This window comes from Penicillium manginii (genome assembly GCF_028828005.1).
Source record: "Penicillium manginii strain IBT 31320 chromosome Unknown utg000006l:1.0-4164085.0:1.0-4166146.0, whole genome shotgun sequence".
Taxonomy (NCBI): Eukaryota; Fungi; Ascomycota; class Eurotiomycetes; order Eurotiales; family Aspergillaceae; genus Penicillium; species Penicillium manginii.
This window is the reverse complement of record NW_026643107.1, coordinates 1-449,723: the sequence shown is the minus strand read 5'-3', so window position 1 is coordinate 449,723 and position 449,723 is coordinate 1. Positions and strand designations below refer to the sequence as shown.

The 449,723-nt window shown below is 48.5% G+C and overlaps 174 protein-coding genes across 174 annotated transcripts; 90 read left to right on the top strand and 84 right to left on the bottom strand.

Annotated features, from left to right (window-relative positions):
• Positions 1-406: 406 nt before the first annotated feature.
• On the bottom strand, positions 407-2,054 carry N7533_008577 (putative UV excision repair protein (RadW); the record flags this gene model as incomplete). Its single annotated transcript, XM_057105227.1, has 7 exons — positions 407-523; positions 578-1,054; positions 1,138-1,488; positions 1,558-1,637; positions 1,744-1,819; positions 1,929-1,976; positions 2,037-2,054. The coding sequence occupies 7 exons, from the start codon at positions 2,052-2,054 to the stop codon at positions 407-409; spliced, it is 1,167 nt and encodes a 388-aa protein (XP_056956676.1).
• A 1,538-nt stretch (positions 2,055-3,592) lies between these two features.
• On the top strand, positions 3,593-4,885 carry N7533_008576 (uncharacterized protein; the record flags this gene model as incomplete). The annotated part of the gene is made up of 1 exon (XM_057105226.1): positions 3,593-4,885. One exon carries the CDS (start codon positions 3,593-3,595, stop codon positions 4,883-4,885), a length of 1,293 nt encoding a protein of 430 aa, XP_056956675.1.
• Positions 4,886-6,447: 1,562 nt separating this feature from the next.
• On the top strand, positions 6,448-8,991 carry N7533_008575 (uncharacterized protein; the record flags this gene model as incomplete). Its single annotated transcript, XM_057105225.1, has 7 exons — positions 6,448-6,478; positions 6,538-6,638; positions 6,680-7,545; positions 7,648-8,104; positions 8,166-8,270; positions 8,334-8,777; positions 8,890-8,991. 7 exons carry the CDS (start codon positions 6,448-6,450, stop codon positions 8,989-8,991), a joined length of 2,106 nt encoding a protein of 701 aa, XP_056956674.1.
• Positions 8,992-10,153: 1,162 nt separating this feature from the next.
• N7533_008574 (translation initiation factor 6) lies at positions 10,154-11,356 on the top strand (the record flags this gene model as incomplete). Its single annotated transcript, XM_057105224.1, has 4 exons — positions 10,154-10,188; positions 10,321-10,392; positions 10,649-10,924; positions 10,999-11,356. 4 exons carry the CDS (start codon positions 10,154-10,156, stop codon positions 11,354-11,356), a joined length of 741 nt encoding a protein of 246 aa, XP_056956673.1.
• An 826-nt stretch (positions 11,357-12,182) lies between these two features.
• On the bottom strand, positions 12,183-12,743 carry N7533_008573 (Zinc finger C2H2; the record flags this gene model as incomplete). The annotated part of the gene is made up of 2 exons (XM_057105223.1): positions 12,183-12,408; positions 12,484-12,743. The coding sequence occupies 2 exons, from the start codon at positions 12,741-12,743 to the stop codon at positions 12,183-12,185; spliced, it is 486 nt and encodes a 161-aa protein (XP_056956672.1).
• Positions 12,744-14,074: 1,331 nt separating this feature from the next.
• N7533_008572 (uncharacterized protein) lies at positions 14,075-14,698 on the bottom strand (the record flags this gene model as incomplete). The annotated part of the gene is made up of 2 exons (XM_057105222.1): positions 14,075-14,294; positions 14,367-14,698. 2 exons carry the CDS (start codon positions 14,696-14,698, stop codon positions 14,075-14,077), a joined length of 552 nt encoding a protein of 183 aa, XP_056956671.1.
• Positions 14,699-16,145: 1,447 nt separating this feature from the next.
• On the bottom strand, positions 16,146-16,736 carry N7533_008571 (uncharacterized protein; the record flags this gene model as incomplete). Its single annotated transcript, XM_057105221.1, has 2 exons — positions 16,146-16,356; positions 16,420-16,736. 2 exons carry the CDS (start codon positions 16,734-16,736, stop codon positions 16,146-16,148), a joined length of 528 nt encoding a protein of 175 aa, XP_056956670.1.
• Positions 16,737-17,841: 1,105 nt separating this feature from the next.
• N7533_008570 (uncharacterized protein) lies at positions 17,842-20,257 on the top strand (the record flags this gene model as incomplete). The annotated part of the gene is made up of 5 exons (XM_057105220.1): positions 17,842-17,966; positions 18,028-18,248; positions 18,310-18,432; positions 18,485-20,142; positions 20,192-20,257. The coding sequence occupies 5 exons, from the start codon at positions 17,842-17,844 to the stop codon at positions 20,255-20,257; spliced, it is 2,193 nt and encodes a 730-aa protein (XP_056956669.1).
• Positions 20,258-20,994: 737 nt separating this feature from the next.
• On the top strand, positions 20,995-22,734 carry N7533_008569 (ankyrin; the record flags this gene model as incomplete). Its single annotated transcript, XM_057105219.1, has 1 exon — positions 20,995-22,734. One exon carries the CDS (start codon positions 20,995-20,997, stop codon positions 22,732-22,734), a length of 1,740 nt encoding a protein of 579 aa, XP_056956668.1.
• Positions 22,735-24,662: 1,928 nt separating this feature from the next.
• N7533_008568 (uncharacterized protein) lies at positions 24,663-26,274 on the bottom strand (the record flags this gene model as incomplete). The annotated part of the gene is made up of 5 exons (XM_057105218.1): positions 24,663-25,581; positions 25,644-25,783; positions 25,841-26,057; positions 26,130-26,184; positions 26,241-26,274. 5 exons carry the CDS (start codon positions 26,272-26,274, stop codon positions 24,663-24,665), a joined length of 1,365 nt encoding a protein of 454 aa, XP_056956667.1.
• A 1,781-nt stretch (positions 26,275-28,055) lies between these two features.
• N7533_008567 (flavin-containing monooxygenase) lies at positions 28,056-29,963 on the top strand (the record flags this gene model as incomplete). Its single annotated transcript, XM_057105217.1, has 2 exons — positions 28,056-29,768; positions 29,826-29,963. 2 exons carry the CDS (start codon positions 28,056-28,058, stop codon positions 29,961-29,963), a joined length of 1,851 nt encoding a protein of 616 aa, XP_056956666.1.
• A 1,187-nt stretch (positions 29,964-31,150) lies between these two features.
• On the bottom strand, positions 31,151-34,293 carry set2 (SET and WW domain protein; the record flags this gene model as incomplete). The annotated part of the gene is made up of 4 exons (XM_057105216.1): positions 31,151-31,837; positions 31,910-31,990; positions 32,045-33,663; positions 33,813-34,293. 4 exons carry the CDS (start codon positions 34,291-34,293, stop codon positions 31,151-31,153), a joined length of 2,868 nt encoding a protein of 955 aa, XP_056956665.1.
• A 2,177-nt stretch (positions 34,294-36,470) lies between these two features.
• N7533_008565 (uncharacterized protein) lies at positions 36,471-36,674 on the bottom strand (the record flags this gene model as incomplete). The annotated part of the gene is made up of 1 exon (XM_057105215.1): positions 36,471-36,674. One exon carries the CDS (start codon positions 36,672-36,674, stop codon positions 36,471-36,473), a length of 204 nt encoding a protein of 67 aa, XP_056956664.1.
• Positions 36,675-36,847: 173 nt separating this feature from the next.
• On the top strand, positions 36,848-37,810 carry N7533_008564 (putative AT DNA binding protein; the record flags this gene model as incomplete). Its single annotated transcript, XM_057105214.1, has 1 exon — positions 36,848-37,810. The coding sequence occupies one exon, from the start codon at positions 36,848-36,850 to the stop codon at positions 37,808-37,810; it is 963 nt and encodes a 320-aa protein (XP_056956663.1).
• Positions 37,811-39,750: 1,940 nt separating this feature from the next.
• Positions 39,751-40,020, bottom strand: N7533_008563 (uncharacterized protein; the record flags this gene model as incomplete). Its single annotated transcript, XM_057105213.1, has 1 exon — positions 39,751-40,020. The coding sequence occupies one exon, from the start codon at positions 40,018-40,020 to the stop codon at positions 39,751-39,753; it is 270 nt and encodes an 89-aa protein (XP_056956662.1).
• Positions 40,021-40,986: 966 nt separating this feature from the next.
• Positions 40,987-43,726, bottom strand: N7533_008562 (serine/threonine-protein kinase; the record flags this gene model as incomplete). The annotated part of the gene is made up of 6 exons (XM_057105212.1): positions 40,987-42,180; positions 42,234-42,371; positions 42,427-43,221; positions 43,290-43,439; positions 43,490-43,559; positions 43,635-43,726. 6 exons carry the CDS (start codon positions 43,724-43,726, stop codon positions 40,987-40,989), a joined length of 2,439 nt encoding a protein of 812 aa, XP_056956661.1.
• Positions 43,727-44,117: 391 nt separating this feature from the next.
• Positions 44,118-44,870, top strand: N7533_008561 (TRAPP subunit BET5; the record flags this gene model as incomplete). The annotated part of the gene is made up of 5 exons (XM_057105211.1): positions 44,118-44,154; positions 44,207-44,405; positions 44,465-44,610; positions 44,699-44,787; positions 44,853-44,870. The coding sequence occupies 5 exons, from the start codon at positions 44,118-44,120 to the stop codon at positions 44,868-44,870; spliced, it is 489 nt and encodes a 162-aa protein (XP_056956660.1).
• A 5,634-nt stretch (positions 44,871-50,504) lies between these two features.
• On the top strand, positions 50,505-52,196 carry N7533_008560 (serine/threonine protein kinase SAT4; the record flags this gene model as incomplete). Its single annotated transcript, XM_057105210.1, has 2 exons — positions 50,505-52,001; positions 52,065-52,196. 2 exons carry the CDS (start codon positions 50,505-50,507, stop codon positions 52,194-52,196), a joined length of 1,629 nt encoding a protein of 542 aa, XP_056956659.1.
• Positions 52,197-55,055: 2,859 nt separating this feature from the next.
• On the top strand, positions 55,056-56,297 carry N7533_008559 (amphiphysin-like protein RVS161; the record flags this gene model as incomplete). The annotated part of the gene is made up of 6 exons (XM_057105209.1): positions 55,056-55,068; positions 55,216-55,266; positions 55,384-55,429; positions 55,506-55,579; positions 55,634-55,781; positions 55,844-56,297. 6 exons carry the CDS (start codon positions 55,056-55,058, stop codon positions 56,295-56,297), a joined length of 786 nt encoding a protein of 261 aa, XP_056956658.1.
• Positions 56,298-56,721: 424 nt separating this feature from the next.
• Positions 56,722-57,393, bottom strand: N7533_008558 (aminoacyl-tRNA hydrolase; the record flags this gene model as incomplete). The annotated part of the gene is made up of 1 exon (XM_057105208.1): positions 56,722-57,393. One exon carries the CDS (start codon positions 57,391-57,393, stop codon positions 56,722-56,724), a length of 672 nt encoding a protein of 223 aa, XP_056956657.1.
• A 1,466-nt stretch (positions 57,394-58,859) lies between these two features.
• On the top strand, positions 58,860-60,233 carry N7533_008557 (class I SAM-dependent methyltransferase; the record flags this gene model as incomplete). Its single annotated transcript, XM_057105207.1, has 3 exons — positions 58,860-58,939; positions 59,053-59,440; positions 59,493-60,233. 3 exons carry the CDS (start codon positions 58,860-58,862, stop codon positions 60,231-60,233), a joined length of 1,209 nt encoding a protein of 402 aa, XP_056956656.1.
• A 569-nt stretch (positions 60,234-60,802) lies between these two features.
• N7533_008556 (rRNA-binding ribosome biosynthesis protein RPF1) lies at positions 60,803-62,083 on the bottom strand (the record flags this gene model as incomplete). The annotated part of the gene is made up of 1 exon (XM_057105206.1): positions 60,803-62,083. The coding sequence occupies one exon, from the start codon at positions 62,081-62,083 to the stop codon at positions 60,803-60,805; it is 1,281 nt and encodes a 426-aa protein (XP_056956655.1).
• A 422-nt stretch (positions 62,084-62,505) lies between these two features.
• N7533_008555 (glycine--tRNA ligase) lies at positions 62,506-63,303 on the top strand (the record flags this gene model as incomplete). Its single annotated transcript, XM_057105205.1, has 1 exon — positions 62,506-63,303. One exon carries the CDS (start codon positions 62,506-62,508, stop codon positions 63,301-63,303), a length of 798 nt encoding a protein of 265 aa, XP_056956654.1.
• Positions 63,304-63,310: 7 nt separating this feature from the next.
• N7533_008554 (uncharacterized protein) lies at positions 63,311-66,994 on the top strand (the record flags this gene model as incomplete). Its single annotated transcript, XM_057105204.1, has 4 exons — positions 63,311-64,093; positions 64,156-64,535; positions 64,827-64,959; positions 65,039-66,994. 4 exons carry the CDS (start codon positions 63,311-63,313, stop codon positions 66,992-66,994), a joined length of 3,252 nt encoding a protein of 1,083 aa, XP_056956653.1.
• A 1,901-nt stretch (positions 66,995-68,895) lies between these two features.
• Positions 68,896-71,400, bottom strand: N7533_008553 (uncharacterized protein; the record flags this gene model as incomplete). The annotated part of the gene is made up of 1 exon (XM_057105203.1): positions 68,896-71,400. The coding sequence occupies one exon, from the start codon at positions 71,398-71,400 to the stop codon at positions 68,896-68,898; it is 2,505 nt and encodes an 834-aa protein (XP_056956652.1).
• A 405-nt stretch (positions 71,401-71,805) lies between these two features.
• N7533_008552 (uncharacterized protein) lies at positions 71,806-72,202 on the top strand (the record flags this gene model as incomplete). The annotated part of the gene is made up of 2 exons (XM_057105202.1): positions 71,806-71,943; positions 71,990-72,202. The coding sequence occupies 2 exons, from the start codon at positions 71,806-71,808 to the stop codon at positions 72,200-72,202; spliced, it is 351 nt and encodes a 116-aa protein (XP_056956651.1).
• Positions 72,203-72,313: 111 nt separating this feature from the next.
• N7533_008551 (chitin synthase I) lies at positions 72,314-73,076 on the top strand (the record flags this gene model as incomplete). The annotated part of the gene is made up of 2 exons (XM_057105201.1): positions 72,314-72,485; positions 72,568-73,076. 2 exons carry the CDS (start codon positions 72,314-72,316, stop codon positions 73,074-73,076), a joined length of 681 nt encoding a protein of 226 aa, XP_056956650.1.
• A 2,703-nt stretch (positions 73,077-75,779) lies between these two features.
• N7533_008550 (serine/threonine protein kinase CLA4) lies at positions 75,780-78,195 on the bottom strand (the record flags this gene model as incomplete). The annotated part of the gene is made up of 2 exons (XM_057105200.1): positions 75,780-77,089; positions 77,136-78,195. The coding sequence occupies 2 exons, from the start codon at positions 78,193-78,195 to the stop codon at positions 75,780-75,782; spliced, it is 2,370 nt and encodes a 789-aa protein (XP_056956649.1).
• A 790-nt stretch (positions 78,196-78,985) lies between these two features.
• Positions 78,986-80,421, bottom strand: N7533_008549 (NADH kinase POS5; the record flags this gene model as incomplete). Its single annotated transcript, XM_057105199.1, has 3 exons — positions 78,986-80,051; positions 80,116-80,227; positions 80,301-80,421. 3 exons carry the CDS (start codon positions 80,419-80,421, stop codon positions 78,986-78,988), a joined length of 1,299 nt encoding a protein of 432 aa, XP_056956648.1.
• A 568-nt stretch (positions 80,422-80,989) lies between these two features.
• N7533_008548 (lysophospholipid acyltransferase family protein) lies at positions 80,990-82,327 on the top strand (the record flags this gene model as incomplete). Its single annotated transcript, XM_057105198.1, has 2 exons — positions 80,990-81,858; positions 81,934-82,327. 2 exons carry the CDS (start codon positions 80,990-80,992, stop codon positions 82,325-82,327), a joined length of 1,263 nt encoding a protein of 420 aa, XP_056956647.1.
• Positions 82,328-82,839: 512 nt separating this feature from the next.
• N7533_008547 (putative RNA polymerase II transcription elongation factor (Ctr9)) lies at positions 82,840-86,557 on the top strand (the record flags this gene model as incomplete). Its single annotated transcript, XM_057105197.1, has 3 exons — positions 82,840-83,355; positions 83,429-83,695; positions 83,768-86,557. 3 exons carry the CDS (start codon positions 82,840-82,842, stop codon positions 86,555-86,557), a joined length of 3,573 nt encoding a protein of 1,190 aa, XP_056956646.1.
• Positions 86,558-90,450: 3,893 nt separating this feature from the next.
• N7533_008546 (uncharacterized protein) lies at positions 90,451-91,218 on the top strand (the record flags this gene model as incomplete). The annotated part of the gene is made up of 1 exon (XM_057105196.1): positions 90,451-91,218. One exon carries the CDS (start codon positions 90,451-90,453, stop codon positions 91,216-91,218), a length of 768 nt encoding a protein of 255 aa, XP_056956645.1.
• Positions 91,219-95,961: 4,743 nt separating this feature from the next.
• On the top strand, positions 95,962-98,448 carry N7533_008545 (uncharacterized protein; the record flags this gene model as incomplete). The annotated part of the gene is made up of 3 exons (XM_057105195.1): positions 95,962-96,436; positions 96,594-96,835; positions 96,865-98,448. The coding sequence occupies 3 exons, from the start codon at positions 95,962-95,964 to the stop codon at positions 98,446-98,448; spliced, it is 2,301 nt and encodes a 766-aa protein (XP_056956644.1).
• A 721-nt stretch (positions 98,449-99,169) lies between these two features.
• On the bottom strand, positions 99,170-100,504 carry N7533_008544 (uncharacterized protein; the record flags this gene model as incomplete). Its single annotated transcript, XM_057105194.1, has 1 exon — positions 99,170-100,504. The coding sequence occupies one exon, from the start codon at positions 100,502-100,504 to the stop codon at positions 99,170-99,172; it is 1,335 nt and encodes a 444-aa protein (XP_056956643.1).
• Positions 100,505-101,657: 1,153 nt separating this feature from the next.
• Positions 101,658-102,080, top strand: N7533_008543 (uncharacterized protein; the record flags this gene model as incomplete). Its single annotated transcript, XM_057105193.1, has 1 exon — positions 101,658-102,080. The coding sequence occupies one exon, from the start codon at positions 101,658-101,660 to the stop codon at positions 102,078-102,080; it is 423 nt and encodes a 140-aa protein (XP_056956642.1).
• Positions 102,081-102,245: 165 nt separating this feature from the next.
• Positions 102,246-102,986, bottom strand: N7533_008542 (MARVEL domain-containing protein; the record flags this gene model as incomplete). Its single annotated transcript, XM_057105192.1, has 1 exon — positions 102,246-102,986. The coding sequence occupies one exon, from the start codon at positions 102,984-102,986 to the stop codon at positions 102,246-102,248; it is 741 nt and encodes a 246-aa protein (XP_056956641.1).
• Positions 102,987-103,413: 427 nt separating this feature from the next.
• Positions 103,414-103,629, bottom strand: N7533_008541 (uncharacterized protein; the record flags this gene model as incomplete). Its single annotated transcript, XM_057105191.1, has 1 exon — positions 103,414-103,629. The coding sequence occupies one exon, from the start codon at positions 103,627-103,629 to the stop codon at positions 103,414-103,416; it is 216 nt and encodes a 71-aa protein (XP_056956640.1).
• Positions 103,630-104,075: 446 nt separating this feature from the next.
• N7533_008540 (flavin-containing monooxygenase) lies at positions 104,076-105,844 on the bottom strand (the record flags this gene model as incomplete). Its single annotated transcript, XM_057105190.1, has 3 exons — positions 104,076-105,083; positions 105,138-105,538; positions 105,592-105,844. The coding sequence occupies 3 exons, from the start codon at positions 105,842-105,844 to the stop codon at positions 104,076-104,078; spliced, it is 1,662 nt and encodes a 553-aa protein (XP_056956639.1).
• A 799-nt stretch (positions 105,845-106,643) lies between these two features.
• N7533_008539 (epoxide hydrolase family protein) lies at positions 106,644-108,011 on the top strand (the record flags this gene model as incomplete). The annotated part of the gene is made up of 3 exons (XM_057105189.1): positions 106,644-106,880; positions 106,945-107,805; positions 107,862-108,011. Coding segments are annotated over 3 exons (1,248 nt in total), but the record flags the coding sequence as incomplete, so codon positions are not given.
• A 3,291-nt stretch (positions 108,012-111,302) lies between these two features.
• On the bottom strand, positions 111,303-111,907 carry N7533_008538 (uncharacterized protein; the record flags this gene model as incomplete). The annotated part of the gene is given in 2 exon segments (XM_057105188.1): positions 111,303-111,506; positions 111,521-111,907. 2 exon segments carry the CDS (start codon positions 111,905-111,907, stop codon positions 111,303-111,305), a joined length of 591 nt encoding a protein of 196 aa, XP_056956637.1.
• A 379-nt stretch (positions 111,908-112,286) lies between these two features.
• On the bottom strand, positions 112,287-114,114 carry N7533_008537 (uncharacterized protein; the record flags this gene model as incomplete). Its single annotated transcript, XM_057105187.1, has 6 exons — positions 112,287-112,559; positions 112,629-112,961; positions 113,024-113,287; positions 113,374-113,629; positions 113,695-113,913; positions 113,981-114,114. The coding sequence occupies 6 exons, from the start codon at positions 114,112-114,114 to the stop codon at positions 112,287-112,289; spliced, it is 1,479 nt and encodes a 492-aa protein (XP_056956636.1).
• Positions 114,115-114,837: 723 nt separating this feature from the next.
• Positions 114,838-116,750, bottom strand: N7533_008536 (MID1 family protein; the record flags this gene model as incomplete). The annotated part of the gene is made up of 3 exons (XM_057105186.1): positions 114,838-115,505; positions 115,567-116,124; positions 116,180-116,750. The coding sequence occupies 3 exons, from the start codon at positions 116,748-116,750 to the stop codon at positions 114,838-114,840; spliced, it is 1,797 nt and encodes a 598-aa protein (XP_056956635.1).
• Positions 116,751-120,084: 3,334 nt separating this feature from the next.
• Positions 120,085-121,764, bottom strand: N7533_008535 (uncharacterized protein; the record flags this gene model as incomplete). Its single annotated transcript, XM_057105185.1, has 3 exons — positions 120,085-121,062; positions 121,197-121,621; positions 121,674-121,764. 3 exons carry the CDS (start codon positions 121,762-121,764, stop codon positions 120,085-120,087), a joined length of 1,494 nt encoding a protein of 497 aa, XP_056956634.1.
• A 1,443-nt stretch (positions 121,765-123,207) lies between these two features.
• Positions 123,208-125,021, bottom strand: N7533_008534 (uncharacterized protein; the record flags this gene model as incomplete). The annotated part of the gene is made up of 2 exons (XM_057105184.1): positions 123,208-123,552; positions 123,657-125,021. The coding sequence occupies 2 exons, from the start codon at positions 125,019-125,021 to the stop codon at positions 123,208-123,210; spliced, it is 1,710 nt and encodes a 569-aa protein (XP_056956633.1).
• Positions 125,022-129,484: 4,463 nt separating this feature from the next.
• N7533_008533 (hAT family dimerization domain-containing protein) lies at positions 129,485-129,907 on the top strand (the record flags this gene model as incomplete). The annotated part of the gene is made up of 1 exon (XM_057105183.1): positions 129,485-129,907. The coding sequence occupies one exon, from the start codon at positions 129,485-129,487 to the stop codon at positions 129,905-129,907; it is 423 nt and encodes a 140-aa protein (XP_056956632.1).
• A 3,173-nt stretch (positions 129,908-133,080) lies between these two features.
• Positions 133,081-133,755, top strand: N7533_008532 (glutathione S-transferase family protein; the record flags this gene model as incomplete). Its single annotated transcript, XM_057105182.1, has 1 exon — positions 133,081-133,755. One exon carries the CDS (start codon positions 133,081-133,083, stop codon positions 133,753-133,755), a length of 675 nt encoding a protein of 224 aa, XP_056956631.1.
• An 866-nt stretch (positions 133,756-134,621) lies between these two features.
• Positions 134,622-136,606, bottom strand: N7533_008531 (magnesium transporter CorA family protein; the record flags this gene model as incomplete). The annotated part of the gene is made up of 2 exons (XM_057105181.1): positions 134,622-136,463; positions 136,550-136,606. The coding sequence occupies 2 exons, from the start codon at positions 136,604-136,606 to the stop codon at positions 134,622-134,624; spliced, it is 1,899 nt and encodes a 632-aa protein (XP_056956630.1).
• A 1,423-nt stretch (positions 136,607-138,029) lies between these two features.
• Positions 138,030-139,297, top strand: N7533_008530 (homoserine kinase; the record flags this gene model as incomplete). The annotated part of the gene is given in 4 exon segments (XM_057105180.1): positions 138,030-138,450; positions 138,585-138,762; positions 138,773-138,884; positions 138,953-139,297. The coding sequence occupies 4 exon segments, from the start codon at positions 138,030-138,032 to the stop codon at positions 139,295-139,297; spliced, it is 1,056 nt and encodes a 351-aa protein (XP_056956629.1).
• Positions 139,298-140,058: 761 nt separating this feature from the next.
• Positions 140,059-140,533, top strand: N7533_008529 (signal peptidase complex subunit 1; the record flags this gene model as incomplete). Its single annotated transcript, XM_057105179.1, has 3 exons — positions 140,059-140,106; positions 140,201-140,260; positions 140,330-140,533. 3 exons carry the CDS (start codon positions 140,059-140,061, stop codon positions 140,531-140,533), a joined length of 312 nt encoding a protein of 103 aa, XP_056956628.1.
• A 499-nt stretch (positions 140,534-141,032) lies between these two features.
• Positions 141,033-141,596, bottom strand: N7533_008528 (SCF ubiquitin ligase complex subunit HRT1; the record flags this gene model as incomplete). Its single annotated transcript, XM_057105178.1, has 4 exons — positions 141,033-141,131; positions 141,185-141,255; positions 141,346-141,424; positions 141,495-141,596. The coding sequence occupies 4 exons, from the start codon at positions 141,594-141,596 to the stop codon at positions 141,033-141,035; spliced, it is 351 nt and encodes a 116-aa protein (XP_056956627.1).
• A 646-nt stretch (positions 141,597-142,242) lies between these two features.
• On the top strand, positions 142,243-143,683 carry N7533_008527 (uncharacterized protein; the record flags this gene model as incomplete). Its single annotated transcript, XM_057105177.1, has 2 exons — positions 142,243-143,020; positions 143,088-143,683. The coding sequence occupies 2 exons, from the start codon at positions 142,243-142,245 to the stop codon at positions 143,681-143,683; spliced, it is 1,374 nt and encodes a 457-aa protein (XP_056956626.1).
• A 2,613-nt stretch (positions 143,684-146,296) lies between these two features.
• Positions 146,297-147,993, top strand: N7533_008526 (SMI1/KNR4 family protein; the record flags this gene model as incomplete). Its single annotated transcript, XM_057105176.1, has 2 exons — positions 146,297-146,307; positions 146,412-147,993. 2 exons carry the CDS (start codon positions 146,297-146,299, stop codon positions 147,991-147,993), a joined length of 1,593 nt encoding a protein of 530 aa, XP_056956625.1.
• A 4,530-nt stretch (positions 147,994-152,523) lies between these two features.
• Positions 152,524-153,204, bottom strand: N7533_008525 (thioredoxin domain-containing protein; the record flags this gene model as incomplete). Its single annotated transcript, XM_057105175.1, has 1 exon — positions 152,524-153,204. One exon carries the CDS (start codon positions 153,202-153,204, stop codon positions 152,524-152,526), a length of 681 nt encoding a protein of 226 aa, XP_056956624.1.
• A 614-nt stretch (positions 153,205-153,818) lies between these two features.
• Positions 153,819-155,133, top strand: gmtA (GDP-mannose transporter; the record flags this gene model as incomplete). The annotated part of the gene is made up of 4 exons (XM_057105174.1): positions 153,819-154,061; positions 154,117-154,204; positions 154,267-154,638; positions 154,691-155,133. The coding sequence occupies 4 exons, from the start codon at positions 153,819-153,821 to the stop codon at positions 155,131-155,133; spliced, it is 1,146 nt and encodes a 381-aa protein (XP_056956623.1).
• Positions 155,134-156,397: 1,264 nt separating this feature from the next.
• On the top strand, positions 156,398-156,658 carry N7533_008523 (uncharacterized protein; the record flags this gene model as incomplete). Its single annotated transcript, XM_057105173.1, has 1 exon — positions 156,398-156,658. The coding sequence occupies one exon, from the start codon at positions 156,398-156,400 to the stop codon at positions 156,656-156,658; it is 261 nt and encodes an 86-aa protein (XP_056956622.1).
• A 231-nt stretch (positions 156,659-156,889) lies between these two features.
• On the top strand, positions 156,890-157,987 carry N7533_008522 (25S rRNA (uracil2634-N3)-methyltransferase; the record flags this gene model as incomplete). Its single annotated transcript, XM_057105172.1, has 1 exon — positions 156,890-157,987. One exon carries the CDS (start codon positions 156,890-156,892, stop codon positions 157,985-157,987), a length of 1,098 nt encoding a protein of 365 aa, XP_056956621.1.
• Positions 157,988-158,174: 187 nt separating this feature from the next.
• On the bottom strand, positions 158,175-159,616 carry N7533_008521 (FYV10 family protein; the record flags this gene model as incomplete). The annotated part of the gene is made up of 4 exons (XM_057105171.1): positions 158,175-158,606; positions 158,658-158,852; positions 158,913-159,452; positions 159,518-159,616. Coding segments are annotated over 4 exons (1,266 nt in total), but the record flags the coding sequence as incomplete, so codon positions are not given.
• A 908-nt stretch (positions 159,617-160,524) lies between these two features.
• Positions 160,525-162,203, top strand: N7533_008520 (uncharacterized protein; the record flags this gene model as incomplete). Its single annotated transcript, XM_057105170.1, has 3 exons — positions 160,525-160,633; positions 161,795-162,124; positions 162,181-162,203. Coding segments are annotated over 3 exons (462 nt in total), but the record flags the coding sequence as incomplete, so codon positions are not given.
• A 2,853-nt stretch (positions 162,204-165,056) lies between these two features.
• Positions 165,057-166,506, top strand: N7533_008519 (uncharacterized protein; the record flags this gene model as incomplete). Its single annotated transcript, XM_057105169.1, has 3 exons — positions 165,057-165,317; positions 165,370-165,587; positions 165,639-166,506. 3 exons carry the CDS (start codon positions 165,057-165,059, stop codon positions 166,504-166,506), a joined length of 1,347 nt encoding a protein of 448 aa, XP_056956618.1.
• A 2,909-nt stretch (positions 166,507-169,415) lies between these two features.
• On the bottom strand, positions 169,416-171,285 carry N7533_008518 (uncharacterized protein; the record flags this gene model as incomplete). The annotated part of the gene is made up of 3 exons (XM_057105168.1): positions 169,416-170,316; positions 170,381-170,738; positions 170,790-171,285. The coding sequence occupies 3 exons, from the start codon at positions 171,283-171,285 to the stop codon at positions 169,416-169,418; spliced, it is 1,755 nt and encodes a 584-aa protein (XP_056956617.1).
• A 377-nt stretch (positions 171,286-171,662) lies between these two features.
• N7533_008517 (uncharacterized protein) lies at positions 171,663-172,738 on the bottom strand (the record flags this gene model as incomplete). The annotated part of the gene is made up of 2 exons (XM_057105167.1): positions 171,663-171,986; positions 172,160-172,738. The coding sequence occupies 2 exons, from the start codon at positions 172,736-172,738 to the stop codon at positions 171,663-171,665; spliced, it is 903 nt and encodes a 300-aa protein (XP_056956616.1).
• Positions 172,739-172,796: 58 nt separating this feature from the next.
• Positions 172,797-173,099, bottom strand: N7533_008516 (uncharacterized protein; the record flags this gene model as incomplete). Its single annotated transcript, XM_057105166.1, has 1 exon — positions 172,797-173,099. The coding sequence occupies one exon, from the start codon at positions 173,097-173,099 to the stop codon at positions 172,797-172,799; it is 303 nt and encodes a 100-aa protein (XP_056956615.1).
• Positions 173,100-175,690: 2,591 nt separating this feature from the next.
• On the bottom strand, positions 175,691-175,969 carry N7533_008515 (uncharacterized protein; the record flags this gene model as incomplete). Its single annotated transcript, XM_057105165.1, has 1 exon — positions 175,691-175,969. The coding sequence occupies one exon, from the start codon at positions 175,967-175,969 to the stop codon at positions 175,691-175,693; it is 279 nt and encodes a 92-aa protein (XP_056956614.1).
• A 1,553-nt stretch (positions 175,970-177,522) lies between these two features.
• On the bottom strand, positions 177,523-179,068 carry N7533_008514 (cytochrome P450; the record flags this gene model as incomplete). Its single annotated transcript, XM_057105164.1, has 3 exons — positions 177,523-178,271; positions 178,583-178,835; positions 178,916-179,068. The coding sequence occupies 3 exons, from the start codon at positions 179,066-179,068 to the stop codon at positions 177,523-177,525; spliced, it is 1,155 nt and encodes a 384-aa protein (XP_056956613.1).
• A 4,629-nt stretch (positions 179,069-183,697) lies between these two features.
• N7533_008513 (3'-5' exonuclease) lies at positions 183,698-184,429 on the bottom strand (the record flags this gene model as incomplete). Its single annotated transcript, XM_057105163.1, has 1 exon — positions 183,698-184,429. The coding sequence occupies one exon, from the start codon at positions 184,427-184,429 to the stop codon at positions 183,698-183,700; it is 732 nt and encodes a 243-aa protein (XP_056956612.1).
• Positions 184,430-188,015: 3,586 nt separating this feature from the next.
• N7533_008512 (uncharacterized protein) lies at positions 188,016-189,461 on the bottom strand (the record flags this gene model as incomplete). The annotated part of the gene is made up of 4 exons (XM_057105162.1): positions 188,016-188,774; positions 188,867-188,968; positions 189,039-189,221; positions 189,285-189,461. The coding sequence occupies 4 exons, from the start codon at positions 189,459-189,461 to the stop codon at positions 188,016-188,018; spliced, it is 1,221 nt and encodes a 406-aa protein (XP_056956611.1).
• A 280-nt stretch (positions 189,462-189,741) lies between these two features.
• N7533_008511 (uncharacterized protein) lies at positions 189,742-193,306 on the top strand (the record flags this gene model as incomplete). The annotated part of the gene is made up of 8 exons (XM_057105161.1): positions 189,742-189,815; positions 189,866-190,561; positions 190,862-191,120; positions 191,181-191,287; positions 191,336-191,575; positions 191,637-192,062; positions 192,117-193,091; position 193,306. Coding segments are annotated over 8 exons (2,778 nt in total).
• Positions 193,307-193,330: 24 nt separating this feature from the next.
• Positions 193,331-195,369, top strand: N7533_008510 (uncharacterized protein; the record flags this gene model as incomplete). The annotated part of the gene is made up of 2 exons (XM_057105160.1): positions 193,331-193,674; positions 193,791-195,369. The coding sequence occupies 2 exons, from the start codon at positions 193,331-193,333 to the stop codon at positions 195,367-195,369; spliced, it is 1,923 nt and encodes a 640-aa protein (XP_056956609.1).
• A 1,025-nt stretch (positions 195,370-196,394) lies between these two features.
• On the bottom strand, positions 196,395-197,798 carry N7533_008509 (uncharacterized protein; the record flags this gene model as incomplete). The annotated part of the gene is made up of 1 exon (XM_057105159.1): positions 196,395-197,798. The coding sequence occupies one exon, from the start codon at positions 197,796-197,798 to the stop codon at positions 196,395-196,397; it is 1,404 nt and encodes a 467-aa protein (XP_056956608.1).
• A 752-nt stretch (positions 197,799-198,550) lies between these two features.
• Positions 198,551-199,469, top strand: N7533_008508 (uncharacterized protein; the record flags this gene model as incomplete). The annotated part of the gene is given in 4 exon segments (XM_057105158.1): positions 198,551-198,590; positions 198,601-198,755; positions 198,829-198,990; positions 199,080-199,469. The coding sequence occupies 4 exon segments, from the start codon at positions 198,551-198,553 to the stop codon at positions 199,467-199,469; spliced, it is 747 nt and encodes a 248-aa protein (XP_056956607.1).
• An 8-nt stretch (positions 199,470-199,477) lies between these two features.
• N7533_008507 (uncharacterized protein) lies at positions 199,478-203,008 on the top strand (the record flags this gene model as incomplete). The annotated part of the gene is made up of 5 exons (XM_057105157.1): positions 199,478-199,970; positions 201,705-201,886; positions 201,943-202,047; positions 202,105-202,481; positions 202,531-203,008. 5 exons carry the CDS (start codon positions 199,478-199,480, stop codon positions 203,006-203,008), a joined length of 1,635 nt encoding a protein of 544 aa, XP_056956606.1.
• Positions 203,009-203,188: 180 nt separating this feature from the next.
• On the bottom strand, positions 203,189-206,291 carry N7533_008506 (glycoside hydrolase family 115 protein; the record flags this gene model as incomplete). Its single annotated transcript, XM_057105156.1, has 4 exons — positions 203,189-204,817; positions 204,882-204,947; positions 205,018-205,780; positions 205,852-206,291. The coding sequence occupies 4 exons, from the start codon at positions 206,289-206,291 to the stop codon at positions 203,189-203,191; spliced, it is 2,898 nt and encodes a 965-aa protein (XP_056956605.1).
• A 546-nt stretch (positions 206,292-206,837) lies between these two features.
• Positions 206,838-208,589, top strand: N7533_008505 (uncharacterized protein; the record flags this gene model as incomplete). The annotated part of the gene is made up of 5 exons (XM_057105155.1): positions 206,838-207,137; positions 207,193-207,246; positions 207,295-207,871; positions 207,923-208,134; positions 208,194-208,589. The coding sequence occupies 5 exons, from the start codon at positions 206,838-206,840 to the stop codon at positions 208,587-208,589; spliced, it is 1,539 nt and encodes a 512-aa protein (XP_056956604.1).
• A 1,782-nt stretch (positions 208,590-210,371) lies between these two features.
• N7533_008504 (uncharacterized protein) lies at positions 210,372-210,908 on the bottom strand (the record flags this gene model as incomplete). The annotated part of the gene is made up of 2 exons (XM_057105154.1): positions 210,372-210,612; positions 210,700-210,908. 2 exons carry the CDS (start codon positions 210,906-210,908, stop codon positions 210,372-210,374), a joined length of 450 nt encoding a protein of 149 aa, XP_056956603.1.
• An 873-nt stretch (positions 210,909-211,781) lies between these two features.
• On the bottom strand, positions 211,782-212,492 carry N7533_008503 (GNAT family N-acetyltransferase; the record flags this gene model as incomplete). Its single annotated transcript, XM_057105153.1, has 1 exon — positions 211,782-212,492. The coding sequence occupies one exon, from the start codon at positions 212,490-212,492 to the stop codon at positions 211,782-211,784; it is 711 nt and encodes a 236-aa protein (XP_056956602.1).
• A 307-nt stretch (positions 212,493-212,799) lies between these two features.
• Positions 212,800-214,971, bottom strand: N7533_008502 (GMC family oxidoreductase; the record flags this gene model as incomplete). Its single annotated transcript, XM_057105152.1, has 3 exons — positions 212,800-214,339; positions 214,407-214,811; positions 214,916-214,971. 3 exons carry the CDS (start codon positions 214,969-214,971, stop codon positions 212,800-212,802), a joined length of 2,001 nt encoding a protein of 666 aa, XP_056956601.1.
• Positions 214,972-216,285: 1,314 nt separating this feature from the next.
• N7533_008501 (putative integral membrane protein) lies at positions 216,286-217,964 on the bottom strand (the record flags this gene model as incomplete). Its single annotated transcript, XM_057105151.1, has 8 exons — positions 216,286-216,590; positions 216,646-216,713; positions 216,769-217,151; positions 217,216-217,283; positions 217,340-217,376; positions 217,436-217,620; positions 217,669-217,804; positions 217,863-217,964. Coding segments are annotated over 8 exons (1,284 nt in total), but the record flags the coding sequence as incomplete, so codon positions are not given.
• Positions 217,965-219,393: 1,429 nt separating this feature from the next.
• On the top strand, positions 219,394-221,064 carry N7533_008500 (peroxidase family protein; the record flags this gene model as incomplete). Its single annotated transcript, XM_057105150.1, has 7 exons — positions 219,394-219,592; positions 219,647-219,765; positions 219,821-219,851; positions 219,908-220,057; positions 220,116-220,436; positions 220,501-220,675; positions 220,734-221,064. 7 exons carry the CDS (start codon positions 219,394-219,396, stop codon positions 221,062-221,064), a joined length of 1,326 nt encoding a protein of 441 aa, XP_056956599.1.
• A 534-nt stretch (positions 221,065-221,598) lies between these two features.
• N7533_008499 (Amidase) lies at positions 221,599-223,305 on the bottom strand (the record flags this gene model as incomplete). The annotated part of the gene is made up of 3 exons (XM_057105149.1): positions 221,599-222,054; positions 222,105-223,102; positions 223,137-223,305. The coding sequence occupies 3 exons, from the start codon at positions 223,303-223,305 to the stop codon at positions 221,599-221,601; spliced, it is 1,623 nt and encodes a 540-aa protein (XP_056956598.1).
• A 2,456-nt stretch (positions 223,306-225,761) lies between these two features.
• N7533_008498 (uncharacterized protein) lies at positions 225,762-226,380 on the top strand (the record flags this gene model as incomplete). Its single annotated transcript, XM_057105148.1, has 3 exons — positions 225,762-225,822; positions 225,886-226,247; positions 226,300-226,380. The coding sequence occupies 3 exons, from the start codon at positions 225,762-225,764 to the stop codon at positions 226,378-226,380; spliced, it is 504 nt and encodes a 167-aa protein (XP_056956597.1).
• A 268-nt stretch (positions 226,381-226,648) lies between these two features.
• On the bottom strand, positions 226,649-227,227 carry N7533_008497 (cupin domain-containing protein; the record flags this gene model as incomplete). Its single annotated transcript, XM_057105147.1, has 1 exon — positions 226,649-227,227. The coding sequence occupies one exon, from the start codon at positions 227,225-227,227 to the stop codon at positions 226,649-226,651; it is 579 nt and encodes a 192-aa protein (XP_056956596.1).
• Positions 227,228-227,801: 574 nt separating this feature from the next.
• On the bottom strand, positions 227,802-229,571 carry N7533_008496 (CocE/NonD family hydrolase; the record flags this gene model as incomplete). The annotated part of the gene is made up of 1 exon (XM_057105146.1): positions 227,802-229,571. One exon carries the CDS (start codon positions 229,569-229,571, stop codon positions 227,802-227,804), a length of 1,770 nt encoding a protein of 589 aa, XP_056956595.1.
• A 364-nt stretch (positions 229,572-229,935) lies between these two features.
• N7533_008495 (putative salicylate hydroxylase) lies at positions 229,936-232,267 on the top strand (the record flags this gene model as incomplete). Its single annotated transcript, XM_057105145.1, has 5 exons — positions 229,936-230,043; positions 230,128-230,253; positions 230,308-230,382; positions 230,437-231,274; positions 231,324-232,267. 5 exons carry the CDS (start codon positions 229,936-229,938, stop codon positions 232,265-232,267), a joined length of 2,091 nt encoding a protein of 696 aa, XP_056956594.1.
• A 1,262-nt stretch (positions 232,268-233,529) lies between these two features.
• On the top strand, positions 233,530-235,430 carry ddiA (putative DNA damage-inducible v-SNARE binding protein Ddi1; the record flags this gene model as incomplete). Its single annotated transcript, XM_057105144.1, has 3 exons — positions 233,530-233,561; positions 233,894-234,528; positions 234,706-235,430. The coding sequence occupies 3 exons, from the start codon at positions 233,530-233,532 to the stop codon at positions 235,428-235,430; spliced, it is 1,392 nt and encodes a 463-aa protein (XP_056956593.1).
• Positions 235,431-235,867: 437 nt separating this feature from the next.
• Positions 235,868-236,545, bottom strand: N7533_008493 (EXPERA domain-containing protein; the record flags this gene model as incomplete). The annotated part of the gene is made up of 3 exons (XM_057105143.1): positions 235,868-235,968; positions 236,025-236,177; positions 236,287-236,545. 3 exons carry the CDS (start codon positions 236,543-236,545, stop codon positions 235,868-235,870), a joined length of 513 nt encoding a protein of 170 aa, XP_056956592.1.
• A 1,293-nt stretch (positions 236,546-237,838) lies between these two features.
• On the top strand, positions 237,839-239,610 carry N7533_008492 (TauD/TfdA dioxygenase family protein; the record flags this gene model as incomplete). The annotated part of the gene is made up of 4 exons (XM_057105142.1): positions 237,839-237,934; positions 238,383-238,985; positions 239,038-239,425; positions 239,495-239,610. The coding sequence occupies 4 exons, from the start codon at positions 237,839-237,841 to the stop codon at positions 239,608-239,610; spliced, it is 1,203 nt and encodes a 400-aa protein (XP_056956591.1).
• A 994-nt stretch (positions 239,611-240,604) lies between these two features.
• On the bottom strand, positions 240,605-244,972 carry N7533_008491 (putative non-repetitive nucleoporin; the record flags this gene model as incomplete). The annotated part of the gene is made up of 4 exons (XM_057105141.1): positions 240,605-241,243; positions 241,342-242,111; positions 242,165-244,618; positions 244,690-244,972. The coding sequence occupies 4 exons, from the start codon at positions 244,970-244,972 to the stop codon at positions 240,605-240,607; spliced, it is 4,146 nt and encodes a 1,381-aa protein (XP_056956590.1).
• Positions 244,973-245,277: 305 nt separating this feature from the next.
• Positions 245,278-245,917, top strand: N7533_008490 (uncharacterized protein; the record flags this gene model as incomplete). The annotated part of the gene is made up of 2 exons (XM_057105140.1): positions 245,278-245,429; positions 245,515-245,917. The coding sequence occupies 2 exons, from the start codon at positions 245,278-245,280 to the stop codon at positions 245,915-245,917; spliced, it is 555 nt and encodes a 184-aa protein (XP_056956589.1).
• Positions 245,918-246,090: 173 nt separating this feature from the next.
• Positions 246,091-246,933, bottom strand: N7533_008489 (uncharacterized protein; the record flags this gene model as incomplete). Its single annotated transcript, XM_057105139.1, has 4 exons — positions 246,091-246,378; positions 246,434-246,612; positions 246,663-246,777; positions 246,829-246,933. The coding sequence occupies 4 exons, from the start codon at positions 246,931-246,933 to the stop codon at positions 246,091-246,093; spliced, it is 687 nt and encodes a 228-aa protein (XP_056956588.1).
• Positions 246,934-247,180: 247 nt separating this feature from the next.
• N7533_008488 (5-formyltetrahydrofolate cyclo-ligase) lies at positions 247,181-248,028 on the top strand (the record flags this gene model as incomplete). The annotated part of the gene is made up of 3 exons (XM_057105138.1): positions 247,181-247,268; positions 247,336-247,764; positions 247,913-248,028. 3 exons carry the CDS (start codon positions 247,181-247,183, stop codon positions 248,026-248,028), a joined length of 633 nt encoding a protein of 210 aa, XP_056956587.1.
• Positions 248,029-248,072: 44 nt separating this feature from the next.
• Positions 248,073-248,514, bottom strand: N7533_008487 (small nuclear ribonucleoprotein E; the record flags this gene model as incomplete). The annotated part of the gene is made up of 3 exons (XM_057105137.1): positions 248,073-248,122; positions 248,221-248,311; positions 248,392-248,514. The coding sequence occupies 3 exons, from the start codon at positions 248,512-248,514 to the stop codon at positions 248,073-248,075; spliced, it is 264 nt and encodes an 87-aa protein (XP_056956586.1).
• A 365-nt stretch (positions 248,515-248,879) lies between these two features.
• Positions 248,880-252,066, top strand: N7533_008486 (mRNA transport regulator MTR10; the record flags this gene model as incomplete). The annotated part of the gene is made up of 5 exons (XM_057105136.1): positions 248,880-249,005; positions 249,079-249,171; positions 249,267-251,337; positions 251,395-251,925; positions 251,978-252,066. 5 exons carry the CDS (start codon positions 248,880-248,882, stop codon positions 252,064-252,066), a joined length of 2,910 nt encoding a protein of 969 aa, XP_056956585.1.
• A 794-nt stretch (positions 252,067-252,860) lies between these two features.
• Positions 252,861-253,910, bottom strand: N7533_008485 (sterol desaturase family protein; the record flags this gene model as incomplete). The annotated part of the gene is made up of 1 exon (XM_057105135.1): positions 252,861-253,910. One exon carries the CDS (start codon positions 253,908-253,910, stop codon positions 252,861-252,863), a length of 1,050 nt encoding a protein of 349 aa, XP_056956584.1.
• A 622-nt stretch (positions 253,911-254,532) lies between these two features.
• Positions 254,533-256,474, bottom strand: N7533_008484 (uncharacterized protein; the record flags this gene model as incomplete). Its single annotated transcript, XM_057105134.1, has 5 exons — positions 254,533-255,388; positions 255,466-255,862; positions 255,923-256,052; positions 256,121-256,338; positions 256,405-256,474. 5 exons carry the CDS (start codon positions 256,472-256,474, stop codon positions 254,533-254,535), a joined length of 1,671 nt encoding a protein of 556 aa, XP_056956583.1.
• Positions 256,475-257,887: 1,413 nt separating this feature from the next.
• Positions 257,888-261,426, top strand: N7533_008483 (putative C2H2 finger domain protein; the record flags this gene model as incomplete). Its single annotated transcript, XM_057105133.1, has 5 exons — positions 257,888-258,056; positions 258,318-260,255; positions 260,620-260,949; positions 261,083-261,223; positions 261,308-261,426. The coding sequence occupies 5 exons, from the start codon at positions 257,888-257,890 to the stop codon at positions 261,424-261,426; spliced, it is 2,697 nt and encodes an 898-aa protein (XP_056956582.1).
• Positions 261,427-261,807: 381 nt separating this feature from the next.
• Positions 261,808-262,323, bottom strand: N7533_008482 (uncharacterized protein; the record flags this gene model as incomplete). The annotated part of the gene is made up of 1 exon (XM_057105132.1): positions 261,808-262,323. The coding sequence occupies one exon, from the start codon at positions 262,321-262,323 to the stop codon at positions 261,808-261,810; it is 516 nt and encodes a 171-aa protein (XP_056956581.1).
• A 2,290-nt stretch (positions 262,324-264,613) lies between these two features.
• On the top strand, positions 264,614-265,930 carry N7533_008481 (uncharacterized protein; the record flags this gene model as incomplete). Its single annotated transcript, XM_057105131.1, has 5 exons — positions 264,614-264,778; positions 264,843-264,879; positions 264,939-265,009; positions 265,062-265,438; positions 265,501-265,930. 5 exons carry the CDS (start codon positions 264,614-264,616, stop codon positions 265,928-265,930), a joined length of 1,080 nt encoding a protein of 359 aa, XP_056956580.1.
• Positions 265,931-266,586: 656 nt separating this feature from the next.
• On the top strand, positions 266,587-269,046 carry N7533_008480 (uncharacterized protein; the record flags this gene model as incomplete). Its single annotated transcript, XM_057105130.1, has 7 exons — positions 266,587-266,644; positions 266,760-267,027; positions 267,078-267,402; positions 267,447-267,607; positions 267,656-267,871; positions 268,056-268,624; positions 268,682-269,046. The coding sequence occupies 7 exons, from the start codon at positions 266,587-266,589 to the stop codon at positions 269,044-269,046; spliced, it is 1,962 nt and encodes a 653-aa protein (XP_056956579.1).
• A 402-nt stretch (positions 269,047-269,448) lies between these two features.
• Positions 269,449-270,624, bottom strand: N7533_008479 (nuclear transport factor 2 family protein; the record flags this gene model as incomplete). Its single annotated transcript, XM_057105129.1, has 1 exon — positions 269,449-270,624. The coding sequence occupies one exon, from the start codon at positions 270,622-270,624 to the stop codon at positions 269,449-269,451; it is 1,176 nt and encodes a 391-aa protein (XP_056956578.1).
• A 650-nt stretch (positions 270,625-271,274) lies between these two features.
• On the bottom strand, positions 271,275-273,578 carry N7533_008478 (High-affinity methionine permease; the record flags this gene model as incomplete). The annotated part of the gene is made up of 9 exons (XM_057105128.1): positions 271,275-271,581; positions 271,647-271,899; positions 271,973-272,284; positions 272,347-272,440; positions 272,500-272,762; positions 272,815-272,910; positions 272,972-273,143; positions 273,205-273,272; positions 273,326-273,578. The coding sequence occupies 9 exons, from the start codon at positions 273,576-273,578 to the stop codon at positions 271,275-271,277; spliced, it is 1,818 nt and encodes a 605-aa protein (XP_056956577.1).
• Positions 273,579-274,963: 1,385 nt separating this feature from the next.
• Positions 274,964-276,902, bottom strand: N7533_008477 (allantoate permease family MFS transporter; the record flags this gene model as incomplete). The annotated part of the gene is made up of 7 exons (XM_057105127.1): positions 274,964-275,015; positions 275,089-275,269; positions 275,326-275,674; positions 275,760-276,179; positions 276,245-276,450; positions 276,509-276,604; positions 276,659-276,902. The coding sequence occupies 7 exons, from the start codon at positions 276,900-276,902 to the stop codon at positions 274,964-274,966; spliced, it is 1,548 nt and encodes a 515-aa protein (XP_056956576.1).
• Positions 276,903-278,220: 1,318 nt separating this feature from the next.
• N7533_008476 (uncharacterized protein) lies at positions 278,221-280,162 on the bottom strand (the record flags this gene model as incomplete). The annotated part of the gene is made up of 7 exons (XM_057105126.1): positions 278,221-278,463; positions 278,510-278,809; positions 278,858-279,499; positions 279,551-279,650; positions 279,700-279,765; positions 279,817-279,936; positions 279,993-280,162. The coding sequence occupies 7 exons, from the start codon at positions 280,160-280,162 to the stop codon at positions 278,221-278,223; spliced, it is 1,641 nt and encodes a 546-aa protein (XP_056956575.1).
• A 394-nt stretch (positions 280,163-280,556) lies between these two features.
• Positions 280,557-282,631, top strand: N7533_008475 (uncharacterized protein; the record flags this gene model as incomplete). Its single annotated transcript, XM_057105125.1, has 8 exons — positions 280,557-280,808; positions 280,867-280,911; positions 280,973-281,260; positions 281,315-281,708; positions 281,772-281,883; positions 281,941-282,249; positions 282,305-282,456; positions 282,504-282,631. 8 exons carry the CDS (start codon positions 280,557-280,559, stop codon positions 282,629-282,631), a joined length of 1,680 nt encoding a protein of 559 aa, XP_056956574.1.
• Positions 282,632-284,353: 1,722 nt separating this feature from the next.
• N7533_008474 (M3 family metallopeptidase) lies at positions 284,354-286,855 on the bottom strand (the record flags this gene model as incomplete). Its single annotated transcript, XM_057105124.1, has 3 exons — positions 284,354-284,546; positions 284,602-285,263; positions 285,299-286,855. The coding sequence occupies 3 exons, from the start codon at positions 286,853-286,855 to the stop codon at positions 284,354-284,356; spliced, it is 2,412 nt and encodes an 803-aa protein (XP_056956573.1).
• A 272-nt stretch (positions 286,856-287,127) lies between these two features.
• On the bottom strand, positions 287,128-288,562 carry N7533_008473 (stearoyl-CoA 9-desaturase sdeA; the record flags this gene model as incomplete). The annotated part of the gene is made up of 2 exons (XM_057105123.1): positions 287,128-288,257; positions 288,325-288,562. 2 exons carry the CDS (start codon positions 288,560-288,562, stop codon positions 287,128-287,130), a joined length of 1,368 nt encoding a protein of 455 aa, XP_056956572.1.
• A 1,993-nt stretch (positions 288,563-290,555) lies between these two features.
• Positions 290,556-291,962, top strand: N7533_008472 (uncharacterized protein; the record flags this gene model as incomplete). Its single annotated transcript, XM_057105122.1, has 1 exon — positions 290,556-291,962. The coding sequence occupies one exon, from the start codon at positions 290,556-290,558 to the stop codon at positions 291,960-291,962; it is 1,407 nt and encodes a 468-aa protein (XP_056956571.1).
• A 960-nt stretch (positions 291,963-292,922) lies between these two features.
• On the top strand, positions 292,923-293,480 carry N7533_008471 (uncharacterized protein; the record flags this gene model as incomplete). Its single annotated transcript, XM_057105121.1, has 1 exon — positions 292,923-293,480. One exon carries the CDS (start codon positions 292,923-292,925, stop codon positions 293,478-293,480), a length of 558 nt encoding a protein of 185 aa, XP_056956570.1.
• Positions 293,481-293,520: 40 nt separating this feature from the next.
• On the bottom strand, positions 293,521-294,725 carry N7533_008470 (uncharacterized protein; the record flags this gene model as incomplete). The annotated part of the gene is made up of 4 exons (XM_057105120.1): positions 293,521-293,562; positions 293,964-294,033; positions 294,087-294,601; positions 294,696-294,725. 4 exons carry the CDS (start codon positions 294,723-294,725, stop codon positions 293,521-293,523), a joined length of 657 nt encoding a protein of 218 aa, XP_056956569.1.
• An 804-nt stretch (positions 294,726-295,529) lies between these two features.
• N7533_008469 (uncharacterized protein) lies at positions 295,530-296,680 on the bottom strand (the record flags this gene model as incomplete). The annotated part of the gene is made up of 4 exons (XM_057105119.1): positions 295,530-295,552; positions 295,605-295,889; positions 295,955-296,493; positions 296,556-296,680. 4 exons carry the CDS (start codon positions 296,678-296,680, stop codon positions 295,530-295,532), a joined length of 972 nt encoding a protein of 323 aa, XP_056956568.1.
• A 1,404-nt stretch (positions 296,681-298,084) lies between these two features.
• Positions 298,085-299,455, bottom strand: N7533_008468 (Gfo/Idh/MocA family protein; the record flags this gene model as incomplete). The annotated part of the gene is made up of 3 exons (XM_057105118.1): positions 298,085-298,632; positions 298,681-299,211; positions 299,398-299,455. 3 exons carry the CDS (start codon positions 299,453-299,455, stop codon positions 298,085-298,087), a joined length of 1,137 nt encoding a protein of 378 aa, XP_056956567.1.
• A 458-nt stretch (positions 299,456-299,913) lies between these two features.
• On the top strand, positions 299,914-301,077 carry N7533_008467 (uncharacterized protein; the record flags this gene model as incomplete). The annotated part of the gene is made up of 1 exon (XM_057105117.1): positions 299,914-301,077. One exon carries the CDS (start codon positions 299,914-299,916, stop codon positions 301,075-301,077), a length of 1,164 nt encoding a protein of 387 aa, XP_056956566.1.
• Positions 301,078-301,658: 581 nt separating this feature from the next.
• On the top strand, positions 301,659-302,018 carry N7533_008466 (uncharacterized protein; the record flags this gene model as incomplete). The annotated part of the gene is made up of 1 exon (XM_057105116.1): positions 301,659-302,018. One exon carries the CDS (start codon positions 301,659-301,661, stop codon positions 302,016-302,018), a length of 360 nt encoding a protein of 119 aa, XP_056956565.1.
• Positions 302,019-302,183: 165 nt separating this feature from the next.
• On the top strand, positions 302,184-302,420 carry N7533_008465 (uncharacterized protein; the record flags this gene model as incomplete). The annotated part of the gene is made up of 1 exon (XM_057105115.1): positions 302,184-302,420. One exon carries the CDS (start codon positions 302,184-302,186, stop codon positions 302,418-302,420), a length of 237 nt encoding a protein of 78 aa, XP_056956564.1.
• A 356-nt stretch (positions 302,421-302,776) lies between these two features.
• N7533_008464 (uncharacterized protein) lies at positions 302,777-304,591 on the bottom strand (the record flags this gene model as incomplete). The annotated part of the gene is made up of 8 exons (XM_057105114.1): positions 302,777-302,900; positions 302,962-303,423; positions 303,481-303,676; positions 303,801-303,848; positions 303,900-304,017; positions 304,075-304,203; positions 304,249-304,288; positions 304,362-304,591. 8 exons carry the CDS (start codon positions 304,589-304,591, stop codon positions 302,777-302,779), a joined length of 1,347 nt encoding a protein of 448 aa, XP_056956563.1.
• A 449-nt stretch (positions 304,592-305,040) lies between these two features.
• On the top strand, positions 305,041-306,906 carry N7533_008463 (alkyl/aryl-sulfatase; the record flags this gene model as incomplete). Its single annotated transcript, XM_057105113.1, has 1 exon — positions 305,041-306,906. One exon carries the CDS (start codon positions 305,041-305,043, stop codon positions 306,904-306,906), a length of 1,866 nt encoding a protein of 621 aa, XP_056956562.1.
• A 1,735-nt stretch (positions 306,907-308,641) lies between these two features.
• Positions 308,642-309,006, top strand: N7533_008462 (fungal specific transcription factor domain-containing protein; the record flags this gene model as incomplete). Its single annotated transcript, XM_057105112.1, has 2 exons — positions 308,642-308,719; positions 308,767-309,006. The coding sequence occupies 2 exons, from the start codon at positions 308,642-308,644 to the stop codon at positions 309,004-309,006; spliced, it is 318 nt and encodes a 105-aa protein (XP_056956561.1).
• Positions 309,007-310,473: 1,467 nt separating this feature from the next.
• On the top strand, positions 310,474-311,751 carry N7533_008461 (uncharacterized protein; the record flags this gene model as incomplete). The annotated part of the gene is made up of 1 exon (XM_057105111.1): positions 310,474-311,751. The coding sequence occupies one exon, from the start codon at positions 310,474-310,476 to the stop codon at positions 311,749-311,751; it is 1,278 nt and encodes a 425-aa protein (XP_056956560.1).
• Positions 311,752-313,594: 1,843 nt separating this feature from the next.
• Positions 313,595-315,704, top strand: N7533_008460 (uncharacterized protein; the record flags this gene model as incomplete). Its single annotated transcript, XM_057105110.1, has 7 exons — positions 313,595-313,782; positions 313,863-314,072; positions 314,134-314,404; positions 314,461-314,546; positions 314,607-314,828; positions 314,930-315,105; positions 315,205-315,704. The coding sequence occupies 7 exons, from the start codon at positions 313,595-313,597 to the stop codon at positions 315,702-315,704; spliced, it is 1,653 nt and encodes a 550-aa protein (XP_056956559.1).
• Positions 315,705-317,514: 1,810 nt separating this feature from the next.
• On the top strand, positions 317,515-319,452 carry N7533_008459 (nucleobase:cation symporter-2 family protein; the record flags this gene model as incomplete). The annotated part of the gene is made up of 4 exons (XM_057105109.1): positions 317,515-317,606; positions 317,681-317,847; positions 317,921-318,100; positions 318,161-319,452. 4 exons carry the CDS (start codon positions 317,515-317,517, stop codon positions 319,450-319,452), a joined length of 1,731 nt encoding a protein of 576 aa, XP_056956558.1.
• A 144-nt stretch (positions 319,453-319,596) lies between these two features.
• On the bottom strand, positions 319,597-320,128 carry N7533_008458 (uncharacterized protein; the record flags this gene model as incomplete). Its single annotated transcript, XM_057105108.1, has 2 exons — positions 319,597-319,950; positions 320,033-320,128. The coding sequence occupies 2 exons, from the start codon at positions 320,126-320,128 to the stop codon at positions 319,597-319,599; spliced, it is 450 nt and encodes a 149-aa protein (XP_056956557.1).
• Positions 320,129-320,856: 728 nt separating this feature from the next.
• N7533_008457 (protein kinase) lies at positions 320,857-322,421 on the bottom strand (the record flags this gene model as incomplete). Its single annotated transcript, XM_057105107.1, has 5 exons — positions 320,857-321,038; positions 321,095-321,335; positions 321,395-321,723; positions 321,790-322,121; positions 322,174-322,421. The coding sequence occupies 5 exons, from the start codon at positions 322,419-322,421 to the stop codon at positions 320,857-320,859; spliced, it is 1,332 nt and encodes a 443-aa protein (XP_056956556.1).
• Positions 322,422-322,970: 549 nt separating this feature from the next.
• On the bottom strand, positions 322,971-324,409 carry N7533_008456 (pyridoxal phosphate-dependent transferase; the record flags this gene model as incomplete). Its single annotated transcript, XM_057105106.1, has 3 exons — positions 322,971-323,035; positions 323,117-323,222; positions 323,300-324,409. The coding sequence occupies 3 exons, from the start codon at positions 324,407-324,409 to the stop codon at positions 322,971-322,973; spliced, it is 1,281 nt and encodes a 426-aa protein (XP_056956555.1).
• Positions 324,410-326,258: 1,849 nt separating this feature from the next.
• On the bottom strand, positions 326,259-327,344 carry N7533_008455 (uncharacterized protein; the record flags this gene model as incomplete). Its single annotated transcript, XM_057105105.1, has 4 exons — positions 326,259-326,336; positions 326,395-326,502; positions 326,837-327,118; positions 327,177-327,344. 4 exons carry the CDS (start codon positions 327,342-327,344, stop codon positions 326,259-326,261), a joined length of 636 nt encoding a protein of 211 aa, XP_056956554.1.
• A 489-nt stretch (positions 327,345-327,833) lies between these two features.
• N7533_008454 (MOSC domain protein) lies at positions 327,834-329,097 on the bottom strand (the record flags this gene model as incomplete). Its single annotated transcript, XM_057105104.1, has 2 exons — positions 327,834-328,504; positions 328,527-329,097. 2 exons carry the CDS (start codon positions 329,095-329,097, stop codon positions 327,834-327,836), a joined length of 1,242 nt encoding a protein of 413 aa, XP_056956553.1.
• A 142-nt stretch (positions 329,098-329,239) lies between these two features.
• On the top strand, positions 329,240-330,737 carry N7533_008453 (uncharacterized protein; the record flags this gene model as incomplete). Its single annotated transcript, XM_057105103.1, has 5 exons — positions 329,240-329,314; positions 329,504-329,652; positions 329,747-329,796; positions 329,998-330,428; positions 330,483-330,737. 5 exons carry the CDS (start codon positions 329,240-329,242, stop codon positions 330,735-330,737), a joined length of 960 nt encoding a protein of 319 aa, XP_056956552.1.
• A 32-nt stretch (positions 330,738-330,769) lies between these two features.
• N7533_008452 (uncharacterized protein) lies at positions 330,770-331,768 on the bottom strand (the record flags this gene model as incomplete). The annotated part of the gene is made up of 1 exon (XM_057105102.1): positions 330,770-331,768. One exon carries the CDS (start codon positions 331,766-331,768, stop codon positions 330,770-330,772), a length of 999 nt encoding a protein of 332 aa, XP_056956551.1.
• Positions 331,769-332,618: 850 nt separating this feature from the next.
• pre8 (proteasome core particle subunit alpha 2) lies at positions 332,619-333,727 on the bottom strand (the record flags this gene model as incomplete). The annotated part of the gene is made up of 5 exons (XM_057105101.1): positions 332,619-332,737; positions 332,803-333,354; positions 333,444-333,494; positions 333,596-333,615; positions 333,684-333,727. The coding sequence occupies 5 exons, from the start codon at positions 333,725-333,727 to the stop codon at positions 332,619-332,621; spliced, it is 786 nt and encodes a 261-aa protein (XP_056956550.1).
• A 623-nt stretch (positions 333,728-334,350) lies between these two features.
• Positions 334,351-335,427, top strand: N7533_008450 (E3 ubiquitin-protein ligase MARCH; the record flags this gene model as incomplete). The annotated part of the gene is made up of 2 exons (XM_057105100.1): positions 334,351-335,100; positions 335,158-335,427. The coding sequence occupies 2 exons, from the start codon at positions 334,351-334,353 to the stop codon at positions 335,425-335,427; spliced, it is 1,020 nt and encodes a 339-aa protein (XP_056956549.1).
• Positions 335,428-335,983: 556 nt separating this feature from the next.
• N7533_008449 (uncharacterized protein) lies at positions 335,984-336,715 on the top strand (the record flags this gene model as incomplete). The annotated part of the gene is made up of 1 exon (XM_057105099.1): positions 335,984-336,715. One exon carries the CDS (start codon positions 335,984-335,986, stop codon positions 336,713-336,715), a length of 732 nt encoding a protein of 243 aa, XP_056956548.1.
• A 744-nt stretch (positions 336,716-337,459) lies between these two features.
• On the bottom strand, positions 337,460-338,278 carry N7533_008448 (ATP binding/alanine-tRNA ligase; the record flags this gene model as incomplete). The annotated part of the gene is made up of 1 exon (XM_057105098.1): positions 337,460-338,278. One exon carries the CDS (start codon positions 338,276-338,278, stop codon positions 337,460-337,462), a length of 819 nt encoding a protein of 272 aa, XP_056956547.1.
• A 725-nt stretch (positions 338,279-339,003) lies between these two features.
• Positions 339,004-339,824, bottom strand: N7533_008447 (oxidoreductase; the record flags this gene model as incomplete). The annotated part of the gene is made up of 4 exons (XM_057105097.1): positions 339,004-339,051; positions 339,104-339,311; positions 339,340-339,454; positions 339,509-339,824. 4 exons carry the CDS (start codon positions 339,822-339,824, stop codon positions 339,004-339,006), a joined length of 687 nt encoding a protein of 228 aa, XP_056956546.1.
• A 3,418-nt stretch (positions 339,825-343,242) lies between these two features.
• N7533_008446 (uncharacterized protein) lies at positions 343,243-343,842 on the top strand (the record flags this gene model as incomplete). The annotated part of the gene is made up of 3 exons (XM_057105096.1): positions 343,243-343,431; positions 343,515-343,599; positions 343,661-343,842. The coding sequence occupies 3 exons, from the start codon at positions 343,243-343,245 to the stop codon at positions 343,840-343,842; spliced, it is 456 nt and encodes a 151-aa protein (XP_056956545.1).
• A 612-nt stretch (positions 343,843-344,454) lies between these two features.
• On the top strand, positions 344,455-345,867 carry N7533_008445 (uncharacterized protein; the record flags this gene model as incomplete). Its single annotated transcript, XM_057105095.1, has 3 exons — positions 344,455-344,931; positions 344,990-345,166; positions 345,241-345,867. The coding sequence occupies 3 exons, from the start codon at positions 344,455-344,457 to the stop codon at positions 345,865-345,867; spliced, it is 1,281 nt and encodes a 426-aa protein (XP_056956544.1).
• A 139-nt stretch (positions 345,868-346,006) lies between these two features.
• On the bottom strand, positions 346,007-348,074 carry N7533_008444 (sugar porter family MFS transporter; the record flags this gene model as incomplete). Its single annotated transcript, XM_057105094.1, has 4 exons — positions 346,007-346,672; positions 346,743-346,790; positions 346,839-347,596; positions 347,669-348,074. The coding sequence occupies 4 exons, from the start codon at positions 348,072-348,074 to the stop codon at positions 346,007-346,009; spliced, it is 1,878 nt and encodes a 625-aa protein (XP_056956543.1).
• Positions 348,075-351,164: 3,090 nt separating this feature from the next.
• N7533_008443 (uncharacterized protein) lies at positions 351,165-351,493 on the top strand (the record flags this gene model as incomplete). The annotated part of the gene is made up of 2 exons (XM_057105093.1): positions 351,165-351,377; positions 351,437-351,493. The coding sequence occupies 2 exons, from the start codon at positions 351,165-351,167 to the stop codon at positions 351,491-351,493; spliced, it is 270 nt and encodes an 89-aa protein (XP_056956542.1).
• Positions 351,494-354,452: 2,959 nt separating this feature from the next.
• On the top strand, positions 354,453-355,052 carry N7533_008442 (uncharacterized protein; the record flags this gene model as incomplete). Its single annotated transcript, XM_057105092.1, has 1 exon — positions 354,453-355,052. One exon carries the CDS (start codon positions 354,453-354,455, stop codon positions 355,050-355,052), a length of 600 nt encoding a protein of 199 aa, XP_056956541.1.
• A 200-nt stretch (positions 355,053-355,252) lies between these two features.
• Positions 355,253-356,230, top strand: N7533_008441 (uncharacterized protein; the record flags this gene model as incomplete). The annotated part of the gene is made up of 1 exon (XM_057105091.1): positions 355,253-356,230. One exon carries the CDS (start codon positions 355,253-355,255, stop codon positions 356,228-356,230), a length of 978 nt encoding a protein of 325 aa, XP_056956540.1.
• A 976-nt stretch (positions 356,231-357,206) lies between these two features.
• N7533_008440 (MDR family MFS transporter) lies at positions 357,207-358,921 on the top strand (the record flags this gene model as incomplete). Its single annotated transcript, XM_057105090.1, is given in 3 exon segments — positions 357,207-357,530; positions 357,589-358,021; positions 358,032-358,921. 3 exon segments carry the CDS (start codon positions 357,207-357,209, stop codon positions 358,919-358,921), a joined length of 1,647 nt encoding a protein of 548 aa, XP_056956539.1.
• A 330-nt stretch (positions 358,922-359,251) lies between these two features.
• Positions 359,252-359,674, bottom strand: N7533_008439 (uncharacterized protein; the record flags this gene model as incomplete). Its single annotated transcript, XM_057105089.1, has 1 exon — positions 359,252-359,674. The coding sequence occupies one exon, from the start codon at positions 359,672-359,674 to the stop codon at positions 359,252-359,254; it is 423 nt and encodes a 140-aa protein (XP_056956538.1).
• Positions 359,675-361,472: 1,798 nt separating this feature from the next.
• N7533_008438 (alpha/beta hydrolase family protein) lies at positions 361,473-363,020 on the bottom strand (the record flags this gene model as incomplete). Its single annotated transcript, XM_057105088.1, has 7 exons — positions 361,473-361,551; positions 361,609-361,682; positions 361,744-361,876; positions 361,928-362,530; positions 362,584-362,714; positions 362,786-362,860; positions 362,919-363,020. The coding sequence occupies 7 exons, from the start codon at positions 363,018-363,020 to the stop codon at positions 361,473-361,475; spliced, it is 1,197 nt and encodes a 398-aa protein (XP_056956537.1).
• Positions 363,021-363,724: 704 nt separating this feature from the next.
• Positions 363,725-364,961, top strand: N7533_008437 (NmrA/HSCARG family protein; the record flags this gene model as incomplete). The annotated part of the gene is made up of 5 exons (XM_057105087.1): positions 363,725-363,898; positions 363,962-364,099; positions 364,177-364,228; positions 364,311-364,822; positions 364,890-364,961. The coding sequence occupies 5 exons, from the start codon at positions 363,725-363,727 to the stop codon at positions 364,959-364,961; spliced, it is 948 nt and encodes a 315-aa protein (XP_056956536.1).
• Positions 364,962-365,853: 892 nt separating this feature from the next.
• On the top strand, positions 365,854-366,669 carry N7533_008436 (uncharacterized protein; the record flags this gene model as incomplete). The annotated part of the gene is made up of 1 exon (XM_057105086.1): positions 365,854-366,669. The coding sequence occupies one exon, from the start codon at positions 365,854-365,856 to the stop codon at positions 366,667-366,669; it is 816 nt and encodes a 271-aa protein (XP_056956535.1).
• A 448-nt stretch (positions 366,670-367,117) lies between these two features.
• Positions 367,118-368,184, top strand: N7533_008435 (amidohydrolase family protein; the record flags this gene model as incomplete). Its single annotated transcript, XM_057105085.1, has 2 exons — positions 367,118-367,419; positions 367,470-368,184. 2 exons carry the CDS (start codon positions 367,118-367,120, stop codon positions 368,182-368,184), a joined length of 1,017 nt encoding a protein of 338 aa, XP_056956534.1.
• A 595-nt stretch (positions 368,185-368,779) lies between these two features.
• Positions 368,780-369,850, top strand: N7533_008434 (Kelch repeat-containing protein; the record flags this gene model as incomplete). The annotated part of the gene is made up of 1 exon (XM_057105084.1): positions 368,780-369,850. One exon carries the CDS (start codon positions 368,780-368,782, stop codon positions 369,848-369,850), a length of 1,071 nt encoding a protein of 356 aa, XP_056956533.1.
• A 451-nt stretch (positions 369,851-370,301) lies between these two features.
• Positions 370,302-371,057, bottom strand: N7533_008433 (uncharacterized protein; the record flags this gene model as incomplete). Its single annotated transcript, XM_057105083.1, has 1 exon — positions 370,302-371,057. One exon carries the CDS (start codon positions 371,055-371,057, stop codon positions 370,302-370,304), a length of 756 nt encoding a protein of 251 aa, XP_056956532.1.
• A 1,174-nt stretch (positions 371,058-372,231) lies between these two features.
• Positions 372,232-373,368, top strand: N7533_008432 (uncharacterized protein; the record flags this gene model as incomplete). The annotated part of the gene is made up of 1 exon (XM_057105082.1): positions 372,232-373,368. One exon carries the CDS (start codon positions 372,232-372,234, stop codon positions 373,366-373,368), a length of 1,137 nt encoding a protein of 378 aa, XP_056956531.1.
• A 36-nt stretch (positions 373,369-373,404) lies between these two features.
• N7533_008431 (uncharacterized protein) lies at positions 373,405-375,545 on the top strand (the record flags this gene model as incomplete). The annotated part of the gene is made up of 2 exons (XM_057105081.1): positions 373,405-373,443; positions 373,509-375,545. 2 exons carry the CDS (start codon positions 373,405-373,407, stop codon positions 375,543-375,545), a joined length of 2,076 nt encoding a protein of 691 aa, XP_056956530.1.
• Positions 375,546-378,988: 3,443 nt separating this feature from the next.
• On the top strand, positions 378,989-379,330 carry N7533_008430 (uncharacterized protein; the record flags this gene model as incomplete). The annotated part of the gene is made up of 1 exon (XM_057105080.1): positions 378,989-379,330. One exon carries the CDS (start codon positions 378,989-378,991, stop codon positions 379,328-379,330), a length of 342 nt encoding a protein of 113 aa, XP_056956529.1.
• Positions 379,331-381,570: 2,240 nt separating this feature from the next.
• N7533_008429 (uncharacterized protein) lies at positions 381,571-382,707 on the top strand (the record flags this gene model as incomplete). Its single annotated transcript, XM_057105079.1, has 4 exons — positions 381,571-381,607; positions 381,682-381,934; positions 382,032-382,454; positions 382,515-382,707. The coding sequence occupies 4 exons, from the start codon at positions 381,571-381,573 to the stop codon at positions 382,705-382,707; spliced, it is 906 nt and encodes a 301-aa protein (XP_056956528.1).
• Positions 382,708-383,447: 740 nt separating this feature from the next.
• Positions 383,448-384,998, top strand: N7533_008428 (bifunctional nucleoside/nucleotide kinase/histidine phosphatase family protein; the record flags this gene model as incomplete). The annotated part of the gene is given in 4 exon segments (XM_057105078.1): positions 383,448-383,592; positions 383,677-384,269; positions 384,347-384,457; positions 384,477-384,998. The coding sequence occupies 4 exon segments, from the start codon at positions 383,448-383,450 to the stop codon at positions 384,996-384,998; spliced, it is 1,371 nt and encodes a 456-aa protein (XP_056956527.1).
• Positions 384,999-385,175: 177 nt separating this feature from the next.
• N7533_008427 (uncharacterized protein) lies at positions 385,176-388,491 on the top strand (the record flags this gene model as incomplete). Its single annotated transcript, XM_057105077.1, has 6 exons — positions 385,176-385,183; positions 385,310-386,228; positions 386,272-387,331; positions 387,375-387,855; positions 387,922-388,356; positions 388,437-388,491. The coding sequence occupies 6 exons, from the start codon at positions 385,176-385,178 to the stop codon at positions 388,489-388,491; spliced, it is 2,958 nt and encodes a 985-aa protein (XP_056956526.1).
• Positions 388,492-388,574: 83 nt separating this feature from the next.
• On the bottom strand, positions 388,575-388,850 carry N7533_008426 (EKC/KEOPS complex subunit Gon7; the record flags this gene model as incomplete). The annotated part of the gene is made up of 1 exon (XM_057105076.1): positions 388,575-388,850. One exon carries the CDS (start codon positions 388,848-388,850, stop codon positions 388,575-388,577), a length of 276 nt encoding a protein of 91 aa, XP_056956525.1.
• Positions 388,851-389,125: 275 nt separating this feature from the next.
• Positions 389,126-389,848, top strand: N7533_008425 (uncharacterized protein; the record flags this gene model as incomplete). Its single annotated transcript, XM_057105075.1, has 1 exon — positions 389,126-389,848. One exon carries the CDS (start codon positions 389,126-389,128, stop codon positions 389,846-389,848), a length of 723 nt encoding a protein of 240 aa, XP_056956524.1.
• A 121-nt stretch (positions 389,849-389,969) lies between these two features.
• N7533_008424 (HbrB domain-containing protein) lies at positions 389,970-391,691 on the top strand (the record flags this gene model as incomplete). Its single annotated transcript, XM_057105074.1, has 1 exon — positions 389,970-391,691. One exon carries the CDS (start codon positions 389,970-389,972, stop codon positions 391,689-391,691), a length of 1,722 nt encoding a protein of 573 aa, XP_056956523.1.
• Positions 391,692-393,002: 1,311 nt separating this feature from the next.
• N7533_008423 (uncharacterized protein) lies at positions 393,003-393,662 on the top strand (the record flags this gene model as incomplete). Its single annotated transcript, XM_057105073.1, has 1 exon — positions 393,003-393,662. The coding sequence occupies one exon, from the start codon at positions 393,003-393,005 to the stop codon at positions 393,660-393,662; it is 660 nt and encodes a 219-aa protein (XP_056956522.1).
• Positions 393,663-395,496: 1,834 nt separating this feature from the next.
• Positions 395,497-395,788, top strand: N7533_008422 (uncharacterized protein; the record flags this gene model as incomplete). Its single annotated transcript, XM_057105072.1, is given in 2 exon segments — positions 395,497-395,592; positions 395,612-395,788. The coding sequence occupies 2 exon segments, from the start codon at positions 395,497-395,499 to the stop codon at positions 395,786-395,788; spliced, it is 273 nt and encodes a 90-aa protein (XP_056956521.1).
• A 1,521-nt stretch (positions 395,789-397,309) lies between these two features.
• Positions 397,310-399,853, top strand: N7533_008421 (uncharacterized protein; the record flags this gene model as incomplete). Its single annotated transcript, XM_057105071.1, has 1 exon — positions 397,310-399,853. The coding sequence occupies one exon, from the start codon at positions 397,310-397,312 to the stop codon at positions 399,851-399,853; it is 2,544 nt and encodes an 847-aa protein (XP_056956520.1).
• A 399-nt stretch (positions 399,854-400,252) lies between these two features.
• On the bottom strand, positions 400,253-400,759 carry N7533_008420 (uncharacterized protein; the record flags this gene model as incomplete). The annotated part of the gene is made up of 1 exon (XM_057105070.1): positions 400,253-400,759. The coding sequence occupies one exon, from the start codon at positions 400,757-400,759 to the stop codon at positions 400,253-400,255; it is 507 nt and encodes a 168-aa protein (XP_056956519.1).
• A 1,789-nt stretch (positions 400,760-402,548) lies between these two features.
• N7533_008419 (alternative oxidase) lies at positions 402,549-403,528 on the bottom strand (the record flags this gene model as incomplete). Its single annotated transcript, XM_057105069.1, has 2 exons — positions 402,549-403,029; positions 403,080-403,528. Coding segments are annotated over 2 exons (930 nt in total), but the record flags the coding sequence as incomplete, so codon positions are not given.
• A 1,339-nt stretch (positions 403,529-404,867) lies between these two features.
• Positions 404,868-405,790, bottom strand: N7533_008418 (uncharacterized protein; the record flags this gene model as incomplete). The annotated part of the gene is made up of 2 exons (XM_057105068.1): positions 404,868-405,437; positions 405,509-405,790. The coding sequence occupies 2 exons, from the start codon at positions 405,788-405,790 to the stop codon at positions 404,868-404,870; spliced, it is 852 nt and encodes a 283-aa protein (XP_056956517.1).
• Positions 405,791-409,360: 3,570 nt separating this feature from the next.
• Positions 409,361-410,896, top strand: N7533_008417 (sugar porter family MFS transporter; the record flags this gene model as incomplete). The annotated part of the gene is made up of 2 exons (XM_057105067.1): positions 409,361-410,218; positions 410,282-410,896. 2 exons carry the CDS (start codon positions 409,361-409,363, stop codon positions 410,894-410,896), a joined length of 1,473 nt encoding a protein of 490 aa, XP_056956516.1.
• Positions 410,897-411,311: 415 nt separating this feature from the next.
• N7533_008416 (uncharacterized protein) lies at positions 411,312-411,554 on the bottom strand (the record flags this gene model as incomplete). The annotated part of the gene is made up of 1 exon (XM_057105066.1): positions 411,312-411,554. The coding sequence occupies one exon, from the start codon at positions 411,552-411,554 to the stop codon at positions 411,312-411,314; it is 243 nt and encodes an 80-aa protein (XP_056956515.1).
• Positions 411,555-412,488: 934 nt separating this feature from the next.
• Positions 412,489-414,145, top strand: N7533_008415 (Zn(II)2Cys6 transcription factor domain-containing protein; the record flags this gene model as incomplete). The annotated part of the gene is made up of 4 exons (XM_057105065.1): positions 412,489-412,545; positions 412,606-413,100; positions 413,166-413,300; positions 413,390-414,145. 4 exons carry the CDS (start codon positions 412,489-412,491, stop codon positions 414,143-414,145), a joined length of 1,443 nt encoding a protein of 480 aa, XP_056956514.1.
• Positions 414,146-414,384: 239 nt separating this feature from the next.
• Positions 414,385-416,199, bottom strand: N7533_008414 (MDR family MFS transporter; the record flags this gene model as incomplete). Its single annotated transcript, XM_057105064.1, has 4 exons — positions 414,385-415,035; positions 415,088-415,520; positions 415,576-415,955; positions 416,017-416,199. The coding sequence occupies 4 exons, from the start codon at positions 416,197-416,199 to the stop codon at positions 414,385-414,387; spliced, it is 1,647 nt and encodes a 548-aa protein (XP_056956513.1).
• Positions 416,200-420,987: 4,788 nt separating this feature from the next.
• On the top strand, positions 420,988-422,722 carry N7533_008413 (uncharacterized protein; the record flags this gene model as incomplete). The annotated part of the gene is made up of 2 exons (XM_057105063.1): positions 420,988-422,363; positions 422,416-422,722. 2 exons carry the CDS (start codon positions 420,988-420,990, stop codon positions 422,720-422,722), a joined length of 1,683 nt encoding a protein of 560 aa, XP_056956512.1.
• Positions 422,723-423,329: 607 nt separating this feature from the next.
• On the bottom strand, positions 423,330-425,149 carry N7533_008412 (sugar porter family MFS transporter; the record flags this gene model as incomplete). Its single annotated transcript, XM_057105062.1, has 6 exons — positions 423,330-423,713; positions 423,770-424,060; positions 424,110-424,823; positions 424,885-424,960; positions 425,014-425,065; positions 425,125-425,149. 6 exons carry the CDS (start codon positions 425,147-425,149, stop codon positions 423,330-423,332), a joined length of 1,542 nt encoding a protein of 513 aa, XP_056956511.1.
• A 3,414-nt stretch (positions 425,150-428,563) lies between these two features.
• N7533_008411 (beta-glucosidase) lies at positions 428,564-431,218 on the top strand (the record flags this gene model as incomplete). The annotated part of the gene is made up of 6 exons (XM_057105061.1): positions 428,564-428,684; positions 428,729-428,934; positions 428,993-429,045; positions 429,101-429,323; positions 429,393-429,859; positions 429,925-431,218. The coding sequence occupies 6 exons, from the start codon at positions 428,564-428,566 to the stop codon at positions 431,216-431,218; spliced, it is 2,364 nt and encodes a 787-aa protein (XP_056956510.1).
• A 450-nt stretch (positions 431,219-431,668) lies between these two features.
• N7533_008410 (uncharacterized protein) lies at positions 431,669-433,879 on the bottom strand (the record flags this gene model as incomplete). Its single annotated transcript, XM_057105060.1, has 3 exons — positions 431,669-433,016; positions 433,074-433,447; positions 433,514-433,879. The coding sequence occupies 3 exons, from the start codon at positions 433,877-433,879 to the stop codon at positions 431,669-431,671; spliced, it is 2,088 nt and encodes a 695-aa protein (XP_056956509.1).
• Positions 433,880-435,031: 1,152 nt separating this feature from the next.
• Positions 435,032-436,674, bottom strand: N7533_008409 (uncharacterized protein; the record flags this gene model as incomplete). The annotated part of the gene is made up of 4 exons (XM_057105059.1): positions 435,032-435,379; positions 435,457-435,822; positions 435,881-436,282; positions 436,453-436,674. 4 exons carry the CDS (start codon positions 436,672-436,674, stop codon positions 435,032-435,034), a joined length of 1,338 nt encoding a protein of 445 aa, XP_056956508.1.
• Positions 436,675-437,430: 756 nt separating this feature from the next.
• Positions 437,431-439,157, top strand: N7533_008408 (glycoside hydrolase family 43 protein; the record flags this gene model as incomplete). The annotated part of the gene is made up of 5 exons (XM_057105058.1): positions 437,431-437,832; positions 437,894-438,350; positions 438,402-438,575; positions 438,626-438,836; positions 438,866-439,157. The coding sequence occupies 5 exons, from the start codon at positions 437,431-437,433 to the stop codon at positions 439,155-439,157; spliced, it is 1,536 nt and encodes a 511-aa protein (XP_056956507.1).
• A 2,038-nt stretch (positions 439,158-441,195) lies between these two features.
• N7533_008407 (uncharacterized protein) lies at positions 441,196-441,426 on the top strand (the record flags this gene model as incomplete). The annotated part of the gene is made up of 1 exon (XM_057105057.1): positions 441,196-441,426. The coding sequence occupies one exon, from the start codon at positions 441,196-441,198 to the stop codon at positions 441,424-441,426; it is 231 nt and encodes a 76-aa protein (XP_056956506.1).
• Positions 441,427-442,164: 738 nt separating this feature from the next.
• N7533_008406 (uncharacterized protein) lies at positions 442,165-442,786 on the top strand (the record flags this gene model as incomplete). Its single annotated transcript, XM_057105056.1, has 2 exons — positions 442,165-442,294; positions 442,362-442,786. The coding sequence occupies 2 exons, from the start codon at positions 442,165-442,167 to the stop codon at positions 442,784-442,786; spliced, it is 555 nt and encodes a 184-aa protein (XP_056956505.1).
• Positions 442,787-443,167: 381 nt separating this feature from the next.
• On the bottom strand, positions 443,168-443,723 carry N7533_008405 (uncharacterized protein; the record flags this gene model as incomplete). The annotated part of the gene is made up of 2 exons (XM_057105055.1): positions 443,168-443,471; positions 443,563-443,723. The coding sequence occupies 2 exons, from the start codon at positions 443,721-443,723 to the stop codon at positions 443,168-443,170; spliced, it is 465 nt and encodes a 154-aa protein (XP_056956504.1).
• A 1,452-nt stretch (positions 443,724-445,175) lies between these two features.
• Positions 445,176-445,652, bottom strand: N7533_008404 (uncharacterized protein; the record flags this gene model as incomplete). Its single annotated transcript, XM_057105054.1, has 1 exon — positions 445,176-445,652. The coding sequence occupies one exon, from the start codon at positions 445,650-445,652 to the stop codon at positions 445,176-445,178; it is 477 nt and encodes a 158-aa protein (XP_056956503.1).
• Between the last annotated feature and the right edge of the window lie 4,071 nt (positions 445,653-449,723).

Here is a 449,723-nt window from a genome sequence, read left to right as displayed (position 1 = left end):
GATCTGTTTCCTCGCTGGTCTAGTCCAGATCGGATCAGATCAGATCAGACCAGGCCAGACCAGACCAGGCGAGATCCAAGTCCAAGGCTAGCTAGCAACTGGAGTCGGGCCTTCGATCCTCGGGCGAACCGAATAGAATAGAGGGGGATGAAGGGAAGGGAACAGAGAAAGGAAATGAGATTGGGTAGAATAGGAGAGGTTAGGGTAGGGTAGGGTAGGAGGGAGGAGCGGAGCTCTGCGAAATATGGAAAATCAACAGGCATGCTTGGTATTCATCAGAACGTAAAAAGAGCAAAGGAAATGAGACGAGAGGTTGGAGGGAGAATCACGGGGTTCGGTTCAGTTCGTGTTGGTGCGTTGTGGTGCGGGCGGAACGATACGATGCGACTCGATTTCGCTGGCTCGCTTATTCTTCCTCCTCGTCGGGTTGGTCGAAGAGGAAGTTCGCCGCCAGCTCTTCGTTCTTGTCGCAGGCGAAGTAAGCCTGGATGACGGAGTCGCGGGGGAAACCGAGACGGCAGAGCTGGAGGGGCGGTTAGTATGTGGCAATGAAGCGTGTGCTTTTTCCTTGACTTACCCTCTCAATGGCATCCCTCTCCTCCTCCGTAACGGAGATGGCTTGTGTACCCGGTGGCAGGGCCGCATCCTCCTCATCGCCCTCCTCACTCAATAGCTGGAGAAACTGTTCAGAGTTCTGACCGATGATCTGGGCAATCTGGGGGTTTCCGGCCGCAACCTGCTGCAGGATGGGCTCGAGCATGTGTGGCTGCTGCTGCACGAGTTGGCGCAGTTGCTGGAAATGGGGGTTTTGGCGGAGGAAATCCAGGTTCGCAAGGGACTCGCCGCCAGCTTGGCCTCCGGACCGAGCACCACCACGACCAGTGCCATCGCCAGCCTGAGCCGCAGCCTCGAACATGTTGAAACCTTCGTCGCCACCCAGAGCGGCAGCGGCAGCAGCGTCTTCGGCAGAGGGGGTGGGGGCTGAAGCAGCGCTCTCCTCTTGTTGCTCTTGTTGCCGCTGTTGTTGTTCCTGTTGGACTTCCTGGGGGATGCCCTAGAAAGAGAAGATTCTCATATTAGTGATTGGCGGGGAAAAAAGGGCAGGGAATGGTGCGGCAGCTGATTCGCAAGACTCACGTTCAAAAGATAATCGACAGCACGGTCAGGGTTGAAGAATGCGGCCCGCATGGCCCGATCGATATCACTTCTAGCAAATCCCATTGCCTCCATCTGAGTGACGGCACCCTCGGCCGCAGAACCCATCGTCAACGCAGAGGGGTCGTTGAAGGTGGGGCCACTCTGGGCACCAGCACCAGCACCGGCACCAGCACCAGCCGGCGAAGGGGTCGCGGGAACAGCAGGAGTCGAGCTAACAGGCGCAGAAGCAGCGGGGGCGGGTGCAGCAGGGGTCGCAATAGGAGCTCTGGGAGCCGGAGTGGCGGGGGCCTGGGCAGAGGCAGAGGCGGAGGAGGCAGCGGGTTTGGGACCCTGTAGACAAAGACGGATTAGACTTGGAAGGAGAGAGGCGAAGCTTGGGATAGCTGGGAATCATCATACCTTGGAAGGCAAGCACACTAGGAAGTCCTTCTCTTGGATGCTGTACGATTCGACGGTCTTGTCATCCTGGAGGATCTTGCCTGCAGGGTTGTTAGTTCCGGACTCATCAGCAGCTCTGGGTTGAAAAAGCTTTGCATCGATAGCCTGCCACCTTGTAAGGTGATGAACCACCGTGACACGACATACCTGAGTAGATAACCTTCATCCGCTCGGCTTCATATTCGCCTTTTTCTTGGGCGATCTTCTGTTTGACTTCGCGGACCTGGGAAAGATGGGTCAGCACCGAGCTGGGGTGGGCTTTGAGGATACAGCTCGAGACTGCACGGGCGCAGCAGGCGAATCTCGATAAAGAAAGATATGGAATGGCATACGGTCTCAGAGGGCTCGACCTCGATCACGAACTTCTCCTGCTTCAGGTCCTGTATGGAGGGGCAAGGTCAGCATGAGCAGATTAGATGGAGGCAGAAAGAAAGACGAACCTTGAAGGTGAGCTTCATCTTGTCGGGAACTGGAGGGATGATGGAGGGGAAGGGGGAGAGTAAGAGAGGAAATATAGAAAAGAGGGCAGTTCCCGAAAAGTCAAGGTCAAGAGGGGCGCTGAAGAGTGACGACGATGGAGAAGCAACCGAGATGCCTCAGGCGAGTAACTCACCGCCTGGAGATGCCTGGCCACGTTACTACAAAGTCATTGACAGCTATATCAGAACATATTTCCATGTATACATCAAGACATTCCATAATTCATATTTATGTTAATCATGTTATTTTCTGTGATATGCACGTTGTCTTATGTTGACTTCTGCAGGTGCTGTGGATTCTGAGCCTCCCAAAGTCTTACTCCCATTCACACCCTCTCCTACCTCCATGAGGCGATCGTGCATATAAACCCTTACCAGATCACCCAGAACAAACAGGACCTGATTGGTTAGTCCAAGCCACACAGGGTACTTCCTTGATCCTGGCAGATACTCCGTATTCGGTCTGTGGATCCACGCAGGTCCTCAACAGAGTACCCCGGAAGTGCACATACTGCTCCGTACTCCGTGTACTCGGTACTATCCACCAGGACTACCTGCATGAACCGCCGGGCCCGAGGAAAAGAAATAATCGAAGCCAACAATCTAATTGACAAATATAAGTGGATCCGAGACTCTCACTCCTCTGCAAGTGATATCTCTAGCGAGTACGGAGTACTTCGTAGATCCAGGTAGATCCACCACACCTCCGGGATAGTTGATATTCACGCTATCCATTTTTTTGAATTGATACGCTAGGGTCACAGAGTGTGGAAATTGAAGCTGGATTAAAAAAGTCTCAGCTGAGCCCTGCTACATACCTGTTCCTGTCCTGAACCTACACTGACAGATCCTGTTCCTGCGGCACTGCAGAATCGACATATCACATCCGCATCGGATCGATCGCCATGCGATCCCGAAAACCAGGAAGGCCAGATCAGTGGCTCGCTCAGTCCTCACAATGATCTGTCACTTAAATAGTTCCATGACTAGCGGTCTGATGGACAGCACTATGAGAGCCGGCGCTGGCCTGGGCTCGTCTTGCCCGGTGCCGCAGTAGTCCTCACCCAGCCCACCGCTGGAAGTAGCAATTGATTGATCCATGAATCTCATGCGCATCGTTCGATGCAACCAATCTAACTTGCCAATTTCTACCCACAGGTCTTCGGCTCCGCGGATACTTCTTCCAGCCGTCCCGTCCCTCCGCACTCTAACCAGCATGCCGGGTGGATGGATCACTTTGATCTCTCAGGTAAATTCGACATGTTGCCTGACCTGCATGCTCCGATATGCTTTGCGAGCCACGCCCCGATCCGTTACACGCGAGAATACTATTTTAAATATGAAGCATCCCCCGTGTCCTCTTGCGTGGACTCGACAGCGCCCTGGACACTTTCCTTGACCTGGGGGTTGCATCAGATTGGATCAGATCAAGCCATTCTTTACTTTTGATCTGATCATTCTTTCATTTATCCTCTTCTATATCGTGACTTTGACCACATTCTTTTCGGTAGCCCACAATGTCTGCAATTCTGCAATATACCTTGGCAGGGGCATCTCTCCTCGCTGCCATGATTGTCACCATCCTCAATGGTCTCGCCTATGCAGCCTTGCAATCAGCACCTCACGCCCCAGCCGCAGGGCTGGCACCAGTCACCCTGGGAGTTCTCACCTGCGCGGCATTAATCGGGCTGAACGTTATCTTACACAAAGATGTCCGAAGTGGCCAACAATGGCCAAAGTGGAAACAATATGTCTTCTACTTCACCGGTGCATACCTCCTCATCGCCGCGGCGTCCATCACCGGAACAATGGCCAAAGATGAGTTGCGATCAACAGCAAATCAACAAGGGCTCTTTATCGCCCGCTCAGTCTTCTGGTCCTTTTCAGTCTTTACGCAGGGTATATACTACGGCTATCTGATTGTAGCCCTACTCCAAAAGAACAAAACAACGTCCACATGGCCACATCCATACTCCCAAGACATGAAGCTGGAGACATTTCCAGATAGTCCAGCGACCCTCACACCACCGAGCCGAATCTGTGACCCAGAAGAATTCAAATTCGACACTCGCCGCTCCTCACTACGAAAGTATCCACGCCGTTCGCACCGGTTCTCGGGAGGAACCCTCTGCCTACAGAAGTCGTTGACCAACACAACTACCACGACCGTGGACACAAATACAAATACAACAACCACCAACGCAAAAGAAGTTCGCCCAAACTCCTTCGAAACAACCTCCTCCCTCTCAACAATAACCCCGCAACCAACCTCAACCTCACCCCCAACCCCAACCCAAGACACCCACCCCTTCCTCCCCACAATCCGCAGCATGCCCAGTCTCCGCCGCGAACAACACATCCACGCATCCCTGAACAGCCTCGTCCGACCCGCCCCTCCCCCAATCTCCCCAGTCTCCCCAACTTGGAGTAGGACATCATCATCACCATACCTCCACCCAGACTCACCCCAGACACCCACCTTCCCCGGCGAGTCCAACATCCACCCCCTCTTCCGCAGCAACAGTCCCTCGCCCTCACCCACGCCGGGACCCGGAACATCAGTCAAGGCATCCCCATCCGCAGGCCAGACGATAACCAAGCAGACATTAACGCGGATGCGCTCTGCACGGTCTCTACGTGACCGGGGTCCGTCTCCTTTGCCCTCGCCGACGGCGTCGTCGTATTCTTTGGCGTCGAGTGCGGGTTTGTCGCCGGAGGAGGAGAGGGAGGAGAGGGTTTTGGCTTTTATGGGCGGGAGTCGGCGGTGGAGGGATGAATTGAACTTGAATGAATCGCCTGATGAGAAATAGTAATTGTGTTGATACTTGTGGGATTTGTATGGATTTGTTTATTTAATCGCTGATGGACTTGTATAAATGGGATGATGGGTAAATTGGTGTCTGTGTTTTGGTTTTGGTTTTGGTTTTAGCGAGTGTTATGGCAGGAATGATTATGATTGAATTGCATTAATTGTCTTTATTTTCTGACTACCAGTACCTAACTACCCAAGTGCTTTTATTGTAAGGGTTGAGGGGATCTAGTAATACTACTAGTATACTTGCCAATGTTGTACATACCTCGACTTACGTCCATACTGTATTGTACATACCCTGGTATTATAATAGTCGAGTGATTATGGTTTGCCTCGCTGTAATTTGTATGATCTGGCAATTGAAGTAGATGAATCGGATAATTTAATTTTAATTTTGAGTATTTAATATTAAATATTCATTGTTAAAATTAAATTATCCTATTCATCTTCAAGATTCCAGCTGTTCTGTTCTGTAATCTCTCTATACTCCCGGCTCCACCTTGGCAGAATCACAGCCGCGCGCCAGGTGTCCTGATCCGCGTTTGAGAAATCTCGGTAATAGCTTGACAAGGTATTATGTCGAGGATTTGATTAATATCTACTCTTTACCTAGAGTACCTAGAGTACCCAGAGTAATAATAATACTGTTACAATAGTCCTAGTATCACTGTACCTATCCTCTGTGTTAAAATTAACAAAACGGACCGGCCGAGCCGCGCGGAAAAACGGCAATCCCTTCCTACTCTTTCACTTTCATCTTTTACTCTAACGCCCTCTACTCTGTTCTGCTCTGCTCTACTCTACCTACTCTACTCTACTCCTACCCACTTCTTCCTACCTAATCATCTCCACTCTCCCCTCTTCTTCCTCTTTACCCTATAATTCCCCATGTTCAGTCCCCCAATCTCTCTCCAGTAGATCCTTCTGCCCCTGGTAAGTCGCGTTCTTCTCTCTTCTCCGCACCCTGCCCTATTCCACTCTACTCTACTCTACTCTACTCTACTTGTACTCTTGGATTTGATCCTGTACTCTTTCTCTGCGAGTCTTCAAGTTTTCATCTGTGCCCTCGTCTTTATCGTTTTGCTTTGTATTTCTACTCACCCAATCTGCCTGCCTCTTTTTTTATCCCCATCCCATCCCATCCCAATCCCATTTCTCTGCTACTTCCATTCCATTGCTTTTCCCCATTATTTCATCTTTCGTCATCTCATCGCATCGTTTATCCTTCAATCTCATCATTGCCCTTCTACCTCATCCTCATCATCGCATTCTCTTCCCCTTCCACTGCTTCTGCTTCTGCTTCTTCTTCATCTCCTTCTCCTTCTCCTTCGCCTATTTTACTCTTCATTTCCCATCTCATCCCACCCGCATCCGTTTTCATCCGTCCCCCTTGACTGCGTGGCAACCAGCCCTCCCTTCAATGCTCTACTTGGTGTTTTGACTTCAAAAGTCTGACGCTACTCCGCTACTCCCTGCTCCACTCCGCCATTCCTGCTTCCGCCCTTACTGACTCCACCAGGGACAATGGTGGGAAGAAGAAAAAATCGTGTCACCGCGCGCATGGTCGCTCCCACCCCGACCCGAGGTCGCGGTATGTATAATCAATTCTCTCTCTACTCGCAATTTCCCGCAATACTAAACAATCCCCAGGTGGTCGCGGTAGTCGCGGTGGCCGCGCTAGAGGAGGCCGATGGGCAAATCACTGGGCCACGAGAACTGCCCCAGCACGCGCAGCGCGCGCTTCGTCGCCAGTAAATGACATTGACGATGAACATAATCTTGACGGCGATAGCGATTCGGAAGAAGTTCCTCGCTCGCGCATCATTACGCTAAGGCTTTCCCCCCCCATCTCTTACGTGCTGCCATACCTGGGCAGGCTGGCCAGGATCATCTCGATACCGCGCAGAGTAGTACTACTATCACTACCGCGCAGCAAAATCCAGAGACGCCCCTGCGGCGGCGCTCAAAACGCGCCCTCGCTGTTCCCGAGTCTTCGCGGACAACGAGGCAATCAGCGCGCCAATCTGTTCCAGGCCGACAATCGTCTCGCCTGAAGCCCGGTGATGCCGGGCTCGAAACGCCTAGTAAGGGCGAATCGGAAGAGGTCAGCGAGCAGGATGATGATTTTGCCGACGACGCCTCGATGCAAAAAGAGGAGGAGGAGGATGAGGACTTTAAACCGCAGCAGCGTCTTAAATTGCAGGTTTCTCAGAGTGCGGAACTGCTCGATCCCGTATCTGCTGCTTCTGCTTCTGCGTCTACCCCTACCCGGCGAACCTCGCCAATCGAGCGCGAAACCCGCCTCGCGACAAAACTCCAAGATAACGAGACTCTGCGTCCCGAGTCTGCGTCAGCGTACTCGGCCTCCGCTCCGACGGCGCCGTTCTCGCAAGATGCTGAAAGCGATAGTCCCAAGCAATCGCAGTCGCAGTCGCAGCCGTTATCGCGCGGAATGTCCTCGCCCCGACCTTCGCGCAAGCGCAAGTCCACCGACAAGGATGAAAGCGCTGACATCGACCGCGCTGTCTCGGAGCCAGCGTCCAAGAAACCTAAAATGGAAGATGAGGAGGAGATGCCACCCGCTCCACTGGCAAATGGGACCGAACTCGGCTCGCAGATTGTCACATCGCCCGACGAAGCGGCAGATCCGGATTCAGCGTCTGCCCCAGCGCCCACGCGTGGGGGGCGCGGGGGTCGGGGTCGTGGAAGTCGCGGTGGGTATCGTGGTCGAGGTCGGGGGCGTGGACGTGGACGCGGTAGCCGCGGCGGCGCAATAGGGCCTATTCGTTCGACGGCTGTTGTCCGGGCTCGTGGTCGGGGACGCGGTCGTGCGCGCGCATCTGCAGCTGCGAAGGGTCGCGGCGGGAAGCGTATCGAAGACGAGATTTGGGATAGTGATAGTCGGCGACGATCGCCGAGTCCGATTCCACAGACGAAACCGATTAAGGATCGGCAGGAGGAACTGGCGCTCCTCTTTAAGAAAGTGGGACAGGCGCAGCAGGTTGCTCTTAGTGTTTTGGCCGATCATTCGATGGCGAAGATTGCTAGGGAGAAGGGGGCTCATATGGAGTGTCCAGAGTTTGGGCTGGTGCAGCGCGAATTGGCGGAGTATGAGCGCAAGGCTTTGACGCGGTTTCGCGATGATTATGATTTGAAGGTTGAGGCGGAGAATAAGGTTTATGCGGGCGAGATTCATCTCATTGAGACGAGGGCGAATGTGGGTTTTTTTCTTGTGCTTTTGGAGGAGAGGATGGATTGTATGCTGACTGCTATTACAGGAACAACTTGAGAATATCCAGGATGAAATGTTCCATGCTGCTAGGGGCAAATATATGGAATTGGTCTTGGGTCGTCGAGCCGCAGAGGACGATGAACATACAGAGGTAAAGAATCGACATCAGCTACCCATCAAATTTATCTACTCAGCAGAATCTAACTCATTACAGACTGACGGATCTGACCCCGACGCCGAGGAACCGCAGTATCTCTTCCGGATTGGAAAAGCCGGCACCCGCGAAGTCGAGCGAGGCTTCTTCGCCGAAGCCGTCCGTGAACCAGATGGTGCAGCCGCCTACGACCGCGGCCGCCGAACATGGGACGACTTTGTGCAAAAAGTCCGACTAGGCGAAGACTTGAACCCGCAGATGCAAGCGCTCGACTCGATCATGGACCCTGCAGTCCAAGACCATGTCACGCGAACACTAACAAACCTCCTCCAAGCGGCGCAAGTCGTCGCAGACGGAGGTCTCGACGGCGCTATTGACTGGCCAACTCCAAAGGCCCTGTCCATGCTAGCGGACACCGCGCTCGCAGAGCCAATGCAAACACACCTGCCCCGAATGGATCCAACCATGTCGCCAGCTAGCAGACATCTTATTCCAACATCTGGCGTCCCTCCACCGACGCTGGGTCATGGCCATGGTCACAGTCATGGGCCTGGGCCTGGGCAAGGGCAAGGCCCTCCCCACGGCCACCCCCATGCTCATGCCCACGGACCAACAGATCCGCGCTCCTTCATCCTCCCCCGTCCAACACCGACACAACAACCGCGCCGCATCCTCCCCGCCCGAGGCCAATTGGGTCTACCAGATCCATTCTCAATGAATGGCCCACCTCAACTCCCGCCCCCGCCTGGCTCTAATTTCCAACGCTTACCCCCGCTCCCGAATTACTTCCCCGGTCCGCCAGGATCAGGACATTCGGGACCGGGACCTGCGCCGGGACCTGCGCCTGGACCGGGTGGACCAGGACCAGGACAGGGACAAGGACCGGGGCCGGGACAGGGACCAGGGCCAGGGCCTGGGATGTATTTCCCATCTCCTCATCATTCTCCGCATGGGGGACCACCACCCCAGCCTCCACGCAGGTACTAATCGAAGCCGAGCCAAAACGAAAAAAGAAAAAAAGAAAGAAAGAAGCAAAACAAAAAGTGTATCATCATAATCATCATCACCTCCGTATGCCATGCCCCCGTCTCCCCTACAGCTTAGACGTGGGTGGCAGTGGCAGCGGCAGCGGATGTATCAACATCAACATCAACGATTCGAATCCGTGTACTTTATCTGTCTTTGAGCGTGGCGTTGACTTACTTCCTTTTTTTTCCTCCTATTCCCCGAGGATCCTTGATTCTGTTTTTCTGATTGTGATTGTGATTGTGGTTTACATGACCCCCTTATTTTATTTCTTGGACTTATTTCTTTTGTTTGATCGAATCAAATTCAAATTCTACTTTAAATTCTACTATCTCTGCCTGTTCCATGGGATAGCCCCTTCCTTTCCTTTCTCACAGTCAAGTCACAGCCAGTCATACCCATGTCTAAGCATACAGTACATAAACTAATCACTGACTCGCCTGCGCCACCGCAATCACTCATTACCTGCAGTAATTAGTCCGTATACGGGCAGTATGAATCACCGTCAAGATGAGACAGGATGACTCAACAGCATAAGTACCGGTACATAAAATACCACCAAGACACTATACATTAGTAAGTACCGATACATACCAATACCAACAGCGCGCCCCCCACCAAGCGGACCCGCCAAGAAAATGCGATTGCAGCTTTGCACTTTTTCTCCTCTGGGTTTCCCTTCATAACGGAGCTTGTATCTCACTTTACATTTGCTCACCTCCTACACTTCCCTCGAGAAAAGCAGTTTGTTCAAGTTTTTCTTTCGCATTTTCGCTTCGACCTTTCTGTGCTTTTTACACAGCGCCATTATTCTCTCTCCGAACACCCCCGCAGATCCTTCACTACCACCCCTCATGGCTGTCCGCGCTCAATTTGAGAACTCCAACGAGTAAGATTGCCCGGGAGGAAATCTGGACGGTCAGGATAGTCACGATAGTTCAGCACTGGGACTAGACTGGACTTGACTGGACTTGGTTCGCAATTCTCATGGTTGAGATCTCGCTAACTTTCTTCTCCGCAGGGTCGGCGTTTTCGCCCGTCTGACCAACTCCTACGCTATCGTCGCTGTCGGTGCTTCGGAGAACTTCTACAGGTGCGTTATGTCTGAGGCGGTATTGCGGGCTGGAGGAATGGATAGGCTGGGCGGACTGGGCTGGGCGAACTGAATTGCCTCAACTGGATTGAACCAGCACCATCAATGGGCCGACATCCCAAATGATGCACACAGCCCAAGTCATGGCAGACCAACCCAACCCGCCCACTCCATTCAATCCACAAGCCTAGCAGCAAAGAAACAGCCCGCCAACCCAACCAACCCCACGCCTAAACAAAACTAACAACCCACCCAGTGTCTTCGAGTCCGAACTCCAGGACGTAATCCCCATCTGCCACGCCACCATCGCCGGAACCCGCATCGTCGGCCGTCTAACCGTCGGCAACAAGAACGGCCTCCTAGTCCCCACAACCACAACGGACCAGGAACTCCAGCACCTCCGCAACACGCTCCCGGACGCCGTAAAAATCCAACGCATAGAAGAGCGCCTCTCCGCTCTCGGAAATGTCATCTGCTGCAATGACCACGTCGCCATCGTCCACCCTGACCTGGAGCGCGAGACTGAAGAGATGTAAGCCTGGCTGCCTCGGCCCCTGCCCCCGAGTGATGTGTTTTGTTTCGTTTTCTAATATAGTGTTTTCTCAGCATCGCCGACGTCCTAGGCGTAGAAGTCTTCCGCCAAACAGTCGCCGACAACGTCCTCACAGGCTCATACATGGCCCTCTCCAACCAAGGCGGCATCGTGCACCCCAAGACCTCGATTCGGGACCAGGACGAGCTGTCCAGTCTGTTGCAGGTGCCCCTTGTGGCGGGTAGTGTGAACCGGGGCTCCCCGGTCGTGGGCGCGGGAATGGTTGTTAATGACTGGCTCGCTGTTACGGGATTGGATACCACTGCTACAGAGTTGAGTGTTATTGAGTCTGTTTTCCGTCTTGGTGAGATGGCACCTGGTGGTGCGGGTGCGGGTCCTAATAAGGAGAGTATCGTTGAGAGCTTTTACTAAGGGCTGGGATTTTGTGAGCTCTTTCTTCGTGCCGCTCTTTTTTTTTGAAAGGGGTGTGCTGGGGAGAGCAGGATGAGATTCGGGCTCGGGTTTCAGGCGATAAAATGGGGTCTGTGGTTTTTTTTTTGGTTATGTTCTCTGTCTAGTTTTTTCACGATGGTGTGCATTTCTTGTTGTGGTTAGAGGAACGTTGTCCTGTCGCAATTATGATTTATGACCGTGATCTGATGATTGTGCTCTGCTGTGCTTGTGTTTGTGCTTTGGTTTTGGTAATCCATACTGTAGACGTAGATGTAGTGATGCGATGAAATAGGAGTGCGGTTCATGATGCAGGTACGCTGGAGATGCAGATGTACTACCCATACCTAGGTACCCTGTGACACTAGATCTGGTTGTGATGCCCAGGCCCATGGTGCTGGGCTGTTGGAGCAGTGGTTCGGTAGTCTGCTAGTATACTTAGCCAAAGTTTATTCTGGTAGGGCTCTGTTTGCTATGTGGGTGGGCCGACCTACATAGATTCAAGTTCATGACTAGATCTATACTGAAACCGGAATGACAGTCATCTCTGCTTATGATTGCCGTTTGTCTCGGTACAAGGCGCGAAGAATTCCATTACCAACTAAGTGTTCAAAGACATTCAACTGAACTAGCTAACCCTCACTCACACTGACTCTAGGATTCTGATAGTGCCATAAATATGAAACCATTCATCTCCTAAGGCCATCTCCTAAGGCTCCTTTTATCTGTTCGTATGCCATATATGCATATTCACATTGTTCGTGATTCAAAGACTCGGAGGAGCGTAACACCCAAAGAACTGGAAATATTACCGCGTTTTTTGACTCTTCTGCCGATGAAAATCAGCTCGGAGATGTTGATCCAGGTTATCTTTCCGATTAAAGGACATGTTGCAGGAATGGCACTTGAACGAACGTGGATCAAGATGCTGGGTATCGACATGGCGTTTCAAAGTTGCCCTATTGGAGAACGGCCCGGGGCGTTTGCAGTTTGACCATTTGCATAGCAACGGAGAATCAGAGGATATTCTTCTTCTTTTCAGATAGTATGCATTAGTACAGGACGAACAAATAGTATCCTTGGCGTGGACTTGTGCTACTTGTACTTACCTGTCCTTGTTCTCACTTTGAACTTTGCTGTCACTATGATGGTTGTATATTTGGTGGGTGTCTCGATTGATTTCTTCAGTGAATTTGTGCAAGTTTGGAGGTATGTTGATTTCAAGTTGGTCCCAAGACGTAGTTGTATCAGATCGAAACCTTTGGAGGAGAAAGTCAAATGTCGGGTCAGAGGTGAAGGGCTCCCGGCCCGCGAAGGAAAAGTCCAACGCAGTGAGGTATTCAGATGTATTGTCTGTGATTCGAGCCATTGTATTGCTTGCTTCCTCGGAGTATTCTTGATTTTGTTCCTCGGAACTCGATGAGTTCGTGCTGTAAAAATGCCAAGACATGCTACTCCAGGTAGTACTACTAGTACTTGTACTACTAGTATGGAGCCTCGGGACAAATGGAAATAATAATAGTCAAAGGAGGATGTATTGTGATGAGAGCGAGAGAGAAAAAATGAGGTGAATTGTTAGAATGTAAAGACGGAAAAGACGAACAATTTATCTAAAAAGCCCACTGCCCAACTCCTTCATTCGACCCTTCATGTTCGATTGGGGTTGCTAGTTGGTACTTTGGTTCTTGCTTCAACCCTCAACCCTCGGGCCATCTTCACGGGCCTAGACCCCCACCGCCGAATTTCGCATAGAAAAATCTTACCCCCGGGTCAGACCGCGTGACGCTACTATAGCGCTCCTAAGTATAGCCAAATTTTCGGCTTGCCTTCTCTGGAACTCCTAACCTTCCACTTCTCTACTCCTTACACTCTTTCCCTTCTCCGCCAATCATGTTGCATTTCATCTACCCCAAGTCCACCCGACCCGATTGCCACGTCTAAGGAAACGTTGGTTACACCTGCATATTTACGAGGTGTCTACTCTCTGGAAGTTCGCGGGTCTCTTCTTGACCAGTGGCTTTGAATCGCATGGGGCAAACATTAATTGTTGTGATGATCCCGGCTACTGGGTAAACTATGACGTCGTCGTGTGCATGGCCAATCATTTGCATATAAAAAATGTGTATGCTACATTACTAAGACTGTTGTTCTAAATCTAGTTAGTAGTTCTTCTAGGAAGAAATGAGCCGATCCTGTCAGACGGCTGAAGAAACAGCGCCTGGTTGGCTCAAAGTGAGATTTGCTGGATGGCCAGGAGTCCCACCTCCCCAGGCCCGATCGGCTAGTCGGTACTAGGTTTATTTGCTTATCGAAAGGTAAACTTAAACACCAGAAAGCCAAATCCAGGTACCAACAGGTATTTGAAAATGAATTATTGGCAGTAGGCGGCTGTATTGTACGAAATGGCATCTAAATACTGCTCTGGAGGTTCTGATACACTTGACCAACTGAATAAGCCTTGGATCATGTGCCTCAGAGTAGATGCTCCACCCTCTATCGATCTCACATGCTCGCTTTACCCAAAATCCATGCATACATGTTCCCATTATCGACATCCAAAAAGAGCATAACACAACTCAAAGAATCACTATACTTATCCCAGTACGCCACATTTTCGTTTTATCCAGTATCCATACATGCATACTCCCGCTGCTAACACCAAAAGAAGAGATAACAAGAGTCAAGGAATTTCTGTACTGCTCAGCTCTTTTTCTTGTCTTCATGAACGCCAGATCGCAGATGCTGGCTCAAATTATCCTTTCGGTTGAAGGTCTCAGCACACTTGTCGCACTCCCACAAACCTGGAGTAACATGCAGAGTTTTGTAATGGCGTTTCAAAGTTGCCTTGCAGGAGAATTCTTCGCGACGCTTGCAGTTTGGCCATGGGCATAGGAAGGGTGGCTTGGAGGGTATCATTTCGCTTTGTAGACAAATACACGTTAGTATGCGATTGGCTATACTTTCTTTTCGAGTAAGGGAGTATGCTGTTTACCTATCGTTGCTCATATGGTTGCTGCTGCAATTGCTTGATTGAATGTTGTTTGGATTGTTTTCTCCACTGGCTGGTTGAAAGTTCAGGGTTGGAGGTGCGTTACCCAGGTTTGAAGATGTAGTAGGTGGACAGTATCGAGAAAGAAAGTCGAGTAGGTGATCGGCAGTGAAAGGCTCCAGGTCCTCGAATAATGGTTCAGATTCTACATATTCCGATATATTGTCGGTGTTTGGGGCAATTCTACCGCTTGCTTCAAGTTCCTCGCCCGGTTCTTGATTCTGTCCTTGCCAGTGGGTAGTTGAAGGGTTCGTGTTGTAGGAATGCCAAGACATGATGGTACTTTGATGTTAAGATCGACAGCAATATGAAATGATATTCTGTAATTGGAGAAAAGAAGAAACTCGAAGGGGATTGTAAGTATTTAAAGCAGCAAATAAGTTTACATCTCATTTATTTGGCGTAGGGTTCAACTTTTGCACCTGGGACCGATCGGCCTTGGGGACTGATGGCTTCGCGCAGCCACACGTGACCCACATAATAGGAAGGTGCGGTCGCGGCCGGCGCCCGCGCGACACTAGTGTCGGAAGCCAAGCTATCGCCATCCTATCACCTATGGTCTGCGTCCCTTTTACCATCCTTTTTCCCATGCACTTTACCAAGCATTTTACCATCCATTTTCCCATCTAATTTACCCCCTTTTTTCCAACCTTGAACCTCTCCGCTCAGTACCTACCCTTCTACCCTTCTGCGAATAGTGTGCATTTCACCCGTACCCACCACCGCTATGGCAGACTCTGTAGGAATTGTAAGTCATTTATGCACCTTTACCACGCGTTTACCTGGAAAAACGCGGGAACTAAGGTTCTTGCCCAATGGCCACATTAAAAAACCTTGAATATATATATCAATATTTAAGGCGGAGTAATACCAGGCAAAAACTGTATGATCGTGCACATGGCCAATCATCGATATCCAATCTTTGGTGTGGTGCATTAGCGTTGTTCTAATTCTGCTCTGCAGCCCTCGAGGGTTCGACCAAGCAGGTGCCAGGACTCTGCCAGTGAGTTGAATATGTCGCAATAGATTATTATAATTGTTGTTCTATATAGAATGGTACCTGTATAATGCCTTCAAATTGTATAGCTCTAGGTGCCATGGAATGGTATTTGGTAATTTATTCCTGTAAGAACTGTAAGAACTGTAAGAACTGTAAGAACTGTAAGAACTGTGAAAACTGTAAGAACTGTGAAAACTGTAAGAACTGTGAAAACTGTAAGAACTGTGAAAACTGTAAGAACTGTGAAAACTGTAAGAACTGTGAAAACTGTAAGAACTGTGAAAACTGGAAATTTGGGAAATCTGTGCTATACCTAGGTATGTACTGGTGACATGTATTTTGTTCGATAGCTTCGCTTTCATAATCTTTATTATTACACGTACCTGTCACTGCCACCAATTTCCAGGGCTATATCATTTTCATTTTCATTCTCATGCATCTCCTCCATCAGGTACCCTCAACAAAAAAATGACTCTAGTTTGTGACCAAGCAACTTAATTCGAGGCAAGGGGAGTTCAAAATCCAAAATGAATGAATGAAAATGAATGAATGAAAATGAAACGATAGGAAAATGAAATGAAAACCATCATGCACCTATTTGACCCCAAATACGAGTCCCTTATTCCTATCGCGCGCTATGTACCCGCTATGCCAACCGCTAAAATCCCTCGGAGTCTTTGAGCATGATAAAGGGAACTCCCACACAAGGGACATGAATTCTCTCAGGTTTTCTTTCCATGAGTATTGGAGCGCAAGTGCTGATCTAGATTGTCCTTCCGATTGAAGTACATGGTACATCCATCGTGAGGGCATTTAAAGGAACGTGGAGCGACATGCTGGGTGTGGATATGTCGTTTGAGGCTTTTTATGAGGGAGAAAGGGCCGGGTCGAGTGCAACCTGGCCAAATGCACAGCAACGGATGGGTAGCTGTGCTGTAGTGAGCCATGATCAGTATCTAATCTGTCAAATCTTAGAAATCAGAATGTGGTATATACCTAATCTCACTCAAGCCGCCATGATTGTTGTCGGGGCGCTGAACATATTCCGTTTGGTTTCCTTGACTGGGGCATTGAAAGCCCGAGGCTACATTTCCCAGTGTTGATGAGGTAGAAAGAGTATTCAACCCAGTATGATACTGAGAAATAGGGTTGAGTTCTTGGCTGGGGGGAAAGAATGGTAGATCTCGGAAAAGATCACCCAGTTCGTCGGATTCTGGAGCACTGCTGAGATTGAGGTTCATTGGAATTTCCTCGGTCCCAGATAAATCGTGAAACTGCTCCTTGAGACCAAAATCCGTATTGTGCCAGTCCATAGTATGGATCCTGACTTGAAGTGTAGCAATAGGTAGAGATAATCTGGCAATGGTATATAGAGAGAACCTTAGGTAGGGAGAACTCTGAGAAATAATTCGCAAAATATTTGAGTCCATGAGAAATACTACTTATAATCTACAGAGGGGGCCAGGGTGAACTTTTCAACTCACTAAATCGTGCACCTGAACTGACAAAATAGGCAAGACAAGCAGGCTGTTCAAACTCCCCATATTCGGCAGGGATCTGCAGTAAATAAGTAATAAACGGGGAGAGCAATTCCATGTTTACTGCACGCAACGATTCTACGAGTATTTCTGCCCCACATTAAAAATTTGGAAACATGATAGGCTTTCGCCGCTTGTCTAGACCTGCAAAAAATGACATGGACCAATAAGCGGAAAGGAAAACATACTTGCGTTCTCCTTTCCGCGAGTCCGGAGTATAGATCACAGGAACGTGTTCGATGGCGTATTTAGCCCCACAGAAAACCGCCATGAACCAATAGTAGAATTACCCTCCCACCTTTCTCTGCAGGGATCTCCGAGGGCTGGGGTGTTCGGATCCACCGAAAAATGTTAACGACCAATCACGTAGACACATTTAGCTCGTTAAGCCCTGGAGTGTCCCGGTCTTTTCGGGGGCAGTTTCATCCAAATATTGATTCGTATGACGGAGAAGTATGTCGTCTAGATTCAAACCCATGATTTCTTTTCGGTGCCTGCATCATTTTCAATCATCTGAGGTATCCACCTGGGCATACTAGTAATGTTGGGGCATACCTTTCCATTCTCTGTTATTTTTTTCGCCAAGCACGCCCCGCAGACATCCCTGTGATAATTTAGAGCTGCTATTGGGAGACGGCACTTGGGCGACACCCAGGCTCCAGGGCTCCGACAAACAGACTCAGCCGCGATCACACCGACAGATCATGTAGGTGCAGACAAGGCTCATTTAATTCTCGGTTGCCCCATCCTTTTCACCCTTTCCATCAACTTGAATATTTCCCATTTCCATAATTTATATGGTCCCTTCTCACCCTCATTTCCATCCACAGTGCTTTTTCAAAATTGGCCCTTCACTCTCGGCATTATTTTGTCATCAACCATGAAGAACTTGAATGAGAGCTGGGAGGCCTACAAGCCAGAAATTACACGTTTGTATATGGCAGAAGGAAAATCCAAAAAGAAGGTCATGCAAATCATGGAATCAACCCATGGATTCGTTGCGTCGTACGTCACATTGATCTTCAATATGTTCTGGATGGCATCATGATTCTAATTTGGGATTCAGAAATTGGCAATACGGAGCTCAATTCGAGAAGTGGCGATTCAAGAAATATCACGGCGGAAGAAGGGCCTGGATCTATATACGAGAAAGGTGCAAAAAAGCACGAATTGAAAAGAAACCCCATCCCAATGTATCCATCAATGGGGTTTTCAAGTCGCCCAGAAGCGTTCAAATTGGCATCCGCCGGCATGCGTACGAGTCAACGATCCAGAGCCTCCATTCAGGTACTGTAACTTCAATTTTTGTGATCCGTAAAATAATTATGACTACTAAATTTATGAGTAGCATCTCTACCATCGACACCAGAAGGAGTCGTTGTATGCTCTCCAGAACCCGCTTGTTGGCCGGGACTACAGTGGCCCTCCGACCTTCCTTGGTTCACATTTTCACGTCAACTCTCGATTCTTGGTAAGAATTCTCGTTTAATTGATTTTTTGACCTAACTGATGATGAACGCAAGATGTCAAATTTGACCCGCCAACTTCCACTACCGAAGAGAGCTTGAAGTTCAAATATCTTGGCTGTGGATATGATATATCTCACCGGACATTAATTCCTCTAACTCCAAGTCCTGCTAATTTAAGTCAAGGACCCGACTCTCTCACGTTTGAAGGCTATACCTCTCGAGTAGTTGAGACACTGAGATGTTTCATGCCAGAAGAGCATGAAGGACAGCACGAAGCCACGGCACAGTCTCTACAAACCGATTCTTCTTTCTTTGAACTTTCTATTTCTCTCTACATGTTCTCAAACGACATTCCACTCATAAATTATTCCAAAAAAAGCCTTCCCACCCCATCTGACAACAGACGGAATGAGTTCATGGTTATTCGCAATATTTTGCGAAAAGCCAAACTCGACGACGCAGAGAATATGAAAAGTCTTCTCGCTTCTCAAGACTTGACAACCGAAGTTATTGCTCATAAAATCTTCAGAGCTTCGGTAGAGATGCGGGACAACGAAATGATGCGCATCATGTTAGAAGCTGGAATGTGGCCAGACGCACCACTTCTCATTGACAAATTTCATGGCACCGCCCTGCAACATATATCTGGAATGCTTCCTCGCGAGGTTGCATGTGGTCTGGCTAGAATACTACTCTCACATGGGGCATCTACCGACCCCAAGAATGCTGGAGAGCCTCCTCTTGCGAGAGCTATCGACTCTGACAATACCGCGTTATTTAATCTGCTGGTCGCCCATGGAGCAAAACCCTCCCCACAGGCTCTCCGTATGGCGGTCAGCCGCAAAAGTTGGGTGAAAATCATTATCCCTTATTTTCAGATGCTTTATGACGCCGGTGTAGACCTTAAAAGCACCACTGTCGATGGAAAAACACTTCTTGGCATCGCAAAAGACGATGTACTCACCAAATGGCTTGTCGATCACGGCTGTGATGTGAATGCCCCACAAATTTGCGAGCTACAAAACGACTCTTATGAGTGGGTCAATCATATTACCAGTCCACTCGGAATTGCTGCGGCGGATGGAAAATTGGCAGTTATGCGCGTCTTGCTGGAAGCTGGTGCCAATATAAATTCACCTCCTGGGGCGAATGTTTCTGTTTCTCCGTTGTTCCTGGCGGTGTATAGCAGCGAAATAAACTCGGTCCGGTTTCTTATCCAGGCTGGGGCAAACATCGAATCCGCTGATCAATTCAAGATGCTTCATGAAGCCACGCGAAAGACACTGATAGAACGAGCATGGCATAGACAAGACCTTTGTCTGGCACTCCTACGCTCAGGTGCATATGCCAGTTCCAACGAGAAAATGAATATACTTCATTTTCCCATGATAATGGCTGTTAGAGCTCGTGATTCAACTCTGGCGCGTGACTTGCTCTCTCTTGGTGCACCGATCAACCCTTTTGACAGAAGATCTTCAATTACAGCTATTGCCTTGGCAATAATGAATGGAGATATTGAGATGATCTCATTGTTAAAAGATTCAGGTGCCTCAATCGGTGGACTAGAGATACCTTCAGTACATGATGTCCGGACGGCTGAATACCTGGAATCCGTAGGCTGGCTTCCTGAAATCTTGTCATGGAATAGGGCTCAAATTCTGGCCTCCGCTATAGGACGATATGATGAGACTCTCGTCTCTTTCCTTCTTCAAGTTGGCAAAGATCGTTTTACTTCTGTGATGACCGCTGCTGATTTAACAGAAAGGGAATCTCCTCCTTTGGAATCTGGTTCTCTTGGGCTTGATTCTTCTGTATCTCATCCTTTAAAATCTGGCTCTCTTGGGTCCGATTCCGCTAGATTTCAATCTTCTGAATCTGACTCTCTCGAGTCTGCAATACAAAATAACGATATTACACTAGCAAGATTCCTGATTTCCCAGGGCACCCATGTCAATGAGTCGGACATAAGTATGATCGTCTTGAAAGCCGGGCGTGGAAATGATGAATCCGGCTTTTTGGATCTGCTGAGAATGGCACCACGTTGTCATACTGTCATACCCACGGCTTTCGGTATGGCTATACTGTTCGATAATTGCTCGGTTGTTGATCGTCTTTTGGAATTCCAGTTTTCTCCAAAGGGGCGGCCAATAGTACTCTTCGATTCGAATGAAAGGCGGATAATAACCTCCAGAGCTGAAAATTTTGTCTCAATGTACGGAAGGATTTCACAGTGGAGAGAGACCAACCGTTCTTTTGGGGGTAGTGTGAAGCTGTTAAATCTCGATTCAGTGCTTGAAATAGCGACCCTGATTGGCAATCGGGCCATTTTACAGACTTTGCTACACTTGGATGTATGGACATCCCAAGAGAAGGGCCTTGCATTGTTGGAAGTACGCTACTCGAATCCTATCGACCACGGGAAAATTACGATTTTTGAGGATATGGTAAGGTCTGGAGCAGATATCAATCAGACAATCAAGAGCTGTAGATGCACGACCTATAAAAAAAGCACTTTTCCATGTACAAGGCCATTATTTTACAGAGAGCCCTTGTATTTTCATTGCATGGGAAAGTGTCCGTCTCTCAATGCTCTCGTGATAGCGATGGATCGTGGCTCTATCGAGTTCTCCAGACGCCTCATCGATATGGGGTGTGATGTCAATGCAAAACTTGGCGAGGGAGTATCGCCGCTTCTATTTTCGACCTTTCATCCCAACTCGGACCTTACAAAGCTCCTTTTACGGAGTGGTGCGGTCGAGGCACCATCGGGGAATGACTCTGCCCTATTACGTGCGGTCATCAAACATGACAAGGAGCTCGTGAACCTCTTTTTGAATCCTGAAATTTTCAGCAAAATGGCTCACTTCTACACTGGAAGACGTGGCGAACGAGTACTTCTTGGAGCAATAAAATCAAATGACTTTGAGCTTGTGGATCTGCTCCTCAAGGCAGAAATCGGTCTCCGCCTTTGGCCAAAGCCAGCACTACCTTCTCTGCCCGACGACGCTCTTTCCATTGCAACCAATGGAGGTAACTATCAAATAATCTCTGCTCTTCTTAGGATAGCGGATGCAGATGTCAAAAGACGATCATATCTGTATGGAAGAGCCTTGCCCGTCGCCATCCGAAAGAAGAACTGTTTCCTCACAGAAGCCCTCATTGAGAAAGGTGCAGATGTCAATGTTGGATCCGTATTTCATGAGAGGGCCTTGACTCTTGCCGTTTACCAAAAAGACTGTCCACTGGTAAAGATATTGGTTGAAAAGGGAGCGGAGGTCAATCTGCAATCAAACTTTCATGAGACGGTCCTGCATCGTGCTGTTCTTGATGAAAACTCCCCCATTGTAGAGTTGTTGATCAAAAACGGCGCAGACGTCAACATAAGATCGGATTTCTGTGATACAGCCTTTCATATTGCTATCAACAGACGAAATTATTCGGTTGCAAAGTTGTTAATTGCAGGTGGGGCCAATACCAACATGCGATCCGACTTTGGTGGGACGGTCTTGCAGATGGCCGTGAAGGAGAAAGACCATCGTCTCGTTAGGTTCTTGATTGAAAATGGAACAGATGTCAATTTACAATCTGTCAACGGCAGGACGGCGCTGCAGGAAGCGGCCGCCCGGAAGGACTATGTTCTCGTAGGACTCTTGATTGAAAATGGCGCGGATGTTGATCTTCAATCGGATCGTGATGGAACACTCCTGCAGTTTGCCTTTAAGCAACAGGACTATCGCCTTGCAAATATCCTGATCAAAGACGGTGCGTATCTTCATGATCCTCCGAGCCCAGTATTTGGAAACTCGGCTTTACAAATGGCTTCTGAACAAGGGCAAACTGACTTGGTGAGCCTCCTTCTTGAGAAAGGGGCTGATCCCAACCAGAGCCCCTTATATGACTCAGGGGCAACAGCATTGCAATTTGCCGCAATTATGGGAGTTCCTGAAATTGTGCGCAAGCTTATTGAGGCTGGAGCCGCAGTTGATGCGCCGGGCTCTATTCTCTACGGAAGAACGGCAATTGAAGGTGCAGCGGAGTGGGGTCAAATCAACATATTATATTTTCTTGTCAAGAAGGGATCATCTCCTACTGGCTCAAACCGAAGGCAATATCTCAGAGCTGTGAAGCTGGCTGAGACCCAGGGACATTATCCCGTAGCGAGATTCTTGAGAGACTGGATCAGGTGGACGGACTTTGATGAACTCAACTATGCAATGGAGGTTTTTGATGACGAGGAAGCAAGTCTTATCAAGTCTGAGGAGGAGCAAGACTTTGAATACTATGAGGACCTCATGTGGAGCTAGCTTTAGTGTTGGGACAAATCAAATGCCGAGAAGTCGCTGAATATCATCTTGCTTTTCACCAAGGGAAAATTTGCCAAAAGCTTTGAACGGATTCGACCTATTTTCCGGTGTATGTGATCTAGCGAGAAATTTTATCACTTATGATTGATTAAATTTCTTCATAAGGAACTAGATAATAATCTCGACTGCCATATTTTTGAGCTTCAACAGGCCATTTCAACGGGGCTTTGATGTAATGTCCACAATCAGGCCTCTGATACTTTCATATGCCGTACGGGGGCTCAAAGTTCACTCGATCAAGTAGATTCATGCTTGCGTGGGCCTTATAAGCCACTGTTGGGCGCCGTTATAAGAATAGTTGAATCCAGCAAACTCATCGGATTGCCTTCCAAGGTTCCTTTTAGAATATAGAGCTAGCAAAAAAGGACATTGAGATGATGTCACTTACATTTTGATCTTCAAGCTTCCCTCCTCGCCCGCGGGTCTTCCATGTTGACGTGAGTATTGTTGAATCAGGGTAGCGCGCTCGTGTCGTGTCTTAAATACTTGGGCAAGTCTGGCTTGTACATTTTCCAGAGACTGTCGACTTTCTATATCACCGAAAAATGCACCCAGTACCTCCTGAAACTTATAGATTTGTTAACTCAGCATAATATGTGGAGCGTGATATTTTAATCACATACCGCGTCTTACACGGCTTGGCTCGCGCCTTGTCATTGAGTAGGCAGCATAGCATGTGCAGCATCATGATCGCCCACCAAAATAGCTCGACCGTTGAACCATGTTTCCAGAGGATCTAGATCACGAAGCTACCACAGACCCATAGATGTAATTTTTCTAAGCAGAGTTAGCGGTGTACATTCGAAGCGTGAGGTGGCCGTTCGATTATCCGGTCTCCGGTTTCTGTGTGGGGGATGTGGATTCTAACCCCGACCTCTAAGGGTTTCGAAAAACAATGTCAAGTTGGCCATGTGAATCGACACGTTTGCAGAAACGACGATAGCATCTGATTCCAGTATTATTAAATCAACGAATCAAGCTTGGTGACATGTCTCAGTGAAATCAAGCACCACGTCAACAATGAACGTCAAAATAAAAGAGACACACTCTGACCTTTTTGGCCCAAGACGGAGCCAAATATGGTGACTGGCGCGATGGGTTCTTCAAAAACGGCTATACAATCATCAAAGGAGTCATTACCCTGGAAAAAGCGGAGTATTATCGGCAAGCGCACTTCAAGTGGCTGAAGTCATTTGGCCTTGGTTTTGATAAGAATGACGAATCTACTTCATACAACGACCATCTACCAGCTGCGTTCAAGGGTGGCATGTATCTAGTCTACTCCGCTGCTCATGAAAAATTCATGTGGGAAGGTCGACTGTACGCACACTTGCTTCCTCCCTGCTTCCTTGGCTTAATCACTGACACCTCTTATGGAACCGGCTATCCAGAAGATATTCGCTGATATATGGGACACGAGCGAGCTACTGGCCTCATTTGATGATTTTAATATGACACCTCCCCGTCTCCGAGGCACGGAGTGGAAGCCCTGGCCACACTGTAACCAGCACCCTCTCCGCCGCGGAGCCTGATTTGAGTGCTCTGATTTGCTCTCTGAGCATGGAATGGTTACTAAGTTATTAGGCTAGAGACCTGTAACTAGGCAAGGATATCGGATAGTAGAGATCAGATTATTGATGGAAATTCGGACTAGGCACGGGTACGCTTCAGGTCAGGTTGAAATACACTCGGACTGGCCATTACTGCGTGCTTATGACTAGTTATTTCCCTTTCAACGAGGACATACCTAGACTTTTGTTACGCCCTGATTTGCACCGGGTATATCGAAATACTGGGAGAGGAAGATCGCGCATCGGCGAAAGCGATCGAGCTATCTCTGCTTGATCTTGATTTGACAGCGCTGTAAATTATGAAATCACTTCGGCCCATATATTCGCCGCATGTTCCTCTCCATTCTGTAGTGATGCAGCTGGCCAGGCTGTTTTCGCTAGGACAGATTTCACGTTTTTCCAAGTAGTGATTTTGGTGACCAAGCTCCAAGCTCTAGCGCGGTTGCAAAACCACTCGTGGAGCCACTTCAGATCTACTGTACACGAGCCTGTCACACAGTGTCTGGCAGGATGTGTGCCGATGGCTATTTGATTGTGCTGGATTCCAGTCAGAGCCAAAACCCCTGTAAAAACCTTCAAGAACCAGAGAGACTGGTACAGAAGTCCATGATCTCCGCTCAGATGGTCGTTAGTTTGGTCGATGTCTTGCTTCATCAAGGAAAGAATGTGAGAAAGAAGCCGGCACTCGATTGGTTCACCCCCGTTGGTTATATTGAGTACGCTGTGCATATATAGTTGCACTGTTGCAGCGATGCCACTCCACGAGGATCGAAGAGGAGGTTGCGATGGTTGTCCTTTGCCTGGAGAGCCTTCGGTCCCTTTGTCTTTGGTAAAAGACGATATATGAGAAGTAACCAGTACCAGCATAAGCTTTGTAGGGCCGCCATTGTTCCAAATTCGGTCAAGGTTCTCGGCTGTGGGATTAGTGCGAAATTGATCTACAGCCTCTGTAATGACTTTGAGACTGTCAATTATAGGCAAAGCATCAATCATGTTGGGCAAAGAAATAACCCGGGGGATGCTAAAGAAGTGTGGGAAGAGGCGCATAGCTTTCAATCTGGTATCAAGGCCTCTGTGCTCCATCCCATGCCATAACTTCATTAGTTTCAAGGCCTCGGACGATGACCTGCTGTTGTCGTATTTGATGCCTTGCGCCGCGCGAAGAAGTATAAAGCCTTCAAGGCGGCTCCGCAAGGCGAAAACAAAAGAAGATGTCCTGCATAGTTGGACATTGGCATATTAGTAGAAAATAATATTTCAGCTTGTCCGAATACTCACAGAAGAAGGTAGCGGTTGGTAAGCTCCACTTCAACATCGTTGAGGTTGCCCCAAGCGTCGAGGGAATGTTCACGAGAATCCAAAATTGACATAATACCGTTAAGGTGAGTCTCTGCAGTGCGAAGGTTGCCAAAACAAGCCTATCAAACGAAAGCTTAGAATTTATATTTCAATGTGATGATAAAATCACTCCTCACCTCAGCCAGACATATCGTCAAGATTTGTCTAACATAAACAAATGGTTGGGAGTTGGAAGCTTCAAGCCACGTGTTGATGGAGCGAATGCTCTCGATCTTGTGGAAAAGAAAGGTGGAATCATAAGCTTGTAAGTTCCCGGCGTTCCAGCAATAATGTATGCCAGCAATCAGTACGGTGCTTCGAAGGGCGTATTCATCCAGATTTGCCAGAGCAATGCTTGATATTTCATTTAGTATGTGTCAACTGCAGCGGATTTAATCTTGCTCAAATAGGAGAATCAAAACGTACCAGTCATCCTTTGGATCTGTCGAAGCCACGGCAAAGGCTGCTCCACTTTGATAATCTACAGTGGATCGGGTCAGTAATGTGCAATGCCTAGAACCCCGGGCATGAACAAACAGTAGTGATATAGCTCTTGTGATTTGAATGGCATTTTTATTGGGAGCGTGTCGAAAGGGTCCATGGCCGTGCTTGCCATCAACCCTAAATCAATAATAGGAGAAGCATTTGTCAATTCCCAGGGAGCTTGCTGGCCCGGTGGGGTCGCATTTCTTTGCAACACCCTTCGATCCCGAAGTGGGATGTTGAAGGGTGCATATTTACATGATCGTTGAGTACTGAGACATTTTTGGCTGCCGAAATGACCGTTAGCAAAGCACCGCTATGGCCCATCAAGCCACTCCAGTGGTCTTTGGCCGTTCCCTCCCCTAATTCCCTGCCTGCTGACTTCAACTAATCGTTCCAACATTTATCAAATAAGTCCACATACCAAGATGGGCGTTTTTCGTCACACCGGATATGGCGTTGCCTGCACGTCAGACATCCTGTCCTGCTTCGAGTATTCATTCCGTGCTGCATTCTTGGTTTGTGAATAACTCGTTATGTTTAGGTGGTGTGGTGCCTGCAGATCACCTAGCCTTGTCAGCGATGACACGTGACGAAGTAACCAATCAACTAGACGTCGCCAAAATGGCGGGTTGGCAAAACCCGCCAAGAGATGAGATATATGTAATATATACCCAATTACATCAGGTTATATGGTGTTGTTATTTGTATTTCAACGACAATATTGTAATATACAGGGTAATGTGTTCTCCGGGGGTTCGCGGATATCCGCTGGGTACCCAAAAAGCAATATGGCAAGGTCTACCAATTAGATTAACTAGCGAACCGTGATGGAATCATGTGATTACAGTAATGGATCACAAGCTTTCTCTTTTCCACCTTTTCATCCCGATGAATATCAGTGAATTTCTAATAGCGAGCGTGTGTTGATACGGCCAAGGCCGTTCTGTGTCGATTATTGCCCAATTCGGACGACATCGAATCCTAGATTGGCCCTCATATCACTATCAATACCTGACCTGTGGTATTTTGGCCCCCAACCGCGGACTCCCAGCTCACAAAATATTTCCGAATACTGTCCCGACTAAGAAATATCCTGGAATTGATGAGTCCCTACCAGATCAATCATTTTTCACAATGATGACTCATACTTTTTTTCATCGGACATATTTCCCGACAGTCGGAAATTTGTCTATATCCAAACTCGCTACAATGTTTTGCGAAGCGGCAAGTGGGTAGTGGGGGGCAGATATGGGTTGTAGGGGTCACGAAAACCATTCAATTTTTTGGCTATTATAAATCAAATTGGAGCAACAGTATCTCCTGGCTTCACGCCAGCTCTCATTGCCAGATTGTCTATAATGGAGGGTGAGTGAATAACACGAAGCAATTTAATTTAGAGCGACCTGAATTGTTTTTGAAGTTGTGCGGTGGTTTATAGATGCTTTGTTGATGCAATTCTTGCCTAGCATGGTATATTTTTCGAAGCTAAACTACAGTATCTGACCAGCTACCTACCTGTTCACTAACTGTTGTGCCTAAATGAACGTGATATTGTACATTTCGTGGCCAGGGAAGTTGCGGGGACTATCTGTCATTTGACCAGGTGGAGCGAGTTTCTGACAGGACAAGAGAAATCGATTGGTTGGCTGATTAATGAGGTGGGGCTAACCAGCACGCGAGCCTTTCCTTTCTGGGACGAATACTCGAGCTCGGCGATCAGACAGCCAAATTTCGACTTACGGATGAGCTATAAAGGCCATCTCACCTACTAACATTGTGACTGATCAGACATTTCCTTCCTGCATTTTCCCACGGCCATTTCAATTCCATACTTCTTTTGTTTCCGTGTAATAACCGCATCCCACCATGAGTGAAGAATTCCCGCCACTAGCGGCTCTTCCAAGCCTCACTTTGCACCCATCTGTGAAGCCAGAACATCTCAATGCGGCCAAAATTGTGGATGATTGGCTTTTGTCTTTCATGAAAAGTCTAAAAGACAGCTGTGTGGGCGACATGCTTGAACATTTTCTCGAAGAGGAGTCGTGGTGGAGAGATTTCGTTTCTCTCACATGGGATATCGCGTGTCATAATGGATCTGTAGCCATATGCAAATATCTTAGCACCTCCACATCTGGGTTCACAGAGGCTAAAGCAGAACAGCTAGGCGCACTGCAGCCACACTTGGAAAATTTAGGAGGACTGAGGTTCATTCAATCCGGGTTTACTTTCAAGACCAATTTTGGCACCGGGAGAGGTGTTCTTAGGCTGGCCAATGTTGGGGTAGACCAGTGGAAGGCATGGACGGTATTCACAGTGCTTGAGAATTTGAATGAGGAGGAATACCTTGAGCTACGAAAGACAAAGGAGTCGGAAATAAAGCGCAGTGTTTCCGACGATGATCTGCAAGTCTTGGTAGTTGGAGCAGGTGCGAACGCAAAAAAATTCATTAGTCGACGCAAACAGTTAACCCCGCTACTAGGTCAATCTGGACTTGCAATTGCAGCGCATTTGCAAGAGCTAGGCATCAAGTATCTTGTCGTGGACAAAGCGTCTAAACCTGGTGACTCCTGGCGAGCAAGATATGAATCGATCAAATTGCACACGCCTATATATTCGGATCACTACCCATTCATGAAGTACCCGACCAACTGGCCCCGCTACCTTGACCAGGAACATATTGCAAAATGGATGGAGCACTACGGACATGTGATGGCTCTCAATATCAGGCATGATACCCTCGCGAGGAAGATCGAGTACAATGAATCGATGCAACGGTGGTCAATTGAGTTACAGAGCAAGGATGGCACGAAGACTATCATTCCTAAGCACGTTGTGCTAGCCACCGGGCTATTGAGCGATTTCCCTGTTCGCCCCACGTTCTCTGGTGAAGATATATTTAACGGCAAGGTCTATCACACAGTGGCACATAAATCGGCAGCTTTGGTACCGGAATTACGAAGCAAGAAAATCGCAATCATCGGATCTGGGACCAGTGCGCATGATGTAGCCCAGGACTTCGTCAACCATGGGGCTGAGACTGTAACAATGGTGCAACGTGGCCCCATTTATGTGGTATCTCTTGGTTCGCTGGAAGATATGCAGCTTCGGCTGTGGAACACTCCAGGATTAAGCACTGAGGATGCTGATCTTTTGGGTAACTCCCTGCCAACGGCTGTTGTTCGTACTCTGAGTGTGGGAGCGTCCCAAATGATGTCGGCAAATGACGAAGTCATGTTAGATGGGCTGGAAAAGGCTGGACTGGCATTGAAAAGGGGAAATGAAGGAGATAGTCTGGTCGATTATCAGCTCATCAAGGCAGGTCATTTCTATATTGACCAAGGTGCATGTCAAATGATCATCGACGGTCGGATCCAGGTACGGAGATGTGAACAAGGCGTCCAGGAGTATTACTCAGACGGGATCATTCTCGGTGACGGTACCAAGATCGAGTCCGACATTGTCGTTTTAGCAACGGGTTTCGAACGTAATATCAAGCAGGTTGAGGCGCTCATGGGGAATGAGGTGATGGATAAGGTCGGAGATCTCTGCGGTTTGGATGACAGCCAAGAAAGAATCGGTGTAAGTTTTCATCACGTTTAGTCTCTTCGGGCCGCAGATCGCTAACATCATCAATAGGTGTGGAGACCGACCGGTATGCCGGGTTTCTGGTTCATGACCGGTAGCTTTATGTGGTCGAGGCAGTTTGCTCCAATCCTCGCTCTGCAGATTGCTGCCGTAGAGCGAGGGCTGCAAAATTATCACACCTCGCTATAGAATAGGTAAATGTTGCTCAAATCGTTGAGCTTTAGGCAATAAATAAAGACCCTAAGTCCAATTCTGAATATTTGTATTCCTTGAACACGATCACTTTAAAGGCTCAGCCTAACTTCCTTCCTTCGCTTGATTACACCCAATCAATCCATTGATACGCAATAACCTTGACAGAACATTCTTCGTAAAATACATTGAACAGGTTGTGCTAATATGTCAACTGGGGTCTGCATCTATCTAAAGGCGAAAACGAAAAATAATATAAAAATTAGCCAGAGACAAGACTTCAACTAATATCAACGACGTTGAGAACACATGTATTTACAATCAAACGAAAATCAAACTAGATAGCAAAATCATTCAACAAAGCCCCAGGATTCTCAACCAAGCGTGAAATTGAATCGCATAGGACCCGCATAACCTTATTCGCATGACTTGAACTCCGAAAAGTGTTCGGTGCTCCGAGGAAAGTCTCAATATTAGCCATTATTTTACCCAAGCCTTGTGCGTCTGTGGAAATTCATGGCTCTATAGGAAATCCGCTACCTAGGTATTCCGCAATAAGCGAAGTAAAACAGCCGGAGCCCCAGCCCCAAAGGGAATCATCCTAAGAAATAAGCAAGCATACCTGAAACAAAAATCGGAAAAATCCAATTCTTAGAAAAAAAGGAAAGAAAAGAAAGGATCCAACTCCGTATTGACTATGATCGGGGTATTGCCAAATACATCCTGAAACTGAACTGCAAAAAAAAGGGGATGATGGTGATAAAAACACAACAAAGAATCGAATATCGCCTCGCCTGGCCCTCGAGGCGTCTCCGTCCCACCGGCCTACCCTCACGCATGACCACTATTCTTTTTTTACAAAAACATTCAACCACGAAAATCAAGAGAAAATTGCACTCGACACTTAAGACCCGCTGCATGCCGACTCCGCTTGAATCCCCCTCTCCCGCGATGCATTGCAAGCCATGGCATAGCATAACGGAGTCAACCAGTCCTCTCCTCAGCTATCCTTTTCGATTCAAGAAAACCCCTCATTTACTCAATTCGACAATAGGGTAAGGAGAGAGGGAAAAGAGATAGAAGAAGAAATAAGCCCCAAATTGAAAGAGAAAAAAGAAAACGAAAAGGGAAATATTGATCCCACATAAAAAATAATAATAGAGAAATTATTGGCAAAGCAAGTGCTATACCCGCTGCACCCCAACACCATTCTGTTGTTGCTGAACGCCCTCCATCTCGGTGGGATATTCGTCCGGAGAATTCGAATGCTCGTCCTTTGGCGGCGGGGGCGGAGGTGGAGGCGGAGCAGATTCATCATCACCTTCATCGTCATCAAGTTTCGGCGTCTCATCACCAAGGTCGACATCGCCGTCGGCATCGGCATCAGGGGGCGGAGGAGGTGGTGGCGGAGGTGTGGATTTCTGTCGTTTGGAGGGAGAAGCTGAGCCGGCATCTCCAGCAGAACCATTTACCAGGTTCTCGGCATCGATTTCCTCGGGACGTTTACGCTTCAATGAGGCTGAGGCTGAGGTGTCGTCGTCCATTGGTGAAGTCGATGTGGTAGCATCACCACCTGCTTCGTCGTCGGAGAGTTTTGTGGTGTCCTCGTCTGCGTCTGCGGGGGTGGAATCTGCTTCTGCTTCAGTGTGTCGGATGGGGAATGTTGTTGTTTTTGTTGTGGCTGGTGTGCTGGTGGCACTGGAGGCGCGAGATTTGTGCTTTCTTTCCATGCGCTCTTTGTGCTTTTTGTAGGCTTTGTCGAAGTAATCTTTGCAGAAGCTTTTGACTTTTTGTTGGTGTTTATCAGTGATTTTTGTGGGATCCGTGACGCGGTTGGCTTTATAGTCGCTATTCACGAGTTTGGTGGCCGTCTAGAATCATGGTTAGCGGGTTATACGGGGCGCCAGGATTGGGGTCATTGGGAGATTGGTGGAAGAGCGTACCTCTTTGGCAAAGCGCTTGAGATCGTCCTTTGGGATCTTATTTTTGTATTTATCGACGAATGGCTTGATGTGGGGGAATAGCTAGGAAAGTCAGTTAGCCAAGGTCCGGGATTTTGGTTGGGATATTGGACATACAGTGTTCTCGTAGAGCTTTTTCTGCTTCTCTATAGGAAGCTTCCTCCATCCTTTATCCTCCCGCTTCTTCTCTTGATGATCAGATGCCGGTTGCGGGGTGCCTGGGGTATCACTCTTGTGCTCGGAGGTTGGGGTCTTTTCTTGCGAATTGACAATGCCGTCAATGATGCTTTGCAAAGCCAAATTCTTCTTCTGTGCCGTTGGTGCCGCAGGAGTCGCAGGGGCCGTCGGCTTCTGCCATGTAGTTTTTCCGTCGGCAGTGTAGTAGTAGAAGCGACCTGACTCGTTCTCTGCCTGGAACCATCCATCTGGAAGCTGACGATCCGGGACCTGGCGCCGACGATTGGGTCGAGGCCGCTGATTCTGTTGATGCTGAATTCTCTCTCGCCGTGGTTGAGTTGGGCGTTGTCGGGCCTCGTATGAAGGCGAAGGGGATCGTGTGACAGAACGTTGACGCTGCTCGCGGCCAGATTCCCGGCGCTCGAATTGATTGACTGCTTTCTTGGCTTGCTCATCCCGCTTCATACGCGGAATGCGGTATCCCACCTTCAAGTCTGCCCAGTCGGCCAACAAGACGATGGCTTTCTGTGCGACACGTTCGTCGCCGCAGGTGGTGAGAGGCTGTATATTCGTTTCGATCTTGGAGTCGATGATCTTGTTGCGGGTCATTCGCGGGAACTTGTCAAGAATGTCCAAGATCTGCAGCACGACATTATAGTCCTCTTTCCATTGCGCGAGCTGGGAGTTCAGAATCTGGTAACCGTGCATCTTAACCACCCTGTTGGACACCCTCTCATCCTCACAACGCTGGATACGGCCCAAAAGCTTAACAGCAATCCATTTCTCCTGGCATTGCATGAGGGCAGCCATGACCTTGGTGACGCCATCCTCCTGAAGAGACTTGGGCTGTACGCTGTCCACATATTCCTCGTCGTTCTCCTCCGTCTTCTTCTTCTTGGGCCTCCGGGCAACCACGGTATCCCAAGCGTCCTCTTCATCGATACCAAGAGCTTCGATTGTCGCATTCGAGAGCTTGGTGGCTTGCTCAGTCTGGGTACGACCACCGATAAATCCTGTACAGTTCGGCTCTGCACAGTAGCAAGGTTGGGGATCGGCACCGTAACGATCGACGTTGTAGTTGAAGACTAACTCCTCGCCTGCTTCCACAGCTCGCTCGGCGAAAATTCCCATACGTAATTTCTCGCCCACCACCCACTTATCGACATAGCAGTTGGGGTTACAAGAATGGTTGCAGAATCGACCGAGGTTACCACGTTTTGTCGCGTCCACGAATTCGCCCTTGTTGAGGGACATGAAGTAGAAATGCTTGATGCCCTCCTCGTCATATTGTCTCATGCGGCGGCGGAATTGGGCCTCGCCTACGACTTCGCCGACATACTCGAATATCAGCTGGTGTGGTTCGAGGTTTGACTCGGCGCGTAACCCGAAGCCCTTCTTCTCTGTCTTGATGACCGAGACCTGCGAGTATTGTTTTTTCTGGAATCGTTGATTGCGGCAGTCGGGGCCGCAACCACAGTCGCCCACGCATTCGATTTTGGTTGCTCGGTTGATGCAGTCGGAGTCTTCGCCACAGGCTTGATTCTGGCCGTGTTTCGCATCTGAGGGGAAAGTAATCAGTATGACGATCAACATAATCTAGAAAATGGAACCAGGAGGTCCAACGGAGATCCGAGTCACGTCCAACTCGGCAGCAATGTTCAAAGTACGTCGGATTCCTCTCACTAGCAGACGCAGGGATCAAACTTACCCCACTCCTCAGAGCAGTCACACTCCATTGCATGTTCCGTGTAGCCCATGTATTTATTCGCGTACCAACAGGCCTCGATCTGCTCGAAAGTCGCGAGAGCATCTTGAGTGCTATCAGGGAGGTGGTCGAAGAGCTGCGGTGGACGCGAAACGACCTTTTGCGAGGAGCTACGCGACAGCTTGGGAGGCTGACCGGGCTCCTGTTTGAGGAGGATGTCGCCGCCGACCGTCTCCTCGTCGGAGGGACTGGCCTTCATGTTGTGGTGTGCTTCTGTGTTTGATTGATCGGAGGTTGCGGAGGTGACGGCAGCAGGAGAGGCTGAAGCTGAAGCAGAAATAGAGACCTTCGTGTCGCCAGACTCAGATTTGACATTCGTCGCATCTGGGGCGGAATTGGCGTTGTCATTCGCGGAGGGCGTGGATATTGCCATCGCGTCGGGGGAGATGGACTTGCCATTTCTCAGGCCATTGGGGGAGTCCATGGTCAGTGTCTGGTCATGAGATTCGGACCCTTGGGCAGTCGTCACGACCTAGACGCGAAGTGATGGGAGATAGGGAGATTAATTTGGTCCATCGAGGATATCTCGCGCTCACCGCCTGCGGCGAGCGGAGATACACGATGAGCAGGGAGTCGAGGTTAGGAAAGCTACCTCGGTTATATTTGAGAAATGATCTGCTGGAAATAGTTTACTGCGGTTTGCACTATCTTCAGCGCCACTGGTCCTGTAGATATGCTGTTGTAGATGTTATAGAGTGTTGATGTCGCGAGATCTTCTAGTTGAGTCAGCGAGATCGGAGTGTCACGTGCAAGTATACAAACGTGCACAAACAGAAGCAGCATAACAGTTATCAGTCAGGTACGGAATATTGATATTGATATTGGTCTTGACATGTATATTGGCATTGATATTCGCAATTGATCATTAGCTAGTCGTTACCAAGCCTACAGTATACATTAGTATACAACTTAATGTTGTTTGTATAAGTATAGCACAGACACTATCTTACTGATACCTCGGCCTCGGAGTAAACACCCAATCATTTTGTGAAGCAATGTGCAAAGCATAATGACAAGACAGCGAATCAGCGGCAGACGCCAACTTTTGCTCATCGCCAATCGATCTGATGTGCAGTACAATGATTTGCAGTGACCGTGTTAGCGTGGCGTATTTATTGATATTTTCCAGACAACTTGATTACTTAGTACCCCACTGTTCTACTTTAGCATAAATTCTTCATCAACTAGTATCTCATTCATGGATGGAATAATTTGCTATCTCCGGGCCGTAGTTGGCAAGATGGATATCAGCGAATAGTGTACACTGACTTGTAAGCCTGCACAGCCCGGGTTGAAGGGACTAGCAAGTACCACTAACATGTACATCATGTACATCATGCATGTATCCTTTTGACTTTGAGTGTAATTAAATATTAACCTTGGAAACCTTCTAGTTGGAAGCCCCGACGGTCAATCCTTTGTCCCAGCCAACTATTTACCCAGCTACCTGGTACTATTACCTATGTGTTGAAACTACCACACTTACACTTCTTCCTTACCGCTAACGTATCGCGCGTACTAGTAACCTTAGTACACTCGACAATGAGAAAAAAAAAGTACCCAGAAGACTCGTGTTTCACCCCGGCGGGGCAAACCATTAGTGGGTCAGTTTAAACCGCGATTTGAGAATTGGGTCCAACCATTCCTACCGTTGGGCTCCGCTTTTCACGCTGGCATCCTGCTGCAGACAGCATTGCAGTAGTGTCCTGTTTGCCCCTCTAGGTTTGGAGCTTTTGTTCTGGAAGATGAAACCCTTCTGCTTGCCCCCCTTTTCTCTTCTAAAGTATCCTAGCCACTCCTTTTCCTGCAGCTGCCCTGTCCTGTGCGATTCCGAACCAATCCTTTCCTCGGCGGACTCTTTGCCTGCGTTCTTTTCTGTTCTTGTCGACTTTTCTGTGGCTGTCGTTTCTTCTTCACTTTCGTCCCTCGCTTGGTTCCGTTCTGATCTGCTCTGATCTGCTTCTTCTCTGCTTTCTGTTCTGCTTTCCTCAACTGAGCAGTGCATTCTATTGTGTTTCATTTCTCTTCTTCACTCTCGTTCGCTCATTTTTTTCTTAGCCTCCTATCACTCTTGTCAGTCGCGTGGAAATGACTTAATTCCCACCGTTTATTGTTGTTTTTTTTCCTTTATTTTTTGTTCTATTTTCATTCCTGTTTGATTTCTTCCAAGGGTTTCCTTTTTATGTCCTGATTTTTCCCTCGCTTTTCGCATTTGCGCATTGGCTTTCTTCTTCATCGATCTCTCGATTCAACTCGTACCGGAGGCAGTTTGTTTTTCGTTCCCATGATTGGATATGTCGAATCAACCCGAGAGGCCCTGGTCGGAGGACGAGAAGGTATTTTAGTCCAGAACACCCTCCTAGACGGACTCTATACCTATTAGTAGGTATTCCGAATCTTCCGAATCTTGTAGCTAATACTTCTTTCCAGTATGCTCTACTCTCCGAGATTCTCAAGAAAGCCGGTATCCCATCCAGTTATCTCGTCCGCATTATCAATGAGTATCGCATCGAACCCAATTGGAATGATATCCCTCTCCCACACGGTATCAAGAACCCTTGGAACTACTAGTATACTAGTACCAATCATTCAAATTCAACTTTACTTACTTGAACCAGGACGCTCACTCAATTCCTGCAAAATGGCCCTTTTCCATATGACCCAGCCGCATGCGCCCGGAGGTCCAGGTCCAGGAACAGGAACAGGAACAGGAACAGGACGAAGTTCAGGCTCGGGCCCAGCGTTGAATCCATCACCGACACTGGCATCAACATCAACGTCGGCCTCAGTATCAGCATCAACCATTGGTTCAGCTTCAGTACCACCACCAGCCCCAACACCGCCAATGACCACCACAACACCTCGCCCACCTCAACAAGCTTTACCCTCACAGCATCCACCATCCCTCCATGACCCCCGCAAACGCCCTCTCGACTCTCATCCGCACCATTCTCATTCTCACTCACACTCTCACTCCCATGTCCATCCGAAACCCCCGCAGCCAGCCCCCCCGCTTAATCCAACCCAAACCACCTGCTAGCAACGCTTCCTACAGCAGCGAAAGTCCCGCCCCGCTCTCCCCGCGCTGGTCAGCCATCGGACCAGGCGGCGAGCCCCCGCGCAAACGCGGCCGCCCCAGCAAAGCCGAAACTGAACGCCGTCGCGCCGCCGCTCAAGCCCGCGGCGAAACGTATCCTCCCCCGCGTCGCCCAATCAGTCGCGCCAGACCTGTCGACGTCCATTTCAGCATCCCCCCTTCACCAACAAGTCCCGGAGCCTCAACTTTCTCTCCAGCTCCTGGTCCCGTGCCTGGGCCATCGGCCGCTGTCTCTGTTGCCATGGGTGGATATGGCCACACGCCATCATCCGCCCCACCACCAGGCCTAATGCCTGCCTCTGTACCGTACGATATGCAAGTATCGCGCGCAATGCCGGGAGTTGGTGCTGGTGCTGGTGTTGGTGTTGGTTCTGGCATTGGTGGTGGTGTGGGGATTGGAGGCTCTTTATCCAGTCCCGTCCCCATCCATGGTTCAGTCACATCTTCAGGTTCCGGCCCGCACAACCCGCGGCCCAATCGCGCAATGAGTTTACGCGAGTTACCCCGACCATTAGAGATGACTCCGACTCACACTGCATTACCCTCGCCTCATGCTTTGCAGCTTGGACCACCAGACTCGTTTCGGCCACGGTTGAATAGTGCCGGGGAGAGGATGTTTGGGCCTGGACATGCTTTATCGAGTCCTGGGCCCGGGTCTATTTCGGGGGGTCCTTCGGATCGCTTTTCGCCGGATAGGCGCGGGTCAGGCGCGAGTGTTAGTACGCCTGTTGCTGGATTAAGGGATCGTGAGATGGGCTCTGTGTCTGGTCCTGGTGCGGGTGCTGGTGCTGGTGCGGGCTATTCGGATTTGAGGAATAGTTCGACGCCTGGTGAGCCGCGGTAGTGGTGAGATAGGGGGTGGTATCCATTCAACTGGTGGCGATCTTTATGGTGATGGTGGTGTTCGTCGAGATGAGAGAATTTTTACGACTCATGAACTAGACCGCTTCGCTTGATATTCGTCTTCGTCTGCGCTTTCATCTTTGTCCGGACCAATTGGTTCATGTTCATGTTCATGCGCTAACGCCAAAACAACAACGACATATACAGTCCGGCTTTTATTTACTTCGTTCAGCATGCAACACGCACGCGCAACGCTTTGACTCGACTCGTTTGCTCTGATTTTAGTGACCTCACGTCTGTTTGCCTTTCAATGATTGCTCTGCTCTACTCTGATTTGTTATGCTTTACTTTGCGCTGCAATACTCTTTTTTCTTGATGATGGCTACGACTAAGAAATGAATGCACGTCTGCATCTATCTACATCAGCTCGGTTCTGCCGGCCTGTTCTGTGAATGTTTCTTATCGTTCATTAATTCTTGACTTCGACTTCCGAATTGTCCCTCGCCTTTTATTTTCAGTCATTTTCAGCTGAGCTCCTCGCCTCGCCTCGCCTCTGTCTCCCTCTTTCAAATATTTTTTTGAGAATTCTTACCGATTTGGACCTCCGTCCCACTCTTCACCCAGCGTGACGCGATACGACACGCACTCATGAAACCGGCCCTTAGCATTTCCAATTACCGTCCACGCGGCCCACGACTGAACTGAACCGATCTGATCTGATCCGAACTGAACTGCACTTCTGGTTTCCTGTACATTTAATAAACCTTTTCCTTCCTTTGATTCTTCGATCCTTCATATTTCTTCTTTCCACCCTTCCAACCTTGCCAATGGCAAAGAAATGGTTCGGCAACGCTTCATGACTTGACTTGATTTTATTTTATCTACTTTTTGCTTATCTGCTTTTCAAATCCTCTGCCTGTTTTTTTCTTCTTATTCTTGGGTTCACTTCTTTCCAACTTACCAGCTATTCACTCAACTCCGGACTCTGCCTCGAATATCCCCAGTTTATTCACCTCGGCCAGTCCACACGAGTCACGACTACATCCCACCGCGGGAAAATCCTGGTGCTGGCATTTGCCTTTTTTTACTCTTCCTCTCGTTATTGCTATGATATGTACGATTAGGATATATATTTAATGTACAGAGTTTACAACGCTATCACACATGGCAGAGTAGTACTACACGGCGTATTGTTAAAGAGTAGTTATATCTACTAGGTAAGTAATTCATGGGTGGTATACTCTGCAGCCATACTCGCCGGGATAACTTCGGGAGTTTGATGAATCAGTGGCAATTACCGATAGATCGACAGGAGCCTCTCGTACGGCATTTCCATTCATGCCGTCTGCGGGTACTATCAGGATCATTCAAGGTTCGAGATTCTCGGAGATCCCCCCCGGAACCTCTCCGAATACCCAAATACAGCAACTAACTATATCACCGCAAACCTTTGTCTCCACTATACTGAGTTCCTTCGAGCGCGGGGAATGGTCACAGAGTGAAACTAGGGTATCTCAACCCCAATGTTAATATACATCAGGTAACTAGTCATACCGATCAATTACTACCGGTACTTCGAACTCTTTCATGACTCGTATCCCCAGCCGCGGACCCGCGCGCGATTATTGAAGCTCAAACATAAGCAAGACAGGCTCAAACGCTGGTAAGACTTGGATATAAGGTTAGGGCAATTAGCCTGAAACCGGGATTTTGCTCGTATGGCCCCTGGTCTATTAATATCTTATCGGACCAACTTTTTTAAGTGTTTGGCGAGTAAGCAGTATTTAGCAAAAGTACCCTCTATCTCCAGGTGTTTGAAATACTAGTATGCACTACTGTAGTAGTAACATTAAGAATGTCCGTAACTACTAGTAGTAACAAGTAGGCCCAGTTCAGCCTACTAGGTAGCCCTATCACAACCCATCATAAGTAACAACAGAGCTATTCTCCCAGTCCAACATTCTTGGCTGTCTGATCATACATCCGTTTGCACGTCACTCTGAAGAAGACAAATGATGCTGAGACTTTTGCTTGGGTCTTTTCTTCGATGAGGTCTGTCCGGGTCGTGGGTATATCAGATTGCTTCCGCAAGACAGGATTGACTCGGAATTCTTTCGAAGGGAGGAGTGCCAGAAGCAGGGTGAACTTTGCAAACAGGTTGCGAATTATATTCTGCTTCAAGCTGCAAGTCTTCTGCTCTTTTGTGAACATGGTACGGATCAGTCAGGGCAAGCGACTGAATTTCTCTCAATCTATCCACCCTCTCTTTCTTGTTCCTCCCATTGTTATTATGCTTTGTGAAAACCATGGAGTCTTCTGTGCGCTTTCCCTCGCTCGGGGAGTGGTGGCCCCATGGAAGAACAGTCCGGCTACGAAGACCACCGGGTCGTCATGTAACTAGTAGGTACATTCACTCTTACTTCTTTTCTTCTATCGAAGGATTTGATGTGATACTATGTCTGCCATTCTGTAAGATATGCTTTTTCCCTATCCTTGCCATCACGTTGAACATTCGCTCAAAGCCCCGGGGCCCTCGAGGGGAGGATTTTGCGAAAAACCAGGAGGGATCTATTCAGGCCCCGATTCCACCATTCAATACCACATACTTCAAGTCCAAACAAGCTAATGAATCATAATATCGCCAATCATATAAATCCCCAAATCCGAAGCCTTGACGACCTTTCTACGAGGAAACCTTAATCCAAAGCGGAGAAAAGCTTGGCATTGCATTCCTTGGTTCGGCGGGACCTGGCTGAAAAACGGATATTGTTTAGTATCCAATAGGATGGTCGCTGTAGATTCGCCAGTTAGGCTAGTATACCCTAGACTCGAATGAGCCCCCTGGAGGTGGTGCCTTAGGCAGTTTGTCAGTGTAGTCGTTCGCAGGAACTTTCGGTATCGGGTACAGTAAATAAAATTTGATATGGACAGTGAAATGAAAAGCTAAATGTAAGACGAGGTGAGGTATAACAAGGAAAAGGAAACTCAAAAGAGAATTAATATGGGAAAGTAGGACACGACGTGATGCGATGCGATGCGCTGCAATGCACAAATGGATGCATAGTAACTACATACCATCCTCTCACCTCCCTCCGCTCCCCTCCATTCCACTCCACCCCTCGCCTCGTTTGCATCCGGGGTATGTACTATGGATGCCGAAATCTCAGCCCAACTAAATCATTCCCCGGATTTATCCCGTACCCTATTAAGAAGCCGCCTCAAGTGGGCCGTGGAGTCAGTCACCGGCACATCTGTGTGTGTACCCGTTGCCTCGAGGGCGGAGGGTTCGGGCTCAGGTATAGAGGCAGACGAATACGGATGCGAGCCCCGTCTTTCCTGCCGCTGGGCTTGGACCTGGGCCTGATCTTGATTGTGCTGTGAAGCCTGCTTCTGCTCTTCACGCGTCGTTTGTTCTTTCTGCTGCTGAATCTGATTGCGAAGCATACTCACCGCAGCACCGAATGCCGTCGATGGCCCGCGCATCGGCGAGCTGAACCTCTGCCCGACTTGTATGTTCAGGGTTTTGTCTTTCACAAACTTCATCACTTCGTCTTTACCTTCCACGCGGCGTGTGAGGTAGACTTTCGGGCCGGGGATTGCATCTTCATCTTCACCGGTGCCTGCGCCAGCGCCAGCGCTGAGTGCGGTGGTTTCTGATCGGATACGCTCTAGTTCTTTGCTGTATGCAGTTTCGTAGATGTCGAAGTCTGCTGCGCCGGGTGATTCGCTGACAACTACGGGTTCGTCGCCGGGTAGGTCGATGTCTTCTGCGCTGTCCGGCTCTGCGAATATCGGGACTGGATCGCTGCCGGTGAGCTTTTCTTCCTGCGATGTCCCGGTGTATGTTGACGGTCCAATGGATAGATATGACCAGTTTTCTTCCAATGGGTCTCGAGCGTGTCCTCTTGTTCCCTCCATGCTGCGCTTTGTGGTGGCTGAGCTGGCTCTGGAGAGAGGAAGTTTTGGAGACTGGGATCGTTCATCGGCTCTACCTGTTGATCGACCGCTGCGTATAGAGCCGGACTCTCGACGCTCTGGTTCGAACACCCCGCTGGGCAGCCGGCTACTCGCAGGACTGTGCTCTGGTAGGGAAGACATACTAGCTGAGTCGCTGGCCCCGGGCCTGGGGCCGGAGTGATCTCGGCGCAAGGCAGACATGGGAGATCTACCTAAGAACCTTCGCAAGCCTGTGTTCAAAGCATGGCTGCCATGACCCTGACCGAGTCCAACTTCTGGGAAATCTTCACTCTCGTCCATTTCCATAGGTGGGGCAACGAACTGGGCATCGCCACCGAGAATACTTTGCATGGCCGGCCCTGCTCCTCCCTTTGCTGGGTCGACAAGCCGCTTGAAATTCTTGACTGCTTTCATCTGCTTGAATTAGGGTTTGTTTGAAAGGGTTTTTGGGGTTCACTCGCACTCACGACTGTCATAAGGCGACCAAAGTTTCCTGTGATAGCCATGTTCATTTCCTCTTCTGTTGGGGGTTCAATCATTTGGGCGGTGTTCTCCTCCTTTGAGAGAAGAGGATTGGTGCCATTCAAGGTGACCCAGGGATGTGTCTATATTCAAAGACTCATAAGCATTTGCAATTACGCCAATCCTGGGGCTACTCACCCGTAAGTCCCTCATTCTGATGCGTTTCGCCGGATCTTTTTCCAAGAGTCGGGCCATCAAATCCTTGAACTGATCATCTTGTTCATCCTCACATACCACCTCGTCACTGCGAATACTCTCATACAGTTCGAAAATACTCTGCTGCTCAAACGGCAAGCGCCCATACCGAAGACAGTACAGAGTTACTCCCATGGACCAGATATCCGCTGCCTTGCCCGAGACATCGCCATGCTTTACAACACACAGCTCTGGTGGAAGAAAAGCGGGCGATCCGGCAGACTTAGCCGTGAACATGTCGGACTCCTTAGCGAACATTTCCGACACGCCGAAATCGACGACCTTGAGTACATCATCGCTAGTGACCAAGCAATTATCGGGTTTGATATCGCGATGCACAATTCCCTGCGCATGAAGATACTCAATACCCAGCATTAAGTCACGAAACCAACAGCGGCAATGCTCATCGTCGTATGGGTCAGCTCGCTCTTCCAACCCCACTTTCATAACGACGCCCTTCTTACACATTTCCATGACCATGTATAACGAGTCCTCGGTCGGATCATCCAGTACCTCGATCAGCGATACCAAGTTATTGTGATTCAATTTCTTCATGATGGCAATCTCTTCTTTGATCAGGTAGAGCGGGTTCTTCGCGTTCTCATTATCATCCTCGGACGGATGGCGATGAAGCGGCGAGTTGAATCCCGTGCCCGGACGACGTGGTCCTCGAGGCCGTCGCAGAAGATGCGATTGTGCGCGTTTCCGCAGTCGGGACTTTGAAAATTCTTTCACGGCCTGGTGATAGTCATTAGTTTTTGAACTATTCGAGCCATATTCCGTTTCCTCGGGGAGTGATCTCGCACATATTCATTGCCAAATTGGTCCGCGGCGAGGTGGACAGCTCCAAAAGACCCTCGGCCAATCTCTTGTCTGATTATATACTGGTTGATTCGATGCTCCGCGGTACCATCGTCCTGACTGGTGGTATATTCGGAGCGGGCGTCCAGTGTTTCCTAGCCGTATGGTCAGTCGGGATTCATGACGAACGGCAGAGGAATGCTACCTTCACCGGACGCCGTGCTCGGGGATTCCGTTGTCGGTGTCGCTGAGGGTTGTCGAAGGAGCCAAACGAACTGAAGGGTTAGGATAGTATGTGTCAGCCATGTCCATATCCAATGGCTTAAGCCATATAGAAGACTTGATCTTACGCGACAGCGGGCCGCGAAAGGCCAGTACTCTCTAAAGAGTCGATCGAGTTGTTTTTTGAAACATCGGAAGGATTTTCGACTGAGTCTTCCATTGGATAAGAGGGAAAGACCCTTTGGAATAGGAACGTTGGACGGTGTGGGGTAGAGGGGAGGGGGGGAAAGAAAGAGGAGGAGCGGGGGAGATCACGCAGCGCAGTTGGGGCCGTCAGCCTTACGAGAAAAAAAAATAGCTTCTTTTTCCCCTGCACGGACGATCCAATCTGCGCGATGTCAGTCGCAGTTAGTTTCACGATTCACGACTTGGCCTAGGCAGCCTGATTCTGGATTTCCTTTTTGGGTCAACGTTTATCGTTATCGTCTTCACCGCCTTAATTGCTTTCACCGCCTGCCTCCACTCCAAGGTAGACTGGACTGGACTGCCATTGCTCCTGAAATCAACATCGGGTTTCCCCAAGCCTCTCACTTACCACCCCCACCACCATAATGCCTGTTTATTCCTTCTATATCTTTGACCGTCATGGTATGTCTATCCCGTATTCTCTTATCTCACCGTCCCCACTAACCCCATCTAGCGGAGTGCATCTACAAACGCCGCTGGCTTCCTCGCCCAACCTCTATCGTGGGGAAGTCCTCACGCGCCACGGACGCCCAAGCGGGCCCGACAGGACTAGGCCAGACCGTCAATGCGAGCGACGATGATGCGAAATTAGTATTTGGCACAGTCTTCTCCTTGAGAAATATGGTGCGCAATTTGGGGGGTGAAGAGGACAAGTACGACTCGATAGTCAGCCGGCCAAATATACCTTGACATGAACTGACCTCGATTCTAGCTTCGTGTCCTACTCCACCAGCCAGTATAAGCTTCACTACTACGAGACACCGACAAACATCAAATTCGTAATGTTGACCGACCTGAAGAGTCCCAGCATGCGCATCGCCCTGCAACAGATCTATATCAACTTATTTGTGGAATACGGTATGTCCACGGTCGCATATCATAGTTTGCCTTTGCCTTTGCTCTGGCTTTGGCACTTCCATTCTTTTCTAACATCATCACCGTATAGTCGTGAAAAACCCGCTCTCCCCGATCGAACATCCGGGCGGCGTGGGCGTCAACAACGAGCTCTTCGAAGAGTCATTGGAACAGTTCGTGGTATGCTTTTTTCTCTAGTGCTGGCTCGCCCCTTTTTGTTGACTTGTTTTCTGATGTGGCAGCAGACTCGCGTTCTTGCGTGATACAACAAAGTAATGAAGCAACCGAGCAAACCATGTCCACACATCACTCAGCATTACAAATGCCCAAGCCCTTCCTACACAACACCCAGCCAGAAGACCCACCATAACTAGCCAGATCGAACCGACTAGTACACCGCAACCCCGACCGGTGGCGCCGGGGTATATGTACTTCAGCGCCTCCGGCCCTAGGATCCTCGATACCGCCTTTTCAGCCGGCTGCCACTCACCGGTGCCGGCGTCCCACGTGGCGTGAATGTTGGTTTGAGCAGGGTCGCTTCGGTAAGCTGCCGAGAACCAATTCGGCAGTCTGCAGATTTTGCATCAATAGCACCGTCAACATACAAGCAAGGGCCAGGCTTGGCAATATGCTTTTCAGCGGGCGAAGTCGGATCAGGGTGGTGACGGAATTGGTGCAGTTCATAGGTGGCTACCCTATACTTGATACTGCGGAGAGATCCCAGCGTTCTGGCTAGCAGTGGGTTCTTAACAGCGGCCCGCCGGGTAGTCAGCGGCATGCAGCGGTTATCCCGAGGTCACGCCGATCTGTTACCCCGTGCTCGTGGGCAGTTATGATATCCGACATTGTCGAATAGAACAGATGCAGGATACCTGTATCTGATACTAGCTAGTAAAGCTCCAATTGCAAATTCGGGTATCATATACATGTCCATGTACCTACTCCCAACCACTAATTCCAAGGTTACACTGGCTGTGATTTGACTCGACTCAACTCGACTCAACTCAACTCAACTCCCTTGCCTCGTAATGAACCTGCATCAGCCAATCCATACCGATCGCACGTTATACGCACAACCTGCAGAATGACCAATCACACCTGCAAGGCCAAACATGAATCTACAGATAAGGCGGGTTCGTGCAGCAGGGCTGAGCTCGGGGAGATGTTTGCTTTTTTGGCCGCACATAAGATCTACGCACCAGTCTTCAATTGCTATAAAAGGTTCACGGTCGAGATGGAATGAGTAGCAGGATCTATCTATGCCCGTCCATCGGCTCCAAATACGATATAATCCTGAAGCTTAAATTGAGACGGTCAGCAGTTGGGGCTGTCCACCTGCCCCATTAGGCATATGTCCCTTTAGTCAGTCTACCTAGTTGAGTATGTACTCCGCACATGGTATGGTATGAATCCAGACTGCGGACTGCCCTAAGCAAGGGTTCTTCACATTGCAAACTCTGATTTTTAATCCGAAATAGAAGTTCTCCTTGGTCGGCGGGTATCATTTCAAATCTTCACTTGCCTCTCAGCCCTAAACATCAGCATCAGCACCGTACCGCACCGCATCGCACCGCATCAGCATCGCATCAGCCTCAGCCTCAATCTCAGCCTCGCAGTCACGAATTAAATACTACGCAATACATTGAAAAAAACGTAGCCTTGTACGGCAGAATTGTAAACTTGAAGACCTAACATACACCATACATACAATACAGTCTCCAAAACAACCCACTTACCAACTCGAGCGGATGAATATTGAATGGCCCTAACAAATCCCGCACATCCAATATCTCCCAGGGAGCTATTAGTATAACATAACAGCAATGCCAGCAGGAGTCTCCGCAAAAGCAAACATCACACACCACAGTGTCGAAGAAAATCATCTGGCCGTGGAATACTAGTATCTATGGCTCTAACAAATCCCGCACACCAGGTCGCCATTATAACAACTTGCCCAGGTGAACATCCAGCCTTGGAAAGATCCCCAGCAAAAGCAAAACATCTGCACATCTGACGTGTCGGTCGAAAGCAAAGCAAAGAAACAAAACCTGAACAAAACTCACGGCGCCTTCGCCTTCGCCAAGTTCAAGGTAAACTTCCAAGGTTGACTCCGATCCGATCCGCCACTCCACTCCACCGTGGATTCCCAAGCAAAGCTGTGATTGATGAAGTGCCAGGCACCCGGGTCCGAGCTTCTGCACGCCGAGCTCAGCTCTTGGCAGAGCCACAGCTTATCTCGTGGTGGCTCCATCCCATCTGTGCGACCTGGTTGCACTGTATGTACCTCTGGTATATGTACCTTCAAGTTCATTAGGGCTTGGTGTGCCGCTTGAGACCGCACCTACCTAGATGGGTACTGTATACAGGGTAGATGGGTGACAGTATTCCCGGGAACGATACTCCGTAAAGATCTAATCGCGAAGATCCAACCCACACCGGACACATTACTCCGTTAGTATGTACAGAAGTGCAGTTAGCTTCAGCTCGGACCAGCTACATTCAACCCAACCTCGTCTCGTGCATCCCACGCCACAGCACACAACCCCATCCAATTCTACAGTACAGTACGGAGTACAGTAACCCTCATGCCAAACGGCGGTCAACTCGTACCAGCCCGCCCAGGAAGCTTTTACTGATCTGCCGCCTGCGCGTGTCACCCGCGCTTGTGGGGCAGAGAAGGGAGGGGTAATTGCATTTGCATATGATTCCAAGAGCTTGAGGAAATGCTGGACCACCAACCATAATCATTGGATGCGTGCAGAAAACGCAACGAAGAGAGAGCTGGGTAATGGTTTGTCCGCATGAATTGGACGACATGTGGCCCTGCACTGGGTTCATTCAAGTTTCGATTTTGCGGAGTCCCGTTGTGCTTGGTGATTGGTTCGATGAAAATGCCTCGTAGTGAGGGAGGGCCGTCCATACAGAACACTCCAGGGCTAGGGTAGCCGTAGCCCGTAGCCCGTAGCCCGTAGCCCGTACCCCGGGAGCCGGTGGGATATTCGTTCCGAGGAGCAACGGTTTTTGCAGTTTGGTTTTTGTACATGTCGTATCGTATTATTTCGGTTTCCATTTCGATTTCGATTTTCATTTCTGAGAGACTGCTTTTGCTTTTGCTTGCTTGTTCTTTGCTATTTACCGTCCATGCTACAATCCTCCGACGAACTTCCGCCTAAAATTTACAGTATTAGTAATTTTTTTAACTAACTAGTTGCTAGGAAGAAACAGTACACATGTCTCCGATGCCAAACCGAGGTCAACATCGACCTGAACCCAAACCAAACCAAACCAGATACAGCCATCGTTAGCCACACACGGCACCATCACACTAGGGGCTGTGCTCGTCCCAAAGAGCAGTGGCAGAGCAGATTAAACTTCTCGCTACAATGCCGATATTCGCAATTGTAAGCACAGTCGCAATCCGGGGTAGGTCGCTTTTGGCATGGCATGGCCGGAGCAGAGCGGGATGGGATGGGATGTGTGCGATGAGACCCGGGATGTGGACGAGTATGGTTCAAATTTTCAACAGTACTGCGGCCGGATTCAACTTGGACTCAAGATACCATACCAGACCTGCTGGGACAAGCTGGACTTTCTTTCTCCGTCAAGATTACTGTAATCAGTAGTAGGCAACCCAACTCGATACTTTCGACGAGATGAGATGGATTACCACGAGCTCATACATGGCCCCACCGAGTATACCCGTAGTGTGTGCATTAGCCCGTGTCTACCTTCGCATCTACCCCAGTACAGTAGTCCGTAGCCCGTAGTCCGCAATCCACAGTCCGGTCCTAGTCCTTTACTAGTAGTTTAGCATACCAAGAAAGACGGTGAGCTGTGCCGAATCATAGAGGATGGGAAATAGTTGTGGAGGGGAAGTTGGACTCCCCGCTGCCCGCTCGTGACGAACTGATAGGCCGTAGTTTAATCGCTCAGGCTTGATCATGATCTACTGTAGAGGTCTGAGTCTGAGTCTGAGTCTCTTGTATTCTCCCTTCTGTCCGACTCTCTTCTGTGCTGGCCAGAGATAGGACGTCATATCAGCAGCTAGCGGATGACCCCATCGCACAAAGACCCCACGCCGGACCGGACTCCACGACCATCCAAATGGGGTGATGTGCATGATTGTCTTGACTCCTCGATCGGCCGGCAGTGGTGAGAGGGAGTAGGCACTCGGGGGGGGGGGAGGAGTGGGAGTGCCAGTGGGAGTGGGAGATGAGCATTTCCGGGACGTCGAGGCGATACGAGGGAGAGCAAGGCGTAGGTTCAAGTCCAAACTCACGGAACCGCAAGCAAATACGTAGGATAGAATAGACAGAATATAACAATTCATATGCTAATAGTAATATCCTGAAGAAAATCTTCATATTACTATTGTACTACTGCACAGAGTAACTACATTTTACACTGTGGAGCGGAGAGTTCCGCGATTTCTTACTCGTACCTAGTGGGGGGGGCATCGAGGGGCATGGAACAGTATGCCAGTGGATGTACATGTGTCCCTCGGATAGGCCTCCCCAACTCATTTCCTTTACTGAACAAAGTAATGAGGCACGGTTGAGCGGGGCCCGCGGCCACGCACTGTCCCACGGGGAGGGCCATCGGGAGATGCCAGGACTGGTACCAGGACCAGATGGGATACCCCTCAGGCGCCACACGAGACCAGCGCGTCGGCTCTCGGTCTGCGGGGCACGAATCAGGAGGGAAGTGAGCACAGCCTCGAGGGTGGCGGAAGTATATGTACAATACTGCCAGTGTGAGAGTACCGTGACCTAGGTAAGTGTAGTGTAGTGGGAATGTTGAAATGGTGAGAGTCGACGTCAGAGAGAAAGACCGGCTACGTGTCCCTGGACGTCATTGATCGTCCCTGTAATTTGGGGGGAGAGAATTGCTTGTTGCACGGAAGAGGGAAGATCCAGCGCCGGTTTAGTGGGCAGTGGGCAGTTTAGTCAGTCTCTTTCAGTTCCAGTTCCAGTTCCAGTTCCAGGGCTCCAATAAATCACTCACTCCACTGGTATTATACATGTATTGTGGCATGATCAGATAGTTTGATAGAATAGTATATATAAAGCATTTAGATAATACTATTAGTATACCTAGCTATAATTGAATTAGGGTTCTATATGTAATGTCAGCATAGAGAATGCCCTGGAAACACTACGTAGTACTCCGTGCAAATGTCAATGTAACTAAATGCAAAGGGTAGGTATTTAATACCGTACTGTAATACCTCCGTATGGCACCTTACAAATACGCACATTTTTGCAGAGTGGTAGACCAAATCTCGTCAGAGTATACTAACTAGTGCCAGTATCTTCTCTGATGGCAGCCTTAATAATACATCCGTAATTATTCCCGTCAGTGTAGCGTAAGCCCCCCCCGACTACCTAGTAGGTATTCGCTGTGGTATTTGTCCCCTCGATATCGCCAATTTTACCCTCACTTTTTCTCTTCTTTTTCTCTCTCCCTTATTTATATTGTCCATTCCCCATTCCGGCGCGCTCCGTCCACTTGCTCCTTCTCTGATTCTTTCTGTTATTTTTTTGAGCACTCTTCTACACCTGGGCACCTAGTACCTAGGTTACTACCTCATCTTCATCTTCTCTAGCCTTTCGTCAGCGAGTCGTCTTTGCTGCCTCAGGCCATCCATCCACCACCTTTTTTTTTTCCGCGCCACCTTTTCTCCTCCCAATTCTCAATCCTCCTCAACATATACGTGTGAACTCTTTACAATACCGTAGCTATTCAGCTTCGTGTGAGCTCTTTGCTCCTCCCCCATTTTTACGGGGGCGACGTGTGATCTTTTTCTCTTCTTCTTTGCTCTGCTCTGCTCTGCACGGCGCACTGCACTGCAGTCTCTCTTCCCCCCCACACCACCACATCTCTCCAATCTACCGCACATGACTCCGCTTTCGCCCTCACCTGCTCCGTCCGCACTCTCCTCCGCCGCAAACTCTCAACATTCGCATGACCGGGATGGAGACCCTTCGGTAACACGCGCCTTTGCGGGCATGAACCTGTCCGCGCCGAACGGGGAGCTTCTCCCTGGAACGGCCTCCCCAGTTCCCCAACGACCAAAGGTCGCCAATATGGCCACCCGCATTTCCCGAATGTTCATTCCTGGAAAGCAAACCCTCAACAAAGAACACGATATCAACCGTGACCTATCCGACAGTAGCTTGGAGAGCGTCCAAGCCAATGCCCAGAATATGCACCCCAACCTCACCAACGGCAAAGACAAGCCCTCCTCCACCAAAGAGAAATCTACTTCAAAGCCCTCCTCAAGGGCAAACTCCAGACCCCCTTCCCGAACTCCCTCACGCCAAGCTTCATTAAAAAATGAGCCGATCGATGGACCCAAGAAGAAGCCCGGCAGCAACAAAGAATCTAAAGATGGCGTCCCCCCGCACAAGCGCTTCGAGGTTCTTCCCGAAGGCACTGGCACCCACTCCCATAATCTCCGCAGCGCCAGACGACAGGAGAAACTGACCGACCTCCTCCGAGACATGCTAGGCGGCAGCAGGAAAAAGGGCGATGACCACCAGGTCGACGAGACCCAGCTCTCTCTCATGTCAACCTGGATCGACCAGTTCAAGAACGAGCGTGACAAGCTCGCTCTCGACAAAAAGGGTGGTCCCAACGCCACCGCATCCCTCGTCGACAAATACGGCAAGTGCCAGGAGATTGTCGGCCGCGGCGCCTTCGGCATAGTCCGAATCTCGCACAAAGTCGACCCCGCAGACTCCAAATGCGAACAACTCTACGCCGTTAAAGAATTCCGCCGCCGGCCGCAAGAAACCGCAAAAAAGTACCAGAAGCGCCTAACCTCCGAGTTCTGCATCTCCTCCTCCCTCCGCCACCCGAACGTCATCCACACCCTTGACCTCCTCCAAGACGCCAAGGGCGACTACTGCGAAGTAATGGAATACTGCGCCGGCGGCGATCTCTATACCCTCGTCCTCGCGGCCGGCAAACTCGAAGTCGCCGAGGCAGACTGCTTCTTCAAACAGCTCATGCGCGGCGTGGAGTACATGCATGAGATGGGCGTTGCGCACCGCGACCTGAAGCCCGAGAACCTCCTCCTGACGACACACGGCGCGCTGAAGATCACCGACTTTGGCAACGGCGAGTGTTTCCGCATGGCGTGGGAGAAAGAAGCGCACATGACGGCGGGTCTGTGTGGGTCGGCCCCTTACATTGCGCCGGAGGAATATACGGAGAAGGAATTCGATCCTCGGGCTGTGGATCTCTGGGCTACCGGCGTGATCTACATGGCTATGCGGACGGGGCGGCATCTGTGGCGCGTCGCGCGTAAGGACGAGGATGAGTTTTATCAGCGGTATCTGCAGGGGCGCAAGCATGAGGATGGTTATGCGCCTATTGAGACGTTGCATCGGGTAAGTTGTGGTCCACTATCACTATGGCCATCATCGACAAAGACTAAATTAACTGTTTGCCAGGCCCGCTGTCGCAATGTGATATACTCGATCTTGGATCCCAACGCCTCCCGCCGAATCAATGCCTCGCAGGTCCTCAAGTCTGAGTGGGTGCGACAGATCAAATTGTGCAAGGCTGGCGAGGAGGGATTATGATAAAAGCTGTAACGCGGGCGTGGTTGTGAATTGCCGAATGGGTCTAAAGTGAAAGTGAAAGTGTCAGTATTGGTGTCGATGTTACCCCCATCACCCATCACGCCTATGTCAACTGTATCTTACGGCTTCGGTCTGTCTCTTTCTATTCGGTTTATATTCCACTCCTCTCCACTCCACCCCCAGCAACACGGCATTGGATTTGGCGGGAGGGTCATTTTGTATTGAATCAAATTCTCTCCCTTATACACAATCGGGCGGCTTTACCCTGTTCTAGACACCGTTCAGGAGGCGCACTTGTTTTTTTCCCCAGCTCAGCTCTGCTCAGCTCAGTTCCGATCTCCCATTCCATTTTTCCATCTATTCTCTGGTCTTTCTGAGTTTCAACGATCTCTTACTATTCCTTGAATGCAAGCGAGGTCCTTTGCTGCTCTTTGGTTTGGCTTTTTCCATCTTGTGGTTTTCTTTTTGTCCGGCGCCATTGTCATATCATATCATATCATATCCTTTTTTTTGCCGTCACTAGCTTTCGACGTCAATCTCATGTGTCACGTCAATGCAACGAAGAGTCATGCCTTGCCTTTGCCGCCGTGCTATACATTCTCTTCCTGCTCTGCTCCGCTCCGCTCTGCTATCCGCTCTCTACTGGACGCATTTGCATTAAGGGTTCCCAAGCATTCGCATTCCCCGCCCTACTTTGTCCTACCCTACCTGACCTTAACTTCCTTTCTCCAGCCTACCATTCCGATCCTCCATTCATCACACCCACCCTACTCACGACCACAACGATAATGACAACGACACGAGACCACTGAATAATGGCGGCTACGGCTTTCCTTTCCTTTGTACCATATGCGGGATCATGAGCTGGGCGTAGGAGGACGCTTACTTTTCGTTGCCCCGCGCTACTACACTCACTTCCTTCTATCCCCGGTATCATGTACATAGTTCTACGAATAACGAATCAATCTGCCTTGGAATCAATATATTCAACTCGTAACGGTCATCACAGAAGTTTCTACCGTACTGTGTCCTATCGAATTGATTTCAAATCCACTGGATAAAGTTGATGACATCAGCCGCCACTGCCCGCCGATGTCATAGTCTTGGTGCTCTGCTTGAGCAGCCGCCTCTGCTTACATTTGACTTTGGCTGCAGGGTGATGTTATGGCGATCGACTGGGGCGTTTTTGGGTTTGAGGTCTGGTTTGTGGCTGGATGGGGCTGAAGTGTTCGTTTACTCGTAGCTTTGTTTGGGTTCGTCCTGATGACGAGATGATGGTGGACTGTGCGTGCTAGAGGTCACCAGGGCTGGGCAAAGGGTAGCTTTGGAGCTTGGTTACGGAGTGAATACGTAGATGGAATAGAGGTGGGGGTCAGTTTTGAGTAAGTTGAAATAAAACTTGATGTTGACTTTGTGCTGTTCCAAGTTCTACTAGTCTATTGTATGGGGGATACGGATATACCGTGATGGAGAAGGGCCCCGAAATTTGTCGGTTCAAGTTAGTACTCCGTGACTATTAGTCCACTGTGGCTAATTTCTCCACAGTGAACTTAGTAGGGGAGAGACGGAGACCTTCCTTATGGGTATACTGTACGGAGTACCTAGTATCTGCAGTGTTTACTGCTTGCAAGGGATATCATGATGATCTACTACTGTATACATCCCATACCCGCATCTGCATATTCATCTGCATCTATATCTACATCTACTACTAGTAGTATAGTATGCCCATACCTCAACAGCCACACCTACGGTAACTTCAACGGAATATTAAAACTTGAACCATCCCCCTCCTTTCCGTACAAAGTATTCCATTCCCGCAACACCGGCATGAACTAAAGGCCTTGGCACATACCGTCAAACAGATCATTAGGCACCTGCATTCCACACCATCCCACTCCAGCCTTGGAGGAAGCCCTTACCAACACGATCTGATTGGACATACGCGACATTCTACTGGACACACATGGCCTGCCCTATGCCCTATCGCTACCTGCCCCCATTTCCTGGGCCCAATTTTTAGTAAAGGGTTTGCAGTATGAAGGGCTTCCGAGCCGGGCGGAACGGTTCTGCTAAGTTCCGATCCCGGTTCGACCGGCCGAGCCTGCTTGAGTCTAGTGTGGTCTACTCTGTACTCCGCGCTTCGCCCTCTCTAGGGCAATGCAGTGTAGTTTAGTTCGTGCAGTGCAGTGCAGTGCAGGGTGAACCAGCCCCAGCCCCAGCCCAGTCTAGTCCAGTCCAGTCCATGCCAGAAGTGAATCCACCAGCCACAATTCGGATGCCTAGCAGCGGAGCCAAGTAGGGTAATTACAGCAGTACGAGTAGGAAGTGCAAAAATGTCGAGTTAAATGGAAATCTACTAGATTTGCAAAATGTAACGCCGATGACCTGCCTGAATTGAATTGAATTACCAGTACTGCTGGTACAGAGTATGCAGAGTACAGAGTAGCGTACTAGTTAGTATACAGTATGTATACATAACTACTCTGTACTCTGTACATGTAACTTATGTCTGAAATTTCAGACTCTCCCCATCATGATTCAATAAAACCTCGCCCTCACACTCCAAGTCCAATCATTCAACGTAAAATGTAATTTCTCCCAGAGTCGTGACTCCATAAAATGTCCTCGATGCAATGCAACACCAGTGACGTAGCCGCATCCGGAAAGTGGCTGAGTCATCGCACCGCCACAGTCGGGCGTTAAGGCTGACTTGGCGGGAGAAAGTGGCTACTGCCTTGCTTTGCTTTGCTGCCCTGCTCTGTTCTACTCTACTGCTGTCCTTGCGCGTACACAACCACACCCAGATCAAATCGGATTGAACCATCTCCACGAGATCGAACTTTGAAACCCGCCAGAATGTCGTGGGCTGGTGCGTCCTTTCCCCGTCCCCGATCCGATTTCCTTTCCGCCTTTTGCTGCCCATTGCGGATCAGTCCGACCGACCGAGTAGTGTCGAGTTGATATGCGGCGCGCGCGATGCCATGCCGTGCAATATAATGCTGATACACGCTTCTAGGCTTTAAGAAAAATGTCGGCCGCGCTACGACGCAGGTTATGATGAAGACTGGTGAGTTCCGGAATGCTAGCTACCCCGCAACTCCGGGTGGCTTGATGGGCTGAGTTGCCTCGTGCTGGGAAATTCCATTTCCTCCATGTTAATCTAACCTAATCTTCTGCCGGGCAGGTCATGTTGAAAAGACGAGTGATCGCGATTATGAAATTGAAGAACGGTATGCTTGCTGCGGCGCCGATAATTGCGGAAACCGAGACCGAACCCGAAGCAGGACAGGGCTGATTGAGACGCAGACGATACCGGACTATGGAGGCCGCGGCCAATCGACTACAGAAAGAAGCAAAGGGGTACCTGGATTCGCTACGAGGTAGGTATCAGCAGTGCAGAGTTGTGTGGACAAGCCAGTTGACGAGGATTACAGCGATGACGGCGTCACAAATGCGCATTGCGGAGACGATTGATGCCTTTTACGGCGACGCGGGCACTAAGGATGGCGTTAGCCGGAGCTATAAGCAAGCAGTCGAGGACCTGGACGCGGAAACGATCAAGGCCTTAGACGGTCCATACCGGTAGGATTCACTGCTCGCACATCCAAAGCAAAGCAAAGCACACAGCTCACTAACACCGTCAGGGCAACCGTCCTGGACCCCATCTCCCGCTTCTGCGCCTACTTCCCAGACGTAAACGAGTGCATCAAGAAGCGCAACCACAAACTCCTCGACTACGATGCCATGCGCGCAAAAGTCAAGCGCCTCGTCGAGAAACCCGACAAGGACGCAACGAAATTGCCGCGCACGGAGCGCGAGGCCGAAATCGCAAAGCAAGCATACGAACAACTCAACGAGCAACTCTTTAACGAACTGCCGCAGCTTATCGACCTGCGCGTGCCATATCTGGATCCTAGCTTCGAGGCGCTGGTCAAGATTCAGCTGCGCTTTTGCGCGGAGGCGTATTCGCGGATGGCGCAGGTTCAGCAGTATCTTGATGCGGAGACGAGGGATCAGTATGCGCGTGGTGATTTGGATAATCGGGTTGAGGAGGTGTTGCAGGAGATTCGCGATTTGAGTATTGCCGGGACGGTCTAGAGGGGAGCGGTTTAATTTATGCTGGCTAGCATGGCCTGGTCTGGCATTGGCTGGGCTTCTTTTTTCCTCTTTCATTCTTCCATTTCATTATTTCTAATTGTTCGCGATGCTTTGCTTTTCTGCATTCATGAAGACTACATGACTTTTTTTCCCTTGGTTCATATTCATCGCTTGTACGCGGTTGGTTCTTTCTCTCTGTCATGCTCAAAAGGAGTTCTTCATTCAGATGGGGTATCAATCAATCACAAGCCTATCGTACAGCAAAAACTTGACCCATCACCCGCTCACTGGACGGGTGTTCTCAAGTCTGACCCTATATGCCAAATACCTATACAATCTATACCCAGCCCTACCCAACGCTACCTTGGAATTAAAGCAATAGCACAATATCATCCCCAGCTTAACCAGGACCATGATCACAAAATCACCCCTCAAAACCAACCTCCTCCTCCAAAACACCCACAACATGACCCGCCGCCCTCTTCACAGCCTCCATCTCCCGCGCATCCATCTCCGTCAAAACATAATCAGCAACAGCATTCTTCCCCCGACTCTCCGGCCTCCCAATCCCAACACCAACCCTAAGAATCGACAAATCCCGCCTCACACCTTTCCCCTTGGCGCCCCCATTCGCAGGATATAACCCCTTCCCCCTCAAACTCTCACAAACACTAATCAACCCCCGATGACCCCTCAAACTCGACGCTTCTGGTCCGCCGCGCTTCACGCGTACTTTGCCGAGTGGTTGTTCGAGTTCGTCGTGTAGAATGACTAGTGTAGCGGGCGTGCCAGCGCTCGCAGCAGTAGGTGTAGCAGGTGTATTTCCCAACGGCAACGCAACCCCAGACGAAGAAATCCACCCCGAGCCCTGGCCGTCGAGTTTCTCAAACCACCTCTGTAACTGGCGGATGAGTTTTGGGCCGGACTCGTTCATGAATGAGGGGCTGTACCAGGTTGTGTATGTGGTTGGGGGCAGGGCGGCGGGGAGGAGGGGTGTTAGGGCGTCGAGGAGGATGTGGCCTGCGCTGTGGCGGGTTGAGCGGTAGGGTTTTTGGTTGCCGATTGAGGCTATGAAGAGGGCGCGGCGGGGGGTCATGGTTGTGGTTGTGGTTGTGTGTGGTTGTGGCTCTGGGTGCAGAGATTGCGTTTGCGCTGGGTGTGGTGGGTGGGTTTCTGGTGTGGTTGTCATTAATTGGTGGTGTGTTTGATTGGAGGTGGTGTAGTGTTTGTCAAGTTGGAGAATGTGAGTAGTGTGGATGGGATTGAGGTTGTTGCGCAATGTGGAGTGAATTTCAAATTCTTATGTTAATGCAGATTGAATGCAAGGATAGTCGGAGTCGGAGTTTGGATCAGGAACGGGAGATCGCCTCGTGACGGCCACTCGGAGGTGTGGATTATCATTTCCTCTTTGGGATTTGGACCCAGTGTGTCGGGTCGGGTTAGTCATCTTGAGTCAGGAGTTAACAGAAGATTAGGGGATGTACTATAGTGTATAGTGGATAGTATGTAAGGCATGTTTATTTGAGATTGGGATAATCTAAGTATAGTATAGTATATAGTATGTATAGCATATAGTATATATAGCCTACGGAGTACTCCGACTAGCATGGCATGACAGCCCGAGTGGGTAGATCCCGATAATGTAATGCATCGAACAAAGTACGTATGGACCCGGGCTGCTGGATGCCAGTGCGCTGTACGAGCTGACTGGTATCTATGTACCTGGGTTACATGCCAGTATACAGGCATACATTTTAGCCGACTTTAGGAATAATTTCTGGTGCAGTATACTATTAAAGGATCATCAATATCTCTGATTCTAGTTTACACTCATACCTACCCTAAGGTAACACTCTAATTCTATAATTATGCCCGTATACTAATGTATACTACCGTGGTATACTCCTGTATAGTACTCCTGTATATAACTGTGCCCAGGTGTATACTTACTCCACCGTCCCAAGCTCTCGGACCCTCCTTGTCAAACCCCCTGCTCCACCCCGGCTCTCCCGTTCTGCCGGGTTCAACTTATATTATCGATTTCTATTATCCTGATTGTCGGGTTTTCTTGCTTTTTCAAGTTCACTTTGCCTCTCACAGATTTGCCTCTGCTGTTTCCTATTATATCCTAGGTTATGTGTCTCCAGGTTTTGCTACCTAGTTATCTATGTACTTTATCAGACCTGTTCTTCTTCCTCTCCCCCTCGGGTTCCACTCTTTTCCCGTCAAAAACTTTGCTTGCGCTCGGTTGCTTCATCTCACCCGAGCTGATCGGCTCCTTTTTCTCCTCATTTCTCCTCAATTGACCCGCAGCTCTCCCTTACCCACTCTAAATCCTGCCTTTTCAAAAGCCAAAAAAGCCCTAGACCCGCGTATCCAGGTCTAGTCTACCTACCCTCCAGGGCTCCCATTTACATCTATTCCTCTCCATGTACTAAATTAACGAAGTACAATCCATCCCCTCTTCCAACTCAACCTCAGACATTCAAGTTTTCTTGATTCCGAGTCCAGTCCCTGCGACTACAACCGCGACTGCCACTCCTCCCCACACATCGTCATGTCATGGAAGACACATATATCCAGCCAGCGGACCCCCGCTCTAGCTCCGAGCCAGAGGAAAGCTCCGACAGCGAAGCTTCAATGTGAGCAAAAGACCCATCACCCTCGAATAGATATCAAAGTATTATTTCCCTATGGAAATAACTTGAAAATACCAGAACCCCCACTAACTTAAACCTTGTAACACCACTTCCAGAAAATCCACCCGCTCCTACATCCTCTCCCCAATCCACGAAAACGGCCGCCGCTACTGCGACACAACCTACTTCATGCCCAACGACGAAACAGAACTCACAAGGCTTAACATCCTCCACCAAATCTACTTAATCCTCCTAGACGGCCACCTAACAACAGCCCCCTTCCGCACCAATGCGCTCTCCGCCCCGCGAATCCTGGACATCGGCACCGGGCCCGGCGACTGGGCCATCGAAATGAGCGCCGAGTTCCCAAACGCCGAAATCATTGCGTCGGATATTGGCGTCTTTGACTCGGGGCTTGGCCAGCTTTCATTGCCGAATGTCGAGTTTCAGCTTGCGGATGCGCAGGATGAGTGGACTTATCATGAGCCATTTGATCTTGTGCATGTACGCGGGTTGAGTGGGGCTTTTCGCGATTGGGGGGAGGGTTTATGCGCAGGCTTTTGCGCATTTGAAGCCTGGGGGGTTTATTGAGGTTGCGGATGCGGATCCGGCGGGGGATACTATTTGTTTGAGGGGGCAGGGTGATGAGGCGGGTCGAGGTCAAGATCTAGAGGATGAACTTGAAGATGAAGATGGCTCGGATGAGGATCCAGAGCCTGAAGAGTCAGAGTCCGAGTCCGAGTCGGAAACGCACTGCCAGCCAAATTCAAGTGACGGTCACGGTCCAACCTCGACTCCGTCCAATCTCCAAAGATATGCCGCTGCACTTCGCGCCGCTGCTAATGAAGCTGGGTATCCCAGGGACCTGGAACATCTCCGCACAACGGCCCTCGCTGCGGCGGGTTTCGTCGATATCCGCGTTATAGAAAGGAGTATTCCGATTGGACTGTGGCCAAGTGACATGCACGAAAAGACGCTGGGCAAAATGACGCTGATCGCGCTGTTGGAGGGTTTGGAAGCGTATGCTTTGAGGCCGCTGACGGCGTCGGGGAAATGGAGTCTGGACGAGGCGCGGGCGCTTTGTGAATCGGTGAAAGAGGAGGTTCTTGACGCGGAGGGGTTGAGGGTTAGGGTGAGAGTTGTGACGGGGAGGAAGCCTGTTTCGTTTGCGCAGAAGAGGAAGGATGTTCTTGCCAGGGCGAGGGATCGGGCGAAGTTTTTTAGGGAGAAGGGGATGGTGCCGGGCGATGGGGAAGGTGTTGATTGGGGGTTTGAGGAGAAGGATGGTAATGGGTGATGTGATGGACGATATTCAAGTTGGAAGAGACTTGAAGAGACATGGTTGGTGTTTTTGGTTGCTTTTTTCTTCTTCTTGTCTTGTATTATATGCATGCAGCTGGATTGGCCTGGTTGTTGAGCGTTTTGAAAAGCTGATATCCCATTTCTTTTATTGAATGCATTGCACATTTTCATATTCTGAAGGTCATACTAGGGCTAGGTTCCTCTGTAGGAAGGTTCAAGGCTACTGTCTTCAGGTATAGCTTTTTTATAGTAGTAAGTTGAACTCAGATTGAGAATTTGAAGATATTCTATACGGCCAGCCAGATGATTGCAAGGTTAACCACCTGGGCAAACAATTGAAGCTGATCACTGGACAGCAAGGATACCTCGAGTTTCCAGTCCTAAGTATAGTTAAACCTATGAATACGCCTACCAGAGGCAATGCTGAAACCTTCCAAAGGTTCAAGTTGAGTAGACATGGTCTATATTCATCAATAGGTAAGTACTAGTAATATGTGATCCGATAATACATGTGACAGCTTTTAAGACTCCCAACCCCATGCAAGCAAAATGAAAAGAGAAAAACTAAAGCTGGAACTTGGTCCTCGACTTCTCCATTCCTCCCTTCCACTCCCACTCCTGTCCACTCGCCCGCTGAATCCCCTTATCAACACGGCGCAACTTCAACGTAAAGCGAGGGCCCAGCTCTTGCAAACCTGTGCGAATACCTTCCGCACCCTCCATCTCCTTGCCATTCGCATCAACAACCGCCTTCTCCGTATCCCGCTTCTCACGGAAGACGTAACGATGCCGACGAACAAAGATGTAATCGCGCTGGTTGTGCAGCGTAACGACCTGTCGTCCCTCAAACTCCGGCTGCGGCGGGAACAGCTTCTTGAATAGATGTGCCGTGAGCATACCCAGCGGTGTACGGAAGTTGTTCAAGATCAGCTCGGGCCAGTGCTCGGTCGCCCGTCCGTGTCCCGGTAGCCTCTTGCCCTCGATCCAGTTGCTGATGGTGAAGTGGAAAGTTGGGCCAACGGGGAGGTGCACCATAGTCAAGCCGCTGGGCTTCTTCTGGTCCTCGTTGAGCACGAGCAGGGTGGTAAAGTTGCGGTTCGAGGCGAACTTGGAGATCTCGCGGATGGAAAACTTATGCGCGTGTCGGTGCGCTGCGCGGCGGATGTACACACTGTTCGGGAACAGGTCTGTCAAGATATCGGCCTGGTCGTGCAGTGTTGAGTGCAGGCCAGTTGTAATGAGCACCTTGGGCGGCTTGTCCGACTCTGGGGAGAAGAGCGAGGGGAACTTTTCAGCCAGGGCTTCGGGCGCCAGGCTCAGGTTTGTACTGCGGGTTGATTGTGAAGGGCTGGTGGCTCGCTCGGTGGCTGTAGGGAGGGAGGAGTTTTTGCGTCCACGGCCGGAATATTCGTCGTCTTTTCCCTCGTCCTCTTCGTCGCTGGACTCCATCATACTGTCAATTGACTCGTTATCGGATTCCGGTTCGTCGCTGTCGTCCTCGCCTTCTTCCAAGGGTCGGTTGAGCTCATCGTCTTCTTCTTTCTTGGCTCTCTTGATACGCTCGACGTCGACACTCCAGCCGAGTCCAGTTTCCTCGGTATCATTGTCGGGCTCGTCCCAGACACGCTTTCGGTCGAGGGTCAGAGGGATATTGCGACGCAGACGTTCTTCCTTCAACTTGGGGTTCTTGGCTTCATCCTTCTTGAATCCGTATCGGCGCTTGAGACCTTGCTCGGTCTTCTCTCTCTTCCGCTTGATGTGAAGGAATTTGCGACGCATTTTGTTGGCGGGCTTTTGATCATTTGTAGCCCCTGGTGGGGGTCTTCCCAAGCCTTTGACACCCATGATGGCTGTAATTTATTGCAGAATATCAACCGCAAAGTAACTTGAAGTGCAACTGCGCCGTCTGAGCTTGCGGCGAGAAATAAAAAAATGGCGGAGGAAGGTTAATCCGGGTCGCAAGGCCAGTGTTGATCACCCGTGCGTTTTCAAGGGGAAATCTCAAGTTTGAAAAGGCGGAAGAACTATTTAAAAGCCTAAAACCAATCGGTCCACGCTCGTTTCATCTCTTGTATTAACCATTGACCCCTAGCTGCGTGCGGGTTTGTCGTGGTGTTGCGCCGGGGCTGATGAGTCAATTCCTACCACGAATTCTCCCCCGCTCTCGTTCCCTTCTCACTCCCCCACTACCTTCCTACTTCTCCTTCAGGCAATTCACCTGCTCTTCCGCCCTTCAGAAGAAAGCGAAAGCCCACCGGAACCCCAAGATGGCCACCGTCAGCACCAAGACCGGCCAGGAGGTCGACCGCCTCACTCTCGACTCCATGCTCCGTCGCCGCATGTTCTACACCCCCTCCTTCGAAATTTATGGTGGTGTCTCCGGTCTCTATGACTATGGCCCTCCCGGAACTGCCCTGATCGCCAACATGACCGATGCCTGGCGCAAGCACTTCGTGCTCGAGGAGGATATGCTCGAGGTCGACTGCACCATGCTCACACCGCATGAGATCCTCAAGACCAGTGGTCATGTCGACAAGTTCGCCGATTGGATGTGCAAGGACCCCAAGACTGGCGAGATCTTCCGTGCCGATCACTTGGTGGAGGAGGTGCTGGAGAACCGCCTGAAGGGTGACAAGGAGGCCCGTGGCCAGAAGGTCGAGGTCGACGCTGAGAAGGAGGCCAAGAAGAAGAAGAAGTCCAAGGCCGCCCAGGCTGTCAAGCTGGACGATGCTCTCGTCAAGGAGTACGAGGAGACTCTGGCTAAGATTGACAACTTCGATGGTCCCGATCTGGAAGAAATTATCAAGAAGTACAACATCCGCAACCCCGCTACCGATGGCGAGGTCCAACCCCCCGTCGCCTTCAACCTCATGTTCCAGACTTCTATCGGTCCCAGCAGCAACATGCCCGGTTACCTTCGTCCTGAGACTGCCCAGGGTCAGTTCCTGAACTTCCAGAAGCTGCTCGAATACAACCAGCAGGCCATGCCCTTCGCCTCTGCCTCCATTGGAAAGTCCTTCCGTAACGAGATCTCCCCCCCGTGCTGGTCTGTTGCGTGTGCGTGAGTTCCTCATGGCTGAGATTGAGCACTACGTCGACCCTGAGGGTGGCAAGAAGCACCCCCGCTTCGTTGAGGTCAAGGATGTTGAGATGTCCCTGCTGGACCGCAACGTCCAGCTGTCTGGTAGCACCCAGACCACCAAGATGACCATCGGCCAGGCAGTCGAGACTGGCCTCGTCGACAACGAGACTCTGGGTTACTTCCTGGCCCGTATCCAGCTTTTCCTGACCAAGATTGGTGTTGACCTGACCAAGCTGCGTTTCCGTCAGCACATGGCCAACGAGATGGCTCACTACGCCGCTGACTGCTGGGATGCCGAGCTGCAGACCAGCTACGGCTGGATTGAGTGTGTCGGCTGTGCTGACCGCAGCGCCTACGATTTGACCGTGCACAAGAACAAGACCGGCGCCCCTCTTGTGGTGCGCGAGACTCGTCCCGAGCCTCTCCGCATCGAGGAGTGGCAGATTGACCTCGAGAAGAAGAAGTTCGGTCCCCGCTTCAAGAAGGACGCCAAGACCGTCGAGAATGCCGTCGAGGCTCTGACTCAGGAGCTGCGCGAGAAGCTTTCTCTGGATCTGGAGCAGCAGGGCAAGATCGAGATCGATGTCGAGGGCGTTGGCTCCGGCAAGGTTGAGCTCGACAAGGAGTTGATCAAGATTGAGAAGCGTACCCGCGTCGAGAACATCCGCGAGTACACTCCCAACGTTATCGAGCCCTCTTTCGGTATTGGCCGTATCATGTACAGCATGATCGAGCACGTCTACTGGTCCCGTGCTGGTGACGAGGCCCGTGGTGTATGTTTTCCTCCTTTCTTGTCTTCATTTGCTTCGTTCGTGTGATTCTAACTATATACCAGGTCCTTTCTTTCCCTCCTGCTATCGCCCCCACTAAGGTTCTGCTGGTCCCTCTCTCGACCAACCCTGCCTTCAAGCCTCTGACACAGAGCCTGACCACCAAGCTGCGCCGTCTCGGTGTCTCTACCCGTGTGGATGACTCGTCCGCCAGTATTGGTAAGCGTTACGCTCGTAACGATGAGTTGGGCACTCCCTTCGGTATCACCGTCGACTTCCAGTCCGTCAAGGACAACACCTTCACCCTCCGCGACCGTGACTCCACCAAGCAGGTCCGTGCCAGCGAGGACGACATCCTCCAGGCTATCAAGTCTCTCACTGATGGCGAGGAGTCCTGGGAGGACATTGCCAAGCGTCTTCCTGAGTTCACTGGCCAGGAGGTTGAGTAGATTTGTGAGTAGCATGGTGAAGGAGAGCAGTGGTCTTAGTCTTGTTGTGCATCTCAGACTATCTGTAACTCTCTATCCAAAATAAAATATACACCCTTTCTTTTCTGTTCAACATCTTCCATAAACCCATAAACTCCTTCCTTCTCAGTTGCCCCGTAGTTCTATCATAGTTAAGTGCGGCCCGCAGTTTACCTCCGCGGCCTCACCCAATCCGGCTACGCCAAGAATCCGGGGCAACTCCCATCCGCCTCGGTTTCAAACTGTCCTCTTCCTCTCGCGAGATACAGTCTAACCAACATGGCGCCCAACGTCTACGCCGCGAAAATCACACTCTCGTGTCCGCTCTTCGCAGCCGATTTCGACCCGCGCGACAATGGCCGTCTGTTTGTCGGCGGCGGGGGCGGCGAAGGCCGCAGCGGCGTCGGGAACAAGATCGTAAGTGGCGCGTTCTAGCTGAGCCTTGGCTATTCATTATTCTGACTCCATATCGTCGATATAGTCCCTTCTTGACACGTCGCGTCGAGATGAGATCACCGAGGTTGTCGAACTGAATCTGTCGCGCGATGAAGACTCCGTGACGTCGTTGGCCGCGGCGCCGCAGAACGACGATGACGACGATTCTCTTATTGCTCTGGCTGGTATCAACAGCTCCCTCGCAGAGCAGAAGAAGAATAACAATCAGCATATGCGTTCCTTCCGGTTCAAGGCACCGCGGAAGGTACAGACAGACCAGGCCGTGACCAGCGCGGGCGCGAGCGGCCAGCAAACAACCGAGGATAACAAGGAGGAAGAAGAGAAGAAAAAGGTGGAAATTATTCCTGGGTCATCGGAAGCCGTTTCTCGTGCTTCTATCTTCCGTACCAAGGGGCCCGGCTCAGATGATACATACCAGCGCATCATGAGACTGTCGCCGTGGAAGAGGCCCGCGGGCGAGGACACTGACAAGAAGAGCAAGGATACCCGTGTAGGAGCTATCGCAACGGGAATGGCCTCATCTGGCGAGATTGTCTTCTTCCGCGCGACTGGTTCTCCCAGCGAGTCCGATGTGATTGGCCGTATTCGCCTCGGCTCCAACGAGGAAGCTGAGGATGTGGATTTCGCAGACCTCGAGCTTGACCCAGAGCAGAAGGATGCCGTTGGGAAGTATCGTATGGCGTACACCAATGGAGTGGATGTGATGCTTGGAGAGATCTCATCATCTACCCGCTCCAACGCTGCCCCCGATGTCCGCAGTATCTACACAATTCCTCTTCCCAGCAGCGGTGCCAAAGCCATGCGGCCCAAGATCCGCGCGTTGCGCTTCATCTCAACAAACACAATCCTGCTCCTTCAAAACGCCCCCGACCGCGGCGGAAGTGAACTCGTCCTCATAAGCGTTCCTGCGGACAAGAACCACACCTCAGCTATCATCCGTCGGCGCAAACTCCCCCGAAGCGTGAAGATCGGACTGGGCCTCGACGTCTGCCCGCTCGGCACAAACCCAGTCGGCCAACAACAGACCATCGTCGCAGCCAGCGGCAGCGACAACTCAATCAACATCTGGACTCTAGAAAACGGACCCATGAAAGGATGGTCCCGATTCAGACCCTACACAACCCTCACCGAAGTCCACCCCTTCTCAATGACGAAACTCGTCTTCTCAACCTTCACCCCACCGGCGCACCCCATAACGCCAGAAGTCCTCCCCCAAAGAGTCAAACTCGCCTCAATAAGTATGGGCAACACAGTCGTCGTTCACACCCTACCCCTCTCCCCATTCCCCCCATCCTCCAGAACAGCCCGCTACGTCCTCGTTCTCCCCGGCCCCGCCGAATTCTGGGAACTTATGTACTTCACAACAATGTGTATGATCTCCTTCCTCGCAATCATGACCGCACTATACGCCTACGCCGAAATCCGCGGCGGCGTCCCGCCTTTCCTAGGCTCAACGGACTGGCTACCAGTATCCTGGCAAAACTCCATCGCAAACGAATACATCCTCCCACCACTCGAGCAGCGCTCCTTCTTGGACAACTTCTTCATTTCCGATTCGCCGGCGTTGGAAAACGCGGTCCCGCAAGCGCAAATCACCCCCGAAGAAGAATCCCAACTCGAGCACGAACTCTCAAGTCTAAAAGATATTCTTGACCGAGTTCACTCATCTGGCGCCGCACCTGCCGATATTGAATCCATTGACTCGCACGAAGTCTCCGTCATTGTCCGCTGTACCGAGCACAACGATGTGGAGACGAGTGTTCTCGTTGAAACGGCTTCGTCCACGCATGCGGAGAAGGTTTCTGAGATGGAGAAGTTGCGCGCTTGGAAGGAGTTGAGTGAGGCTGACCGCGATCTTTGGAAGAAGAAACTTACGGATGCGGGGAGGTGGACGGTTCATCAGGGGGAGAGTGTGCTTAAGGGTGTTTTGTTTGGGGAGATTTGTGGTAGTCTTGGACGGGCTGTTAGGGATAGTTTATAGTAGATTGGATTGGATTTGGGAGAGGTCTGGAGGTTGGTTTGATGTTTCTTTTATTTTTCTATATATGATTATGTATTTATTGATTTATTGAGGGTATACTATTGTGGATGTAGCGAATAAATAAATGAATAAGAATTTGGATGGGTTTAATAGTGCTCGAATGTTGTGCTTTTCTGGCTGCCTAATATCTAGAAGAATCGCAAGTATGTGCTCACACGGCTAAATTTGAACTTCCGACCGCAATCCTACCGGTGCTACTATCGAATAACTAAGCACCACCGTGACATACAATGAATGCATTGAAGAAAAATTGCAGAATATTAGGAGCACAATAAATTTAATAACTACTGAAATAAGAACCTAGAGAGGCCCATCGGGAGCCTTGGAGGTTACAAAGTACTCCGATACTCCGATACTCCGAACATGCTGTTTAAAGTAGCCAAATACTCCGCCAATAATTTTTTTTTCTGGCTATACTTGCAGCGGGATGAAAACTACTGCTTTTAATAATAAGGAAAACCGCTTCTATTTCCCTGAAGTAATTGATTTTTTGGGTGGGAGTTTGCCCCTGGTCTGTGTTGAACCCAGACCCTAAACCTTTTTCTTGGCAGCGCTTTCGCATAAGTCTATATGTAATGTGTTATTGTCTGGTAATAAAACATTCAGATCAGAATTAATCTCATACTATGACCAAGAAAGAAGAATAAACGCGGCTTGATGTTGGGATATTGTAAAAAAAAAAAAACGAGTTTTTTACACCTCTGAAGGTCCCGAAGGGTCCCAGACGGACAAACCTGACCATCCAGACGCATAAAAAAAGATGGAACGTTCGCGATATGACGCAAAAAGATTGTTTGGAGTTTTGCACACTCCGCGGGGGGGGTCGAACCCCCAACCTTCCGATACTCTTCGTGTGTAAAAGTCGGACGCTCTAGCCAATTGAGCTAGCGGAGTTACTTTCCACTCGACCATACGGTCTTGGTTGAAATAATTAGCGTTCAGAATGGACCCATATAGCCGCAGACTTAGTGCCGTTCCCGCTTTTTCTCAGTTCAACCAATCAGAACCCGCTTAGATTATCTCCGCCTGCGGGGTCGCTGGTTTTCTGCCATCCCGCCACCCCATCAAAATTCCTTGCCCTAAGTTACTACTAGCAGCTTACATTCCATCTTTAGTTCAAGTTTCTGTCGTATATCTCGATTTTTTATTACCTGGGGGAATATGGTGATATGGATGAGAGAGAGAGAAAAGCTATCTAGACATTGCAGGCACGCACCCTCAACATCATCTACTCTATTATTATATGCCATTTTCATGACGTGCTCTCATGCGCCTGAAATTTGACAGTCTGCTTCTATGTACAGCGGAAGCGCCCGAGTTGGCACATATCTAAGTCTCTTTCTTAAATATATCAATCTATAGCTTTATCAAGTTTTGCTTTTTATCGACATCCTGGCCTAGTGCGTCTATGTATATGCTCCAGACTTAGAGGCTCTAGGTGTAGAAATATTTTGAGGCCATGCAAGACAACTTCAAACTGGAACCCTAGTATAGAGCCTTCAATTTGTTATTGCGAAGCATCCATCGGGTCCGAGCTATACTTTCATTTATGCACCCCCCCTCCCCTTTTTGGGAGGGGGCTTTTGGCGTGTCGGTATTGTATCACATATTCGGGCTCGATAAAGATAGAATCTCATATAGGGTAGGCTACCTAGGTACGCAATGGTGGAGATCTATACTACAGATATCTAGATAAGTACAAATGCGAATGCGAATATCTCGAAAAAGTGTCAATAATTTATTCGTGATGAACCCTACATATTCCAAGTTGCGTTGTAAATTCTTCCAAGGTTTATTGTTCATGTATAACCACCCAGCAAGCTAGGAGGCTTATATTATGTTTATTGATCCTCTGGCTGGCCTGCCATAATACAAATAGGATAGCCATTAGTTAAGAATTCACCAGTTAAGAATCCACCAGCCTTGTTAGAAACCCGCTGAAGCCGGGACAACACACACGTGATGCAACAGTCCCTCTGAATAATGCGGAGACACTGTTCTGGTTTCTCCGCCGGTTGCCACTGCAAGGCGAGCCATTGCCCTAGGGTATTTCCACTCACTTGCTGGTAAGAAATACAAATTTGCTCATCGAAGAAACTTTCGCTCCGTGACTCCACATCATCCACCAGGAGGCCTTCATATAAATCCTTCACTAGATGCGCTGATGTACCGGTTAGGATTTCCTCACTGTAGTATCCATGTTCGCAGGGGGTTGTGACAAGAAAATCAGGCAGGAAGGAAGCAGCTAAACTACCGTTTCCAACAAGGCAGATACCCGGGCTTGGAAACACTTCCAAGCGAACAAAAATTGTGTCACTACGGGTTGCGAGAAGGCACCGAGAGTGAATCTTGGGATATGCATTCCGAGGGCCCAACGTCGGCCTAGTGAGTTTGTGACCGCTCTTTAGCACCAAATTATGACCCAGAGTATCAATTTGATCAGTTCTGATTTTAGAGAATTGCTGACTTTCGTACGAAATCCCCCCCCGGCGGAAGCCCAGGAATGCGCCGTTCATATTGGTTGGACAGACTGGCAACGCGGCGTTACGAATAATAATGATCCCGTCAATGTCCAGCCCGATCCAGTCCTCGGACCAGAGGTGCTGTTCAATGTTCTTTATTGGCGTCCCGTCGCAACAGAGCGAGATGGCTTCCGCAATGTGGCCCTCAAACTTTGTTACCATTGACCGCTCAGGGATTTCTTTGTATGAGAAAGCACGGACAGACATTGTCCGTAGGCTTTGGTCCCAATCTGTGAAGGCCAGCCTTGATGCAAAATGGACCGCTGTCTGAATGGTCTGAGTCAGCTCTGCAAGGTTTAGTGAGCTACCTCGTAAGTCCTCCTGCAGCGTGTCACTGGTTGGGTCATCGAGGTAATATCGCAGACGCTTAGTCTCCGCATCGCTTTCGAATTGAATTCCTCCGTATTCAATATACTGCCCCCGCCGGCTTTTGAAAGTTCTTCTCCCTCTGTCTCGCTTCTTCCGGAATCGACGAGCGAATGATTTAAAGCCCCCTCCGAGGAATCCGCTATCATGATCTGAGTCCTCACCATACGACTGCTCACTGTCATCCTCCTCTCCCTCCAAATACTCTTCCTCTGTAGGTTTCGGGTCGCTATCATGGCCCGTGCAGTGAAGACGGGCTGCTACTTGGGACTTTTGAAAGTGATAACCCTCATCAGGGGGCCGAAACCCCAGAATCTTAAGGATACGAAATCCCCGGGCCTGGATCTTTTGAAGGACTGATATCGTGTATGACTGCAAACCCACACTCCGGCCGAAACGAGATCTGTAGCGAGTCGAGTCCGTATAAGGATGATCAAATGAGGCACTCAGATCGGCAAGGGTATTGAGGAGATCTATTGCAGCAAATGTAGATAGGCGTGTAAATGTATCGGGCCTTGACATCCTCAAGTCCGGATGGTGAATATTGAAAAAGTCGACAATCGAACAATCCACTCTCCATCCGGAGGAGTTGTCGATAGCCCGACGGTCCAGGGAGATCAAATCTAGGACTTCCCCCTCCAAATACAGTCCGCCATTCTGCTCCGTTGAAGAGACATCAAAAATGATCTGAGCTGCATCATAGTTGCTCGTTATAGGTACTGAGCGTTCGTCGGCATCCAGCGCACATGTCGGAAGTCCCAGAATGTAAGATGTATAGGCCGCGATCCATGCAGCCCCGCGTATGCCTTTGAATATTATGACCTGTCTAGCTCCAGATGTACTAAGCTTGTGAATTAACTGCACGATTCGGGGGATATCGTGAGAGGTCGGGATAGCATCGTATGGAACTATGCTATCGGTTGGTGGCGCGTGTTGTTTGTGTTGTTTCTTCAGCAACGACGAGAAGAAGTAGTGATAATTTATCACCTTCTCTCCCATTCCGGCTTTACAGGCCAGTGGTACAAGGCTGCGTCGGATATTTTGTAGCTGGGTAAGACCTGGAGTGTTATCCAAGGACACCTTGGCTGCCTCAAATAGAGAAAGGAGCACCGTAACGCAGCTCTTTTCATCCATAAAAGGGGCTACAGCGGACAGCAGGGCAACGACATTTTCTCCCGCCCGGGTTTTGAGCATCTGATCGGCCAGGAAGTTGATTGACGTGCCGATTTCGATCATCTTGTAAAGCCATATTCGCTCTGTCCGCTGATACTCTCGGGTCTTATTCAGCTTAGACCGGAAATCTGGACACGCTGGAGTATACTCAGCAATCATCAGCATGCACCCGATAGTATGGGGGTCGACGCCAGCTAGGGCCAGCTGCTTCAATCCATAAGCTCCAACGTTGAGAACGAGCTGCGATAAACCCGGGATATCGATCTGCCATTGTGGTTGAGCCATGATGAACTTGCCGAATCAAGCTAGGTATACTTGCACCAGCGAGTGATCAAGAGTCATCAAGTTTTCGTAACCTAACGAGATGTTGCGGTCGCAGGGTTTGGAGGTTTCAGACGACAGAGGATATGGGGACTCATCGCAACTTCCCGCGAAGATAAAACAATATGACCAATATAAATGGATTGTCTAGCGCTTCGTGAGCCTCAGCTGGGGCGGGGGTGGCTTAGGCCAAGAAGATACCTAGGTACCAGTAACGAGCTTGACACAGCCTCCCAGTTCCTTCTTCAATCAATGTGGCCCCTTTATGAGCTCTGAAATGATCACAGAACGGAAGATCATAATTCCTGATATCTGTTAAAGCTTGGTTTGGTGCGTGGTTCCGGGAGGTCTTCCTCATCACGCTCCGAGATGGATTCTTGCGGCCAAGACCCCAAAGATCCCAAAGATCCCAAAGGCGAAGACCGCGCGACAGGTGCTGAAACCAATCTTGTTGAGGCCGGTGTTTACCTATACATGGGGTATATCTGGATCTCCCACCCATTCTCCGTGCAGTTTGAACCCCGGAACTCTAACAAACACTTTTTCGTTCCAGAGCGACTGTCCGGACGTCCAACCAAACCTGAACGTGCCACGATGCACGATTTTCCCTGATTCAGACGGCCGACGAAAAAGCATCGGGCTGTCAGGGGAAACATCGCGCGAAGCCGACGGATTCAAATGTGGACCTTTACGTGGGGGAGGGAATATGGTCGAGAATGAGATGATCGAAATGGAGACGGTCGCCGTGCCCAAGAAGTCCCGCTAATATGAAGTGCCCTTGTTCAAAGGAAACCTGGTCCTCACTCGTCGTATCCCTCAGTCTCTTATTCAGGCTTTTGTCTCTTGCAAAAGACATGAAGATCCAGAATTTGCCACAATGAGATATTCCGCATTCACCTCTTCCCCTAGAATTGCACAGCAGGAGCAATTCACTCTACGCCAAATGTTGTATTCCAAACCTCGTCCCACTGAGATTGTTATTGTTGTTCCTGTCTCATCTTCTCAAGAGGATGAATATCTTGCTGAAACTCTGAAACCGTTGTTTAAATGTATAAATTACATGTCGCAAGAGTCGGGACGATTCTTGGAAGGGTAAAGGATGGAAGAAAATCGTTATTTGCATCCTCATAGACGGACGTGTCAACATATCCAAGAGCAGACAGGTTCTATCTTTGCTCGGTATCTTCCAAAACGGGCTGATGGTTGGAAAGTTCCAGGGAAAGGATGTCCACGCTCATATTTTCGAGTACACAACGCAGGTATGCCTGGATCCTCTTGTTGATCCGGCTTCATCTGCAGGTTCACTCGAGACTCCGGTTCAGATGCTCTTCTGCATCAAGGAGAAAAATGAAGGACGTGAGGAGTCGCATCGGTGGCTTTCCCAGGCTATATTTCCCGCCTTACAGCCCCAAATGTTCATGTTCATTCTCCCTGGCCTGCATCCTCGCAGAGATGCCATTTATCGCATGTTGCGGGAAATCGACTCACATCAAAGCTGTGGGGAGGCGATCGGACAAATCACCCCTAACGGGTCGTCGTTAGACTGGTTGCGATATCCTTTGGCTGCTGTGAGTGCTCTAGAGCAGAGATTAATCTACACATTTGACAAGCCCATTGAATCCGGCCTTGGTCAGCGGTAGCTCTTCCGACAACATTTTCGGCCTTTCGACACTTATCTCCACAACAGATGAAAGACTGTAGCAAAGGGTCTAGCTTCTGTGATGACAACATACCAGTGGATGATCCATATACAATACGTTCAATGCCACGCGATGACACTGTATGCTACTTGTCAGAGAACCGACAATGGGCCATGAAGTTTCTGGCTCAGTATCAACTCGGATGGTCTTTGGTCTATGTGCCGAAGGTCAAGGCTGATATCCCTCTACGGATGATAAATGATCGTTCAAGCCCGACGCTGGATATCCACATACCAACCTCGATATCTGAGTACAGTGAAGCGCAACGGCGATCTTTCCAAAACAAAGTAACTTTCTTTCGGCACTGCGTTTCCCATTTCCGCCAATTGAAATCCGTCAAGTATCAATACTTTCGAAAGCTCGGCTTGGTAATTTTGCATATACACTATTCATTTGAGTTTTTAATCAGCTGGTTTGCGATAGTAAGGGCCTTAACGAGTTTTGGATTTCTCTGGGGCTTTCAGATCAGATCTGCTGACATATAGTATTGACTAGGGCAACGTGTTTCTGTTATTTGATGACTTGGGGCACCCTAAAAATGCCTTTGCAGAATCAGATATCGCTTATCTCCTCGCAGCTCAGCATGACTTTAATCTTTCGATTATCCCGCGTTAGAAGTATCGTCGTACATCGTTTGCACTAGGTATTTCTTTGATAATTGGGGATTTATTTACAACGGGTACGTGCTAGAGAGCAAAGTAATGATATTGCTTTGTTTACAACGTCTTCTAGTCATTTTTGGGAATCTTCCATCACTTTACCTGCCTGAGGGATTCTTGCTGGTCCAACTGTCGGGGTTTTCTCCGCGATTGGGATCTGAAAACTCACACTACGGAACTGAGAGCTCGCGCCTGGAATCTGAACTTCGCGCATAGGTGAAGGTTTTGCTGAAAATACTGTCGTGGTGTATCGGGCCGGGCTCGGTTTTCTGTTCTTCTTTGATTTCGTGTCCACTTTGATGCTGGCTTTTCGCCCTTAAGGCTGAATTTTTTGAGTGAAGGTCCTCAACAAGGTATTCATCATCTATTCTATTGTGAAGACTCGATACTCTTCAACTCTTTCTTCCATTATTATCTTCTTGGTAATTAGTATATATGTCTTCTTTCAGTAGGTGCAAGCGTTTTATGCAAGGATTTTTAACCTCAATATTTGCTGTCATCGAGAGGACTGCCACGACCACGACCACGATCACGATCACGAACAAACTGTGGATAACATAGCCCAATTATGAAGCGCCTGACCCCCGGCCTTGGAGTTACTCGGAGTTACTGGCTGCCTAGCTAGGTAGCAGAGGCATATATTCTGAATATGTCTGAGAGGGTCAGGCACATGGCATACAATAACTATCTATTGTCCTGGTAGGCAGAAGAACCATGGCCATATGACTACCAGTACCTAGAGAATCATATGCCCAAGTCTAATTGACAGACAAAAAAAACTTCTCAATTGAACTAACGCTTTTGGTGCAAAGCATGAATACATAGTGTCAAATCGCCAGGCCGTAAGAATAGAAAACAAAGCAATAGAAGAGAAGACAGCCAGAACATCGTAATAAAGGACAAAAAGAGAAATAGGAACATAAACAAAGGACGAGGAGCCTCAGTTCTAGTCATGATCAACTGTTCTTCGGTTCAAGTTGGTTCACACCACTTCTTGATAGGCTTGATATTCCCCTTCAAGTTTGTGAGGGTCAAGTCAGGTCCACATCGAGCCTCTTCACTTTTGGCTTTTGGCTCGAGGGAGCGCAAATCTACCTCCAGCATCGCCGTCGGTCTCTTGGGATAAAGGGATACAGAAGAAATGACAACCTTGGAAGTCGACGGAGACTCAGACCAGCCAGGTAAACTGAATACTTGCATCCAGTGCCAATGCATATTCCGAACCAAACTTCCAACAGCCCTGGAGGGTGCTAGTTGCTGGCTTCCAAGGTTTGCGCCGGATTAAAGACACCACAAACAAAATGATAAAAATAAATAAAGAGAAAAGACTCTTAATGAAGAACCGTGACCCCGAGATCACGCTCTGTGGAAAGAGCAAGAAAAATAACACCTCCCCGAGGGCAATTTGACTCAGGCCCGGAACTCGATTAATTTTGGAAGTCACTGAGAATTGACTTGACACATTCAGTTCTCGATTCATTTCGGTATGTATTGAATTTTGATTTTGATTTTGATTCGGGATAGGTAAGTAGGACTTGAAATTCATGTTCATGCTCATGATTATGGACCATAGCCCTATGCAGGATTGGCGTTCGTGAAAAAAGGGGGTGTTTTGCGGAAAAGTAGCGTTAAACAGAAGAGAGAAGAATGAAAAGGAAAAGGAAAAAGAAAAACAAAGCATAAGGCAAAAAAGGCAAGAAGACAAGACAAGGCAGGCAGGCATGGCAAAGCGAAGAATTTCTACCGGCGTTTAATAAAATCCCATATGTTCGTCGTTTTGCGGCCGGAATGTTCAGCTCCAAGTTTTTGAATGGATGGCAGAGGCGATGACGATGGCGAAAGAGGCTAAGTTCGAGTTAAGGACGGGACAGGACAGGACGGAATATGTGGGTTGGGTATGGTGTGGTATTTGGCAGAGTAGAGCAGAGCAGACCGAAGCGGAAGAATGTTACGATCGCTTGGCTGATATCGGACGAATGATTAATTACTGGCCATTGGCCTTCTTCCATCTAAGGAGTTCGGCTAGACTGGCGAGGCTGCAGCCAGTCTGCAAGAATTCGTGGGCGAGGAGTTCGTCCGCAGTAGCACGGCTGCGGACGTCGACGCAGAGACAGACGCTGAGGAAAGCCTTGAGCTCCTTGCTAAGTTTCTCAGGCTTCTTCAGACGGGGGGTGCCGTTTGTTGCGATTAGGTAGAGAGCCTTCAGGGGCTCTTCGTTCAGGTAAGGCGGCTCGGACTCGATCATCTCAATGGCCATGATACCCAGAGACCAACAGTCAACCTTGGGGCCGTACTCCTTTTGCTTGACGACCTCTGGTGCCATCCAGTATGGTGTGCCGACCATTGTGGCGCGCTTGCTCTTGGACTCGGTGAGTTTGGCACAGAAACCGAAATCGGTGATCTTGACGTGGCCGACTCGGTCGAGGAGCACGTTGTCACTCTTGATATCTCGGTGGATGATGTTCTGGCTGTGCAGGTGGGCCAGCCCCTTGCAAGTCTCAGAGCAGATGGTGGCGATTTGGTTCTCGGAAATCACTTGGTTGTTGTCGATCACATCTGTCAACGCTCCACCCTCCATAAATTCCATCACCACCCACAGCTCGTTGCTCGATTCTTGCAGGAAGGAATCCAGGAAGTTGACAATGTTGGGGTGTTGGCTGTCCTTCATGACGATAATCTCGTTGACGATCAGCTCCTTTCGGGGCTGGCTGCGGAGATCCATCTGCTTGATAGCAACCTGGCAGCGTGCGCCATACTGTCTGTACAGCTCATGAGCCACAGGCGATGGGGCATGTTCCTTGACCCGCGCCACGTAGACTGATCCGGAGGCACCCTGACCAATCTTGCGCTGCTTGCTGTACGATTCGTTGGGGTTGTCCTTGGATACAACAGCTCTCAATCGATCCATCACTTCATTCTCTGACATCGCCGACATACGCACTTCCTTTTGTCGCGGCTCAGGCTTCTTAGTAAGTGCAGCCTCCGCCTGACGAACTCCATCAGGAACGGCTTGTTTGTTAGTGGTCTGCTTGTTGGCAATGTTCAGTGGCTTCACGGCCTGAACTGGAGCGGGAAGACGAGTAGGAGGGGGACCCTGAGCTTGCTGGCCCTTGCTACCACCATTCTGAGGACGGGCAGCCTGAGAGCGAGGATCATTGGCGGGATAGCGGTTAGGCGAGCCTTGATCTTCGCTGCGGGAGCCACCGGGCGTACGGGGAGCGCCTTGTCCATAGGGGCTCTGTGATGGAGGAGCGGGGGCGGGTCGCTGTGCGGTGAGTTGGCGAGGGTCTTGTCCTGGCGCCCGGGCACCAGCACCAGGGGCCTGGGGGGGCAGGACGACTGGGTTGGTAGCGGCTGTTCATCGGGGTAGGTTCTCCACCATAGCCTCCAAGCTCTTGCTTGGCCATTGGAGTTCGTGACTGGGGCAGGGAGGCGTTGTATGCTTCGTCGTCCTTGCGGCGTTGTTCCTCCTCCACCCGGCGACGTTCCTGGTCTGCCATCTCTTTCATACGCTCCAATTGTTGCTGCTGCTCCATGGCACGATCCCCACCCTGTGATTGTCCAGGAGAAGATGTGTTTGAACGCATGGAGCTATCCATTGAAGCCTTAGATTGTCCGCTGTCGAGACGTTGCAGAGGGCCTGGTGGCGGAGGTCGAGGAGGAGCAATGGAACTTCCTACGTTGTTGCTGCCGAGGGGCTTGGGCTGCGAACCAGCTGGTCCATTCATACCACCATAGTACTGAGGATTCTGCTCGCGCATCTTGATATCGGAGTAGAACTCCAAGACCTCGATGACCGCTTGGGGGTTCTTCTTGTAGTCTTCCTTGGTAATGGCCGAGGCCGTGAGCAGTTTCTCCCACTCTGGCGGTAATCCTACGAAAGCGCCGGTTTGCGGATCAAAGCCGACATGGACGCGGTGGCTGAAGTTGGTTGGGTTACTGACACCACCCATACCGGGGCAGCGCTCGTAGATTTTGTCGATCCACTCATAGATCTCGTCATCGGATCTCACCTCACAGGTGATCGTCTTCGTCGCCACATCTCGGGTAATCATTGCGGTCTTGGAGTTCGCATCCTTCGGGTTGGCCAGGCGAGTGATTTCAAAGGCCATCTTGGTATCTTCGGAACGGGAAACAGCGGTCACGGTGGTCAAGGGGAAGTTGGTGACAATCTTTCCGGACTCATTTTTCATAAATTCGATGCGAGATTCGCGTAGGATCAAGTAACGCTGGTTCCAGGTGGCTAAGAACTTGTCCTCCTTACACCGCACGAATCCTTCTTTGACGATTGCGACCCCGCCCTGGCCACCGGTCTGGCTCCGGCTCAGAGATGGGGTGCTGGTGTTGGGGAACAGCGAGAGGTTGCCGGCGCCGGGGGTGATGGGCGAATTGAGGGACATTTGGTTGAAGGAGGTGGCCACATTGTTATTGGCATTATTGGTGGGGAGAGTCAATTTTGGGCGATCGTTAGGGGGGGCGGGGAGCCGGCCCCGGATTCATGAACTGCTCCGGCGAGTACATGGGCCTAGACAGGGTGAATATGAGGACATTCTGAAGGGAATTTGAGATAAGTGCTCACTTTCCATTCTGATAGGAAGCCATTCTGGCGAGGGATATGGTCGTAAAGACAAGAAGCGAAGGGTGCGCCGAGACCTCCTGAGGCCCCTCAAGGCTAGACTGAACTGGGTCCGGTCAGTGTTTCGTTCAGGGAAAGCATGTGGGGGTCAAAGAGCACAGAGGAGAGATCAATAATCATACCTAGATATCAAGAGCAGACCTCGCACTGCGAGGATAGCTCAGAAAAAAAAAGCAACGCGATTCGGGGGGGGGGGATGGATGAAAGGATAACAAAGATAGTGGGGGGAAGGGAAAGGGAAAGGGGTGGTCAAGCAAAAGAACGGACTCCCGCCAAGGCGTTCCGGGGGTCGAGCCAGGAACTGGGAACTTTAGCAATTTACAGAAAACACTGTGGGGCTGTAGTCTAGATTAATTAGGTTGGTACTTAGGTAGCATTATGGATTATTCTATTGATTGTGGTTGCGTTCACTATTGTGTTGATTGTTTGGTTATTGTTGTCACTATTGTACAGGTCATATCTGAATACCCAGGTAGGCACTGGCATGATATGAGATATGATAGATACACTGCGTATACTGCTGTTCACAGCTGCACACCGTTGGCTGTTGACTGTCACTCCCCAAATGGATAATTAAACTTCAACAGCCCATTCAGCCCACCAACCCATCCCTCGTGCGCCTCACCCCCCATACTTCTCCGCATTACACTCGGCACGCCACCCTGCCATTCGTTCTTCCCATGCCGCATCTCCTCATTCCACACTCGCACCTCCATACCAACCGCCATCCCTTGTCCAAGATTCACACCGTCAAGACTAACTTCCAACTCACGCCCGCGGTTCTTCTCGCTCAGCCGCAGCGTAATAGGCGTACTCAACGGTAATACCAGGGGTCGGAAACTGAGACTGCGCGCACAGATCGGAGTCAGGAGGATCGAGGGTACCAAGGGATGCACAATACTACCCCCGCTGCTGAGACTGTATGCTGTACTTCCGGTCGGGGTCGAAATGATGATTCCATCCACCACCGCCTCTGTTAAGAATCGCCCGCCGACAAAGATGTCCACGACCGCTAGATGAGGTTCTTTGCCGCGGTGAATGAGTAGCTCGTTCATCACGTACACCCCTTCGCCTTGGTCGGACTTGCCCCGGATCGGGGTCGTTTCTTCGCCGTCGCCGGTGAATAGTCCGACTTTGAGCCGGTTGCGCATTAGGATGGGTGCGCCGCGGGTACAGCCCATTGATTTGCCTCGGACGGAGGACCAGCCTGTTGGGCCCATTACTGATGAGGCGGGCGCGTTTGCTGTGGTGGCTGTGGTCGCGGGAGGTTGGGGCTCTTCGAGAACGGGCGTGCGGTCTCCTGCCCCAGCGCCGGACATGTAGACTTCGCGGAAGGCTCTTTTAAATTCGGAGAATTTCCATTCGCTTAGGAAGCCTAGGGTGCCCATGCTGAATGAGAGGACTGGGGGTACGTTTGAGCATGTAGCGAAGAGTGATGATGCGTGTAGGATGGTGCCATCTCCGCCGAGTGTGACAGTCAGGTCGACCTTGTCATGGAACGCAGTGGGTGTCTCGTCAAGCGAGGCTGAATAAACGGGATATGAAAGGGTTGAGTGGACTTCTTCGGCGGTTCTTGACTCGAGGACGACGGAGACGGAGGGATATGTTGAGGTGATGTGACTAGGAGAGAGGGGGTCAGCACTGAGGCACCGAGGACCAACAAGGCTGTAGAGAGAGGATGTACTTGGCAAATTCGACCAGTGAGTCAGTCACGGCTGGCGCGCAGTTCTTGCGGACCAGCAGAATGTTTCGTGGAGCTGCTGGCCATTGGAGAGAAAGCAGTTCGCCCTGGGATTCTGGCAGGAGTCAGCCTTGTCTTTGTGCACTAGCACCAGCACCAGCACCAGCATCCATACCAACGTGGCGTACCTTGGTATTTGGGAATCAGCCGCTGTGAAAGAGAGGCAACATCGCGAATCTCGTGACGTGTTGCGGAGGAGGAGAAAGTTCGTAGGAACGACTGGCCGGGGATGCGACGGAGACACTGCATGATGTTGAGAGGAGATGACCTCAGTCATGTGTCGTAGACTATCACATCCATAAGCCTTGTCGATAGTGACGGGTGTGAGCACGAAATTGTTGAGGCTGTATGGAGGATGGAGTACGGAGTTGTAAATAAAAGAGGAGCCCCACTGATCTCTCAACTCTGACGTTATCCTAGTTAATTAACTAATTAGGGTAGACTGCTTAACTAGGAGTATTGAGTTTGAATGGTTCACGAGACCCCGCGTTCTTTGTTTCTCTAACTTTACTCTGACTCAGTCCTCTTCCTCCTTCTATCATTACTATCATTACTCCTCCTCCTCCATCCGAGTAGCTGTGACGTGAAGCTCTTCAGAGCTCTTCCAACTGGGCAGCCGAGGCCGCACTGTCGATCCTCCCATCCGCCACATCCCGCGCACCTTGACTTCTCATTCCACCAGTACTGGACCTGCTGGTGCTGGTGATTCCTAATAGTTACACTCACTCTCCCTCGGGGAAGACCACCCTCCAGCTTCCAACAGCTTGAATCCCCCTCCAAACCTGCCCGGGGCCCCTCCCCTCCCCCCCAGTCCACCATGGATCCCGAGGTTCGCCAACGCAAGCCCACCGCCACATCACCCACCTCACAAGACATCGCCGAACTCCAAAAACACTCAACCAAACCTGCCACCGACCCAGGCCTTAAACATGGCATCTCCATGCAAATCATCCGCTCCCTCCTGTTGGCAGCCTGGTTCGAATGCTGCATCTTCGCCATTTTCGCAACCCAACTCATCGGCTCCCCGCTCTACCTCCTCAACAAAGACTACTACTACACCTACATGGCCTACACAAAGCAATGTTTCGGTCTAGCAATCACAGCCCTAACACAATGGGCCGCACCAACTCTCTTCCGCGTCAGCGGCGACGCAAGCGTAAGAGGCCAACTCCATCTCACAGACGACGGCCTCCTCCGCACGCAATTCCCAGAACGACTGGTCATGATCGCCAACCACCAGGTCTACACCGACTGGATTTATCTGTGGTGGTTTGCCTATACTAACTCCATGCATGGCCGTCTATTCATTATTCTCAAGGAGAGTCTCAAGTATATCCCTGTCGTGGGTCAGGGCATGATGTTCTACGGCTTCATCTTCATGGCCAGAAAATGGGTCTCTGATAAACCGCGACTGCAGTATCGATTGGAGAAATTGAAGTCCAGACATCAGGGCTCGCAGTCTGGACAGCCCAAGTTTGATCCGATGTGGTTGCTTATTTTTCCCGAGGGGACGAATCTTTCGAATAATACTAAGCGCAAGAGTGACGAGTTTGGCGCCAAGTCGGGTTATCCTTCTTTTAGGCATCAGATTTTGCCGAGGTCGACGGGGTTATTCTTTTGTTTGCAGCAGTTGCGTGGGACGGTGGATTGGGTTTATGATAGTACTATTGCTTATGAGGGGCCGCCGTATGTTGATTCCTTCCTGGTTGTGTTTCTATTGGGAAATTGGCTGAGTTCGGTTTACTGATGCGTTCTCTACAGAAAGGGCAGCTACCCTGATAAATACTTCACCCTTCGCTCAACGTATCTCCAAGGAAGACCGCCAACCTCGGTGAATGTGCACTGGCGACGATTCGCCGTGGCAGATATCCCCCTCGAAGATCAGAAGGAGTTCGACGCCTGGCTTCGAGACAGATGGGCTGAGAAGGACGAGTTGATGGATCAGTATTTCGAGACTGGGAGATTCCCATCTGAGCTGGCTGGTACGATTGAAGCTAAGAATCCCACCGCTGAGCAGAAAGTGGCTCTCGAGGCGGGATTTGTGGAATCTCATGTTCGCTTGCACCACTGGGTCGAACTTGGGTTGATCTTTATGGTGCTGGTTGGTGCAGCGTTGCTTTGCCGCGTTGCTCTTGGGTTAGTGGGGATAGTGTGACTTTGTTGAGTTGAGTGACTGGGTGGACCATTGGTTATTGATTATTGAGCGTTGATGTTAGTTCTGGTTTCGGACGGAGGGATGGATGGATGGATGGGATGAGATATGACGACAAGACCTAGAGATACTTCTTCCATTAGATATGGCATGTCATGAATACAAATATAAATATTCGACAGAGTATTGTATTCGACAGAGAGATGTGATTCTACAAGTGATGCTTCAAGCGATGCTTTATACTGCCGTGGCGCAGGTGGCTCACCGCACCGCCACATCCCAATTCTCTCCAAATCGAACACCGCGACCTCCGCCTCCCCGAGTCACTGCCGCGTCTTTTTCGACCTTGGGCTTTATCGACGCCTCACTTATCCGGCGCAAGCTCATCACTATCACAGACTTTGATGGGTCTAGCTCGATCATGAGTTGAAGCTGTCAACGATTCCTCATCAAGTCGCATCCCGACCTCGCTTTACCTCCTCTCTTTATCTCTTCCCCCAGGTGCAGTCGCAATAATGGCGCCTCTCGAAAACGGCCATGCCAATGGCTTAAACGGCGATTCTCTACCATCTACAAGCTCCCTACCTAACCTACGTTTCTCCGATATCCCCGATGCCATCGATATTCCCGCCTCCAGTTTCGACAGCGAAGTCGAAGTCAGTCTCCTCGACCTCCCCGAAGACCCAACCGAGCTCTGCACCCTCTTGGAAAATGAACGGGCGGCCAAGAACTTCTGGGTCATCATCGCATTGGCCTACGCCAAGCGAAAGCAGATCGACCATGCCATCGATATCCTGAACAAGGGTCTGGCCTCCGTCGCCCACGGAGCTACCAAAGAGAAACTCGGCCTTCTGGGCTGGATCTGCTGGTTGCTCATGCTGAAGAGTCGCCAGGCTCCTCGCGTCGCGCCAGAGGGAGAGCTCTACTCAGAAGCCAAGACCAAGGACCACTACCTGCAGCTGGCGACGTCCACTCTGAACGAGGCATCGCGTTTGAATCCCGCGTACCCGCCTCTTTTCCTGGCCCGTGGCGTCTTGTGTCTACTTCGTGCCTCTCTGTACCCCCCCGCGTGCTGTTCGACCCGGTGCCATCGACACGTCGGAGCGGGTGGAAGCCCTCCGGCAAGCGCTGAAATGCTTCGACGAGTCCTCCAAGGCCTTTGGCGGTCGTAACATTATGGCTATTCTGGGCCGTGCCCGCGCACTCTACATGCTGGGAAGATACGCAGAGGCTCTCGAGGGCTATCAAAAGGTCCTGATGAAGGTGCCTAACCTGACCGATCCTGATCCCCGCATCGGTCTGGGATGCTGTCTCTGGCAGCTCGGCTTCAAGGACCAAGCGAAGGTAGCATGGGAGAGATCACTGGCCTTGGTAAGTTAGAACCGCTAGAATTTGTCTACTCATTCCTTTGAAAACATCGACTAACCACGCATCACGCTATAGAACCCCAAGTCCAAAGTCGCGAACATCCTCCTCGCAGTATACTACCTTTACGACAGCTCCCGCCGCTCTACTACCGATCCGATGTTCGGCTCCTTGTACAAAATGGCCATGACCCAATACACACAGAAAGCCTTCAAGCTGGATAAAGAATACCCCATGACCTGCGCCTCGTTCGGAAGCTACTTCCTTCTCCGCAAACAGTATCCGACCGTCGAGACACTCGCCCGCAAGGCGATTGAAAAAACGGATGTCATGCCCATTGCTAGTGATGGGTGGTATCTGCTTGGTCGAAAGGCACACTACGAGGGCGATGGTGCACGCGCTACAGAGTACTACAACAAATCCGACCAGGCTCGTGGTGGTGGTGAAAAGGGCTTCTTGCCTGCCAAATTCGGTGCTGTGCAAATGTCCGTCTCGAACAAGGACTTTGATGGTGCCAAGTTCCGCCTGGAGAAGATTGTCCAGCAATCAAAGAACGCCGAGGCGATGATTCTGCTCGCGGCGCTGCATGCTGAAGATGTCTTCGCTTCACAAAAGGCCGGTCTCAAGGATGATAAGTCGAATGAGACGAAGCGTGCTATCCATCTGCTGGAGTCTGTGCGTTCCATGTGGAAGGACGAAAAGCAAAAGCTGACTCCAGATGAATCTGTCCTGGTCTATCTGGCTCGTCTCTACGAGACCATTTCCCCGGAAAAGTGCATGCAGTGCTTGACCCAATTAGAGGAGCTGCAAATTTCCGGTATTCCTGAGAGTTCTCGGCCTGATATTGACGATCCGGAGGATCTGAAGGCTGCTCTTCGCGAGAGCCTTCCTCCCCAGCTGCTCAACAATATGGGATGCTTCCTCTACCAGAACGAGAAGATTGCCCTGGCGCGTGGCATGTTCCAATCCGCGCTCAACGCTTGCGTACACTCGCAGGAGAGAAAGGATGGTTCCGATAACGATGCCCTCGTCACAACTATCAGCTACAATCTTGGTCGCACATACGAGGCAGCAGACATGTGGGATGAAGCCAAGAAGGTCTACGACGGACTCCTCGAACGACACAGCGACTACACCGAAGCTAGTGCACGCTTGACCTATATCGCCCTCCGCCAGAGCCCAACGGAAGAAGGCCCCAAGAAGATGTCCAAGCTCTACGAAACCGATTCCTCGAACCTGGAAGTCCGATCCCTCTTCGGCTGGTATCTCAGCAAGTCCAAAAAGCGCGTGTCCAACCTGGCCGAGGACTCCGAACAGCGCCATCACAAGCACACACTCCAATACTACGACAAGCACGACCGCTACGCCCTCACCGGAATGGGCAACGTGCATCTCCACGCCGCGCGTGATATGCGCCGCGACACCGAAGCCGACAAAGAAAAGCGCCGCAAGGTCTACCAACGCGCCGTCGAGTTCTTCGACAAAGCCCTACAGTTAGATCCCAAGAACGCATACGCCGCCCAAGGAATCGCCATCGCCCTAGTCGACGATAAGAAGAACTACAGCACCGCCGTAACATTCTTCTCCAAGATCCGCGACACACTCAAAGACCCGAGCGTCTACCTAAACCTAGGCCACGTCTACGCCGAACTGCGCCAATACACGCGCTCAATCGAGCACTACGAAGCAGCCCTCGCGAAAGACCGTGCCCGCGACGTGCAGATCCTCGCCTGCCTAGGCCGCGTCTGGTGGCTAAAAGGCAAGCAAGAAATGAACCTAATCGCCATGAAGACAGCGCTAGACTACGCCCTGCGCGCCCGCGACGTCTCGCCCGACCAGCTCCACCTCCAATTCAACGTCGCATTTGTGCAAAACCAAATCGCCTCCCTGGCCTACAGCCTGCAACCGACGCAAAAGACGCTCCAAGATGTCCTCGAAGCCGCGGACGGCTTGAAAGAAGCCATCGAGACCTTTGAGAAACTTTCCAAGGAAAAGAACCCGCCTTACCCGGCGCAGGCCCTCGAGCAGCGCGCTAACATGGGCCGCACGATTAGCAAGCAGCTTGATCGTGCGATGCAGAGCCAGAAGGAGTATGAGGAGAAGAATGCGGCGAAATTGCAGCAGGCGCGTGAGGCGCGCGAGGCGGCGCAAGCTAAGCGTGAAGAAGAATTGCGCAAGGCCCAGGAAATTGAGATCGAGCGGAAGAGGAAGATTGCTGAGGAGCGGGCGCAGATGGTTGAGGAGACGCAGCGGAGTGCGGCTCGGCGGGCGGAGGCCGATCGTGCGCGTGAAGAGGCGGAACTTACGGATGGCAGTCAGGGGGAGAGAGTTAAGAGGAAGAAGAAGACTACGTCTAAGCGGAAGAAGAAGGGCGGCGATGACTTTATTGCTGATGATGAGGAGGGTCTTGGTGGGGAGGGAGATTTGGAGCGCAGTGGTGGTGAGGGCGAGGGGGATAGTGAGGGTGAGGCTGCGCCTAAGAAACGGCGTCGTTTGGAAAGGAGGTCTGGTGGGAAGGTTGCTAGCAAGGCTTCTAGCAAGTATAAGAGTGATGAGCGGATTGTTGATTCTGATGATGAGGAGGAGGAAGGGGAGGAGGCTGCGCCGGGTACGCCTGGTGATGATGAGAAGGAAGATCTTTTTGGCGATGAGCAAATACAGGAAGATGTCGCTCCTCGTCGTCGGGGGAAGGCGCGTCATATCGCTGATGATGATGACGAGGATGAGGACGAGGGAGAAGGTCAGGCCGATGTTGAAGCTGAAGCTGAAGCCCCGGCTAAAGTGAACGAGGACAATGATGACGATGACCTCTTCGGGGATGAGGAGAAGACGCAGACTCAGACTCAGGATACGGAGATGCAGGACTGAGTTGAGTCGAGTCTGATTTGCCATATTACCTCTCTTTTTCTTGTTCGTTCGGCGTCTGGGACATAGGCTTAGATTTTGCAATTGCGGCAGCAGATTGTTTTGCAAAACAAAATTAGGATTTCCAAGGTTCGTTTTGAATCCTTTTGTGTAATTAGCCTTCTATAGTCATCAATTAGGTATCGTCCTGTTTATCTGGATATACGAAATGTTTGCTCAATCAATTCCAAGTTGAAGTTGTGCTAATAGTTCTTGGTCTGCGACATGAGACTAGAACTCATGATATGCTTGGCATTAAGGTACTCCGTAATAATTTACTCCAGGGCTGCCTATTCAATTTCGATCTCATCTTTGTACACCTGGGCAGCAAATAGCAGGCTAACATGTAACCATGCCCTCTGCTTCTCCGATCGATCATCTGCCCCGGCCAACTCCAATTGAACCCTGCTAGTCAAGATCACGTTCAGATCCACTGGCATTAAACCCTCGATCTGACAAAAGTACCCCGACCTCCCCGAAACAACCGCCCCCAAAAACGGCCGGCACGAAAAAAAAATAAAAATTTAATAGCCCCTGGCAGCCTTCTAGCCTAGCCCGTGCCTAAGCTATACTATCCAAGTTGGTCGGACCCCTACTCACAATACTAATCCGCCACGGGGTTTATGGACAATGTAGATGGTACACTATCCTCATCCGTAACAGATACCTCTCATCTCATCTCTTGGTAGCGAAAGCCATAACTAATATACTAGTACTAGTGTAAGCGCGAGATATGGTCATTTAGTATACCCTAAACCTGCAACACTCCACGTTCCAGTATCGAGAGATCTGTCGCATCGAGGCTGACTCAAACCCTGGATCATCATGTTAATCTAGACAAGAAGGGCGATATCGCCGAGGTATTTTTCTAAAATTAACCGTTGCCCTAACACCTGCGCATCCACCTGCCGAGGACCTGACATGCCATGGCATGAGCTAACAACTTAGTAACTATATTACTAGTTAGTCTGTTGGCCCCAGTAACGAGATCAGACCTCTCTCTTCGACTCCGACTCCGACTCCGTAGCTGGTAGGGTCTAGAATCAATTCATCAATCTAATTAATTTCCGAACCTGCACCACGCACAATGCCACAGTGACCACTACTATGTACCTCGTTCTCGCTCCGCCTTACCTCGCACCAGACAATGAAGCTAAAAAGAGGGACCAAAAAGAAAAATCTCCGACGCATATGAGCCCGTTTTTTTCTCTTTCTTTTCGCTTTTCGCTTATTCTCCTATAGGCTATGTTCCTCCCATCCATCTCATCTCATCTCCACTTTAATTTGAACCGCAGGGCCAGGCGAGGCATGCGCCCCCGCCCCCTCCCTTGTCTAAGTAAATAAGCAGGCGAGGGGTAAAAATTTCCATCGAGCAGGAAAAAGTACGTAGTCCCTGGCCGAATGATTCTGGGCTGAATACGGAGTACGCGTATCGTATCTGCGTCTGTCTCGGCGTCTACCCTCCCCGATCGGCCCTAGCAATGCACGATCCGTCCCGAGCTGAGCTGACCTTACCTGGGGGCCTTGCATCTGCACGAACGGAGAACATGCAGCGACGTGCAGCTAGGAGGGGCTGTATTTGTGGTAATTGGGGTAATTTAATGTACTGCTGGTTGAGTAGTGGGGTGGATGTGTATTGCCTTTGTCTGAGATGGTAGGTGGTCACACTACAGCGTGAGAATTCTTTTATGTGATTTTGGTCGGTGTTGCTGACGCTATGATGATTGGCGGACTTGAATTTTAGATGTTATGTACTTATGTAGTTGAATTGGCTAGGTATGGGGTGTATCTGTAGGAGAAATTGACGACTAACTTGAATTGTAGCAACGTGAAGAAAATAGTGGTTGATGATCTTGGGAGAGTCTGTTTGCTTTTCTCTATCCCATTGTAGCAATTGATAGCATATACCTTCCCTACTAGTGTATCTGTGCGAGGGAATTGGGGTTCTTATTGATTTTCTAACCTTGGTATACAAGAGATCTGTAAAGAGATCGGAGCGCATGGCTAATTCCAATTCCGATTCTTTATGCGGCGTATTTATACGTCATTATATTCTGGTGCCAATGAAAACTTGCGGATTCTTGTACATAGTAGTAGTACTAGTATATCTGAAAACATAATTTTTTGTCGGGTATGGAAGGATAATCATCATACTGGTAGATATATGCAGCTTGAACATATCTTACCTGGGTAGCTTACCTCATAAAACTAGCAACTACTAGTATTAGTAGCTTTCCATTTAACATCAATCCATGTTCCGCCAAAATCCAACAATGAATTCAGAATTGAATTTACAAACCGCTCCTAATTCCTGCTGTATTGTGTAGTATTCATTTCTATCTTCTTTGTCCCTTTCTGTTCTTGCTGCATGTCCTGTCCAAGAATGTGATCCGAATGTCTCACGCATACAACCCACCACCACCATCACCACCAAACCCAAAGCAAGGAAAACCAAACATAGAAAAGAAAGTTACCACAACATATGCTGAAATTATTTGCGTTCCAGTTTTCTTGTACATATGCGAAAATTCTTATGCTTGTTCCTGTTGCTTGTTCCAACCTAGAGCCACAAGTGAGGAGGGTGGGTTCGCCGCACACGGAAGTCGTCCAAAGATCGGCACTCCAACGACCCAACCCCGGCAAGACAACAGGGCCTTCGGTGAAGAAGCACTTGATCCTAGGACTTGATGACATGGCCCTGTAGCAGTAAAGAAAAAGGGACCAGAGTATGAAAAAAAAGTCAAGCTTTTGGATTTGTCCCAAGGTGGAGAGATCTACATCGAACAAGCTTCTTCCGTCCGAACCGCTCAAGACTCTCTATACACTCGTGGGGCGATTATCGCGAAATCTCGCAGGATGTAACCTTATGGATTTTTCAAGGAGCTGGCGGATCGCTTTCAACTCTATTTGAGTTAAGAGGGCTGGCGCTCACTTGGCATGAGGCTTGGTGGCGTTTAATTGAGGATATCAGAATGGGTTCAATTGTATACTAGTAGTACTTCGGACTTTGGATATCGAAATGAGAATATGATAGAAATTGACTACTTTAGCCTCATAATCCAATGACCTACCTGGCTAGTACTGAATAGACCTTGACCTGCACATCACTCTCCCACCCCCGCCGATCGGAACATATTTAGCCAACGTCCCATTGACATATCGAGCCAGCACCGAAGACTTGAAGGGAAACCTTCAAGTTGGAATAAAAGTGATGATATCACCGACCTACGTCGTCAACTACGACCTGATCCCCTGTCCTGAGTTAGTACAGATCGTCAACAAACCCACTCACGCTCCCATGGACCCTCGCTACTCTACTCTATAAATTCCCGAACCGTTAATCCATCAGACCGGGTCAGGGTAGTTCTCCACATCAATCTAAGCCTTTCCACGCCCATTTGCTCTAATTGGGTATCCATGCGGCTCTAACCTTAACTTAAGATGTCATCGACCTGGAATCCGTGGCTGCTTTGCTCGGTGCCGGGGTGTCCCTCGTACATGCGTGACTGGGCGCAGGGCTGGAGGAAATGGGATGAAACGTCATGGTGGAAATGACTAGGTGGCTGATGGGTCGACAACTGCTTGTCAGGTACTTAAAGGTCTGACACGGACTCTGGAGCACTTCCTTCCTTTTTCTCGTTGCTCTTTTTCAATCCTGGTTGAACCATTGCTCCTACTGTAAGTGATAATTGCAACATTGGCTTGGATGCTGTGAGATCCGGTGCATGTAGTGAATACACCTCTGTCTCTGATCTCAGTCATTCATCCCCTCTCACCAAAGCAGAAGTAGACGAAAGACAATGTTGAAAAGAATACGGGCTAATACTCACCAGTCTCGATTCTCATCTACCCTCACGATGCGTTACACATACACATTTCCCGCCCTTTTCGCGGCAGCAGTCATCGCCGCCCCTCTCGAGAACGCGAAGCGCAGCGACGAGAGCCTGATTGGCACCAATGGATATGGATATGAATACTACGAGGACGGCCATCTGGTTGACCTCGGTGATGTCGGTCTCTTGAAGCGCGATGATGAGAGCCTGATCGGTGGCGCTAGTATTGGCGGTATCTTGAAGCGTTCAGAGGAAGACCCCATTGATGACTATGGTGATTACGCCGAAGATGTTGCTGGTTACGAGGACGACGTGCTCGGTCTCTTGAAGCGCGATGACGAGATTCTGGGTGGTCTTCTCGGCGGTGGAAGTAGCAGTGGGGGTGGGAGTCTTCTATTGAAGCGCGATGATGAGAGTCTGATTGGTAGTGATGGTGATCACTACTACTATGATGATGGACACCTGGTTGATGTCGGTGATGTCGGTCTGCTGAAACGCAATGATGAAGTGCTCATTGGTAACGATGGATATCACGATGATGGAGACCTTGCTGGCCTTGGCGATGTCGGACTCCTCGATGATTCTGAGGATCTTGATCGGGCCGGTGATGCTGGTGTCAAGAACAAGCGTGAGGAGGAGCTTCTTTCAACTGATCTGATTGGCTTTGCCAACATCTTGAAGGCTCGCTCTGAGGACCTCGGTATTGATGAGACAAATGTCATTACTGGTGCTGGTGTGGCAGATGACGCTCAGATCGCGACGCCTATCCTTGCTGTTGCCAATCCTCTGTAAGATTGTGCATGCTAAAAGTTGATTGCCCATGTACATCTCTGGGAGATTATTCGGGGAGCTTGTGCATGATTTCAACTTCCGGATAACTACTACTATTCTACCTGAATATGTATGTTCAAGAAATGCAGTGCGACACCGGGCGATTTGAAACTTGAAGGGAAATGTTCTTATTCAAGTTTCTCCATTTCCTTTCCCCCTTTGTTTTCTTATGGCTGGCGTTTGGGAGGACTTAATTAGTACTTAATGTAATACGTTAATCTTAATTGATAGGGGTTTCCCCTATATCTGTTAGACCTATCTATATGCCCAAGTTTGACATCTTACAAACCAATTAAACACTAGACTGTATTCGAATAATACCACACATGCGAGTTCTCACGAGAGAGCACGAGGGTACAGAGTACTGCATACAACAAAGAAACTTTGAAATAGATTAATCGTTCACGAGAGAGATGGGATAAACATGTGCAATCTCCTTTGTATGCTCCTTATACCCCGTACATACTAAATCCCACATGACCGATTCCGACCCAACCATCGATGCAGATCTCCCACCAGACTGGGTATGGGGAGCAGACTAGTCGCTAATGGCAATGGGACCATTGTCGCTCCAGCTCCAGCGATTTTCAACTAGCGGCCACGATGGCGGCCACGGCGGGACTCGACCAGTCCTATTTTAGTGGGTAGCCCGTTGCCCGTTGATTACCCGTCATTATTGCCCTTCGTCCTGTGAATTGCTTTTTTTTTCTCTCTTTTTCATTCTCTTATTCGGGGCGGCGTGCCCTTTCTCCCTTTCACTGATGCCTAACACCCACAAGTGGATGTCCAGGTCGGTTAAAAAAAGAAAGGTGGGAAAAAAAGGACGCGCAGCTTGCGCTCCCTTATTAGCCCTAAGCTTTTGACACAGGCTACGCGCGGAAAGGGGAATACGCATAGCTGTCAGTGGGTAATTTAGTCTAGTCCAGTCCCAGTCTCAGTTCCCAGTCCCATTTCGAGTCCCACTGGGGCCAACGGTTCTAGGGTTGCACTCGTCACGCTGACAGTGCCATTGACGTTGACTGACCGAGACTAAGACTGACACCGAGCCTAAGACAACCTCGGGAGGCGTTACCGCGTACAGTAATCCGTAAGTGGAAAGCAAGCAAGGCAAGTAAGCAAAAACAATGACGCCAGAGGATGAGCACGAAAGAAGCGCCAAAAACAAACCATAATATCCGTAGGGATCAAAGCTCTGGGGCTCAGCAGATTACGCTGTGCGATCGATGGGGTACCACCTGGGCATTGTGTGTGTCTGGGCCGGTGTTCGTGAGGCCGATCGCAACCAGATGTGTGCAAAAGGAATTGGGAGTGGTTCGGTTCGGTTCGATGGTTCGAGCGGGTTTGGTAAATTAATTGAACCAGTGTGTGCGCGGGCCCGGGGGGGGGGGAAGGGAGCGAGAAGGAGAGCTCTCTCTCTTCTGTTGCTCCGCGTTGTAATTGGGAATTGGAGACACGGTTGCAATCTCCTGGTTCGATTAGACTTGATCCAACTCAAGCTGATTCAATTCAATTGGATTCCATTCGGCTTGGATGGAGCTTCGATTGGAGTGAGAAGCTGCGTTGGCTTGGCGAACGGGGCGCTGCCAGAACCAAAACTACAACCAACATCTCTTCCTAGGTTATGTTTGGTAGGCTAGGATCCCTAGACTAGATGTTCGTACTCCGTGCAGGGGGCGGCACGGAACAGAACAAGCTATTGAAGGAACATGGATTCATGCGTATTGCTCCCGCATGGGCCGTTTCGGTTCGCGTCAGGGGTTGCATGGGATGGGATGCTGCCCCTGATTATCAGGTACCGCGATAAGTTGATGCGCTGGGGACTGCCCCTTGGGACCCGAGGGGAAAGGGGCGGTTGAGATAGGTATTTCCCCCTCCCTGATAATCGAGGTCGTGGTCGTGGCCGTGGTTGTGGCTGTGAGCAACGGGAACTCTTGCATAGGATGCGGAATCCGTCCGGGGCGGCCCATGGTGCTTCAAGCGGCTTGCTGGCTGCAATTGACTTGGCCCCCATGGGGGAGGTTGGTTATTCCCGATGAAAGATTGGAGGGGCAATTTTCCCGAATCCTTCAGCTAAGTGGTTGCATCATCACAAGGAAGCTGCAGAATATTGAGTTATACGGAGTGCGTAGTATGTATACGGACGGGCCTGGGGCTGGAGACTGGAGATTTCACAGGTGAGGCTGTGGTCTCTGGCCTCTCAGGGCAACTCAACTCACACGGCCTGCAGTTTCCACGGCCTGCACCTACGGCATGTGGACAAGACACGGCCGAGCATTTCTGGACCAGCCATGACGATGTGTAGTGGAGTTGTTACGGAGTTTCTCAAAAAAAGTTCAGGTCTTTTGCGATCCAGAACTGCGATCGGCCAGAGTCCACTCTGGTTCACGCTTGTGGACTGGAGGATAGATCGTCAGGAGTCCGCATTTTGAAGATTACGGTGGATATCGGAGTGATACCAAACGGGTGCGGGATTCATGATGGGGTCCCTCCGGGCTCCGGAGGGGTGGTTGGGTTGGGCAGAGATGTGGCATGGAAATGGATGATGATCCCTCGTGTGTGTATGTGCTGTGAACCATGGTGTTTGTGCTATGTATTTTTTTCCCTTGCCCTTTTCCCTCGTGCTGATCGGTGATAGAGTTTCCGATGAGACGCTGGCGTCTTCCGGCATGCATTGAGTTTGAAGATTCTCCGTTTCTTTTTCTTTTTTCTTTCCATTGGGGTTCTTCGCCCTTGTTTTTGAAACTTAGCTGCAACTTACAGGCGGATCCACCGCGGCTTTTCTGCTTCCTGCAGCAGGTCTTGCCTTGGATGGCCCGGCTGGTCCTACATTTGCACCGCTGTTTGGTGCTGTGGTGCTGCTGCGCCAGTGTTCTCGGGTGTCTGCCGGAAGGCTCCTCCCCACTGTATCTTACTGATCATATACCGAAGCTAGCAAGTAAAATCCATGGCTCCCCAATTCCCCCAAGCCCTCCGGGAGGGGCGTCAAGTGAGGGGTCAAGCCCTAAACTCAAGGACGCACGATAGAGACGGGAGAGATTGGCCCGGGGACCATGGAACAGGAACCCAAGCAGCAGGGGTAAAAAAAAAAAACACCAACCAAACCCAACAGAATCCCTAAAAAAAAATATGGGTAACTATTAACCCCTGTTCCCTGCGAGCGAGAGCGAGAATCGTTCACGCAAACCTCCGTTGCGGTGGATTCCGGTGGATGATTCCGGATGGAACAACCGGAAGAAACTGGCGCAGGATGGTCCGTACTGGGGGAGCACCAGGAAGACACGGCCGACTCCGTGTGAATTGAATCGAATCAGAAGGTTGGAGTTTTGATGTGCTTAAGATTTAGTGTTAGTGTTCGGGTCCAAAAAAAAGCGTCAAATTTGGCATGAGATAGTACAGTACGGAATAGTGCCAGAGCCTAGTAAAAGCCCGTCAGATCAAAATTAATTGCCTAGGCTCTATCAGATAAATTTAGGAAGTGCCGAGCACATGTCCCATCGGATGGCTTAGTCTAACAGTCGCCTAGTCGATTAATTACAGTGCGATCAGCTCCACACGATCGCAAAGCCCTACGCACCATTCCCAGAGAGGGGGGGAGGGGGGTAGAATTGATTAATACCGACGAAAACCGTTGGAAGCCCGAGGCTGCGCTAGTGACGCGGGGAAATTCTCAAAATCGCGTGCCTCAGGAATTTTCCATCCTCGGGCGAATCGGGGAGATGCGAGGCGTGAGACTTGCACCTGCACCTACACCTGCGGGGACATGCGCATTCCATCCCTCGGAAGTATGTGAGGGCGATGCTGCGGTGTGACTGTAGATGTACAATCAGAAGCAAAGACAAGCAGAAGCAAAGGGAGAATCAAATAAGATAAAATAATGCGATGCAATAAACCTTGGAGATAACTATAATAATGCCATGTCGTGAACCATGAACCATAAAGGGTAATGGATACTAGTACGGAGGGATTAAGAGATAAAAAATAGATTACATTATAGAATAAAATTGAGAATATCCATACCTAGGTACTCCGTACTTAAGGTAGGTAAAGTAAAGTAAAATAAAATAAAATAAAATAAAATAGATCCAGTTATGATACAATACGGACATGCTGATACCTTCCTGGAACAGTTAGGTCGGCTCCATCACGTTCAGAGCGCACTAGGACAATCCTTGGTTTCGGCTCCGTGTTGCTGGGACGAGAAGAGGACAGAGTAGAATAAGTGGATAGGTATTACTGGTAGACATAGACATAGGATAGGATAGATGCATAGAATTGATCCATGGTATAGACCTGTAGATATTGAAGCAAACTCAACACAGGACAGTAGCAAATAGCAAATAAGATAGCAAATAAAATAGCAAATAAATCAAAATAAATAAATAGGATACTCTTAAAACTGAACCGAATCCCCAAAATAACCATATGTACGTATCTGTGCAACACCCCTGAGTCCACCGGTATAATACACGACCCACACTGCATCTGCCATACAACATCAATACGATACACTCCACCACTGGCAGTACTTACAGTATCCTCTTCCATTCTACTCCGTACTCTTCTTCTAAATATGTCCTCATTCTCTAACATCTAACCTCCAACCTCCAACCTCTAACCCTCGTTTCGCGCTTATTCCTCCTACCATGAAACACCCCCAATCGCTATAGTTACTAGCCTCATTATTTGGGGCGTTTTCGCTTCAAAATGTTTCCCCAGGCCTCCCCGGCTTGGGACGACGAAGGTCACAGTGATCCTCCGTCCACTCGCTCCTCCAACGATCCTCCTGAGCATATGGCTCACATTCGTTCTCGTTCTACGGCCCACGCTCATTCTCCGAAGCGTTTATCAGTCTTCAGTGGCCGCTCCAGAAGCAACACAACTACCTCTACTTCCTCGCGTCTTTCCCCCGGTTCCTCTATGACTTCAGTCGATAGCTCAGTGCCCTCTCAGGACGAACGCACTTCTTCCTCTTTGGGCATGCGCGAGAAGCCAGACCGCTCTTCTCGATCATTTCTCGCTCGCGGGAGCCGCATTCTTCGCCGTCAAGGTAGCAAGATCAATATCGTCGCCACGCTGGACGAGGAAGACGAGATGGATAAGTCCTCCCGAGCAGATGGAACTGGCAATGGAAATGCCAATGGTGGTATGTTTGGACGTCGTGCCAGACATCAGGAGAACCGTAAGTTTTATTTCTTCCAAGTTGAATATCCTCGTGGCCCCCTGGGTGTTGAGGGTGGTCCGTGAACCCGTGACCTCGTGGGCGGGAAGCATCTTGCATTGTTGTGATGCAAACACCAACGCAACCTTAGCAACCAACTTGCTAACTTCACTCTTAGAGGACCGCCTGAAAAGCATCATTTCCGACCCCTTCGATTTCCATCATCTCACCCATACTAGCCCCGCACAATTCCAATCCATCGACCAGACCCGCGAAAATGATCTTGTCACCGAGTTCTCCGTCATTCGCGCCTCTCAGCGACCTGAGGCCGTCTTGAAAGGCATTCGCGCCGACGACATTCACTTCCAAAATTTCTCCGCTGATGATCTGCCATTGCGGGCTCTTGGTACCGCGACCACCGTGGATGAGTCTATACCGAGCCCCCCCAGGTTCGCCCGTCGCCGGGGGGTTCGAGCCCCAAGGGTCATACTCGACAGGGATCTCGTGCCCATGAGAACTTCTCGCGACCTGTGTCGAGATATCCTCGTTCTTGCCCCACCACCCCACCACCTCCAATGGCCCCCGAGGTTCCCCTCGAAGGGGAGCCTGCGCCTCGTGCCATTGACGAGATCCTCGGACTTTCGTCGCAAAAGACGTACCCTGAATATATTGAATCAAGCTCGGCGACACAGCGCCGCTTCAGCGCCGATCCAGCCGAGACCATGACAATGCGAACCGGGACCTCCTCTATGAGCAGCCATAGCCACTATGATTTGGAAGATGTGCCAGAAGAGGAGGAAGCCACTCGCATGTGGGACAGCCCCCCAGCGAGTATTGGATATGGTCGCTCTCGTTCGACCTCTCAAGTTAGCCCGGGCACTATCGTGGAGCCCTCTGGTGTCCCCGTTCCCAAGGGACCTCCCAATGGCCTGTCAATCTTTGTGGCCGAGCAGCTCTCGAGGAAATTCTCCGAAGCGTTGGGCTCACCAACCCTGCCACAAAACATGCCTAATGCCTCGCCCAAGGAAGAAGCCGAATTTGACGCAACACCTCCGTCAGTTCACAGTGTGCGTCAGTTTTCTGTCGAAGACGAGCTATATGATTCATGGGATGCAGACATCGACTACTGCTACGAGCATGCGGCCGAGTCCACCTCCAACTTTGACTGGTCGCGCACTTCTCTGGATGAGCAGCGGCCCCAAATCGGAATTGCCTGCAGTGACGAGAGTTGGGGTCTTTCTGCGCCCAAGCAGCGACACCTGCAGCCCAGTCCACTGAGCACCTCCACCCTCCCCACACCAGACCTGGACCCCAGTCCAGCTCGGTCGACAGCAGCCCACTCGGCAGCCACGCCATCTACAACCGACTACGAACGGGATTTTGTGGTGCGCAGCGCGGGGGACTACTTCCAACCTGTCAGTTCGTCGATCCTGCCATCTGCACTGGGCAAGCAGATCAACCAGGAGACACTGTACGAGGAGTACCTGACCACTGATGCCGAGTCCGACCGGCATTACCCCTTCGTTGCGCAGGGCATGATGTCCGAGAACAACCCGGTCTCCCCTCGTAGCAGCTTTTCCCCCATCAGCAAGTGCAACTCGCAAGAAAGCTTGATGCTCTCACGCGCCGCTTCCATCGCCCGGAAACACCGCTCCTCTGTCTCAACGGCGAGCGTCCCCGAGCTGATCTACAGCCTCTCCAACAGCCGTGAGCTCATGCCAACAGACCGTCTGACAGCTGCCGAGGCCCTGGCTGCAGGCTCAATCAGCCGCCCGCCTTCTTCCTCTCAGCACCGCCAGACCAAGAGTCTTGAGACATCCTTCATGTTCCAGCGCTGTGGTAGCAGCACCAGCCTGGTCAGTGCAGACTCAGCAACCGCCCCTTCTACTCTCATCCATGACCGTGCCAAGTCCGTCTCCGAAGTAGACTCGCGTCACAAGGCCGAACCGCCTCTTCCTCCTCTCCCGCCCATGAACCCTAACCGGAAAAAGTCCCGGAACCCTTCTTACTCTCTCTTCCCCACCGCTGCATAAGCGTCGCTTTCTCTTTCTCTCCCTCTCACTCTCACTCTCACTCTCTATACCACCATGACCCACACTCATCCTCACATCCTTTTAACATCTGGTTTTGATATAAACCGCCATCTCCTTGTCTGCAATACCTCTCTCGCTGTCTCCATTTCCTCGCTTGTTTCGTTCCAAGGAAGACGAAATATGTTTTGCATATAGGATCTTCTGGTGTCTTTCGCTCGGATAGAATTTCTTTGTCTCTTTTCTTGTTGTCTCACCGTGTCAACCGTTTTGTCATTTTTTATATGAGTCACGACCTGTTTCTTTTACCCCATCTCTCTGTTTTCACTGTGTCCAGATGTTTATCATTGTCTTTTATGTTTTCTTTTTGGTTATTTGGATTGGATCGGATTGGATCGGATCGGCCTCTTTTGACATGTTCAATCGTTTTTCATGCATTTCTCAGCGATTGGGTTGGTGTCTGGAGGGAACTTTGGAAAATGAAAAAGTATAGGTTTGGATCCTCGCTTGGATTGAATGGGTTCCGGGCGGTCGCGTGGGTTTTCCTAAGGGTTTGTCTGGTTAGACTGGGTTGAATCGTTAGGAATCATTCGCAATATACTTTATTTTTCTTGACTCTGGTCCCGTTTCTACATGGGCATGTTCTATATCTTCTGCTCTGCGTTTTGTTCTACATTCTATAATTTCTCAAGTATGCGATCATCTATCATGCCCTGGCGACGCACTAAACTTGAATCTTCTTAATATCATCCTCCAACCAATTCCTCCACCCCTGATCGGCCAGAATAGACCTCACCCTTGCTTCAAGCCACTTCGTATTGCCCCAAAACCCCCAAGACGCCTGGAACCGGCACCAATCCACCAAGGCAGTCTCCCAATGCCTCACAAGCAAGTCCCAATCATAAAATCCTTCGCCTTTACCCCGCAACAATGACGCACGATATCGCTCTAGCAGGATCTTCTCACCGGCACACATATCCAAGGAATCAGGTAGATCTCGATAGTCCCCGGACCGCGACTCTCCACCCAAAAGCATGTCCACCGGCACAGAACAAGTAAACAACTTCGCCAGATCGCAAACCCCAAGCCCAAGACCCACATACTGGAAATCAAAAAAGGCCACATCGTCCCCGGACTCCGACGTGAAAAGATTCTCAGACTTCACGTCGCCGTGGATAAGCGACTCCATTGCCCGGCCCCGCGGAGCCAGACACAAGGCTGCCAATTCGGCCGTTGATGACGGACCTGACGATGCGAATGGACTGCAGAACGCCGCCGACCATTCGGAAGAATCGTCTTCGACCAGCGAGTCGTATTCCTTCCGCCTTGTCGCGAGATATGTGTATCCACCATTGAGCCATACATTGGCATGGCTTTGACTTGCGCCTTCAAGTTCAAGTTTCTCAGCCCCACGGCGAGAATACTCCTCCAACGGCGGAAGAATATACTGTCCCTCCCGCACAGAAACCAGTCCCAACCCCCAAGACCGCGCATGAAAAGAAGCCAACCACGCCAACGAGCCGAAGACCTGAGCAGAAGACAGAACACCCCTCTTCTCCCCGGAAACGGGATACATAGCCCGCAAATCAGCCATGAGAATCGCCATACAGCCACTCAGTTGGTCCGAGTCATCATCGGGATCATCCGAGTCGGACCCAGACGTCGAGGCAAGACACTTCGCAACGCCCAACCCGTCCAGTCTAGGAACAATATGCCCGTAAAAGAACTGCTCAACCTCGTAGCTAAACATTTTGCGCAGGTGGCCTTCGTCGGGCCTTCCTCTTCCTGCTGCCGAACTTGACCCTTTCGGCGCAGAGATCAGTTTGAGAATTAATTGGAACGAGTCTCCTGCTTTGGCGCTTGATTTGGAATTTGCTTTTGAGTGGCATAGTGAGTGTAAATGCGTTGCTGCTGCGTCACTGTTCGCTCGCGCGGTCACACTGCATATCTGACCGTAGCCGGCCCAGAGTCGTTGGATTGTTTTGCAGGAGATCAGGGTGCTGTCGTGTTGGGATAGAAGGATGCTGGCGACCCGCGCTGGGTCGTGGGGGATTGTCATTATAATGTAATGGTGGTGGGGTTCAAGTTCTTTTTGGGGGAAGACTTTTAATGCGATGTCATGTGGTTTGGTGGAGAGAATCCACTGTATTATTGTGTCCCTTTATCTGCCTTTTTAATTTTTGTCCTGCGGTGTCGAGAGCCACGCGAGGATTGGATTGGAGATATTGGATGAGGGATGTTGAGTGGGACTGTTCTGATAGGTTGGAATGCTTCATCCGATATAGTCACGTGATATGGGTTTAAGAGAAGTTTAAGGAACTGGGGATTTCCGTGTGGATCCATGGATGTGGGTGTGAAGAGAAATGAGATCCATTATGCCATATTAATTCTAATTTTTCATTCAGTTGCTTAGGCATGTAGTACTATGAGGACTCGGAGATTATGAAATGCCTTGTACTATACTAGTACCTGGGTATTGCTCCGAGTCCCGCATCTATTCCGAGAAAGTTTAATCGATCTAGCCAAAAACCTTGGGGAATATGCTTTTTTCAAAAAGTTCTTTGCGAACCAAGTGCGAAACTCTATCTATGTAGAGATAACGATATACTTTGCACCAGCTTCGGGGAAATTCTTCTGGGGCGGAAAAAGATAAAGTGGAACTCGGGGAGAACAGGAACGCCACCCGATCTCTTAACCGGCCCGACATCAATTTCAACATGGATCGAATATTTCGCATCTACGTTCTCCATATAATCATTTCAACTGGTATAATAGTGTCTAAAACACGATAAAAAACAACTGAAGGGATTTCGACACTTTGGCGATCCCGTACGAGTTATACCGGCTCATAGAATGCCGTCCTATTGCCCGGTGATAATCCAGTCAAGGTAATCAATTATTTGAACCTTCTTCGACCAAGCAAGCTTGAACCATAATGAGTGGTGATCAATATCCCGTTACGGGACAGGAACTGTCACCTACAAAGATGGCAGTCCAATCATCTGCCGGAGGAAAGGTCCCTGTCGAGAAAGACGCAGTCTCTCGAAATGAATCAAATGCCAGAGAAGAACCCAATGCTTCCCAAACATCCGCTTCGTCTTCCGGTACTTCTTTGCTCGCTACATTATGGTCCCCTTTCAGTTCATTATTGAAGGGTACGCCAGACCAGAATGAGAATCAAATGCCCGCTACCGACCAGAAACCAGATCAAAATGGGCAAATCTCGGAAAATCAAAGTCCAGAGGTACCACTTGTTGATACTTCCGAAGGGAATACGATGGCGAAAAAGGCAGCCAAAACCGGTAACAAAGATGCGAAAAAAGCAATTCGGGCTGCAACTCCCCCCGGAGGAAAAGACAGCTCCACTGGAGGCATACTACGCGCCAAATGAAGTGCCACTGTTCAAGAAACTTCAAAAGAAGCGACTATCAGGAACCCGCACGAAACAACTCCTCCGTGCCGCGTCGCGCGCTCATGACGATCCTCCACCCCCGCCGGAGCTGGGAACTTGCTGCGGAAGCTCCTGCGACCCGTGCGTGAATGATATATGGAAGGAAGAGAGGGACGTCTGGAGAGAAAGGTGGGGCGATAGAGCAGTGGAGGGAGATGGAAAGAGGAAAGAATTAGAGTGGTAACTCATTCCATTCTTTTAGACTCGGTCTATGTGCCTGTATTTGTCATGGCGAGGAAAGTCTTAAAAAGACGTTGTACATATTACCTTGCAGATAGAAATAGAGACATTATATTGAATCATGATGGTGAACGAACATAATATGAGACCCAAAAGATCATATTCCCCCTTAGGTCTTCACTGAATCCCCCTTTGCTCTCGAATCTGGCAAATCCGCGAACAATTTCGAGTTTTTCATATCATCTGGACTCTTAGAAATCTCCCTCAAAGCCTTCTTCTCATCCCGTGCAGTCGAGTCCTCCGGGCCGTGAATCTTGCTATCCACACCTGTTTTCTCCGAAACAACAATTCCCGTTTCAATCTCTTCCTCGCGCAGTCTTTGCAAAGCTTGTTCCTGTTCCTGCTCATTCTTATCCGTTCGCCGCGTGACCTTACGCGTACGAATGCACCACGCAACACCAAGAACAGTCGTCAAAAGCCACAAAAGCATATTGATGAAACCAATCCACACTGCCGCCCGCATCCGAGTAACCGATTGAGTAACCTGAACGTACGGCTGCTGGATATCCGAATCATGGCGCATGTAAATATTTCCAAATACACCCACTTGCGCCATCCAAAGAATGAACAACACAGTATCCCAGGTTACCCATGCCACATGGACAATAGTCACAAAGCAATGCACGGCGCAGGTTATGGCAGAAAAGACCACGACAAGCTCAGCGTATATCCACTCAGTTTGGCCATGTTGATTGGTTTTGCTTGCGTGTGCTAGATCCACGCCGTATAGAGCGGCGATAACGATGGCGAAGACGAATTGGAGGGTGCGTAGGGTAGCGCGGGTGAATACACCAAAGGGGCCTTTTCGGTGCCAGTATTGTTCGATTGCTTGGTATTTTCTTTTCGCCATGATTTCGGCGTGGAGTGGTAGGTGGAAGGATGGGTACGGAGCAGAGTGGGAAAATGTCTACTCATTGAAGCTTGGGTTTAAGCTTATATTTAAGTGCTAGTGGCCGGTAGTGAAATATTTAAAGATAGAAATTTATTCCAGGAATAGAAACAATACCGGAGTTTGCCCGTTGGAGATCCATGATTCTTGCTACGAGTACGATGAAATTTCCTAAAAGGGAAATCTTGCGCGTATTCGTACCCGAGGTATGAATGGATGGCCAATGAGCATGCGGCAACGCTTAAAATCGAATGAATCTAAGCACACAAGAGTGCGAGAAACAATGGCTCAAAAATTGAGACGTAGCTCGTGTATTGTTTATCCATGGATGTACATAGTTAACTTCCAGCTTCGATCAGTCATTTCAGGGCAAGATCGCCCACATCAGTCATTCTTTCCCACTCTTTTCATGAAATTCCATCGCATTCGTTTTGTTGCCCCACCTGTTCAAGAAGAATGATACATAATCTTCATCGGCACCCATACGCCAGCATATACCGTATGGGTGTTCGTCCGGGAACATGAAATAAGGAGGCGGGGCTGCTCCATAGTATTGGGCGACCAGCTCTGCAACTTTCTCCTTGGAGCCTGTCGATTTTTCCATTTTGGTTGTCGCTGGGTGTGATTTAGTTTGTGTCTTATGACCGAGGGCAAACAGACATCTGATGATATAGCAGTCAGCTTGCTGTTTTGATAGTGACTGAAGTTTCCTGGTTGGCTATCTCTTTTGAGTTCTTGTATTTCTAGAAAGGATATACTTCAAGCTTGAAGACTCAAAAGCAGGTCCTTGGAGATAGTTTCCAAGGTTTGAGATCAATTTAGATATGCTGTACTACTACTATATTACGTGATGCACTAGTCGTACTTGATATATAGTATCTGTTGATATTAAAGTTGTTTAATTTCATGCCCACCTGGGCAGGTAATTGAGCTGCACTGCCCAGGTGGTAAAATCCAATTCTGTACTACTTAATCTATCCATTGTTTGACTGATGTAGTAGCCATGATCCTTTAAAATATGACATCTCGAGGCAGAGTTCCAAGGTTTTATCAGAAAAAACTCCCCATCTGTCTAGAAAAACCATCTAAAGCCCAGGACCACGTATCGTGGACGAACTTACTTCCATCCTGCGCACCGATAGATATGTACCCCGTAGCCACAACAGCAACAAGACAACCTAGTACGAGATATCTTTTCACAGATCTCTTCTCACTTTTGCGTAGTCTGAAGTCAGACCATCGAGGGAAAATAGTGCGAAGCCAATATTTGTACATTGGATCAGGGTAGATGAAAGTATTCTTCTTGCTCACCGGGTTCATCCACCAGCTTTGACAACCACTGTTAAAGACCAGATGTTGCAGCTTTTCATGAACCCAAGAGAGGTCGCGCTTCTGTGCTTCGTGTTTGACCATAATTGAGTCAGTGTTGCCTTTGAGCACGGGGCGCAACAGACGGCACGAGTAGTTGATTTGACACTCGGAGTGGAATATCACAGAGTGTTGTCCACTCGCGGCGTTAGGCCCATAGAGAATGAAAAAGTTGGGAAAGTCAGATACGACAGTTCCTTTATAGGCTTCAGCTCCCCCTGCTGCGTCCCACACATCATGAATATCCTTTCCATCAACACCTTTGATTTTCATGGGGAACAACCACTTCTGCGTTTGGAATCCAGTGGCGTAGATAATCGCATCTGCGGGGAGCTTTTCTCCTCTATTTGTCTCCACATAGCCTGGGCCAATTTTGACAATTGCATCCTTAGTGAGCTGCATTTGTGGAGAGTGCAGGCATTTCAGATAGGTGGCAGTGTTGACTCGACGCTTGCAGCCGGGTTCGTAATCTGGCTTGAGGATTTCCCGGTACCTAGCTGGGGCCTCCTCTTCGATGTAAGAATAGGTAGCCTCCCTAATCTTTTGTCGCATAGCTGCACCATTGCTGTCCATGTAGAACGAGAAGAAAATGCTTTCAAGCTGCCAGGCCAAGACAAAACGGTAGAGGCGCGCGGCTAGCGGTACATACTTCAATGTGAGCTTGAACGCTTCTGAGTATGTAGGATTTCCCTGCAGCATATTGTTAGAATAATGATGGTGACCAACATTTAGAATATAACTTACCCGCTTTGTCCACCAGTGAGAGCTCCGAGCATGCTGGGTAACCCTTCCCTTGGGTCCAACTGATTTTACAAGCTCGGGAACAAACTGTGTAGCTGACGCGCCATTTCCCACGACGGTGATTCTCTTCCCACTGGGCTTGAAATTGCCATCCCACTCAGCGCTGTGGAATGTCTCCCCTTGGAAAGAATCGGCGCCTTCAATCGAAGGAACCGATGGGCGATCAAGGGTCCCGATTGCACTAACGACAACAGGAGCCGTGCGTTTGAAGGTCTCACCAGAGTTGGTGTCTTGAAAAGTGACGACCCACAGAGAGCGTGTATCGTCCCATGTCATATCAATACACATGGCATTGAAGCGACAATGCGGTAGAATGTTGAATTTTTCTGCAACAGAAAAGAAATCTGAATCCTCATTAGCGATACAATTCATCTTCGGTGATGGGTAATGTCCTCACAAGCGTGGAGCTCATCTCTACCCGGGTACATGGTAGTCCAGTCATGCTTCAACGCAAAACTATACGAGTAGAAGTGACTCGGGATATCACACGCACAAGCAGGATAGCGATTGTGCCACCAAGTCCCTCCGATATTGTCCGATTTTTCATAGATAGTGAAGTTATTGTGTCCAAGGAGACGTTTCAACTGAACTGCCATTCCAAGACCAGAAACGCCCCCTCCGATGATGATAACTTCTTTCGATCGATCCATAATAGCGACTTGAATATCCCTAGAGTTCAAGAATAATTCCAATGACTGGTCGAATCACCTGTATGCTCTCACTGGTTTCAAATTTGTGCGCGGGATGAACGAGGTATTTAAGTCCATATTGTTCTTCATACGTATGAAGTGAATGCAGTACAGTGCGGTTAAAACTTCCACTTATTTTCTTCTATTTGCTATTTGCCTCATTACCCCCGATTCCTGAGTGTGGTATCACTAGATGAAGTGTCATCTCTACTGATAAACTATAACCTTTCGGTTCACATTCTAGCTGAGTGAACTGAGGTGCAATCTGAAAGTGGCAAAACTGGGACCCACATCGTCAATTAAGATACGGCGCTTGCGCTTGCACTTGCACCCCAGCAGACTCGGTTGCCCCGCTTGTAATTTTGAAATCAATCGAATTGATTTCTGGCGTACCAAAGGAGGCAGGGCCTGGGACAATCATGGGGTGCGATGTAGGATCCACACTGTGACCCGTCGGATATGCACGTATTTGTTGCTCAAAACCTGACGTCGAAGAATATATTCAGACTACCCGGCTTCTTCAAGACCTAAAATACAACTACGCAAGCGCAACCGCCGTTCCAAAAGCCACATTTGGATCCTCATAAACGAGGCAGGTATGGGTGAAGAATGACGGTAAATTTGATTCAAAAGAGCCGGACGACCAGGTCAAAGTCAGAGAATAAACGAATCTTCTTTTAGTATTTTGAAAGTCTTTGACATCAGATTCCCCAGCTTTTTTGAAGTGTGCGAATCTTCGGACTTTTCTTTACTGTCCAATATGTCACCCAAATCACCTATCACACTGGCCCAATTGAAATTCAACGTCCCCGTGCCCTATAAGCTGCACGTAGACCGAGAGCTGCTTGATATCACCAAGCAGAAACTGGCGTTGTCGCGTTACCCCGAAGAGCAATCTGACTTTGGCGAAAACAACTGGGCTCAAGGGGCTAAGGTGTCCCGCGTGAAACAGCTTGCGGAGCACTGGTACAACAACTATGACTGGGAAAAACATGAGGTAAGAAGTGACCCCCACGGTAGTTATATGAAGTCCTTTCCGAGGCTAAAGCGTGATTCACTAGAACATGCTCAATGATGCATTTAATCACTTTATTGTGAAACTTGATGTTCCTGGATATGGCTCTTTAGTGCTCCACTATACTCATACGCAGGCATCCAATTCGAAGGCAGTCCCTCTCCTATTCTCGCATGGGTGGCCAGGGTCATTTGTGGAGGCAATCCGGATTGTTGAACCTTTGACCAACCCAGAAAATGCCGAAAGCCAGGCATTTCATGTTGTCGCCCCTTCGATCCCTGGGTTTGGTTTCTCCCCGGCGCCTATGAAGTCCGGTGTCGGACCGAATGTGGTCGCTCGCGCCTACAAGATCTTGATGACAGAAGTTTTAGGCTATCCAAAGTTTGTGACCCAAGGAGGGGATTTTGGATCATTCATTACTCGCTCTATTGCTATCCAGTATCCAGAGGTAGTCGCAGCTCAACATTTGAATATGTTCCCTGTACCTCCACCTACCATTTTCTCAGCCCCAGTCGCATATTTGCGCTGGTGTTTTTCTGCGTTCACATATTCGACTTTCGAGCATAAGGCCCTCAAGGTGCGAAGAAATTTTGAACATGACCAGAGCGGTTACCTGGAACAGCAGAAGACGAGGCCACAGACTCTTGGCTTTGCTTTGGGTGATTCGCCGGTCGGTTTGCTCGCCTGGTTCGTGGAGAAGATCCATGACTGGGCCGACGTGCATGATGCGTTTAGTGACGATGATATGATCACATTGGTCATGATGCACTGGATTCAGGGAGCGACCCCCGCTCTACGATTTTATAGAGAGGCATTTGGCCGCGACATGCGCGAAGCTGAAAAGACGTTCGAGTCATATGTCTCTGCTCCAACAGGCGTTAGCATGTATGCGAAAGAGCAGCTCCATGTGAGAAAACACCCACATGTCGTTTTTTCTGGACAATATTTTAACTATTTTTGCAGTGTCCACGCGATTGGGCTGATCAGGTCGCTAACATTCAGTTTTGGCGTGAATATGAGAGCGGTGGTCACTTCTCATCTTTGGAGCGTCCAGATGCTTTCGTCAAAGATGTTCGTGATTTCTTTTCATCCGACGCTGTTCTTAAATCATTGGGTCGGTCATAAACCCGGAATTGCTGAGTCAATACTCAGAGAAAAAGAAACGTGATTATTTCAGCGATGTGACAAGTATTAAAGATCTTGGGTAGAAGTTCCTCGGAGCAGACACTCAATTGGCCCATTAGAGAGGACTTTCCATCTGAAAGAGTTAACTTCGCATGAGAAACTTGGTATAAGTTAAACTTGACAGAAGCTCAGGACCGTCGGAGCGGAAATGCGTGCGAGTGACTATAGACCAGCAACTTGAACGAAGGCTATATTGGTTCCCTAGGGCATTCATCCCTAAAAATATTTTATCTAATCAATTGATTCTTATAGCAATTAAATTGTTAGAAACCTCACACTGCGAGTCAAAAAAAGTATCTCCAACAAAATCTCGCGGTTGATAGTTACGATGCGGGGGGGGGGGGGCACTGACTAATCAAGAAGCGCTTCCACTTTCCTAATTCGTACAGCGGGTTCCCCATCCGTAATCCCTCTTCTTTCATTAAAGCGTACCCTTGATCGTCCGCAAAGTCACTTCTGACCGTTAGCGTAATAGCATTGTTCGAAAATGTTGTACTTTCGCGGTAATGGCGATATTGTGGAAGCAAACAGTTGCTCTGTTCGAACGAGAACTAGATCCGGATGGTGAGGCATATCCCCGCGAATTCATGACCAAGATGGGACCAGGATATTGACATATCTTCATAGTCTTCAGTGCCGTGGCCGCCGCAGAAAGTGTAAGCATTGATTGACTCAAATGTTACTGACCGTGGAGAGCGAGGCTGATGCATACTAGGCGATGGGAGGCACCCGCGGTGCCGTGGCTGTGAAGCCCGGAACCTGACCTGTCTCTGGGGTCTCAAGGCCTCGTTTCACCCGTCGCGAAACACTAGTTTGTCACGCCGCGAAGCCAGTGTATTAAATGGTGTTGAAGAAGGTCGAAGGCGAAGATCAAGTCGGAGCAGGAATCATCGATTCATAGATGAGACGAAAGAGATTGTCAATGAATATCGAACAGCTAGGCGTTCGTCAGAGGGCCTTGAGTTTACAGATGGAGAGGAACAGGAAAACTCATCTCCTCATTTATACAACTCACCCCAGCCAGTGAATTCAGGAGATATAGGTATCGCGGATGTTTTCACCCAGTATAATCAACGGGCTTCCGAGATCCCAGCAGGCCCTCGGAGAACAGACAATATTTCTTCTACTCCCGAGCCGCGGCATTTTAACATAGTCTCTACGTTCGCAGAATCAGTGGAAAACAATTATGGCCATTCGTTTCCAATTTCACGAGGAAGCTCAAACTATGAGACTCCACAGCCAACGCCGCAACTTCCAGTCACCTCAAGGGAAAAAATACGACTTATTTCCGCCTATCTGCGAGACACCGGTACATGGTGTGAGACAACAGATTCTCAAATGCATTTCACCGTGAAAAGCGTCCATAAAATGATGAAATCACCGCCATTTGCCGCTGCTGCCATATCGCTCGCCTCGCGCCAATTGGATTATCTCCAGGGGCAGCACCGGCCCGTGACACTGGAATTGTATCAGTTTACCATTCAGTCTCTTCTTTGTCACAATCCTGCAGAAGCCGACGCGTGTATTTTGGCTACTTGCACCCTACTTTCCGTTTACGAGATGATGGCATCACCAGTGGAGGAGTGGAGACGGCACTTAAGAGGCTGTGCAGGTTTTCTTCGCAATAAAAGGTGGAATGGATCAAGTGATGGTATTGTGAAGGCGAGCTTTTGGGCTTTTGCTCGAATTGGTGAGTGCAACTCTGTGCTTTTCTAACACTGTTTAACAATTGTATCATTCTAGACATATGGGCTGCATTCAATAGTGGCAAAGCTACGTTGATTCCGACCGAGTCCTGGGTAGATGATGATTGTATCCATTCAGTGTATGCAAAGGGAGACTTGGATGACTATTGTAATCTCGCGATATTGATATTCGCTAAAATTGTGAATCTTCTTTCCACTACTCGGGGACTCAAGGGAAGAGCAAGAGCCACTTCATTGAAGTCTTCTCTTTGCTCCCTTTGGGAAGAAATGCAGGATTGGCGCCTACAACGACCAAGAGAAGCCTATCCGCTACTGAGAGACACTGAGCCTTCGAAACCTTTCCCAGAAGTGTTGTACTCGAGATCTTCCCCCAGTGAGTCTTGATTTCATCCATGGCTATTCGTATCTGACCTTCTAGACTGTGGGAACACATTTTATCACGCTGGCTGTATGCTGCTTCTGCAGGACAGTCTCGTGAAACAGGGGTCGAAATTTGAATATGCCTCAGCTCGGGGGGAAGATATTGTAAGTTGAATCTAAATGTTCCTGGACTTTTTCTGACCTAACGACCCTCAGGGGGACGCAATTTGGCATGCCCGCGAATTAATGGGGATTTCTATTTCAAATCAGAGCCAGTGAGTTGAAACCACTTAGTATGTATGTTTTGAATTTTCAAGGACACTGGTTAATTTCGAGATCGACCATAAAGTGCCAATTGGGTAAACCAACTTCAACCGTTATTCATCGCCGGAACACTATTCGGAACCTCAGAACTGGTTGTTCAGGATTTTGAAACGTCTGTATCTCTAGTCGGTGAGCTCGACAGTCTAGAAAGCCCTGATTCAGATAAATTTTGCGCTGAAAAGATCATACTATTGAAGCATCTCGCCAAGATTGAGCGCGAGACAGGCTGGAAAACATCTGATCGGGCTGCTGAGCTGAGATCACTTTGGGGCTTTGCATAATCCAAATTATTAAGTCATTCAGTTTAGGTAGTCCGGAGTTTTCAAGCGCCAACCCCCAAGGACAGTGAATGAAGCTAGGGATATAATCGGACAGCTGGCAATGTACTTGGAAAAATAGACTGCCTTGTTTCAATTTCATGATTGAAGCACTGCCTAGTAGTATATAGAGCATCATGATGTTATCTACCATCCAGAACCTGGGTATGCCATCGACTCCTGTCCTAGAATCATTCCTGTTTCTTAGGTCCCAGCGAATTCCAACAAAATCAGCAAATTCCGGCGGGTCACAATGCGTATTCATGCCTTGATACCTATTAGGTAGTAGTTTGTGGGGGACACGCATCTTCAAGTAATCCGACTGAAAAAGATGAAGCAAATATCATAGGAGGGACTGCCTCTGGTTCTCAAGTTGCATTCTTCGTGACTGAGTTCCTTTTGAGGAACAGCCCGCGCAATTGAAAAAAAAAAAATCGTCTGGACCGAGAGACCAAGTCCCAATCTATTCACCCGTCGATTGTTGCTCGGCTTTTGAGATATTGCCGCATGTTTCATGGTAGGGATAGAATTTCACATATGGCGTTTGTGGAAAACACCATGCATTCATTATCAGCATAATAGAGCGTATACTGACCACGAATTGAAAGAGCCATATTATCTAGCTTCGTCGCGTTTAGAGAAGACATAAATGCGGCATGCACCTTATCTTCATATGACCTTTGCCATTCAATGGCCATTTCCTTTGCCGCTTGCTCCTTTTGAAAGACACTTTTCGATCTTCACGCAATTCATTAAGTTCGTAGAAAACCCTAGTTTGTGATCCAGCATCATCCTTCTTGACAATTAATTCATGTCCATAATGAGGGTCCGGTTTCTCCTCGTCGTCATACTCAAGAAGATAGGTCCTCGTCGAATTCTCCAATATCAAGATCGAGAGAATCGATTCCATCATGTTCCACCCACCATTCGTGACATAAGCGGTGAAACCAGTCCGGAAAGGGGCCTCTTCATCCCATTCGGGTTCTTCTTTTGTGCGCTTTCCTCGATTCATATTTCGATGGCGTGATTCACCGTCGCCCGGCGTTCGTGTAAGTGAGTTGTCGACCGAGAGGGCGGCCGAAAATTTATTCCAGTGACGCTTCCTGCCCTTAGGCATTCTCATGGCTTTTTTTGTTGCGTGCTCAAGTATTTGGAGAGTCAAGATATTAAAAAGACACCGCGTCGAACGATCACCTAGTTTGATTAGGCAATCTGTATTTTCGTCGACATGATCCGAAATGGAATAACCTTCTGTCTTTGTATGCATGGACTTTCGGAGTAGTTCATTACTACGAAGAAATTCAACTTTCAAAGGATGCAAATTTTTACTCCGTAGGTTTAATCAGGCAATGCAATAGTAAGATGCTAGCTTACGATTTCCGAACTTGGATCACTTGAGCTATTGGAAGAATGGGGATATTGTTAAATTATGTGATTCGATGGATGGATCACTCCAATTTGAGGCCAAATTTCCAAGACTACCTATATACTATGCATTAGTAGACATAGCGAAAATGCAAGAGTTCCTTGTCAGTCTTGTCCAAAAGAGCCGCATTCAGGTCCTCGATAGAATCTCCAATATTCCCTTGGTCCAAGCGATCCCGGCGCCTATTTTCCCAAATAAGATAGAAACGCAGAGCGATGGGAATACAAAAGGTGATTCCAAAGCATATCAGCATGGCGAGAAACCCCGATGGGTATGAAGGTGCTTCGTGATCGAAGAATAGATGCGGGCCGATGATATTTCCAGCGCAGTATCCGATGAAGATCTAGTAGTGTATTAGTTTTCCTGCCTCAGATCTTCCGATAAAATTTAAACTAAAAGAGGTTGTGCTTACCATCGCATTCACAGTCGTCTTCTTGGTGAAACCGCCAATATTACCCGTTGACATGGCTAGTGTTAAGGGAAAGTTCACAGAATAGGCATTCGCGAGACAGTAGCCGAAAAACCGAGCCCAGACGTTATTTGGGGATATTTGTCGAGCCATTGCGGCTCCGATTATTGAGAGGCCCGCATTCCACACCATCCACCATGTTCGGCTATTCTCGAACCAAGAACATCCTGCAGTGGAGAGGTAAACGAGAAGACCTTGGAACACATATGTTATAATCTGAACGAGTAATGTGTTCAGGGTACTGAAGCCGAAGCCTTCGATGATGATAGAGCCGAACTATTAATTGCATTGTTAGTTACCTTAATCGGCCCGCGTGAATACCGATTGTGACGCCTTACATTAGACACTCCGCCGTTGGGAATGGAGCATGTCAGTTGAATGAACACAAGTGCCCAGCATTTCAAGTCGAGCAGAGCCTCTATAAACTGTTGCATCTTGAACTCGTTGCTTTTTATGCCGGTCATGTTCTCTTGGACTCTGCGGATAGCCTTGTATCTGTCTTCCTCGCTGAGAAAGCGTGCATTTGTTGGCGTATCCGGAAGCCAATAGAAAAGAACAAAAGACCAGACAATTGTGATTGCCCCAAAGATGAGAAAGACAGCCTAGGATAATCATTCAGAGGGATTCCAATTTTGGAGAATCAAGTGAAAGTTCAAAGGTCGGTGTAAATAGAACTCTGCCTTCTTACCTTCCATGGAGCAATGCTTTCTACATGCCCGATGCCATATGCCAAGAGGCCACCAAATATTCCCGCAATTGTAATCCCCTGAAACCAAATGCCATGACGGAATGGCTGTTCGTCCCTCTTATACCACATAGAAACGACAATTCCCAGACCAGGTGCAATTGCAGCTTCAGTCGCACCTAAGAAGAATCGAACGGCGATGAGACCTTTGTCGTTGAATGCCGTTGCCATAAGCATCAGCACAACACCCCAGACAATACTAAAAGAGATAATCAGCACGCTGTTACACAACCCTGGAGAATGGATCGATTGGTTTCAACTTACATGGACGTGGAAATCATCTTGCCAACAGGGAAGTGAACCAACAGGAGAGCCGCAACGTATGATGCAGCCAAATAGCCAAAATAGTAAATGCTGCTCGCCCAAGAATAGTCTTCACCCTGAAGATTCAGATCATCCTGCAAGCCTAAAATAGCTGTGAAACTCATAGCGGATTTGTCTAGGAACTGGAACATGTAAGATACAGCCATGATTGGCATAAGACTGGATCTGTTGTCAGTAGTTGCGAGACAATACACTCATCCATGGATGGTACTTTGATACTACATACTAAAGATCGATACGACGTAAAAGTCGCTTATCTTCCTCCGGCGTAAGAGGGATACCAACATCGCGCTGGGCGGGATCCTTGATGGGCTCATCCTCGGTTTGTCCTTGGAGTTCAATAGCGTGTTTATCAACCATGGCGAGGAGATTTGTGGGGTCGGTGAACCCTGAGATGTTTGAATGGCGGTATAAGCACCGAACTTAGTTTCAACAAAAGATTTTGAAAAACCGTGGAAGGAATCGTATCCGGCACAAGGCTTGAACGCAAGACGCAATTTTATCGCAGAAGCTCCGACTAAAGACTCAAAAATAAATGCGTGAGATTCGCCTTTATACCCTTTCCCCGCAACCAAGCTTCGAACAAGACACGAGGGTAGCGTTACATGCCAAGCACCTAGCCTACAATGCACATCCTATGAGACGCTGGACGCCTTGTCAAAACAAACCGCCAAGCCCTTAGCAATGCAATTTCTTGCAAGGATAATGACAAAGATAAGGTGGTCCTTGGCGCGGTAAGGGCTCGGAGAAGATAAGAGTCACGCTGAAGATTTCCCATTTGCTATGTGAGGAGTTGATATGAATAGTATGCAGTGAAGAAAGAAAGAAGTATGACGTTCGAGTACTATTTGTCTTTTATGTAGATCTCAATAAAAATCGGTCATAAATTGGCAGGCAATTCCTCGCCAGCAACTCGACCAAAGCGGGCCGCTGTTAATCAAAATGCCCGCCGAAAAAAGGATTCAAAACGCCCCGGATGATCATCGAGATCTCCGAACCAGGCATGCATGTAGTCCGCACACCCAAACCGATCGCAATCGAGAGGGGGGGTTGTAAGTCTGTACAAGTATGCGCTTTAAACTTTCAGAGGGCCCACCAGATTCCCCACATTGCGGAAAGCAGATAGACGCTACCCCAAACTCCAGCCCTTGAGGCTACACTCAGGTAGTACGCAGCGCCCAGGTAACTGCAAGTAACCAGACCTCTTGAATCGCGATAACCATAGGACTCATTCATATATTTCCCCTCCGGACACGCGAACCCAAGAGCCGCGGGACAATTCCGCACGAGATCATGGCAGATGTCCTGGCACGGTAGAACCTCTTTGTAAGGCCCCGGCTTGATCTTCTCGTCGATCAATGCGTTGCGCGAATTATTCGTTGACACCGACTTCCGATAAGGGCTATCGGCTGGTAATGAAGTACCATTGATGAAGGCCTGTCCGGCATTGCGAACCTTGAGGTAGGAAGCGTCATTGCTGAAATCCTCGCACCGTGGGATGGTGACGCTGCAAAGCCATTGTTTATATGACTTGGCACATTTATCGCAATCCGTGGCCATGGAGAACATTGATTCTTGGGAGGTGTTGCATTGAATCTGCTGGAGAGACTTTTGGAAATTTCCCCAGTATTTGTAGGCGTAATCATCGTAGATGTCTCTCAAGGCACTGACGTTCATGCTTGGACGGGACGGGACGGCGTATGCGACTTCGTCACAGAAGCTGAGGTTGAATAAGACCGCACAGTTGTCATCTAGGGAGGTTAGGATAGCACGAGGAAAGACAGAGTCGCGGATATTGTGTGATATACGAACCTATCTTGGTCGTGAAATTCATAGCGGCGTAAACTTGACCTCCACCGCCGACGACGCCTGTGCCCGATTTGGTACCATTGCCATCCATTGCTAGGATTCCGTTATAGATAGAGTTAGAAGACAGGCCGTCGAGATAGAACTGTTCCTTGGGAAAGTTTCCAAGGCCTCGGCTTGTCATGCCAACCTCGGTCGAGTTGCTGATGCGGCCGACTTGCGACAGATCGTTCAATGCACAGTATGATCTTTCCAATCCGACAAGTGCAGTATTGTCAGTTTTGTGAGCGAACAGAATGAATGGCGGCTTGATGTTCATCCACTGTTGATAATTCGTACTGCTTTTGTTGGACTCCGTTAGATTGTTCGTTACCAGAAGTGCGGTAGACTGGTCGGCATCGACGAAGAGTAGATTATTGTCCACTTGAACAGAATGAAATAATTCATCAACCGAGGCTGCAAGCTGATAGGAGTACTTTCCAGACCATTGCGATGAGTTAGATGCTGATACCGCGAGGTAGATGTCGCTTTCTGTGTATAGAGTTGTGTTGAGATAACCCCCGACTGCGGCGATGGGATCGTTCGAGTTATTTTTTTCCCGGACCCGGCTCTGTCAGACTGTCTGAAAGTGAATACCAGAGCTGCAGCTGGGGGAATGATCCAGGGTCGCTTGTCCCATTTGAATCGGGTTTGCCGCATGTCGTGAGAGACAGGAAAATAGGATTTGTGTCACGTTTCCGAAGCTCTTGATGCGCCGGGATAGAAGATTCCTCGTAGCCCCGAGAATTGATAAAAGCGGGCAGTCCTTTTCCCTTGTATGATGATTGCAAATTGACCACCTCCTTGGTAATGTAATAGTACTGAACCTCTCCAACCGATATCTCGACATTTTGGAGTTCATTGTTGCCGAGAGCTTTGGCATTGGTCGGATATTTGCGTCTAAACAAGTCCAACTCGCCATCCTCCGCGGCATTATCACGGACCTCAAGTCCGCTGAAAGAACCCAATGCGACCGGGAAGCCAGTTCCGTCGTCGATGGCTTGTTCGCCTAGGCTGGGCTGGCTCGCCACTTCGGGGCCATGGCTGCGACTTTCCGCAGCATTGGCGAGAGATACACCGTCAAATGCAAGGAGGAAGACGGCGATCGTTGCAGTCAAACAGTACTGCAATAGTGTGGATTGGGGTCGCATGGAAGATCGGTATGGGGGGCGGTCGCGACGAGGATCATGGATATTGGGTCGGAGATGGTCGAAATCGAGGATCAAGGACGGGCAGCGGTATTACACACCAGCTGGAGACCTTTTCCTGGGAGCAGAATCATCGACGGCATGTAGTCGGCCAGAGAGTTATTTGAGGGGAGGTTGTGGAAGGTGAGAGATGAAAGGTGGCTATCGCGGGAAATTCGGCCTTATCAATTGTTGCTGCCTTACTGCCTTGGCGGGACGCGTTGGCTGGTCCCGAAGTAGTAAGTATAAGTATAGTAAGTAATACTTCATATCACTGGTTGATAGTTGACTTGAGCGTAGGAAGATTACTTCTGTACTCTTTGGCTAGGAAATCTGAGCTCCTAACAGCATACCCAATCAAATCAATCACCTTGTTATGAATAACCATACAACTCGAGAGTCATTGGAGGAAAGTGTAGATTCGAAACTAAAAATTAGGTCGTTCCTAGATGAAGTCTACAAAAATCTTCTGCTCAGAAATAGGAGGGCCGACTTGAATTTGACAAAAAGTCTTTGAGATATTACTAGTACTAGTGCAAAATGGGAAATTCTAGCCTGTAGTCTGCGCAAATAAGAGGCACACAAACACCATCTCTCAAAGGATTCTTGTCTCGACATTGGATTTGACGGCTTTGGCACGTACGAACTGTAGGCATGTACCCCATCGCTCAGGTGGAAAGATCCAGCCACTTCGCCAGACTCGATATCAACGATTGAGGCACCACAAATGACATCGAATATAGGCTTACTCTCGTTACCGAAAACACGATACATGATTCCGGTGTTCCCTATGTGAAATGGATTTCGGGTGACAAATCGGGCCGTGGGCGCATTGTACGACATATCTCCTTCGTCAAACTGAACAATCAATCCCGAGGTCATTCCATCCACTTCGCTCCACGACCTGGCGGATACTTGGAAGCCTTCTAGGAGATGGATTGTGGGAGCGGCTTGGAAGTAGCAGGAGTTGGTAAAACTGGCCGAGGCGTTGAAAATCTCTGTTTGGTATTTTCGAAGCCGGTCCGGGAGCTGGGGACCTTCTTGTTGACAGCCTTACTCTCTTCAGTGCTGACTCGGTGTGGAGGCGGTGGAACTAAGAGGGTTGAGGCAAAGGTCGCAGAAAATCTGATAACAAGGAGATCAGGATCTTAAATTCCTGCCTGGCAAGCAAAAGTTTGAAAATCGTGGAAACCCCAAGACTCAAGAGCTACTCGAATCTCTGCTTGAGGAGCGACAATCTTGATCCCTAGACTGGCCCTGATATCGAAATAGAGAGTTCATACTCTAAGTTCCAGCTATTGGTCACTGTTGCGGCAAAACTTGCATACCCTGAGTAGATGAAAGTTCGGAGTGTATCTTTTCCAGAACTTCGTCGTGACCCAAAAATAAGACACTCTAACTGGAACTCTTGAAGAAACAGGGCGGGTGTCAAGAAAGCTGTGATAATCCAGCCGAACAAGCATCTTCCAAGTTCATTATCCAACTTGAAGTCTCTGACGTAGTCATCCATGACCCCAGCTATATAACCGATTGACGCATCCGACCAACATCTCCAAGTTGAAGCAGACGGTGAAGTTGAATCTAAACTTCCTGCACATCTCCTTGTAACAGCGGGTCCAAACGAAGCCAGACTGTTCGGGGCTGGGCTGACGTCGAAATGGGTACGCCGCCCGCCAAATCAGCTGCTTGTGTATCCCGAAGCGTTCGATGCGCTCATTCGACCACTGGACGTCCAGCATTCACGTTAATACATGCGTATGAAGCCGTGAGAAGCTTCCGTTGAGCAACTGCGGCGAAAACTTCGAAGCGGCGTTCAAGTACTTCGTACCATCTGGTCAATGGGGCTTCTTGATTTCAGTGTCATCGCTGATGTGAACATCACGCTTCTCATAGTCGATACTGGTAGCTTCGGTTTCGAAAATTGAAGTATGAGCGGATCGACTTAGTAGAGTGCGATGCCAGGACACGAGCTCCAGTTTTTCCATCCATATGCTTTGACATCGTTTTCACAGGGAGAGCTCGTATCGCAACTTGAAAAGGCCGGTTTCAGTGCCGACAGAGCTCAACGCACAGTCGATGGATCGATCTACTAATGCAACAGAAGTGTTGAGTCGAACGCTGGCAAGCGATAGGAAAGACGTTGAGTTGTCACGGCAGCGACATACTGTCGGGTAGGAGCGTCCTATGTTTACATCACATGTTAAACAACAATAAAGCTCCCGGTTTGTATTAGTATGATTCGATCAGAGTCGCTATTTATTTAAACTGCGTCTCCAACATATCATGGAGCAGCTCGTTGTATATAACATCTGGGCACGGGTAGAAGTAGTAGAGTGGAAGCGAGGGCAGGCAGGTCACGTACTAGTACTAGTATACTGGTGGCATTTAAATATTTCGGCCCGGGCGCCAGGAAACTGACCCGAAAGACTGCTCTGGACCTAAGAACCAGTCTCTGATTCCTGCCTGTCAAGCTTGAAGGTTTAAGTATCTTTTGAATTTGATATGTACCAATGATAACGGCAGCTGCTACTAAAGGAGATGGAAGAATTCTCAAAGATGTGTGGATTCTGAGACAAAGGAGGGAGGCTGATGTAGGCGATCTTGACAAACCTGAGGCATCAACGGCTCCTGCCGGCCTCAACAACAAAACTGGAAGATGATGTGTAATCTAAATGTGGCCGCCATAAACCTCATCCTTGCTTAAGTATTTCACTTTTCCATCTATCCCAAACCCAGCAAGCTTAGGTTCTTCGGTTTCTCTCCCATGTAAACGTCCCCCCTATATCCATTTCGGCCCAGGATGGGCTATCCAGCTCCCCGAATCTCACCTTCAATTTTTTCAACTCAGAGGACCAATTATCCTCGCTACCCAAGCAACAGGATCTTGCTACCCTATCAACTTCTTCACACCCTCTCGTTGTTGTAAGAACTTGCAAAAATCCTCCATCTGCTGCTACCACTCCATTCCGATTCAATGCCCACGCGCCTAGTAATAATACACCCAGTGCAGATACTAGCATTGTCGTGTATGGGAGTATGAGATTGAGCGGCCGTGAGAGCGTGTACACATTCACTGTCGTTGTGCGGTTTTGGTCTACCTTCGTGTACCAGCGCTTGTAAAATGGAATGGCGGATATAGTAATGTTTGCAAGTATATTGTTCAGAGCGGTGGCGTTGATTGTCAAGATTGGGTCCGTTGACGGGCAAGTATCGTATAATTCTCCGTAGGAGACAGCTTTGGAAGTGGAAGAGAAATATCGTCCAATGGTGAAAAGGGTCTCCTGGGTAGTATCATCTATCATGTGACACCATTATGGTTAGTACAATTATGCATCGATAGAAGAGGAGTGTGGTAAACTCTACTGAGGTAACTGATATAATCGTCTCCGGAGCTGCACGCATCGAAGTACTGGTAGTCTTGGCTAGTGTTATTGAGGCGAAATTCGTGGTCTTCGGCATAAACAATAGCATTCAATGTCTCTTTGAGCTTGCCGGCCATTGCAAATATGATGGTGGCTAGGTTGGCATCTTCCCAAAATGTTAAGGCCGTTGAGTTCAATTCCCCCGGGTTATAGTAATATCCCAAGTCCCCAGGGCGTGTCGTATGCTCACCGGCGACTGAGACTAGCGAGCGAACCGACTTGGGGTTTGTTGATACAGAAATATGTCGAATGTTGTCACGATACATTATCTGAACTGTATAGTCAATCTTTGATTGTATACAATCCAGGCAGGTCTCAATGACATCAACCTTATATCGCCGGTCTGATAATTCGGATCCATTATCACTAGTATAGGTACGAAGCACTTGAATGGCTGGACTACTTCTCGGTCTAGCAGTCGTAAAATAGTGATGCGATTGTGATCGGGAATTGAAATCCTTGATAAGCCCAGTCATCGAAGAGCTGTTGTATAGCATAAAGTTGACTGCGCCCGGAATGGATCCGGAAGGCTCAGTTCGATCCTGCTGAATTCTCCTGAAAGCATCTCGGCTTTCGCACTGGAGGTAAGGGCCAGTAAATCTCATTGTATAGGTGCAATTCAGCCCACATGGTGATGGCATATCCCATACCGCACCAGAGTTAAGAATGCGACTGGTGAGGTATTTGATATCAGCCGGCATCTCAGGCGTTATCTCCGGGCTTTTTCCAAAGCAGACACTTGTGCCAAGTATGCTGGTACCAAACCTGGTATATTTATCGTTTGCCGTTTCGTTATTACCAAAGGGTGTCATTCCGTAACAGACATTTATCATACTTTCGTTGCCGGGTGTATACTGAATAGATATTGGCGCAATTCTGTGCGTATCAATTGCGGCATAGGATTGATTTCCAAACTTCAACTTTCATGTTAGATATCAATCATACTTTGTGACTTATGTATGTTAAGATTCAGCTCTGGGGCACATACGTCAGTCGCATTGAATGTAGGAACGACTACATCCTTTAATATCTCTTCATGAAGCGACGAAATCACAGTGAGAGACCCAGGCGGAAAGCTCATAGCGATAGGAATTGACCACAATATTATTGTAGTCAGAGCCAGTGGCCACGAATTCCAAATACCACATGCACTGAAAAAGGATAGAGGGTTTGACCGCATAGTAAACAGAGCTTCAATTTTGGATAATTCCAGCGTGTTCAAACGGAGGATTCGCCAGAGATACTGTGTAAAGGAAGCATTCAAGCTTGCTCGCAGAGATAGTCCGAAAATACTGACTAGTATCATCGACCCGGTTGTCACATAGGACTGTCGGAAAATTGCGGATGGGCCTTCGGTAGGCTTGCCGTTCAGATAGTAGAATAGGCTTCCGTGGATGGCGGCAATGGTGAATGCTGTACTATATTAAAGATGTGCCCATGGAAATAATTCCTGCTAAAGATATACCTAGCAAGTATGAAGTGACCATATAAGTCGGTGTCTGCCAGCCGATAGCCCATCGACATGGCGAGACTTTGTCGGGGATCGCACTGGTCATTCTTTCTGTATATCACAGTAAAATAGTCACCAATATTACTAGTAGTATTTTGCGTTGCGGAATATCTTGCTGGGGACCACTGAGGTTATTTTGTTGTCAAATCGCTGCTGCGGCTGAATTATATGAAATCTCTGCTTGTGGTACCTAGGTAGTAGACCCCTTGTGGCAGTCTCAGTGGTCTAATTAGAGCCACGTTCAAGGTCTTGGGGACTTTGGCTATTAAACCCAAAAAATTGCCTTCGGTTATTTTGAATTTTTCATGAAATTGAACATGTACAATAGATCGTAATGCAAGGCCAATGTATCATATATCACTCCCCTGTGATGCGTGCCTAAATAAAATATTAGCTTATGCCCAGGTTGGCATGGCACATTTATTAGCACTTTTTGGAGAAGGCGTCCATTGAATTAGGCAGTGCAACAGGACTCGGACCTCGGGAGGGAATACTGACCAATTAGACCTCGGGAGGATATTTATTATATTACATTCAAAATCATGGACTAGGCCAAACTGAAGTATTCAGTGTAACTCTAGTGCCTAATCTCATCTCACTTCAAGTTCAGCCATTGAGTAAGCACCAGGGATGGTATTAGTTAAGAAAAACGTATTGACCAGAAGGGACCCAGGATACGACTTTCAGAAAAAAAAACATTACTATGTCGACTCATCGGTAATACTAGAGCTCGGCATAAGATAATCCCCACGACAAGCAATGTTATACCTTGGTATATGTGACGATTTGAGAAGTTTGAGACTCGCAAATATGATAGGCTATCATTGTCCCAATTCCCTAGGGGGAAAAAGAAATATTCAAATAGCCCTCCTTTTTGGTCAATCATTTGGTATGGCGCTGCAGTTCTGATGGGGAGAAGACCGAACTCGGTCATTTTCTAACAAGGAAAGGACTCGAAGGAGAGAGAGAGAAAATCAGCCTACCAGTTAGTTTCATGACATGGAATCGGTCATCATGGGGAAATGTAGCATTGTATGGAAAATGATATCAGTTTGCTCAATTTAGAATACCTCAGGAAAACTATTTAACAAAAGATTACGATGACAAAGCATGTTAATCAGCAATGCCAGGTAATTGGATGGTGAAATCGAATAGTAAGGTTACGCTCAGTCGCGATAGAACACAAGTATGTGTATTTCTCATGGAAGCCGATTTCGAATCCCTGTTTAAGCGTGAGAACGAGCAACTAATACTACTGAGCAAACGGCGAAACTGTAGCAGCATCCTAGGATGCCTGAGGCGGCGCATACCAGCCTCAACAGGTCATGATACGGATGGCATGAGACAGCGTCCTGTTCTCGTCGATATTTATCCTTTGGATATTAATTTCGGTGCTACCTTCTAATATTGCCATCGGTAACTAAGCGAGCGAATATCCGGCAGATAATACTCAAATCGAAGGGACTGACTGTATTCGACATATCGAAACCTACATATTACCAACCTTGGAATCCATGGGCTGTATACAACGTGAAGACCAGGAATAAAGTTCACTATCGCCATCCAAAAGACCAATATCCGCACCTGGCCAGAGCAGCACCCCAAGTTCATCTTTTAACCTCTGTGCCATTTCAGTTGAGAGCCACATGTATGTCTCCACCATTCCCGCACTCGCTAGCCCGCCTCCATATGTACCTGGAGTTTCTTCGAATTCATTTGCACCGGGATATTGCCCATACCCGAGTTCCATGTCATAGTAGCTGACAGTGTGACCGGTGACAGAATCTCTAGGCTCCAGATCAGTCTGTAAGCCTGGTGCAATGCGATCAAAGTCCTTGAAGTCGTGAAAGTCCGGGGGGGGTTATATCGTGCTCCTTTATGATTTCCTCAAGGTATTGGAGGTAGAATGGATTTTCACTTCGCCTGGCAGCCACATACAATGATTTGGTGTAGGGGGGGCTTCAAACTCCGGAACATTCCTTCGTAATCACACATTATAAACGTGATCGCAATTTGGTGTCCCATAGATGGACACTTTCGAACCAGATCACCTAAAGTTGTCGCAGAGGGCTTCACGGGCAGCCATATAACCCACGGGAGGCAGTCCGAGTCATCGTCGATACCAGAGATATCATTGTTCATTATCATGCGGGCATTAATCGCAGTGCGAATCTCTCTGCACTCCCGTTTATTGCCTTGGCTGAGCAGTTTACCTGGGAGAATAGCCCGTCCAGGGTTTGTTTCTAGCTGATAGGCCCACCATCTGGCGAAGGTTGTACTGTGATAAATGCCACGAAGAATACAATTGTATTCAATTTTGGTTCTTAGCCTGCGTGGGTGCATTAGTCGACTGTATCGATCCACATTACCCTCCCACGCAGCCATCTGTGTCTGGAGACGCTTTTCGAGAACTGGGAGATCAGGCGGAAGAGGCATCCACAATTGATCGGACTGGCCTGGGCCCAGTTTCGCGTAGTCCTCGCTAATATCCTCCAAGCTGATATCTTGTAAGCCGATAAATCCATCTTCCTCGATGTCAATATCATCAGCAGTCGTTTCTGGTAAATTTTTACCAGGGTCAACTCGCTGCCCCTTCAGGCCTACCAAAGCCCATTGGGGCTTCACTCGCTGCCCCAAAGCCCATCGGGGCTTCATATCTCCATTCAGAAACGCAGGTGTTCGTGGGGTTTCAAGATGAACGGTTCGAGAGAAATCTTCCATGACAACATATCGTTGGGGGGCGGACATGATAATTTTGTAGATTGCGGCATCTTTGTCAGCTTCGCGGGATTCTTCCGCAATAGAAACATCAGGCAAAAGGTCCAGTTCTTTGTAAAGATCTGTATAGCATGCTACAGCACACGCTCGGCCTACTTGATACCGCAAAGACGGATACTGACGGGCAACTTCGCGATATGTTTCTTCTGATGCAAGCTCGGGATACCATATACAGTACGGCTGGGTGGCAGGATTTTGCATGTCAGGGATTATATCACTCATTATCAGGCGAGCATTGCGGGCGCGGGAAAATCGATGGGCCTGATCATCGTCGCCGGAGCATAGCTCAATAATTGCCGGGCTTGTTGCAAATTGAAGTGAATCACGAATTCCACGAATGACTGCTCTGCGATGCCAAAAGGAGCTTAGATCGACGGGGATATCCTCCCCCTTTATCGCCCAAGCACATTGATCGGGATCGCATGCAGGTATAGGTTTGCCGGAAGAGTCAAATGCCTGCCTTTTCGGTAAAACGATATTGTATTGGCTCATAAGGCTGGGACCGGAATGTTCGGTAGCCGCCATTAGGAAATAGTATGGGCAGTGGTGCCAGGAGGGGTGCTGGTGCTGCGTGCAGTGACAAGTGGGGGAAATGAAGTTCAGTGTTGAGGGAAAGGAAGGGGGGGAAGTCAACTTTTATTCTATTTTTTCTTCTCATTTGAAGTTTCCACTCAGCCTTGACATTCATTTGCCCCTCCTAGGCTGGTGCAGTGGTGCCCCACCACATGCGACGGGAACCTTTGGAACTTACAAGCTCATACACAGACTGGGCTGTATATGTATTATGAACCCGTGGACAAGCTAAGTACGTCGCACTGATTCTTATTCGAAACTATTACTAGCAATACCATTCCAAACCCCGAATCCTTTCGAAATTTTTTCAAAATTAAATTCTCCCAAAACAATTTTTTTTTTTTAAAAAAAAAATGGCTACTCTCGATAGATGCCCCTGACTCCAAACAGAAATCGCGGTTTCCAGAGAGTGAGATTCCATGCTGGCCATCACTACAGATTTTGGATAATATTTAATGAAATGTTCACAATAGCTTCAAAATTATACTCATCTGCACCTCTTGGGTCTTAATAACTCAGGTATCATAAGGAAGGGACTAAAAGGGCAGTTGAATAATCTGCTACTATAGCCACTCTTAAGTCTTAGACAATCTGATTCCCTAGTATATACCATTGTAATAGTGATCAAGGTACTAGATAAATATAAGGGAGATAATGATAACTGGCTTATACTCTACCTTCTGCTATAACAAATACTTTATATATACGAGTGTTTCTAACTATTGGACCTAAACTGCTAGTTTTTCTAGGCTTCTTCAAGATCATAATTTAAGACTATAAGGACATTATTCTGTATAAAACCCTAGAGGAGATGATTAAGTATAATGTATCACTATTCCTATATTAGCGGCTATCAGAAATAAGGAGTGACTTCTCTCTTTCTGATAACTGGTTGTAACAGCAAGAGCCTGCGATCACGTGCTATTCAAATATTTCAAAAGGACCATCAATATTGAAGCTCTTGCTTTGATATTCGTAGGTACCACTATATATAATAAGGTAGGTATGAATAAGCTTCTTTGTAATGGCCTATCCTGTTACGCTGGTCTAGGGAGAAAGAATTAGAGGAACTAGCAGGATTGTCTATTTCACTATTTATTTTTACTGCCACTCTCTGTTGTATATTCAAGGACACTAATTAGGACCTAATTTTAACGGGGAAAACCTCAGATCATGTTGAGATAGGTTAGATCCGATATGAATTAGTAGTATTGATCACAGAGCATACTATTCTGATTTCCCTACTTTGTAAGAGATAGGAATCAGGCTTGAAGGGGATATGAAATCTTTGTGATATAGAATTCTTAAGGTTCTTTGAGATTTAGTTTTGATTCGATACTGATTTGATATCGAATATACCGTCTACTTTTGCCGTGCCATTCTTGCCTTGCATAGTCGACATCTTAACTGATATAATCTACCTAGATAGTTCTCCTGGATTAGGTATATATTAACAGAATAAAGAATACTCCTAGAAGTACTAAATCTTGATTGGTTCAACTGTTCATCGAAATAAAATTAATCAGGTATATTCTATTTGCAAAAAGAAAAATCACCAGTCAGTGGCAACGCTAATTCTTATACAGCGGTCAAGCTAGTGTATTATGTTTTAACAAGGTCACTTACTCAGGCCACCTAAGTTGGAAAAGCTTAGTAAGTAACCTTAGGTCAGGCTCAGTGAGTGACCAGTCAGTTTGATTACATAATGATCACTCATCAGCTCTCAGGCCGGTCAGGGGCGTGCTCAATTCTACTCAGTGAGTAAGGCGGAAGGGAAAGCCAAGAGTTGCCATACATTATCCTAGAGCTGTTAACGATACGATATCGGCACTGTTTTCCCATATCGTCAATCGGCATCGTCAACTTCGAAGTCTGCCGATATCGTATCGGCAATCGCGATCGACAGTTTAAGAAATTGTCGATACGATATCGGCAAATTATATTATCGTCGGCGATATATCGCCACCGGTAATTGGACAATAAGAGAATATTTCCTGGTCCTAGATATAGAAGACTTTGCTATAAAGAGAATGTTAGCTTAGATACTCGTTAATTAGGGCAATTCGCTCCCGTTATGTAGTCCTACGTCGTGTTGTTGCCGTGCTATGTGGCTGGATATTTATATATTTTACGTTGCTCTGCCGTCATATCAACTAACTCTGTATCTGCAAAGTATATATCTAATCCTTTGTAAGTTGCTTCCATTCCTCTGCGCATACATATACATATATATATCTATGTTATAGGCTTCTCCGTCCCAGCATACCATCATATTACCTGTTCTATTCTATGGCTACGCTTTGCTTCTTCCATTATGCTATATGGCAGATTATCCAGAGGTCATAAGGGTTCAATCCTATTTTATGGTTCACCTCTATTTAGACGCGACGCGTCTGAAAGACTGGGACGCGTACCCCGACCTCTTCTTGGTTGACAGTGACCTGCTCTTCCAGACACTAACCAGCTCTATACATGACTCTTCAACCCTGGTTCTACTGAACCACTGGGCCCATATCAACAGCGAGCTGCGATCAGCAAGTCGTATTCATCCGCACTGCGCCAGTGGGCTGGTGTATCCAACACAAAATGCGTACGCGGCAGAAACGCCTCAACTACCGAGTTCTGAATGATGAGAGCGATGAAGAGTCTTTGCCTGAGGATCAAATTGACCAATCAAGCGAATCAAGCGAGCCACCGAGCAATCTCCCACGTACTCTCCCAACCTGTTAAAAAGATGTGGCAATCCTCTCCAACATACCAGATTGTGAGCTCCTACCTTCTGAGTCTGTGTCACAAGTGCTAGTATCGCAAGAGAGCCCAACAGATGCTGGTACTTCAATCACAAGCCACATATCCTCTTAATGGTGCAAACGACCAGCGCCGGCTACAGAGTGGATCTGGGGGTACTTCGAGACTACAGCTGTTGATTGTCCATAGGTTATCAAGAGGACCAACAAAAGACGGCTGGTCGACCGAAAGATTTGCTGTATCCATGTAGATAAAAAAACGGGAATACGCTGTGACTGGCATACGTCGGATTCCTAAAGGCAAAACACAACCAGCAATATGAAGATGTACTTGGCAAAGCATGGCATTTATTGCCCGACCTCCACTATACCGCCAGGGAAGAAAGGACCTGACATTCGGATTTTTATGGGTGGTAAACAGAGTCTTACTCATCAAGAGGTCTTGGAAATGAATGCCATTCGCTGGATTGTGACTGATATAAAAGCCTTCACTACTGTTGAGTCTCCAGAGTTTTAGCAGATGTTCCGAGATATTCCTGGGATTGAGCCTCCATTCACTTCTCGCCACACCTTGCGGGATTGAATCATGCAAGAGTTTGTCATATAGTGTACCAACCTGAAAAGTGAGCTGGCTTTGACTTGCAAAACCATTGCCTTATTACTGGACATCTGGACAAGCCAGAATAATCTTCCTATTTTAGGGATAATTGGTTATTGGCTGACTGGTGAATTTGAGTACTGCGAGAGATTACTCGAGTTCACTGAGCTCTAAGGTATTTATAGTGGCGAAAATCTGGCGATTGCAGTGGAAAATATGCTTATTGAGTTGAGTCTCGAGGATAAGCTTATTTCTATTACAGGCGACAACGCCAGTAATAATGAGTCTATGGCATCTGAGTTATACTTCTCTCTTTCTGACCGACCTAGGGTGGAAGACACTATGCCAGCACCACTCGATCGAGGTCTTGACAGCTATATCCGCTGCCTGGCTCATGTCCTCAATCTGATTGTGAAAGATATACTCCGTAAATTGGGGTCGGGGACGATGGAACAAGCGTAAGTTGCCTGTGACTGTTTGCGGACTAGTAATTTGATTACAGATCACTCAGCAATAGGGAGATTACGAGTCCTCGCTCTTTGGATTAACAGAAGTCCTCAGTGCCGACAGAAATGGAAGGAGATTTGTAGACTCAATAATCTTCCCGACAAATTTGTTGTATACGATGTTATGACACGATGGAACTCGACATTTCGCATGATCGATGATGGCTTAAAGTCAAGACAATAAGTCAACAAGTTCCTGAGCCTTCAGGAGGAGCTCCTACCTTTCACTCTCCAAGATTGGTCACGGCTGGAACAGATCTACAAAGTACTCCACAAGTTTAATGAGCTTACTTTGTTCATTTCGAAACGCAATCCACAAATCAGCCTTGCAGTTCCGATCTACTATGAGCTACACGAATTGCTTGATGACGTGACGGAGGGCAATGGTGACTTCACAACACTGGATTGAGATATCATAGCTGCAGTGAAAGAAGGAATGAAGAAATACAAAAAGTACTATTCTATTATGGATGACTGTGATACCTATTACACTGCCTTGTCTTGGATCCCCGAGTCAAAGGTGAAATGGTCTTACGGGAACTTTAAGATAGCAATGCCGGGACAATGATTCTGGAGACGATCCGCACCAATCTATATCAGGTCTACACAGCTAGTAAACCGGAGTATGATGCCGCTGTATCAAGATTGTCTTCCTTGCAGCATAGTGATGTGGAGTCTAGAATGCTGAAGAAGTTGCAGGCACGAGACCCACCGCTCTCAGATATTGATAAGTACTTTGACACCCCTCTGATCAGCGTCGCAGATACTACTGGCCAGAACTGGCTCTGCAATTGGTGGAAGATGCACAAGGGCGAGTATCCGCGGATGGCAGCAGCAGCCAGGGACTATCTAGCGATTCCAGCCTCTGAAGTTGCTGTTGAGAGAGTGTTTAGTATAGCGAGGGATGTGCTAGGCATCCGGAGATATTCTTTGAAAGGGGATACCATTAGAATGCTGATGTTGATTCGCGATGGGTATAAGTGGTAGCGGCCAGGGGTGGAGGTTGGTTAAATTAATATTCCGGTTCTGCATTCATAAACTGTCAAATAAAATTGCGTTCGCTCTTTAGATGATTCTAAAAGAGAATTGTGCCGATGCCGATACGATATCACGATATCGTGAGTGGCGATATCGTCAAGTTTGAAGCCTACCGATATCGTACCGGCAATCGGCATCGGCAAATTCAAAAGCAGCCGATATCGTATCGCCTGTCGATATCGTATCGTCAATATCGGTATATCGGCAATATCGTCAACAGCCCTACATTATCCGGTTTATGCAAAAGGAGGCCTTGCAGATTCATTATTTGTATTTATACTGATTAGTGAGTCATGTTTGGTATCCTGGTGACGTTAGATGAGGCTGAACCCGCCAACCCAAGCCCCTGGGAACTAGCCGCAGCCGTCATAGCGCGTCAGGCAACCCAATCTCCAGAATTTACCGAGTATCCATGCTCCGTTGGGATTTGCAGGCAACTGCAGACTAGCAGCAGGGCAAGATCCGATGAAGGCAATTTCATTCAGATGCCTTGCTCAACGAGATCTTTGTTTCAGGATACACCGCCAAATCTGGACCATATAAAAAGCTTCCAAGATAAACCTGGGCAGTCAAGCCTCAAAATTCAATTTTTGTTTTTGTTTCATTTAGAGATGCTATCAGTTTTACTGGAAATACCTTGTGAGATCCTTATTCTCATTATCGAATACGTTCTACAAGACCAACTGCTTCCGCCACTCAAGCCATGTGAGACCAACCGAGTCGTATTCCAAGATATGCGCAGTCACGCATGGCAAGGCGGCTCTGGAAAGATATACCATGAACAGCATTATACACACGGGCTTTCAGGTCGTCTACCCCTGCTTTTGACGAATCGTCATCTTTCCACTATTACAAAGTGGGTCTGGGAGCGGCTTGATAGGGACCACGTCCTAGACATTGCTCTTCGCGATGATTCAGACCTTTTCCCGACCTGGTTATGCATTCCAGCGTCAATGAAACGGATCAATGTGCTAAAAGTAGACATTCGTCTATTTGGCCATATCATTTCTCCGGAAGGCGCAAGGAGACAAACCATGCGCGATAAATCAGTGGGATTTCATTGGAGGTTTTACAGACTTCTAGAAAGGTTCCTGCGTTATGGTCCTGTTTGTGATCTAGGAGCCCCTGAAGTGCAATCTGACAACACAACCTTTTCATCTATTTCCTTTCCGAAAACTTATCTGAAAGCGACTTTCGAGGATCGCGATATCACTGTACAAACACTCCTCATTGATGTTACGTCTGCGGCCACAGAATTTCAATTTCCACCAGACGACCCTGACAATACATGGAATTTGAGATGGTTTCATCAACATAAGGGCGAGATTTATGATGGACTGGATGGTTACGCGACACGGCCTGAGTGGGTGGCGGGAAAGCTTGCCAGGGAGCTTTCCCAAATTCTTCAAATGACCAACCAGGAAGCTCAGCATGGACAGATTATATATGAACGCGTTAGAAGGATTCATATTCTTGTCAATGGTGGAGTGAGGTGGGAGTTCGATCTTTCAAAGAAGCTTCGCGAGATGCACTTTGAGAACCCTGGCGAAACATTTGGGAATCTAGAAACGCGGGACAGGATTGGATTTTTAAGGGGATGGAAAGAGGATACAATCCAACGATGGCAGAGCTTGGGATTCTCGGATTAGTGAAAGCAAGGACCAATATGGTCGAGAATAGTTTCAGGTGTGACCAGCGGCCATCCGTCCACAAATTCCATCGGTGCCGGAGGCCAAAGGGCCCCCCCGGGCTTCAGGCGCCACTGCGACGCCTAAGCATAGGTACACCACGGTCCCAACCTTGGGAGGGTAAAACTTCTAAACCCCTGCGCGAATAAACACACACACTCGGCATAGAGACAGCGAAGGATGCCAATGCATGAGAACCATACTCTATAATAAGCCCTATCCCCTTCCCGGTACTGGGCTTGTACCTAGCGAAACCTTCCCCCGCCGTGGTCATACCCCCCCAATTGGCCAGCAAATAACGGGCATTTGATGCTACTTGGTTCGAAGGAGCGGCATCGTGTAAAAGCTTGAAGATAGAATTGTTGTAATAGTCGGCTGTAGTGCACAAAACCATGGAATCGATACGATTGGCCACGGTTGCGGCCGCGGTAGGTGAGTTTTTAAGCGATAGCTTATGAGAAGAAGATAGAGGGGAGGGATGGTGAGGGAAGAAGGTCGAAGAGAGGGAAGAATGGTGAGGTGAGTCCGGACAGACTTAATTAAACACAATCACACCCGTAAATTTGTGAATGTATTGTGCGTAGGCTGAACGGAAGATGGAGAGTGTGTAGAGAGTTGTATTGGGTGAGCTATATAATAGAGGGATCAGAACAATTACTAGGCTGAATGTATGCTAGTAGCAGAATACCAGAGATTAGGCTAGAAATAGTTAGTACATATCAGGTAACTTCTCACAAAATATGTGGGAAGATACATAGCAATTACACAGATTTCCCGCCCCTAAGCTGCATGTTTCAAATTAGGCCTTCGCCGCTTCTGACAACATGTATGATGAAGTGAAGAATTGTAGTATAATACGCGCGACTGAAACTAGACTAGTGGACTTAATTTTATACATATCAACTAGTAGACGCTCTTATAAATCATCAAGCTCTAAAAAGCTAGGAAAGCAAAATTGTTCAATCTACTGGTATGACGTCCCCGCTCCTTGTTGATTATGAATATCACGACTGGGTAGGTTTGTCGCTAGTTCCACATTGATGACCAAGAAGTAAATGATTCGCTAAGCTCCATAAAGGTTATTCCCCATCATAAGCAATTTTTGTTTGCATCATATTTTGTGCTGTTTGTGTTGAACCGAGGACCAATCATCGTGCCTTGGCGAGCCCCAGGCTGGCTAACTGCGTAATCCGTTGTTTGTCTCGATAACTATCAAAGTCCTATTTAGCACTAATGAAAAGCTCAAGAGAATCAACGGTGTAAATTACCAAGCGTTCGGTCTTCTCGGATCCCGAACTGAATAATTCCTATTAACAGGTTTCTAGGTTCCTTACATTGGAGTATACTGAAATATTTAAGCAAGCAAAGCCTCGATGCTTTTCTGTTTTCCAGTATCAAACACCCTCTACCGAAATCAATTATAATTCACTCGCCATGTCTCTCAAACCTCTCAATCTCTGGACCCTCCAGGGCCACGCCGGCACGCCAAACCCCTGGAAAGTCCTCATGGTCCTGGAAGAACTCAAACTCCCCTACGAAACCAAGTTAGTCAATCTCACCGACCTAAAGAAAGAACCCTACGAGTCCATCAACCCAAATGGCCGCGTTCCCGCCCTCGAAGACCCAAACACCGGAATAACCATCTGGGAATCCGGCGCCATCCTAGAATATCTAGTGGACACATACGACAAACAACACACCATCAGCTTCACCGCCGGCTCAAAGGAGTACTACGAAAGCAAGCAGTGGCTTCACTACCAGGTTTCCGGCCAGGGACCGTATTTCGGGCAGGCTGCCTGGTTTACGGTCTACCATCCTGAAAAGGTACCCAGTGCGGTTGAGCGCTATGTTAATGAGATCCGTCGTGTTGCGGGCGTGCTTGATCGGTCGCTTCATAGTGGGTACCTTGTTGGTAGCAGGTATAGCTATGTTGATGCTGCTTTCTTGCCGTGGTTTGAGGTTGCGAAGCTTTTTTGGGAGGAGGAGATGGATCTGGAGAAAGACTTTCCGCGTGTTAAGGCGTGGCTGGGGCGTGTTAAGGCTCGGCCGGCTATTGCTAGGACTATTGATGATTACTTGAAGGCAAAGGCTGATGCGGAGGAGAAATGACCTTCCAACTTTCAAGGTTGAATTTGAACCTTCAAGTTGGTGTTCGGGATGGAGAGCCAATTGAAGAGTATGAGTAGTCGCTCTATTTTAGTGGCATGATGTAGGTGAAATTATCGACAGAATGTTTTGGTTCATATTTGCCACTCTAAATTTATACGTTTTTTTCCCCCTCTGTACGACATAGGATTTGCACGATGGAGCGGCAGAAGCAGACGCGGATATTATTACTGTGTCTAGTTCTGCTGCTACTAGTACCTTGAGCTAAAGATTAGCTTTGTCTCTTTTCTTCAGTTCATGATGCCATAAACCCTGACTACTCTTCATCAAAGGCAGTTTGGCCGAGTGGTCTAAGGCGATTGACTAGAAATCAATTCTCTTCGGAGGCGGCGGTTCAAATCCGCCAGCTGTCGCATAATTTGAATTTTTGCTCTGATTCATATCAATTGATATTATTTTTGACGAAGAAAGGTGGAGAGAGAAAAAAGTAAGGGTCACAGTATCATGATCGTACGATGGTATTGATAGTTGAAGTCGTTGATTTCCCAAAAAGAAATTTCATGGATAAGATTGTATTTAAGTAGGTATGCGAATGCTGCGCTACATTAAGCTTAACACAATAGCAACTCTCAAAATGCCTAACCCAACTACACTAGCAAGATACTCTCGATCATAACTAGCCCAAAACAGCAAAGAAAATAAGAATTCACAGACGAATCGAAAGCCGAAAAGGCGACGTGGTAAGGGAGCCAGCAGCGCAACAACGACCAGCGCAAGCGCTAGCCAGCAGAAAACAAAACAAAGAAACAAGAAGGGAAAGTAACAGCTACAGCAGCAGACTGCGCTTCTCTGCAAGAGCTGGGCACCAATCAAACCAGCTTCTGCCACCTCGCCAAAGCAATACTAACAACAACAATGGCTCCCATTACACCCAGGATACCAAAGAACCATTCCAAGCCCTTGTGGTTCTGGCCGGGGACTTCGATGTTCATACCAAAGAGACCGCAGATCAAATTCATCGGGACCAGAATCGTCGCGATGAGAGTGACTTTGCTGAGAACCTTGTTGACATGGTTACCAAGGACCAGGTTCGTGACGTTAAGCTGGGCGAGGTAGTTCGTATGCGAACGACTGAGCATCTTCTCAAAATGAGACAGGTTGGACATCATGGTAACAACGTGATCCTGAATATCACCCAAGTACAGCCCGATATCACCCCGCGGCGTGACGGAATACTGTTCATTACAGCGTTTCGAGAATCCCCGGATAACATCCGCCTTGCCGCCGAGCAGACGCATGAGCGACATGACCTTCTTGCGCAAGCCACCGATGCGCGGGAGGAACGATTCGAAGTCGTCGACTCGCGCGATAAAGACGTGGTCTTCAATTGCTTCAGATTCAAGCTCCACGTCGCGGATAACGGGGCCGAAACTATCGACGATGTCGTCGATCATGGCGTAGCAGATCCAGTCGCTCGATAGCGAGACGTAGTCACGGAGTTTGCCAATACGCTTGCGCACGTTCGAGGCGTGCGGGTTGTCGACGAAGGAGAATGTTAATACCCCGTCGCGGAAAACGACCATGTAGTAGTTGACCGGCTCCATGAATTCCTCGCTCGTCTTGTCCATTTGATAAAAGGTGCGGAAACAGACGAAGTAGTACTGCTTGAAGAGTTCGACCTTCTCGCGGGCTTCCTGGGTCAAAATATCCTCGGTCGTCAAAGGGTGAATTGAGAAAGCGCGAGAGATGGCTCCAAGCTCGTCCTCCGTCGGGTTGACTACGTCGAGCCACCACACACCTCCGTCGGGACCGAGCTGAAACAGGTCACGGAATGTGTCTCCTGGGAAAACCAAATCTCCCAGCTCGGCCGCGTGCACGGTAGTTTGGGACTCGGAGGAGAAGAATCCGAAGCGGGTGGGCTCGTTGATATTGGGGAGCGTTTCCACTAGCTCCTGCTCATCTAGCACGGTGCTGATGCGCTTTAGCGCATTTTCGTCAACCTCGCAGGTGTCGGATGAATCGGTCGAGTCCGACTTCTTGAATTCCTCCACGCTGGCTCCCTTGGCACCTTGACGGAGATCGTAGAAGATCCGAGGCTTCTTGCTCTGCGAACTCAAGCTGTGCTTGCGGCGGTTGCCAGCAGCTTTGCTTTTTTGGTTCAAAGCTACAAACTCCTCGAGTTCTTCGTAGTCGATCACCGGGATACGGCCGGGTTCTTCGTATGTGTGCACGGCGACATCTTCGTTCGAATCGAGCGGCACATCGCCAAGTTGAGGTCGAATGGCACTGGCGTTGCTGAACGTAGGACGCCGGGGGTGGGTACCACCTGAGACGGTCCGCTGCAGCATGGCCTCCAGGTCAGGCGGGCCATGGCTGTCCAAGGTGTTTGCACGTTCCCGACGGCGCGGATCGGCAAAGGCCTCAACCGAGTTTGGCGGGGACGAAGACCGGGCGGACGGGGATGAAGATCGGGAAACGTTGGCGATATCCTTCTGAGTGCAGCTGATACGGCGAGGGGTGTGGAAATTGGCATTGGGGTCTACCGAGAAACGGCGGCCCATGCCCGCCATTTCATTGACGGTTCGCTCGTCGTCGACGATGGCTTGTTCGAAGTCTCGGAAGACGGGACCTGCGTGGGGGTCTTGCGGTTGAAGGAAATCGGATCGGCCGGGGGTCATGGTCTCTCCCTTTGGGCCGAGGTTGGCGGTATCCTGCCGAGTCAACGGTTCCTCCATCGGAGCATCGATTCGGGGGGGGTGTCCATTTGGTGATGGCGGTGGTCATCAAGCTCCGGTACCGGGGTGCTGTACCGGGTGAGGCACAGCTCCTTTTCGGAACGAGGAGTGTCAGACATTTTGAATAGGGGGGAGATTGAAATGGATCAAGCCGATTGTTGGAAAGTACCAGACTAGCTGGAAGCGGTCTTTTTTTTGCGTTATTTGTTTGGAGTAGTTGTTCCGCGGGAAATTGTTGGTGTACCTTGAGGTACAATAGATGATATGGTCAAATGCTTACTGGCAGCAGCACGACATCTGCAGACGCAAGCCGGCAAAAGAGGGACGATCTAAGGTCGACGGCCCTCCATCCACGAGTCAGACCCTTCACGAGGGTCTGAAGTTACCGACACACGTCTGGCTGCCACGGTTTTGTAAGTGGGAGTAGGCACAATTAGGGGGGGGGGTCTGGTGTCGCCCCCGCAGAAGACCCGGAACTTGGGGCCTGCAAGAGGGTTGGGGAGAGAGGACTGAGTGTAGCGAAGTCCCGCCAACTTGAATGAGATGAGACGGAGGGGAGCGCGTTTGCTCCAGGGCTGCTGAGTTCGAGCGAGGCGAGCTAGTCGCGGAGAGAAAAGGACCGCAGAATCTTCACGGAAGAGACTGGGAGGGAATTCTCAAGAAAGTTGAGAGGGATAGTCTTTGAAAAGAGAATAACCACGGAGAAAATCGTGGGTTTGAGTGTGTATGTGTGTAAAAAGAAAAAAAGGAAGGGAGAGAAGAGAGGAGAGGAAAAGTGGTGGGTTATCACGACGACAGGTTGTGGCGAGGTTGGAAAATGGACTAGCGGGTGATGCTTGCGGGTCCCGCACATTTCCACTTTAATTCAAGGAGGACACCCTTGGGCTATTACGGAGTAAAGGTATGGGAGTTATTAATACAGAGATAATGAAAAGATAGAGATAACTATAGACTAAGTAATACTATAAAACACGATACAATAATGCTATGCCATATCGCAGTACTTGAGAATACCCTCCTCTATACTCCAGGGCTGTCAATCAAGTCTAAAAAGTCTGCACGATGGGACGGCGTTCACCGGTCAAAGTTAGCTTACCCTCAGGCATCATCCATGAGGCATTTATTACCAAGTCGCATCGGCACATTAAGAACCACAATGCTAGTGCGATTCCAATGCGCTATCTCTGATTTGTCCTTACCCAACTTCAAGGGCAAAGTCATCTGCCATGACCATGACTAGTATGACATCTGCCCTAAGGCTAAGGGTGACATGCATGTGCAGACCGATCTCAGTCAAACTCAAAATAAAAATCAGAATTAGTATTAATTAGTATTAATAGGGAATACTGTACTATAAATCCCATCCAATCACTCTACCCAATCACCACCTCCACTATCTTCCCCGGTGTCGGACGGTAATTTTCCTGGACGCCAAGATCTCCGAGATCCTCCCGCATCGAGTCATCAGTCATCCATCCCACTTCCATTCTCCCCAGTACTCCGGACTTCCTGTTGGACTGCTCTCCTCCAGTCCAATCCACCATGTCATCCTTTGCCATTCGAGTCCCTTGCTCCTCGGCCAACATTGGCCCCGGATTTGATGTCATTGGCCTGGCCCTCTCCCTCCACCTCGAACTGCGCGTCACAATCGATGACTCCAAGTCCTCCTCCGAGCTGCCATTGAACTGCGCCATTACCTACGAGGACCAAAGCGGCAGCACCGAGTCCATCTCTCTCGATCCTGAAGTCAACCTCATCACCCGTGTCGCCCTTTATGTTCTGCGATGCCACAATCAGCGCGCCTTCCCCATCGAGACCAAGGTTCACATCGTCAACCCCATCCCACTGAGTCGAGGTCTGGGATCATCGGGTACCGCTGTTGTCGCTGGTGTCATGCTGGGCAATGAGGTCGGCAAACTGGGTTTAAGCAAGGATCGTTTGCTAGACTATTGCTTGATGATTGGTACGTGAAGCTATTTCCCTGCCCTGCCCTTCTGCCCCTCCATGGGTCCCGCCATAAAATTGCTTGAATATACCCACCCATACTCATACCCGCCCAATTACCCCCGTCTTGCATCAAACTAACGCATTCTGTAGAACGACACCCCGATAACGTGGCTGCCTCGTTGTTCGGAGGTTTTGTGGGTACCTATCTGAACGAGCTGAAGCCCGAGGATGTTGCCCGGAAAGAGATCCCTCTTAGTGAGGTCTTGCCCTCTCCCGCCGGTGGCATTGACACTGGAATGAAGCCCCCCCGAGCCCCCTCTTGGAATCGGTCACTACAGAAAGTTCGACTGGGCCCCAGAAATCAAGGCCATTGCCATTATCCCAGACTTCGTCGTGCCCACCGCCGATGCCCGTAACGTTCTTCCTCAGCAATACAGCCGAGCCGATGTGGTATGTCGATTCCTTAAAGCAGCAACTCCTCCACGCCGTGTATGATACACTTACTCACTCTATCCCAGGTCTTCAACCTCCAACGCGCGGCCCTCCTCCCCGCCGCCCTGGGAACCTCCCCACCAGACCCTGAGATGATCTTCCTCGCCATGCAGGATAAGGTCCACCAGCCCTACCGCAAAGGCTTGATCCCCGGTCTGACCGAGATTCTCCAATCAATGACGCCTGCCACCCAGCCCGGTCTTCTGGGTATCTGTCTTTCCGGCGCTGGACCAACCATCCTCGCCCTTGCGACGGATCGCTTCACCGAGATCGCTGACCGCATCATCGCACGGTTCGCTACGAACAACATTACCTGCCAATGGAAGCTGCTTGAGCCCGCGCAGGAAGGAACTACCGTGACCCCGGTCTAAGTCTGCATTTGCATTTTCCTTTTCTTTGTCTCTGCACTGCACTGCACTGCTCTGCAATACAGCTGCGTCATTCTCGCCCCTCCTTTTCCCACCACTACCTTCCAACATCCGGGCACCGTGGCCTGGCCGCATGACGCGCGCGAAGTCTGAAGCACACCAATCGCTTCCTCCAGACCTAGTTTCAGGATGGACTGGCATAGAAACTGGATCCGGTTTCGTTCCGGCTCTCTTTGTTCTTGCGGAAGAGGCCCGTGTCTCGTCTCGGCGTCGGCTTTTTTCTTCACCGCTGCTTTTCACTGCAGCATGCATGCAGCTGAGACACGGGAGGTATTTGTTCACGGGAAGTTGAAACGAACTTGGGCTGGAGCAGTGCTCCTTTTGGGAAGCACTTGGCATTGCATTGACCGGTGACCGTTGGTAGTTACGGGGAGTATAAAATAGTCAACTTAGAATATAGATGAATCATGAGCCATTACGTATCCACCTACTTCAATCTTTAAAAAACAATCTCTAGAATATACTTGAATATCAGTGAATCCCCACCGTCTTCCTATCGTAACCCAATGACCAAAATTCGTGGTAGCCCGTACAATTATCCATACTAGTTGCCCAGCCATGGAAGTGAAAGCTGAGGCCGAGGCGGAAGAGACAGGCAAATGACAACATCACGATAAGCTCTCCGCCCTCCACTTCCGCCCTCCGCTAGAGGCCCAGCCCGAACCCGCGATCAACAATCCAATCCACCTCACAAACCCAACACCATGGACGAAATCCTCGCCCCTCTACAAGATGCCTTTGAAGGCCAGATCGTGCGTCTCTTCACTCCTCTGCTCCGCGCGCACGGCCAGCTTGTCCAGCTCGCGCCAGCGCATCCCATCCCATCGCATTATCTAACTACAACAGGACTTCCACGGCCAACGCCTAGCAGAGATCCTCAGCACAGCACTGCTAATCATTTTCGGCGTACGTTTTGTCCCACAGCTTCCTCGGTATACCCACGCCATACTTACTAACTGACTGATTACTTCACAGGCTATCAGCTTCGTCGTCGGATACATCTACAAGGACATCCACCTGACGCTCTGGATTGGGCTGGGCGGAACGGTTTTCACGGGGTTGGCTGTTATACCCGCTTGGCCTTGGTTTAATCGGAATCCGGAGAAGTGGTTGGCTTCATCTGGGGCTGGGAATTCGGGTGGGCCAAGGGTCTTGGTTGATGGGGTTAAGGTTCATTGAGGAGGGAAGGGATGTTTTGTTTTCGAGGTATTGGAAGGAGGGAGATCCATGCTCTGCTCTGCTTCTAGGAAGGGAGGAAGGGAGCTTTGTACTTGTTTGGGAGGATAACTATAGTGTTATTTTCCCTGGACTACGCTGCATCGCGGCTTTTTTAAGAATTCAAGTTCTCTATCGGCTTTCCATTGTTTCTTTGAATTTCTTCGTAACTGGACTGAGTGAAGTGAATGGAATGGAATGGAATGAAATGAAATGGGGACCCTTGTCAAGTCCCTGAACGCCAGTAAGTCATATCCTTGTCGTGAGGACCGGGTGTAGCGATTGCACGCACGGTTGTGCATGGCTGGTCATCACCGTAAAGTAGGTAGGTGGGTGGGTGAGAAGCAAATGGGCAGCAGTCTGATAGCTAGTAGATGAGCTGACCCTCGATTGGGCTGGGCTATGCTCAACTCCACTCAAATGTAGGCTCCTTGTTTGAAAGTATTCCGTGGCGTCCAGCGCTTTACCGTCCGTATTTCTGGAACTCCCAGTCCCGGTTATCCAGTGGGCAGACTTGGCGGGTCTTGAGCCATCTCGAGATGCAGTGGAAGTGGAATGCGTGCTGGGATGGAGTGGTTAGAGGACTATCGAGTGAAGACGGGAGCTCTGACTCACGTTACAGATACCCCAGGCCACGGTGCACTCTTCTGTTGTTGATGAGCCTTGGTTGGCTTGGCATTCGATACCTGTGTTGTGTTAGTCGTGGGTTGGCAGCTCAGGCTCAAGCTCAAGCTCAAGCTGGAGCTAGAGCTAGAGATGAGAGCGGGGGCACGTACACAAATCCATGATGTGGTTTCGGCAGATGGCGCAGTTGTCGACGACGATGTCCCAGGCCCAAAGGGCGACGGCGTTCCACTGATGATGTTAGTATTTGTATTTGCATTTGCATCCGCATCACCGCTCCTGCTCATCGTGGGGAGCTCACCTTCTTAACCTCGAACTTCTTCTTATCGCTGTCAGAGACCTTGGCGACGGCCTTGCCCTTGGAGGAGCTCGCAGCAGAATCTTTCATCTCCACGTCCGCCATGGTGTTGGGTATGTGGGGAGGTGTATCGGGTTGGGGGTGATGTTCGGAGGAGATTGAAGTTGAATGGAAGAGAGTTTAAGATTAGGTAGAGGACGTAGAGGACCCTGGTGACAAAGGGTGAGATTGAGAATGGAACAAGAGGTGATACTTGGCAACCTTGGTGGGTAAAGGTGTAATGATTGTGCTTTGAGGCTCCTCAGATCAACCTTAGGAACTGATAATGACAAGATCCCCCGCCTGTGCTGGTGGCGGCCTTTTCTTAGTCATTCTCCCCGCCAAAGGGCGCTTCCGTCATTTTCCTATGACTCTCTTCTCTCCTCTTCTCCTCCCCTTCCTCCTACGCACTTCACTTCACTTCAACCCTTTACTCTCCCCCTTCATGTCTCGCTTTTGTTAATTCTCGCCCTTTAGAAGGCATTCTCTTTGTGCGCGTTCATTTCGCAGTTCTCCACTTCGCGCATACCCGTTTCTCGCCGTTTCCGGTGTTAGAATCTCTAATATTGTCGACAGCTGCTGAGCAGTGAATCTTGGACTGGTTTCCTCGATTTCTTGATCCTTGACTTGTCGCTTGAGCCCTGAATTTCTCTCTCTTTCTTTTTTTTCCTTCTGTTCTATCGGCTGCCTATTTTTTAAGCCACCCGTCGCCATGTCGACCCAATCACCTCACCCTCCTACGCCCAAGGGCCCTCGCAACGGCAATCCCAATCACCACAATAACAACGCCAACGCCAATAACAACCGAAGATCTTCTAAGAAAAACACAAACACAAATTCTACTCCCCACGTTCAGAAGGTTGCCATGCTCAGCACTCCACCCTCATCGCCCCCACGGAATATCAGCCCAGGTGTCGCGACCGATTCGTCCGCCAACATGCACTCCAAGAAGAAGCAGCCGCCGCGCTCAGTGAAGAAACTGCCCAACGGCAATCGCGCTTCACCTGCGCCCAATGGTGGGAATGGTCATCAGCGCCAAGTATCTCAGCCAAGCAATACCCCCGCTAAGGATGCCGCCTACGCTGGTCCAACTTTTCATGCATCCCCCGCCCCGTCGGCTCTACCGATGCCGAGCTTCTTTTCCAAGTCCTATCCCGAATCCGATCTCCCGACTACCCTTGAGACCGATAGTGAAGAGAACGAGCCAGTCTCGGAGACTACTCCGTCGAAACCTCGCGCTGCTCGCCCCCAACCGCAACAGCAACCGCAACCCCAGACTCAGTCCCAGCCTGCGGCCCAGCACATACCTTCACCCATTGATTTCCTCTTCGAAGCCGCCAAACGAGCACGCAACCCTGACTCAAACCCACTGGCCAGTCCTGAGGCGGCAGCCGCTCGCTTACGTTCCCCGCAGACGGACTCCAAGGCCCTCCATGGCAACAACAACACCGGTGGCGGCATGTTCGCCTTTGAGATGGGGTCTCCCGAGCGTTCGAAAATCGGCCCATCATTCGCCCCGTCTTACCAAGACCGAATGAATGCTCTGCGCGCATCCAGTTCCCCTCTCTCATACACAGTCCCAGCCCGCATTGAACACCATGGAAGATCAACGCCGGCTGAAGACTGAGGAACTGAAACACCTGCTGCTCAACCCGCGACCACAGAAGCCACCATCGTCGCTGTCTCCTCCGCATGAAAGACAAAGTCCCGGGCCTAGACCCCACACCAGCGCCAATGTTCCTCATTACGCAACACCTATGCGAACCACCTCCGGCCCACCCTCCACCATGTCTCATGGTCCCTCGCAGCCTCCACCCATGCCAGGCAACTATGCGTACGGACAGCATCTGAACAACTCGCAGCCGAACTTCCGCAACACGAACTCGCCGCTGCGCCGTGAGCTCCCGCATAACTCGGCTGGCTCCTCGCCAGCTCCGTATGCGCATTATTACAATGCGCCGGCCCCGCAGCATGCAAGCTACGTCTCTCCTCAGCCGCAGTACACGAATGCCGCATTCCCCATGCCTACGCATTCGCCTTCGCCTACCAAGTCCCTGGAGACGAAGCAGATCGAGGATGATCTGCGCCGCGTGTTGAAGATCGGTGGGCCTGGGATACCGTCCGGTGGGATGCAGAGTTCTTTTGCGGCTTAATTCGATCGATTCGTTCAATTCAAAGGGGTATGCGTTTCTTTTTCTCTCCGGGGGCTAGGTCGCAATGGAACTCAACGTCCAACTCCGTCTCTGCATGCTCTTTGCATGGCAGCTTCTGCTTGTGTTATCTACTCTACTATCTACCGTTCTCTATTTGTTTTTGATCTCCTTATTACGTGATTGTCTCCCCTCTCTCCTTTCGCTCTCGCTTTCTATTTCCCTGCCCCGTCTTCCCTCTTCCCGTTACCTACGGGACCCGACTTCTTCTCCACCTCCTTCACCACATCTTAACCATACAATGATCAACTTCTCCCGCGGCCCGCCCGCTTTCTTTCCATGTCTCAATATCCTTCACGATCGTCTTGCGTTTTCAGCTGGTCTCGAGCACTCCCGGACTGGGTCCGGGTTCTAGTTCTGTGACTTACTTACCTCTATCACGATCCCCTACTTCTTCTCCCTACCACCCTCTTTCTCTTCTCTCTCTCATGAATTGAAGCACCCGTCTGTTTCAAGTTGTCGTTACGTTCTTACGAGGGTCCTTGATTTGGTGTTTGCGATACCGGGAGCATTTCACTTCGGTTCGGTACATTGATGCGGTCTCCATCACGCGCTCTGCTGGTTTCAGGCCGTTCTTTTTGCATCGTTGGAGTCGGTATGGTTCGCGGATTCGATTCGTTCGGTTCTTTCTCGTTTCGGCTTGCATTGGACTGGACTGGACTGCACTGGATTTGATTCGATTCTTTCCTCGTACCTGGGTTGTTGGTTCGGTTCGTTCGTTTCGGTTCAGTGATGGTTGTGGCCGTGGCTCTTTACGTCATCTGTCTACTCTCGCTGGTTTTCTTTGTTGCGTTACGTTTTGTTTCTTTTGGTAGAGTGAGCTGGTCACTTGTCCAATCATTTTGCAATTTATGTTTTCTTTTCTCCTCTGTTCCTCTTCGGTTGGATTGTGTTGGGAGATGATGCTATGCTTCGTTTTCTTTATACGATTGACTGGGGTGGGATTCTCTCTCTTTCCCACTTGGGTTTTACCCGCAATACACTCCTTGAATCTCGACGATGACTATAGTAGCAGCAGCAGCAGTAGTAGTAATAGCACCTGCCTAAATCTGGGTAGTACAAGTATTTTGCCCTGGTAACACGCATTGCCCTGAACCCTGAGACCCATGGATGCCGTTAGAACCTAAAACTAACTACTAGATTTATTTTTGTCGCTCTATCAAAACTCTACATTGATTCAATTAATCCACAATTTGAGGGAGTTCCATGACGGTGAAGTACTTGTATCACTACTACTAGTAGTGTTCGTTACTACCAGCTTCGCAGAGACACTAGGGAGTACTCCGTACATACCTTATAGCCGTGTCAACTTGAAGTGCAAGCGAGCAGCCACGTTCACATTCAAACTTTGTTTACTAGTAAAATTGGAACTGGGTCGAGAACTCCGTACACTAGACGCTAGCCACTCAACGGTGGCCGCGAATGAAATGCAAGTTTGATGGAGCCGAGCGGTCGTGCCGATCTTAATTACGATAGGGTCCAGGGTTCACAGTACGGAGTACAGAGTAGATTTGTGGTCTTTGTACTCCGTAGTCAAATAGTTAACTACTGTAGTCATGTAAGACAACATATACTTAACTGCCACCTGGGGAGTGTGTGTACATCACTGTACCTGTACACACTGTGTGTAACTTCCAGTACAGCAGTACGTGGACAGTACTCCGTACCACCACCACACCCCTTAATCTGGTCGCAACGCCACTTGCATTCCCCACTTTTTCACGCCGGGCCCTCTGCTAATTTTATCTTTAATCGGAGAGAAATGAATGGAAACTGGGAAGTCGGAACTTGGTGGATTCAAGTTGCTGGCTCTGCACTTGGTTCTTTCTCCTGGAGTTCTCGAAATCGAGTCAAGCTTTCTGGTCTGTTTCGCTTTTGATATCCCCTTGGTGAATTTCCCTGGGTAATACGTTATAGTATTATCATTGTCTCCTTTGCTCTGCTCGACTGCCGTCCCCGGAGATCCTCGTCGATCTTGTCTCGGTCTTGATGAAGTTTAATTCGGCAGAGGAGGATGTACGCCACGGGCTGGTGGCTGAAGTCAAGGCCGAGTTGACCAGTCTTAGCCAGTGTTTGAACGGAGTATCGAGTGGCTTGTTGTTCTATAGGTGTACATTAGAAAAGGTAAAAATGATGGCTGCATTGGGCTGTTGTGTAAACAGGTACCATGCGATGCGTCGAGTCTTTTCCCCGTTTCCCTCCCCCCCTTCCACGATTCCAGAATGAATTAGTATTCCATAGGGTACTTTCGTAACCCATGTAATCGATGTAGACAGCTGGCTATGGCTATACCAGGTATGCACACCGTCATGATCTGCATGCCCATGCTGGATGCGGCCAGGGGGTTGCGGAACCTGCAATCAACCAAATCACGGGGAAGTTCTATCGCTCCGAAAAATATGCTCGGGCTCCTTCCTTCTACTCCTCCACTTCACACTTCACTCTATCACTCTCTCACTCTGAACTACTTACTACGAGAGTATTCTTGCCCGACTTCTCTCTTTATCTTCGCCCTGTCATGCTCCTGGCTCTTGTCTAATCCTTTCTCCCGACACCATGGCGAATGCGTACGTCTCCCTGTCCCTGTTCCCCCTCCGGCCACCACTCCCTTCAATATACACGATTTACTCGTTTCCTGTCTTTCTTCATACCTTGCTAACTATATCTTCAGTTTCGGTGATGCATGGCGCTCTTTTTGGCATACCATGACCTCCTATGACCGTCATGCCTCCCACGATTCCCCCTACCGCACCGGCCGACACGTCCCCCTCAGTCAAAGTCGCCATGACCCTCTCACATCCATTGCTACCAGCGCGATCGAGTCTCGGGCCGACCTATCTAACCCTTACGATGATGAAGCCTCCAAGGGAATGACAACCGTCATGGCCAACGAATTAGACGGTTCCCCGACCGACGTCGGCTCCCCGGGCCGCCCTTACTCGCCCGGCATGAGATCGTTCACATCGCAACAACGGAGATCAAACGACCAGGATGGTCCCGGCGAGATTCAAATGCAGAGCTTCCATGACGGCGCGCCTCCACCTCCTCCCGTCGCTCACTCGTGGAGGAAGATCGAGCGCTGGCTCGAACACAACTATGAGGAATTGTTGGATCAGCTTGGCGAGGGATGCACCCAGAACGACATTAACGAATTAGAACACGAGCTCGACTGCTCTCTACCTTTGGAAGTGCGCGAGTCTCTCATGATCCACGATGGTCAAGAGCGCCCCGGTCTGCCGACGGGTCTTCTTTTCAGCTGCATGCTCCTGGATTGCGAGGAGATCGTACAAGAGCGCACCAACTGGAAGACCGTCAACGAGGAATATCTCAGCTCAGCCCAGGTCAACAACGCCCCCATCTCCAGCTCCGCCGCCGGCCCCTCTTCCTCCGCCGCCCAGCCACCCACAGCCTGGCGAAACGACCTCCTCGACCGCCAAGACTCACAACCCCCAGGCGCCGTGCAAAAGGCCTACGCCCACCCAGCCTGGATTCCCCTGGCCCGCGATTGGGGCGGCAACCACCTCGCCATCGATCTGGCGCCCGGCCCCGCCGGTAAATGGGGCCAGGTCATCATCTTCGGCCGCGACTACGACTGCAAATACGTGGTCGCGCGGTCCTGGGCGGCCTTCCTGGCCGTTTTCGCCGACGACCTCTGCAGCGGGAAGACCCTGGTCGACGAGGAGACCAACGAGCTGAAATTGAAGGAATTCAAGTCCCAAAACGTCGAACCCCCATACCTGGAGATTTTGCGCTGGAGGACCGACCAGAAGTACGGCCGTCGCCAACAACGCCGTCGTGGGCCCGGCCTCGGCACGAATGCGTCTGGAAAGAGCGCCAGTTCCAAGGATTCGCCGTACGGTAGCCCGACACGCGCTGAAGAGCGCGGCCGCTCACCGCACCGTTTCCCGAACCGTGGCCCGGCGCAAAGTCCTAAGACTCCGTTCGGTGTGTCGAGCCCGTTGGCCCGTGTTACGGAGACGGAGGAGTCTTCTAGCCCTGTCACCACCGCCGGCCCGACCATCTCAGAGGATCCCAAGGAAAATGGCAAAGAGAAGCAGACACAGCAGCAAACAGAGGATTTGATGGAGGTTGCTACGCCGCAGATTTCCAATAAGGAGAATGAGGGGTTCCCCGGCAAGGCCGAGTCGAGCGCGAAGTCGGAGGGCGAGAAGATCGAAAAGGAGGGCGGGGATGAGGCTGGTTCGGCTGTTGATTCGGAGGTCCTGGGGGAAATGAAGAATGTGGCTATTTAAGAAAGAAAAGAATCGATGTTCTCTTCTCGCTGCATTTCTTCTCTTCCCCTCTCCCCTCCTTGGATATCAGCCTTGTTTCTCTGCCTCTCCCTCCTCCTCTTCCCTAACCCCCCTAACCTTTTCATATCCACCCGGCTAGGACACTAAGGCGGCAATGACGATTTGGATCTATGTGACACTCTTCTTTCTGTTTCTCCCTGCTTTGCCCTCTTCTGTTCCCTTGTATAGAATTTTGTCCCCCTTGCCCTTTTTGACTCGTCCAATTTCCGCGTCTTGTCCTCTTTTGGCCTCTTGTCCTGGTTTTGTGGCATTTGTTGTAACTCTAGGAGCTCTGAATTGTTTTACTTCCTCCTCTTTTCTGCTTCCTTTTTTTTTGTGCTGGCTCGCTTACGGTCTGGTCTTTGTTAAGGTCTTCTTTGTTCACTTGCCCCATTGTCTGCCTGTAATTCTATGATGATGCAGTTTTAGTTCAGGTCTTCATGTTCTTATTGGAGATGAAATTCATTCTGGTTTGATGTTTATGGGTTTTACTCTGGGTCTGTTGTGTTTGTATCTTTTCTTTTATCTGGTATTGCAAGGTTCCGGGGTTTGGTGTTGGAATCGGTTGTGGTTTGTTTGGGCTGTAGGATTGTCTGAGGACTTCGTTGGGGGTAAACTTTGTATTGGTTCTGGTAGACTGTACTTTGCGGTCTTGACAGACTTGATATTCTAAGGTTGTACTGGTTAGGGTGTTACTGCTAAGACTCTTGGAACTCTACCTTTGCCACGATGCTAGATGTTCGACTGTTTGTCGGTTGCTAGTGCTCGGCTCTATCCTCTGCTGCAGTGGGTTTCAATGTATGATTCAACTTATTCTAGTACAGTAAACTGCCATCACTTGGCAGGGCTGCAACATGAAGAGCAACCTTGGAAGTCGGTTGGAATAAGCACTGGCATATTTCAAAGATGACTGCCCCTGTGCTATTAACCATTGTACTACTACGCCCGAACAATGTGTTCAGCAGTATCTCGAACGAAAGAATAATATTCGTTTTGTATCTTTACTAGTATCCAATTGCTTCCAAGTTTGATACTGATATGTAGAAATCTCTCAGTACTACGTGTATACCTAGGTATATTATTGACGATCGGGATGCGGCAAATCTTCGAGACACACTTGCCGACCTGTCCGTTCGTACCTTCCATTTTTATAGTTGTTATTCAAGACGGTGCTCTTGCCTGCCATGCTCATTCCAAAGAGAAATCTGCTCCAAAATTCCTGCTTCTTTTACAATTTCCCCTGGTCATCAACGCCGTATCCACGCTGGCCTTCTTTGGCGGGATGCATCGAGATACGGAGGCAAGCCACGCGAGGAGCATGCCGTTTATGGGCACCCGGGCTGGGAAGCGAACCATGTCTGCCCTTCAGGAAAGCTGTTGGAATGAAAACAATTTCGGCTCGACAGATCACCAAAGTTAACTCAGGTAATCATTCTGCATCCACTCACTCTGTTCCAAATGGGCGTTTTCCCTTCAAGGTGTATGCTCATACGGGATATAGAACTCGTCTTACCGATTCGTGGCGAACGATAAGCCTGCTAGGGCTATCTCGAGACCCGGAGATTGCAATTACGAGGCTGCCTCAAACACCAGAGGAAAGAAAGAAAGCACATGTGCGGATCAAGTCAAGAAACGCCTCTGCTCGGGACATAGGTTCAAATCATCACCCTGTCAAAGACAAATCCGAGCCCCGCCGCTGTACCGACAGATAGATCGCCCAGATGCTGGGAGCTGAACGTGAGCTGAAGCATTCAATCAAATGTTGGTTGATATTCTAACCTGGTTTCCTCTTAGCCGGCAGATATGCGAATACTGTGAAGCTGAATCCAAAGTATCATAAAGCCAGATTGCATTGGGACGAAAGGTCCTTTTTCCGATGGATCTGCCGCCGACTAGTTTACGGGCAGGAATCTGCCGGCATACGCCAGCATCGGTGAGATCTTGTCTGGCTCAATATCTGGTTCAAGATCCGGTCCCAGATCAAGTTCAAGTACTTTGTCCTCCAAGTTTCAAAATGGAGAGCGTCATGATCACCATGATCACCACCTTCACCACTCCACCCTCACCGCTACAGGACTCAATGCTTTCTGTAGGCAGCGGATTGGGAGTTTGCTGGATGGGATGGGGTTTGCTAGAGTTTTCTTTGTCTGGATGACATTACTGCACTTCAGGACACTGCCACTTATGAAGAACTGGTTCTCATTCGCATTCGCTCATGCAATAACTTTTGATTGAATCCCCCATACTTCTGAAGGTCCCAGAACTGGAGCAACCTTTGAATGGCAGTGAGTCTCAACCACCAAAATTCAAGTGGATTCGAACCTTTGCAGTAGCCGGAAACGATTATATAATTAATTGGGGCTTCTTGGTACCGGTCCTAGGATAAGTCAACCACTGTACCCGAACAGATCTCAAAGACTTATATTATTCCGTGATCATGCGGAAAATCAGGTTCGACCCCAGTCACACGCTCAACAACATGTCCAACGGCATGATTCTACGAGACTGGATACATACCATATTAAGGGGTTTCCGGTTTGCTATCAAGTTCTGAGTTCACAAATCACCAACTTGAACATTCAATTTAAAAGTCAACATGGTCATACTCTTCAAGATCCGCAGATCGCCTGAGCACAAGTCGTGTTGATAAGGTCTTGAGAAAATCTGAAGAACTGGATGTTTGGGCTTTCAATGGAAGTACAAATATAGAAGAGCTGCTGACAAGCCGCTTATCATCACTTAATCTCAACATCAGGGAGTGATCCGGTTCTGACTCCAAGGTTCCAAGGCACCGGCAAAACGCACTCTGAAGGAACAAGCAAATTCCTCGGAAATTATCTGACCAGCAATCTAGCTTGGACTCCGGAGTTCAAGCTACCGGGAAAGCACGTTGAGCCCAAGGAGCGCCTCATTTCGAACGCTCGCCTCATTTCTGCGCTTGCCTGTCGCTACAGTCATCCTGTTTCTGCGCTCGCCTTTATACTTGTCTCTATACTCGCCTCTGCGCTAGTCTCTGGCATTTCACGGGATAAACATGCTAGTATCAGTCACGGATTATCCGCTTAGAGGAACTGCACCAATCGTTTGGCAGTGTTTAGCATCAAGTCCGAGCTGCAAAGATATCTGCAGTTGCCATTTGATCGCCGGACACCTTCTCTCAACCGACAAAACCCCTTATTCAACGACCGTATCAGATAGAAACTGCACACCCCTGGGTACCAAGAAATCCAAGATGGAGCACGATCAGCAGGGCTGATTCACTCTGCAAAGGCTATGCTCAGAATCACAATCACTAAACTCACCAAGTTATGGCCATATTGGGGATCTACAGTCAGAAATGATGGAACCGATCTGCCATATGAACACCAGATGTCGGGGACAGTTGGGTGCTAGTCACCTGACTGACTACTAAATTATAGTAGTCCCTTAGATAGTCTCGAATAGGATCATCATCATCTTCTCACCGTCAGTCTCCCTCCGTACACCTCTATCCGTCGGGTTCCCGACACCAAACTGAAGTATAGCGGAATCTCCAATACTATGTGGCCCCACCGAGAAGTTACTAGTTACGAAACGAGGATGATTATATTGATCTTGCCAAATAACAGGTACTGATCCCTGTGAATTTTCTATTGGAACAATTCGTGGAAGGAGCAGTCGACCGCGGAAATCTTCTACCAGGAATGCGCATAATCCAAGTCAATGAGTATATGCCTTCCAAGTCATCACCATCAGCTCCGCATTCTAAGATTACTCCAACAACTAGTTTCGAGGCTAGAGGTCAACAGGAAGTGTTACAGGGACAATCCGACCAGGAGAATATACCACCAGAATCATTAACATCATCAGCATGATCACCATCGCCCGAAGATTCCCAACTTAGTTCTGAGGCTGGTCCAGAGAATACAAGTTCATCAGAAGAGCCACAGAGACAACCAAATCGGATTATACCGCAGAACCGTGTACCAAGTACCCCAGATGTTATTTATTCGAAGGATCGACGTCGCCAAGAGCGAAGTAGTCAGAAGGTTATCACTCACATAAAGACTTACGAGTGGATGTTGCATGGTTACTGGAATGGGATGGTATGCCTTCCAAGGTTGAGGGCGTGATAAGGACGTGGTAGTGGCTCTTTTAGATTTTAAAAGGGCCAATGTACCCACTTATTGCTTCTGATTTCACGCATGCATGTACTTAGGTACTAGTATCTACTACCTAGGTAGTGGTTTCTTCTATTTTCATCTCATCATAAAACGTACACCGTCCACGGGTGGTAGTATCATTCCATGCACCCACCTGCCAGTGGGCACTTGTAGAAAACGAATCCTCACCAGCCAGCCCTATCCTCTGACATCGGCTCTGTATACCCTTGTCTATTTGCCCGTTGTAATACCCTCTCACGAGCCTTTTTGATCGCTGGCCCATCATATCCCATGGTATATTATTTTCATGTACATATTAGGCAGATCCACCGCCCATTCGAATAGTCCTTTATTCCCAATCATCGTCATCATCGCCCCCACGAATCCTCCCACTGCGAATAGTCTTGTTCTTCTTAACTCTCGGCCCCCTCCTAACCTCCTCATCATCACTCCCACTCTCCTCATCCTCATCATTATCATCATCCGAGAACTTCGCCTGAAGAAGAACATCCTTGCCCAACAAGCGTTTCTCAAGAACCTTCACGCTAAAGCTTTCCCCAGCATCATTCCCCGAAGCCCCAAGGCCCTCAAACCCAACAACGCGCGTAACACCAACCCCATCCTTAAACCCAATCACACAAGGCAAGACGCGAATGCCCAATTTCTCCGTCAAGAACGGCGTGCTCCGCACATCCACCCGCGCGAACGAAACCTCGTAGTGTCGCGCCGCAAGCTCTGATAACCGCGCATCCATCACCATGCACCGGGCAAAGTCGTCGTGGGCAAAGTGCACGATACACCGCGTGCTGCGCGTTGTGAAGTCCAGCACGGCTTGGTCGCCGGAGATGGAGGGGTAGTTGGTTGTGGTGTTGGCGGTTGCGGCGTTCTTGGCGTCGCGGTTTGTCTTTTTGGAGGCGTATTCGGCGTTTAGTTGTTGGATGCGGTGGTCGCGGTAGCCTGTGTCTTCTTCGTTCTCGAGCGCGGCGAAGAGGGCTTCGTCGTCGGATTCGGTTGTTGCGTGGGCGGACATTTTGGGTGTGTTTGTGCCCTTGGGGGGGAGTTTGTGAGGAGTTATGGGTATATGTTGGATTCGATTACTCAATTGGAGTCATTGAGGGTAGGACTCTCGGGGTTGAGTTGTGGTGTGGGTGTGGTTGTGGTTGTGTTGGTGGGCTGAATACGGTTCTGCGGTGCGGCGTATAGTCGGGTTCGGATCACCGTTTATCAGGGGGTGATCTCCCGTTTGGATAATTTATTCGGCAATTGTGGTGGATACAAATGAACAATTGGATATTTACGGGTCTATTCGACACTTGGGATTCTTTTTAACCTATCTGCCCACTAGTTATACCTAATACTGAGCAGTTATACTTGATACTCGTGGATAAATTAAAATTAGAATGTAATTATAGGGCTGACTCAGCCCCCTATCTGCTGACATAATCTCCAAAAGTTCCTCTCGCGGCGTTTCTCTTGCGCGTCGTGTACTTTGAATACTTCGAATACTTCCACCCTGTCCAGTTTGTTCCACTTTTCCGTCGTTCGCTTCGTCTGCGTTCGTTGTCTCTTCTCGACTCTAGAACTTCGGTCTTCGACTTCTCCTCCCTCCCTTCCCGTTTACTTCGCCCACCCGGACCCTCCGCCATGGCTGACGATAAGAAGACCGACAACTACACTATCGAGATGGACAAACTCGACAAGGGCAACAAGGAGTTTGAGGCGGCGCCGTCGCCTCTGCCCCGTGTTACCCCTCCCAGCCCGGTTGCGGGCCACCCTGCCCTGCCTGTCCTGGCTTACTGTGGTGCCTCCATTCTGATGACCGTCATGAACAAGTATGTTTTGTCGGGTCTGGACTTCAACCTCAACTTCCTTCTGCTCATGGTTCAGGTATGTTTGTTGTGGAAGAAAAACCGCCGCGACTGCCCAATACTAATATATCCAGTCCCTTGTCTGCATTACTGCCATCCAAACTTGCAAGTCCATGGGTCTCATCACCTATCGTGACTTCAACACCGATGAGGCGAAGAAGTGTAAGTCACCTCTGATTGATCAAGGGTTGTCGCTTGGATCTAACGTATAATCTTCTTTTCAGGGTTCCCCATCACTCTTCTTTTGATCGGCATGATCTACACCGGCTCCAAGGCCCTCCAGTTCCTCTCCATCCCCGTCTACACCATCTTTAAGAACCTGACCATCATCCTGATCGCTTACGGCGAGGTCCTCTGGTTCGGTGGCTCGGTTACTGCCATGACTCTCTTCTCCTTCGGCCTCATGGTGTTCAGCTCCCTCATTGCCGCCTGGGCTGATATCAAGCACGCCGTGGAGAGCAGCGGCGACACCTCCAGCGCGGTCTCCACCCTTAATGCCGGTTATCTCTGGATGCTGATCAACTGCCTTTGCACCTCGTCGTATGTCCTGGGCATGCGCAAGCGCATCAAGCTTACCAACTTCAAGGACTTTGACAGTATGTCTCCTTCCAATTTTTTTTTCGCCCCCAACCCACTAACCCACCTCAGCCATGTTCTACAACAACCTGCTCTCTATCCCCGTTCTGCTGGTCGCCACCCTCCTCCTCGAAGACTGGTCTTCTGCCAACCTGGCCCGCAACTTCCCCGAGGCCAACCGTAACGGTATCATGATCGCCATGATCCTGTCCGGTGCCTCTACCGTCTTCATCTCCTACGCCTCTGCCTGGTGCGTGCGTGTCACCTCGTCCACCACCTACTCCATGGTCGGCGCTCTGAACAAGCTTCCCATTGCTCTGTCTGGCCTTATCTTCTTCGACGCCCCATGCACTTTCCCCAGTGTCTCTGCCATCTGCGTCGGCTTTGTCTCCGGAATCGTCTATGCCGTGGCCAAGATCAAGCAGAACGCCAAGCCCAAGATCGGCATCCTCCCCACCTCCAACCCTTTGGTCAGCGCCAGCAGCCAGAGCATGCGCGACTCTCTGCGCTCTTAAAATAAACCACCATGATCTTATTATTTTTAAAAAAAGGGGGAGAAGAACGCCAACTCAACCAACCTCTCCCCCCAATTCCTCATCCTTTCCTGGTTTCACCAATTGGCGAGGCAAGGCAAGGAATTTTCACAACCCCCCTTCATCTGTCATGATGCGACCCGGGGGAGCATTTATTGCATTTGTATGACTCACGTTTCATTGCAGCCCGTCGATGCACTCTGCAACTCGATACTGTATCCTTTTTCTGTTTTGTCTCTTTCTCTCTCCGGTGTTGGTGGCTTCTACTTTCTTGTCTTCCTTCATCTAGGGAAAGGGCTTTCCATCTTGGTTTGCAGTATGATATAGTAATTTTTCCGTTTCTTTTCTCTTTCGTCTGCCCCTTTTCCCTCACTTCATGCGGGCATAGCCTGGTTTTCCCCCTCTCATGTTCGATGTATATAGGTCTGCTTGGAGTAAAGCAATAGAGTGTGCTTTCGAGATATGTTTTTGCTGTCTTTTATTCATAGGTATCTAATATAGGGTTTGTTGTTTCGAGTTTTTCCTGATATTAGGATCACACTCATCCTGTGGAGAGCTCTTCGGGTAGTAAATGGCAGTTAAATTGAAACTTGAAACTTGAACAAGTACTAGTATCATGGACGCCTGGGAACTATTACTCTCTAGTACTCAGGCTCTCAACTTCATGGCCCTTTCTTGCTCTAAGAACCTTACTAGTACGCTTGCTACTACTAGTAGTCCAAATAGAATGGTAATTTCTCTTACCAAGCATTCTTTTAGCATTCTCTTCCCTGTCTTGTTCTCGTTGTCTTTTCAATCAAAGATAATATTGCTCTAGATCTATTTGACTTTGAGTATAAGTCAAATTTTGCTGATCGCCGTTTTGGGAATTGATTGGACCGGATTCGTCCCGTCGGGGCTTGACAATGGAAGTATTCGCAGTAATGCCATTTAACAGTAGATTCCCTATTCTTTCTAAGTATTCTCTGAATAGATTCCGAAGTAAAATGACATCAATTCGAAAATAAAACCTACATATTAATTCGGTAGTCTTACTACGCTGTTTATCTACAGTAGTTACTAAGGTAGCAACTACAGATACGCAGTCCCGTCCGGAACTTTGATTGGCCGACATGATTTTCAACCTCAACCTCAACTTTCACAATACTCCAAGGTTCAAGGCTAACACCCACCCACGTCCCAATCTATACATCGAATACGCTATATCGCATATAAAACTACACCCAATACCAAGAAACACATCGCCATGCCCCGCAAGAAGCAAAAGGGTCCCCCTCCCCGCGCCAATCGTCCCGGCGGTCCTAAACAGGACCAGGGCGCTGGTCAAGGAAAAGGGAAAACTGCGCCCGCCTCTGCTCAGCAGAAGGGTGGAAAACAGAATCCGGCCCAAGGCTCTGGGGCCGGAAATGGAAGTGGACCGCAGAAGTTGCAGGTTTTGCAGCAGAATCAGAGGCCTATTGTGCCGTTTTTACGGGGGGGATCGGATTTTGTTGATTGGAGAGGGTGAGTGGTTGCTTCTTTTTCTTTTCTGGGGGACTTTGCGGGTTGCTGTTTTTTTTTTTTTTGCTTTACGCAATTGGGGTTTTATTTGTATTTGGCTGGTTTGGGGTATATCTCCATGTTTCATACCGCATACACGAGTAAACGCGATGATTGATCCAATTTTTGGAAGTGCATGCTGTTAGAAATGGCATCGGCATTGGCAGACAGAGATACAATTGGATGAAATAAGGAAACCATGCTAATTTCAATCACAGGTGATTTTTCTTTTGCCCGATCTCTGGCAAAGCAATACAAATGCCGCAAACTCTGCGCCACATGCTACGATGACAAGGAAACACTCTACAACAAATACCCGCAAGTGGATTCGCACATTCAAGAAATCCTCTCTGCAAAATCCAGCTCCACTGAAACGGACAAGGAGAAGCAAGAAAGCGCCGAAGACTCAACGCAACAATCTTTCTCAAAATCCGGTCCCAAGATCCTCTTCTCCATAGACGCACGCAAACTCGGCGCCCAAGGCGGCGGAGGCAAAGAACTCACAAAAGGCTTCTCCCGCCGCGAACCCAAAACACCCGCCTGGAAACTCCACCAACAGCAGCACCAGCAGCAACAAAAGCAAGAGCAGCAGGAAGCCGCCCGACAAGATGCTCAGAACGGCGGTCAGGCGTATGCCGCCAGGATGAAAATGCAACCGACTACGCCGAAACCGACGACGACGAGCGGGCCTTGGGATGTGATTTGTTTCAATTTCCCGCATGTGGGTGGTCTCTCGACGGATGTTAATCGGCAAGTTAGAGCCAACCAGGAACTTCTCGTTTCGTTTTTCAAGGCGTGTGTTCCTCTTCTCTCCGCAGCGCCGGAACAGGCTGGCTCGGATGATGAGTGGGAGTCTGGTGATGAGGATGAGGAGGAGTTTTCTGATGACGAGGACGCTGGACAGGGCGAGGCTGTCGTTGCGGACATCCAAACTACCGGTAAAACAACCCGGACTGGACCGGGTCAGATTCTCGTCTCGCTTTTTGAAGCGGAGCCGTATACGCTTTGGAATATTAAGGATTTGGCGCGGCATGCGGGGTTGCAGGTTGTTACTAGTTTCCGATTTCCTTGGTCCTCGTATGAGGGGTACTCGCATGCGCGGACTTTGGGGGAGGTTGAAGGGAAGGATGGGCAGCGGGCTGGATGGCGTGGGGAAGATCGTAATGCGAGGATGTATGTTTTTGAGGTGAAGAAAGAGGGTGATAAGGGCGAGAAGAAGATTCCGAAGAAGAAGGTGGAGACTACTAAAGGTGGAAAGACGAAGAGAGTGAGAGATGACTCGAGTGATAGCGAGTAATTGGGCTTGAAACCCAGCGCTGGAGTGGCGAAGTCCAAGGTTCATCAAGGCTCTACATATTTATCAGAAATGGTTTCGAAGGAAACAGCTAGATACTAAGAATAAGTTGTATTGATATTGAAATGTTCGGATCCTGCCCGAATGAGATTCATTGAGTTCAAGTTTGCGTTCATTATACTCCCTTCCTTCACAGTATATACACCTTCTTCATATCACTTTCCGGGAAAACTTCGCCCGTTGTCGGATCCTTCACCATCCCTTCTTCGACAGAGCCTACTTGCCTGCTTATATCCAGCAAACGAGACTTACTGTACACCCGGCCGTTGGGCAGCACAACCGAGTCGCCTTCAACGTAACTTTTGGAATGATGCGCGTAGGGCATCTTACGTGCCAAGTCGTTCAGTTCTGTTGAGCATATCGGGCAGACGGAGGTCGCTGTGGATGCTGAGTTGCAGCTCGATGTGGTGTAGGCCGAGTGGCAAAGTGGTGTCTTCAGCGCAGACAGTCCAGCCGACAAAGCAATATGTAACAATGGCTGCGATGGCAAGGAAAGCAGCTCATGGTGAGTCTTTATGAAGAGGTCCGACAAGTACTTCCAACGGTCTTTTGAAAACAGGGTCTGCTAAACGTTAAATCTTATGCACTCGGTTCCTCGGGTCAGATAACTGACCTTATACGGCTCCGATCGGGTATCCGGGGTGATCACAAGCATTCCTGCTGCCCGCATGATTTCTTTATTCTGTGTCTCTTGATTTGTGACCAAATATCTCTTCGCATGAGCAATGGCCTCGATTTTCTTTGTTTGATCGCGTGATCGGACGAGCTCGATGTACTGCTGCAAGCGCAGTTCAAATTCCAAATTATGCTGAATCAAACAAATTAGTATAGCCGCCCAATATCCTTGAGTATCGGCGGGTTCCCTTACCTGGCTTTTCTTCAACGCGGCTTTATTCTCACCGCACCACTGGAGCGCCTCTTTCGTCTCTCCTTGGCGAAGACACTCGACAATCCGCTGACACTGCGTAAAAACACCCAAATCGACGAGTTCTTCAATATCCCGCTCTTGCGCTAGCTGCTTCGCACTTTCTGAATATCCCGACCGTAGCATATGATCCACTAGTAACCGATCCAGTCGCACCCGAGACCACTGATCATATTTCACATCCGCCAAGCTCGGAATCTTATGCAGGGCCTCTAAATGCTGGATACGTTTCCGTGACTGGTTGTGGATTTTCTTCTCTTCCTCCTGTAAGCTCTGCATTTTGCGTTTCAGGCCCTGCATGCGGGCGAGCATCGCATCGAGAGCGGCTAGCGTCTGGTCCGGGGTTTGGGTGTTGGATAGGGAGGCGTTGGCCGCTTCTTTAAGGGCTGGGATGACATATTCCTTCTCTCGTTCGACGGATCTTTGAACGGACTTGAAGTTTCGTCGTGCTAGGTCATTGGGGAGGCGGAGGAGTGGTTGGTCCTGTTCAAGCAGTAGTTAGCTTCCGGTTCCGGTTTCGGCGCTCTTTGAGATACGCTGCTACCCACTAAGATGATATGACTCTCGGGGTTGAGCTTGATAGAAGTGAGCTCTGCTGCCATGCTGGTTCTGAGCGAGGCTGTCTTGGCTGTATCTGCCTTTGGTGTTCTGTTCTTGAGGTGAGGAGAAGATGCGGTGATGACGGAGGGGAATGCGGAGAGTGGAGACCGGAACACGGTGCACGGGCACGGAGGTCACGAGATCGTCATGCAATCAGCAGCCAGTGAGGTGGTGGAAATGCAGAATACTTAAAAAATAACGACTGTTTACTAGCAAACATTTTAGAAGTGGGATTAAGATCTGGGATTTTAGTTCCTCGGTTTTCTTTCGGTGGCTTAGTAATAGCCTGAGTAGTATAGACCTTCTAAAATTGTCAAATAATCATTTTCTTTAGTGAGTAGTACCTACTAGGTAGAGCTCTCTAATTCCATAAATATTTAGGCAAGGACCGTGACGACATGCAGGTGCTAAAACACTACGGGACAACTTATAGTACTAGTACAGTCGCAGCTTGGAGGAGTACGACTAGTAGTACTCATGATTAGGGCTTTATATGGTCTGCCTGTCTATCAGGTGAACACTCAATTCAAGTTAGTGTACGGAGTACCTTTGTCTATTACGCACCTGGGCACTTATTCCAATCATTGCCATGCTTTACATGAATCTGCTATGTTGAGTTTCTGGTACATACGACCATAGGGTGTGGAGAACAGGGCTTCCCGTCCGCTCAGCCGTACTTAAGCCACACGCCGGCAGGTTAGTAGTATGGTGGGTGACCACATGCGAATCCCTGCTGTTGTATGTTTATGATTTTGCTTATTTTTTATGGTCTAGCTCTTATATCCTGCCTGCACCACAGAATTTCTACTAAATCTCTTAGTATAGCAACTTATAACGTAATTCCCGGTTGACCTACGCACCCGGTTGACCTGCGCACCCCACCAGAAATCACATCCTTCTACCAACCCTTCGAATTCAACCACCTACCATACCACCAATTCGAACTAAATCTAGCCATAAATTGGCCAATCAAGAGGGTAAGATCTTATTAGCCCTTTCCGATTTAAAAGAAGGCCAAATTCAATCTCTTCGCACAGCGGCTAAGTTATATAAGATACCAGAGAGTACACTACATACCCGCGCGTCTAGTACACAATCTCACGTTGACCAGCGCCCAAACCACCATAAGCTTACCCAATTTAAAAAGGATTCGCTTACTGAATAGATAATCTCTATGGATACACATAGGGCAGCTCCTAGGCCCTCTACAGTACGAGATATAGCTAATATCCTACTAGCTACGCATAGTAACCAACCACTAACTACCGTTGGTAAGAATTAGTCATCAACCTTCATCAAACGCCGCCCTAAGCTTCATACACGCTTCTCACAAAGATACGATTACCAAAAAGCTCTAAACAAAGATCCAAAATCGCTTCAGGAGTGGTTTGCAACCGTACAACATACAATCAATAAGAAGAGTATACAGCCAGAGGATATCTACAATTTCAATAAGACTGACTTTACAATAGGCCTAATCTCTACACAGAAGGTAGTTACTAGAGCAGAATACTATAGACAAAGATCTATCCTACAACCAGGGAATCGTAAATAGATTACTACAATTAAGACTATATATACAGATAGCTATTCACTTCCGCCATATATTATCTTTCAGACTAAGGTCTATATAACTAGTTAGTTTGATAATCTACCTAAAGATTGGCAATTTAAGATCTCTACCAACAGTTAGACTACCAATAAGATTAGTCTACATTAGTTACAGAAGATCTTTATACCATACACTAATACCCGCGTACATAGTAGATACCGTCTATTGATTCTTGATGGTTATAGTAGCTACCTTACACCCCAATTCAACAGAATCTGTACAGAAAACGATATTATACCACTCTATATACCTGCACACTCATCACATCTTTTACAACCTCTAGATATTAGCTATTTTACGGTACTAAAGCGTACATATAGTCACTTTATAAGCGATCTTGCCTATATAGGATATAACCATATCGACAAACTTAATTTCCTAGCGGATTACCAACACACACAATTAGAAGCCTTTATACCGAGTACTATTTAAAACAGCTTCATCACTACTAGTATAAATCCAATTGACCCAGAGAAGGTCCTTTTAAGGCTGAATATCTCTCTACAAACACCTACACCACCAAACAGCAGACCAAGCAGCAGATCTAGCCAATTTACACCAAAAACACCTAGAACCGTCACTCAGCTATTCAAACAAACTTCTCTATTAAAAGACCTACTAGACCGGCAATCACATACCCCTCCAAGCCCAACTAAGACAGTAGTAGACCAGTTAATTAAGGGTAGTTATCTATCCTTACATAGCACTGCACTACTCACGCAAGAGAACGCCAATCTACACACAGCGAACGAGAAGAAGCGCCAAAAACGCAACCGGTCGCATAGGCAGATACCCCATAAGGGTGGTCTATCGGTCGAAGAAGGTCTACTACTAGTAGAACAGCTAGTTCAGGAGGAAAAAGCTAATAGGGTAGTATTACATACACTAGGCGAATTGCCTATTCAGACAGATCCCCCACGAACTAGGGCACCTCCTAGGTATAGTAAGTGTAGGGAAATTGGTCACAGGATTAATATATATAAAAATCGCTTTATCTAGTTAAATTAATACGTGTTGGTTGAGATAATTGATTTTGAAATTCTACACTGGGGTGGGGTACGCAGGTCAACCGGGTGCGCAGGTCAACCGGGAATTACGTTAGTCAGAACGCCATTATACATAACTTGAATGAAGTCCGAGCAGATGACCACTGTCCAAGGGCAACAACTAGCAAGAATTCCGGTCCAAGAAGACCAGTAAAGAAGAGATTCATCTTGCCAACACCTCGCTTAAATGCAATACCCGATCTTGGAGGAATATTAGGATAAAAGAAGACCAGCAGCAAAGAATGATAGTCAAAATGCAGTTTGAGAGGATAGCCAATGTCCCTCGCCTGTCGGGCTCGTCGACCCAGCCAACATTGTTCGCTGTACTTGTTGACATTGTTCAGAGGCATATAAAATCTGGAGCGTTTACAGTGGCGTTCTAAAGGTTTAAAACACCCTGTGCGACCGCCTTCCACTATATTAGTACATCGCCCCCTATTCTACTACGCGACATGCGTTGTATATAGCATATTATACACATTCCACGCGTTATATTGAGCTATTTGGGCCTTTAGAATGCCACCGATTCGTCAAAATGCTCTGCAATTGGTGCAAAACTAATATGATACACCGTCACAGCATCCAAATATGACACAACGCTCACGCCGGTGTCAATTAGCACCACATGAAGTTCGACTTGTTGAATTAAAAGCTATTGGATGGTCATATACTGAGATCCATGAACGCTATCCTTATATTTCTACTGGAACAATCAGAACTACAGTTGCTTGGGCAGAAAAATGAGGCCTAACTCAGGCTATATTACCTTATTCTAGTACACTAAAAAAGTTGGATAAAATAGATCGATTGAGGATACTTTACTTGAAGTAATATTAGAGAACCTACGAATTAAGTATAATACTCTACTAGCTTTAATTAACTTTAAATACGGTCGAGTGACTATTTGGTAACTTCTCCAAGGTAAAAATAAACGGAAATAGCTTCAACTTTAATAACCTGAGTTAACTGACTAATAGGCTTACCAGAGACTAGCTTAGGTATATTTAGTCTAAAATTATAACTCTTAAAAATAGAAAAGGATATATTGATCAAATAAAATAACTAACAAAAAAGGAAAGGAGGACAGCAAGAGTGGACTTTTACACTACAAAATCACCAGATTACAGAATAAGATATTCAATAGGTCCCATATTATAAAAGTATTGAGTAAATACTTTAGGCTATCTTTTCGGGGACAGGTTATTGATCCGGACTTATTCCACTCTTTAGAGATCCAAATTCTCCTAATAGAGGAGTGAGCTAATTTATTATCTTGAAATTATATCAGCGTATACTTCTAACTTTGCTAAGTGGAGTTAAAGGTGCTATGTTTCAATAAGACAATACTTCAGTTTATACTAAATTTATTGTTCGTGATTGGATTACTGATTAGGACTATAAGATTATGAAATAGCCTTCATATTCGCTAGATCTAAGTCTGATTGAGAATTTATGGTCGTTACTAAAGAGAAAGATATATGAATTACACCCTGAGATTAGGGGTATACCAAACAATAACGATACTCTACAGTTTATTATTAGGGTAGCACAGATAGCGTGATCTATGATTGACATAGCGATACTAGAAAATTTAGCTATTACTATGCCACACCGTGTATAGCAAGTTATTGAAAACAATGGCTGGTATACTAGTTATTAGCAATTGTCAATACATGAGGTTTTTATTTTGTGCCGGTCGCGAGGTTTTAGTGCGGCAGAAAAAGCGGCAGAAAAATCGGGAGTGTTTCAAACTTTTGGAACGCCACTGTAGCCATCAGACACAGGAAGATGGATGTGCCTATTTAAGATAATTCGAGCTAGGCAGCCACTGTATTCAAATTCTGAGGCTGGTTCCCCGCTAGAGAGCGTGAATCTGGCCCAGCCTATCACAGCCCATCCCGTAGCGCCGATCTATTTTCGGTCGGTGACTGAGAGAAATGTGGCATTCTATTCTTAGGAACCCATACTTACTCTCCGGCGGTTTGGAGATTTTGTTCTTGCTAAATATTACTAATATAAACTTCGAGCTAGTACGGAGTACCTTGACGGGAGCGGCCCGCAGCTTTAAAGTGTCAAAGTGTTATTAGCTACGTCGGGTAAGAAACAATAATTCATCTTGATGGAAGTAGCAATACCCTGGTGGTAAAACCATGGCCTTTAAAAAAAAGCCTACACACGATTATTGAGGGGTTGTAACCGCTGACCATTGGCGCAAAGGGCATTTTGACTTTGACACATAAAATACTATCCTCCTTGATCTGGAGGCACTGGAGAAATTCTCCTGTACCGGAGCGCAGCTGATGTATGGCCAAGTGTGAGAAGGGTGGGTGCCGGGCAATTATCACACTGCATGGGCGCCTCGGCATAGGGCGCGAGCTGGGTACCCGCTTCATCCTGCAACCAAACATAGAGCTCCTTCGGGAAAACCCAGCCCCAGGGCTAGCTTGCAAGGTGAACTGGGTAAGCTTGATTGGGGAGGTTCTGGTCCGCGTGAAAACTCCTAGTCTCTTGGCATCTGCACATAGCCACCCAAGCTAGGGACTGAACTTGTCGAAGCAGGTAGTGTCTATGCAGGGGTGATGTCGCGGGCACAGGGCAGACTCAACAATTACTGAATCTAGGTCAATCTGGTACTTATTTCTAGGCTCCTGCATATCTGTTAGTCCTAGGGGCGTGTAATCAAACCACTGGCAGAGTGCCAAAATGATATTTCGAGCTTCTTGCATCGGAGACTAGCTTAAAACGACGCTAGCGCTACATCAACTTAATCGCTATTATATTAGGTTTCCCCTAACTCTTGCCAACATCTATTTCAATGATATGTCAATGATGAACATCACTCGCACGAATACCCGTGACTGGGTTTCTGAGCCCGACGGAAGAGGAACATGGGGCATTCTATCTACTTGCGTTCTCACAATCATTCTCTGTTGCTGGACGTCCGTATCCCCGAATCTGCCCGCCCAGCCCGACGGTGCGTTCAGGAGATGGAGATACAAGTTCGATCTTGCTTTTATTACGCTGTTAGGATCCGAATTTTTATTGATGCTAGCTCTGGGCCAATGGTCATCTGCACGCCGTTCAGTTCATGTTGGTGATAATTTACCCTCCAGTCGGTTTGATGTCGAAGCTAATAACTCAGGATTTCCACGAGGCTGGATATAAGGGCTGGACTATTACGCACGCATTCTTTGCCGATATGGGAGGCTTTCAGATTGAACCACCAGATATAGACCTCTTACCGTCGTTCCCTTTAGACGCTAAGCAGCTCTATATCCTCGTTAAGGAGGGATATATTGAATATCCACGTTTGGAAGAGGATGAAATCAAAGATAAGAGTAAAACAGATGGAGTGGCCAAGTAATTTATCCGAATTGCACTTTTCTTTATCTATCATACTGACCTAGGAAGATTGATTACAGTAGCCCAAGCACTCTGGTTCTCTTTGAACTGTATTACTCGTTTCGCTCAAGGACTTGTTGTTACCACCCTTGAGATTACTACTCTCTCCTTTATCCTGGTTTTTCTTGTGACATCCTACTGCTGGTATCACAAGCCTATGGATGTCAACATACCGATCATTTTGAAGCCTAAGAAATCTGTGGCTATAATTCGGAGCAATTTTAATCAAAATTATGAATCAAAGTGGTATGAAACACCGCTCGAGTTCCTCTCGCGGGATGAATGGTTTTATTCTCGATTTTGGAGATATTACATTCAAATCCTACACTATATGCATATACCGTTATTTACTCTACCTGAGCGACAACCATACGATCGCATTCCAAGTTTTTCTATCCCAAGAGTGAATATTCAGGCGGAGATAATCTGTGCTCCAACAATCCTTCTATTCAGCTCTATATTCCTCTTTGCGTGGAATTCTGAGTTCCCTTCCGCGACAGAGAAATTACTTTGGCGTCTCGCTAGTGTGTATACCCTAACCTATGGGTTGCTTGGAGGCCTTCTTTCGCTATATCTCCATAAGAAAATTTTTCAGCCGGGGTTAACAAAAGCAATGCCACAGGCCAATGTGAAGCGGAAACTAGGGACTGAAAACAAATGGACCAGCCGTTTTGCTGAGAGGTTTAGGAATATTGACCCTAATCAAGATCCCAACTTGGAAATCCCCCTTCGAGCTTTGGTTCCAGTCACTATTTTTTGTGCCTTTTATTGTGTGGGTCGAGGTATAATCTTAACTGAAGACTTGATTGGACTAAGATTCTTGCCGGAGAGCGCTTATCAAACTGTCTCATGGTCAAAATATGTACCGCATTGGTAATTAGTCGCGGTTGGAATTTTTGTGAATAAGTGCTTAACAAGGACGAGGCGGTGAAAAGCCGGATATGTATAGATGCGCAGATGCTTATTTAGTGTTTTACCTAGAGCCCCTGACGACATGATATCCTCCATATTGTAATTGGTTCCCTCTTTCTTTTTTCCTTCATCCTGTTTGCCTAAGTCCTCTCAAGACAAAAGTTGTGCTTCTAACCTAGAGAACGGAGACTTGATAGACTACATATTGTTTTCGTTCCTTGGGACCCTTGAATCCTCTCCCTACTGCCATTCTACTCGCTCAAGGCGTTTGCTGACTGCTAGTGCGCATGTAAGCCGACACAAATTCCAGAGCTTCGACTAGGAGCAGTATTCATGAAAAAGCTTTGTTAAACGTTTAATATCTCTTGGCCTATGAATTCCAAAGCTTGAGGGGCACTGTTTTTTGGCATGATCATCCTATACAGCCAGAATTACGGCGTGAGACTAAATTGGAAAAGCAGGGCAAAAGACTAGCGATATAAAACGAGAGGGGGATCAGCCCCGACCTTTGTTTCCCAATCAATATTCAATTCCTTCCAGTCTCATCCCTTCTAAGCCGTCTTAATCTTTTATCCTCTACTTTTCGGATCCCGATCTACCCCAGATCCATCAATATGCTCCTACTAATGATAACCGAAAGTATCTGTGCTGTGGAAGCTATAATTAACTATGCGTTATATGATGATCTCTTCTTGTGAAGGGCCTGGAGGCTGCCGGTGCTACTATGGCCAGCTAGACAATAAGCGACTTGCGCTTACAGGGGACGCTACCCTAGGGCTTATTCTTTATGAGATTGTACTAGTATATGAAGACGAAGCCTCCGTTTGTGATACCCCGTAATGTTTATATTTCCGTTCTGTATTTAGGTAATAACCAGAAGATCTGTATAAATATATGAGTATGCCTATTTGCAAATCGGCCCAAGTGTTGGCATGCCCAAATCCGGGGCATACTTTTGAGATCAGGTGATTTGCATATATTCATAAATGTTAAGCAAAACCTTGGCCATATTGCTATTGCATTGAAGTATGCGGTGGGGTGGGGGGAAGGGGGGCATGGAGTAATATTAAAGGAGTGTTGCGTTAGTGTTAGAACTAAAGGAGCGGTGTGCTAGGTAATTTGATATTCTGGAGACGTTTCCTATCTTACTATCTTGCTATGCTAGAACATTAAGGTTGTGAGGAGCTCAGGTACTCACAGAGGTCAGGATACGGCGTAGCGCAGCAAGCAAAGGAAGTAGTAGCGTTCGACGAAAGTAATAGCTCGAGGAAAATAAGAAGGAAGCTAAGATGGAAGGCTAGATATACAGGTGTAGGTGTGGATGCCTAGAGTGGTGCCGTAGGCATGAGGCACCCACGAATGGTAAAAATACCAGTCCGTTGCAAAGGTAGAGTTGATATATCAGGAAAATTCAGAATACTAAGCATTTTATGATTGTTAATAATATTCCAAAGGCCAACTTGCTTATCATTATTATTGATGTTTGGAGTATTAACTCATTTAGCATTAGTGATATCTCCTGTTCTACTGCCTTATGATGGCCCTTTTCTACATGTTCAAAGCTGGAACCTTGACTATAGATTTATTATTTAGTCTCTATGATTATCATAAAACCTATGGATACTACTTATAAGTAAACTTATCGGAATCTTTAATTAGCCAAGTAGCTGCTAGCTCTGTAAATATCATGACGGGCGATTAGGCAAGAAGGTTGGATGTACGGAACGGGCTAGATCCTGCTTCGACTAGAGATATTGAAAAGCTGATGCGCGAAGAAAATTGAAGGAATCAAGGTATCTCCCTAAGGCCATTATCCTTTGCAAAGCTCACATGGCTATCTAGCGTATTTCCAATGAGGGGGCAGGGTATCGCATTACGGTATTCTGTCCTTTGATGATATGATTCCTCTTTTAGCCGTGATCGGGTAATAAGCCCTACATTCCCCGTTCTTATAATAGAGACTAGAAAAGAAATACCTAAGTATGAATTACTTGTAGTAGCTAGATAAATATAATTATAGGCCAATCAAGAGAAGAAAATCTATCTATTTTATCTGCTTGGGTATACTTTAGCGTCTTGCTATTTATATACCCTACTAAAATATTCGAATGCGGCTTTCAGATGCCAAATTGAGCTCTTTAGGCGATGGGCTGAAGGGCGCCTAATAGGGTGGCGAGCCGCCTAGAAAATAATCGTGGGCGCTTGGTTACCACTGACATACAATATCTTTTGTATGTTTTGTTTTTGTTTTAATATTTTTGCTTAAACTTTTTTTTATTATTTGTTGAGCTACGCTTATCGCTTCATTCTTCAGTCTATTCAGCCCTTAACCTGACACTGAACGGATGAAATTGTCGCTTGGCTGAACCTGCCGCGTTCTTTATCATCACATACCATCCCTATCACATTGCCTCGTTCCTGGGATAGGATAATGTAGCTTACGACCCTCTGAAATTCTCAATCAGAATATGCTACCGGCGTATCTTCTTCAAAAAGGGCCTCAATATACGTGAATGTCGTGGATGTCGTGAAGCAGTACTATTCGAGCTTATATCGCCCCAAGAGAAAATGAGAAAAACGGTGGCTATGTGTCTGGTTTAGCCTGCAATTAATAAAGACCTCCAGGGCTCTTGAACTCTAATCTTAGGGGGCCGCAAAGCTTAAATAATTCAATTCGCTCACTCTCTGGTCAGGGAAGTACCGATTTTAGCTATGACAGCTTTTTGATAATTTATTACAAGTTAAAAACACGCTATGATCTAAGAGGACGAATATGGTAATCAAGATTAGATCATTATAATATTCATGACCTACAAGGGAGAAAATGAAATGAAAATGCCAACGTTTGTTCATTTAGTCGATATTGACCATCACTCATTCCTGTTCAAAAGCCTGGGCAGCCTGGAGGTTATCCGAATTCTCGTTGCCATAATCGAGAAGCGCCTTGAGTGTCATGGGAAATCCACTGATCGCGGCTCTGTAGGGCTCGTGAAAGTCCACGTCAATTCGAACAGGGCCATCTATGCTCTCCTTGGATGCATGGATGAGGACGCTAGGTTTGAAGGGGGTTGTTTTTCCTTCTGGCCATAATTTGGACAATGGTAGTAACTGCTCATCGTTCACGTAGAAGCCCCTTGTCATCTTGATAAGGGCTTTGAATCCCGGGTTGTCAGGAGGTAATCGGCAGCATATCCATCCCCGAATGACGACTGATCCCTGTTCATCTTCCATGTATATCATTTTGAAGAAAAACAGGCTCGCCCGCAACCGAACTGCGAGACACTGCAGTGTGTCATTTGGTGCCTGACCTAGAATCGGTTCAAAAATTGAAGATGAAGATTTCGACTCGCTGTAGAATTCGTGACCCGCCGCAACCTGTTGCATCTCGTGGATTTTCCCAATGTCGTCCAATTTTGGCTGCTCAGAAAGCTTCACATTCAACCTTGTAGCTCGGCCTAATAATCTATCGTCGGCCGTCTTCCCGAATGTGTTCCACGCTGCTTGGCCGTCCATCGTGCTGAAAAGAGTCCTTACGAGATTGACAAGGGACTCTGGAACAAGGTGCCAAGAATTTGGTTGTTTAGCAGGTCCATCTGCTTTCCCGCATCCGACAGACAGAAGTAAATCGAAGTTGATATTCTTGCCCCAGATGGTTTTGGACTCACTCACAGCATCCTGAATCGGGTTATTCGCCTTTAACCCACCATCCCAATAGACGTCATCCGACTGCAAAGCTCCTTCGAAATACATTGGTGCGGCCGAAGTACAACGGGCCCTGGATTTGTTAATTGCCTGATTTGATGTACTTTGGTGAAGGGGGCCAGTGAATGAAGACTTACGCTCTCCAGTCATCCATACGCGAATCGACATAATGTCCAGTGCCTCCAGGGTGATAGTTGGCGATAAGCTTGAGATCAACACCGACGGTTGTGGTAACAGCGACTCGACAGGGGTGCCGTAGCCCATAAAGCTGAGTAGACTCGCAACCGGGGCCTGGTGCGAATACGCTGCGAAGAGCGGATTCAAGTTGCTCGGTGTGATATATGGAGCCTCGAAACCACCTAGCTACCCAGCTAACGCCACGAGCCTTCGTCCAGGTCTTGTGGCAAAACCCATTTCGGACAAATAGATAGAAGCGACGCCTGCATTCCTTCACTTCAAGACTCTCGACACCAAGACCAAGAGCGATGATGCCACCTGTGCTGCATGAGTATTATTTAGGTGCGGATAGACACAGATACTACGTACCGGCACTAGTACCAATTATGAAGTCAAAAAGTTGGCTTAGAGGAATCCCCAAGCCTACTTGGCTCTCGAGTCGAAGGAGAGTGGTAATTTCAACAATTCCACGGACACCACCACCATCTAAGGATAGTACTCGCACCCCAGCCAGATCGGGTTTGATTTGAGCTTTGTATGGCCACTTGTCGTTGGTCGCTTGGCAGATGATGCAGCTATGATGAACAAACCAGCCAGGATAGCGCTTGTCCATAGGAGTGTCGTCAAAGTCCTGGACACAGTACTCACAGATGACATGGTCACACGGGAGCCGGTACTCTGGCCGCCCGAAGAAGCAACCATAGCAGACATTTGTCTGTCTGATATCTTGCATAATAGAGCCGTCAATGATACGCGGGAAGCCATTCAGCAACCGAAGCTCCTCTAAGTGTCCCCGATGGATTTCAGCTGCATAACTGCGCCATTGGCTTCGGCTTGACGGCGCCTTAGAGTGGATATCTGACATTACTTGATGAACCGCGGCCTCAACAGTAGCAAGGAAGCTCTTTGAATCAAAACCGGGACTCATGAACAATCCTTCTTTGAGCAATCCGCCAGATTTGCTTTGATGGCCCTGTGCGTGACCAATTTGAGTGTTTACGCACCTTTGGCCACTCTCTGGGTCAACAAAGGCACATTGGACGTTCTGCTGGAGAAAATGGGAAACGGCTCTGCTGCAAAGAGACTGGATATCCTTATTGAATACGACAGAGGGGAGTAACACCGCGTCTAGTAGTAAATTTAGTTTAAAGAAGGGCCCTCTCGCTCATAAATCATTATACGAAAAAGAGTGACAAAAGAGGAGGAAGGAAGGCAGATAAAACAAAAGCAAAGGGAGATGAACTAACTCTTCTTCTCCTCCTTAATTGTTTGTCTTAGTAGATTCGAGGCCAAAACTTTCCCAGCGGCTTGGAACTTTTCCGCTATATGACCTTCCAGGCAGTAGCTAAGAGCCTCTGAAAAGTGCTCTTCTGTGGATTCAGGGATAGATACTTGTTGCCTACACTGGCCGAAATCGAATGGGTCGGTGTTGCCGGATGCTAGATGAGTGAAGGCGTAATGGCCAATCAAGGATAGCTGTCGGGTGTCGAACCTGGTCCAGGAATCGGCTCTCATTGACTGTACACGTTGTGAATCCTTACGAATTCGGTGCGCAAGCTTCTTGGTCTGCCTTATTACAGAGTCAGTTGTTCCTGACTTGTATCCTTCGAGCGGCACATAATGCACGTAGACACTCGAGAAGCTTCGGCTAAAGAGCTTTTTCATCGTCTTCTGCTCGTACTATTTACGTGGCACTGGATTTAGCTATATAAATATGAAGGAACAGGTAGAATACTCACCTTGTTTGCTAGATTTCGCAAGTAGTTGTTTTCACTAATTTCCTTCTCGATAGCGGAGAAAAAGTCCTCTGTGGCAGCGTCGGGATGCCCAGAGAGCCATTCTTCATTTTCCAATGTCGGTCCATTTAAGATAATGATTAGGGCCGGAAGTGCATGTTGGTTGATGGTGTTTTGTGCGCCAATCATGGACCACTCAAGCAGTCGGAGGGCAGAGTCCGCCCAGGTTTTATGATTTCTTGTAACGTAGCAAACGACATCGCTGAAGATGTACAGGAACCGAGGATAGAGACTCTGGACAGCAGTACGACGATCCATGTATTTACCGTCCTTCGCAGCAACAGGATATCTTTTCCCCTGTCTTGCCCACTCTTTCTGATGTTGGGCCGCGAGCGGCTCGGTCCCCATCATCCCCTCGCAGTCCGCGTAGAAGGTTGGTGCCTCAGTCCCGAAAGTAGTAGGGTCAAAGTAGAGGTTGACCTCCCCGGTTGTTGAGAAGATGGCAGAGTTTCCATTCACAGCTCCAGGCACTGGTGCTTCGAGGGGGCGGAATTTTTCAGCTTCTTTGGAGCCATGGATCATGGACCGGACTACGGTGCATGACAACAGGATAGTGAGTTAGTGTGGGTCCATATAAAGACTATCGATGGTCGCAGGGCAGTGGCATACTCAGTGTGGATTTTCCTGCACCAGTCTCTCCAACAAAGGATGTGATGCTAGGAAACTGGCGTTTTGGACTGCTCTCACGGTAATGGAGAGATATTGTCATGAGCTCCTGAAGACGTTTGGTTTCGACGATTGATGTGAGACGGTCTCTCTGTCGGTTGGTCTCTACACAGAGACCAAACCATTTGGTGGCTTCGTCGTCCTTAAATTGAGTTTGGGGTGTGCTGGTCAGATGAGCAAGCTTCCCGGAGATCCAGTTCCAGGCGTCCTCTGCCATTCGGTTGCTTCTTTTATGCGTCCTTTTTCTATTGAGGTGCCCCTGGAAGCATTCCTCGCAATATTCATTACCGCAGGAGCAAAGGACAGTCCATGGCATCGCTTCACACTTTTCGCATAGTTCGATTGAACTGGCCATCGTAAAAACGTATCAATATAAACTTTATCTATCTGAGAGAAGATGTCGGTAGTTCAGGGAACATTCAGCTTTCAAGAATTTCATGCAATAGGGAAACACATAGGGTCTTATACTCATCAATAGTTACTCGGTGGCGTTCATGTAGAGATAAAATACCTAGGTATATTGTCCCGGAATAAGTTCCAAGGATGAAAGTGCCTGCCCCGGGTGGGTAAAAGTGAGAAAGGGACCCGTCTAGTAGCGCCCGGGCGAGGAGGGGGCTGATCAGCCTTTGGCGGTTTTGCGGCTCATTGGATGACGCTTTGCCTTTTATAGAACAGAAAATGGTACAAGCGTGAGATAAAGATGCCCATCATCTGCATTCTCCGCTCCACCTAAGCGTCCCCACTAGCTGATGACTCTCAGTGGAAATAGGACAACACGAGCCTTTGGCAAGCCCTGGCAGATAGCCCGATTGGATGTTATATGCAAGGCCTTCGGGGCTCCCGAGCAGCCTTATTCGCCAGAGACGGCTAATCCCGAAGTCTGTACCCACCGGCACTTTCTGAACCTGTCCTGGGCAACACAAGGGGTCATCGCCCCTTTTCTCAACTAGCGCTCCAGCTAGTCCACATCTATCTAGTAGGTTATTCGTGCAAAAATATGGCGTGCTTTAGTCCGTCTACATGTCACCTGGGCATGGGGATAATATATCCCTTGGTGGCTCTATTCAATAACCGAATCGCTGCAAAATAAAAATAGATTTAACCACTAAACCTAAAGCGAATCCGTTCTCGATCTATTGGGTGAGGCTTTCAAGTTTATGAGCCCCCTCCCGTAAACATTGGAAACCAGACTGGGGACATGTACGAAAAATGAATCCGCTCACAGTCTGTTGGCGAGATTTACGATCAACTTCCGGCGAAGGGTCAGTGTAAAAGATCGTTTATACCTACTACTACCACCACCAGTGTAGCCGAGGCTTCGAGACTGCAAGATCAGGAGATAATCATCCTATTAGGAGAGTCCAAATCGCCCTTTCGACCGGCTCATGATAATGCCCAGGAGTCTTCGCGAGTTTACCACCCTTTTGCTTTTGTCGACTGGGGATCTGGGTGAGAATAGCCCTGAGTCATGATAGGGTCGCATTGACCTGCCCAAATAAATTGAATCCCATGATTATTGAATCGAAGCATTCCGCCCAGAGGCTTCTCGTATCTGCACATAGCCACCTTTCCTGTGCGTGGCATTACAGGTGCCAAAAGATTATCTCGCTGCTACGGAGGGGCCATTTAGCACCAACTAATTTATGCCTCACAGCTGATTCCCTGAGAAGTTTAGTGGGCCCGTCAAATCGAGGTAGATGAGACGATTAATCTCATATTGTATGGCATATTCAAGTTTACAGCGCTAAAGCTGTACCAATTTAACATCTAGATTTTCGACAAGAACCCCCACCTTGGACCTTTCGACATTGTAGGAATTCGAAATGATGGAATACCGCATAGTATTAGACGGAAGTTCAAGATACAGGGGCTGGATGGGATGAGAGATGGTGATCGATAGATGCTATGGAAGCCATCTGCTAACTACATGCTGTGGTGACGGAATGGCTAAGCCTGGTATAGGTCCTAAAAGCCAGATACCTCAGGTTCCAGCAGGAAGTGATAAAGCTGTAGAAAGGAAGAAGAGAAAGAAGCTCTCAGACTAAGGCCATGCATCAAATGGGGACCTGGTCTACGTGACCCAGTCATGCCACGTTCGTTACATTATCCCCTCCTCCGAAAGCCTGATCCACAGGCTTTAATTATGAGATTGATGAATTCTTGATGTAGCCATAACCTACTTCCTGCTCTGGACAGCTTACTTTGTAGCTGAATTGTTATCATTGTCATCTTCTTTAAATTTCTTGTCCTCGGGTGTCCTTAGCTAGATTGATAGTTATATTGGAGGACCTGGCTTTTCGGAATACCGGTTATAGATTGCTGAGTCTTTTCAGATGTTTTCTTATAATCGCATGTCGAACACTAATTTGAGTCTTTACTAGTTTACGCTCTAAGATATTGTAGCCTCCTCTAATGTAGTCATTTAATCTCGTATCTGCGTTATAGTACCTTGTCAATCCTTTCCTGTCAGAATTTACAAAGACGACTTTTGTAGGTCAGTTTCGGCCTCTCAGGTAAAAGGGCTAAAGAGGCTCCTAATAGCTAGTAGGGGACAAGCCGCCGAAGACAAAATCGTGGGCACTAGGTGACCATCAACAGACAATATCTGTTGTATGTTTTTTCTCTTTTATTTTTGCTGGTTTCTTTGGTTAAGATCATCTGTTCCGGCTCTTGTTTATCTCAATATGTTGATTTGGGCTTAATTGGGCTTGGATGGGATCACCAGCCCCATGCCGAATCCTCAACGACTTAAGGACGGTCTAGAATAGACTATATTTGGCTCTCGGGCACGTAGTGTGTGTGCGTGTGTTAATGCTTTTTCGAAGAACGACTGAAAGTGAACATTCGCTTCAGCTGTTGGTCTGCCGCTGCCAGGGTTCGTGGAGGTGGGTCAGCAGGCACCAGTAACTTCTCATCATTCTTGAGATATGTGCTAACATCTAGTATCCGAGTGGTACTAGTGATAAGCAGTTTGACAAGCCTCTTGACGAATTTCTTCATTTTGTCGCAAAGATTCTGTGTTTCGTAGTAATTGAACCCGTCGATGATGATGAAAATTGGCTGACGCCGGGCCAAAGCTTTCACCATCTTTGAAACTATTGAGAAGAGGAAATCTTCAGTCATAATTGACCCAAAAATTTTAAAGGCCTGCACGTCATCTGAACTGAGACATTCGAATGTCCCTACTTTCCACTGCATGGCGAGTTGATATACTAGTGTTTTGATTATTGCCGAGGCGCCCGGCTCTTTGTTCTCGAATAAATTATCAGTCGTTTGCAATCCACAAAAGTGATGTATGACGATGATACTCTTCAGGCTTTGCAAGCTTTGGATCAGCAGAGCGCAGAAAAACGAAAGTGGGCTTATTCGCTGGACAGCGCAATTGCCGTTTATTACGAGCGCGCGTGATCTTCGTGATTTGAACCTTTCGTACACTTTGGGATCAGACATTGCCCACGTGGCCCGGTGCTGGTCCTCATCTGCCATAGAAAATCCGGCTTGTAGGACTTGCTGGAGAAGATGGGAGGGTCCCTCACCCGAGGACGTCAAAAGCGATGGTGTATCCCCCCCCCAAGTATTTTAGGATTTCCTTCGTGGTGATACATGGTCGCGGGTCTAGCGATTGGACGATCAAGGGCTGTTAGTTTCTGTAGCCAAGTTTCTCGGAACCCTGTGGTTATGCAAACTCAGCGGTCGTTTCGAAGTTGCCGCACACGGACCCTTACGCACATTTTGTATTCATATATTGAAACGCAAAGAACTGTTTAAGCTCCTTTTGAATTCATACATCATGGCCAGTGATCCTTTGACCCCATCTGCCACCTGCGCTAATCTTTTTTGATTGCACAATTGAATCGTCCGCTCCATATTTTCCGATGCCTTCCTCAAATTGTCAAGCTCAGCCCGTAGCGGCATATATGAGCTCTGGAGGAAGAGTGGCTTGAGAAACTCGACTGAGAGATTTGTCAGTAAGGAAATCCATTGTATCTCCATAAAGGACGCCCTGCATGACCGGTCTTTCGTCCAGAATTCAATTATACTTTCCATTGTAGTCAACACTTTGACGTCAAGCTGACATGTGGCCACCTGCAGAATCGACTCTAAGCTGTAGAGTTCTGCATACTGAGTGACACCGTCAATCCTTTTTAGATCGATGGATCACGGTTCCCGCTTGCGCTCAAGAGGTAGCTAGGCTGTCCACTTACTTCCAAGGTTACCACTGCTCGAAGCACCCGCGTCACCCTGTTCCCCGCTCGAGGCCAAACACAGAATGCCCAGGTGTTGTCCGACCTCGGGACAATGAATCTCGAAAAAAGTGTTTATGCTCATTAAGCCTCTATAACCAGCTTCCACGGTTTTTTTTTTCACTTCGCACCATTATTGCGTAGCAGTTCTCTGTGTACTTCGCATCGAGTAGCAGCACGGGATCTAATATTTGACGAAAAGCATTAACAGTTGGAAATTGCCAAGAAAGATAAAACCATTGTTCACTTAAGGTTAATGGATGGAAAGTTTGTGATATCCCGAGAGCAGGAAGTGTTCCTGCATAATATATACTAGGAGACTTTATGTCTGGCAAGGGCCTTTTTGGCCCGAGGCTATACGCAAACAGTAGTAACAATGTGGTCAACGAAAATAAACTATGTACGACGGGATAGCTTCACTTCGATCCCAGTCTGTCGCACGAAGAAGCTATTGTGGGTCGACCATTCCTTAGTCGGATCGACAAAACTTATATCATAGCGAGAAATAAGGGTTGCAAGAACCTTATACACCTCCACAAGACCCAGGTGCTTGCCGATACAAATACGGCTCCCGCCTCCGAATGCTAGATCAGTATTGTTCATTAGTCGAAGGCGTTCCTGGAATTCGTCTTCAGTCTCCCGTTTCTCGTCGCGAAGCCATCGCTCAGGACGGAATGTCTCAGCATCCTCCCCAAATACTGACTCATTCCGCCCGACAACGTAGGGATTCATTCCAACTACGCAATTGGCCGGAACATGACGTCCATCGGGGAGGTTAAGACCTCCATTTGGTACGTATCGTTCAAGAATCATGGCAACGCCCGGATGGCATCTCAAAGCCTCGCGGACAACAGCATTCAAGTATGGGAACGTCCTAGAATCCTTGTAGGACGTCGTTGAGGATGAATTAGAATCGTGGACGGGAATTTCTGACCTGAGCCGCTGCCAAACACTTGGTTGTTTTAATGAGTAGTATAATGCCGCATTGAGGGTGATGGCCGTGGTGTCCGCTCCAGCAATCATAATGACCATTAACCAAGAAATGATCAGCGTATCATCCACAACGTCTGGGAAATTTTCCTTTGCCTCGATGAATTTATCTAAGAAGTCCGGCTTCTCTGAGTCATGGTATGAGGCATCGGCGCCTGCAGACGGTCAACCAAATGTTGGACCGAGATATTGGTTATGGTGCCGAAAGAAGGCGGCCCAAGCTTATAAATTGGGTTCTTGTCCAGTAGATGATCCAGTATTGGCATCTGTCCGACTAAGGTGAAATAATCCATAGCAATATTGGCCGTGCCCAGTGTGCCATCAAAGTCGTAGCCTTTTTCTAGGTATCCGATGGGTTGACTAAACGTAGCTTGGCCAACAACGTCCCAGGTATCTATACCCGGTGAGTTTCAATAAATCATGGCATTGGTCAAGTTGTAGAATTAGATAGCGTGAATAGACTTACAGTAAGTTATCCATTCTCCTAGGTCGCATATTTGAGTAGAGTTAGGCCCATCCACAAATTTCTCGTCTAAGCGTTGACAAAAATACTGAATAATGTTGTCGATATGGGGCTCGAGGGTGAGAATCCCATTCAGAGAAAAGTACTTAGAGACGGGTCTTTTCTGCGCTGAATGTACCTCTGGCTTGCATTCGCTGAATAGATTGTAGATGATCTTGCCGTTATTCACAGCACTGCTACCGTGGTAAAACTCCGTCTAGAAAATAGAGCATTAGCTCTATCCCGTAAATGAGTTTTGAGAAGAGTTCTTCCATCGAAGTACTAGAATATATCTACCTTGACATAGTTCTCTTTAGTGTTGTAGATGGTCTTTATCAACTCAGGGATATCAAGATCCAAGATGTTGGGCGCTATTCGCACCACAGGGCCATACTTTTGATGCAACTTTTGAATCACCAAATGATAATTTCCTCGCCGGACATGGAACATTCGCCACAAATTAGTCCATCCTTGAGAGATAAATTTGTCAGATATAACGACTTTAATATATATTTTTGAGGTAGGTACCTAGGTACAAGTAACATACCAGCAAGAAATGGGCCAGGAAACTGGCGCAGGGGAGAAATTAGGTACGATCCAAATAACCACAGGGGCAGAATCGCCGCAAAAATATATGCAGCCCCTGTGGTATGGCTTATTGTGCTAGGCTCTAGCATTATTGCCCATGTAATTTCACGGAAGTTATTTTTCAAGGTTGCTGAATTAATCAAAGTTGAATTGCCAGTATGAAAATTGCTGATTTATGGAAATAATGTGAGTAATTCCAGAATATCAGTAGATGCGATTTCAAGTTGATAGCTTCAAGTTCGAAAACTACTAGGCGAAGACACGGGACGTCAAACTTTATATACCGTCCTTTTACAAGCGGGGCTGCAAGTGAGAACCTTGGAATGCCTGGGAGGAAAATTGCATGTCGCTTACGGCGCTGTCGATCTGGACCCAAATTTCACCTCGTATGCATCTCAAGTTACACAAGCTATCAAAGCTCGAGATATGGCTCGCCCTTCTGCATGGCTTAGCCCTGGAGATTTGTCACGGACCCCCGTATTTCGGTGGCAACGGTTATCCGGGCCAATGAGAAGGGGTGTAAACAGAGTGTAAGCGAGGCGGATGGGGAAGAACAATTTGGTTCCCCTGCGAGGGCGTCCACCAGATGACACCTGACATGTCGACTCATAGCTCTCGATTATAAAATATTCTCGTGCCGATCACGACCAATGTCACACAAAGCCAAGCCCAATGAGGTCATTAAGGTTCTCGCAGAGCGGTTCCCCCCCAACATAGGTTTACTGCAGTGAACCTTACAGCTCCTTTTACGAGTCCTCACAGTCCAGCGTGCGTGATTATGTAGTAGCCTCTGTCTCGCGTGCAGGTGAACATGCAACTAGCAGTGTGATGACGCTTGAACTCGTACTAGAACTGCGCAGTCTGTACCGGGAGAACTTGTTAGTTGCTAGTGGGCAATGATCCCTACAATTTGCAAATACGTATACATAGTCCGAATTGGGATCGGTGCTCAAATTGCTAAGAAAATGGAACGTAGAATGTAAAACCAAGAAGATAGTGAAATTGGAGGCCCAAGTAGAAGTATTGGCTCCGAGTCCGAGGCCCTCCGCTGTAAGCTGCTAAGGCCCGGCCCGGGCGCCCGGTCTGGCCGCGTTTCCCCACTTCTACCTCAGCTTCCCCGCCACAAATAGTTGAATCGGACCCATAAAAATTGGCTGTAGTTGATAGTCTGAGTAAACAAGACTGAAAAAGATCTTCGGAAGCATGAACTTGAGGGATCACAATTCGGCGCTACGAGTGGGGGTTAATTGAGGATCAATTACCGCAGCTCACTGGCCAAAAGTTCGAACAACACTAACATCCCTGGGATTCGAGCAAATTGATGGGCGGCGGAGACCAGTATATATAAAAAAGCCCTGTAGGACAGCAAGGAAATTTTTCCACATGGGCATGGCTTCCGGGTCAGCAGGACTAGGAATCGTAGCTCAACACTCCCTCAACACGATATGTTGTCAGTATTGATTAGTGGGAAGCCTGGGGCTGGGAAGTCTACCATTATGAATTTCGCATACTTGGATATGAAAATTTGATCTCGCAAAACCCGAAACGAGGTTATTATGAGAGATTTTATCGATAATAGAGCTACTAGTCAGTACATAAGATTATTCTAAGCTATATCTAGTACATACGACCATAGGGTGTGGAGAACAGGGCTTCCCGTCCGCTCAGCCGTACTTAAGCCACACGCCGGCAGGTTAGTAGTATGGTGGGTGACCACATGCGAATCCCTGCTGTTGTATGTTTTTGTTCCACAATGTTTTGATTGATCTACTGGGAGAGTGCCCTTGCCGCTTCAGCGCTTCACCTGAACAGATGACGCGGCCCCTTGCCTAAGCCTGCTTGCTGTCTTGAAGAAGCAATGATACTTTGAGCACAAGTGATTGAGAGCGAAGGAGATCAATTTGGGCTAAAGCACCCGCGAACGCTTTTGAGCATGAGAATCTTTGTATCCGAAATGCAAAGCATATTTCTGCCTGGAGAAGTAATGTTGCCAATAGACAAAGTATTCGAAAGATAGAAGATTATCCTTGGACTAGATAGACTATATGGAAATAACTTACACTCTAACTCTAATGGTTGACTTTCTTTAAAGAAATGATGAACTAGAAACTGCTGCATCTCTAGCGGAAAGCTTAATAAGTGTTCTTGATCGGATTCTTACTTTGCCCTTGTATGTTTAGATATGCTTGGATCTATACATCTTACATAAATTTAAGAAGAGAAGGTAAAAAGTTTTATGACGAAATTACTTGGAAGAAAGATGAAACTTTACGGGGAGGAGTATGTTGAAGTGTTTGACATCTAATTTGGTTTGGTATTGTTGTACAGAGAGTAAGGCTAACTTTGTGAGGCTAATACTCTCTATTGGTATATCTACTATGTTTACTAATAAACTCTAAGTATTAAATACCTAGATATGCTTTAGTTCCTTTAGAGTTTTGTAGATCTCTATTAAGTATGTAATGATCTAGTTAGTTCTAAGATATCATTGTTAATACTGCCTTGAATCTCTAGTTTAAGAGAAGTATTTATTAGTAGGGAGGATCCTTAGATACTTCAAAACTTATCGGAACTGTTAATAGAATATTGTTTATAGAAAAATCTGGTTGGTGCTGCTGTTTTATAACAGAAAATTCTTGAGATCTGTTTTCGGAAATCTAGGAATAGATTTAATGAGCTGCCACGGACGTATTGGTCCTTACCTAGGAAAGGCTTGGCTGTGATGAGGATGCTGAATTCTTGGAACAACTTTTTGATAATATTGATTTGGACGACGTATCCCCTGAGAAAATTGTAACTGTACTAGATTCTTTGGAAACTTTGGCAGGCATTTTGGAGAGGTCATCCTTAGTTGCGCAAGCACCAGGGGGAGGAGATTCATCCTGAAAATAAGTTTCATGTATTCTAATCTCCAAAATCTATTCTATATTCCGTACATTTTGTTCTTGGGTCGGGATATAGGAAATAACTAAATATGTGGCTCGAAACAATTGCAAGGGTCGTTCGCCGAGCGGATGCAAATTGATATATGTTTGAGCATCAGTGATTTTCCTGTCTCTCGGGATCCTATGATATCGTATAGACAGGAATTCTCAGGTGTCTCTTTCTAATCTAAGCCCTACATAGATAATAGTGGACTATGATCTCCCTATAAAAACCTTGAAAGTTCTGCGGATGGACCCATCTGTGGACATTCAGATGATTCGTTCGCCATCAGTCTCTTAGTAAAGTGAAATGATTTCATGGCCAATTCCTTCTCAAGCCTGACATGAATCCCATACTATCTAAGTTCTATTCAATTCCCTTGCCTGACTATAGGTTCCAATACAACAACTTCGAAAATAATTATATTTATCTATTCCTCTATAACGACATAAGATAATTTCTATTTTTTCCTACTTGAGTAAAGAATTTAGAGTACAATAGTTAGTATAGAAAGATAGGATATCATATCCTACGGAATAAAAAGGTCTTCGAAGGGAGTAGTAACTTAATAGAATGAGTATTGAGACATATATAGAGTCTGGGTAGATTGGATTTTTCGCAGTACTAACCATACCTTGTGAAGAATCTCCTTAAAAAGTGCTAGAGAATATCTTTCCTTTAAAGTTACATGTCTATAGCTTGCTTCTGCCAGATAGATTGTGATTTCTTCTCAATCAAAGCCAAGATACTATATTTCATCACTCTAGTATATTTTGACGCCGCAGCGAATTTTGTTCTGTCGGATTCTTGAATACGAATTCCGGATGCGAGTTTTGGCTCTTCGGGTAAAGGTTTGAACGGGGGCTGAAAATAGTGGACAAGCCACCTGGAATAAAATCGCGGGCACTAGGTAACCTCCAACATACAGTATCTGTGATATTGATATGTTCTTATTTTTGCTTCTTCAGTTTCGGTTGAATTAAGTGAGCGCATTTGTCGCACTACTTCACTACTCTCAGCCCAAGGCCCTGGATCCTACCGAAGCGCTGACGTGTTCCATCGTGTAAAATTTCCCTCCCAACTTCCCACCCCACTTCACGCCCATGTCCAAGTCTCAAATTTTCTTTGTACTTTTCCCAGTAGCCTGAACTGATTCTGATCGAATCTGACCACGTCAAAAGAAATCACTGTGGCTGCTGCAACTATCTCGCCTGGTCTTGGTCATCTTGTATTCAAGCACGTAGTGAAAATTATGACCAATTGAGTGACTTGAAGTGTCAATTTCCTTTTCGTATTTAACGATGGGCCGCCATATACGGCACAGGTCTTCACACTTGCGAAAGATCAAGTTCATGAGAGCGAAGTGAAGCCTATAGTTTTTAATTTCATGAAAAATACCTAAGTTGAAAAAGAATACAGTATTTGGTACGAAGATCGGATAACGAGTTCGAGTTATAGGAATAAACGATGCTAATAGAAGCAACCAAGAAAAAAGAATCGAAAACTATTCAGTAGCGAGGGCAACAGGGCTTGTATAATTCATCAATTCAATAAATCTTTCCCAAATCAATCGGACCAAGGATCATATTCCTCCGGCCATCCAAGATCTTCTGCAAGATCAGACCATAAAAAATTATCGGAATAATCGTCATATTTAGCACCATATTCCCAAGCTCGAGTAGACTGGGAGGCAGGCAATTTGCTTTTGGATTTCCCCTTGTGATGCCTTTGTAGGCGTTTTCTGAGCTTACACTCTTCCTCCCGACGTCGAGCATTTTCTGCCCACAATTTCAGTTCCTCTGGATTTCTGATACACCAGATGGCGATATCTCGTGCTGCATACGTGTCTTCTAAAGCAATATGCCCACAATTGCTGTTCTGTATATCCAAGCTCAAGAAATCCTTCGCAAGACTCTTCAAGCTCCACATACGAGGTAACGGCTTGGTGGAGATAATGGAAGGGAAGACAGTCTCGGCAGTCAAGATTGCAGTGTCAACAATCTTCGCATGACATATACCTAGGACTTCGAGATCATAGTTGAGAGACTGACCTACTAATATAGTCGAGTCGTCCATAAACTCCCATAATTTATTGCGCGCTTCTCGCCAGCTTTTAAACGCTGCACCAGAGTAGATGGCACTGGTCATGATATCTTCCGTTATTCCACTGAACTTTGACCTCCAGTCAACCACTTTCTCTGATGGTACAACGTAGCGACTTATAAGCACTTTTCCCGTTAAAAAGTCAACAGCACTGAGAAAAGCGAGTGCTTGGAGGCCATTTCTCACTCCGACCATCTCACAGTCAATAGCGATGGCCTGACAGAACCCCGTTGCTTGTCGATCTACATGAGGTGTCCCTCGAAATTCATGGGTCTGAATGGAGCCCTTGGATGGTAGTTGTTTATTTCTTATGGAACCAGGTCCGAAAACGTATTTTTCGGTCCGAAGACGATCCCATGAATGGCACTTGGAACGCAGATATCTCAAAATGAGACTTTGCTCCAAAGGGTCTAGAACGGCTGGGTGACTAGGGAATCCAATTCCCACGTCTGGCAAAGAATCTGTTGCATCTAATGTAAGCCTTGAATCAGCCGGTGGTTATGTTTTAGGCCAAGTACCTAGGGCTGGGCTTCCTTCGAAAGCCATTGGTGGTACAGAATCCAGGAAACTGGATGAACCATGATCATCGGAAATCTCTATTATATGTCCAAAAGGTTTTACCACTTCCTCAGGAGATTTTGTTTGGACATATCTCGAGGGTAAATTGGATGGGGATATCGGTTGAGCGTTGTTTGGTGTGTTTGTTGAAGCGCACTTAGAATTTTGATAATGCTGTATAACACCCAGCTCGTCTTTGAAGACTCTTTGACATATGGGACATTTTAAAGGGTGAAATTTAATTATGAAGTGATTTTTGACCTCAATCAAACTGCGAAAGTTCTTTCTCTTGCATCCAGGACAGGAAAAACGAGCTGAAGCTGCCATATTCAAAACCGAGAATTTGAGCCGAATTCCAAGTTTGATATGACTGACATCCAGACAAAAGTCTCCAGCTGAATGAAATTTAGGATCCATCACTCTTCTTATCTTTCTTTCCAATACTTTGGCTGGTACCCAAGGCGTACACGTAGTCCTTGGCATGCATCACGCCGCGGGAGGGTATTGGTAGGTACAAGGATTTCAAAGCCACACGCGTGCGATACGCCGCCTCACTTTCAGCTTTGCAGTCTACTCTGCGGAGAGACAAACTTGATCTTTGGCACGGGTGAGCGCTCGAAAATTAGATTTCTGGTCAGTAAAAACGATGTGGTTGTCTAGATGAACGCGCTAGATGGCCCTTGTCTAGGTACATAGACGTAGTGAGTTAGCCCTTGGCATGACCAGCCGACAATGGATCTGAGCCTAGACATCACCTGCGCCAATGTATTCTACGCAATCCTGCGGGCTTTCACAGGCTATCGTGCGTGTCAATGAACTGTGCAATTAATAGATACTGCCCTACTCCGTATATTCATCTGCATTCAAGCTGTTACTGAAGAAGCAGCTTGGTACACGCTAGTAGGAGCGGACCGGGCCGTGTGACCCAATCCTGCTTTTGTTTCGGTGTTAGTGCTTACGCGACCCAGCCTCCTTTTTTCCGTCGTTCATAATTGGTGAGAAAGTGTGCGTGTGTTTAACTATAAGCAATCTTCTGCCTGCAATGGAACTCTCAGAATTGACAAATGAGAGGATCTCTATCAATTCACCCTATTATTATGTATATTCGTTTGCTGAATCTTTCACGGCGGATATTCTAAAAGCTCGTGTGTTACGGACCTTGTGACGTAAGGGACCGCAACCCAGATGGTCCACCCCGGAAGCCAGGACCAGGAATATGTAGGTAAAGGTATTATAAGCAGCCTCTTCCCCATAGGGCCCCACTTTAAGGTCGGAACACCAAGGCTAGTAGGAACAACGTGTAATAGAGGTCATGTTGAGAGGAATAAAGTACATTTAATGCGCGATACTAAGTGTGAGGAAGAGAGGAAACAGGAAGATGAGGCTCTAAGAATACGCCGCGAGAGCTGCGCTATGCACGAATAGGCAACAGAGTCTGGTCCGGATCATTATATAACATAGGAACTGGCTTCTTTAATCAACATCTATACTATGCTATAATTACAATAAACAATAAATCTGGCAAGAGAGAACGTGACTACAGCTGGTAGGTGGGTACCACGATTGATGAGTAAATCATGCCAAGCTCTTTCTACTATCTTACTCTCTACCACCGATACCATTAAGGAGGAATGCACATATCAGAGATTATCTATTTGCGCACATCTATTCAGTTATTCACAGTCTTTCAATCTAAGTTACTGCAGGATGAACTTCGGGTTGTTCTTTATTCAGTTTTATCTTTCAAGACAAAGAGAGATTAAGCAATTCTGATAGGATAGCAGCTTAAGCTTAAGTTAGATTGAACACAAGCTAGCAAGTTGTATACAGAAATAAGACACAGTAACTGTCACTGGTCTTTTTAGCAAACTGATATTTATTCAACTCCAGCCCTAGCTAATCGCTTTTCTAGACTTTCGAGTACCTTTGATCAGTGTAGTTGTAATTATGACAAAGTTTGGCCTAAAAATAGTCCACTTTTTCCTCCTATGTGTGGTGGTCTCACATATGTAGCCTTAGGCCTCGGGCCGTTGGCAGGGATCCATGAAACTCAGACCTCTTTTTACGCAAAGCTTCTCTCTTTCCTTATCCATGTGTAGTATTCTTTCATAATGCCCCTATGTTTGTTGGTTTATCTTTGTAATGTACCTAGGCTGTTGCACTGAGTAAGAGATCAATGGCAGCAGTCTTGTATATATAGACTACTTAAGGATAGTAAAAACCATTCGTTTTATTTCTCAGCTTCATCTTAGCACCTCGGTCAAATAATTCCCTGCTAAAGTTCACCAATCCGACTTTGACAAGTAAGTTTCGGCTCTTCGGGTGAACAGCCGTTAGGGTGGCGAGCCGCTCAGGACAAAATCGTAGGCGCCAGGTGACTACCGCCATTCAATATCTGTTTTTATGTTTTTGCCTTTCGTTTCTTTTTGGTTTGCGACTTTGCTTTCCAAACATGCGGTCCGGTAGGCCCATTTTAGACTACGCAATAAATTCCGTCGTTTCGGAAGGAGAGTACTAGTACTCGCATCATGATAATCTTGCTCCTAGGGACGCCCTGTCTAGAACCTTGGACTTATCAATAGGTGCAGAAGAAACCTCCATGATCGTCCTGGAAGTTGTATATGATCACAGTCTAATTATTGATCCTTGAATACTTTGGAATATTGCATATATGGTTTTCCAATCTCGAATACTGTCTTTCTATCGCTGTTGATCCATTCACCAATGTGAAACACAATAGTACACTGCAGATTCAAACTCCAAGATTTGAGCTATGTTGTATAGAAGAAGTCTGTGAATGAGAGTTCAGCAAATGGCACGTCAGCAATATAAGTCAACGATAGTGGATTACCCGGATGTTTGTCCCCTAGCTCTTCTAGACCTTTTCGTCGCTGAGAGCAGGCATGCTCCGAGTACTGTTCGACAGCCTTTGTTTTATTGATGGTAGTGAAATACCATCGGAGACCCAATGAAAGTGCCAGCAAAACACAGGATAGCCCTAAGGCTGACGCATTTCCTTTCCTGTCTGTTTACAGGAAGAGGTTTAGGTCCGATCATTGCGGTATAGCAAAGCTTAACTTACAATATGGCGGGTCGCTGTAGGCCTGTGTTCCGCAGATGGCGAAAATTTGGGAGAATATGTTAGTGAATGCCAACGAAGACCCCCTGTTCAATCTCGAATTAGCAGTGACTTTCAAGGTTCGCAATGCTGCTAGATTCGAGTTCACCTTCGCGTATAGCCGATAAAGCTCATGGCCGCCCAGGAAAGCTGGAGAACCACACTTGGGTACACTGAGAAAGCGACGAGACAGGTTGCGCCAAATCTAGCTTTCTCATTCTCTAGTCCGAGGAGTAATGAATAGCCCACGATCGCTCCGCAAGTTGATGCTGCCATTGTTAGACCTCGAGCGTTTGTTCGGTCAGCTACCTTGGCCCAGAATAATACTCCAACACAAGCACAGGCGTATACTATGACCGAAAATAGCTGAGTATTGATTGAACTGTATCCGAAACCCTGTAAAACTGTGAGAAATCGATGCAGCCTTAGTAGGAAATCGGAGCACCGCACCTGGATAATTGCCGGAAGAAAGTTGGAAATCGAACCGACGCAGAAATGACCACAGCAAGCAATGCCAAGAAGGAGCCAGAAATGTATACTGAGTAGTACCAATGGAATCTTCCTTATTTCGAGCTTCGCCTCCGAGGTGTTATGGGCGCGACGACTTCGACGTACAACCAATGCCTTTTCCTCTGCTGTAAAGCCGAATTGTAGGGTCTCGGGGCTGTCGGGAAGTAGAAATAAAACACAGAATGCCGCTACACAAGGCATAGCTCCTTCAATTAGAAATATCCAGCGCCAAGCTCTCCAGCCATGAAGGCCATCCATATCCTTGTCGATACCGTAGGCGATCAAGCCGTTGAAAGCACCTGCCAACGTGCTCATAGAGTAGAAGATAGCTCCACGTGTGGCAAGCTCGCTATACTGATACCAGAAAGACAGGTCTAAGCCGGAGATATTCCAAAGTTAGTGGGCTGGTTATAATGAGGTTAAGATATGGGTAACAAACAAAATACTCCTCCTTGGACGAATGCCTCAGCTGCTCCGATCATAAAGCGCAAGGCAAGGAGCTCGCCTTTGTTGTGGATGGCAACTGTCGACGCCGTAATTGCACCCCACTGTTTTTTTTTTTTAAAAAAAAAAATTAGCCAATATAGTCGTGGTACGAGAAAAGACTTAAATTCTTACGGTGATCATGGCTCCTGCAAACTGCCTCGCCGACCCAATCTGTTTGAGCAACAGCGTGCCTGGTAGCTGGAAAACAATGTAGGCTACCAATAGAATAGTTGCCGCATTTGAATAATCCCGAGGAGAGAGTTTCAACTCATCTGAGAGTCCTGCCACTTTCGCGTTGGCGAGGTCTGATCTTCCCTGCAATTAGCGACAGGTCAGCATTCCATGGTGTATAAAATCATGGCATGTTAAGAGGCGTACCATTTGCGCAAAGAAATAAACAATCGATATTAGTGGTAGAATAAAAAGGTTCAGCTTTAATTTCACTCGAGAAAGTATTTTCGGGGATAAGTCATCATCGGAGTGTAGCTCTTCGTGGGAAAAGGCAACTTGGATCTCGTCAGCATGTTTGGAGGCGTCGGTGCTATTTGATGGCATCTTGGGATGAATCTCCAGGGCTTTTTTCTCCCTCGTGGCGATATTCAAGTTCAGGTTGGTCTTTCGGTGATATAAGTATCATTTTGTGTCGGTATTTCTATATTTATAAGAAGCGACAGACTCAGAGGACTCGATGCGCCCCTTGTGGATGCCTGCTAACTCAAGTCTGGGGTAGAGGCCCACAATGGCAAGCGAAATTCGGCGAAGGAAGCGAAGAATCGTCAAAGTATGACCTTGCCCTGGCAGATCGACGTTGGCTTAAAGATTCGCTCTGTTGCCAATGCTAACGCATGGGCCGAATTTCGGCAAGCGAAGCGAATCTCGCTTCACCACCAAAGTACATATTCCGCCAGAGTTTTGACAATAATGGTGGCACAGCCTCCGAACTGAAACATTCAATGCAGCCTGAGCGCTCATGCTAAAATGGAAAGACCTTTGACGACGAGCAATGTTCCGAAGAAATTTCTCAAAGCCTGTTTGATGGTGGGCCATGTTCCACTGAAGGCCTTGGCCTGCGATCCACGCGTTTCCTACGCGCTCTACATACCTCCGACCCGATACGATGCCGATCCCAACCCGACCAAGCTCCCCTTGCTCGTCTGGGTTCATGGCACAGGCAGAAAATGGAACACACTCTACGAAGATGGAATGGTTTCTTTTGCCGATCGCATGCCATGTGCGATTCTCGCCCCGTTGTTTCCTGCCGGTTTGGATGGTCCAAATGATTTGGATTCCTACAAAATGTTGCACTCATCCTCGCTTCAATCAGATCAGGCCCTACTGGAGATACTTGACGAGGTTTCAGTTCGCTGGCCAGGGATCCATACAGACAATTTTTTTCTTCACGGTTTCTCTGGGGGTGGCCAATTCGCTCACAGGTTTCTTTACCTCTATCCGGAACGCCTAGCTGCTGTCAGTGTTGGAGCGCCGGGCAGGGTTACCGCGTTGAATTTTTCGAAAAATTGGCCGGAGGGTATAGCAGATACGAATATTTTGTTTGGTCGGGAAGTGGTTCCTGGCAACATCCGCAAGGTCCCGATTCAATTGGTCGTTGGCTCGGAGGACAATAAGGTGCACGGGGGCGAAGCATTCTGGACTTGGTTAGAGAAATTCGAAAATAAGAAGGAAGAAAAAAAGTTAGAGAGTACAGGTCTATCTCACATGGAAATCGGGCGATTGCAGACTTTGGAAGAGCTTCATAGATCATGGAAAACCGTTGGAATAGACAGCCAGCTGAATATAGTTCCAGGCGTTGCACACGATGCAGGTCGGATTCGCCCTGCTATGTTACGTTTCATGGAGCCATTGATCCGAACTGACATTGAGAAATGAATAAATATACTGGGTAATATGCCACAGGATATACCATATAAGGATCTCGGATAGACCAATGTAAAAAGTGTAGCCTTGGAGAAAATCGCGGTTGTCATCACCATCGCCGCCAGTGCCAAGACCCCCACAACGACGTCGTTTGCTGGTCAGCATTCCTATCTCATCAACACCCATTCACCCGCTACACACCGACCCACAGCTATCATCTGCAGCTCCAACCAAAGTGCCACGCGTGTAGCAATGAGCGAAGCCACTCGAGGTCAAGGTCGACGGAAGGCCCCCATTAAGCGTACCTCGATGGCGTGTACGGCGTGTCGTCAAGTCAAGGTGCGCGATCCATGGCCCCACGCTGGTTGGATACGACAGGTTAACATTCTCTACCCCTAGCTGAGGTGCAATGCCATGGATTGCTTTCCAGCGCCCTGTACTCGATGTACGAAGCAGAAAATAAATTGCAAATTTGACCCGAAGTTCAAACGCGAGCCTGTTCGCGGGTAGGAATCGCCAATCCTACTTTGTCTACATCTCGCTGATTATCCTAGGTCACTGCAGAAGATTGCGAGAGAAAACGAAAGGCTGCGAAGCTTGGTGAATGAAGCAGAAATATCACCTTCCCATTCACCTACAGAGGCAGCCTTGAAGGCAGTTTGTACCGATAATGGAGCTTCAACTTTTCAACAGGAAGCCTCGCCCATCGACAAAACGAAGTCCAAGTTACCCACCCCCAGGGAAATCGAAGGTGTTCGCCTCGATGCAATTACAATTTTGGCACTCTTTGAGCAGTAAGTTTCGGCTCATTAGTTACTAAGTGTCGAGAATATGGAACATTAACGCTCTCATAAGCTTCGCCGCTCACTACCTGCATCATCTGCCGATTCTCGATCTCACGAAATCAATTGACTTAATATGGAGTGAGAACTTACTTCTATTTTGGACAATTGTCATAACATCAGCCAGCAAGCACCCCCAGCACTCGAGCTACTTTGGGCCTCTCCAAGTACCATTCAAAAATCTTCTCTCGGAATATCTAGTCAGCTCTATTCGCTGCATATACACAGTCCAGGCTTTGTTGATTCTATCTCTTTGGCCTTTCCCGGTTGCCAAGCAGCAGGACGACCCGAGCTGGGAGTACATTGGCTTGGCCATTGCAGCAAATTTGAAACTGACGTCCGTTGATTCCCAGACGAACTGGCCCGGATCAAATCCATTATTGATTGATGAGAGTGAGCGACAGCAGACTTGGCTGGGCTGTTTTGCAGTCAGCACCGAGTAAACTTACCATATTTAATCCATGTTTGTTTAGTACATGCTGATGATCCTCAGAATTTCTGCAGCTCTTGCTTTGCCGCCTCCCATGGGAATGGTATCCCAGAGTATGCCCAAAATTAGACATGCAGTCCGATCTAGCTTGTCCAGTGATTTCTCAGCTCTTCTAGATATCCAGGACTATGCGACTAGGGAAGCGGCACTCCTTAACAACCCGTCCGCGACCCAGGCCCAGAGGTCTTTCATCGAGCTGCTGGAAAGGGATTTGGCTGCAATAGAAGCTCGCATGCCAGACAAACCCCACCCGAAAATTCGGATCGGATGTCTTGCTGCTCGTCTTCGTTTATATGCTCTGCCCTTACTATCTCAACTATCATCGGACGGTCAAAAGCGAAAAGCCATCGGCATGTCAAAGGCTTTCTGGTATATGGGATTTCACTCGGCAATCGAAATCACGAACATTTTCGGCCACTCCGAGTATACGATTGTAGACATGTCCAGAAGCTCTACCGAACAGAGAGTCGATGAATTCTTTCCAAAGTATTACTTCCAAATTTTGATCATGGCCGGCATGTATTTGATCAATATTCTGGCCTTTGACAACGAAATGTCTGCTGAAGACAAGAATTTGGCACGGAATCACATCAAGAAGGTCTATGAAACACTTACGAGCTGGTCACGAGAACCCAGAGACGAAGCGGCACGCGTCGCGAGAGTGATTGACCTGCTCTCTCGCCACGTGCAAACATCCGATTTGTCTTCCGAGCTACAGCCAACCGCCCATTTAACGCCCCCAGCTAGTACGATAACCAGTGGAATGTGGATGGCGGGTCAATTACGGAGCAAGTTCTTCTCTTCCTGGTTGCAACCTACTGAGCCGACTCCCGTCTGGGCAAACGAGTCATCCGAGTTTCCGACTGGCCTTGAACCAGAAATGTTTGAGGATGATTTACTAGAATGGAATACCTGGCTGGCAAACCTGGATAGCATTCTCGCAAACCCCTCAGCAATGGCAGATTTTGGAGCAGATTAGTTGCTCCGAGGGCGAAGTCGGATGCTGGAGCGAACTTCGCTTACCGGGCCGAAGCTTCGGCTATATTTGAGCCAGCAGCCCTCCAGGGCTTCTTTATAAGAATGTATCATGTGTACGAGGGAAAATGCTGATCATTATCGAAGCATTACGTTATCGGTTATTTCTATCTTGAATTTACTAACGCACCTGGGCATTCGACATTCGCGACCGCAGGGCCTTGAATTTTGACAAGCTGGCAATGCCCCAGCCACTATGCCACATTGTTACACCGATCGGTATGCTGGGTTATGGCTTCAGCACCCCAGATCTGGAGAAGGGTCTTGAGATAGCTTCACAATCTGGTTCACCGACCGCAATCATTCTTGATTCTGGGTCGACTGATTCAGGTCCCGCAAAGTTGGCCTTGGGGTCAATGACATGTCCTCGTTCCGCCTACGAGCGAGACTTGCGGCAGTTGATTTGCGCTGTTAGGAAATACCGTGTTCCGCTGCTTATCGGCTCTGCTGGTGGAGATGGGAGTGATGCGCATGTCAAGGAATTTCTTGATATTATTCGGGAAACTATGCAGGCACCCGATCGAGGGTGAGCTCCTTTCTCTTCCCTGGAGGGGAATTTCCACTTCACGCTTTTGCTTAACCAAGCTAACTTTTCAATTTCTCAAGCGATTCCAGATCTCTGAAAATACTCGCAATCTATAGCGCAGCCCGTCATGAACTCTTACTAGAAAAACTGGCGACCGGGAAGATCACTGGATGCGGGCCATGTGTCCCCGAATTGACCGAAAAAGACATCAAGCAGTCGCCCTGCATGGTCGGACAGATCGGCCCCGAGCCCTTCGTGCAAGCCATGAACGCCAATCCTGATTTTGATATCCTCATCGCGGGAAGGGCATACGACCCAAGCCCCTACGTCGCATTCTGCGCCTTCAATGCACTCCGCCGGACAACTGGCGATTTATCTAGCTTGATACCAACAGTACTTGGTGGGTTTACCCATATGGGGAAAATAATGGAGTGTGGAGGAGCATGCGCTACTCCTAAAAGTGCAAGCTCAATGTCCACTGTGTACGATGATGGGTCTTTTGACATTCGACCGTTGGCCGCGGAGTCGCGATGCACGCCGACCAGTGTGGCAGCGCATGCTCTGTATGAGAAGTCTCGACCTGATATATTGCATGGACCTGGGGGATATCTTGATCTAACCACTGCCACATACACATCGCTCTCTGATGATATCAGTGTGAGAGCATACGGTTCCAAGTTTGTCTCGTCCAGAAGCCGAGGCCTGCCCTATACAATCAAATTCGAAGCTGCCAGGGTAACCGGTTACAGAAGCATTTTCATGGGGTCTTTTTGCGATCCCATTCTTATCAGACAGCTGCCGTCTTTACTTGACCGTGCAAAGGCCTACATTAAACAGAAGCATGTACATTCCCAAGGAAGTTGGGAACTTGACTTCCACGTGTATGGCTATGACCTTGACAGGAAAGAAAGAACTTCAACAGGAGATGTATTCATTGTTGGAGAGGCACTTGCGGAAACACAAGATCTAGCAACTAGCCTTACATCATCCGCCCGTGTGGCATGCGTCCATGCTCCTTACGAAGAGCAGAAGGCAAACAGCGGAAATTTTGGCATGGGAATAGGTGGCAAGCTGGAAGTCGAGATGGGGGCTTGCGCCGAGTTTTCAATATACCACTTAGTGGAGATGGAAGATGGGGAAGAAGAGGTGACAGAGATCAGTCTGCTTTCCACTGGTGGGCGAGATGAGGGTAATAGATTGAAGAGCTTCACGCGTTGGGAAGCACTCCTTTTAGGGACTGGTCCCCGTATCGATCGCCAAGATGTCCATTACTCAACTAATGCCGGCGGTTGTGCCGCAAAGCGTGACCATCCTTCGACTCATTTTCCAAAATTCGAGCCTCCTATACAGATAGCAGGCACCTTCACTTTGGGGAAAATCGCCAAAGTTATTCGCTCGAAGAATGCCGGACCATTTGAGATCACTCTAGACGTTATGTTTGATGATGTTACAGTCTATGAACAAATCAAAGAGTCTGGGAGCCTCACGCCAGCGAGGATCGCAGAGATCTATGAAATCTCTATTGATAGTATTGTGTGGTGTGGCTTTTTTGATCAAGCGCTTGCTTTCAAAGCAACCATCCCCAGGTGCAGAAACGGGAAGCCGAATGCTTCAGGAGGGTTCATGGAGAATGATGTCCATGGGTCTCAGAAATATCTGCCTTTGTTTAATTTGGCAATTACATTGCGCAGCTGAGCCTAAGCTAATTTATTATTATGTGTACGTTGATTCTAACTTGAATTCTTTTTACTTGATTCTCGACCCTTTAGGCAGTGAATTAGACCCATGCACTCAGCCAATAACTATCTCTAGCACCTAGCACGAAGTCTCCCGAGGTCGTAATGATCCACTTTAGACGGAATACCTAAGTTTTAGAATCCATGATTGCCCGAACAACGCGAATGCCCTCGGCCTGGCAGCCCTGGAGGTGTAATGCTGGGTAATATCATGATGGGCTTCGGAGGGGCCACAACCAAGTTCAGGTTTGTAAATACAGCGCTGCACCTGGGTTACAGCCAAGGCCCTGGGGCCTGAATAGCCTTGTACCATACTGAGTCATGGTGACGATCACTCCAATCAAAACGGCGTTCAAATATCTGCGCTTCTAACTTATAATGCGCAGAAATATTATACAAAAAAAAGGGAATTGATTCTTGGCTTCATACCAAAAAAACTATTCTACATAACTCTACTCTAAGCAATTTCTAGTACATACGACCATAGGGTGTGGAGAACAGGGCTTCCCGTCCGCTCAGCCGTACTTAAGCCACACGCCGGCAGGTTAGTAGTATGGTGGGTGACCACATGCGAATCCCTGCTGTTGTATGTTTTTGATTTTGCTTTTTTTTCTTTCTTATCATTCTTATAATATGTCCAGATCCGAAGATAAGCCTGCCAAAGGGGTTAAGGACACTAAATACAAGGAAGAAGACAATTGTCCTGGAATGCCTGGTCTGAATGCCCAATCACCAATGGATGGCCCCTGAGGCGGGAGGTCAGCCCCACTTCTCCGCCCCTCTCCTACGTACTCCTGAATATGTAGCTCCATACTCATTCTCTGAACTTGACTTTTAGAATATCTTTGACTTTCCACGTTGAAGCATTAATTTGGCGTAGAGTATCCAGCTTCGGACCTTCATCACTATAAACCACTGCATATTGTGTAAAAGTGCTTGCAAATAGTCCCGAAGAGAATAACATGATCTTGGAAACTAGAGATTTTAGCGTGCGACACCGAATCTCTTGAGAAGGGGATCATTCAGCAGCCGATCTAAACAACTCTCTTCAACGCCGACTAAAATCTCTATGCCACCATCTGGTAGGACGGGGAAGACAACTTGGAGCCCATTGATGCAGCCAACATGGGGTGTCCTGATGGCGTCGATCGTTCCCAGCAGTGGTCCCCAGGTCAAGTCATATATTTTGAAATTGATCCAAGAGGTCAAAATGCAATTATTCCCAGGGACGTCCAAGAACGCAGTAGGAACCAGCCTGTCAACATCCTCAACCTTCTCCACAAGGCTCACAATATCATCGCTAAATTGATCATCAGCCCGAAGAATAGCTTTGCGGATCTGTACCGCAAGATCGGCAAGATTTGTAGAGCTAAGCATTTCACGAATAGGTGCCGATACTGCGATATACTCTAGAAAGCATCCCAGTGTATCTGGATGTATTGGTGGGCTTGTTCGCAGCCGTCCGTCAATCGCAATATTGAAAAGAGAGACAGGGTCTCCTTCCAAAGATTCCAATGGGGACTGTGCTGCCATCACTGTACGCCAGAGTAGCGCAGAGAGAGCATCATTGGTAGATATCCATTTTTGGCCCGATGGCTTAGTAGCATTACTTGGAGAAGCCTCTGCCTTGAGGGATATCAGAGATTCCCGGGAGAAGTAGAAAACCTGCCCCCGATGATTGGGCGACACCATTTTAGGTGGCGCTCCGGGTGGCGTAAAGGGCAGGAGAGTCCACTCTGGGTGATCTTCAATTTTTCCCTCGTTCTGACCCGAAGATTTCATCACTGATTCGCGGTCTTTGCAGATAGCATCCGGAAGCTCCACTGGTTGAGAAATCTCAAGTCCCTGAGCACGACGACATTCCTCGGCCCAAACCTTAGTCCATATATGAAAAGATGTTCCATCGCCTGCCATGTGCAAGATGGACCACGAAAGTATCAAGCCTCCCTGAATGAAGTTGGCTTGAACCAAGGATATGGGGAGTCTTTCTCCAGGCGAGGGCCACACCGATCTCGAACAAAACGTATCGGCATCGAACGAGGCGACGGGGAAAGACTGCGACTTCAATTCTCCATACGTAGGTTGATAAGACTTGCGTAAATCCTTAACAGCTATACGCGTGTCACTGCCTTTCTCCATCAGGTGGAATTTCATTACCCCCTTTTGCTTTGTATCGGTATCGGGAATGGCTTCGCAAGCAACTTCTGGTATCCTCCGGGAAAGGGCATCGTAGCCAACCTGGAGAACTCGAGCAACTCCATCAAGGTCGTAGTTGGCTTCTAGTTGGAAAGGGAAAATATAGCGAAGGTAGCCTTTGGGACCAATCCTCTCCAGCTGAGTCAACTGAAAGACTTCTCGTGTATCGGGAATAATTTTGATAGATCCCATCATTTGAAATTGTTTGCTGCGAAGAAGTGGTCAGAGAGTATGGAGTAGAATAGAAGATAAATTGACTGAGTTCCCCGCTCCAGTTCCCAGGGGGGGACTTGTCAACTATTATCCTGTTTTCGGAGTGACAGGCCCACGTTGGCACCTTTCTAGTCTCGGGATTTGGTTGAGGATACATAAATGTGATAACAAATTCTCGGCAATACATTTTGTACCTCTGTTCCAATTATTTATGCAGCAGATTCTGGCTATAATAGGATCATTCTCCGTTTATTTCAAAGGAATTGTTGCATTGTTTTCCGGCAGGAGGCGAAGGATGCACTAACTAGGTTTTCAAGAAGATCGTTCCTTGAACTTGTGCTAGTTTTCAGCCACGAAAGTCACTTAACGGCCACTAGAAGTCCACCGTTGTGTCAGTGAGCTCCTAGCGGCTTGGCGTGCTTTAGCTTCCTTCCTTCGCTGTGGGGCCACTAGGATCTTCATCCTTCTCGCCCATTGAAAGCCGATTGTTTTCAACATACATGATCCTTCACAGCAGTCAGTAGTCGGCGTATTACATAGTGCACTTAGGCTGCGAGTGAGGACACCCGCTTACCCCCTGATCTGGCGGCTGTCAAAAAAAACTGTAATTAAGACCGGCCGGGATTCCGGCTGGCGCTTCTATTTTAAACAAGATTTAACGGCAAATTTCTCTGCTACAAGTTTCAAATTCATCGTATACTTTTCTTTGTTGCGGGCAAGCTCCCATTATAATGGCAGTCGACCCTGCGATTCTTGCTGTCTTCGGGGCCGGTCCCCGCAGGCGTGGACCTTGCTGAAAGTCATGTTTCTGTGAATAATGGAGCTGTCATTGCAATGCTCTGTTTATCTACGGTCGCTGTTATTCTACGATTTGTAGCTCGAGTAACCCTTCGGAATGCGCTCATGGCTGATGACTGGGCAATCATAATAGCATTGGTGGGTTCCGACGTTATGTCTTCAACTTGAACTTTATCAAATATATTTGCTAACTAGGAGCTGCTTTCAAAAGGCTTGCATAGGTGCCACGACGGGTATCAGTGTTGCAGGTGAGAGTGCAATTACCTACAATATGGTTGCTCATTTACTAAAATGTTGGGGTCTAGGGAGTGGTACCGGTTCGGGACGACATATCTGGGCTGTCAGCTTGGATGAATTGATGGAATTATACAAAGTAAGTTTCAAGTTGCTGATATGACATCCACAAAAAATGTATCTTGGACTGAAGAGCTTGAACTTGAACTTAATTTTCATCTAATTCAGCTTCTTTTCTCGTATACCTTCCTCTATGCATCCTCGTGCACTTGGACCAGAATATCGATTCTCTTCTTCTACAAACGCGTCTTTTCGCCTCTGGAGATGTACTTGAAAGTGGCATTAGCGATTGCTGGATTTCTCACAATCTCATATCCGATCGTCATCTGGGTCACTATGAGCACGGCCTGTAAGCCCGCGTCTCATTTCTGGACACAGTTCAGCGGCACGGAGGGGAAGTGTATCGAAGTGAACAAGTTTTTCCTTGCCCTGGGGATTATAAATATGATGAATGATATTATCATCTTGGTAATTCCATTTCCTCGAATAATTCGACTGCAGATGAGTGTAAGGAAAAAGATTGCAATTTGTGCAATTATGGCTGTCGGGATCTTGTGAGTGATACTATGTCTCTTTCTCTACCAATTAATCGAGAATGGTTAAAAGATTTTGAGCTAATAAATTTTCAAAGCGCTTGCGTCGCTAGTATAGTGCGGATTTACTATCTCCATGTGTTCACAAACGCTATTGATGTCACTTGGCTTATGGGCCCTGTGTTCATATGGTCTACTATCGAGCCATCGGTTGCAATGGTTTGTGCTTGTCTTCCACATCTTGCTCCGCTTGCTCGCCTTGCTCGACAAACAATCTTTACCAGCCTTCATTCGCAAAAATCAAAGACTGGGGACTCAGGTCGACCCCACCACACTTTCGACAGATCAGGCCAAGAGCCTCAAAGAAAGCTCATCTTTGGAAGTGCCGGAGCAAAATTCGACTATGGACTGGCCCAGATGAAGAAAGATGCAAATGACGATGAGATCGGGCTCACAAATTACGTGACCACCAACCCTAACCATACCAAGAACTCCTCTGTTGAATCCGTGTCCGATTACTATCATCGTGACCATACAATCAGAGTACAATCAAGCTTTGCTCAGGCAGCAACTTCAAGACCGCATTCCTGAAGAAGCCATTTGTCAGATCACTACCTGAAAAAAGCCGCTCTCATTTTATCAACTTTTCAAGTTCCTTACATTTCTTGAACACACAGTGAATTTTCCTGTAAAAATCTTAGATCATATTGGATACTACGCCTAGTAACGAGATAGTAACCTGAGTTATGCAAGGACTCGGAGTCGTCGGTGCTACGCTGAAAATTCGAAGATACGAGGTCTTTTCAACCTTGGAAGCTCTTTTCCCCAAGATTAATCTATACGCATGCAAATATACTACTATTATATAAAAGTGGGTGTGCATACTCCAGGGCCATGCACGGTGCTGAATTAGATATATAGGTACCTAGGTAGGATATTTCCAAGCGATGACTTCGGGGAACATTGAGTCAGCCCTAGAGAGTACTATACATGTGACTTTATCCAACAGGGTTTGCTTAAGGCTTTGACATCTTTGATGTCCTAGGCATCCATCTCCACAAACCAGAGTCAATCAGTCTCAACACACTAAAGATTTGCATGGATATCTCACGGGCGTAAATGAAAGTACAAAGTGAAGTGAAAAGACTAGTTAGTATCTCTCATAATTTGAAAGGCAGTTTGTAGCGAGGCTATGCAAGCCTGCGTCGGGTTTAAGGGTCTGCTCCATCAGTGGGTCGTCCCGCCAAGGATATATGTGGATTTTCGATGTTGCAGTACTTAATCCGTGTGCAGAAACAACGGCGATCACCTACCCAGGTACGTGACACCGAAATATTTCATTTATTTAGTTGATGTAATCGGTTCGTGGGGTGATCCATGTGGGTCCATATGCCTGTCTGTCCGAACTTCTAGTGAGTAGCACTTTGGCTCGCGCGGCGAAACGAATTCGCAAGGTGAAGAATATCGAATGAAAGCCACATGTGAGCAATGAAGCAAATACTGAAACATTCGGCAATTATCGAAGTCTTGTCCTTTAATTTCATTTTATCGATTGCTCGTTGTTCTTTTCTTACTTCCTTTTTCAAATCATATTAAAAACCCGATAATTCATGATGTAATTCTTCTTAATATCCATTATCCATTTCCAGCCTAGCTAAACATGATATTTCTTCACAAGTAAGACAAGGAAATTATTTGCTACGTGACATAATCCACTGCAGATCGCAAAAACAAAGCTAACCTTACTAGGAATGTGGCCGGTCCCCCGAAATCCACCAGGACCCGCCTGGCGGAAATCTGACAGAAGAAACAAGGACCTCGAACAGGGACAGCCTAAATTTGAGATATAATCATGATGTCCGATAGCTTACGTTGCTGAATCCTTCTCGATGGCACCCCCTCATCGTCTCGACTTCAAGACCCCGTGCTGCCAACATGGCCAATGAAAAGTGGCCAATCTATTTTTTTCGCCCCGGCCCCCAATTTTCCAGCAACACGGCTGCGACAATTTCGCCCCATAATGTGAATTGCATGCAGAAAATGGGGCTGCAGGATTACTTTCTGATGAAAACAGTATAGGAATGTGATTATTTCGGCCGCCCCGGGACCTAGAACTGGGGCAGACTTACCGTGTCGCTTGCAACATCTTTCAGCCTTGAGCCATATATTATCATTGGCCCCAGTCCAGGATTTCCGTGATGACACCGCACAGATGGTCAGTGAGAACACAGACCTGGCATGAAAGATCTAACCGTTGAAGATGTACTGGGTCCACCGCCGGTCGGCATGGACCTAGCTGAGAACCGAGCTGCTAAGGATAATGCAGTTGTTATCACTCTATGTGTTGTCGCGGTGATCAGTGTAGCTTTGAGATTCATTGTCAGATTAAGAGGACCCAGGCCTCGACCTGAGTTGGATGACTGGCTGATTGCGATTGCTATTGTTGGTCCTTTTTCTCCCAAACATGGACTGATATAGTAACTGACTTGTCTAAACAGATTCCTTTGATGGCTCTTCTCGCTGCATCAGTTTTGGCATCAAGATGGGGAATGGGAAAACACATCTGGGCGGCAAGTATTCAAAGAATAGTGGAAATGAAGAGGGTAGGTTTCTATCCTCAACCACTTCGATTTGTTTGTATGCTAATTCGTTTCGGGTAGCTATTATTTGCTTGGATATTCGTGTACATTTTCGAATTATTCATTATCAAAACTTCGATCTTAATGTTTTACCGACGCATCTTTGGAATGAACTGGATGATTTGGACATGTCTTATACTTTCGATGCTCTGGGTTCTTGGAAGTATGATTGCACTTCTCGCCTGCCCAGACCCGATTCCCTATTTTTGGGACGAGACCCTTGATCCCACAGCTGGAAGGTTTCGATACAACTTTCATAATTACTATATCGGGAATGCAGCAGGGAATGTTGCCAGCGATGTTCTAATCCTTCTCGTGCCCTTCCCGATAGTCTGGCGGTTAAAGATGCGAGTCACTCAAAAGATTATGGTATCCAGTGTGCTCCTACTCGGTATCTTGTAAGTCCCAACTCAAATTTTGTCGCGAGGTCATTGCTAATATTCACAGTGTCTGTGCGGCTAGTGCGGTGCGCCTGCATTTTGTCATGTATCTCAACTCACCGGATCTAACATGGGCCATGAGCGATGTTTATGTCTGGTCTGATGTCGAGCCTTGTCTTGGTATAATCTGTGCCAGTCTTCCGGCCGTGCAGCCGCTCGTTCGATCCGTGATGAAAATGGAAAAGTTTCTTTTCTTGCGCCAAAAGCTGCATATCGGAAAGCCACCATCTCATAGCCGAATGGGTAGTAGCCACAGGCTCCAAAAGCGAAGCAGCTGTAGCAGCAATACAAGCAGCCACTTAACGCATGTGGATAGCTTGGATGGAAAAGGGGAGCTGGTTATGCGACCGGAGAATGATGAGACGAGATTGACAACTGTCATCACCCATATCGAATCCGAGCCCCGACAAAGGGCGAACCTGGATGAACTCTTAGGTCCGGGTTTCATTCGAGTTCAACATGAAGTTGAGATTAGCGTGGCATAGTATAGGAGCTGAAATTATAGATAGGCTATCTCAATGCAGTTGTTCGTTCATCTATGTCAAGAATCTTAATCAAACATGGTCTTAGGCATTGAAAATATCCTCCGCCTGGTTTCCACGATCTGGCACTTAATATGCTTATTTATGGGTGTGTTTCGCTTTCTTGAGCCATTGGTGTTGTATCTAAATAGCGAAACTAGGCGGTGGTCCAAGATAACTTTCCCGAACTCCCCCAAGATCCAGCACGACTTTCTCTAATAGAAGGTTCGGGTGATTCAATCGCAAGCGCAGGATGTGGCTCCCACTCTCCAGATTTTGAACATCATGGTTCCTTCGCCAGACACAATCCATGACAGAGTCAAGCCAACCCTCGGCCGGCAATTTATTCGGTACCGGGAAGTCCGGAAGAAGAAAATGTGATTTAGTTTGTTGATTGTCGATGCCAATATCGTAAGACATTCGGCGAGCCGGGTCGATCTCAAGGGTCATGTTGAAATAAAGAGTAAGGGTGGCTTTCGTGGAACGCGAGAAGATAAAAATTGGATACTCGAGAAAGGGAATGTTGTCATCGATTGAAGCTGAATTGCCAATTGTGACAGCTCCTTCATTCCCTCGACCGAGCTCTGGGTGGTGTTGGTATGGATCCTTGATTCCCGAGCTCGAAGCAGGAATTGAGATGCAGCCATCTGATTCAACAAAGCCGTGGAAATATTCTGGCACCAGCCAACCATGAATTGGAATGTGAACATGTTCAAAATCTCCTTCTTTTGATGACACGCTGATCAAGACCTCATCATCGAATTCGGTTGGTACTTGCTCCCAATCAATCGTAATCGAGATGCGGTAGTCGTCACCGTCGGGGTTGAGGACTCCATCAATTTGCGAAAGATGAACCCAGGTGTACGGCACTGAGCAGCTCCAGTGAATAGTTTGCGTGCCTCGAGTGAATATGTCGAACCACCCTTTTGTGGGTCCATATCGGCTCATCGGGGGAAGAGTAAGACCCGGAACTAGATCGCGCCGACTAGGATGCGTGCGTTCGCTCTCTTCGTTAATTCGTCCAGGCCGAATGCCTTCATGTCCCTCCACGGCTACTCCCATCTGACCGACAATGATGTTGCTGTTTTGACCACGCTGTACGTATGCTAAACCGAAAATAGCATCGCGAGATGGAGCGTGCCAGGTATCACCATAGCCCATATGCGCTTGGCACATCATATGATTCCACTTTCCATCTAGAAGAGAGTGAAATTCCTGGGATAGAATGAAATCTGCATCAAAAAGGTCCAATGCTTGTCGCAGAAGTTTATTGGCTGTGTTGCGTCGCTGGCGGGCGTGGAGCTGGTTACGGGCTTGGACGACACGCAGCTGGGTGAAGATAGAGCTGGCTTTGACAGGATGAACCACAAGTTCCCAAATTGCCGCCTTATGCTCTTCCGAAACTATTTTATAAAGACTTTCTGAGGCTGACTCTAGCTCTTGCCACCGTGCCGAAATGTCGCCAGCTTCATTATAGTGAAGCAGAGAAAACGTTTCTGGGCCGATGTGCTCGTGTTTGCGGAGGCGGACAAGACGATCGTACTCATGCCAAATAGGGACAATAGATTTGCTCAAATCCTCACTGAAGCAATCCGTAGCAAAATTCTCTAGGAATTGAGGAATTTTGTCGCGACGCACGGAGTTGATATTCCACGCCATCGACATTGCGAATGTCAATGGCACTTCGATCGGCTTTATGTCGCCGACGTTGAACACCCATATTTTCCGTGCATTGCGCTCGTGAGCCTCGTTCAATTGATGATAGATTTTTCCCTGTTATAATACATTGTCAGAAAATCCGCGTGTGGTTTCCATAACTGTCTTCAGTTAAAGGTACCAGTGAGTTTGAGTTGATCCACTTGTAGCTTCGAGGCGCTCCGACATATTCGAAATGATAATATATCTGTTTTATAGGTTAGAAAGGCCCACAAGTTCTGATAACCTTGGAATTGAGATAAATCAGTAAGACTCACTCCTGCACCTCCAGCTCTTGACTTCTCAGATCCAGAAGGCAGACGTCGAAGGGTTCCAAAGTTGTCGTCCGCAAACAAAAGTGTCACATCATCGGGGACCTTAAATTCACCTGCTTGATATAAGTCCTGAACTTCCTTGTATAGAGCGAGAACCTGAGGAACGGCGTCCTCTCTCCCGTGCACCTTCTTAAATAGTGACCGTTGTTGTTCGAGCACATCTCGGAGAACAGCACCGGGATCTTTTGTAACCATGCCCTTGTCGTATTCCCCTCTAATTCCCATTGTGAAGTATGATTCAAGACCTTTTGCGCGTGTAACCCCTTTGCGAAAGAATTCGATTATTTCTTCTCTGTGGGTTGTCCAATTCCACGTGCCATCCGAGCGACCCTCTTCGAACCACTCTGTCGTAGCTCGCTGCATTGGTTCGTGATGGGAGGTCGAGATACAGATGCCATATTCGTCCGCAAGGCGTTGGTTCTCCGGATCGTCGAGAAAGAAGACTGCTCCCGGGTTTGGATACCCAGGCCACATAGCGGGCCACATGAAGTTTGCCTTAAGCCGAAGCAGCAACTCGTAGACAGTCTTGTAAAAATTCGAATTGTACCCGCCGAACTTCTCCAAAACCCATCCGGTAAGTGCTGGAGCCTCGTCATTGATAAATATGCCACGGTATTGAATGCTTGGCTCGCCTTGGGTGGTGTGGATGGGAAGGGCAAAGATATCGGGGTGGAAATTTGGGGGAACATCTGCCCACCAATACCATCTTCATCGATATTCACAATCAGCAATTTTCCGTAGAATTCAAAAATAAAATATTGAATGTTCGCAACTCACGGAGAAACTCCGATCTGACTTGACAGTGTGTATGCGCCGAAAATGGCACCTCGCTTGTCGCTTCCAGCAATTACCAGCGACCTTTCACAACCAGGAAAGGGGCTCTCGACGACTGCGGTGATGAAAGACTCCCATTTTCCACGAATAGAACTGGTATTCAGCTTTCCAGAGTTCTCAAGCTCTTTCAACATCCAACACGAATCAATCGATCCAACAATAATGGCACTTGACCCCGTGAGCTCAAGAATTTCGGCCTGACCATCGTCCACGACTTGGAAGGGATTGGGATCGCCCTTGGTGACTCGGCCAAAGTCTTCAGCAAGATTCCGAGCTGCATGGTGGACTCCCTTGAAATCGTTGGAGTCGATGAGGATCGTCGCTCCAACAAGCCCGACGAGCTCTGGTGAGCTATCAAAAGTGACCAACGGTTCCTTAAACATGATCTGATGTCAACACGCGACAAGCACCGGTTAGTGACGATGGCAGAGGATTGTGCCTATTCACCAGGACCCCGCGTATCCCCGCGTAGACATCATTATTCCGAGCGGCCGACTTGCTAACCATCATCCTGCAGCTTACAGGAACTAGACGTGGGATGATGCGTCTCTCGGTCCTTGCTCGCCCGAGCAGACCCCGTAGTGGATCCCAGCCCCGGGACCATACGGCCATCTCCTTTGCCGGTCCATCAATCAGCGGTCCTCTAGCTTTGCCGATTTCGCCCAATAGCCTTGATCTCCCTGCTTACTTGCTCGCTTAACCAACCAAACAGCCTCAACCCACCAAAGCCATACCCGCTACGTACGATGGGCGTGGGGGCAGAACCCCATGAGGGATGGGTTGATGAAGCCCCGAGCAGCGGAGATTGCCGAGCCATCCCCGCATTCCGAGACGCCCAAGCTGCATATTTGCCGGTGGAGATATAGGGGCTTCTGGCTCTCCCCTTTGGCGAGATCTTTTCGAGAAGATATTCAATTCATCTTTCTACCATGCCGGACAAAACAGAAAACCAAGAAATCGAAAATGCTGTCGGCGTCGGCATCCTCGATGAAGCCCCCGACAAGAATCTCACCAACTACAACTTGGTCGATAGGGAGGTTGCCAAGTACGCCACCGATGGAGCTATCGAGATCGATGAAGCCACAAATAAGCGCCTGAAGAAAATGATCGATAAGCGCATTTTGGTGGTGATGATGATTACATACCTGATCCAGACACTCGACAAGGGCGCACTGGCCTTTTCGTCAATAATGGGAATCAAAGAGGATGCACATTTGCAGGGGAATCAAGTTCGTCCATCGGGTTATATCCAGTAATTGCGACTGAATTTCTGACAGCCAGTAGTATCAATGGTTGACAACAATCGTCTACCTGGTGATTCTTTGCGTCGAGTTTCCGGTATGACTGCCACAATCGAAACGAAAGCTGGATACTTATCGGAAATAGGAAAACTGGATCATCCAGCGGGTACCAATTGCCAAATGGCTGTCCTTGAACATTTTGTTATGGGGTATATGTATCGCGCTGATCTCAGCCATGCGGAGCTTTACTGGCCTAATCATCTTGCGTGCTTTCATGGGTGCTTTTGAAGCGGCATGCCAACCAACATTTGTGATTTTAAGTTCAACATGGTACAAGCGCGAAGAGCAAGGAAGCGTCATCAATCTCTGGTTAGTCAATTATCCTAGTGCCGACGAGAAGGAGACAATCGCTGATAATTCTAGGTTCATGATGAACGGTATCCAGAACATCGTTGGTGGTCTTTTAGCCTTTGCATTTTCCTTCGTCCCATCGAACTCGCCGGTGAAGTCATGGGAAGCTCTTTTCATGACTTATGGTATTATCACTGTTTTATGGGCAGCCTTTGTGTTCTTTTGGATGCCCGATTCCCCCATGCGCGCGAAGTGCTGGTCGGAAGAGGATAAGCAACTGATGGTTGAGAGGGTACGACAAAACCAGACCGGTCTGCAGAACCGTATATTCCGAAAGGAACAGGTCTGGGATGCACTGACAGATCCCCAGCGTATGCAATATAACATTACTCTCTTGAGCGAACTCTGCTAACTGTGTTTAGTCTACGCTTTCGCTGTCATTCAAATAGTCAGTGCCCTTCCTAGTGGGGGAATTGGGGCCTACGTCAATATAATTATCAACTCATTCGGATACAGTACTTGGGAGAGCCAGCTTCTGACTATGGTCGTCGGTGCTGTTCTCGCAATTGCCATGATGACATCGGCATATCTTGATCGCCGCTTTGGAAACACAATCATCATCATGATATCCTCCGTGATCCCGTCAATTATCGGCGTATCCATTCTGATTGGGGTTCCCTTTTCCCCGATAAGCGAGTCGGCATGCTCATCGCTTATTGGCTATTCTACTCATTTTTTGCCGTGTCCTCCCTTTCTCTGGCCCTTCTTTCTCGAAATGTGGCCGGACAAACCAAGAAGTCTATCGTCATTGCTTCTAACTTTGTCTGCTGGGCCGCGGGAAACTCAATTGGACCACAGGTCTTCCGAGACAAAGATGCACCGCGGTATTATCTTGCGTTCTCGGTTCTCCTTGGATGCTTTGGGGTAATGATCATTACTCTATGCCTCTTGCGATTGTGGTACTCGATTCAAAACCGGAAGCGGGATGCGAAGATTGCCTCCGGGGAGGTGCTTCCCGATGTTAGCTTCGCACATGGATTTGAGGATATCACGGATCGAGAAAACCCACATTTCAGATATTCTTACTAAATGCCAAAGCTGCATGTAGTTTTGGTCAATTTTAACGGAAGCGAAATTTTAAATAGAACGGATTGAAACAGGCCACTGAAAGACAATTATTAAATAAACGGTTACTAGTTTACCTCGATTCAGAAAGTGAGAAGATTGACCATTTTTCTGCATCTCTATAATACCTTTCACGGTTATACGCTTTTGTAATGAGTTTTAATTATGTACTGGCTAAACTCCAAGGTCTTCTAGATACTTCAATTTTTGAGGTACCGCCCGCGTGCGATCGACTGGCAGGAATGGGAGAAGCATCGAGTCTATATCGCCTGTGTGACGAATGACGGGAAAATTTGTTGAACAAAACTTCTAACCAATAACTACCGAGGGTTTCTATCACCAATTTTATGCTATTCTCAAGGGTTTTTTTTTCGAAAGTTTGTCTACAAACGGGTTATTTTCAAGGTTTGAGTATTTTATTTGCCGATCTCGGGTGTGACATCTGGGATATCTCAATAATCAATTCGAGTTCAACTGGATGCTATGGGGATTTTTTATGGAGTGACGAAGGCTAAGTATCCGAAGAAGAATGTTATTGAGGCTCAATCAGAGCAGCTGGCTCCGTGGTAGCCACTTGGCATAGTACATTCATGCTGATTTTGCTTACACTTTCAAAGTCAGCGTAGGACAAACTTATTTCCTCATTCAAGAAGAAATCTCACAAGATGCGGTGGCAGACATCGTTGAACTTCCCAATGCCCACTTCTACTAGTAAAAGAATAGCAGGCCTGCGTTCGAGTCAAGCAATTCTGAAAAAGACGAAGTACCCAGTCAGAACTATCACATTTTCCCACGATCAACATTTGGAAGTGTTTGCAATAGCGGATTTTGTCATACTCCGTGATATATCTTTTCACTTCCTGGACTTTGATCACGCTCGACATTCGGTTCTATTGGAGAAGCATTCATAGCAACCAAGAAGAGATTAAGTGCGATCCAGGCAGTGAATTTCATTTTGAAACACTCCCTGTAGCAGGATTCTCAGTACAGAGAAGAATTCAGAAGGTGATAGTCCCACGCTATCCAGGTAGATGCTAGCTGGATATTTATAATTCTGTCTATGTGGCTTCGAAAACAAGTGGACAAGATGGCGAGGGACACGTTGGGATAATGACGGAGTTGCAATGAAATACCCCGCCACCGGGAGTTTAAAGACCGCCGTCGTACTGTTTACACAAGCCCAAATCAAATGGAAGCTTTGATCACTCATCTCCACCCAGTGAGCGGGAAAATTTAGCTCTTCATCATACTGCGAGAATGGGCAACAGTGGGTCCTAGTATCACAAATCCTTTCCGTGAGATGAATTGAAGCTAGGCATCGGTGCCTGCAGAGTTAACTGCATGAGGCTGCGAAAAATGCGCGGTCAGTTTCCTGCCTGTGACGGACCTACGCCGAGGAACTAACTTCCAGGTAGAAGAATACACCGATAGAACAGTGTCTTTTTATTGGACGAAACCTTATGGCATTCTTCGTTAAGACCGAAAATGACTACATTGGGGATAAACAGTTCAAATATCAGGAAAGAAAAGGCTAATTCGAATTATAAATTGTCGCATTGTCTATAGTACAAATTGATAGATTTTATTGTTGAAAATGGCGTAATTGCATTATTCCTACCTTCTTCATCGGTGAGAACAGTAGTATAAACAATATCATATGTATGGCTTCTCCTTTCTAGAAAAATAACAAATCTCACAAAATAATTAGGAACACACCATATCGTGAAATTTCAAGAAAACAAAAGTTTAAGCAAGAACGATAGGAAGTTCATAGGTTCCGTCATACTTGCAAAGCTTCGAAGGATACTCAGCCCCGGTGTTGTGGCACTTCCACTTGTCACCGTTGATCTCGCCAAGAGCGAAGGCTTTGGAATTGACAATTGAAACGTTCAACTTGATGTCTTCAATGTCCGTAAGAGACGGGAAGTTGACTTGGTAGTCGGTGTTGGAGCAGTTGAATTTGTAAGCACCAGACATGCCGCCAGACCTGCGGATAAATCAGTCTCAGAGTTTATCTTGAACAACCGTTCATGAGGCCCATATCATTCAACAGGCATTAGTAGCGTCAACATACCAGGCAGAAGAGCAAGACGTGTCGATGTTGTTATTCGGGTCATTCAACTTGAAATTGACGATGCGATATGCCGGTAGTGCTTGGTCGTAAAGGCCCGCATTCAGTTCAGTGAGCTGGAAGGGCTTCAGGTCGCGCTCGACATTGGCTGGAGCAGCAATAGCGGTACCAGCGATAGCAAGGAAGGTGATGGCTGTGCTTGAAGTCTTCATCTTGATTTTTGGGGAGTGTTTTCAAAGAGAATATCACAGAGTTTCATATAATTGATTATGCAGATGTGCAATGCAATTGTCTTTGTGAGGCTGATGGGTTGAAGTATTTAGCGAGGTATTCCTGCCTCTTTTATACTCAAAAAAACATCTCTATTTTCGCACCAAGCTCTCAGTTATTTGGCAGTGGCTTGCCTAGAAGGATCATGCGGAGAAGACTAACTCATCAGGCGCTCCATGGAACTGAAACAGAGAAGCCAGTTGTGTCCAAGGAAAGGCAGTCCACCAAGAGGGACTTGAAAAGCTTGGCCGGTCGCCTTATGTGATCGCCGGATAGAGCTGAAAGTTGAATCAGAAATCATTGGTTGGTATTTTAGGTACTACCTCAGAGCGCCGATTCATTTCGTTTTCTTTCCGAATCCAAGTTCCGCGTCCATGATAATGGAGCAGTTTAGGAGGCGCTCCACATGTCTCTCAGGCGTCCAGTCGTACACTGCCCGGCCCTCATTCTTAAGTCTTCCCACCGGTAGCCTGAATAGCGATCGTCGATTATATTTTTTCCTTGAATTTGCTTGCAGGTCTTAAGAAAGAAGTATTCAGATACCGGGGCAATTCATCAGCGTTATCCGCGTGTTTATACTAACATCAAAGATTCAATCAACTCTGACCCCTCCCCCAAGGACCACCTAGGCAATCGAGGGAGGAAATACGGTTTACCACCCTTAGCCTTTGCGTTCGAGTCTCTGCATCCATTTCAAGTTGGTCGCTACGTACTTGGGAGCTCACGTGTCGCGGTAGATGTGACCATGGGCTTAATTCTTGAGGGCTTTTGGATCTCGGTGGTGTTCGATTTGAATTGGCTTTGGCAAACCGGAATTATTGTACAATTAACTCCCATTCAATCTCACTTGGCTCCTTCCAATAGTCCGTCCCACTATTTACAAAGCCAAGTTTTTCCAGCAGTCTGGCACTGCGCTTGTTATCTCGCTCTGTTTCGGCAATGAATCTTTTCACGCCTCTCCTTTCAACAGACCAGCGCATGACGGCTTCGGCGGCCTCCTTTGCCATTCCTTTGCCCCAGAATTTGGGCGAAACACCATATCTGATTTCCACCATTTCCTGCCATGGTGGAAGGGCAGGATCCCCCGCCTCTCGGGGCGGAAGGGACGTGGTCGACGCGTCGCGAATACCGGCGTAGCCAACCCATTCAATACCGGCAAAATGTTCCAAATTTGAGCCGGCTAAAGCGTCGAAGTTCTCTCCTTCAATAATGTAACTTTGGCTTGGGGCTTGATCGGATTGAACTGGCCCACGCAGGCCCACCGCAAAGTCGCCGATTGCATATCTCCGCCATGACCGACCGATGTCGCGCGTCTCGATTACGTCGCGCGTTTCATCATCGGTCCAATTTCTTACGGGAAAGTGACTCCCAAAACCCATTTCACAGAAGCTTGCATCTGCGTGTAGCTCAGCGTAAAGTTGGCGGTAAGGCTTTACTGACACGGCGATCGGCGTGGGTACAATGATCAATCTGGGCGTTGTAATGGCGAAGGGCTGAATAACCTCATTTGAGTTTGTCGAAGCCATTTTTAGTGACGATACTGGATTCATTTCCTTGCGATTGGTAGCTGGACAGTACTAGGAAAAAGAGATGAATCATTGGGAGACTCGGACATTATGAGGTCGAGGTTGATTCTAAAATTTCCGGCGGGGTCCGTAAGCGGATTAGTGCCAATCTTCCCATGGCGAATTCTTGAGTGACGTTGGATTGAATCTCTCTAGTTTTGTGCACCCTTTTTGTGATTGAGAATGGAAGTATAATTTTTCAAAGATTATGAGGAGAAGAAAATATTATATGACAAGAAATGGAGGAAAATAAACCCAAAGTGCAAGCCTACGCAGCATCAGCGATGATCACCTCGGCCGCTTTTTCACTGATCATGTAAATTGGGAGAGCAATATAGTAACCTGGGATTTTGGGAAAGACGGAGGCATCGACGACCCGCAGGCCATCAACTCCTCGAACACGGAAATCCGCATCAAGCACGGCTTGGGGGTCCCCATCTTCACCAATAGCAGCAGTGCAGCAGGCATGGTGTCCCCAGGCCTCCTGCCGGATGAAATCCTTCATATCAGCCTCGGAGGTGACATTGGCACCGGGCCAGACTTCATCAAAGCTCCCATCGAGAGGGATCAAGTCATCGAAAATTGTGCGGGAAAACTGCATGGCCTCATAGACTGCCTGGACGTCCTTTTCATCGGCGTCATTGGCGGTTACGCCAGAATCAAACGAATTGAAATTGATGATAGGCATGTCGCGAGGATCAGTCGATCTTAGCTCGACCGTACCAGCATTATTGCGGCTCCGGGCCTTCAAGGTAATCCAGGTCCAATGTTGAGCGTCTTTGAGACCTTCGTAAGAGTAGTTTGGATAATAGCCGGGGAAGTTCACAGGAGCTCCTGATATCAAAAGATCAGGTTCATCATCAGCAACAGACGATTTGCGGATAATTGCGATCGCGATTCCGTTGGTGGTATATGTGCCTTTGAATAGAGGATCGTTCTCCCACTGTTCCAGACAAGGGTCCGGCATGGTATACATGAAGGTGCACTTGGAGGTAAGAACGAAATCCGTCGGCGACTTTCCAACAACACCAGTCTCGTACCTATCCTGCATGTTGGAGCCAACGCCTGGAAGGTCGACAAGTGTCTTGATACCGAATTTCGATAGTTCGTCCCGAGGACCAATACCACTCAGCTTCAACAACTGTGGGGTGTTGAAAGAGCCTGCGGATAGAATGACTTCGCGCTTGGCATCAACGCTACCAGGCTTACCTTCGGAGCCAGTCGGAGAAGCGCGAGGGTCTGCACGGTAAAGACTCTGTCCAAGGAGATAATCAACTCCGACAGCTCGCGGCTTGGCACCATCAGTATCAAATCGGACGTTGGTCACCAGTGTGTTTAATTGAATGTCAAGATGATACTTGCGAGAGCCATCATCATTCACAGCGTTGACAGTTGTCATCAAAAACTCCCGTGGACCTGTTCGCTTGTACTCGGGAACGTCAACGGCCAAAGGAACTTGATAAGGACCTTCGTCATAATCCCGGGTAGGGGAAGGGTTGTTCAGGTCGCGAAGGAGGACACCCGCAAGACCGGTGACTGTGGTGATCAGCTTGCCCAGCAAAGACTGGCCCGCAGCGGTCGCGCCGGCAAGAATAAGAGAAAGAAGTTTCTGATCTTCAATCACAAGTCGCAAGTCAGTGAGACTTGTTGTGAGCCATCCATCAAATCCGTGTCCCACCAGACTGCTAGGGAGATATCGATTACGCTCAAGCCTGGTGAAATATTGTCGCATATTTGATGCAGACCAAGAATCGTTGCCAGTGAGACTTGCCAGTTGCTCCCAGTCATTCTCGTACGGATAAATTGTTCTAGCATAATATGAATAAGCATGAATTCCTTCGTAGGTCCAGGTACAATATTTGTTTCCAGACTCACATCATTGCATTATGAGCAGAGCAGCCACCCAAAGTGCCAGCTCGAGGGTACAAGATTCCCAAGGGGTCTGATCCGCTTGGAGGATTAGGACCGACATGAAGTTCCCCAGAAGGAGTTCGGTAAGTCATCTTGGAATCTTCCTCCTGGCGTGTCAGATTTGAATAGTGATTGACAAAGTAATCCCACTTCATGGGTTCGTATTCTGTTGACTGGAGCTGCAAAGCAGGCACCATTTGCCTGGTAGCGTTTCCTTGATCATCTCCTGCATCCAGAAGAAGGACCTTGTACCCAGCAATGGCTAATCTTGCTGCAAGGGGACCGCCACCAGGGCCGGATCCAACAACAACATAGTCATATTCAGAAGAGGCTCCGTTAGATGCTGTTTGGTTTGTTGATCGTCTCTCGCTGCCATGAGATCGGTGGCTCGGTCTATGAGTACTATTTGTGTGTATTAGCCTTGCTGTCTGATATAGTCACAATTTGATTGAGGTTCTCATCACAGTACATACGAAGCCTTGACAGCTGACAGGGCTGATAATAGTCCTAGGACCAAGGAGAGACGCATGGCCGGCAACAAACACAGAAAGAAAGAAAAGGGCAAAGAGTAGGACAAAAATGAAATGAATTAAAGAGTGAATTGCAATGAGAAACTTGGAACAAAACGAATGTGACAGGGGATTTAGGTTTATATGACTATATTTGAAAGCCCTGACACATCTCCTTGTAAACCTCCTATGGGGGTTTCAACGGCTTTCCCACATGCTTTCGACCTTTGCAGTATTGATCGACATTCAAATTATGCTTGACATGATCTCTTCAATACCTAATGATCCAAGGGAAAGGATAACTCCGTAAAAAACTGCAGAACAGTCCTAGTGTCCCTTTAACCGAGCAACTGGGCGCAAGGTCCCGGTTCTATCGCACTGACCTATGGAGCAGTTTTTCAAGTGTCGGCAGAGTAGACGACAAGCTACGGAACATAGGCGACAAAGCCCGGGGCTGTCATGTCAGTAGCCGTTTAAGGGGCTCCAATTTGAATAGAAATTGCTTTTGTCATGAGTATGCCGTGATGATTTGACTACGCTAAGGCCATTCGACAACCGTTTGACGCTGATCACACTGCTTCTGGCGCCACTAAATTAACAGTGGGCCCAACGCATTCATATTATACACATACTTTCCACGCTGTTGATCAAGCTCCTTTTAAGGACGTCGTTGAAAGACCAGGTCCGCTGATTTAGGTATAGCTAGTAGCTCTTAGTGCAATGGAGACCCTTATGCTTTGGAAGGATTTTCTGAGTTGAGACAGGTGGGTACGAATAGTGGGGTATTTGGCCGGTTGTTTACCACGTTCATCCCCGGCCAAGAGGCTCCTGCCATGCAAAGGGGTGGATACCTAAGCCACAGGCTGAGACGGGACGCGGGTTCCGGTGCTTTCAGACGCCTTGGGTCTTACTATATCCAGTCGGGAAAAGGAAAGTACCATTCCCACCCAAGGGGCGCGAGTGCGACTCATCCCTTTCGCCTGGCCCCTCCCTTTTCAGCAAAGCAAGGACTGAATTTCAGGCTGTTGATTTTTTTTTGTGAGATTGAGGAAATTGTAATTTTGAATAATTCATAGTATTTTGGTATTGATGATATAACATGGCTCCAGAGAGTCCTTTTGTGAGCTGTTTGAGAAAAGAAATAGTATATCAATATGTGCCGGTGAAATGAGCGTCGCTTCTGCCCAGGTGACTGGAATAACGGACTTGAGAACCTTGGAATAAACGATTCAAAAAAAAGAAAGTAGAAGGGAATATAAATGGGTGGAATACTAGCAATAACGATGCTCACTTTCATCCAAGAAAATAGAATATGTTCACCAATGACCTCGGGATCAGGAATGACGATCATGGTGTAAATTGGCTTGGCTGGAACTTTCCATATCATCAAGTGGATAGAAGTTTCGAGAGTCACTTTTGCTCTGGACCTGAAAGCTGTTCTGAACATGAATTGAATTTTCGAATCGAGAGCCAGTTCCCCGTGAATGAGAATTCATGCCGTATGACTTTGCCTGTTCCGTATCTCCGAAGAGCTTCGGTGAAACACGCCGCAATAAAGAGCGAATGGCGGGCAGACAGGCGCAAATGACACCAACATCGCATTCAATTGTGCTCCAATACCCGATGGCCACATAATCCCCTAGTATTTCATCAATATCTTTCTGTAAACTCATAATTTATACTCTGGTACTCACATGTTAGGTTCTCGGTCGAAGCAAAATGAATGAGAGAGTTCAAACGAAGAATACTGACGAGCGTAACACTGAGAATGAGAGTTAGCATTTGCACGATTATATGATGGGCTGAATGAAACTTACAAGATACCAAGACTGAACATGCACATGACATAGGCCTTCTTTCTCAGGGAAAGATTCAAGCCCCAGAGTTGCCGCAGCGGCAAAACCATAACGATCACGTCGAAAATCATGTTGATTGCCGCCGCCGCCCAGCCTTGCGCATTGATGTGGTTGCACTTATAATCACCTTCGCCATCCCAATGGAGCCACGCACCGGGCAATGGGCTGCACTGGAATACTGAAATCAAAACGAATGCAATCATGTAACAGACATTAAGTCCGATCACGACATAGGTCACATTCCGGAATTGCCGTTCAGGAAAAATGCGCAGATAAAAGCAGCAAATCGAAATCTTGGTCATGGGCAATATACTGAGATAGATCAACTCATCCCAGAAATAAAGCTGGAGTACTTGGTCAGAACCTCTGAGGAAGTGAGCATATTATAATAGAGCCTGAAGAACTTACATAAAGAATGTGGGTGATATTTTCGAAAGGGAGTGTCCACATATCCCTCCCGAGCCCAGTGTCTGCCACTTGAAAAGAGTCAGCAAATGAATTAATGCAGCAAGTCAAGAAACAGAAATCTTACAGACAGCCGAAAGTGCTGATAGTGGGATGACGAGCGCCTGGGGATTGTTAGCCAAGATGACGCATAAATATGGACAGGAGTGGAGATCCACCACACCATTGTTAAAGCCATAGTCCAGTCATCCCAGCCAAAAGTACCACCGCAACATCGCAAACGTGCTATCATGCGAAGTATAAAAGCAACGAGAGCGATTATGCCACCTGCAACTCCAGCATATGAAACAACTTTCGTTCGATCTCGTATGGGGGCGTCGCATGCCATCGTAGTGACATTTTTGGTAGCTGAGATAATATCAGCATCCTTGTCTCAACATCCAGGAATTGACTTACTCAATGATTGCCGAATAGTGCAACTAGCGACGACACAACTCTCTAAAGCAGCTGTGTATGTAGCGTCTGTGCATAGACATTTCTGATCCGTAGGTGCACATGAGGCTTCAGACAAAGAAGATTTCATGCAGAGCAGCTTTTGAATGTCAGTTCTACCAACAGGGCCAAATATCGCGAGGGGGAACTTTTCCTACCGCACATGGTGGTAGAATGGCCGTCAATTGCGCTGCACTGGATGCGCTGGCTGCGCTGGCGATCACAGTGGTGGGCAGAATAGCCGCAGCCAGGAGAATACCACCTAGAAAACGCATGTTAAGGATTAGGAGATAATATTCATTTGTGAAACAAGGCTGATGCGGAGAGTACGGCTTTGAGAAGAACACTGAGGAAAGGAAGACTAGTCTTGCCTCCTGTCACCCCTTAGTCAGGACAGGGGTTCTACTGTGAAAACACTTATTCAGAGTCTTTACTAGTTCAAAATCATGGCAAAATAGCCTGCAGCGATTTTCAACTGGAGATTAGTTCTCCGTTCATGCAGGCTAGGCGTGTTCGAGCCAGCTGCGCGGGATTCCTTGCTGGTGTATCTCTGTCGATCATTTCAAATTGCAGCAGAAAAAAAATGGACTCACAACCTACAGTTTAGAGTCTAGAGGTTCAAGTGACCGCACAGACAGCCTCGCCGATGTTGACAAGTTACTAGGGTAATTTTCCGTTCGATGGTTGGTTCATGAATCAATTAAGATCTGCATCTATCACGGATCCTCTTCGTTCTGGTCCCTGTCCTGTTTCATGTGCCTGGAGTTTACGGACATGTGCCGCTCTCAAATTGCAGAAGAGGGAAAAAATAAACCTAGACGCGGCTCCACGAGTAAGCCAAAAGTTTAATGAGCCGCGATCTGCACTCGGGATTTTTGACACTGCGCTCCACTTTGAAAAAGGTACTTGCCGGGAATACGAGACCCCTTTGTCAATCTCAACAAGCGCCACCAAGCTGGAACAAATCCAATGACTATCAAGTACCGAGCCGTTGGGGCTCGAACCTTGAATCTCCGCTTATTTCTCCACAGATTGGGATTCCAGATATCTTCCTTCCTCTCCGAGGCATGATCGCTTTCACAATGGCTCTTCTGCCTTTTCCTCTGCAAAAATCAAAAAGGGAGGATGATCAGCGCTGCCATGCCGTTTAAGTGCCCGCAAGGGTAGTCCCGGGGTTCCCCGGCCGGTCCTAGCTGTCAAAATAATGGCCTCGTTGTCCAATTTACTAGCAGGAAAGACAATTCACCCTCCACGACCTCGGGATGAATATAGATACTATATATTTCATCGCAACTTCCACGAGACCCTTGTAAGACCATCCCCAGGGGAGAATTCCTTAGTGCGATATGTCATATTTCTCTGCCCAAAGAAGCAATTGGTTGCCGGCGTTAAGTGGGGCAGCTATTTACCCGAGATGTCTGTGACGCCTGCCAGTGTAAATTATCTATTTACATATGGGTGATGGGGTTTATGCATAATTTCGCCATGTTAGCATGTGGAAGAACATGTTCTTGAAGTCCATTCAGGGGTTAGCAATTAATCATCCACTGTTTAATTTACAGCCGGGAAAATCGTGATTTTGTATCTAAGCGGCTGTTCCGCATTTTTTGAACGATCCCCTATTGCAACCTTTTCGCTGTCATCTTTACTTGCTTGCATTGAGTAATTGACCAGCCAAATATATTCATTATGCGAATTTTCACTCTAGGGCAGTTGCTCTGGCAATCATCGCTCATTACTGCTGTGGTCGGATTTCCTGACCTTCATGGTGCTTCCTCCGGCCACCAAGGGCTGCATAAAAAGTGTCCATTCGCAGAAATCCCACAAGGTGCTGCAGCTAAACATAACAAGAGATTTTTGTTTGATTCTATGAAGTCGCCTATTGATAGTAAGTGTCAGGGAAACCGGCAGCATGATCATAAATTTAACTCTATGAAATTAGTCACTGGTGATCACGAGTTTCAGCCGCCTAACTTCGAGAACGGTGACCAGCGCGGACCTTGTCCGGGACTAAATGCGCTTGCAAACCATGCCTACATTCCTAGAAGTGGAGTAGTCTCAGTAAGTTTGATCCTTCCATTGTGACTAGGATCATCTTTTGCTAAGTGCATCGAAGTTCGGAAATGTGATTGCAGCAATCAATGAAGGTAAATGACAAGCGCTACCGATGTTCGTTTAGGTCAAACTGACATCAAATTTACAGTGTACGGTATGGGTGTTGATCTGGCTACTATTCTCGCGATCATGGGCACCGTTTGGACTGGAGACCCACTGTCGCTGGACCCTAGCTTTTCAATTGGCGGTCGCGACACTGGGGTCAACAATTTGCTAAACAATCTTGGCGGCCTTCTCGGTATGTGTTACTTGAAATGGAACCGCTTGACAATGAAGCTCATCAAAAATGTCTCTAGGTGATCCTCAAGGTCTAATCGGCTCACACAACTTTATCGAAGCCGACTCCTCTAATACACGAGACGATCTTTACGTCACCGGCAACAGCCATACACTAAATATGGACAAGTTCATGACCTGGTACAACATGTCTACGGATGGTACCTTTGACATGGATCTAATGGCAGAGCGCGCAAAGAACCGCTTCCATGAAAGTATTGAGACAAACCCCAACTTTTACTATGGACCCGTTACGGGACTCATTGCACGGAACGCTGGTTATCTTTTCTCTGCGCGCATGTTCCGCAATCATTCCCGTGAAAATCCGCAGGGAGTTCTGAGTAAGTGCATTCTTTCCAGTGTTGATCTTTGGGTGTCTTCGAAAGCTTCCTAACTCTGTACTAGCCAAGAGCCATGTCCGCAACTTCTATGCGATCTATGGCGATGAAGGCAATCTTACATACCGTGAAGGGTGGGAGCGGATTCCCGAGAATTGGTACAAAACGCCTGTAGATTATGGTCTGGTTCAACTTAACCTGGATACAATTGCATGGATTGCCAAATATCCCGAGCTTGGAAGGTAAGACTCCCACTGAAGTCTTTTTGTCCAGGCTAAAACTAAATTTGGTATTTTATAGTATTGGCGGAAACCTTGGCAAGATTAACAGCTTTGCTGGTGTTGATCCGGCAGATTTGACTGGGGGTGTTTTCAACCTGGCTAATCTCTTAGAGGGCAACAACCTACTGTGCTTCGTTTTTGAAGTGCTGAAGTTTGCTAGTCCAAATGCACTGTCTGGACTGTACAAGACGCTAGCAGAACCATTGGAGTGGGTCACCAATGTTGTTGCTGAACCCTTGCTCAACATGACATGCCCAGCATTCGAGGACCTTCAGATGGGCGGCAAACCAATTTGGGAGGCGCTGAAAGATGATTTCCCGGGTGCGATGAAAGGCGATGGCGCTTTCTAAGTGCATTTTTCATTCCACATGGTGTTCGGGTATCTTTACTTGCGAATACGATCCTCGAAACCTTTCCTTTGCAACCTCTTATGTTTTTATAAGTCATGTTCCCTTGCAAGAAATAACATAATACTAGTATACAATGATAGTGCCTGCCCCCACTCATCGCCTTAGACATCCAGGCACCAAGGCCGCCATGCCATGTCCCGATAGCTTCACTGCCTTCTCTCTTCACATGCCAACTCCTTTCAATCCCGTTCATCCATTAATATCAATATCAAGCATATATGACTACGAAGAGCGATCCCTGGAAGGCTGAAACTTATGTATAGGCCATTTTGCCTCCCCACAAATATAGACTATAGAGCGCCAGTCAAACCGTCTAAGGGTTTATGGTCGACAATGTGAAATTGGCGCTAGTTAATGAACGTTAAGTTGTCAATGCTTCTAGCCCCCAGATGAGATAAGAGGTCTTCAAGTATGTAGATACGGATTTTATGCTTGACATGGCCATCTTAGACCTAGGCAAGTCACCCTCCAAGTTCAAGGTCCTCTCATTTCCATCTCAATCTTCGACATCACTAAATCATCCTTGACAGATTGCTCCCATGCGTATGCAACTTGCAAGATCCTCAATTCATCGTGCCACTTGCCCACAATCTGCATGCTAGTCGGCAATTTCACACTCGGATTCTCCTGGGCAGGAACAAATCCAATCGGAATTGCAAGTGCCGGATGCCCTGTAGCATTGAAGGCACATGTGTTGTTTATCATTCCTTGTGCCGCTTCGGGTTGGACAATTGGTGTTGCATCCACGCTGGGCAGTCGGCTTGCGCATGATAGAGTGGTGGGCATCACAATTACATCGACAGAAGAGAATGTCTCGTCGTACTTGTCTTTCAGCTTGCGCAATATGTTGACAGCCTTTGGGTAGACGGTTGAGTGGTGCTTCCAGGCAAACTCGCCACTGAGAAGACCCTCTTTGCACATCACGCTCATCTGGGTAAGAGTTAGAGATAATTATGATCAAATTTTGATGCCAAACCTACTTTGCTCACGGCTTCAGATGTATAGGGAAGGCCTTTCTTTTCGAAAAGATCCGTTAACATCACCTGTCGTCGACCCGTTGCCTGGCCCATCATTCCCATATGATTCCCCATCTTGCTGAGTACGCTGTACAAGCTTTGCGCATGCGAGTGTAGAGGAATGCTAATATCCTGCACTTGAGCTCCGAACTTTTCAAATGAATTAACGGCATCCCTGAACTTCGTCAAAACATCCGGATTTATCTCAGTCGGCATGCCTTCTCTCAGCACCCCAATTCGAACGCCTTGGAGAGAAAAATCACCCTGTTTGAGCACATCCGAATAAGGGGGCACGTCTCTTTGAAGTGGAATTCCAGGCCCTGATCGATCATCCATACCATCTGCCCCAGCAATAGCTTCTAGCAGGCACGCAGTGTCCAGAAGCGAATTCGCGATCGGCCCAACATAATCCAAACTAGCATCATTGCTCGCGATACCAGTATACGGCACGAGCCCCATCGTCGGCTTAAACCCATACAATCCCGTCAAAGCCGCCGGAATCCGTATACTACCCCCTTGATCACATCCGATCCCCATATCTGCCCCGCCGCTCGCCACAATAGCGGCCGTGCCTGAACTGCTGCCACCGACCGAATACCCCCGCGCGTATGGATTGTGCACTGGGCCTGTCGCAGCGGTTGCACTGACTGCCCCGCGCGACAAATTCTCGCACACGGCTTTGCCAGTGATGACCCCGCCAGCGTCGATGATGCGTGATACGACAGTCGCGTCTGTATGTGGGACCCAGTCGCGAAATGTGTCTGTGCCGAGCAAACATGGTACGCCGGCAACGCAGATATTATCTTTTAAACAGACTGTTTTGCCTTTTAAGATGTTCAAAGTTGGGGAATCGGACGAAAGCTCGAATCGCCAGGCCCATGCTCCAAGGGTGTTGTCTTCGGGTTTGGGGAAGCGGATATTTCGTCTGGGATGCTTGGTCGTGTCAGGTTCAGGCTGGTAGTCTGGTTGGTTCTCTTGTTAGTCAAATGTGAACACTGGCAGTCGAGAATGCGGGGGAGATCTCGGCCTTGCCTTCCATTGCTTCAATAGCTTGTATTGTCTTCTCTGTGCGTAACAGAAACGTCTCATAATCTGCTATCTCATCCTCGGGAATATCCATGGACAGTTTATTTGCTAGCGAGAGCATTTCCGCCTGGGTTGCCATAATTGGAGTCGAATTGTGGCTACTCTGAGTAGATTTTAATTTTCCTAGAACTTTTCTTGATCGATTTTGGTGCGTCGTTGCTTCATTTATACAGACCCCTCGGACAGATTCGGCACCGGCCGATGGCTCATTTAGGATATCAGAACTGCTGTTGATTAATTAGTACTGTATACCCCGCACTAGCCTCCAGATTCGCCGTGGCAAAAGACCCTCCGAGTTGGTTCAAATGCTGACTTGCCGATGACCCCAAGAACAACTTTGGGGTACTTAAAGCGGGGCCTGCAGGAATGATCCAATCGCCAAGCCCACTCGTGAAGATTACTGGTGGAGGAAGCATAGTGACAGAGTTCAAATTAAATCGCAGAAAGAATAATAAAGATACTGAATTGGATAGTAGAAAATAAATTGAACAAGGTGAAACCACCAAAGCAAGAAGTGAGGCTATCTAGACAACATACTAGTAGGTAGAAATGACAAACTTGGAATAGAGAATTTAAAACGACACAGTTGTATGCAGAAAATATAAATTTGGAGTAATACAAGCATACTCTGGCAAACTAAATCCCTAAAAGAAAATTCCAAGAGAGAACAACTTCTACCTTGGTGAAAGCTCACCCCCTTTGTCCGCACATACACCCAAGTATAATAGCCCAAAGTCCCAACGACCCCGATGAGCGACATGAGTGTAAGTGAAACACCAGTAATAATACCCTGCTCAAAGTAGCCAATCTTGAAACCAGCTTTTTGGTTCGTCGAAGGAAGCGGGGAGATAGCCTGGCGCCAGAGAGCATCTGATTTGAGCGTGGCATTGTTTTCCAGGATCGTTTGGGTGGTGTATGCGCTTGCGGGGGCGTTTATTAGTTGTGGGCGGGGTTTTTGGAAGGATGTCGGAGAATAACGTGTTTGAGGGCTGTAGGATGTGCCCCGAGGGAGGGCAGGACCGACTTAAGTTTATTGTTAGTATCATATATATTCTGAGCTATGAAGGGAGAGTAGTGAGTAGGATGTTAGGCGTACTTAGCATGTGGCTGGGAACGTGGTTGACCCAAGAAATATCAGCATCGATAAATTGTGTCAGATATTTGGCTGAAGCTGGGGCTGCGAAGGCATAGGTTGCTGCGAGTGTTTCAGATCTAATTTTACGTTAGTATCTATTTCTTTTGCTTTCTCTCAAGCTTGAAACGTACGCGTTGATGTCGATGGCATCATCGAGACTCGTCACAGGGTGTACCAGCAAAACTTTTTCATCAACCTTCTTCTTGAGCAATGGGGATTTCCTGGTCGGTCAGCTTTTTGAATCTTCATATAGCTGTGTTGCAGTGTCGTTTCTTACCGATTTTGAACCTCAACCACGCCCCAGTTGCTTCCAGATACAAGAATACGTGCACTGCGCTCTTTGTGAATGGAGTCTAGGAGCGCTGATCGTCGCGGTGATGATTGCTGCTGTCTAGTCTCGCCGTTTTCACCTGCAAGATAGCGAGAGGCATGCTGAATAACAGCTTCGACGAATGGCTTCATCGCGAACTCATTTACGAGAACCACATCCGGAGCGTAGGGCGAACGTCCACCAAATGCAAACCGCGCAGCCACCAGTGCTTGAGCAGCTTCATTGATTTTGGCAGTGCGGTCAACAACAGCCACCGTTCTGGACGATGCGGGCGAAAGAAGCCCACTGGGAGCATCGGATGGGATTTGAGAAACAAGCAAGGCTTTCTTCATGAATGACGAGTCTGGTCTCTGTGAGACAATTGTAAAGGTATCGTGGTCCAGCGCATCTGGGAGGATCTTTCGCAACAGGCCAGGGAGGGTCATTGTAGTTTGGGGTAGCTTTGAAAGTCAGTATTAGTCCTTGTTTTTTGAGACCATTCAGATTCAATCAACTTACCTCCAGAACGATACAATTTCCAGCTGCCAGCGCGGTTGTCAGAGCAGAAATCACCGAATAGAAAAGCGTATGCGTCGTCGGGGTGATGTACACAATGCCCACCCCGCGTGAAGCATCAGGGCTATCCTTTCCATTCTTGATGCGATATTCAGCTTCAAGATCCTTGGTCAGACTGAGTGATACGTAATGCGCCCGAAGCTCTTGCAAGGCCAGTACGACCTCTGCGCGCACCTCCTGGCGCGTATTACCCGAGTCTGAGACGAATGGCATCTTGGATCTCGGCGATATTCTCAACCAACTTAGATTGTAGACGGTGAAATTGTGATTGGCGATACCGGGTATTTTCAGCGCGGCCATCGATGTTGGCAGCGACGATGCGCGGAAGGTCCATCTTGATGATAATGATGGAGAGGGCTAGAAAAGCAAAGAGGCACAAAAAATATTTAGAAATTAGAGCAAAAAAATGAAAATCAATAGAGAGAGAAACAGATAAAGAAGATACAATTTACCCCGGTACTTTTAGCTCCGCCCGCAGTCGTCGCCTCGGAGCTCCATCCAACTTGCATTCGGGATGTGGGGGAGAAAGGGGGCGCGTGGGGGATTACGCCGCTATAATCAGCTTGAGATGATCGGTCAGCGGAGGTAATACTTTCCGTTGCGCGACGCATAATAATTTTGAACCGGATCTTCTCTAGGGGACCCCTACTTCCCTCAAATCCATCCATTCTCGCAATACCCTACGCTTCGAGTCTACTCATTGTCCATCATGTCGAGAACCACCACCGCCACCACAACCATAACCTCCGCCAACACGCTGGCCGTCTTGGCCGATTATGAAGTGCACCATAGCGGATCTCAACAGCCTCCTCAACAAGCTGAGCAAACTGAGCCAGTAAATTCTTCTCAACCGGCCGACTGGCCAACAGATCACCGTCGCGTGCCAGCATATCGTCCTGTGCAACAGAATCTGAGCTACGTCGAGCGTCCAGCGGGGAACGGTCACCCTGCGGAATATGCTTTCATTCAAATCATGCTACACGGTGTCTGGTTAAATGCGGTAAGTAGTGATCTTTTACAAAGTCAAAGATTTACATACTGATCGGGAGTAGTCCGTCGCGCGACTCTGGCGCTTCACTGGGGGGAAAATCAATGATAAAATCTTCCATTACGATGTGGGCGGGGAGTGGTAGATATAGTCAATGTGGTTATAGCATCAAGTTCAATTTCCAGGGCTTTCATTCAAGTTTTTGTGGTTATATGCGAATTTGGACTAATTTCTTGTCTCTTATGGTTCTTCTTTTCTTTCCAACCTATTCGCATTTATTCAGAATATCATTGCATTTTATTCATTCAAGTTTATGAGAAACACATTTCTAAATTGTAAAGCCCTCTATGAGAAAATTACCTTGTAAGAAGTACTAAGCAACAACCACTCAAAGACAACCCACTCTCATAGACTTAAGTGCTAGCCCGAACACCAATACCATCAACAACCTCCCCAAGATCCAACCCACCAATCTTCATCGGCTGAGCCGGCGAAAGAACATACAACATCCTTCCCCACTGTGGAACCTTCTCCCCATCAACAACAAGATCAGGCGTAACATTTCTCCAAGCATGATTCGTGCCCCGCTGCACCGCAACATCCCCGCGCTTAAGCAATCTCGTCTCGCCAGAGTCCAGAACAAGCTCGACCTCACCCTCCAAAACGACTCCATAGTCCAGCGACACGGTGCGGTGCATCGGGCTCAGGGCTCCGGGCGGCATGTCAACGATTCGACACACGTTGCCGGTTGAGATGGTTATTCCGGGTGGACTGGTTAGGTAGGCGTTGTACTCGGCTAGATCAGTGTTGTTGGATAGTTGGGCCGGGAAGTGCGAGGATGTGTAGGCTAGACTGAAGTCTGCGCCGTCGGCGACGGATTGTACGGGCATTTCTTCGGAGAGGTCGTCTGTGAAGATTGCTTTGCCGGAATCATCGTGGGTTGTGATGAAGCGGCTAAGTGGGCGGAGGTTTTTGGGGGTTGGAGATGCCATTGTGGGTGGATTTTGCCCTGGTAGATGGTTCAGGTTTTGCAATTGGATGTTGAAATTGACAATAGGGGCCAGTGATGGTATCAAGAGTAGTGACAACTTTGGTGATAGAGGGTTTTCATCCCTCCTGGTACATCTATATCCTTGACCCCTCATCTCGGGACCACTTTCGACCACATCGGGTTCTATGGAGTCGTAGATTCGGAGTTAGGAAGCTCGGGGCTTCAGGTCTCGGGTTTATCATGCAGGGTCGCATGACACGACCGAATTTTGTGGGGTAGAGCCGAGTGGACGAGGGTGATGTTCACTAGTACGTGTTTGCTCTCGACCAGCTGTAGGGATAGGGATACGAGTACGAGTCAAGGTTGGTAGTACAGTATGCCAAGCGCAAACTTTGAACTTGAACAAAGCTTGAGCTTAAATGATTAACAAACTTCAAGTTCAAACACAGCTACATACCTATCCAGGAAGAACTCCTCAATCAAGGTACGAGTAGAAAAAAAAAAATCTAGAACGTAAAATTTCAATTTCATCGAATCTATGAACTCATATCTATAACTAACATCCACCCTCCTCCCTAAGGAATAATAGGCAGAGTAACATAATTCTCCCCCAGTCCAAAATGAATATGATTCTGGCCCGCAAATCTCTCCACAGACCGATCAACCGGCGAATTATGCAAAAAGATCCCAGACCCCTGCGTATCACCCGACGAAACCTCCAGAACAATCTTCCCACCCTCCTCAACAACAACATTCGTAGGCCAGACCTCCACATCAACGGGATAAACCTCACCGGGCAGAACAGGCAACACGTCCGTAGAACAGTAATCGCGATGCGGGAGGTATTCCCGGTTACGCGCGTGCTTCTCATTCACCTTTCGCATACTAACACGCAACCAGCCCTTGCAAAGAGGAACAGGATCACCGGCCGTACCCGTGTAAAAGACCTCCTTACCAGCCGGCGAGATGTGACGCAGCGTAACGAAGAGATCTAGATCCTGGGGCGTGGCGGAGCCAGCATTCGGACTCATAGATACATTCAGGTGTGTAACGATGTGGCCCGTGATTTCAGTTTCCTTTTCAAAGGGGGCAGTTGTGAACTGGACGACGGAGGGATTCTCGATCGTGCCCAGCGCCGCGTATGAGATCTTGGTGCTCTTTTTCTCGGCCGGGGCGTGCGTGCTCAGCTCGCGGGACGAAGTGAGGTGAAACTTCGTATACTGGGTTCGAGCAATGGGCCACTCGTGCTCGATGCGGCGCGGGAATGTCTTCTCTGCGACGGCGTTGTTGAAGCCTACGTCGCCTTTACGGAGGAGTATGTCGACTTTTGGCGCTTTGCCTGTTGACCAGCCGGCGCGGTCGTCGTTCTTGAGGAAGGCGTCCAGGAAACTGCGCTGGATCTCGACTTCTTCGGAGTAGTAGAAGGGTAGGTCGTGGCGGCCGGCGATGAAGCGGAGGTATTTTAGCTCGGAGCCTGCTTGGGTCCAGCCCTCGACGTTGCCGCGGAGGTGGAGGAGGATGCCGCCCCAGTTCGCGACTGATAGGAGGGGTACTTTGATGTCGGACATGCTATATTCCTTGGATGCGTAGTATAGATCGTCGCGGAACTTGTTCTCTGCGTTGTCGATTGTCTGGTCTTGGCGATTTGCAATGAGCTCTTCCTCGGAGAGGTCGCCTTCGATTGTATCAGGGCCCCAGTTTCGCGCTGCTCGGCCGGGGAGACCGTACTGGTTGCTCACGACCTGGCGATCCCACCAGAACTTGATGAAGGAGTTGGCCAGGATTCCGCCGTGGCGGCATCGATCGCGGTAATAGTCTGACATGCCTTCCCAAGGAATGATGCAAGAGAGACCCTTTGGTTGACGAGCTGCAACACGCCATTGACTACCGGCGTAGTAACTGATTCCCAGAAGACCGACCTTTCCAGAAGACCAGGGCTGCTCAGCGGCCCATTCGACCACGTCGAAGAAGGCTTCGCTTGTGCCTCGGGACATGGTGTCGAGCTTGCCCATCGACTGCCCGGTACCGCGTTCATCGGCACGGACGACTGCATAGCCCTGGCTGGTCCAGTACTTTGGGTCCGGTGTTTCCCAGGATGAATGCTCAGAGCGTTGCTCGGGGTTGACCTCGCTGTAGCTCTGAGGGTGGAAGTCCTTGTAAGGAATATCCTTTCCATAAGGTCCGTATGTTACCAAGACCGGGACCTTTTCTGAACCCTTGGGGCGGTAGACATTGACACGGACAATGCCCGACTCGTCTTTCAGAGAAATGGAGACATTTTGCTCGTAGATGTATGGGAAGGACGATTCGTCGCGGGTGGTGATGTCTTTGATTTCGTTCGGCATGATGGTGTGTGTACCTATTGAACTTGAAAACGACTGACAAAATAGGCGAACGGAAAATCTAATTGAGAAAAATAGCCTGTCTCATATACGCAAAAAAAAGATGGAGCTACTAGGAGTAGTACGTACCTGCTCGCCCCCGCTCGGGGACGTATTGGACTCCCCGCGCATGTGGAGCCGAAATGGTATCCGAAGCATCACCGGACATTCAAGCGACCGCGAACCCGAGGGATGAAGAGGGGGAGATGGGGCACGCGGCAAGAACGGAAGAATTGAAGAGAAAATGGAACAAGGGCTCATACATAAATAAATAAATCTCTCTTCCGGTGTGGGCAAGCGACAAATTCCACCCATCTAGCAGATCGAAATGGCCGGACGAAACGAAAACCCAGGACTGCGTGTGCTGATTGTCGGTGCTGGCATCGGCGGTTTGACAGCTGCAGTTGCCCTACGACAGCAAGGACATCATGTTGAGGTTTGTTCTTCCAAGTCTCTTACAGAGCGTTGCCAGTGGTGCAATAAGTGTATCTAGCTACGGGATACTGATTGCATATCTCAGATCTTTGAGCGCTCCCGCTTTGCGAATGAAGTTGGTGCTGCGATTCACATATGCCCAAATGCCAATGGCGTTCTCAAGCGACTGGGAATTCATGCGGAAAAGTTTGGTGGAGTAGAGACCGAGCTGGTAAGTCAAGTTAAATCCTTGCTGGAGAAAAGGGACTCCGCGCTGACTATGTAGCTTCGCGAATATACTCCATCTGGCGAGGCGGTCCACATCACAAATGTGAAGGAGCAAGCGGGCTTCTGGAGACACGTAAGTCAATTCCTTCCAAGGTTATTCATCCAGAGCTAAACGAATAATGTACAGAGCTGGCTCCTGGTTCATCGCGCACAATTCCACGACGGCCTCAAAGCAGCAGCACAAGCCCCCGGGCCCGAAAATCCAGCTATCCTACACACCGCAAGCAAAGTCGTCGACGTTGACCCGCACAAGGCGACCGTGACCCTTGAGAATGGCGACGTGCACACGGGAGACGTGGTCATCGGTGCAGATGGTGTACACTCTCTCACACGAACCAAGCTCCCACAGGCAAAAGGCATCAAGCCGGCGAGCTCGGGTAAGAATGCTTTCCGCTTCTTGATGGCACGTCAGCAGGCTCTAGATGACCCCGAGACAAACGTCATCGCAAGAGACATGGGCGCGGTTGACATGTGGGATGGAGCGGATCGACGGGTAGTCATTTATCCATGTGCAAACAACGAGATGCTCAACTTCGTCTGTATTCACCCAGAATCCCTGACGACGATTGAGGCCGGCGGTGATGAGTACAATCAGCAGATTAGCAAGAACGCTCTTCTGGAGGTATACAAGGATTTCAGCCCTCAGGTTCTCCGGTTACTGGAGAAGGCGGATCCAGCTACGCTGAAGTTGTGGCCACTGCTGGATATGCCCACTATACCTGAGTGGGTGGAGGGTCGATTGGCCGGGCTGGGCGATGCGGTTCACCCTTTCCTACCATATCGCGCATCGGGCGGTGCAATGGCCATTGAAGATGCGGTCTCGCTCAGTGTGATGTTGCCTCGTGGTATCGCGGCCGCCGATGTACCCGAGAGACTGAAGATCTATGAGAAGGCTCGCCACAGCCGTGTGACTACCATCCAAGAAATGACGCGCCAATCAGTCAATATTCTGCCGGCCAATAAAAGTGAGTATTCCATCAGTTCCTATATGAATGACCTTTGCTGACTCAATAGCCATCATGATGGTCGGCTACATCTACGGGCATGACGAATTCGACCACTCCGCTCAGGTCTTGCGCAAGTATCTCTGGTCCAAGAACCCACACATGTACTGGCGCCAGCCGATCGTCTTTGGCCCCATGCCTGGCCCCCGACAGGACTGGTACGGGAATGACCGCGCGATCCAGTCCTTGCAGTCAACCTTCCAGACGGCCTCGATCAAATTCAAGACCAGTCGCACACTTCTGCAGAATCTCTTCCCGAATGACCGCTACAGCTTCATTTCACCCAGCACAGTTGCCCGAGCCAGTTTCTCGCAGACCACACTGAACGGCATGGACTGGTTGGGCGGTGGTGGATACCGACACATCGGACTGTATATCCATGGTGTGCAGTATAAGAAGGAGAATGGCGAGGTGCTCAAGGGAACGTATATGCCTATTTTATTCGAGAGTCTGGCGGACCCCATCGTCTCGGGTCGTGAGGAGCTCGGTATGCCGAAGCTATACACAGCGATTGATATACATGAGCGGAATAGTTCTTACCGTCTGCAAACCAGCTGGCAAGGTGCAGTGTGGGGCCACTTCGAGCTGGAGGACCTAGAAGATCAGGATCTGGGTGCAGACAAAGGTACAATTGGAGGGGAAGACGATGACGGAATCTTGGTATATAGGTATATGCCCAAGGTTGGCCGGGATACCAAGGGTGAGGCAGCAGAGGAGTATCCCGTCTTTGTCCCGCATGCGCAGGAGTCCAAGGTCGTGCCATCCAAGGTCACACGGGTGCGCCGGAGTAAGAGTGCCAAGGTGAACATCAACGAGCTGAATTGGGATGCCCTACCCACGCTGCACCATGTTGTATCTCGACTTGCGGAGATTCCTATCGATGAAGTGATCGAAGCGAAGATTACCGAGGGGTTCGGGGTGCCGGATGTGTCAAGCGCACAGCGCATTGAGTAGTTCTGTTGTAGGCAGTGCGGAATTCGCTATGATAGAACATGTATTTCACTTATTCTGAATGGGACGATGCCTTGGCCTGAGTGTTAGTATTAGAGTTCAATAAGACCATCCCTTCATGTAGGATGGTGTCTCAAAATGCTTGGTTCTCGTCCTTTTGCAGACTGTCACTCTTGGCATGGCCGTTTCTTGCGGCGTGCCTCCTCAATAGGGGCAACTAGTGCTCAACGGCAACGAGGACATGGCTAAATTAGGTGAACTGCAGCGAACCCATGTTGGCATTTCAGCAGGTGGATGCTTTCGGAGTCTTCGCCAGCAAAGCAGTTAAATCAGCGGAGCGTTTAGATCCGAGCTACGCGTGGGCTGAGCATGAATGTGCGCATGAGACAGCAGGGATGCGGTGATTTAGGGACTCGACTCGCGCATGTGAACTACATTCTCCAATACCGCATGAGTCTCCAGTAGGAGCCTCTGTCAGAGTGCAGGAACAGATTTGTTTGTCTGGAAGATTTAGCCGCATCCCCCACCGGTACTCGGCGATGGGCCGATGATCGAGGGGTATCTCAGCCACGCAGCCACGCCGCCACGCAGTCATCCCGCCACGGGAGACCGTTGTGAGGCTGTCGACGCATCTCGTCGATCCGTGCGGGAAAGGCCGTAGACGAGTTGATCCACACGGTCAGCATTGGACGATGAATGGGCCACTCAAAGGAGGAGAGTGGAGGATTAGGCCAGTGCGGGGTGTAGTTGCCATTTATCAGTGGTCGCCCCTCCTGATACATAGTCCTCGTGGATCATCTCGTGGTGTGGAGATATTGCGAGTGGGAGTGAGTAGGAGTGAGTGCAAGCGAGTACAGATCAAGTGGGTATCAAGTGGACTGTTAGTATTTAAGGAACCAGTTGAAGTGAGTAATTGGGGCCAGTTCGGCATTTCAGTGAATCGCCAGCTCGATTCACAGTGGAGAATTGGTTTGTTTGGAGTATGAATGCTGATCATTGAGTGTACAAATGCTAGAGGGAATCATCTTGTTGGACAGTGGATGTTGGCGGGCAGACGTTGCGCTAGTACGATAAGCCGGCGAACTTTGGTGAAACCGGAGGACCCACGGCTGCCTTGGAGCTGCAGGTGAGTCTAGAACTGGTAATCTCGGGATGGTAGTGTAGGGTGGTGGTGGGTGGAGGTGGCGGGTGGTGGAGAAGAGGAGAGGAGAGGAGAGGAGAGGAGAGAAGTTGGCAGGAGAGAAGGAAAGAGGGAGAGGAAGTTGATGACTGTGATGACTGTTGAGAGAGAGGAGATGTAAGGAAGGAGCAACCCCGACGCACCTTCGCACCTTCGCACCTTCGCTTTTCGCACCTTCCTCTTTCTTCTTCCATCACCTTCACTCTTTCACTTCTCATCACTTTCGCTTTCTTCTTAAGCATCTCCTCTCTCTTCTTTCTTCCTCGCATTTATACTTACCCTGACATCTACTTTCTCTGAAATTCCCTCCCCTCCATCTCTTCCCCTCCATTCCACCCTCCCCGCACCGAGAGGGATTCCATTCACCATGTGCGTCCCCGAGCCTCATGAGCTCCCAGCGCTCAGCTCCCAGCTCCCATCCCCTTCCACAGCTCGCTAACCTCTCCTAGGCGGATCACCGTAAGTGTTATCCGCCCTGAGCAGGCCGACTCCGACATCATTACCCTCGAAGTCGGTGGTGACATGTCCATCGAGCTCCTCAAAGCCATCGTCGAAAGCGAAACCGCCGTCCCCCCCGAAGCTCAACAACTCGTCTATAACAACCAGCTCCTGCAGAGCCCCTCGCAAACCCTTGACCAGATCGGCATCGGCGAAGGTGATATGCTCGGCGTCCACGTCACCCTCCGCGGCGCAGGTCCCAGTGCGGGCCGCCCTCCTCAGCCTGCCACAGCTCCCTCTGCCGGTCCAAGTTCCTCCATGGCCCCGCGCCAGGCACCACCGCGACCCGGCATGCCTGATCCGGAGACAATCCGCCTCCATATTCTTGGTGACCCGCGCGTACGTGAGGCAGTTCGGAGACAAAACCCAGACCTCGCCGCCGCGGCAGATAACGCGGCGCGTTTCCGGGAGGTCCTTCTGTCACAGCAGCAAAGTGAGGCTCGGCAAGAAGCGGAGAAGGAGGCGAGGATTGCAATGTTGAACTCAGATCCGTTCAATCCGGAGAATCAGCGAGAGATTGAGGAAATCATCCGCCAGAACGCGGTGACAGAGAACTTGCATAATGCCATGGAGCACCACCCAGAGTGTATGTGATCCGGTCTCTATCTCACCCTCACTCTCAAACCACCCATCCCCTCCCCCCCCACTCTTATTGCGTTATCTAAATCTGCCCTACGTCTTACGGGATCTCCCGGGATCGACAAGGATCCAAGATTATGCCATGCCCTGCCACGCAATGCAAGAGCTAACAAAACAACTGCAGCCTTCGGCCGTGTCACCATGCTCTACATCCCCGTCGAAGTCAACGGCCACCGTCTCAACGCATTTGTCGACTCCGGTGCCCAGGTCACAATCATGTCCCCCGAGTGCGCGGTCGCTTGCAACATCATGCGCCTCGTCGACCGCCGCTACGGCGGTATCGCCAAGGGCGTAGGAACCGCCCCGATCCTGGGTCGAGTGCACTCGGCTCAGATCAAGATCGGCGAGATGTTCCTGCCATGCTCCTTCACCGTGATGGAGGGTAAGCAGATCGACCTGCTCCTCGGATTGGACATGTTGCGCCGCCACCAAGCCTGTATCGACCTCCAACGTGGCGCCCTTATCATCCAAGACCAGGCCGTCCCGTTCCTCGGCGAGGGCGATATCCCCAAGCACCTCACAGAGGAATTCGAAGACGAACCGACGGTCAAGGGCGCCGATGGTGCAGAAGTCGGCGCTCGCACGGGTGCGGTGACGCATCAGGCGGGTCGTGAGGGTGGAGGCGCTTCTGCGTCTGCTTCTGCTTCTGCGTCTGCGTCGACGCCTGCACCTGCAGCTGCGTCATCATCTGCTCCTGCGCCACGGATCAATATCCGGCCTGCGGCGTCACGCTGGCCGGCAGACTCGATTGCAAAGATTACCGAGTTGGGATTCACGCGGGAGGAAGCTATGCGTGCGCTGGACGCCGCAAATGGGGACCTGGATGGCGCCATTGGATTCTTGATTTGATTTGATTTGAACTGATGTGATGCAGCGCAGTGCAGTGCAGCATGGCGTTCGGATCAGATCTAATCCTTATCTCTAGTCTTTATCAAGGTATCCCTTAGGTGTCCTATAGGATGGGATGGGATAGGATGGTCCTAGTATATTGCCCCCGGGTTATATACCAGGCCAGAATGATGGGCTGAGCTGAGCTGGGCTCGGCTCGGCTGGACTCGGCATTTCTTTCATTGGCGTTGGTGGATGAATTGTGATTTAGCGGGATTTCGTGGCCATTGCACGTAACGTGTACGATAGGTGTCTATCTGAACCGATTCACATTGCTTACAGGACCTGATCAGGTGTGGGCGTGGCTGTTTGCCGCCTTTTGTAATTGAGAAATACATGGTGGTACATTTTAGTTTTAGATTATGCGACACCGGCGTGCTCAGGTGGGGTGTGGTCTATCACTCCTGCTTAACCTGGGTCCGGGTCTGGGTCTGGGCCTGGTTCGCAGGCATGAGTTTCGCCCGCAACCTCAGAATGGAATCAATAGCCATATACGCGCCTATAGTAGTCAGCATACACCATCCAATGAAACTGCAATGAGCTTGTTCGACATACCCAATGCAACATACGGCCCATAAAGCGCCGTGATATTCTGCTTCTCCGCCACACTCCGATCCTCCCACGCCCAAACCTCAACCAAACAAGTCAGCGACGTGATGAAGGCCTGGATGCCGAAGACGAGCAGGTGCACCGGGATGAGGGGGTGTTCTATCGAAACAAAATTGGTTAGCTGGTTGGATAAGGTAGCAGCAAGCTGTTGTTCGCAGCGCAGCGCAGCCAAGCTGTATGTATGTATCACATAGATAGGTAGACTCACCCTTTAGCAACCCCCACACCGCCCATAAACTAGCCGGCACGTGGTAAAGCACCTCCATCCAGATAAATGTGGTGAACCATGGTGGGGCGGGGGAGTCGAAGAATTTGTCGCGGTAGGTGTTGACGTAGAATTCGCGGAGGGTGGTTGAGAGGGGTGAGATGGCCCAGGAGGGTTGGAGGGGGGCTGTGTCGATTAGATAGATTATCGGGATGTGGGTTGTGAAGAAGAGGAGGTATGCTATGTCTGTTTTGCGGAGCATTGTGGTGGTGTGGTGGGTGGTGTGGCTTGGTTGGAATGGGAGGGGAGGGGAGTGAGGAGGAGGAGGGAAGCTCTGAGGGTGAAGGAGTGGGGAGCGGTCAGGTGGGCGGGGCGGCGATCGGGGTATGTTTGCTTTTTCGAATCGATAGCTTATTTTAGTGGATCGATAGTCCTGGTCCTGGTCCTGGTCCTGGTACCTGTATACAATACTCTATACAGATTACGGGGGACTCTGTTAATTGTGAGATATCAAAGTTCACTTTAGTACACAGTTAACTACTGATAGGGTACTAGAGTGCTGTATAGGCTGTATTCTACGGGTTACCCAAAATGGGGAACCAGCGGAGAACGGGCCGGACCTTGGCTAGAACCACGGTTGCTTCTATCAGAGTATACGGAGACGGAGTATACGGAGTATACCCTATGGAGTACTCCGTACTACAGAATATGGATACACGAGGTACTCTGTATCCAGTATCCTGGATCTCATACTCCGTCCTGCAACCACTGCACAGTGAGTACCTTGTGAACAGAGTAGTCTTCCACCCCTTCAACTTCACCCCCACCTACACATTCACCTTCACCTTCACCTCCTACACCTCCACCACGGAATACCCAATTACATCATACGACGCACTCCTATCGGCTCCTCTGCAACCGAGTTCGTACAACGCAGCATCGAGGATCAGGGCAGACCGCATCTTTGACGTCGGTCCAATGATGATCTCTCCACAAGCAAGTATTGGCATGGGATGGCATTGGCATTTTAGGAACAAACCTGCCGGGTTGGACCTGGCTGACTCGCTGTATCCACTTAATCCACTTTAGGAGAGACCGTTTCTTCCATTTCTGTTCCATCTTTTTTTTGACATTTTCCCACCACTCTGGCTAGGAACCCAAGGGTTAGGCTAGGAACTAGGAACTCGGTCCGATTCGTTGGCCCACTCTTCGATCACGGCAGATAATGCAATTGCCATTCCACCTGCCTGATACCTGCATGCTTCTTCCCAGTTCATTCGGACTGATGCGCCCAATTCCGCTCTGCAATAGAGCGGTGTGTGTGTCGCCAATGTGGCAATCCACTATCGAGCCTATCGAGTGTATCCAGATATCCAGATATCCAGGTATCTAGGTATCCAAGGGGGTGGAGGGGTAACCCCTCTTGCCCCTGAAATTGGGCAAATTTGGGCAAATTTGGGATGCACACTCCGTACTCCGTCCTCGGTAGTGGTCAATTGGGTGGAAATTAGCGCATCGGAAAGGATTGGATCATGTATCCATATTATGTATCCATATGATGTCTCCATCCTCCGTATTCCGCACTCCCGTACTTGTACTAGTAAACGATGATGCAGCTCTCTCCCCACCAGAGAACGGAACACACCGGGATGTCAGTGGTGTTAATCATGAATCGCCTTGATCTCATTTTCAGAGCACGTTTTTTTTTTCCTTTCTTTTTGATTTGATTTTCTTGGAGGGGCCCCGCTGACCGCTCCTCTTGCAACAAACGGCCCCTAGTGGTCCGAATGTCTCCAATGCTCCACCCCTGTCCAGAAGGTATCTACCTAGGTACACACCTTCTCTCGGGCGACCACTCGGAGATGAAAGGGCATAAGCTAGTGTTTGAAGGATGCAGCTAGAACCTTGCGAGCTTCGATATCGGGCCCTGTCCTTACGCTATCTGACGCGATCTCCATGAGTTTGTCCGGTTACTCAGGACTCTATATAAGACGAACTGCTGTCGGATCAGATAACTGTTGGTCTCCATTTTATTTTTGCTTTTTCTACTCCACTGCCTAGGCACAGCTTGCATTCAGGTTACATTACTCTTTGTACAGCTGCAACATAGCCAAAGCATCATAAAATGCCCTCCTCGGCCCCCCTCATCCGTGCCAACAAAACAAACGCACACAAACCCGAAATCCCAATCAGCTACGACATCAACATCCCCTACGTTGACGTCGAAAAAACAATCCAAGATCAAAACCCCATACCCTCAATACCTCCCAACCTGGGACCCAATCTGGTTCGACCCCCTCCCACCATTCGAATACAACGACCCAGCCCTCCGCGCCTGCAAACACAAACCAAACCTCCTCCCCCCATCCAACCCCTCCATAAAGATAACCCACATCCAACCCAACATCGGCACAACAATCGAAGGCCTCCAACTAAACACCCTCACCGACGCCGCCAAAGATGAACTCGCCCTCCTCATCTCCGAGCGCAAAGTCCTCGCCTTCCCCGACCAAAACCTCATAGACGACGGCCCCGACGCCCAAGAGTCCTTCATGCGCTACTTCGGCAAACCAAATTACCAGCCCGTCTCAGGCTCAATTCGAAACCACCCAGCCTTCCACGTCATCCACCGCGACGGCAACCGCGACGAAATCGCCCGCTTCCTCGAAGCCCGCACCACAACAACCCTCTGGCACCAGGACGTCAGCTACGAGATCCAGCCCCCCCGGCTACGTCATGCTGGGTCTACTGCAGGGCCCCGAGGTCGGCGGCGACACCGTCTTCAGCGCGACGGATATGGCGTATAAGCGACTTAGTCCGACGCTGAGGTCGTTCCTGGATACGCTGAAGGCAGTCCATTCGTCGGCGAAAATGATTCATCATACCCGGTTGACGGGCGGGCTGGTGCGCAAGGATCCGGTTGATAGTGTGCACCCGCTTGTGCGTGTTCACCCTGTTACGGGTGAGAAGTGTTTATTCCTGAATCAGGAATTTATCACGAAGATTCCGGGGCTGAAGGAGCCCGAGACGAAGTGGATGTTGGACTTTTTGATGAATCATATTATCACGGGCCATGATTTTCAGGCTAGGGTTAGGTGGCAGCCGAGGACTATTGTTATGTTTGATAATCGGTCGACGACTCGTGAGTGGCACTCCTTTTCTTCTGTTCTATTGTGGTTCTGGTGTCAATTGCTAACTGCTGCTCTGCTAGACTCGGCTATTGTGGATTATCTGGATGATGAGTATGGTGCCAAGGCGAGGCATATCTTCCGCCTTGCTGCGTTGGGCGAGAAGCCGATTCCCGTTTATGATGAGTTTGACGAGTAGTGGAAAAGTTCTTCGCTGTTCTGGTCTGCGTTGTTTCTAGATGGGGTTTTTTGGGGGTCTTTAGATTGCGTGCTGTTGTTTCGGTTATACTTAATTTTATCTCTCTCTTCGTCCTGAGTACCTGGGCTTCTCTCACCGTACACACACGGCCATATTGGTAAATTATGGATCATCGAATGGCTGGATACTACTAGTACGCACCACACTGTGGACACAACTATCCACTCCATTTTTATCAGATGGCCCACTTGGCCACGCTGCATTTCTGAAATCCTTGGCTTGGCAGTAGGTGGATGCCGCTGATGCACGCGGACTCGGATATTGATTCGCGTTGATTTCCTTTTCTCAGCAATGATCGGCCTGAGAGCTCGGCCTGGAACTTGAATATGCAAGACCTTCCGGGAGAAGAGTTGGATAGGATCTATTTTCCGTACCACTAGTATACACCTGCCGAGGTGCCTAATCTGCGCCTAGCACGGATGGCACTAGTACTACGGTACTCTATTCCGTAGCTACAGCACACTGAAGTGAACTCGAAACCGATGGATATACACTCTCATATTACCATGAAAATCTTTTTGTAGCCGTAAAAAGCCAGCGAATTGAAGAAAAAAAGGGGGTGAATCGCAATGCCTATTACCGTCCAACAACGCCCGGTCCGGGGCACTAGAATACAAAACATGCGCAGGACCACCAACAACCAAACCATACATAAAAAGAAGGGGACTATCGTCAAAATTCCATTTCCTACACCCCGTCCAGCCCAGCCAGCCCAGTCTAGGGCCATCACTCGTGACGTGACGAGACAAGACGAGGCGAGACAAGACAAACCCACCGCATCACAGCACATCGGCTAGCTTCGCTTCTCATCACCACGATCACTTTCCGCAACCAACCCCTGCAGCACTAGCGTGGGGGCCAGACAAAGCGAAGAGAAAGTACTCTGCATTGGGGTGAACCCGACTAGACCAGTCTGGGTCTAATCGAATCTGCCCTAAGCCAGAATATGCGAAATGTCCACGCGCAACTTCTCGCTCCAGTCGCGGACCTCGGCAGTATTGTGCGCACCCTGCTGCACGAGCAACAAAGTCTCCGACACGCGCTCGGCCGCGGCCTCGGATCCGAATACCATCCCACCCAGCTGCGCGCTATCGTTGAACCACCCTTGCAACAAGTACACCAGGTCGGCCGCGATGTAGCGGCGATTAGCGCCTTGGAAGGGCGCTTCTTCTGTATAGTACATTGCTTCGAGAACGGCGTAGAGGGACTCAAATGCGACGCCCAGGTCGAGGAATAGGTCGATGACCCAGTGGCTGGTCGGACCATAGGAGGATTTGGTGGAGGTTGTGGTGCCGCGTTGGTGTTCGAGGGAGTAGCGTTCTAGAATTGGGAGGAGTTCGCGGACTGGGAAGACCGTTTCGGACATTCGGAGGCGGGAGCCTAGACTGCGGATTTTTTCGATTATGGCTTCGTAGGGCTGTGGTGAGCCGGCTTGTAGGGTGTTTGCGTGCAGGTCTTGGATTAGGTGTTGCCAGGTGGCTTTGATGTCGGCTGCGTTGCGGTGGTCTGCTAGATAGAAGATCTGCAGGCAGATGTCATAGTAGCTGGCGGAGTCGGCGTATTGGTTGAAGAGCTGGATTTAATGGGGCGGACGGTTAGTGACTGAACTGCCGAAGGAAAGATACAGACGAGCGAGTGGTCTGGACTCGTGCTGGTGGGGTTGTTACTTACCGTACTAATATCCATCACCGGGCCGTCCACGTCCTGTAGGACTTCCGCCTTACGATCGCCCGCAATCCGGGTGTCATCCTTTAGTCTTTGCAAAAGATCGTCTTGAATGTTGGCCACGTCGATCAGGTTGCCGATCTCCTGCAGCAGACGCTGTCGAGACTGGCGACCGACATCGGGGGTAAAGGTTGATGCATTCGCTCGGGCGCGGCCGAGATACTCAATCCGCTTGCTCAGAGGCAAATTAAACGCACTCTGAGCTAATTGGAATTGAACCTTGGCGGCCTCGAAGAACCGTTGTGACTGGGCGTAGTAGCGCCACAACAGATCGGCATGGGCGATGTCGTCGGTAGATTTGCGCTCGAGATATGTCACCACGAACGCAGACTGAGTCTGCAGCAAGCGGTCGCTCCAGCCCTGTTCTAAATACCAGTCGTACAAGCTGGTCAGGAAGACTTCGTCTTGAGAGCCGGAAATCACGCCATAAGCCTCGTTCTTCCGTTTGGCGATCTGGGTTAGTTGGCCGTCGATGAAGCCGGGATCGTTGGCGGTAAGCGTGTCGACGGCTACCATCACCTTCGACACGAGGTCGTAACATTGCTTGCGGAAGTAGAAGTGTTCCCTGCGAGGGTCCTGTGGGGATGTGAGCGGGTGTACACCGAAGGTTCTCGGGGGCATAGGCACCTGTGCGGGACGGCCGTCCATGATCCAAGAGAGCGCGAGATTGGCTTTATCGGAGACGCCGGCGACGTTGAGACATAGTTGGATTGCACCTGTTTGGGTTAGCGTTAGCATGAGCACAGCAACGATCTTGGATCAAACCTACCAGCAAAGAATTCATTATTGATATAGATATCCACGGCCGAGACCAAGTAATCCATGGGGAGGTTTTCGGCCACCTCTAGGAAAAGCTTGAGACTCTCATTCAAGAGGTTTCGGCCCAAGTCCGAGTTAGCTCCAGCCTCCGACGCGCGCTTGAGCAGCTCTTGCGCCTTGAAAATCACCACGTCCTCGGTGCTGCAGAAGCTGCCACAGCGGCGTCGAAGCGCGTCCGCAATGGTCTCAACATTGGAACCCTTGGCAATGTTGCGGTTCACAATACCCTTGACCAGCTCCTTGGCGATCTCGTGGCCCTTGCCGGTGCTGAACAGCTCCTCGAAGGTGAGTTTCAGGAATCGATCCTTCGACTCGGCGGGAAGCGTGGCAACGATCTCTTCAACACGCTCATCAAAAAGAACCTGGACAAAGGAAAGGCCTTCGATAGTGTGTGAGACCAGCTGCACAAGCGAGTGAACGGCACGATGCTCGGCCTGCAGTTCAATCACCGCGGCCTTGGACTCCGCCCGAGCAAGTGCGTCAGGACCGCTCAGACCCTCAATGAAGCTGCGGTTGACCTTGAAGAATTCCTGCAGCGATGATAGGCTTTGCTGGACTGTCTGAAGCTTGGCATTTGGCACAGAGGCGGAAACTGTGATAGCGCCGTTGGAGGCTTTGCCAACCTTGGCAATCTCCTTCTTCCATATCGACCGGAGGAGACGCGAGATGTAGAGAGCAATACCCTGGTGGCGGGGCGAAGGTGTCACGTCGTCGATGGTAAGAGCTGTGTTGTCGCTGATATCCTGGTTTGGTGTGGGCTTGCCACCGAATCCGACAAAGATCTTGCGAGCGAATTCCAGCACGTCTGGATCACTGATCGTTGTCAGACGCTGATCGGATGAAATCTCCATTCCCTGTCCACATGCCACTGCCAGAGCTGTCGCGAGAGTCTCGGCTCGACCAAATCCGAGGCTAAATTGCTTCAGAACCTCGTCCAGGCCATCATGGCTGAGACTGCCGCTCCGTGCCAGCGAGGCAAAGATATCCACTGGTCGTCGTCGGCGGATGACAAAGATTCCGGTATTAGTTAAGATTGCAACTTCGGCAGCGGGATAGTCGAACTGAACGGCCATCTCGTTACCGAATCCGCCGGCTGTGGCTGGAAGAGGCGCCGAGCAGAGTCCTATATCCTCAGCTCTGCCACCGAGGCTCATCCAGATAGCCGACTCGGGTGCTTGGGCTGCAGTCGAGCTTTCATGAGGGCGGGCGAGTCTGCCAGAATCAGGCGTGGAGATAAACAAGGTGTCCTCCTTTTGCGTGGCATCCTTGCAGGTGAAACAGAAGAAGTAGCCCGGGGGGAATCTAGTCGCCATGCGAGTAGGTGTGAGGGATTGAATTGCTCCACGGGTAGCGGGAGTCTGGATTCGGTTGCCGTTGGCATCTCTTGAAATCGTGGTTATATCCACTGGCGGAGTCTTAATATGCTGCGCCTGCATGCTGGTCGGAGCATTGGTTCCAGTCGGCTCATTCCAAGAGTACGCACTAGTGGCACTGAGGAAGATGCGGTAACCAGTAGCCGTAGTCGCAACCAAGTGGTATCGAGATGCCTCCGCAGCAGGAACAGGGCTGATAGCGACGATCTTCACCTTGGGGTTCAGAGTCTCGTGGGATGCGATTGTGTGTCCGATGTTGGCGTAAATATCCACTGCCTTCTTGGTGATAGCAAGCTTCAGGGTACCATCGGCTTTCATGTGAAGCACACGAATAGTCGATTCCGAAGAGAGTGTGTACAGCAATTTCCGACCTTCGTCCACGACCATCTGCTCCATGTGCTCGTGGGAAACGATGTGCGCTAGGTTGGATAAGCTTGCCGAGGGGGCGAAAGCTGATAATCGGGATAGCGTGCGGTTGACCTTTGCGCAGCGGCTCTGGAACCAGCGTTCCTCTTGCTGATAGGTGAGTTCGTACACGTGGTTGTCAGAGGTTCCTCCAAAGAAAATACGGCCATCCGAGTCAGACGAGGTGATCACATTGACATCCATGCCGCGAATGGAAACCGACATCTTCGTCTCGAAGAGGGACACTGTGGATGCTCCGCTTGGTGTCTTCTCACAGCTCATGCCCAGCAAAATCATCTCGGCGGTCGTCGACACCACCAGCAGGTGAGTAACTCCCGGCAAGAAAACACCTGGGCGCGGTTTAACCAGCTTGACCGCATTGATGCTGTTCGGTTGCTCCTCAAATCCGACCAAGGAAGGGTTCGGGTGTGTGAAATCCCAAAGGTAAAGCGCGTGGTCGATAGCCACCCACGCGTGGTTGATCTCGGCGAACAACCCCATGCTTGTCGAGACCTGGGCGCGATTGTATTGATCGAAGATCATATCGGGGATGTTGTATGTTTTTACTTTCTGGAAGGGGGCCCATGATGGGGTGCCGGGGATATCATAATCGGATGAGAATCCCTCTGTTCAAGTTAGCTGGGATAGATCGGAAAGCATAGCGGTGGAAAGAGGGCAGAGCAAAGGTCTGACTTACGCGACAGATAGCTGTCCAAGTCCGGATACCGAGCTTCTTGGGCCAATGTGTTGTTGATCGTATGCGCCCCGCGCTCTTCAACGGTCAAGGCCCGGTTTGATATCTGGGTGACCGCCGGAGCCATCCTGGGCAATGGGGTCTGGGTCTGTGCAGGGACCGGTCGAGATGGCGGAGCTGGTGTTACATTTTGAGGAGGAGCTGGAGTCTGAAGGAAAGCTCCAGGAAGGGGCCTCTGGGGTGTCCCCGGAGGGAGGAGGTTCGATCGAAGGTTCGGATACGACATGATACAGCTAGGGAGCTGAGCAGGGAGGAGGGAGAGCTCCCCGATAGAAGGAAAAAAATAGGAAGCTTCCTTTATGAAAGAAACCGAGCTCCCTCAGGTGTAGATGGTGTGGAAGTCGTGGGTGGGGAGAAGGGAGGATGATTGCGGCGGAGGAGGGAATTGAGGCAGTCTTTTGCGAAAAGCGCGAATCAACAATTGAAGGTGCACGGACCACGAGGGATCTTCCGCCTTCACATTCAATTCACTTCAATTAACTTTACATTTACACCTTCACTTTAATTTATATTCACCCACACTCTGAAACAATGTCTCTTCAATTTGCCCGTCTATCTGCGCGACCTCTGCGCTCCATGCGCTTTGTGCGCTGGAACTCCACCGCCAGCCCTGCCACGCCGCCACTGATGGTTACTCTACGAACGGATCTGAAGACTGCCATGAGAGCCAAGGATACTTCCAGGTGAGACTTTCTGCTATCTGTGTTGTGAGAGAGGAAAGCAGGAAGAGAAACAGAACTTCTTACTGACCATCACCACCTTTTCCAGACTCAATGTCCTCCGTGCCGTCATCTCCGAATACAACAACAGTCAAAAGACCTCTTCCCCCATCTCAACAGACATCCAATTACTCTCGCTCCTCCAAAAACGCGCGACCGCTTCCAAAGAAGCTGCTCAAGAATTCCTCGCTGCCGAGAGACTCGATCTCAAGGAGAAGGAGGACGCGCAGGTAGCCGTTCTGGAGGAGTATGCTAGTCAGGTTGAGACCTTGTCCGCGGAGGAAATGCAAGCCATTGTGACCAAGGAGATTGCTACCATCAAGGAATCTGGAGCCAAGTTGAACAAGGGATTGATCCTGAAGGCCCTCTTTGCCCCCAGTGGACCTCTGGACGGCAAGCCTGTCAACCGCAATGAAGTTGCCAAGCTGGTCAACGAGGCGATTTCCGCCTAGGTTTCCCTTGGATTGGGTGGATTGCGATGTACAATAGTGTTACCATAAAGTGTTACAATAGTCTTATCATTAAATAGATATCCCCTCTCAATACTACTTATGTGGTTGATTTAATCAGAGAAATGCAATTAAGGCTGGATAGGATATTATGGATATTCCAGTTAGATAGACACTCAAGAAAAGAAGAAAGCGGCACCACCGAGCGACGTCGCCAGCACGCCAAACCACCACCAATGATTCGGATTAATCAATTCTTCCTTGATCACGAGGTGAAGGTCGGGACTGGACAGATCTCGCTTCTTATTCTTGCCAGATGCTGTCGGCATGGGGTTGAGGGTGTTGGTAGGTAGCATCTTTGGGGGACGGTATGCCAGGAACATAGGATGCATGATAGTCCCACTGGACTGAGTCAGGTCGAGTCGGGGGACTTTATGGTAGGCATCGACGGAAACGGAGAAGGACTGTGTCTTGTGTTAGAATCATTCTATTTATTGGAGTGGTGCCAGTGGTGATTACCTTGATATGTTCAGTGTTGTTGTATCGAGTATAGCTGGCGGTGTTTTTTAAGCAGGGCTCGGAGAGTAACTGTCGACCATCGCTGGCAATCGGATGAAGTATCATGGAACCATCGGCTGAAACAGAGTAGCTTCCATGTTGGAATTGCATGATTCCCGAGGGACAGGATGGGTCGGTGGCTAGGAGTGTTAGCAGGCACCTTAAGCTATCAAGTATGAAGTATACTCACGATTCGCAATAGCGCGGTAGAAAGCCTGTTCATAGTGACCTTTGCCGTCAAAAGAGTACGAGATGCCGGTCAAGTTGGGCTCCAGAAATTTGTCGTTAATGGGATCGTAGAAACCCTAGATTTGTCAGAGGTGTTTGTGTGATTGTTGTTGTTGTTCAAGTCATACCGGTCCAGTTAAGACTTGCTTCGATTTGGTTGTCCACGTCCCCACCAAATCTTCCGCATTCAACGCCGCCACCGTACACACTAGAAGCGCCCACAGGAAAATCATTGTCGTTATTTTACTACCTTTGGTTCACGAAGAAGAGAAGAAACACATTTCACTGAGAGTATCCATCCCTTCTTCACGGGATCAACAAGGGACTCCAGGCATGCCAGTCCCAGTCACCCTACCTTAGTCCCACTCTTATCAATTATCAGGAATCTACCCTAAACCACCTTGGGCCAAACCCTGGAGTAATCCTCACCCCTCCCTTCCCTTTCCCGCGGCAATTGAATCATATCATATCTCTTGAGGCATGGCTCTCCAAACAGCAAAGAGGGATCTGCGTAAGCGGATGCGCGGGGTCTTTGATAATCTCTCTTCCGCTTCCATTATTCAGCAATGTAAGTCTTTTTACTCAGAGGCACGGATAAGTTGAGGTGATGTTGCTTGACTCACACTCCGACACAGCTGTCTCGGCCACAACCAAGTTTCTATCCCTGGCCGAGTACCAAAATGCAAAGAGTATAGCCGTTTATCTGTCCATGCCAGCCGGTGAGCTGTCGACCCGCAATATCGTTCAAGATGCGTTACAAAACGGAAAGAACGTATACATCCCATACATCCACAAAGTCGACCAGCTGTCGATCATGGATATGCTAGCTCTGAACTCCATGGCCGAGTTTGAATCCCTCCAGCCCGACAAATGGGGCATCCCTTCACTACAGGCTACGCAAATCCCCGGACGCCGCAATTGTTTCGAGGCCACCGGGTTAGATCTCATTGTCATGCCGGGCATGGCCTTTGATCAAGGATTTCGTCGATTGGGTCATGGGAAAGGGTATTATGATCATTTTCTAACACGGTATTCTAAATGGAGCAACAAGATGCCGTTCCTCGGTAAGAGACCCCTCCAAGAGACCCCTCCAACAACTCAAGGCCATGATGGGGGAGAAAAAAAATAAGAAGCCCCCGAATTTTTGTGTCCCCGCGAAGAAAAGTGAAGCTTAAATAAAACTTGAAATACTGAAAACTGAAACTCCGCTAGTTGCCCTGTCTCTCCAGGAGCAGTTGCTCGCCGAGGAAATTCCCGTCGTGGATCATGACTGGTTGATCGATGCGGTCGTGGTGGGTGATGGGCGGTATCTGGACCGCAGGTCGTAATCAGGCAAGTGGTACGGATAAAGGAAGTGAGGTGATGGACGGCATCAAACGGCCTGGATCAGCGACACATTGTCACCCTTGAGCAGGATTTGACCTGGAAATTGAAAATATTAGCATGACTAAAATAATTACTGCAGTAGCAGTAGCAGTAGCAGTTAAAGCTGCATTGCGGAATGAGCATGGTGTGCATACCAAGCGGCCTCCGCTTCTCCTCCTCTGTCTTTGTAGCCTGGCGCACCTCGACCGCGTCGTCGATGACGAGGTTCATAAACTCATCAAAACCCTAGATAACGCGCATTAGTCACAAAGCTCAATGCGGGTACTTGAAAGCTCCTTCTTATCACCAGGTCCAGGTGCACATACCCGAATCTTGCCCTCAATGCGGAAGGCCAACTGCTCATACAGCCAGATTGAAACTGTATTGCGCTTCTGCAGCAAGCTGAAAATAAAGTGGATAGGCGCCAAAAGCGTCTTGCGGGGAGGCATGATTGCGAGTGAAGGGAGGAATGAATCAGTCGCAGTTAAGTCGCGCGTGGGCAAGTCCGACTTGAGAGCGCCCGTAAAACTCAGGGCACGTGATATCTCAGATGATGTGGTATCTGATTGGCTGTGTCATCTGACCGCCCTAGAGTATTCATGCCTGACTTATCGGGCACTCAGGCACTAAGGTTACACATCACGGGCTATCACCAACCATCCCACCTTCCCTTCCCTCTTTGCGAATTAATTCTCCTTTGACCACCCTTCCACCTTTCCCTTCTTTTCTTTTTTTTTCAGGTCTGGGCTTACAATTATCACCGTCTGATACACGCCCGCGCCCTTTTTTCCTCCTCCCCCCCCTTCCCTCCATCATGGCCGACAAGGAAAGTGGGCAGGCATTTGCCCCGGTCCTAGCGGCCGTCGCGACCATGCAAGGGAATGTGGCTAGGTCCGAGAAGACCCAAGCCCACGAATTCCTTGAGAAGTTCCAGAAATCTGTATGCTCAATCTCAAACCAATCATCTAGCCACCATATTTGCCCCTCTCAATGCTAATCTTCACGCGTCACAGATCGAGGCCTGGCAAACAACCCACTCCCTATTACAGTCCCCCGATGTCCCCGTCGAAGCTAAATTGTTCGCCGCAACAACATTGAAAGGAAAGGTGAGGCAACCAAACAGAAGAAAGCAGCCGGGGAGAGAAAATATGATACTGCTGATAAGGTTACCAGCTATGCGCGGGGCTAACTTAGAAGCTAGATCGTTTTTGACCTTGACCAACTTCCCCCCGATGCCGTCGTCGCCCTCCGAGATTCCGTGCTCAACCTCCTGGTGGCTTTTGCTTCCGGTCCACGCCCAATTCAGACTCAGCTATGCGTATGTTTGGCAAGCTTGGCGATCCAGATGCTCGCATGGAAGGATGTCCTGGCCACTGTGGGCTCAGCTTTGGGCAGCAGTGCGGGGGACTGTGTGTTGGAGTTTCTGAAGATCCTGCCGGAAGAAGTGACCGAGGGCCGCAAGATCAATCTCAGCGAGGATGATCTCATTCAGAGAACTAAGGAATTGCTAGAGGACAATGCCGAACAGGTTATGCAGTTGTTGATCGGATACTCACAGTCCTCGCCAACGGCCGCCACGAACCCGCGCCTGCTCGATTGCATCACTTCATGGTTGCGCGAAATCCCCGCTTCCCAGGTTGTCGAGTCACCGCTCATGGATGTCATTTTGAAAGCATTGGACAATGACGTGTCTTTCGATGCTGGCGTCGACTGCATGTGCACTCTCTACCGTGATACCCGCGATGTCAACGAATCACTTCCCATAATCCAGGCCCTGTACCCCCGCCTCATGGCCCTGCGACCGAAGATTGCTGAGACCGCTGAGGCGGAGGATCTCGAGGCGTTCAAGGGTATCACGAGAATGTTTTCCGAGGCTGGTGAGGCTTGGGCGGTTCTCATTGCGCGTCTTCCTGGTGAGTTCCGTGGCTTGGTCGAGGCAGTTTTGGAGTGCGCTGCGCGTGATTGGGAGCGCGATGCGATTTCTTTGACCTTTATCTTTTGGTATGAGTTGAAGCAGTACATCACGCTTGATCGTTATCCTGAGGCTAGAGTCAGCCTGCAAGATATCTTTTCCCAATTGGTGGACATCATGGTGAAGCATTTGGAGTTCCCCCAACCGGAGGATGATGAGACCGATCTGTTTGGAGGTGATCGTGAGCAAGAAGAAAAGTTCCGTCAATTCCGTCATCAAATGGGCGATGTTCTGAAGGACTGCTGCGCCGTCGTCGGCGTGCCCGACTGCCTGGGCAAGATCTACCAGCTCATTCAACAATGGGTGGCCAATTATGCCTCGCAGGCTAGCGACAACCACGTTCCTCATTGGCAGGCGCTCGAGGCACCACTCTTCGGCCTGCGGGCTATGGGCCGTATGGTAGACCCCGAGGAAAACACTGTGTTGGGCCAGCTGGTTCCATTGATCGTGCAGATTCCCAACCAGGAGAAGATCCGGTTCCAGGCCATCATGGCCCTTGCTCGTTACACCGAGTGGACAGCGCTGCACCCCGAGACCCTCGAGGCTCAACTCAACTACGTTATCTCTGGGTTCAACCACAGTTCCGCAGAGGTTATCCAGGCCTCAGCACTGGCATTCAAGTTCCTGGGCACGGATTGTCAAAAGCTCCTTGGCGGCCACATCAACCAGCTCCACACATTCTTCGAGTCGGTGCTGGATAAGCTCAAGCCTACAAGCCAGGAAGAGGTTACCGAGGGTGTCGCAGCCGTTGTGTCCGTACAGCCCAAGGAGAAGATCTACGAGTCGTTCAAGATGTTCTGTGACCCAATTATGGCTCGCATCATGAACCTTGCCAACAACGCTCAGGATGAAGAAGGCCAACGTGCAGTTGCGGATCATTTGCAGCTGATCACCATCTTTGTGCAGGTGGTGACGCCAATCTGTGCCCCCGGTGAGGAGAACCCTGCCGTGAAGTACTGCGGCGAAATCCTCCCCATCATGACTACGATCGTTATGAACTTCACCTCCTCTACCCCGATTTTGGAACGTGTTTGCCGATGCTGGCGCTACATGGTCATCTCTTACCGCACCGCCATGACTCCGCTACTGCCTACTCTCGCTCAAAGTATCGCCAGTGGCTTTGAGGCGTCTCGCGAGGGATGCTTCTTGTGGGCCACCGATGCCGTGGTGCGCGAATTCTCTGATGGTGCCGAGTTTGTCGACCAAGCAACCAGCAATGCTGTCTACCAGTTCTACGAGCAGCAAGCAGTGGCATTCCTCCGAATTATGAACGACCTGCCACCAGATAATCTCCCTGACGGTAGGCACTCGCCCCTTGTCTCTTCCTGATAAACATTTTCTGACCTAACCCTGCTAGTTATTGAGGATTTCTTCCGACTGTCCTCCGACGCCGTCCGCTACTACCCCAAAATGTACATTGGCTCAAACCTTGCCGTCCCCACCTTCTCCGCAGCTCTCAGTGCTCTCACTCTCCAGCAGACGGAGCCTCTTATCGCCACACTTCACTATTACCGAGACCTCTTCGGCTTCGCCTTTGAGAAGCCAATGGTTTCTGGATTCACCAGCCCCGAGGGCGAACCCTACCAAACTCCACCAGAGGTTATGGAAGCCGTCAAAAATCTTCTTATCTCCCACGGCGAGTTGCTCTCCCAGCGAATTCTGACAGGCATGATGTTCACATTCCCTGGCGACTGCTTCCCCGATGCATCGGGCATCATGATGACCATGTTCCAATTGCTGCCCCATGAGACAGGTGCCTGGTTACAGTCTACCTTGCAGATGCTACCAGCCGGTTCCATGAAGGGAGGTGAGGCCGAGCGTTTGCTTAAGAGTATCGCCGATAAGGTTCAATCTGGCGAGACCCGCAAGATCCGCGTTCTCCTTCAGGGTAAGTTTCTTTCTTTGTCATTTAGGATTTCCATTCGACTAACATCCTTTAGACTTCACCAACTCTTACCGCCGCCGCAACGTTGCACCCCGTGACGGACTGGGCCGTCTAGAGGCGACCCGCTTCCGATTCAGCGGATGAGGATAACCCCTCTGTATATTTCTTCTTCTCTTCTTCCCTTCTCCTCCTTTGTGTTTCAGGGTGTCGTCTCATGTCGTCTCGCCTCGTCTCGTCTCGCCTGAAGACACAACCAAAAAAGGAACCCACCCCCTTCCTCCGAGCATTTGCACATCGGTGTTATGTTATTCCCATTTTCCTCTTTCTCTAACGCGCCATGTTCATATGATGGCAACGACTTCCGGTGGTCTAGTGATGATGATTTATGACCCGACGCCGATGCGCAGTGCCAAGCCGGCTATTGGCTGCCAGGTGAAATCGAATTGGATTGGATCGGGTTGGACTGGTCTGGACTGGTCTGGTCTGGTCTGGTCTGATCGGGTTTCATCATGATGGGACTAGTCTGGTCTGGTATGGCTCGGCGCGACTGCCCAGGTGCGGGATTCCTCGAGAATCGAATCCCAATTATCGTCTAGTTACGCACTACGCACCGTGATGATAGAGAATATCTTGACGTGAATCGTCAATGTTTATGTTTATGTGGACTTGCAATTTGTCTCTGTAGTGGTACTTAGTACGAAATCTAAGAGCCCTGGAGTGTAGCTTGTAGTTTAGGGATGTGACTGGATGTTTGTCGAGCTGTGCTGGCCACCGCACTAATGCATACTCGGACCGCTGGTAGTACATTCAATCTTCGATATCAAAACCACGCTTTAAATCATTCAAGCATCAATACCGGCAATCTAGTCTACCTAGTTACACAACCGAGCAATTATAACCTTACTATACTATATACAACCCCCTCCACCCAATCCAACTCAAAAAATGGGCATAGTAACCTTCTTCCCATAATCAACATTCCCCTCCAGACTCTCAATCCTCTCCCCACACGTCCCAAAAACCCGATCCCAAATCCTCGTCTGCTTCCCATAATTCATACTCCTCCTCCACCCATTCCGATGATGCAAATCATGATCCTCAATAACAAGATCCATCCCAAACCACCTCATAACTTCCGCCAACGGATTCGGAACAGTAGCATGAATCCTCAACCCACTATGCCCCGCAACCTCCGCAAAGAGAACATACAACTGACAAACATGCCACTCATAAAACCCCATCGGAAACCCGCCAAGCTTCATCGTACCCCACGCCAGCAGCGGAATCCCCGCAATATCAAAAAACTCCTGCACCGAGTCGGCGTATATCGTCAACAGCGGGTTCGGATGCTTGGTCAAATGGTGCGTGCGGTGGTATTTCCACAACGGCGAGACATCGTGCATCAGTCTGTGATAAATGTAGAACCAAAAGTCCACCGCGATACTGTACAGTGCTATTTCAAAGAAGACCCGCGTAGGATGTTGGAGCAGGCTGTAGAGCGGTTCTTCTGTGGTCGTATATGTGAGCCATGTCGTCAGCACGGGTCTCACAAACCCCGCCAGAAATACCGATAGAAGCGTTTTGCCGACGCCGACGTCGGGCACGCCGTCGCGGTCGTGCTTGTCGCCGTCTAGGTAGCCGTATTGATGACCCAATTCGCGCATGGAGCGCAGTTGGCGGAAGGCGAAGAAGCGCGAGGCTTGGTAGTAGAATATAAACGCTATTATGGGGTGGAAGGGGGTCGAGGTGAAGTGGAGCCAGATCTGGTGGAGGGCTAGGGGGATGCTGGCGTGGAGGAGGATCCAGCGGTGGGATTGCCAGTCTGGGAGATGGGGGAGTTTGTCGGTTTTGGCGTGGATGGGGATTGGGCGGGTGAGGTCTGAGTGGAAGACGTTGGCGTGGTTGAGGATTTTGTGCGGGATGCCCCATTGGCTTTTGTCTGTTCGCCAGGTTGATTTCATTGAGTCTTTTGGGTTGCGGTTGCTCATGGTGGTGAAAGTGGTGGGTTGTTACCCAATTTCCCTTAGAGCCCGAAGTATAGATTGTAGATGGACAATGGGAGGCGAAGGTACTAGCCCGTGGGGTAGAGCCTGAAGTAGAGGGGTCATCTTTTATAATAAATCTACTAATAATACTTTGCCTGTTGGAAGATGAAAATTGGGGATTCGGCACGTTGGCGTGGGGCGGGGAGACCTCGGTTCATGTGTGTAGGAGTGGCTCGTTTTTGAGGTTCTTGAGGCTCATGGTCGACAGGGCTGGCAGTCCTCCTATTGGTTAATCGCAGAGGTTACTGTTTATGAATTAGACTGAGATCTCAATTTGGGTGTGATCTACACCGTACATGCCGAACTCTGCGGATCGCTGGGGATGCAGGTAACCTTAAGCCTGGCGCAGTAGATCTGATATCAGTAATCAGAATAATTAGGATACTGTAAGTGGCCTATATTTTTTAGAATGGAATTTTGGAATAGTACTTGCCCAGGTGTGCTAGGTAATATGGTGGGAATTTCTCGGTTTTGTATAGGTGGTATTATGTATGCTTGGTTGGTTTATGAAGTGTGATTTTGATATCGAAGGTTCCAAGGTTGAATATCATACCGGTCTGTGATCTCAAGTTCGGCCGGATTCATCACCGTGGTCCGGTTTTCGTAAGTGTTCATCGACTTGAGGTCCCTCTACCTCTGGCCGAAAAGGCCCCGACAGTCCAGCACGGAGATCTCTAGGTTCCCCTCTATCAGACACCGAAGATGAGGATGGCTCCACATTGCTCGGTCTTCTCTGCCCTCCATTTTCCTCTTGGCTAGTAGACGTATCGTCTAGTTCGTGAGTATGTCGTGATGGCCCCGGCACTGGTAGTTCATGTGTATGGGTTCCAGGACCTGCGTATAACTCGCCATAATTGTCGTTGGGAGTGGGCAATTCTCGTATAGGTTCCGTTGCGGGGACTTCTAATATACCTCCAGAGCTAGACAATTCCGCTACCTCGGGATGCCCGCCTCTATCTGCCTGTTTCCCTTTCTCGGCTTTGCTTTTTCGCCGAGGACGGTAGAGGAACCAGAAGCCTGCCACTGAAATCAAAATCAAGACCACTGTGACGCCGACGGCGATGCCGGCAATTGCACCGGCTGATAGCCCCGAGCTGCTCGAACTTGAATAAGCGGTGGGGCCAGAGATGTTGTTCAAATTTGATGTTGTGGTCGATGTGGCTGTGGCCGAGGCTCGTTTTACTGTAGCAATGTCAAGACCGGCAATTGTTGGCAATGAAGCACTGGGGTCAAGTGTCCAATAGGAGGTGCTCGATGAAGGACAAGCTGTTCTTGAGAAGGTCATAGGAGTGGTTGTATTGATGGTACACGAGGCCCACTCCGTACTCAGTGACGAATAATCGCTCAAGATTGACGGGGTTTGCGCGGCAGCAGAATTAGTCCCGGTGGAAGTGTAATTGACCAGACCATAATCATTACCACTAAAGGATCATCAAGTTAATCTCAATACCACGCGTGGAGAGCAAAATGGAATAGTTATCTAGGAGGCCAAGCATACCTTTCATGCCATTCATAGACAACCGCGCCACTCCAGTAAGCAGACATTTTAGACCCGAAAATAACTGGCTGGTCCGAAAATTTGCGCGAATTGATATTGCATCCCGTTTCCGAAATAAACACGGGAACTCCCAGATCTCCAAATTCTGAATTTAATTTGGAATATCCGGACTCTATGAACGAAGAATCTCCACACCATGAGTAGAGATTATGCCCATAGAAGTCGATTGCTTCACTGCTATTCCCGCAGGCCAGGTAAGAAGCTACTGCCTCGCGTATCATGGCAAGATCGTTGCCAAAATACCCAATTGGAATAGTGCGATAGCCTCGTGCGGCAGTATACGCTTTCATATCGCGGGCTGCTGCTTTTAGAGATGGGGCTATGCTAGTCTCGTTGTCTATTGCAGGAAGTCAGTTAGGCCGGGAATCGAGTGCACGAGGATAACTTTTGATCATACCATTGGTAGAACTGCCATAACTGATAGACTCTAATCCGATAAGAAGACCTAGGAGGTTGCTGTATTCGGCCATGGCGTCCACAACACCGGCGGAGCGCGTGTATTGTGTCATATTCCACCCCTCATTGGACTTTAACGAGACCCAGTATCAGTTTCAGGTTCTGTATATCATGTATGGGTTTTTCAAACAAATCGCACCTGATCTATGAGGTTAGGCATGGCCGCGATCACATAAATTCCATTATCCTCGAAGCTTTGCATGCAAGCATCGTGATTCTTTGAAGGGTCGATATAATATGCGGTAATGGTGTTTGCGCCCAGCTCTTTTATCAGAGGCGCGTCGATTGCGCACTGATCGCCTTCGGTTAATGGATCAGATTGGCTTCTCTCGAATGCAGCGCCAGCATATGTAACTCCTATGATATTTGAGACGGATTAGTTTTCGGTCAAATCGCGTCTTTTGGTTCACGAGAACCTCTCACCTTTTATTTGCCATCGGTCTCCAGACTTGAGAAACCCACTACCAGAGGTTTTGATCACTGGTAGACCCATAGCTCGGATGGGTACAGAGCTATTGTGCTCTGTGTCGTCACGTCAACATATGAGGAGAGAAGTTGGAGGGGATGTGAAACCCCCCGCAAGGGAAAAGGGGCCACTCGAGAAACAGACTGCTTTACTTTCCCTCGCAGTAGCTCGCTCCACTTCAATACCACTCCGTACGAGTGTGCTCATTTTGGCCCCCAGATGGTGGTGGGTCTTGGCGCTATCTTAGGGAGGTGGAGTGCCGGTCAGTGTTTGAGAGTTGAAGTGATTTGGGCTTTGACGGGACGGACGACCCGCTGAAGAACAAAATAATCTGTCATTGGTTGATTTTTATCCATAAATTACGGTGGTTGGCCCGCACAATGCCAACTAAATAATTGTAAAGCTTGAGTGACCTTTTTCGCTAGATATCCGCATCTTCACAGCTGAACCTGGGACTCAATTCCTCATGCTAACGAGAGTTTTGATCAATTGTCAGCATAATAGAGACACTCATATCTATGAATTAGACTGAGATCTCAATCTGGAGTGATCTACTCTGTACATACTGAACTGGGCGGATCGTTGAGGATGCAGGTAACCTTAAGCCTGCAGTAGATCAGATATTAGCAATTGCCTACCCAGGTAGGTATCTAGGTACTAGGGGATCTTTAATAGTAATTCCAAGGTTATTAAGTAATTAACTAGTACTGTCTGTAGATACTTGTACGTATTCCTCTTCCTCTAGTTCTAGATCTAGTAAAGATCGACGTTGCAGCCCTAGTTCGCCTGAATTCTCAGGTGTCCATCACCACACCTCAACTTGAAGTTGAGACCCTATAGATTTTAGTGTTTATGGAGCATGAATACGGAGATAGATCAAATATAAGTCATCAAGCAGGTACTACTAGTAGTACTAAACTCGTTAAATTTGAAGCTGGCCATCCCTCCAGAGCTCCAGGTCTCCAGTGTACTATTGGCAGAGACCCCGAGGTCTCTTCCAAGGTTATATATACCTAGCCTAGAACCCGCCCTGCTATTACCACCAGGTCTAACCTCAGGCCAACCGTGACGTGTTCAAGCAATTTGAAATTGAATTACATGGCTTGAACCACCTGCTCCTTTAACTGGAATTTAGCAACCTTAGAGGCACAGGAAGTACTGCTACATAAAATGGGGAAATAAAATAATACCGTGACCTAGTATAACAGTGGTGACTGTCACTGGATATCCCCAGACTCAACCCCACCTGCGCGTCTCCGCACTCCCCGGAGAACTTTGTTCGCGCTCACACCTTACTACCTCACCTCAGCACCTCCCTCTCTCACCCCAACTTGCTACCACCTGGGCACTAGTGGTAGTGACAGCCCTAGCGACTATATCCAAGAATCCACCGCGACCTCTCCCCATTACCCCCGTCAGGTGGTCGGGCTATGGCACCCAATGGTGACGTCCGTTAACCTTGACCTCATGGAGGACGATCAACTTGAACCCTCCAAGCGGCGCCGTCGCAGCCGTCGCGCCCCTTCAGATCGCAAGTTCGAATGCACTCATGAAGGTTGCGGCAAGAGTTACTCCCGCGCCGAACATCTGTATCGGCATCAGCTCAACCGTATGTCGCAAACCTCCGTCTCTCCCCTCTTCACTGCCAGTGCTGACCACCCCAGACACACCCAAGCAGATCTTCCGCTGCGATTTTCCCAACTGCTACCGCTCTTTCGTTCGACAAGATCTCTGCGTTCGTCATCGCGAGCGTCACACCACTCGCGGCTCCCAACTGCAAAAGCGCGACTCCTTCGCCGATAGCCATGATGAGCCCTCCAAAGGCCTCATCCCGACCTCCTCCCCTCGTCGCCCTCAATGACGCCCGCAGATTACCCTTTCATGACCGAGCCACCCACCACAAATTCCAAATCCCCACCAACATCTACCTCCTACCCGCTCTCCACTGGCATCGATACGGCCGGCATCCCGGTCTCGGATTACACAGATTTCGCCGGTGTCATCAACCAGTCAGACACGATGCTCGAGTTCGAGTCCATGTCAAACTCATACCCGATCTTCGGCGGCGAGACATACAACCGCTCGCCTTTCGCCATGGCAGATGATTTCGCAGCGTGGCTATTCAGTGAACCAATGGCCCCATTAGGCTACGGCATGATGCCCTTCGTTCAAAACCAGCACCAAAACCAATTCTACATCAACGAACCCAACTACAATAATTTCTGCACCGTCATTCCACAGCACCCGATGAGCGTGACCTCCATCTTAGACTCCAACTCCTTACCCGCTATCATCTCCGAAGAAAAGCGTCAGGAACTACTCCACCTCATGGCAACCCGCTTCAACGAAGCCGCCTACTCCGCCGACACAAAGCGCAAAGACGCCCTAATGGACGGCGATCTCAACAGCGACCGCCACGTCCTCAGCCTCCGAATGATGCAAGCCTACATCGGCTCATACTGGTACCATTTCCACGCCCAAATGCCAATCCTGCACCAACCGACCTTCGCTGCAGACCGCACTCCAAACCTCCTCTTACTAGTCATCATGGCCATCGGCGCCGCATCTCTAGACAAAAACCACGGCCAAGCCACGACCGAAACGGCCGCCGAACTGGCCAGTTTCATCGCGTGGCATTTACGCTGGGAAATCTTCATGGACGCGGATTTCCGCCCGCCAGCGCGACTGTGGGTCTTCCAGGCCCTTCTTTTACTGGAAGTTTTTGAAAAGACGTTTTCTACGCGCGCCCTTCATGAACGCGCGCATATTCATCACGATACGACGCTTACGCTTATGCGGCGGGGTAGTTCGCTGATTGGGCGGGCCTCGTTTGATTCGCCGGATACGAAGGAGGAGGATGAGTCTTGGGCTCATTGGATTAAAGCGGAGGCTACGCGGCGTGTGGCTTTTGCTGCGTTCGTGCTCGACTCTACCCATGCGACTATGTTCGGGCACTCGGCTAAAATGGTTGCGCATGAGTTGAGGCTTCCGCTTCCGTGTGACGAGGCGCTCTGGGCGGCAACTAGTGCTGCGGAAGTCGCGAGGGTTCAGTCGAGCTTACAGTCTCACGGCGTCAGGCCGGTTATGTTTCTTGACGGTCTGAAGAGGACGTTGAATGGGCAGGCTGTGCGGACGAACTCGTTCGGGAGGATTATTCTTATGGCTGGGCTTTTGAGCGTGAGCTGGCATTTGAATCAGAGGGATTTGCAGGTTAGTTCGCTGGGCGTTGGGCAGACGCTTGGTGGTCGGGATAAATGGCGGACGTCCCTTCTTCGAGCCTTTGATAATTGGCGTCGGGATTTTGACGAGGCGCTTGGTCCGGCGACGTCGACTGAGTCTGAGACGAGGGATGTATTGCATGGGTTGGCGCATATGGCTTCGCATGTGGATATTGTTGATCTTCAGATCTTTGCTGGCGCGGGTCGATTGATGGGGAGATCTATTACGGCGCGCGATTATAGCACTGCGCGTGAGAAGACGGAGCGTTGGGCTACCAAGGCTTCGGCTCGTGATGCCACTTTCTACGCGTTGAAGTTCTTGCATGCTTGTTTTTCGTCGAATCCGGATCCTGCGCTGCGGTCTGGGGAATATGTTGCCCGCGATGATTATTTACTTAATCGGCCTTGGGTGATGTATTTTGCTGCGCTGGTGGTGTGGACGTATGGGTTTGCGTTGGACGGGCCGTTACGTCCACCGCCGGTGCTGGTCACTCCTGGTGATTGTCGGGCTGATATGCAGACTTTCTTGGCGAGGGTTGGTGCTGTTCGCGAACCGAATGATCTTGAGGGGATGGAAGGGAGGAATCGGTGTTTGGGATTGTTGATGGTGTTGCGGGATTCGTTTGTGAGGCCGCGGTGGGAATTGCTAGGGGAGGCGGCGGCGCTGCTGGACAGCTGCATTGTGAAATTGAGGTCTTAGGGAAGAGTGTATGGAGTATATAATTAAATCACTACCCTCAGGTACTATGTATACCCATACCTATGCCTATACCTATGACGGGGTCTCGACAGTGTGGACACTTTGTATACGCTAGTTGTTGCCCGCGCAACGGGCGATCGTCTCCCTCTCACCCACATCACTCTCATCTTCATTCACCTTCCCCCATTCCAATCGACCATCTAGTCTCATCGTCCGGAATTAACCGTTACATCCTTTCATCACATCATGGTGAGTTGTTGACGCATTGCCCCTTCGGCCGACTTCCCCGCCCCCAACCAACTTTACCAAACTTCATCCCTGGATTGGTCCCTTCGCCCTTGATCCCCTCACTCACAACACACTGTTCTGCATTCAACTCTCCTCCTCACCACACCACACATACACAAACACAATGGCTAACAGAAACGAGGCCTCCACAAACTACAAAGAGGCTTTCTCCCTCTTCGACCGCCGCGGAACCGGCCAAGTCGCCAAGGACCTGCTCGGCGACCTCCTGCGCGCCTGCGGCCAGAATCCCACCAAGGCTGAGATTGGCGATTTGGAAGAGTCTATCGGAGGTGACTGTACGTTCTGCTTTGCTCTACCAACACCGCGGCTGGCTGTAGCTGGCTGTAGCTAGCTACCCCTGACTGCCTGCCGATGCCACGCCACGCCACAACAAGACGAGAATCATTACTGACGTTTTATTTCTTCCAGTCGACTTTGACTCCTTCCTAAAGGTCCTCAACCGCCCCGGCGGCTTCCGTGACCCCGGCGAGCCTGAGGAATACTGCGAGGGTTTCAAGGTGTTTGACAAGGAGTTGACCGGCGAAATTGGCCAGGGACAGTTGAAATACAGTGAGTTCCACACGTCTGCCGCGGAATGAAGCGAATCGAATCAGTCAAACAGGAAGAAGCATTCTAACAACCTCCCCTCTTCAGTCCTGACAAACCTCGGCGAACCCCTCACCGAAGCCGAATTCGAGGAACTGGCCAAGGCCACGAATATGGGCGAGAAGGTCCAGTATGAGGATCTCGTCAAGACCATTCTGGCCAACTAGGTTACCCTAGTTAGCTAGCTTGATGCCGGTTTTCTCTGATCCTCGATACCCTGACTTTACCTTGCGCTGCCCTGCGCCGTGTCGCGTTGCGCAGCGGCTCTTCTCTTCTCTGTGCCTACGCTTTTACCCACACATTGTTCCCTTTTATTTCCCTTTCACGAGTTACGCATGGATATGGATTGTGATTGTTTTCTTTCTGGCGTCGCGGTCTTTTGATCTGCCCTTGTCTTGTCTTATCTTATCCTGTATTGATAAATGTGATGCGCGAGGCAATAAGATCGGTTTATATCTAGATCCAGCCCCGATGGTCGGGTCCGAGTCTCTGGTCTCTCTATAGGGTAATGGGTATATTGTATTCAATCCTGCTCCCACGAATCTAATCTACTCCCCCCAAACCCTCCACTCCATCTCCCCAACCCCCGCACTCTTCTCCCCCATCTCATCCGTCTCAACAACAGACCCAGGCAGAAGATACACAGCCGGCGGCCTCTCTTCCTCCGCGTCTTCCTCCTCCGCGTCCCCTTCTGCTTTGGGTTTAGCTTTGCTATCCGCGCCCCAGTGCACTTTATCAAGATAATAGCCCACAACAACACGGCACCGTCCGCAGCGGAGGAGAATGCGCTTTTCGATCCCGTCTTCGCGGCGTATTAGCGTTGCGCGGCGGTCCGGCACTGTTGTTGAGAGGAGCACGGTTGTGTGTTTTGTTGAGGAGTCTGAGGGCTCGGATTGGGTCTTTGGTTCTAGGGGTAGGATTATGGCTTTGTCTTTTGATTCGCCGGTTCGGCGGGGGAGGGACGGTAGGTTGCGGGTTGTTGCTAGTAAGAGGTGGTTGCAGAAGCGGCAGTGTTGGGTGAGGATTTTGTAGCGCGGGTTGGACTCGGTGGTTGAGGTGGACATTGTGGGTGGGATGTGATGAAAGGTATGCTTGTTTCGAGCTTGAGGGGGGTTCGGCGTCGAGCTTTTGGTGCTGTTGGAGCTTGTGGAGGTTGAGGTGAGGTTGAGCTTTGCGCTTTGCGCTTGGGTGTGGCGGTGCGCTGCGGAGGTACAGTGATCTGGATGAATTGCTCTGAGCTTGTGGATTTCGGGTTCCTTCCAAGGTTTGCGTACGATATTGCTCAGAGGGATGAAAAGGCCCTGTTGGAATGGGTGAATGGGATTGGGGTGGAGGTGAGTTTCAGTGGTGAGCAGTTCAATTGAGAGACGAGAGCGGTGACAGTATACAAATTCAAACATGCGATATAATCTCAACGTAGAACTTGAATTTGCAGAGTACACTGCCATCAATTGACAATCTAGTTACTACTAGTACTTCCAATCCTTATGAGAATTTCTATAATAGCGAGGCTTTTACTGATTTTCCATGGACATCTGCTGTATTTCATTTTCTGAGCTTTAAGTTGTCGTATAGGATTTGGCACGAATACTTTCTGTGATTTATTGTAAAATCCCGGAGATTCAACATTAAAATGATGGTACTACCTGGTAATTAGATACGATTAAGGTACTAATAGGTCCTGAAGTCCTTGAAAAATGGCTCGTGATCGATTCGAAGTCACATTGAGGACTCAAGTGAGTAGGAAGGCTGAAGAGACATTCTGTGCCTAGACACTTAGCCCCAGTGCCAATCCCTCCGCTTATTTAAAGTGCCTGAAGCTGCGATGCCTCCATGTAAAATTGCAGCAGTACCGCAGAGTATTGCTGGTCGAATTGTTGCCGCGGAGTAGGCTCATAATTGCGTCCACCCCCGCTGAGAAAGTCCAAATGTCCTGCCGGCATATTATTTCTGGAAGGACTCCTGATCGTCGGTAGGGATTATTGAGAGATAAACCGACTAACCCATTCGAGTTAACGGTCGCGAGCCTGTGTTCCTGTTGAAGAATTTTGTCATCGACCTGCCTCCTTTGTTCAAGTTTGCTCGTAGGCGTCTGAGCTGTTCGACGGGAGAGGTCTCAATTATAAGGAAAATACAAATGCAAGCAAAATTTAAATCGTGCTTCGTAGCGCTTCTGCCAAGTGTTTTTGTCTCGCTCTTCGATACTCCGTATTAAGTATCCATTTACGCTGGATACGAGGCCCATTTTTGGGTGTTGCAATGACACCTCGATCGATGCTTTGACACCAGGCTAGACCCATATATTTCAAGTTGATAGTAATGGCAACGCATTGTTCCAAGTCTAGGATATGCAGAATATTCTACGGAGCCTTGATGAGTGTATTCCAAGGTTTCTTTTGGTTTATGGTTCAGAGTCCTGGAGTATTGCGACCGCGGTTCTGTATATCGTTAACGCCCACTTTCAAGCCTTTTGATGATTTCCCAGCTAGCCTGCAGCGGAAGGATTGCCCCTGCATCGTGCTTATTTTACGAAGGCCACGCTAAGACCGCACCCAGGCGCATCCGGCTAGATAGGCGTCAGACCAACGAAGGGGTGCGTTCCGCGACTCAATTTTGAGATCATCTAACCGAATCACCGAGACCCACCATCAATGGCCTGTGTTATGTAAAATAGGCGCCTCCAGATTGAAGACGTTCATTTTGACGACGGTGATCGGAGACTAGTCTTGAAAGCCATTGACCTCTCAATAATGAGATTGATGCTTGTGTTTTTGCCGTATTCAATACGATGGTTTGCTCGGGATATCAAAGGAGTGGCCTGGCAATCGGCGGTTCATCGCGCTCGTGGTTGGAACTTTAATCAGGTCAGCAAATGTGAAAGTTCATGGCGGTATTCTCTAGACGACAATACTGGTTAGACCCTTAAGTTAAGGCAGGTCTCGGCACGAGACAATGGGCTATGTAAGCTTATCCTGATCTGCATCTTAGCGTTGTGGCGAAGAACAATGCCTTGGCTTGCCCAGCGGGGGTAGTTAATAAAATTACGAATAGTCTTTTAGGGTCTCTTATTGGAGAGGTTTTAGCATCTGTCCATATATTTTCATGCCTATAGGTCTGATCTAATGGTGCTAGAAGAATACTAGATTGCCCCACGTTATGGGGTGTATAGTTTCAAAACATGTGCACAAATCCTGAACTAAACCCAATAACCTCCTCTTCAATCAGAAGCCGCGAGTTTGGTAGCGAGCTGGCTAGTTCAAGTCAAGATTCCTATATATCAAGGGGACCTAGAAGTCTGCATGAAGTCAGCGTGAATTCGCAGGAGATAGGAGAGCCTCGACAACTTCCGTCATCATGGGTATCACGTACAACATCAGCCCCTCGGACATCCAAGGGCCAGTCATTGCAGCCACGGTCTTCGGTATTGTGGCGACTTTGACGACTGTTCTTCGTTTATATGCTATGAGCCTTAAGGGTATACGACTTGGGCTCTCCGAATACATTTTGTTGGTTGGAACGGTATTATTTGGCCCCAATGATGAAAAACAAATCCAATGTGAATATCGAATGACAATTTTGGCAGCTATTGATGTATGGCGCATTATCAACCATATGGATTAGTATGTTAAATGCCTACAAGAAATCACTCGAGCCACAGAGCAAGCTAACAAATCTGCAGTGACTGTTCACGGAGGCATGGGCCGGCACGTGGGAGAAGTTGACCCGTCTTCTATTATAATAACAATGAAGGTCAGTGGTTGCATATTGAAAGATGTTTGAGTCGTTACTGAAAAGTCTGCAGACTTTATTATCTTTAGAAGTGACATACGGCACTTGTTTGGGTCTCGTCAAGACATCAATCGCCCTCTTTTTTGTCCGCATCTTCGGCGCCAAGCGCAGCTTCAACATCAGTGTGGTCGTCGTCTTGTTCTTCGTTTGGGTCTGGGTAATCAGCATCGTCTTGGAAGCCTTCCTCCTCTGTCGACCATTTGCATACAATTGGGATAAATCAGTCGGAGGCTCATGTGGTAACCGAAATGCAGCATTTATTGTTGCAGGTGTCATGAACGTTGTCACGGACTTCATGGTCATGGCTCTCCCACTACCACACGTGTGGACTCTGAAAATGAACTGGCAAAAGAAGATGGGTCTTACCTCTGTGTTCTGTGTCGGCGCTGTGTATGTCTTACCCCTATGCACGCTCTCAATATTGCCGAGAGCATACTAACCCTATATTTCAGCATCTCCGCTATCAGTATCCTGAGACTGATATCCCTCGCGAAACTTGACTTTGACGACCCAACACACTCGCTACTCTATGTTGTCTTGTGGTCGATCCTCGAGCCCCAACTAGCAATCATATGCGCGAACATGCCCTTCCTCAAGACGATTGTGGCGGCGTGGGCCCCAGGACTTGGGTCATCCATTGATCGCAAGTACGGCGCTTCATCAAACAAGACGTTTGAGAACCTTGGAACAAATGGAGAGAGCAGCCACCGCATGGATAATCTTGAAGCGACGCATACGTACAAAGTTGGGCATGATGGTGATTCCTCTACAGGACCTACTTTGTACGCGGACTCGGTCAGCTCCGATGAGCAGCGTTTGGCTAGTAATCCCAGCCCTTATGGGATTAGTGTTACTAAGAATTTTGATGTGCGTTACGACTAGGTGAGAGAGGATGGAAATGAAAAGTGGGGATGCGGTTGGTCAGTATTGATGTCTTCACTGAGGTTGCTAAGTTTGTCTTGCCCTGCTTTGTACTAGTATAATCTTTAATTCAATACCCCATGATAATTCTTGATTTAAATGAACAGGTAGCTAATTTTGAAGAACACAATTAACAATTTGAATTATCGGCATTGGTACTAGTGGTAAATTGAGATAACGGCGAGCTAACTTGAAAAACTTGATGATACTTAGAACATGCACGATGTTTAATCCGAACTACCTAATAGTAGGTAATCAATTGTTTTTCTTTCGAGGTTGGTAAAGTTTGAAGTCGAAAATGCAAGAGTGAATGAGAAGGGAGGCACCATATAAACAGCGGGAATTCCAGGTAAAAATTTGTTATCTCGGAACGGCGCATGGGAGTTCCGAGTAGGGCGTACCTAAGGCTCTTTGGGCGAGGCGTGTGCCCCACTCGCCGATAAGCTCCCCCGCAAGAGCCCCCCCAACTTGGAGACCCTCATCCCCGGAACACGCCGTCAGTTCGCTTCCCCGCACAGACGCCACACGTTGCATCGCTTCGGCCATGAGATGTAAGATTTTTCCTAGCTTGCTCATCATTCTGCTAGGCTAGCCACTGATGTCTTCACAAACCACTAATGGGAGCTTCTTGCCAGCCGGTAGGACCGGCCATGCTTGTGTGCAATGCCGACAGAGGTGCGTGTCCTGAATACAGGAACAACTTGTTCATTCACTCATATGTCCAAAAGGAAGCAAAAATGTGGAGGCTTCACCTATGGAATTAAGTGTCGACCATGCACTACTCGCAAAGTTAAATGCAGCTTCGATGAAGAGGTCAAGGATCCACGACACTACCCATATCTCCGTCTACGATCGTCTAAATCACCCCCTATTCGACGAGAGAGGACCTTTGCAGAGAATGAGCCCGAAGACGTTGGGTTGATGGGCCAGATATCGTCACCCTTAAGCCCCTTACAGGGTGAACCGATATCCATATCATTACCGGCGGGCCTTGCCAGAGAGCCGACTTCCTCAAACGATGACGGGCTGCCGCAGCAAGTGGAAATGCTGAAATCACGGTAAGCGGTCCATGGAGAGAGCTTGAATCCTGTGCTAACCGCTATTATAGGCTTGCAGATCTAGAGAAACGTTTTACTAACACTCAACACGACCGTTCTGACAGCATAAACACCCCGCGGTCTCTGGCTGCCGCCTCCCTTCAAAGACCTTCTGAGCTTTCTGAGTCACATGGGAATTATCGGTCGTCTCCTACAAATTATATCAACGTGGGATCCTTCTCCAATTCTGATAGCCACAGCTTGTGTAGCCCACAAGCTCCTGCTATCACCGATGGACCCTTGAAAACACTCAATAACTTCCAAGAGGATGAAACGGTCGAGGTCGAGTCGCATGACCCTATTACGAGATCGATTATAACGGAAGGGGAGGCATATGTAATTTTGAGACTGCAAGTATACCAAATATGCTGATTGCAAAGGAAGAGGCTTACCCTGACAGCTATTTTTCGAGCTGTCATCCGAATGCGCCATTCCTCGATATTGGCTTCGATTCGGATGTTGAAAGACTTCGTTCCGACAGTACGCTGCTCTTCCTTGCTATACTATCTATCGGCGCACGTTTCTGGAGTGCCTCGTCCAAGTATTGAATCTTACGCAACGGATATAAGCTTTGGCTAATACAATTCAGGACCATGTGCTGGCTACACCCTCGATATGCCGACACCGTTCGTCTTCTTGATGCGGAGCTGATGCGAGTCACATTGCGACCCAGACCGGACGACCAGAAGTTAGAAACCGTTCAAGCACTTCTTCTCTGCGCACACTGGATGCCATTTGATGTCTATGATACGGGAAGACGATACAGATCTAGATTTTCCGAAATGGGTGCATGGCAATGTCTGGGGTTAGCAATTAGATGGGCCACATCCTTGGCACTGGAAAGAAGCTGCTATTTGAGCTTCCAGCAACCACAGACAGCGACTCGACTCGACGTCCGGCGCTTTCGAACAATGCTGTATCTTGTTGAAAGTGATCATTAGTGAGCAGTCTGCCAGATGAATTTTTCAATTTGGCTAATTTTTCAACAGCCTCGCACTATCTGCCCGACGGCCATCTTACCTTAATCCTACTCCACTGAAAGAAGTACTGGAGAATTTCCTACATGCCGATTTTGTTCAGGCTACAGACATTCGGCTGGCATCTCTTTTCAAAGTGGCCTGTGGTGCCCACTCCACCGGGTGCCGACCATCAACTATCGAGAGCGTGGAGGCGTTTGACAAAGACGTGCAATTGATTGAGCAACAATTCCTGTTGAATCTAGGAAACAGGTCAATAGATACCCTGAGCCAACATTTTCCATTCACCTCACTACGATGGTATCGGCTCTCATACGTTTGCGCATTCCTCGACGCTACCGATATAACTCAACGAACAGGGGAAGCCTTGACTTGGGCAATTGAGTGGGCTAGCCAGATTCTTTTCCACCTATCAAGACCGCGCTATACGAGGGTCGATAACGAACTGCCGGATAATATTCAATTGGAGCCTGATCCAAGTGTCGTTGACGTGATGTCTTTTGCGATTGATCATTACTTCGTTGTTATTGCCTATGCCTCATTTGTGCTGGTGAATAGCTGGCTGAGTAACTTGATGGACTGTAAGTAGTTCCCATGATGTGAGTGGAGATGGGCGAGTGACTGATACATCTACGCAGTCAATCTCCGACCACATGTTACCAGATCAGATGGGGCCTTAAGTGAAACGGCCTCAACGTCTCTGCTCTACCGTCTTGTTGACGTCGCAGCTCGTACCCTCGAAGCAGCCAGTCCCCCCGAAGGCCATCTTGCCCGCCGATATGTCCCCCTGCTACACGGAATGGCGGGAATAATCTCTTCTAGCGAAACACAGATACATAATCCCAATTGCGAGAGTGTGAGCATGGGTACCGGCAGTCTGGATCTATCGGAGCCACTGCAAAGTAATTTGGGGGGAGACTTATGGGAAATGTGGCAACAAGCGGGGCTAGAACCTATTATCTGGCCGGGGCCCCTGGATGGGGTTTACGACGCACGAGCATGACAATGTAATAATAGTTTGAACCTTATGTACAGCATATCAGCGGTGCCAGCCGCCAGATTCTTCCATAATTGGGCATAGATATCAGTGCGGGGACTATGGAATGCGGGGAGAGCGGTCATATCCCATTCCGATATCGCCGGGTCGCATCGGGGAAGCCGACGGGCTATCACTAGAGTTCATGGGGTGTTTTGGCCCATTTCCTAGAGACACAGAAGGTGAAGAGTATGATTCAGCGAGACAAAGATAACAAGCTTGGCCAAATTCTCATATTACGTCATAATCAAAATGAGAGAAGGTTAATGGATTTCAGGCCTATCTATACACAACTGGCATCTATATGGAGGACAACAACCCACCACTATAAGAAATTTGGTACACGTGGACACATTTGCTGGCAAGCCCCTACTTTCTACCAGCTTCAACCAACTCGCCAAGCTTGAGCTGCGTGAGCAATGAGAGCTCATCATAAACGTTCCACTCATCCACAATCTTTCCGTTGCGATAATGGTAATGTGTCATGCCCATGACTTGCAAACGCTGTCCAGCAGGCTTTCCGAGCTCACTCAGAATGCCGAATCCCAAATGATGACCCTCCATTATCCACCGGACGGCAACCTTTACTCCGCCCTCTTCGCACGGGGTGGATAAGATATGCTGGGGCATATAGGCAGCATCGGGAATAGAGCCAACAAGACCGAGATGCTGGTGCAAGACGGCCGCAGGACCGTATAGCTCACTCATCTTGGGACCGTGATACTGTGCGTTCGGAGCATAAACCTTCTCAATACGCCCGAACATGCGGCAATTGAAGACATCATGCAACCACTCCAAAGTCTCCTTTTCAATCTCGTTGTTGGCGATCGAGGTGTCGCATTTCGTCTCCGGAGGCTGTTGTCCAAGGATACGACGGTTCTCGCCAATATCGATGTTCTCGAGACCCTTGTCGAAAAGGGCCTTGGCAGCTTCGTATGCGAAGGTGTGCGGGTCTAGTCCGAGCTGCTTGATGATTGCCATATTATCGGCAACAACCCACTCGCGGTAGATTTTGTTGCGGTAAATCATGCAATCGGCAATAGTGCGCGAGACAAAAGTCTTGCCTGTTGCGGGGCCGAAGTGCCCATATTGAGTGTGTCGACCGGCTCCGGTGACCAGGTGAGAGGTGTAGAATCCTTCCTTGTCGTCGCCGTTCCAGAGGACCTGTGTTGCCATGCCGCGGCGCTCAGGTAGAGAGACAAGTCGTTGAATGGTATCGCGGACGACGGATTCGCGATCATAGACTGTGCCCATCGTTCCGTATAGCACGCAATTATGAGTGTAGTGAGTGTAGATGAGACCAATATCCCGCTCATCCCAGATGCGATGCGTGCAACGAACGATGTAGTCAACGATGTCGGTGTAAATGTCGTCGAAGCCCTCCATGGAATGGGCGCGTTGTCGCTTAGTCGGTGCAAGGTCGGGGTAGTCATGACGTTCTACCTGGAGAGCTGAGAAATCTTGCTTGGATTGTTTGGATTGGGAGTCTTGATGGAAGCCATTGTTGAGGGGTGACTCGCCCTCTGCGATGGTGGATGGAGCCATGGTGATAATGAAAAGCCGTTTGATTGTGGGAGATTGTATGTTGGAAGGAAGATTTGGTGCCTCTTTATGACCACACAGTAACAATGAGTAATTCAAAGAGTGTGGGGTAATTATCGATCTTGTGATAATGCAAGACGTGTTTATTGAATGCAACTCTGGTCCATCGGGTTCGCCGTCGGTGATATCGGTGACGCCCCGGAAAACCCGAAGGCTTGAGCGCGTCACCCTAATCTGCGATCAAGAAAACCTACCCATATGTCAGCCTGGAGAAAGAAAACCCGATAATAACCCGTGAAATCCTTTTGGCAAACAGCCTGACCCGAGAAATCAAATCATGTCTTTAAAGCCGACATGATAATGACTACCAATCACTGGCAGCTTTATGGGGTTCCTTATTACTCGGACATCAATACAAAATAAATCAAACCAAACCAGAATAGTAACTTGAAGACAAAGAAGATCGAAAGTGTGACATATCACCAGGTGCACTATTTATCAATAAGGCATCCTCGGAAACCTCATGATTCAGTACGATCTCGTAACTTGATTATTCACCGCTGCATAATTTTGTCCGTACTTGAATTGTATGAATGAAGCCTTCCAAGGCTCCCGATTTAAATCATGCCTCGATCGGACGTTTCTGCAGTATCCTATACATGAGAAGAATCCCTGGCGTTGCGAGAAACATTCTTTGAGCCATCTGAAAACGAGGCATTATCATCCGAGGATGTCTCCGCACCCTTAAATTGAATTCCAACTTCCTCTATGGGCACAACAGAACGGCCAGCTGCATCATGCGTAGCATCCCATTCGGCAACTTGATCGATCGGAACCTTTCTGAGCTGATTGCTTTGAGCTCCGTCATCGAAATGGATGAGCTCCTGTCGCAATTGATAGCCCTGCCATTTTGGAAGTAGGAAGGCCCACAACCAGTAATAAGCGCCACACGCAAGGAGACTATACCGTTTTGTTAGTTTCAAGGATCTCAAAGGGTCGCGTCAATTTCAGGTCACTTGACTTACATTGCTATTCCGACCACTGCGTATGTTGCATACCAAAAGCTGACGTCTCCGGCATATTGACCTCCCGACGGCGGATACCAAGGCATCACCAGAAGGTATAGCTGAACGAGAATATTGAAAAATATAACAATATTCCAGGCTTTGAACTCGGGTTCAGGGAGATTTGCCTTCTTTCGGCGCCAGCGAATAACGTAGATACCAAGAGCCATGGCCAAATTAAAGGCAGCATTGGGGATGATATTCAAATCATTAACTGGTATGAAATTAGTTCTGTCACGAAGTATGATCGGCTTCGATGGCTCGGAGGTTCAACGGTTCAAACATACCAAATGTAAAAGCGTCTCCAGAAGGGATGGCTAGGATCAGCAGACAAGTCAACCCCCAAATAACAGCGTAAGGGCCCAGGGGAGTGCCGAAAGGCTTGGTTGAAACCCAAAAAGAGGTCCAGGGTAGAACTCCCTGCCGGCCACATTCTCTGAGTCGTCGGGAAATGCCGATTATCACGGCTATCATATTCCCGAACGAGGCCAGGGCAATGAGGAAATTGAGACCACGAACTGCTCCACTATCGCCGAAAACTTTCGAGAAAAACAAGCTGGCAGTGGTCAAATCGGAGTTTTCTAGCTCGAGCTTTGGAACTAAATCGTAAATCCTCAATTAGTGACACGCCTAGAAAAAAAACAATAAGCTTGCCACTTACCAGCAGCAAAAAAAGCGACATTTGCGAACATGTAAAGAACATAAACAATTGTTAAAGCAGCCGTTGCGTATATCTTGAGGGACCTGACGGGGTTCTTTCCATCCATCATGTTAGCTTCTGCCAAACAGCCTCGAAAACTCCAAGCCATCATACCTTGACTTCATTGGCAACATTGAATGCATTATTGTAACCACCATAGGAAAAGATGACGCGATACAAGGCCGTTGTAAATCCATATGCTGTAGCCGTAGAGCTTCCAGAAAACGCATTCTGAAAATTCGCCGTTGGGTTCTCGACCCTGGTCTTTCCTCCCAAGACAACAAAGCCGGTGACGATAATAAAGAGAATGGTGCAAACTTTGACAATCCCGACCGCATTCGAGAACCAGTAGGCATATTTTGTATTGAAAACCAGTGCTAAGCGATGTCAGTTTCAGTCCGATGAATCAAATGGACTAGGGAAACATACTTAAGGTGGCAAGGCTGTAGCAGGCCAGTGCTGTGCCTTTGACCTGCCAGTTAGTGCCGGTGTGCCCGGAAATAGCGATTAGATATTTAGCCATAACTGTTAAAAACTATAAGTTAGTGGAATGTCTTAGATCCCGTCTACTGACAGATCAACTTACCTGTAGCATTGGCACTTCCAAACGAAAGAATGACACTCTGTACCGCGAAGGTGGTTGGGAAAAGCCATTTTGGACTTGGGTACGCTTGCTCCAGGAAAACGACTTCTGAGCCCGATCGACTAGGAAAGTACGCTGTAAATTCGAGATACACGGCCCCCAAGGTCAGACATAGCTATGGCACAAAAAGGAAATTTGTTAGTCGACAAGTTTGTCAATTGTTGTATGAGACATACCAAGTAACCTAAAGTCCACCAAATCAAACTGACGCCGACTGATCCTGTTCCGGATAGGATCGACGATGCTGGGCCATGTTAGTCAAATTGTATGCGGATTGAATGTTTGTGTCACACGAACGTGTTGAATAGATACCAGCGCCAATCATCATTGTGATATTGAGTAATGTGATTGTCACTGGGCCGACAGAGTATCCCAGTGGTGACTGGCTTTCGACTGGAGCGCCAGAAGCATCTTGATATGTGGGCGGCGCATTATTGCCTCCTACTTCGCTGATAAACTGGCCTGCGGCAGTTGAGACACGTTCACTTTGCCCTTCAGTCACGCTGCCATCTCCCGATGGACGCTTACTAAAGGGTTGTCGCCAGGCCATCGCAGTTGATGATCATGAGATCGTGGAGACGAGTGTAGTCCAATCGTGCAGTACGACAAACGTTAGGCAGGAGAGGAGGAAGCAAACGAATTGGAAGCTGGAATTGTCCGAGTCCGAATTAGTCTTGAAGAAAGTTGAAAACTGGTCGCAGTGCGACTTAAAATACACCTAGGTATTCAAGTTATTTCACACCACCAGCGAGTCTATATTGCCGACCTCGGGACTTGACCGTGTATCTATTTATGTAGCCCCCTAGGTCTTCCGACGGTAGTTCAGAGGTGGTTCTCTCATTTAATTTGATTTTTGAGCATTTTTGGCTATTCCTCATTTTAAGTAGTACATACGCCTTACCTGAATCCAAAACGGAGGTTTTCTGACGAACAAGCATTCCATCATTGGAGAGGCCGATGATACAACCACGACAGTGGACTTAGTGGGCCCGATTGGCCCCAGCCATTCTCAAAAGTCATGCATGTAGTAACTACGGACTAACTAAATAGGATATATCATTTGTCATCTTGAATTAAATCTGAGATTAGCTCTCAAAGAGCGTCCTTTGTGAAGTTGTTGTGCTACAAATGTGGACTTAATGGCGCAATTCTGGATTGTGCATTAGAAGTCAGGAAGGGATAGCAAAATGATTTTTGAAATGCGTCCACGCCAACAGGACTTTCTAGCCGACCCATATCTCAAAATTGAATTGCTATGTGTGATGGATATCACAAGACTGGTCCCTATGAGGAACAGATGTGCGTAAGATCGAGAGAGCGGAAAAAGAAAATTCACTGCGCAGACAGTTGTAGCAAAAGTACATGCGCCAAGTGGGCTGAGTGCCAGAAATGTCATTTGTAGCAATAATGGTGTCTTAATCAAGTTGGGGATGCTTTGTATTTCAGGTAAGGCTAGTTATAGAATTAGTTAGCTTCATGAGATTATGATTCTATCCGAAATAGTCCGACCGGGGTGAGAAAAGGTCTCGTATGATTTGGCCCAGGAGTATCCATCAATGAAGGGATAACCGCTACTGTGATATGCGACCGGTCGGATCTTCTAAATCATTGAACTAATCCACCTATATGGCCATTCGTTTCATCTTTGACAAGGTGATTATTTGAAAATGTGGTATTGAATAAATACTAGTTGTCACCAGGCTATCTCGAAAATTGTAATATCACATCCATGGATCTGCTGCTGGAATTTTATCTCAGTAGGGATTGATGGTACACAAAAGACCTGTCGTACTTTCAAACAAAATTTCGAGAAATGGACATATATACACAGATCGTACCATTTGATCGAAGAGAAATAGCGCAAATCTCTTTACCTGGCGAAATATCCGGGCGACAGAGTCCAGCTCTTTGCGTGAGATCTTGGGAGTCAACGGTTTACAATGTGTAGATAAAGTCGTGATTTTCAATATCAGTCAGGTCCAAGAATCTGCACGATTTGATTAGCTCCTTGACAAGAGCAACTCGGACATATTGCGGACAATGGAAACATGTAGACTTACTCCTGACCCTCCAGTCTGACATAGCCGGGCGCAGATCGAATATTATCCTTGCGTCGGTTCTCTCTTTGGTACCACCACCAGATGAACAGCAGAATAAAGAGACAAGCTCCCCAGCATGCGATGATGGTAATCTCTGCCGAAACGTATCTGGGAGCATCCTCAGGTCGGAATGTGAGAGGGCCTGCCAGGATTAGAATAAGCGCCACCAATGCAATCGCGAGACAATTATGAACATACCGATGATATTGCCGACGCAGTAGCCAATGAGATACAGCGCCGCAACTGTAGTCTTCTTGGTATAGCCAGCGACATTGGATGAAATCAATGACAACAGGGCTACGAAAGAAGTCGGGAAGGCTTGCGTCAAGTAGTATCCGACCAGGCGACCAACATTGTTCTCAAGCGGGAGAGCAACAATAAGAATGACTCCCAATGTTGCGGTAAAAAGACCGCCAAGACTAGTGAGAATTCGTTGACCTGTCTTGTCGCCGATATAACCGTTCAGAAGCAGTGCCACGATTTCCACCGCACCAGCAGGTGTGCCATAGAGCAGACTCTGCTCTTTGCTATACCCAAAGCTAGTGATCTAAAAGAAAAGGAGTAAACTGTCAGCCATACCCGAAGAAATCGAAGAGAGAGCACAGGAAACGCTGGTAATGGAAAAGACATACCAGTTGGCTGAAAAAGTTCGTGATTCCGCCATTCGGAATGTCCGCAATGAGGGCAAAGAAGAAGAAAGCCCAGGTCATTGGGTCCATGAGAGCTTCTTTAACCTGATACCATTTGAAGTTCTTGTTACCAATACCTTGTTGGTTGATGCGGACACGGGCAACCGCTAAAATGCGATCCTCCTTCGACAACCAACGGGCATTGAGCTGACTGTCTGGGACGATCCAGAGGAATAGAAAACCCAAGGAGACGGTGAGACATCCGGTGAACAAGAAAACGATTTTCCAAGGTTCAATTGAGGAGCCATGCTTGGCCGTGCCAACAGCGATTCCGTAGGCGACGAGGCCTCCCAGAATCTGGCCCCAACCGTTGAAGCTGTACCAGAGGTTCACTCGTCTGCCTTGTTCGTTACGGGTATACCACTATTTCTATTTAGTATCAAAGAGCTCCCAATTCAATAGCAGGTAGGTTTGAAGGGGATGTGTACCTGAGAGGTCAAAAGCGCAAACCCTGGGGTCACTGCCGCTTCAAATACACCGAGGAAGAAACGGATAGCAACGGCGCCGGGGTAGTTCTTTGCTGCCGCAAAACAGCTGAGAATAGCTCCCCATATCACGATGCAAGAGCCGGCATATTTTCCGAGTGGTAAGCGTTGTAGTAGCCGACTCGTAGGATACTCCCAAGCAAGATATCCTGACGTTTTGTCAGCATGGAAAAGTCACCATAGGTAACCGAATTGGAGGATTCTTACCAAAATAGAAAAGACTGCCGAGCCAGGAGTACTGGTCTCCAACCAGACCTAGGTCCTCCTTTAGACCCATGATGCTCGCATATGACAAAGTGGTTTCTGACACCCCGTTAGCTGTGGATATCATATGCACGGACCAACTGCGTCACTCACTATCGAGGAAATTCATTCCATAGACACAGCACATCACCGGCATGATATGCCAGTCAATTGTTCGCAATAAACGACGGTTGGTGGCTTCATCAAGCTCAATTGCCTCGCCTTGCAGATGTTCAAAGACCTTCATGGCCTCATCCGCGTCATTGGCATGCTTGATGAGCGTAGGGTCAACATTTTTCATGGATAGCTCAATGTCCACGCCAGTGGAATCGGCTCGAGTGTCATCTTCCCTTGCCATAGTGAATTGGCACCTCTAGGAAGGTAAAGGGAAACTTGAAGGCAGAAGATGAAATTCTTGCTGGGGAAATCTCATGGAAATCGTCGGAAGGGGTCAAGATATATTACTACTAATATCCCAGACCTCGGATATGTGCAAGGATTAACATCAAGCTAACTCAAGTGGGATTGCACGAAAAGGACATACGGTGAGAGTAACTTAGGGCCTCGGATGAGGGGGCGAGTCTCATATCGCGGGGTGGTCCATTAGCATGACAAGATCGCTGGTGGAGCACGGCTTCATTGAATGTACCGTGGGTCCACGATAGTTTGCTGGCAGGATCGAGCCGATGGGCCGTCGTTTGCAGGGTATACTTGATAAGAGATCCAATTAAAAGCAAGATTTCCCGGGGAAAATTATTGGAACGTTCGATCAGGGAATCAGTGGCCAATTCGAGGGCTGGGATGATTTAGGCTCGGTCGCATGGTGGTTATCAAATTGTCATGGAGTTGACGACCACGGGTCAATTAGGCTTGTTTCCCCGCCACATCGATTGGGGGCCCCCACATTACTCCTCATAACCTGAAAATCCCCCTTTTCTATGAGTCATTTAATCATATAATTGCATCTTATCGTAGTGATTGATACGTTCACTTTATCTGATTGAGAAAGCAGACACTACACTCTTAACTGAACAAGATATCGGTATGAAATGAACGGATAAGACTAACTGCAGATACTTTTGTGCGAGGCTTCCCCGGAATCTGTCCGAAGAACTAGGTTTTGATTGGCACGAAATGCCGAGAGGCTCATTTTTGGAAATTGAGTGTCCTGGGGTTCCCGAGGCACAAGCATATTTGCTCCAATAAGCACCTGTTCGTGTTGAATGGAAGTGGGAGGAATGCGGGGAAGGGATCCTTCGTTGGCTTGCCAAGCTACTAGCTGAGCCTCTCCACAGCTTGGCTTCGAATCGCTCTACTCCAGGGCTGAGACCCGTGCCCAGGTGGTGTACATCACATAAGGTCCAAACTAGCTTCCCTCGTAACTTTGGATTCACCGCGGGAAACTTGTTAACTGGGATGAAATCCACTCCAGATGCATCTTTTCTTGCTATCAATGAATGCTTTAAATGAAAGCCAAGGAATTTAATATTCTAATATGCGGTCTTTATTTGGGCTAGACCTGGTGTTTTCAACTCAATTGTAGAGTCCCCTGCGATGAAGAAAGTCACAGCCATATAGCGATAATGAATTCACGTTTATTCAAGTCTATCAATCTTATCTGCAACACGCCAAGTTCCGAAGATGATGGATCAGATGTCACACCGTGACCTAGGCAGCTAGTACATCTGTCTGTTCCTCATTTCAATAGGAAGGAAACACATCAGGAAAGACGAGAGCCAGATACCACCCGCTCCAAGCCAAAGGACACCGGACCTGCCCTCGGCGATATACTTCTGCCCAGCAAACGGAGCCACGATTCCGGCAATCCGGCCAAGACAAGACAACATGCCACTCGCACTAGCACGATACGAGGTGTCGAACATTTCTGGCGCGGAGGCGTAAAGGACGGCGTTGAAATACTACGATTGGTTAGCCTGCAGACGGCATGATGAGGTGGGAACTTACACTTTGCATGATGTATTCTAACGCGTTTAGGCCGACATAACCAGGGGTGTCTTTGACCTGCGTGTACATCGCCATGGAGACACCTTGAAGTGCTGCAGAGATCACAAGCGACCATTTTCGACCGATGAGGGGGAGTTGAACGGAAAACAGAGCAAGGACGGCTCCGATCACACCGGGAAGGTAAATGTAGACGTATTCCCGGTATGTTTCGGTGACATTGCTTGCACCGCTGTCGACATTATTGTTTAGCAAAACAATGGGAAGAAAGTAGCCTGCCAAATTGAAGGACCAATAATTTCCCTGCTAGTGATTAGTAAATGAAATAGTGGTTCGGACTGAATAACCAACCATGTAGGCAAGGGCGAGAAGGATAAAAGTAAAACACTCAAGCTTCTTCATGAACAATCCACGAAGGAAGCCAAGACTCTTGAACATGCCCATAACAACGCCCTTTGCATCTGTGGAGGTGCTTTCTTCATTTGGATCCATGCCTGTCTCGCGGTCAATCCGCATGAAGTCATCAAGTGTCAATGTGGGCCTCGGAGCCCCATTAAATTTGGCAATCTTGTCGAGCACATCGATAGCATCCTGCAGGCGACCCTTGCCAAGAAGAAACTTTGGCGATTCGTAAAATCTGAAGAACAGGAATCGAGCGCCAAATAGAGCAAATGTCATTGCCCCAATCACGATCACCTCGTATCTCCAACCCATATTGCTGGCCACAGTGCAGCATGCCTCGCCGGGGCTGACGGCATTGCAGGCGGGAAGACCCACGTCGCATCGATACTTCGCAGCGGTACCGTAGGCGATGGCGGACGCCACAACCACTCCGATCGGTTGCCACATTCCAAGTAAGAAAACCAGGTATCGGCGGTTCTGCGGGAGAAATTCAAGGGCAATTGTCGCGTCGATGGGGATGTTACCGCCGAGGCCGATGCAGCAAAGGAAGTAGATTCCGCAAATGGCACCATAATTGAATTTGCTTGCAGCCTGAAGGTGTGAGCGAGGGATGATTCCTCAAGGCGAGACGAATTCACATACCAAAAGCATTCCAAAAACAGATGTAATGAGGCATGAAAGGTTGAACGCCCATTTGCGACCGATGATGTCGGTGATGATTCCAAATCCGAGAGCACCAATTCTATGCCCTGTCAACTGAATTGTCCGAATTCTGGCTAGGGGATACTCACGCTAGACCAACATTAGAGCAGGTGAATATGAGACCTTGCTGTCCCGCTGGAACGCCCATTTCCTGACTGCAAGTGAATGTGAGTGGCTGTGTCTTTCGGAGAAGTGATCCAACTTACAAAATTGCAGTAGCCAACAAACCAACACCCTGGGCCCAGGCCAAGTCGACAAAATAGCCAAAGCCACAGAGAAGCCAAATACATTTCTGGTATTTTCCGAAGCCGAATTTGTCAATCTCTCTACTTTCATCAGCATGTTTCCGAGTCTACCATGAAGTATGATCGCGACGACTGACGCATTGATCAACGCAGCCTTGCGTTCAAAAGGAGTGAGCTGCTGAGCAGCAGTGCCAGCTATCATATCACCCACAGAGATGTGAGTGATCCCTTGGGGTTCATTCTCTTTCTCGGAATGATTCTCCCCACCAAGGGCGTTTTTCTCTGAAACATGATCTGAAGTAGACATGATGAAGACGGATGCTATTTCCAGAATTCTGGACACAGCAGCTATCAAATATTGTCAGATATCTCAAGTCCAGCTCGAGTACATCAAGTTTTACTATAGACAAGGTATCTACTGAGGGGTTGCCTCATCGCGACTGATGACACCCGTCGGCAAACCCTATCTCCATCGGCTTCGCCGAAACTATCGCATGGCCATAAAATTCGACCTATTGTGGAGCCATGGCTTTAACAGCGGTAATGGCGGGGTTGGAACGTGTTGAGATTGTTGATAGATGCAGTAACATGCAGTAACAATCTTACTTCGTTGCTTGGTATTATTATGTGCTCAACGGCCCAGCGCGCTTACTTCCCTAACTTGAGACGACGACAAAGTGTATCCCACCAAGCAACACAACATGACGAAGATACCGAAAATCCAAGAGAGACCACAATGGGAGAGAATCGCTTGTGATAAAAAAGCGAGTCGCGATGCCAAAATTCCGCTAGACTGGAAATTGAAGCCAGGGCAGGTTCCGGACGATCAGCTCAATGTCATCAATGTTCCCTATGAATGTGGAATTTTGACATTTAAAGAGCAGGAGATCACGGATTTGAGTGCTAAAAGCCTGGTAGAGAGGATTTTGAGTCGCGAGTATACTTCATTTGAGGTTTGTTCTAAACAAAAGTCCGATTCCACCATTTGAACAAACGCTAATTCGTTTGAAGGTCACACTTGCTTTTTGCAAACGGGCGGCGATCGCACAACAGCTTGTATCATAATTTCCCCATACTTTCACCTTGATGAAATGCATTTGAATCTGACAATAGCCAGGTAAACTGTCTTTCCGAAATTTTCTTCGAAAACGCACTCGAGGCGTCTAAGTCACTGGATGCCGAATATGAAGAATCGGGAATACCACGCGGCCCACTTCACGGACTACCCGTCTCACTCAAGGATTGCTTCCAAGTTGAAGGAACAGATGCAGCGATTGGTTATACTGCACTGGTGAATAAGCCGACCTCAAAAGAAGATGAATCAGAAATCACGAAGATAATGCGAGACAGCGGTGCTATCCTCTTTTGCAAGACGAATGTCCCAACCGCGTTGATGTCTGGAGAGGTTGGTTGTCCACGAAATTTGACAGCAGATACCGACAAAAAGCTGATGTTTTAGACTTTCAATGCAATCTACGGCTACACCTCGAATCCCTACAATCGCAACCTTTCTAGCGGAGGCTCATCTGGCGGCGAAAGCGCTTTGTTGGCACTTCGCGGGTCTCCTTTGGGAATTGGAACTGACGTGGGAGGATCTGTTCGCATACCCGCTTCATTCTGCGGCCTTTACTCGCTGAAACCATCTTTCGGTCGATTTCCAACCTCAGGCATCCTGGACAGTCTCAACGGCCAAGAAGCGGTGCGAAACACAGTCGGACTTATGGCACACTCCTTGGACGACATTGAGATGTGGTGCAAGACGGTGGTAGACAGCCAACCACATCTACGTGCAGATCCCGATTGCTTGCCTATTCCGTGGCGAACGCCCGACATACCCGAGAAGCTTTGTTTTGGTAAATACGAGCCCGAAAGATATACCCCCACGAAGCTTGAGTGAATGATTTCTGACTCTCCAGGGTTCCTAATCGATGATGGTATTGTGAAGCCACTTCCTCCTGTCACAAGAGCTTTGCTATATGCGAAAGCAGCTCTTGAAGCAGCTGGGCATACAGTTGTGGAGTTCCGCATGTAAGATTTCATAGCAGTGACGCGGTAAAGTCCAATTGAAAAACTGACATAGATCAGTGATGATCCCCTTTTCCTGGATTCTCTCAAATTTGCGCTTTATCGTTCGGCTGCAGCAGATACTTTGCAGGGGGTTCTTGACAAGACAGGAGAACCATGGCCGCAAGGTTATGAGATACTCGGGGATATGGTCAATGACGAGAATTATCCAAAGGCAACGGTTTCTGACTTATGGCGAGCACAAATAAAGCGGACGGAATACTCAAAACAGATATTGCAGAGCTGGGCAGCTTCCAAAAGTTCAACCGGGACAGGAAGAGAAATTGACGCACTGATTATGCCATGCTCGCCGTGGCCGGCATCTTCAAGGTATGCATGCAAATAATCCCTTGGCCCTTCTCGGATATGTGACTGAATGCCACAGACATGGATTCATATACGATAGTTATACCAGCCTCTGGAACGTTCTTGATTACTGCGCAGCTACCGTCCCAGTGACTCAGGTATGTCCAGAAAAGGATAAAGCAACGAACTTTGAATCTCGCAACGCAGTTGAGGATAAAGTTTGGAAATATTGTACGTTGTCCCACCATGTTCGATGTGGATATAGCTCACAGATACAGATACACCAAAGGCTATGGTCGACTCCCCGGTCTCTATACAGGTGGTTGGACAGCGACTTCACGAGGAATATCTACTCGGAGTCACCAGGAGGATGCAAAATTGCTTAAACGTCTGGGATCCAAATTAGTACGAGTCTTCCTTATTGTAGATTTGAGTCTATGTTGTTGAGCGGGCTTCTAACGAATGATTTGGGCAATACGGGGTATAATTATCTCTCAAATACATTATATGATGAATAAAGCACCGAGGTCATGCATCAATTCGATTCTACAACAAGATCTGTGGCCCTATTAAGAGCCATCAGAGTCATCAGAGTCCTCAACCACCCTCACTCGGTCACAGATGAGTTGCACAGTAAGAAGAATCTCGACATCATCTATTTCCAAAGAGACACTAAGCTTGCCCACTTCTTCGTGGTGCGCTGCATCGAAAGGGTCGCGGTGTGAAAGGAATCTGATCATTCGCCTACACCAAAATTCATCAACGGCAGTCTATCGGTGTCGAACTGATTCTCCAATTCAGCCACCAGAACTTCCAGGCTTTTCAGAAGGTCTTTCTCCTCGTCCATAATTTCACGAAGTTCGCATTCCTCTCTGGAATGCTCCCAAGGTCCCCCGGACCAACACTGGCACTCGGTGCAGCAGGTATGGCTGAGACCTAGCCCATCGAAGGTAAGACTTCTGACAATTGCTCGCCATGCTTAAAGGTCAAATTGATTGTACTCGATGAGGAATTAAAAAAGCTTTCGAAACAGGGCTCCTCGCACGGCGATATCATCATCCGGTCCTAATGCTCGACCGTAAACAACGCTGCAATCAAGCACGTCCCTTATAGCTACAGATAATGTAGTGCAGCCGCACACAGAACACAAACAAGAACACTCATCCTTGATTGTCGTCGAAAATATACAATGCTCAATCTGGCGAAACTGTGTCAGATAATAGCAATGGTAGCTGTGAGGACCATGATGTTCAAGTTGCATGTTGCAAAAGATAGACTGGCCGAATTTGGCACTCAGAAGGTGGATGGCTTTTTTTCTTGAGCCTGGAATCTTTTTAAAAGGATCTGCACCTCTTGAAATCATCCAAGCAATTTTCTCTCTGTCACATCCGGTCAGATCGATGTGCAATACTGAGCACATTTCCATCGGTGGCGAATGACCTCCTGGCAGTTCCTGGTCTACGTCTGTGAATCCAACTTTGTGTCCTTCTTTCAGGCTATCGAACTGACTGTATAGATCATATATTGATTTACCTACAAGGCATTTCAGGGAATCATCGATTTCTATTCCCTTCGCCATCAGCGCATCGAAAAATCCATAAGCCTGGGCGTCGGGAAGACCGGCTGTTCATTCTTTCCTTATCTCAGAAAGCTCAGAAGGAGGAATGTGTGCGTCTGATAATTCGAATAACTTCTTTCGTCGTTTGGCAAGTTGGCGTGGAAACAAAACTCTCAGTTTCGATGATGTCATAAGCTGAAAGTGATCCTTCGCGATGGTGCATCCCGCTTCGAGTAGGATGTTGCATGATTCGGCATATTCATCGATTTTAATGTCTTCATCTGTGGTAGTATTCGATTGAAACTCCCAGAATGATCTGTCGTTATTACGAAAATGATAGTTTCCTGGTATCTTGAGTTATGTGTTTGATTCTCCTCTCAGCAGTACTAGTAGCAATCAGAAAACTAAAGAGACTCACTACCTACTCACTCCTTTATTAGGAAGTAGGATATACAATTGACCGAAAATACGCAATGCAATGCACTGAACTATATCTATACTATCTAACCAAGCAACAAACAAGGGAAAGACATTCAATGCAAGGCAATCAGGCCAGGCAACAGTAATGCCCTAAGCAAGACCAAGCTCCTTATAAAAAGCGGTAGTCTCCGGCTCACGGCCCAAGAACTGCGTCAGGGTAGTCATTTCATCCTGCGAACCGCCCTTCTCGAGGACTTGGTATCTGTAGCGGCGACCAGCTGACTTGTTCATAGGGTCGTCCTTGAAGATTGTGTAGAACATATCTGTTGAGTAGACTTGAGAGCTGTCGGGAGTTGTGGTTAGTAATTGTCAACACTGTTCCGAGCAGGTAAACTCACCTCAGATAACCGTAGTAACCGGCATCGTAACCACCGATCAAATGGCCGAATGTAGCTTCGCCGTGACCCCACTCATCGCCTGCGCCAATAGCCTCGGGACCGTCCATTTGGGTGATTTCCTTGCGGAGACGGTTGTAGGTTGCTGAGATGGGCAGGGCCTCGATGGCAGCGTGGCTGGCGGGCTCGTGGACGCTCATGTCGAAAATTCCGAAGTGCAGTTGGCGCAGGTTGAAGAGTGCGTCATTGACGTGCTTGGTGCGGATGAGGTTGTTGATAACTTCGTCCGGGATCTGAGCAGCCGGGGCAGGGGACGAAGCGTCCTTTCCGGCACGCCCTTGCGCTTCTTGCCAGCCCTTGAGGTATTCCGGGGACAGGGTTGCGTAGTGGGTGCTCAGGGCGCGCAGCTGGGACGGTGTCCAGCACCAGTTTTCCAGCATCTGTGAGGGGGCTTCGACGAAATCGCGGACTGTGTTTGTGCCGTGGAAGCGGGAGTAGATTGTCTTTGAGACAAGGTCGTGGATGCCGTGGCCCAGTTCGTGGAAGAGGGTGACGACTTCGTCGTGTTTTAGGAGAGAGGGTTTCTTGGGTGTCGGCTTGGTAAAGTTGCAGACTAGGGCTGTGGCGGGGAAGCGGCGGTTACCGGTGGCGTCGATGAAGCCGGGCTGCAGGTTGAAGTTGGCGGCGTGGCCGTACTTGCCCTCGCGGGGAAGAGATCCAGGTAGAGGTATCCGACGAATCCGCTGCCTTCGCCTTCGTCGTTCCAAACGCTGAAGACTTGCACATCCTCGTGCCAGACGATGTCGTCACCCTTACCGGTGGGTGCGAGAGCTGCGCGGTCCTCGCCGACAATCTCAACGAACTCAAGTCCGAACAGCTCCTCGAAGATCTTCAGCATACCCTGGATGGTAGTCTGTAGAGGGAAGTACTCGGCAATCAGCTGCTGGTCCAACGAGAAGTCTCGCTCCAGCATCAAACGGTCGTAGAAGCGGTGGTCCCAGAGGTAATATTGGCCATCAGAGTTGGGGTCCAGACTCTTCTTCAGCTCCATAAGTGTGTTTATCTCGGACTTTCCGCCGGCTGTCAGGCGGGATCGCAGATCACCAAGGAACTTGTTGACAGTCTCAGGTGTCTTGGCCATCTTGTCTTCAATGCGGAAGGCAGCATGGCTGGGGTAGCCGAGCAGACGGGCAGCCTCATCACGGAGGACGATAGCTTCGCGGAACAGAGGCACATTCTGATTACACTTGTTCTCGTTTGCAATCATGACCTGCTTACGGATCTCGGAGTTCTTGGCGTACTTCATGGTAGGGAAGAGATCGGGGTATTTGAAGGTGAGCCAGACCTTGCCGTCGTTCTCGCCTTCGCCCTTCTTAAGACCGGAGAGAACGTCCTCGGGGACACCATCCAATTGCTCGAGTGTGAACCAGATACCGCCATTCTCCTCATTCAGGTTTTTCTGGAACTCGATGCTCAATTGACTGAGGCGTTTCTTGATCTCCTTGAAACGGGCACGCTCAGGGCCGTCGGGAAGACCCAGACCGTTGCGAATGAAGTCCTTGTGTTCTTTCTCGAGCAAACGGCGGGACTCAGGCTCCAGGGGCTCGTTCTTGTTCAGAGTTTCGGCAACGAGCTTGAAGATGTCCTCGCGCATCGCGGATTCGATGAAGAACTCATCCATTAGCTCTTCGGCCTTGGAAGAGGCATCCCGCAGCTTCTGGTCCACTGATACGGCTTGGTAGAAACCTAGGATGTGCGCTTCCAGTGCCATGACGTTCTCATCTTGAGACAGGGGACCAAGGACACTGGCGAAGGTGGCATTGCTAGCTTGGACGGAGCCGACGACTTGGTCCTGAACACCGCGAGAGGTCTTGATGATGCGCTCTGCGTCGGCGACGACTGATTGAGGGGTAGCTGTGAAGGTGGGCGGGGCCTGCGGCGGACGCCGAAGGTGAGCAGGGGCCATGGTGGAGGTGGTCAGGTATCGGGGATAGCTATAGTTGTTTATTCGAAGGTGGCCCAGCACTGATGAGAGGCGGGTGGGGAGACGGAGGAACGGCGCCACGATGACGGCGACGAGGATGATGAGAAGGTGGTGGCGAGCGGTGAAGGCAATGATGGCGGGGGTGATGAAGAAGTGTGAGTGGCTGTAAAATATGCAAGATGGAGGAGGTCCAACCAACGTGAAGTGACGAAGCCGATGGAAGGTGATGCGGGTCAGGTGATGCCCCGCATGTTGCACGAGGACAGGCAGCATGAATACCCATGGACAGACTATGCATGTTGGATAGGAAGAGTACCAGCCCTGATTCATATACAGCCTACTCTGACTACAGTGTCTACACTTTACAATGGTCAAAGAATGGCATGATAAATGATGGTCGTTTCTAGTTCATGGCAGATTATCTATGTGAGAGCGCTTTTCGAAAAAGACAGACAAAAAATAAATCCAGGAAAAATAACTCCGTGAAAACACCGTCCAGCCACTCGGATGCAAAGCAAAAGAAATCATCGACATAATCAGCACACTCAAGCAGCATCCGCAGTGGGGACGGGCTCGGGGATCTTGGTAACCTGGGCACCAGCCCGGATGATACGCTGACCACTCTCGTCACGAACATACTCGGTGTTCTCCTTGTGAGAACGCTTCCAGATCTCAACCTCACAGCCACCGCGGATCACACCAACACGCATGGTTGAGAGCAGGTTATGGGCAGCGTTGGAGTGGTAGTAGATACCACCGTTGAACATGGCAGTGGCATCCTTGCCAATACCGGAGTTGATCATGGCCTTACCACCGGGGTGGTCCTTGATAAAGTCGGTCACGTCGTGGACAACACCAGCGATGGCAACCAGGCCACGGCCATTCTTGGCCTGCTCAACATAGTCGTCCCACTCCATGACGGGGAGCTGCTCGAGAGGAGTACCCCAGTCCAGCTTGGAGCGCTTCTGATCGATCTTCTTCTGGAGCTGCTGGATACGGCCCTTCTCGATCTCGTTGGCACGGAACTGCTTGAGGTCGTAGGCGAGGCCAAGCTGCTTCCAGGACCAGATGGTCCACTTGGTGGGGTCATACTGGTGCCACTCGATAGCATTACGGTAGTCGGAGGGGAACTCGTGGTGGAAGTTGTGGTATCCCTCACCCAGAGTAACCAGGGCAGTGATAACGTGGTCACGGGGAGAGTTGCGGTCGTCGAAGGGCTGGTCACCGAGCCAGTGAGCGAGAGAGTTGACGCAGAATGTAGCCTGTTGGACGAAGAAGATGCGAAGGATACCAGCGTAGACGAAACCACCGAGCCAGTCACCCCAGCCGAGACCGGCAACGAGCATAGGGAAAATGAGACCCATGCCGAAGACGACCTTCAGGTAGTGACGGTGTTGCCAGATGACGACGGGGTCCTCGTTCAGATCGGAGATGTCGGTACGGCCAATACGCTTGGGGTTCTGCTTCATGACCATCCAGCCAAGGTGAGAGTACCAGAAACCCTTACGAACGGAGTAGGGGTCCTTCTCGGTGTCGGTATAACGGTGGTGAGCACGGTGGCCGCGAGCCCACCAGCGGATGGAGCCCTCAACGGCACCACCGCCAACCAGGGCGAGCCAGATGCGAAGGGGGAGAGTGGCGGAGTAGGAGCAGTGAGCCCAGAGACGGTGATATCCTGTAGAGTGTTGAGTTAGTATCAAATCTTTGTATTGTGAGATTCCCTAATGTGAATCATTGCTTACCTGCTGTGATTCCAAGACCAGTGAAGAAGTAGTACACGACGGCCCAGATGGCAGTCTTCAGGTACAGAGGAGTCCAGAAAGCCTGGACACAGCCCATGGCGGGAATACCGAGAATGAGGTAGACATTCAGCCAGTTGACATGCTTGTACCAGTTGTTGCGAGTCAATGGAGTGTCGGCAATGTGCACCTTCTTGGTGTCAGGGGCCCGAGGGCGAGAGGACTCTGCCTTGGTTGACATGATGTCTCTCTGTGTTCACACTTTTCTCTTCCCTCAGTGATGAAGATGAAAGATGGAAAAGAAGGGAGAGAATAAAAGAAGTATGTGAAGGGAGTGGCGTGGGCCAGGGCCGGGCGATGGCTTTTTTTATATGGGGGGGCCCACTTAGGACCAACGTTGGGGGAAAGGGAGGGTTTGATCGCCAACGGATTATGGGGAAGTCCGGTGCAAGACGAATCAACGCAATGCAAAAGGAGAAAAAGGAGAAGCAGGAATCACAAGATCCCTCGGCAGAGAAACGGAAGTAGTAGACCGGCCGATCAACGAGAAAGAAAGAAGGAAGAAGAAAAGGAAAAATGGAAGATGGACGAATGAGCGCGGCTCTGGCTGTTCCTGAGGGTGGCGTTCCTTCCTTTCTCGTTGAGGCGCCCCAACACTTTTTGCTTAGTCATTACCAGCATGCCATTACTGCTACAGTCCTGTGGTGCAATATTGATATGGTGCCATGTACAGAGTACATCATAGAGACCAATTGTATGATTCAAAGAATATTCCATCAACATTAGCCCAACAATTATTCCAGATGGTGTATACCCTACTCGGTATACTACAGCTACTAGGGTACACTGGTGGGCCTGCAGGAACTGCACGTGACTGGCGCTGCTTATCTTGGCTTCTTATCTTCCTCCGCATTGGGAAGACTTACATACATCCAAGACGGAGTGACTATAGTACTGAGTAACTAGTACTAGATGATGTACTTGTATACAGATATTTCTATATCTCACAGGAATACTCTACCCATACCAGTTCTCCATCTCCCTCGGCCACTTCCCGCTATGTCCCATCCCTTTGGCTTCCGCCCCTGCGTCACCAGCCCTATGGTGGCAAACAAGACGAAAATACCAAACTCAACATCCCTAGCCCTTCCGACTGGGGTATAGACAGTGAGGTCAAGGCTACATATGACCAAAATCCTTCACGGAATGAGGTCATGTCCGAATCATCGTGTATCCCCATGTTGATCGCATGTGCAAGAGACCGTAGCGGGTAGATATGTACGATTCCAGAAGTGGTCCAGTACCAAGTAGGAATAGTAGTTCACTTTCACTGGAAATGTTGGGGTTCGGCCCCGGGTCTGCCGAGGCTGATCTAGGCCAGGTCACCTGTATGCCAGTCACGTTAGAGTCACGTGGGAGGTCTGGGAGCTGCCTCAGGCGATGGTCACGTTTGGAACGGAAGCTGATGTAAGCTAATTAGATAAGCCGGCAGGTGGGGCGAACCGAACCATCGAACCGTACAAGAACAACTCTTTATTGACTTCGTTGGTATACCCATCACCCCACACCGATCTCTGGGCGCCCCCCCCCATCTGTACAACATGGTCTTGACTCTGACCTTCTGGACCATGTTGTTTCTCAGTTGACAAATTCCCTTCTCTTGGATCGCTTCCGACCTTTCCGGTCACTTCACTCTCACCGCGGCGGACCCCTCACACCGCTTCGGCGCGGAGAAAGCTGCCACCTTCGGTTTTCAGCCTCTTACTACACAGCTGAGGGAGAGCTAACAACCATATCGGGTGACCCAAACCAAATCAGCGCTCACATTGCCACTCTCTTGCCTGAAGTTTCAAAGAAGGCAACCGGAGCCGTCAAGCCTCTGCATCCCAGCATCATTCCGCTCTTCTCTATTCGCATCTCTTCCAGCGTTTCAATTTCCAAACGTTTACTGGCTTGTCTCGTTTCGTTTCTCGTTTCTCGTTTCTCGTTTCTCGTTTCTCGTCTACTAAGCAACTGCATCCCCTGATCTTAACATATCTCTGCATTCTCCTGTATCTATTCTCATTGTCTTTCTTGTTATGGCCATGATTACAACCCTGCCATACGCTGCCCGAGCATATATATTCCATCGTCCGAGGAAACCCCACCAAGTTGACAATTAAACGCATATTGCGAGGTTCCTGACATCTCAGACTTGACAATACTACTATCGATACCAACTGTGCATGGAAATCATGCCGTACCGCTCCGTGGATCCATTCCGAGTCCTCCCAGCTGAACTCATGATCGAGATTCTCCATGCGATCGATGATTTCTACGGCCTAGTGAGCCTCACTAAAGTCTCACCTCACGCCGAATCTGTCTGCGCGGCATACGCCCTCCCAATCTTAAATAACCTGACAAAATGGTATCCTCTCTTCTACTGCCCATACAGCTACCGCGATGCAGACCTCCCACTGCCCATTCGTGGGATATTTCGCTGCCTCGCCCTCATCCTAAGCGAACCACCGTCCGATATCGACACTGTGAGAATCCATCTTGGATACACCCGAGACTGCCCCTGGAGCGTGGTCCCAATCAAACTCGGCCCTCAGAGAGCCAACGTGGTTGCATTCCAACTAATCCGTATCGCTGCTCGTATTCAACGTCTCGCATGCATGTGTCTTCTCACTATGGTCGGAAACCTCTACTGTGCAGTTTCCAATTCGAAATACCTCGGTCCGGAACGCGTCGCATCCTTCATCCCCTTCAGCTGGGTCGAAGAATATAGAGTCTACCAAGCACTCTGGAATCTGCAGCTTTTCTCCATATACTTCTATTATACGCAGCTTAAATGGGGCTGGTCGGATGAGGAGGCCCAGGCGCTGAGTATCGAAATCCCCTGGCAGTTCAAGCCAAAATATAAACTGGATGACGAGATTCCCTCCGTGACGAACGTCCTCATTCAGTTGGGGCTGACACCAAAACAAATCTGCCACCTGCCGTTGTTCGACTTCGACGAGATGGAGCAAATCATGGACCACAGTGAATACCCACCGTCATGTGTATGGTCGCCACCGCCCACCCCAGACGCGAACAACAACGAACATTCATTTGTCTGGAACCAAAGACCAGAGGACGCAATTGCAAGAGTATCAAATGGCACACACCAGTGTGAAACGATGCTTGTGCATTCTAATACCACTTTCCCAACCAGAACTTTCCTAGGGATACAATTATTCCATCCGGACGGACCCGAAAGACCATTATTCCAAGAGATGGGCCTGTTCATCTGGGATGCATTGCGCATGTGTTCAGTGGGCCTTTCTATTCCAGATTCTAACCAACACAGACTGGCCGGTTTTGAGATCTTGAGTGCACCACCGGTTCAAGTTCCCTGCTGTTGCCCCGGTGATCGCGCCAAGATGCTCGAGATTCTCATACGCTGGTGGTCCTTACTTGGCAAATATCCGCAGCTTCCGCCTATCATTGCGCCCAGCTTTATCAAAGCTAATGCCCACAACACCTTTTGGATCAATGACCCAGAGTATCAAATGCCTACTGGCCAAAATTTAGGCATAGCTTCCGCAGATGGTCGTCAAATGATGATTCCACTCATGGGTCTGGCACCGACGTTCTTCCCTAGGCAACCATTACCGTAATTTTCATATCACATAGCGAAGCAGTCTTCCTGAATATAGTTTTTAATTGACCCTTGGTATGAGATTGACATAGCTTTTACTTGGAAATTCTCCGACGCCAGTAGACCGCGTGATTGTATGCTTCCAAGGTTCGTAGCATCGCAGCTCTCAATAGACAAGGTCGTATCGCGTTGCAGTCTTGATATTTCTCGATAACCTTGGAATTTAGTAGTTTGTGGGATTATAAGCCACTGGATTGCTCCGCGAGTACGTACTGCCTATGGGCACCATTTGCTCAGCCAGTATTTGAACAAAGACCGCTCAATTGGGAATATTTGTATAGATCTCCAACCTGGGCGTGCCAAATCATGATGTACTACTATCTCGAATTATTTTGCCTTGTGAAACCTGAATGAGTGCATTGTTTATGATATCTCTTTGAATTCTGAATCTTGGAACATCTTAAGGTTGATCCACAGTGCAATATCCATCCACTTCTGCCTTTCTCTAGCCAATCACAACAAAGCAGTAATGTCTTGAATATCGATATGTCTCGTAGTTCTCGGCTTCTTGCACAATGTGGCTCTCGTAATAAATGTTTTCATTGTCTTCCGATAGCATTGTTTGAATCTCCGCATTGAAGATGTTTCGAGTTGATCTTGTCGATGCCTCCATCGGATGCTCAATTGGGACGCCGCGAATATTTCACTTTTTTCAAACAAGGAGATACTGATATTCTTTTTCGAAAATAAAGCCTCATTGTTCATATTCGAGTCTTTTTGTTCTTTATAGGCATCGCGGCTCTTCGAGGCTGTCGAGCGCTCTGGAGGAAACTATATAAGCCTCCATTTCCTCTGCAAACTATACCACCTACCATACTAACAGTACGAGTACTTCTACTACTAAATTGTGACAACTTACTACTACGAGCACATTAATTACTACTAGTACTCCTCATTTGTCTACATCAACATATCAGCCATGTCCACACTTACTGACAACACACAGTCCCTGCTGCACGGCCTCCATGAGCGCTTGCTCAGCCTAGTCGTCACACATGTACGAGTCACCTTCACAGCCCCCGAATATGGGGTGAACGAATTCGCTCATTTGTTTACGCATTCCATTCTATATTTGCTCACAACAGATGGAAAATCTGTTGAAATCAATATGGGCTCCCCCTCCGCGGATACTTATTTGGGACGGCTCATGATACGCCGGCGACACTTTCAGTCGCACCGTCATGCTTTCAAGCACTGGGATTTCCTAGCTAGTACGGGACTCTTGGTTCGTGATGTACTCCATGCCATTAAGGCTAATGGAAGAAACCTTTATAGGTTCCATCGCAGCGGTCTCGGGTGCCGACATTGGGTGCGAACAGTGATATTCGAGTTTTGGGAACTTGGCTTCATTGATCATTCGCAGGTTCATCCGCTGCGGCGGTTCAAGAAGGAGGTTCGATACTCCTATCCTTTTCGACTGCCTCGGGTGAAGACTAACGTTGTGAAGGGGAAGTTTCTGTGGGAGACCTACTACTAGTAGTAGCTTTGGAAATATTTGGGATTGAGGTCCCATATATTTAGGCACTCAGTTCGAGTTGGACATCCTTTCGGGAGAGTATCTAGAATTACCGTTATTTAGTATCAGTCCTTACAATATAAGTCATTTGAAATTTGAGCAGAGTTTATCAGGCATATATGTGGTCCTTGTCGGTTTCTTGTAGGGAAAGTGTTTTATTTAAGTAAATGTTCGCCACCAACGAGGCGTAATTTCGAAATTCATACCAGGAATTATGAAATCCAACAAATTTGCTGGGATCATGAGAAAAACACGTTGAGTGATACGATTACTATCAAGATATCTATCAGGAAACCCGGATAAAGTTCCCCATCCACATCGGTCCGCCATAATATCGAGACATTTTGTGTCAGGAGTTCTCGACCCCGCGGATGCTGGGATTACTCCGGGAGCACTACCTTTAGCATCCTGCCGATCGATAGTCGTCGCGGAGATGGGACTCACGAAACCTGCCAGCTCCGCCTGTCGAGATTGGCCGGCTGTATTATCGTCAAGAATAAGCCAAACCTTGCTACTGAACATATTAGCAGTTGATGGACAGTGGGTGGCTCTGACCTGTCTACCCACGAGAGCGCTTTGCGGAGCGGCAGACAGAGGAGACTGGGGGGATGAGTAAACCCCACAGACTTTGCTGCAGTAGCTGGAGCTGATGCTAGAGCTGCAGCATATTCCTGCATGGCATTTATTGTCTCGTCGATACGTACACGGAGTGAGCGAACTATCTCTCCATGTTTCTTGATATACCACTCAGGGTATTCTGTTGAGTCCGTATCGCTCATACTGCTAGTGCTTGGGGTGGATATAGACATGCTAAGTAAAGGAAATTTTGCGACCACGCTTTCTCGCTCGATAGGTGTAGGAGAGAGAAGTTCGAACGGATTGGGGTTGGAACTGATGATCAAGAGGGCTGCGAGCCTCTGCAGACCTTCGTCGAACTCGACGGGGACGCGGCAGTCATACCCACGACTCGTTTGATCAGCAAGGCTCTGTGCCTCAACATCGGCCGACTTATCGATTGAGGACTCGGAGTCGCTTTCCGCCCTGAAAACAGAGGGCCGCGGCGGATCAAACGAGAAGGAGAACTACGAGCCAGATAAAAAACTCCACCTTCTCCCAGACGCGCGGGCAGTAGTGCTGTTCAGAAAGGCGTCGAGGGCTCCCGAGACATAGGCACACCATCGGCAGGGGAAGGGTTTCATCGGTCATTGTCGCTACCGTGGTGCTATCCCGGAGAGTTGTATTTCATAAGAGATGTTTACCTCCCTCACTTGCCTTTCTGTCATTTTCACTCCCATTTCCTTACATAACCCTAGAATTGCACAAATAAGGAATGTGCCAGTATCCTCATCCTCATCGGGAAGCTATAATCCACATAATCTATATAAATAGGGTCATAATGGAGTCATCCTGAATCAACAGGGGCCAGTCGGAAGGTGCTGTCCTAATATTATGGACTGCTGGGTCACAAGCTTAGATAGGTCGTTTGCTCTTTATCATTGCATTTCCCACTTTCCTGTTTGGTCTTCTCCGTTGGGTGCTAGTAGCTTGGACGAATTATAAAATACTAGACCGCCTGCACCGCCATCTCCTAGAACTTTAGTTGAACACCCTCCTTGTCTTTCTAATAAACTTCTTCAGTCATTATGAGTAATTTTTCTGCTTGCCACAATCGCTTCAATCTTTGTGGCGGCGTGGTTGTAATTTTCTTAAGTTTGTATACTAACTCACTGAATAGTTAGTGGCTATTAACTACCTACGCGTAGCTACTTACTAGTGGTTACCTAGTTACCAACTCTTCGCATATAGAAAAGTCGTACTGAGTAGCCATCAGCCGATCAGGATTTTGCATCAAAAAGGTAGGACCAGGATTCCAAGGTTCTGCCTAGCCGGAATGATTCCGTCCCCCTGGCCGCTATCGGCTGCTATATAAAAGTGCGCAAGCAAACCATGCGTGATATTATTATTGCCAGAATCCATGCCCTTCATTCATATGCCATCGAACGGTTTCCGCTAGACCTTCATCGAAATTGGTTCTTTGTTTCCAACCAAGTGCCTCTAGTTTAGAACCATCAGTCCAATACATACTGTCATTATATGGGCGATCTTCAATATTTTCGACCCAGGAAGTCAGTGAATCTGAAGTATTCTGACCAGCAATGTGCTGGAAGATCTTTTCGGCCACCTGGAGGACTTGCAAATGGGTGTCGGATGAGATATTGTATGTCTCACCGTCGGCCCCCTTGTGGAAGATCGTATCCAGTGCCTCCGCCACATCAGCCGCAAAAATAAATGCGCGGATATTTCGGCCATCGCCCTGGATTGGAATCTTGCCGCCTTTTTGTTGGAGGATGATGAACTTCGAAATCAGCTCTTCAATCCCGTAGATCCTCAAGTTAGCTTTCATTTTTCGCCACCGCGAGACGGGATTGACGCACTTTCAGGGTATTGATAAGGACCAAAGACGTTGTTGCACCTTGTGACAATAGTTGGCATTTGAAAAGACTTGCGATAACTATGGATAATCATTTCCGCTGCTGCTTTGGTTGCAGCATATGGATTGGTAGGTTTCAGAGGGTGTTCCTCCGTGAAAGGAAATAATTCGGTTTCATTCGGACCGTAGACCTCATCGGTGGAGACATATACAAATCTTTTAATTGAATCGTATTTTCGGCATGTCTCAAGCAGGCAATGCGTGCCGAGGATGTTAATCGCCGTGAAAGCGAGCGGGTCCTTGAAGGAGTGATCGACATGAGACTCTGCAGCAAGATGGATGATCGCATCGACATGGTAATCTTTCAGAATTCTCTCAACATGCTGTTGGTCCGAAATATCCCCTTTGATGAAATGGAAGTTTGGAAGGTGCTCAACCTGGGAGAAATTTTTGAAAGAAGCGCAATATTCCAGACTATCAAGGCAGATGATCTCATAGTCATTCCCATAAGTCTTGAGCATGTGACGAATAAACCACCCGCCGCTAATGACTATCAGCTAACTATATTGCACGTTTCGCATTCGAGATGCAAAGATCCCGCTCACATAAAGCCCGCCCCACCCGTTACCAGAATATTCTTAACTGCGGCGTTGATGTTATTGGCATTGTCGGTGCCATCACATTCAGTAGTAGTCTGGTTTCCCACTCCGTTCTCAGCATGTTGGCGCATTGTAGGATTTATCCCAGGTAAATTAAGATTTCCCAACATCATGTAGCGATATGACTGCCTTTTGTTAAATTTTATACCTAGGTATAACTATATTGAACTTGCCCGCCAGATCCTGGGGTGCAGGACCAAGTCATGCTGGTTGGGTTAGGACAGATTATAACCATCCGTGTGAAAGCATCACAAAGTCATTTGCTCATTTGATTGGTCAGTCAGTCAGCATAAAGTCCTACACTTAGATGCATCTAAATCCCGCATGCAGGATATGACTGTGAAGGAAATAACGTATGGGATGCAAAGGAAAGAGTTCTGTCCAACCAAATTCAAGCGACCGAGATGGGAAATGAGATAACCCTTCTTCATAGGTGTGGCTAGAGAGTGTAGGGAAAGATTCCATGTGATAGTTAACCAGTTTGTGATGTAAAACTAAGAAATGATCGCACAAACTCGTTTTGTTCAAAGTCGTGTATAACTCCGGCGTAACACATATAGATCTTGAATTTCAATTGCGGCTAGGTGCTCTCTGTAGTGTCGCTCTACGGATATGAAAATTCGTGCGATATACCGGTTTACATACCAAGGTAATGTCTTTTAACTCTCTGACGTTCGGTTATATTCCATGCTTTCAACGTGAAAGTCATTATCGATGCAAAGCCCCACTATGGCGGAGATCAATATTATTGCAATTCTGCGATCCCTGCCTGGAAAGGAAGACGAGGTAATGACTTGATGATACAGTATTTCTGGCGAAACTTATTAGGGTATTACTAACAGCATCCATAGCTGAGAGAGTTATTGAAGCAGACAGCCGAGCATGTGAGGTTGGAAGAAAAAGGCTGCTCCATGTTTCTTTTGACAGAAACCGACAGCTCTGATGGGAAATTGGAGTTCAAGGTTGTCGAAAGGCAAGGAATCCTTTAATTTCTGTGATTACCGGAAGGAAATAGGTGTGTGCCAAGTTAACTCAAGTAGGTGGACAAGCTTGGATGAACTTGATCGGCATCACGAGCGAGAATGGTTGCAACAAATGTACCTGGACATTGAAGTCCAGCGCCTCCTAGATGGAGAGGAGGAGATCCAGTTCCTTAAAATCATCTCTGGATTTACATGTCGATGTTTTTGAGAACGAATGAGAAAAGTTGTCATAAAAGGGAAGAAATTGATTTTCTAAGGATTGATGATAGGAAGGCAGGCCGAGAAGGATGTTTGTTATGAGCCTCAAGTTGATGACTGGGAAGTTAGTGGTAATACTACTAGTAGTGCAAGGGAACATCTCAAGGCAATCAATAATATCAAACAATTTGGAGCAGGTCCATTGTGGATTGATTTAGAGCAAAATGCAATATCATTCATGACAAAAAATATAAGTCGGATACCATGAGGGGAACGATGCAGGGCTTATCAACTCTACATCCCATTCTCCGCAGACTCGATATTATCCGGAAAGTCCAGTTCATTGTCACTCCGCACTCTATCCATGATCTCCATGATGATCAAACTATCATTCCACGGCATTATTGTGCTTTCCAGTTCGCCGTCACGTATACATCTTGCCACCTCATCCGCTTCGTATGATAAGCCGTAATTACCCTGCGGAATATAATTCTCGAATCTGTTAATGTGAGTACCCTTGCTCCCAAATCCCTGATCTCGTTGAATGACACGCAAGTGCGACGGGCGCCATGGTCTTCCAAAAATCTGGATTTCACCCTTGTCGCCCTGGAATCTCACGACTGGTGTTCGACCATCGTAGTCATCTGCTGCGCGTAGACTGACACTTGCCAAACCAAGTAATTCTGGTTTGGAGCCATCTTCTGCTGAGAATTTCATTGAGATACCTGCAGATTCGTCCACTCCGATATCGTGGCATCTTGAAACCACAGAAAAAACCTTTAACGGGCGGCGTCTCTCTTTGGGCAAAGCTTCTATCACCCACTGGATTGAATAAGGTCCCACTTGTTTTGTTAGTAACACGAATTCCTCATCGACCGTACTATACTCACAGTCAAGAAGTGCTCCCCCAGCCAATATCTTGCTGACCATACGGTCCCCTGCGGGAAAGTCCGTCAGAGGATCCATTCCCAAGCTATTATCCGCAAAGACACGCGTGATCGTCCCAACTGCCGACTCCTCGATCAGCCGACGTATTTCCACACCAATAGGCTGGAATCGTGTCCACATTCCTTCCATGAGAAACAGGTTATTTTTCGTCGCGACCGTGACCAATCTCCTTGCTTGCTCCGCATTTACTGTCAACGGCTTCTCGCAAAGTACATGTCTGCCGGATTGCAAAGCCAACATGGCATTTGAAAAGTGATGAGAGTGCGGGGTTGCGATGTAAACAACGTCGATATTCGTACTCCGGGCCAGATCTTCATAATTTCCAAATGCATCGCATTGTTTCTGAGCATCAACTTTGTTGATGAACTCTTGTGCTTTAGACTTCGAGCTAGAGGAACCAACTCCCGCCAGGATATGCATCACATCAGAGGCTCCGCGACTGGAAGGTTCAACAAGAAGATCCTTGGCAAATTCTATTTTCTTCAATCAACTCATTTTGATACTAGAAGCGAAGTTCAAAAGCGAATCTCGGAAATTCGAAAAGAAAGAGTGAAAGAGAAAGGAAAAGAGATAAAGGTACTTTCTGCTATCTTGCCAGTTCCTGTCGGTTATCAGCTAATTATTTCGATTTATTCTATTCATCGTCGCCATGCACCTACCAACTATACCCCAACGCAACTCAAATACGTCGTCAGGTGTACTATGTAGCTTGGCCATTGCTCAATGACTGTGGGAGTTTATGAAGGAGAATGTCGTGTATGGGCAGTCGCAATATTGTCAAGAAAAAGGAATCTTGTATGTGACTTTGAAGCTTATCACTCTGAGAAGGGAAATTCAAAAATATTGTTCAGGGAACAATTTTTTATCTATTTCCAAGCAGCTGAACTACTAGCCAGGGTTGGTTTGAAGTGTACAAAATGAGTAGCTGGGGCTATGAGAAACGCAGGGTCCGGAGGATCCGGAAGCAATTAAAAGACTCGACCAGGTTTGCGTGATGTACGACTTCCTAGGTCGCACAACGTGTGCCACATGCTTTTATATACAAGTTCTAAACAATTTACTCCCTGTTTCAATATCAAGTCAACAGCCTTTTCTTGGACTCGTGAATACGTTGATTCCAAAAGTTCGCCATCGGTTACAGAAGAAAGCTGGGCTGTTCAATCCAACCCTTCGTGATGAAATCATCAAAGAAAATCACAACAACCTCTACAACCATTGTTGGTACCGAAATTGATAACATCAAGGATGTTATAGAATCTAGGGCCCTCAACGGGAAAGGAAAGTACACTCAATTGTGTGAAAGGTGGCTTCAGTCCTATATGCATGGCGGTCGAGCTATACTCGTCTCTTCCTGTACATCAGCACTGGAGATGACAGCAATCCTGGCGGATATAAAACCGGGCGACGAGATTATAGCACCTAGCTATACCTATGTCACAACTGTTAACTCATTCGCCCTTCATGGGGCTACTCCTGTGTTTGTGGACATCGATGAAACGACGATGAATATTGACCCCGAATGTATCGAGCCAGCAATTACTTCGAAAACTCGTGCAATAGTCGCCGTCCATTACGGTGGAATAGCCTGTGATATGGATTCAATTATGCAAATTGCAAAGAAGCACAATTTATTTGTCTGCGAAGACGCTGCCATGGCCTGTACATCAAAATATCACGGTCGCATGCTCGGTACGATTGGGAATGTCGGCTGCATCAGTTTCCAAGAGAAAAAGAACTTCACCGCGGGAGGTCAAGGTGGTGCGCTTCTATTGAATGACACCAGCTTGATTCAACGAGCGGAGATACTATATGAGCACGGTACTGACCGAGCGAACTTCATGCGTGGAGAGGTCGAGCACTACCAGTGGCAAGATTTGGGGTTGAACGCCACTCTTTCAGAAATTCAGGCTGCATTTCTATATGCGCAGTTGCAGAGAACCGAGATGATCAATAGTCGCCGCCTGGATATATGGCACCGTTATCAGATCGCCTTGGCGCCCTTGGAAGAAAGAGGGAAAATTAAACTGGCACAAGTTCCCGCTAGGACGACACATAATGCCAATGTATTCTGGATAAGACTCACGGATGCGCGTTTACGCTCGAGCTTGATTCGCCATCTTAAAGAAGCCAACGTCCAAGCCTATTCTCAGTTTATGCCTCTGCATTCCTCCCCTTATGGAAAAGTTCATGGATATTTTGCTGGAGAAGACCGAATGACATCAATAGCCGCCTCGCAGATCCTACTTCTACCCATCCATGCGAACTTGCACCATTCTGAGCAAAGTGTAGTCATTCAGGAACTTCTTGCGTTTTGGGGGAAAGCGGCATGTGAAGATTAAACCATATCTACTGAGATAACGGATGATTTTGGGAGGCGTAAACATGCTGAGATCATTCAGCCACCTTTAAGAATGTGACAGCTACCATATTATCACATCAATTGTATTACAAACAAAAACGGGCTTATACCAAGTTCTCTTTGACATGTTTTTGAGTGTGTAACTGTAGCCATGAAGGGGCAGGTCATACAAGTATCTGTTGTATTTGAATCATGCAACCTGCCCTTAAAAATGATAGAGGAAAGAAGTAGGAAATGGTGCATGCATGCAAATATCGAGAGGAGAAAGAGGGAGAGAGTGAGGCTCGAAAAGGGAGATGAGTGCCGGTAATGGTGCCTGAGGCTGTTGAGGGCTTGTGCCTCGGAACCGGCGCCTCAGGCATCACAGGCCGCCCCTTCCATGTCTAGATAGATGCGATTCTCAATCCGAGCATCAACAACAAGACATTAGACAAGACTTATTATCAAATCGTCTTTTACATGTTTCAGCTTTCTCAACTTGAGTTCGCTAGTATCGGGGCCATATCGAGGGACCATGCCTATGGTGTATGGCATGTTTCTGGAAGACCCTTCACATACACCATGAACGAGTTAGCTTGTGTCGCTGGTTACCCTGACAGTAAATTCCCAACTGAACTATTTGGCTGTGCAAGCGAATATCTGAGGTTGATCGCGAATGAGCACTTAACACAACTTTGGACTCAGCGCAGCCTTGTTGAGGATTCGGAAATTGCCCAGCAGCGATTTATTGCCCGTCACCGGTTCGCACAGCTAGTCTCAGAGTACCACCCTGAGGTCTACAGGCTATCTCTACCCTTCTGCGACGATATTCGACCATCATATATGCTTATAGATCTAATGACACTTCAGATCACTGCAGTTCTCGATTTCGAGTTCACAAATGCCATGCCAGCTGAGTTTATGTATGACCCACCCTGGTAGCTGTTGCTCACTGGACCGGAAATGTGGCTTGAGCGATGCGCTATGGTGGAATTTGTAAATCTATATGAGCCTACAATGGAACAATTCTTACGATCTTTGGAGAAAGTAGAGATTGAAATGGCATTAGAGGTCAAACAGCCCGATGAGCTGTAATTTTCTACCCGGATGCGCGATTCATGGAGAACTGGGCGATTCTGGTTTGATTACGCAGCAAGAAAGAGCTTCGATGTAAACACCATCTATTGGGCTGCGTTACATAAAGACAAGCCGGGTATTGAGTTGCTAGATGACGCGGCGTATGCAGAAATGGAGCAATTTACGCAGGTTAAGATGGAGCAGCTGAAGGAATATAAAGGACGAGTGTGCTTCTCGTTTCTCCTCGGATATCTAGAGGACATGTAGCTGTGATTATGATCTTTCAAGGATTCATCCATGCTAGGTATCTTCTACCACTCTTCAACAATCGAGTATGGCGATTTAACTTCGAGACTCCGGGTCGCATGATAGATCGATAGTTTCAAAGAATAGTCATTTGGAGCGGATGTCGCCTTGGAATTTATGGTCGAGCGACAGTCCAAATCTAGGTATCTATAGTATGGCCGCGAATCTGACAGGCGGAAAAGCAATATCTATCGCGATATCCGAAGGCATTGGACATATTATGCTACCACTTGTTATTAGTCATTATAGTCATCGTGTTGTGACTCTTGATCAGAGCGTGGCCGGTAAAATCCCTCTGGTATTCAATTCATCGCTATTTAAAGCATGTAGTGAAAGCCATCTAGCCCCTCAATGATAATTTCTCCACGAGCGGCCCGATTGTTAGCCTTATGGAAGCGGATTATAATTGCAACTGAAATTGCTACAGTCAATGCACAGCATCTATTGATCAAGATAGTCAGCGAAAATAGAAGCGAAAGGGATGAAAATCGGAATAACGAACACTAGACAAGCATAGAAACCAGGCAAATATCTAGGTGCGTCTTGGGAGCGGAAAATAAGCGAGCCTGCGATACCGCCGACGCCCCCCGCCCCTATGATGCTGGCGCTACAAAATGATTGTTTCCACTTTCCGCGAATGTTATTCGTTTGCCACGTAATTATGGCGGGTAGGTTTGAATGTGTTCCTCCTGCTATCAGAAAGATTCCAAAATACTGTACCCAGGGGCTTTTCACCCAAGCCAGAACACAGAGTCCGACTGCGCTTTGAAGCCCGTTGTAAATTACTATCAGACCTCGCGACTTGATTTTCCCGCCAAGCCATCCTTGGAAAGACATCTGGAGACACGCAAAGATGTATGGTGGTGTGTTCAAGGCTTGAGATTGGACGAGACCGAACCCCAACTGTGCCTGTAGGATGATGGGCATAAAGAAGGAGATTGCATATATCACCGTACTCATGCATCTCCAATGTTTATCAGCAGTCGAAATTTTGATATGTTGGAGGTGATGAGATACTTACAAATAGCTGAGCTCAAACGCCCAAATTTTCAGATCCAGAGCAGGCCTGAAAAACTTTTTGAACTCAAATGAGTCATCCTCGTAGCTATCATTTCGTTCATGGCCGATACTTTCTATCACATACTGTGCCTCTCTCTTTGTGAGGAATTTCCACGCATCTTGGGCATCCGTAGGCATATTCACTAATAATGCGAATCCTATGAAAGATATAGCACATGTTAATAGACCTTCCATAATCAATATCCACCGCCACGAATTGAGCCCCCCCGATGCCTTTCATTTGTGAAAATCCGCATGCAAGTAGCCCCGAGAAGGCAGCACCGAGCAAGCTGATAGTATAGAATGAAGAATATCTGGTCTGAATCTCGGCTAGAGAATTGAATTAGTCTCACGCCATAATAAGATCAAAAAATATGTTACCTCTGGTATACCACTGTGATATCGTATAGACCGCACAGGGGAATAGCCCTGCTTCACATGCACCAAGGAGCAACCGAAGAGCGACCATTACTCGCCAGTCATTAACAAAGCCAAAGCACTAAATGGTAGGTCAATAACATTCGAGTCCTTTGTTGTGGTAGCGGGGAGTGAATACCATCATAACTATTCCCCATAGAAGGGTAATAGTGGGAAGAAATATTCGCGGTCCAAATTTGCGCACCACAATCGTCGCAGGCATTTGAAAAATGACGTAGGTAATGAAGAAGACGAGAAGAATAAGGGACTATGATGTCAGTTCCGCATACTTAATCCGTGTCACTGTACTCACAAAGCGCTCGCCCTTGTTCAAATCTAGGTCCTTGGACATGCTTTTTAATGGAATATGAAATTAGAACCCAGATCGGGACTAACTCGAGTAGGAAGCAAAGGGCAATAACCTACCCAGAAATTGCGGCATTCCCCATATTGGCTCTGTCCAAGAAGCTGGCGGCCATCATGAGACCGAGAGGAAAGACAATACGGAAATCGATCTTGCGTGTTATTTTGCGGCGCTCGACACGGGAGTAAACTTCAGCACCCTGATATTCTTCTGGGTCCTCCGAAGAGCCTGCCATAACGACGGATTTGGTCTCGTCATTTTTGCTGTTAAAGAAAGTCTCGGAACGAGCCATGTTAGAAGTATGGCTTTGGGATTCCTTTTCAAGGAATATTTTTCTCGGAATAAGGAAAGCTTCGAGACAATGAGGAATGTAGATGTTTATGCCAGAAAGGAGTCTCCCTTAGATAATGGAGCAAGTGACGAGTGGCGCATTTTCAATATCCAGTCATGACTTCAATCGCCTGCGGGTCATAAGCTTCGGTCGAAAGCTATCTGAGGAAGGTTCGGTAGATAATGCGGGGTACCGAAGGTTCGGCAATGCCGAAGCGCCCTGGACCGAACCCAGAATTCTCCAGCAACACCAGTATCCTCGGTTTAAAAAACAGGAGATCCACTCCACCGAATTCAAGTTGGGTATATAGCATCTTTTCACGCTCCAGATGTAGAAGAATTCTGGGAAGACTTTTCTTTCAAGTTACGAGACATCTATCCCATCATATTCGATCAATACCTCTCGCCAACATGGCCCCTGTCAACAATACCAATTACACTTCATTTTCTAGCGAAGAAGACTTTGAAAATGCTTCTCGAGGGTTTATTGATTCTCTGAAGCCATGCACTATCCGTGCGCGCGACGGAAATGTCATATGGGACAATGACCAATATTCTTTTCTCGAGGACGAGTGCCCCGAGACGGTCAATCCAAGTCTTTGGAGACAGGCCCGACTTTGCTACAAGCAAGGGCTTTTCGAGGTTGCTCGAGGCATATATCAAGTCAGGGGTTTTGATCTTTCGAACATGACCGTGGTAGAGGGCCAGCAAGGGGTCATTGTGATCGATCCACTTATTTCCGCTGAGTGTGCGGCAGCAGCTCTAGAATTATATCGCCAACATCGTGGGAATCGGAAGGTCACTGGTCTGATATATTCACACTCCCATGTGGATCATTTTGGGGGTGCAGCGGGTGTGCTTCCATCTTACGGGCTGTGGAACAACTCATCTAATTTGAATGAGCCCGTGTCCATCCCAATTCTCGCGCCTGAGCACTTTATGGAGGAAGCAATCAGCGAAAACATATTTGCAGGACCAGCGATGCGCCGACGGGCAGCATTGATGTTTGGAAATCGTTTGGTTAAAGGTTCCCAAGGCCAGGTCAGCTCCGGGCTTGGGTTGACCAGCTCCAGTGGCACTATGGGGCTTATCCCGCCAAATGTGGATATCAAACGGACAGGGGAGGAGCATGTCTTGGACGGAGTAAGAATGATCTTTCAAATGGTTCCGAACACAGAAGCACCGGCAGAGATCAATCTTTATCTCCCAGAGCAACGGGCTCTCCTTATCTCGGAATGTGCTACTCATTGTATGCACAACATCGGTACCCTGAGGGGCGCTCAAGTACGGGATGCAAAGGCGTGGTCTAAATACCTCGATGAATCTTTGGCACTGTTTGGAAACAAGTCTGATGTCTTGTTTGCTAGTCATCACTGGCCAACTTGGGGCCAGGAGAAGCTCATGCAGCTCATATCAGAGCAACGTGATCTATACGCCTACCTTCATGACCAGACATGCCGAATGATGAATCTTGGGCTCACAGGAACTCAAATCGCAGAAAGATTGGAGCTGCCTACATCGCTACAGCAGGCCTGGCATATTAAAGGATATTACGGCTCTCTTAACCATAACGTGAAAGCCATATATCAGCGATACATGACTTGGTTCGACGGCAATGCGGCCCATCTGTGGCAGCATCCGCCAGAAAATGAAGCAAAGCGGTACGTTGACTGCATGGGAGGCGTGGAAAATGTTGTTAGAAAGGCCCTAGAGTATCGTGACAACGGCGATCTCCGCTTTGCGGCAACTTTACTTGATCACGCGCTTTTCACGGCGCCTACATCTGCTGTCAGAGAAGCTTCGGCGTCGGTCTTTGAGCAGCTGGGATATGGGGCAGAGAACGCCATATGGCGCAATTTCTATCTTACCCGCGCTCAAGACATCCGCAACAAGGTTGAATTCCAGGTTTCCAAACCCGCAGAAGTTCAGCCAATTAATCCATTGCTCTCTGTGGACGACTGGCTGGATTGTATTTCCATTCAGTTAGATGGTGGCCGGGTAAATGGCGAGAAATTTACGATCGAAATCCTGATGCACGATGAGAAATGTCGCTGGGCATTGTCCTTGAGCAATGGCGCTTTGACTTATCGGAAACAGCCACTTGAGCATGCTTCCCACCAACGGGCAGATTTAATTCTGAATTTGAATAAAGGCCAGCTTGCTGATGTCCTTCAAGGTGATCTTCAGGTTATTGAACAAGCCGAAGGGAATTTAGACGTCCTAACCAAGCTTCTGGGTCTTTTGTCCGTTGGTATCAGAGGACGGCCAAGGTTATAGATGGATATGGATCTTTCAAACTTTGAAAGTTTAATGCTTGAGAATGCCGCGTTCCAAGGTTCCAAGGTCACGGTTACTAACTACTATACCCTTGGAACGTGAATTTCACAACTGCCCACTAGTGCCCACCTGGACTCGGACTCGGAGAGATGGCGAAACATATCCTTGTTAGTAAAATCCTAATCGGAAGCTAATCTTGGAAGAAGTCTCCAACTTGGAGGATACCAACAACCTTTGAAGTTACTACAGATACCTAGGCAATATAAGCTTTCTCAGGAATGTATTTTATTCGTGAATAAGGGTTTTTGATATATTGATTTATAATTTACTGCCTCAATTATGGTATTTCGTGCTGGCCGACTCGCTAGTAAAGCCACGTTAGTACGATGCTAGCCTGGTCTTTGGTAAAAGTACCCTGTAATTCAATTACCAAGTTAGGTAGTATCATTTGTGGAGAATGGATCACTCAACTTGAAATCACTCTAAGGTAGACAGCCTATTACTTAATTTTATGAAGTACTATATTCTTAGATCATAAATTTGAATAAGAGAGTTTGTTATCGTTGAGTTATTAGATTTTAGATGTACTAGTACATACGGCGTCTCCCATATTTTGGCGCTGCCTGACCAAGCTTGAATGGCCGGCTCGCTAACTGGTAAAACACGTTACACGTATTCGCCAAGACAGAGGCTTTATGTAACCCGCCCTTTCCCCACGTTTTCCATGCATGCCCCTTGCCAACATATGCCAACAACTTGCATGGCCTGCAGCCAGTTGCATATCGAAGATTTGTACGTCGAGCTGATCGCATGATGCCTTCTTCGAATGGTCTAGGTAAAAGGGCCCGCGAAAGGGCAAAAATTGTCTGTCTCCACTGTCACACACGAAAGGAATGTCATTCTCCCCTCCTGGCATGTGGCGAAACTAACAGACTGACAGGTACGATGTGATCTTCAAGAACAAGAAGGTGATGCTTGCAGCCATTGCAAAAGACGTGGCCAAGAGTGCAAGTGAGAGTTTACCATGAAACGATTCACAATATTTGTTGAAGGCTTACCTTTTTCTAGGAGGCACGGTAGTTGGACTGGCCGAATGACACGTTCCCAGACTTTACATTCACAGACTACAAGCCCTAACACAGTGGCCTCCTACTCCAATGATGGTTCAAATGAATCATTATGCCCTGATCTGCCTTGTCAGATTAAGTATACCCATCATCAAGCATTCCGACAACATCTCGACCAGCCTGGGTATATAGGAGAGCAATCCCTGATGTCTTCTTCTTCATCTATTTCAGTACCGACAATCTTAGAGTCGGGTTCTTTTTCCGAACACGTTCATGGTCAGATACTGAAAGTCACAAATGCAATTGACCTCCCATCTCGGTCAAAATTCCAGATCTTCACGGAAACATATTTCACTCATCTTTATCACGTGGCACCTGTCATTGATCGTGCAGATCTGGCTGTTGATAAACCATCTGCTTTACTACTATTGGCAATTTGCTTGATCGGGTCCCAGCTCCGATATCCTAGGGACCAATCCCCGACACTTCTGAGCGAGTCGTATTACCTGAAGATCAAGACTCTGATTTATGCGAAACATGAACACGATAAACTTGCTATTCTGAAAACGCTTTGCATTCTATGCTTCTGGATTATCACGCCACCTGTAGTGGTGAGCCTTGATTCCTCCTACCACTGGCTTGGTGTAGCAGTCCGACTCGCATATCAAATGGGTCTTCATCGGGAATCAAGTTATATGAAATTATCTAACCCGGCAGCCGCCCGTCGATTAATGTGGTTCATTTTTGTGAGTTCAATTTGAAATCCGGCGAACTGTTCTAACTTTGCTCTTAGGGTGCAGACAAATTGCAGGCAGCAGCATTTGGACGTCCTATCTTCATATCATCTCAGAGCATTAACCTGCGCCCATTGGAGCTTGGAGATTTCGAGTCTCCAGACGTTAAAGCGGAGATATTTATTCAATTTACGAGCCTTAATAAGATCCTCGAAAAAATTGTGGAATTCCAGGATCGCAAGGCCGAGGCTTCCCATGACCAAGTGCGTACCATCCATTCCACGGGCTTGGGGTCATAGTATGCCTAGTATACTGTTATCCCCCAGTGTAGCTCAAAAGGAAGTGCAACATGCTAATTACAATGCCATACACAGGGGTTGTGGATTCACGCCTCTTTGGAAGAATGGATTTCGAAACTTCCAAGTGACCTAAAACTTCACAATGATTATTGTCGAACAAAATATTGTCGAAAAATTGCTGAATTACATATACAGTACTTTACATGCGTCATCCTTTTCATTCATTTATACGGACATTTCATCAACCCATCCATGATGGCCGATACATCTCTAGTGGCCTCATCCTGTATGGCGTGTTTGTACGATCAAATAGACGACCATGATGAGATCAACTACCTCACGCCAGTTCATAATTGGTCGTTGATGGTGGGGTGTATCCCGCAAATCCACCGACTCGGAGATATCGAACTCTTTCCCGGAGAACATGACTTGTGTAAAACGGAGCTAGAGATCTTCGTCACTGCACTAAGATGTATGCGCTTGAAATGGCCACCTGCAAATAACATTTTATCGACTGTCGACCGTCTCCGCACATCCAACCTCCATCCGATAATACCTGATTCCCCAAAGATTACCAGGCCTCGAGGGATTTTGGAGGGCTTGTTTCCATTTCCCGAGGACATGTGTCCCAGAATGCAAATCGTGAACCAGTATTCGGCCGAAAAAAGTACTCAAGTACAGGGTGTAGTAGCACCTACACTGGATGGATCTATGGACTGGATTTTTGAGGAATTCAACCTAGATTACTTGGATCTTCCTTTTCTCGGTTGAATTTCATGGAGGAAGGATGCGCGAGCGATAGAGGTTCACATTTTGCAATAGGTTCGCACCTAAAGGAACCGTGAGCTACGCCAATGAACAGGATAGCAAAATGAAAATTGATGGAGAAGAGGCTCGAGTTCTTCATTGGCAACGAAGATAGCCATCCGAGAACTCGGTTTTTTTTTCGGTGCTCACCCCTCTCGAGAGTCTAGGGCTATGCAGAGGTGGACAAGAGATCGCCAGGAACCGAAGTGAAATTAATCAGTCTTCGTGTCGAATTAATTTCAAGGGGAGATACAGCCTTTAGGTCTGCTAGAAGCTACAAACTTGGGCACAGGCACGATAAAATGCACGGGTGACAAGAGGTTGAGAGAAAAGACGAGAGACTGAAGCTATGGGACGAAAGGCAGTACTCTGTATCGGCATCTCATGAGGCAAATCTGACTTTGCTTCACATTTTTGTTTTTGGGGCCGAAAAATCGCCCCGTCAATCTGAGCCAATCAATCGACCACAGGCATCAGAATTATTAAATGCATCGGGGCACGATTGGTGATCGACAGTGCTTACTGCTTTGCCCCATTTTTTCAGTCACTACAACGATCACTGCCACCCCATCAGGCTATCCATTTCTTGCAGTAAATTGCTCACTAAAGCTCTTGACAACCAGTTTCCAATCCACGGGAAAGATCCAGAAAATCACCCACATGGATTTGCGAAGCATCGCCAACAAGAACGATCTGCGCTTGGATATTGCGGCCCCTTCAAGCTGGCAATACAGCCCTGGCGACACAATCATTGGGAATGTCGTACGACAATCCCCTATCGTGTCTCCCAATGCCACAGTCAAGATATGGCTAACGGGGATAATGAGAGTGAGAATCTTGCGAGATCTCGGCACCGGATCCAATGATCGCTGGGGAGAGAAAGACGCCTATGTTGATAAATGGACTTTGATTGACTCAACTGAAGAGTTTATCTTTAATGGACCCCTGCATCATCCTGAGAATAATGAACATCCGGTCGCCTGGTCCTTCTCCGCATCCATTCCTAGCAAGCCCAAAGGACAAATTACTCAGGGCCATCTTCCGCAGGCAACCTTCCTGCCTTTTGACAAGGATCACGAGGCCTTTCATGTCTTACCCGGCTCTCTACGTACCACTTGCGATGGCTATTCATCAAAATCGGAAGCCCTAGTTGAGTATAGACTTCATGCTCAGCTCAATTATGAGCGGAGTGGCTCCAGACGAGTCGAATATGCGACCGCACCAATCACACTGAGACATGCCTCAAGGATTCTCGACCTGAAGCCTAGCGAAAATGGAGGTCTTTCATCCCCTACTAAAGTGCAAAGTCATCGTCTGATCCCGGGTAGGGAGGCTACGGAGTTGTCATTCCGACAGAAGACAAAGAAATTTTTTGGCTCCTCGAAGGCCCCTGAGTTCTGGTTTGAAGTTCTTATGAAATCGCCGCCAGTCGTCCAATTCGACAATCCGACACCGTTGCCAGTTGTATTGAGTATCGCAACTCTCAGGGGGGAAGGCCGAACGAGCAGCGCCATTGAAGAAATCGCCCAGCGAATCCAGATAAATTATGTTAAAATCCGGATCCAGAGTTGGACGACAGTTATTGCTTCGGGCAATCTCACCAGCCGAGCGCATACGGACAAACAGAGCTTTGACGTGGATTTCCACTCCGAAGATCTGTTCAAGAATCTTGAAAGTCCTTTGGTGGTTCATTCATATGGGAAAGCAAATGAGCCTATCGACCTTGGCAATATGTTTCAGCTCGTTCTACGAAGGGATGGTCTCTATTCGAATGGAAAGAGGTGCTCATGGACTCTCACATCCACTGTTTTCCCTGATCTTCTTACTTTTGCTATCAAGCACACCCACAAGATTGAGTATAGGATCAACCTCACAGTTGCAGGAGAGACGCTCGAGGTAAAGGTGTTTGCACCGTTGAGGATTATTGAAGCTGCATGAAGTTAAAGTCGTTTATTTTGCGCCATCGTCATGATAGCCTTACTTGATTAGCATGAGATATGCCCTTTTTTAGGTGATTCGTAAAATGAATCAATTTCGACTGATGCCTTATGCCCCATGCAATGACAACTAAAATACCTCAGCCCTAGAACAAGAACCTCAACTTTTGATTTGAAATTAGTAGTTTAAGTAGGGGTATTTGCTTGCTAGGTGATAAGAAAATGGCTGCAGCGCTCAAATAGGCTTGCAGCAATGATGTGGGCCTCTTCACGTCATGATTTTGAATCTCCCGAGGGTCCGGGTCTCATGCAACCATTGGGGGCTAAGGAGGCTTAACAGTGAATTAGGGGCGGAATTATGGGGCGAAAAACGCTTGACAGTGCCCTGACGAAACTTCGAGAGGGCGTGCCTGTAAATCATGACATGATTGGGTGGGGCGAAAGGTGTCAGATGCACTAAAGGGCCCATTGGGGAAAGGATCAAATAGTGCGACATGGCGCCTGCGGCCGGAGGCCTATTTACATACATCGTCATGGAAAATCCGTAACTAATTTCAAAGGATCGCACGTGTTGGGTGATCAATCAATGAGTCAAGGTCCACTATTCTGCCTTGGGGTCCAGGGATATCAAGCAAAAGAGCAGTGATACTATCCAAAGCTAATAGAAATCACAGTCAAGGCAAGCATATCCAGACCCATTTGGAGGTATTCGCATTACTGAATCATTGTAAGAGCTCTGCTTTCATCTTTTAGCGAAATATCTTACATTCATGGGCATTTAAAGCTCAAAAGGCTTTGCTAAATCTTGAAAGGGATACTTTATGATTGGCTAGAGGTTAGTATCAGGTCAGAATCATGATTACTTGGTGTAACCCTATGGCCCCATGATGAGAATTTGTCGGCAGCGATTCAATTCAAGTTGCCGACACATTTCTAGTTCATATCAGATTCGACCGCTTTGATTGGGTGTATTGGTAGTTACTGGCTCCCATAGGATGAGCGAATTAAACTGCAATGAGGCGATTACAATTGTTTTGCCCGACTCGAAGAGGCTTCAAGTTGATTGCAGGACCAGGGGCTACTGTTATATTTAGACTAAGAAGAAACAAAAATATCTCCGGAGCTATCATGTCTTATAAAATGTGCACGTGTTGATATTTTAGATTCAAGTTGACATTATACGACTAATAGTATCGTAGACCTAGATGCATGCACGTTTTTGCCAAATGAAGGATCGAGAAAGTTTGTTGAAAATTTGGGGGCTAACAGATATTCAAGACCTGCGCTAGCTTTGAGCAGCCCTACAACTGGCTAATCAAGAAAGGTACCGTATTGGTATTACAAAACCACCTTACTTTCAAAGCTGCGAGGCATTCAGGTTCCAACTAAGCATTCCCGAAACGGCATGCATTCATATAGCGCAAAGCTTAAGGCTCACCTTCTGTGAAGAAGAAAGACGTCCATATACCGGTAGCAATCCGACATTAATACCATGAATCGAAAAAATACCCTTTGGAATTAGAAATTCTCTATGTGGTCTTCAGGACTTGAATGATTACATTACTGTTTTCGTCACTAGAACGTGCGATATGGGAAACAGGGGGGGTTAATTATTCGGTCTAGAATACTGCTTACTGGGGCCAAATATCCCTTCCTTCCTGGAAGGGACCAAATGTTGTACATCAAATCTCAAACAACAAGGATCATCGTTCTGAAGCCACTTTGATTTCCTCGGAGCCTTGCGACACGGAATTGATATAAATAACGGGCTCGCGACTTGATTCATATAAACTACATCAAGAGATAACTTCAGCTTCTGCTTCTTGAAAGCCATTTCAGTCAAGATGGCTCTCATCGCACGGGAATTCCTCGTTGGTAGGACTTTGAGCAGCGTTGTTGCTAGTAGTATAGCAACCCCCACAGTGACAACTGCTCCGGCAATCACTTCATGCAGTCTTGTTCATCAAGATACCACTACCTTCAAGGACCCGTTGGGCTCGGTGATATCTCTCTCATCAACAATTGCTTGCACGTAAGTTTAATCCTACAAGCGGGCTCGGCGTTATCGGCTTTCCTAGATGAGAACATCTTCTAACTATTGTATCTTGGCAGTTGCAATGACGATTGGATGGCCGGCGTAGGAACCACCGTTGGAAGCGATAAAAGTATCACATACACATGTGAAGTTGGGAAGAGTACAACCATCGCGGTCAGCACCGCAGCACCAAGTGCGGCGCCGGTCCCTACACAATGTGCAAACGGCGCCAATCCTGATGAATCCTGCTTCAACGCATTGGACCTCCCTGATTTCATCACAAACTGGTAAGAATCTGAATGGATGATGCTGCAAGAACAAAAATGGAATTTAATCATCATACTTTAGGTGGAAGGGTAATGAATCCAAGTGTGGAGATTACGACGGATTCGCTGACTGCTGGTACGCGAAGATGACGCCGTACTCACCATCTAAATGCGATCAACTAAATACCGACCCCGCCTGCACTCAGCCATTATGGAAGGACTTCAAGGGATTTAATGATGTACAGAACTTCTATGTGACATGGTGTATCTGGAATACGCAGGGTTTCTTTCTTGACATGTACAACGCGGTCGGCAACGCGGCGGGGCCGGTTTCTAATGCTATCGGAAGCATCGTAAGTCATTATCTTGGGTAGATTCAGGCTCTACCAGTAGGCCATGAACTGACTAGGATCAGGTCACCGCACTTGACCCACCCAACGACTCCACCAGCCCATGGGAATATGTCTTCACTGCACTCACGTTCGGATTGAGCTTGTAAGTCTGTACTTTGGAATCTTCCTCGGAATTGATACTCATTCCTTTTTGTCATTTCAGGTACTCTGAAGGGAGCGTTCTTGTGAAGGCCTTCCTACGATCTATGCCTCAGACATCCACGACGCTTCATAGTGTCATGTTTCCTTCGGGTGACGTTAGTGGAGATGTCACTGCTTGGGCAGATGTTGCAGACGAGCTTGGCAAATTCACAACCAAATGGCAGAAGTCAATCGGAACCGGTCTTCCCATGGTTCAGAATAACATTTCCGCCTTCATTCCGCTGTGAGTCAACATAGCCAGCAATGATCCTAAAACGCATACGCTTTGGGTCTATTGTCGGGCTAGACCATTCGCTGACACTTACCTTATTCGCATTGATTTAGGCATCAAAACACGCCCTTGGCTGGAGTTCGCCCCGCCCTCGACGATCTAACTTCCACTATTCAACAGTCAGTTGCTGGTTATGTTGCATCCGCTTGCCTGAACGACCTTAATTGGGTCGTGACCCGTGGCGAAAATATTGATGTCCGTAGCCTTCAGAAGGCCGGCAATTTGAATTGTGAGTTTCAATCATAGCAATCCATGAAGCGACATACTACATCAAGATTGCCGCTTTTCGGTTTCGCCAAAGATAAACAGTGAACTGATTCTATAACAGGGGATACTGGCTGTGATTCCGATTATGATGGAAATGGTATTTGTGACAGCTACTTTTACGACGGAACAGATACATACAGTATCACGGACCCCCAGAACATGGCCACCGACCAGAAGTCAATTATGGCGAAGCTTATTGGGGGTGAAAGTCCTTTCACGACCGGTAAAATCCTGTTCACTTCTGGTTTGAAATGCACACAGACGTGCGGCAAGAATGGAGGCTGTGCCCCGTCTTTGGATTCGAGTGACCCTTCATCGGCTAGCTGCCTCAGCACTGCTCGTGTCTGTACCTGGACTTGGAGTGATTATGGACCGTTCCAAGCTGGCTGTGCTAACCTACCAGACAAGAATGCTGTCCTGCCTCGCTTTGGCGTAGATCCATGCGTGGGAAGCGACGATATGAGCCGCTCTGTACCTTGGTCCTACCTTGGAGGCGGTATCGTGGACAACGACGCTCCTGGGTGGTGGAATGGTCAAAGTGTCTGCCATAACCACTATTGAGCGAGGTTTCGATACAGCTCATACGATGCGCAATGTCGGATCTCGCCGGGAGATGACGACTGCATCAAGTTTCCCTTTAGTCTCCCTTTCGTCTTATTGGAGATTGCGATCCACATGTTTCACTATGAACTTTTATATTATGCTTTTTCTTTCGTTTGTGAGGCTCTAGAATGAAGAGTCTCATGGTTGCTTTGTTTTTTATAATTAGAAGGATTGTTTCCCCTCGTTTATAAAGAATCCATTCATTTCAATGTTCACTCGGCCAAGTTGATTCTGGTAAATGTGGGTAAATAGGCCCTTGGAAGATTCTTCTCGCATAAGCCACTCATTTGAGAATCAGTAAGGTGAGAATGACTCTTAGACGTAATACTCTGAGCTTGGACTCGGGGGTTGCATGACCCAGGGACGTTATGAAATCCTGGAACGCGGGGAAAGACTAACCCTATTTTATTTGTTTTAAAAAATACTAATTGCCCTAGCGAAATGTGGATCCCTCTGAAGCTATTTTATATGTATTATCTGCCCAGTTCTCGGCATATATCTACTAGTACTATTAATAATCACGGCCCGACTCGGCAGGCCTTCGCAGTCGCTGTACTAGTAATTCTCGGCTTGTTGCAAAACTTCGCGTTATTATCGATGGCAAAGTACAAAGGAGTAGGAGGATCTATTTTGCGGCCCCCGGGGTCCAGCATGCTACCAGTGTTAGGCTTGCCTTTCATTTCGAAATTTGGAGTATTGTACTTGGCGCTCTAGAATACTGCGATCCGTGACACGGAACGAAAACGATTGGTGATTCACCGCTGGATGCTCACAATTCCGAACATCAAGAAGGAATAATTAACCGAGAGAAAGTATTACCAGTACTAGATTAAATCACTCACTTGGAGAGTAAAATCCCTCGCTGGTTCGTATCTCGAACTCTCCGAAATGCCTTTGCAAGACGAAGATGGCCATCCCAGGGTCGCTATGAGTCCACGCCCAGAGAAGGCTGATAAGCCATCGGCGCCTTCCACTGCTTCACGGGGGTCTCCGCCTCTATATAAGCAATCTCATCGTTCAATAGATAACCTCCAGATATGCATGATAGCCGATGTCAAATGGACCTTGGGAATCTAATCGATCCGCGTGCCGGTAAATGCGGGACCCCCGGTGGAAATCGGGATTATCTGGGGATGAGCGAACCAGGATTGAGCTCATTTCTCGAATGGGCGCTCTGACCCACTACTTCGGTTGGATCTCCTGATTTGTATGGCCAATCGGTCGTTGAATTTTTCGGTTATGCCATGTGGCGCCTAAGTACGCAGTACAGAGTACGGGCGACGGGTAGGACATTCCTTATCTTGCCCACTCGGAGTCAGAAATAGTACTAAATCCTTTAGGTTATTTCTATGCCATGTAATTGGTCTCCAGTCAGACCCACCGCCCCACGCAGATAAGCTGGGGGCTACCAATGCGCTTCGAGAAAGGCTCCGTGACCAGGAGTCAATGCAATTCAACACAGGCCCTTGGCCTAGGACAGGCATAGACAAACGGAACAAACAGCTCCCGTTATGCGATGCTCTTGCTAATAGCAATTTGCCCCCCGAGGTTGCGTCGATCCGGTGATGTGATCTTATCACGTCGAGAACGCCCTTCTCCACATTCCTGCTTTAGACTTTGCCAGGTCGGGTGAACTTTCATTAATTTTTCTCTCTCTATTTTTTCGACTTCGCGACTTCCTAGAATTGTTTTTTATCATATATAGCGAGGGCAGATCCACCTGCTCTGGTTTGGATCCAGATCAAGAACTCCTTCGCATCATTACAATATGGATGGACCCGACCAGATCGGACCTGATCGCTCGACCAAACGGACTGTCGCCGACAAGGCAAGACGTCTCGTGAAAACTTTTACCACAAGGTAGCTATACCCTCAAAACTGGCAGGGACTTTCCGCTGTCTCTCTGAGCTTTACTAAATACATTCTTCGCATAGAGAGGGCCTTCTCGGCGATTACGACTATGGCTACCTTTTTACCCCGCGAATCCCCTTCACCAAGCAAGTCCGCAAATCCGCCCCATTTTTCGGCCTCGACGATCGCGTGCCCGTGGTTCTAGCCCTCATTCTGGGATTACAACATGCGCTTGCAATGTTGGCTGGTGGTGAGTTATGCTCAGTGGCGTCGAATTGACCTTGAACCAAGCGAGTCAGGCGAACAAAGCTGATTATCGGTAGTTATTTCACCCCCGATTATGTTGGGTGGTTCAAGTGGCGTTAATTTCGGAGACGAGCTCTACCAATATCTTGTATCAACTTCGTTGGTTGTCTCGGGCCTTCTGTCTGCTGTGCAGATGACTCGCTTCCACGTTTATGGCACAAAATACTACGTCGGCACGGGCCTGCTGTCGGTCGTTGGTATGTTCTAAGCGCCGCAATCGAAACTTGCATTGCATAAAAATGTCTAATGGTGTATAGGAACCTCCTTCTCCACTATTACTGTCGCTCAGGGCGCCTTCAAGCAGATGTATGCTTCTGGATACTGCCCTACCGACGCGAATGGCAATAAGCTGGCCTGCCCCCAAGGCTACGGAGCTCTCCTGGGCACTTCCTGCCTCTGTGCCCTGCTTGAGATTGGTCTCTCTTTCATGAGTAGCCGGATTCTCGCTAAAGTTTTTCCTCCCCTGGTCACCGGACCTACAGTTCTTCTGATAGGTGCTTCCCTCATCAAATCTGCCATGCAAGATTGGGCTGGTGGCTCTGGATGTGGTCCTTCGCCGCGAGCCATGTGTCCCAGCGCTGATGCACCCCATGCATTGATGTGGGGAAGTCCTCAGTTCATCGGACTGGGCTTCTTGGTTTTTGCTACTATTATCTTGTGTGAGCGCTTTGGTCCACCCATCCTCAAGAGCTGCTCCGTTGTTGTCGGTCTGCTGGTTGGATCGATTGTCGCTGCTGCTTGCAATTACTTCGAAGATTCTGGCATTACTGCTGCACCTGTGGTGTCTTTTGCATGGGTGCACACCTTCCCACTCACCATCTATCCACCTCTAATCCTGCCACTTCTCGCGCTTTATATTGTCATCATGATGGAGTCCATTGGTGATATCACGGCGACCTGTGATGTCTCCCGTCTAGAGGTCGAGGGTCCTACATTTGACTCTCGCATTCAGGGTGGTGTTCTGGGCAACGGATTGACATGTTTACTGGCTGGTCTGATGACCATCAGTCCCATGTCTGTATTTGCCCAGAATAACGGTGTCATTGCTCTGACAAAATGCGCGAACCGAACTGCCGGATTCTGTTGCTGCTTCTTCCTGGTTGTCATGGGAGTCTTCTCCAAATTCGCTGCTGCGCTGGTTTCAATCCCCAAGGCTGTTCTTGGTGGAATGACTGCGTTCCTGTTCAGCTCCGTCGCCATCTCGGGTATTAGAATCATTTCAACCATTGACTTCACGCGCCGCAACCGATTCATCATCACTGCCAGCTTCTCTCTTGGAATGGGAATCACTCTTGTCCCTGAATGGTGGACTTATTTCTTCTCTTATTCGGGCAATAACCATGCTCTTGAGGGTCTCCTCAATGCTGTCAACCTAGTCATGGAGAATGGCTTTGCTGTCACAGCTATTCTCGGCGTTATTCTCAATCTGATTATCCCGGAGGAGCCAGATGATCACGACGCTGAGGTTTACACCGCCAACGAGTCTGAGGATGGTCGGGTTGAGCCTGGTCCTTCGCATGGCACTTCGAAGATAGAGAGCGGTCTATAATTTGTTACTGTTTTTACTTCACTGCTGAATGATCTGGATCATGTAATGCTTATAATTTAACACGATGATGCGCTCATTTTATTTCATAATGCCACAATATTTCTACCAAATTTCTCTCTGGTTCGTCGATAGTATTGGGAAATATTAGTTCGTACCCCCAACAGCCTCTTCCAGGGTGGAGACCAGTTCACGCTTGTCGTTCGAGCCACATCGGGCGTAGGGGTCATCGCACAGTATACAGCAGCGCTTGCTGGGCCACTGCGGAGAGCTGACATCATCATTCCACTTAACGCTTCCGAACAAAGCTTCGTGATCTCTATCAACGTCCTCGCGCCTTTCACTCGAGCTTGAGCCACATCGGGCGTAGGGGTTATCGCAATTGATGCAACAGGGCGTGGCAATTTTGAACAAAGCCTCATACTTGGTCTCCACTGCTTCGCGCTTCTCAATCGATCTCGAACCGTACGGTTTACTGTTGTCGCAGAGGATATAGCATCGCTTTGATTGCAATCTGGAAAATGGATATAAATTACTAGACTGGCTTCCCCGTTGAGCCCATATTCGCATCTCATGGACAAACCTCGGTTGCGACACTCAGGGTCGAAGATTCAACAGGGCTAGCAAGGCTAGACACTGCGAACATGGAGCACAGGATTGCGACGGGGGAGAAACGCATGATGAATCGAATTTAAGAGAAGAGCAAGTTAAAAAAGGACGATGTTTGAACTTGAAAGATACCCTTTGATCAATTTATATCCCCGAACACAGTGGCAACGTCCAATACTCATTCAACTGGGTCTACCTGTTTCAGAGAGGGATTTTTGCCAAGTCTCTATTTCACGCAGCCGTTTCCCGGTCTAGCAGAGCCCCCGTTGGGGCGCAGATCGTAACGAACATTCGGAACACCAGACAGTGGGACTTTTTTCGAGCCAAATGGCTATTCAAGGGCGTCTGAATTCTTATTTGAATCATAACATCGCGCGCATATCAATCTTCAATAATTCAATGTGGTCGAGTGCCATCAGAATGTCGGGCCCCCCCGATCATCAATCAGATAAGACCAGGGTTTAACTACCGATCGGCGTCAGTCTCCACTCCACAACCCCCATCAAGAGTTCTTAGCGCTCCTCATCTGAGACATCTATGTCATTAATTTATGCAAGAAGCGGAAAAGTCCCGGTGGGATTCCCTTCTGTGCTTTCTTCAACGTCCCGTCGTTCCAGGATTCACTTTGGTTGGACAATGATGAAGATCCACACGGTGGAATAGATCCGGATATTAATTGCGTAAAATCAGGCCATCGCAACTTGGAAGACATCTGGAGCTGAGATTTATTGAATATTAGCACATATTATACATTGAGCGGAGATTCGACATTCTTCATCATGCGGTGCAATGTCTCGGTTATTCTTCAAGCTTCAAGAATGGATCCTCCAGCAGTTGACGAGCAGTCGCTCGTTCCTCTGGGTCCCAAGTGAGCATCTTCTTCGCGAACGCCAATAGTCCCCTCTTGTCTTCCTCTTCCAGTAAAGGCAATGAGTCCTCGATCCTCCGATCTGGAATCAAATCCTTATGTAAGAATTTGCCTATCAAAAAGATATTAGTTATGGCCCGATATGCCAAGGTTACAAAATTGAAATACCATTTCCATCGAAAAATGGTCCACCAAACATGTCATGAGCATTCCGAGCCAATTCACCGCCATTTACCCGGATCTCCTGTGGCCACTCGAACTTCAGTGTCGAACGCGATTTTTCGATGAACTCGAGCGAAGGCATGCCGAGCAAGGCAATCATCTCTGCAAGATGCGCCCTCGCGGTAGGCCTTCTCTCAGAATCCTGTGCCTGTTGAAAAAGATGTGTTCCCTGGGCCATGTCCCAGATCTGGCTAGTGTTAGGGGATTATTTTTGTTGCGGTAAAGCTTCAATTGATATGAACGCACCAGAGTCCCCAGATTCCAAATATCTGCACTCCTATTCCAAGGAAAGCCAAGTGTGACTTCGGGTGCTCGGTACTGGCTCGGCTGTATTGGCATGATGCCTCGTCCAGTCTCTCCGTGGAGCTGCAGAGCTGAGGAGAAATCAACGATATGTGGGACCATATTCAGTCTCCATGAATCTCTGAGGGGTCCAAAAGTATTATCGCGGCGGAATACCTGCTGTCCAGTGGCGTCAAGCTTGTATTCTGCTGGCTCACTGATTTGTCGATTGATAAATTCGAACATCGCTTCGTCGTCTTCGAATGGCATTACGATATTCTCTAATTTTAAATCTACGCGTTGTGAGCCCGGGAGGCCAGAATGTGGAGTTTTCAAGGAGAGCCAAAATCAACACTTACCAGTATGAACAATGGCACAGTCTTTATGAAGGCAATCTAGGGCCTCTAATAGAAACATGAGGTATAGCTTAACGAGCGGGAATGGAAAAACTTCATTCTCGAATCGTGCTTTGAAATGCCACAGCGGCGCTCCCAGAGGTGGATAGGCCAAACAAATGTGTTTGCCATGGGGGCTGTTGACTTCAAAGTTCTCATGATTTGTTCGAAGAAGATTACGCGCGCGATGCGCCGATCCGGCCTCATCGATACGTTTCTCTATCTCCAGCTCCCTCTCACTGGGGTCCCCGCAGACATTTATTTTCAAGTCCCTGAGGATCTCGCCGTCGGAATTCCTAAAAACATTCAATACACAACTCTTCTTAAATGGCATCGGAGGTCACATACGTATTTCGTAGGTCACGAGCCATCCATGTTGTTGACCCGTTGCTATAACCTCTTTTGACCAGAATCTGAAAACGATCGCCAATGACGTCTCCTGGTTTTCCCGGATAGTATTGTTCGCTTTTATAGCATGGCAGTCCCTCTTCGTCCACAAGATCTGGTGTTGAAATAAGCTTTGGAGTAGGGAGGATCAATGGCTCTCTGTGCAGTGTCGCGAAAGCCCGCCTGGGCATTTGTCGTAAACGCCACATTTTCACGTATATTGGAAAGGCTCGTAGTGAAAACACGTGTGGTCTAGGAAAGGCGAATGCGACTCTGCAATCAAAATATGAGTTCCATGGGAGTCGATTGACGTTAGGGGGGAATGGAATGGGAACTTCTTGCAGCGTTGTTGACGTTTCGCTTTTCAGCCTCAAACAGTCACGGGGCCTGGCCTGTCGATGACTCAGCTTCAGCCCCAATGAGAAAGAAGGCAATTACTGGGGTGATCGTCATTGTAGGATTGTTTTCAGGCCTTTTAATTCGAAATATGCTTGAAAATCATTTGCTCGTTTGAGAAGTTGTGATGAATCATTGGAAAGAGCCCCGCCCTGTATATGTCTAACTTTAGATGCCAGGTATCAACGAGGTAGTTCTAGCTAGAAGTAGAAACAAACAACCCCCCCAAAGCTGTCCAAATTAACAGACTACCTAGGTAGCCTCTATGCGGATAGAAACCTTCATACAACAAACCTCCATTTTGACCAACGTAAACAGACCCATTCCCTCACATTTCAAGTGCGTCTACCTCCGAAGTCGATCTAAGAAACCGATCGAACCACATCATCGATTGCCATCGCAACATATCGAACATTACTCTCATTCACTAGATCATTGTCAGCAAGAATATTCGAGTCCAAAAGAATCTCCTTCGAGCATGAGCTAGTAGCCCTGTACGAATACTCACATCCAGAAATAGAAATCCGCCCCGACTTGAGCATATAAACATGATGTCGTTCCCGAATAGCAAAGACCTGACTCTCTGACAACCCAACGTACGTAAACATCCCAATCTAGATATATCAGTCAAAACCCCTTGCCAAGGTAAACCCAGAAGCAGAAAAGCCCCGTGGAAATTGAAGGTACTCACCTGCTTAAGAATATGCCCCCAATCCCCCGGCGTCCCAAGCGCCACCATCTCCTCAAACAAAGCCGTCCTCATGGACAGAATTCTCGTACTCATCGTATCCAAATCCTCAACCCACTTAGCCCGAAGCCCCTTATTTCCCAAAACAGTCCGGACAATCTCAGCCCCACCCCTCGGCGCCATAGAATACTCCCCGCGAACGAGATGGCAAAGCGTAGCGAGAATATCATCCGTAGCACCACAGGCAGCAGCAGAAGAAACAACATGCAAAGCACCAACCCTCTGCCCATAAAGGCCAAAGTTCTTCGAAAAGCTCTGCGCAACAACGAACTCAATACCACCCTCTTCGAAAAATCTGCGTATAGCCCAGCCGTCCTTGCCCACGTCTCCGGACGCAAAGCCCTGATATGCCAGATCGAAGAATGGAATGAGACCCTTTTCTTTACAAACTGAGAGAATACCTTCCCACTGTTCACGGCTCGGGTCTGCGCCCGTGGGGTTGTGCGCGCAGGCATGTAGGACTAGGATATCATTCTTGGAAGAATGCGTGCGGAGGGTTTGGAGGGTTTCTTCAAAATTGAACTTTCCTGTCAGGGCGTTGTAGTATGGGTATTCTTTTCTAGGTACACCGGCCAGGTCCCAGATTGTGTGATGATTTGCCCATGTTGGTGCTGGAATCCAGACATTGCCTGGGGAGATGTTTCGGGTGAGGAATTCTGCTCCTAGTCTGTTCGCGCCCGTTCCTGAGACGGTTTGGATTGATGTTACCCTGGCATGACTGCTTTGCGGCGTATCTGCCCCGTTTTGTGCGGATTCAAGGTCAAAGACGAGATCTGCTGCTAGTCGGAGGAATTCGCGATCCCCTTGTATGCTGAGGTATTCGTGTCGACTGACGTCTTTAACGTGGTAGATTGCTTTTTCAGCGTCCTCGACGACGCGGAGGGGCCATGGGTCTCCTTTGTTCGTGCGGTAGACACCGATTCCCAGATTTACTTTTTTCGGGTGGGGGTCTTTAATGTAGGAAGCGTTCACGGCGAAGGGTTCGTCCGTTGGGATCTGGGGGAGGTTGGTGAAGTGGGAGGTTGATGGGGGTGGTTCGGAGATTGAACCCATGTTAACTCGGATTTGATGGCGGCTAGTTCCAAGGTGATGAGATAGATGAAAAACGAAATATTTTGGCCTTTTGACCTTTTAATTTCTTTGCGTACATTCTGTTCGAGTTCTCCCGCAATTGGTCATTTTTATAGATGCCGGCTTCTTGGCAATACCCGGCCATAGCCGGGGTCAGCCGTGAACTGCCGCCCAAACAAGGAGGCACGACGTAGGCAAGTATTACAAGGTTTAGCCGAATTCTTGACCCACATCGACGGGGAGAGACCCAGCGCAGCAGCTGGTGTTGAAAAAAGCTAGACAATTTAAAATTCAAGGGTCAATTGATTCAGCGTGTCGCTAGCCGTTGTCTGCAGTACTGGAGTCCGGTGACATTGCCTGGGTACGGCAAGTAATATTAGGATCAATAACATCAATAGGCTCAGATATCTCACTGCTGGCGTGACTGTTGGTTATGATGTTTTGCTAATCGTGAATATCCAGTGTTGTTATTCATCGACACCTTTGAGGGCGCCAACGGTTTGGCGAATGATGTCTTCCTTCTTGGTGGCGAGCATTTTGACAAAATAGGCCTTTTGAAAGGAGAGTCTTGTTGTTGCAAAAAGAGTTTCGGGGACTCAAAGTTACGGAATGGTGAGGACTTTGAATCACTTTTCGCAACCGAATCAGTTGATATTTCAATTCTGCAATCCCGCGATAGACATAGGAGATGCTGAGTAATGCCAGGTCCCCGGATCGGGGTAGCGTCACAAAATGTGGTTCAAACTGTCTCTCAGATCTCAAGTATTCTGCCGAGGACTCTAGATACGTAGTAGTAGTAGGGAGCCATAGAGATGGCAAAAGGTGTGTATTGTGGACTAAGTACTAGATTCATCAGCACCGCGAACCTGAGGGATCCTCAGAACTCTGCCGCAGACCACACGCAGACTCGTACGAGGCTCGGTGGCGCCAGACATCTAACTGGGAGTAGCTGACTCAGTTGCCGCCATACTGGTTCATTTGTCTCCCTCGTGCTGAGGACTGGAAGCTGGGTGATGAAACATGCGACTTAACTGAGCGTGGCGTCTTTCAAGAAAACGATAGTGTGGCGTAAGGGAGTTTTCAGGGGTGCGAGTAGAGTGGAATGGAAAGAAATTGTAGAGAGTTAGGACGGAACAGGGCAGCCCTTGTGTATAGTTAGTAGTAGTCGGGGGTGCAAAACCCACCATGAAAAAGCTGCCTGTCAACGTGGCGCATCGTGATAGCGTCACGGCGCTCCGGAATAGCATGAGAAAGAAGCACTCAATTTCAGACCCAATCCATTCTTCTCCAGGGTTCCCTGGCCGTGGAAAATTCACGCCATATGAAGCTTATCGATCCGTAGAAGTTTGGTCAAATTCAAAATAGATTGACAGAAGTATATAGTGACCCAGTAGCTTGATCCACTTGCTATTGAACATCCACAAGGCTAGAGCCATCATTGCACGAGCATGAGATGCGTCGCCCCAATTAATGGTAGCCTTGTGGCACAACCAGACCAAAAGGAGGTCTCCCAACAGGGCAAACATATTAGTCAGCCTAGTCTCGACGCCCTCCATAATTGCTGGTCCAACGGCGAATTTTGGGGTGTCAGGTTTCTCGGTATGTCTGTTGGTCCTCCTCGGTAGCAAATGAAGAGAAAATTGCTTGTTATATTTGCCTATAGTCAGTATTATTCTGACATTCAATAGATATCCAATAGAATATACTAACCTTATAAAAGAGTACGGCGGAAGAAATCTTGAGATAGCAGCGTGCGCTCGATGTCTCGGTTGTTATCATTATGGGCAGAGCTCGATAGGCGGTAATTGGCTGGTAGTGCCCAATTTCCACTTTATCCACTGGGATGGTGTACCACAAGATCTTCCACTTTCTTCCCTGTGTGTTCCCTGTAGGTGATTTCGCGATGATGCTGGACTTTGTTAGACAGTCTAGTTGCCTTCCAAGGTTTCTTCTTTGACATCGCATACCTCGATTTCCTTGACCTTGCGAGCGCTAAACGGAAACTCGATGTCAATGCATAGTATCTCAGAGGATGGTCTTGGGTCGTTTTCTGCGATCTGCGGGATCTCCAGAATCTAACTTGGTTGATGATACAACTCAATGTCAACTCCGCTGGGTTGTTCTCAAAATCATATCGCATCCATTATATCGTACTCATTTTTCACAAAAATAACTTGAATGTAACTCGCCATCAAAGGATGGCATTGTCCTTTGCAGTGCCCTCGAGCAATATGATCCAGACGATGGCACTACGTTCAAGTTTTTGCTGTTGTCATTTGAATTCTATGTATGTGAGAAAAACCACTGCCGAGATACCGCTTTGTGGAGTCAAGTTTCCACCTCTTCAATCGGCATGATTTTATCAGTGAGATTTCATGGAGTCCATTTCAGGGACGGACAGGGACGTACTGGCCATGGTATACGCACACCGCCATTGTCGGCCAGTGTGCGTATGCCATGGCCAAGGCTCGTCGTCGTTCTCGTCCTCGACGTTATTATCAAAAGGTGGTACTTGTAGCACAGCTTCAGAATCATCCAAACCCGATCGAAGTAAATTTGAATCAAGTCGATTGTCGTTAGGACATCAGCTCTGGCAAAATGCCACATTTGGGCAAGTTCCGTATTATTTGGAAAAATGCTCTTGTAGACTCGAATTTTCCGAGCGACAAACTGCCGCATTGGGCCGTGTTCCTAAGTGTGCTGTTAGTAAAAATATCATCTTTTTCGTAGGCTTAGGAACAGGACATACATTGATATGGGCCCTGATCTTTTCAGCAATATCCTTGGGGGTGAGAATCTTATCTGGGGACTCCTTGGCAACCTCGGGGCAATAGATCTTGTCTATCAACCGTTGCAATATAGCGATCTCCCGATTCTTGTGTGTTCGCGGACCCTGGCCATCTTTAAAGGCTTTCATTCCCACTCTGAGTAAGGTCTCCTTTGTCCAACCGTGATCGATCTTTGGAGCTTGTACAGTGGCCCTTCTACTGACGTTGAACAGGTAGAACTGGAATATTGAGACATGGCCGGCGCTCGGGTGAAGGGGAAGAGGGGGGGGGTTTCAGATCTTTTGCCAGTAGAGAGATAACGTGGTGGCGGTGGCATGTTACATTCGATTTTGAGGGCCATAATCTTTCCGTAGACCCGTGCTGCCTCGTAGGAGCCTCGAACTGGTAATTTAGCGCATTTACTATGTGTATTTAGCTGCGCGGCTCGCTTGGGTGCGCGGTTCGCTTGGAAATTACGTTAATAAAAGGATAGCAAATCTTCAAGAACATTGATATCATAATTGCCCAGCTGTGCATGGGATCGGAGAATAATACAAACTTAATCAAAAGCGGAGAACTTCTATAATACATGTTATACATGCCCAGGTGTTGACTTTTATACACATCATCCCACGCAATCACACGCCCTCAACCACCTCCCCCGGAGCCAACATCTTGATATACCGATGACTCCCCGTCTCAAGCACACCAACCTCATCCCCAACCCGAATCACAAACTCCGGCAATGCAGGCACAAGCTGCATCCCAAGACAAGCATTCGTCCGATCCCCCTCATCAATCTTCCGATAAGACTTCAACGCCCGATCCGGCTCCACCGGATGCCGGAACCCAGTAACAGGATCCACATTCGGCAGTCGACACCGTACAGTCCGACAAGCAGCATGGATCTCCACGCCCGCGATATCGAGTCTTTTCCAGTGATCTTCGGCGAACGCCTCGGGGCCCTGGATGATGATGTTTGCGCGGAAGCGCGAGATGCTGAGACGCGGAATTGCGTACGCGCACCGTGCTGCGAGGTCATGGTGGCTGGACATATTTAGTAGATGGATTGGGTAGGCGTCGGCGAAAGCGGTTGTTGGTTGGAAGCCTATTTCTTCGGCGCGGGGGGCGTTGCGGTAGATTTGGCGAGTGTGGGTTTCGTTGGCGCGGAGGAGGGTTAGTGGGCTTGTTTTTGCGTCGAAGCCGAGGTATTTGTGTAGTTTGGCTGGGAGATGGATGCCGTAGTTGTGGGCTAGTGGTTTGTCTTTCCAGATTTTGACGGGGGTTAGGGGGTAGTTTGACATGCTTTCTGCCGGTGGGTGGAGGGGGACCCGGAATGTATGTCGGGGGGGAGATCATCCCGGTGGACATTGCGATTCGCTTGAAGAGACCGGCTGGACCGGGTGGTGTGATGCGTGGGTATGAGATTAACATCACGCCTTGCGATTTCACCTCTGGGAGGGAGGGATGGTAGTCTGGTGCCGAGGGGCATGGAATCCAGATCTCTGGGTGGATGAGGGCCATTCGTTGGAATCCTGCATTTCGGAGGGTGCGGGTGTTCCATCCTTCTGGGCCATTTTCGGCGAAGACGAATTGGCGGTCGAATTTGAGGCCGGTGGGCACAATATCAGATTGGGAGAGTTCGATGCCTCCGCACGATTTGAGTGGGTAGGTGAACAAGGCTTTCACGCGCCACGAGGGCTGGCCTCCTTCTCGCTGGGTTCTTGGGATTCCTTGGCTGTATTTGAGGTCGAATTCATCGTGTAGGTTGCTCTCTCCATCTGCTAGACCGAGTCGGCGACATCCTCGAGGGGGACTCGGCCGAGGGCGTAGCAGTAACCACAGGGGGAGAGAGCAGAGGAGGAGGATGGAAAGAAGACTGAGAGAGAGTAGGTCCTCCATGGCTGTCCTGGAATCTCTCCTCCAGGAGATCAGATGAGATCAATCAGATCAATCGGATCAGATCAGATTAAAGCAATCCAGAGACCCTGGGGCATAAAAAGCTCGGACTCGGGGCGATCTCTGCAGGGCTTGCGGACCCACAATGCCTTTTTTCCCCGACAACCGTGGAAGTGGGGGACAAGAACAAGAGGAACAGGAACAGTATCAGGAACAGACAGTAACAAAAGGACCAGGATAATCCATTGAATATGCGACAGAGACCGGATGTGGATGGTTCATGATGAGTCTCAATCAGGACCTTCTCGGCTTCGAGCAAGACACTCGTGACTTCCTCCTTTCCTTTCTTCAGCCCATTCACTCCCACTGACACTCCCCAGGGCCAGTCATCTCCATATCTGCATCACAGTCTCTCAATGCATCAACTGTTTCTCCAATTTCCACCGGATTGACGCGTCTCGATGAGGCTCTGGCCCTGGACTCGAGTTGCGGAGGGATCCTACGCGGCAAAGTCACTGAGGTATTTGGCCCACCGGGCGCTGGCAAGACCTCTCTCGCGTGAGTATTGTATTGCAATGCATGATCAAAGCACTCCATCTCCTATTACTCTATCACATCCCAACTCATCTCAACCAAATACTAACATCTCCAGACTAAATGTGACATCCCACGCCCTCCGCGACGGCAAAGTCGTCTGGATCGGTAGGCCTCATCACATCAGAACAACACATATACAACACTTTTATACTCACCCTCACATCCAGACACGGGCCCACCGCTCCCAACCCCCCGTCTACACTCCCTCCCAGAAGAAGACCTGCAAAAAATAATCTACTTCCGAGCCCCAACACTCCCCCACCTCCTCGCCCTACTAACCCGACCACCAACCAACTTCCCCCCCAGAAGGAACAACTCTCATCGTGATAGACTCCGTCTCCTCCCATTTCCCAGCCTACTTCCCCAACGCCGCCGATCTCAAAGACCAACTCGCCACGGGCAAATTATCAGACAAGCAACAGCTACAGTGGCTACTGAATCGAAAATGGAACGTCGCCAGTGACCTCGCCACGCATTTATCCAGACTCGCTACAAGCGGCAATCCTGGCGGTATTGCCGTCCTCGCGCTGAATCAGACACATACTAAAATCAAAAATCAGCCCCGGGCGACCCTTCACCCTATTCTTTCGGGCGGCGCGTGGGAAACGACCGTCCATACAAGATTGGTGGTTTATCGGGATTTACCGGATGCGCGCTTTGTCGAGGTTACTAAGAAGGGTGGGCGGAGCTTGGCGGTTCGGGTTCCGGAGATGATTGTTTCGTTTGAAGTTGGTGCGGTATGTATAGTGAGAGTGAGGGCGAGGAGGTTTAGTGCTAATTTTGTTGTTTAGGGTGGATTGAATGATGTTGGCCCTGGGCGGGAGGTGCAGTCGCCTATTATGACGAGGGTTGACATTGATACGCCGAGTCGGAAGAGGAAGGCTGAGGATGAGATTGCTGATAGTCAGGATGAGGACTCTGAGGCGGAGTTTCAGTGGGATGAGATATTGGAGGCTGAGGGTGAGGATGTGGGTGATGCTGAGCATCAGAGCCAGGGCAAGGACCAGGGACAGGCACAAGAGGATGGGGATACATCCGAACCTTAAGACACTAGTATTATTTCATTCTTTCAATCATATCATGGCACACTATGATGACCTCTTCCCCCAATAACCGTCACATGAACCGGCGCAGCAAGAAAATCCTTCGCAACAGACACACACTGCGCCTCCCCATCCACCCCATCCCGCCCACCAGATTCAATGCCACCCTCATTCTCATCCGTCTGCCTCGTGAACGAACAAAGCGGAAACGTATCAGCAATAGCGATAGAAACAGGATGCCTAGACCCCTGAATCAGATCGACCAAACGGCCCAACACAGCAAATTCAAGCTTCAGCTTCAGCGAATAGATAAACCCCTTCAGCGTGATCTGCACCGCGTACAAATTCGCATACTCAAGACTAAGCAGCAGCATATCCATCGCCATAATCGCGCAGTTTATCCCGATCAGCTCGTACATTATTGAGCGGCTGTCTGGTCGGGTCGCGGCGTCTGCGCCGAGACGGAGGAGTTTCACCGTTTCAATGACGTACAATGTTGAGAGCAGGCCTTCTTGGATCGTGAAGCCGGTTAGTTGGACCTTCTCCATGATGTTGTACCCGATTACCCAGGCCGAATTGTCGGCGTGGACTATATTTGCGCCGTAGGTTAGGACCGTTGTCGGGACGTGCAGGAGGAAGAAGTTTGCGACTATGAGTCTCAGGACGCGGCGGAGGATTCGCTCGTCGCGGAGGACGAGGTGTAGGCGTGAGTATAGGACGATTGATTGGCCTGTTACCATTGTCCACCAGCCGATTGTCAGGACGGTGACGGAGAGGACGCTGTCGGCTTGGGTGAAGAATTTCATTAGGAAGCCCGTTGAGTAAGGGACTACGCCTAGGATGCCGGATATGAGGAGGGACCAAAAGTAGAGGCCTCGCCAGCGGCGGAAGGTGGATGGCACGAGGACGACTAGTTCGGCGATGTTGTACCAGGATAGGCCGATTAGGGTTACCAGTGTCATTTGGAGCATGTCGCCTTCTGAGGCTAGGGCTCCGGATATACCGTTCATGAGGTTTCGCGCTGTGTCGGTCATGGTGGTGGTGATTGGGACCGTTTATTTAGGTGGTGTGGGTTTGGGTAGCTCGTTGAGCTGGTCATCCCGTTTGGTAGAGGTACATTGCTTGTTGGTGGCAGTGGTGGTATGATGGAGGAGTAGGTGAAGAAGAGCAGGTAGAGCCAATGCAGCAAAGAGGGTAGTAGAAAAGAAGAGAAAAGAGCAGTGGTGGAAGGATGCGGTGGAAGGATGCGAGAGGGAGGAGTTGTAGTACAGACCGGTCTTCAGCAAGAAAGATTCAACGCAACGCAACGCAACGCGGCAGCTTAGCCAGGCTTTGCAATCGAGTCATGGTCTAAGCACTGGGATCTGGGCTGGGCTTGTTTTCTCGGCTCGCTGTACATTCAATTTCTCCTTCGCCCCATTGGTATGGATTGGGGCCAAAACCCCGGGTAGCGTGTCGATCCGACGCCAATTTTAATAGTGTGGGAGTGGTACCATTGGAGCGAATAGCGCGAACTCCGGGTGAAACAGGAAAGTCCCAGCCGAGATGTCTAGCGTTGAGACTAGGCTTTAGGAACCGTAGAGTCGGGTGAGTAGTGAGTAGGGAGTAGGGAGTAATGAGTAGTGAGCAGGGGGAGGTGAGGTGCGGTCACAAGCTAGTGGAGGAGGTGAAGGTGAAGGTAAAGGTGAAGCTGAACCTGAAGTGGCAGAAGTGCCTGAGCGTGGAAGTAACACGCTGCCACCCGCGGTGGTCGGCCATACAATAAAGTGAAGCAGTGCAGTGCAGGGGAATTTGAGTCGTTTGGTTTGTCTTGTCTATTTGACTACGGTAAGAAAAGCTGGGTGTGTTGCAGGTCATTCGGTCTAGTCATCTCGTCCTAGTCTCTCATAGATTGGTCAGGTAGTCCTCGATTTGCTCCTTGGTCAACTTTCGGAACCGCGGGCCTTGCGCACCCTCCACTCCCTCGTAGCCCAGCAAGTGATCTGCCGGTGGACCAACAATACCTAAATACAACGGTTAGCATCAATGTTTCTTGTCTCTGAGTCCCGCTCAGTCCAGTCGCACTCACCAATCTCTATTGTGTCCCCATTCATCTCTCCCTCAATGGTCTCCTTCAGCGTCAAAAGCGCAATGTGAATCGCATCTTCCAGCTCCAGACCCTCAGTGTAGCGCTTCTCCAAGAAGGTCTTAGCACTGGTCGCGTGTTTGCCAATGGCAGTCGCCTTCCACGGATAATAGCTGCCGCTAGGATCGACCTGGTACAGACTCGGGCCGCCCTTCAAGATACCGCCCGTCTTGCCGGATGGCTTCTCCTTGTCGTCGGACTCAACTTCGGGCTCGACGCCCTCGTCCCAGCCCGCAACGAGCAGACTGACTCCGTACGGCCGCACACCTCCGGACTGCGTCGCCTCCTGTACGACTCGCGCCACATCCTGCACCAGTATACGTGTGGGCGGGTACTCGTTATACACCCGCTTGTAACCCGTGTGCGAGACCTTGCGCGCCTTGTCGACGAGGACTCGGTAGTCGGGGCCCATGCCGGCGTACACCATCCCGATGTCTGGGGTGATCAGGGAGATCTTGGAGAGGGAGGGCGGGTCGATGAGGGGGAGGAGGATTTCTTTTCGGTGGCGAGGACGATGCCGTTGGTTGCTGGGTTTGGTCAGTAGGTGATGGGGATGAAGGCGAGGGAGAGGTGTAGATAGATACCTTTGATGCCCAGGGCTGTGACACCCTGGTTAACGGCGTTCAACGCATATTCTGATGAGGTTAGCGATGACGATCTCCTGGCGAAAGGTTCGGGATGGCGATGGGAATAGATGGGTTGGGTGCGAGTGGTCGGTGGTTAGGAGCTGTCTTACCGATTTGCACCAGCTTTCCGCTGTTGATGGGTTAGCGGGCGGAGATAGGAATGGCGGGATGGGGATGGGGATGGTGCAAGGGCCATACCTGGGGGAGAAGGTTGTCAGGGAGAATGAATATCGGTCCGCCATGATGTGCAATTGAAGTCAAGACGATACGAGAGGAGGAAGGAGATGGGGGTGAAGGGAGCTGTAGGCAGAACGGGTGACGTTAGCTTGGAGCTCAGAGCAGGGCGGGTAACGTGACCATCTATACTGGCAGTGGCAGGTATATTCAAGTTACAATTTCAGTTAGTACACTATACCCTTTATTTGGATATTACTTGACAGTCACTGTCAAATTTATGTCTTTTGGAATATTGAACTAGCGGAGCCTTTATGAATCAAACTTGAACTTGAAGTGGCACTAGCCCTTGGACAATGGAGATATAAACATAGACTGCCGTAGTAGCATGGATGGAGCATAAAATCTTGAATAGTTCCAAACTTGAATTTCTACCATTTTCACCTTAGATCTGGTACCTCATGATACCACTCATTAATATTAATTATTTAAAATTACTCTAGTTGAACAAATTAAATCATACTAGAAATATTATTTCTGGGATCTAACACTAGTACTAGTTCTACGGCTGTGACTACATCCCACGTGACTAGGCGGTCAAAGCTCGGCTGTCCACTTGTCTTTTCTTTTCTTTCTTCTTCTCTCCTCGCTCTGTCCAGGGCTAACGTTGACACTATGCTCGCTGCCCTCCATGCAGTCCAGCTATGAGTCTGATGAGCCGGATGCTGCTGGTCAGCATCACCCGCAGCACCACCCTCAACCAGAGCCGGAGCCAGAGCCTGAGCTGAAGCCAGAGCCAGAGCCAGAGCCCCAACACAACTATCCTCCCCGCGTGTGCCGCATCTGCCTAGAGACCGTCTTGCCAACATTGCAACCGTCCGAGTTTTTACAAAGACCTCGCGTCGTGTATCTCTCCGAAGACCCGGAACTAGGTCGCCTGCTCCGCCCATGCAAATGCAAAGGCTCCTCGCGTTATGTCCACGAGGGCTGTCTGCAAACATGGCGTCACGCTGACCCCCGGTATGGCCGTCGCAATTTCTGGCAGTGTCCTACCTGCGGCTCCCAGTATCGCTTGGAAAGGTTAACCTGGGCTCGATGGATCAGTAGTACGACAACACAGATTTTCGTGACCATAGCCATCTTGTTTTTGACCGTTTTCATCCTTGGTTTTGTTGCTGACCCCATCATTGATTTCTACCTCGGTCCCCTGGATGATATTCCCCTGGATATTGACATTGACGACGAGAGTGCCTCCTGGCTGGAACATATTGTGAAAGGGATGGCCTCTTTGGGCCTACTGTCGTTTATTCGGGTCGCTTTTACCATGTCACCTTGGTGGGGCGCCCGCAGCATTGCCGGCGGTCGTTCTACCAATGGTCGAGATCGGGTGCGCTCGTTGAACTGGCTTTTCGTTGTGATGGGGATCGTCAGCTTCTTATGGGTACGCAGTGATGCTTGCTAGCTCTGCCCTGGAGTCATTCTTGCTAATATTTTACAGGCTGTCTACAAAGGTGTTCGATCATGGACCAAGCGCTCTCTTGAATGTGCCGGCGAACGTGTCATGGATGTTCCTCTCCCGGATGACGAGGAAGAAGAACCTGGGCCAATGCCCGACGTAAAGTCAGATCCAAATTCAGGTCAAGAACCCGAACCTGCCTCTCAACCTCCCCCTTCACCATTTCATGCTGCAATGGCGCATGAGGCTACTGCCACCTCTTCATTTGTATCAGATCGCACTACTTTAAGTTGCCGTGCTCCTTTCCAATGACGCGTCGATTAGTCACTGTGCGAAGAACGACCCCGATCTTCTTAACTCGCGATGCTGTCTGAGAAACGGCGGGTTGACGCCGGGGACGTCTTGTTCCTTGTTGACCCCTGTTTTATACACCAGACTGACATCGCGGGGAAGGCGGGCCCCATTCCTCGATTCATCAGCTACGTTGGGCCTTAATCGGCTTTTTATATTTTTTATATTATTCACGCAGCTGAGATGTGTTGGACTGGCACATTCCTACTATTCCGTACTCAATTCAGCATGTTCACCCGCGGGGTGCTTTCCAATCCATTCAATTTATACTTAATAATTTTCTTCCTCTTCTCCCTTTCAACCCCAATAATTTTTCCTCAATTCCGTTTGTTCACACCCGCTCTGCTTCCCAATTCACCAAATTCATGCATTCATGCAGGTTCCTTCTTCCACCTCTTCTCTTTTGCTTTGCTTTTTGATGAGTCTCCTTTCCCAGGTGTTTTCCTTTCCTTGTCCTGCTCAGCTCAACTTCTTTCATCTTCCACAAGTTCCTGATCCCACTCCACAATTCGCCATAATGGCTGATCCCCCACCGCTGTCTCTCTATGACCTGATCCGGGAGCACCTGCGCTACGACTCGGACAGCGGGCCTTCCACCCCGCGTCATCCGATGCAGTTGATGTACGCTGATCTACCGGACGAAATCTACTACCCGCTCCCAGAGGCCCGCCTGAGCCCGAACTCAAGCGGCACCACCACCAGCAATGATGGCCCTGTGGCGGGCAACAGCACCGCCAGCGTCAATCGGGGCCCATTCTGTGTCGTGCCCCAAACCGCAGAGCCTTTCCCTACTTTCAATGAGGAAGAGAGCGCCACCCATGCTGCGATGGAGGAATCCTTCCAGGCAGCTTTTACGGCGGCTGCGCGCACCAAAACCCGAAGTATCATCGAGCCGGCCATTCAGGCACCGGCCGCCCTGAATTTTGCCAAGGGAGAGACACTGGAGGGAATGAAAGACCTCCTCTCGAACCAGCAGCTCAGCGAGTCAGCCCGGAAGCGCTTCATGGCGCTGACCAACATGATCCTCAGCCGCGATCGCGTTCTGTTTCACTCAGACAAAATTGCGAGCATGGAGCTGGTCGCTATTGAGATCACAGAAGTCATACTAGTACCTAGAGGAAATGGCTCTCCAAATCCAAGACCTGGTCAAAGTCACGGATCAGGTCAATGCAAATCTCGCCACTATTGTCCAGGCGATAGAGAAGGACAAGGTCATCGCTCTCGTGAACTCGGAAGAGGCGTCAGCTGATCTCATGAAATATTAGATGATGACAAACGTAGTCGAGAAGTACGTTTCTTGTTTACCAATTTCTCTCATGTCAGTGATTCTGGTTCATTTGCTAATCTGCAACAGCAAACCGAACAAGCCGTGCCGCGCCGAATAGTACCTCGTCGTGGAGTTTCCAAAGCTGTTCAAAGTGTTCATTTCGGAGCCTTTCAGTGCAGACGAACTCGCCGGAGCCGGTATGGCGAAGCAAGCTCGTGCGCTTGTTTTCGACCATGTCGGTCGGTACCATTCGGAAAACATTGCAGGGCACAAAAATCGCATACGCCCTTTACCACGAGAAGTTGGGGGTATACAAAGAAATCTACTTCCCCTGTTAAAGAAGTTGATGATATTGAAGCGGAACTCGCCTAATTTAAAGACTGACTCTAAGTTTGGAGCCAGGGATGTTGCCCGGAAGATGTGATGTGGAATTCTATGGATGAGAGAGGGCCGATGAGCAAGTTGTTACTTATGGAAAGATACCCCTAAAGCAGATTGATTTGTTTACTTTTGTAGTTCATTGTATATTGACACACTAAAGCACGCGAACATTCGTTAAGTCACCTACCATGAAGGGCTGATATACCCCGAAGGAAAATTATTATCCTTTCGTTGGTATGCCAGATAGGTCCGATGTCGACACTACACATGTTGATCTAAAACGTTCCAATGTAGTAATTTCATGATTTTATAGTACCTTGTATAATCAAAAATTCTAGGACAGCACTATTCTACAGTGTATGAAACCCTGCTTGTTCCCTTGGAACGCGATATCTTCTTCACCACAATTTTCCCCACTTTACTGCAATCCTGGACGTGAGTTCCACCACAGGGATAACTTCCCAGGCCCTCCATCTCAACGACTCTACCCATCACCTCACCTTCCGGCAACTCAAATGCTTCTGTAACACCGTAGCACTTCTCCCGTAGCTCTTCCATCGACCACCAGTGAATCTTGACAGGAGTAGCCGATCGCACAAACTCATCTGTCTTCGCTTGAATGGCATCTTTGTGCTTTCCCTCGATTGTCCCCTCGAATACAACGCTTGCAGAGTCGGGATAGTGTGATGCTTTCGACTCTTTCAGCGCGGGAATAATGCCCTCGCGGCACAGTGCGTGGATTGCCAGACTCATTATATGCCCGGCGGTATGGAGACGAGAGTGCAGGCTCCGGATTTCGGAATCAACGCTCTGTTGAACTTCTTCCCCAGCATTGAACCCGATGGCCCCGGAAGGAATGAAGCGGCCCAGATGGAGAACTTGACTACCCTGCGCTGGCTGACGGACTGACTTGACTTCGAAAACAGAGTCTGCCTTTGTGGCTGCGTCGGAATTCATGGTTCCGATATCAGCGGGTTGGCCGCCGCCTTGAACGTAGAAGATGGTAGAATCTGTGATCACTGCATGCTCTATTTCTGATGAGTCCTTTGCAAGTGCTTGGTCCGCTACCGGGAGTTCTGGCAATGGGACGATTGAAATGATCCTGGAGGGATGAAGAAGCTTTTCTCCATCATGTTGATATATGAGTTTTGTTGGTTCGGTCATCTAATCGTTGGTCAGATAAGAGTATGAAATTGTCGGAGATGGGGCAAGGATAACTGGGGAATCCTCCACGTACCGTGTCTGGGTTGCGTTGACCTTTTCCGAGACTCTGCTGATGACTGTATGGTGCTTGAAAAAAAGGCAAATTGGAGACGAGATTGTCAAATGTGTACTTGGGGGACCAGGTGCAATGTACTTTGATATAGAGGTAGGAATTTCTAATCTTAAATTGTGGGCATGGCAAGGCTAAATATCTCAATCGATATGGCCCGAGCTCTAGGCTAAGGAAATGCCGGCCTAGGTACGCCCTTGGCTTGACACCTATTCAGCCCCACTGGAGGCTCGCCGGGGCGTTCAAATTTCAATGTTCAAAATTTCTGAAAAAGAATGTGTCATCAATAGAATAAACCCAAAATTTGGTTTCTTCATTTACGGAAAGATCTCGAACGATCTCGGACAATTTGAAAGCTATGTAGTAGAGAGAAGAAAAAACATGAAGAGGAGAATTCGGAAATAGCATTCCCGCTCCATTCCCGCTGGCCAGCCGTACTCGGAAATACGCCGGACTCGATGCTACTTTTGGGGGCGTACAATGACTGCCCCAATTTCTAATCTCGAAATAAGGACTATTTGGATATTTTCGATTTTTCCATGCCTTCTGTTTTACTATATGCGCCCGTCACTTTCCAGATCGATTTCGCCCTTGGACTTTCATACTCCTGGGCATTCTATATCTCCATAACATCCAGTCCCGTCCCTTTCACAGCAAGTTGATTCTGCAAATAGTTAGAACGGCCATTTTACAAGAGATGATTTGATTATAATTACCATCAGCCATGTGGGTATCATGGCTAAAGCAAACTTGACAATTGTTGACTGCGCACCACGCCATATTGTTCCTTCCGCACCGCCGAGGACATCACCCACAACTTTGGTTGCATATAAATTGGCTTCCATTTGCGGGTGGCCCTGTTCTCCTCTTGCATATACACCAATTCTCTCCGCGATAGAAGAGAAGTAAGAGCCCCCCTGGTAGCTCGAATTTTGGATAATTAGAAAACCACCGCGTGCGGATGTTGCCCGTAATCACGATGACTACCGCGACTCCGAGTGGCTTCATTTCCAACGCCAATGTTTCGCTCATGAGCCGCGTCGCAGCTTTGGATCCACAGTACATGCCTGCAGAAATTTACTATGGAAATTCTTTCCTTTGGTTAGGAAATGACAACATACCTTGATATGGTAATCCCATGCAAGAGGCTGTCGATATGTTGTTCACAATTGTCCCTTTGGCACGGACTAGCAGCGGCGCGAAAGTCTGCGTGACACGTACAACACCCCAAACATTGACATCAAACAAGTGCTGTCCCATTTCGATATCAGAGTCCAAGAGTGGCATCACGAACCCTGCACCGGAGTTGTTGACCAGATAGTGTAGCTTGCCGCCAGTTTGATTCTCCACGGTCCTGTACGCTGAAGCAATGCTTTTGGTGGAAGTCACGTCCAGCTCCAGGAATGTAATATTTGTAAGGTCTCGTAATAAACGCATCTTGGAGGTATTTCGTGCTGTGGCGAAGACATGGGGACCCTTATTATGGAATTCTTGGGCTAAAGCCGACCCAATTCCGCCGTCACTGCATCCTGTTATTAGGACAAACTTTGGTCTGGACTCCATAATTAGCCCGATTGCTGTTTCAATCCACTGCGATCTCAATTTAATAATATGAAGAGAACTAGATAGGCTTGACTTATATATTATCTCGCTGGGAGTCTACTCCGCTGCCCTTCGGATAAATTCATGTTGCCGACTCATTTGGCCCCCGAGTTTGCGGGCTGCAATCCTTCCGAGTCCGATCTAAATACATCCTACCGGAACTTGAGGATTACTAGAACTTTCAAACTTGAGGTTGTCAGAAAACAGTCGAAATATCTTAAAGAGACCTTAGGAGAACGCTAATATCTTGTGATGATTCCACGGATTTCTAAAATACTGGCCCTTTGAAGTTGGAGGTTATTGCTAGTAGTAGCGACGACTATTCTCTACTTTCTTACTTCAGCTTAGATCTAACTTAGATGAACCTTCCAACTTGAGCCATCCAAAGGTCGGGACATATCATGATGCTTCCAGATTTGACCTTGTATTACTACCCTGCTAGTAAAGTATCTTTGCCTTCAAGAAATTAGGCTGGATCCAATCTCATTTAACTGAGTGGGATACGTGAAGAAAGTTCTACTTCTTTGGGCTATGAGTTGTCGTGGGAGTTTCTTCCTCTGTCAAGAACGCGTGTTTCTCAACTTAAATTTCCTATAACGCTCTCGAGGTAATTAATCAATGGCCTGGTGGTACCCTTTGGCCGAAGGATGAAGTGGTGAATTCGTCGCGGTCTGCCCTGGCATTTTTCGCGATGGATTGGATACTCAGTGAAGATTAAAGTCATCAATGAGTGCAGTCGATAGCCAGTATAATTCGTGGGTACCTTTTAAGTGGTGGTCTCTTGGAGCAGATACAGTCGAGACCTTTCTCCCCTCCACCAATTTACAGGTCATCTAATTATTAGGGACTCAAGCCAATATTTGTATTGTCTCACCTTTGAGAATCAGAGTCCTTGTAAGTCACAAGGAGGGTGTTCACTTTCATCATTAGATCACGAACTTCGGACTTGCCTTGCCTTTCAACAAAAACAACTTCAATGAACGCCCGCTAATCTAAGAGGACCGCCTCTCTCAGTTTGAGATCTCGTTTATCAGTGATATCAATGCTCGAGCAGAGGCCGCAAGTGCAAGAAAAGCCACGGTCCTCGAATGGGTTCCATTTGGAGGCCTTAAGAAAGCAGTAGTACGTTCGCGATAACGAATGAGAATTTCTGTGCCAGCGGTAATATGCTTTGTCGCCCGCATGATGAGAATATTGCTAATGAAGCTATGCTGCGTATTATGCAAACAGAAGTGATTAACGAAGGATGCCATCCGCCAAATTCGGCAAGGACGGCTTTATGATCGGAGGAGGGAGGAACGGGCTTGGAGGGGGCTCAGGAGGGGGTTTCGGAGTTTGTGAATACCTAGAATTCTGTTGAATTGGTCAGCTGGTGCAGAGAGGACGGTGCAGGCGCAGTATTGCAATTGCACGCAGGCACAGCAAGCTGGTGAAATAGACCTTAGTGATTTAGGGAAGCCGAAGTGGGGAGCGGGTTGAGGAACGAATGAGCTGGGAGTGCGCTTGGGGCGACTGAGAGGGAGTTGATTGGAGTTAGTATGACTCCAAAGTGGTCTAAGTGAGTAGCTGAGGGGTAGCTGGGAGGCCTCGCTATATGGGAGTGGGTGTCTGGAGGTGTTGTCGCATTGTCCTTTTATTTTGAAATATTTTTGTTTTACCTTATGCTTGGGCGATGTTATGCTGCAGTTAGGTGATGCTACTCTGTGTGGCCCCCACTGGCACTGCCTTTCTTTGTGTTATGTGTTATTTAATTTTTGCAGAGTATGTGCTCCCCTTTCTGTATGGTGGTTAGTGCTTGGGTCCTGGGCAGGTATGACCTTAGGCTGCCCACCCTAGCTGCCTTTAGTTTATCGGGCTAGCGAGGTCTTACTGCGGATTTCATGAGATGAAAAGATTGATACTCGGAATATGGGGGTCCTTGTATGTATCTCAAATCTAGAGTCTTGTGCTGCCGAGAACTAACTACTATTTATACAGGCCTGGGAGCCTTTTGAACAGGGACAACTCTTCTACGCCCGCAACTCAAACAGGAATATTTCAGACAGCCACCACCTCGCTGGTATGATAGCAATAATGGGTGCCCCACCAAAAGAAATGCTTCAAAATAGCGAATGTGCAAGGAAATTCTTCGATGGTGACGGTAGGGTTATTTGATTCTTCTTTCATATTGTTTGGACAGTTAATGAATAGAAACTAGTCAATTGGATCGGTTCCGCCGATATTGCCCCTGTAACTCTGGAGAAGCTGGAAGAGAATTTGCAAGATACTCAACAAAATTTGTTTCTCTGCTGCATGCGGAAGATGCTTCAATGGAAAGTAGAAGATCAAGCGTCTGCAAAAGAGTTATTGGCGGACCCTTGGCTAAAATCAATCTAATTCACTGCGGGCATCTGATGATAACTTTTCGTGGTATCTCACCTGTGTGTTTGTTTCATCTGACACGAGTTTCGAATGCAAAAAGACAACAAGGAAAAAGGACAGATGACCCTGCCGACTGCCCTGAACCGTGGAGGCTCTTTGAACCGGCCTTTTCACCCACAGGCATAGTCGGTCGGCTGTAAGATGGGTTTGCGAATGTGGGTCTATACGAGCTAGAGCGATGCAGGCGTGACCTCATGACTGATATCTGATTCTTGGCATGGACTACTAAGGGAGTGTTTTCCAAAACAACGAGAGACTTGTGACGGAGAGAGAGCCGAGGGTCTGGCGGGGTACTGGTACATAGTTCTTCATCACCTTACGGCGCGGTACCTATGCATCGATGTCTTAACCTGTGAGCCAAGCCCGAGCGGGGAAATCGGATGAATCCTCTGAAGACTGATGGATTCCTTGATTGTGGCAGATTACCCACACCGCTGAAGTCATGCCTACCCCATATGGAAAATCATCAACAAAACCCCCGCCGGTGTTCATAAAATAGTGTGATTGTGGGGTGGATGTAACGCTACCCGATGCGATCGATGCCTTCGATGCGGAGAACCTGCAGTGGCGTTAATGCGCATGTCTCACCTACCACACGAGTTGATTGGCCGCGGGTCGGAGCTCTAGGTGGTGGCCTGACAATTCAAGACAGAATGGGTGCAATGTCTTAGATCAAGGGCCTCGTTTATGTCCTCCATTAGTATGAACTGAATAATTGGTAATAGTTGGGCCCGAGCATGAGAACTATTTGAAGCCTGCCAAATCCTGTTCTTTTGGGAGGGTATCATATACTTTAAGCCATCTATTGCAAAGCAAGAACAATATTTCAACTATGAAGACCTCTTTAATCGCATTAGGCGCCGTCCTAGGCCTGGCTTCGGCCCAGAATGCTGTTGTACACAATCACTGTGCTACCACGGTATACATTCAGTCATTCCCTTACGATGGCAGTGCCCCTGGTCCTCTTACCACCGTCGCCAAGGGTGCAACCTTCTCCGAGAAGTTTAGAAAATCTGGCTCGGTGCGTTACTTTGTTCTCTTTGCTCCACGAAATTGGGATAGTTTATAGTATATCAATGGAAACTGACCGGAAATAAAACATAGACCATCAAGATCGCCAAGACAAAGACACTGACTACGCCTCTCTTCTTTGGGTATTCCTTCTCGTCCAATCCGGACTATGCCTACTGTGAGTGGACCGAATATATACAGCCCTCTGAAGGCATTTGCTAAATCTATCGTGCAAAAAGATGAATTAAGCACGGAATGGGGTAATCCCTTCGCGGCGAACCCTAACTCTCTCAGTCCCGGGGACGGCTGTGAGCTCTTCGACTGTGCAGCCAACGATCCCGGCTGCTACAGCACCCCTGCTCATAAGAAGGTTTATGGGTGCCCTCAGCCAGTCACTCTGACGGCGGATCTATGCCAGTAGAGCTTTTGCCTTCGTTCTGAAAGGTTGAAGGGCAATGGTGTATATAACTCAGTTTAATATCGTTACCTAGGTACTCGATTTGTTGCGGTCTGTCTTGAGGATAGTTACGATGAATAACTCGGACATAATTCTTTCGGAGCCCTAATGAAAACAAGCCTTCTTTGAAAATAAACTATCCATCTCAATACATAACTACTTGCCCTATTCTATACTTTAGCATCTGTTCTGTCCTCGCAACACCGCTTGGGCTATTCCAAGTTTGCGGAAATGCCCGTGGGTGATTGAAAAGTTTGAAAATTGAAACTACTCAATTATTTGCGCTAAAAGAACTAGTTGAGTACGCAGTCCAAGATGCTTGCTATATAAATTTCTGATTTCCAGCGTTATTTGCTTCCTGATATTTAGTTGACCTCCCAATGGCTCAATTTGGAGCCCGATTGGATGGCTCATGATGAGTCATAGTGTCCCTGATTGTGATTGGTTCAAGTACGTGGTGCGTTTAGCATTTAGGTTCGGCATGGCTTATAAAGTAGTTATTCAGTCAAATTCTCCTTCTCCCGTGGTCTTGAATCGACTATCCCGATAATATTTTAGCCTGAGGAAGTCACCAATATGACTGAGCATTCGAATCACGCTATCGTCTATGGTGCATCGGGATTAGTGGGTTGGTCTATTGTTGATCAGCTTTTGAAACAGTATCCCGAACATGGTACATTTTCCAAGATCACAGCCATCACAAACCGACCACTCGATCTATCGAGGGCATACTGGCCTGAACGCAGTTTGACGGGTCCCAAATTGGAACTGGTATCAGGTGTTGATCTACGCCAGGGCGATGGACCAACATTTGCCGAGACGCTGAAAAGCAAATTAAAGGATGTGGGCAGTGTTACTCATGTTTACTATTTAGGTCAGTATTCCGTTACGAATTTCACTTGGGCTGGATTCTCACAGATCTTAGTGTTCACGGCAATTAGCGATGACATTGAAGAAGTTGACACCAATCGCCAGATGATGCAAAATGTCATCCACGCCCATGAAAGATTCAGTCCAAACCTCCGGTTTGTCGCTTTTCCCGGTGGGACACGGGTATGGCTGCAGAAAATAGGACCCAATTTCCTTTTCATTTTCTGACTTATCTCTCCAGGGATATGGAATTTATGCGCCCGGTGGCACCTTCACCCCGCCTCTCCAAGAACACATGGTTTCGAATCTTCCACGCGATTATGCCACAACGGTTGTGTACCCAGCATACAGAAAACTTCTCGACGAAGCTAGCAAAGGGAAAAACTGGACATGGTGCGAAGTTTGCCCAGATGCAATTGTATGTGTCCTACAAGTCAACCCCACTGGCACCGCTAACCCATGAAGATCGGATTCACCCCGAACGGATCCCAGTTTAGTTTAGCACTTCACTGGGCGCAGTATCTTTCTCTCTATGCTTATAACAATGGCAAGGGTCCAAATGTTCAATCAGCTGAAGATGGGATCGTGAAGGTCCCTTTCCCCGGCAATACTGCGGGCGCGAGCGCACTCTTCACCCCCGCCTCAAGCCAGACAATCGCTCGATTTATGTTATACGCATCATTGAACCCGGAAAAATGCGGCCAGGGTAATTTGTTCAACATAGCTGATCACCAGGAGCCATGCACGTATGGTCAGCTGTGGCCGAAGTTGGCTGAATGGTTTGGATTGGAGGGTGTCGGGTTTGCCGATGAGTCGGAATCAAACTCACCGAATACTCTCAAGGTCGGCGAGCTTCCCGATTCAACAGCGTCGCTTTTGCCTGGAGAGTATATTTCAAGGCACAAGGAAATATTCTTGCGCCACGGTTGCGAGTATGCGGTCACTGCCGGCGTTGGAGCTGGTCACCGCCAGCTGGATAGTGTGGGCTACTGGTTGACCTTCGATCGACAAATGAGTCTAGACAAGATACGCAAAACAGGCTTCGAAGGAAACAAGGATCCCGTTGCTGGCTGGATTGAGAGCTTTGAAATGTTCCGGAAGGCAGGGTTGATTCTCTAAATTCTGATCTGGAATAGATCTCAATTAGTATACTGCTGGAGCATGGTTCGTTGGTATCTGAATTTCCAATAGTTCAACATTTAGTCATACTAGCATCTAAGCATAAAATTATTCCATGGCGAAATATATAGTCGCTCCATCACGCATTATATCCAACATCCTGCGTTGGCGCGGCATCCTCCCGCTCATATAAAATCTCCGGTCGAACATCCTTCCGAAGCAAATATCTCTTAAAGAAGTAAGGAATTTGACGAAGTCCATACTGTGCATGGAAACGCGTCGGTACACTAAACACCTGATCCAACTCTTCCAGAGTCTTGTTCTTAGTTTCTGGCATGAAGAGCAAAACTAGCCACCATCCGACAATGCACCAGCCAGCATACCACGCGAATCCACCCTGGGCCGTGAAGGCATTTCGCAGAGAGGGCCACGTCACTCCCAAGACGAAGTTGAAGAACCATGTTGTCGCGGTCGCGAGAGCCATCCCGTATGATCGCACGTAGAGTGGGTAGGCCTCCGCGGAGTATGTGAAAGGAACTGGCCCTTCTCCGGGTGAGTAGACGACGCCGAAGAGGTATGTGCCGAGGGCGATGCATCCGGTCCGAGCAGCGTGGCTGGTTTCTGGTATCCAGAAACTGAAACCCGTGAAGAACATTGCTAGCGCCATGAGGGGGAATGTAGTGAGTAGGAGATTTCGTCGACCAAAGGTGTCAATTGTGTAGACTGCTGGTATGGCAAAGAGCCAGTTGATCACGCCCCAGCCGAAGGATGCTGCAAGGGCGGCAGCTGGGGAGAAGTTGGCTTCCTAAACCTCGTTAATGGGAGGATTCGCCAAAGAGAACAAATGAATTCTTTGCGATCGGGAGGAGGCTCACCAGAAAGATCTCGGATGAGTAGTATGCGATAACATTGACACCGCAAAACTAAGCAAGTTAGTATATAGACAAGTTCAGTCGAGACCGCAGACTCACCTGCTGCATGAACATGACAATTTCTGATGCAAGCACAGCCCTACGATTTCGTGGAACAGTGATGAGCTCCAGCAGTTTGTGCTGTCCAAGCTTCATACTGTTCTCAGCTTCGAGAAGGGTATGCATGTAGTACAAATCACGAGCCGCTTGAATCTTATGATGTCTCAAGGTACATATTGACTCATATGCGCGGTAATATTGCTTCTTGCTCATATACCAACGCGGAGATTCGGGGCAAGCAAAGACGAAACAGCACACGACCAGCGCCGGGAACATCGCCGAGGCCATCATCAGACGCCAGTTCAATCCCACAATGCCGACTGGGTCCGCGACCTTGTAGAATATCAGATCCGCCGCATATCCGAGCATAATACCAAACGCTGTCCACATTTGCCACTGCATCACCAATGCTCCACGGATAGCAGGCGGAGCGGTCTCTGCAGCATAAATGGGAACTGTCGCCGACTTTGGGCCTATACCGAAGCCAAGCGCGAAACGCGCGACAAACATGGACCACCAGGTGTTCACGAAGCCTTGCCAGAGACATGCGATCGCACTGAAGCAGCATGTGATGAAAATTGTTCCCCGTCGACCGAACCAGTGGTTAAACGGCACTGTGAGCCAACATCCAACGAATGCGCAGCAAAGGTAGGGGGCCGCATTGACCAAACCCACCAGCCATGTATCTCTGCGAGCTTCAGTAGCGATGCCGAACTGGTGTTTATACCATATTTGTGCTCCGTTGACAACCGTTTCATCTATAGATAGCGCGGGTTAGCGTACATCTCTGGAAAGCATCACTGGTCCCAAGATAGAAATGGAATACTTACCCATTCCCTGAACAGCTGCTGAGAGTGAACAGAGGGCAATAACGGCGTACATCTTCCATGGTTGCGACCAGCGGTGTGTAAACTCATGTCGCAAAATCTCCTTTTCTTGCGGTGTCAGCCCGGCCACATTCTCAAATCGTTCGGGCGATTGAGCAAGTACAGCGCCCAACTCAAAAGCCCTGATGTCGGTCTCATCGCCCATCTCGTGCATCATCGCAAAAGCGCGACCCTGCTTGCGAAGCTCCGAATGACTGTATCCAGCAAGGGGATTTGAGAGCTTAGCGTTCAGATTGCGCCGCGCACGCTCAGCGGCTGTGCCGAGGGTGCGCTGGGGCACGAACTTCTCGCGGGGCGCCTCATCGATATTCTCGTCTTGCTCGACCATCCCGCCGCCTTGCTTGAACATGATGAGAGGCCACGATGAGATTCAAGGGGGCGATTTCGAGTGAACATGAGCATGAAGGATGCAGGTAGACGTCAAAGATGGAAGCGAAGGAGCGAGCACCGGGCGAACATCTGACTGCCTTGGCATATTGGGGAGGTGCCAGAGCCTTGGTGGGTCGAGATTGTCAAAGAAGCGGGCATTTCGGGCATGATACTTGGGTGGCCGGGTTTAGACTGGGGCCAAATGTGAGGTCCAGGGTGATTGGCAGACTAGTGGTCGCGGGGCGAAAAGACCGGGGTGCGCAACTGAATAAGAGGTCATGAAATGATCGACTGTTCGTATTGCTGGATGGGGCGAGGGATGATGGGCTGGCAGTGGCTGGGTGTGCAGCAGGATGCGTCGGATGTGTAAGACGCAGGGCGCAGAGAGAATGCTGACCGGCTTGGTTGAGTACTTTTCTTACTCAAAGTGATAGAAACCTTCAGGATAAATGTGGAGTCCGGGGTCCTGTGGGGTACCAGTTACTAGACTGAGTTGACGTGCAATGAAGCTAGCCCAGGTTAGCGGGTGTTAAAGATCTTGTGTGAGGAAAGATCCAACCGCGAGGTTACTAATTGTAGAAAGAAATATCCCTTAGCCAAGACGGTGAGATGGGGGCCAAAGTCAGATTTGTGTTGAATTAATGAAAGAGTCAGCAACAGCGCGTCATGATCTTCACCCTTCCGTATTGCTTTAGCCGCGGTATACAACATAAATCATGTCTTGTATTGTATCCATTATGCCATTTCGATCATAGCAAAACAAAGTGTATCATGCGGAGTAATTTGGTTCTCAAGGGTCGATAGATTTAGTTTGGGGCTATTCATGAATCTAAGAATGAGAAATAAAATAACGAGCTTCCATTCATCACCAATGAGTTCAATATCATGACTGGGAATTCTTAGCATAATTCGAGGGAATTGATCTCGTAACCCGGCTTAAAGTAGGTATTACCTAGGTAGTTGGGCAATGAAAGCCAGTTCTACTTCCTTGCCAAAACCCCAATAATAATATTTGGAGGCCGTAAAACTTGAAGTCATGCACCATGGATCAGAAGCAAACTATAGTTTGACAGGTCCCCAGACAAAATTGACAAATCCAGCTTTGAAGAATATGAACGTTTAAGAGACGTTGCGAATGTTATCTATCATGTCCAGCTAGCCAGAAAGCACATTCAGATCATTCTAACGCCATCAAAAGCTCCAAAAATAAAATAGTGATGCATGTGTGGGGAATCAATGACTGTCGGAGATAGAGAGAGACCTGGAGAGATGGAGGGGAGGACGAGGGAGGAGAAGGGCTGCAACACCGCGAGGCGATCGTTGGTGCCTGAGGCATACAAGCCCCAACGAGAACCTGGAATTGTTATTTTTCGAGCGAAATCTTTTGATCATGAAAAAACTCCCTGGGAAAGCGATTTTGCTTTTGTTAAAGCATGTAATAGTATAGGTCGTATCCGCCAAGCTCTTACTACCGTGAAAAGGGTCGAAGGGACAGAAAAGATTGGTTCGGTGACTTTTCGAAAGTAGAGATGCAAAAATGCCCAGGTGTTTGAGGTATCATCGTCAGGATCGGAAGGAACTGGAGCAAGATGAGGGACCTAACTAGGTATGTGTTCCCACCCGGCCTAGATTTGCTTTTTGGGATTGGAAGGTCTCCGGACCCATCCGTGGTACTCCTACAGTATTAAGAACGGGTTGGGGAATATTAACGCACTAGACAAAGGCGTTATGGCTCTTCCCCGATTTCCCTTTGCGGAGCATCTTGAAAACTTGGAATGCGTGAGGGCTTTTCAACTTCAAGCCAACCTTGGAAGTAGGCAGCCCCGACATGAATGGTACCCGGATGTGGTAGTTTTGATTTTGTTGGGGATGGAAAGCATCATGATGTTCATCATGAACGCCACTCGGTTATATTTATGCGAGACCGAGACAGTTATGCGAGACCGAGACAATTCTGAGCCGGACGCATTACTAGTAGGCACTAAAATAACTCCAGACAACTTTACATCGAACACACGAGAGGAACGGCTCGAGCGGTTGTTAAGGCCATCCAATTGTCATCAGAAGATCTCATGGAGCAGGGTGTGAACTAAGTACTTTCCGCAGTCCAAAGAGGTTGAATATTTGTGTGTAGGGTTGAAATTACGATCTTTGAAGACGGGGGCTGGCCTCGGAGTGCACGGGAGGGGCTTGATTAGCCGGCGGGATGATATGGAAGGTCACCAACTTCAACCTTGGTGCAATCATGTGCAACAGTCATTGATCAAAAGCAATTTGATCCTTATAGGATGGAACTGATCCGACCGTTGGAATTCGAGTAATGGAAAGAACGGGTGCTGAGAATATATCCACCTGGTCAGCCAATTGCCTACTCACTTATGCTCGGGTGGAGACTAAATTGATTCAGAATAACCTTGGAAAAGTTACCCCTAACTTTAAATGGTTGGTTTTGAAACTCCCTAGCTCTATGACAAGACTAGGATTTCCTTGTTTACGCATACAGTATGATCGAGACCAGACAATGATCATAACATTCAAGATCGAATCCAAGCCAGAAACCAGCGATCGGCCGATCGAAGCACAAATTCGGCCAATCTGGGCCGGCAAAATGAAGTTTGGTTGAACCCACCATCCTTCACGCGGATACCCCGAAAATGAAATTGACTTTATTCACAATACAATTTTCCTAGGCATTGAATTTCTGGGGTAAGAATTTTGTGTAGAGCCTTAAATTTACTTGCGGCTGTGGCCACCGACCTAGATCTATCAGAATCTAAGAAGCTGTTTGCAGGCAAGGCGGCCTCTCTTTCAAGGATCGACGACGTCATTCCATCAGGAGACCAGCCTTCAACTTTGTTGGGTCTAGAAGACTTTGAGCAAGAGAATCTGAAGCATAATGGTTTTTTGAATGAATCCTATCCTTTTTTTTTCGCCTGCATCAAATATTTAAAGCAGAGTGATTCCATGCAAGTGTCGGTCTGAAATCATCCAATTCGAACGTTCACACTTCTCTCAAACGTTCTTCGATTTACTTTGACACACTTCTTGAAGTCATTTACCTTCAATCACCATGAAGATGCATTTCACTTCGTTGGCTGCCCTAGCAGTTATGATCACCTCGTCGCTTGCCAAAAGCACCACGTGTGAGAGTAACCAAATTGTCGTTTGCAAAGGAAATGGCAATGGCGGTCTTTTGTCCCTGGGAAACATCGCACCAGGACTTCTCGGTGACAATTGTTCCGGAGGAGATGTTTATTGTTGTTCCGAGGAAGATGTTGAACAGGTAAAGTGCTATGGAATTCTTATGGAACCTGACATTTGATACTGATGAGCATTCTGTAGGTCGGTTTGATCAACCTCGATCTGAACGCGCAATGCAGTCTCAACCGACTTCTTTAAGAAGTTCAGCGAAAACCCGCCGACCTCCTCATCGTTCATCAATAATACTAGCAATATCTAGCTCCACTCACTGAATTTATTGTTAAATTAATTGCAGAAATAATATCATTAACGCCGAGTAAACAATTGAATATGATTGATCACGATGTATAACCAGTGCCCTAGCGTGTGTTGAGTATTTGAGAAAGGGTCTTTGAAGTCCTAAGTTAAATTAGTAAAAAAAAGAAATCTTGACTAGCTTAACACTAACGAGTTTGGCTAAAGTTAGGTGTTAAGAGATATACGCCTGGCCATCTCAGGCTATCACGGCATACATACTCCTAGTATTTATTCTCTGAGATGATGGGCGAGTAGCAATAGTAGTTGATGCTATGGAGCAAGCGGAAGTGCGATTGAGTGAGTGAGCGACTAAGTGGGAGGAGAATGGAAAAGGAGGTAACAGTGGCGTAGGTAATGGGCAGTTTTAGTCGTCGCAGCCGGGGCCAAATTTGTGCAGGGATCGCGAGGCATTTTCCGCCAGCCGAAACTGCTCCTAACACCAGTATAATTTAGGCGTCTCGACCACAATTAGGCAATGTATAGGTTGGTGATCGCTATCTAACATGTTCTATTTTACTGTTAGAAGAATAATTAGGTGCTGGCTACTAGACAGGAGTAGTTAATAGTTAGTGAGTATTGACTTTTATATAGAAATTGTTGATAAAGAAATAACTGGCTACTAAACCCTACATGATTCGTCAAAAGAGCAACTAGGCGATTGCCAACTAGCAACCTTGGAAATAAAAATATCCATCAAGGACACACAGACTCGGACCATTCATGAAATTCTAACTATGATAAGGGCTAGGGTTATGACACGAAATACTCGCAATATACTTAAAGTTCTACAGTAGCACCAGAATCGACGACACCATAAACTCAACAAAATGGCAGATAGTGGTAAGAACTTGCACGCGAATATTTTATGTTGCCTATTGAGCGTTATCGTCCCTGTTTACCTACACGGTCGGCAAGGATCAATCAGGCCAGTAGGAGAGGTCTCTTATCGCCTTCTAACCGAGGAAAATGTATTCGTGAAACTCAAGAGCCCTGGAGAGTGAATCGACGGCTTCTTGTGGGCAAATTGAATTGACTAACAGTCTGGAGCAATATGTGCTAGTCCTCTTATATTCTTAGCATGAGATTTGGTACTTGGACTACCCATCGGGCGTTATAGAGCTTGAATAACACTCGATTTCAAGCGATGACTTTTGGAATCCATCAGATTTGACGAACAATGAAAAAAAGTTAATATGACGCCCGGCGACTAGGTGAATTTTCCCACGCCGTTATACTCCCGGGCGCTAGAAGTACTACTGCATTCCCACCGTGCTATCTCGGAAGAGGAATCTTGAATGCTCAGCGCCCAGAGGTAACCAACTGGAGTTGAATAGGACAGATCGTATTTAGTTCTGTTGACAGATGGCCGTATCCATCCGGCAAAATTACAAGACCACTGTATGAAGCAGGAATGGTAAGATGTATTACCAAACAGAACGCTATTGTGGATGGGCTGGTGTTGTTGTGGAGAAACTAGATCACAAGCAAACATTGCGGCTATCACATTGCACGGGTAGCGGCATTGTGGCGTTAAGGCACTACATATGACCCCTTAGTGCTAAAGTACGGATTACGGGGAACAGGCATTGCTGTACGGAGTACGGAGCTGCGCAGCCTTGCGCTTAAACGTGCGAGTTCATCAAACTGCCGATCACACGTTGCCAGCACCAAATGCTCTAGCAGAATTGGACGTTTTCTAGTTTTAGAATGAAAGAGGCGTAGTTCTCTCTCCGACCTTTTGCTCCAAATTTCGTCTAAAATGTCATTTTCTCAACGTACTGATATCTGGTATGTTCGTGGTGGCGAAAGGGCATCATTGCTGCTCTCTTTTGGATTGATCGAGCCAACACCTCTCTTCATATTGGGCGCCCGTGTTTAGTATCGGCAATTTGTAACAGGCAGATAGGCATTCGGCCTCAGAACAAGAATGGAGGCTGACCGTGTTAGAGTTTTCATCTAATTGCGGCCCTTTAGATACGACGAAACTGTAATATGGATTGGTGGATTCGTATGTAACCAGGGGAAATAAGGCCTACTCACTCCTAATCCGTCGTTCAAATGCCCGGGTATGAGTCCTTGACGTGTCTTAGGAATGAGCAGGGATTGTATTTTTTATTTTTATCTTTATTTTTTCGCTTGGAGCCCGGAGGTCAATTTTCTACCTTTATTGCTTTTCGTGGTCTAGATTATACTTCTTGCCTGATAAAGTCAAATCGCTTCCCTTTGTTGAATATTGTTCTCTGTGTCCAGGCTCGCAGTACCGCTTTCCCGATGAATTCCCACTTGTCTCAAGGAAAAACGATTGAAAGCAGAATGGCATCTGCCGGCATGTGCTCCGCAGCTCAATTCTTGAGACCGGAATGTTTTCCACCATGTATCACCAATCTGACTCGGACCGGGTGACACGCCCAACAGGAAAACCACTTTGAGACATTCAGGACGTGGCGGACGCGTTTGCCAAAATCATTAAATGGTCGATAAATCAGCTCGGTGTGATCAACGCTTCTATAGGTAATTCGACGGGAATGTAGAACGGCAGGAGGTAAGCATACAGGTAAGGCCAATACGAAAGGATCGAAAAGATTACCGCTAAGCATAATTTGCCATAATGGACTGACATTGCTGTTTCTTCCAAGGTTCGCATTTAGATCCCCTGATTTCTGACTCGGATATATGCAGCAGACCCGGGTCATTTGGGGCTGGCTGCTATGATTGGACAGTATGGGAAAAGACCTTTAAACAAATAAAAACAAAAGCGAGGCGAAATACCCGACGGACTCTTGAGTCCCCATCGTTCTTTACATACTTCAAGGCGACCTGACTCAACACCCAGGACGTTACTGCTGAAATTCCAGCGCACATGGATTTTGAGTACGACAAAGATGCGGCTCCCAGGCCATTCATCGGTTCATTCGGGGGTCAACAAGATTGGGTCACTAGGGGGGAACTGCTAGGACAGGTCAAGGATTTGTGGAATCAACCTGACTTGCTTGTTGATTTTGCGAACAGGTTTCACGACCATATTCGGTCCAAGAAATGTTTTTCTCTCCTCGACCCCGATCGGCAAACCGATATCATGGTCAAGAATGAAATGATGAGCGGGTTTACCAAGAAAGCTGCACCTACAGTTCTGAATACCATGGAACAGACAGAGGGTGAATCTCCGCCAGATTGGTCACGGGCCCTGCGGGCTTTTCAGAATGGTCGCTTGCGTGCTGTTGAGAATGACGACACCCATTGCCAATTCAAAGGTCTGCTTGGTCCGCATGAAGTTGGAATATTCGAAAGTGAGGTCAGAGCTTTCCGACAATTGACGAACAAACCGTTACCATCCAGCGAGGATTGGAAGGTTGAGCTGAAATCTCGGAACGCTACAAAAGTCGACATTGACGCTGCTTTACTGCAAGTCACCGAAGGTCAGAGGTTCTCGTTTTCTAGCTCCAGTATTCCGACATACTAACTTCGTGGCACTTGAAGAAATGAGGAAGCTACAGCGCAGCGCCCGGCTTCTGAGAGAGCTATCCGACCAGGTTGGAGAATGTATAAAGATTTTTGAAAAGGAGTGGGGACAGGGTATTCTGATCAAGATAGAGGAGCAGAGTCAAGATGTGATCATGATTGACGGATCACAGACTGGGATTCTGCCCGGGGAAAGTGTTAATGGTCAGTAGTTATCGCTCTGTTTTGAATGATCCTGATACGTATCTGCGTTATGAGTCGCTTTATCAGTATCGCTTACCGGGTATTATAGACACCGATGCTACATCGAACAGTTTGAATCCACATGGGGAAGCCATTGAGGATGCTATGGCTGACCTTGAAGCATTGAACGATTTGAACGAATCCGAGGAGGCGATGGACGATATTATGGAAGACACCGAGGATATTGGAATGTTAATGAACGACAACAACTCGGCTCAGGGGGTTACCATGGAAGAATCCGAGCATAATCGAGTGTTGCGAAGTAAACTCCTAGACACTGTGACAAACCATTTCGGAAGATCTGATGGAATGTTCAAAAGCGAAGATGGTTCCTCTAATGGGGATAACATGGAACAGTCTGAGAACATTCTAACGTCGACAGGCGATACCAGCGCCTCTGGAGATACACACTTTCAAGAATGCCAAGATGTCATCCTCTTTTCAAGTGATGAAGAGCCGTCAGAGAATGGAGATCACTCAGGGGAGAATCGAATTGAGCCTGCTGAGCAGAACAATACCCCTGTCACCAATTCCGGGGCAATAGAAACCCCACTGGAGCCTTCAAATGATTCAACGACATTCATCGTCGGAACATCGACTGATTATGTGCATTATCCGAAACCTGTTGGTAATACCATCGACCAAGTGGGTAAATTCATATGCTGCGAATTCATGGCAAGGTATCGTCAAGGAGAAAGATCCCACACCATGACCTTGTGCAGAAAAGGAAGGCCTTATGCGAGAACGCATAGAGACAAGGACGAACGCCTCCATGCATTTAAATTTGTGGAGCGGCTTCGTTTACAGGGAATCGCGGTCGAAGATATGGAGGAGGTGTATTGTCAGCGATTTGGTAAACACCGCACTGCGAGGTCATTGAAAAGATACCAAACAGGCAAACGCTCTACACTACGACTGAGCGGCCTTCTGGTATGAAAGTCGTCCCATTCTGATTTTCAGATCCATCAGAGGCCAGTAGTATCAATCTGACTTTATATTTGCAGGATAATACAATCGCAAACATCTGGCCCAAGGACCATCCCAGCTTCTGCCCCGGCCCGGCATGGCAACGCCAGCTGGAAGCAACCGCCCTCTTACCCGCAAGGCAACCAATCTACCCCATAGGCGTGAGTACGAGGAGTACTGCACGGGGATATCAGCCGTCAAAATCTGGTCTTCCGCCGATACCAACATCCAACCATCGGGATTAACCAGCCAACACAGGGCTCCTCGGAACCCGAAAAGACGTTGTAAAGACTGGTGATGCGCATAGAAGTGGTGACAAATATGTGGAGCTAGAGGCTTGCGGTTTTGAACTTGATCCTGGCGCCTTGTGGGCGAAGCGGTTCATCCAGCCTCGGAGCTCAGCTGAAAGCAAATAGACAGAAAGCCTTACAAACACCGTGGACCTCATAACCAGACAACTAGGGTACATTAAGAATAAATAACCGAGCCAGGTAATTCGTAGCAATAGAAATTGGTCCAGAGTGCGAGCATAGTGAAGTCGTACTGCCCGGCTGACACCTGGGCATCCTGGGATGCTGGAATGCAATGTGGGGCTGGTAAATAATGACCCTCGAAGCTCTCCATCCGTCAGGCATCAAGGCACCAAGGAATCAAACACTTTCGGCGTCCGAGTCAAGGTAGTCCTAGTTGTAAATTCGATTGCAAATCTGGTTTGAAGTTGATGTTAAAATACTCAAGACATCGCAACTCGATACATTATTGCAGCGAGACGACAGTCTATTATGTTTCTCGAGCCATCATGAGTCATGGTGATTATTGACTGACGCTAGTCCCAAAGTGGGTTACATGGCACAGATAACTTGTATACTCCCATGAGCATATAAAACTGCCATTCCCTTTAATCGATCACTTGAATGCAAGTCAAAGTCGTCAATATTCCCAAACAATGGATGTGAAAAGTCCCATCGAGGACCTCCGGGCACCAGAGGTGGACAGCGCATCGATTAGCAATACCGGCAGCGACTCCGAAGCAGATGATGCAAACAACTACGAGCTGACCGGAATTCCACTGGTCGTGGTCATCACAGGACTCGGTCTCTCTATCTTTCTTCTGTCACTGGATTCGTCGATAATTGCCACGGCCATTCCTAGGATCACTTCAGAGTTCAACAGCACAGGTGACATAGGCTGGTATGGAAGTGCATACTCATTTGCGATGTGTGCTTGCCAGCCTATCGCAGGTAAACTCTATACAAGTTTTGCCATGAAGGTAAGATTATGCAGAGCTCCAGTTAAACGTGAAATCCCCGTTGACGTTTGAGCTTTAGGGCATGTTCCTCGGATGTCTCGGTGTCTTCGAGCTTGGCTCATTGCTGTGCGCGCTTGCTGTCAATAGCCCTATGCTAATCATCGGTCGTGCCATTGCTGGAGTTGGGGCGGCGGGATGCTTCACAGGGGCATTCTGCATTGTCGCGGTTTCCATCCCGCTGGTGAAGAGGCCGTTCTATATCGGAATTCTTCAATCAACATTTGGCATCGCCACCATCATCGGACCCGTGCTAGGTGGTGCATTCACAGAGCATGTAACGTGGCGGTGGTGTTTTTGGATAAACCTTCCCATCGGAGCTGTTACGATCGTTGCATTAGTCTTCTTCTTCAAACCGCCTACAGGCGACGAAAACGAACTCTCCATCTGTGCTTCGCAGATTGGGAAGCTTGGACTGGCTGGGCGCTTCTCTGTTCGCTCCAGCCACTATCATGGTATTTTTAGCTCTTCAATGGGGAGGCACTGAGCACGCTTGGAAAAGTGCTACCATAATCGGTCTCTTCATCGGAGGGGCGGGTCTTGGTTTCGTCTTCGCTCTCTGGCAAAAACGAAAGGGTGACAACGCTATGATCCCACCGCGTTTGATCACCGAGCGAACGATGCTCTTCTCCTGCTTGAGCGAATTCTTCGCCATGGGTGCCGTTTACACCTCCATCTACTACCTGCCCGAATGGTTCCAGGTGATAAAAAACGCTTCGCCCACGAAGTCCGGACTCATGTATCTGCCCCTGGCGCTGTCAGATGTCCTCTCCGCAACACTGACAGGCGCATCACTCAAATACCTCGGATATCCGAATCCATACATGCTCCTCGGGACGGCTCTCATGAGCATAGCGACTGGGCTCTTCTCTACCTTCTCCGAAACCACACCGCACGAGCAGTGGATCCCATTCCAAGTCCTTCAGGGCTTTGGTGTTGGAATGACACTCTCAATGCCCTATGTTGCTACGCAAACAGTGCTCAAGCCTGAGGATATTCCTGTCGGCACCTCCCTGCTGCAATGCTTCCAGTTCTTCGGGGCTTCGGTGAACCTCGCTATCGCGGAGGCTATCTTCGAGAACAAACTTGTTTCGCGACTTCACAGCTATGGATTTGAAACCCACGAAGTAGAGAGTATTCTCACTGCTGGCTCTGCGGATGCGAGAAATGTGGTTTCTGCGGCGCATTTGCCAGGCGTGTTAGATGCGTATAACCACGCTATCACCAGCACGTTCTATCTCGCAACCAGTGTCGCGGCCGTTGCGTTCTTTCTCTCACTGGGGATTCGATGGAGGAGCGTCAAGCCGAAGCCCCAGGCTGTTTCTGGTATGGAGGCTGGATCGTCAAGTCCATAGGATTCAGCTGGTTCTGATTCAGTCGGTACTCATTCGCCCCGGAAAAGAATTGAAGACAGATAATCTTGGAATACGAATTTGTGAATGTTTCGGATATCAATGTTTAGTATGGGGGAATAGATTTGTAGTGATTAGGATCATAATGCATAGCCAGCAATGTTTCGATACAATATATGACAGTTTTTCTCATTAGAGAGGCGTTGAGACCTCCTATGTCCTTAAATGATTTGGAGGGCCTCTGGTGTCGACGTATCGGGCATGATGCTGCGTGGTAGGTTTGTTGCTTCCCCGAAAGTCTTCTAGCCGGTTTCGATATTTCGAAACATAACTTCATTCTTTTTCAGCAGGTGTATCATTTGCCCGAACCCATTGTGAAGCTTTCCAGTCGTAGCCGGCTCGACGAATACTTCTGAGAATAGTATGGTTGCTCGCGTCTATGCCGGTTGCGATTCGTATATCGTTGCATGACATAGAGGGACCACGTTGAAGAGCGGCTATTATCGCACGTAGATCGTCTCCTGATATTTTTGAAGGTCTCCCTGTCCGTACAACTGTCTGGCCCTCGTTTCGTTTCGCTTGCATTTTGAGAGTGTATTGGACGGTGGATTTTGAGATTCCATGGTAGTTGGCAATGGTAGTGAGTGACGCCCCTGCCATGCTCGCGCCGGCAATATGACCACGTATATAAGGGGTTAGCTCCTTACCACGCATGGGTTTGTCATTTGTTGATTGTTCTGGCGTTGGTGGCGGCATTTTCGCGTGGTTCAAAGTGGGAGATTTCGTGGTACGTCTGGACGCGTCGTGCAAAGTTTAGTGGGGTGACGAAAGTTTGCGTATGGCAGGGTGCTGACAGAATATTCTGCCGGCCAACAACAAGCAGGGATCATGTTCAATACTAGTACTAGTTAGTACCCACCTGGGCACCATCTATTATGGACCAGAGAATATACTGACTTAATATGAGAAAGATTATCACTTTGATATTTTTGTTCCTGATATCTCTAAATTCTGTGTATATTTTGAATACACTATACTACACGATCGTGTGGTGTCTCAACGCGCACTAGCGCAGGCGGTCAGGCTACACAACGTTAGTCATGTGCAAACTTTTGTTAGAACGGAACTTTTTAGTTCCAAAACAATCCCATTTGTCGATGTGACCTCCGGTAAAGGCTTGGTTTAATTTGGTGGGGTCTGCTCTTCTCTAAGAAATTCGATGGAGGTGTCGTAGATTACTGATTCTTACGCCCCTCTGCCATCGCCTTCCGCAATCGTACTACTGGCATTATTTCCATGATATTAACTATTCCTGCTTCTGGTGTTAGGCGGAAAGTTCAACGTCACAGAATTTTTATCCTATATAGATGATACACCCATAATCTCGGGAGAAGGAATACGTCTTCCCCCCACCCATAATGGCTGGGCCCACCTAGTGGGATTCTTGCCTTGGCCCATAGGGAGACAGCTGCCCCAGCACAGCTTCCTCTGGCAACTAGCACAATTTCTTTGACACCTTCAACCTTTCGTTGGGCTATTTTTATCTTGAATTCCCGATTTGGCTCACGATATCATGATTATACGCAGGTCCTGAAGATTGCAAGCTGGCATCTTGAGTCTGAGCCAACTTGGAACGCTGAGGAACGAGGCAGCGGGAAAGTCCCGGAGGCAGGTAGGTGGCAGCCTGGAGATCTCAACTCCGGAGGATGTAGCAGTTGCGCAAGCTGTTACCTGAATGGGCAGAAATGCCATTTAGAACATTCTCCAGCTGGTCTAGGTGAATTCTTTCTCCCCAAAATACTTGTGCATCACCCTCACCCTCCAGTCGACCTTGGATCAGCGTCAGCTGTATTTGATAGGCCTAGCCTTCAATTTCAAGTCCGGGCACCTAACGAGAACCGAATGTTCCGTCTTGAACAACATGCACCTGGTTGGGTCTTTGGCCCCAAGAGTCGACATATGAGGGCTCTCGACTAGAAACGCACCGGCGGGCGACACGGATACAACGTCATCTTAGTGAGATGAGCAGAGGCCATCGCCATCAGTCAGGCGAAAAGGAAATCGAAGACGCATTTCGCTACGTCAAGAACTTTTCTTGCTTGAGGAGCAACTAGGAGAGAAATCTCCTTGCCGGAATACAGCCCGAACACCGTTTCACCTTTATCTCCTTCCCGCTATCTCCTTCTCTCCTTCTAATATTTCCCCCCTCCCTCTGCCTGATGGTTCTCTCTTTCCGAATAGGAAATAAGTCGGGCGCTCCGATGTGAGCAGACGGCGTAGATGTCATTCTTTTTTTTTGTTTCCGTGCGGTACATTATCTAAACCTATTCAAAAGATTTCTATGCTTCTATAAGTTTTCCTAGTCCGCGAGAGGAGACAAGGACTTTTGAAACCTAGTAAAGCTGGGTAGTATAATAGCAACATTATGAGAAACTGTAGGGCGATGACTTCAATTTTGGAATCACCGACTGCCCCGAGAGAATTTATTAATATAAAATAGGATAGTAAACTTAAATTTCAGAAAGTTTCAGGAGCCATGATATCAGCCTCTCGACTACTTAAACAGATCAAGCCAGTCGTACACGTAGCTCTCAGCACCTGGGTTGCCGATATGATATGCACCCTCGATAAATCTAAGCGGAAAAAATGAATTATAATAGGTAGGAAGGGTTACGAAGTCGTTTACCTACCTGACATCTTTGACTCGCCCGTGCTGGAATGGAATCATTGAGTCTTCGATCGGAAAGATCTCATCTTTCGTGCCCTTGAAACCAATTCATGAGAAACTTCCGTATCTTAGTCTGTGTCTTCATATGGTCACTTACATTGATAAGAAATAGTCGACAACATGGGTTGTCAAAAATACCACTCTCTAGAAGTGAGAATCTTCTCTGAGAATCTTCACTGTATGCTTCCACTGAATCGTAGCCGAACTTGTGCGCCAGAGCTTCCGCGAGGCTGTTTTCGAGTCAGAGTAGCGTTCTAACAATGATGAAATTCGCCACTCACGCATATGGATATTCCATTTTGTCTTGTGCCTTAATCCAGTCCTTGTCAAACATCCGATGACAACCACCGCCCTGGCTAACAACCGCCAACAAGCGATCGGCGTGAGTATGCGCCATACGCATGCCGTAGTATCCTCCGGTGCTCATGGACCGAGCGCATAATTTCTTTGGGTCAAACACATCCTGCGAGTCGATCCAGTCCAAAACACTTGGCCACTGCCTGTCGGGACTGAGAGGGTCCTGCTTTGAAGCAGGCGAGTCCCCTGTTCCCGGAATCTCAACACTCACAACGGCGAATCCTCGGCGAATATGTTCATCAATTCGACTTGTGAAATCAGTGCGATAAGCATCAAGGCCACACACAAATAGCACGACAGGAACAGGGGATGATTTGGAGGCATGCTCTGGGATGCGCACGTAAGCTTGGATTGTGTTCCCGTCGGATGCTGAGGCATGAGTGTGAGGAATTGAAAATTCCTCGTTTGGGGGTGTCAAGTACTTCCCGCCTTTGGAATAGGCTGCCTTTCCTCGCTCCCAAGCTTCAAATGTTTTGGCCGATCGGATGACGGGGAAACGGGAAATTCGGTATAGAGCGACCGCACGCCTAGAGAATTGTCAACTCGGTACAGCTGGTATTGAGCTACAGCCAATTCTTACAGATAGAGGCTCGAAGCCAGTACTGACTCCTGCTTAGCTTCAGCCGCAGATGCCGCTGCTTCGAGCTGTTCGGCGACAGGAAAGAAAGCGGCAGCGTAGGTATCTGGGTCATATGGCTCTCTCATGTTCATCTAGTCGCATAAGTTATCATCACTATGGTGTCCGTAGAGTCTTCCATTCGACTTCACGGCTCGTTACTTACCTCAATAAGTTTCTTGAATACTTGGTCAAAGTCCTGGATGTCGCCATCTGGAAATGGGTATATTCCCATTGCACACTAATTCAATTATCGATCAACGAGTGGTTTCTGTCAGCTTTTGTGGTAGACAACATACTGGAGCTCTCCATTTGCCTTCCCACAGAGCTTGGATAGAGGTATGATGCGGTGCCAATTTGTCAAAGCTCTCACGAGCCCAAAATTTTGAGGTAGCTGCCATATCAAATGAATTCGTGGCTTTTCGGTTGTTCAAACAAGCTCTTTTGAAAAGCAGGATATTGTTCTGAAGGACCTTCTTGGCAGACTCTTAAATCATTTATATAGTATCTTTGCAGTTGATTATGCATCACCCCCACTAGGTAGCATGATCCTTAGCTAGACAAACTTTCGGAGCTACCCCGGGGTGGGGCTAGAATAAGCGCCTGCATATCCAATACCTCTACATGGAGTAATCTCACCGGGGGATCCCTACAGGATTGCTGCATAATGAGAACCTAATTCTTCTTGATTCCATCCAATAACATCGAACTCCGTATTTACCAACACATCAGACCCATGCAGTCAGATCTCGGAGGGGGAAGAACGGGGGAACGGGGAACGAAAATGAACTACTAGCCCAACACGGAGCTAGACTAAACAATAGCCACAAGTTCAAGGCAGGATAAATGGAACATCAACCAGAGAATTCAATATATTTGACTTCGGTACAACTTCAAAGATTTGGAATCATCCCATGCAGCTTATTCTTCCTGTTCAGGGCCCGTGCTGGATCGAGCCTACAATTTGTCATGCTACAGCTTTCTCAGAGTCCTCATCGACTTGCACGATGATCAGACTTGATATTTATACTATATTGTTTTCCAACAAACTTTCTTGACCTTCAATCGTTCTACTTTCAATTTCTAAAGACCTGGATTTGTCAATATGTCCCAACCCATTGTCGTCGTTTTCGGTGCAACTGGCAAGCAAGGTGGCTCCGTTGTCAGCAGCCTCTTGTCAGGTGGGTCAGTTAGCAAATATCGTGTCAGAGCAATTACGCGCGATGTCAAAAAGCCCAGTGCCAAAGCCTTGAGTTTGAAGGGTGCTGAGGTTATTGCGGTATGTTTTGTTTCAATTCTAATTCCACTTTAACGCCGACTGATTTCAAAATTCGAAAAAAAGGCCGACTTGAGTGATAAGGGGTCAATCGTCAAGGCGCTGAAGGACGCTTACGCAGTATATGCTGTGACCAATTATTGGGACCACCATAGTGCCGACGTGGAATTTGCTCAAGGGAAGAATATTGCCGATGCTTGCAAGGTGAGAGGTCTCATCCATTATCTGATATTCCGCATCGTTTTTCTGAATTAGTCGATAATCTAATAGTCTAAAATTAGGAAGAGGGTATTCAGCACTTGGTGTGGAGCAGTCTACTAAATGTCACGGAACGTACGTGTTGTCTAACTCCCCCGGCTCGCATGTATGTCTCACGCTGAGACTTTGCTTGGAACCATGTTGACGAACCTTGAAGTGTCTGGCGGTGTCCTCTCCCAGGTCCATCACTTCGACAGTAAGGCAAAGGTCGAAGAATACATCCGCAAGGAAGGGATTCCCGCCACATTCATGCTTCCAGGCTTCTACATGTCGAATATCCCTGGAGGTAATTTGCGGAAAACGCCAGAAGGTATATGGAAACTCGCTCTTCCAATTCCTGGCGACAGTCCGGTACCTCTATTCGCGTCTGAATATGATACGGGAACGTTTGTTAAGAGCATACTGCTTAAGAGAGATGAGACTCTGGGAAAGCGCATCTATGCTGCGACAAAGTACTATACGCCTCTTGAAATTTTGGCGACTTTCAAACAGCAGTACCCCGACGCGGGCAAGGATGCTGTCTTTTCGGAGCTACCACATGCGGTATTCAAGGGTATTCTCGCCGCTGCGGGGATGCCTGATGTTGTTCAGGAAGAACTACTCGAAAATATGCGTCTCATGCCAGAATTTGGATACTATGGCGGAGAGGCACTCGAGTCAAGCACAGAGGTAGCTCTCGCTCTTCCCAAATGAGACATTTTACGGGTATGAAGTAGTTCGCTAACATCACTTTTAGATTTTGGATGAGCCCCTCACGACATGGAGTGAATATATGAAAAAGACGTCGGCTTTCGCTGATCTGGATTAATGGACATGGTTGACCTCGGGAAGGAACCTTCTCCCTAGTGCAAATCGCAAATTTATCTATTGAATATTATTTTGCCGCGTTAGGTTGTACACGCAAGGCGGGATCTCCATGCGTTAGAAATCGTTCGAAATACAACGGAGTATAGAAGTGAGTCCAATAATGAAATCACATATCTCATCGTCCGCCCGACCACGCTCATTCGTCGTTTAAGTTTATCGAACTGACCTCCCGTTCGAGCGGCTCTGCTCCTTGCAGATCGCCAACACCCGGGGCACACTAAAACATCAGTAATCGGCATGGTTCCTCAGCTCTGTAGGTATTATCAAGATTCCAGTCAATCACCCAACCTGATTCAACTCTGAATTGATACCAGAACCATGAACTAAATATGAACTTCCAATACTATTAGCCCTCGGCCACATTCCGATGCAATTCAAATCCACATCCCCATAAAATAAGATAGCAGCGACCACACAGAGACAACGTCCAAAATCGAAAATATGGGGGAAATTGGCACGAGACTGGGGTAATTCCCAGTACCATTCCCCCGCAAACCCTAATTCCTCTCTGTGGCCACATTATTCGACGAGGGCTCCGGTGACGTGGGATACTTGGGCGGTGGCGGGCTATCTGGCCTCCACCTAAACCAACTATTGGAAAAAGTGACTCCAATCCGATCGAATTAGCCTTTCTATAACTATTTTAGGCCTGACGCGAAAACGCCTTAACTCTGACGCGCTCCTATTATCCCCGCCTCCGCATCCCCTATATACAGAAGGAAATGTCGCCCCCCCCCCCGGACCCTCGTGAGTGAACACGACGACATCGCCATGCACCCAGCTCTTGCCCTCCTCACCGGCCTCACCTGTGCACCTCGGATGCCTTGTTCACGATGGTAGCAGTTGAGGAAGACGCGCCATCGTTTTTCACGCCTGGCAGTGGAAACATCGCGCTCGGAATCGCTATCGTAGTCTTCATGACTATCGCCCTGTACAACGCGCTGGAGTTATCCCTCCTGATCCCTCTTAGCTTCCGCCGCTATCGCAGCCTCTATTTTTGGTCGCTTCTTACATCCGCTACGCTTGGCGTAATACCCGCGACTATTGGGCCGGTGCTTCAGTTTTTCAGCCTTGCACCACTATGGTTGAGTCTGTTCTTGTCGAATCTGGGGTTTGTCATGATGGTTCCGAATCAATCGGTGGTTCTCTACTCCCGCCTTCACTTGGTCTCGCAAGACACGAATATACTGCGCGCTGTGCGGTGGCTTATTTTCGCAAGTCTTTTTGTTATTATCCCGACCATCACCACGAACGTGGGCGACGCGTACTTGCCACACAACAGGAAGTGGTCACGCAGCTTCCAGGTGCTCGAGCGATTCCAGGTTACCTGGTTCGCTGTGCAAGAAATGATCATATCGAGTATCTACATCTATGATACTATCCGAATGATGAGGCTGAGTCCCGAAACCGATAAACGGCGGAACAAGATCCTATACGAACTGTTGGCGGTCAACGTGACGGCAATTTTGATGGATTTGACGTTGGTTGTCCTGGAATACGTCGGATTCTATTTCACGCAAGTTATTCTCAAGGCTGCTGTCTACAGTATCAAGCTGAAGCTTGAATTTGCCGTCTTGGGCATGCTGGTGTCCATTGTACATTCCCGTGGATCGTGGCAGGCGGACTGTGACACTTCTATGCTCTCATGATAAAAAGGAAAAGAAGAATAAAATCAGACATAAATAAGCGTAGATATAAATTGTAACTGAGATCCATTCTAATCGAATCATTTGAGTCAGCGCTTATCAAGAACATGATCTTCTTCCTCATCCGCCGCCGTCGGATCGGCCTCGCGGCTCGGCACTTTTGACCCGCCCCGCATTCTTCGTCTTTTGCGGGGAAGAGCGGACCGCGCGTCGGAAGTGAACCGACTCTTCGGAACAGCTGCCAGTTACACAGTAGCTGCAAGTGAAGGTTGCAGTTGATGTCCGAAACTCTTAGTGATCACTACTAGCACCTAATGCTGGTTGTTTTGGCGATGCCGTGTTCCGAACGTGCGGGGCTACCCCGCGACACTTTGGTTATATATCGCATTACATTCCACCCCAATTCATGTTTTCCTCAATTTTCCCCTCCAAATCATAAACGAAAGTAAAAATGTTGGGAAAGATCGCACTTGAAGAAGCTTTCGCGCTGCCGCGCTTCAAGGAGAAGACGAGATGGTGGGCTGGTCTGTTCGCCACTGACGTCGACAAGCACGTCGCAGAGATCAACGACGTCGACTCTATTCGACTGAACTTCGCCGAGAAGCACGGTGTCGGTCTACAAATCCTTTCATACACTGCGCCCGGTGTGCAAGATATCTGGGACCCCAAGGATGCCCAGGCTTTGGCTGTTGAGATTAACGACTATATTGCCGAGCGCGTCAAGGCGCATCCTGATCGTTTCGCCGCATTCGCGTAAGCACTTCCAAAACTGCAGGCTACGAGCTGAACTGACAATATGATAGTACACTTTCCATGCACGATCCCCAAGAAGCTGCTGCCGAGCTTCGCCGTTGTGTAACACAGTACGGGTTCCTCGGTGCCTTAGTCAACGATACGCAAAGGGCCGGCCCCGATGGCGATGACATGATCTTCTACGATAACGAGAAATGGGATGTCTTCTGGTCAACATGCGAGGAGCTCGATGTCCCTCTATACCTACACCCGCGCAACCCGACTGGAACAATTTACGATAAGCTCTGGGCCGACCGCAAATGGCTCGTTGGGCCTCCCCTCTCGTTCGCACAGGGTGTCTCGCTCCACGCACTGGGTATGGTGACCAACGGTGTCTTCGATCGTCACCCCAAGCTTCAGATTATTCTCGGCCACTTAGGCGAGCACATCCCATTCGATATGTGGCGCATCAATCACTGGTTTGAGGATCGCAAGAAGCTTCTTGGTCTGGCGGAGACTTGCAAGAAGACTATTCGCGAGTACTTTGCTCAGAATCTGTGGATCACTACCTCCGGTCACTTCTCAACTACTACCCTTAACTTCTGTATGGCGGAGGTTGGGGCTGATCGTATTCTGTTCAGTATTGATTATCCCTTCGAGACATTTGAGGATGGCTGCGACTGGTTTGATAATGCGGAGCTGAACGAGACTGATCGGTATAAGATTGGGCGGGAGAATGCCAAGAGGCTGTTCAAGCTGGGTGCTTACAAGGATAGCACCGCCTAAATGTATTGATATGAATTAGAGTCTTCTGATAATCTGAACTGGAGACAACTTTTGGATTTTACATTTTGTAATAAATCCCTGCGACTCAAATATGCCCTCTTGGCGCTGTAATCTCAATGAACTGTCTGCCTAATACACACCTCTCAAATGATGGTCTGCTTACAAAATGATGAATCTAGAAGATTCTGTTTGAGACGAAATAGTCCGGATATAGCGTGAATATTGAGGGGGTATCTCCGATATAGAAGCTGCTAGTCTAGTCACTCTCTGGGTGATGGGACGGAGGTGGTTGGTCTTTTCGGTCCGGCAAAGCCCCGAAGAACCGAATCCCGCAAATGAAACACCGATCTGGTAACCCAACCAGGCATAGTGCACACAACTAACCCTTGAACACTTTTGATAGATACCAAGGATTGCATTGCAGCTCACCATGCAGCAAATAACAACATGACACAGTTACAGGTTCCTAAAAGGCGCGTGTTGTCTTGGACCCCGATCACCCAGCAACTTTGGGAACACGCTTATAAGACGACCGACGAACTCACCTATGACCGAAAAGATATTCCGATTCTCAATCCGAATACAATCAAACAAAATGATCGCTTATCTGAAAGTTGCCTCGATCGCTCTTCTGGCGCTGCTTGATCTTACCGTCGCACGCCCGTCAGACTGTCGCCCGAACACATGGCTAAATCTCAAGCCCATCCCAGTTCCACGACAAGAGCACTCTACTGTCGCTCTCAATGAAACCACTATCGCCGTCATCGGAGGTGTTCATATAGAAGGAGCTTCCGCCAGCAGTACTGACCTGGTGCAGTTCTACGACATCCCATCCGACACCTGGCGCAACGGAACCTCCATCCCGTATGGTATCAATCATCCCAATGCCGCGGCGGTGAATGGCAGGATATATCTATTGGGTGGCCTCACGGACGGAGCGCTATCTCCTGGGGAGTATATCAACTGGGTCGCTACAACGGGGTCGTTCCTCTATGACCCCGCAACCGAGACGTGGTCAGAATTGGCCCCCCATGCCGAACGGAACCGAAAGAGGCAGTGCGATTGTCGGCGTACACAACGACATAATTTATCTCGCGGGCGGCATGACCGTGCTTCAGAATTACCAAGACTCGCTCACAACGGTCAACGCTTTCAACACAACCTCCGGGTCATGGATTCGACTTCCCCCGCAGCAGCGAACATTCCGGAAGGCCGTCAGCACGGCACGGGAGGTGTGATCGGGAATAAGTTCTATGTCGTTGGGGGCCGTTGGTTCGGCCAGATGAACGTCCGAGGAACTGTTTACGAGCTTGACTTGACAAACCAAGAGGCGGGATGGAAGACGAGCCCATTCCACATGCCAGTTCCACGTGGCGGGCTTGCCGGCGGCATCGTCGGAGAGAGGATCTATACTTTTGGCGGCGAGGGAGATCCAAACACTATAACCGGCGTGTTCAATCAGTCTGAGTCTTACGATGTTAAGTCTAGGCGTTGGTCTGAGCTTAAAGACATGGCGGTGCCCCGTCATGGAACTTCTGCTGTCGCCATCGGCAACAAGGTCTATATCCCTGGAGGTGGCTTGCAACAGGATGGGAAGGTAGTGGATTATAATGGTACATTGAAAATCAGCAATCAGTCAAATCGGCTCGATGCGTACTGTGTCTAGTGGCCCAATGAAATCATGGCCCCAGAGCGGTCGTTTAGCCTGAAACAAGTTTGTGCCCAGGTGGTGGGCGTTCGACGACGGGCTTTGTGCCATTACTATCTGATGGTGCAGATTAGTCTTCCAGCCTCTTATGATGCAGTAAAGAACCGGTGCAATGTATTATCTACCATGTTCCTTCAAGCTACTGAGCTAGAACGTATAAGTTCGAATTCCAAAGTTCATTCCCGAGGTCACGACATTTACTAGTACTATAAGTAGTAGTGAGGCTTCTCCAGGGCTGGTCTAGCAGCGTCACTGCCAGTGATAATATCAGTGACAAGCGCGGCAAATGATATACATCTTCAAGCTGGGGTCTCCTGCCGATGTGACCTGTTGCGTAGTATTTCCGTCAACTCTGTAACTCGATCCAAAGAGCATGTCTTGCCGGGCGCATTTCCAACTCAAAGGACTTTCAGTCCCAGGTGGAAGAAGTGAGGTTCATCTTTTTGCCACGACGGGAAAAGCGCGGGAAAGACACATCATGTACTCGCCACCCATCCCTCCCTTTGGCTGCCCCATGCTCATTCCAAAACTCGTCTTCCAGGTCTGTAACAAGAACCTTCAGTCTAGCGTCTAGATGAAGAAGCCGCTTTGCAAAGTCATTCGCGTGGGGTACGAATCTCTTCAGAACAGCCTGTTCGTCCTCCTCTGTTGGAGTCCGAAATCCGACTTGAAGCTCACGTAGTAATTGATACAGGGCGTTCACGGTGGCTACCTCCCTCACATATGCGTCGAGTAGCGTGATAACTCTTTCTAGCGTTCCGACGGAGAGCCCCTCGAACAGCCTTAGACTCGCGAGGCCTTCCTTGGTGAGAGCTGTCCACAGAGGGTCTAGTACGCGGGTTTCCGCCCTCGTTTTCAATCTTCCTCGATTGTCCCTGTGATGGTCACTGGACTCTTCTTCGGGCTTGTCGACATAAGAAGACATCCCCGCACCGAAGAAGAGCTCACCTAGTCGAGAGGCGTGTGTTCGTCCGTCTTTGTCATGGGCTTGATAGACTCCAAGCCAGGCCACCTGATAAAGGGAGTAAATATTGTCTTCTAATCTCTTCTCCTCGGTCATTATCTCATGAGAATCTGATGGGCCTTTGTTCAGACTCGCACGAGAGTCAATACTATCTCCAGGCCCCGTGCTGACCCTGTCCTTTCCCGAGCGGAAGCTAAACATTTCAAGCAGTTTTCTGTAAGATGGTGTTGATCAAAGAGAGTTCGGAGAAAGTAGAATTATCAGGAGGGCAGAAAATGAAATGCGCAACTTTGAAACTAAGAGGCAACGGGCAGGTCATATAAGCATTCGCTGTGAGGGTGCCTTGCCGTTCTTGGCACCTGCTAATCAAGGTCTAAGCCACATAAGCCGCATGGCTGCTACCTACCTAGGTAGCTCTACGTATGGGATTTCCTATGACGGGTGGGGCTTCCCCCCCAGCTTCGATGAGGACGCTCAGACTCAGGCTCACCGATTAAAACTCAGTCCGGGCTCAGAAACCAGTATCGCACTGGTTCGGTATATCAAGTATTTCTGAATTGATTTCAATCATGCCTTGATTGGTGCAGCATGTCTCTTGCCGAAATGGAGTTTATTCTCTCATGAGCCCATTGAAGTCGTTTTTCACAATTTGCTGCTGTGATTTGAGGATTTTGTGCTGTTGGATGGTTGAGTATCACGTTGCGAACGTTGAAGTGGGGCTCGCCAATTTAACAGCGCAGATTGGTGCTTATTTCTCTAATCTTTGGAGAACGAGCGGAGGGTCAGCATGAAGCCGTTTGACCCTCGAGGGGCCCAAGTATGGTCCCAGTCAACCCCGAGGCTGTGGGTTTTGTTAGCGTTCTTGTTCTTTTCTCTTTGCCTTGTGATCTTCTCTTCTCGCCCATGTCCGTTTTGCGTATGGTACCTATTGGCCTAGCCCCAATAATTGATAATAGCCTACGAGTAGGCAGAACTTGAATCGTTCATTGTCATGCTTTATTGAGATATTTCGTAGAGGAAGGAGTAGATGGGATACCTGGCACTGTACCCATTACTAATCGGTCACCTGGTCACCTGGCCCTATGCTGTATGTAAATGCATAAGAAGGAAGGTACGGCCCATGTCCATTTGAGGAATTCAGTTTGGGTAACTGCCCAACAGTGAATGTTTACTTCTTCCCGCTTCATCTCTTCCTTCTTCCTTCATCTCCCAACACTTTAACCCTTTCAAACTTCTAGTTCCCCGATTGAAGACTTCAATATCCGACCTTTTCTTCGAGTTCATAGAAGCTCTCGTCCGGTGAAAGACTTCAAGTCCTTATGAGCAGGCAGTGATCCGACCTCTACGACGCAAATTCATTATCCTCCAACACCGCATGGCTCTGCAGGAGAATGTGGCACGCAGATCTGGGAATTTTCCTGATCGAGACGAAAAAACCGCTTCCAAAGAGACCAACCAGAATGCTCTGACTCCCCATATCGATTCTGGAATGTTCAGCGCCCATTTCAATATTCATTCGCAGCAGGATCGACTCCAAGCTCATCCTGAAGACGATGCAAGTCCCAATCGGCATCAACGTGGACATACACATACTTCAGCCTATTGTCAAGACAAAGCCGAACCATTTGTGAATATTGCAAAGGAATACGACCAAGAAGATGGCAATCGCATCGGAAATCAAATTGAAAAGGTGATCGAAATACAGCTGGGAGGGAAGTTCAACACGGCGCTTCCAAAAATGATTGAAACAGACTTCACAGAAGAAAAGGCTTTGTTGGCTGTTGACATCAAAGATATCGGCATTAGCTCGAGTCAAGTGATTAACCAATTTCAAACGGAAATTCCGACCACACTTCCAATCCCAATCAATATGGTCGAAGGCAATGAACCTCTTCAGGTGGCAGTCATGGCTACAGCAGATATCAGTCCCAACACTACGGCAGATAATGTGCTTGTCATCGCAAACGACACCGAGCAATTTCCAATCTTATCCGGCAGATTGACGACTTATTCCCTGATCCCTGGAGAACCAGCGGGGGCTCAGGTTGAACAGGCCGAAGAATCGCGTGGCCCGAGGACACCCCAGTTGCAACCTGGAGGTTATGGGTTTCATGTCCCTGTCAACCCAAACGACGCCTTGGAAGCTGCGCGTTTCTTAAATCTAATCGCGCTCAAATCTTTTCGTTGCAACGTCGTTACAGAGGCGATTGATGGGCAGCAAGAGCGTCTGCAGGTAACTGAGGAGCGGCTCAATTATCATGATGACCTGCTCGAGTACGCCAATGACTTCATTGACGCTTCCGGCCATGATGCCAATTTTGACCGTTTCTCTCATGTGTCATTACAAGCTCGCATTTCCGCTCGACAAGGGGGCACGCATTTTCTTGAATCGGGCCTTCACCCTAACTCGTCTATCCACCACGAAGCAACAAAATCCAACACACGAACCTCTCAGGCTGTCAGCAGTAAGCAACTTCAACCCCATAACGAAAGGGATATGCTAATGAATTAGACGAATCAAGCTCCCGAACCAATGACCCCGCCAAACATGATGTCAATTCCGAGTCGATCTATGAAGATGGCGAGAGTCCTCTTAGCAGTAGATAACGTGGCTCCGAATCCGAACGATGTATACTAATAGCTTTATTAGAGGGAATTCTGAAAGACCCGGCGAACCTTGCCAGCGACTCCCAGCAAGGGCCTATCACCCCGTTTCAGACCCCGGTCCGATCTACCATCTTTGCCACCCATTGCCCTCTCAGCGACGACCCATCCGAACGCATCCAAGCACTTGAGACCAACATCGAAAGTCTCCGCCGCCATATGCACGGCCTTGAGGGCCAGCTGGAAGTCCAGGCATCACGTATCTGTGTTCTGGAATCCTCTCCTCTTTCCCCGGAAGAATTCCTCAAATTTCCAGACCCCTCCATCGACCCCGACGTCTCTCCCTATCGATCCCGTGTTGAATCCCGGGAATCGCCTAAGGGGCTTCTTCCAACCTGCAAATATGTTGAATATGCCAGGTCTTCTGGGCAAGTGTCACAACCCTGTCTCGGTCCTGCCTCACGAGAAGTCGCTGTCGCCCCTGCAGAAGCCTTGCCTGGAAATACAGCATTCCCGATTAATTCAGAGATGACGCCTCTGGAACTGCACTCTGACCCTCTCGGATTTGAAGCTTCATCTGGGAATTCCTGCTGGTCAGAACAAGTACGACCTGATCTATTTCCTGATTCCATCTGCAGTAATAGCAGTGTGACTGCTGGGGGCAAATCAATCGCCACAGAAAGTGCATTCAACAACTCTGCGGAAGTGATAAAAGGGCTTACTGTGACTCCCATCAAGTCCAAATCTCAACCTTCGAAATCGCTCGCCGAATCTACCTTTTCAAATACCAACTTCCACAAATCCCACGTTGAGCCTCTCGAATCCGGTGCACAATCTGGGTATGCTCTTGGCTTTCAAGAACCCCGTCTACTTCCATGTTCTTCATCCCTCATCGGCCCTGTCACTGTCACAAACACGACCCTCAAGACCTCCGCGGAAGTAGCAGGCACGTCAGATCCAAAAGAGCAGGAAACCATTTTCACTTTGGCAGACAGAAGACCAAACCTCGCGGATGCTACAATGGCAAGATACTGGGAAGATAAACTACCGCTTGGCCAGGTTGATCACTGCAGACAACATGAAGCTTTAAGTGACTCAAATCCACAACCAACTTCGGCAAACGTTCCGGCTCTGAGGTTGTTAAAGGAAAAGGAGAAGATATATGAGGGCATGTTTACTTCAATGGATGGATCCTTTACAGCGAAGACTTCCGCCTGCCAGGATGACATGGTCCTCTCTACACATTTTTCGCCCTCCAATCCAACAAAGGCTTTTCGCAGCCAAAGCCCGGGCCAGAAGATTGGCAGAGTGTTAAAAAGTCAGCAAGTGGAAGAAACTACGGAGGCTTCGGTGAACACATCCTTGCAGGAGGAATTACGCGAATTGCATCGTGAAATCGACCTTCTGAACTCCCGTATCGATCTGTCCGGATCCGCTGCTCGAGCCGGAACTGTTACGAAATCCGCCAGTCCTCAAAGCCCTGCAGCCTCTGTGGAAGTCGTCGACAATTTTCCAGTCTTCCCGGTTGAGTCTCAAAGTGTACCTCAATTCCAACTTGAATCCTCCCAGTTGCCCCTTTGGAACTTGACTGAGCCGCCTGCGGGTTTCGGATCGGGCGCCGATTCTGCCAGTTGCGATAGTTCAGCCTCTGACGCGAAGGCCTTCATTGAGGCAGAGGTCGAACGGGCTCTAGGCGCGGAATTCTTCAAAATGCGCAACGCGATTATTGACCTCAACTCCCGCGTAGATCTGCTTGAATCTCTACCGCAATCAGTCCGTATCCCTGGCCATGCTCGCTCTTCTTCCAGCGCTTTCAGAGGAATTCCAGCAACCCCCATGAATCTCAGCATGGTAGCTCCTCCGTATCTTCCCGATGATCCGGAGCTTCTCAGACGTTACATAGAGCTCGAGCTTGATAAGATTCTTGACGTTCGCCTGGCCCTTTTCGAAACGCGCTTGACTTCGAGAATGGAACGTCTCGAATACCGCGTCTACAATCTTTCACTGACCGTCACTGCTCTGTGGCAGAGCCTATGGAACCTTGGCTGGGCTGTCGGTGGTTGGGGTATCTGGAATTTTAGCTAGGGCGTGTTGAATGAGGTATGACGCGTGGAGTTCAGCAGCATCGACTGTACCATCACCAAAGGCAAAGGTTCTTCTACAACGATCTGGTCAATCTTCTGGGTCAATACACCCGGAGGTTCGTGGTGGCTCTGTTTTGACTCCTGCGGAGTTGTTATTATTCCTCGCATAAAGATGTTTGACCCCGGCGGGTTCTGCTGTTTAGTTCGACTTTCCTGTACAATAGTGATACTCTTACCTCTTCTTTCTTTTTCTTAATACCTATGATGGTTGAGCCGAATGCCCCAGGGTGTACAAGTCGGGTTGGAGCGGCTTGTTTGTCATTTATGTTTTTCACCATGTCTTTTCCATTGTTTCTTTTACCCGCTGTTTTCATAGAGGTTTAGATCTGGTGTATATCCATGATGGCCCCGTAAGGACGGGCCCTTTACTTTCCACTCTTATACTTGAAGGTATTGCTAATGGAGTAAGGTTGACGTTAGTCCCTCGGTACTACTAGTATTCGTGGGTATACTACTATTACTACTAGGCTTTGGAGCCAGATACCCAGGCACTGTATAGTACTATGTAGTATCTTTATATGGCACAATAATTCCAAGGTGAGCCTATCCTTTTTACTGTGCTACCGATAAAATTTCCGATAGTATTACTATTATTCGATCAAGCTCTACACTGTCTATAGTACAGGCTGAGCCCAACAGTCAACGAGGGTGACTAATAGACGCATACCTTCCTTCTCCCCTTTGATTCTCCTAACATCCATCCGATCTCGTTGATCTTTCATCTCGCGTACATCACAGCAATATCCACTACATCCTCGGATCCAATTCTGAAAATGACCAATAGTTGAGTATACTAGAAAGTCTCCACTCAATCTGATATGACTATCTTTCAGGGAAACACGAGTGAAGATTTTAGTGGTTCAAGCTGTCTTGAATTGTTCTTTTTACTGTTCTTCGATCTATCATGTGATCAACCTTTACTACTAGAGTGCTGGTAACGTGTTTCACCACCGAACCGCCACCACCACCGAGCCGCCACCACCTCAAAAAAATCGCGTCGCGTGTAGCACCCCCATCTTTAAACCACCACTATGCCACCAATTCGTACCGGACGAACGCGCAAACTCATTGAGCAAGAAGGCAGGATCGAACTTGCTATACAGGCGCTAAGAAACAAGAAAATAGCTTCTATTACTGAAGCTGCGCGTGTTTATGAGGTACCTCGTACAACATTACGCGACCGCGTCAAGGGGATCGGTTATCGTAACACCACTCGCGCAAATTGCTCAAAATTGGATAAAATCGAAGAGGATTCGCTTGAGCGATGGATATTGGATCTAGATATGCGTGGCAAGGCCCCTACCTTAGCTATGGCAAAAGAGATGGCCAATATTCTACTTGCTCAGCGCTCTGTCAATACCCCTCCCTTACCACTCGGCAAAAACTGGATATCTCGGTTTGTTGCACGCCGTGAGAAGCTAAAAACCCGGTTTTCACGTCGTTACGCCGCTCAGCGTGCATTATGTGAAGATCCGGAGCTTATTCGCGAGTGGTTCGATCAGTATCGCAACATCATTGCTGAATATGGCATCCTTGACAACGACATCTATAACTTTGATGAAACTGGCTTCGCAATGGGGATCACTAGTACTTCAAAAGTGATCACTAGTCGGGAGTGGCAGGGAAAAAGAAAAGTCGTGCAGCCTGGTAACCGGGAGTGGGTTACTGCAATTGAGTGTATCCATTTGGATGGTGTTCTACCTCCAACGATCATTTTTAAAGCTAAGGTTTTTATATCTGCTTGGTGCAGTATTGTCCCAGACAACTGGCGCTTCGAGGTCAGTAATAATGGATGGACTACTGATCAAATTGGTATTTCATGGCTCGAAAATTCTTTCATCCCATACGTTAAGAAGCGTCAACATGGTGCCTGGTCTCTCCTAGTCATGGATGGCCATGGGAGTCATCTTACCCCTCAATTTGATACTCTATGCATGGAAAACAATATTGTGCCAATCTGCATGCCATCTCATTCATCGCATCTATTACAACCTCTTGATGTAGGTTGTTTTGGTGTATTGAAGCACTTCTATGGTCAGGCTGTGCAAGATCTTGCCCGCATAGGCTCTACAGATATTAAAAAGCTCGATTTCCTTCATCTGTACCCTACAACACGTGCAGCAACATACACAACCTCTACAATTGCTAGCAGTTTTATGGCATCAGGTATCATTCCATATGCGCCTGAGGTAGTACTTTCAAAACTTGAGGTTCATCCCCCGTCACCTACACTACCACCATCACGTGGTAGTGCTAGTAGTCATGAATTTATACCTCATACACCATCAAAAGCTATCAATTTCCGACGCCAGGCAGCATCAATCAAGCGATTACTAGAATATCGAGATATTTCACCCAATAGCGATATATATCAGCAATTGGAGCAGACTACCAAAGGTGCACAATTACTTGCTAATCAGCTTGTAATGCTGACGACTACATATGAGCGTGTAATGGCAGAGAATGGACGAAAGCAGCGAAAAAAGGCCTTACCTAATAAGCAATTGGTATACGAAGGTGGAATGACTGCCGAAGAGATGCAATTACGTCTACAAATTGAGCATGAGCACCAAATGGCAATACCCCCGGTGCCACGGCGTGCTCCGGCAGCTACAGAGACGACGATTAGGAGGCCTGTACAGCGCTGTACTAATTGCAGAGAGCCAGGGCACAAGCGGAATAGGTGCCCGGTTGTGAATAGTGCTTAGTTTTTGCAATATATTATATGGTGGTTGTGTAATATTCAATATATATCGTTGTAATGTAGGTGGGGTGGCGGCTCGGTGGTGGTGGCGGTTCGGTGGTGAAACACGTTATCACATTGACTCTGTATACTAAACCTTAGGTAACACTAGTGACGGTGCAGTAAATAGTCGTGCCTTCCCTCAACTTCTTCTCCTCCTCTCTTCATCCACATTATTTTCTTCTCTTTTCTTTTTTCCTCCAACGCATCTCTTCTCATCTATTCCTCGCACCCAAATCTCGGATCTCGTCCCAAGCTCTCCCGACACCAGCTCTGCCAGAGTGGTGCGAGCAGTGTTTACCAACTTCGGATCTCCGTCCAGGTGCCAAAAATCACCTGCCTCAAAGCTCACCTCAATTCATCCAGTTCTTTGAAACTTCCGGCCTGCCTCATTCCGAGGCGCCGATTGCACGCTGCACACGCAACAGTCCCACGGGCTACGACGGTGATAAAGAAGCATACTCGGGGGTTTTGACTAAAATCATTGCTGCACACATCCACTCAGGTCAGTCCGCCCATCTTCTCTTCCCCTTTGAACTTTGCCACCTGAGCCCAACATCCGATCTTGTGGGGAGTCTAATTTCGGGAGTGGACATCACAACAATCACAATCACATCCATCCTCGATCCCATATCTCCGCAATGACCAAGTGTTATTTGAAGGATGCCTCGGATCCTCCACGTGGTAGGGCGAACAAAAGGGGAAGAAATACACCTGCGAATGAGGCACCCGAGCCATCGGCTGATAGGGAAGAAGACCCGGCACCCAACACAGGAGAAAATCCAGGAACGTCTCCCTCGACCGGTCATGAACCGCAATCTGTGACCTCTGCAAGCCCCCAGACCCAACCGACAGACACCACGGCCAGTCAGCCACGAACAATTGAAGAACTCAAAGAGATAATAGATCGTGACATCACGGAGCTGGTGACCAAGTGGTTAACTTTACCCCTAGACCAGCCGTATGACGCGCGCTATGATTAAGTCATTGACAAGTTCATGCAATTCCATATGAGAGAGATTTATGGGAAGGAAAGGGGTACGATGACTGACAAGGCTTTCAGAGACTGGACCCTGGAGAAACTCAAGGAAAGATATCAGGTCATTCTCGAAAGAATTTTGTAAGGTAAGCACGTTGGTTCCCATTGCAGTATCCTGTACTGATGACTTTGAAGAAGAGGATCGAAATGCCGACGCGGCAAAACGCGGCAAGAAGTGATTCTAGAGGATTGGAGTCTCCACGCACTTTGAGTTGAAAAGTAGGCTGTGGTCGAGAGTTCCAGGTTGCAGGCCTCGGGGTTGTGAGCGAGTTCTCGAGAATATTGATAGCGGCTAGCGATCGGTGAATATTATCGAGGTGGACGAGCTTGTCTGCTCCGGCGACAATTGTATTTGTCTGTGGGAGGAGCCTGTTTATGTGGCCACTGAGTCAGAACGAGTTGACAAGCACTACCAACTTTCAAGGAACTGATGGGATGAGCTGTTCGAAATTTATATGTTCTTACTTTATTCTCTTTCTCTCGTTGGGAGCTCTGGTTTATGACTCTTTTATCGATTGGTTCGAGAGGATGGTTTTCTAGTACATGTACCGAATCCATCCTGCGTCCCTATTCTCAACTCCTAATACCGACTTGCCTGTATGCAGCGTAAATTTCCCTTTTAGATCTCAAGTGTTTCCGACAATGGCACACGCGAATTCTGCATCGCCGGGGATTAAACCCTGACCATAGCCCTCTTTTATGGAATGGTGAACTTTCCAAACGCCACGTCCCAGAAAGAGGGGATTGGTGTATCTCCACGGACATTAGATGAATGAGCAAAATGCCACACACTGCCAGTGAAGCACGGCGTCTAATCTCCCCTTTCACCTCCTCTCGCATCTTTACTCCTTCTTGATCAAATGGAATGCTCCGATTGAAATGAGATCTATTAGTATTACAAGCGATGGTAACGTGCATCATAATTGGCCCAGTTTCCATTGCACTATCCAAGAGTCGAAAAGGCATTCATTCTATTCCGGCTCTCCAGCACGTCCGAAAGCCTACGGTGACAAAATACAAGACACTGCAAACCCCCAGGTCATCAATGGGCTCCTTCGAAAACCGGAAGATTTCACCGGGATGCTTGATGGCATAGCTGGACTCGGTCATGACGAGGGATAGGATCAGGATAGCCAGTTCTACTCTCGGAGATCTCATCAAGAGAACCCGCAGCCCGGATTCAGAGCGACCCTGGCAATGAATGGACTAATCAAGAGACGGACCAACGTAGATCGCAGAAAAGCATTCGTCTCCTCGTAAGATGAATCCAGCAGATGGAGATTTCTCGTATTGCCAGGCAGTATCGTTTGTAGGTCTTAAGGCAACTTCCGGTCCTGGTCCACTACCACCGATAGCTCCAGTGACTTGGCGAGGTATGTTTCGGATATTACAGATGGGAAGAATGGTTTGAAGGAAATATTCATTATCATTATCATTATCATTATGCGTATCTAGTATGCAGCGATGCTGACAAAGGACCTGTGAATCTTGTAAATGTTAGCGCGATGCTATCACTTGGCATGGGATGACAGAAAAGGAGTAAAGGAGCTCAGTCAGATAGCAGTTGGACAAGTTTTATCAACAAAGAAGTTCAGAACAGGTCTGTGTGAAATGGTTTTCTCATCATAAGAGCGGGCGGGGGCGGCGTGGTGGGCAGAGAAGAAGAAAAGTGGAAAGATGACGAAGGATTGCGACATACCGAGTTAGTAGGAGCAGCTGGGACAATTAGAGACGCTTGTCTTGTCAAGGCCCAGCTGCAATGGATGTTTTGAGGCGACATTGCGAAACTGCATCAAGTTTGCATTGTGCCAGTGTTGGGATGCGACTTTGGCTAAGACGGCGATTGACGCAGGCCTGGTTGGAATAAATCCAAGACCCGGAACTTCCGCTCAAAATATTGCCATTGGCAAATTCCAGAGGGAATTGTGTTGAAGGGATGAAGAAAAGAGAAAATTTGCGGCGGAGCAAGAGAATTAAATATGCGGTGGTGGATCCAGTTTGCATTGTTTGCACAAAAAAAAAAGATGGGCGAGGGAGACTCGCGTTGGCGTGGCGGGGTGAGTCGATTCTCATTTGGTATTTTGCGGGAAAGAAAAAAAGTGAACCGAAGATTATTCTCCAAGAATATTTCCAGTGAGTCGAGGTCGTGGTGTGTATATCTTGTCCACGAACTAACCATAGCAGATGGCCGAGACCGAGATCACCAACCCGAGCGAGCAATGTGCGTACCTCCGTCAAAACAATCGTGCTGCACACATGACAGGATCAATGCTTACAATATTTCACGGTTCACAGCGCCTAGCTCGCCTTTCCAGAATGTCCGCACGAATGGTCGTGCCTTTGAGTCGCCCAACTGGCGTATGAAGGGCGAAGGTGGTGCCCCCGCGTCCCCCTCCCCTCGCGCCAGCACTTCTCGCCCTTCATTCGGTCAACGAGGACAGACCCCACAGGCGATCACTGACGGTCGCCGCTTATACGTCGGAAATATGCCATATACGGCGAAGGCGGAGGATGTGGAGGCGTTGTTCACGGCGGCCGAGTTTTCCATGTATGTTTGTGTTTGCTGGCGAGCATTGGGGAAGACGAAGATCACCACCCTCCTTTTTGGATTGGTTTGAATGTCGCTGATGATGATTGATCTGCAGTGAGCGTGTCGATATCGCCGTTGACCCTTTCACTGGCCGGAACCCGTCGTACTGCTTCGTCGACGTGGGAACTAAAGAAGAGGCAGCCCGCGCGATGGCTGAGTTGGATGGGAAGGAGTTGCTGGGACGCATGGTGAGAATTAAGCCTGGTGTGCAACGATCTTCGGCAAACCCGGGGTCACCTTCGCCTTCGACTTCAAGTGGTATGGGAATGATGGGAACATCTGGGGTAGCATCTCCCAGCATGGACCGTTGGCGCCGTCCGGACCAAAGCGCCACCGCTGGCAGCTCCAGCTCCAGCCTCAGCACTCCTAAGACGCAAGGTGATTCCAGCCGAAGGGTTTATGTGGGTGGACTGCCACGAGTGGCGGATCAGGAGGAGTTGCAGAGCAAAGTGACAGGGTTCTTCCAGGGATATGAAGTGTAAGTATTAGTGGGGGAGACAGGGTCAGAGACAAGTGTACTAACAGTGGATGTGTATAGGCAAGAAGTGAGTAAGCTGTTTGCACCACACCCGGCCAAGCGATTCGAGCCCGGTGAGCACAACTATCTCTTTGTGGAGTTGGCGAGTGTGGAAGAAGCCCAACGGGCAATGGACAGCCTTAATGGGGTGGATGGACCGTGGGGAGGGCCATTGCGAGTGCAACGGGCCCGAGGAGAGCAGGTGGCGAAGTAATGTGTATGATAAAGATGTATAGACTGAATAGATGTATAGATCGGCAGAGTATCAAGAGTATCGACAGAGTATCGACAGAGTATGAAGTATCAAAAGTATCAAGTAGTAGAAGAAGTCAAGTGATGACGTTAGTGGATCCGCTTCACCGCATTCTCCCTCAACTTCATCAACTTCTCATCTTCTTAATCTCCCCCCATTCGTTCTCTCTTTGTCTTTGTCTTTGTTCTATTTCCTATTTTCAATTTCCATTGACGGCTTGGCTAATTGCTGATTGCTGATTTGCTGCCCTCCCTCCCCGGCTGTACTTGGGCTTGTCTTCAAGTTGTCTTCCTATTCTTCCCGACTCTTCCACTTTCACCCATTTTCGCCATGTCGACAGGAAGTGTTATTCGGAGCCAGGAGCAGCACAAGGTGTTTGTCGCAAGTGTAAGTTCTCTTCCCCTTTATGGGATTCCTTTCTATCATCTCCCCCCTGTCTATTTTCCTATTCTGCCCCTCAATGAGGGGTATCGCGGGGTTGCGCCCCTCTCACCTCGGTCCGTTCCCCGCGGGGAGACGAGCGTGAATGGCTAGGTCAATGAGCCAAATTCTTAGCTGCAATCGCTTCCGTCGATCCGACGTTAGTTTGAGATCTTTTGTTCCGTCTGACTGCAGGTGTGATCCTTCAGTTGAACTCCGCTGCAGTCCACCAGTCCCATCAACATCACCCGATCCCAGTTATATTCCCACCTGCACCAACCATGCTCTCCACCACTACATATCACAAAACGTCTCCCAGCGGCTCATCGGCTTTTAACTTACAATCTATCCAGTCCGATGAATCCAGAATATGCGTTGTGATGGTCGGCTTGCCGGCCCGAGGCAAGAGTCTGATCGCCGGCAAAGGTATGTTCACATCGGAACCGCCAATCAGCCCATATGCCTGTGATATACCACTATGAACCACCGCTGATACATATTCCTCCTCAGCCATGCGATACCTCGCCTGGGTCGGAATCCCCGCAAAGGTCTTCAACGTCGGTACCTATCGTCGCAGTAACACCCCGCAGCCCCAGGCCACCTTCTTCGACCCACACAATGAAGAAGGCGAGCGCATGCGTCGCGCCGCCGCCGAAATGGCCGTCGCCGACATGATCAACTGGTTCCACGACGACACGCAAAAGGGCGTTGTCGCTATCCTCGACGCAACCAACTCAACCAAGGACCGCCGCAAGTGGATCTACGAAAGGTGTCGCGATGCCGATATCGAAACCCTTTTCGTAGAATCCATCTGTGACGACGAAGATCTCATCATGAACAATATCCTCGAAGTCAAGACCGATTCTCCTGATTACAAGGGGCAGGACCCTGAGCTGGCGGCGCTGGACTTCCGCAAGCGTATTCGTAATTATGAGAAGGTTTATGAGACTATTGATGACCATGAGAAGCAGTATACTTATGTTAAGCTGATCAATGTTGGCTCTACGGTGATCATCAACCAGATCAAGGATTACTTGTCCAGTCGTCTTGTCTACTATATCCAAAACCTTCACATCAAGCCTCGATCTATCTGGCTATCACGAGTGAGTTGACCTAATCTCCACCAGCGCCCTTTCCGAGTCCGTCAGCACATCAAAAGCTAACAAACGACGCAACCCAGCACGGCGAGTCCGAATACAACCTCACCGGCAAAATCGGCGGCGACTCCAACATCTCCGAGCGAGGCGAAGCCTACGCCCGCGCCTTACCCTCCCTCCTCCGCAAATCCGGCGTACCCCCCCAACACAAAGATCGTAATCTGGACCTCGACGCTAAAACGCACCATCCAAACCGCCCGCCACCTAAAAGCAGAAACAGGGTTCGAAAAGCTAGAATGGAAAGCCCTGGACGAACTCGACTCAGGTGTCTGCGACGGTCTGACCTACGAGGAGATCGCCGACAAGTACCCGGAAGACTTCAAGGCCCGCGACGACGATAAATACAACTACCGCTACCGTGGCGGCGAGTCGTATCGGGATGTGGTTATCCGTCTTGAGCCTATTATCATGGAACTGGAGCGCAGTGAGAACGTCATTATCGTTACGCACCAGGCTGTGCTTCGGTGCATCTATTCTTATTTCTTGAATGTTCCTCAGGAGAAGAGTCCATGGATGGAGGTGCCCTTGCATACGCTGATCAAGTTGACGCCTCGTGCTTATGGCACCGAGGAGAAGCGCTTCAAGGCGGATATTCCGGCTGTTTCGACTTGGAGGGGCAAAGGGACTTCGGCGAAGCATCAGGAGTTTCCGGCTGAGAATGAGAAGGGTGCTTGATGGGTTGGTTGCATTCGTTGGCGTTGGTGTTTGTGGATTGGATTGGATTGATTGTTGATTCTTGGTGATTCATCGATACCAAAATATTGTAATTTTGAGCTGTGAGCTGGAGCTGCGAGGCTTGAATGTACATTTGCAGCAATTGTGTGTTTGTAATAGATCTAAATGTAGATGTAAATGCAAATGTAGGTATTTCTGCTGGAGTAGACTGTTTCTGCCTCAGGCACGCTGACTAACAAGACGTCACTCCAACCACCGCAATAGCTCCATCTCCAACTCCCCAACCAGTCAAGCTGCAACAGCTCTAACAGCTCTACGCGCGGCGCGATGTTATCCGCCTTCACCGCGCGAGCCCTGGTGGACCTCAAACCCCGCGATCGCTCCCGAATAGACTCCGTCCTCGCCTACGGAGACAGAATCCTCGCCGGCCTAAACAACGGCACTCTCCGCATCTATCGCGTCACCGATACCCTGAGCGAGGAAGCTCACGACAGGAATGACAATGACCACAACAATGACAATGACGATGGCGGCGATGGTGGTGGTGGTGGCAGCAAGACCGAACTCCTGCGCGAACTGGACAAATTCGCCCGCTACAAGATCGAACAACTCGCCCTGGTGAAAGAAGCGAAGGTCCTGGTCAGTCTGAGCGGGGGTGTCGTCAGTCTGCACGATTCGCAGGATTATGGGCTCTTGCAAACGTTGGCCCAGGCGAAGGGTGCTTCTGTTTTTGCCATTACGTCGAATGTTGTGAATGATCCTGATACGAATGTTCCGGCCATTGTGTCGAGATTGGTCGTTGCTGTTAAAAGGAGGATTCTTATGTGGGTTTGGAGAGATATGGAGCTTGAAGATGAGGGCCCCGTTAGTGAGTTGAGTCTTCCTGCTGCTGTTAAGACGTTGGAGTGGGTGTCTGCGACGAAGATTGTTGTCGGTCTTTCGTCCGGTTTTGTTATGGTTGATGTTGTTTCCGCTGTTGTGGAGGAGTTATCTGGGGGGTCCGGGGAGTATGGAGGAGTCTTCTTCTGCTGCTGGGAGGTTTACCGGCGTTGGTGCGGCGAGTATGAGTTACATTGGGATGGGTGGGATGGTGCCGAGGCCGTTGGCGACGAGGTTGAGGGAGGGCCAGATTCTCCTGGCGAAGGATATCAATACGCATTTTATCGATTTGCAGGGCCACTCGCTTGGGAGGAGGCAGATTACTTGGTCGCATGCGCCGGTGGAAGTCGGGTATTCTTATCCGTTTTTGCTAGCTTTGCATGATTCTTCCAAGGGGGTGCTGGAGGTGCGGAATCCCGAGACTCTTTCGTTGCTGCAGTCTATTCCGTTGCCGGCTGCGAGTATTTTGCATATTCCGCAGCCGAATATTAGTCTTGCGCATGCGGGGAAGGGATTTCTTGTTGCGAGTGATCGCACTATTTGGCGCATGGAGGCTTTGAGTTATGATACGCAGATTGATGCGCTGGTTGAAAAGGGTTATCTTGATGAGGCTATCAGTCTCCTTGGTATGCTTGAGGATGCTCTGGTCAAGGATAAGGCTAGCCGACTTCGCTCGGCGCAGTTGGAGAAGGCTCAGAGTCTCTTTGCTTTGCACAAGTTCCGTCATTCTTTGGATCTGTTTACTGAAGTTTCTGCTCCGCCCGAGACTGTTATTCGCCTCTATCCGAAGCTCATTGCTGGTGAGCTCTCGGCAGTTCCGGTTCAGGATCCCGAAGAAGCTGCCGCCAACGTCAATGCCAATGAGTCGGATACAAAACCCAGCGGTTCGGATGGTTCGTCTGAGCCTCCAGTTGGACAGTCCATGTATGCAACCTCGGTGCTGTCTCTACTTCGCAGGACCGAAGAAGGCAGCGATACGAGCAGCGTTCGGGGTGAAGACAAGGATAAAGAGAAGGACAAGGACAAGGAGCTTAAGATGGCTGTTCGAGAGCTGCAAGGATATTTGGCAGATGTTCGACGACGTTTCCAGCGTTTCCTCGGACCCGATGGAACCCTCAAGCTCCCTGTCCCTACAGCTAGTACGGATGAAGCCAGCGCTTCTGTTCTGAAATTACTCGACTTTCCCTCGGAAGATGAGTTTCTGGATACCATCCGTGACAAGGCTCGACTGGTCGACACCACGCTTTTCCGCGCTCATATGTACGCTACACCATCGCTTGCAGGATCTCTCTTCCGAATTGCCAATTTCTGCGACCCAGAGGTCGTGATGGAGCGATTGGAAGAAACGGGTCGATACAACGACCTCATTGACTTTCTCTACGGGAAGAAGCTGCATCGACAAGCTCTGGAGTTGCTTCATCGATTTGGGCAGGAAGAATCGGGTCTGCTCAGCGGTCCGATGCGTACTGTTGGATATCTTCAGAATCTACCCCCCAGATCAAATAGACCTGATCCTTGAGTTTGCAGATTGGCCTGTTCGCACCCAGCCCGAACTGGGGATGGAAATTTTCCTCGCTGAAACTGAGAATGCTGAGACGCTGTCTCGCCCGCGTGTACTCTCGTTCCTCGAGGGTATTGATGCGAAGCTTGCCATTCGGTATCTCGAGCATGTCATTCAGGAATGGAATGACCTGACACCGGACCTGCATCAGCGCCTGGTGGTCTTGTACCTGGATCAGATTACTGCGCACAAGGACAGCGATGCGGACACAGACACAGCCACGGAGTATAGTTCCAAGTTCCTGGCCATGCTCAAAGACAGCGAGCAGTATTCTCCCGCAAAGACCCTGGACCGACTTGACCGCGACGACCCCAATTTCTACGAGGCCCGAGCTATTCTATTCAGCAAGATGGGGCAGCATCGCCAGGTACTGGAGATCTACGTGTTCAAGCTGGAAGATCACGAAAAGGCAGAAGAGTGAGTATTTGATGAATCTCCTAACTATTCGGCCATTTCTCGCCAACTAACCTTATTTTTTTCTAGATACTGCAACCACGTCCACCTCTCAGAAGAACAAGACCAAGAAGACACCATCTACCTCACCCTCTTATCCCTCTATCTCACACCACCCCACAACCAGAAAATCCAGAATGGGCCCGCCCTCGCCATCCTCGCCAAACACGGTTCCAGACTCCCGGCCGACGCCGCACTAGGTCTGATCCCAGCCGAGCTGGAAGTGCGCGAACTAGAATTCTACTTCAAGGGCCGCATGCGCGCGGCCAATTCGGTCTTCAATGAAGCTCGCATTGTGACTCAGCTTCGGAAGGCGCGGGATCTTCAGATCCAGGCCCAGCTTGCTCTTGGCGATGGGGTTATCAGCGGTGGGACACGCGCTCGACATGTCACGGTCACGGAGGAACGCATTTGTGGGGTTTGTCATAAGCGGTTGGGTGGGAGTGTGATTAATGTTTTTCCTGAGTATGTTTCCTTCCCCTTCTCTGTTGTGTGGTGTGGTGCAGTGTGGTGCAGTTCAGTGCTAACCAACCCTTCTCTCCCAGCAACTCCGTCGTGCACCTTGGCTGTGCGAATCGAGTTTCCAGTGTTCGGGGGTAGGTGGCTTGATTTTTGCGATTTGGTTGGTTTGGTTTGGTTTCGTCTCCTCTTTTTGATACCCAGTAGTTATAGCATTGGCCAATTCAAGCATCCTCTTCCACTAGTTCTTCTCCGTAGTAGTCCTCCTCCTTGGCTTCCTTCTCGGAGACAGTGCCTTGAGCCTTCTTGTCTTCTTCCATGCGGGCTGTCAGGTAGACATTGATTTCGTCCTGAATTTTGGGGACTAGTGATTGTAGAGCTGTTAGGTGGGCGGTTTTGCTGGCGAGGGAACCATCGGTGGAGGGGAATTCGTGGGAGAAAGTTTTGGGGTCGGTGTCTGGGGCAGTGTAGACTGCGTGGAGGTTTGCTTGAGATGACATTGAGGAGTGGAGTAGTGGGTGTTATGGAGTGTAGAGAGTGTAAAGTGAAGAATTGAAGGGAAAAGTTGGCGGGGAAGGCAGATCGACCTGACTAAACCCGAAGCAGGCAGCTTGTTTTCCTCAACACCCAACCACATCACTCATTCTACTCTACACATCTACATCTACACCTACACAGAGTACAATTACACTTCTACTCTTACTCTACATTGCATCTACCTGCTGAAGTTGACAGAGTACTACTCCTACTCTACCCTCACCCTGCATGGCCCACTATGAATCGTCCTCCGCAACAGCAACACCCTCATCACCGCCCTCCCTCCGATGATGATGACGACTCCGACGACGAATTGCGACGTCCCGGCTCCTCCGGCAGTGATGCCTCTTCCAATGTGACCAGACTTTCCGCCACTCCCATCACTCCCATAGATCGTCCACCGGGAGCCGGCTACTTCTCCCCAAACCCACGATCGAACTCAGCCACTTCATCGCCTCAACACCAACACACCGCACGCCCAATGCCGGACTCCTCACGTCGCCCGTCGGGTCGGGGCCCGTCTATTGAACTGCAGCGACATCGCTCAAGACATCACTCCCAGGGCTTCTTTGAACCTTCCCTCCCCACTGCCTCCTCCGAGCAGATGCCGCCGCAGGTCTCGGCGTCTCGGATCGCCGCCCAGGCAGCCATGCATCAACAAATGTTACAGCAGCAGCAGTTACAAGTCTCACAACAACAGTCAAGACGCCCGCAACATCCAGTCTCCCCCATGGAAGATAGTGGCTCGCGCCGGAGCGTTAGTGCCTCTCCGCCATTGGTCCCTCTTCCACTACGAATCAACCAGCCAACACCGTCGCTTCCACCGCCGACAGCAGGCAACGTCGCAACAACCGCCGCCAACGTCGTCTTCCCTCGCGCAGGCTCCCAGCCCCCCCGAACCTCAACCCGAGAAACAAAAGAAAAAGAAGCTCTTTTCCAAACCAAAACATATCGGCATTAGCAGAGATAAAGATGTCTTCAAGGATCGCGGTCTTCCTTCGCCGAGCAAGCTACCCAGTTTGTCGCGCATGGTCAGCTCCTCCAACACGAGTATGGCCGATCTCCCTTCCAATAACTCATCCATGTACAATCTCTCCAATGCATCGGTCAGCACGGTTGTTCCTGCGGATCGCCCACCCGCCCCGCCAGAGAAGGATAAGGATAAGGAAAAGGACAAGGACAAGCATAAGCACCATTTCTTGTCGCGGCAGAAGCTCAAATTGAAGGACCGTGGTGACGATCACTTTAACCTGCCTCTTTCTTCTGCCTCGAGTAATTCTCGACCGACCGACCCCAATGCTCCACAATCGCTTTACTCGTTTACCAACCCGGCCTCGCCAGCGCCTGGGGCTACCTTTGGCAAGTCAGTCAGCGGCTTAGACCTGTTGCACGGTGGCCGAGCAAAAAAGAAGGAGAAAGAGGCGATACTCGAAAGCGAACAATTGGAATGGCTGGCCAGTTCCAATAGTGCCACAGGTCCCGCCGCGGGTCCTTCTTCCCTTAACAGCACCACCGGACCTCTCGGGGAAGCCATGCTGCGCGAGACACTGCAAGGCTTTGGCCTGAACAATATGTCCCCCGAAGACGCATGGGAGTTCCTCAAAGCAAAACTCATGGTCATATTTGACGGCGAGGATGTCCGCATCGCCATTGAAGACCTCAACAAGCTGGTCATCGTGCATCTCCAGCGCTGCGTGCACAAACGCACACCCACAACCATCATCGCCGACCTCCAAGACCTTCTCGAAACCGGCTTTGCCAATCTCAATGCTAGCTCCCTCATCGGCATCCCCGATGAAAAGGTCGTCCCGCACCTCGTACAAATCTGGCTCCTATTCTTCGGCACCATCCTCCCATTCATTCAAGCTGCTTTCCTCCCCTTGGACCATGAATTCAAGGGCGTTGGCTCAATAATGACCGGTCGCGAGGCGCGCGAATTCTGGGGCGACATGCCCGCAGGCGGGAGTCTTGATGTTCGCAATCTCGTCCTCATCGCGTTCCGCGATCGCATCATTCTGAACCGCTACGATGCTCTCAAGGCTACATTCTCCCGCCTCAGTCTCGACAGCATCAATGCGGGATTCCCAACGCTCAGCGTAACGGCCAAGACAACTGGTACAGGACACGGCGGCCGGCCTGGGACAGCGGCTTCACTGGACGCAGGATTCGGAAGCTTCAATTCCCAATCTTCGACTCTGCTCAGCACTGTCGCGGATAGTTACTCTTCCGACTCGGTGAGTGCGTTGGCCGCGGCGAATTTGCCCCGTCCGTCGAGTAGTGATTCTCGCAGTCGCGCTGCGTCGAATACGTCTTCGAACCCGGACGCGGCTGCTTTTTCGGCTATTTCCCCGCCTTCGACGAGGCCTCCGGTTATGCATCGCGCTAACTCGGCTGATTCTTCCCATGTCATTACGGAGACTGTTGGTCGGATGCTTCAGTGCGTGAGTGTGTTGGCCAGCGTCCAGACTGACGACGCGGCGCAGGAGAAGATTGAAATCCTCGGGAAAACTCTCAAGCATAACTGGCTTGGTCGAGGACGGACGGGTCGAGATCGGAGGGGTTTTGTCGGGGCGAAGATTCGCCCTGTTATGGTTGGGGTTGGTGCTGGGACGCCGATGCTAGATGATAATGAGTCTCTTACGACGGCGGGGATTAGTATTGGTGCTAGTACTAGTACCACGAGTATGAGTGGTTCCAGAGCGAGGGGAGATTCGTCTTCTTCGGATTGGAGTCAGGGGCTTGGGGGGGAGTATGAGGAGTGCTGGGAGGAGGGAGTTGAGTGTTCTTTAGGGGCTATGATATGATATGGCGATGTTTCGGGTTAGAACTTGATGATTTATGATGGAGTTTGTCGGATTGGATTGGATGGATACAGGGTTTCCATGGACTTGGTGAATCAAATGATATCTTTTTTCTGTGTTTTCTGTGTTGTTCCAGTAGTGAATGTCATTCCAGTAGGCAGCCACCTCGTCCCTCAATACTTCTTCGTCTCCGCCCTCTCCTTCTCTCCCTCTTCTTCTTCTTCTCCCTACACCCCGTGTCATGGTAACTGGGGGAATTGAGGACGGGATTGAGTCTCGGAATACTAGTACCCAAGCCTTCTTCCAATCCGAAGATGCCTCTCTCATGATTGCGCGGGAATAGGAATACTAATCTGTTCATATTGGAGATTGGCTCCTGTGCCTTTTCTCTACGCTATACAGAGTACATTCTTTCTTTCTCTTGCTTTTGTGTTTCTATTTGATTTTTTTTCTGAGTATGCATAGAGGTCCCATCTTCTTAATGGTAGCACATTCTCCCTCTTTCTTATGGCTGTCTAGGAGAAGAAGTAGAAATAGAAATACTACGAGAGCAGTTTAGACTGAGATTATCGGTGAATGAAAGGGAAAAAACGAGTTCTACTACTAGTAGTGATATGTTGCACCTTCCAGACCAGAAAAACTTCACCTTCTTCCCACTCAACTCGTCACTTCACTCCCTCTCGCTTCACAATCATGGATGCATTCGAGAGAACCATCGCTGCCCTGCAACTACTGGGTCTAGGCAGGTGGCCTCGGCTGATTTCCGAATATCTGCTAACACCCAGGCCGAAAGAGTCTTCGCGCCTGTCCGCCTCTCGCGATGAGACCATTCCTCCTCTGGAACTAGTCATGCCAAGCAAGTAGCCAGGCACTCCTTTTCTCTCGTCTCGTTTCATATCTCACTCTTGCGCTAACTAACCCCCGGCGTGACAGATCTCGAACCTACTCCATTTACTCGTGATAGCGCGGATGGTCCCTCCTCCACTCACGGCTCTGGAAAACCTCACAATGTCCACCGTGGTGATGACCGAAGCTCCGGGGGCGTTACTAGCTACTCGCAGCCATTCGTCACAAATAGATCCAAGGACTTGGAATCAACCGACTCGCCAACACCCACCGGTACGTCCATCGCGAATGACCCCCATGGCACTGTACCATCAAAGTATGCCGCCGTCACGGTGGTAACTAACCTCATCATTCAACCCAGCACCATCCCGCAGTTTCATTCCCACCCATCTTCCGGCCGCAGATCACATCGTCGTCGTCCTTCGAGAGGACATCCAGGCTGGCCGTTTGCCCATATCTCCACCCCCAATGCTCCGCCACATTGTCTACGTCCCGGATCCGCGGGTCTCGTTCGTTATGATATTCTCTGAGACGGATTTCCAGCTGTGGAAGTCGACGGCTGAGTTTCCCGTACTCCATCCGTATCAATCATCTGCGAATAAAATTATTAGAGAGCAGAAGGATACGAAGAAACCGCCGAGCGGAGAGGAGAAGCAAGATGTTGCGAAAGCTACCAATGGAGAGAACCCGCCTGCAAACCTTGCTGGGCCTGGCAAGCTGGCGAACAAGCCTCTTCAAACTACGACTACCCGCGTCCATAAGATTTCTCGACGGATTGCTTTTGAGCAAGGTTTGTGGCATATGGAACTCGAGGATGGAAATGGAAACGGAAATGGAAACGAACCTGGGCAATCTCGTCCGGGTGACAAGATCAATGATGCTCGCGGCGACAAGAACGCTACGGAGCGCGATACAAACACAAACAAGCCTGTCATTGATGGGATTCGAAGTCCTGCTGGCTCTCATCGTGCATCGAGTCTGGATCCAATTCCTGAGGAGAATTCTGTGTTCAAGCCATCTAATTACCCGCAGAGAAAGGTTGTGCGACGATTCATTATCAAGCGGTTTATCAATGAGAATCGTCGGACCCCAATTCACCGAGAAAGAGGAATGCATTCGGTGCAATAATTCGTTTCGTCGGCGATTCTTTCTATCTTGTTGCATCTACTGCAGTGTTTGCTTGCCGTTTACTCCAGTTAGCATCTTGACGATTTTCTCGCTGTTCTTTCGGTAGGTACTGTGGCCATCTAATGCTGTTCAGCTCTGTCGTGGCGGAATTGAGATTAGGGTTAGCTTTTAATTTCCATTTCTTTCTCTCCAATACCATCTCTACACCTCATTTGAGATAGTTTTGTTTGTAGTTGTAGTTGTAGTTCCCAGTTGGCGTGTGACCTTGGTATCACCTGATCCGCGAAACCCTGGAAAGCAGCGAAAATACACTTGAATGGCTGTTATACTGACGACGCAACACCGATCGCAGAATTCATCAGTAAGCTTCTACTATAATTGCACTATTTAATTGGTCTGCCCTTTATGAAAATAATTCCATGTCCACTCGCTGACGACTGATCGGGGTAAATTCATTTCTTGTGGGTGTATTTATTATTTGGTAATCTAAGCCCTCTTCAAGCTGGAAAAATTAACTAAAGATTGATCAACTTTCGTTCAATTATAGTGATTATCGTTATCCAAAGATCTCCTATGCCCAGGTGAGTGTTTAAGTTCTAAATTTTTGAAGTTGATGTCAAACTCTTTCAATATATATATGGTGATGTATACTTGTCAAAAAGTACCTCCATATTCTTCCTAATCCGGAAATTTTAGCTCCGCCGCGGAGTCCCAGGCTCACCCTTTCCGTCCTGATGAGCATCATGTTAATTTACCACTACTCCATGCCACACTATCCCATACCAAATGAATAAAAGCATACTTCCTACTCCTTATACTATCATACACCCAAGCTCACCAAGCCTCCGTTCGACCCTCATGATTCACTTCGGCCCCACATTCCGACCCACCAAGAACTGGGAACTTCCTATAGCAACGCGCAAGGAAGAAATTTCAAGTGATCGACGCCTATTCTACGGACAATCTGTTGGGGATACCTTACGGAGCAGTCTATGAATCTGTCGATAATTGAAGAATGGCGCTGTTCCTGGCGCAAGGCCGACGCGATGTGGTTCCTATTCCTGTTCCTGCAGCACAATCGGGACCACCTGGGCTGTCCCCTGCAGCGTGATGAGTACAGTATGTTTTGTTTTTCTTCGCGTTTCACAAGGTCTGAGAATCGCGCGTTTTCCATGCATTATTTGCTGTTGTCTACTCCGTACTATGTAGTACTGTACTACTTTTTTTCTAAATAATTGTCTCCCGCAAGGAAAGACGCAGATTTGAGGTGGAAAATTATCGCGCCTCATTTACGCCCCCACCCTGCCCAGCTGGGCATTGGAAATCTGCCAACGGAGTACGGAGAAGCTCCGGAACAAAAAAGCATTGGCAGTGGCTGAAAAACAGGGTGCGACAATATGAGACGAACTGGTTCGAGTTGAAGGATTTTTGGGGCTTTGGCCGAGACTTTTGTAGAGCCGCTATGAGTAGTACGAGTATTGTGTCGCGACATGGACGCCGTACTCCGAGCTTCGTGCCTGAGTCTTATCTTGTTAGATTAGACAAGCAATGGGTCTGGACGTCTTCCCCTTTTCTTGTTTTTATTGAGCCTACTAATGGCCCACCTAGGCATGTGGAGACCGCCTTTGTGGATGCAAGATTGGAAGAAATCGGCCGTCATGCAGCTCATTTGGGACTGGTCAGTGTCGGGCGATAGTGATAGCTCATGTCGGGCATCCGATCTCATTTGGCGGAGAGCTGCGGTCTGGGCACACAGGCCAAGAAGGATCTTGGGGGCGAAAACGCGATCGTTTAGATCTTAGTGCTACCTTCGTAGTGCTACCTTCGGTTACGGATGGACTATGAGGGACTTTGCGATGTGGGATATGACGAATGTTGCAAGGCAAAGGCCAAGAATCACGAGCGTACCGAGTACTCGATCCCATTGAAAGTATATGCTATGCCCATAGCGAGATGAGCAGGGCGATGATGGGGCAATTCTTCAATTTAAGGTCGTTTCAACGATCGACGAGAAGATTGGCCTGGATGAAAATGAAGCAACTAGAGCTAGAGCATGGGAGAAGGAAAAAGGAGATGCACAATGGAGCGATGGCTCGTGCACTGAAAATCCTGCTGGCGTCACTTGACGAGATCCTTCCGCACCTCGCCTATGTAAATATGTCAGCGGCGGTTGATTTTTCCTCGTTTACAGTTTACAGTTTAGCCTCGTGGGAAGTAAGGTAAGACATCGCGAGCGACAGTGAAATGGGGACTCGGGGTGGCTTGAATTTCCGCCATGACGCCATTTAGTCGATTGGCAGAGAGAAGGGAAATAAGGATGGACATGTCTTATGAGTCCTGCACGACCGGGGAATATCCAGAGCCAATGAGAATCATCGTGACCAACGGGAAACAATGACTGACTCAATCATTGCAAAGGAAGGAAAAATGTCTTCAAACGGCTCGGGTTTGCAGCGCCACTCGCGGAGGCGGAGTCTAAGCTGTCGCCGATCAATTGGGATCCGTTATGGGATCCCGTTATGGGGAATCGATTATGGGGATCGATTATGGGCTCCGGGGATTTTCGAAAATAAATTAAAAAATCATGTGGAAGAGGAGAAGAGCGAGGCTCAATTTCCCGAGCCATTTGCATATTGCATCAGGGACTGTTCCTGGGCTTACAAGCTCTCAGTCAGCTCGTTCCTCTGGAATTCAGTCATTCTGTGTTCCTGGGGAAATGATCATCGCAAGTTACATTAGCCCGTATAATGGGCGTATTCATTTACCAATCATCGTGTAGAATTATCAATAATTCCCCACATTTCGTGGGTGGTCCGGGGTAGGTCACCTTTCCTATTTGGGCGCTTTGACCGAACCCCCTCATTTTGTTCACTCTGTTCATTTTGCTTGACCAGGTTCTGCTTAACTTTTGGTGGAGTCAATCCCCGCCTTTGTTGGCGATTTGAGCTCGTTTAGGGTTAGGTGAATGCCCACATCGCGCTCGGAACCCCATGGGCAGCCGGCTTGGATTGCAAATTTAATCAATTCTTGACCGAACCAAGAGCATGTGAACGGTTCTTGCAGTGGGCGTTCGCCATAGTTGACGGCCCTGACCCTGCAGACAAGCCTCGGGTCCCATAATCAAGGGTCTCCATGCGCCTTCAAGCCCCTCTCCCTTCCTACGGAGTAGAGGAGGCGAGAAAAAGCACAGGTCTGCGATGGGCACGGTCTCAAGCACGACAGACGGCACCGGCCAGCCGTGATGTCAGGCATGGAGTCGGCATCAAGCAGCACTAGCGATGTGATCGGAGCGACATTTACCCCATCACATGGTAGTATGGAAGCCGGTCTACTTTCTCTGCCTCGGTGATGCTCCACTTGCCCCAGTTCTCCGTCTCCATCTCATCCACCGAGGCCGCCAAAGTCTAGTGCGATGACCCGTGGAAGATTGTTTCCTAAAATGAGACCCCTCGAGGTCGATCATCGGGGATGTCCAAAAAAAAATAAAGACCTGGCTCGACCCGAACTATATGTCCCCCCCCTTTTCTTGTCTCCAGGCTCTTCCTCCATCTCGCGCGGCTCCTTTTTAATCCCCTGCCGACCCGAGACGAAGGCCCTGTTGAGCGGAATTCACGACAAGTTTACGACAAGCCCGCCCAATCGTCAATATGCGTTTCATTCCCGTCATTGCGACGGCGCTGCTCGCCATCTCCAATGTTACTGGAGCCTCGCCTGCAGCTTCCAGTGGCGCTGCGGAAACCTCCGTAGCTGTTGCTGCCGATACTGCTAACACGAACAATGCGAATAGCGCCAACAGCAATGATGCTGCTAAGACTGCCGTGGTGAACGCCCCGCAAGCCGCTGCTACTACTCAGGCTGCGACACAAAACACCAACAACTCAGAGGAGAATGATGCTGCCGCCTCGGCTGATACGGCGAAAGCTAACACGGCCAATGCCAACACGGCTAACGCCAATACGGCCAACGCCAATACGGCCAACGCAAACACGGCTGCCAACATCGTCGACACTCTTCTGGGCAACACAGCGACAGCCAAGGCTGATACCGCGACGGCTGCTGCTGCGAAGGCCACCAACACCGCTTCGGCCCAGGAGACTGCTTCCACTGGTTCCTCTACCAAGTCTGACACATCCAGCAGCACCTCCAGCTCCACCAATGGCCTCGAGTCTCTTCTCAGTGGTCTCACTGGAAGCGGTGGCGCTCTCTCTGGTCTCACCTCGCTCGGTGATGATCTCGAGAGCCTTCTGAAGGGCATTACGGGTCTGCTCAACCCTAACCTGTTGAGTGAGATCGAGGATACCTTCAAGTATCTCTCCACCTCATTGGCTCCCCCTGTTGACACCAACATTCGGGTTCTTCTGTCCAATGACAACACCCAGGCACTGGGTACGCTGATCGGAAACGCCGGCAAGCTGCTGAACGACAAGAACACCGCGACTCTGTCCAGCATTCTTAGCAAGGCCGACAACCTGCTGTCTGATAACAACCTCAACAACCTCCAGAAGCTGCTCAACAACATTGACAAGGTTAACGACCTGGTTGTCAATGCCGACAGCCTGCTCAGCAAGGAGAATGTCAACAACATTGAGGGTCTTCTCAGCAAGGCCTCCAAGCTTCTCACTGACAAGACTGTCAATGCCCTGGAGACTCTCCTCAGTGGTGTTGTCGACATTCTGCCTCAGCTCAAGAGCTTCTTGACCCCCGCCACTTTCAGCAAGATCAACACTCTGTTGACCAACGGTGGCAAGTTGCTCACCGAGTCTTTCATCAACAAGACCAACTCGCTTATCGATGCCGCTTCGGATCTTCTCACCCCGGCTACCAGCAAGGCCCTCAAGGATCTCCTGAACCAGGTCACCCCGCTGCTGCCCGAGATCAAGAAGCTCTTGACTACCGAGACCCTGAACGAGATCCAAAATCTCCTGTCCAGCGGAAACAAGCTGCTTACCGATTCTTTCATCAAGAAGACCAACTCTCTTATCGATGCTGCTTCGGATCTTCTTACTCCCGCCACCAGCAATGCTCTCAAGGAGCTCCTGAACCAGGTCACTCCTCTGCTGCCCCAGCTGAAGAAGCTCCTGACCACTCAGACCCTGAACGAGATTTCGAACCTTCTGGGCAACGCCAACCAGCTGCTTACCACCGCTTTTATCAAGAAGACCAACTCTCTCATCGATGCTGCTTCGGATCTTCTTACCCCGGCTACCAGCAAGGCTCTCAAGGACCTCTTGAACCAGGTCACTCCTCTGCTACCTACGCTGAAGAAGCTGCTCACCCAGCAGACTCTGGACGAGCTCCAGTCGCTGCTGTCTCACGGAAACAGCCTGCTCACCGACGACTTCGTCAAGGAAACCAAGAGCCTCATTGCTGGTGCTTCTGGTCTCCTGACCAAGAAGACTACCGATGCTCTTACCACCCTGCTCGACGCTGTTGTGCCGCTGGTTCCAACCCTGAAGGGCTTCCTGACCAAGGAGACCTTCAACGAGCTGTCCACTCTGCTGAACAACGGCAACGACCTGCTGACTGCCAGCTTCGTCAACGAGACCAAGTCTCTGGTTGGAAACGCCGACGAGCTTCTGACCCCCGACCTGGTCTCCGGTCTCAAGGAGATCCTCGGCGAGGTTACTCCTCTGCTGCCCGAGCTGAAGAAGCTGCTCAAGCCATCTACCATCTCGGCCATCAGCAGCCTGCTGATGAACGCCAACGACCTCCTCGACGCCACCTTCGTGAACGAGACCCGCCACCTGATCGACGGCGCCGACGACTTGCTCTCGCCGTACGTTCTGGGTGGTCTCCACGAGCTGCTTAACGGTCTTGTTCCCGTCGTCCCCACTATCAAGAAGGACTTCCTGAACGAGACTACCCTCAACAACTTGACCTACCTCCTGGGCAACGGCACCACCCTCCTGACCCCGACGTTCGTCGCTGACACTAGCGACCTCATCACCGAGGCTGGAGAGCTGCTCACCCCCGAGATGGTCAAGAGCCTGAAGGGTCTCCTGGGTAACCTTGAGGACTCGATGCCAGAGATCCAGAGCCTGCTGAAGCCCGAGAGCATCAAGAAGATTGAGACTCTCCTGGGTAACGGCGCGGATCTTCTGAGCAAGTCGTTCGTCAAGAATACCACTGACATCATTGCTGATGTTTCATCATTCCTTCCTCTGATTGAGGGTCTGTTGAACTCGCTGTAGTGATGTTAGACGTTTCTTTTTTGTTTTAAATGACCATCATGTGCATCCCGATGATTGGAAATTCGATATGAACTAATGCGCCTAATGATATCGTTATATTTAACGTCATTACTTATATTTATACAACGTTACTCAATGATCTTTGTTCACGTACTAGTAGATCGTATTTTATTCCCAAGGTTAGTATCATGATACTAGAGTACTTACAAAGTTTGAGAACTCAAGTACCCAGTACCTCTACTAGTAGTCCTCCGTGCTAGTAATAGTGAGGCAACAATGGGCTCGGCGAATTCAATTCATTTAGTCCGATATTTAACCTTATTTTTACCCCGCTGAAGATCTCCCATAGATGAACTTAATCTCAGCAACCCCGATACATTCGATCGAAACCCTCCACCCCTAAAGACCACTTTCAAGCTCCTTCTCAGCGATACTAAGCATGCATCTCTCCACCTCCATCGCAATCTCTTGTCTTCCAAGCAACCGAAGCACGTCGCCCGATGTTTTCTTCGCCCTACGCGCCAGTATCTCAAGTTCGTCGGAAAAGGCATTCTCGGCATCCACCTCACCACACCGTGCACTAAAATTGTCCTCGAGATACTGCGCTGCATCGATAAATTGGCCGTACACGCCTTGCAATTGTTGTAATTCGGCTAGCACTCGCTTGAGGGCGGAGACTGTTTCTTGTACAAACACGACATGTATGGAGCGGTTGATTGCGAGTTGTAGTGGATCGACACTGGCTGCCAAAGTGCGTTTCTTGCTTCGATATGTCTGTTTTGCTGGGCATTTCCTCTTTGCGGGTTTGGGAGGAGGGGTCTTTCTCGTTGGGGTGCTGGTTTCTGGACGGTGGCTATTGCTCTTGGGTATTGGGGTCGAGCTTTTGGGTTCTCGGCGTGGAGACATTTTGACGGGAGGCAGGAATGTCAACTAGTAACCCCAGAGTTAGGAACCATCAAAGCTCAGTCTTGGAGAGTTGAAATCACGATATTTGGTGAATTAGAGGGAGAATCCGAGTTATTGGGGAGTGCTGGTGGAACCGAATCGAGAGAGGTGGATGTAGGACTAGCAGTGCCGCTGGGTTCGATGTTTGGAACTCGGGCTGCGCGAAGGAATCTTCGGACCGAGTTTGCGAATATTATCTTTTCTGGCGTTCTGTGCTTTCGCATGAGCAAAGTTCACCTTGAAAGTGGCGATAGGATGTGAAGAGAGGTGTACAGAGTGAGAGGCAACAACGGAGGAAGGCATTGGTGGCTGCCTGAGGCATTCCAGTATCAAAATAGCCTCACAACAGTATTGCATCTTAGGACGGCAGGTGTTGAAATAGAACTTTCCAAGGATATTTACATCAAGCTACCGACTACAAGGAGCGCTACCTTGAAAGATATTCCCTGCATCCCATCCAAATATCAACAAGAAGTCTAAGCTCGAGTTCTGCATCCACCCCTCGCCCCGTGTTTCTCCTGCTGTCGTCGAGCCTTACAACGCTGTTCTCTCCACCCATAGCACCATTGACAACTTCGACTGTACTTTCTGGTCGACAATGAGGCCGTGTGATATCTGCTGTCACAATCTGGATATCCCCCGCCCCAGCTTCGACCACCTGAACTGCCTCATTGCTCAGGTTGTCAGCTCCATCACCTCCAGTCTGCGCTTCAACGGTGTCCTGAATGTCTACCTGAACAAGTTCTTAAGTTTGAGACTATTGTTCGGTGGTAAAGAACACTCTCTCAGACAATCTGCTCCGCTTTCCATAATGTTTGCCTTTGAGCAGCCCAGTGTTCGGAACACAAACATCAAATCGAATCGAATACAAATTGAAGGCTGTCCAGAAGGCTATGTTCAATTTCTACCATTTACATTGAGAATTTGCGAGTTCTCACACCCACAGCTTCAATTTCCGATCTTGATTTTCAAGTCTTTGAGGTCCAAAAACCACAAACTCCACACCCATGGATTCTATCTCCTTTGTTGACCTCCGAGAGATTCCGAGACACTTCCATTGGTTGGATGAGCTGAATTACAAGAGAATAAAGAGGACGGGTATCAGGAAAGTATGTCCGGAAATTTCCGATATGGATTCTTTTTTGTTTTTTCATCTGCCATGCTATGTGATGTCTAACACTGCTTCTCATAGGGCATAACCCACCACGTCCCCTTTGTTCGCCATCTCGTTGCTGGTTTTCCCGAGGGTAATGTTGCCTGTCGTCGCTTGAGAAGAAGCACCTCACTAGGAATAATTGATTGTGAGCTGTTTTCAGTGAATTCAAATTAATTTAGTCACATGATTTACTCATATATTGGCCTTTGTTGACCATATTTATGTATATTATTCTGGACTGCTTCAAGCTTGGAACAATATTATCAGAAATGAATCTTCAATACAACCCAGGTAATAGACCAGATAATCATTCACCCTTGTTTTTCACATACACAAACAGTTGTCCCGGAGGCCAAAGAGCCTGGATTGTGTTCATGTTCGATATTAGTGTCCAAGCGATGAGCCCTCCGCAGCTTGAGCACACTCAAAATATCCTGCATTCACGATTTCAATACCATCATCGATCAGCTCACCCATAATTTCGAAACCTAAAAACCTGAAGCAGGTGGCAAAGGAAATCCAATATATCTTTTGAGCGTTCTAATTAGTCTAACACAAAGCAGTCACAACCTTCTATAATTATGTCTCTATCACTCAATTCTTCACTTGTCCATTTTGCTGGAGAGTGGGCAGTCCAATATCAATCTTGGGTTTCGCTGCGAAGGGATTTGGGTCGGTTTGGTTCAAGTTCCCAAGTGTATGGTTGACATCACGATGATTGGCCTCATCGGCTCGAACATAGAGCAAAAGCGACCGCATGCAGCGATTATTCTCCGGCATTTGCCAATACTTGATTGCCATCTCTGGTGCTTCAAGTTTCTCCCACAGAGGAAGATGTCCATCATCGAAATCCTTGATTGCCTTCGAGTAAGTTATGACGGCTTCCTCCTCGAGATATCCCACGAATCGGTGACAGATCTGCGGTGAAATCAAGTACGCGAGGGAAAAACCACTGAAGAATACCCATTGGGCGCCGAGGACCATACAGCGCATAGTCCAAGTAGGTTCGGCTAATTTGAGGAACGTGAGAAGGTGCATTCTCTCGTTATAGGCCTCCTCGAGGAGTGTTTCGATCCTGCAGTGTGTTAGAACAGAATTTTTCTTGAGAAGGGGAGTCTCTCTTACCATCCGTGATCCCGCCTCATCATCCGAATAGACTTGAGATGACGGAGCATGCCTGCTACCATGCCAGGAACACCCGCCACGCTCTCCAGGAAGATAAATCTTGTGAGCCACTTTTGTTCGGTCATTGTGCGAGTCTTCGGGACAGACATGCTGATCGGTGAATATGATCCGTAACCTGTGACAAAGTCCATGCCCCAGCGAAGGACCTTGACTGTACTCAGGGCAACTCTATCTTGCCAGTTGGATGCCTTGCGATGGGCAGTTTGAACATCGACGATTTGCTTTTTTGTGTAGCTGCCCAAAGTAAATGAGTTAGAGAAGCAAGTGATCACGCAAGTAGTGTAGACTAACCTTGGATGCGTCCATGAGGACTTCTGAGCGAGATGTGTCGAAGTAGAATGTTGCCGAATTGCCAGGCTCAGGGACGTCGGTATGACCAGGCCTTTGCATCTGGATAAAGAATTTGGTTGAGCTCTTATTGAGAGACCAAGCGGTCGCATTATTTGACTCATATTTGAATATTGTAGTAATTTTGGTGTTCAATTTATGGTAAAGACCCACGAGTGTGCCACTTGAATTGAATAAAAAAAATGAAACTGATCAGGACTTCGGAAGACTTGTGTTATTTAATCGAGAGATGTAAACAATGCGATCGGAAATAGTGATTCTTATACTTCAAACGGTTCTGCCTCCTACAACGCACAATGTAGAATGTTCCTCGAAGATGTGTCATAGTATCGTTGAGAATGGCTGTTCTATGATGTGCACTGTAGTTCCCGTAATCGCCTCAGCAAAACAACCCGGTGCGATAATTGCGCGTTTCTAGGAACCTTAATCCCCCCGATTTGATCCGAAATATCAATACGATGCAGAACCAATGGGTCAGACGAATCTTATCTAGAATTCGAGACTCCATGTCGGGGGATCGCTGTTGTCTAGAATTGAAAGCCGAGGTTAAATGGGGACTTTCATTGGTTTAATTTTCGCAAGAACCGGCCCGGGACTGTACCAGTAGCAGATTGAGTCATACTAAAGGTACAGTTTAGAACTCCTAAGCTGAAATTTAGCAAATCTAAGTCGATAATACTGGGCAGTTGTAGATACATGTACATAAAATGCGAACCTGAACACATCGTAGTAGGTCATGGTAAAAAAATACATGCTCAGGTCTAGTTGAATAGCAGCTTTGACTCGGCGCTTTGGGATACGATATCTTCCCACCCGGCAATTCCATTCCATCATCGGGAGTCTTTGCTCAAAACTTAAGACCTATCCTCGTCGGATATTTTCGGAGTCGTATGAGAGTAGATCCATCGTCACCCATCGGCCATTCCTATCATGTGATCCATGATTAGGGGTTCGAGAGTACTTTGGGAAATTTCAAAACCATCCATAGAAACCCATGGCGAAGCCTTCTCATCTAACAAAATGAGGGGAGATGGGACGTGGCGAGGAACGTATGTCAGTGGTCACTTCGGCCTTTGAACTGGGTAGAGCCGATACTTTTTGGCGCGCATTTCTCCTGGCCCTGGAATCTTGACAATGTCAATGATGCGCCTCCAGACGAACGGTCATTTGGAAAAAGAAAATCATATCAGAACACACTTGGGAGGTGGCCCCAGCGAATAAATAATGAGTGGTATGAAAATGATGAAATGGAAGGAGACATGGCTTTACCAGAGCTTTTAACGTGAGAATAAAAATGACCGATGGGCTTTGAATGACAATATAACCTGAGTATCAAACGAGAAAATCTCACATCGTTACAATGATGGGAAGAATGATTCTTCACCCTCCATATGTCATATATTGCGACCCGGAGTTGTCGGGTAATTCGTGCATGTCCGAGTCGGTAGCCGGCTTCTCATGAAAGGAGTTGGGGGCCTCGAGCTCTCGTGGATTTTGTGACACCATCAATACCGATGAGGATGTGTTTCCAGATGGGATATTATCCTTATTTTTTCCCCGTCGTCGAAGGAAAAATGCCAGTAGTCCGATTAATGCAATAGCGCCCGCTGAAACTCCAACGCCCACGCCTGCTTTCGCGCCAATTGAAAGGCCCGGAGAATCCGGCTCCGACGATGACTTCGGTGTCGAGGTTAAGGTCGAATTCGAGGTTGAAGCTGTGGTTGAGGTAGAGTATGAGGTCGATTGGGTCGTTGTGTTGGCTGTAGAGGTAGAAGCAATGGTGGAGGTGGATGTAGACGTGGCGGCGTAGATGTTGATTGTGGGGACAATCACTTCGTCTCCTGTACCACAGCAACTTGTTGAATTACCGCAGCACCATTTTTCGGCGTTTTTCGAGCCACCGCAAGGGGTTATTTGAGAGTTCCCATGGATGTCGACGATGCTCTCGCTCTGGAAATAAATTTGCTTGTTAGATTGTTCAATATCAAGGGCGTTCAGAAGAATATTAGTATACTACTCACATCACAAACTTTCAAACAACCCGATTCAGGCCATGATGGCGTAGAGCACGTATCGCGGTAGTAGATGCTCTCACTCTGATCGACTTGAACTTCGCAGAGGCCATTGGGGAGGCAAAGGTCAGTCTGACCACAGCACATGCTCGCCGTGTTATCCAAAGAAACACATTTCCTTCCATTATCGGGAGACTGGGTGCCGTTGGGCGAGAAGCAGCCATAGCCCGCACCCACTGAGGCGAGCGACAGTAGCTCAAAAATCATTAAAAGAGAATGAGATGGCTGCATTCTGCCGTGATGATGCACTGCGAAATCCCAGTCAGACACGTTGAGCGAGGAGAGTGAAAGTATTTGGAGACTCACCGGCGAAGCCCTGGAGTGTTACCTTCCGGGGCCCCTAATTTGCCAGATGGGGGCCAATTTCATATTCCACTGATTGGCGCTATGTTATGCTTGAGGCTGGGAAACTTGCAGAAACGGGGCATTTCAAAAATGATAGTGGGTATTGACTTTCAAAGACTGAACACCCGATGCCTAGCATCCTGAAACTACCCAAATATGTGTGCAAAAGTCTGAGAAGCGAAGAAAGCCGGTTACATCTAGGAGTTTTGTTATTCAGGGTAAACTGTCAGAATTGCTGGAGTCCAGGTAAGGGACCAGGTCGCCTGGGGAAGGGCTGATAGTCCGTGCTCCCCTTTATCCTGGGCCCAGCTATGACGCCCATTGCGGCGCCAGTAATACGTTTAATGCAATTTCCCGTTAGCTATGCCCCACTACATAAAATCCCATTCTATTATCCAATGCTCCGTCCTCTGTGCACATGTACAGACGGTGTTACTACTACGTAACAACCGCATTGGCGCGGATTAATGCAGATAATGGTTTGTGAGAATCTCGGCATAGTATATCGTCCAGTGAGAATTTTCGAAGAGCTATGTTGCTTTCAAGTTCGTGATGATCTCAGCCGGCAGAGAACGCCGCTTTGGCGATGTTTTGGTTAAAGGGGGCGGGGCGGAAGGAGGGATGATTCCCTGTCAGCTTCTCGGTATTTGCTGGTAATGGCCCCCATATGGTACTTTCGCAGCAAAACTATGAGCCCAACTAAATCATGGCTGACAGCACGTGGTGCCTCATACCGCATATTGACCAATTGTGATATTTCTTTACTTCGCGCCCTGTGGGTACGTTCTCCGCAACAAATGGTATGCAAAGGGCACATTATTTGACCTTGTCGGAGGCACAATACTAGCAGGAACTACGGAGTAGACGAGGAGGAGATGATGATATGGATGGGAGAGAGAGAGAAGCCATCAGAAGGCAGGCACGCGCCCTGGAATGCCTGAGGATGGGTGCCTAGGCACCAGTCCTCAACAGACCTCAGGCCACTTTCTACTCCGTATCTCTCAATAGATTAGTCGCGGTCACATGGACCATCAATCTATTCGTATAGGCAGAACACCGAAAGGACCACCTGCATTACAACACATTTGCCAACGAAGCTTAGTGTTGGCCATTTATGCCTCAGGCACCAATATTGCCTTCCTCAACTGCGCCCTCTTCGCTCCTAGCCATCTCATCATTCGCATGAACAGTCACTATCTATTTCCTAGCTTCTGTCAGTTGATCCTAAGAATTCTTTCAATGGTCACAAAGCCAAATCATTGTCACAAAATTGCCTTTCGTACTACCGCGTGGGCAGATAACTTGAATGAATACCTACTGGTAATGAATGCCCAGGTGACTGGCAGTCTTGACCTCAAGTTGAAAGCGATGGGGCCAAACAAATGCATGGAGCCAAATCTATATATGGAGAGCCTGAGTCAGTCGCGGACTTCCTATCCTCACTTACCTTTCAACACTTAGTATTATTTTGATCTTTAATTCATTCATCCATCTAAATTATTGGAAAGATCCATGTCTCGGTTTCTGAATATCCCGCTCGAGCTTCGAGACCTCACCATCGACCTCGGGAACACGTGCTCTATGCTCCCAATAACCCGCCTTCGAATACTCTTGAACTAAGTGGAAAGCCATTTCATGATTCGGCATGCGTTCACGGTGGGGCCGGACTTTACACTCAGAATGACACGGCCAGCTTTTCAAAGTGCCTGCCTCTGCTTCTTCTGACCAAGCATCAAATTTCGGCGGAGACTCGCGCTGTCTATAGTTGCAAAACGCTAGACTACATTGTTTGTATTTCCGTCAAGGATGAGGTGGACCTTTTCCTGACTTGGCAGCCTGGGCCATTTCTTGAAACCCACATATCGACCCTCTATGCAAACGTGCAACTCTGGGGCCCCGTAAATGACGGACGCACTGTTCGTAGCCAACTTGGCTGCGGTGGGCGGCTGGGCTTTCACTGGTCCTTCTTTGCGGCCTTGCAGAGCTTTTTTTTTTTTCGCTATTTGCCAGTCGGGGAATAGCCGCATCAACAGGAAATGGGGTGCTCCGATTTCAAAACATTTTAAGATCGAGGCATGCTGATTGATACGCTCGTGATGGACTTTGAGTCTGCAGACCTGGATCTTACCTTCCCGCCAGATAATTTCACAACCAAACATTAGTTAGACCGTCATAATTTTTCTAACCAAAGAACTTCAAAAGAAATTTGGAACACATTCTCATCATATAAGCCGCGCCCCGAGTGGCTCTGTGAATACCTGAACCACCTGGGCAGTGGATGAACGACCTTCTTACGATGGACTATCATAAATCGCGCCACGGAATGGTTCTATGTGATCATATTGGAACTATCCAGATGCTAGTTGATGGAAGACAAACGGGTTCCCGGGATTGCGGTCCTCTAAGAACGAGTGATTACATAAATGAAGATAGTTTTAGCTACTCTGTGTCAACAGCACACTACTAGGAGGACGAAGCAGATGTACGAAACTGGTGATGATATGAAGCGGAGAGAGAGAGACGAAGCTATCTAAGGCAGGGGCGGCCTGGACGCCTGAGGAGCCGGTACCTAGGCACCAGCCCTCAACAGCCTGTCAAGTTTAGATATGAAGAATTTCAAAGTGATGACTTCCAACATTCTTCAATAGTATCAAGTCACTGAAGAGCACAATTACCATCAGTGATGGTTCTCGAAACCCCACACTCTTAAAAAAACGCCCTAGGGGGTGAGTCAGTGAGCGTCTTCATATCGATGGAGGTTTTTTTTCCTTTTCCAAAGAAAATCCGGATCGGAGTATTGTATCGAAATCTTTAGTCGCAAGCTGCCCGCACATAGCCGTCTAAGTAAACCAGAGAAAATACCAACCAAAATTCTGGTTGGGCCAAGGTAAAGCAACAATGCCCATCTTTCCTTGGGTGTACATGCAGCATGTATGTACTTTAAACGTTGGCATACCTAGGCACTGCGACCGGTGAATTTACCCTTATCATCTTGGCATTACTACACCTTGATCTCGCCTCGGAATTTTATCTGCTACTCAAACGAGATTGGTACCGCTCACGATATAATAGTGCTTATTGATGTGAGTGGCGCCATCGAGAATTATCGCCTTCGAACCAGTCCAGAATCTCACCTGCGGTAAATCCTTCCTGTTTCGTTATCTTTATGGCATCCACTTTGCTGCGGGTTGAGTGGAGCAGTGGACAACATCTATCAGCCCGTGGGGTGTGGGATGGAGGGGAAAATGATTAGGCGATGAAAAATTCGTTCAAGCCCACCACATTCACCGTTTTCTTCTCTCTTTCTATTTCATTTCGAGACGTTCATCGTCAGACCTCCCATCTGAACTGATTATCTGACCGTTTCATCGGCACTTTTTCACGACTTGTTTCGCAGAAACACGACTTCAAAAAATCTTTTTACGGAAAGGCTTGGCACCTTTCACAGCCCTAATAATGGGGTTTATCCCTTACTTGCGAATGCCGCCTCCATATATCCTGGCGTGCATGCTTTGCTCAGCCAATGGACTCCTTTTCGGCATGGATACTGGTGTGATCGGCCCAGTAACCGATATGAAAGATTTCAAATCTCAGTTTGGAGGTAGTCAAAATGCGACAATTCATGGTCTTATCGTCTCGTCCATTCTAATTCCTGCGGCTCTGTCTTCATTTTTCGCCGGGTATCTTGCCGATAAACTTGGTCGCCCCAAAGGCATCAGTATTGGCGTTTTCATTTTTGGCGTCGGAGCAGCCATCGAAGCTGCGGCCACGTCGTTGGGCATGTTCATAGGTGGCCGTGTGATTGAGGGACTGGGAGAAGGACTTTTCCTTGGTAACTTGGTTGTTTACATCTGTGAGATTTCGCCTACTAGCACTAGAGGGCCTTTGACGACAGGTCCCCAGCTGCTTATTACTTTGGGCCTTGTTACGGGATACTTCACTTGTTACGGAACATCAAATATCGCATCATCGCTCTCGTGGAGAACCCCGTGGATCATCCTTGCATCTCTATCTATGATTCTATCGGCTTGTTCCCTTATGTTTCTCCCGCCATCTCCTCGATGGCTAACTCTTCATGGTCACCAGGAAGAGGCAGATGCGGTGTGGAATATGCTTGGTGTTTCTCATGCGGAGCGTGAGAAAGTTGAACTTCAAGTTGCAGTGGAAGAAGTTCCGGCTGAAAACGATCAAACAGACAACAAGGAAACTCATCAATTATTCGAGATTTTTCAGAAAGATGTCCGGGGTCGCACTGCCCTTGCAGTCTTCCTAATGGGCGTTCAGCAGCTCAGCGGCATTGATGGTGTCTTATATGTAGGTTGAAACTCGAAGGCTTTCTCTGCCTACTATTTCATCCCATGCTAACTTTACGTTCAGTACGCCCCTCTTCTCTTCCAGCAGGCTGGCCTTGAATCCTCCGAAGCTAGTTTTCTCGCGTCTGGTGTCTCGGCACTGGTCATCTTCGCCGTCACTATCCCTGGTTTGATCTACTGTGACAAATGGGGAAGGCGACACAGTATCATCTATGGTGGCTTTGGGCTTGCTCTCGTTATGTTTCTTATTGGCGGTCTGTACGCTGGGAATGCTGTTCATGCTACCTTTGGTGCAGGACGCTGGGTTGTTATCGTTTGCATCTACATTTTCGCAGTCATATATTCCTTGACTTGGGCAGTTTCGGTCAAGGTCTACAGTGCTGAGATACAGCCTCAGCGAACCCGTGCCTCCGCTACAACACTAGCTCATTCAAGCAACTGGATATTCAACTTCTTGGTTGCTTTGGTCACTCCTGTCCTATTATCCAAAAGCAACTGTGGTGCCTACTTCATGTTTGGAGGATGTTCCGTCATTGGCGCAGCTGTCGCTGCCATATTTATGATTGAAACCAAGGGTCGATCTTTCAATGAGATCGAGGAGGATTTCAAACACCGAGCACCAGGCAAGAATGGTATATTCAGTGCTCTCCAACGAAAAAGCGAGAAGCAGGATCTGTGATTTGGAGGCCCGGAATGGGCATTCAACGCACACTTACGATTGATGACGACTTGATTACCATAGGATAGAACTCAGAGGGAATTGATGGAAGAGATAAATCGTAAATTGGATCCAATCAAGACATGTCTTAATTTGTTCTGTAATGATGCTCAAGCTTATGGACACGCCCCTAAGTTACCCGTGTATTGTTTCTACTCCAAAGTACCGAATAATTGCAGATATATTACTGGTATCCAGATAAGATCACTAATACTAGTACAATTTTTTAGATCTCAATAGTAAGACAAAATGAGCTATAGGTAAGCCAAATAATGGATTTGCGGGCAAAAAATCAAAAGTGATATCACACTCTCCCAGGCTCCCTCCATGCTAAAGCTGAACGCAAGCGTCTGTCTAGTCAAGTCTAGGGCATCAGTTATGCTCCTAGAACACCGCCCAATAATTCTCCGACCACTTCGGTCATCCCTTTGTTGAGGTTTATCGCCGTAATTCCGGAGATGAGTACTAATTCCATGAAGTATGGGTCGCCTTGAATAATTTCCAGCGTCTTTTCGCCCGACTTTCCCTTGCCGAACGTTGCAACTCGCCTGCCTGAACCGTCACGAAGTTCCATCTTACTTGACGAAAACATGTCTGGCTTCCATTTCATCTGACCCATCGTTGGGTGCTCGAATTTGCATTCCCCAGATCCTGATTGGCTCAGGCGCATCTCTAGAGGCTGTCCGCGGAGCGTTAAGTGGCATGTAGAATGGAATGATTTTGGAAAATTTCCATCGCCAATAATGTCAAAAGGGCCGGCTCCCCAGCCTGAAAAAGCAACAACATTAGGTTTCCGTTCTTTAGATGTTGTGATTGAAAATATCGGTGGTGCTTCGATGGGATATCCTGCCGGGTGGACCAAAGTCCTACTTGAATCCCACTTAGCCGGTCGAATTATAAAAGAAACGAAAGTTGTCATGTCGGAAGAGAAATTAAGAAAAAAGGGTTCATCCAAGGATTTACTGAATGAGTGAATAAAAAATGAGGGTTGCGACTGGTAAGCTTATTGCTTTTGAGTTCTACCGCACAGCTTTCTATCTGATCTGAGGATACCCCATTTTGGGGCCGGTTTGTCACATGTATGGCTGCGCCAGGCTTGGCTCTATTTTGGAAGCCTGAAAGCTGAGGCTTGGATCTTCCCAAAGGAGATACATGTCGCGCCGGGTGGGGAGATGCCTTGAAACGCGGGAAGTGCTCATTGGTTGTCGCTACGATGCCTCCATTGGCGGTTTATGATTGGAAGACATTTTGGGGCCGTTTCTACCGCCAAGCTTCAGCTCTCTCAACTTCACCTGTCAGCCAGCTATGTTTCTACAGCTAGGCTTGGCTTCTACGCTGTCAAATCTGCCTTATAATGTCTATTAATATTGCGTCATTGTCATACTTATTCCCTTTAAAATTATCCAAGGGTGCCGTGGACGCGTCTTGAAGGATTATAGTCACTGCAAAGCCGCCACTGCTGATCAATATCGTATCCATTTTTTTCTCTCTTTCATTTCTTCCCTTTCGCGTAAAACGTTGCGCCCGGACACCCCAGATTTCAAGAAAAAAAAATGCCCGGTGTCCCATCTAGTAAGGGATGCGACGCCTGTCGCAAAATCAAGAAGAAGGTGACATAAGACCTAGTCAATGGCTTTACTATTGGAAGCCCAAGCTGATGCACAGACCAGTGCGATGAGCTTCAGCCTTGCTCTCGATGCCGTCGGCTGCAGATAATTTGTGTCGGCAGTGGCAAACAGCGATTTAAGTTCAAGCATGCCGATTCCAAATCAACCACTGGCCAAACGGCTGTCGGGAAGCGTCGGGTCGTTGTACCTTCAGTTAGAGCCGCAGCCAGTTTCCAAATCACGATGCATATTCCCGATAGCGAGCTAGCTTCATCTCTCATTGGAACACTCAAAATAACCGATATTCGATACGCACTGGAGTATTACGGCTACTTCTTGAAGGATATTCCGAGACGTCTGGGGAGCAGTGCCGCCCTTGATGCCGCTGTCAAAGCATTGGTCACTGCCTATCCATACTTTCACAGTAGAGATTTCCCGCCAGAAGTGCTTATGCACTATGGACGATCTCTCCGCTCCCTGAGAGATACTCTGGATGATGACATTGAAGCTCGATCGGTTAATACCCTGTGTGCGGTTTATCTCATCACTATTTGCCAGGTATATTGAAATTCTAAAATTTCCCATCTATCTTGAGGCACAGTCAATGCTAATTTAGTTTACAGAGCTGGCTTGGGAAATATGACGATCAACTGGCCAGCCATGGGGAAGCCATTGCTCATCTATTGAGAATGGCAGATTTCACTCAAATAAAAAGCAATTTTGAGCGAGACATCATAATCACATTGACCGTACCAGTGGTATGTAAAAGGACTGGCGTTTCAATTATCATATTTATTATTTTACCACGTTGAGGTGGCCAAACCGGTACTATGGCTAACCGATACAGATAATCGAAGCTATTGTCAATCCACGAATCAAGATGGAGCCGAAGTTCTTTCAATTAGTTTCCGACCTTAACGACAACACGCCGGTATCTTCTCAACGGAGTGAAATACCTAGGTCTTCGACGAAACTTCCCACGATCGCTAAATTTCCGGAATGGATCAGAAATCTTTCTCCGGGAGACCTACCTGAAATTGCGGCGGCCTACTTGCGGATTCGAAATGACTCCCAAAGAATGCGCGAATACCTTGATAATTGGCCTGTCTCGGGATATACAGTTATGTCTTCCCTTGTAGTGATGCAACGCTCGCGGTACCAAGCCGGATACGCTACCTTGATCACCTTGGGTCTTATGTTGAATACGCTCCTCCGTGTATTCCATCCGGACAACCTCATGTTATCTGCCGAAGCGGCTTTCTTCTGCGATGAGATCGTTCTTGAAGCCGAGCTTGCCTCTTGCTATCGACCACTTGGTGCCGCTTATATCGCATTGTGTCTCGTCGTTGCTTGGGCTGCAGCAGAAGACGCCTATCAGCTGGATCGCATTGACTCCATTTTGGCCGATTACCAATCTGATTTCAAGGAAATCAACTGGAAGGAGCGTGCCATGTGGCTGAGGAGACAATTTGGCAGTTATCAAAATATGGCGGGAGCAGAGGGGACTAGTAATCTCGGCTCTCCGGACAGCCCTCGGAAGCTTACAGCTAATGTTCAAGTTTCTGACGGCAATTCAAGCCCTGAGTCTTGTTGCATGATGTAATAACTTGCTATACTATCTGATCATATGTTGCAAACCAGGGGATATGATCCCAGTAGTGCTCTTAATGATATACTAGAACGTCATTTGTCAAAATAATGCGTTATTTGAAGTTGATTGATTTTAATTATGAAGCTGATAATTATTCACAATAAAAATAGCCGATACATGTGGGTGAAGATGTTGGTCAAGTCTCAGCATCGATAACTGGAGTTTCGAGACTGCAATATTGAATGATTGCCTCATTGTTCAGACTCCGAGTTGATTTTCTGACGCTTCATGGATTTCCATTCCACCAATAACGCCCCAAAGAATGAAAGAGCTGCTGTTGCTACACAAACGTAAAATGTCTGCGTCACAGCGATATTGTATGCGAAAAGAACCGAGGGAAGAGCCTCCTTGGGAAGCCGATGTGACAAATTTGCGGCTCCGGATCGGATGACAGAAATAGGGTTAACCATGGGGGCATTTTCGAGGAGACTTGCCACTAGTCGGTTTTGAAAGACATTTTGGGCGATTGAGATGAAGAGTGCACCACTCAGGCTTTGCGAGAAAGTAATGATTGCGATTCCAATCGGTATGTCATGCAATGGCAGGACCGTCTGCAAAGCATTAATGCATTGTTGAAATCCTACCCCAGCTCCGATCCCTATAATAATCTGGTAGCCAATCCATTTTTCGTGTGATGTCTGAACTTGGAATGTCGTACATAGTCCCGACCCGATTGTGAGGAGTGCGCTTCCGAGAAACATGAGAGGTGTATAATACCCGAGAAGATTGACCAGCAATCCTCCAATCGCTGAACATACTATCATCGATACCACCATGGGGAGGTTATTGATTCCGGATTCTGATGCTGATTCTCCTTCAATTGCTTGAAACCAAATGGGGAGCTGAATCGGTTAGATTTTTGGTCACATAACAGTATTCGACACTTTAACTCACATAGTATCCAAATACAAAGAACGAGCCTCCCAGAAACATCGCATGGATGACGGCGCCAAGAACATTGCGATTCTTCAGCAAACGGAGAGGAACCGTGGCCTCTTCTTGCTTCCAAAATTGAATCAGACACCATACGGAGCCAAAAACCCCAAATATCACAAACAGAATGATGATCCGCGGGTCCTTCCATTCGTACTTCGTCCCTCCCCATTGCATGGCGAGCAATATCGATATGATAGCTGGTATGAAAACGAGAATTCCCCAAGGGTCCATTCTTTTGACTTGGTTTATTTTCCCAGGCTCGCGCTTTCTTTGGGTGTTATTTGAGTCTTTGAAGAACAATATTATAAATAATCCGGTGAGTATTCCAAGAGGGAGATTGATATAGAAGCACCATCGCCAGCTGACATGGTCAGTTAGCAGTCCGCCAAGCCTGTCCAGATGTTAGTCAAAAGTCTGAGGAGTTTTTGCTTTGATGATTTTCTCACAATGGACCAGTCACGGTCGCGATACCGCTGGTGCTACCAATTATTCCAAAATATAGAGCACGGCGATGCAAAGGCAAGCTATTTGCGAGGACAAGGAGAGCGCCCGGAGAAAGTCCACCTGACCCAACTCCCGCAATAGCTCTTCCAAGGATCAGGCCTTTCGACGTCGGTGTCACTGCGCATATCAAAGATCCCAACTCAAATAACCCAAGAGCGATGATGTATGTCCATTTCGTTGAATAGTAGGTGTATATTTTGCCGAAAGGGAGGGTTACTGCACAAGTCGTCAACAGATATGCGCTCGCATACCAGGCAAGGTCTTCGAGAGAATTGAATTCTTCTGTGATTTTGGGGATCGCGGTTGACAGGATTGTATTGTCCTATTTCCGACATTTATCAGCTTCAAGTTCCATAATTGGTGTAACCTGGTGGCAAGCTTACCAGAGCAATGCAAAATGATTGAAAGCATAAACCTAGAATTATAGGCGCTAGCTTGGTCGGCGATGGGTATTCCACCTTCTGCTCATCAAGAACACCATCGCTTCCGGACTCTTTCAACGGAATATCATCTCGAGACTCCATAAAGCCATCTTGGCAACCTTTCATTTCCGAACTGGCTGCCATTAACCAGGTGCAAGATTTCCTAGTCTCCGATTAGACTGAAACCCCTTTTTGTCAAGATAATCGGCACATCCGGAGGCAATTCTCGAAGAGTATGTTGCGGAGAGTAGAATGCTAAGCTTGACCATGGACGTGGATGTCCGTTTCCATGTAGCGATAATGCAACCTTAAAATTAACTGCAACCATATCTTAACAAGGGATGCCTTGTGTGATCAACTTCGTACGTGTTAAAGCTCCTAAGCATTCCTTTGTTGAATGTTTGGCATGCGGAGTTTTTATGGACTAGGAAGCCCACTATAGCATGACCTGTTGCTTTTGCTATTCTGTTCATACTAGTATTGATTTGGTTCATTCCCGATTCAAGATTCATTTTCATTTAAACCTGTGGTCATTTCCTCTGGTAGGAGAGTGAGGGTTTTGAGCTCTTATCAGTTGAACATGTCCGCGTTGTCGCGAGTCATCCCTTCATTCCACCCGGTGCCGGTTCGCTTATTCACTGGTTTATGTGCTCGCTTAAATTTAATTTATGTCTTTACGGAGATTTATTTAGAAACAAATTACTCCGTGGATAGAACCCACGTCATGTCATATGACGACGTTGAATAATACTACTTGCATCAGTACCAGTATCCTGGCATATAGCACACAACGCACCTACAAAGATTTTAAAATTCTATGGCTTTTTGGACTTTCAAGTATTAACGAGCTCTATTATCCTGATTTTTTTAGAAATCAGAACTCATCAAGGGCTATGAGGCGCGAGGGGGAATTGAGAATCGAACAGACTTGAGATCTTGCCCCTTATCATCTCCCGTGAAGCTCGGTTCCTAGAGGTTGAAATAATCGAATGGCATCTCCGCTGTCTCGATATGAGGCGAGCTCGACCATTGGTTGTGTTACCCTATACCATGCAACATAGCAGTGACTAAATTTTGTCACCTAGCCTCGATTGCCTAGTATTTCATTTAAATCAACCTGGTCTAGGAACGAAAAACATTCACGCACACCGTCGCAGATGGAAACCGATCAATCTTTCCGTAGAGAATTCAAAGGCTTTCTGATAGTCTCACGATATTTAAGGCCCCCATGAGCTCTGTCGGTATCCCTGTAAAGCTTGTCACTACTTGACTACGAAATGTGTCGCCCTACACGAAATTTTATCTGATCGAATCGGGTCTTACAATTATCAGGACTGTTATCCCGGTAACGGCTCGCGGTACCTTAAGCCGTTGGACTTTGTGCTACGTTTGCCAGCTCTACTGGAAGAGGAAGGAAAGGAAAGGGGTGAGGCTATAGAGTTTAAATTCGAGCGCTCAGACGGAGCGATTCAAAAGGGGTCCCGACGACATGGATGAGCGTGTTGCCTTGGAATGTTGCTTGAGAATCCTGGGTCAAGGTTGTCGGATGTGCATCCCCGGGCTGGCCGACATCTTCTGATCTTGACCGACCCACTTGGGGCAATCTTTGGAACAGTTCCCTGATTTCTCGTAGCTCGTAAGGGGCACTTATGTGTCGGGATGAGGCTTTCAATAGAATAACTAGATATAAAAATTCGATGAGCATTCTCAAGGGACCTAGGTAGTATGAGTACCTATGGGAATTATTATCCACTATCATTAAATCCTTTCGAATGGGCCTGACTTGGCAATTTTCAAATTTATAAGTGCTTGTAGACTTCCATGAAATCATCGACGGATGGCACCTAAGTCCTATCGGTCTGCTCAGGCCGTTGTGCCTCCCATCGAACGCCCGGTTTATATAATGCCAAGTCGAATCTCAGGAAGCCCAATTAATTTTGGTGAGCTGTGCGATCGGTGTTCTAGAAACACGATGCTTCAAGCGGTGAACTCCTCGGCAGTGCGAAGTGGAGCGTTTTGCGCCCGCACGCCCTTGCAGAAGGCCATGCTCAACTCCACATAGCCCCGAACCTATGGGGGCTGGCCCCATATCATACAGTATACTTAGTAACACTGAATCCTGACACTGCATCTGATGAGTACTATCTCATCCAGGCATCAGGGAAAGGATTATGCACCTTCAAGTGGCTGGCTCCAGAAGGGGACATGATGCGGGCGCACAACGCCCCGTCGATCTGGGAATTACCGAGCCTCATCTTCCAGAAGAGAAGAGCCGTGAGATTAGGCCACCTGCAAACCAATAATATCTTGATCTGGGTTAGAAATGCGTGTTCTAAGCAAAATATGTACGGTGCGCCGTAGCCGGGCACCCTACGACCTCACCGTCGACGCAGGGGGCAGCCCACATCACATCCGACTTCCGAGGAAACAGAAAACACATGGACCAACGTGTGGTCCTGCGACGTCTAAAATAACACGCCATATGTAATCTACTCTATATGGAGTGCGCATAAGGCTGTATCATGATGTATACCCGAAATCATCTTTTGAAAACATCGATCTATATAGTACTAGTATTGTTCACAGCTATTTTAACAGTGGTTTACTGTGGACCTTGGACGGTGGATTTACAAAGACAGGGGTTTTTAATACTATACATATGGAGGCCGATGATGGTTTTTCATCATTACTAACTTGGAAATTGAATCAAGAATATAGTTTTGATTCCTGCGAGACCGAAATGAGGTCTCCGATGGGGGGATATTTCTGCGCAGGTAACACGCAGACTTGGCCCTTGCGACACCGCACAGACCAAAGCGGCCTGGGGGGGCCGGTTGTCAATGATCCACACGCCATGGCTTGACCAGCAAACCTTCGCACGGAGGTCGCGATTTTTGGATTATGCTAAGTGACCTCAGTGGCTGGCGGGAGGCGCCTCGTGAGTTGCCGCAGACTTTGGTCGAAAGATCAGGCGACGTGGGGAAGGTCTATTCTAGAATATCGCATTTAAAAGGGGAAATAGAGATGGAGAGCATGTTAGAGATCAGTCAACGCATGGCGTGCATTAAGCTACCATGCGGGTAAACAGCAGGTGAAACTAGCTGAGGTCGGGCGCGACGCGGGATAGCAGAAGTGGAGGGACTTGTGTGCCATGCGACATGCCCGGAACTGCCTTCTTGAGTAAGTCGCTTTGTTTATCCCCCAGGATTCGGTCGTAACCGTAGCGGGGAGAGCGACACAGGTTAAAGTGACGCAGTACTAGCCACTCAGGGACGTCGGCGGATACATTCGGCTTGTGAGCAAATGCTAGCGCGGTTTATTTTGAGGAGAACACAGGCTATGTTGCTCCAGGAGGCAGTCCTTGCCTACACATTTGTTTCTCTTTGACGATGGGGTGGCAGTTGCAATGTATGGGGTTTCTTGGCCGAAGTCTAGCCTGTCCATGCTTGATGTGATGCGCCCTGACCCGCGAATGGTACGATGAGGGGGCTGAACGCCACCGCCCACCAGGCGGATGGAAGCAGGTTTAGGAGCCGACGGGATCCTCGGTAGCTATCCGTTCCCCTGGTTGTGTATACGGATTCTCAAGGTTCAAACCACACATACTATCATATCTGGACAGGGGTAAGTTGAACTGGGCCAAGGCAAGAGGTCAAGAGAAGCCTTCTCTGGGCATGGCTTATCGAGAGCTTGTTTTGTAGACAAGACCACTTAAGAGATGCGAAGCTCATGGAGGCGTTCTAGGCGCCAAGGCGCCATTTTGCGTTTGGATCGTCTCGGGTTCACGACTTCACGACTTCATCCGGTGGGCGTAACGGAACTGAACCCGTTGACTAGCAGTGGTATTACTCTGGAGCTCTGGAGATTAAAGGCATTTAGTGCATCTAATCTCGGGAATTATTTGATTCGTGGAGGGCGATCTGAGTTACGCAGGCCCTACTGTGTACAAACAGTGACATCTCGGCTGGGCCCCCTATTTTCGTTTTACGTAGACCATCTTTTTTTTTCTTGCATAAGCTATGTCTGTAGTGGCAGTTAATAGTAGCCTCAGCAAGAGAAATGTGATCACAGTAATCTATATTCCATAACAGCAGTACTTTCTACATCAAAACGACTCGTGTGCTGATTCTGGGGTGACAATTTCCCCCCCGAGGCCCACAGATCGCGGATCGAATTTTATTTTTTGGCTATTCCTTGTCGGTCCCTCGGAGGTGTCGCGGAGGCAACCAACAGGAGAAGCTCCACTCCGCCTCATGATGCTCAAAGCTGAGAGGCCACAATGATCGGCGGGGGCGTTGCTTTATCTGGAGACGCGGCAGGAAAGCCTTGAACTGTGCTAACCGTACCTGGAGAACCCGGAAACCATCGCCCGCTGCCCGGCATAGCTATCTCCTATTGGTGACTCGGTCCTTCGCGTGGCCTGGAAGACCACACGAGAGATGAATCAGGATACTGGGGGCCGTTGGCACATTCGTCCGCAAAGTGTCTGTGCAGACCTGGAGTTGACCTTGGGGTATGAGCCAACCATGGCCCACACTGCCGATGAATATGGAGAATCGGTGATGGAAGTGGACCCTGTTCAGGGCGTCTTTTTCGAATCATGTCCTGCCGCTGACAAGAAAAGGAACTCCTGACCAGACAAACAAAGGAACCCGAGTTCTGGGGCGCACTCACGGTCCCCGAATGGCTAGATGGATGGGGATGCACAGCGGGCTTTTAAAACTGACCAGGCCCCGGTCTCGATGATCATTTTTTGTCTTTTTTTCTCTTAGATGTTGGCTGTTGTCTGATTCTATTAGGAAATCTCTTTTCTGTTCCTTTCCCTTTATTACCGACTGGATTGGCTCGACAAGGGAAGAGCTTTTGAATAAAAAATAAAGCAAAAGGCCATTGCACCTCCGAGGTGAACAACCGAGCGACTGCTACGTCAACATGCCGACCAAACGATTTCTCGGCCTCAATGGCACCCAGCTTCAGGTCGCTATCGGTGTCCTGGCTGGTATGGATTTCTTGCTTTTCGGTTACGATCAAGGCGTGACTGGTGGCCTTCTTACTCTCGACTCTTTCAGAAAATACTTCCCCACGATTGATACTACGGCAGCTCACACCGATGGCTGGTCAGCTGCGGCTAAATCCAATCAGTCAACTCGCCAGGGCATCACCGTCGCTGCGTACAACTTGGGATGTTTCGCCGGATCTATTCCCACAATCTGGGTTGGTAACATGCTGGGTCGCCGCAAGGCTATCTTCCTCGGTTCATTCATTATGTGCATCGGCGCGATCCTGCAATGTACATCTTACGAGCTCGCCCAGCTCGTCGTTGGTCGTCTGGTCACTGGTTTTGGAAACGGTATCAACACATCTACAGTCCCCACCTGGCAATCCGAATGCTGCAAGTCCCACCGACGAGGTCAACTGGTCATGATTGAGGGTGCTATGATCACCTGTGGTATCACCATTAGTTATTGGATCGATTTCGGTCTACTATTCGCCGATCCCAATGAGGTCGCTTGGCGTTTCCCGCTCGCTTTCCAGATCTTCTTCGCTGCCATCATCTTGGCTTTCGTCATGTTCCTCCCCGAGTCTCCCCGTTGGCTTATTTTGAAGGGTCGCGAGGACGAGGCCCGTGAGGTTTTAGCGTGCTTGATGGGTGATGATACCGATGAAGTCTTCATTGACACCGAGTTTATCGCTATTAAAGCTACTGTCCTCGAGATGGCCAAGGGATCATTCCGCGATATGTTTACCATGGGCCCTGATCGTCACTTCCACCGTACCATGCTTGCCTACGTCAACCAGATGTTCCAGCAGATCTCCGGTATCAACTTGATCACCTATTATATCCCTACTATTATCGAGGAGCAAATTGGTCTCAGTGGAATTAACTCACGTCTTATTGCTGCCTGCAACGGAACTGAGTACTTTGCCGCCTCCTGGGTCGCTGTGTTCACTATTGAGAAATTCGGTCGTCGCTCGCTTATGCTCTTCGGTGCTGTTGGCATGTCAGTTTCTATGGCTGTCCTGGCCATCAGCGATTCAATCTCGTCTTCCAACAAGGGTAATTCTACAGGTGTCGCTGCCGGTATCGCCCAGACGGTGTTTTTGTTTGTTTTCAACACTTTCTTCGCTATTGGTTGGCTGGGAATGACCTGGCTGTACCCCGCGGAGATTGTTCCTCTCAAGATCCGTGCACCGGCCAATGCTCTTTCAACTTCATCCAACTGGATCTGGAATTTCATGGTCGTCATGATCACACCAGTTGCTTTCAGCACTATCGGCTACAAGACCTATGTCATCTTCGCTGTTATGTAAGTCCTTCTATATTACTATAACACAAAAAGCCCCCGCTAACGTCTCCAGTAACGCCGCAATTGTGCCTGTTGTGTACTTCTTCTTCCCAGAGACTACCATGCGCTCCCTGGAGGAGATGGATCGTATCTTCCACAAGACTACAAACGTTTTCGACGTCGTTCATATTGCCCGTACCGAACCTCACATGTACGGCCCCAACGGTGAACTTCTTCGTACTCTGGATGATGTCGAGGATGATGCAGTTCGTCGTGCAAGTGTTCTTTCCAACCCGAACAACAAGAATATTGCCCGGACTCACCGCGAACATGCCGAGAAAGATAGCGACGACAATACAGCAACTAGCGAGGAGAAATAAACCTTACAAAAGGTCATGACGCCCATACATAATGCGGGGTCAGAGAATCGTGGGGAATTTTCTTGCGATATACGAGGGGATATTTGGCATTCCGTGATGATCATCACGACTTACTATGTGCTGGGCGCGAAGAAATGCCCTTGTTTTATTTTGTACCTTATTACTTTCGAGATCAGTCTTCAATACCCATATCTGACCGACGTTCTATAATTAATTTGATCCCCTTGATGATCCATAATCTTGCCTTGTAAAATTTGAATATTGAGGAGATCATGCTTCACTCAACTATAGCTACTCGTTCATCCCGATTAAGCAACAACACCAAGCAATAAGCTCTTGTCTACGAACGGTAGACTCCACTGATGAGAAAGCCCACCGCGGGTGCTGTCTTGCATCTTTGATTCACAGGAATGATTCGTCAATTGTAGAGTTTGGAAATAGTTGAGGCCAAGTGTTGATACTTGAAAAGGTTGCAATCATGAAACATCAAGGTTACGGTCAAAATAGTCTCCAGGATCAATCATGTCTATTCTAAGGAATGTTCATTCTCATCGTTCTGTCTATAAAAGACTCTAAATACTGATGAATAGCTGAAAAGTGAAGTAGTTCAGACCACCTCTTCATGGGTGGCACTCATGGAATCCCTGCCAGCCTTTTCGTTGGCTTGCTTGTGCTTTTCGACTTCTTCTCCGAATCTGTTCCCGATCTGATTGGTGCGCCACGGCATAACATTGGAGTCAAAGATTGCATCAATTTCCTCCAGTGAGCGACCAGCTGTTTCGGGATACATGAAGAAGACATGGAAAGTCATAACACAGCAAAATACTCCAAAAATGATGTATGTTTTCCACTGGATATTGTGGAATGCTGGTGCGACAAAGTAAGCCAGTGCAAAGTTGAAGATCCAATTTGCCGAGGCAGATAAACCAACGCCCTTAGCACGGTACTTGAGTGGAAAAACTTCGGATGCATAGATCCATCCGACCGGTGCCTATTGTCTCTGGTTACTATGACGGAGAATTTGGAAGATTTGAATGTAGTCCATACCCAAGTAAAGCCGTATATACCGGTGAAGATATAGGAAAATGCAATAACAGTCATTCCAGAGCTGCCTTTGATGGACCATGTCAGGTTGTAATTTCCATTGACATTGGTGACCGAGTGGCCCCTGCTAGCCATAACACCAGCAATCACGAAGTGAATAACCATGCAGGTCACCGCGCCAGTTAGGAGCAAAGGTCGTCGACCAATTCGATCGATGTATGGGAGCATGATGCCGGTAGTAACCAGGAAGATGACATATTGAATAGCCGAAGACCAGAGAGTAGTGTTTCCAGTCTACTAATGTTAGTTGAGATTCTTTGCTAAAAAGAAAGAGGTGACTTACCATTCCGGCCATCTCAAAGATGTATACCACATAGTACATTGCAACATTGCCTCCAAGCAGCTGCTGCCACATTTGCACACTCATTCCACACATGGTCCGCTTCCAGATACGCGGCCCAAATAGAGCAAGGAACGAGATGTCCTTTGCTTGATGCGCAATTCTAGCGGCCTCTTGAACTTCTGCGAACTCAACCTGTACCACGGGGTCATTGCGATCGCCATTGCCATGAATCAGAGCAAGGTTCTCAAGGGCTTCCTCCCAGCGCTCCTTGCTGGCCAACCAGCGAGGTGATTCAGGGAAGAAGAATAGTGCGATAAAGAGAATCAGACCGGGGACAGCCTGAATACCCCAGCAAATTCGGAAGGCAGCTGGACCTGCCACACCTATCGAGCAACCGTAGGCAATGAGGTACATGATCAAGATACCCCATTCAATAGCCCATTGCTGAATACCGACAATGCGACCACGAATTTTTGCCGGGGCCAATTCGGATAGGTAAACACAAGTTTGTGAGGAAGTGACTCCCACTGCGAGACCACTAACAACACGACCAGCGACAAGATGTGTGACGTTTTGTGCACTGCATTGTACCATAGACCCAACAATCCAGACGAGAGAGGCGACCATGAGCGCGCCGCGACGGCCAAGGTAGTCGGATAACCAGCCGGCTGCAATGGAGCCTGCGAATGAACCGGCTGACATAGAAGCAGTGATCTAGAAATATTGAGGTTAGCTTGGTACGCTGGAATATCTTGAGAGTTGAAGGCTAATATACTCCTCCTTGAAGATTGGAATCCGGGTTCCCAAAGAATTCGGTATATGTGTCAATGCCAATCCAGGCACTCATCGAGCTGTACCGAGTCAGTGATGTCCAACCCTTGAGTCAATTGAATGATTCGCGTACCTCACATCGAAGCCGAAGAGTGCTCCGCCGATGGTGCCGAACGCGGCGAGGACTAGTCACAGGTTAGCATTAATTTTTGGATTAAGTGATTGAGAAATCGATGAGAAATACCGTAGATATTCGTAATTCGATACATCTTGGCAGCGGGCCTCGAAAGAAGTTGATCTTTCAAACCTCTCTGCAGCCCAAGGTAGCTTTATAAGTCAACATTATCGGTTCCACCGGTCAATGCACAGTTCGGGAAGGGCTTGAGAAGGAGCTCTAACTACGCCAACAAACGGTTGTGGCGGAATGAGATCGCACCACTTCTGAGCCGGGGCATGACCCGTCGTGGAAGGGATCGACCGGGGGAAATGTGGGAACGTGGAGGAATGGCCTGGAGGAGGATTCTGGGGCAGAAGTTGGGGAAGCGGGCGGCGTCATTGGCGGAGCACCCCTGTCTTCCAGACTTCCCCAGCCAGTCGGAGGAATTGCGGGGTCTTTCGGCTTCGGTTGCAGCCACTCTTTTAACCGAAGGCGAGATGCATTTAGCCGCCGAGTCGGTTTGAGACAGGTAAGGTTTCAGTTCATCTTTGCCGAGATTCTTCCAAAAGTCTCTCTCTACCAAGAGGTTGAGCTCTGGTCGCTGTGGAGGAAAACAGGAATAATTTGCCTATAGACGACATCTAGAACACTATACACGTAATTGTGCCATGTCGCGTCGTGTTGGGTTCAACATAGTATCGAAGATGGAAAGATTGCCTGTTTGTTCAGGGACCACCGATCGGCATGCCGACGTCATGGCCACCGACAATAGCCTGTTATTCTACCGGGGTGATTCGTGCCAGAAATTTGTTCGGATGTTGATAAATTAACGGCAGAATTTGGATTCGCTCACTCACTACAGAGTACTCCGTATGGTTATGCGTTGGTCAATCGGCCACCGATCCCGAGACACTATGCATCCCGCCGGAAGCAAATGAGAGGCAGTCTATTGATCTTGGCAGTGAATGGCCAGGTTGAAATTTCTCTCAATTTAAAGTTTCTTACGGAGTAGAGCTATCTTTCATACGATTTCCGGATCAATGGTTGTGTCATGTCTCAAGAAGTGAGGTGGGCGCGAATAATATGACAGCATGGTGAAATCAAACACGCGACGCCAGCGATGGGAATTATCCGAGCTGTGCTGCTAAATATGGTCAATTAAATCTCGATAAGCAGTAGCTTCCGACCCCTGTACATGGAGAATCAATCACACAATGTACCTACCTAGGTAATTCACAGATTATACGTGAAGGCTACGCAGCCGGTTCGACTCGTCCGTGATTCAAACCCCCCAGAAAGACTGTAATACATCATTTTGTACTACAGAGTACGCGTAAATTAACAGGTCGATGAATATCTGCCCTGATGACCAAAGGCTTATAGTTACAGCCATATCGTTTTTTGTTTGCACCCGAATATTGACCAGCCTAAGAGAATCATAACCACCCATGAAGGTAAGCTATTGTTCACGAATCGGCTCGCCTACCATAGGCCACATGGCGGCGCCACCAAGGAAATCAGCTTTTACGCACGGCATCCTGCCGAGCGGCCCGGGTGGTGATCTTACCGGACGATGGTGGCGTCTTTGAGAGGTCAGAGCACTACGCCACAAATATGGTTGTGGCTCTCAAAAATCTACTAATGCATAACCAATGCCTTGATTTCTGACACAATTTTTGAACTGCTTAAATATCAAGATAGGACGTCTATTGGGGCTAAATGACGGCTAATTCTTGGGTGTTGCATTGAGACCACCGGGTTATTTCCATTTTCAATGAGGCTGCTAGTACCCGAGCGCTCGCTCGCAATTTTCGATAACGTTGAATGTTCTTTTAAAACTGGGTTAAATCTGGCCGGAAAGCGTTTCTAGGAAATTTCAAAGCTCCATGTTGGGGGAAAATCTCCTACCAGCTAAAAATACTTATTGATCTTCCCCTTCGTTCATAAATTGCAATTGCCTTTCCTCTCCTTCAATTGCACCGGATCACTAGATAATTTTCAGCGGCCCGTGGACTGTAAATCCCAATATAGTTCCACCTACTATATTCTCCCATGTTCGTCGCAAAATTCGCTTGCTCTTATGATGTTACAATCCACGGATACGACCACCTCTCGCGTTATGCACTCACCATTCACCGCACTGTACATCCGAGGGGACTAGACATTCTTGCATGCGATAAAGACTAGATTAAATCCTCAACATCGCAGGAGTGGCGATTTAACTTATTCTTGTTTTTCGACTTTCTTGAACTTTGTCGGAATCGGGACTGAATAAAGTCAACACCTGAGACGATAAACCAAAACTAGTATTACTTCGAAGGTTATTCTTTTAGTTCGAATTCGTTACCACCCAGGCACCGTCCTCCACCGGATATTCCTCATCGGACTCGCCCATCAACATTGAGCTTGAATAGACCTGCATACCTAGGTACTAGTATCAAAGAAGCTTGGAAGCGGTCCCGAACTGATCAGCTGCATCATAGTAAGCAGCCGTTTGTTGAAATTACCACCCCATTGATCCAATAACTTGAATTCACCACTGGCATTTGGCTATAGGAGCTTGAAAAAACAGTACTAGTATGTGCCGCTTGCTCTACCAGGAGTAGTTATCTAGCCTACTCCGCCCGGGGCTGATCGAACCTTCCAAGGTTCAAGGTCCACGGGCGGAATTCAAGAAAACTTTTATTCCACATCTACCGCCCAGGAGTATTGATTACTGCATACTGCAATATTTCTACTGCCTCATCTTACTTAATTTATAGCAGGTCTATGCGATTGCGATCGGTGCGGTAGAAATAGTTAAGGAGAGTATCCATGGATGGCCCCACATGTTGCGGGGAAGCGGGGGAAACAGCCCCGTTTTATAGTTAGTACAACAGGGCAAAGCAAACAACAAATCTTGATACCACCCCAGAAACATCCGTGCTTCACAGATCGACCCTTTTAACTACCGGATTCTTTCAAATTACGACTCCTCAGTGGTACTCTACTATGTCACACATCGCGAGAATTGAACCACGAGGGTCGAATTGCATCACATCGCTTACAGAGCTTCCCCTTGCAGATATGATCTGGCTCTGGAATGTGGACGTGTTGAACGCGCCGTTCTGGATCGCGTCTGCTCCTCCCGCGCAATTTTGAACTGCCTTTTTTGCTTTCTCTTTGCTATCTTTCTTCGATTCTGAAGAACTTCCCCGCAATTTTGGTACTTTGGATACGGCTTGATCTGAAGATACATCGCGGCTGTACCTCACCTTTTCTCCCCTTCCCCCGCCCCTCGGTTGTCCGCAACCGACTCTTCTGATAATATCTGAAATGATATTGCATCGGTCTAGTGCTTCCCGAGGATGAGCTAGGAAAGTCTAAACTTTACTTAAAGCGTGACATTTCCGTCTCGGAATTCCCATCTGAATTCTCCGAGCGGAGGTTGTCTATAAATTGACAGATCGCTCGCTGTTGATGAGCCAGCCCCAACCTCGACCACACTCAAGCTAGTGCTAGCTGGTAATTATACACAGACGCAAACATGGGGCTCAAGACCTACTGCCTAGGTCTATCGCTCCTCTTCTTGAGCTTCTCGGTCCATGCAGAGAACATAACGAGCGACACTCACTTCTACGGACAATCGCCACCTGTTTATCCTTCTCGTATGTCGCGTCCCCATTCCCAGGTTGATTCATTCTACTAACAGTTATGTATCCAGCCGAAGGAACAGGGTCTGGTAATTGGGAATCCGCCTACCAAAAGGCCAAGGAGTTTGTTGGCAAATTATCTGCTGAAGAGAAGGTGAACTTGACTGCCGGAGTATCTGTCGAAAATGGATGTTCTGGGAATATTGCACCGATTGAACGCCTCGGTTTCCCTGGTTTCTGCGTCTCTGATGCTGGGAATGGACTAGTGAGTCTTTTTTGCATTCAGTTCGATCTAGTTCATTTCACTGACGATAGATCTCTAGAGGGGAACCGACTTCGTCAACAGCTGGCCAAGTGGGCTTCACGTGGGAGCCAGGTACGAATGATTACTTCTTGCACTGTTTACTCATCTCGCTCATTTATTTGACTAGTTGGAACAAAGATCTTGCAAAGAAACGTGGCGCACACATGGGCGCTGAGTTTCGTCGAAAGGGTGTCAATTTACTACTGGGCCCTGTGGTTGGTCCACTGGGTCGGGTTGCTGAGGGTGGTCGTAACTGGGAAGGCTTTTCCGATGACCCGTATCTTTCTGGTAGCTTGGTCTTTGATACCATCCAGGGTATACAGTCCGCGGGTGTCGGGGCTTCGACTAAGGTAAGTAATAACTTGGGTACCGCTGTGTGGTGTGGTAGGCTCGAAGTGTTCTGACCAGACTACAACCAGCATTATATCGGGAACGAGCAAGAGACCAATCGGAATCCAGAGACAAATGAACAAGGAGAGTATACCGAGGCGGTCTCGTCGAATATTGACGATAAGACTATGCATGAGCTCTACCTCTGGCCATTCCAGGATGCCGTGCTAGCTGGAAGTGCATCTATCATGTGTTCCTATCAGCGCATTAACAACTCGTACGGTTGTCAGAATAGCAAGACGCTTAATGGGCTTCTGAAGACTGAGTTGGGCTTTCAGGGTGAGTTCCGAAGCCTAATTTTCACTCTGTTCATCGCGACTAATAGCAATACAGGCTATGTTGTTACCGATTGGGGTGCTCAGCATGCTGGTATTGCTGGAGCGAATGCCGGTTTGGACATGGTCATGCCCTCATCACAGACGTGGGGGGATAACCTCACTATCGCAATCAAGAATGGTTCTATGGAAGCATCCAGATTGGATGATATGGCCACTCGGTAAGCCAGGGCTTAGATATTCGCAGAATCGAATCTGGAAATAGACTAACTAGCCATACTTCCAGTATTATTGCGACTTGGTACCAACTCGATCAAGTTGAAGGAATCAAGAACCCGGGAATCGGAATGCCATCAGATATTACCGCACCGCACAAGCAGGTGATCGGAAAATCCCCAGACTCCAAGCCCATCCTTCTCCAAGGGGCAATCGAGGGACATGTTCTTGTCAAGAACACTGACAGCGCCCTCCCCCTTAAATCCCCCAATATGGTTTCGGTATTTGGATACGACGCTGCCACCTCGGATTTCCTCGAAGTGTCGCTCGCCCAACAACAAGACAGCCCACTTTACCAAAATAGCACACTTTACGTTGCCGGGGGATCTGGTGCCGGCTCTGCAGCATACATCGACGCTCCAATCGATGCCATCCAACGTCAGGCTTATGAAGACGACTCGTCCGTCATGTATAACTTCTACGATCAGAATCCCGATGTGGATGCGAGTTCTGACGTCTGTGTTGTTCTCGTCAATGATTATGCGACCGAGGGCTTTGATCGCCCCGGATTGAGCGATGAATACAGCGATACGCTCATCACAAACATCGCGAGTAAATGCGCCAACACGGTAGTCGTCATTCACAACGCTGGAATTCGCGTCGTCGATAATTGGATCGAGAATTCGAATGTCACTGCTGTTATCTTTGCCCATCTTCCAGGCCAGGATACGGGTCGTGCTCTGGTGGATATTCTTTATGGTCGCGCTAATCCCTCCGGTCGTCTTCCTTATACTGTGGCTAAGAAGGCGTCGGACTATGGTGATCTTCTCTCCCCGACACAGCCGGACGGTGATTATTGGCTTTTCCCTCAGTCGGACTTTACTGAGGGTCAGTTTATTGATTATCGGGCTTTTGATAAGAAGGGAATTCCTCCACGCTTTGAGTTTGGATATGGATTGTCTTATACGAGCTTCAAGTACTCTGGTCTGCAGACTAAGAGCTCGGGTAAATCCAGTTCGAAGTATCCTCCATCTGCAAATATTGTCGAGGGCGGAAACCCGCATTTGTGGGACGTGTTGATGACAGTCACTGCCGAGGTGCAGAATGCCGGTAGTATGGACGGTGATGAGGTTACTCAGTTGTATCTTGGAATTCCTGGCGGTCCTGTTCGCCAACTTCGTGGATTTGAGAAGGTCTCTATCGCCAGTGGGCAAAGCGAGTCTGTCACTTTCTCGCTCACGCGGAGGGATCTGAGTAGTTGGGACGTGAATGCCCAGGAATGGGCTTTGCAGGATGGACAGTACAAGGTTTACGTTGGACGATCTAGCCGTGATCTGCCTTTAACCGCCTCTTTCTCCATCTAATGTCGCAGAGGGCAGAAGATCCTTCGTCGTGAGAGGTATAGCTTCTCTAGGATCAATAAGACTCAAACCATGCATGTAGCCATTGATTTTCATCTCCCCATTGGAAAAGAAACAATCGGTCTATAGGGGCAAGGGTTTCGCAGAAAATTGTAATCCATACACGGCATCGGATGCCCTGGAGGTGAGGAAAAGCATCTGGGAACAAAAACCTTGGAAGGAAAACCCTTTCAGGGCTCTTGCTCTAGGCCTGTGCACCTGAATTGTGCGAGTATGTCTGTTCAGGGTCTGGACTATCCTCCGTCTGCGTATTCAAATTGAAAGTGATATGGTATCAAATATCATTCTATGAGATCTATGTCATCTCTAGTCTACCCATTCAAACATGTACAAGAAATTTAGGGCAAAAATACAGCATCGGGAATCGAAAACGTGAAAGGAGAGGGGCGGCGATCAAAGCTTGCTCTTGCCAGGCTGGTTCTTGAGAACATTCTCATTCCAAGGATAGGGGTCGAAAGTCAGGTCGTTAACGGGGTTCTGTTGGCTGGCACGGTGGAACAGGTCCTCGTAAACCTTGCCGTCCGATCGGCCCAGACTGCTGTCGAGTTGCCAGTCGGGAATAGCCCAAGCGTCGACAAGACGAATAGCGTGGGGGCGTATCTCGTCGAGCAACTTCATGACGGCAACGGTGCGGGTGAGGGTGATCTGGCGCACAGTCACAGCACCAGAGGAGAAGAACTCGGCGGCTTCGCGCTCGAGAGTGTGGAGGGCGTAGAGGCGGAAGAGAGAGTGCATGATGGTCTTGGAATCGGAGTCAAGGGACTGCGACAGGTTGGGCGAGGAGACAGCTTCGTAGAAGTTCCTCACAATCATGTACTGGGAGTGAGCAGTGGACAGACGCCAGAAGTCGACCAGCAGGCTGTTCCACGAGCGCTTCTCAGCATCGCGGTGCTTCAGGGCCTCAAAGGTGAGGTGGGCAGTGCGCCAAGCGAAGGCATCCACAATATCAGCATCGTTCTCGAGGATATCGAAAGAGGCACCCTTCTCGCGGCGGTCAAGGTAGTTGCGGAGGATACGTGAAGTGTCATTATCAGCAGACTTGCCGGAAAGAACGGCACGTGCAGACTTGAGCAGGTAACGAGCGACCTGCTGGGTGAGCATGTAGTTGTCACCCTCCCAAGTCAGAGTAGGAAGGTAGTCAGCGTAGTATGAGCCGATACCGCTGTAGCTGCTGTAACCGTGGCCACCACAAGCACGGCGACAGACCTCAAGACCCTCACCAGCAGTGGTACTGGCAAGTGCCTTCAGACCGCAGGAAGTAGCGTGCAGGTCGGCGAGGAGATCAGCTCCTGCGCGAAGCTCCTCGGGACCAGCACCACGCGAATCTTGACCAGGGGAAGCGGCAGCCTTCATGCGCTGCTGGTTCTCCTCGTACAAACGCATCATACCGCGGCCGGTGAAGTGAAGAGCGTACATGGATGCCAGGAGCGGCAGAAGACGGACCTGCACCATCTTGTAGTTGAGAACCTGGTTCTCTCCGGCGTTGACGTCGGCATCGCGATCCTGGAATTGTCTGCGCACAGCGGCGTAACGAGTAGCGATGGTCACACCGCGAGCCAGGACGCCACCGGACTGCAGAACAATGTTGGAGCGCACCCAAGTGAGGGTGCCGTAGACGAGGGTAGGGAGGGCGGGGCGGATATATTTGTTGGTCTCCTTGTCGATACGGGAGAAACGGGCAAGCATGTTGACGTGGGGGATCTCGACGTTGTTGAAGAGAAGGAACCCGTTGTCCATGGTGCTGGGAAATGGTTAGTCATTGCTTGATGCGTGGTTTTGCAGAGTGTGGACTACTTACTTGTAGCCAAACTTGGGACCAATGTCACCAACGTAGACGTTCTCCAGAGGCTGGTGTGTCTCCAGGTCACGAACTTGCACCACGAAAGGATGGGGACCGTAGTTCTTTCCTCCAATGAATAGCTGGGCCATAACGACAGCATGATTGGCAGTACGACCGAGGGAGCCAATCCACCACTTGGAAGCAGTGAGGGTAGGGGAGTGGATGGTGAAAGTCTTCTTGTCGGGGTTCCAGGTGGCGGTGGTCTCGAGACCACGGACGTTGGAGCCGTGGCCCAGCTCGGTTTGTGCGTAGCAGCCGATGATCTCGTATTTGGCGGCGCGCTCAAGGAAGAGCTTGTGTTGTTCCGGGCTACCTTGTTCACGGAGGGTCACCTAGAATTGAAAATGGCCAGTTAGCATCGGTTCATCGGTTCATGGAACATAGAGGATGGATCTTACCAGGAACATGCTGGCATGCAGACCATATGGAGTAGGTTCACCAATCAGCTCATTGGCGGCATGGAGCTCCTCCATGGACCATTGGTGCTTCTCAGCCAGCTGTTGCAGGCGCTTGGCCTTGGCCAGCGATCGCTGAAGACGCTCAACGCGACCGAGGGAGTGGTTCTGGGACTTGTCGAAGACCTTCTCAGGCTGGAGGAGCTTCACCAGCTGGTCTTGACGCTGTAGGAACTCCTTTGTGTGCAGTAATTCGGAGAGCTTATCGACATTGATGTTGGATTGGGCACGCTCTTGAGCGAGCAATTCGGAACCCTGCGGGCCCGCGGGGGTAAGGGCCTTGACCCAATCAGGAGGAGGAGAAGGCATTGTGAAGATGTGGAGGGAGGGGAAAGGGAGAAGTGAAAGATAGAGAAGAAGGAGAAGAAGGGAGAAGAGGTTCAAGATATGAAGTGAGTGAAGTTGGGGAAGGCGGGTGACGTTTCTAGGCCGAGGAATTCCCAAAAAGGAAAGTGCCGAGGCTGTCCCAATCGGGTCAAGCGCCGAATAAGGCCGAGCGCGCAGAGAGAATTAAAGTAGAGAAGACTGTACTTAAGTAGAATATACTTGATATTAATACTAGAGAGCGAATAGCATGCTATATTCTGTTCTATATCAAGTATAGAATACTCCATATTCTCACCCCCATCAGTGTCTCCCCCTATCCACATCCACATCCCCAGCTTGCGGGGTGTCGGCTGGGGCAGTCCCGGGGTCACCCAACCCCGAAATCGGGGCCCCCATCTTAACTAGGTTTAGCGTGGCTCCCGCCGACTTTGTTAAGACAGACAAATTTAGAGTCATCGATAGTCACTTGGCTAGTCGCCTAGTCCCCCTGGTCGGCTGATTCTCCGGCGAAAGCCGAACCCTTACACCAAGTCGACGGGTCAGCCATTTGACCTCGGTTCAGCCCCGGTTGTACTCCATACATGCTTACCGGTCGAATGGCCCTACAAACACACTCTACAGCCCCAATATTTACATCCCTGCCACTAAGATAGTCTGCAGTAGTCTACTAGTGAATGCGGCTGTCTAAAATATGTGCCGAACACCTGAACTCTCTCTTCGGGGCAAGCCGAATGGCCGGGAAATCCTTAGTTGGGCAAAATAATGCTGGAGATGGAAATATAATCTTCATGATGACATTTTCTATCAATTCCGCTAATTTGAAGAGCTCCACGAAGTTCGCTCAATACAAGCGACCTTGGAAAACATTCGAAGGAGCCCTTCGGAGCACAGCGGCTCGGAATACTCAAGTACTCTCGGATCAGATAAGCTAATCGGGTCCCGACTATCACATGTTCACATGTCAGCACTGTTCTGCTTGTGAAAACACACACAAAAAAAATTGTGAACGTGTCAAATGGTCAATTCGGTGCACCCAAAATGTCATAATTTCATTCATTTCACCCGTTCAGTGCCCGTGATCAAAAAACACATGATGTTTTAAGGGGCCTCGCATTCTCGCCGCATTATTCCGACTCAATCATCCCGCTGCTCTTTCGATACCCGCGGTAGTCCCAACCACATGAGGAAGATAGCTCCGGATAGAGCTATGATGAATGGCTGTAACACTTGAACACCCTTTGCCTGCGCCAGTGCACCTACAGCAAATGGCAGAATCGCAGCCCCGGACCCTCCAAATGCCGCTGCAAATCCTATCGAACTGACATGCAAGTGTCGAGGTAACAGTTTGGCGATCATCACCACGACACCGGGAAAAAGGGGGCCTAGGAAGAAACCCTGAAGCGAGACTGCGACTGCCGATGCATAAAATTGTGGCACAAGCCAGAGGACGAGTCCAAAGGCGATGGATAGCAGGATATATGCCTATGATCGCATATCGTTAGCGTGGACTGCTCCATGCTCGTCTAAACAATTGAGAAACGAGGATATGGAAGAGAAACCCACTGAAATCGCCAACTTCTCTCTCCTACTCGCGGCGTCACAAAGCCCAGTAGAATCCGTCCGACTGTGATACCTAACCAGAACCCAGTCGCTGTCATTCCACTGGCGAAAGCGCCCCCGTTTCGCACGCGAATCATGAAGGTCACAATCCATCCACCCAGCGCAACTTCCACACCCACGTATCCGAGCAAGAACGCCGCGCACAGCCAAGTGACTCGTGCAGAGGGGCGTGTAAAGAGTGCTGTCCTGAGTCCACCCTTTTTACTATCGCCACCGGTGTCGGCCCTCGCTTGTCGGAAGACTGCGCCTGTTGCTTTCCAAAAGCAGGTGCCACAAACGATGAGTTCAATGGCCGCGCAACCGACCTAGGGAAGACAGATACCATGAGCGAAAGTCCAGAGATTCATTGCGAAAACAGCTTACCATGACGAAATAAAAGTAATACCAGGGCATATTTGCCCGCGCGATCATCGATGTCGCAATCAGCGGACTCAGCACAGCTCCTAATCCATATATACCATGCAACAGTCCAAGTAACTCATTTGAATGAGCCATGTTCCCGATCCACGCGTTCCATGCTGCGTCCTCGAGGCCGTTGCCGAAGCCGGCGAAGATGAAGGAGATCACAAGGACTGGGTAGGGAGGATGGACGCAGTTGACGATATAGGCGAGTAGATGGCACCCTGGTCCGATCAAAGCGGGGCCGCGCTGTCCAAGCGAGGTGTGAATTCGATTGTTAAGGAATGCTGCAAGAACATATCCGACCAGCGGAGACAGAAAGACGAGAGACACAACTGTGTAGGAGAGGTTGTAATATGATTCAAGCTAGGCTCATTAGCATGGGACTTCAAATTTTCAAGGTAAAAATCTCAGGTCTTGGTATTACATATGGGATCAAAGCCTGCGAAAACCAGATTAGCAAACACATAAGCGAAAATCCCTCTGGGATAGGTTGTTTCAAACTTCAAGGTATTCTCCCGGATTGTCTCACTTACACCGTATGCCGCATCATTCGCGCCCATTACCAGGAAGCTGAAGAAAGTCGCAAACGAGCGATATGCATTGATCCGAGGCTCATTCCACTTCTCCAGCGCCGCAAATCCCTCATGGGATGTTTCGGACGAATCTGTTCTTGAGCGCTCACTCGGAGGCAAAGTCTGGAGAGTGATTGTGTTGGCATCGCGCGACTGCTCCTGCACTACACAAGTGGAGGCCATGATTCAACTGAAGTGAGCTTGAACGTGTAGTTACCCCGCAAATAGCATCGGAGAAAAACCGCAATGTTAGTATCTGCAAGGGGACTGATGCGAATCCGAATTCGAAACTGCAAGGAGTTGAGATGAAACGTGCGACCACGACCGAATCTCGACTTTATACCAGCTAAGCTTGCTAGCTAACAAGGCTCTTTCACTGCTGATTTGGGCATTGATTTCACTGGCTGGGAGGTCCTTTTCTTGCCACCGCATCGTTCTGAGGGGTTTGCTTGGCGGTGGAGCATCGCCCGCTTTGCCGCTTGCGGAAACTCTCCGATGCGCTCACCTACTCTTTTTGGGTAAAGAGAGCGCAAATCGAGATTCGGCGATGGGGAGTGGAATATTCCATGGGGAATATCGGACTTAATGCAAGAGCCTGCCACAAGTCAATGGACAAGCCTGGACTTTGACCATCTTTTTTGACGGACCGGGATTGGCTCTCAGCTAGGGTAATTAGGGGCCTTCAAAACACGGCATACATATGTTTGACTTCGAATACCCTGGTATAAATAGCCTAAATCGAAGCAGAGCCCTGAAATTTGCTTTCCACGTCAAAAGTTTGGAAATTGGGCTTAATATATGGTAAAGCCATGAGTTCCACCTCCTCGTGTCTTTTACCAGATGTATTATTTATCCACCAATGAGCTTCAAAGAGATCCAATACCTCCGCATTTAAATCAATTGAGACCCGTTCAATCAGCATAGCTCAGTAAAATTACAATGAGTTTCACCAACCCCATAATTCCGGGGTTCAATCCCGATCCCTCTATTGTTCGAGTTGATCAAGACTATTTTTTGGTGACATCAACCTTTGAATACTTTCCTGGGGCCCCAATTTATCATAGCCGGGATCTGATAAAATGGAAACTGATTGGACACGCGTTAACAAGACCGAGCCAACTTCAAATTCACACCCCGGAACCTGGAGGTGGTGTATGGGCTACAACAATTCGCTATCACAGCGGCGTATTCTACATCGTCACGGCTAGCTTCCACCGTTATCGCCCCCAGCACGACGATCGGGTCTGGCCCCAAGGATTTTATGTCAAAACAAACAATATATGGGATGATAGTACCTGGTCGGATCCTGTTTATTTTGACCAGGTTGGATTCGATCAAGACGTGAGTATTCCCGAGCTCACGACGGGATCGACATTACTAAAAAAAAAATGAAATGACATAGCTTTTTTGGGACGACGATGAAACTGTGTACCTTTCATCCACCTATCGCAAGCTTAAGCCCACACCTGGGGCTAAACTGAAGGATTTCGCCATTCACATATGCACCGTTGATCTTGAAACCGGGCACTCGACGTCCGAGCCAAAATTGATTCGCGAGTCTTCTTCCGGGGTTGCAGAAGGCTCTCATATTTTTAGAAGGGGCCAATACTGGTATCTTTTCACCGCTGAGGGTGGCACCGAGAGCGGACATTGTGAATGGGTTAGTCGCAGCGAAAGTGGACCCTTGGGCCCTTGGGTGTTGGGGCCCAATAATCCCCTTTGGCGCAATGGGTTGGAAGACGAAGTACAAAACACAGGACATGCAGATCTAGTCGAAGACAGAGATGGAAATTGGTGGGCGGTACTCCTTGGTGTTCGACCTGTGAGAAAAGAGGGTGGATGGGAAGATTCTGTGCTCGGTATGTCCATTCCTACAACCGTGACGATCATTTATTTACCAGATATGATAGGCCGAGAATCATTCCTAGTTCCGGTCTCATGGGAGAACGACTGGCCAGTGATAAATGGAGGAAACAAGATTACCCTTCAATCAACCGGTCCGGGTCTTTACCAGCATATCGTACCCGTACAGTGGAGAGATGACTTCTCTAGCCCGAGCATGCAACTGGGATGGTACAGGAAGAGTGAGTTGGCTTATCATTCAGAAGGCTATTTGCTGATTATCTGTATCTAGACACTCCGTTCACATCCGATTTCTCACTGACCGAGCGACCTAATCATCTGCGGCTTTACGGTGGGCCATATGATCTTGCTGTTCCGGCTTGTCCAACACTATTCTTACGCAAGCAGACCCATCTCGTCTGCACGTGGGAGACAAAGTTATCATTCAACCCAACCTCAGAGCATACAGAAGCAGGCACTGTCCTATGGTGGAATTATTTCACGTACACCTGTCTGGGAATTCGCGCACAAGGGGGAAGCGAATTATCCGATTTCAGCCATCAGAGGACAACATTGTGGAAGAGGAGATAGACTTGACCTCGGATGTGATATTAACTATCCAGTGTGGTAGTGAGTATCGTTTTGGATATCGTCAGCAGAATCTTGCAGATATCAGGTGGGTCGGGACTATCTCCAACAAAGCAGCGACAAAAGCACCTCCCATTGGAGCCTGTTTCACCGGGATGATGTTTGGGCTATATGCATTTGGTGAACGCCATCGAGTCTTGAGCCCTGCGGATTTTGAATATGCGCAAGTCTCATAGATGCGGTCCGAGTCTTCTACAGCTTTTCAATCTATATTATCAGTGCCGGTTACTAGATGGTTAGCAGCCAGCAATTTCCAAGTTCTAGATTTTATTTCTTATTGACTACGGCCCCGGGCCTGCGTTTAAGCTGGACTTCAAGTTCTTACTAGAAATCCATGTTGTATTATCTACCTGGGTACTTCGCATAAATTATCACAATGTATACTATATAGTGTAGCAGGAAGTAGTATGATCTCAGGGGCTATTATCTTGCTACTACCTACCTAAGTAGGCTTGTCCTCCAATGTTACTGTAGCATTGAGAAATGTGTCACGGCCACGGTGGATATTACACAGTCAAAATTCAAAATAACCTGGCATCCCGATAACTGTAACACACTTCAACCATAGTACTAGCATAATCTCACCAAGTGATAGAAGAAAATTGGTCATGGACGGACTAGGCGAAGCAGCTTTCGAGATTAGTGTATAAAACAATGCCCGGTTCCATTGTTCAGCGCAGAGGATTCTGAGCAGCTCCGATTCAAATCATCCAGTCACCCAGGCAACCTCCAGTGGAAATTTCAAACCTTGGAAATCAAAGTTTCTTTCGATATTCTCTAGTAAAATGCAGATTCCACACGCTATAGTGAATGTTATTTCGATCTGTGCTGTACTCGTCACAGGCCTTCCTCAGGCTGAGCCTGGTGATTCTCAGAGTTGGCATTTTTCTAAAATTTGGGAAAATTAGAGAGTTCTGATAAGCCCATTAGATCTTCTACAATGTCGCCGTGTTCTGGACGCCGCTCTATCCCAGGAGTTGTCCATGGAGAAACACGGCATTCATGATCTGCAGGACAGGCAAGCCGCAGACCCACCAAATGGAATAGAAACTATCTATGAAGGCGTAATTCCATCTTCTCTTTCTGATATTTTCTGACCTGGAGCCTGAAATCGACATTGCTAATCATATTACGTAGTACTGTTCGGCAGGCCATACCCAAAGATGTAACTTCTGTCTTAACGGACGGATGTACTGGGGAAAATGTGCGCAAAACCACCGAGTAAGTGAACCGCCCCTGCGATTGAAAAATTGCTTTAACAAACACACCACAGTGCACGCGGACTGGAAACTACTGTAACTATTCTGATAGAGATAGAAATGGTATTTGTAGCTAGGTTGGAATTTCATGCACTGTTTGTTCTTCGGAGCTATTCTACAACGAAGAAGCACAACTTGAAATCTAGTAGGACTTACTGCTCCAAATATTTTCTTGATATAAATCATAGATAACCTTGGAAGGCATAACTTTTAATTATTCACAAGGTAGATAATACATTTGAATAATGGTCAAAAAGAAAGGACTAATAAATAGAGTACGGCATACCCGCAGCGCGTGAGGGTACGCCTTATCTTCAATTCAAGCATACCCACAGCAGCACGGAGTAAAGGGAATAGCTAAATAGTAGTAGTAGTGCTGCAACTACTTCACATGGGAAAAGCCTCCAAAATTTGTGGGGCCTCAAACCTTATATGTGCACATTCTGACGTATCATGCTTCAGTTTTGAGCCCGTCCTGTGTAACAGAACATGGAGGGGGTACTCCCTTAGACCAAGACGTATAAGTTGTAAGAAAGCCCAGGGCTTGATCTCAGCACTTCCATCGACTTGACAATGCAAATATTTTGAGTGACATTAGCGTGCTGAGTCATCCCGTATACAAGTCCTCGCCTCATCATTACCATTCACCATTCACTTTTCGCCTATCTTCATCCTTGCTCATACCCTCATAATACAATCTTCCGTCATGAATACTGAACAGCATGAATCAGTTCCACCCCCGAGGGTATCTGGATACTTGACGATACTGGGAAAACCCTCAGATTCGTGTCTGAGGAAGAGCTCGAGAATGCTACCGAAGCTACTGCTAGCACGAAATCGAAAGTGACACCCGCCGAGGTTATCACTGAATACCTTTCCAACCTGAGCCCCCCCTCAAAAGACCATTCAAGACAAGCTCTGCGAGCTGGGCTGGGATGAAGCCGCCATTTACAACATGCTCACTCTTCTTGAAAATCAACAGCGATATAACTGCGCAAAGCTCCGCCAGATGGGATACACCGAAACGGAAATTCAAAGGCTCGACGCGCTCGGCAATCAAAATATGAATGATTTCTCGCATCTCGAGCGTGGAACTGCCAGTGCAGGCGATGGAGAATATCAACTGCAGCTGTATCTGCTGGAAGAAGCGAAGCGAAGACGTTTGGTGATGCTCGGAGAAGAATAAGCGGAAGACAAGAAAACCTGCGAGGCCAAGAGGCAAAGTTCTAGTGTGGTAGCCCGAGTATCCCCTTTCTTTTATCCAAGCCATTGAAAACACAAAGGTCGATGGTCTTTTCTAACAGCGTTCAAAGGAAACCCCCCATGGGGGTATGTGTATCAATATCTAATAAGGAATTCTGAATTTGAAGTAGTATTCAAAACAACTCTCATCGTCGTAACTTATGAAAATATTTTGTGCGACGCTGTATCAATAACAGACATTTCCGTTCTTCAGCTATTCTCGGCCACATCGAAATTGCTTTCACTTTGGGCCAGTCTCGGCTGGGTGACGGTCGCTCAGTACGGGTTTGCTCTATGAATTATTCCTCCTTCTTCCCTCTAAGCGTACTCTCCATTTATCATTTAGTAAATCACGAATCTCAGAAATAAGTACCTAGATATCTACTGGTAACTAGAAATTGAAGTAGGTACTATAAAGGAACTATAAGTCCCAGATACACGGTTGCACACTGAGCCCTGGCAGTATCTCTCCGTTTGTCTCGGGATCTCCCCGAGATTATCCCGAGATTAACCCCGTGATTAACCCCGAGATCCCTGAATACCGATAGACCCGCTTCGACATGGCTCTGATTGGCAGCGGTGCGTCTCTCTGCGTCACCTGTCCGCCAAAATCCAGACGGTCGCTTCAACTTCTACTTCTCCATCTCACCTTGCTGACGCTTTAGTAGTGCTGATCGTGACAATGGCTAGTTCCCCACAATTAACTAAACAAAGTCCAATCGATGATGACAAGGCTGAAGACGACTGGTCAGGTCTAACCGACCCGGCAGAACGCCGCAGACGACAAAATCGAATTAATCAGCGTGCCCGCCGTACGTGTAATCTGATCGAGAGCGCGCATTTCAAGAATATGTAGCTAACAATCTGCTCGCGGTATAGGAAGACGACAACGATCCGAGGCGAATAAAGACATCCACCCGAAAAGTGTAGTCGCCTCCGCGCCCCCATCCTCCGCGACCGCACTTGTCCGCTCGAAAGAGAGTAGCGCCCTGGAGAATGGCGATCGGCGCTTCAAAAACGATTTTCTACGCGCCTTGATGAATAGATTCACCAGTACGGCATATGAAAGCTATATAACCGGCTCACCGACCTCGGATCACCTCTTAACCCTCACCAAAGTCAATGTTTTTCGCGCATTTGGGAATAACCTTCGCATGGCTGGGGGCTGCTTGGACAATATGGACGATGACTCGATCTCTCACTTCAATACGGAGGCACCGAGGAATAAATTATTGGAAGACAATATGCCGGTTAGCTTGCGACCGACGCGAGTTCAAAAAGCCATACCACACCACCCTGGCTAGACTTCTTCCCTCTACCTAGAATGCGCGACAACATGATCCAAGCGGGCGATGAATGGGATGATGAAAAACTTTGCACTGATATAATGGGATTCTGGAATATAGGTTCCGCAGAGAACTCAGGTCTGATCGTCTGGGGTGAACCGTGGGATATCAATAATTGGGAGCTTACCGAAGCCTTTCTCAAGAAATGGGCTTGGATTGTACGTGGGTGCCCCGAGTTGATGATATCCACGAATAAATGGCGGTCAAAGCGGGGAGAGAAGCCCATTTTCCGCTATATCTAAGGATATTGGAAAAGACGAAGTGAATACCGCGAGCGAATGAACGAATGAACGAATGAAGAGCATCGGATGAAGCCCAGTAATATTTTTGCATGGCCCTTCATAGCACCTGTTGTCCCAAGTTTATTGGGATCATACTCGGCTCACGATCTGATCCTAGGCCTTGGGATAGTATGGAAATTTCCTCGCTATCTAGAGCGACACCTGGAATCCTATATACCCGGCTCGTCTGTTGATTCATAGGCAGTGGAAGTCGAGTCGCACAGTCCGTGTAGACGAAGATTGTCGTACCATCGACAGTACCATCTGGATTGAGCCGTAGATCATCTACGCAATAATCATCTAGATTATGCATATTTCCACTGCAATGATCCGCTTCGGGTTGCTGGAAGGACATTGTTCCACTAGGAGAATATAATTTCAAGTTAGCTTGGTCTTCTTCTACCAATCCTCATCCCACAACTATAAACGAAGATGAATAGTAAGATAACTTACCAAACTGTCCTCTCAATGGAAACCCAACTCCAATACCCACACTGTCCATCCTTCAAAGGCTTTTCGAGAGCCATCTTTCGAGGTCCAACATCGGATGTCAACTTAGACTGCCAGCCTCCACTGATCCCATCATTCAGACCCTTTTCAAAATTTGGATTCATATCAATAGACCAAGTCAACGTTTTCGTGAATTCAGCAATTTCACAAGGTGGCCCATCACACCAAACGCCCAAAGGAAACTCTCTCCCATAGATGAATCGAGTTGAAAGCTGACAAAACGCCAGGCAGGAATTTGTCTGGTAATCTATATGATCACATACACCCTCCGAGCTCGGCTCATACTTCGGCCGACAAATATCACTGAGATATCGGTGGTAAAGGACCGGTGTATCGTCAATTCCGTCGCATACGTCTCTGCGAAGGAGCTTGTGGGGCCGCTTCTGTTCCTGAGATGTGGCAGTCCCATGCACAGAAAAGAGGAGATATATCAGGGCAAATAATTTGTACATAGTCAAAGCTGTTACCGAGATGATCGTTGTGGAGGGAAGTGATAGAATTGCAGAGACACATGGTGACTGCGGCCCGTCGTGGCCCCAATATAGCGTCTCACGAGGTGGGGCGTGACTGTGCTACTACTACTTGTACAAATCCTGCTGCAAGGGGCCATTGATTTCAATCCTTGTTAGTCCCAAAAGCCACCCGTGGACTCCATTTAGTATGTATCAGCCTTGTTGGATATGGGCTTGCAAGGTTCGAGACCTGCGACATAGGATTTGGACCCATTGCCTGGAAATAGTTCAAATGATACTAATTGTACAGAGGTAGTCTCGATAATCCTCCGGGGCGGGATCTGCGAGTTGCAGTTAGTATTGATTTCCATTCGAGTGCCCAGTTGCTTAGGTGGCGACGGGGACCATAATTTGGACCTTATCCATATCGATTCAGACCCGTAGATGACAGCCCTGGAGGGAAGAGGGAGGGAAAAGGGAACGGTCATTTGGGGGCCTGGCTACTCTGACGCCGAAGCGACTGCTCGTGCTCTGGCACACACAAAGACTTTGAAGGATGGCCAATGCGGCTATTTCACTTGGGTGCCCATAATAAAGGAAAAATGGTACGTTAAATATCTGATTTCGATTAACTATATCAAAAATGCTAATGATGATCTAAAGCGGGACCATGTCATCCAAAAGAAAAACTCCAACCACTTGCTTTGGCGAGGCGAAAAACATCGGCAATTACTGTGCACAGCAGCTCCAACTTAATGATAACGGATCATCCGATGGATCAACCATATTTGTATGGGTTGAGTGTGATACTCGACTTCCATTGCCGATGGATAAGCAGACAAGCTCAATTTATAAGAAACCAGGTGTCTCCAGAAAGCGGGGTGGGCAGTACGCTTATGCCCTAGACTTGGGACGACAAACTGGTACTGCTTCTGGATGTAATGCTGGTCCGTATGTCCACCTTTAAGAAGGTAGTGATTGCTCGGCCTCAAGTAAGACCGTTGTCACATGCTATGATTGGGCTGAGGATAAATGTTGCAAATCTGGTATTATACAGAAGAATGCTGTTTAAATTGGAGGAAAGACAAAGACCCTGGTTAATTATCAGAATTTGATTCGGGATAATCCTAGCGGTGCACCTGGGAAATATTGCACAACAATTGAGGGTTCAGCCCAAGCAGATGAAGCAGGAAAGGGTGCGTGTGTATCTGGTGAAGTTGGAGCCGGGAGGTGCTTCTTGGCTCGAAAGCTATCGGCTGCCCGTCGCTTGCAGCTTGTTCTGGGCCCGAGCGCCGCTCTTTGGGAACCAATGGAGCGGTGGCTACAAGCAGTCAAGAGCCAACTAAATGTAAGGATCATGCATTCGGTGATCATATCGCCTATCCAGAGGAAGGTGGTGTTTTGGCGATTCCGGGAGAATGGGTCGAGAAGTGGAAGCATGTCATCGCTGCCATTCCTGCTACCAACGAAGCCCGAGCTGCAGATTCGATAAGATGGGCGCACTTTGATACCCAACTGTGGCTGATTATTCGTCAGCTTTGAACGAGGACGGGACATCAAAGTAACGACCGTGGCATCCATTGGGTGATATTATCTGGACAGGCCATTACTATTACTCAAAGGGACGGATAGAACATAGTAATAGTATTAGAGTGGAGATATGGAGAAGAATGGAGTTGAAGAAGGAGCCCCAGAGGGTGGCTCCCGGGTAACTGTATAAAAAGAGCACAGGCCTAGTTTGTTTTCATATGTTCTCATCTAAAGCTAGACATCATTGTTTCCCAATATCGCTCTTGCCAGGTTTCTATCCACTTTCCCACTGCCTGAGTAAAAGGTGCCTCGGAGTACGGTATTCAGTCAATCGGTAGCCAGAGGGGAGTCCTTACCCTAGAGGGCACGAACGAGGAGAAAGAAACAACAACGCGGTCATTAGATGAGGGAGACGAGACGATAAAAAAATGGAAGCCTGTAAGAAGAGATGGGAGGGCAGCACGATGACCTGCATACCTGAAGCATCCAGTCCCAGACAGCTTTGGAAAATGTGTGCTTTATGCTTTTCGGATCTATAAAAAGCCTAGAAATACAAACTCAAATCCCCTCGAAGTAGCAAGTGACTGAGCTTAGCTACTGAGGAGGAAGTTTTGGTACCTAACGAGCAGCGGATTGGTAAGAGGTTACATGCCAGAAGATACCCTGCTCCTAATAACGAAACCAGTCTAGGTACAAGTGCAGGTCACTAATTTCGGACAGCTCACATGCTAACGTGTTACACGTAGGTGAAGATCTGATCGGAATTAAGCTATGCGCATTTGTAGAGTAGGTGAAGATCTCATCGGAATTAAGCTATGCGCATTTGAGATTGAGAAAGAATTATTGTATTGGTTTCATCTACGTTGATCAGTCTCTCACCACCGATTTCACGCCTCATCATGGTGGTGACATGTGTGGATGTTCTGTTGTGAGAAGAAATATAAAAGGGCCCTGCAAATCCTTTTCGATTGTCCAGATCCTCAAGCATACCTAAATACAAGCTTATTATGAATAACTCTACTATTGGACTGATTTCCCTTTGAAAACCACTGAAATCGCTCGACCATCAAATTCTGGACGAAAAAGTATCGTCAGAATATTTTGGACTTCAACTTGAAGTTTTCCAGCATACATGACTATTTCCATTTGATTTTTATCCTTTTTGGATATATTTCCATCATTCTCACCACACTCGACATGAGGTCCCAATCTATCAACAGAAATTTCATAAGAAAAGAATCTACCTTGATGTGCACATCTTTACAGGCATAACAGAAGTATGCCGATATCAGCTCCGTGAGAAGTCTCACGGCCATTCCAATATCTTACCCAGCACTCTAGATATATTGTCCTGCTTCATTCGGAGCTGGACAAGTTCTCGAACTTGTGAAGACGCTCCGTCGAGGAGATCCACGGACCACACGACCTCCTTACCAGGCCGGGGCTATTCTACGCCCCGTAGTATCCCTGGCGTCTTACCTCCTTCATATACCCAGCCTACATAGAGTCTCAATATCTGCACTAGATAGTTCATCCATGCTCGTCTTGTGATTTTCTTCTTCTGCTACACGCCATATATCCAATCCTATCGTTCTAGCACGATCTACGCTATCTCAATTCCACTGGCTGCGGACTATAAGCATTCATGAAAGCCGGGTCCTGGAGCATCTGTGATATTCATTCTTGCGATGCGTATATTGCACGTCTCAATGAATGGGTCATATGTCAATCCCGTTTTTTAAGAGAGTGAGTAGGAACTTCCAAAGTTCTGGGACATTCCATTATTTAAAAGCCGTCTTAACAAGTTTTTGTACTAGGTTGGAAGATTCTTCGAGAGTTTCAACGCATGAAGAACTCTGACATCTACGTTGGCGAGAGTTGGATTCGCGGAGCTGAAAGAATTACAGGCAGTAGCAAGTCTCAAAGAATTGGAGAGACCTGTAAATGATGAGTATGTTCCAGTTCCATTCAGAGAAATGAAACAACGAAAGGATAAATAGATACTCTCCGTGAATGTTGATGCGAGGAGAACCAAGTTTCGGCACCAGAGAAACATTGAATTACGATGCTTCCGAACGGTTAAATTCATGATCAAAGAGATATTTCAAGCCTTCCACAACTATTCAAATTAGACTATGATCATTGATTAGTTCCAATGGGTAAAATTGTAACTTGTAAACAATCATTTCCAAGAGGTCCTACACATCGGTGACCCAACCGTATTGGGCATAATTAACCTTAGGCATCAGGCCTCCAAATGACTTGATGTGCGGACAGACATCCATGCTTCTTCCACTCTCCAAGTTCTCGTTCTCAAGCGCACAATGGCGCCCTTCACAACAGGCGCTTGTACGCTTTCATCATCCACGCATTCTCGAACCCTGCTTCTAACATTTGACGTGTTCGGCACCCTTTTCTCTCCAAACCCTCCTGTCCCAGAACAATACGCTGACCGCCCACGATTTGGCCTTTCTCGGAATATTGTCACCTCCAAAAGATCAAGGAAGCCTTCAAGGACGTAATATCAAGCTCATACGAGATTCTGGCCAAATTATGGACGAGCTGACGTACTCCGTGGGAGACATGGCGGGCCAAAACAACGGTGGGGGAAGTCATACGAGAGAGTTTCACGCGCGTTTTGGATTCGGATAGTAGTTAGCCACTTGAGTTTCTGTGTCGGGGATGGTGGACGTGTTGCTTGATAGGTTCGCCAGTGACCAAGGATACGAGCTCTACGAAGATGTTAATCCCTTTTTCACGCGCATGCGCGAAGCTGAGGGCTCTCCGACACGTCGATTTGACCGTATCCCGCTAGGCGGGGGTGTTTAATTCGGATGATCGCGTTCCTTCTGTGCTCCAGGTACTGGGACGGCGGGATAGGAGATTTACGCGCAGATCAAGATCTCTCGAGTATGGAGCTTCCGGGGTTCGAGCAGCGAGAACGACCTGGTCCGGCAAGTCGCTTTCTTCTGATCTGCCAGATATGTCGACCTTGACCTTGTAATTACCAGTTATGAAGCTGGCGAAGGGAAGCCAAACCGACTGATCTTCGATGTCGCGAAAAGGCAAGCTCGTTTATTACCTAGAAATCATATACCGAACCAACCACCCGGTTCGAAATGGGACAGGAGGATGCACTGGATTCGTATACACGTGGGCGACGAGCACGAGAAAGATTATAGAGTGCACTGTAGATGCTGGGTGGGAGAGTTATTTGATTCCTCGAGGGGATAGCAAGGCTCCTCCTCGCGAAAATGATCAACTCCTTGATGGATTTGGTTGAAGAATACCGATTTCGGGCAAAAATTCACCTAGGCTTTAAGATGGCAACAAGGATACCAGACGATTTTAGAGTTTTCGAACGTTTCAGAAAAACTCAAAGATGGTGGCAGGGATGTGTTATCATTCGGGCTCACTTAAATAAGGAATTCCCTAGGTGCTACAAGCTCGCGAAGTGCAAATACTTCGAAGCCGAATATCATTTTTGGAAGTCCACAAGTCAAGAAGGGTGGGGAATCCGAGACATAAAATACTAGTTAAAGGATCTCGCGCAGATGATTATGATTAGAAAGTGTATAACCAAGGATTAATTTTGGAAAAAAAACCTAGTTGTATCAAATGGAATCGAATAAAGATACAGGGTATCAAAAATTGGTAAGAGAATCGATCACTGGTCCATGACCATGCAGGGGACAACCATGGAAATTGCATTGTTTTCTGTCGTGTATATCGATCTCGAAGTCTGCTTTTACTTTTGCCCTTGGCTTTAACTTGCAGCTTCTTGCCACAGTTCGTGCAACTCAAGAGCGATATTGTAATTTGGCTTAAGGAATCTCAATCAGGGTCTGGCTGAAACAGCATGGGGCCTCTTCGAAGCGCTGAACATCCTGAAGAGTTGATGCTAATATTGTGTATTTTGATATTAACAAGTTTACCAGTTGATCCTGGATTTCTGCTTCATGAAGGTTAAGTCCTTGAGGCAGGGAGGAAGGATCACAGAACTGATAAAAGAGAGGAAAGCAGACCGAGGAACGGTATACAGGGTGGATTGGGCTGGGGAGGAGTCTCGTGTAGGCATGACAGTTCTGTGTGCTAGATATCATGGCCTGCAGGGTGACAATG